At 44.6% G+C, this 521,219-nt stretch overlaps 18 protein-coding genes and 1 long non-coding RNA gene across 26 annotated transcripts; 11 read left to right on the top strand and 8 right to left on the bottom strand.

Annotated features, from left to right (window-relative positions):
- The first annotated feature begins 3,894 nt into the window (after positions 1 to 3,894).
- Positions 3,895 to 42,576, top strand: Bltp2 (bridge-like lipid transfer protein family member 2). The gene is made up of 39 exons (XM_070027300.1): positions 3,895 to 4,046; positions 4,811 to 4,940; positions 6,715 to 6,764; positions 7,053 to 7,200; positions 7,327 to 7,445; positions 7,669 to 7,729; positions 8,806 to 8,995; positions 9,524 to 9,647; positions 9,805 to 9,929; positions 10,170 to 10,237; positions 10,341 to 10,486; positions 11,780 to 11,898; positions 12,002 to 12,165; positions 12,317 to 12,575; positions 13,513 to 13,718; positions 15,611 to 16,703; positions 17,381 to 17,572; positions 17,714 to 17,916; positions 18,068 to 18,186; positions 18,304 to 18,524; positions 19,159 to 19,349; positions 19,468 to 19,567; positions 19,707 to 19,909; positions 22,836 to 23,130; positions 26,503 to 26,660; positions 27,860 to 28,066; positions 30,136 to 30,235; positions 31,850 to 32,032; positions 32,340 to 32,461; positions 33,869 to 34,024; positions 34,110 to 34,231; positions 35,944 to 36,124; positions 37,403 to 37,489; positions 38,098 to 38,208; positions 38,345 to 38,480; positions 38,583 to 38,713; positions 40,653 to 40,754; positions 41,039 to 41,173; positions 41,766 to 42,576. The coding sequence occupies exons 1-39, from the start codon at positions 3,979 to 3,981 to the stop codon at positions 41,946 to 41,948; spliced, it is 6,708 nt and encodes a 2,235-aa protein (XP_069883401.1). The 5' UTR covers positions 3,895 to 3,978; the 3' UTR covers positions 41,949 to 42,576.
- An 80-nt stretch (positions 42,577 to 42,656) lies between these two features.
- On the top strand, positions 42,657 to 48,493 carry Rskr (ribosomal protein S6 kinase related). The gene is made up of 12 exons (XM_070027301.1): positions 42,657 to 42,884; positions 43,263 to 43,511; positions 43,595 to 43,678; positions 43,798 to 43,866; positions 44,227 to 44,296; positions 44,528 to 44,632; positions 44,802 to 44,842; positions 45,262 to 45,289; positions 45,374 to 45,463; positions 45,552 to 45,640; positions 45,743 to 45,853; positions 47,557 to 48,493. Exons 1-12 carry the CDS (start codon positions 42,828 to 42,830, stop codon positions 47,782 to 47,784), a joined length of 1,221 nt encoding a protein of 406 aa, XP_069883402.1. The 5' UTR covers positions 42,657 to 42,827; the 3' UTR covers positions 47,785 to 48,493.
- An 8,238-nt stretch (positions 48,494 to 56,731) lies between these two features.
- Spag5 (sperm associated antigen 5) lies at positions 56,732 to 79,992 on the top strand. Its single transcript, XM_070027299.1, has 24 exons — positions 56,732 to 56,894; positions 57,161 to 57,286; positions 60,136 to 61,208; positions 61,316 to 61,499; positions 67,147 to 67,221; positions 67,792 to 67,884; positions 67,979 to 68,113; positions 69,408 to 69,527; positions 69,632 to 69,724; positions 69,828 to 69,941; positions 70,299 to 70,392; positions 70,581 to 70,728; positions 71,043 to 71,145; positions 71,304 to 71,437; positions 71,854 to 71,992; positions 77,009 to 77,120; positions 77,312 to 77,398; positions 77,686 to 77,806; positions 77,917 to 78,028; positions 78,415 to 78,495; positions 78,636 to 78,791; positions 78,878 to 78,952; positions 79,409 to 79,489; positions 79,679 to 79,992. Exons 1-24 carry the CDS (start codon positions 56,844 to 56,846, stop codon positions 79,748 to 79,750), a joined length of 3,579 nt encoding a protein of 1,192 aa, XP_069883400.1. The 5' UTR covers positions 56,732 to 56,843; the 3' UTR covers positions 79,751 to 79,992.
- A 918-nt stretch (positions 79,993 to 80,910) lies between these two features.
- On the top strand, positions 80,911 to 85,940 carry Aldoc (aldolase, fructose-bisphosphate C). Its single transcript, XM_070027298.1, has 9 exons — positions 80,911 to 81,046; positions 82,467 to 82,590; positions 82,785 to 82,996; positions 83,084 to 83,138; positions 83,234 to 83,394; positions 83,485 to 83,568; positions 83,805 to 83,979; positions 85,143 to 85,342; positions 85,469 to 85,940. Exons 2-9 carry the CDS (start codon positions 82,479 to 82,481, stop codon positions 85,562 to 85,564), a joined length of 1,095 nt encoding a protein of 364 aa, XP_069883399.1. The 5' UTR covers positions 80,911 to 81,046; positions 82,467 to 82,478; the 3' UTR covers positions 85,565 to 85,940.
- Positions 85,941 to 87,767: 1,827 nt separating this feature from the next.
- Pigs (phosphatidylinositol glycan anchor biosynthesis class S) lies at positions 87,768 to 111,101 on the top strand. Its single transcript, XM_070027296.1, has 12 exons — positions 87,768 to 87,829; positions 88,094 to 88,233; positions 88,340 to 88,451; positions 92,801 to 92,890; positions 93,357 to 93,448; positions 98,879 to 99,086; positions 100,284 to 100,426; positions 102,581 to 102,695; positions 105,647 to 105,792; positions 107,322 to 107,422; positions 108,963 to 109,173; positions 109,565 to 111,101. Exons 1-12 carry the CDS (start codon positions 87,787 to 87,789, stop codon positions 109,838 to 109,840), a joined length of 1,677 nt encoding a protein of 558 aa, XP_069883397.1. The 5' UTR covers positions 87,768 to 87,786; the 3' UTR covers positions 109,841 to 111,101.
- Positions 111,102 to 111,184: 83 nt separating this feature from the next.
- Unc119 (unc-119 lipid binding chaperone) lies at positions 111,185 to 118,381 on the top strand. Its single transcript, XM_070027297.1, has 5 exons — positions 111,185 to 112,766; positions 116,214 to 116,327; positions 116,746 to 116,848; positions 117,017 to 117,189; positions 117,709 to 118,381. Exons 1-5 carry the CDS (start codon positions 112,547 to 112,549, stop codon positions 117,819 to 117,821), a joined length of 723 nt encoding a protein of 240 aa, XP_069883398.1. The 5' UTR covers positions 111,185 to 112,546; the 3' UTR covers positions 117,822 to 118,381.
- Positions 118,382 to 130,166: 11,785 nt separating this feature from the next.
- On the bottom strand, positions 130,167 to 146,318 carry Foxn1 (forkhead box N1). Of its 3 annotated transcripts, none has more exons than XM_070026758.1 (8): positions 146,196 to 146,318; positions 145,340 to 145,801; positions 142,527 to 142,640; positions 140,629 to 140,759; positions 138,401 to 138,497; positions 133,184 to 133,391; positions 132,548 to 133,039; positions 130,167 to 130,486 (listed from the first exon to the last, which is right to left on the bottom strand). In XM_070026758.1, the coding sequence occupies exons 1-8, from the start codon at positions 146,316 to 146,318 to the stop codon at positions 130,167 to 130,169; spliced, it is 1,947 nt and encodes a 648-aa protein (XP_069882859.1). The 3 variants fall into 3 exon arrangements, with proteins under 3 accessions (XP_069882859.1, XP_069882860.1, XP_069882861.1); XM_070026759.1 differs by having other exon boundaries at positions 142,527 to 142,637; XM_070026760.1 differs by having other exon boundaries at positions 145,340 to 145,798.
- A 28,590-nt stretch (positions 146,319 to 174,908) lies between these two features.
- Positions 174,909 to 203,488, bottom strand: Slc13a2 (solute carrier family 13 member 2). 2 transcript variants are annotated; one of them, XM_070027293.1, is made up of 12 exons: positions 203,130 to 203,317; positions 185,700 to 185,828; positions 182,935 to 183,071; positions 182,620 to 182,819; positions 181,339 to 181,510; positions 181,087 to 181,209; positions 178,750 to 178,968; positions 178,463 to 178,551; positions 178,058 to 178,179; positions 176,808 to 176,969; positions 176,051 to 176,188; positions 174,909 to 175,576 (listed from the first exon to the last, which is right to left on the bottom strand). In XM_070027293.1, exons 1-12 carry the CDS (start codon positions 203,229 to 203,231, stop codon positions 175,409 to 175,411), a joined length of 1,761 nt encoding a protein of 586 aa, XP_069883394.1. In that variant the 5' UTR covers positions 203,232 to 203,317; the 3' UTR covers positions 174,909 to 175,408. The 2 variants fall into 2 exon arrangements, with proteins under 2 accessions (XP_069883394.1, XP_069883395.1); XM_070027294.1 differs by lacking the exons at positions 174,909 to 175,576; positions 176,051 to 176,188; positions 176,808 to 176,969 and adding an exon at positions 176,982 to 177,913 and having other exon boundaries at positions 203,130 to 203,488.
- A 29,731-nt stretch (positions 203,489 to 233,219) lies between these two features.
- On the bottom strand, positions 233,220 to 239,563 carry LOC138830697 (uncharacterized). Its single transcript, XR_011373055.1, has 3 exons — positions 239,476 to 239,563; positions 236,839 to 236,940; positions 233,220 to 234,928 (listed from the first exon to the last, which is right to left on the bottom strand). It is a non-coding gene; the product is annotated as an uncharacterized lncRNA (long non-coding RNA).
- A 2,137-nt stretch (positions 239,564 to 241,700) lies between these two features.
- Positions 241,701 to 269,215, top strand: Slc46a1 (solute carrier family 46 member 1). 2 transcript variants are annotated; one of them, XM_070027292.1, is made up of 6 exons: positions 241,701 to 241,994; positions 243,086 to 243,938; positions 248,205 to 248,288; positions 249,568 to 249,724; positions 250,099 to 250,187; positions 268,769 to 269,215. In XM_070027292.1, the coding sequence occupies exons 1-5, from the start codon at positions 241,776 to 241,778 to the stop codon at positions 250,154 to 250,156; spliced, it is 1,371 nt and encodes a 456-aa protein (XP_069883393.1). In that variant the 5' UTR covers positions 241,701 to 241,775; the 3' UTR covers positions 250,157 to 250,187; positions 268,769 to 269,215. The 2 variants fall into 2 exon arrangements, with proteins under 2 accessions (XP_069883393.1, XP_069883392.1); XM_070027291.1 differs by lacking the exon at positions 268,769 to 269,215 and having other exon boundaries at positions 241,702 to 241,994; positions 250,099 to 250,737.
- Sarm1 (sterile alpha and TIR motif containing 1) lies at positions 251,803 to 272,258 on the bottom strand. The gene is made up of 9 exons (XM_070027290.1): positions 271,463 to 272,258; positions 265,215 to 265,833; positions 262,336 to 262,548; positions 261,965 to 262,056; positions 261,612 to 261,847; positions 259,376 to 259,478; positions 259,115 to 259,304; positions 254,085 to 254,206; positions 251,803 to 253,929 (listed from the first exon to the last, which is right to left on the bottom strand). Exons 1-9 carry the CDS (start codon positions 271,930 to 271,932, stop codon positions 253,800 to 253,802), a joined length of 2,175 nt encoding a protein of 724 aa, XP_069883391.1. The 5' UTR covers positions 271,933 to 272,258; the 3' UTR covers positions 251,803 to 253,799.
- Positions 272,259 to 274,799: 2,541 nt separating this feature from the next.
- Positions 274,800 to 277,693, top strand: Vtn (vitronectin). The gene is made up of 8 exons (XM_070027289.1): positions 274,800 to 274,934; positions 275,024 to 275,143; positions 275,242 to 275,559; positions 275,642 to 275,781; positions 275,961 to 276,117; positions 276,305 to 276,457; positions 276,915 to 277,253; positions 277,469 to 277,693. The coding sequence occupies exons 1-8, from the start codon at positions 274,871 to 274,873 to the stop codon at positions 277,579 to 277,581; spliced, it is 1,404 nt and encodes a 467-aa protein (XP_069883390.1). The 5' UTR covers positions 274,800 to 274,870; the 3' UTR covers positions 277,582 to 277,693.
- A 2,269-nt stretch (positions 277,694 to 279,962) lies between these two features.
- On the top strand, positions 279,963 to 280,851 carry Sebox (SEBOX homeobox). Its single transcript, XM_070026757.1, has 3 exons — positions 279,963 to 279,990; positions 280,143 to 280,303; positions 280,471 to 280,851. Exons 1-3 carry the CDS (start codon positions 279,963 to 279,965, stop codon positions 280,849 to 280,851), a joined length of 570 nt encoding a protein of 189 aa, XP_069882858.1.
- Positions 280,852 to 283,683: 2,832 nt separating this feature from the next.
- On the bottom strand, positions 283,684 to 287,525 carry Tmem199 (transmembrane protein 199). Its single transcript, XM_070027288.1, has 6 exons — positions 287,289 to 287,525; positions 286,180 to 286,253; positions 285,788 to 285,877; positions 285,120 to 285,162; positions 284,794 to 284,906; positions 283,684 to 284,491 (listed from the first exon to the last, which is right to left on the bottom strand). The coding sequence occupies exons 1-6, from the start codon at positions 287,497 to 287,499 to the stop codon at positions 284,396 to 284,398; spliced, it is 627 nt and encodes a 208-aa protein (XP_069883389.1). The 5' UTR covers positions 287,500 to 287,525; the 3' UTR covers positions 283,684 to 284,395.
- Positions 287,526 to 287,642: 117 nt separating this feature from the next.
- Positions 287,643 to 298,978, top strand: Poldip2 (DNA polymerase delta interacting protein 2). The gene is made up of 11 exons (XM_070027280.1): positions 287,643 to 287,873; positions 289,609 to 289,690; positions 292,041 to 292,138; positions 293,353 to 293,449; positions 293,601 to 293,676; positions 293,856 to 293,963; positions 294,905 to 295,041; positions 295,760 to 295,786; positions 295,965 to 296,090; positions 297,760 to 297,839; positions 298,513 to 298,978. The coding sequence occupies exons 1-11, from the start codon at positions 287,713 to 287,715 to the stop codon at positions 298,625 to 298,627; spliced, it is 1,107 nt and encodes a 368-aa protein (XP_069883381.1). The 5' UTR covers positions 287,643 to 287,712; the 3' UTR covers positions 298,628 to 298,978.
- Positions 298,979 to 299,734: 756 nt separating this feature from the next.
- On the bottom strand, positions 299,735 to 310,414 carry Tnfaip1 (TNF alpha induced protein 1). 2 transcript variants are annotated; one of them, XM_070027282.1, is made up of 8 exons: positions 310,249 to 310,414; positions 309,673 to 309,875; positions 306,518 to 306,836; positions 305,512 to 305,681; positions 305,070 to 305,159; positions 304,941 to 304,993; positions 304,047 to 304,242; positions 299,735 to 302,512 (listed from the first exon to the last, which is right to left on the bottom strand). In XM_070027282.1, exons 3-8 carry the CDS (start codon positions 306,720 to 306,722, stop codon positions 302,276 to 302,278), a joined length of 951 nt encoding a protein of 316 aa, XP_069883383.1. In that variant the 5' UTR covers positions 306,723 to 306,836; positions 309,673 to 309,875; positions 310,249 to 310,414; the 3' UTR covers positions 299,735 to 302,275. The 2 variants fall into 2 exon arrangements, with proteins under 2 accessions (XP_069883383.1, XP_069883382.1); XM_070027281.1 differs by lacking the exon at positions 309,673 to 309,875.
- Positions 310,415 to 310,617: 203 nt separating this feature from the next.
- Ift20 (intraflagellar transport 20) lies at positions 310,618 to 319,265 on the top strand. Of its 3 annotated transcripts, none has more exons than XM_070027284.1 (5): positions 310,618 to 310,768; positions 315,406 to 315,534; positions 317,798 to 317,883; positions 318,376 to 318,479; positions 318,858 to 319,265. In XM_070027284.1, the coding sequence occupies exons 2-5, from the start codon at positions 315,408 to 315,410 to the stop codon at positions 318,937 to 318,939; spliced, it is 399 nt and encodes a 132-aa protein (XP_069883385.1). In that variant the 5' UTR covers positions 310,618 to 310,768; positions 315,406 to 315,407; the 3' UTR covers positions 318,940 to 319,265. The 3 variants fall into 3 exon arrangements, with proteins under 3 accessions (XP_069883385.1, XP_069883386.1, XP_069883387.1); XM_070027285.1 differs by lacking the exon at positions 310,618 to 310,768 and adding an exon at positions 311,403 to 311,489; XM_070027286.1 differs by lacking the exon at positions 310,618 to 310,768 and having other exon boundaries at positions 315,403 to 315,534.
- Positions 319,255 to 329,131, bottom strand: Tmem97 (transmembrane protein 97). Its single transcript, XM_070027283.1, has 3 exons — positions 328,923 to 329,131; positions 321,883 to 322,027; positions 319,255 to 320,441 (listed from the first exon to the last, which is right to left on the bottom strand). The coding sequence occupies exons 1-3, from the start codon at positions 329,046 to 329,048 to the stop codon at positions 320,182 to 320,184; spliced, it is 531 nt and encodes a 176-aa protein (XP_069883384.1). The 5' UTR covers positions 329,049 to 329,131; the 3' UTR covers positions 319,255 to 320,181.
- Positions 329,132 to 342,216: 13,085 nt separating this feature from the next.
- Positions 342,217 to 487,626, bottom strand: Nlk (nemo like kinase). Its single transcript, XM_070027279.1, has 11 exons — positions 485,963 to 487,626; positions 408,835 to 408,964; positions 396,771 to 396,826; positions 369,967 to 370,073; positions 367,958 to 368,043; positions 366,558 to 366,767; positions 362,685 to 362,786; positions 355,483 to 355,569; positions 348,234 to 348,432; positions 347,287 to 347,380; positions 342,217 to 343,035 (listed from the first exon to the last, which is right to left on the bottom strand). The coding sequence occupies exons 1-11, from the start codon at positions 486,418 to 486,420 to the stop codon at positions 342,981 to 342,983; spliced, it is 1,584 nt and encodes a 527-aa protein (XP_069883380.1). The 5' UTR covers positions 486,421 to 487,626; the 3' UTR covers positions 342,217 to 342,980.
- Between the last annotated feature and the right edge of the window lie 33,593 nt (positions 487,627 to 521,219).

The following is a 521,219-nucleotide window of genomic DNA, read 5'->3' as shown; positions in this document are numbered from 1 at the left end:
TTGAGTTGAAGAGGGACAGTGCCCAGGCCCAGAGTTAAAGACTCACAACAACAACAAGGCTAGTTACCTCATTTAATCCTCATTTAATCTACACAGAACTGTTACATGGTATGGGGTAGATATATATCACTGTCTTACCAAGACAGAGTAGAATAGTTAAATAACTGCCTAAATTATGAACCTAAATAATTTTAGAATAGGAACCCGTCTGTATCTGACTTTAATTTTTTTTTTACTACACTATAATTGCGTTATCTTTTGGAAGTCAACTTTTTTTTTGCCATTGTGGTTTTTGTTTGTTTTTTAACTTGAAAAATTGGGAAGCAGGGCTAGGGATATGGTTCATTAGTAGAATACTTATGTAGCATAGCTGAAGCTGTGAATTTATCTTCAGCACTGAAAAAAAAAGTGATGGTGATTCTATACCTACTCTGTTGCCAGTTACAGCTAGAAAATTTGTTCCATCAAGCATGCAGTGGTGGTGAATAGAAGTGGCTGCCATCTGCTGGAATTTTAATGACTAAGCAAGCTTTTTTATTTTTAGAAACTTTTTTTTTCTATTTGATTTGTTAATATTGAACATACCAAAACCTAGGCCCCATCTCCAAAAAAAAAAAAAAAAAAGGGGGGGGGCTGCGAAGGTGGCTCAGTGGGAGAGCGCTTGCCTTGCATGCCAGAGGCCCTGGGTTTGATTCCTCAGCACCACATAAGCAAAAAGAAAAAAAGCCGGGAGTGGCTCTGTGGCTCAAGTGGTAGAGCACTAGCCTTGAGCTGAAGAGCTGAGGGACAGCGCCCAAGCCCAGAGTTCAGGCCCCACGACCTAACCCCCCCCCCCCCAAAAAAAAAAGGCTGGGCACTGGTGGTATATACCTGTAATCCTAGCTACTTAGGAGGCTAAGATCTGAGGGTCATAGTTCAAAGCCAGCCAGAGCAGGAAAGTTCATGAGACTCTTACCTCCAATTTACCACTAGAAAATCAGAAGTGTCACTGTGACTCAAGTAGTAGAGCGCTTGTCTTGAGCTGAAGAGCTCAGGGACAGTGCTCCAGCCCAGAGTTCAAGCCCCACGACCGACAAAAAAAAAAACAAGAAAAAGGGGGCAGGGAAAGCTGAAGGCCAGTGGCTCATGCCTATAATTCTAGCTACTCCGGAGTCTGAGATCTGAGGACTGAGGTTTGAAGCCAGCTCAGACAGTTTATCTCCAATAAATGACCAAAATAGTAAAAAGCTGGAAGTAGGGCTCTGGCTCAAGTCGTCGATTGCAGAGACATTCAAGGATAGTAGTGGCAACTGAAGTCAAGACCCGGGACTGGCATGTGTGCCTGCGTGCACACATGCACACATGCGCTCGTGCACACAAAGGGCTGTGTGTGCACACACACAAAGGGCTGGCACAAGAGATGGAGCACTTGTAATGCCCTGATACTACAAGAAAAAAAAAAACCAACAAAAAAAATGGGTTCTCTTATAAGGACTGAGCCTGAATACTATAGCTCCATCTCTTCCTTATTCTAAAGGCTTACAATGCCCAGGTCCAGAGTTCAATCCCCACAATTGACAAAAGAAAAAAAAAAAAACCTCAAATACCAGGCTCTGGTGGCTCAAGCCTACTGAGGAGGCTGAGATCTGAAGATTGCAGTTTGAAGCCAGCACTAGTAAAAGGGTCCATTATTCACATGTTCAATTAAACAGCAAAAAGACAGAAGTGGAAGCATGGTTGAAGTGGTAGAGGGCCAGCCTTGACTAAAAAAGCCAAATAAGAACATAAGACCAGGGGCTGGGAAGGTAGCTCAGCGGTAGAGTGCATGCCTTGCAAGCATGAGGCCCTGGGTTCGATTCCTCAGCACCACATAAACAGAAAAAGCTGGAAGTGGCGCTGTGGCTCCAGTGGTAGAGCACTAGCCTTGAGCTGAAGAGCTGAGGGACAGCGCCCAGACCCAGTTCAGGCCCCATGACCAGCAAAACAAAAACAAAAACAAAGAACATAAGACCATGAGTAAAAGCTGCAGTATCAACTAACACAGAAAGCAAATATCTCAAATTATGAGATGCCTATAAGAGATCTCAACAGTCTAGGGAGAAGAGAAACTAGCTATCTTAGCAGAATAAATGAAACATTTGAGAAGGGAATAGGGAGATAGGTTTGTAAAGCACCCCTCTTGGCCCTGGACTGAGTCCTTGGGTCTTCCCTGAGTATTCAGATGACACTTTCATGTCAGGTTTGGAAGATGACAGAAATGTAATGCTTGAGGAAAAAACAAGGCTTTGAAATGGGCCCACACCTGTAATCCTAGCTACTCGGGAGGTGATATCTGATTATTGTGGTTTGACGCCAATCCAGGCAGAAAAGTCTATGATATGGTTATATTGATAACCAAAAAGCCAGAAACGGAGCTGTGGCTGAAGTGGTAGAGTGCTAGCCTTGAGAAGAAAAAAAAAGTGCTCAGAGACAGCTCTCAGGCCCTGAGTTCACACACCAGGACTGTCCATACACATCCCACCCACCCCCAATCCCCCCAAAAAAGATGTGACAAAACAGAGGACTAGATATGACAGAAAATCAGTTGAAGGGGTGTTTTGGGCAAAACATGAGATTGCACCTTTATCTAAGGGAGCCAAAACATGAAGCTCTACAGGATAAGTAAGCTGCAGACATCCTTTTTATCCAGATTAGAACATGAGAGCAAAAGGACAGTAAATATTACATATTATTTTGAAGATCTTCAGGATTTTTTTTTTTTTTTTTTGTCGGTCGTGGGGCTTGAACTCTGGGCCTGGGCGCTGTCCCTCAGCTCTTCAGCTCAAGGCGAGCGCTCTACCACTTGAGCTACAGCGCCACTTCCCTTCAGGATTTCTTAGCTTGTACTTTGTATCATCCATTTATCCATAACATCAGTAATTGTAAGAGACCTTTGTCCATGTCCCTCATTTTATTAAGGAGATAAAATTGAGCCTGAACGGAATTGACCTTGAATTCTCTTACTTCCTGTTTCCAGGTAAGTGATTTGTGTCAAAGGACAACATTATTCCTAAGTGCGCCATATCCTTTTCCCCTTGGATCGTTCCCCCTTCAATTTGTGCGATACACAAGGTAATTAATGTCCAGAATGATGTCACCCACGCAGCAGGTTAACACATATTAATTGCCCAGAACCTTACGAGGACAGTAAACAAAAAATCCATTGAGAGGGGATTTCTGAGGCTTTTTAGTCATCTCTTCATTCATTTGCAGACAGGATTACCTCTGCAGACTCCTCAGTTCAGGGCCTAAGGAGGGCTGGAGGGCTCCCAAACTAGCCTACGAAGTGTAATTTGAAAGTAGAATTCTCCTGGGCCGAAAAGAGGCAGCCCGATCACGGCTGACCCGGTGAATGGAGTGCGCACTCCGCACCCGGCGGACTCGGGAGGGACTGTGCAACCCCAGCACAGCCGGGCGCGCCCGGGTGGGGCGCCCACGTCCGCTCCAAGGCGGTCGGCTCCGCGGTCGGGAGGGCCCCCTCTTCAGCCACGCCCGTCACTTCGAGCACTCAGCTTGTCGGCCCTCCGGAGCGTGGGCGCGGGGCGGGGCGGGGCGAGGGGGGCGAAAGGCGGCTGGCTGAGTGGCCGACTGCAGAAGGTCGGAGAAGGCGGCGGCAAACTGGCTGATGCGCGGCGGAAAGCTGGGCGGGCCGGGGAGCGACGCCGCTGGCTGGCTGGCTGGCTGGCGCGCGGAGGAGAGCGGAGCGGGGCGGGCCGGGCCGGGCAGGAAGGCTGCTGGCTGGCTGGCGGGCGGCGGAGAGCGGGGCGGGGCGCGGTGGAAGGCCGCTGGCTGGCGGGAGGGCGACCGGGGGCGGGGCGCGCGCGCGCGCACCAACGCTCCCCCGCTCTGCGTTGCCTCTGCGCGCGCGGCTGGTTGGCCCGCGGGCGGCGCTGCACGGTTCCGGCGTCGGGGCCCGGCATGGCGGGGGTCGGGGCCAGGCCGGGCCGGACCCGGACCTAAATGCCTCTGCTGCTTTTCGCGCTGTTGGTCTTGCTGCTGGTTGCGCTTAGCGCTCTCTTCCTAGGCCGGTGAGGGGCTTCCTGCCGCCGCAGTCGGGGATGGGGGTGGAGGAGCGGGGAGAGGCAGAGACTGAGGAGGGGGCGCGCGCAGGTCATCCTGGGTGAGGTGGAGGGGGTGGGCCTAGAGCAGGGGCGCGTGGCGAGGGGAGGGGACGTGCGGTCTAGGTACCGGGAGAGATTCGATTGCGGGGAGACGGAAGGGGCGGGCGGGGCCTGAAGGAACGGAGAGACTACGAATTGAATAGGATTGCCTGAAGAAGGGGCATCGCTCGGTGGTCTCCTTTTCCTGCTCCTCACGCCCCGAATGTCCCCTCCACCTCTCGCCCTAGGGGAGCGAGGTCAGGAGAAGGACTGGCTGTCCCGGGCCGAGCGGCATTTGAGCTGGCCGGGTGTGACCTCCGAGTGCCTCCTGAAGAGCACCTGTCTAGAGGGTGCGGGGCAGACCCTGAGACCCTCTGGGAAGTGCAGTAACACTTTTGACACGGCTGCGTCTACTTTGATTCTTGTTAGGGTCTTTTTTTCTACCTAGGATTCCTAAGTATTTGAGGGATTGATTTTTTTTTTTTTTTGGCCCTGTCTTGGAGGGTGGGGTTTAGTTTTTCTGGTTTCCAGGAAGTGGAGGCCTAGGGTTCTGATTAATGTGGATGAGATTGTGTGATCAATGCCTTAGAAGACAGGATAAACGATCCTTTGCCCAGCCGTCTGGACCAAGTAGGGGTGTGAGAAGCCATAACTGGAAGAGGGCCTTAAGAACTCAAGAGATTTTTCTGCAGGTGGCTTCTGGTCCGGTTGGCCACCAGGTGGTGTCAGCGAAAGCTGCAAGCAGAGCTAAAGATCGGTTCCTTCCGCTTTTTTTGGATCCAGAATGTCAGTCTTAAGTTTCAGCAGCACCAGCAAACAGTGGTGAGTTCTGGGAATCGCCCTGGGCGTGTGTTAGGCGGAGGAGGGGGCGGGAAGGGTAGGTTTATCCAGTTTAGTTTCAACCTGTTTTTCTTTTTGAGAGAGGGTCTTGCTAAGTCTAGGCCAGCCTGGAATGTTCCATGCAACTCAAGCTGACCTTAAATTTGCAGTCCTGCTTTTGTCTGCTGAGTACTGGCATTACAAGCTTGTGCTGTCATTTCCTGCTGAATTACAAGTTTTAATTCCTTTTTTTTTTTTTTTTTTTTTGTAAATCTTGAGGTACTGGGCATGCAACTCAAGCTCTCTACATTAATATCTTAAAAAGATCCTTACTTGCCTACATGCATTTAAATCCCCTTCTTGCATAACTGATGCTAATAAAACTGAAAAAGGGGCTGGGAAGGTGGCTCAGTGGTAGAGCGCTTGCCTTGCATGCCTGAGGCCCTGGGTTCGATTCCTCAGCACCACATAAGCAAAAAGAAAAAAGCCGGAAGTGGTGCTGTGGCTCAAGTGGTAGAGTGCTAGCCTTGAGCTGAAGAGCTGAGGGACAGCGCCCAGGCCCAGAGTTCAGGCCCCAGGACTGGACCCCCCCCCCAAAAAAAAAAAAACTGTGAAAAAAATTCTTGTGATTTACTTAGGTAACCTCACTCACCCTTGTTACTACTTTGCTGAGATAATCATAGGCTAGTTGGGGGACACTGGAATGAATGCAAGTTGTTCAGATAAAATTGTTTATGGGACTGTGTGCCAGTGTCTCATGCCTGTAATTGTACTCAGGAGGCTGAGATCTGAGGATCAAGGTTCGAAGGCACCCCAGGCAGGAAAGTTTATGACACTCTTAACCCTCCCCCCAAAAAGAGCTGGAAATGGAGCTGTGATTCAAGTGGTAGAGCGCTAGCCTTGAGCAAATAAGCTCAGGGTCAGCCAGCAGGGTCAGCATGCTGGCACTGAGTTCCAGCCCCAGGACTGTCACAGAAATTGTTTATGGGAGGAAGTGGAGGCATGGCTCAAGTGGTAGAGTGACAGCCATGATGAAAAAATCCAAGTGAGAACAAGGGCCTTTGAGTTCAAGCCCAAGTACCACTACCCAGCACCAAAAAAAAAAAAAGTTTATGGAAGGGACAAGAAAGGGAAGGGTCAGACTATGATGGAGGAGGTGAATTTGTTTAAAGTACACTTTGTATATGTATGTAAGTGACAGAATAATATCTATCCTCTCATATCACAAATGTAGGTTAATTCAAAAGAATAGTAGTAGAAAAAAAGAATATTTTTAGGGCACAGTGTCAGGGAATATAAGAAAGAAACAGAAGAAAGCTAACCAGAAGCAGAAAAGCTTACCGTTCTAATTTAAGAGAGGAAATAGAGCAAGATACCCAGTGCTGAGCAGAGAAACCAGTAGAAATAGAATGGAACATAGTGGGGTTTTTGTTTTTGTTTTTTGTTTTTTTTGGTTGATTGTAGGGCTTGAACTCTGGGCCTCGGTGCTGTCCCTCAGCTCTTTAGCTCAAGGCTCACACTCTACCACTTGAGCCACAGTGCCACTTGCGGCCTTTTCTGTTTTTGTGGTGCTGAGGAATAGAACCCAAGGCCTCATGCATAAGAGGCAAAGCACTCTACCACTGAGTCACCTTCCCAGCCCCAGAATAGGACATATTTAGTTGGAGGGTGAACAAAACTTCCTCTTTCTGTGATCCAGATACTTTTTTCCCCCCACATAAAGCTTCTCATTGCTTACCTAGCAACTATATACAATTTTTTTCCACATTGTTTTTAGGAAATTGATAACTTGTGGATTTCCAGCAAACTCCTTAGCCATGATCTGCCGTGAGTACCCTATATCCTCACTTTTCTCCTTGGGGAATATTTTGGGATTGAAATTTCAAGAGTGAGATTTTTCTACAAAGGCCTTTTAGCCCAAGGAAGGAGATAGGTTTTTACTGGACACTCCATGTTAGTCTGAGTGTTGTTTTATGAGACAGAAACCAACAACTATTTAGACTGTGTGATTTGAGCTTTATTTCTGGGGAGATTGGGAGGATGATTGTGAGGTCTGGGAAGAGACTGCTATGGAAGGGATGGACCCAGTGACAGTGAGGTTTCTGTTCTGTATAGACACTATGTTGCCCTGTGCTTCGGAGAAGTACGCATCAGAACGGATCTGCAGAAGGTTTCTGGCCTGTCTGCTCCATTTCCTCAGAACACTGGGGTGGATCCAAAGTCACTGTCCTTCAGCCCATCCTTGTTGAAGATCATCTGCCAAGTGAGACTACTTCTATTAAGGGAAGGCATTTGGAATTGTGGGTGGATTTTTCTACTATTTTAGGACATGATGCTAAGAGTGATACCTTGATGTTAATTATTGCTCATCCTTGCTCATTTCTTCCAGCTATTTTCCATTCATGTAGATGCTATAAACATCATGGTTCTCAAGGTAGCTACCTCTGAGTCCCTGTGGCACATTCAGATCAGTAGAAGCAGATTTCTTTTGGATAGTGATGGGAAAAGGTAAGTACTGGGTAGAGAGAATCTGGTAATAGTATCATTCTTGGAGTTGCTTCAGGGAAAGTAGATGTTAAGCCTCTTTATCAGCATGTTAAATTCTCTTCAACAGGAGAGGCTCGATTTAGGTATTTCTACTTTTATCCCTTCTAAGCAAAAGAACTTGATAGAAGGTAGATGATGTGGGAAGGGGCCAAGTACTCTTAGTGTTTTGATTTTTCTCTTGTAGGCTAATCTGTGAGGTGAGCTTATCTAAGATTAACAGCAAAGTTCTGAAGAGTGGTCAGCTGGTGAGTATGCCAAGGTTATTCTAATGGTTCCTTCTGATTCCTCCTGAATAAAAAGTATGAAGGAGCTTAGGGCTTATATTCTCTATTGTATGTCCCTATGGATTTTCCCCAAGGCAATATTCAGTTTTCCAGACCACTGTGGTTAGACTCCCTGCACATAATTTAAAAATGTATCCTCCAGCCAGGTTCCAGTACCTCATGCCTGTAATCATAGCTACTCAGGAGGCTGAGATCTGAGGGTCACGGTTCAAAGCCAGTCCAGGCAGAAAAGTCTGTGAGACTTTTTTTTTTTTTTTTTTTTTTGGTTGGTCGAGGGGCTTGAACTCTGGGCTTGGGCGCTGTCCCTGTGCTCTTCAGCTCAAGACAAGCTCTCTACTACTTGAGCCACAGTACCACTTCCAGTTTTCTAGTGGTCTATTGGAGATAAGAGACTCACAGACGGCTGGGAAGGTGGCTCAGTGGTAGAGGACTTGCCTTGCATGCATGAGGCCCTGGGTTTGATTCCTCAGCACCACATAAGCAAAAAGAAAAAAGCCAGAAGTGGCGCTGTGGCTCAAGTGGTAGAGCGCTAGCCTTGAGCTGAAGAGCTGAGGGACAGCACCCAGGCCCAGAGTTCAGGCCCCATGACCGGACCCAAAAAAGAAAAAAAAAAAAAGGGAGGGGGGAGGCTGGGAAGGGATGTGAAGGGTAAACAAAGGAGGAAGCTGCAATGCTTGGTAAGAAATGTACGCATTATCCTGCCCATGTAATTGTAACTCCTCTGTACAGTATGTTCACAAATAAAATTAAATTAAAAAAAAAAAAAAAAGAGAGAGACTCACGGACTTTCCTACCCAGCTGGCTTTGAACTGTGATCCTCAGATCTCAGCCTTCTGAATAGCTAGGATTACAGGTGTGAGCCACTGGTGCCTGCTTCATCGATGAGACTCTTATCTCCAATTAACCACCAGAAAATTGGAACTGGCTCTGTGGCTCAAGTTGTAGGATGCTAGCCTTGAGCTGAAGTGCTGAGGAACAGCATCCAGGCCCAGAGTTCAAGCCCCAAAACAACAACAAAAAATGTATCCTCTCTACAGGAGGATACCTGCCTAGTGGAGTTGTCACTGGCCCTGGACCTCTGTTTAAAGGTTGGCATTAGCAATTGGCATCTAAAAGCTATCATTGTAGATGTGTGGACTCTCCATGCTGAGCTACATGAGGGACTCTTCCATAGTCAGCTACTGTGTCAAGGCCCAAGCCAGACATCCAAGCCTGTTTCCTGTTCAGGTAAAGCACCAATCAAACTTCTTGGCTGCCTTGTTCTCAGGAGTTATTTTGGAAGAAAACAAAGAATTGTTTTTATTACACATATCCGTGTAAGTCATTGGTTATAATGACCTTTGACTCTGAGGATAGAAGAAATAGACATTTCCTTGAGCTGAGTATCTTATCATGAATTAGAACTATATAGCAGTATATTATATATTTTTCTAAACTCTGAGTAATTGCAAATAAGGCAGTCTAGGACAGTTAACTTGGTAATTTGCTTGAGGTTATACCTCTAGGTAATAGTGAAAATAAGGCTTAAACTATTTAGACCTAAAGTCTACATTCTTTCCATTATACCAGCTTACTCTCCATACTCTGGATATGTACTAGGTACATGGATTTGTGGTACATTTGACTTGTGGTTTTGCTTGGACATTTGCTTTGCCTATATTGTGTGGGAGGATTTAGTTGAAGAAGGCAAGGCTTAAAGGAATTGAGTATTAAGAATTGATGGCTCTCCTGTTTGTTGCTTGTTCCTATTTTCAGAGGTGACAGAAAACTTGACTGAGCCAACTCTGCCTGGCCTATACCTCCTCCAGCTGCTACCAGACCAAGTGAAAGTGAAGATGGAGAATACAAGTGTGGTGTTGTCCATGAATAGTCAAAAGAGGTGAGGTCTCTCCTGACAGAGTGTGAAGTGATGATGCAAACTATATAAGATCTCTGCAACCAATCTAGCAGCTGCACTGAGCTTGTCTGTATGGAGAAAGGAAGTAGGAATGGTATTCTACATCTTTCTGAGCCAGAATCTGTGTCTGGTCCACCAGGCACCTGACTTGGACACTGAAGGTCTTGCGTTTCCTATACCATCGTGATGAGGATCAGCTACCCCTTCGAAACTTCACAGCAGACTCAGATATGGCACAGATGAGCACTGAACTCCTACTAGAAGGTTTATGGATGGGGGTACTGGCACTGAGAATGATGGGATTAGGCACTCCTTTGGCTTATGCTCCACATGGTCTCCTTTAATTTAGTTTTGTGTAACTAAGGAGAAAGGGAAGGGAACATACTGAGAATATAGTCTCAACTCATGAGTGTTGTTTATCTTTCTGTCACTGACCCCCCCCCCCTTTTTTAACCTCTTGCCCTCCCTTTTTTCTCCTTTGATCTGTTCTCTGGCCTCTTACAGATGGGTTGTTGCTGTCCCAAAGTCGCCAACGGATTGTCTGCCTCAACTCACTCAAGGCTAGTGTGCAGGTGTGCTGTGGTACCATGAATCTTACTTTCTGCATTCTTACTGCATTGTTGTATTATGAGCTAAAGAAATAAAACACAAACTCAGTTTGGTTCTCTATTCCAGGTGACCACAATTGACCTCTCAGCCTCTCTAGTTTTGAACACTTGTATCATTCATTACCGGCACCAGGAATTTTCTCACTGGCTGCAGATGCTAACACTGGAGACCCAAGGGTCTAGTTCATCTGTTCTTAAGCAAAGGAAAAAGAGGTCGGTTTAATTTTTCTTTTAAGCCACCATTTTTTCAGGATTCTCTTTTTATCCAAAGTGGTATGGGGGGGGGGGGAGGTGTGTGTGTGTGTGCGTGTGTGTGTGTGTGTGTGTGTGTGTGTGTGTGTGTGTGTGTGTGTGTGTGTGTGTGTGTGTGTGTGTGTGTGTGTGTGTGTGTGTGTGTGTGTGTGTGTGTGTGTGTGTGTGTGTGTGTGTGTGTGTGTGTGTGTGTGTGTCCTCTTGATGCTAGGCAAATTCCATGCCCCCAGCTCTTAAATATATATTTTATTGTTCTTCCCCAAATCTTAATCTTAGAAGCAATCCTGTTTTATTATATTTTTGTGTCAGTTGGGGGCTTGAACTCTGGGCCTGTGCTCTTCAGCTCCCACAGTGCTACTTCCGGTTTTCTGGTGGCTAATTGGAGATAAGGGTCTCATGGACTTTCCTGCCCGGGCTGTCTTTGAACCGCGGTCCTCAGATCTCAGCCTTCTGAGTAGCTAGGATTACAGACATGAGCCACTAGTGGCCAGTGCAATCCTATTTTATATATTCCCCCATCAGATTAGACTGCTTGATGGCAGGAAGATGTCCTTTTCTGTGTGTCCTCAGTTCCCACAGTGCCTTATACAAAACAAAAATTTGTTGAACTTAAATTATAAACAGTGTCTTGTCTTACCTACCTTAGGTTCTAGGTGTCAGTGTTCGGTCTACAAAGTGATCTTGCAGTATGTTGGACTTAAGGTTAATGGCTTGAAAGTGATGCTTCTTGGTTGTATTAGGTTGAGTCAGCCAGGTGCTGGTGGCTCACATCTATAGTCCTAGCTGCTTGGAATGCTGATAATTTTGAGAATCAAGATTCAAAGTCAGCCCAAATAGACAAATCCATGAGACTCCTACCTCCAATTTAGCAAAAAGCTGAAAGTAGAGGTACAGCTCAATTCGTAAAGCAGCAGCTGTGAGTAAAAAATTTGAGCAAGAGTGTGAAGCTCTGAGTTAAAGCCCTAGTATTATGCCAAAACAATAAAAAGAGAGGAAGAAAAAAGAAGAAAGACTGAATTATGTGATAGTACTGATTTTCACTGAATTTGGCTATGAAAATTGCAATTTCATGTTGTTCAACCTGATGTTTTTCTGGGGTTCCTGCAAGTTACTATTGGGACTAACAGCATGCTGACAAGCTTAGTCTTTTACTGTTTAGTCATAGTTCATCCTAAGAATGATAAAAATATATAATCATTACCTTGATTTGAGCAGTTACTATCTATCAAACAATGATAACTTGTTCCTGTGTAGAGTCTTCCCCCAGATCCTGGCTCCCATCATCTTTGGCACTTCCATCTCCAATGTCAATATTTCCATTCAGCTTGGAGATACACCACCTTTTGCCTTGGGATTCAATTCCATTTCTCTGGGTAAGACTGGGATGGAAAATAAAGAAGAATTTGTTCAATAGTGGAGCTAGGCCTAATTGATGGCCACAGTGGCTCAGAGAAATTCTTTCCCACCTTTTTTTAGATTACCAGCACCTCAGGCCACAAAGTATCCATCAGCGGAGTGTGCTAACTGTGGATCATCTCTGTTGGCGTGTGGGCAGTGACTCCCACATTCAGCGAGCACCACATCCACCTAATATGCATGTTTGGGGTGAAGCGCTTGTCCTGGACTCCTTCACACTACAGGTAGATAGAGGCTTTGGTTGAGTAGGGGTTCATATATGCCTGTCCAGACATGCTTTAGAACACTGGCAATTATCTTGATAGTATGTGATAAGTCAGAGTATGACAAAAATTGTATCTGCATGCATTCAATGCAGTCCTGCTTCTTTCCTAGGGTAGCTATAATCAGCCTCTTGGCCTGTCTAACACCAAGTCAGATACCCTCTTTCTTGATTGTACCATCCGAGGACTTCAAGTAGAAGCTTCAGATACCTGTGCTCAATGTCTGTCTCGTATCTTATCCTTGATGAGTCCACAATCTGGGAAGTCAGTTGTCTCTAGGGAATCTTCATTTGGAGAATCTGTGACATTACTGTGGAAGGTGGACTTGAAGGTGGAGAATATGAATTTGTTCACTCTTTCTGCCTTGGTTGGTAAGTGGGTCAGGAGGGCCTGTGCTGACATGGGTAAACTAAGCAGATTATGCTGTTCAGTCTCCTTATTTGAGGAAGGTAATTATCTGTAATTTTTTTATATTGAAGTGATGAAATACTGAAAGTCCTATAAAACTGTTGGACTTCTTGCTGTTTTAAGGACTTATGAAAAATACATATCAAGTAAAACATACAAAAAAGTGACTTAGCTTTGATGTCAAGAGAATGAGACCTACTTATGTCATTATTTTTTTTCCTCAAGGCAGGGTTTTGCTTATACTTCAGTCTGGGCTCGAGTTTACTATTTAGCCCAGACTATCATTTTTTTTTTGTCGGTCGTGGGGCTTGAACTCTGGGCCTGGGCGCTGTCCCTCAGCTCTTCAGCTCAAGGCGAGCGCTCTACCACTTGAGCTACAGCGCCACTTCCAGTTTTCTGGTGGTTTATTGGAGATAGGAGTCTCACGGTCTCTCCTGCCCGGGCTGGCTTTGAACCGCGATCCTCAGATCTCAGCCTCCTGAGTAGCTAGGATTACAGGCGTGAGCCACCAGCGCCCGGCTAGCCCAGACTATCATTGAACTTGAATTCCCTAAGCTAAAGTCTCTAAAGTGCTAGGATTGCAAGTATGCACCACCACACCTGGCTGCTGTATGGTTTCTTGTTTTCTAGTATATTTAGTTCTAGGAAACAGTGTATATATCTCTGGACAATTTGTATGAGTCAGGGAACTTCTTTGGCTTTGCTGGATACTGTTAAAGAGAGGAAAGGGAAAATTTACCTAAGACATGAGAAATAAATTTAGGAAAGGTTTGGAGAACAAAGATAACCAGAGTAAGTGGAATAAGGAAGGAGAGTAAGGAATAGGAAAGAAGGAGAGTGAGGACAGAAGTTGCCATTTTAGAGCTGAGTACCAAGATTGACATGGTTTCTGGATATTAGGTGCTTTGGAGGTACGACTGGACACACTGACTATCCTGGGCAGTGCTGAGACCTCCACCGTGGGAATTCAAGGGCTTGTTCTTGCACTAGTGAAGTCAGTTACTGAGAAAATGCAGCCCTGTTGCAAGGCTCCTGACATCCCAACTCCAGTGCTCAGCCTCTCCATGCTCTCCCTTACCTATCACAGCAGCATCCGCTCTCTAGAGGTAATGTACCTGTTGGGAGGTGAGGCTAGGCTGAGTTTTCCTGCCATCTAAAGCCTTTCTCTGTGTTTATCTTGTGTTGTGAAACTTAAGGGGGGGAAATTGCACCAAGTATTTTTTGGTTTTGCCAGGATGGGGATTTGGACTCAGGTACTTAAGCACACTTCGTTTGCTTATTCATTGCTCACAGTTGGCACTCTACTATGTGAGCCATGCCTCTAAGCCCAGTTTTTTTTGCTGGTTATTTGGAGATAGAGTCTTGCGGACTTTTCTGTCTGGGCTGGCTTTGAATTGTGATCCTTGGAGTAGCTGGCATTACAGACACTTTTTACTGTGGAATTGTAAGTATGTGCAAAATTAGAGAGAATATTTAAACATTTATGTGCCTAGCTTTGGTAATTACAACTTATTGTTAACTGGTTTAAATTATGCTTCTTCTAGTCTGTCCTGCTCCAGGTTTGAGGAGAGAGATACCAGACATATACTTTCAACTATAAATAATACAGTATAAATTTCTGAAAAACAAGAGGCAATAATCTGGTATTATTTTCTTCAAGTTTTGGCTCTTCAGAAGGCTAGAAGGAATCTGAGGATAGAGGCATTCACTTTTTTTTTTTTTTTTTTTGGGTCAGTCATGGGGCTTGAACTCAGCCTGGGCGCTGTCACTGAGCTCTTCAGTTCAAGGCTAGCGCTCTACCACTTCAGCCACAGTGCCACTTTCGATTTTCTGGTGGTTAATTGGAGATAAGTCTCATGAACTTTCCTGCCCAGGCTGACTTTGAACCGTGATCCTCACATCTCAGGCTCCTGAGTAGCTAGGATTACAGGTGTGAGCCACCAGTGCCCAGTGCATTCACAGTTTTATTTATGTTTGTATGTATTTATTTTTATTGTGAAAATACCATACAGAGGGGTTACAGTTACATGGGCAAGGTAATAAGTACATTTCTTATCAAGCATTGTTGCCTCCTCCTTTGTTTCCCCTTCCCATCCCTTCCCATCCCACCCCACCACCCCCATTTACAATTTTTGAGAGGCTTTCCAGTATTTGTTTTCTCAGAGTATAATGTGTAGGAGGTCTTTTTAGAGGAAGGTGGGCTTTTTTTTCTTTCTTTTTTTTGGGGGGGTCTGGTTGTGGGGTCCGAACTCTGGGCCTGGGCTCTGTCCCTCAGTTCTTCAGCTCAAGGCTAGCGCTCTACTACTTGAGCCCCAGCACCACTTCCAACTTTTTTCCTTTTTGCTTATGTGGTGCTAAGGAATTGAGCCCAGAGCCTCAGGCTTGGAAGGCAAGAGCTCTACCACTTAGCCACCTTCCCAGCCCCTGCTTTTTTTTCTTGTTTGTCAGACTTCTCCTTCTTTTAGAAACAAGAGGTTCCTTTTTTAGAGATTAGACTTTGAGAGAACTTACCTCTTCTGAAATGTAAATTTTCATTATCCACTTAGCCAGTCAGAACTGACTTTGTCTTTCAAGCTTTACAAAGATTCATTTTCTTCTTTGAGGTATACTTTCACCTAAGACAGTTGCTGGATTGTGTTATGGGGCAAACAATTTAAGATGCAAACAGTTCATGAGACATTTCAAATTGCAATGGTTACTAGAATATAGCTACGAGTGTCTGCTGGACATACTGTGGTAGATACCATAATATTAAAATGCCTGGCTCCTACTCTCAGACAATTTAGTATACAGTTGAGAACTAAAAGGTAAGTGACAACTGTTAGCTCAGCATATTAGCTCTAAGGGGAACCAAGCAAGGCAGTAATTAGTATGGTTAATTACAGGATAGACTTGTGGATGGAGATGGTTCTTGAGCCAGTTATGCACGTATAATCCCTGCTGTCTATACTGTACTGAGACATGGTAACCGATAAATTCTTTTTCTTTCACTCCAAAGGTTCAATGTGGCGCAGGACTGACCTTACTCTGGAGTCCCCCAGATCACATGTACCTGTACCAGCATGTCCTAGCTACCCTGCAGTGCCGAGACTTACTAAGAGCCACTGTATTTCCCAAGGCAGTTCCATCCCTTGAATTGGAGACTCAAAAAACCAATTCTGAGCCACAAGATCGTCCCCCTGAGTCATCTCTACCTAGGCGGCTGCTAAGCCTGACACTGGAAGTGAACACAGCTAAACTGACAGCTTTTGTAGCTGAGGACAAGTTCATTACCCTAGCTGCAGAGAGTGTGTCACTGAACCGGCATGGAGCTTCACTGCAGGCTTATTGCCCAGAGCTGGCTGTTGGCTTTGATGGTAATAGCATTTTCAACTTCAAGGAGGTGGAGGTACAGTTGCTACCAGAGCTAGAGGAGATGATCCTTCACCGGAATCCCTTCCCTACACTGCAGACCCTCCGAAATCGTGTTTGGCTCCTCTCCCTTGGGTCAGTTTCAGTGGAGTTCCCTTATCAGTATGATTTCTCTCGAACTCTGGATGAGGCCCTGGGAGTGCAAAAATGGCTGAAGGGGCTCCATCAAGGGACTCATGTATGGGCTTCTCCAAGCCCAGCCCCACTCCCACCTGATCTTCTCCTGAAGGTTCAGCACTTCTCATGGGTTTTTTTGGATGACATTTTTGAGGTGAAACTTCATGATAACTATGAACTGATGAAGGATGAAAGTAAAGAAAGTGCCAAAAGGCTGCAGCTGCTGGATGCCAAAGTGGCTGCCCTTCGGAAGCAGCATGGAGAGTTATTGCCTGCTCGAAAAATTGAGGAGCTCTATGCCTCTTTAGAACGAAAAAACATTGAAATCTACATCCAGCGCTCCCGTCGTCTCTATGGCAACACACCCATGCGCCGAGCACTGCTCACTTGGAGCCTGGCAGGGCTAGAGCTGGTAGCTCTGGCAGATACCTCTTTTCATGGACCTGAGCGTGTGCTAGAGCAGGTTCAAGAGCTTGATCCAGGAAGCCCTTTTCCTGCTGAAGGAATAGATCTTGTCATTCAGTGGTGTCGCATGCTTAAGTGTAGTGTTAAGACTTTCCTGGGTAAGTAGTGTTTTCCTTATTTGTAGTGCCTGCTGTTGGTGATGACAAACAAGTTTATATTAGGAATTGTGGCTCTTTGGGGGTGGGTGGAATGGGATAGATAGGCTCCCCTTCCCTGTTTTTGTTCCTGAATTTCACCCTGAAACTGCTTGGCTGACAAAGAGACAACTAGAACAGTCATCTTTTTTTTTTTTTTTTGGTCAGTCATGGGGCTTGAACTTGAGGCTTGGACACTGTCCTTGAGTTCTTTTGCTCAAGGCTAGCACTCTACCATTATGAGCACACTTCCGGTTTACTAGTAGTTAATTGGAGATAAGAGTCCCAGGGACTTTCTTAGCGAGGCTGACTTTGAACCACAATCTTCAGATTTCAGCATTCAGAGTAGTTAGAATTACAGGTGTGAGCCACCAACGCCAGTCTTTAGAACAGTAATCTTTTCTTTCTTTTTTTTTTTTTTTAGAACAGTGATCTTTAAAGTTATTGTGGCTCTTGCATCTCTGTGCTCTTCTTCTCCAGAGTCTCTGACTTTTCTTTACAAAGTGTTGTTACTTAACCCATTGCCAGCCTTCATCTCACAGTTGACTGAATGTGGATGGGTAAAAGTGGCAAAGAAAAACAGTGCCTGAGAATGCTAAGACAATCACTGAATAGCCATTGTATATTCCTTATAACAACAGTTCGGATCAGAGACTATCCACGGTACCTGTTTGAGATTCGAGATTGGCGGCTTATGGGTAGACTTGTGGGCACTGAACAGAGCGGTCAACCTTGCTCCCGTCGACGTCAGATACTACACTTGGGACTTCCATGGGGTAATGTGGCAGTAGAGAGGAATATGCCACCACTCAAATTCTACCATGACTTTCACTGTGAGTAGAAGGGATACTTGGTTTGGCTCTGGGGCATTTCTGGTGGCTGAGGTGGGAGGTAAGTGGAGACCTTTTGGGGTGAAGGAGGGAGAGCAGGGTGAAGTTATGTAATAACCTATTGCCTTTGTTTTTCTATCCCAGCGGAAATCTTCCAGTATACAGTGGTATGGGGCCCATGCTGGGATCCAGCCTGGACACTGATTGGCCAATGTGTGGACCTCTTGACCAAGCCCTCAGCTGACCCCAGTCCACCTTTGCCCTGGTGGGACAAGAGCCGCCTTTTGTTCCATGGGGACTGGCATATGGACATTGAACAGGCAAACTTGCATCAGCTGGCCACTGAGGTGAGATGTCCCCTAGAGTCATTTTCTTATTAGGATGATGATATGATTGGGACCTGTGTAGCATCTGGGGGAATGAGAGAAAGGTCCTGATTTGGGAGATGGAAATGGTATTTGTACCCATACCTTACCATGTTCTTGGGGGTGGTTATAGGATCCATACAATACAACTGAAAACATGCACTGGGAATGGAGCCACCTTTCTTTTCACTGGAAACCTGGTCAGTTTGTGTTCAAAGGTGACTTGGATGTCAACGTGAGAACAGCCTCTAAGTGAGTAGAATGAAGGGTGGAGCCTCGGCAGGGTGGGAGCTTCAGGGTGGAGGGAGAGGGGAAGACCTAAGGGGAAGTGACCAGGTCACTGAGGGCCGGGGCTCCCTTGTGAGGCAGGTATGACGACTGCTGCTTCCTTTACCTGCCTGACCTCTACATGACGCTGGACCTGCAGTGGCTGTGCCATGGGAACCCTCATGATCACCACAGTGTCACTCTGAGAGCCCCAGAGTTCCTACCTGAGGTGCCCTTGGGCCAGCTCCATGACTCCTACCGGGCCTTTCGCTCAGAGAACCTCAATCTCTCCATCAAGATGGATCTGACTCGGCACAGTGGGAGTGAGGCTTGGGTCTGGGGTAATGGGGAGGAAGGGCTTGAAGGATGGGCTTGGACACGGAGGGCTTACTTCTGCTTGAAGGAAGGAGAGGGAACACAAAGGAAGGCCAGAGAATTTGGTTAAATCTTTTTTCCCTAGAGGGTTAGTATCTTTTTGGACTGCTACACCAATATCATAAATTGGGTGATTAGTGAACAACAGACATTTGATTCTCACATCCTGGAGTCTGGAATGTTCAAAATCCAAGTTCTGATAGGTTCAATCTGGTGAGAATATAACCCTCATAGATTGCACCTTTTTGTTGTACATTCACATAGTACGTGCATGCGTGTGTGCTGGTCCTGGGGCTTGAACTCAAAGTCTGGTCACTGTCCCTGAGATTTTATGCTCAAGGCTAGCTCTCTACCACTTGAACCACAGCCCCATTTCCAGAAAGCCCAATTCTTAATACCTTCATCTAGGGGTTTAGGATTTCCAACATGAGAATTTGAGGTATATAAACATTCAGACTATAGCAGAAGGTGAAAGCATAGCTCCTTGCTATAGGTGGCGACTTGTGAGGCTGAGTGGGTGGGTTTTAAGCTTTTCTTATATGTTCGGCCACAGCTAAGATATGTGTATTTTTCCATTTCAAGCAATATCCCAGCCCCGAATTCTGCTATATAGTAGTACTCTGCGCTGGATGCAAAACTTCTGGGCAACTTGGACTAGTGTCACAAGACCTATTTGTAGGGGGAAGCTCTTCAATAACCTGAAACCCAGCAAGAAGAAGCTTGGCCAGCACTACAAGCAGCTTTCCTATACTGCACTTTTTCCTCAGCTGCAGGTCAGGTTCTTGACATCTTAACTTTTGTGCCCTTTCCTTAGTTTTCCTATCTTCTAATCAGGCCCCTTAATTATTCCTCTCACCATCCTTTCTTTATTCTTATGATTTCTTGCCACAGGTGCATTATTGGGCTTCCTTTGCCCAGCAACGGGGCGTCCAGATTGAGTGTAGTCAGGGCCATGTCTTCACTCGGGGGACTCAGCGGCTTATTCCTCAAGGTAAGATCAGTCTTTCCCTTCATATTTTCCTAGCCTGTTCCTTATCTTTTTCCTCTTTCTTGTCCATTTCCTTCCTCTTTAACAGCTCACATTATCCTTCCATACTTCTCTGCATGGACCCTGTGCTTCCTTTTCACAGCAGGTACAGTGATGCGGCGCCTCATCTCTGACTGGAGTGTGACTCAGATGGTGAGTGACCTAAGTCAGGTGACTGTTCACCTGATGGCCTCGCCCTCCGAGGAGAATGCTGATCACTGCCTTGATCCCTTGGTAACAAAGACCCACCTGCTGAGCCTGTCTTCCCTCACCTACCAACGACACAGCAATCGCACGTCTGAGGAGGTATTAACTTACAGTCTTTTGTACCTCATTTACTTTAAGTATCTTTCTCTGCTTGGACAAAATATTATAGACTACTACTGAAGGCTGCCAGCATGGTCAGATTCTAGTGGGGCCTGTCTCTCTGACATGCAGGTGACTGCCCTCCATCCACAAATGGCACTAGGGATGGGGGAATGATAAGGAGTGCAAATGTGTGAATGGGTTCTGGTGTCTCTTACAAGAGCATTAATCCGAGCTAGGCACTGGTGACCCACACCTGTAATCCTAGCTACTCAGGAGATTGAGATCTGAGGATTGTGATTTGGAGCTACCCTGAGCAAGAAAATCCATGAGACTGAAAAAAAGAAGAAAGTAGAACTGTGGCTTAAATGGTGAAGCACTAGCTTTAACCTACAATAACAAAAAAAGCTCAAAGATAGCGTCCAAACTCTTGAGTTGAAGCCCCAAGAGCAGCTCAAAAAACTAAAAGAGCACTAATTCTATCATGAGGCCCCATTCTCATATCCTCATTTAAACCTAATTACACTGGGAATTAAAGCTTGAACATGAGTTCAGGCGCACACAATTAAGACCATACTTAAGCTGTGTTCCTAACTATATTCCAAGTATGTATGTCATTAATTTATGATACCCATTTGATTTAGTTATATTGTGTCCTCCCTCACTTCTTTTGGAGACAGGTTTCACTGTGCAACCCAGGCTGGCCTTAAACTTGAGATCTTCCTGTCTTAATATTATGAATACAGGTATTACAGGTGTGCACTACTACCATTCCCAGCTAGTATTATCATGCTAGCTAGATCTTTCTTTGAAAATACCTAGCCTGGGGTTGTAGCTCAGTGGTAGAGTCCTTGTCTAACATGTATACTGAGTTCAATGTGTAACACACATACACTCAGTGACCCCCAAATTCCTTTCCTCTTTCTCCTTTAACAACTTTTTTTTTGCCAGTCTTGGGGCTTGAACTCAGGGCTTGGGCATGGTCCCTGAGCTTCTTTTGCTCAAGGCTAGCACCCTACCACTTGAGCCATAGCACCACTCCTGGCTTTTTCTGTTTATGTGGTACTAAGGAATTGAACCCAGGACTTTGTGCATGGCAGGCAAGTATTTTACCACCAAGCCACATTCCCAGACCTAACAACTTTTTCTTTCCCACCTATTACTGAGAGTTGAACCCAGGGCCTTATGCATATTAGGTAGATGTTCTACTAATGAGCTATATTCCCCAAACCCTTCTCCTCCTTTAAAGGTAGTGTCTTGTCCTTCAGGAAATAGCATAACAGGTTTTTTTTGTTTTTTTTTTGTCGGTCGTGGGGCTTGAACTCTGGGCCTGGGCGCTGTCCTTCAGCTCTTCAGCTCAAGGCGAGTGCTCTACCACTTGAGCTACAGCGCCACTTCCGGTTTTCTGGTGGTTTATTGGAGATAGGAGTCTCACAGTCTTTCCTGCCCGGGCTGGCTTTGAACTGCGATCCTCAGATCTCAGCCTCCTGAGTAGCTAGGATTACAGGCGTGAGCCACCAGCGCCTGGCTAGCATAACAGTTTTTAACTAGCACCTTATTTAATGCTGACTTTTTCCAACTAGGGAATGACTTTAAATTGAATTTTTTTTTGTTTTTTTATTATATTTATGTTATCTCCTTTTTTTTAATATTTGAAATTGAACTCTCAAGGTCTCCTGTTCTCACCTCTTTCTTTCTTTCTTTCTTTCTTTCTTTCTTTCTTTCTTTCCTTCCTTCCTTCCTTCCTTCCTTCCTTCCTTCCTTCCTTCCTTCCTTCCTTCCTTCTCTTCTTTCTTTCTTTCTTTCTTTCTTTCTTTCTTTCTTTCTTTCTTTCTTTCTTTCTTTCTTTCTTTCTTTCTTTCGTCCTGGGGCTTAAACTGGGCCTGGGTGTTGTCCCTAAACTCCTTTCTGCTCAAGACTAACACTCTACCATTTGAGCCATAACACCACTTCCAGCTTTTTCTGTAATTAACTGGAGATGAGTCTCATGGACTTTTGTGCCTGGGCTGGCTTTGAACCTCGCATGATCTTCAGATCTTAGCCTCCTGAGTGGCTAGGATTACAGGCGTGAGCTATTGGTGTCTGGCTATTTATTTTCTTATGACATGGTCTTATTACATATGTATTCCAGCTGGCTTTTAACTCTCAAGTCTTCTGCTTCAGCCTCCTGAGTGCTGGTATTACTAGCTTGTTACCATGATAACCAGCTTAATTTAAAATTCTGTCATTTAGCTAGGTGCTAGTGGATCGTGCCTCTAATCTTAGCTACTCAAGAAACTGAGATCTGAAGATTGTGGTTCAAAGCTAGCTCTCACAAGAAAGTCTGTGAGACTTTTATCTCCAATAAAACAAAAAAAAAAAAAACCAAAACTGAAACTAGAGCTATAGCTCAAGTGATAGAATTCTAGCGTTGAGCATAAAAAAACTCAGGGAGCCGGGCGCTGGTGGCTCACGCCTGTAATCCTAGCTACTCAGGAGGCTGAGATCTGAGGATCGCGGTTCAAAGCCAGCCCGGGCAGGAGAGACCATGAGACTCCTATCTCCAATAAACCACCAGGAAACCGGAAGTGGCGCTGTAGCTCAAGTGGTAGAGTGCTCGCCTTGAGCTGAAGAGCTAGGGACAGCGCCCAGGCCTGGAGTTCAAGCCCCATGACCGACAAAAAAAAAAAAAAAAAAAAAAAGCTCAGGGACAGTGCCCAAGCCCTGAGTTCAAGCCCAATACCAGCAAAAAATAAAATGTGTTAAAAATAGTTAGAATGTAATGTAATATACCAGCTAAGACTGCTTTGTTTTTCTTCTCCAGGACTTTCTGTCTCCTCCAGTACAGATGTCTTATTTAAGAAGCTTGTGTCTTCCCATCTGGAATACAGAAGCAATGGTAGTAATGTTCGTCCATGTTTTGCTGAGGTTCTTTTCTGTTTCTTAGGAGCTCTCTACTCGAGATGGAGATCCTGCCTTTCATACACACCAGCTGTACTTGGTAGATTTACGGATTTCTTGGACAACCGCCAACCGAGACATTGCTTTTGGATTGTATGATGGCTACAAAAAGGCTGCTGTACTCAAACGTAATCTCTCTACTGAGGCCTTAAAGGGCTTAAAGATTGACCCTCAGATGTCAGCCAAAAAACCAAAGCGAGGTGTTCTAACTAGTGACCCAGTCCCACTTCATGTCAACACTCCTAACTTCAGTGGACGTCCTGATAAGGGATCATCAGGAGGTAGGCTAGGGTAGACAAGACTCTGTGGGTTCAGGTTTAAAACATGGATATGGGTTTGGATAAATAGGCATGGGTTTTGAGAAGGGTTTGAAAAAGTCTGAATCATGTCTGGATCTATCTAGATGTAAAGATAAAACTATTGTGTTTCCATATTAAGACACCTTAGTGTGATAACTAATGATATAGGGGCATTAACAGGTTTGATCCTGGGCAGGGAAGGTGGCTCAGTGGTAGAGCTCTTGCCTTGCATGCATGAGGCTCTGGGTTCGATTCCTCAGCACCATATAAGAAAAAAGAAAAAAGCCGGAAGTGGCACTGTGGCTCAAGTGGTAGAGCGCTAGCCTTGAGCTGAAAAGCTGAGGGACAGCGCCCAGGCCCAGAGTTCAGGCCCCACAACTGCACCCAAAAAAAAAAAAGGTTTGATCCTGTGTCCAAGAGAAGAGGATCAGATAGAGAGCTGGGGTGAAAACAGGATGAGTAAGGTAAAGAAGTGTAAAGGGTTAGAGAATTGTTTGGGGTTTTTTTTGGTGGGTCGTGGGGCCTTAACTCTGGGCCTGGGCGTTGCCCCTCAGCTCTTCAGCTCAGGCTAGTGTTCTACCACTTGAGCCACAGTGCCACTTTTTCTGCTTATGTGGTGCTGAGGAACCAAACCCAGGGCCTCATGAATGCAAGGCAAGCACTCTACTGCCGAGCCACCTTCCCAGCCCCATGTTTGTTTTTGTTGTTTTTACAATACAGTATAAAACTCAGGTGAATGCTGTACCACTGACCCTATTTCTTTTTTTTTTTTTTTTTGACCCTATTTCCCCTCCCTTCCCCTCCCCTCCCTTCCCCTCCCCTCCCCACCCCTTCCCTCCCTCCCTCCCTCCCTTCCTCCCTCCCTCCTTTCTTTCTTTCTCTCTCTCTCTCTCTCTCTCTCTCTCTCTCTCTCTCTCTCTCTCTCTCTCTCTCTCTCTCTCTCTCTCTTTTTGGTGTGTGGGGGTGGGGTCTTGGAGGTTGAAATCAGGGCCTGGGTGCCATGCTTGAGCTTTTTTCCTAAAGCTAATACTCTGCCATTTTGAGTGACAGCTGCACTTCTGGTTTTCTGGTGGTAAGTTGGAGATAAGAGTCTCAGAAACTTGCCTGCCCTCCTGAGTGGCTAGGGTTACAGACAATGCGCCACCATGCCCAGCTGTTTTTCTTGTTTATTTTGGTACTGGGATTTGAACTCAGAGCCTCCTGCTTGCTCAGTTTGCTTGCTCACTTGAATCTCTCATGCAGCCCAGCTTTTTTACTTGTTATTTTGGAGATGACATCTTAAGGACTTTACTTGCCAAGGCTGGTTTCAAACCACAGTCTACCACATCTTAGATCACATAGGTGTGAGTTACTGATACCCAGCTCTACTGAAAGTTTTTGCATAGAGATGTGTCATTAGTTTTACTTTTAGAAAGATACATCTGGCAGTGATGTGTAGGAGGACTGGAGGGGAAGAAACTGGAGGTAGAGAGGTAAATTAGGAAACATGGTGTCTCACAAGAAGCACCAAGCGTTGGAACAGGTAGAAGCAGTGAGAATGGAGATGGGATGGGATGTTATATGTATTTAGGAGATTGGCTTCTGATTGGGAGGATGAGTTAAAGCAGGGGGAAAAAGATAACTACTGAAGTTTTTGAGTCTGTTGACTGATGTTGTTTACAGTAATGTAGAAATAGGAGAGTCAGATTAAACAGATCTGAGAGGTGAAGTTTATGCTGAATTTGTGGCTGTAGTGGGACATCTACATGAGTCTAACAAATGGTTTGAAGTAAAGGTCATAACAGTAAACTCAATATTCAGGAGGTGAAAAGAGGAGGATTGTGCTTTTGAGGCCAGTCTGGACTACATAGTGAATTTAAGGCCAGCCTAATACACATAATGATACCCTGTTTCAAAAAACCAAGGATTGCCGGTGCCAGTGGCTCACTCCTGTAATCCTAGCTACTCAGGAGACAGATCTGAGGATCACAGTTCAAAGCCAGCCTGGGCAGGAAAGTCCATGAGACTCTTATCTCCAATAAACCACTCAGAAAACCGGAAGTGGCACAGTGGCTCAAGTGGTAGAGTGCTAGCCATGAGCTGAAGAGCTGAGGGGTAGCGTTCAGGACCAGAGTTCAAGCCCCATGACTGACAAAAACAACAACAACAACAACAACAAAGATTGCCCATAGCTAGTGGCTCATGCCTATAATCCTAGCTACTAAGGAGGCTGAGAGCTAGAAGATCAAGGTTCAAAACCACTGTGGAGCCGGGCACTGGTGGTTCATGCCTGTAATCCTAGCTACTCAGGAGGCTGAGATCTGAGGATCAGAGTTCAACCCTGGGAGGAAAGACTGTGAGATTCCTACCTCTAATAAACCACTAGAAAACCGGAAGTGTCGCTGTAGCTCAAGTGGTAGAGTGCTTGCCTTGAGCTGAAGAGCTGAGGGACAGCGCCTAAGCCCAGAAGTCAAGCCCCATGACCAACAAAAAACAAAACAAAAAAACCCACTGTGGTCAGTAAAGTCCTAGAGGTTCTTCAATTAATCAGCAAAATGTGAGACTGGTGATGTAGTTCAAGTGGTGGAACACTAAAAAAATAAAAGCCAAGCAAGAATGCAAGGCTCTGTGCTAGGCTCCTGTGGCTCATGCCTATAATCCTAGTTACTCAGGTAAAGAGTACATTTCTTTTTGGGGTCCGGTCGCGGGGCCTGAACTCTGGGCCTGGGTGCTGTCCCTCAGCTCTTCAGCTTAAGGTAGCGCTTTACCACTTGAGCCACAGCACCACTTCCAGCTTTTTTTTTCTTTTATGTGGTGCTGAGGAATCGAACCCAGGGCCTCATGCATACAAGGCAAGCGCTCTACCACTGAGCCACCTTCCCAGCCCAATCCTAGTTACTCAGGAGGTTGAGATCTGAGTATCATGGTTTGAAGCCAGCCTGGGCAGGAAAGTTGTGAGACGCTTATCTCCAGTTAACCACTAGATGCTGGAAGTGGAGGTATGGCTCAAGTGGTAAAGTGCTTGCCTTGAACATAAAAACTCAGGGACAGTACTCAGGCCCTGAATTCAACCCCCAGGACCAGCACCAAAAAAAAAAAAAATGGTAATCCTGTTTTTTGCCTAAGAGAAAATACTTACCCAGCATTTCTGTTTCCATTACTGAATCTGTTACTGTTATTTAACGTTGAAGAGAAAATGAAATGCCAATTCTAATTTTCACTTTGGAGCTCAAAGGTTGGAAGGAGTGGATTGGACTAGAGTTTCAGGTGGGAAGAATGTATTCTAGCCAGGGAAATTGAGAAGGAAGATCAATTTGGCCCTGCATATGTCCTTTCACTTTCAAACTGTGACCTTATTTCCTGTTTCTTGTACAGGTGCTTACATGTTACAGAAGCTTATTGAAGAGACAGATAGGTTTGTGGTATTCACAGAAGAGGAGTCAGGTATGAGTGATCAATTGTGTGGCATTGCTGCCTGCCAAACGGATGACATATACAACCGAAACTGCCTTATTGAGCTGGTCAACTGCCAGGTACCTTCTTTTTACAGAGCACCCCAGTATTGGTAGATCATTACCATATCATATTGCTTATCCTGCTTGCCTCTTCTCCCCTCTTTTTTTTTTTTTTTAATGCCAGTCCTGGGGCTTGAACTCAAAGCCTGGCCACTGTCCTTGACCTTCTTTTGCTCAAGGCTAGTGGGCTACTACTTAAGCCACAGCTTTACTTCCAGCTTTTTTTTTGGTGGCTTTAGTGGAGCTAAGAGTCTCACAGACTTTCCTGCCTAGGCTGGCTTTAAATTGTGATATTCAGCTCTCAGCTTCCTGAGTATCTAGGATTATAAGCCTGAGCCATCAGTGAGTGGTTCTCTTTTTTTTTTTTTTTTTTTTTAAGTCTGTCATGGGGCTTGAACTCTGGGCCTGAGCGCTGTCCCTCAGCTATTCAGCTCAAGGCTAGCATTCTACCACTTGAGCCACAGCACCACTTCCGGTTTTCTGGTAGTTTATTGGAGATAAGAGTTTTACGAATTTTCCTGAATTTTCCTGGCTTTGAATTGCACAATCCTCAGATCTTAGCCTCCTGAGTAGCTAGGATTATAGGCCTGAGCTACTGGTACCCGGCTCTCCTCCCTTTTTTTTAACATAAAGTTCTACTATGTACCTGAAGCTTATCTCAAACTTCTTGATGAGAGTCATCAATCCCAGTGTTACTCCTCCTCTAAACTGTAGTGACCATCTACTCGACCAGCGAGGAAAAACGACCACCACACCAGGAGTCTTCTCAGATCACGCTTTATTGGAGAGCCTTTTAGTTGTAGGAGAGCTTGGGCGCGAGAGAGCGTGCACCCGAAACACAGCCGCTTATATAGGAGAATCGGAACGCGGGTCTTTCTATTGTTGGTCGCCTGCCTTTCACCGTCACCAGGTGTCATGGGATTGGCTGGGGACTCTACCTGGCTCATGCACGCGCACAGCCCAGGCGTCCCGCCAAGCACCGTCTGGGGTGGTTACCTCAAAGCTGCAAGGGAGTGGGCGGAGTCTTGCCTCGGCTCCCTACATAAACAATGGTGGATAGAGCACCAAAAATATTTTCGTACCTGCTTCCATGTCTAAAAGCCAGTGAAGTTCATTAATAAACCAAAACTAGACCCAACTGCAACAATTGATGGCTTACTTTCATTAGGCTTTTCATCTTCATTGGTAGCTTAACTCTGCTTCTGTATCTTGCATAGATGGTTCTTCGTGGAGCAGAGACAGAAGGTTGTGTCATTGTATCAGCTGCCAAAGCCCAGCTACTGCAGTGCCAACACCATCCTGCTTGGTATGGTGATACATTGAAGCAGAAGACGTCATGGACTTGCCTTTTAGATGGCATGCAATACTTTGCCACCACTGAAAGCAACCCTACTGAGCAGGATGGCCGACAACTCTGGCTGGAGGTTAGCAGAATTTGGTTTTTGTTTTGTTTTTTTGGTGCTGGTCCCGGGGCATGAACTCAGTCCTGAGCATTATGCCTGAGTTGTTTTTTTTTTTTTTGGGGGGGGGGGACCGGTCGTGGGTCCTGAACTCTGTCCCTCAGCTCTGCAGCTCAAGTCTAGCGCTCTACCACTTGAGTCTCAGCCCCACTTCTGGCTTTTTTCTTTTTGCTTATGTGGTGCTGAGGAATCGAACCCAGGGCCTCAGGCATGCAAGGCAAGCGCTCTACCATTGAGCCACCTTCCCAGCCCGGTTAGCAGAAGTTGGGAGACTTGTTAAATCCCTAGTTTTCTATTGTTACTCCTTCTACCAGAACAGTTGGAAGACTTGATGATAATATGAGTTGCTTAACAGAATAATAACTCATTGAATGTCAGTAGTCCTCTCTGTGCTATGAGCACATAATATATAGTTTTTGATACTCATTTACCAGCAGCATTAGAGTAAAATGGATTCAAGCTGATCACTATTTTGTGCCTGTCTTGGGAGTGGAACTCCCAGCCTGGGTTCTATCCTTAAGCCTCTTTTGCTCAAGGCTAGCATTCTACCACTTGAGCCACACCTCCACTTCGGGCTTTTTTTGTAGTTTAGTGGAGAAAAGAGTTTCACAGCCTTTCCTACCTGTGCTGGCTTTGAACTGCAATCCTCAGATCTCAACCTCCTGAGTAGGTAGGATTATAGGTGTGAGCCACTTGTGCATGGTTGGGGCTTTTTTACTTTTTTTTTTTTTTTTTGCCAGTCCTGGGGCTTGAGGTCAAGGCCTGGGCACTATCCCTAAGCTTCTTTTGCTCAAGGCTAGCACTCTACCACTTGAACCAGTGTACACTTCTGGCATTTTCTTTGTATGTGGTGCTGAGGAATCGAACCCAGGGCCTCATGCATACACTCTACTACTGAGCCACCTTCCCAGCCCCATTATTTATTAATTATTGTACCAATATTAGGGCTTAAACTCAGGACCTGGGCGCTGTCTGTTAGCTTTTCACTCAAGGCAGATAGATGCTTTACCACTTGAGCCATAGCTCTACGTTCAACTTTGTGGTGGTTAGAGATAAAAGTCTCGTGGACTTTCCTGCCTGGGCTAGCTTGGAACTACTGTCCTCAGATCTCAGCCTCCTGGGTATGTAGGATCACAAGCATGGCCCACAGGTACTACCTTTAAATCAAGCTTTTTTTTTTTTTTTTTTTGTCGGTCATGGGTCTTGAACTCTGGGCCTGGGTGCTGTCCCTTAGCTCTTCAGCTCGAGGTGAGCACTCTACCATTTGAGCCACAGCACCACTTCCAGTTTTCTGGTGGTTTATTGCAGATAAGATTCACAGAGGGCTAGGAAGGTGGCTCAGCGGTAGAGCGCTTGCCTTGCATGCATGAGGCCCTGGGTTCGATTCCTCAGTACCACATAAGCAGAAGAAAAAAAAAGCCGGAAGTGGTGCTATGGCTCAAGTGGTAGCGCGCTAGCCTTCAGCTGAAGAGCTGAGGGACAGTGCCCAGGCCCAGAGTTCAGGCCCCACGACTGGACCCCCCCCCAAAAAAAAGGGTTTCACAGAAACCAGGCACCAGTGGCTCATGCCTATAATCCTAGCTACTCAGGAGGTTGAGATCTGAGGATCACAGTTCAAAGCCAGCCTGGGCAGGAAAATCTATGAGACTCTTATCTCCAATAAACCACTAGAAAACCGGAAGTGGTGCTGTGGTTCAAGCGTTAGAGTGCTCGCCTTGAGCTGAAGAGCTGAGAGACAGTGCCCAGGCCAAGAGTTCTAGCCCCATGACCAAAAAAAAAAAAAAAAAAAAAAGAGTTTCATAGATTTTCCTGCCCGGGCTGGCTTTCAACCACAATCCTCATCTCAGCCTCTGAGTAGCTAGGATTACAGGCCTGAGCCACTGGCTCCTGGCATAGATGAGAAAAGTCTTACTGGATTGTCATCATATATGCAGTTTGTCATTGACTGAAGCACCATCACATGGTACATAATTCTGAAACATAGAGGTCTGTGACCTGATTGGAGCTAAAGATGCCTGCATCTCTATCTTCAGGTGAAGAATATTGAGGAGCATCGACAGCGTAGTCTGGACTCAGTCCAAGAGCTGATGGAGAGCGGGCAGGCAGTGGGAGGCATGGTTACTACAACCACAGGTCAGTTCTCTCCCTCCACATGATTACAAGCAGATATATTTCTAAAAAAGGACCTCTTTCCTACTCTTTGCTTTTTTTCTCCTCCTTGAGGTGCTGTGGATTGATCCTAGGGCATTGCACATATTAGACAAGTACTTTCCCGCTTAGTTTTATACTTAGCCAGTTTGTTTGTTAAGTTTCATGCCCATTCTGGAGCTTGAACTCAGATCTTAGTTACTATCCCTGAGCTTTTTTTTCGTTTCTTCGTCTTGGGGCTTGAACTAAAGGCCTGTGTGCTGACCCTGAACTTCATTTTGCTGAAGGCTAGTGCTCTACCACTTTGAGCCACAGCTCCACTTCTGGCCTTTTGGTACTTAATGGAAGATAAGAGTCTTGCAGACTTCCCTATCTCTGAACCAAGATTATCATATCTCAGCCTTCTGAATAGGTAGGATTACAGGTGTGAGGCACAGGCACCCAATCTGAGCTAGCCCAAGTTTAGCGTTCCATCATTGAGCTGCCCCTCAAAAATTCTGGAATTTTAGTAGTTAATTGGATGGATTTTCCTTCCTTGGTTGGCTTTGCACTATGGTTCTCAGCCATGAGCCACCAGTGCCTAGTCTTAGCCTGACATATTACTCTTTAGGCTTATTATTATTATTATTATTATTATTATTATTATTATTATTATTATTGGCAGTACTAGTTTGAACTTACAGCCTTGAACTTACTAGGAAGATACTCTACTCTTTTAGCTGAGTACTGAGCCCTTTTTGCTTTAGTTACTTTTTTGTTGTTGTCGGTTGTGGGGTTTGAACTCTGGGCTTGGGCGCTGTCTCTGCGCTCTTCAGCTCATGGCTAGTGCTCTATCACTTGAGTCACAGCGCCACTTCCAGTTTTCTAGTGGTTAATTGGAGATAAGAGTCTCACGGACTTTCCTGCCTAGGCTTGCTTTGAACTATGATTCTCAGATCTCAGCCTCCTGAGTATCTAGGATTACAGGTGTGAGCCACCGGTGCCCAGCTTTTAGTTACTTTTTGAAAAGGGTCTTCATTTTTGTCTGGGCTCAGCATTGAAGTGATCATGATCATCTTATCTATACTTCCCATGTAGCCAGGATTAGACACATTACCACACCCAACTTATTGTCATGATGGAAATCTTGCTAACTTTTTGCCTAGGCTGGCCTCAGACCGTGAGCCTCTCCATCTCTACATTCCAAGTTGCTAGAATTATGAGTGTGAACCATTAGTTGCACCTCTTATATTTACTCTTTTTTTTTTTTTTTTTTTTGTCAGTCATGGAGCTTGAACTCTGGGCCTGGGCGCTGTCCCTCAGCTCTTCAGCTCAAGGCTAGCGCTCTACCATGAGTCACAGTGCCACTTCCAGTTTTCTGGTGGTTAATTGGAGATAAGAGTCTCACGGACATTCCTCCCAGGGCTGGCTTTGAACTCTGATCCTCAGATCTCAGCCTCCTGAGTAGCTAGAATTGTATTTACTCTTAACATGCTGGAGTGAGACCATTTTGTGCTAGGTTAGAGTGAAAGCAGTTTCTGGAGTTTCCCAGACATTATACATAGCTGGGAGTTTGTCTTATTGATAATATCTTTTTCCCACCTCTTTTCTACTTCCTAGATTGGAACCAGCCAGCTCAAGCCCAGCAAGCCCAGCAAGTGCAACGAATCATTTCACGTTGTAATTGCCGAATGTACTATATTAGTTACAGCCATGACATTGATCCTGAACTAGCAACTCAGATTAAGCCACCTGAGGTTCATGAGAACCAAGAAAAGGAAGATCTCTTAAAGAAGCAGGAAGGTACTCAGGGCTTAAAAGCCTTTTAGGAGAGTTAGTAGTTATTTCCTTAGTGGTTCAAGACTGGAATTATTAAGAATGCTATTATGTACTGACACTACCACTTACTATTGTTCTCAAACTTGTAAGTTCAGCTATGAGAACAGCCTATGAGTTTGAGTGGGCATACACGTTTCTACCCTTAAGGCTCTCTTATTCCTTTTCTCTGGGGTTGACTAACAGAAGTGGTTCTAAATGTGGGTTTGGGAGACAGAATCAGTATTTGGGGAGAAACTTGAGCTTCTTATTTAGCTGCTAACAATTACCCTAGGGGCTGTGGATACCTTCACTCTTATTCATCATGAGTTGGAAATTTCCACCAACCCTGCTCAATATGCCATGATCCTGGATATTGTCAACAACCTGCTGCTCCATGTAGAACCCAAACGTAAGGTGAGTGTGTGCCCTTGTAAGATGTTAGCTAGCCTCCAAACCCTGTGCTTTATTTGGTAGCCAATAAGAAACCACATGCTTCACATGGGAAAAGGGCTTTGTGGTTGGCTTATCCTCTATTAGCAGCAGCATTTGAAATTTTACTTATTTAGCTAAGGTCTGGGTGTTTGTGAGACTGTAAAACTTGTTTGCTTGATTCCCCCTGCCGCCTCCCTGAATTATTCTCCATTCATCTAAACATCTTTAAAAACAGTAACTAGAAGCTGGGTGCCAGTGGCTCATACCTGAATGCCTAGCTGCTCAGGAGGCTGAGATCTAAGGATCATGTTTCAAAGCCATCCCAGGCAGAAAAGACCCTGTGAGACTTCTATCTCCAATTAACCACTCAAAAAATAGGAAGTGGCACTGTGGCTCAAGTGGTAGAGCATTAGCCTTGAATACAAAGAGGCTCAAGGACAGAGCCCAAATCCTGAGTTCAGGCCCCACTACTGACAAAAACAGTAACTAGAGAGAATGAAGGAACAGATGACGCTGCATGAAAAAAAGGTACTCCTAACCCCTCTGTATATCACCTTTATAATAACAAAATAAATTCCCCCCAAAACCCCAAGAAATACATCCCTTTTCTACCTCTATCTTCACCCTGTGGGCCTGGCTTGTGAAACTCACATTGTCAAATCTTCTTCACTGACATACTGTTGTTTTTTTTTGTTTTTTGTTTTTTTTTTTTTTTTTTTTTTTTTTTTTTTTTTTTTTTGTCGGTCATGGGGCTTGAACTCCGGGCCTGGGCGTTGTCCCTCAGCTCTTCAGCTCAAGGCGAGCGCTCTACCACTTGAGCTACAGCGCCACTTCCGGTTTTCTGGTGGTTTATTGGAGATAGGAGTCTCACGGTCTCTCCTGCCCGGGCTGGCTTTGAACCGCGATCCTCAGATCTCAGCCTCCTGAGTAGCTAGGATTACAGGCGTGAGCCACCAGTGCCCGGCTTTGTTTGTTTTTTTTTTGTCGATCATGGGGCTTGAACTCTGGGCCTGGGTGCTGTCCCTCATCTCTTCAGCTCAAGGTTAGCGCTCTACCACTTGAGTCACAGCACCACTTCCAGTTTTCTGGTTGTTTATTGAAGATAAGAGTTTCAGGGACTTTCCTGCCTGGGCTGTCTTTGAACCAAGAGCCTTAGATTTCAACCTCCTGAGTAACTAGGATTACAGGCATGAGCCACCAGCGCCTGGCCTTATACTGTTGTTGTTACTAATAATGACAGGTAAATGCAGAAGTGATCCCCACTTGTTCCTTAGTTTTATTGTAGCTCAGTGGTAAAGCATGTACATAGCATGTGTGAAGGCTTGGGCTTTATCCTTAGCACCACACAAAACAAAAAGATCAAATTCATTTCCCTTTTTATTCTTTTAGGAGCATAGTGAAAAAAAGCAGCGGGTAAGATTCCAGCTTGAGATCTCTAGCAATCCTGAGGAGCAGCGCAGCAGCATATTACATCTTCAGGAGGCTGTAAGGCAGCATGTAGCCCAGATTCGGCACCTGGAGAAGCAGATGTATTCTATCATGAAGGTATTTTCCCAAGTAGTCTAAGAATAGAGAGGTCTCCTAGGACAAAGGAAATCTTTTCTTAATTTCTTCTCTCTTGGTTTCCTAGTCTTTGCAGGATGACAGCAAGAATGAGAACCTACTTGATCTGAATCAGAAGCTTCAGTTGCAGCTAAACCAGGAGAAGGCCAATCTACAGCTAGAAAGTGAAGAGCTTAATATCTTGATCAGGTGCTCCAGCAGTCTTTGCCCTTTTCCACTGACCCAGCTAAACATGTTTTTTCATTCTTACCCATGTTCTGATAGTCTTTGAATCTAATGTGAATTAGCAAAGGCCATTATTTGGTAGATTTTGGCATCTCTTTTTTTTTTTTTTTTTTTTTTTTTTTTTGGCCAGTGTGGGGCCTGAATTCTGGGTCCTGAGCACTGTCCCTCAGCTCTCTCTCTCTCTCTCTTTTTTTTTTTTTTTTTTTTTTTGGTCAGTCATGGAGCTTGAACTCTGGGCCTGGCGCTGTCCCTGTGCTTTTCAGCTCAAGGCAAGTGCTTTACCACTTGAGCCACTTCTAGTTTTCGAGTGGTTTGGAGATAAGAGTCTCACGGGCTTTCCTGCCCAGGCTGGCTTTGAACTCAGATCCTCAGATCTCAGCCTCCTGAGTAGCTAGGATTACAGGTGTGAGCCACCAGCGCCTGGTTCCCTCAGCTCTTCAGCTCAAGGCTAGCACTCTACCACTTGAGCCACAGCGCCACTTGCGGCTTTTTCTGCTTATGTGGTGCTGAGGAATCAAACCCAGGGTCTCATGCATGCAAAACAAGCACCATACCACTGAGCCACTTTCCCAGCCCTGGCATTCTTTTTTTTTTTTTTTTTTTGTCGGTCGTGGGGCTTGAACTCTGGGCCTGGGCGCTGTCCTTCAGCTCAAGGCGAGCGCTCTACCACTTGAGCTACAGCGCCACTTCCGGTTTTCTGGTGGTTTATTTGAGATAGGAGTCTCATGGTCTCTCCTGCCCGGGCTGGCTTTGAACCGCGATCCTCAGATCTCAGCCTCCTGAGTAGCTAGGATTACAGGCGTGAGCCACCAGCGCCCGGCTGCATTCTTTTTTTTAAAAGATGGAATTTTTGTTTTGTTTTGTTTTTCGCCAGCCCTGGGGTTTGAACTTAGGGCCTGAGTACCATCCTTGAGCTTCTTTTGCTAAAGGCTAGCACCCTACAACTTGAGCCACAATGCCACTTCCAGATTTTTCTGTTTATGTGGTACTGAGGGATCAAACCCAGGGCTTCTTGCAAGCTCGGCAAGCACTCTACCACTAAGCTACATTCCCAACCCCTAAATGATGGAATTTGTGTTCCTATAATCCAGGGTGTCAGAAACAATCCAAATTTTAAAGAAATATAGTGACTGGTTAACCTAGAATAGGTTTATGACTAGCTAACTTAGAATAGGTTCATTTCTAGATTTACTGTCCACCTCCATTTTTGTTGTTAGGGCTTGAACTGTGGGCCTGGGTAGTGTCTCTCAGCTCTTCAGCTCAAGGCTAGCACTCTGCCACTTGAGCCACAGCACCACTTCCCGTTTTCTGGTGGTTTATTGGAGTAAGATTCTCACAGACTTTCCTGCTCGGGCTGGCTTTGAACTGTGATCCTCAGATCTCAGTCTCCTGAGTAGCTAGGATTACAGGCATGAGCCACCAACATCTGGCTTTCCCTGAGCACTTTTGATCAAGGCCGGCATTCTACCACTTAGCTCAGCATCACTTCCAGTTTTCTGATGGCTAATTGGAGATAAGAGTCTCATGGACTCTCCTGCCTATACTGGCTTTGAATCTCATATTTCAGCCTCTGAGTAGCTAAGATTACAGGTGTGAGCCACCAGTAACCTATTTTAAATGCCTCTATTGTAAATGCTGTTTTCCTTATTGGATTTGGCATTCATATGTCCTTACAGGTGTTTTAAGGATTTCCAGTTACAGCGGGCCAACAAGATGGAGCTGCGAAAGCAGCAAGAAGATGTGAGTGTAGTCCGTCGTACTGAGTTTTACTTTGCTCAGGCACGTTGGCGCCTAACAGAGGAAGATGGACAATTGGGAATTGCTGAACTAGAGCTGCAGAGGTTCCTGTACAGTAAGGTATCTGGGATGTACAGTCACACAAAGAAAATTGTATTGAGGGGCTGGGAAGGTGGCTCAGTGGTAGAGTGCTTGTCTTGCATGCATGAGGCCCTGGGTTTGATTCCTCAGCACCACATAAGCAGAAAAAGCCGGAAGTGGCGCTGTGGGTCAAGCAGTAGAGTGCTAGCCTTGAGCTGAAGAGCTGAGGGACAGCATCCAGGCCCAGTGTTCAGGCCACATGACCCACAAAAAAAGGGAAAAAAGAAAATTGTATTGAGACATTGACCTATTTCGGGAAACTAACTCATAAGCAGAAACAAAAAGAGGACGATATTTATGATTATTAATGATAATCAGGATCAGACATATGAGCAGAGACCCCTTAGATACATCTGCTTATAATTAAAAAAAAATGATACAGATGTAGATGAGTTTAAAGACAACTATCTCAGGAGTATGGGAACCAATCTTTCAAGTCTACCTTGAAATAGAAAAGTTATTCTACTGACATTCTACTTTGTTGAAATTAGCTACTGAGGAGCTGGGAAGGTGGCTCAGTGGTAGAGTGCTTGCCTTGCATGCGTGAGGCCCTGGGTTCGATTCCCCAGCACCACATAAGCAAAAAGAAAAAAAAGCCGGAAGTGGTGCTGTGGTTCAAGTGGTAGAGCGCTAGCCTTGAGCTGAAGAGCTAAGGGACTGCGCCCAGGCCCAGAGTTCAGGCCCCACGACCAGTCCAAAAAAAAAAAAAAAAAGAAATTAGCTACTGATATGGGGGAAAAGCAGCATCATTCTTTACTTCACAAGGAATCTTTGGAAATGAATGAGAATTTTTGTGTGTGTGTGTGTATGTCCTAGTGCTAGGGCTTGAATTTGAGACCGGGGCCCTGTCTCAAAGCTTTTTCACTCAAGGCTGGCACTCTACCAACTTGAGCCACTGCTCTGCTTCCAGTTTTTGGTGTTTAATTGGAGATAAGAATGTCTCGGCCTTTCTTACTTGGGCCTGGCTTTGAGTGGGGATCCTCAGATTTCAGCCTCTTGAGTAGTTAGGAGTACATGTGAGAGCTACCAGCTCCTGTCTCAAGAGAATATTTTTATGTTGGAATAACTACACGTTACTATTAGCATTTAGTGCTTAGCAAGAATGCTGAATTACAGGGTATATTGATTGTACGGGACCAAAAGAGATATCAAAGGTTTAGACTACACACTAGGAGAACCTGAAAATAAACAATGTATGTAGCTGTTACCTAACAAGCTCCTGAGAAAAGTGGAAAGGGGCAAAATCTGTCTTTATAGGTGAATAAGTCTGATGATACAGCAGAACATCTTCTGGAGTTGGGCTGGTTCACTATGAACAACCTCCTTCCTAATGCTGTCTATAAGGCAAGTCTTATTTGTGTTGTTGTTTTTTTAACTTCTTTCTTTCTTTTTTTTTTTTGTCAGTCATGGGGCTTGAACTCTGGGCTTGGGCACTGTCCCTGTGCTCTTCAGCTCAAGGCAAATGCTCTACCGCTTAAGCCACAGTGCCACTTCTGGTTTTCTAGTGGTTTATTGGAGATAAGAGTCTCACAGACTTTCCTGCCTGGGCTGGCTTTGAACTGTGATCCTCAGATCTCAGCCTCCTGAATAGCTAGGATTACAGGCGTGAGCCACTGGTACCCAACTTAACTTCCTTTCTTTTGTTGCTAGGATTAAACAGCCTTGTTATGTGCTAGACAGGCACTCTTTATAACTGAGCTATATATAGCAAGTCTTATTTCCCCATTCCTAGCCTGATCATATGTTTCTCAGTAAAGGGCATTTATAATGATCCTTTCACATAAATCTGCTACAGGAAACAATGTGATCTGAGATGGTGAAAGCCTGCTCAGTTTAGGAAGGCCATTGCCCTTCCTTTCCCTTTCTAGATTTGTGGGCTAATTAATAGGTGATTAGTAGATTGATATTTCTGGAGGACATTCAATCTGGCTATTGTTCACTCTATCCTACAGGTAGTCTTGCGCCCCCAGAGCTCCTGCCAGTCTGGACGACAGCTAGCCCTCCGCCTCTTCAGCAAAGTTCGTCCCCCTGTTGGGGGTATCTCTGTTAAGGAACACTTTGAGGTTAGTAAACAGTCCCTTGAAATCCCAGGATCAAAGGGTATTCCAGAGCTAGCAGTATGTGCCATGTTACTTAGGGGAAGGAAACTGAGTGATTGTGTCTGAACTTCAGTACTTCTTCAACCCTTTCAACCTTTAGGTAAATGTGGTGCCTCTCACCATCCAGCTGACACACCAGTTTTTCCATAGAATGATGGGCTTTTTCTTTCCTGGCCGAAGTGTGGAAGATGATGAAGTTGGTGATGAAGAGGATAAATCCAAACTAGTGACAACTGGTGAGACGATTTATGGTAGAGTGCCAGAAAAATAAGGTGGCAGCCCAAGACAACTGAGGCTTCAGATAGAGGATAACAGTTGGTATGTTTGCTTTTCCATAGGAATACCAGTGGTGAAGCCTCGGCAGCTGATAGCAACAGATGATGCAGTACCACTGGGCCCTGGGAAGGGTGTGGCACAGGGCTTAACTCGAAGTTCTGGGGTCAGAAGGTCATTTCGGAAATCACCTGAGGTATCTCACATGACTCTGATGATTAAAAAAGAGAAAGAGAGAGAGAGGGGGAATCCAGTGTGGTGGCATGACTGACTAATCCCAGACATGAGAGGCTGAAGTAAGATCATGAGTTTGAGGTCACCTTCTGCTGCATAGTAAGACCTTGTCTCAGAGAGTGGAGCAGAAGGGTTAGAGAAGGCCCAATCAGTAGACCACCTGCCTAGCAATCCCAGGACCCTGGGTTTTAAACCCCCATCCCACAAAAAAAAAAAGAAAGGAAAACAACAATAACAACAAAAAAAAGGGGGCTGGGTGCTGGTGGCTCACGCCTGTAATCCTAGCTACGCGGGAGGCTGAGATCTGAGGGTCGCAGTTCAGAGCCAGCCCAGGCAAGAAAGTCTGTGAGACACTCTTATCTCCAGTTAAGCACCACAAAACTAGAAGTGATGCTGTGGCTCAAGTGGTACAGTGCTAGTTTTGAGCTGAAGAGCTGAGGGACAGGCTCCAGCCCAGAGTTAAGCCCCACAACCAACCAAAAAAAAATCCCCAAAAACTAGTAAAATAAAATATACACATAAACACTTCAGTGGGTTTTGTTGCTGGTTATTGTTTGTTTTGTTTTGTTTTTTACCAGTACAGAAGCTTGAACTTACTTAGCTTGTTTACTTGGCTATTACTTTATCACTTGAGCCATGTCTTTTTTTGTGTGTGGGGGGAGGTCCGGTTGTGGGGCCTGAACTCTGGGCCTGGACGCTGTCCCTCAGCTCTTCAGCTCAAGGCTAGCAGTCTACCACTTGAGCCACAGCGCCACTTCCGGCTTTTTTCTTTTTGTTTATGTGATGCTGAGAAATCGAACCCAGGGCCTCATGCATGCAAGGCAAGCGCTCTACCACTGAGCCACCTTCCCAGCCCTGAGCTGAGCCATGTCTTTAGCCCAACTTTTTGCTGGTTGTATGGGGAGATGGAATCTCTTAGACTTTTCTGTTTAGCTGGCTATAAACCACAATCTTCAGGATCTCAGCCTCTAAAAAGCTAGGATTATAGGCATGAGCCTTTGGTGAATGCTTCACTTTTTTCTGTCAGTTATAGGGTTTGAACTCAGGGCCTGGATGCTGTCCTTGAGTTCTTTTGCTCAAGGCTAGTGCTATACCACTTTAAACCATAACTCTACTTCTTTTTTTGGTGATTAGTTGGAGATAAGAGTCTCACAGACTTTCTCCTGCCCAGGCTGACTTTGAACTGTGATCCTCAGATCTCAGCTTCCTGAGTGATTAAGATTACAGGCAGGAGCCACTGGTGCCTGACTACCTTTTTGGTTTTTTTTGTTTTTTTTTGTCGGTCGTGGGGCTTGAACTCTGGGCCTGGGCGCTGTCCTTCAGCTCTTCAGCTCAAGGCGAGCGCTCTACCACTTGAGCTACAGCGCCACTTCCGGTTTTCTGGTGGTTTATTGGAGATAGGAGTCTCACGGTCTCTCCTGCCCGGGCTGGCTTTGAACCGCGATCCTCAGATCTCAGCCTCCTGAGTAGCTAGGATTACAGGCGTGAGCCACCAGCGCCCGGCTCCTTTTTGTTTTTTTTTTTTTGTCGGTCATGGGGCTTGAACTCCAGGCCTGGGCGCTGTCCCTCAGCTCTTCAGCTCAAGGCGAGCGCTCTACCACTTGAGCTACAGCGCCACTTCCGGTTTTCTGGTTGTTTATTGGAGATAGGAGACTCATGGTCTCTCCTGCCCGGGCTGGCTTTGAACCACGATCCTCAGATCTCAGCCTCCTGAGTAGCTAGGATTACAGGCATGAGCCACCAGCGCCCGGCGTCCTTTTTGTTTTTTAAAGGGAGAATTGTGAGAGTTTCAGTTGAGTCTTTTTCCTTTGAGTCTTTTCCAGGGGTAAGAGGTCGATATTTAGGGTCCTGTGTTTTTTCTGATGGTGTTAAGGCTTCATACTCTTTTCATGCCTTTTTAGCACCCTGTGGATGATATTGACAAGATGAAAGAGCGGGCTGCTATGAATAACTCCTTCATTTACATAAAGATTCCACAGGTCCCACTGTGTGTCAGCTATAAGGTATGTATTTCCCCAGTACTTCCTAGAACAGGGTGGGAAAGGAAGCAGGTAAGATCATCAGAGATTACAGGCAGAGAGATCTAGTTTCTCATTGTAAAGCTGGGTCATGAATTATCAATCTGCTGCTGTTCCTTCTGTAGGAGTCAGCATCATTACCAGACTAAGAGGCTATCAAAACCAGTATGTTAAGTTCCTATTCAGGATTTAAACTCAAGTACAGGCTTAGACTCAAAATAGCAACTGATATATTTTGTTTTCTCTCTTTTTCCCTTTCTTCCTCACAGGGTGAGAAGAACAGTGTGGATTGGGGTGACCTTAACCTGGTGCTGCCCTGTCTGGAATACCATAACAACACATGGACATGGCTAGACTTTGCCATGGCTGTCAAAAGGGATAGCAGAAAAGCTCTGGTTGCCCAGGTATTCCCTTAGACCTCATAGTTGTCTGATTAGGAACTAGCAAGCAAGATCTACTCTGGAATTTTTTTTATTTTACTTATTTATTTTTTTTGGTGGATCGTGGAGCTTGAACTCTGGGCCTGGGTGCTGTCCCTGAACTCTTCAGCTCAAGGCGAGTGCTCTACCACTTGAGCCACAGCCCAACTTCTGGTTTTCTGGTTGTTACCTGAAGATAAGAGTGTCACATACTTTCCTGCCTGGGCTGGCTTTCAACCTCAACCCTCAGATCTCAGCCTCCTGAGTAGCTAGGATTACAGGTGCAAGCCACCTATGCCCAGCTTACTCTGGGATTTGTTCTAGGGTATTGACTGCTTTGGAAAGGGACAAGTGAATGTTGCTAACTACCATTAATTTTAGGGAATACAATCTGCTACAACTTCCTATTTAGCATGGGTTCTAATTAGACTATAAGCTTCATGGAAGCAGAACACATTTTGTAATTTAAATTTGCCTCATGTACCTTGTGTTTAACAAATTCTTTTAAGGTCATTTACTTTGAATTATTCCGCTTGTCACTGTAATATTTACCTCTTGATCCTTTCCAATTTGACAGGTAATCAAAGAAAAGCTAAGGCTGAAGCCTGCAACAGGGTCTGATGTACGGGGAAGGCTAGAAGCTAAATCAGACCTGAACATGCAACAACAAGAAGAAGAGGAGAAAGCTCGCCTCCTCATTGGTTTAAGTGTGGGTGACAAGAACCATGGCAAGAAGTCCATCTTTGGCAGGCGCAAGTGATCTGGCAATCCAAGTGACTGCAGTACAGGATCCGGGATCTGACTCCAGGGACTTTTGGGGTGGAAAAGGCTTCCCTTTATCCACCAGGACTTGTGGGAGGTTGGAACCCATGGGGTACTGTAAAGACAGGCACTGTTCTTTAGCAGGTGGCCTGTTACCTGAAGGGCATGGTGGACCGTAATACTGAGTTCCATCTGATGTGGGTCACACCCAGGGCCAGAGAGGCAACACAGCAACCAGACCAGGGATTGGGCCCAGGGGCTAGGCTCCTGCTCAGGACAACTGAAGGAGGGGGGGGGATAATTCTGATTAAGTGCGATAAATTTTTATAAAAGACATATATATATAAATAAATATATATATATATATTTCTAAGTGTAAGGAAGCTGAGGGGAGGGAACATGATCTCTGTCTCACTCCACTGCCTTGTATGATAGTGGTATTTTAGTGTTCAGAGGGAATACCCAATCTATATGCTCACTTGGGAGGATGATAGTAGGAGCCAGGGCTGGCCATGGGTGCCCTACTCTTCCCCCTGGGGTATGCCCTGGAGAATGGCAAAAACATAAAAAACAAAAAATACCCAAAAGATAAGATTTAAAGAGGAAAAAAAATATTTTAAATTTTATGCTGGTTTGGTTTTCTTTCTTTCTTTTTTTAAAATTATGTTGAGTACGTGTGTTCAGCCTATGTTTTTCACTCCCCTGTAGCTGTCACTGTGATGAGGATGGCCTCTTCCCTACTCTTCCTTGATACTAGCCCAGAGCCAATGAGTGTGCATGTCCAAAGAGGCGGGCTCATGTGTAATGCAGCATGAGGGGAGGAATTATATAACTGGGACAGCAGATTTAACAGAAGGAGAGGAGGCAGAGGCTGGGGATGGGAGCAGTGAGCTGTCGACAGGGGCAACAGACCCCAGTGGCTGTTCCTCACAAGGTAGGCTGTGGGGCTTTGGCAGCCTGTAAGAGAAAAGTGAAGCAAGTATGGGCCTCAGGCCCAGGAAGTACCTTAGGGGCGTGTTACTGATACCCAGCCTGGGGGTGGGACTGAGAGGCCACAATGTGAAAGCATTGTAGCCTTGACCTGAGGCATAAGCTTAGGTTCTATCTTTGATCCTGAAGAAAATGCCTAATAATTACTTTCCTAGGGACTTTGAATTATATCTAGGAAATCCAGTTCTACAACAAAGCCAGGAGTGTGGGAATTTTGCCTGGTTCTCAGAATATACCTCTAGGGGGTAAGACTTGAGGGGAAGGAATGCCTATTAATGTGAGCAGAATTTGGTAGGTTTAGAATGGCTCCTTTGCTTTTCAGCAGAGTGGCAACATCCAGGCTCTCTGGCCCCGAGGCTGGAAGAGCCTCCGGTCTGGTATAGGAATCATCAGGTCAGATCTGGAAGAATTATGGGAACCACTAAGGCACCAATGCCTGTACGTGGAACCCCTACATCCAGCCCCATTACTAGTAGCGAAGCCCCTCTCTGAATGGCCAGTGCCTCAGTTCATCAACCTCTTTCTGCCGGAATTTCCCATGAGGCCCGTTAGGGGGCAGCAGCAGCTGAAGGTAGGTCATTGGAATCCCTGAGGGGTCCCACTGAGAAAAATAAAACCAGGCTCAAATGCTCTGTTCTCTGTTTCTCTGTACAGATTTTAGGTCTTGTGGCTAAAGGCTCTTTTGGAATTGTCCTGAAAGTGCTAGATTCTGCCCAGAAAGCTGTATTTGCAGTGAAGGTAGGGGCTTATCTATTTTTCCACATTCTAGTTCCTACTTCCTACTTCTACAGAGATAAGGAGAAATAAAATTCAACACCACTATTCTCCTATGAGTGTTCACTCCTCTCCTTTTATAGGTGGTACCCAAGATAAAAGTCCTACAGAGGAATACACTGAGGCAGTGCAAAGAGGAGGTTAGCATCCAGGTATGCCCAGAATACTAGGAAATATGGTGGGAAGAAGTTCAGGAGGGAAAGGCACCTTTCTTCAGCTTTCTTCTTTTCCTGATTCTATCTGCTTCAGTCTTAGTTTAACACCAAAGTAAATCCTGAGAAATTAGCTATTAGCTAATTCTAATAGTCTTCTCAGAGAAATCCATGTTTCTTATGTTACTTAGTATTATGGTTACAGGATTACCAGACAATCAGTCCCAATTATTGATTCTCCCTGAACTGAGGTGAAGCAGCAAGTCAGTTTCTTCACAACTAGGTCATATCTCATGTCTTGGCTACCTTTATGCTCAATAACCCTATTCTTTCCTAACTGCTTGTTTTCTTTGTCCCTAGCGGCAGATCAACCATCCTTTTGTTCACAGCTTGGGGGACAGCTGGCAGGGAAAGCGGCATCTCTTCCTTAGTGAGTGATTGGTCTCTCCTTATCCCCAGACTCCCATCTGCAGTCTCCCCACCTGAGGTTACTTATCTCTTTGGGGCTTATTCTGTCTTTGCTGTTCCCTTTCTCCTAGCACCTCTCTACCCCAAAGGGAGGAATAGTAAGTGGGTATCAGTTTGGGGAGGAGGCCTATGATGCCTTGAAGCCCAGGCATTGTAGCACCCAAACATTACCTAGACTTCTGGTCCTTTGCAGTGTGTAGGTACTGCAGCACAGATCTGTATTCCCTGTGGTCTGCTGTTGGCTGCTTGCCTGAGGCCTCTGTCCGTCTCTTTGCAGCTGAGCTGATCCTAGTGCTGTGTAAGTGAAACAGTGATAGAGGGGAGAAATTAAGTTGTGGGGAGGAAAGAAGGGAATTGATATTCACCCTGGAAGTCACAGAATATGATTAGTAATGGGGTCGGGGTTTCCAAGAAAAGTAGTGGACAAGAGAGTTTTCAGTGTACCTTTTGCTTGCTGTTATTCACAGGCTATCTCCATGACTTGGGCATTGTCCATCGAGATGTGAAGGTAGGGCTAAGTGTTTTTTCCTTAGTTTGAGGAGGGGCCTCAGTAAGTTCTAACAAGTCCAAGGAGGTAGGTAGGGAGTTGAGAACTGTTGGTCTTGGGGATCACCTATGGAAGCTAATGATCTGGGTCAGAGCCCTCCAAGTATTTAATAAATGCTGAGTAAGGTACCTTGTCCATTTGGTGGGTATACGTGGATGAAAGAATTGAGAAGGGCTGGGAATGTGGCTTAGTGGTAGAGTGCTTGCCTAGTGTGCATGAAGATCTAGGTTCGATTCCTCAGTACCACATACACAGAAAAGGCCAGAAGAGGCACTGTGGCTCAAGTGGTAAAGTGCGAGCCTTGAGCAAAAAAAGCCCAGGCCCTGAGTTCAAGTCCCAGGACTGACAAAAAGAAGAATTTCTTACCGGTAATCTTTCAGATGGAGAATATTCTTCTGGATGAACGAGGTAAGGTTACTTCCATTAGGAAATAAAAAATCATAATTAAGACATGGAATAAAGAGGTACTGTCACCTTTATCTTCTTTTATAGGCCATCTGAAACTGACAGACTTTGGTCTGTCTCGCCACCTGTCCCAGGGAGCCCGCGCCTATACTATCTGTGGCACTCTTCAATACATGGGTGAGAGTGGCTAAAAGCTGGTGGATAAACATTGGAGTGGAGGATATAGTCAAAGGATGTCAATGACAAGTATCTTTCAAATCCCTAGCCCCAGAGGTGCTGAGTGGTGGGCCTTACAACCATGCTGCTGATTGGTGGTCCCTGGGTATCTTACTTTTCTCTCTGGCAACTGGAAAGGTGAGAGAATGGTAGTGCTATTCATCAGAGAAGAGAGCTTTGCTCTCTGTTGGGAAGAAAGAAGACCTTAGAGAGTCTTTATCATCTATATCTTTAACTCAGTTCCCAGTGGCAGCAGAGAGAGATCATGTGGCCATGTTGGCAAGTGTAACCCACTCTGACTCTGAGATTCCAGCTTCTCTTAACCAGGAGCTCTCACTCCTGCTCCATGAGGTAAGGGTGAACACTACTTTTCATCTTGACTACCAAACCATGTATTCATTCTCTCTCTCTCTCCCTGTCCCTCACTCTCTCTCTGCCCCCATATATTCTCTCTCTCCCCCCCCACCATATATTCTCTCTCCCCCTCCTCTCCTTATCATTGAAGTGGTATTTCCTTATCCCTCTGACTGATTTTTTTGTTTGAGGGGAGGGAGTATGATTCAACTTGAGCATTTATTTGCCTTCTCAGCAGCACTTTTGACTTAATTTCTGAATTTCTGGTATCCCAAATGTCTTCCTCATCTAAAAAGATAGATCTGCTTCCAAAAGAGTGTACCAGTGCTACAGGTTATTTTTTTCTTTCTTTTTTTTTTTTTTTTTTGCCAGTTCTGGGGCTTGAACTCAAAGCCTGGGTGCTGTCCCTGAGCTTCTTTTGTTCATGGCTAGTGCTCTGCCACTTAAGCCACAGCATCACTTCTGGCTTTTCTGTTTATGTGGTACTAAGGAATCGAACCCTGGGCTTCATGCTTGCAAGGCAACATTCTATCACTAAGCCACATTCCCAGCCCGTTTTTTTTTTGGGGGGGGAGAGGGGTGCCAGTCCTGGGGCTTGAACTCAGGGCCTGGGCACCCTGGGCTTGTCTTGCTCAAGGCTAGCACTCTACCACTTGAGCCACAGCACTACTTCTGGCTTTTTCTGTTTATTTGGTACCTGGGAACTGAACCCAGGGCTTCATGCATGCTAGGCAAGTACTCTACCACTAAATCACATTCCCAGCCCCAGTACTGCAGTTTTACAGTATGAAAATATACAAACAGATCCTTTGTGCCCAACTTGTGCCCCAAATCAGCCTCAATTTCTCCTTTTACATTTTTTTTCAGTCGTGTGGCTTGAACTCTGGGCTTGGGCGCTGTCCCTGTGCTCTTCAGCTCAAGGTGAGCGCTCTACTGCTTGAGCCACAGCGCCACTTCCGGTTTTCTGGTGGTTTATTGGAGATAAGAGTTTCACTGACGCCGGGCGCTGGTGGCTTACGCCTGTAATCCTAGCTACTCAGGAGGCTGAGATCTGAGGATCTCGGTTCAAAGCCAGCCCGGGCAGGAGAGACCGTGAGACTCCTATCTCCAATAAACCACCAGAAAACTGGAAGTGGCGCTGTAGCTCAAGTGGTAGAGCGCTCGCCTTGAGCTGAAAAGCTGAGGGACAGCGCCCAGGCCCAGAGTTCAAGCCCCACGACCGACAAAAAAAAAAAAAAAAAGAGTTTCACTGACTTTCTTTTTTTTTTTTTTTTTTTGTGTCTGGTCGTGGGGCCTGAACTCTGGGCCTGGGCACTGTCCCTCAGCTTTTCAGCTCAAGGCTAGTGCTCTACCACTTGAGCCACAGCGCCACTTCCAGCTTTTTTGCTTATGTGGTGCTGGGAATCGAACCCAGGGCCTCAGGCATGCAAGGCAAGTGCTCTACCACTGAGCCAACTTCCCAGCCCCTTCACTGACTTTCTTGACCAGGCTGGCTTTGAACCATGATCCTCAGATCTTAGCCTCCTCAGTAGCTAGGATTACAGGTGTGAGCTACCAGCGCCCGCCTTACATATCTTTCTTAGGATTTTTTTTTCCCTGACCTTCACAGGCCCATGAACTTCTCTGTCCTTATCATATTCTTTGTTTAAACTTATTCCTTATACTGGTCTTTCATCCTTCATACTCTTATTTCCCTTCAGCTCTTATGCCAGAACCCCCTCCACCGTCTGCGCCATCTACATCACTTCCAAGTCCACCCTTTCTTTAGGGGTGTGGCATTTGACCCAGAGCTCCTACAGAAGCAGCCAGTGAACTTTGTCATGGAGTCACAAATTACTCAGCCCAGTGCATTGGAGTCGATGCCCTTCCAGGACTTTGACTGTGATCTGGAATCCTTCATGGTCCACTCCATTTCCTCTCTACTGTAGATTGAGGCCTAGGTGGAAACCTGAGGATCTCCACTGCCAACTCAGTACAGTCATCTTGATAATCCAGTTTTCACTTTGTATCCTTGTACTTTGTTATCTTAGGTGTTAGATTAGAGTTTACATCTTTAGCATCCTACTACTGTCAATCACAACTTTTCAGTTCATCTCTGATCAGCGTGGTGACTTTGCTTCATTTTTCCAGTGCTCTTACCCTTACCCTGACAACCCAGGGCTGCTTCTGCCTTTTCCTCTCCTTGGTTCTCTGCCAGGTTTCTTTTCTTTTCTTAGTTTCTTTTTTTCTTTTCTTTTCTTTCTTTTTTTTTTTTTTTTTGGTGCTAGTACTAGGGCATGAACTCAGGGCCTGAGCACTGACCCTAGCTTTTTCATTCAAGGCTTGTGCTCTTAAGCCACAGCTCCAGTTCTGGCTTTTTGGTAATTAATTGGAAATAAGAATCTTATGAGGGCTGGGAAGGCAGCTCAGTGGTAGAGCGCTTGCATTGCATTCCTGAGGCCCTGGATTGGATTCCTCAGCACCACATAATCAGAAGAAAAAAAAAAAAGCCGGAATTGGCGCTGTGGCTCAAGTGGTAGAGCGCTAGCCTTGAGCTGAAGAGCTGAGGGACAGAGCCCAGGCCCAGAGTTCAAACCCCAAGAGCCCAGGCCCAGAGTTCAAACCCCAAGACTGGACCAAAAAAAAAAAAAAAAAGAATCTTATGAATTTTTCTGCTTGGGCTGTCTTTGAACCATGACACCTCAGATCTCAGCCTCCTGAATAGTTAGGGTTATAGGTGTGAGCCTGTGCACCTAGCTTGCCATATTTCTTTTCTTGGGTAGTAATGATACTTCATGGGCTATTAAGGTACTACTTGTTTCATAGAGCAGTCAGAAAAAATGAAAATGTTTTCAAAGATCTCAAAAACTGGGAGTTATGAATATGCAGCTAAAAAACATCTAGGTGTTTGAGGTCAATCTTAAATAAATTTAATTTTTTTTGGAGGTGTCATGGATCTTGAACTCTGAGCCTGAGTGCCGTCCCTCAGCTCTTCAGCACAAGGTGAGTGGCGCTCTACCACTTGAGCCACAGTGCCACTTCCATTTTTCTAGTGGAGAGAAGAGTCTCATAGTCATTCCTGACCGGGCTGGTTTTGAACCGTAATCCTCAGATCTTACTCTCCTGAGTAGCTAGGATTACAGGGATGAGCCACTGGTGCCCGGCAGTAGTTTTCTAATTTTTAAAACTTAAATTTGTTAGCAGGGTGCTGGTGGCTCACACCTGTAATCCTAGCTACTCAGGAGGCTGAGATCTGAGGATTCCAGTTCAAAGGCAGCCCAGGCAGGAAAGTCAGTGACTCTTATCTCCAATTAACCACTAGAAAACTGGAAGTGGGGGGGAGGATGGTAAGGGATGGGAAGGGAAACAAAGGAGGAGGCTACAATACTTGATAAGAAATGTACTCATTATCTTGCCCATGTAATTGTAACCCCTCTGTGCAGTATTTTCACAATAAAAAAAAAAAAAGAAAAAGAAAACTGGAAGTGGCACTGTGGTTCAAGTTGTAGAGCACTGGCCTTGAACTGAAGAGCTCAGGGACAGTGCCCAACCCCAGAGTTCAAGCACCACAACCAACAACAACAAAAATTTAAAAACTAATCCAATAGCTTAATGTAAGGAAGAAAATAGAGACTGAAACATGGGTGGCTTAAATAGTTTCTCTAGGAATAATTGGAATAGCTGCCCAAATATTTTCCAAAACGAAACCTCAAAATACAGGATTGTGGCTCATAATTCTAGCTACTCAGAAGGCTCAGATCTGTAGGATCACAGCTCAAAACCAACTCAAGCAGAAAAGTCTGAGAAACATTCCCAAATAAGCAGCAAAGAGCAGGGATGGAGGTATGCCTCAACTGGCAAAGCACCAGCTGAGCAAATGTGATGCCTTGAGTTCAAACTCCAAGACTGTCAAAATAAAAAGACATAGGATTAAATTGATCATTTGACAACCCAGGATTCATATTTTCATAGGCAAATAAAGGGATTGAAAAATCACATTAACCTTAAGATTTAAGGTTAGAGATATATTTCAAGAACCTTATTCTTTTGTAAGGAAAAAAATCTGGACATTCATATACATTTTGGATCTTTATGATTTCATGTTAGTAACATCAAAAATCCCATTTTCTCTGATAATTGATGGAAAAATATACTTTAATAGTGTCATTCATTTGTGTATGCTTGTGTGTGTGTATGCACACATGTCAATACTAGGGCTTAAATTCAGGGCTTGGGTGTTATCTCTTAGCTTTTATGCTCAAACTGGAAGAGTCTCACTGGCTTTTCTGTCCCAGCTGGCTTTGAATTGGGAACCTTAGATCTCAGCCCCCTAAGTAGCTAGGATTACAGGCATGAGCTACTGGTACCAGGCTATGCCTTATAATTCTTTAGTTATATCTGATCTCTTCAGGCCACAAAGAGTCTGGAGAGTCAGACACTGTTGGCCAATACCTGTAATTTTAACTACTCAGGAGGCTGAGATCTGAAGATTGTGGTTCAAAGCCAGCCCTGGCAGAAAAGTATGTAAGACTAAACTCCAATTAACCACCAAAAAAAAAAAAAGGTGACGTTTTAGCTCAAGTGTTAAAGCACTAGCTCAAGGACAGAGCCCAGACCCTGAATTCAAGTTCCTGGACCAGCACACCCTTAAAAAGTTTAGAGAGCATCTTGTGTAATTCCATTAGTCTGTCTCTGGATTAAGCCAGACTTCCGCTGAATAAAATTGACATTTTATTAGCCTCTGCAGATTTTTTTTTTCACTTAAAAAAATTTCATGGCTGGGTCCCAGTGGCTCACGCCTGTAATCCTAGCTACTCAGGAGGCTGAGATCTGAGGATCATGGTTTGAGCCAGTCTGGGTTCCTGTGAGACTCATCTCCACAACTCAAAAATGTGAAGTGGTGCTGTTGTTCAAGTGGTAGAGTGCTAGTCTTGAGAACAAAAAGACTCAGGGACAGCACCCAAACCCTTAGTTCAGACCCCACAACTGACAAAAACAAAAACAAAAAATTTCATGGATTTCATTTTGATAACCTGTATGAATCTCCAGAAACTTGATATTATAAAAAATGTTTTATCATTGTAGTTCATAATTTCCTATGTAAGGATGCATAGAAGAAATTTTTTCTGGACCCAGTTGTGATTTTCCTGAATACTAAATATTCAACTAAATATTCAATATTTTCCTCTTTATACTCATGCTACATCAAGGAGCTCAGTTTGGGGCCCTCCTCTAGGAAGCAATTATGTATTTTGTGACTAGTCACATTCTTGATTCCATCCTCCTTTTCTACCTTTATTTTCCTTATCCTCACTTTTGTTTTAATTTTTTTTTTTTTTTTGGTATTACCTATATCTTTGTAAGCCTTCTTGGGAATAAAATTGGAGTACAAATAAATAAAAAAGAATGTATCTTTCATCCTTTAATCTCATTTTGTTTTTCTTTAGACATTTTTATAGCTTTATTGTTTGAAGGTGTACTGACCCAAACTACACATTGGATAAAAATCCTGAATACTAAAAACAAGAGTTAATGGTTTTTAAAATAGTAGTTAAGAGCATTAGATTGGGATTTAGGATCTCTGGTGCCTGGATCTACCAGTTAACTATCTTATTGTCTCATTTTAATCCTTCTAGATCTTAGTTTTCTGATGTATAAAATGAGTCAGTTGTAACCATTGTTTTTGTTTTGTTTTGTTTTTGGCAGTGCTACCATGACTTTGGGTATGCTAGGCAAGCACTATACCACTGAGTTATATCCCCAATCTTAACCACTGGCTTCTTAATTGGGGGAATTGGTTTCAGAGTTCAGAGATGCTTTTTCAAAGGGCAACCATGGAGCATTTTAAGATGTGATATATCTGGCCCAGGTCATGTCTAGGCACCCAATACTATATGTATGGTCTTTCTGATCACAGCAATATAGTGAGCTAAGGTCTTTAGGAAATGGTTGACCTAATCTCACTTGGAAACATTTTCTACATCCTATTAGATAGCTTAGAGACCATAATAGTGTTTAAATTATTTCTTAAAGGTGCTGGGAAGGTGGCTCAGTGATAGAGTGCTTGTCTTGCATGCAGGAGGCCCTGGGTTCGATTCCTCAGCACCACATAAACAGAAAAAGACAGAAGTGGTGCTGTGGCTCAAGTGGTAGGGTGCTAGCCTTGAGCTGAAGGGCTGAGGGACAGCGCCGAGGCCCAGAGTTCCAGCCCCATGACTGGCAAAAAATTTTATATATATATATCTTAAAAGACAGGGACATTTTCAAAACACTTTTCAGTGGTGCACTTTGGCAGTATTTCTCAGAAATGAAAAAAATCAGAAAGGACCAATTTGAAAGAGCATTGTTTCCTTCTAGAATGGTTGTGGGCATGGCTCAATATTAAAGTCCTTGCCTAAGAAGTATAAGGCCTTGGGGTAAATTCCCCGGACTGATTAAAAAAACTAAATACACAGTGACTTACTGTGTAATCCTACCAATTCAGAAGGTTGAGATCTGAGGATTACAGTTTGAAGCCAGCCTGGGCAGGAAAGTCCATGAGACTATCTCCAGTTAACCATCTAAAAGCCAGAAGTGGTAGAACACTAGCCTTGAGCCAATAAAGCTCTTGGATCTGGGCACCAATGGCTCATGCCTGTAATCCTAGCTACTCAGGAGGCTGAAATATGAGGATCGCAGTTCAAAGCCAGCCTGGGCAGGAAATCTGTGAGACTTATGTCCAATAAACCACCAGAAAACCAGCAGTGGTGCTATGGCTCAAGTGATAGAGTGCTCGCCTTGAGCTAAAGAACCCAGAGACAGTGCCCAGGCCCAGAGTTAAAAGCCCCATGACCGACCAAAAAAAAAAAAAAAAGATAAATAAAATTGTATTCACTGAATTGTTGACCTGTTATGAATTGTGTATGCCCCAAAATTCCTATAATGTGACCCCAAAATTCCTATAATGTGACTATTTGGAGATAAGATTTTTAAAAAGGTAAGTGAAAATGGAGGTCTTAAAGACCAGCCCTAACACTAGGTTTGGACCAAGATACACACAAAGTGAAGACCATGTGAAAGACACAGGAAGAAGATGGAAGAAAGAAATGAAAGCACTATTAAAAACATATTTAGGGGGGCTGGGAAGATGGCTCAGTGGTAGAGCGCTTGCCTTGCATGTCTGAGGCCCTGGGTTCAATTCCTCAGCACCACATAAGCAAAAAAAAGAAAAAAGCCGGAAGTGGCACTGTGGCTCAAGTGGTAGAGTGTTAGCCTTGAGCTGAAGAGCTGAGGGACAGCACCCAGGCCCAGAGTTCAGGCCCCACGATTGGGCCCCCCCCAAAAAAACATTTAGGGGAACTGGGAAGGTGGCTCAGTGGTAGAGTGCTTGCCTTGCATGCATGAGGCCCTGGGTTCGGTTCCTCAGCACCACATAAGCAGAAAAAGCCAGCAGTGGTGCTGTGGTTCAAATGGTATAGCACTGGCCTTGAGCTGAAGAGCCAACAAAAAAAAAAAGAAAAACACAAAAACATTTAGGGGCTGGGAAGGTGGCTCAGTGGTAGAGCACTTGCCTTGCATGCCTGACGCCCTAGGTTCGATTCCTCAGCACCACATAAGCAAAAAGAAAAAAGCCGGAAGTGGCGCTGTGGCTCAAGCGGTAGGTAGAGCACTTGCCTTGAGCTGAAGAGTGCAGGACAGCGCCCAGGCCCAGAGTTCAAGCCCCATGACCAACTAACTAAATAAATAAAAACATTTATGCTGGGCACTGGTGGTTCATGCCTATAATCCTTAGCTACTCAGAAAACTGAGATCTGTGGATTGTGGTTCAGAGCCAGCCCAGGCAGGAAACTTGATGAGACCACCCAAAACCCAGAAATAGTGCTGTGGCTCAAAGTGGTAAGGAGTGCTAGCCTTGAGCAAAAGAGCTCAGGGATAGTGCACAGGCCCTCAGTTCAAACCCCATGACCACCCCCCCCCACACACAAAACAAACAAAAGTTTGGTGAATTAATAACACTAAGTTGAGAAATTCAGATGCCATAAAAGGAAAGATAAACTTTTTGACCAAATTAAAATTAAGCTGGGATGTAGATCAAGTGGTAGAACATCTGTCCAACAAACAAAAGACCGTGAGTTCAAATCCCAGTGCCATTATAAACTATAGCCAAAGGTATCATTAAATGAATGGACACATAGATCCTAAAATTCATGCGCTGGATGACAGATAATGTCTATAACAAACTTACAAAATAGACTTTCAAAATAAGGAATATAGAGACAAATTAGTTAATTAGATCTTTAGCAGGTGTTTGTTTGTTTGTTTGTTTTTTACCAGTCCTAGAACTCAGGGCTTGGGCATTTTCCTTGAACTTCTTTTGCTCAAAGCTTACAATTTACCACTTGAGCCACAGTACCACTTCTGGCTTTTTCTGTATTATGTGGATACTGAGGAATCGAACCTAGGGCTTCATGCATGCTAGGCAAGCACTCTACCACTAAGCCACATTCTCAGTCCTTGGATTTGTTTTACTTTGTTTTCTAGTCCTGGGGCTTGAACTCAGGGCCTGGGCACTGCCTCTGATCTTCTTTTGCTCGAGGCTCACACTCTACCACTTGAGCCACAGTGTCACTTCTGGCTTTTTCTGTTTATGTGGTATTGAGGAATCAAACCCAGGGCTTCATACTAGGCAAGCACTCTACCACTAAGCTACCTTCCCAGCCCTGGAAAGGTGGTTTTTTAAGACTGTTATAGTTTATGAAAAATGGAGAAGAAAATGTAGATGTTTAAGAAATCACATCAGTAGGGCTGGGAAGGTGGCTCAGTGGTAGAGCGCTTGCCTTGCATGCACGAGGCCCTGGGTTCGATTCCTCAGCACCACATAAGCAAAAAGAAAAAAGCCGGAAGTGGCGCTGTGGCTCAAGTGGTAGTGGTAGAGAGCTAGCCTTGAGCTGAAGAGCTGAGGGACAGCGTCCAGGCCCAGAGTTCAGGCCCCACGACAGGACTCCCCCCCAAAAAAAGAAATCACATCAGTAATTGCGGCTATTTCAGAGATGAAGATTGGGGGCTGGGAAGGTGGCTCAGTGGTAGAGTGCTTGCCTTGCATGCAAGAGGCCCTGGGTTCAATTCCTCAGCACCACATAAGCAGAAAAAGACAGAAGTGGCACTGTGGCTCAAGTGGTAGAGTGCTAGCCTTGAGCTGAAGAGCTGAGGGACAGCACCCAGGCCCAGAGCTCAGGCCCCATGACTGGCAAAAAAAAAAAAACAACAGAGATGAAGATTGGGTGGTGGTTTGAAGCTGGCCTGAGCAAAAATTACAAGATATTCTCAGCTCAACAAATAAACTCAATCTGTGGGCAGCTATGAAAGAGCCACAGATTAGAGAGTTGAGATCCAAAACTGATTGAGGCAAAGAAAAAATAATGAAGCCAGATACTGGTGACTCATGTCTAATCCTAGCTACTCCAGAAGGCTGAGATCCTTAGGATCATGGTTTGAAGCCAGTCTGGACAGAAAAGTCCATAAATCTCCATTTGACCATTTAAAAAGCTGGAAATGGAGATATTGTGTAAGTGGTAAAATAATAATAATAAGCTAACAGAGTGTGAAGATCCTGAGTTCATGCCCCAGTATGGGCACAAAAAATAGAGGAAGGAAGGTGCCGGTGTCTCATGCCTATAATCATAGCTACTCAGGAGACTGAGATCTGAAGATCTGAAGATCTCAGTTCAAAGCCAGCCTGGGCAGGAAAGTCTCTGTGAGATACTTATCTCCAATTAACCATTCAAAAACCAGAAGTGGTGCTGTGGCTCAAGTGGTAGAGCACTAGCCTTGAGCACAAAGAGGCTTAGAGACAGTGCCCAGCCCCTGAGTTCAAGCCTTGTAACTGACAAAAAAAAAAAAAAGCGGGGGTGGGGGGGTGGGGGGAAGCTTCAATAAACAGAATCCTCCCTACAGGGGATGGAATTTGAGAAACTAGAACTTAGGCGGTAGTTGGTAGTGTGGGTTGGAAGTTTGTCATTTATGTAGGATGTTGGGCAGATTACATTCTTTGACTCAATTCATCTTCACTTATAGTAGACAGATACACATAAAGATGAATATGTATACCATATATATATATATATATTTGTAAGTATATCTGTCTGAACTCAGAGCTTCTCTTGCTAAGCAGGCACTGTACCACTGGAGACTTGCCTCTAGCCCAACTTCATAGTTTCTTCCAAGGATTAGATGAATTAGTATACATAAAGCCCTTGGAAATAACACTATATACACAACAAAGGTACAGTACATATTAGCTTTTATTCCATGGACAAGGGTTTGATGTGTGGACTGATCATGCCTATGTAGCTCCTCTTGTGATGGGTGCCCATGAACACCTGTAATCCTAGTTCTTCAGGAAGCTGAGATCCAAGGATGGAGGTTTGGAGACAGCCCTGGCAGGAAGGGTCTGTGAGACCCTTATCTCTAATAAACCAGAAAAGAAAAAGAAAAAGCAGGTTGCAGAGCTGTGGCTCCAGTGGCAGAGTGCCACTCCTGAGCGAAAACGCTAACGGGATGGAGGCTAGGCCCTGAATTAAAATCAGCAGCAACCACAACAAAAACACCAACTCCACGGATGTAATGATGGGAAGCCAGAGGCCAGGCAACTTCTGAGACAACTTTAAAAGGGAGTGAGTGAGGCTGGTCCCCGGGAAGCTGGGGAGGGATAGACTCGACTTTCCAGCTACCTGTGGTGGTGTCTGTGTTGTGAGAACACAAGGCGGGGCACGCCGGGCGGCGTCGGTACGCGGCTCGGTAGTGAGGAATGAGGCTGAGGATCCGGCGCCAACAGCGGAAAAGCCAGGGGGCGTGGCCAGATGTGGTTCCTCCCATCTCAGGGGCGGAGTCCCAGCGGACTCGCTGAGCGGACGCAGCGCGGCTCCGCAGCCAATCCGGGAGTGCGGAACAGGTTCAAATAAAGACGGCGGGTGAGCATGGCGAAGCTGATTTGGTCTGTGAAGTGATCGCTTTGCTTTCTGTGTGGAAGATGTGGCGGGTGAAAACACTCAGCCTAGGCCTGTCGCCTTCGCCCCAGCCGGTGAGTGGAAGAGCTCTTGCAAGATAAGCACGAGTTGGGGCTACTAAGACAGGACGCTGGTGGTGCCCCGGGGCCTGGCCAGCTGGGCAGAACCTGCGGCTGGGGGCTGGGGAAGGGTGCAGTCTTTTGTTCACTTTGCAGCTGCGGCGGGATTGGGATGTGAATCTGGCCTTGCTTTATCACCTTACGGATTTCTTGGGAAACGAGGAAGGGCAGGCTGCTGGAGCTCAGGCTTTCTCACTTTCTCTCTCTTCTCACTTTCTCAGGGAAAGCCAGCGATGAGAACTCCTCTCCGAGAAATTATCCTGCAGCCTGGTGCGCTCACCACCTCAAGAGAAGGACCGCCTATGTGCTCCTCGCTCACCCCGTCACTGAGAAAGCTGGGGTTGCAGGTGAGATTCGTCTGGACAGCTTCTCTACTGGGCTGTTTGCCCAGGTTAGAGCTCAGAGGAACAGAAGGCCAGGTTTGGAATATAATTAAGAGTGGTAATGAAGTCTTCTACATCAGTGACATCCATTTACAGCTATTCAGGCCAACAGAGAGCTGCCCTAGGGTGGTTAAAGAAAATCCACTGACAATCGGAACCTCTGTTTAGCTATTAGACCTTTTTTTTTTTTTAAAAATCTCTTCCCCTGGTTGGACCTTTTCCAAACTACTGGGAAATATTTGCACCCTACTAGTGGTCTTCCTCAAATGTGCGCTCATTTATGAGGAGGTCTATCTACTACAACAGTAAGTCAATATCCATTCACTTCATGGAGTAGTTAAAACTCTCCTGGGATCAATTATACCACTGGAATGCAGGCTGCTTGGCTCACCTTAGTTTAAAACTATTTCCTTCTGTAATTTCCCTTACTGAATTCCACTTTTGTCTTAGGTTTTGAGAGAAGCAGCCATGTACAAACTGCTTTTCAGTTACTTCAAAAACTTGTCAATCTGGGCTGGGAAGGTGGCTCAGTGGTAGAGTGCTTGTCTTGCATGCCTGAGGCCCTGGGTTCGATTCCTCAGCACCACATAAGAAAAAAGCCGGAAGTGGCATTGTGGCTCAAAGTGGTAGAGCGCTAGCCTTGAGCTGAAGAGCTCAGGGACAGCGCCCAGGCCCAGAGTTCAGGCCCCACGACCAGACCAAAAAAAAAAACAAAAAACAAACTTGCCAATCTGACTGTCAGTGGCTAATGCTTGTAATATAGCTAGTCAGGAGATCTGAGAATGGCAGTTCAAAGCCAGTCTAGGCTGGAAAGTCCATAAGCTTTTATTTCCAATTAACCACCAAAAACTGAAAGTGGAGCTGTGGCTCAAGTGGTGAGCACAAGTTTTGAGCAAAAAGGCTCAAGGGCAGTGCGCAGACCCTGAATCCAAGCCCTAGGATAGTCACCAAAACAAAATAAAAACCCCAAAAGTTAACTTGTCAATGATGACTTGTCTATGATGTTCCTCAGGACATTTTGTAGAAACTAACTACCTGAGAAAATTGCTATTCTTTTCTCTTTCTAATAAGAAAGTATGGTGTTTGCTCTGTCTTCTAAAAGCTTATGGGGGCTGGGAATGTGCTTTAGTGGTCAAGTGCTTGCCTAGCATGCATGAAGCCCTGGGTTCAATTCCTCAGCACCACATAAACAGAAAAAGCCAGAAGTGGTGCTGTGGTTCAAGTGGTAGAGTGCTAGCCTCGAGCAAAAAGAAGCTCAGGGACAGTGCCCAGTCCCTGAGTTTAAGCCCCAGAACTGGCAAAAAAATAAAAAAAAATAAATAAATAAAAAGCTCATGGTCAAATTTGATGATCACTTACAATTATTAGTTCTGAAATATGAAGATTCTCTTTTTTTGTTTGTTTTTGTTGCCAGTACTTAGTGCCTGGGCACTGTCCCTGAGCTTTTTTGCTCAAGGCTGGCACTCTGTCATTACTTGCAGCTTTTTTTTTTGCCGGTTGTGGGGCCTGAACTCTGGGCCTGGGCACTGTCCCTCAGCTCTTCAGCTCAATGGTTGTAATGGGAGATAAGAGTCTCATGGACTTTCCTGCCAGGATTGGCTTTGAACCTCAATCCTCAGATCTCAGCCTCCTCAGGAGCTAGGAATATATTAATATTTCTTTTTTGACCACTTTTTTTTTTTGTATTGGGAATGGAACCTGAGGCCTCCTGCATGTTGGGCAATTGCTTTGACACTGAGCTATACCCCAGCTATATTTCATTAATTTTAGCTATTAATGTCTGTACTATCTCTAGATTCTCACAGCTCTTGAGAATCACTCACATCCTGTGAACCCCTTCCTACTTGTTCCCTTCAAGGTTAGGTGGAGTTAAGAAGAGCAAAATCGGGCTGGGAAGGTGGCTCAGTGGTAGAGTGCTTGCCTTGCATGCATGAGGCCCTGGGTTCAATTCCTCAGTACCACATAAACAGAAAAAGCCGGAAGTGGCACTGTGGCTCAAGTTGCAGAGTGATAGCCTTGAGCTGAAGAGCTGAGGGACAGTGCCCAGGCCCAGAGTTCAGGCCCCACAACTGACAAAAAAGAAAAAAAAAGAAGAAGAGCAAAATCACACTCAAGCACCCCATGTCTTCTCCTCATGACATGAATAAATCTTCTGAGCTGTTTTTACTGTAGAACTGGTTCACTTAAAAGGATCCAAAATGGCTTCCTAGCCTTTTCTTTCCCTACTGTTGGTTCTGTGTAATAAGCAATAATTATTAATAAAGTTCTCATCCAAGCAGAGCTAGTGAACTTTTTCCTTGTTCTTCTACCCTATTCCTCACTCCTACCCTTGGTACTGGGGCCTCGCCCTGTTGCTTGGCTTTTTGTTCCTGTCTGGCCCTCTAGTACCTGAGACCTATCTTCACTTCTAGTCTTTTGCTTGTTAATTGGAGATAATCCGGCAGATTTGTCTGTGTATGCTGCCTTTGAGTCAAGATCCTTAGATCTCAGCTCCCAGTATAGCACTGCCTAGTTTTCTTTCCTGTTTTTGAATGTCTTGGACCCACAATTGTATGTTGGGAACTGAACTGCTTGTCTTTTTTTTTTTTGCCAGTCCTGAAGCTTGAACTCAAGGCCTGAGCACTGTCCCTGCACTTCTTTGCTCAAGGCTTGCACTCTACCAGTTGAGCCACAGCACCACTTCTTCTGGCTTTGTGGTACTGAGGGATCGAACCCAGGGATTCATACATGCTAGGCAAGCACTCTACCACTAAGCCACATTCCCAGCCCATTAACTGCCTGTCTTAATCAACTACTTTTGTCTCCTTTGGCAGGAAGGCAACGACTCATCTCCAATGGATTTTATCAATGCCAAGAGAACAAATTTCCCTTCAGAACAGTTCCGTCATCCCTCAAAGAGGCTAGAAGTTGGTCAGCATGAATCAGATGAGCAGCCTGTAAAGCCAATGCCTCAAACCAACTCTACTTCCAAAATACCTGAGGAAACAGTAAATCCAGCAGATGTGGTTAAGACCATTGTTCTTACGCCCTCTCCAGTAGGGCAGAAGCAAGACGTGATACTTGAGGCCCATTCAGATACCATAGCAGAGACAAACAGCAGCTCTCAACATGAACTTTTGGAGCTAGGAGACCTGGTGAGTGAGGAGGTGGCACTCTGTATGGAGGAGAGCTTGTTAGACATTGTTGGGACTATGCCTGAAGAACCTCCATGGCAGGATTCATCATCCTATCTCCTGGGACATCCAGTGCAATCCTGTTCTGAGCAGCAAATATGCTACTCCAAAGAAAGCCTGAAGGATGAGAGGACTGAGATTGTGACTGAGGACTTAGTGCTTTCTGAAAGTACTACACCTTCCTCCAGGCTAGGGTTTACCCCTTCCGGTGCCTGGGCAGCAGATTTCCCTGTCAATCATGAGGAGCCAGGGGAGGAAATGGTAGAACACGGAGTTACAGAGGAAAGAGAAATAAGCTTTTCTATCCTTCATGAAGAGGTTGGACTGGGAGACCATGCACTAATCCCAGATGTGGAAGATGTTCCATCCTCATGCCTGACACCAAATCTAGTAGAAGTGGAATCCCAGGCAGGTCCAAGTCCAATGGTAGAAGGTACTGGAAGGCTTCTTGGCTGTGATTCAGAAACTTGGATGTCCCCATTGGCTTGGCTAGAAAAAGGTGTAAATACCTCTGTCATGTTAGAAAATCTCCGCCAAAGCTTGTCTCTTCCCCCTGTGCTTCAGGATGCTGCCATTAGCAATACCCCTCTCTCTACTTGCTCTGTGGGAACCTGGTTTACTCCTCCAGCACCACAGGAAAAGCACGTACATGAATGTCACACAGAAGGCACTAAGGGCACCAGTACTTCAGAGACAGGGTGCTTCCTGTGGGGGTAAGTGACTCCTTGTGACTCAGGGGCCTCAATATCTTGGGATCCGTTCCCGTCCCTTTGCATCCCCCTCCACTCCCTCCTCCCCTCATGTTTTTCTCTTGTTGCAGTCATTGTCCTCCAGATCTCACTACTTTGTCTCGACCTGACTTGGAAAATAACCTACTGAGTTCTCTTGCCCTTCTGGAAATTCTCTCCCGCCAGCTGCAGGCTTGGAAGAGTCACCTGATTGTCTCTCACCCAGAAGCCAGGGACAGTTGCACCCAGACTGATACTAATACAAGTCCTATTAGGGTAAGTAGCTATCTTCCAAAGCTTAGATGACCCCAGCGGCCCCTCTCTCTGATTTATGTTGATAAACCGCCAGGGGCAAAGGGGACTCCTTCATTCTTAGAATATTTGTAAAGGCTGAGGGTCTGGAAAAATGTTTAAAAAGTCTTGATATACCCTTGACTCTCTCTTTTTTTTTTTTTGGTCCGTTGTGGGGCCTGAACTCTGGGCCTGGACGCTGTCCCTCAGCTCTTCAGCTCAAGGATAGCACTCTACCATTTGAGCCACAGTGCCACTTCTGGCTTTTTCTGCCTATGTGGTGCTGAGAAATCGAACCCAGGGCCTCATGCATGCAAGGCAAGCACTCTACCACTGAGCCACCTTCCCAGCCCTTACCCTTGACTCCTTAAGGGAGTGCAATTATGAAAGTTTTAAAGGAACCGGTCTCTAAGCCTTCATCTTCCAAATGTATTTTGTTTCCTTCATGCCAGTACCAGGGTTTGAATTTAGGGGCCTTGTGCTCTATCAGTTTGCTTGTTCATGGCAGGCACTCTACCACTTGAGCCATAGCACCACTTCTGGGTTTTTCTGTTTATGTAGTACTGAGGAATTAAACCCAGGACTTCATGCATGCTAGGTAAGCACTCTACCACTAAGACAAATTCCTAGCACCTCCCCCCATCCCCAATCCTTTTTTTTTTTTTTTTCCTTTTGTGTCCAGACTGGGATTTGAATTCAGGGTCTTTATATCCAGTTTTGAGAGAGAGAGAGAGAGAGAGAGAGAGAGAGAGAGAGAGAGAGAGAGAGAGAGAGTGTGTGTGTGTGTGTGTGTGTGTGTGTGTGTGTGTGTCCGTGCGTGTGCGCACTTGCGCTTATAATAGGGCTTGAACTCAGGACTTAGGTACTGTCCTTTTTTTTTTCTCTCAAAGTTAGCATGCATGAAGCCTTGGGTTTGATTCCTTAGTACCACATAAATAGAAAAGGCTGGAAGTGGCGCTGTGGCTTGGTTTCAAGTGTTAGTCTTGAGCACAGAGAGTCTAAGGGACAGGACTCAGGCCCTGCTCCAGGACTGGCAATAAATACATACATACATACATACATACATACATACATACATACATACATACATACCTAGCTCCCTACCACTTGAGCTACAGGTACTCTTCTGATGTTTTGCTAATTAATTGGAGATAAGAGTTTCCTGGACTTTCCTGTCTTGGCCTCCTGAATAGCTAGGATTACAGGCATGAGCCACTATCCAGGTTTTTGCTGAGTACTTGGAGATAAGAGTTTTTCCAATTTGTCTACTAGGCTGGCTCTAAACCGGCATCCTCAGCTCTCAGCTTCCCCAGTAGCTAGGATAATATTCATGAATTACAAATGCCAGGTAAAATGAATGTATTCTTTTTTTTTTTTCCCAGAGCTGAGGACCAAACTCAGGGCCTTACATTTGCTAGACAAGTACTTTTTTACTGAGGGAAATCCCCAACCCCACAAATGTATACTTTACTAACATTTTTCTTTCCTACTTCCTCATTCTCAATTGCCTTTGTTCACTTTTTGGAAGAAGAACATATTTCCTATCACAAATTTTAAATAGCAATCAAAGGGCAGGTAGCTTGCACCTGTAATTCTAGATACTCAAGAGGATGAGATCTGGAGGATTGTGACTCAAAGCAAGCCTGGATAGAAAAGTCTGCAAGACTCCATCTACAAAATAATCAGTAAAAAGCTGAGCTGGAGGTGTGGTTTAAGTGGTAGAGTGCCAGGAATGAGTAAAAAAGCTGAGAGTGAGAGACCCTCAGTTCAAATCTCAGTACTGACAAACACACACACACACACACACACACACACACACACACACACACACACACACACACACACACACACACACACACACACACACACACACACACACACACACACACACACACACACACACACACAAAGAAAAAACTACAAAATATTTGTGCACATTTTGATTTTTTTTTTTTTGGGTCCGGTCGTGGGGCCTGAACTCTGGGCCTGGGCGCTGTCCCTCAGCTCTTCAGCTCAAGGCTAGCGCTCTACCACTTGAGCCACAGCGCCACTTCTGGCTTTTTTCTTTTTGCTTATGTGGTGCTGAGGAATCAAACCCAGGGCCTCAGGCATGCAAGGCAAGCACTCTACCACTGAGCCACCTTCCCAGCCCCTTGTGCACATTTTGAGAAGGCAAACAATTAATGATTATATAATACATCATTGGCTTTTTTTTTTTTTTTTTTGCCAGTACTAGGGCTTGAACTCAGGACCTGGGCATTGTCCCTGAGCTTCTTTTGCTCAGGCTAGCACTCTACTACTTGAGCCCCAGCACCACTTCCAGTCTTTTCTGCTTATGTGGTACTGAGGAATCGAACCCAGGGCTTCATACATGCTAGGCAAGCACTCTACCACTGAGCCATTTTCCCCTCCCATGGGGAAGCCAGTTTTTTGTTTTTTTTTTGTCGGTCATGGGGCTTGAACTCTGGGCTTGGGTGCTGTCCTTGCGCTCTTCAGCTCAAGTCTAATACTCTACCACTTGAGCCACAGCGCCACTTCTGGCTTTTTCTGCATATGTGGTGCTGAGGAATCGAACCCAGGGCCTCATGCATGCAAGGCAAGCACTCTACCACTGAGCCACCTTCCCAGCCCCAGGAAGCCAGTTTTAAGACCACTGTTCTGGAGGACTGTAACTGAGACAACACGAGATTGCGAAGGAATGGAATGGTGTCAGGGGAAAGAATTGAGAGTGTCAGTTAGCATTGTGGCTGTAGAAATAGTAAGTGGTTATTGCTAAGAAATGGCCATAGATCTCATTTGGGTTGAAAATACCCTCAAAGTAATGACTTTTTCTTTTGCCCAAATCTTGGAAACAATGGGCTCCTCATTCTTCTAGCTGCTGAGTTTCTCTTGGGTTATTTTGGTATCGTTTCCTCTTGTCCTTGACCTCATTTCCCACTCCTGAATCTGCCTTCTATCCTTTTCCCCTGAAGCTTGCCAGGTCCTTTTGGAGGCTGCTGAAGCAGAACCAGAGCATGGGAAATGACATCTCCTTCAGCCATTTCCCTTCACCATGCGTGTCCTTGCCGCTTGGCTACCTCCATCACATTAATCTCATCACCTGCCTGACTGCCCAGCTCTGAGCAATGTGCGTGCCCTGTCCAGGGCGCATGGAATACTCCGTGCCTTTCTGCACGATGCAGTAGATAATGACCAGTGCTTTGCTGGGGGAAGGGAGGTATGAACTCTTAAGATCTGAGGATGGAGTAACTGCCACCTTCAGTCAACACTGTCACAGCCTAGTGACTCAGCATTGCCATTCCAGAGAGACAATGGCTGTCTTTCAACAGTAATGACTCCTGCTTTTCTCTTATTTAAAAAAACAAAAATTTGTTTTGCCAATACATGCTTGATAAGTAGGAGCCATTTAAGCCATGGTTCCAGTCTTTTTTCTTTTTTCATTGATTATTTTTGTATTGCTATTTTTTTTTTGGTCGGTCATGGGGCTTGAACTCTGGGCTTGGGCATTGTCCCTGCCCTCTTCAGGTCAAGGTGAGTGCTCTACGGGTTGAGCCACAGCGCCACTTCCTCATTGATTATTTTTGAGGTAGGGTCTTGCTTTATGTCTTGGCCAGCCTAGGCTGTAATCCTCTTACTTGAGTTTCTCATTTCACTGGGGAAAACAGGTATATACCACTCTACTTAGCTATTGGTTAAGATAGAGTCTCTCAACCTTTTTGTCTGGGCTGGCCTTGAACCCTGATTCCCCTATTTATGACTCCCAAGTAGCTTTTTTGTTTTTTGAAACAGGGTTTCGACATGTAACCCAGGCTCGCCTCCTCCTGGTGATCATCCTGCATTAGCCATCCTTCCGAGTGCTGGGATTATAGGCATATGGCACCAAACCCGTCTTCATACTAAGACTTCTTTTTTTTTTTTTAATAAACATGGAATACTTCATGAATTTACGCATCCTTGCACAGGGGCCAGGCTGGGATCCATACTAAGATTTTTATCTGCTCTTAGATAATTGACAATTTATGAAAACAGAAATTATTGTTAAGGGGCTAGGAAGATGGCTCAGTGGTAGAGCGCTTACCTTGCATGCATGAGGCCCTGGGTTCGATTCCTCAGCACCATATGAGTAAAATGAAAAAAGCCGGAAGTGGTGTTGTGGCTCAAGTGGTAGAGCGCTAGCCTTAAGCTGAAGAGCTGAGGGACAGCGCCCAGGCCCAGAGTTCAGGCCCCATGACTGGACCCCCCCGCCCCCCCCCCAAAAAAAGAAATTGTTAAATATTAAGGAAGGTTAGAGCCAGGTGCTGGTGGTTCATGCATGTAATCCTAGCTACTTAGGAGGCTGAGATCTGAGGACCATTGTTCAAAGCCAGCCTGGGCAAGAAAGGCTGTGAGACTCTTAGACTCTTATCTCCAATAAAAGCTGTAAGTGGAGCTGTGGCTCAAAGTGGTAGTTTTGACCACAAAAGCTCAGGCAGGCTGCGAAGGTGGCTCAGTGGTAGAGTGCTTACCTCTCATGTACGAGGCCCTTGATTCAATTCCTTAGCAGCACATAAGCAGAAAAAGTCAGAAGTGGAGCTGTGGCTCAAGTGGTAGAGCGCTAGCCTTGAGCTAAAGAGCTGAGGGACAGTGCCCAGGCCCAGAGTTCAGGTCCCACAACTGACAAAAACAAAACAAAACCTCTCAGGCAGTGCCCAGGTCCCCTTAGTTCAAGCCCCATGGCCAACAACAACAACAAACCCAGAAAACAAATAATTTAGGAAGGTTAACATTAGGGTAGGAGTATGGGAGTATAGCTCAATGCTTGCCTAACAAGCATGAGATCTTGTTTTTGTTTTTGTTTTTTGTTTTTGGTGTAGGTCATGGGGTTTAAACTCATAGCCTAGATGCTGTCCCTGAGCTTTTTCACTCAAGGCCAGCACTCTACCACTTGAGCTGCAGTTCCACTTCCAGCTTTTTTTGGTGGCTAATTAGAGATAGGAGGCTCATGGACTTTCCTGCTCAGTCTGGATTTGAACCACAATCCTTAGATCTCAGGCTTCTGAGTAGCTAGGATTACAGGCATGAACCATTGGTGCCTGGCTAGGCCCAGTGTTTGATCACCAGCAGAACACACACACACACACACACACACACCAGCAGAACATACACACACACACACACACACACACACACCAGCAGAACACACACACACACACACACACACACACACACAACCATTGGTGCGTGGCTAGGTCCAGTGTTTGATCACCAGCACAACACACACACATATACACACACACACACACAGAACCATTGGTGCCTGGCTAGGCCCAGTGTTTGATCACCAGCACAACACACACACACACACACACACACACACACACACACACACACAATGTATGCACACCACCCCAGAGGTGGAGATCCAGAGGATCTTGATTCAAAATCAGACTATGTAAAAAGTTATTGAGACCATACAGCAACAATAAGCCAAGCAGGCCAGGCACAGCTTTTCTTTCTGGCTTGGTGTCGTCTAGTTCGGAGCTTTGCTCTTCTGATAGGAAGGGTTTCTATAATACCCTGCAGGGACAGAGAACAAGGGACTGCTGGTATATGTTGTCTACCTGAAAGAAGCAACTCCTATTTCCTTGGCTAGGTAACTAAGACTCCTCAACATCTTCAGGAGAGCCAAGAGATAAGACGGGTCCTGCAGGAGGCCAGAAACATCATGGTAAGTCTTGTTTGACCTTATACTACCATAGGAATCACCTGTAAAAATAAAAAATGGAGAATCCTAGCTGAGTACCAATGGCTCACACCTGGGATCCTAGCTGCTCGGTAGGCTGAGATCTGAGGATCACAGTTTGAAGCCAGCCTGGGCAGAAAAGTGTGTGAGACTCAACCTCCAATTACAGTCAAATGCCAGAAGTGGAGCTGGGGCTCAAGGGGTAGAGCACAATCCTTGAGCAAAGAAATTCAGAGACAATAGCTAGGACAAACCCCAGTAACCAGCACCAACAAGAAAGAAAGACAGAGAGGGAGAGAGAGACAGACAGACAGAGAGAGAGAAAGAGAGACAGACAGAGAGAATGAACGAACCTTAGGTGATTAGTACATGATAATACTCTGCCATAGTGAGTATTACCATTTACTGCCATGGTAGAGGGAGGTAAGTGAACCTTTATGAATAACTTCTTTTCCTTATTAGGAAACCCATTAGGGTTGGTAAGCTTTCCTCTGCAGTGCCCTTGCTTCCTGCTTTGAGGCATTTGATCTAGCCTAGTCATCTTGCCCTCCACAGCAATCGTGGGTGCTAGCTTCCAAAGAGCTGATATCCTTGCTGCACCTGTCCCTGTTGCATGACAAAGAAGACAGAATGACTGTGAATCAGGAGGTAAGCCGTATACAGGTGAAGGTGGAAGCCTCTGCTGAAGCAGGAAGCCAAGAAAAGAAACCAGACATGGTAACTGATTCTTTTTACCTTATAGTCTCAACGTGCAGAAACCCTGGTCTCTTGTTGCTTTGATATGTTGAAGAAATTGAGGGCAAAGTTCCAAAGCCTCAGAACGGAAAGAGAGGAAGCAAAGAATGGAGAGGAAATAGCCCTCAAAGGAAAAGATGCGGTAAGGTGCCAGGTGTTCATTCTGGTGATGTGGGAGGTTTCCGATTCAAAGTTCCTATAGGAGCTGGGTGCCAGTGGCTCACACCTATAATCCTAGCTGCTTAGGAGGCTGAGATCTGAGGATCGTGGTTCAAAGCCAGCCTGAGCAGGAAAGTCCTTGAGACTCTTATCTCCAATAAACCACTAGAAAACTGGAAGTGGTGCTGTGGCTCAAGTGGTAGAGCGCTCACCTTGAGCTGAAGAGCGCAGGGACAGTGCCCAGGCCCAGAGTTCAAGCCCCATGACTGACCAAAAAAAAAAAAACAAAAACAAAGTTCCTATAGGAGTGCACTTGAGACATAGATGGATAGCGTGGGAATGAAGAAGTAAACTACTGGGAGTCAAGTTTGTGTTGTAATCTCAACTACTCAGGAAGATCAGGAGTTCAAAATTTCTATGCAAGACACTGGTGGCTCACACCTGTAATCATAACTACTCAGGAAGCTGAGATCTGATTGTTTTGGTTCAAAGCCCATCCAAGCAGGAAAGTCCATGAGACTTATTAATTAACCACCAAAAATCTGGAAGTGGAGCTGTGGTTCAACTGGTACAGTGCTAGCCTTGAGCAAAAAAGCTCAGGGACAGTGCACAGGCCCTGAGTTTAAGCCCCAGGAACTGCATACACAAGAAAAAAAAAATCTCACTGTGTACTGGTGCCTCATATCTTAATTCTAGCTGCTCAGGAGGCAGATCTGATGATCAAGGTTCTAAGCCAGCTGAAAAGTCTATGACCCTTTTCTCCAGTTGGCCGTCAAAAAAGTGGGCTGTGGCTCAAGTGATAGAGCACCAGACTCAATTAAAATGCCAAGCAAGATAATAAGGTTCTGAGTTCAAACCCCAGTACTACCTATAAAGCAAAAATAAATTTAAAAAGTTTAAAATCTGCTCAGGAAAAGATAGCAAGACCTTATCTCATGTATTTCTTTTTTCTTGGTGGTGCTAGGTTTGAACTCGGGCCCCCAAATTTGCTAGACAGGTGCTCTGCCACTTGAGCTATATGCCCAGCCAAAAAGACCTTGTCTGAAAAAATAAAAAGGGCTCGAGACATAACCTAAGTAGTAAAATACAAGTTTAGTATGTGCAAAGGCCCTGGGTTCCCTCTCTAGAACCACAATAACAACAGCAAAAACAAAACAAAACAAAAAATAGACAACTCCCCAAGCTATTTAAGTTTTGGGTGATTATGTTGGATGATTATGATGGTGCACCATTTCCTCCATTACTCATAATGTCCTTGCAACCTCTTCTCTAAACAGGCAGAGGCAATACTGGAGGCTTTCTGTGCACATGCCAGCCAGCGTATCAGCCAGCTGCAACAGGATTTGACATCCATGCAAGAATTCAGAGCCCTTCTCCAGGAGGCCCAGACCCAACTGGTAATTCAGAGCCCTTCTACAAGAGGCCCAGACCCAACTGGTCCATGCAGACACACTGGGAAGATGGCCACAGATTTCCACTTAGCTGCCACCTTCCTTTGTAGGTAGGGCTTCATACAGAGCAAGAGGAGTTGGCTCAGCACATGGTGAGTCTGACTACTACCTTGCAACAGGACTGGACATCCATGCAACTAGATGTGAGTATTTGGGGTCATCATCACTGCTTCCTTACTCTCTGCCAGCCCTGTTAGGAGCCTTGCCTCATATGTACTCTGCTGACCTCCTTATTTCCCCCGGTAGTATGTGACATGGACAGCTTTGCTCGGTCGGTCTCGACAACTTACAGAGAAGGTGGTAGCCAAGAGCCAGAAAGCCCTGCAGGAACGTGATACTGCAATTGAGGAAAAGCAGCAGGTAGAGATCAAGAGTGGGACTGCTTAGGCTTGGTTTCTTCCTTTGGCAGAAGCCTTTCTACTGTGTGATACTGTTATTCTCTGTCTTGTCTTCTTTCCACCCTGGGTTTGGATACCAGCCAGTTCCCTTGGCTCCCAATATGGCTTGAATCCAGTTGTTTCCTTTGCTCTTCAGCACTAGCTTAACTTCAGCAATTTTTCTTCTGGTTTATTTTTCCTGAGGATCAGCTTTTTTTTCTGCCTTGTGGCTGCCCAGGAATAAGGTAGTTTGCTCTCTTGTCCAGAAAAAGAAGTTGCACTGTGTCTTGGAATTCTTGACTAAGGAGGAACTATAGAAAGAAAATTGTTTTCTTCCTAGATTTCCAGGGAGCTGGAACAAGTCTCTATCCATTTAGAGGAATGTAAAGGCCAATTAGAACAACTGAAGTTGGAGAACAGTCGCCTAGCAACAGGTGCGTGTTTGTGAGTGTACAAGTATGCAAGTAGTTGAACCTACTAAGACTTGCAATGTTAGTAGAACTGGAAAGTGCTCTAGAGCATTTGCTTTACAACAGAATTATGCCGGAGGGGGGAGGGGGGCGGGGGGCACTTCTGATCTAGTGATTTCATGGTGTATGTAACAAGGATACTGTTGATCTAGATGTTCAGGCACAGCTGCAGATTCTAGCCAGCACAGACAGCCAGCTAAAAGAGCTGCAGAGTCAGCATGCCCATTGTGCCCAGGACCTAACCATGAAGGATGAGTTGCTGTACCAACTTACCCAGAGCAATGAGGAGCAGGCTGCTCAGTGAGTTCCTGTCAAGTTATTTTATTTTATTGTATTTATTTATTTTTTGTTGGTTATGGAGGCTGAATTCTGGGCCTGGGTGCTGTCCCTCAGCTCTTCAATTCAAGACTAGCACTCTACCACTTGAGCCACAGTACCACTTCTGGCTTTTTCTGCTTATGTGGTGCTGAGGAATTGAACCCAGGGCCTCATGCATGCAAGGCAATCGCTCTACCACTGAGCTACCTTCCCAACCCCCCTGTTAAGTTATTGTGGCAGTAGGCACCCAGTGTGTGGGATCAGATGGGATCTAATTTAATTAAGGTCTCTGGCAGATGGCAAAAGGAGGAGATGGCACTAAAGCAAATAAAGGCAGAACTGCAGCAACAGAAGGCTGTGTTGGCCAAGGAAGTGCAGGACTTGAAGGAGACCCTAGAGGTAAGGAATTGGACTTAGGGAGTAGGTGGTATGGAGGTGCAGTTTGAGACTGGACTAGAAAAAACCTCTGGTCCTTAGAGTTCTAAACTTCTCTACTTGGACTCATTTTTTTTCCCCTTCCTCTCTTGTGTTTTTTCTTCTTTATCCCGTCTTGGCAGTTTGCAGACCAAGAGAGTCAAGTTGCTCACCTAGAGTTGGGCCAGGTAGAATGTCAGTTGAGAACTACACTGGAAGTGCTCCGGGAACGCAGCCTGCAGTGTGAGACCCTCAAGGACACTATAGATAACCTAAAGTAAGATTTCTGCCTGTCTGTGCTTCCCCACAGGTGCTTCTCCCCAAGAACAAGTCTAGAAACCAGAGTCTCCAAGAGGACTGTGTTAAGGCTCTTTCCCCTCTACCCTCTTTTCTTGGTGCCAGAACTGGGGCTTGAACTCAGAGCCTTGTGTTCTCACTTGGCTTTTTCATTCTAGGCTAGCACCTGACCACACCTCCATTTCTGGTTTCTTGCTGGTTAATTGGAGCTGAGAATCTTTCAGCTTTGTCTGTTCATGCTGGCTTTGAACCTTGATCCTCATATCTTGTCCTCCTGAGTAGCTAGGATTGCAGGCAGTGAACTACTGGCTCCCAGTTTTGTTTTTCTCGTTGACTGGGGAATTTGGTAGAGGTCTTCAGAGACGGTAACCTTCTCTGCCTGATTTCTTGTTTCAGGGCTGACCTGACTAGAACCAAAGCAGAGAAACAGGAACAAGCTCTGGAGAAGGCAAACCAGTTTTCCCAAAGGCTAGGGCTGCTGACTGATCAACTACAGAATCTGACAATCTTCCTTCAGACAAAATTAAAAGAGAAGGTAGGATCCTGGAGAAGATAAGAAGGATTCCTTTTCTTCTCTTCCCATTGTATCTTTATTATGTAGTGTCTTCCCAAAACCATATTCTTTCTTTTTTGATGGTTATGGGCTTGGGTGCTGTCCCTGAGTTCCTTTTGCTCAAAGCTAGTGCTCTACTGCTTTGAGCCATAGTGCTACTTCTAGTTTTCTGGTGGTTAATTAGATTAGGATAATTAGCCTGCCCAGGCTGGCTTTGAACTGTGATTCTTAGATCTTAGCCTCCTGAGTAGCTAGGATTACAGGCATGTGCCACCAGTGTCCAGCCTAAAACCATATTCTTATTTCATCTCATTGAATTTACTTCCCTACAGGACCTCTTCAGCCTGTCACTCAACAATTCATCCTGCCTTCATTTTACTCCCCCTAATTGGACTGCACCCCATATATACCATCCCCATTCATCCCTGGCTCCAGGGGGCTGTTCTCTTTTATTTTCAAACTACTTTCAAAATTCCTTTCCTTTTCTATTAAAATCCTGCCCTTGAAATATTCCCAAGTCAAATGGACTCAATGACCTCTTTGTATTTGTATCCAGAGATCCCAATCTTTTTATTTATCCTTTATTTTATTATTATTATTTTTTTTTTGGTGGTGGTGGGGCTTGAACTCTGGGACTGGGTGCTGTCCCTGAGCTCTTCAGCTCAACGCGAGCACTCTACCACTTTGAGTTACAGCTCCACTTCTGGTTTTCTGGTGGTTAATTGGAGATAAGAGTCTCATGGACTTTCCTGCCCAGGCTGGTTTTGAACTGGGATCCTGAGATCTCAGCCTCTTGAAAAGCTGGGATGATAGGCATGAGCCACCAGCACCGGGCTATACTTATTCTTCTTTTTCACTTGTATTAATTTTCCCTGGAGAGCTGATCTTTTCAACTAGACAATGTTTAAAAGAAAGCATAAATTTAGCCTTGCTTCTTTTGCTTCCCTAGAGTATATGCTGAACAATAAATGGTTGCTCTCTTTCAGTAGATAGAGTTAATTAGCTTATTCCACAGTGAAAGGTACAACCCAGATCTTGACCCTTGTTCTTAATTGAATGCCAAGCACAGAAAATTCCAGTGTTCAGGCTAGTAGCTAGTAAGGAATACAGGCAGATATGAAGTTAGCTTGACTTATTTTTTGGCTGGTCATGGGGCTTCAACTCAGGGTCTGGGCTCTGTCCCTGAGCCCTGAGTCTTGGTGCTTAAAGCTAACGCTCTACCACTTGAGCCACAGCGCCACTTCGGGCTTTTTCTAAGTAGTTTATTGGAGATAAGAGTCTCAGGAACATTTTTGCCTGGTCTGGTTTCAAACTGCAATCCTCAGCTCTTAGCCTCCTACATTGCTAGGATGACAGGTATGAACCACCAGTATTCATCTTATCTTAACATATGATCATGGTGGAGGTCATGGACTACTATGGGAATTCAGAGAAAGGAGGATCAGTTCTACCATAGAGAGTTCAGTATATCCTCTCAAAGCAGGTGACCTTGGACAGTCTTACAAGTTAGAAGTTTATAGGTTAAGGTAGGTATACAGGTAGATCCACCAAGGGAAGAAGCAAATCCTAGCTACTTTAGAGGATGAGATCTGGAGGATCTCAATTGAACACCAGCCTAGACAATAAGTTCCAGAGACTACATTTTAATCAATAACCGGGCATGGTGGCATGTGCCTGTCATCCCATCTACAGAAGAACATTAGCTAGGCATGGTAGTACTAGACTATAATTCCAGCCGGGCACCGGTGGCTCACACATGTAATCTTAGCTACTCAGGAGGCTGAGATCTGAGGATTGGGGTTCAAAGCCAGCCTGGGCAGGAAAGTCTGTGAGACTCTTTTTTTTTTTTTTGTCGGTCGTGGGGCTTGAACTCTGGGCCTGGGCGCTGTCCCTCAGCTCTTCAGCTCAAGGCGAGCGCTCTACCACTTGAGCTACAGCGCCACTTCCGGTTTTCTGGTGGTTTATTGGAGATAGGAGTCTCACGGTCTCTCCTGCCTGGGCTGGCTTTGAACCACGATCCTCAGATCTCAGCCTCCTGAGTAGCTAGGATTACAGGCGTGAGCCACCAGCGCCCAGCTTGTGAGACTCTTATCTCCAATAAACCATTAAAAAACTGGAATGGTGCTGTGGCTCAAGCGGTAGAGCACTTGCCTTGAGCTGAAGAGCGCAAGGACAGTGCCCTAGGCCAGAGTTCAAGCCCCACGATCAAAATAAATAAATAAATAAACTGTAATTCCAGCTATGCAGGAAAGTACAAATAGGAGGATTGAGGTCCTGGCCAATCTGGGCATAAAGTGATGCTGGGAATGTGGCTTAGTGGTAGAGTGCTTGCCTAGAGTGTATGAAGTCCTAGGTTTAATTCCGCAGTACCATATACACAGAAAAAGCCAGAAGTGGTGCTGTGGCTCAAGTGGTAGAGTGCTAGCATTGAGCAAAAGAAGCTCAGGGACAGTGTCCAGGCCCTGAGTTCAAGCCCCAGGACTGGCAAATAAACAAAAAAAACCACTGCAAGGCGGGTGCTTACACCTATAATTTCTAGCCACTTGAGAGGCTGAGATCAGAAAGATTATAATTTGAGGCCAACCCCAGGCCTTCTCAATACATAGTTGGGTATGGTGGCATGTACCTATGTTCTAAGATAGTTAGGAGGTTTAATTTAAAAGGATTACTGTTCCAGACTAGTCTGGGGAGAAAAGTCCAAGAAATTACATCGCTGTGGAGGGAAGTTGCACATGGTGGCAAGCATCTATGATCTAAGCATCTATAGGAGGTCTAAAGTAGGCGGGTCATAGCTTAAGATGTGAGCTTGGATAGAAAACAAAACCCTATCTCAAAAATAACCAGTAAGATATTGGAAATGAACTTTACAACTTCATGGGGGGGGGGTAAGGGTGGGGAGAGAGCAAGGTAGGGGAGGGAATGGATAGTGGGAGGACAACAAAGGAGGAGGTAATAATTCTTGACAAGAAATGTACTCATTACTCATGTAACTATATCCTCTCTGTACAGCATCTTTACAATAAAATTAAAAATAAATAACCAAGCCAGGCGCTGGTGGCGCACGCCTGTAATCCTAGCTACTCAGAAGGCTGAGATCTGAGGATCACAGTTCAAAGCCAGCCCGGGCAGGAAAGACAGTGAGACTCCTATCTCCAATAAACTACCAGAAAACCGGAAGTGGCGCTGTGGCTCAAGTGGTAGAGTGCTCACTTTGAGCTGAAGAGCTGAGGGACAGCCACCAGGCCCAGAGTTCAAGCCCCATGACCGACCAAAAAAATAAAATAAAATAAAAATAAAACCAGTGAAGAGCTGGGCACTGGTGGCTCATACCTAACTAATCAGGAGGTTGAGATCTGAGGATTGTGGTTTAAAACCAGCCTGGACAGGAAAGTCTATGAGACTCTTACTACTAATAAACTACTAAAAAATCAGAAGAGTGTGGCTCAGTGGCTCAAGTAATAGAGTGCTAGCTTTGAGCAAAAGAAACTCAGGGACAGCTACCAGGCCCTGAGTTCAAGCCCTAGGACCAACACCAAAATAGTGAAGAATAGGGCTGGAGGCATGGCTCAAGTGGTAGAGTACCAGCCTACCAAATCCTAGTGCCACCTAAAAAATAAAATTAACCAATGCAAAAAGGACTTCCAGGGTAGAATATCTACCTAGCAAGCATGAGGCCCTGAATTCAAATTCCAGAATTAATAAAACAAAAAACCAGAAAACAGCCATTCACAGTATGTAAATGAGTGAGTATGGCTATTTTCCAAATAACACATTTGCAAAAACAGTTGGCAGGCCAGACTTGACCCAGAGGCCATAATTTGCTGACTGTTCTGCTCTAGAACAGTAAATACAGGAGTAGAGACATATATTTGATAGAGTGGGGCAGAGAAAATAGTGAACTCAGTATTATACATTCTAAGTTTCCTGTGAACTGTGGAACATTCTGGGGTATTTTTTTTTTCCCCCACAGGCAGTTAGTCTTTGGGCCTGGAGCCTGGGAAAAAGTCCAGTTTAGAGGCTGATTGAAGAGTCATTCATGTGGAAGTTTTCAGTGGATGCTTTTGTGGAGCTCTGGAGGCAGAGCCATCCGGGAAATGGATAAATGGATTAGAGTGAAAAGAGGGCCAAATACTGAACCCATGGGTACCAAGGATTAAAGAAGGAGCTGAAGGCTGAGAGAAGAAATAACCAGAAATGTATAAGGCCTATCCATAAAGGGTGGCCATGACCTGAAAGAAAAAATAAGTTTCTAAAAGCACAACATGGGCCTTAGTATTAAGTAGGCCAGGTAAACAAGAGCTAGAAAGTATCCATTGCCAATAAAAGTAAGGATGCCACTGGTGACCAAATTATAAGAATTTTGGTAGAATAGCACCCTGGCTATTACTTATTTTTATTTTTTAATATAATTTTATTGTTGTTATGATTAAGGTGTTTTACAGAGGATTACCATTTCATAAATCAGGTAATGAGTACATTTGTTTTTTTGGACAATGTCACCACTAATTTCGCCTTCCCCCAGCCGGCTGTTTATTTTTAAGTTATTACCGTGTTAGTGGGAGAGACATAGTTTACAAAGTTGTTCTAGGAAAGGTATTGATGGAGTTGAAGAGAACTATCAAAAGCTAGATGCTAATTCTTGTAATCCTAGCTACTCAGGAGGCTGAGATCTGAGAATCATGGTTCAAAGCCAGCCTGGACAGAAAAGTGGCTCAAGTGATAGAGCATTGGTCTTGAGTGAAAAGTTAAGGGAGCATACCCAGGCCCTGAGTTCAAGTCCTAGTACAGGCACAAAAAGGAAAAGGAAGAAAGGAAGGGAGAGAGAGAGAGAGAAAGAGAGCGCAAATGAGCGAGCAAGCAAGTGTACATGCTGGCATGCATGGGTGAAGTAGAAGGTAGAAAAGGACTTTGGAAGAAATGACTGGGAGTGCCCGGGCACTCAGGAAATCAGTTTAAAGTGCAGCTAATTTATTTATTTTTTCTCTCCTTTGTCTTTAGACTAAACTGGAGACCCTTCTGCTGAGCACAGACTGTGTTCTCAAACAAGAACACCCACTGCCTAATGAGAGTGCCTTGAAGGGAGAAAAATTGACAGCAGTGGCAGATGAAGGTTTAAGACGCTGGGATCTGGGGGTGGGAAGGCTGTGAACCCTGCTCCTGATATCATCAGCTGGTGAAGGTGTCCACCATTAGAATCATCTGTCTCCTCCAGTTTTGATTTTGGTTCTGACTGGGTCACTGGCAGGGTCCCTCACTCATAGAGCTTGTTTTTTGTTTGTTGGTTTTTTTGTTTCATTTTAGAGCCAGAATCAGCTCCTGTACCTCTGGTTGGAAGTGACACAAGTGCTTTCACCCGAGTAGCATCTATGGTTTCCCTTCAGCCTACAGGTTAGGATGGGCTCCAGGGACCCTACCCCATTTCTAGAAAATCTGGTAATGATAAGTAAAGACAAAAGCAGTGAGAAGTGCTTTGCTCTAAAAACCTGAATTCTACTTGGGCTCATTTTATTTCTGCCTTTTGGGATCTGTAATGTTCTGGATATTCAAATGCTACGGGTGGGGAACACAAGAGTTATGGAAATGATGGTTATACACTCCTTCCTTCCTTCCTTCTTTCCTTCCTTCCTTCCTTCAGGTTGAAGGTCTGTACCTCTATCTAGACCTTTCTCTTTCAGAGACACCTGACCTAGAGAATAGCCTAGAAAAAATGAGCACTACCCTTCTTGAACTTGAGAGCCTATGTTCACTGCTGCAAGAATCTAAAGAAGAAGCCATTGGATTTCTGCAGCAAAAAATGTGAGTAAGGTAGAGTTTTAATGTTCAGGGTTGAGTAAGAAAGTTCTTTATGCAAAAGGCTTGACTGGTCTCTGAAGACAAGACAGATACAGAATTCTTCCTTCCTCTAGTTATCATCTGCAGGATAGGCTTCAGGACCAGGAAGAACAGCATCAGGAAGAGCAGAAGGCCAAGGAAGCAGACATAGAGAAGCTGAACCAGGCCTTGTGCTTGCGCTACAAGGTAGAGGAGGGGCCTAGAAGTGGGGCGATTAAGAACTGGGGCAGCTCTATTGGTCCACTGGGAGCCATTGTCTCTCTGGGAATCTGGGTGGTAGGGATTTTCCAACCACTGCCCTAGTTTTGCCCTTCCTGGGGTCAGATATTTCACATATTGGGAATCAGTTCTGGGCTGGCCTGTGTTCCCAGGCAGAACAGGAGAGAAGTTAGGAACGGTCTCAACATTGAGATGTACCTTGTTTGACTTGGCCCTGGAGGAAGAATTGGAATGATAACAAGTGGTCCTACCAGGGCTAAGCATGAGTGGGGGAGTTCTCTTCTACTTCTGGTAAGAGCTACAAAGAAACCAGCTCTCCCTTAATGTTTTCTTCCATCCCTTTTCTCTCACAGAATGAAAAGGAGCTCCAGGAAGTGATACAGAAGCAGAATGAGAAGATCCTAGAGCAGATAGACAAGAGTGGCGAGCTCATAGTATGTTCCCATGATGCCCGTCCTTTTCCTTCTGTGCCTTTCATAGCCAGCTCTCAAACATGAGGACTGGATACCCTACTCTTCCTTTATTTACCACAGGTGGTAAGAAGGCTATTGGATATCTCTGTTCTTATCCTCAGAGCCTCAGAGAGGAGGTGACCCAGCTTACCCGCTTACTTCGACATGCAGAGACAGAGACTAAAGTGCTGCAGGAGACCCTGGCAGGCCAGCTGGACCCCACCTGTCAGTCCATGGTCACTAACTGGATCCAAGAGAAAGTGTGTCTCTCACAGGAGGTGACTCAAAGTTAACAGAGGAGCTGGGCAACTGGTGTGTAGGGGGGAACCCAACTGTGCCTCTATTAATATGAACATATCTATAGGTAGACAAGCTGAGGCTGATGTTCCTGGAGATGAAAAATGAGAAAGCAAATCTTGTGGTCAAGTACCAGAGCCATGTAAGGATTTCCATGCTCTGCTAGGCCCATTCCCTACTACCATAAGCTAGCCATGTTGTCTCTGTCCTACCAAACTGTGGTGATCTTTTAAGAATGGGATTTATGGGGGTTGGGAAGGTGGCTCAGTGGTAGAGTGCTTGCCTTGCATGCATGAGGCCCTGGGTTCAATTCCTCAGCACCACATAAGCAAAAAGAAAAAGAATGGGATTTATGGGGGCTGGGAAGGTGGCTCAGTGGTAGAGTGCTTGTCTTGCATGCATGAGACTCTGGGTTCGATTCCTCAGCACCACATAAGCAGAAAAAGCCTGAAGTGGTGCTGTGGCTCAAGTGCTAGAGTACTCGCCTTGAGCTGAAGAACTAAGGGAGAGTACCAGTACCCAGGCCCAGAGTTCAAGCCCCATGACCAGAAAAAAAAAAAAAAGGGAATGGGACTTATGAAACCTATGTGTTTTCTAGAGGAATATCCTAGAGGAGAACCTTCGACGCTCTGACACAGAGTTAAAGAAACTAGATGACATTGTCCAGCATATTTATGAGGTAAAGGATAGGGAGGGAGGTAACAAAAGGAAGGCGCCTGGCCCTAGATGTCCCTACCTGTGCTGAGAAGTGGGCCTGACTCCCAACTGCAGGCTTCTCTGTGGCTTCCATTTTTACCCCTCTTAGTGTGTGTCCCTGGGGCTGGGAGCTTTGTGCTTTATTTAGGCTTGCTTTTTCTTCCCTTCACAGACTTTACTGTCCATCCCAGAGGTGGTGAGGAGTTGCAAGGAGCTACAAGGGCTGCTAGAATTTCTAAGCTAAGAAACTGAAAATAGCTGGCCATGGTAGTGGACATCTATAGTTTCAGCTACTCCAGAGGCTGAGGCAGGAGTATTGCTTGAGTCCAGGAGTTCAAGACCAGCATGGACATCATAACAAAGAGACTGCAAGTTGGGTTTTGCTTAGTTCTTATTTACCTACAGTACCTGCTTACCTCAACATTAGGATTGTTGGCATAAAGTTAACTGTGTGTAATGTTATTTAAATAAAGTATATTTAATGCATTTCTTCAAGCTCACTGAATCTTTTATCCCCCCACTTAGAGGTGAGGGGTGGGAAAGGGTAGGCGAGGTCAGAAGAGTCAACTTGGCCTCCTTAGCCTGGGCACCCTTCTTTTTTTTTTTTCTTTTTTTTTCTGTAAGTCATAGGGCTTGAACTCTGGGACTGGCACTGCGCTCTACCACTTGAGCCACAACACCACTTCCGGTTTTCTAGTGATTAATTTGAGATAAGAGTCTCATGGACTTTTCTGCCTGGGCTGGCTTTGAACCGTGATCCTCAGATCTCAGCCTCCTGAGTAGCTAGGATTACAGGTGTGAGCCACCAGCGCCCAGCAAGGTCACCCTTCATATATCCCTCTCTACTTCCTGCTACATCCTGAACCAGAGCTGTCTGCCCTTCCTCCCTTTACTTGTTTCCCCAAATATTCCGGGCACTGGACTGCCTGTTCCCTGGCTGGTGGCCTGGGGCAGGGGACGGGAGCGGGGCCGGACAGAAAAGTCTCTATTCTCTAACTTTCTCCATCCTTCTTAAGGCGTAGGCTCTGGTAAATTAATATGGGGCTGATGATAAAGAAGCTCAGTTCATTACTCAGTTCATTCCTCCATGCTTTGAACTTCAGCACCGTTGGGGCATCCGCCACATTTTTACCTACTGTTTAGGTAATTCCTCCACCAGACCAGGCTCTATGCCCTGCATGTGGCAAAGGCGATTGTGGTAGAGACAAACGTTGGGCCGTTTCTTGCCTCTGGAGATCTGATGGCAAGGCTCCAGGAAGGGGGGGCCAGGGGAACAGTCCATAATAGGCCTGGGGTCCTGGCAGAGAATCACTCCACCTCACTGCCCCGCCTCTGAGGGCGTGGCCTTACCCCAGACCAGTCCTGGGAAAGGGCGGGGCCACGGTGAGGCCCTTCTAGCCACGCCCCCCATGGAGTCACGTAGCTCTGCGGCAGCCGCAGCCTCATTTACCCTGGGCCAGGACTGAGCTGCTGCGGCTGCTCAAACCTGATCCTGAGCTGCGCTTGCCACTCACTGCTGCTGGTAACTGGCTGCCCACAGGTAAGGCCCCAGAGCAAGGCATCTCAGCTTCTTCTTTTGACTCTCGCCCTACCATCCATGGAGCATCCCTTTTCTGCTTTCTCATAACATCATCTCTCCTTTCTGTCACTTGAAAAAGTCCATGGCTTACTCTCTCCCACTCCACCCCTTCCTACTAATTCTCCAGACTGGAACTCAGCTTTCCCAATCCCCAAACTTAATCTACCTCCTGGATATTTCCTTGGGGTCCATCTTTCCTACCCAGGCCATTTTAATCTCAGCCTGTTTTCTGTGCTTCCTAGACAACTTCCAGCTCTTGCCATCTCTGTCTTCAAGTCCTCAGGTCCCTTCCTCTGACTGGCTAGTTTGTATCACCATCCCTATCCCTTGCTCTCTCCCCATTCATTTCAACCTTGAATCTCTGTCCCTGACTCCTCCACTGGGTATCTGAGGTGTGGGGAGTCTAAGCTCTTCTTATTTTCCATGTCTTCTTGCACACAGGGGAAGTGTTTCTGGGCATCAGAGATGAGCTGGTGCAATCCCTTTCCCTAATCTTCCCATCTAACTGGCACTCTTTCCCTTCCACATTTTATAGCCTCACTGGGGCGATCCCTCAACACAAGTGTGGGGAGTAGGCAGTAAGCAGCCAGGTTTACAGTATTAAGAAGAAAAGCTTATCAAAGCTTACAGGTAGTGCCTGTATTTTTGTTTTTAATTGCCAGTCCTGAGGCTTGAATTCAGGGCCTGAGCACTGTCCCTGAGCCTCTTTTGCTCAAGACTAGCACTCTACTACTTGAGCCACAGTGCCACTTGTGGCTTTTTCTGTTTTATGTGGTTCTGAGAAATCGAACCCAGGGCTTCATGTATGCTAAGCACTCTATCACTAAGTCACAGTACCAGCCCGGTATTGCTCGTATTTGTGTTTCCTTAACTTGCCCCCTTTGTCCCAAGCTTTTTCTTTAGAAGCTAGGTGAAGAGACAATAAGTCACAAATACTTTTGCCTCATTTTGAAGCCTCGGAAATAAGTGCATTTTTCCTAGGGGACCTGTTGAAGAAGCTGGAAATGCCAGGATTTATGCCTGGCATTGAAATTCAGTGCAGTGAAAGAGAAGTTGGCATCCTCAATTGGATAGCAGTTTTATAGGAAGACCTGTAGCTTCAAGACTGCCATCTCCCTGACCCCTGTTCAGCATCTTTCCTAAGCCTGGGAAGGGTGCCCACTAGGGACAAAAGGAGTTATGGGAAATGAGGATCTAAGCCTGCCAGTTGTCAGTGAGATTGGTGCCACTTTGTTGCCCAGGACCCATGCCAAGGGCTTCTGCTCTACTTCCAGCCTCATGGCAGGGGGGTGGGAGAAGATTTAGCCTGTGTGGCCAGGGGAGGAATTAGAAGAAGAGTTAGTGGGTGGGATCTAACGTTCATATCTTATCTTCATTCCAGAAAGCTGTCACCATGCCCCACTCATATCCAGCCCTTTCTGCTGAGCAGAAGAAAGAGTTGTGTGACATTGCCCTTCGGATTGTGGCCCCAGGCAAAGGCATTCTGGCTGCAGATGAGTCTGTAGGTAGGTGGGGTCCTGTAGGGTGTATGTGTGTGTGTGTTCCTGTAGGGTGTGTGTGTGTGTGTGTGTGTGTAGTAAGCAGTGTGTGTGTGTGTGTGTGTGTGTGTGTGTGTGTGTGTGTGTGTGTGTGTGTAGTAAGCAGTGGCCAGAGAGTCATGGCAAGGGAACAAGTCTTTCCCTACTTTGTTTGCCTCTAGGCAGCATGGCCAAGAGGCTGAGCCAAATTGGGGTGGAGAACACGGAGGAGAACCGCAGGCAATACCGCCAGGTCTTGTTCAGCGCTGATGACCGTGTGAAGAAGTGCATTGGAGGGGTCATCTTCTTCCATGAGACTCTGTACCAGAAAGATGACAACGGTGTCCCTTTTGTCCGAACCATCCAGGATAAGGGCATTGTCGTGGGCATCAAGGTGTAGCCTTGGCTCTTACTAGCAGCTTGGTATAGAAATGGGTGTGTGTAGGAGAGGTGACAAAGAGATTCTCTGTTTCTCCCGCAGGTTGACAAGGGTGTCGTGCCTCTTGCTGGGACTAATGGAGAAACTACCACTCAAGGTATGTGGTGGGTGGGCTTCTGCACCACATGGTGTTAGAGTGTTTGGTGCTGACAGGAGAAGGGCAGGGTGATGAGGCTGGCACTATGCTTTCAGGGCTAGATGGGCTCTCAGAACGCTGTGCCCAGTACAAGAAGGATGGTGCCGACTTTGCCAAATGGCGCTGTGTGCTGAAAATCAGTGAACGCACACCTTCAACACTGGCCATTCTGGAGAATGCCAATGTGCTGGCCCGCTATGCCAGCATCTGTCAACAGGTGTGTTTTGGAGGTTTGGGTGGTCGGACAGGTGCCCTGTGCCCTAGCCTATCTACTACCCTTCCCAAACAACTCTGCTCTTGCCCATAGAATGGCATTGTGCCTATTGTGGAGCCTGAGATCCTGCCTGATGGAGATCATGACCTCAAACGTTGCCAGTATGTTACAGAGAAGGTAAATCTGGGCACAGACACATTCTTCAGGGATAGCCTGACAGAGAGATGCCTGTACCCCATTTTCCTGGCTTAAATCCAGGAACATTCTCCCCTAACATCTTTCACAGATCCTAGGCCTGGGAAAAATGAGCTTGTTCTGGACTCTCACAATCCATGCCTGCTCCCCACCTAGACAGAAGCATAGAATAATAAGCAGTGGTCCTATGCCCTTCGTAAATATCTTCTGATCTCCAGGTCCTGGCTGCCGTGTACAAGGCCCTGAGTGATCATCATGTGTACTTGGAGGGAACCCTGCTCAAGCCCAACATGGTAACTCCTGGCCATGCCTGTCCCATCAAGTATAGCCCAGAGGAGATTGCCATGGCCACCGTCACTGCCCTGCGCCGCACTGTGCCCCCAGCTGTCCCAGGTACTACCCTGCTTTCTAACCTGCCCCCTATTCCTTTTTTTTTTTAAATCCTTTATAGATATTTTTATTTATTATTTATTTTTATTTTATTTTTTTATTTTTTTTTTGTCGGTCATGGGGCTTGAACTCTGGGCCTGGGCGCTGTCCCTCAGCTCTTCAGCTCAAGGCCATCGCTCTACCACTTGAGCTACAGCGCCACTTCCCCTGCCCCCTATTCCTAAGACTTGTCTTCTTCATGTTTCTTCTTGTGCTAGGCACCAGTAACTCACATCTATCATCCTAGCTACTCAGGAGGCTGAGATCTGAGTTGTTTTTTTTTTGTTTTTTGTTTTTTTGCCAGTCCTAGAGCTTGAATTCAGGGCCTGGGCTCTGTTTCTGAACCTCTCTGTGTTCAAGGCTAGTGCTCTACCACTTGAGCCACCACTTTTGGCTTTTTCTGTTTATGTGGTAGTGAGGAATTGAACCCAGAGCTTCATGCATGCTAGGCAAGCACTCTACCACTAAGGCACATTCCCAACCCCAAGGTTTCTTTTCTTTTTTTTTTTTTTTTTAAAGTACTCATACTGGAGCTTTAACTCAGGGCCTGGGTGCTGCTGTCCCTTGATTTTTTTCACTCAAGGCTAGTTCTTTCACTTGACCCACAGCTCACATCTTGCTTTCTGCTGATTTATTGGAGATAAGAGTCTTACATGGGGGGGGGCAGGAGGAGGATGGGAAGGGATGGGAAGGGGAAACAAAGGAGGAGGCTACAATGTTTGATAAGAAATATACTCATTATCTTGCCCATGTAATTGTAACCCCTCTGTACAGTATTTTCACAATTAAAAAAAAAAGAATCTTACAGTCTTTCCTGCCCAGGCTGGCTTCCAAACATGATCCTCAAATCTCAGCCTCCTGAGTAGCTAGGATTACAGGCATGAGCCACTGGCACCCAGGAGTCTGGAGATTATCTCCAGTTAACCACCAAAAAACCACCAAAAGTGCAGTTGTGGCTCAAGTTGTAGAATGCCAGCCTGGAGGGAAAAAGCTAAGGGACAATACCCAGGCCCCTGAGTTCAAGCCCCAGTACTGGCACCAAGAAAAAAGAATTCTCTATGGCCTTCAAGGAATATTTACCTTGGAAAACAGAGGGTAATCAGTTTATCTTCTTCCCTGCACTCTAGGAGTAACCTTCCTGTCTGGGGGTCAGAGTGAAGAGGAGGCATCGCTCAACCTCAATGCCATCAACCGATGCCCTCTTCCTCGGCCATGGGCCCTCACCTTTTCCTATGGACGTGCCCTGCAGGCCTCTGCACTGAATGCCTGGCGAGGGCAAAGGGACAATGCTGAGGCTGCCACTGAAGAGTTCATCAAGCGGGCTGAGGTTAGGAGCTAGAGGTTGTGGTAGTGGTGGTTGGTATAGCTGGGTGGGAGAGCACTCAGGTTACAGCCTGGGCAAGGTTTGACATGTGTGGGCTGGCTCAGCCCTAATTCCTCTTCTCTTTTCTAGGTGAATGGGCTTGCTGCCCAGGGCAAGTATGAAGGCAGTGGAGAAGATGGTGGAGCAGCAGCACAGTCCCTCTACATTGCCAACCATGCATATTGAGGTGGCTTAGTTCACACCACAGCCCTTGGCCCAGCCATCTACACCCACTTTTGCCTATTAGTCACAGCTAGAGCCAAATAGCCATGCGGATCAGAGATGCCTTCATCCATTCCTTTCCACTCTCTCATTGCTGCATCTGGGACCATAGGATGGGAGAATATGGAGTCCTTCATGTCTGAGGGCAGGAGAACTTGCTAGAAGTCAGAACAGGATGTGTGGGTCTCCCCCCTGCTTCTGTCAATGCCTACGATTTCCTCATGATGGTGTAGCTTCTCCTTGGGCTCTCCTTGCTGGCCTGGGGGTCAGAGGGAAGTAACATCAGCCCTGACCGATGCCTTGAGTACATACCATATAGCAAATAAAGGGTAGCAAAACATGCTACTTTGTCTGTTTGTACCCATCAAATTCCCACTTTCCCTCATCTGATCTCTGGTGATTCTATCTTGGGGGCCTCTGCAAGTAGAGGTGAGAGGATGAAGTCTGAGGTTTGCTGGGCTTCAAGTTTAAAGAGGGAGTATATACCCTGTGAGGAGAGCTGCACGTCTTCTAGGGTTTGCCACATAGGAGGCACTTGAGAAACTCCTAAAGGCATATTTTGAGCAAGGTTCAGAGTTAACAGTATAATCCTGGTATTATAAGACTGAGCATTGCTGAGTCTTGCTGAGGCCTGACGTTCCACTAGGAGGAGGTACAGCAGGAGAAGCACTGAGTTCCTGCTCAATAAGGGAAACCTCCTAAATTCTGAGGTCTGCCAGAGGCAAGCAGGATATCTAGGAGGTTGTCAAGGCCAATGACCTACTCCCATTTGGGATAAGATGGACTATAGAAGGGAGCAATTTGAGGGTCTGGTTAAGAGTAGACATGGCAAGGGAGGTCTTGTTCTCAACTTTGACCATCAGCGTGGGATATGAGATAGATTGGGAACTTGAGTCTATCTGAATAGCAGAAGATGAATAAGAGAATAAACTGATGTGTTCTGTGTGCACTGGAGAAGCCACCCATGCTCTACCTGATGTGGCCTGAACTTTTAACAGAAATAGTGACACATGCTTCCTATGTGCTCCTGCCATGCCATATTCTAATCACTGTATTAACTCAATACTCAAATAGGTCTTATTAAGGTAGCTATTATTATCTCTATTTCAATATGAGGACAGAGGCACAGGTTATAAGTTGTGAAGCCAGGATTTGAACCCAAGTTATAAGGATTCAGTCTTTGTTCATAAATATTTAAGACTTCTATGTGAAGTATCTTGACTGTGCCAAGTTGGAAGTGAATTAAAATACAACTTTAAATCCTGAAAACTGTGTATGGTAGTATGCACCTGTAGTCCCAGGAGGCTGGAGATGGGGTGTGAGGTGAGCCTCGGATCACCTGAGCCCACAAAACTCAAGACCAGCCTGGGCAACATAACTAGATCCGGTCTCAAAAATAAACAGACCTGGGTATGGGTGGTTCACGTCTGTCATCCTAGCTACTCAGGGGGCTGAGATCATGGTTCTAAGCCACCCCAGGCAGGAAGGTCTGTGAGACTCTTATCTCCAATAAACTACCAAAAATTGGGAAGTGGAGATGTGGCTCAGATGGTAGAGCACCAGACTTGAGCACACACACGCACACAAAGCGCCCAGGAACAGTGCCCAAGGCCCTGAGTTCAAGCCCCTAACTGGCACAAACAATAAAATAAATAAAATTAGAGAAGCCTATTATCAGTATTATTATTTTGGTAATAAAAGGCAGCTCTTGCTACTTCCGTGTTTGAGGTTCGAGGAGAGAGCGTCTAGAATGAGAAACGATAAAGGTGACCGATGACATTTGAGGGTTTCCTTGCACCAGGCTCTTTAAGATGTCAATTCAGCAAATACCTCCCCTTTTCAGTAAATATTTCTCCCCATCGTTGTCCAAGCGACTATATTGAACAGCTGCAGGGTTGGCGCTCTGGGGTTAAGAGTGTGCTTACCGGGGAAGCCCGGGATTATACTGGTGTTCTTAACCGTACTGAGTTTTCCCCACAGTCCCAAGATTCTGCAGCCTTCCAAAACCTCAGCGATGCTCGCAGTAGCCTCCGCCCCCTTGCGTCTTTCTCCCGCGTACAACCAAAAGGTCGCTAGCGTGTGTCCCTCATCGCTGCCGTGGTCCCGCCCTCTCGTAGCGAGGCTTCCTATTGGAGGAGGCTCACGCAGCTCCGCCCCTTGGCAAACCTGAGCAGCCGGAAGCGAGCATGGCGGCCGCCGGGGCCGCGGGGGCCGCGGCTACGGATCTAGGTACCGTGGTCTTCGGGTGGGGTCTGTGGGTCCAGAATTACTAGGGAGCATTGCAAGGGGGTGGGCATTGAGGTGTGTGAGAGGTCCTGCACGACGCGGGTGGGTGGTGTTGGACGGGATGCCTGCAGAATGGGGTCAGGGCCCCTCTGGGCGCGGGCTGAGGGTCAGTGGGGACAGGTTGCCAGGACTCGTCCGGACTCCCCGGCACGGCGCGGGCCGTCAAACCCGATTCCCGCTCTTCACTTCGTACCCTCGGGTCCCCAGAGGTGATCCGGGGCAAACGCGCCGCCCTCTTCTTCGCTGCGGTTGCCATCCCGCTGGGACTGCCGCTGTGGTGGAAGACCACGGAGACGTACCGGGCCCCTCTGCCTTATGCCGAGATCAGTGGGCTGAACGCCCTGCAGGTGAGACCTCGGCGGGGGAGGCCCGAGGACCGCCCACTGGGCTAGGCCGAGACCCTGCTAATTACCCTCCCTCCTCCCCCCCCCCCCCCCGCCCCACTCCCTGCAGCTACGGCTCAAGGTGCCAGTTACTGTGGTGTTTACCCGGGATTCAGTGCCTCTGGACGACCAGGAGAAGCTACCTTTCACGGTTGTGCACGAAAGAGAGATCCCTCTGAAATGTGAGTTCCTGTAGGGCTGGAGAGGAGGGGTCAGAGATGCCTTTCCAGTGTACAGAGGTGATTGCATTGGAGGAGTATCAGCATCCCATAACCTTTCGTTTTTCTTTTCTTTAATACTGGGATGTGAACTCCTATTTGCTAGGTTACTGGTTGGTTATCTTGGATGATAGAGCTGGAGTCTAGAGAATGTTTGTCGTCAGGCAGGCCTCAAACCTCAATCCTCAGATCCCAGCCTCCTGAATAGCCAGGATTGTAGGCAGGCATGAGCCACTTGCTTGACTAAGAAAATTTAATTAATTAATTAATGGATTTGTCGGTCGTGGGGTTTCAACTCAGGACCTGGGCACTGTCCCTGAGCTTTTCTGCTCAAGGCTATGACTCTACCAATTTGAGCCACAGCTTCACTTCCACTTTTCTGGTCATTAATTGGAGATAAGAGTTTCACAACTTTCCTGTCCAGGCTAGCTTTAAACCTAGATCCTCAGATCTCAGCCTCCTGAGTAGCTAGGATTGCAATTGTGAGCCACCAGCACCTGTCTAAGGTTTAGTAATAATTATAAAGATTTAAGAATTCAATAATTTAATTAACTAATTTAATACTTATTATAATAATATTATTATTACTTTTTTCAGTGCTGGGTTTGAAGTCAATGTTTAAATTCAGGCCTTGCTCCAGCTCTGCTCAGAACTGGTTTTCTACCACTTGGGCCACCTTCGTAGTTTAGCTTTTTTTCCTGGTAAATTGGAGATAAAGTCTTAAAGATTCTTCTGCTGGCTTTGAACCTTGATCCTTAGATTTCAGCCTCCTGAGTAACTAGGATTATAAGCATGAGCCACTAGCATTAGTGTAACAATTCTTTTTTTTTTTTTGTGCCAGTTCTGGGGCTTGAACTCAGGGCCTGGACACTGTCCCTGAGCTTTATTGCTCAAGGCTATCACTCTACCACTTGAGCCACAACACCACTTCCAGCTTTTTCTATTTATGTGGTACTGAGGAGTCGAACCCAGGGCTTCATGCCTGCTAGGCAAGCGCTCTACCACTAAGCCATATTTCCAACCCTGTAACAATTCTTTAATTTCACCTAATTCCCGTGTATGTTTAGATTTCCCCAGGTTCTCAAAGGTGTAATTTCATAGCTAGTTTCTTCTAATCAGGCTCAATATATTGCATTTCCTTAAATTGTTTTGTCCTTTTTTTAGTGTGTGTGCCAGTTCTGGGGTTGAATTCAGGGTCTGGGCACTTATTTTGAGCTTTTGGGCTGAAGGCTATCACTTTACCACTTGAGCCACACAGCTCTACTTCCAGCTTGGGTAGAAAAGTTCAGGAGAACCCCTACCCTCAAAAAACCCAGGTAAATATCAGTCTGGAGACATGTCTCAAGTGGTAGAGCACTAGCCAAGCAAGCATGAGACCCTGAGTTCAAACCCTGGTATGAGGGGAAAAAAGGTTACTTTCTAAGTGGATATTGTTGTTACTTACTGTAGCTATTCATTGTCACATATTCTTTTTTTTTTTTTTTTTTAGTTTTTTACTGGGATTAAATGGCAACATAAATTTCACAAATTTTGCAGTTTTGTGAGATAGTTAAAGTCACAAACACGTTTTAACCTTCACAAGGCAAATTGGCATTATCATGGTCTATAATGTTTGTGAATTCTTACACATTTCTTACACATCGGGTGATATGTACATTTCTTTCCTTTTGCTTAGTGTAAACTGTTCCCTCTTTCCCTCTCATTCCCTCCTTCCCATTGCTGCCCTTGAGTTGCTTAGTTTGTTTTGATCAATGTCCAGTGCAGCTGATGGACCCCTCTGTTGTATATTTTCCGATTTCCCTCTGATTCTGTGCCCTCCTCCTAGCTTCCCTTAGATGTCGTCACTTATTCTTTTTTTTTTTTTTTTGGTCCGGTCATGGGGACTGAACTCTGGGCCTGGGCGCTGTCCCTCAGCTTTTTCAGCTCAAGGCTAGCGCTCTACCACCTGAGCCACAGCACCACTTCCGGCTTTTTACTTTTTGCTTATGTGGGGCTGAGGAATCGAACCCAGGGCCTCATGTATGCAAGGCAAGCGCTCTACCACTGAGCCACCTTCCCAGCCCCGTCACTTATTCTTGTAAGGAATCATCTTACTGAACTGTTAGTACTTTTTTTGCCAGTCCTGGGGCTTGAACTCAGAGCCTGGGCACTGTCCCTGAGCTTCTTTTGCTCACGGCCAGCACTCTACCACTTGAGCCACAGTGCCATTGCCAGCTTTTTCTGTTTATGTGGTAATGAGGAATCAAACCCAGGGCTTCATGCATGCTAGGCAAACACTCTACTACTAAGCCACATTCCCAACCCTGTTACTACTTCTTTTTCTTTTTCTTTTTGTTGGTCACAGGGCTTGAACTCTGGGTCTGGGTGCTGTCCCTGCGCTCTTCAGCTCAAGGTGAGCATTCTACCACTTGAGCCACAGAGCCATTTCTGGTTTTCTAGTGGTTTATTGGAGATAAGAGTCTCACAGAGTTTCCTGCCCGGGCTGGGTTTGAACCTTGATCCTCAGAGCACAGCTTTCTGAGTAGCTAGGATTAAGGCGTGAGCTACTGGCACCCTACCCCTATTACTACTTCTAATAATTTTTTTTTTTTTTGGGTCCGGTTGTGGGCCTGAACTCTGGGCCTGGGCACTGTCCCTCAGCTCTTCAGCTCAAGGCTAGTGCTCTATCACTTGAGCCACAGCACCACTTCCAGATTTTTGCTTATGTGGTGCTGAGGAATCCAACCCAGGGCCTCATGCATGCAAAGCAAGCGCTCTACCACTGAGCCACCTTCCCAGCCCTAATTTTTTATTTTTATGGTTCTCTGACTTTTTTTTGAAAATAATTATACTACTTCAAAAGTGGCCGTTTCCCTCTTTCTTTTAAATATTTGTAAGTTTCATTTCTCTTATTACATTGAAGTTTAGAAAGTACAGTGTTGAGCTTGGTACCAGTGGTTCACCTCTGTAAGCCTAGCTACTCAGGAGAATGTGATTTGAGGATCGAGGTTTGAAGCCAGCTGGAGCAGGAAAGTCTATGAGACTCTTACCTCCAATTAACCATCAGAAAACCAGAAGTGGTGCTGTGGGTCAAGTGGTAGAGTGCTAGCTTTGAGCAAAAAGAAGCTCAGAGTCAGCACTTACACCCTGAGGTTCAAGCCAGGACTGGTGAAAAAAGAGAAAGAACAATGCTGAATAATGAGAAATAGAGGAGATTGCAGTAATTTTTTTTTTTTTACTGACTTCAATGAAATTGTTCTTAGTGTTTTGGTATTAAATGGGTCTTTACTAAGTGTGTATTTTTTGTCATTAAATGTGTCTTTTTATTAAAGAATATTTATTAAATTATTTTGGGCTATCAATTGGAATGACCTTTTTTTTTTAATAAATTCTTTTTTTTTTTTTAATAAATTCTTTTTTTTGTTGTTTTTTTTTTGGGTCCGGTCGTGGGGCCTGAACTCTGGGTCTGGGCGCTGTCCCTCAGCTCTTCAGCTCAGGGCTAGCCACCACTTGAGTTACAGCACCACTTCCGGCTTTTTTCTTTTTGCTTATGTGGTGCTGAGGAATTGAAGCCAGGGCCTCAGGCATGCAAGGCAAGCACTCTACCACTGAGCCACCTTCCCAGCCCCGGAATGACCTTTTTTTTTCCTTTCACATACTGATATAATGAATCTTTTTTTTTTTGTCTGTCATGGGGCCTGAACTCTGGGCCTGGGCCTGGGCCTGGGTGCTGTCCCTCAGCTCTTCAGCTAGCTCTTCAGCTAGCGCTGTACTACTTGAGCCATAGTGCTGATTTTTCTGCTTATGTGTTGCTGAGAAATCGAACCCAGGACCTCATGCATACAAGGCAAGCACTGTACCACTGAGCCACCTTCCCAGCCCCAATATAATGAATCTTTAATTAATTAATTAATTAATTAATTTTGCCAGTCCTGGGGCTTGAACTCAGGGCCTAGGTGCTTTCCCTGAGCCTCTCTGTGCTCAAGGCTAGCGTTCTACCACTTGAGCACAGCACCACTTCTGGCTTTTTCTGTTTATATGGTACTGAGGAATCGAACCCAGGTCTTCATGCATGCTAGTCAAGCCCTCTACCACTAAGCCACATTCCCAGCCCATAATGAATATTTTAATAGACTCTCCAGAGGGAGTATAGGCAGAAGTGAGAACCAGGTTGTCTTGTGTTTATCATCCTTGCAGAAATTATTAGAGTTGACTGTGGCTGCTTGGTGCTAGGTCTTTGTAAACAACCAGTTTTCCATCCTCAGTTTTCTGGCTGGAAATGTGACTGACATCTAATGCTTGATCTTCTCATTATACTGTTTCTTTCTCTTTAGACAAAATGAAAATCAAATGCCGTTTCCAGAAGGCCTATCGGAGAGCTTTGGACTATGAGGAGGAAGCACTATCATTGAGCAGTGTGCATGGTACTAGAAGCAGTGGTCACACCAATTCAGAAGATGCTTGCTTTTTTCCTTCTGATATTAAGTATAGAATTTCCATGATGTGGGCTGGGAAGGTGGGTCAATGGTAGAGTGCTTGCCTTGCATGCATGAGGCCCTCGGTTCCATTCCTCAGCACCACATAAGCAGAAAAAGCCGGAAGGCAGTGTGGCTCAAGTGGTAGAGCCCTAGCTGAAGAGCTGAGGGACATCATGCAGGCCCAGAGTTCAAGCCCCATGACCGACAAAAAAAAAAAAAAAGAATTTCCATGATATGTTTGTCTTAGCTTGCAAAGTCTTTCTGAGGCGCCTTAAAGTTTTACCTTGGGCTCCTGAGGGCTTGAGAGCAGACCTCTGACTTACCTGGCATTTGACTGTGAATGGAGGAGTGGCCCAAGTACTCTCAGGGGTGTAGGGGAATGGAATGGTATATCACCTTCTCTTGTCTACAGAGGCAAAAGCCATGTTAGCTGAGCCTCAGGAGCAAGCAGAGGGTTCCCTGACTGTGTATGTGATCTCTGAAAACTCTTCACTCCTTCCCCAGGTAAGTAAGCAGAGCAGCTCAGGACCTCCTTTTTATAGCAGTGTTGTCTCTGTCTCCTATCTGCTACAGAAAACTCCACATCTCTCTTTGTGTTTGTGTGTGCCAGTCCTGCAGCTTGAACTTAGGGCCTAGGCATTGTCCCTGAGCTTTTTAAAATTTTTTATTTTTTCTTAAGTTTTTTTTATTGTGATTAAGTGATTACATAAATTTCGCAAATTTCACAGTATTGTGAGGTAGTGATACTTAGTTAAAGTCACAAGCACATTCTAACCTTCATGGGGCAAATTGTCTTTATCGTGGTCTATAAGGTTTGTGAATTCTATGAGCTTTGATGAGCTTTGACGATACAGTTATTTCTTTTTTTTTTTTTTTTTGGTCCAGAAGTGGGGCCTCAGCTCTGGGCCTGGGCGCTGTCCCTCAGCTCTTCAGCTCAAGGCTACCACTTGAGCCATAGCACCACTTCCGGCTTTTTTATTTTCTGCTTATGTGGTGCTGAGGAATCGAACCCAGGGCCTCATGCATGCAAGGCAAGCACTCTACCACTGAGCCACCTTCCCAGCCCCGGTATAGTTATTTCTAACACATTGGGTGATATGTACATTTCTTTCCTTTTGCTTAGTGTCAGCTGTTCCCTCTATCCCTCTCATTCCCTCCCTCCCATCGCTTCCATTGAGTTGCTTAGTTCGTTTTGATCAATGTCCAGTGCAGCTGATGGGCCCCTCTGTTGTATTTTTTCCCCTGTTTCCCTCTGTTTCTATGTCTTCCTCCTAGTTTCCCTCTGATGTGCACATATATACCATATATATGGTTAGCAGCATGGGATCATTTAGTAATGCCAGATGAGTGGAGGTCCTGTGTTTCTCCAGTTTTGTTTACTTTGTTGCATCTCCTTATGTTTTGGATTTAACATCCACATATCAGGGAGACCATGTGCCGTTTGTCTCTTTACTCTTGGCTTACCTCACTCAACATGATTTTTTCTAGTTCCATCCATTTCCCTGCAAAAGCCATTATTTTGTCCTTTCTAATGGCTGAATAATATTCCATTGTACATAGGTATCACAGTCTTTGGATCCATCCATCTGTAGTGGGACATCTGGGTTGTTGCCATATCCTGGCTATTGTAAACAGTGCTGCAATGAACATGGAGGTGTGCATGTGTCCTTGTATCCTGGTTCCTGTTTTTCAGGATAGATGCCTAGGAGTGGTATCACTGGGTCATAGAGGAGATCTATATTTAGCTTTCTGAGTACCCTCCAGACTGCTTTCCAAAGTGGTTGTATTAGTGTACATTCCCTCTAGCAGTGTAAAAGGGTTCCTCTTTCTCCGCATCCCCTCCAGCATTTCTGTTGGCTGAATTTAGGATGCGGGCCATTCTGACTGGGGTAAGGTGATATCGCAGGGTTGTTTTTGTTTGCATTTCCTTTACAACCAGGGATGGTGAACATTTCCCCATGTGTTTCTTTGCCATTTGTATCTCTTCTTCTGAAAAGTCTCTCTTTAGTTCCCTTGCCCATTTAGTAATCGATTTGTTAGGTTTAGGAGGGATTAGTTTCTTGAGTTCCCTGTATATACTGGATATTATTCCCTTGTCTGATATATTGCTGGTAAATATTTTTTTCCAATTAGTTGGCTGTTTTTCTAGTTTGGATGCTATGTCTTTAGCTGTGCAGAAACTTTTTATTTTAAGGAAGTCCCACTTGTCGAATCTCTCTCCAATTTGTTGTGACCCTGTGTCCCTGAGCTTTTTTGCTCAAGGCTAGCACTCTACCATTTGAGCCACAGCTCAATTTCCTTCCTGCCCAGGCAAGTTTCAAACCATGATCCTCAGATCTCAGCCTCCTGAGTTACTAGATTACAGGTGTGAGCATAGGTTCCCGGCTCCACATATTTTAAAAAAGAATGTTAGTAAAAGTTTATTTATTGACATTGGTTTGGGTCTTACTAAGTCCAAGACTTAGCTGGGTGCTGGTGGCTCATGCCTGTAATCCTCAGGAGGCTGAGATCTGAAGATCATGGTTCAAAGCCAACCTTGGAAGGAAAGGCCGTGAGACTCTTTATCTGCAATTAACCACCAGAACACTTGGAAGTGGTGCTGTGGCTCAAGTGGTAGAGCACTCACCTGGAGCTGAAGAGCTGAGGGACAGCGCCCAAGCCCAGATTTCAAGCCCTATGATTGACAAAAAAAAAAAAAAATCCAAGACTTATGTGTGGTGAAAGTACCAGTGACCATGTAAAGTAGTGGGAAAAAAAATTAGTAATATTTATAAGAATAACTAAGCTGGGCGTGGTGGCCCTCACCTGTAATCCTTGCACTTGGCTGAGGCAGAAGGTTCAGAAGTTTGAGGCCAGCCTGGACTGCCCAGTGATACCTTGTGACAAACCACCCTTCCACTTGATCATTACCTCCTCATTTCCTCCCCACACCTCCTCCCAAAAGAAGCTGATTTAAATAAGTTGTGATGAGAATACAGTTGATACATTGACCTTTTCATATTAGGAGCAGATTGCTGGGTGGGAGCTAGGCCATCTACCATTTCTCTTTTTAATTTATAATTAAATATTTATTTATTTTTTATCATTATTATTAGGGCCAATACAGGGGCTTGAACTCAAGGTCTCATGCTCTTATTCAGCTTTTTTGCTCAGAGCTGGTGATCTACTACTTGAACCACTCCTCGGTTGCATTTATTTTGCCGGTTAATTGGAGATGGAATCTGACAGACTATTCAGCCTAGGCTGTCTTTGAAGTGTGATCCTAAGATCTCCAACGTCTGAATACCAAGGATCATAAGCATAAGCCATTGGTATCCAATAAAATATTTAAATTTTATTTTAAAAAAATGAAAGAATCTGAGTCTGGTGGTTTATTCCTATAATACTACCTAGTTGGGAGTCCAGGCTGAGGAGGATCACAGTTTGTGGTCAGCCTAGCAAAAAGTTAGCAAGACACTACCTCTGTGGTTTTTTTTGGGAGGGGGGTAGAAGGGGGAGTGCTAGTCTTGACGCTTGAACTCAGGCCCTGAGTGCTGTCCCTGAGCTTTGTTGGTCAAGATTAGCATTCTGCTACTTGAGACACAGCTCCACTTCTGGTTTTTTGGTGGTTCATTGGAGATAAGAGTCTCAGGACTTTCCTACCCTTGCTGGCTTTGATCATCATTGCCTTTTTTTTTTTTGTTTTTGTTTTGGTGGTTGTGGGACTTGAACTCGGCCTGGGTGCTGTTCTTGAGCTCTTCAGCTCAAGGTTAGCGCTCTACCACTTGAGCCGCAGTGCCACTTCCCGTTTTCTAGTACTTTATTGAAGATAAGAGTCTCACAGACTTTCCTGCCCAGGCTGGCTTTGAACCATGATCCTCAGATCTCAGCCTTCTTAGTAGCTAGTATTACAGGGATGACCACTGGGGCCTGGCTAAGATACCATCTTAACCAATAAGCCTGATGTAGTAGTAATCCCAGCTAACCTAGAAGTCCAAGTCTAGCCCTAGGCAAAAATTGTGAGACCCTGCCTGAAAACTAACTAGGGGGTAACTCAAGTAATAGTGTGCTTGCTACTGCTGAGGGAAAAAAAAATGAAAGAGAATTTTAGTGAATATCTATGTATCCAACCCCATTTTGCAAACTCTAATGTAATAATATATCTGGAACCTGTGATCAACATGATTATACCCTACTCTGTTTAGTACCAGGTGACTGTGTTCTGTCCTTTTCTTTTTTTTTTTGGTCGGTCATGGGATTTGAACTCTGGGCTTGGGCACTGTCCCTGCCCTCTCTAGCTCAAGGCAAGTGCTCTACCACTTGAGCCACAGCGCCACTTCTCGTTTTCTGGTGGTTTACTGGAGATAAGAGTCTCATGGAGTGGGGCTGGGAAGGTGGCTCAGTGGTAGAGTGTTTGCCTTGCATGCATGAGGCCCTGGGTTCCATTCCTCAGCACCACATAAGCAAAAAGAAAAAAGCCAGAAGTGGCACTGTGGCTCAAGTGGTAGAGCGCTAGCCTTGAGCTGAAGAGCTGAGGGATAGCACCTAGGCCCAGAGTTCAGGCCCCATAAACCCCCTCCCCCCCAAAAAAAAAAAAAAAGAGTCTCATGGAGTTTCCTGCCAGGGCTGGCTTTGAACCATGATCCTCATATCTCAGTCTCCTGAGTAGCTAGGATTATAGGTGTGAGCCACTGACACCTGCTTTGTCCTTTTCTTTAGAGTTCAATCACATGTCTTTGAATAATGTATTTAGTTTAGTTTTTTTTTTTTTTTTTTTTGGTCAGTCATGGAGCCTGAACTCTGGGCCTGGGCACTGTCCCTCAGCTCTTCAGCTCAAGGCTAGGGCTCTACCACTGAGCCACAGTTCCACTTTTGTTTTTTTCTGCTTATGTGGTGCTAAGGAATTGAACCCAGAACCTCATACATGCAAGGCAAGCACTCTATCACTTCCAGCCCCTGTATTTAGTTTTGAACTTATATAACTACATAATATATATGTATTGCAGGACATCTATATTTTTCAGCAACTTTAATTTTGCTCAAGAGTTATCTTTGAGAGAATCATCTGTGCTGATATGTATAGTTGGATCTCTGTTTCATTGTATGAACATAATTTATCTGTTCTATTTCTGATGGGAATTTAGATTACTTAGCTTTTCACTATTTGATTTAATGCTGCTGTGAACGTTCTTGTTCTTGCCTCTTCACCATGAGTTACTTTCATAATGTAAATTTATGTAAATTATGTAAATAATTCTGCTTTTCTTGCTCAGCATGTCTTCTGTTGGTTTCCAATTTACCATTTTTACCCCCCTAAAATTTAAATGCTGGTTAGACCTGGTCTTTCCCAGTGTCTACTGGGAAAGAAAGGACAATAGAAATATATGAAAGCACTCATATAAGGTTCCAGCTCAGAAATGCTGAGTTAAAGCCGGGCGCTGGTGGCTCACGCCTGTAATCCTAGCTACTCAGGAGGCTGAGATCTGAGGATCGAGGTTCAAAGCCAGCCCGGGCAGGAGAGACTGTGAGACTCCTATCTCCAATAAACCACCAGAAAACCGGAAGTGGCGCTGTAGCTCAAGTGGTAGAGCACTCGCCTTGAGCTGAAGAGCTGAGGGACAGCGCCCAGGCCCAGAGTTCAAGCCCCACGACCGACAAAAAAAAAAAAGAAATGCTGAGTTAATAGCTCACCATGGATCTAGAGAGTGGGATAAGCCTTTGGTTAATATCAAAAGGCAAAATTTTCAAATATAGATGTCAGATTGAGGCATAGTATTGCATCCTATAATCTCAGCACTTGGGAGATTGAGAAAAGATGATGGCAAATTTAAGGCCTTCCTGGGCTATAGTGTGACCCTATCGCAACAGAAGTAATCAAAACAGAGAGAACCTAGAGTGCTTTTCTGCTTTTTTTCACTGAGTCATGGGATTCTGTCCCTTGCTCACTCCTCACAGGACATGATGAGCTACATTGGGCCTGAGAGGACAGCAGTTGTACGGGGGATAATGCACCACGAGGCTTTTAACATCATTGGCCGTCGCGTGATCCAAGTAGCCCAGGCCATGTCTTTGACTGAGGATGTGCTTGCTGCTGCTCTAGCTGACCATCTTCCAGAGAACAAGTGGAGCTCTGATAACAGGCGGCCTCTCAAGTCCAGCTTGGGTAGGACACTGGGCTTGGCTGTAAAAAGGAAAAGGAAATGGGTTATGTGGAGCAAGAAGGAACATGCAAAGTGCTTACTACTTTCTTCTCTGATCTCAGCTTTTTCTTTTCCCCTCCCTCCCTCCCTTCCTCCCTTCTCCCTCCTTCCCTCCCTTCCTTTCTTCCTTCCTATCTTCGTAAGTCCAACACTCTGCCACTTGAGCTATAAATCCACTTCCAGGTTTTTGGTGGTTAGTTGCAGATGAGAGTCTCATGGACTTTCCCGCCCAGACTAGCTTTGAACCACAATCCTCAGATCTCAGTTTCCTGAGTATGGAGGTACAGGCATAAGCCATGGGTGCCTGGCTCAACCTTTTCTTTTTCTTTTTCTTTTTTGTGCTAGTCCTAAGGCTTGAACTTAAGGCCTGGGCACTGTCTCTGAGTGTTTTGTTGTTGTTGTTTTTTTTTCCAGTCATGGGGCTTGAACTCTGGACCTGGGGGCTGTCCCTGAGCTCTTCAGCTCAAGGCTAATACTCTACCACTTGAGCCACAGTGCCACTTCCAGTTTTCTGGTGGTTAATTGGAGATAAGAGTCTCACGAATTTGGGGGCTGGGAAGGTGGCTCAGTGGTAGAGCGCTTGCCTTGCATGCCTGAGGCTCTGGGTTCGATTCCCCAGCACCACATAAGCAAAAAGAAAAAAGCCGGAAGTGGCACTATGGCTCAAGTGGAAGAGCGCTAGCCTTGAGCTGAAATGCTGAAGGACAGCGCCCAGGCCCAGAGTTCAGGCCCCACGACCGGACCCCCAAAAAAAAAATTAAAGAGTCTCACGAACTTTCCTGCCTGGACTGGCTTTGAACCTTGATCCTCAGATCTCAGTCTCCTGAGTAGCTAGGATTATAGGCATGAGCCACCGGCGCCTGCTCCTTCCAGCTTTTTGTTGGCGAATTGGAGATGAGAGTTTCAGAGACTCTTGCCCTGGCTGGCTTGAACTGTGACTCTTAGATCTCAACTTCCTAAGTAGGATTACAGGTGTGAGCCACCAGTGCCTGGCTTCAACTTTTTCTTAAAAACACTTAGTTTTTTCATCCCATGTTTATCTTCCCTTTGGTTCTATGATAGTAACCCAATCCTATTCCAGAGGAGAAACAAGTTCATTTTAGGAGGGGTAGAGGCTGTCCCTCTTCCTTGATCCATAAAGCTGACTTCTGTTTCTCTAGGGTATGAGATCACCTTCAGTTTACTCAATCCAGACCCCAAATCCCATGATGTCCACTGGGACATAGAGGGGGCTGTCCAGCGCTATGTGCAGCCCTTCCTGAATGCCCTCAGTGCGGTTGGCAACTTCTCTGTGGACTCCCAGGTGAGATTTTTAGGAAACTTCTCGACGTTTCTACATACTTAGTGTTAACATAGACCTCTCTTCTACCATCCCTTAGAGCTTGATGATTTGGTAGTACAGGTGTATGCATAAAGGCAGGTACTGACAGAGGCTGACATGGGAAGATGTGTGTGCATATTTGTGTCTGTCCATCTGTCACTGTGGGCTGGTTCTGGTGTCTTTACTTTCCCTTGATGTCCAGCTCAAGGAGTTCTGTCAATGCCTGTTAACATAGCAACTTTGTTATGGCTCCCTTTAGAACTTACTTAGAAGTTGTGCCTAGAAGTTAATGCCATCAGTCATCCTAAAGGAATTTATTTAAAAACAAAAGATGGACCAAAAGAACGAACCTCCTGTATCATTACTACATGTGAGTCTGGTAATGATAAAGATGTAAGAATGTAGCTTTCTACCTCTACTTTGGCCAAGGTATATCACTGTGACCAGGTAGGGAAAACACAGGAGAAATTTAGCAAGTCTTGGTAGGGGGAGTGGTTACTTCTGAATAACTGGCTTGATGTGGTTTTGTAGCCAATGACTTTCATGACTGTTTGCCTCTTTGTTAGGAAACCTGGTAAAAATGGATGTTTTTCAAGCATGTAAAGCATTTAATTATTTTATTTCATATTCCTGTTTCTCTTAGCTCTGATTTTAAGAAAGTTTTTATTTGTTTATTTATTTATGTGCTTATGTATTTATTTATTGGTGTCAGTCCTGGAGCCTGAATTCAGAGTCTGGGCACTGTCCTTGAGTTGTTTGTTTGTTTTTTCCTCAAGGCTAGTGTTTTATCACAGAGCCACAGCTCTGCTTCTGGCTTTTTTTGGTGGTTAATTAGAGATAAAATTCTTACAGAACTGCATGATGGTGGTTCACACCTGTCCTTGGTTGTGTCTTTTTTTTTTTTTTTTTGCATCTTCTCCTTTTTATTAGCATACATTAGTAGTACAAAGGAGGATTCATAGTGAGACATTTCTACACATGTAAACCATGTATCCCCATCAACCTCACCCCCCTCTGAGATCACTCTCCTCTATCTCACTTTTCTTCTTAAACAATTTTAATAAATCTTATTGTTCTCTTTTCATAATGCAAATAAACTACATAGGCAATATTCATCCTTATTCAACATCTTCATTAGTGCTCCCTACCCCCAGTAGGGTCCCTCTCCATCAGAGTCTGTTTTACTTGCTGATATTCGTGAGTGCGTGCGTGCGTGCGTGCGTGCGTGCGTGCGTGCGTGCGTGCGTGCGTGCGTGTGTGTGTGTGTTCCTGGGGTTTGAACTCAGGGACCTGGGCACTGTACCTGACCTTTTGTTCTCAAGGCTAGTGTCCTATCACTTGAATCACTTGAGCTATTGTTCAATTTCCAGCTTTTTTGGAGATAAGAGTCTCATGGAATTTCCTGCCCAGGCTGACTTTGAACCTCCATTCTCAGATCTCAGCCTCCTGAGTATCTAAGGATTATGACATGAGCCATAATCTGGTACCTGGTACCAGACTGTTACCTGATTGGTATCTGACTTTTTTTTTAAAGTGTTTGTTAATTAAGGAGATTCATTAAGGTGTTTTTAGATATTCTGTATTGTTTTACTCAGAATAATCTCTGCTTTCCCGCCCTTCAGCTCAAGGCGAGTGCTCTACCACTTGAGCCACAGCACCACTTCAGGTTTTTGAGTGGTTTATTGGAGATAAGAGTCTCATGGAGCCCAGCACCGGTGGCTCACGCCTGTAATCCTAGCTACTCAGGAGGCTAAGATCTGAGGATCGCGGTTCAAAGCCAGTCTGGTCGTGAGGCTCTTATCTCCAATAAAGTGCTAGAAAACCAGAAGTGGTGCTATGGCTCAAGCGGTAGAGCGCTTGCCTTGAGCTGAAGAACACAAGGGCAGCACCCAAGCCCAGAGTTCAAGCCCCACGACCGACAAAAAGAAAAAAAAAAAAGAGTCTCACGGAGTTTCCTGCCTGGGCTGGCTTTGAACTGCCATCCTCAGATCTCAGCCTCCTGAGTAGCTAGGATTACAGGCTTGAGCCACCAGTGCCCGGCTGCTTATATATTCTTAAGGTACCCCAAATCTTTTTAGGGAGAAAATAGATTGAAAATCAATATTAAAAGTCACATCTTCTCTTTTTGCTCCACAGATCCTTTACTATGCGGTGTTGGGGGTAAACCCTCGCTTTGACCCAGCCTCATCCAGCTACTACTTGGGCATAAATAGCCTCCCCCATGTGATTAACCCTGTAGAGTCCCGTCTGGGTGAGCTCCTGATGACAAATATCTGTTTTCCAGGCCAGGGAGACTCAGGAAGGCACAGCTCGGGATTGAAGGAGTTTTGTTTATTGTGATGCTTCTCAGTCTAGGTCCATATGAGGGGAGTAGAGAAATTTAGGCTCCTTTTTTTTTTTTTTTCTTTGTCTGTACATGATCATCCTGGGGCTTGAGCTCAGGGCCTGGGCACTGTGCCTGATCTTTTGTGCTCAAGGCTAATGCTCTACCACTTGAGCCATAGCTCTACTTCTGGCTTTTTGGTGGTTAATTGGAGATGAGTCTCATGGACTGTCCTGCATGGTTTGGCTTTGAATCTGTCCTCAGATCTTAGCCTCCTGAGTAGCTAGGATTACCGGTGTGAGCTACTGGCGCCTGGCTAAGCTCCTTTTTTGTAACGTTCTGATGACATCTCCATGTTCACACCTGTCTTATTAAAAAATCATCCAAGCATTTCTTAGTGAATGACTAGGCTAGGTCTTCTTTAAAAGCTTTTTAGGAAAGATACAGCCACATGTAAGAAAGGCAGTTGAAGCACATGAAGGTAGAATTTGAATGGATGGTTCTGCTGATTGAGGTGGAAGAACTCAAAGCTATGATTTATGATCTTTCAATTTTGAGGGTGGACTCTAGGAAGAGTGGTCATGGCCAGTAACTATAATTCAAGTAAACCAATCTAAATTTGAGTACATCACAGTTAGTGATGTACTCAGGCACTGGAGGGTCCAGTGTGGATCAGGTGTGATGGGAGGAGTAGCTTTGGTGGGTGAGGCATCAGCAAACTCCTCTATTCTTTTTTTTTTTTTTTTTTTTGCATTACTGGGGCTTGAACTCAGGGCCTTTCACTCACTCAGCTATCACTTTACCAATTGAGTTTGGTCTCTAGCCCTGCTTTTTGCTGTTTTTTTTTTTTTTTTTTTTTGAGAAAGAATCTCATGATGTTGGCCAAAGTCTTGAGCTGTCTTTCACTCATGACTCAGCCTCCTGAGTTGGTAAGATTATAGTTGTGAGCCACCAGTAGTTAGCCTCTATTCATTCTTTTTCTTTTTCTTTTGGTGCTGGGATTTTAACTCAGGGCTTCTCATTTGTAGGCACTCTACTGCATGAGCCACAAATCTAGCCTTTTTTTTTTTTTTTTGGGTCCGGTTGTGGGGCCTGAACTCTGGGCCTGAGCGCTGTCCCTTAGCTCTTCAGCTCAAGGCTAGCGCTCTACCACTTGAGCCACAGCGCCACTTCCAGCTTTTTTCCTTTTTGCTTATGTGGTGCTGAGGAATCGAACCCCGTGCCTCAGGCATGCAAGGCAAGCACTCTACCACTGAGCCACCTTCCCAGCCCCAAATCTAGCCTTTTTGTGCCATTCCTGGGTCCTAAACTGAAGGGCCTGGGTGCTGTCCTGAGCTTTTTTGCTCAAGGCTAGCACTCTACCACTTTCACCTTTTTGGTAGTTAATTGGAGCTAAGAGTCTCACAGACTTTCCTGCCTGGGCTGGTTTTAAACTGTGATCCTCAGATCTCAGCCTCCTGAGTAGCTAGGATTACAGGTGTGAGCCATTGGCATAGGCTTTCCATTCATTTGACAAACAACAGCTGAGGGTTTGCTTTGTAACAATGCTGAATACAAAGACCCAAAGACAATTTGGGCAAAGGGAACTATACACTTAGATGTGGAAGTGTAAGGACATAGACATTTAGGGAGCTCAGTGCAGTTTCCTGTGGCTAGAGTATGAGTGAGTGACCAAAGATTAGGTTGGCAAGGCAGAAAGACACTAGATCTTAAGGATTATATAGGCTAAGTGTAGTGGCTCACACCTGTAATTCCAGCTACTTGGGAGAATTGCAGTTCAAGACCAGCCCAGGCAAAAGTTAGTGAGATCCACTCCCTATCTCAATAATTCAGGCACAGTAGGCATGTATGGTTATATTTATGTGGGTAGTTACAGCCAGGCTGTAGGTAGGAGGATTGTGATCCAGGCAGGCCTGGGAAAAACTGCAAGACCTGAAATTGAAAGCAGAAAAGGGCTAGAGTATGGCTCCATGAGTAGAGCACCTGCCTAGCAAGCATGAGGCCCTAAGTTCAGAACCACAATAACAACAACAACCACAAAATCATGTTAAAGAGTTTGCACTTTGGGCTGGGAATGTGGCTTAGTGGTAGAGTGCTTGCCTTGCATGCCTGAGGCCCTGGGTTTGATTCCTCAGCACCACATAAGCAAAAAGAAAAAAGCCGGAAGTGGTGCTGTGGCTCAAGTGGTACAGCGCTAGCCTTGAGCTGAAGAGCTGAGGGACAGCGCCCAGGCCCAGAGTTCAGGCCCCACGACCGGACCCAAAAAAAAAAAAAAAAAAAGAGTTTGCACTTTGGGCTAGGAATGTGGCTTAGTGGTAGATTGCTTGCCTCGCATGCATGAAACCCTGGGTTCAATTCCTCAGTACACATACACAGAAAAAGCTGGAAATGGTGCTGTGGCTCAAGTGGTAGAGTGCTAGGCTTGAACAAAAGAGGCTCAAGGATAGTGCCCAGGTCCTGAGTTCAAGCCCCTGCACTGGCAAAAAAAAAAAACAAAACAAAACAAAAAAACTTTAACATGATATTAAGTTATTGAAGGAGGAGGAAATTGACCTGAAGGCACATTTGCACTTGTGCATAAAACTAGTGATTATAAGGGAGTGCCTTGTGGCAGTGGCTGAAGGAACTGTCTTAGCCTGCTAAGGAGGGACTTTTCAACAGGAGAAGACTCCAGGGGTGCTCTAGAGCTAAGTTCTGGGCTCCATCTATGTAGCATATCTTGGGAGAAATTCAGAGGTCTTTAACTAGAAGATATCCTAGTAATGATCAATAGGAGAAGCTGAGTCCCAGCATGGGTGGACAGTAGATTAGAGACCTAGAGCTAAGATTGAGTTCTAACATACTTTGATATCCTAACTTTGCTTCTCTTTGTACCACAGGATCCAGTGCTGCCTCCTTGTATCCTGTGCTCAACTTCCTACTCTATGTGCCTGAGCTGGTCCACTCCCCGCTATACATTCAGAACAAAAATGGGGTTCCAATGCCTACCAACGCCTTCCACAGTCCCCGCTGGGGTGGCATTATGGTAATAGTCATACTTAGCAGGTCTGGAAGCTGAGTTTCAAGGATAGACATATTTCCCTGAAACTATTCCTACAGCTTTTCTCCTGAGTTGGGAAGGGGCAGGTATTCTCTATGGTCCAGCCTAGGACCTGGGGTCAGGCCCTAACAGGGTGAGAGTGTGTTCTGTGCCCCTCCTCTTCTAACCCTTATCTTCTTTTCTTTAGTGTTTTTGGTGTTGACTTTTGGGGGGGGTGTGCCTGTACTGGGGCTTGAACTCAGAGCCTGGGTGCTATCCTTTAGCTTTTTCACTCAAGGCTGGCACTCTACCACTTGAACCAGAGCTCTACTTGTGATTTTTTTAGTGTTAATTGGAGATAAAAGTCTCATAGATTTTCCTGCCTAGGCTGGCTTTGAATTTCAATCCTCAGATTTCAGCCTCCTGACTAGCTAGGATTACAGGCATGAGCCATTGGTGCCCAACTTGTGTTGTGACCCTTTTATGCTTACCAGTTTGCATTTAGGCCAGCCCATAACACCATCTTAGTTCCATGGAAGTCTTGAAAGGTTAGGAACTCTCTGTCCCCTGTTAGACCAAAGCTTTTCATAGTGTGGGAACTATGTAATAGTTTGTTTGTTTATTTACTTATTGTGAGCCATGGGGCTTGAACTCTGGGCCTGGGTGCTGTCCCTTAGCTCTTCAGCTCGAGGCTAGCACTGTGCCTCTTGAGCCATGGTGCCTCTTCCGGCTTTTTTCTTTTTGCTTATATGGTGCTGAGGAATCGAACCCAGGGCCTCTGGCATGCAAGGCATGCGCTCTACCACTGAGCCACCTTCCCAGCCTCTAGTATTATTTTTTTTTAAAGCCTTTTTTATTTGTTTTGTTTTATTGGTCCTGGAGCTTAAACTCAGGGCCAGGGCTCTGACCCTGAGCCTCTCTGTGCTCAAGGCTAGCGCTTTACTGCTTGAGCCATTGCACCACTTCCAGCTTTTTCTGTTTATGTGGTACTGAGGAATCAAATCCAGGGCTCCATGCATGTTAGGCAAGTACTCTACCACCAAGCCACATTCTCAGCCCAACCTTTTTATTTCCACAGAATTTTAAAAGCTTAATTGAGGTAATTTACTGAAAGCACCTCATAGTAGGTACTTAAGAAAAGATTAGCAGCCAAATGCTGCTTGTTAATGCCTGTAATCCTAGCTACTCAGGAGGCTGAGATCTAAGGATCGTAGCTCAAAGCCAGCTAAGGCAGGAAAGTCTGTGAGACTCTTTTCTCTAATTAACTACCAAAAAGCTAGAAATGGAGGGCTCACAGTGGTAGAGCACTAGACTTGAGCATAAAAGCTTAGGGACAGTGTCCCGGCCCTGAGTTCAAGTCTCAGGACTGGCACCAAAAAAACCCCCAAACCAGTTATCTAGCAATGCTGTTGGTTTGTTGCTTCTAAGACCAGAAGACAACTTCCTTTTCTCTCATTATCTTCAGCATGCTAAGGGTAGAGCAGTGCATGGTCTGGTGTGATAGTGTGGCAAACTGCATTTTCCCCTCTTTTCAGGTATATAATGTTGACCCCCAAACCTATAATGCCTCTGAGCTGCCAGTGAGAGTGGAGGTGGACATGGTGCAAGTGATGGAAGTGTTCCTGGCTCAGTTGCGGTGAGGCCTTGGGTGATCCACGTGGGGATGGCTATGGAAAGTGTGGCTATAGTCTCTGCTCTCAAAAGTAAAAGAGAATGAAATCTCACTTGGGGGGAGAGAGCCCCAGACAAGCCAAAAAAAGGTTCCCAAAGATGGCTTCGAAGGAAAAGCAGCTAACAAAATCTTGTTTTCAGAAAAATAGACTTCCTGGAAGTGAGGTATCCAGGTGTGATTAGGACACTTCAGAAAACAGCTGAAACTGAGGGCTGAAAGCTCACAACTGTCATCCTATTCAGAAGGCTGAGATCTGAGGATGCTGGTTTGAAGCCAGCATAGGCAGAAAAGTCTGTGAGACTCTTGTGTGTATGTATGTGAATGAGCTTATCCTGGAGGAGCTTGATCTCAGGCCTGGGTACTGTCCCTGAGCTATTACTTTTATTTTTGGGGGTGCTTAAGGCTAGTGGTCTACCACTTGAGCTGCAGCTCCATTTCCTGCATTTTGGTGGTTAATTGGAGATAAGAGTCTCAGACTTTACTGCCTGGGCTGGCTTTAAACCATGATCCTCAGATCTTAGCCTCCTGACTAGCTAGAATTACAGGCGTGAGCCACCAGTAGCCAGCTAGGAGACTCTCCTCTACAGTTTACCACCAAAAAAAGAGTCAAAAGTGGAGGTATGGCTTAAGCAGTAGAAGAGCACCATTCTTGAATAGAAAAAAAAACTAAGGGACAGTGCCCAAATGTCAAGTTCAATCTCTAGTACCAGCCCCAAGAAAACAAAACAAAACATAAAAACAAAACCCAAAACCCAAAGCAGCTGTTGACTTCTGCTAACTGACTGGTTGAGTGTGGCTGCCTGAAGCTCTGTGATGAGGATTCTAAGACCGTGTCTGGATCATCAGGATAGAGTATTGTGATGATTATCAATGTCTGTCATGGGTGCAGCCTTAGACAAGCACAGCACACATACCTTTTCAAAGGTGGTCCTGGATCATCCTTTAAGTCCTTTTGACCCCATGTATCTAAAGAGAGGCTGGAGAGAAAAGGGATTGAACTAAGTTGGTATTATCAGAAATATTTTAGCCATAGATGCTTTTTCAAGCAAGGCCTTGGAATTCTTTTTTTGTTGTTGTTGTTGGGTCCGGTCGTGGGGCCTGAACTGTGGGCCTGGGTGCTGTCCCTCAGCTCTTCAGCTCAAGGCTAGCGCTCTACCACTTGAGCCACAGCGCCACTTCCGGCTTTTTTCTTTTTGCTTATATGGTGCTGAGGAATCGAACCCTGGGCCTCAGGCATGCAAGGCAAACGCTCTACCGCTGAGCCACCTTCCCAGCCCCCAAGGCCTTGGAATTCTAACGTAGGAGCAAGTAAAAACAGTAACACTGGTTGAAATGTGGTTTGGGGTTTCTGGATTACTAGGGTTGCTGCTTATCTACCATGAGTCTATGGTTTTGGTAAGACTGAAAATCATTAGCTTAGAGTAGATTTTTCTAGGAATCTTAAGCCATTGTCTCCCATATTCTGGTCACAGCAACTTTTGCTCTCCCTCGGCTGTTCCTACAGGCTGCTCTTTGGGATTGCTCAGCCCAAGGTGCCTCCAAAATGTCTTCTTTCAAAGTTTAAGAGTGAAGGACTAATGACCTGGGAGCTAGACCGGCTGCTCTGGGCTCGGTCAGTGGAGAATCTGGCCACAGCCACCACCACCCTCACCTCCTTGGCTCAGCTTCTGGGCAAGATCAGCAACATTGTCATCAAGGATGATGTGGCGTCTGAGGTGAGTGGGTAGAGGGTGGATGGATTCAGTGGCCTAGAATTAAAGTGGTCGGAGAGGACCAGGGTGAGTATAGGCGTGCTGTCCTTAATTGCTTCGGCCTTCCTTAAGGTGTACTTACTGAGTTCCCCAGCAAGGGTCTACATGAGAGGGAATGAAGTTCCTTAAGGTGTACTTACTGAGTTCCCCAGCAAGGGTCTACACGAGAGGGAATGAAGGTGCTAAGCTGACCCTCAGAAAGTGAACCACAGCCCTTATTAGACCCATTGACTTCCATATATCCTGGGTGGACTCCAGGCAATCCCCCTGCTAGATTGAAGGCATAGTAAAGTACAGTGCCCTCCCCACTGATGTATTAGATATATTAATGATCCCCTTCCCCTCCCTTTCCTAGGTGTATAAGGCTGTGGCTGCAGTCCAGAAGGCAGCAGAGGAGTTGGCCTCTGGGCACTTGTCATCTGCCTTTGTCGCCAGCCAAGAAGCAGTGACATCCTCTGAACGTGCCTTTTTTGATCCTTCACTCCTCCACCTCCTCTATTTTCCTGATGACCAGAAATTTGCCATCTACATCCCACTCTTCTTACCTATGGCTGTGCCCATCCTCCTGTCACTGGTCAAGATATTCCTGGAGACCCGGAAGTCCTGGAAAAAGCCTGAGAAGATAGACTGAGAGGGAAGCATCTTAGTAGAAAGCCTTCCTTTCTGGCCAGTGTGGGAGGTGGTGGGTTGAGAAGCATCTCAGTGAAGCCTGATGGGGATGACTTGTCTCCAGTCTCCTCTGTTGGTTCTCTGACAACACTCCAAGATGAGCTCATCCTTCTTCCCTTTCCTCAGGTTCTGGTCCTCTACTATCACTTCCAGAAGTCTCAGAAGACATCTAAGAGCTGGGTGCTGGTGGCTCATGCCTATAATCTAACTACTTAGGAAGCTGAGCTCTGAGGATTATGGTTCAAAGCCAGCCAGAGCATGAGTCTGTGAGACTCTTATCTCCAATTAACCACCAAAAAGGCCAGAAAGGGAGTTGTGGCCCAAGAGGTAGAGTGTTAAGTCTTAAGCAAAAAAACTCAGGACAGTGCCCTGGCCTATGAGTTCAAGCCCCAGGACTGGTACCAAAACAAAACAAAAAGTTATCTTGTTCTCCATATCTGACTTGAACTTGCAGGCTCCTGGGAATCTCCCTCTGGAGTAGTGGAGTAGTGGTAGTCTCTCTTAGCATAGTTCACTTTTTTTTTGGGGGGGTGGTGTCTTCAACTAAAGTCCTGCTTCTGTCTTTAGCTTTTTCACTCAAGGCTAGTGTTTGTACCACTTGAACCATAGCTTCACTTCTTTTTGCAGATTAATTGGAGAGAAGAGACTTGCTGGTTTGTCTGTTCAAGCTGATTTCAAACCTCCATTCTCAGGTCTCAGCCTCTTGAGTAGCTAGGATTACAGGTGTGAGCAACTGCCCATCTAGCATAGTATACTCTTGCCACCAAGACAGCATTAGAGGAAAGCCCTCGGTTAGATTGGAATCCCATTCCTCTAACCTCTAGGAAAGGAAACCTCCTCTAACATTCTCCCTTACTCTCTTCCCTTCTGGCCGGCTTTACCTGTCAGTTATAGCCTGAGTCTAGGAGGCAACAGCTCAGGAGCTGGTGCTGTGTATGGCAGAGATTACCTTTACCCTGCAGAGAGGCAGTGTGATACCAAGGGGAAAGTTCCTGACTTGGAATTTAACAGTCCTGAATTCAAACCCTTGCTTTTGCACTGGGGAGTATTGGATAAGCCACTTACTGTCTCTGAGCCTTAGCTTTTCATTTGTTCATTGCACTGATGATGCCTCCTTCATAAGGTGGTTGTGAGGATTAAATGTGATAACCATGTGAAGTGTCTAGCATGCTCGGCCCTTTATATGTATATTGGGTTTTTAATAAACATTGGTTGAATATGAATTGAAGTGATATGCAGTAAGCGCATAACTTTTCATTCATTCATGTGTAAGTAATAACTGGTATCTGTCCTGTGCTCACTGATCCACTATGTTCCATATGACCATATGTCATTCCTGTCTCAGTGTCCAGCAGGGCCCTGGCATGACCACATTCCTGGACTGCAGTCTCTACTTGTCTTGGATTGTCTAAGGCTGTTAGCATCTGCTTCTTTTATATACCCATCTGTTTTTATTTTTGTGCGGGTACTGGGGCTTGAACTCATTGCCTTGTGCTCAAAGCTACTACTCTACCACTTGAGCCACAACTCCACTTCCAGCTTTATCATAGTTAATTGAAGATTAGAGTCTCAAGAGTCTCATAGACTTTCCCACCAACCGATTTCACTCAGCTTTCTTGATCATGGCTGATGCTCTACCATTGAAGCCATCCTTGTCTGGTGTTTGTTGAGTATTGGCAATAGAATCTTGTAGGCTTTTCTTCTCCAGCTGACTTTGAACCTTGATCCTCAGATCTCATCTTCCTAATTAGGATTATAGGCATGAGACAAAGCAAGCCAAGCCATGGGCTGGCTTCTGCTTTTCAGCAGGGGTTATTGGAGAGAATGGTTTATGCTGGTGAAAGCTCTAATACTAATTCTAATACTAATTCATTCAGCTAAAAAAAATGTATTGAGTACTTGCTGCTGGGAGCAGTTGGGGTGTTTAAGAGTGTTGAGGAGCCGGGCGCTGGTGGCTCACGCCTGTAATCCTAGCTACTCAGGAGGCTGAGATCTGAGGATCGCGGTTCAAAGCCAGCCCGGGCAGGAGAGACCGTGAGACTCCTATCTCCAATAAACCACCAGAAAACCGAAAGTGGCGCTGTAGCTCAAGTGGTAGAGCGCTCGCCTTGAGCTGAAGAGCTGAGGGACAGCACCCAGGCCCAGAGTTCAAGCCCCACGACCGACAAAAAAAAAAAAAAAAAAAAAAAAAAGAGTGTTGAGGTATTAAGAGAATAGAGCTGATCTTTCAGGGAGAAGCAAATTAAAATTTGCGGGCAAATTAAAATTTGCACAGTGTGTTAGAAAAAGTCTAGACAGACTGAGGGAAAGAACTTCAGACTTGGTGGGTGTTGAGGGGAGGGACTTTGAGCAGATCTGACCTGCCCCAAAGGAAGGAGTTCCCAATGAACGCCCCTTAGGCTAAAAGCCCAGTGAGATTAGAGAAGAGGTAGTCGGGTCCTTCTTTTTTACCAAAAGAAATGGGAAGGAGGTGAAGGCAACTCCTGGACTTGAGGGATTTCTGTAGGTTTGGGCCCGCGGTGGGTGTGTCCACGGCCGGGCCCGCCCAGGGGGCGGGGCAGCACCTGGGGCCCCGCGGGGGGGCGGGGCCGCGGACGCTCCGCGTCTCCGCGTTCCAGCCGGCGCAGGCAGCAGCCAGGCAGCTGGCGAGCGGCGGCCCCGCGAGGCCATGAAGGTGAAGAAGGGCGGCGGCGGGGCCGGGACAGGGGCGGAGCCCGCTCCCGAGGCCTCAGGCCCGAGCGTGCAGCCCACGCCGGAGCCGCGAGTGCAATCGGAATCTGGGTCCGAGTCGGAACCGGAGGCCGGTCCGGGGCCCAGGCCGGGGCCGTTGCAGGGAAAGCAGCCCATCGGGCCTGAGGACGTGCTGGGGCTGCAGCGGATCACGGGCGGTGAGCACCAACCAGGGAGCGCCGCCCGCGGGTCGGAGGGGAGACTGCGGGAGGGGCCCTCCGCGGAGCCCGGGCCCCCGCCCCCTTTCCCGCCCTCCCCTCCCCCACCCGGCCACCCGCCCGAGTCCCCTACTCTGTTCTCTCTTCTGCCTCCAAGCCTGAGATCTGTAAGCCGCCCCTTCTCTTGATCCCCCCGCGCACCTCCCATCCCTGAAGAGGTTTCCTTCCACCCCGCTCTTTCCTTTCTGAGGGCCCACCCCTTTTCCCATGGTGGAGGTGGGGCAGCAGCTCTAACCCTTTCCCGGTTGAGTCTTTCCAGCCTTTTTGAGGCCCACACGCTAATGAGGAGGGGGGCTGAGTGCAGCATACCTTCAGCATCCACCCTCAGGTGTCCCTATTGGTGCCCTGGCCCTGGGCTCCCCAGGAGGACTGGGATCATCCTCCCCAGCAACGGAATGGAGCCAGGACGCTTCAGGATGTTGGCTGTGGCCCTCTTTGGGGGTTCTCTTATCGAGGGAAATCAGATAAGACCCACTGTGGTTGGGTTTCTGAGCTGCACTGCCTGAGTTGGTGGTCCAGCTCTGCCACATCCTTGACTGTGTAACCTTGGGCATGTAACCGTCTCTGAGCATGTTTCTTCATCTGTAAAATGGAGATAGTGCCACCTCCGTCATAACGTTACTGTGAAAATAAAGTAAATCTCAGATTTTGTAGTGCCTGGCATGTTGTACATGCTCTGTGAAGAGAACTCTTGTATCAGTAGTTATTAAGGTATGCTGCCCAGAAGCAGACAACTGGGCATTCAGGGTAGAGACAGGGCTCACCCACCATAGATAGGGAACAAGGGCTGAGATGCCCTATGGCACATGTTAACAGGACCTGGCACAGTGAGAGATATTTGGAGAGACAGTCATCTTCCACCTTGGTGTGGTTCATTAGCAACCTGTCCTTGCTCCCTTTATGAGAGCAACCATTGGGGCCCCTGCCTAGGGATGGAAATCTGCACTGGGGTGCCCCAGAGCCCTGGAGTTATAGGAGCAGCTGAGCCCAGGGCTTTCAGACAGTTCTGTGGAGGGGACTAGGACAGCAGGCCTGAACTTGTGTATATGGGTCCCTGGGGCCCCCCTTCCTCCTGTCTGAGCTAGGCGGCAGCCATTCCTGGCTGGGCCCCCAGAGTGCTTTGCAGACATAGGTGCAGTGGCCAATTGGGCTGTAATTTGCAACAGTAGCACTTAGGATTCAGCTTCTCTCTGGGACTGGAGGTCAGGATGGACCTGTGTGGGTCCTGGGTAGCTAACTTGAGGGGTTTATTTTGTCAAGAAGGAGGCTTCCAGGTGAAGCTACAGCATGTGTCTCTTAATTTGGAGGAAACTCAGTGTTTACATTGAGGCGTCTGTAGGGGATGGGAAAGGGAAAGGGTTTTACAGGAGCCCTTTCTGTGCAGGATTTGAGAAAAGGCTCCCCACCCCCAGCAGCCATAATCACTTGGGCCTGAGGTTTGCTGTTCCTGGATTACCACGTCCTAAATCCAGCTTAGGAAGCTATTTGTGGCTATGTTCTAAGCACTCATCCACTCTGCCCCTTCCTGTGGCCTGACCTTGGGGTCTAGGCCTCATGCTCCTCTGGTGGAAGGGGTGGGATTGGCTGTGATGTTGTGAGCCCCAAGCAGGCCCTCTTAGAACTGAGGGACTGACTGACTTGCCTTAGGCAAGAAGCTGTTTCCAGTAAGAGGATAGGCTCCCAAAGGTGGGAATGGGAGAGGGGAGGGTCTTACAGAGCTAACCCTGCCCTTTCCTCTTCCAAGCCCTACAGTTCTCTCTATAGATTTGGATCACTGTTTATTTTAAGTGAAAAGAAGTTATGTACAGGGTGAGGTTGGGGCTGCACACTTCCAGCTTAACTCCTTTCTCCTCTAGGAGCCCTGGTAGACAGGCTAGGACTCAGGACCCGTTCCAAGCCTTATTTAGATTCTGCCCCAAGGTACCAGAGGGCTGTTAGGGGGGCTTCCTGGAGGAAGCACCAGGCTTGAGGATGAGGTTAGCCCGAGGAAGAGAAGAGAGAATAACTATATTCACTTCCTCTTCCTACCACAGAGGAATTGGAGGTGGCTCAGGGGCCACCAGGAGAGGATGTGATCTCATCTAGGCTGACAGCGCTGGGGAGCCTCCTACTGTCCTTCTCTTCATCTTCTTACTTCACACCAGGGCCTCCTTGAGCATTTGCAACTTGTTTATGAGCAACTCATAGTTGCTTCTGAAGAGGAGTGAAGGGCATGTCAGGCCCCTGTATTCCTCTGCTTCCTTAGGCAGGGCCTGTACTGTTTCTGGTTCTTCTGAGCCTAAGGACTCCCCTTAGCCCATCCATACTCTTTTTTTTTTTTTTGGGTGGGTCCTGAACTCTGGGCCTGGGCGCTGTCCCTCAGCTCTTCAGCTCAAGACTAGCGCTCTACCACTTGAGCCACAGTGCCACTTCCGGCTTTTTTCTTTTTGCTTATGTGGTGCTGAGGAATCGAACCCAGGGCCTCGAGCATGCAAGGCAAGCGCTCTACCACTGAGCCACCTTCCCAGCCCCTCCATACTCTTGATGTACCTGCTGCTCTTGTCACTCTCTTTCTGGTTTAGCCCATTTGATTCTCTTTGGGTTGAAGAAGTACTTTCTCCCTGGAGATGGCTTAGAGCCAAGCTTGGCTAGATGACCTCTGAGGAGTTCCTTCTGTGTGCTAAGACTTCCTCCCACTTGGAGATCAACAGAGGATCTTTTGAGCAAAGTCGGGTCCTTTCCTCCCGATATCAGCTCTGAGCTCCAATCAGCAGAGCTTCCGCTAAGCTGCTTAAGGGCCCTGGGCTTGCGTAAGCTGCTTACAGGGAAAGGAGAGACTGGGGGCAGGGGGAGCAGGGAAGAACGTGTCCATCTGCCTCAGCACCATACATGTCTAGAAGAGTCCTCTCCAGATTACCCTTGCCCAGCACCATGTGGATGTGGTGTCGGAGGTGGCTCTGGGGTAGGGGTGGGGGGTGTCCTCCAAGGAAAAGTTGTCACCACCCCTTTTTGCAGTGATGTTTCCAAAAGCAGGTTTGTATCTTTTTCATTCTGGAGATCCCCCCCCACTACACTGGTGACCTATTTGGTTTAACCAAGAAGAGGTGGGAAAAAGTGCCTGAAACTCCAGGGTAGGAAGCAAATTGTGGGGGAAGGGGTCTTGTCCTCCACCTGGCTCTGTCCTCCTCTTATCTGACCCTGCTGAGCCACTAGAATGGGGTGGTTTATTTCTTCCCCAGTACACTCCTGTGGTGAGATATATCTTTTCCACTGTGGGGGTTTCTCCAGGACAGGACCTCAATGACTGTAGGTATCAAACAAAGCAGTGGCTGGTCCAGGATCCCACCAAGACTGAACTAACCCCAGAGGCTTTGGAGTCTTCCTTGCTCAGCTGTATGTCTCCTCTAGATTACCTGTGCTCCCCCGAGGAGAATATCTACAAGATCGACTTCGTCAGGTTCAAAATCCGGGATATGGACTCAGGCACTGTGCTCTTTGAAATCAAGAAGCCCCCTGCCTCAGGTGAGCAGGCTGGGTGAACCCGTGACAGAATGAGGTGTGCAAGCTCTGTGAAGTGGGTCTGCCCAAGGGCCCTGTCATGCCAGGAGGAAGTCAGACCTGGGCAGGCAGCAAGGCCTCTTTTCCTTCTAGCTGTTTCTAAGGGTGGACATCTTGGGAGGGCAGCCCTGTCCCTTTAGTCCTTGCCAGCCTGACCTCTGCAGGCCTTGCTGGGAACTGCAGTCCCAGAGGCCCTGTGGTGCCTATGTGTAGCTTGTGGTCCTGGGAATCTCAGTAGAAATTGGTGGCTTGCTGCACTAGATGCCACTATTCAGCTAAAGTTCTGAAGCCCATATGCACATCAGAATCTCCTGGGGTGGAACTCAGGGTGGGTAGGGGCCCCAGTCTGAAGCCCACTGAGCCCAGCTGGGGTACATTGCAGAGCGGTTGCCCATCAACCGGCGGGACCTGGACCCCAATGCCGGGCGCTTTGTCCGCTACCAGTTCACACCTGCCTTCCTCCGCCTGAGGCAGGTGGGAGCCACGTGAGTCATGGGCTGGGGTAAGGGCTGGGGGTGGAGTTGAGGGTGGGAGCTGCCCTTCCAGAGTTCCTCCTGAAACCTCTCAGGGGTGCTCTGCTCAAAAACCTGGCTGGCCACCAGCTAAGCTGTGTCCAATCAAGGCCAAGCTCATGGGTCCCTTCTCTGGCTTAGGGTGGAGTTCACAGTGGGTGACAAGCCAGTCAACAACTTCCGTATGATTGAGAGGCACTACTTCCGCAACCAGCTGCTGAAGAGCTTTGACTTCCACTTTGGCTTCTGCATTCCCAGTAGCAAGAACACCTGCGAACACATCTACGACTTTCCCCCTCTCTCTGAGGAGCTGAGTGCGTGCATGGGGCCCTAGGGGAGCAGGGCAAGGCCAGGGGGGGTGGGGAGGATATGCAGAGACGCAGTTTGGGGAGTGTGCTTGTAGGTCAGACCCCTTTCTTTCCAGGCTGGGTCATTTTTTTTTTTTTTAATCAATCATAAGGCTTGGAACTCAGGGCCTAGGCACTGGCCCTGAGCCTTTTTCACTCAGGGCTAGTCCTCTACTACTTTGAGCAACAGTGCTACTTCTGGTTTTCTGCTGGTTAATTGAAGAGAAGAGTCTCACTGACTTTCCTGCCTGGGGTTTAGAACTACGATCCTCAGCTCTCAGCCTCCTCAATAGTTAGGATTACAGGCGTGAGACACCAGCACCCGGCTTTCTGGGTCACTTTTGTGTTTGGCAACATTCCCATGTCATCAGAGATGCTGAGGACCCTTAGATAGTAGTTCAGCTGTTGTTGTCCCTTGGTCCTAAAGTCCCTGTTATGGCCTGGCTCATGTTCCTGACCTTTGTCTTGGATGGATCTTTCTTACAGTTAGCGAGATGATACGTCACCCCTATGAGACACAGTCTGACAGCTTCTACTTCGTGGATGACCGGCTGGTGATGCACAATAAAGCAGACTATTCCTACAGTGGGACACCCTGACACTCACCCCTCCCCCCCCTCAAGCCACCCCCTACCCAGGAGACTCTAGCCTGGGTCCTGCACTGTGACTTTTCCAGCATCGTCTCTTAATTCCAGGTCTTCTACTCGGGGATGCTCCAGGAGCCCTGGACCCCGAGTCAGTGTTGGTAGGAGGGGTCTCTGTCATCCCCAGGCGGAGTCCCTGAAGCCCATGGGGAGAGGTAATAGGGGAGCTCTCCATGTCCAGGAAGGTCTCCTGTGAGAGTTCAGCCAGGACTAATGGAAAGCCCAGCTCCACCCTCTTGGGCGTAAGTTTCAGAATAGTGTCCCTCTCTAGGCTGCAGCTAGGTTAGTTCAGGAAACCTGTTTCCTGTCTTCAGGAATCCTGAATCCAGCCCTCCACTTCCAGGCCATATAGAGTGGTAAATTCACAAAAATCCACAGAGGGTCAGGACCCTGGCACCAACCCTGGCTTCCCCTGTCAGGGGCTAAGACACTGCCCGAGGCCTGGGAGGTATTGGTCCAGATTATAGCGTGGGCCTACTGTATATAGTTTTCAATAAACTTTCTCCTTTTCTGTTCCTAGGTGTGCTGGCTTGTGTGTGGGGGCAAAGGTAGGGGTAGGGTAGGGAGGGGTACTGGCAAGTGATGATGTGCTTATGTTAGTCACTGTGACAAAATACTTGTAAGAATTAAAGGAGAAAAGATTTATTTATTTATCCAGTCCTGGATTTGACGCTGGGCTTGGGCACTGTGCCTGAGTTCCTTTTGCTCAAGTCTAGCCTTCTACCACTTGAGCCACAGCGCCATTTCTGGCTTTTTTTTGTATTAACTGGAGGAGATAAGAATCTCATGGATTTTCCTGCTCAAGCTGGCTTCAAACTGTGATCCTCAGATCTCAGCCTCTTGAGTAGCTAGGATTACAGGTGTGAGCCACCAATGCCCAGCAGAGGAAGGATTTATTTTATTTTTGTGCCAGTACCAGGGCTTGAATTCAGGGCCTTGTGTTCTTGCTGGCACTTAACCATTTGAGCTACACTTTCAGTCTGGTTAATTGGAGATGGAATCTCATGGACTTTTTTTTCCCCAGGCTGGCTTCGTGAACTGTAATCATCCTCCAGGTTTCAGTTTTTCCTTCCCTCCCTCCCTTCCTTCCCTCTCCCTCTCCCTGTCCCTGTCCCTCTCCCCCCCCACCCCCCTCTGGTATCAGGGCTTGAACTCAAGGACTGGGCACTATTCCTGAACTTTTTAGCTCAAAGCTAGTACTCTTATCACTGGAGCCATACCTCCACTTCCAGCTTTTTAGAAGTTTACTAGAGATAAGAGTCACAGACTTTCCTTCCCTGGGCTGGCTTTGAACCACATCCTCAGATCTCAGCCTCCTGAATAGCTAGGATTACAGGCATGAGCCATCGGTGCCTGACACTGTATGTGCTTTTTTCTCCTAGAGGTGTGACATCCTTCTGGTTGATTTGCAGGGCACCTCAGGGCTCCTACTATTTCTCCAGGACTGATGCTGAGTGCCACTGTCCAGCCTCTTCTTGGGACATGTAGTTTAGGAGCCTGCTCATGCACATATTGGTCATTCTGCGAGCCTTTCCTGTGTATTTGACAGAAAGTACTATGCTAGGAAGAGCACTGACAGCTGAGGAATTCTGGTGTGGATGTGTCTTGAGAGGCCTTCTCCAAGGAGATAGCATTTATCTTGCGTTTTGAAGGGTACATAGTGTAGGAATTAGAATCTTTTCTGACAAAGTAGATTTAAACTCAAATGGGAATGAAATCTTGAAATTTGGTTATTTATAGTGAACGAGTCTTAACAAGTTCATTGAATCATTGTTGCATAGAAAAACAGTTTGATTGTTTCTCTCCCTGCCTCTCCACTTGATACCAGTATTTTATTTTTATCTAAATTCAAATTTTATAAAATTCAAAACACAAATTTTAAGAGGAGGAAATCAGTACGTAGAAAAGTTATGGCAAGGTATAAGAACAGGTTTCTCTCTTTACATAACAAGCTAGTTAAAATTAGCCTGGGGAGGGGCTGGGAAGGTGGCTCAGTGGTAGAGCACTTGCCTTGCATGCATGAGGCCCTGGGTTCGATTCCACATTAGCAAAAAGAAAAAAGCTGGAAGTGGCTCAAGTGGTAGAGTGCTAACCTTGAGCTGAGGAGCTGAGGGACAGCGCCCAGGCCCAGAGTTCAGGCCCTATGACCAGACAATAAAATAATAAAAATAAAATAACAAAAAAAGAAAAAAAATTAGCCTGGGGAGGGCTAGGGGAAAGAAAATGGAAAAGAAGGAATGATCTAATACCTCAGACGACTGTATTAACCCATCCAAATTCTTTATTTTTTATTTTTTTGCCAGTCCTGGGGGGCTTGAACTCAGGGCCTGGGCACTGTTCCTAAGCTGCTTTTGTTTAAGGCTAACACTACCACTTGAGCCACAGTGCCACTTCTGGCCTTTTCTATGTATGTGGTACTGAGGAATTGAACCCAGGGCTTCATGCATGGAAGACAAGCACTCTACCACTAAGTCACATTCTTTTTTTTTTTTTTTTTGGGTCCGGCTGTGGAGCCTGAACTCTGGGCCTGGGCGCTGTCCCTCAGCTCTTCAGCTCAAGGCTAGTGCTCTAGCACTTGAGCCACAGCACCACTTCCAGATTTTTTCTTTTTGCTTATGTGGTGCTGAGGAATTGAACCCAGGGCCTCATGCATGCAAGGCAAGTGCTCTACCACTGAGCCACCTTCCCAGCCCCTAAGTCACATTCTTATATTCCAAATTCTTCTTTTTTTTGCTTATGTGGTGCTGAGGAATCAAACCCAGGGCCTCATGCATGCAAGGCAAGTGCTCTACCACTGAGCCACCTTCCCAGCCCCAAATTCCAAATTCTTAAAGCGTGGACAATCCACAAGTCCTATCAAGCATGACTGTCTGAACTAGATAGAATGCCAGACCAAGGTCAGACTAGACCTATGAGAAACCCCCTTTGACACAGGTGATAAAGTTTTGTTTTGTTTTGTTTTGTTTTTTGGGGTCCAGTCGTGGGGCCTGAACTCTGGGCCTAGGCTCTGTCCCTCAGCTCTTCAGCTCAAGGCTAGCGCTCTACCGGCTTTTTTCTTTTTGCTTATGTGGTGCTGAGGAATGGAACCCAGGGCCTCAGGCATGCAAGGCAAGCGCTCTACCACTGAGCCACCTTCCCAGCCCCGTGATAAAGTTTTTGTAGATGGTTCTTCACATGTAATTGAGGGAGAAAAATAAACAATGGATTTTTGGTAATAGATGGGATGCACCTCAGGTTGGGTCATGTTGTTTCAAAAGTGTTGACAATTGCTGGATGCCAGTGGCTCATGCCTGAATTCTAGCTACTCAAGAGGCTGAGATCTGAGGATCAAGGTTTGAAGCCAGTCTGGGCAGGAAAATCCATGAGACTTTGATCTCCAGTTAACTCTCCAAAAGCTGGAAGTAGAGCACTGGAAATAGAGCTGTGGCCCAAGTGGTAGAATGCTAGCCTTGAGCAAAAAAAAGCTCAGGAACTTTCTAGGCCTGTCATGCATGCACCATGTGCACACACACTTACATCCACATACACACACACAAAAGTGTTGACTGATCTCTCAGCAGGTGCACCTGCATTGATTTCTTACTTGATAATTGCTCACCTCAAACTTGCCAACTATTAACAAGTAAGATTTGGACAACAAACAGCGAAGGGAAAGGCAGGGTCCACAACAAGCTTATTTAATCCTGGAAAGTTGCCTGAAGGACTATGTGCTTCGTCTTTCCTCTACTTTTCTTCCTCTTAGGAAGGTTTTTGGGCTCAAACCACTCCTCCTTATGTTTCCAGCTCCTCCTCACCAACCTGGAGACTCACGTCCTGATAAAAATCTGGAAGGAAAATAAACTCACTTGTACCCAAGAAGGAATCAAGTTCTGCTCCCAATGGGACAGCTGTTCCAGCTGTGGAATGAGGTTTGGCTCACTATACCTGAGTCCAGGTTGTTCTGGTTTCCTATCAGAAGGAACAATGGGCAGCAGTCTAAAGCTTTCTAAAGGGGTACTGGTTAAACTTCACCCAGTTTCATAATGTCCAGGTGATAGTTTACCTTGGTGCCAAAGTCTGGAGAGACCCTATAGTAATAAGGAATTGGGGCCTTAGTCTCAGGAGCTGACCCCATGGATAGACTGAAAACTTAAATAATGAATCCTTCCACTCCAATGGATCCTGGTATGAGTATAATGCTTATCTATGAAAGAGAAAAATGTGAGATAAGATAAGGCAAGGCTTTGGTTCACTTGGCCATCTTTTTCATCCTGGCATTTTGTTGATCTGACCAGTCTGAAACTCCTGGGGTAACCCAGGTGAGGAGAAACCTCATCCCTAAAGTCATTTGACCCTCATATTTGCCCAAGGAGTTCCCAATGAGTTTAAACTAGAAAGCAGCAGCAGATTCTGAATCAGTTCTATCCCGGTGGATCGCTATGAATTTAAACATACATTGGATTAATTATAAGAGCCTTAGAAGGATTGACCACTCTAGCAAACGATTTAGCTGAAAATTCATGGCTAGATGACCAAGGCAAAGGCCAAGACCAGTGCCAGACAAAAATCTCCCACCTACGGATACAAGTGACATCAATAGTACTTGGCAAATTGATGTTTCTTGTGAATTTGTTATTCAAAAAGTTCTGACTTGGTACAAACACACAAACATGTCCATCTATGTTTCTTACATGTCAGGATAGAGCTGGAATGTTCTTTGCTCATGGCAGCTTGGAGAAGACTCAATCATTGCAGGATAGTAGGCATTCCAACCTCCCCTGATGTCAGTATTGCCAGTTGAGAACCCCATAACCTCAGCTTCTATTGTGGCCTTGGCAATCACTTCGTGGTCAGTTTAAGTGAAGATCACATCAGGGGAATTGTGCTGAGCTGCAGCTCTGAAGTTGCAGTCAGGAGTTTTTTACCTGTAGATTCATGACACATGCCTCCTATGGTCTACTGATGGGTAAGTAGGTGTCACTATACCCCAGTGTTAGGTGCTCCTCCTTTTATATGGTCCAAGTGAGGTTACTGCATCATTTCTTGGTCTGATGTGTTGGATAAGCTCATGGCTTGTCTAATATGAGTTTGATATGTCTACCTGTCCATGTGTTCCTGATTTACTAAGGTAAGTTCATAGATGGTAATTTGTGGGAGGAGTCATTTGCAGCTGAGGCTGCCTAGGTGGTCAAGTGTAGGGTTAAAAGTCTGCCCAAAAGCCATAGGGAGGAGGAGGGACTTCCAGTGGTATCAGAAGGATGACACCTTGCCCCCATGATAGACAATCTTCAGGCAGCTTCAAGAAGTGAGCTGAAAATAAAGGCTTCAGGACTCTTTCCCCACAACCCCCCAATCACAATACTTTCAGTAAAAATTTTACCAAAAAAAAAAAAAAAAAAAGCCGGGCACTGGTGGCTCACGCCCGTAATCCTAGCTACTCAGGAGGCTGAGATCTGAGGATCGCGGTTCAAAGTCAGTCTGGGCAGGAAAGTCCATGAGACTCTTCAATTAACCACCAGAAAACTGAAAATGGTGCTGTGGCTCAAGTAATAGAATACTTGCTTTGAGATGAAGAGCTGAGAGACAGCGCCCAGGCCCAGAGTTCAGGCCCAGAGTTCAAGCCACACAACATACATACATACATACATACATACATACATACATACATACATACATACATACATACATACATACATACATACATACGAGGTTCCAGATGCAATATACTGCACTTCCACCTTCTTACCAGGAGGGGGCTCCTTATCCTGCACTCTTCATCTTTGGGACAGGCACCAGGTCCATACTCACTGGCAGAAAGGCTGTGCCCCTTGTGCCTGGAGGAGACTTGATAGGAAAAGTCTGGACTCCCTTTAGAGTCTTCTTGCCTCCTCATAGCCACACTGGCAGTGGTGCTACCTACTGAATTTAGATCCTGGCTCTTTCCTAGCACTGATGATGAGCTGTTGGCCTTGAAGACGGTATTTGGTTGGTGGAGCCAGACCTCAGATTCTTTTTAAAGTAGGTCAGTCCTTTTTGCTTTGACTCTTTTTTTTTTTTTGGTCTGGTTGTGGGGCCTGAACTCTGGGCCTGGGCGCTGTCCCTCAGCTCTTCAGCTCAAGGCTAGCGCTCTACCACTTGAGCCACAGCGCCACTTCCGGCTTTTTTCTTTTTGCTTATGTGGTGCTGAGGAATTGAACCCAGGGCCTCAGGCATGCAAGGCAAGTGCTCTATCACTGAGCCACCTTCCCAGCCCTTGCTTTGACTCTTTAGAGGTGCTAGGATCCTGCCACTGGGTAGAGCAGGAAGCCCAACACTCTAGGGAATCTCACAGACTTATTTTGTTTACTTGGAGATTTATCCAGGGATCTTGTGCATACCATGTAAGTGGTCTACCATTTCCACCCTCAGGGGATAGAATATTAAGTTTATAGGCCACCAATACTTTATTTAAAAATTGTGTGGGATGGAATGTGGCTTAGTGGTAGAGTGCTTGCCTAGCATGCATGAAGCTATGGGTTTGATTCCTCAGTACCGCATACACAAAAAAAGCCAAATGTGGCACTGTGACTCAAATGGTAGAGTGCTATTCTTGAGCTAAAGAAGCTCAGGGACAGTGCCCAGGCCCTGAGTTCAAGCCCCATGACTGGCAAACATACAAGCCAACAAACCAACTAAAAAAACAAGCAAAAGTTACCAGTCAGTTCTGCTGCATAGCCCTGGTTGGCCTCAAGCTCTGTCTTCTTGCCTTCACCTCCTGGGTTCTGGGATTACAGGCATGTGCCACAACTCCTGGTTATGGATTTATGAGTTCCAATCTGTTTGGGGGCTGTCCTAGAATCCTCACAAAATAAGGGATTTGGAGCTGGGCACTGGTGGCTCATGTCTGCAATCTTATCTACTCAGGAGGCTGAGATCTGAAGATCACAGTTCAAAGCCAGCCTGGGCAAGGAAAAGTCCATGAGACTCTCATCTCCAATTAGCCATCAGAAAACCAGAAGTAGCACTGTGGCTCAAAGTGGTAGAGTAAAAGAACTCAGGGAGAGTGCCCAGGCTCTGAGTTCAAGCCCCACAGCTGATCAACATTCCCCCCCACTCCCCCCCCCCTTTTTTTTTTTATTCTATTCCCACAGATTGTTGCTCACCTAGTTGGGATGTGCGGGTGACCAGCAGGGGGCAGCATATGAGCAGGAATGTGGGCTCATTTTTTCAGGGTGGAGCTCAAGGCCAGTTTTGAGTCAAGACCAGTCTGGTTATAAACAAACCAAATACAAGATCCAGAGTCCTATCTGCTTGCTACCTGTCTTCCTTGAGCTGGGGCTTGCTCACACAGGTGTCAATAGAGCAGCAGAACAGAGATTTTATTGAGGACCCCCTACAGGAGATGTCCTGTACTTGCCCACTAGGTTGGTGTACTATATAGGTAGGTTTGTCCAATTTTATTATGGCCGAGGGTCCAAGGTACAAAAGTGGATCACTTGCCCTGTGCTTGGGGGTCTGAGTATCAAGATACAGGCTAGTGTGGCCAGGATAAGGAAGCACATCACTTGAGGACTTGGCACAGAGCCTTTGCTGAGACAATTGGGGCTCATGCCAGGCAGAGCAGGACTTGTGTGTCCGTGTGTGCTAGTACTGGGCCTTGAACTCAGGGCCTGGGCATTGTCCCTTAGTTTTTGCTTCTTTTTTTTTTTTTGCTCAAGGCTGGTGCTCTACCACTTGAGCCACAGCTCTCCTTCTAGATTTTTTTTCTGTAGTTAATTGGAGATAAGAGTCTCATGGACTTTTCTTTCTCAGGCTGGCTTTGAGTCTCCATCCTTAGTTCTCAGCCTTCTAAGTATCTAGGACCAGCTAGGACCTCCTAGGACCAGCTAAGTCTTCCTTCCAGATACATAGTCTAGTCCTAACTCAGCTTAGTCTCTGAGGGGAGAGCACCAATGTGAGGTAAGGTTCTGAACCAGGTAGGTATTGGCAGGTCCCCCCCTTTCTTTGTTGTTGTTGTTGGCATTGGGGCTTGAACTCTGGGCCTGGGCACTGTCAGTCAGCTCTTCAGCTTAAGGCAAGCGCTCTGCCACTTGAGCCACACCACCACTTCCGGTTTTCTGAGTGGTTTATTGGAAATAAGAGTCTCATGGATTTTCCTTGCTCGGGCTGGCTTTGACCCGTGATCCTCAGATCTCAGCCTCCTGAGTAGTTAGGATTACAGACAAGAGCCACCAGTGCCTGGTAGGTTCCCCACTTTCTAAGCAAGGCCACACTTGCTATGATACCTGAGGTTCATGTGTTTGCTTTTAGTTCCTCTATCTCCCATATCTATGCCAGTGCTCTATTGTTGTTTATTTTTTGTTGGTCGTGGGGCTTGAACTCTGGGCCTAGGCACTGTTCCTCAGCTCTTCAGCCCAAAGTGAGTGCTCTACCACTGGAGCCACAGCACTACTTCTGAGTGGTTTATTGGAGATAAGAGTCTCATGGACTTTCCTTGCCTGGGCTGGCTTTGAACCATGATTCTCAGATCTCAGCCTCTTTAGTAGCTAGGATTACAGGCGTGAGCCACTGGCGCCTGGCTGCCAATACTCTATTATTTGAGCCTCATCCCTAGTCCTTTTGTTTTTGTGTATTATTATTTTTCAGTTTTGATGGTACTGAGGTTTGAATTCAGGGCCTTGCATTTGTACTTTACTGTTCAGCCATGTTTCAGCCCTATTCTGGGCTGGTTGTTGTTGTTAATACTGGAGCTTGAACTCAGGGCCTTGAGTTGTTGCTTTGCTTTTTTGCTTAAGGCAAGCACTACAATTTGAGTCATGCCTTCAAGTTTAGCTTTTTGTTTGTTTGTTAATTAGAATCTCAAAGACTTTATTTTGCCTCAGATGGCTTTGAATCACAATCCTCAGATCTCAGTCTCCTGAGTTGTTAGACTTATAGGACTGACCCATTGGGTGACTTTGAGATAAGGCCTACCAATTTTAGGCACATACCACTGTTCCCCCCCCCCCCCCCCCCTCGCTGGTCGTGGGGCCTGAACTCTGGGCCTGGGCGCTATCCTCAGCTCTTCAGCTCAAGGCTACCACTGGAGTCACAGCGCCACTTCCAGCTTCTTCGGCTTATGTGGTACTGAGGAATCGAACCCAGGGCCTCATGCATGGAAGGTAAGCACTCTACCACTGAGCCACCTTCCCAGCCACACCTACCTCTCTTGTTGGGAAGGGGATCAGGCAAACTTTTTTCTGCTTAGGCTGGCCTTCTACCTGGATTCTCCTATTTTCAGCCTCTCAAGTATTTATTTTGGCTTTTGAGATAGGGCCTCCAGTTAGTTTTTCCTGGGATGGCCTTGAACTTGTGGTCCTCCTGCTTTTGTCTCCCAAGTAGCTGGGATTGCTGACACACACCACCATACCCAGTTTGCCAGATCCTTCTTGAAGCAGAATTGTAGGGCTCTCAGCACTCTTTGATGATACTGGTCCACCTGGAGTTAATATCTAGGGTTGAGGCTGAGTGGGAATGAACCCCTGACCTTCCAGAGACTGTTATTCAGGGCTAGCAGTGCACATAGCACAAGGCTTCATTCTTATCACCTGAACCCAGAACCTCAGAACCTCAAACCTAGAACCTCAAACAAACTCTTCCAGCTGTGGACAGAGGAGGCTGGTAGACATAGCCTGCATAGGGCAGTGACCACTTTTTTCCTTCCTCTTCCCCTCTTATTTGTTTGCCTGCCTGCCTCCCTCCATCCTTCTTTTCTTCATTCTTCCCTTCCCTCCCTCCCTCCCTCCCTCCCTCCCTCCCTCCCTCCCTCCCTCCCTCCCTCCTTCCTTCCTTTTTTCCTTCCTTCCTTCCCCCTCCCTCTTTTCAGCAGTAGAGGGCTTTATGCTCTAGCTCAGCTTTTTCACTCATGACTGGCACCCATAAATCTAGTCTGACATTTTGTTGGTTAATTGGAACTAAGCAGGCTTATTTCTGCTTAGGCTATCTCTCATCCTTAATTCTCAGACCTCAGCTTCCTGAGTAACTAGGATTATAGATATGAGACACCAGCACCCAGCCTTCTCATTATCATTATTTTGGGGGAGGGGTGGCGGTACCATTTGAACTCAGGGCCACAAGCCTGTGCTGCTCTAGTACTTGAGTCATTCTCCAGTTCTTTTGTTTTTAGTTTATTTTTTCAGGTAGGGTCTTGTGCTTTTCTCCAGTCAGCTTTGGATAGTGATCCTTCTATTTCTAACCCCCTTCTTAACTGAGATTATAGCCACTCCACTCCATTCAGTGGTTCCTTGTTGCATGAGGAGACTGAGGAAGAGAAGTTGAAAGGAGGTGGTAGGTCCTAGTAGGAAGGAGCACTTGAGGAAGCATTGGCTTCCTTCCTCTGAGTGGGGAAGACTTGCATCCTCAAATTCTTCAAATTGCTCTGGGAAGAGGCCCTGCCCACCTGCTTGCTCAGTTTCCCTCGCCTCGTCAGGAAATCTTTTTTTTTTTTTTTTAATTGTTGGTCATGGGGTTTGAACTCAGGGCATGGGCAGTGTCCTTGGGCTTTTTAACTCAAGGCTAGGCTCTACCAGTTTGAGCCACAGCACCACTTCTGGTTTTCTGGTAGTTAATTGGAGATAAGAGCCTCATGGACTTTCCTACCTGAGCTGGCTTCAAACCGTGATCCTCAGATCTCAGCCTCCTGAGTAGCTAGGATTACAGGTGTGAGCCACCAGCGCCCAGCAGGAAATGTTACTCTGTATTTGGAAACTTCATATTTCTTTTTTTCTTTTTTTCAGTCATGGGGCTTGAACTCTGGGCCTGAGTGCTGTCCCTCAGCTCTTCAGCTCAAGGCGAGCACTCTACCATTTGAGCTACAGAGTCACTTCCAGTTTTCTGGTGGTTTATTGGAGATAAGAGTCTCACGGACTTTCCTGCGTGGGCTGGCTTTGAACCGTGATCCTTAGATCTCAGCGTCCTGAGTAGCTAGGATTACAGACGTGAGCCACCAGCGCCTGGCTGAAACTTCATGTTTCTGGGTAGGGAGAGCATGTGAAGGAAGGTGGAGCCTGGGTGGGGAGCAAGTGACACCATAGGCCCAGGACATCTCTGGTCAGCATGGCCTGGCTTCTGCTCTGCAAGGGGAGGCCTGTAAATGAAGGCTAGTTGCTGAGACCACAAGATACTTGCTTTATTGTTCCAGGACTGGGTACAATGGCAGGCTACTGAGGGATCTGTTTGTGCCTCATACAAGCCTAGAGTCCACCTTTGGAGGTACTTGTCACCCCAGGACCGAAGTAGGTTGCTGATCCCACCTGCTGGGACATGGTAGGCACCTGGGGTCACAGCTTCAGCTCTAGGGACATCTCTTGAGCTTTCTGGTATCCTGAGTCTGCCAAACAAAGAGAAGGTGGGGGCCATGGCTGCTCCCCCACCAGCCTGTGCTAGGTTTTCCTTCCCCAGATGCCCAGGCTGCTTGAAACAGTTCAAAGTAAGCTGGGACATGAACAACAGGAACTTCTTTCTAGACAGAGTTAAGACTGTGGTGACCTGGAGGGGACTCTTTCTACCCCCTGGGACTAGGACAAGAAAAGGTGTTCGAGTTTCCCAGGGCAAGGATTTTTTCCCCTCCCAAACACTTGTGTTGAAATTGGGCTCAGTTTGGTCCTGGGTGGATGGTGCCTCTCCTGTGTGTCACCTGATGGTGGTCAGACAGGATATATGTGAAGGTCGATAGAGCCTGGCAATCAGGTGCTGCTAAGCAGCCCCCCCCAACCCCCGCCGACCTCGGGGTGCCCACAGGTCACATGGAGCCAGAGCCTGGACCATTGGGGTGAAGATGGGAAATAAATACAGGGGCTTCTGGGAAAGGATATGACTGGAGGAGGCCAGGCCTGCAGAGTACACAGTCAGATGATGGTTGATGGGACCTTTGACATGGGATGGGGGTCTTGAGCTTTGGTAACCAAGGCTTTTAACTCTCAGCTACCCCAGACAGGAAGCCAGGCTCTCTATGATGTGGTGTGGATTCCTCTGCATGTGAGGTGCACAAGTGGGGGGCGTATCTGAGGGACTGCGGATCCGTGTATGCTGGAATGCTAAAGGGACAGAACTAGGAGAGTGCATTTGCTTCTTGTTCTCCAGGAGCCCTGAGTGAGGAGCTGGAACACCCGATGGCAGCAGTGTGTGAGGGCAACATCCTGGGTACTGTCCTCTACCCCGCAGCTGCCAGCTCACACCCAGGTTGGCTGAGTGGCACAGGGGACAGGTAGCGTTTTCCTTCCTTGACCTTTAAAGGTGAAGCCGATGTGGGCAATAAGCTGGGAAATCCAGATCAGGCAGAGATGAGCTGATGCTATGCCTAGCTCATGCCAGGGCCATGGGCTTAGAGCTGGGGCTGAGGTACACAGCAGGGCCGGCAGGGGCCGCGGGGGGCGTAGGCTCCAGCTCCACATAGGCTGAGTAGAGGGTGCTGAGGTGTAGATCTCCTAGGGCCCCGGATCCCTCACTGCCTGATGGTGCCAATTCATTTGCTCCACTGCTTGTCTCTGGTAGACAGGGCCCTGGGGGAAAGCAATGGGAGGGTGGCAGGGGTGGTGGCAGAGAGGAAGACGTCGGGGATGAGGTCACCAGTACCAGGGGATCAAGGGCCAGGCTGTCGTCCTTCAACTGTTCCCACAGATTTCCTAGTTGGGGAAGGAGGGAAGAACAAACGTTATCGGGGAGCAGCAGAGGGGCTCTATATGTCCTCCACAGAACTCTTACATGCTGCGGAGAGCAAGATTGGGGTGTCACTGATGGGAAGCAGATGCTGGTACCAGCTTGGATTGATTTTTTTTTTTTTTGAGTCTCAGATGCCAAGATCCAGTGGCACAGTCTGAAAGCCTTGTGACCTTATTTTGGGGGTAGAGGGTGGGGGTCAAGATTCAGGGATTTGATGGGGCTGGGAAGGTGGCTCAGTGGTAGAGCGCTTGCCTTGCATGCCTGAGGCCCTGGGTTCGATTCCTCAGCACCACATTAGCAAAAAGAAAAATGCTGGAAGTGGCCCTGTGGTTCAAGTGGTAGAGCGCTAGCTTTGAGCTGAAGAGCTGAGGGACAGTGCCCAGGCCCAGAGTTCAGGCTCCACGACCGGACCCAAAAACAAACAAAAAACCAAAAAAAACAAGATTCAGGGATTTGAGAATTGCCTACTAGAATGGCTGGTGCAAATTCTGGACACCTGGTGGTAGCCTGGGGGATCCTCTGAGATCATCACTTGACTGATGAGGTAGACAAGCCTGAATTCCTGGGCCTCCTCTATTGTAAGGGCTAGGGGTCAGGGACCAGGGACAAGAACAGGAAAGCATATCAGACTCAGGAGAAAACAGTGCTGCCACTGACTCTCTCTCTCTCTCTCTCTCTCTCCCTCTCTCTCTCTCTCTCTCTCTCTCTCTCTCTCTCTCTCTCTCTCTCTCTCTCTCTCTCTCTCTCTCCTTCTCCCTCTTTCCCTCTCTCGACATCATGGCAGGCCAGGTCCTGAGGTACAGGACATCAGCACTGTAGGGTCTAGAGGATGGGATTGGCCTTGGCTGCCAATCAAACTCCCTCTCTCTGGGGAGTGATCTTGATTAGAATATAGTGTGAACATGTGTGGAGAGGTAACAATGAAATCTGTACCCCCCCTTCTCATATAACTAATATAAACTAATAAAAAAAAACCCCAACAATTACCTAGCCCTGAGAAGGTCATGTCACCTCTACGTGCACTTGTGAAATGGTTTTAATGTTTCCTTGTTATTTTATAGGCACAGATGGGGACATATGTAAATACTTAGTACTCAGTAGCTTTTTTTGTAGTGCTGGGCATTGAACCCAAGACCTAGTATTTTCATGCCCACAGCTGCCTAAGCCCTGATTTGGACTGAGATGAAGATGTATTTATTTTATTTTTATTTTTATTATTTTTTGTCAATCATGGGTCTTAAAATCGGGGCCTGGGTGCTGTTCCTGAGCTTTTTTCACTTAAGGCTAGCACCCTACCACTTTGAGCTGGTTTATTTTACTTTATTTTTTTGGGTCGGTTGTGGGGCTTGAACTCTGGGCTTGGGCGCTGTCCCTCAGCTCTTCAGCTCAAGGCTAGCGTTCTACCACTTGAGCCACAGTGCCACTTCCAGTTTTCTGAGTGGTTTATTGGAGTCTCACAGACTTTCCTGCCTGGGCTGGCTTTGAACCGTGATCCTCAGATCTCAGCCTCCTGCGTAGCTAGGATTACAGATGTGAGTCACCGGCAGTGCCCAGCTGAGCTGGGTTTTCTGTTGGTTAATTGGAAATAAGAGTCTCATATACTTTCCTGCCTGGGCTGGTTCAAACTGTGATCCTGAGCCACCGGCCCCAGACTGGGATGAGGATTTCTTTGAAGGTATTTCTAAGAATATTTTCCTAAAACCTGGTTTGTCTCTCCATCAGATTGGAGCTCTCTGGAGGTAAGCTGTTTCCTTCTGCTTGTGAGTGCCCCAGAGTGGTTTGAAAAGGGGCAGGTAGAATGTATTCAGGGCACCAAGAGGAAGGAAATGGGGGCAAGGACCCTCCTCACTCCATGCTCTGGGTAGGGTAGCTAGCTCCACACCCACTTTTGGCTCTTTATCTTCAAGTGACCAGAAACCCAGTAGCCAGCAGGCAGCAATCCCGAGACCAGAAAAGGACAGACCAGCCAAACATGAGCAGCCTCTAGTCCCATCCTACCTCCCCTTTCCCATCCCCCTGCTCACCCTGGAAGTCAAAGTCAGTGAGAGAAGGGTTGATGGCATCCAGGTCAGTACCGAGGTCTCCATCTGGCAGGAGGGTGTCATGCACAGTCCTGGCTGGCGAAGGTTCAGCCAGCAGCTTGGTGCTGTGGCTGGGAGGGGTGTGGGCAGGCAGAGGTGAGTCCTGGGGGGTGCCTGGCTGGACTCGCAGCTCAAGGTGCCCATCTGGCTGCGAGAACAATGGTGGTGGAGGTCCAGCAGGGGCCAGGCCTGGTGAGAGGTGTGGGTATGTCTGCCCGTAGCAGGAGGGTACATGCCCCCCTAAAATGTCCTGTAGGGGGTTCTTCCCAGGAATGGGGCCTGGAACTGAATGGATTGAATGCAGTGGTTGGGAGAGCCCAGCTGGAGGTGCCAGTGGCCGAATGGGCCCTGGGCCTGGCAGCCCAGGGGGTGGACAGCCCAGCATCGGGGAGGCTAGCTTCTCCCTCTTGTCTCCAATGAGGCTGTCCAGCTCTTCTGAAAAGGCCCAAGAGAGAAGGATCATCATGAGACCTCCCTTGTTCCCAGCCTCCTCCTCTCCCCAACCCAGCCTCAGAACCCTCTTGTTTTTGGTTCATGGGCTCCCAGAATTCTCCCTCCTAAGCCCAGGCTAAGTCTTACCTGGCTTGGCCATGCTTTTTCGCACAGCAATGGGGTCTTTCCTCTTCCATTTCTGCAGCTCCTCCTGCATCTTGTCAATCTTGGCAGGATTGAGGGCCCACAGGCAGCCCTTGCGCGATGAACTTCCCGACTTGTTCTCCACCTTCTCAAAGCACTTGTTGAGTGATAGATTGTGGCGGACAGAATTCTTCCAGCCATCAGGTGCTGTCTGCGGGAGTGAAGCAAAGCCAAGAATTCAGGCTGGGTTCAGGCAGCAAGAGTTCGCTGTAGGTCTGAGCTCTCTAAAACATGAAATTTGCCAATTCAGTGCACAGACCCGTTATCTATTGAGCATAAGCTCAGTAACTTTCGAGGGAGAAACCTAAAATCTGCCCTCATCCTGTCCAATCCATTAAAGGACTGTGAAGTAATTAAAGAGATGACTGGTTGCCAGGTTTCGTGGTGCATGCCTATTATCCTGGCTACTCAAGAGGCTGAGATCTGAGGATCACAATTTGAAGCCAGCCCTAGCAGGAAAGTACATTAGACTTATCTCCAATTAACCAGCAGGGAAAAAAAAAAAAAGCAGGAAGTGAGCTGGGTGCCAGTGGCTCACGCATGTAATCCTAGCTACTAAGGAGGCTGAGATCTGAGGATCGTGGTTCAAAGCCAACCTGGAGAGAAAGTCCCTGAGACTATCTCCAATTAACCACCAGAAAACTGGAAGTGGTGGTGTGACTCAAGTGGTAGAGTGCTAACCTTGAGCTGAAGAGCTGAAGGATAGTGCCCAGGCCCAGAGTTCAAGCCCCATGACTGACAGACAAAACACACACACACACACACACACACACACACACACACACACACACACACACACACACACACACACACACACACACACACACACACACACACGGGCTGGGAAGGTGGCTCAGTGGTAGAGTGCTTGTCTTGCATGCATGAGGCCCTGGGTTCAATTCCTCAGCATCACATAGGCAGAAAAAGGAAGTGGCGCTGTGGCTCAAGTGGTAGACTGCTAGCCTTGAGCTGAAGAGCTGAGGGATAGCGCCTAGTTCAGACCCCACAGCCAAAACACACACACACACACACACACACACACACACACACACACACAAGCAGGAAGTGGAGCTGTGGCTCAAATGGTAGAACTACTAGCCTCGGGTGAGAAAGTTGAGGGACAATGCCCAGGCTCTAGTTCAAGCCCTAGTACCTTCCCCACAGAACGTGAGAGAGACAGAGAGACAGAGAGACAGAGACAGAGACAGACAGAGAGAGACAGAGAGGGATGGAGAGACAGATAAATTGGGGGGGGACTGGTGGGTGCCCAAAGACCTCTGGCCTATGTCCCTACTAAAGCTGTACTACCCACACTGGGCCTTATGGCCTGTGTATCCTCTTGTTCACTACAGGGTCTCCTGAATCAGCTCTGGAGGGAGAAGCTGTAGAATGTTCCTCTCTTAATCCAGACTTAGCCCTTCTGGAGCCAACTTGGGAGAAAAAAAATGGGTGAGCTGGTGAGAGGTTGGGTGTGTGTGCACATGTTGCACATGCATTTGACTGTATTATATGGGGTTGGTGCACAGGTGTGTGTGGGGTGAGGTACATCCCTAAATGTGCCTTCCTGGTGTGAGCAGTGTGTTCAGGTACGAATGGGTAGCTGTGTAAGACTCTCTCTGGGTATGTATGTATATGGGATGTGTGTGTGTATCTATGATTGAGTGTGTGGGTGTGTGTTCACATGAGTGTGCCCAGGGGGCGTGTCCTTGTGTGGAGGCCAGCCCTCAGGCGAGGGGCGGGGTACCGTGCCAACAGAATAAACACCCATTAGGAGTCCTGGTCATGCCACCAGCGCAGTAATTGTGCCCAGGGAGTGTTGTAAAAACCATTAGGCTGACTCAGTTGGATGAGAGGCGGTGGCGGGGGTGCCCATGGACTTCCCGCCCCCTACCTCTCCATCTGTTCCAGGTTCTGGGACTGCCTGGAGCCCAGTGGGGGTGGACTGTGTCTAGAGCGGCTTCTCTGGTCATTGGGGCTCCTTTGCCCTCATCCTCTGACCCTTCTCCTTTTCAGTCTTTAGTTGCTGGTTAATGAGGGGCAGCCACTCCCTCCTCCCAGCTCACTTGCCCCAGGGAACAGTCAAGCTGAATCACGCCCAGCAGAACCAGGCCCTGATGCCAGCGTCACTATGAGTTGCTGGCTGTGGCTACTGGAGCCTTTCTTGGGGACAGCTGCCCTGGGGATGGGGGGCTGTTTGAGAGAATCCCCCAAGGATCATTGCCAAGGAAGATTTTTTTTTTTTTTTTAGCCATCAGACCAGCCTCTGACTCCCACAACTGTCTCAAGGCTGTGTCGCCCCATGGGCAGAATTAATGGGCACTGGGATTTTTTTATGGCCCCATAAATCTGTGACTTTGGGATGCCAGGGCAGCCCTCACCCCAGCCACTTCCTGTTTGGAAGGAGTATGGTCAGCACTAACAATTATGTCCAGTGGCTGGACACTTCCCTAGTCCCACATTCCTGACTCATGGGGCTATAGGACGCACACATCGGCTGCTCTGGGCCTGAGTGTAGTCCACTCAGAATCCAATCTTTCCTTGCCCAGAAAAAATACCTTCAAATGGCGAGTGAGAGATGGAGAGGGTAGGGAATCTTTGAATAGTTCCTTAGAGGAGTCAGAGGGAAATTGTCCAGTTGGCAGGATCTGTGCCAACAGATCCTGATAGACCATTTGTGTGCCAGTATTTGGGCCTTGAAGTTGGGCTTGGTCACTATCCCTTAGCTGTTTTGCTCAAGATTGGGCCTTTACCACCTGAGCCACACTTCCACTCCTCGTTTTTTGATGGTTAATTGGAGATAAGAATCTCATAAACTTTCCTACCTGGGCTGCCTTTGTACCTAGATCCTTAGGTCTCAGCCTCTTGAGTAGCCAGGATTCCAGATGTGAGCCACTGGTGCTCAGCAAACTCAACCATTTTTACAGAGTGGAAAACTGATATCCAGAGAAAAAAGGCCTAGCCTTTTATCACCCCATAAGGGAGTGATGAACCCAGATTCCAGCTCTCTCCTTTAACTAAGGGCCCTGCCCAGGTCACCCATTCTAGGACCTGCCTCACCATCTGGGGCCCGTCCCATCTTCTTAGATGCTCTCTCTCTGAAGTCAAATGTAAACTGCGGAATGAGGGAGTGATGCAACTGGCTAAGAACAACAACTAGAACCGAAAAAAGCTGTTAGACCTCTTCACTCTTCAGCCTCATAAAACAGGGATTACACGGCTCCCAGGAAAAATAATTAAGCCAGGAAGATGAGATGCAGGGAGGGGCCGCGGGCCAGGCTGGGAGTTGGCAAGAACCATCGTTGGCCCAGAGGAGTGGGGCAGGGCCTTCGTTTCCCTTTCTCTGGCCCAACCCTTGGAGGCCTGGAAGACCCTTAGGGCTTTAGGAGTTAGAGAGAGCTCAGCTCCCTGACCTGTTGGGGCACAGGTGCAATCCTAGGTACAAGGCTTTGAAGCTTCTGCAATCTGAGCAACTACTTTCCTCCCCCTCCTCTCCCTTTAAACCTCTAGTAGGTCAACATGTTTTTCTATTCCTGGCCAGATCATGCCCACCCTCTTACCCACTCCCCACCGGACAGCAGCTCAGCAAGTACAGACGCGTCTGGACATCAGCTACCAATTATCCCCTGGCAGGACATTTGGGGAGCTGGGGCTGTGGGGTTGGGTGGGAGTAGGAACCCACCACTGGCAGATGGAGCTGAGAGTTCTGGATTGCCTGGGCTTCAGCTCCTGGCCTCTGCCTGGGAAGCAGATGAGATCCTATCCATCAGGATGTCATTCTTGGGGAAGGCATGTCTTAGACACAAGCTCACACCCACCCAGGATGGTCTGGGGCATGGGGTGGGCAGGCAGCAAGGGAGAGGGGACAGTGTGTGAAGCTAAATAACTTCATCTGGGGCATGACTCCACCTGCTATGTGACCTGGGGTGACTAGACTGCCTTCTGATATATTTTCCCATCTGGGAAAAAGGGTACCTGTCCTGTCCCAAGAGGCTGGACCTCAGGGGACCCATGCAAGTCAAATCAGACAGGATTCCTCAGGGTTAGGCAAAAGGTCAGAGGGGATCTAGTTTACCCCCTGCCCCCCCAGGCAGGAATCTGCTCTTCAGCATCCCTTGGGAACCCACTGGGTTTGACCTCTTACCTCCTGCCATTATCCTTACCCTCTGAGGATTTAGTGTCTCAGTTTCCTCAAAGGCCCTTTCACTCCTTCTCTTGATCTAGGGGTTCTGGGAGGGAGTTGGGTTGAGCTTTCTCCAAACCCCTCCTGGGGAGGTTAAGAGCTAGATTCTGTACCCAGGAGGTGGGAAGGGAGAGAGTCAAGTGAGCCAGCCAGTTCCATGGAACAGCCAAAGACTATGAAACCCACACCCCACTTTCTGGCACAACTGCAGCTCAGCCTGCCGCCCACAGAGGCAGATCATAATCTCATCTGCAAGGCGATGGGTTCTTCAGCCCCGGCACCTCTTGTCACCCTGGCTGACCAGCTCCCACTGGAATTCCTCCAGGTTCACAGCATCCTGGGGGCAAGGCCAGGGACATCTTCTCATTTCTTCTTCAACTTTCTCTCCAAACTCAAGATAGGTATCTGCTTCTTGAAGCATAGTTCACTTCCCACTAGCAGAAGATCTGGCTCCAATTCACTGTGTAACCTGGAGCCAGCAGCTTCAACTCTCAGTTCTCTACATTTTCCCCTCTTCTGCCTTTTTTTTTTTTTTAAATAAAGAACTGAGAATGAAGCCAGGTGCTGATGGCTCACGCCTGTAATCCTAGCTACTCAGGAGGCTGAGATTTGAGGATTGTGGCTTGAAACCAGCCCAAGAAGGAAAGTCCATGAGACTCTTATCTCCAATAAACTGCTCAAAAGTAGAGCACTAGCCTTGAGCACAAAGAGGCTCAGGGACAGTCTAGGTCCTGAGTTCAAGTCCTGGGACTGGCAGAAATAAAAATAAAAACAAATAAAAGAACTGAGGATGGCACCCTGGATCTCATGCATGTTAGGTGAATGTTTCATAACTTAGTTATAACTAGCTGTAGAATCCTATTTTAGGGGGGAAACTTCCTTCTGATCCCCATCCTAGCTCCCTTCCTACCTCCAGGCTGAACCCTTTGGTTCTGGACAGGCCTGGCTTGCCCAAGACTTGGGGTGGTGAGCAGTCTTACCTTAAAGTAAGGGAAGTGTTCCGTCATGAAGTTGTAGATCTCACTAACTGGAAGGCTTCCGGTTTTACTGTTCTTAAGGGCCATGAAGATGAGGATGCTGAGGAAAACAGAGAGTCCCTGAGAGTATGACAAGACCCCAGACACCTCCCAAACGAACCCTCCCTCTGATGATAGGCTCTGAGTAGATACTGAAGTCAGGAATCACAAATCTATCAGGGTCTGTGGAGTCTGAGAAACAATGGTTATTATCTGACTTAGCTAGGTACCAGCTGTGTGACCTTGAGTGGGTACCTTAGCTACTTCAAACCTCAGTTTCCTCTGCTGTGAAATGGGAGCAAGTAATAGCTATCTGAGAATAACATAGTACACTCATTATATGAAAACTGTCATTACTTGTCTGTCCTCAGCCATTGCATGAATATTGGATAGTAGGGAAGGAACTAAGATATCTTAAATTCCTGAAATATCCCAGGCTGTGCCTCCTATATTCTCTTACTTAAACCTTCCAATAGCCTGAATTGCTATACTCTGATACTCTGACTTTGTGTGTGTGTGTGTGTGTGTGTGTGTGTGTGTGTGTGTGTGTGTGTGTGTGCGCCAATACTAGGGCTTGAACTCGGGGCCTAGCATTCTTTTTTTTTTTTGGTTGGTCATGGGGCTTGAACTCTGGGCCTGAACATTGTCCCTCAGCTCTTCAGCTCAAGGCTAGCACTCTACCACTTGGAGATACGAGTCTCACGGACTTTCCTGCCCAGGCTGGCTTTGAACCGTGATCCTCAGATCTCAGCCTCCTGAGTAGCTAAGATTACAGGCATGAGCCACTGGCACCCAGCTGGGCCTAGCATTCTTTTTTTTTTTGGGGGGGGGGGGTCCGGTCATGGGGCCTGAACTCTGGGCCTGGGCGCTGTCCCTCAGCTCTTCAGCTCAAGGCTAGCGCTCTACCCCTTGAGCCACAGTGCCACTTCCGGCTTTTTTTCTTTTTGCTTATGTGGTGCTGGGGAATCGAACCCAGGGCCTCATGCATGCAAGGCAAGTGCTCTACCACTGAGCCACCTTCCCAGCCCCGGGCCTAGCATTCTTGCTTAGCTTTTTTGCTTAAGGCTGGCACTCTATCACTTGAGCCACACCTCCACTTTCAGCTTTTAGTTGGTTAATTGGAGATAAGAACCTCTCGGATTTATCTGTTCAGGCTGGCTTCAACCTGTGATCCTCTGATCTCAGCCTCCTGTATAGCCAGGATTACAAATGCAAGCCACTAGCACTAGACCTGACATTTCCTTCCTTATTTCCTTCCTTCCTTCCTTCCTTATTTCCTTCCTTCCTTCCTTCCTTCCTTCCTTCCTTCCTTCTCCTTCTCCCTCCTCCTCCTCCTCCTCCTCCTCCTCCTCCTCCTCCTCCTCCTCCTCCTCCTCCTCTTCCTCCTCCTCCTCCTCTTTGTCCTCTTCCTCCTCCTTGTCCTCCTTCTCCTCCTCCTTTCTTACCCATACAAACAAACAGAGGATCCAAGAGATTAAGTAACTAGCTTGAGTTTCACAGCTAGTAAATCCCAAATCTGGGTCTAGAACCCAATTCTGCTGTACTACCAGTCCTGTTTGTCTCATTCCTGCACAGCAGCCTGTCTCTTGTAAAGCCCCCTCTCTGTGTTTCTGACTGTTTTCCTTCTTCTTCCACCCCCTGAGTTTCTTCTAGCTGAGGATCTGGCTTCTCCCTGTCTCTGGGGCCTGCCACCCATTAGGTGACACATCCTTATGGATAGGATGAATAGAAGGACAGATGTACTGGGTGCTGCTAGTACCAAATCTCAGCCTCAGAGAGGACCCACCAGAATTGGCAGATGGCCTGTAACTGAGTCATTGCTACAACCCTCCTCCCTCATTTATTTCCAGCAGAACATGGCTTCTCTCTGTATCTGGGGAGAGGGAAAAGAAGAGAGTGTCCTTTTCTCCCTACCCCTAAACTCCAGTCTCAGGCCCTGGGTACCAGAAGGTTTGACTCATCAGGCCCACCCAAGGAACCAATGCTTTCTCCTGGGTTAGATGAAAGGTTAGGCGCCAACTAGTCCACTCCCTGCCCCCATTTAGGAATCTTCTCCTCATTATCTTTTGGAAACCTATTGGGTATGATTTCCACCTCTTGCTATTGCCATCACACCCTAAGGATTCTATGCCTCAGTTCAGTTTCCCCTTCCTCCCCCACTCCTTTCAAGCCAACGGTGTTGAGAGATGTACCTGTAGGAGTAGATGGGTTTGGGGAAAAGCGGCTGGTGGCCATCAGCGCTGGCCTGGGGTGAAATCCTCTGGTATGGATAATGAGCAGAACCCAGATAGGGTACAGGGTAGCTACCACCGCCAGGCGAGTACTGTAGAGGTCAAAGGGGCAGAATGATTACCATGATAGCCAGCCTTTCCAAGGAAGGATTCCCCTCCCCCATTCCTATGTATCCAAAGAAATCACTGCGGCCTGATTGTCCTCTCCCTGGACATGGGCTCCACCACCCCCATGGCAGAGCTATCTGAGAAGGGACCAACATGTGGACATCCACACGATGGCCTGGGAGGAGATCCAATTCTGGAATGCAGAATCTCAAAGGCCTCAAAGCTCCCTTCCTCCAGCTCCTTCCTCTCAGCCCTTGAGGTGCTCTCATTGTCATGGTGATGGATGAAGAGCAGCCCTCAGCTCCTGCATCCTTCCTGGCAGGCACTCCAGGCTCCCCTGGGCCTCTCTTAGAGACTACTGGGCCGGAAGTGGGATGTCCAGCCTGGGCGTTTGCTGGGCACTGCCACCTTTTATGAGTTTCAGTGGCTCTTTGAAAGAGCCGGTCATGGTGGTGGGCAGGTGGGGGTAGGAGGTGGTTTTACAGCAAAGGGCGTGGCTGTGGTGCCAAGGATGGTGTTTTATGGGGGTAGGGGAGTAGGAGACTCTGACTCCCCCAGCTGCTCCGGGCTGAAGTGCTCTTTCCAGGTCACCGAGAGACACTTAGTGCCTGAGTCACCCTGTCCTAGGCTCCATAAAGCCCTGGGTGCGGCCATCTTGTTCCAGAAGGGTGCAGACTACAGAGGGCATCAAAGTAGGACCAGACATGGTGAGGCCATTTAAGGTTCTGGTGGCTCCTTGATCCTGTAGTGGCTCCATCCTGGTTGTGACAGGCTGTCTCAGGGACATCTTCTACCCTGAGTCAGACCAGGAGTCTCAGGGCAGCTTTGACCATCGCAGTCAGGCCCTTTCCAGAAGAGAAGATGTTCCCTGGTGCCATGTGGTCCCTTGCTCCCTTCTATCTTTTTCTCTTGCAGAGCAGGCTGTCTGACCCCCCCCCCCCCCCGCCCCTGCCCCCACTTGCCTGCCTCCTGGCTTGGCCAAGATCAGGGCTAATGCCAAAAAGGCAGGAGTAGAACCTGCTCCACAGGCAGGGCCTGTCCCAGTGCCAGGCTGCAGGTGGATAGAGCCGGGCGCTGGGCAACCACTTGCTCTGTCTTGCCCGATGACTCTGGCTGCTCTGGGGCTCTTTTCTTTCTCTTAAAACAAAACAAAACAAAAATCCCTCCATCCCTTGTCAGTGTGAAGTGATTATTTACCCCATCCTGTACATTTGGGCAAGGCCGAAGCTGGGTAATGTAATAGGGAAAAGCCCAAAGCTAATGAAGACGGACAGCCTTCCAGGTAGGGAGGCCCCCTAACCTCATACTGGGACCTACTCACTCTAAGCCAAAGGAAATTGGAAGCTTAAGGTCACCTAGCAGGATGTGACCTGGCAAGGAGTCCATTATTTCCTGTCCCATGCAGCCTGTGTGTGTCACACCACACACCCCTTTTCTCTCTGTCCCTGTCTGTCTGGGGTGACTCCTCTCTCCCTCCCTGTTTCATATCATGGCCTAGCCTCCTCTCAGTCTCACCCCTTCTCCCCTCCTCCCCCAAGGAAAGGCAATTATGTCTCTCCCCACTAACCACTAACCCCCTCCCCCCCCCCCCAGGGTGGCCCAGTATGAGATTCAGGACCCTGCTGCCTGCACCGAATCCCATTCACACCCACATTCACATCTATGAGCCACACAGAGTACACATCCACACGAGAAGATAATCCTGAGACCTGGGGAGGGGTGGGGCACATGCTCACTTGCCCCAGACTCACCTGGTGGAAGGGAGGCTGGGAGGGGCAGTACATGTGCTGCAAGGGAGGCTGGTAGCAGTACATCCCAGCACCATTCTCCAGAGCTGGGGGCTTGACCTTGACCTCTGACCCCTGCTAGAAAAGAAAACCAATTTTGTGGGTTTTTTTTTTTTTCTCTTTTCCTAACAAGCCCTTACCCTTCCCTGCCTCTTTAAAGCTGATTCCTGGAGAAGAACAGAGAAACAGAGGAGGGCGGGGATTTCCCTAAGGGAGCTCAGCAAGTTAATGGTGTGAACCAAGGCTGGAATCTAACCCTTGTCCTTGCTTCAAGTGAGAGACAGAGGTTAGGCTGTGCTCCGAGAGGACAGAGAGGAGGAGAGACTTGTCAGTGGTCACATTGAGTTAAGGACAGAGGAGTCCTCAGGGCCTAGCTGCTTCAGTCTCTACAAGCCTCAGGTTCTCTTTCACTAGGTGGAGATAATGGAACTTTCTACAGGATTGTAGGGAGGATTAAATGGGGGCTAGAACAATCAGGATCTGAGTAGCACAGAAAGTTCTGGATAGTGGACACACATTGTGGGGGTAGATTATTCTTAGGATTCTCAGGGGTCCTGGGAAGCTGACCACTTGGGCTCAAAGGGACTTTTTTCCTGGGTGTACCCTGGGGTTGTGGATGTAGAGATTGCCACAATCACAGAATCTTGGGCCTGGAAGGGCCATGAGGACTGCTGTCCAACCCCTTCATTTGATAGATGATGGGGCTGCCATCAAAGAAAGGAGCCCGTGTGTACCAGGTCACTCAGCAGCTCAGCCCAGGAGCTGTGGGGCTCTGAGTTGAGCTCTTCTCGCTTCATATGGATAAGTGTGTACTTAAATCTCAGCTCCACCATGCACAGGCTGTGGGCTGCCTTAGTCTCTATTAAGCCTCAAGTCCTTCTTCGCAAAGCAAAGATAATGGTTGTAATGAAGATTAAGTGGGGGCACTTGAAAGAAAGCACCTGGCAGGATAACCAGGAGCTGGTTCTGAGTGGGCTTTTGGGGGCCGTTGCTGGTCTGCTGTTGCCTTAGTGGGGCTTTCTGGATAAGATCCTGTCTTGGCCACACCTGTCAGGCATCCACCTCCATTTCCCATCTTCCTTTCTGGTTGGTAGTGGCTTGAGTGGGGCTAGAATGGGGGCCCTGTTTGAAAGCAAGAGGTAGGGAGGATTGATGGGAATTTAGAGGAGGCACAGCTTAGCTGGGCCACTCAGTCATTGCTCTAAGACCTTTAGACAGAGTGGGGAGTGGGAAGTAAGCTCCCTTTGGTGTCCCAAAGAAACAACTCTCAAGAGGTTGTACCCTTAGCCCGACTTTTCCATTGAGTCTCAGGGAGGCTAAGTGACTTGCCTATAGTCACCCAGCTTGCAGGTAGAGCTGGGAAGACATGTTAACCTCTCAAAAATGTTTTAAAGATATTTCTCTGAACAGGCTCAGGCAAAGAATAGGGGGCAAACAAGCCTGTAATGCCAGCCCAGGGATGTTAAGGCACCAGTTTCAATTCAAGGCCAGCTTTGGGCTATATAATGAACTCCTATTTCTGTAAAATAAAAAAATAGGGGCTGGGAAGGTAGCTCAGCGGTAGAGTGCATGCCTTGCAAGCATGAGGCCCTGGGTTCGATTCCTCAGCACCACATAAACAGAAAAAGCCAGAAGTGGTGCTGTGGCTCCAGTGGTAGAGCGCTAGCCTTGAGCTGAAGAGATGAGGGACAGCGCCCAGGCCCAGAGTTCAGGCCCCATGACCAGCAAAAAAAAATAAAATAATAAAATAAAACAAAATAAGAAGATACCAGTGGCTGTACCTGTAATGCTAGCTACTCAGGAGATTGAGGTCTGAGGATTGTGGTTCAAAGCTAGCTCAGGCAGGAAAGTCTGTGAGATTCTTGTTTCCAGTAAACTATCAAAAAAGCCAGAAGAGGAACTGTTGCATAAGTGGTAGAGTGCTAGGCTTGAACAACAACAACAAAAAAACCTCAGGGATAGCACCTAGGCCCTGAGTTCAAGTTCTAGGATCAGCAAATCAATCAATCAATAATCAATAATCAATAACCAATCATCCTATAGGACTAGGAAGAAGTGCTTGGCATGACTTAAAAGACTTAGCTTGGGCTGGGAGTGTGGCTTAGTGGTAGAGTGCTTGCCTAGCATGCATGAAGCCCTGGGTTTGATTTCTCAGTGCCACATAAACAGAAAAAGCTGGAAGTGGTGCTGTGGCTCAAGTGGTAGAGTGCTAGCCTTGAGCAAGAGAGTCTTAAGGATAGTGCCCAGGCCCTAAGTTCAAGCTCCAGGACTGGCGAAAGAAAGAAAGAATGAAGGAAAGAATGAAGGAAAGAAAGAAAGAAAAGAAAGAAAGAAAGAGAAAAAGAAAGAGAAAAAGACAGAAAGAAAAGGATGTAGGTCCCTCAGCTCTGCACACTGGTATTCAAGAGGGAAGTTGAGCTCCTGGCTGAGCCCTTTCTCTTGGCCTCTGGAATGTGTTTTTCTTCTCACATTTGCATATGGGCGGGTTGGTCTGCCTGGGGATTCTTGACACTTGACAAACAGAAGTCATACTCTGGGATCCTGACTCAGGGCCTCTGGGAAGCTTCCAGCTTCCTGAGCCAGCTTCCTTAGCTTGCCGGGCCAGCATCCCTTCCCTAGCTGACCAAGTGGCCCGCACTGTGCTTTCTGTGTCCAGTGAAAGACTGATCTTGAGACACAAGGTCTAAAAAGGCAAGGTGGCAACGTTGAGCTCCTTCTAGTACCCTGAGAATCCAGACAAGGGAGAGGCAGGAAGGCCTGTGGCCACTGATACTCACCAGCACCTGGCTGTGCTCCTGGCTGGGGTAAGAGAGACCGTTGCACCAGGCCTCCGCTGGGAAGCCAGGCAGGAAGGCCTCTGCCTCACCCATGTCCACAGGGATGTCCTCGAAAGGCTCCAGTGCCCCAGAGGCCTTAAAGGAGTGTCCATCCAGGGCCAGAGCTGTCTGGGCATCAGGGAAGATGTCCTCATGGAAATGCCGCTTGTAGGGGTGGAAAGGCACGTGGTTGCCCTTGAGGAAGCGTCCAGGGCTGCTTCCTGGACCCTCCTCAAAGCCGAAGCCAGAAAACTTGTCAGAGGGTGAGAGCCGAAAGGGGCCTGAGCCAGGTCCGGCTGGGCAGTGTCCCTGGACTTGTTCAGGACCTGGTGACGCGATGCTTGGGCTGTGTGGAGGCAGCGAAGGGGCTCTCTCTGGAGGACCATCTGGCACAAATGATGAGCAGTTGAAGCCTGTATGCTTCTGGGTAGAAAGAGGGCAGAGACCTTAGGAGTGAGGGTTAGACCAGGCCTGGGTCCTGCCAGGGGATCTGTTCTGTGCTGGGGAAAATGGTCTGGGGCACAACTCTGGGAAGTCTCCGAATGATGGAGAACACGTAGCCTGCTCTTGGGAGCCCCAACTTGATAAAAGCATACTATATCTAAACCTGGGGTCACCCTAAGGCTACTGGGGCTCCATAGCCCTGTTCTGGAAAAAACCCCAGACCCAAGGAATTGAACCCATATCTGAGCCTTTCTGGATCTCAGAGTCATCAAATACTTGATGGAAAGGACAAGATAGACCCTGGGAAGTCCCTGCTGCCCATATAGCCCTTGGGTTTTTATCCTAAGCCCAGGTCTAGGTGCCAGGTACTTACGCTCTGTGGGGCAGGGGAGCCTGGGAGGCCCGGAGCCTGCATGAGGTCCCCTTGGGGGTCGCCCTCCAATCGGGTGTGGCCTGGCAGTGTGACGTCAGACTGTGGCGGAAGTAATGACACCATCACCCAGTCCTGGCCTCGAAGAAAGCCGGCTGTGATGAGAGTGAGGACCAACATCTGGGGTGACTAACTACAACCTTCACTCCCACCCTATCCCTGGGCTAAGACCCTTCCTGTAGCCAGTCATCTGATGGGGCAGAGAGAGAGCGAGAGAGCCCTTGCCAGGTAGGACCCTTAGAAGAAGGGTCTTGCTGTTCTCAGTTCTGCAGCTTTAGGGTACTGAGTCAGAGGTACCGTTTCCCCACCAGACTTTGTCCCTGGCTCCTTGTGCTTGGCTTCCAATGTCTACAACAAAGGGCTGGGCTAGCTGATCTTGTTCAAAGGCTTTTCAGGCCCTGAAAGGAAGGGGATCAAGAGGATGATTCAGGCCCAAGCTTGAGGTGGGAGAACTCTGAAGATGCAGAGGTTGGGCCCATAGTTGGGCTCTTGCTTGGTGGCTCATCAGCTTGCCCTGCAACATCTGGCAGGTGCTATTTTTACTACAGCCTCCAAATTTCCACTCAAGCCTGGCACTGTACCATTTAAGCACCAGCTCCATTTCTGTTTTTGTTTTGTTTTGTTTTTTGGTGCTGATTAGTAGGAGATAAGAGTCTCCTGGGCTTTCCTGTCCGGGCGGCCTTGGAACTGTGCTTATACATACTAAGCATATCCTCTACCATGGAGCTATATCCCAGCTCAAACCATTGTTCATTTCCCCCTGAAAATCTGGGGTTTGGGACTAAATCCAAGCGTTCAGATCTGCTGGAATAGAAGAACCCTGACCCCAGCACAATGGAATGGTTAAGGAGGATTCGGGGCTCAGCGCCAGGCTCGGCCCTGTCTTCCTAGCTGTGTCAGCAAAGCTCTCTGCACTTTAGCAGCACCTGCAAAACAGGGCAAGGATAGGACCTAGCACACAGGGCTGTCGTGAGCATGAAATGAAATCAGGCATAGAAAGCATGGATACAGTGCTGAACTCAGGATAAGTGCTCTCATGATTAATGTCATTGTCAGTGTGGTTCTTCTATCATCCTCCACTCTGCCTCCCTTTGCCATTTGCAAAGGGCACTGACTCTGGAATTCTCTCCTCGTTCCCCCAGCAGCCTTTGATAACAGCTACTGTCAGCTAAGGATCTGCTTTAGGCTGGTCACTGTGAAAAGTTTGGGACAATGTTCTCCAAATCAGCCTGTGAGAATGGTACATTATTAACACACCTTTCTGATGACGAAGCAGGTTCATAGGGGTTATGTGGCTTCCCAAGTCACACAGCTAATTCTTTTTTTTTTTTTTTTTGGTCTGGTCATGGGGCCTGAACTCTGGGCCTGGGCGCTGTCCCTCAGCTCTTCAGCTTAAGGCTAGCGCTCTACCACTTGAGCCACAGCACCACTTCTGGCTTTTCCTGCTTATGTGGTGCTGAGCCTCGTGCATGCAAGGCAAGCACTCTGCCACTGAGCCACCTTCCCAGACCCATCACACAGCTAATTCTAAGTCAGAACTTGAACTCATTGGGTTTGGAGGTGTGGCTAGGGGTGCCAGCCAGTAAACGAAAGCATCAGATAATGAGTTTGACCAGATCTTGGAAAGAAGAAAAAGGAGGAGGAGGAGGAGGAAGAGAAGAAGGAGGAGAAGAAGAAGGAGAAGAAGAAAAAGAAGAAGAAGAACAATAACAACAACAATAACAGCAACAGCAACAACAACTTGAACTCATCTTTGACTGGCTCTGGAATTTATACTTTAGGTGCCTTTCCTGGGGGTGGGGGTGAGGGCAGGATCAGAGCTGGGTGGGTCAGGCAAGAAGAAAAGCCTGGGCTCATTATCTTTAACCCTTCTACCCAAGATTCTCTAAAGCCAGAACCAAGCAGCAGTTCCCATCATGCTCTTCTTGGGAAGACTTCATTAGCCTTGAAATGACCAGCCAGAAGTTGACACATCTTTACTGAATTAACCATCTCTAGAGAGGGTAATGGAAACAAGGAAGGGGAGAGAATCTGCCCAAAGTCCTGGTGGGGATCAGCTTGGGAGGAGACTGGTAGCTGGGGTGCCAGTGGGGGCCTAGTGGAGGTTCTCTAACCCCTTCGAGAGTCCCTACCGCCCCTTCTCCTTCTCCATGTCTGGTGGCGCCTGCTCACTCTGTGATGCTAAATGTGGCGTGACCAGGGAAGCGCAGAGCTGGCCGTAACTGGACACCGCACAGAGGCAGGCCTGGGGCCTGAAGTATGGGGTGGCCCATCTCAGGCTTCGCATGACCGCCTCAGCCTGGCCCTTGCTCCCTGGACAGCTCCTCCTGGATGGCTCCAGGCCTACCTATGGGGGGTGAGGGCGGGAAGGAGGGGGAAAGGAGAGCTTGGCACTTTCCCAGGGCATTCCAGCCCCTTCAGGAGCAAGGTAGTGGGAGTGGGGAGGGGGTGGCAGTTGGGGGGGGGGTGGAATTCCCCTCCCCTCCCAATCTCCAGCAATGTTATCTGGTGAGGGGTGGCTGGTAATGAAGAACCAGGACTTTGATTTGGGCCAACCTTACTTTGGGATCCAACCATGTCACTTTCTAGCTGAGGACTCTGGGGAATGATATTTCCCTTTCTTCATCTGATAAATGGAGCCTATGGCTCACCTCTAAGGGTCCTTAGGAGGATTTAGGGAGAGGAGGTATAGAGGGTGCTAGAACATGCCCAAGGACACATGTCACATATTTGGCCCCATTCACTCAAGGGGCTGGACCCAAGGCTACTTCACCTCAGGCTCTACAGTTTGCCTAATGGTCTCTTGTGCTTCTGGCCTGGTAACCTTTGGGATATGGGCCAATGAGCTCATCTCTAGCTGGCAACTGCCCTTACTAGCCCTGCCTGCCCATTTGCTTGTCACTCAGCCTGGGTCTCAGGAGGCTCAGACCCCTTCCTAACCTCTGTACACATGTGGATGTAAGGACACCTCTCAGAAATGCAGCTCAGCATTCTCTCAAAAGCACCCCAGCAGCACCTGCTTCACCTCATCCTTGACCCAGCCCTCAGTTCCCAGGACTGGGTTATCTATACACCCTGGCTGAGTTCTTGAATATTAAGAGGCCTGAAGAAGCCAGATACCAGTAGCTCATACCTATTATCCTGCCTACTCAGGAAGCTGAGGATCTGAGGATCAGGGTTCAAAGCCAGCCTGGGCAGACAAATCTGAGAGACTCTTATTTCTAATTACCCAGCAAAATACCAGAAATAAAAGTGTGGCTCGAATGGTACAGTTCCAGATTTGAGCAGACAAGCTAAGACACTTGGAGTTCAAGCCCCAGTACCAACACCAAAAGAAAAAGAAAAAAAAAAGATAGAAAGAAAAGGCTCTCCCTGACTGTGACTTTCATACCTTGACTTGGCTAAACCATTACCCATCTCCTCCAAGCCACTCGAGTCAAGATTAAAAACTGGCTATGCAGAGCTCCAAGGCCTGACCCTCAATTAACACTGATGATGCAAACGTCCCTTCAGTCCAGGTTCCTCTGGGCAGGCTCTGTAAGAGCTGAAGCTCTGGGCTTTAAGTTGCTAAGAAGAGGGTAAAAATCCAGAAGAAAGGGGCCCCTCAATCAACTCCATTTATTTGCCCTGCCTCAAGTCTAGGCCAAAGGCCCCTCCTGACTGGTATATACAGTGAGTGCCCTATCCAGCATGGGAGGAGTTCACTGTGAGGTAGAGGGAGAGGGAGTGGTTGGTTCCAGCCCCATTTGTTGTATCCAGCAGAACTTTTGAAGCTGAATGACCTGGAGTCAGACCTGGGTCTGAATCCTAATCATGGTGGGAAATTGATTGAACAGGTTGCTTAACTTCCTTCCCTGGGCCTCAGTTTCCTCGTCTGTAAAATGGGGCTAATAATACATACCTCTCAAGAGGATTAGATGAAATATTGCTTGTAAATAGCTGAACGCATAGTATGTACTCAATAAATGATAGCTATTATTAATAATTAGCAGTGGGGCAGAGTTAATTTAAGGCATGGGGGTAGGGGAAGGGAACGCCAAGGAAACTCCTCTTTCATGCTCTTTCCTACCTTTCATCACCTGCTGCCTGACATTGTTGTCCCCCACTGGCAGAGGCTCTTGACTCTGGCCTCAGAGGTCATTTCAGCCTTCCCCAGTAGTAGAGCCAAAATCTAGAGGAACTTGTAGAGACTATAGTGAAAAAGGGTATAATCCTGGGTATAAGGAGTTCTCCCAATGACCTGAGTGTCCTGGGCTGGCATCTGAATCCTGAAGAAATCTTTCACTATGTCTAACTTTGATCCTTTTGGATTTCAGGGAGCATAAAGAGATGTGAGCACAGATATCAGGGAATCAATGCTGTCTTCTGCTCTCAGATCCCTGGAGCCCTCCCAGAACACTCTCATGGCTCCTCGTGTACAAGCTGCTATGACCCACAACCTCCCCCATTCCTGGGCTGGAAGCCTGGGCTGGAAGCCTGGGCTGTCAGTGGTAGACCGGGACCTGAGGCCCTATGATTCTCAGGACCATGATCATCATAGATCCACATCTATGGAATGCTCCGCAGTTCACTCTGTGTTTTATATATTATTCCATTTGTTCTTCTTTCTGCCTCTCCTCCCACCCTGTGGTACAATGACTCCACTGGAAGAGGTTTTTAGGAACCAAGGGTACCCACGTCTTCCCAACGCCATGTCCCTTGAAAGCAGGCTAAGTTAGCTCTGGCGAGAGCAACTGGCCAGAGAAATTTGCACAGGCTACAAATCAGAGTTATGTTCTTTTTCCTGCTCATTGTCAGACAGTTACCATCAGAGAAAGATAGGCAAAGTCCTTAACCCCATTTTTCAGAGGGGTGAAAATTGAGGCCCTGAGAGAGGAAATGGCATGTCCAGGGCCAGGCAGCTAAAATGTCACCTCACATCTCCTCTCATGCTTCCAGAGTCCTGACAGCAAACCCCAGCACAATCATTCCAGGAAAGTCAACGTTGTCCAACCCCTGCAGAGGCTTTGTCGGTATCTAAGCAACCTCTTTGTCCTTGCCCTCTAAGCATCCACCATGATCCCCAGGGAGAAGGAAGGAAAAATTAGGGATAGAAAGACCTGATTTGCTCTGGAGTGAAGGGAAGAGGGAAATGACCTCTGACCTGAGCAGGATGAGGAAGCTCCCCCAGAAAGCTGACACCAGAAGAACAACAATCATTACTACACCCCCACTCTGTGCTCTTCCCACAAATAGCCTGACACCTCCATCTTTCAGAGACCTCTGCTCAGCCCCTTAAGACTTGGGGTACTTGGGAGTGTGGGGGTCAGGGCATACCCCATTTGCTGACTATGTGATCTTGGACAAGTTACTTCTGTACTTCAGTTCTAAGCAAAGTGAGGTCCAGGGACCATTGATACCTTAAGATTCATGCCTGTAACCCTAACTACTCAGGAGTCTGAGATCTTGGGATCGGGGTTTGAAGCCAGCCCAGACAGAAAAGTCCATAAAACTCTGATCTCCATTTATAAAAAGTTGGAAGTAGAAATGTGGCTCAAGTAGTAGAGCATTGTTCTTAAGGGAAAAGGATAAGAGACAGTGTGGCCAGGCTCTGAGTTCAAGCCCCAGGATCCCCCACCCCCACACACACACAAAAGGAAAGGAAAGAAAGAAGAAAGGAAGGAAGGAAGAAGGAAGGAAGGAAGGAAAGGAAGGAAGGAAGAGAGGAAGGGAAGTAAGAAGGGAAAAGAAAAGATGCTATGAGTTTGGCGCTGGTGGCTGAGATCTGAGGATTGTGATTTAAAGCCAGCCCAGGTAGAAAAGCCCATGAGTCTCTTATCTACAATTAACCACCAAAAAGCCAGAAGTAGAGCTGTGGTTCAAGTGATAGAGCACTAGCTTTGAGCAAAAGCTCAAAGCCTAGAGCCCAGAGTTGGAGCCTCATGATCAGCCGTTCAAACCCCAGGACCTATGGAGGTGTGTGAGGTACAGGGAACAGTCAGCTGGGTCTGTACTCCAGTTTCTCTTTGAGGAGTCCTCCCTGAAGACAGTCACCCCTTTCTATAGATCAGGAGACTGAGGCTCAGAGAAGTTTAGCTGACTTGCTCAAGTCACCCAGCTGTTAAATTGTACTCCCCAGGAATCAGACCAGGTGTCAGAATCATCACTTTAAACACCACAGCACACAGCCCCACCTGGCTCCTGGGGGATGTGGAGGTTTCCTCCGGAGCCCATGTTGGCAGCTGAGTCACAGAGGCCAGAAAGGGACCGGGTGGGCACCTGCCCCACTGAGGACGCTCTGGTGGGGAGGAGGGAGGTTCTCCATGCACCACGCCCCCTCCCACCTGGCCACCTCCTCGCCCGCCTTTTACGAGTGAGGTGGAGACAGCTCAGTTCCACCTTAATGGTTTCTGTTGCTGGCTGTGGCAGCATGTTTTACGAGAGGTGGGGCCCTGCCCAGTGCTAGCCCGCAGCCCCACCCGGGGCTCCACCTGCCAGGCTGCTGGGAGGGGTCCCCTGGAGCAGCTCCATAATTACCTCCTGTATGTGTGTGTGTGTGGGGGGGGAGAGGCAGGGAAAGGCCTGGGGGCTGTGCCTAAGGCTTGGGCACCCCAGGATATGGCAAGCCTGCAATTGCCAAGAAGGAGGGGTTTCTAGCGCCTTTCCTCCCATCAAGGCTAGGGCTGGGACAGCAGCATCCTGACTCCTCTGGCTCTGGACCCTGCTTGGGTTTCAGGAAATGGGTCACCGGCCCAGCCTTGGGATCTGACTAAAGTACTCAGAGGAGCAGTTAGGGGTGGAATGCAGGGGATAGAATTGTCCGGGAGAGCAAAGGTTGAGAAGCAGCCATGCCTCCCCTATAGGATGCTTTCCTTGCTGACACCTGAGCTGAGTCACTTCTGTACCCCAAGTCAGGTCTTTCCCAAAGCCCCCTGTCACCCTCTGCCTCTGGATGTAGGCTAGGCACAGAGCATCCTTCAAGACTTCCATCCTGAAAAAGCACGTCAAGGGCTGCCTTCTCTGTCTTGTGCTGAGCTGAAAGTATGTGCAGCTATCTAACCATTCTTATGATGCCAGTCCAGTTACTCTATCTTTCCTGTCATTCACCAAGGTATCCCCTCTACCCAGATGCTATTTAAGGACAGTAGGCTTCATCCCTCCTCCAGGGAGGGTCCCAGCTTTGCTGCAGGTGCCTGACTCTGACAGCTTTCCTGTCCTCCCCGCCCCCCACTCTCCCTGCCTAGCACTTTTTTTTTCTTTCTAGCATCCCCAGCCACATATGAGTAGCTTCCCAGCTCTCCATCCCCTCTCCAACCCTACCATCCAACCCTGTCCCCAAAGAGCCAAATCTAAGCACTTACATTGGGCTGTGGGCCATGGCCACCATCACAGCTTCGGGGAGTCATTCAGCCTGCAGTTCCCTAGGAGCCTCCATGGAGGTATAAATACTCCCACATGCCTAGACCGGCCCCCTGCCCCAGGGCTGGGGCGGGGCTGCCTCCCCAGGCCAGGTAGGTAGGTCATACATGCCCCATAAATGCCACAGGACCACAGGCCCTCCTCAGCAGCCCTGGCCTCTATGAATGGATGGATGGAGGGATGCAAGGAAGGAAAGGTGGCTGGGTGGATGGAAGGAAAAAAAGATGGGTAGGCCAAGGCATGTATCGACGCATGGCTGAATGGATAGCTGGACAATGAGTAGATGGAAAGCTAGATAGATGATGGCTAGACAGACAGATGGGAGAGCATTTAGTGGGACCGATGGAGAGATGTCTATGATCTCCCTGTGGATGCTTACTTTGTAGCTGTAATGAAGAATTTCAAGAAAGCAAGAAACTTCCAATCTCAAAGCTCCATCTACCTTTCTTCTTCCTTCGGCTATGGTCACCTAGTCTGAGAGATAAGCTCTGCTGGGCTCTCCCTGCTCCTTAGATACTCCTTTCCAGCGATCAAGAGGACCCCTGCCTAACCCCCTTACTCTAGCCCTCAGGAATTTTTGCTCCCTTGGATGAGTAGCTTAAGACAAATCCACACAGCTCTGACTTGAAGCCATGGCTGTTGAGGACAAGTGACAAAACTATCAGGGTCTCAATGGAAGGCTCAGGGGTGGGATTTCGTGTCTCCTTAATCTTCCTGGGGCATTGTGTAGAAAGCAGGGATCAGAGAAGGAAAATTCTCTCAGCCTGCACAGCTGTGTGACAGGTGTCAAAGACTGGATAATGAGGTAGGGAATGACTGAAGGCTTTTTTTTAGGAAAGTCACCTTCATCCTTCCTACAACAAACTTCCTCCAGAATGGGCTGAGGGGATGGAGCTGCTGTTGCTGTCCTCTGAGCAGCCATTAGCTCTGGGTCCTTGAGGCCCTAAAGTCCCACCCCATAATGATGTCATTCAGAGCTGAGACTGAGGCCCCCCTCCTATACTCCCAACTGGGCACAGAGCTGATTGGTTGTGGCCATGATTGGCAGCTAATGATTTGATTTGTGAGAACAATAAGGATGATGGAGCCTTGCCCCACTGCCTCCCCTAACCTATTAGTCCTTTTCAATTCCCAATACCTCTCACAGGGAGTCTTCCTGGTTCAAGAACTCAAAAGGATCTCCTCTTAGCTCTACCATCTGCATGGGCTAGTTATAGACACCAATCTATTTCCTCCTTTCTTTCTTTCTTTTCTTTTTTCTTTCTTTTTTGGTGCATATCCTGGGGCTTGAACTCAAGGCTTGGGCATTGTCCTTGAGCTTTTGTGCTCAAGGCTAGTGCTCTACCATTTGAGCCACACCTTCACTTCCAGGTTTTGGTTTTTTTGTTTTGTTTTTTGTTTTTGGTAGTTAATTGGAGATAGAATTCCATGGACTTTCCTGCCTGGGCTGGCTTTGAACTGAGATGTTCAGATCTCAGCCTTCTGAATAGCTAGGATTATAGGCATTGAGCCACTTCGGCCCTACTTATTCCTCCTTTATAAAATAGAATCCTCATCCTTGCCCTACATACCTCACCTGAGACTGAGCAAGAATGTCAAAGTGCCAGGAGGAAGGTGAGACACGCATCTTATCTGGTGCCCTGCCTCCTTCTCTGTGTTCCCAGGCGTGTGGGGCTCTATAGTGCAAGGGAACTGAAAGAGATTTTCCTCTTCAGTCATTTGCCCTTCCCAAGAGTGCTCCCTATGTGGGGAGTCAAGAGGACACCCATCTAGCCGTTGAGCCCCTTTTTGTCTGCCCATCGTGGTAGATTCCACCATCCCTTAGGTCAGAGCCTCCTCTCATACTCTGTACATATTATTACCAGGACTGCTCATTATCACCAATCTATTATTAGGGATATTAATTCTGCCACCACTACTAATAACACAGATTTAGTACAAGACAAAATACATACTGATGTGTCTCCCCCCAACCTCCACGCTGTCCAACACAGGGAGCAGGCTTGTGGTTAGCTGCTTGCCCTGACCAAATCTTGGAGGCAGAAGCACATTGAGAGATCCTCTCATTCAATCAAGACCTTCTTGACAGAGAGGGAAACTGAGACCCTACCAGGGGAAGGGATTTTTCTTGCTATGCAGGTACCTATGTACTGCTCCTTGCTCTAGGGGCTTGGACTCCTGGAGGCTGACTCTAAGACCCCAGCCATGATATTGGAGAACTGACAGGCTCTGAGGCTTTTTTCCCCCTCTTCTCCCTTCCTTCCTTCCCTCGTTCCCTTCTTCCCTTCCCTTCCCTTCCTCCTTCCCTCCCTCCCCCCTCCCTCCCTCCCTCTCTCTCTTTTTCTCTCTTTCTCTTCCTTCCTTCCTTCCTTCCTTCCTTCCTTCTTTCCTTCCTTCCTTCCTCTCTCTCTCTCTCTCTCTCTCTCTCTCTCTCTCTCTCTCTTTCTCTCCCTTCCTTCCTTCCTTCCTTCCTTCCTTCCTTCCTTCCTTCCTTCCTTCCTTTCTTTCCTGGAGCATAAACTCAAGGCCTGGACACTGACCCTTAACTTTTTCCCCCTCAAGGCTAGCATTCTAGCGCACTTGAGCTACACTATCCCTTCCAACTTTTTGCTGATTCATTGGAAATAAAAGTCTCATGGCTTCCACGTCTGATTTTGAACTGTGATCCTCAAATCTCAGCCACCTAAGTAGCTAGGATTACAAGCACCTCAAGATGGGAGCCACCAGTACCCATTTTGTGGTTATCTTTCTAAGCCTCTCTATATCCTTGGCTCCACTCCCACCCCACATTTCTCTATTAACACCTCCAGAACCTCCTAGGCCTAGCAGTGCCATCCCCAAGAGCCTTCTCTCTCAAAACCCTCCCACCAAGGGACCTTCATGGGAAGTTCCAGTGAAATAGATACCTCTCTAAGACACCTGCTCTGTGGGGCCCAATGTGGGCTTCAGGTCCAAAGGGAGCCGGGGACACCAGTTAACACTGACTATAAACACTGCTGCGGCCACTGATGCTCTGTGCTAGGAAGAATTCGAATTGAGTCTTCAGATTATATGTGTGTGTGTGAGAGAGAGAGGAGAGGAGAGAGAGATTGAGAGAGAGAGATTGGGAGAGAGAGAGAGAGAGAGAGAGAGAGAGAGAGAGAGAGAGAGAGAGAGAGAGAGAGAGAGAGAGAGAGAGAGAGAGAGAGAGAGATCCCTGGATACATCCTATGCCTTCTGCTCCTGATAGACTGGTGCAGTCTGGGCCATGACTATGGAATTTACAAGTGTAGGTGGGACTTCCAACTGTCTCTGGGTGATCTGGTTCCAAGGACACGCCCCGTTCTGTGTGTGTGTGTGTGTGTGTGTGTGTGTGTGTGTGTGTGTGTGTGTGTGTGTGTGGTGTGGTGTGGTGTGGTGTGGTGTTGTCCAGGCTGGCTGTGTGTTTAGGCTAGGGGAGCCTTGAAGATGGATGAGGGCAGAATTTGAAGCCCCTGGCTGCATCCTCCTGTGGGGTTGGGATAAATGGTGAAGCTCCAGCTTTCCAGTGGGTTCTCTGTGGCAGCATGGGGAGAAGTAAGGGAACCTTACAGAGTGCCCACTCCTGGAACTTCCAGAGTGGCCTGTGGGTGCACAGGTTTCCTTTTCTCTGTGACTCACAGCAGGCTCTCCAGTCTAGCTCCCTGAGAGATCACGATTCAGCTAAATCTCTCCCAGGCCCCATTAATCTGAGCTGACTAAGCAAAAGCCACAGGCGGGGTAGAGACTGGGGGATGCTTATGACAATGGCAGTCATTCCTAAACAACCCAGCAGGCCTTCCAGCTCTAGTTCCCTGTCTAGCTTTCTGCCTTGACATAGCCAGGCCTGGTCAGAACAGTCATGCTCCCTGACCCCTCCCCTCATCCAAGTCAGATTGTGACTGCAGCTGTTCTGGCTCTCTCAATCTGTCTTTTTTCTGTTTCCCCTTGCCACACTCCTTCAGTCTGTCTGGACACCAGACTTAGCTCATTTTTACTGTTTGGCCAGAATCTAGCCTTTAAGGATTCCAATGGGATGGGAAGCTGAGGGCTTCTCCAAGGATGAACCATGTCCCATCCATTCCTCCCAGGGGAAGTTCTGGGCTTCCCTTCAATATTCAGAGACCATGGAGGACAGATGAGAATCTGGCAGGGACACTGGTGAGGGGATCTGTGGTATAAGTGGAGATTTATCCCGAGGAGGTAGGCATGTCTGGATGGGAAATGGGGATTGGAAGGGCGGTGGAGGCAGGGCCAATGAGATGGTAGGAAGAGGAAGATGTATAATTGGAAATAAAGTTGGGGATGGAGATGAGGAGGTGGAAAGGAAGGGAGCTGAGCTGAGATTAAAATTGAGAATGAAACCTGGTGCCGGTGGCTCACACCTGTAATCCTAGCTACTCAAGAGGCTGAGATCTGAGGATTGCAGTTCAAAGCCAGCCCAGGCAAGAAAGTCCATGAGATTCTTTTTTTTTTTTTTTTTTTTGTCGGCCGTGGGGCTTGAACTCTGGGCCTGGGCGCTGTCCCTCAGCTCTTCAGCTCAAGGCGAGCGCTCTACCACTTGAGCTACAGCGCCACTTCCGGTTTTCTGGTGGTTCATTAGAGATAGGAGTCTCACGGTCTCTCCTGCCCGAGCTGGCTTTGAACCGCGATCCTCAGATCTCAGCCTCCTGAGTTGCTAGGATTACAAGCGTGAGCCACCAGCGCCCGGCGATAGTCCATGAGATTCTTATCTCCAATATACCACTCAAAAACTGGAAGTGGCGCTGTGGCTCAAGCGGTAGAGCGCTCGCCTTCAGCTGAAGAGCACAAGGACAGCGCCCAGGCCCAGAGTTCAAGCTCCACGACAACAACAACAACAAAAAAAGGGAATGAACTAGGCGCTGTAGCTCACATCTGTAATCCAAGCTACTCAGGAGGCTGAACTTTGAGGATCAAGGTTCAAAGCCATCCTGGGCAGGAAAGTCCGTGAGACTCTTATCTCCAGTTAACCACCAGAAAACCAGAAGTGGCACTGTAGCTCAAGTGGTAGAGTGCTTGTCCAGGCCCAGAGTTCAAGCCCCATGACTGACCAAAAAAATGGGAATGAGGAGTTGGAGGAGTGGCTTAAGTGATAGAGCACCTGCCTAGACGCATGAGGCCTTGAGTTTAATCCTCAGTACTATCGGAAAAAAAAAAGTAAGGGAGGGGAATGAGGTAGCTGGGTATAGTAGTATATACCTATAACCACAGCCACTCAGGTGGCTGAAGCAGGAGGATCACTTGAGTCCAAGAGTTTGAGGCTAGCCTGGGCAATATAGTGATACTCCATCTCTAAGATGGAGCCATGTGGGTTGGTACATGCCTGTAATTATAGCACTGAGAAGCTGAGGAAGGGAGAATTGCAGGCTCCAGGCCAGCCTGGCCTACCTAATGAGACTATGCCTCAAAAATAAAAAGGGGGGCTGGGAGGGTGGCTCAGTGGTAGAGCGCTAGCCTTGAGCTGAAGAGCTGAGGGACAGCGCCCAAGCCCAGAGTTCAGGCCCCACGACCGGACCCAAAAAAATAAATAAATAAAAATAAAATAAATAAATAAAAAGGGGGGGGCTGGGAATGTGGCTTAGTGGTAGAGTGCTTGCCTGCCATGCAGGAAGCCCTGGGTTCAATTCTGGAGTGCCACATAAACAGAAAAAACTGGAAGTGGTGATGTGGCTCAAGTGATAGAGTATTAGCCTTGAGCAAAAGAAGCTCAGGGACAATGGCCAGGCCCTGAGTTCAAGCTCCAGGACTGGCAATAAATAAATACAAAAGAATAAAAAAGAGAGTAAAAGAAAGACAAGAAAGAAAAAAAGGATGCAAAAGGAAATAAAGAGTTGAGCCAGGTGCTGGTGGTTCACGCCTGTAATCCTAGCTACTCAGGAGGCTGAGATCTGAGGATTCCAGTTTGAAGCCAGTTTGGGAAAGAAAGTCTGTGAAACTCTTATTTTTAATTAATCATCAAAGAGTGGTAGACTTAAGTGGTAGAACACTAACCTTGAACAAAAAACTAAGGGACAGCTCCCAGACCTTGAGTTCAAGCCCCAGTATTGGAGCACGTGAAGAAAGGACAGCAAGAAGGAAGAGAGGAAGTAGAGCTGTAGCTCAAGTGGTAGAGTTCTCGCCTTGAGCTGAAGAGCTGAGGGACAGTGCCCAGGCCCAGAGTTCAAACCCCACATCCAACAACAACAAAAAAAAGAAGTTGTTTTGCTGGGCACCAGTGGCTCACGCCTGTAATCCTGGCTACTCAGGAGGCTGAGATCTGCAGATCACAGTTCAAAGCCAGCCCAGGCAAGAAAGACCATGAGACTCCTATCTCCAATAAACCAGTAGAAACCTGGAAGTGGAGCTGTAGCTCAAGTGGTAGAGCGCTCACCTTCAGCTGAAGAGCTGAGGGACAGCGCCCAGGCCCAGAGTTCAAGTCTCACATCCGACAAAAAAAAAAAAAAAGAAGGAAGGGAGGAGAATAGGGCTAAACTGGGAAGGATATAGAGTGAATGAGGCTGGGATAGAAGAGTTAGAAAGAGCTGGGCGCCGGTGGCTCACGCCTGTAATTTTAGCTACTGAGGAGGCTGAGATCTGAGGATCGCAGTTCAAAGCCAGCCCAGACAAGAAAGACCGTGAGACTGTTTTTTTGGGTCCGGTTGTGGGGCCTGAACTCTGAGCCTGGGTGCTGTCCCTCAGCTCTTCAGCTCAAGGCTAGTGCTCTACCACTTGAGCCACAGCGCCACTTCCGGCTTTTTTCTTTTTGCTTATGTGGTGCTGAGGAATCGAACCAGGGCCTCATGCATGCAAGGCAAGTGCTCTACCACTGAGCCACCTTCCCAGCCCAACCGTGAGACTCTTATCTCCAAAAAACCACTAGAAAACTGAAAGTGGCGCTGTGGCTCAAGTGGTAGAGTGCTCACCTTGAGCTGAAGAGCTGAGGGACAGTGCCCAAGTCCAGAGTTCAAGCCCCATGACCAACCAAAAATAAAAAAAAAGAAAAGAGTTAGAAGAGACGCAGATGAAGGAAGCAGGGATGGATACAGACACACTGGAAAGAACCAATTTATTCAGGCACCATTTGATTGGTGCTCCTGGGATGCACCCTCAGAGGTCACTCTGTCCTTCTCTGCTCCCAGGCACATTGCCAGCTCAACTCCACCCCATCAGTGGCTGCCTTTCTGCTTAGGAAACCACCTCTTTTGGTTGCACAGCCTAGATATACTCAACTTAAGATACGGAGCGAGCGATCTCCCTGACACGACACCTGTCTCTCCCACCGAGAAAACCAATCAGGCCACAGCAGAGATGGCAACAGACCTATAGGCCTGTCCCCTCCATCTCTTTGTATGGGGGAGGGGAGTCAGCCAGGGAGAGCACAAGGGTCTCCCGATCTTAGTAGAATATGGTGCTGTTGTAGATGACAGAGGACAGTATGTGCAGGCTTGAAAGTTCCCAGAAGGTTTCACTGTGACTTACAACAACCTGATATAGGCATAGGTGACAGTTTCTGCTGGTCCATGAAGACCAGGCTCAACTCAAGGCAGAAGGAGAGAGGTTAGACATTAGGATGGGCAGGATAGAGAGTCCAAGGGCTAGAGTGCTGTTGCTTTCTCAGAGGGCAGATGGGACTTTCCAGAGGCTAAGGAAGTCTCCCTGAGGCAAAGGATGGTACGAGACAGAAAGGGTACGTGTGGTGTGGAGGGGTTGCTCCCCACCATGTGCCCCCCCCCCCAGCCTTCTTCCTTCTCTAGATAAGAGGACTAAGGCTATTTGGAAATATGGGGTCCATGTGTAGATAAGACAAAGGTGGGGAGCTAGGAGGATCCCCAAGACCCCAACATTTTTTCTCTTGCCTTTTTTTTTCTTTTTCAGAACTTGCTGATCTAGAGGATCTTTGGGGCTCCCTGAGCCCCTGGGAAATAAAGTCTTCCAAGAACTCCCTGGCATTCCTGGGAGAACAGGTTCCTGGCTCTGGGAGACGAGAGTGAGGCGCCGGGGCCTGGGGGTGCAGCGTGCCTCAGCAGGCCCTGGAGCCGAGAGCTGAGCTCGGCAGAGGCTGCATAGGGCGAGCAGGGCAGGGTGGGGCGGGAAGGGCATGTGCCTCTCCCTGTGACACCTTAGGCCCGGAGAATCCCCAACCCGGAAGTCCCTGTTCCCCCACCCCCACCCAAGACCACCCAGCACTGTCTCTGCCTTGCACACCCCAAACCCTTCACAGAATATTGAGAGAAAGAGGCCGGAACTGTGTGCTGCGCACACACACACACACACACACACACACACACACACACACACACACACACACACACACACACACACACACACACACACACACACACACACACACACACACACACACACACACACACCTGGTTAGGGATGTCCTACTGTTTGTGTCCTATCCTGTAGATCAGGAAGTGACCAAGATGGTAGAAGGTCCCAGAAGAGACCAGTAGGGACAGGACAGGACTATAGTACAATACTACCCTCTCCACCCTACTGTCATATCAGTCCAGAGGTGCTGGGGATCACCAATGCAGGAATGAGAAGGATCTAGGGTGGGTAGAATTGGACCCTGCAGCAGTAGAGACTTCAGAGAGAATCTGGGAAGGACTTCATGATTGAGAACACACTGAACTCTTTTCCTCCTTGCAGAAAATTAAGAAAATGAGCGAGCAGCCCTGACTTGGGGTGTGGTGATGGGTACAGAGGCAGGGGAGAGGTGAGATGAATGGGCTTCCTAAGTAACCTTCTCTATCTGGTCCTTTCTGGCTGGCCAGTTCTGCCCGGACACCATCCCTACCCAAACAAAACCCCTACACCTTTAGGTGCAGGAAGAGAGACAAACTCTAAGGGAGAGCCTGGGATGGGGGGAATGCCATAGAGAAAGCCAGCCCCCCACCTGCTCAGGTAGAGCATGGGAAGGCTCTGTGGGAACTGGAGACAGCATCCACAGACCCCCAAGTTCTAGGCTCCAGGGGTCCATGGGCTCCCTGCCTGTCTCAGGTGTTCTCATCAGGCCTCTTTGCTTCAGGAGTCTTGAGGAAGAGAAAAGACCCCAACGCTCAGGGGCATGGCTTCTCTAGTTCAGCATCGGCCCTAGCCACAGCACCTGTTTGCCACCTGTCTGTTCTCCACAATGTGCACGGCTCCTTCCTGCAACCCTGGCCTCCACACAGGCGGCAGACATCCACACACCAGCCCTGGCTGCCCAGAGAGGTTGGGTGATTTCCATGTGTGACCATGGGGCCCCTCTGACCCCCCAGAACTGGGTTCTCCCCTTTCCTTCTGGAAGAGCCATTCTGCGGGGTATCTGTCAGCTCCAATTCTCCAGTGCTTCATTCCCTCCTAGCCCCGAGTAAAACGTTCACCTACGTACGTTCAACAACGTTCAACAAACATGTACTCCTCCCACAAAAGCCAGCCGCGCCCCCCCCCACATTGGAGTCAAGACCTGCCCCACCACAAGGAAAGATGAGTATGAAAAGAAGGGGCATGGAAGAGGGGGGCCTCCTTAGCCTCAGGGCACTCACCCCAATCCTGTGCCTCCTTTAAGTTGCAGTGAGAAGTGAGAGGTGACTCCAGATGCTCCCCGTCCTTCCTGAGGCCCATTAAAAAGGGGAGCCCCCTCCTCAGGTCCTGGCCCAGCCCTGCTGGCCTCCACGGCTGACTTAGGTTGGGTTTCCTCTTACCTGCTCAGTGAAGCAGGTCGGCGTGGGGGCCTGCCTTTGGGGATGGGGTAAGGGGGGGGCAGGAGCTTTGTCTGTCTGTCAGTCCGTCAGCCTGGCTGTCCTGGATCTGTGCTGACATCAGGTGAGGGGAGGCAGCGGCTGGGTGAGCCAATAATTATGATATCAGCTTCCCCTTGCCCCTAGGGGCTCTGCTGCCAAAATGGGGAGAAGAGAAAGGTGACTAAGAAGCGAGTTTGCTTCTTTGCTCTTGTTTGACAGGTACCGGCTCCTGTGCCCGCCCCAGCCGCGCCCCGGCTCCCCCCAACCCCTCCCACCTCCTGCACCAGCCCAGGCCCCCTGCTCCTGCCAGCGGGCACAGTCTGTGGCATGCCAAGGAAGGGGTTGTCCTGTGGCCCCCACCTGCACCCAAGAATATCAGCCCCCATGGGTGGGGCATAGGCTTGTCGGGACACGCACATGTGTGTCAGGAGAGCCTGGTGGCCGCATGTATGTGCAAGGAAATCAACGAGGGGGTTCCAGGAAACTGTAGACAGAGTGCTTTGTGGCCTGGTCTGGACAGGCAGTGATGGGAACCCCTCAATTCAAGGACACAGCATTGGCACAGGCTTGCTGGGGACTGCCGAGAGAGCAATCCACGGCCCCTCTGAGAGCCCCCACGCAAACGTGTGACTTCCTCTTCTCCAATGTCTATCTGTGTCTAGGAATCTTCTGTCTGTCCCAGGCTTGTGACTGTGTCAGCTGGGTTAATAACTATGTGTTTGTGCACCTGTGCCCACTCTGGGTCAGGAATCCCACCTCTGTGTGTGTGTATCTGGGGCAAGGGGGGAGCATCTGTGGGTAGAGATGAGGGCTCCCCAGTTCTGTGTCATGGTCCACAGCTTCTCTTTATGGTGGAAAGAATGGAAATAGAACTCCCCAGTCCCCTCTTCCCCACAGTCCACGGTGAGGAATGGCTCAATGGTCCCACCTGGGTTAGGCCTGGAGCCATCCCTGGCTCCACATCAGCCTCCTGGTGCAGCTCCCATCTCTGTCCCTACCACCTTTCTCTCCTGGCTTCCTTGAGTCTCTCCCTTGCCCCTCATCTCCTATCACCATCCAGTCTGTGTGTGTGCGTGTATGTGTGCGTGCACATATGCCTGGAATGGAGCTTGAACTCAGGGCCTCTTGCATTTTCCACTCAAGGTTGGCACTCTACCACTTGAGCCATACCTCCACGTCTGGCTTTTTTTTTTTCTGGTTAATTGGAGATAAATGAGTCAGACTGTTACTTAGCCTCTTCAGACCTCGGCCTCCTGAGTAGCTAGGATGACAGGCATGAGCCATCAGTTCCCAGCTGTTCAATCTTTTCTTCCTTCCCTAGATTCCTCTTGCCAGGCTTCTAAGTCCATTTGGACCTTTTTCTGGAGCTAATGTCTCCAGGGCCCAAGGAATGTTGGCTCTTGGACAATGCCTGATGGTGGTCATCTGGCACAAATGTCGAGCAGAAACTGGGTGCTGGCTGGTGGCTCATGTCTGTCACTCTAGCTAATCAGGAGGCTGAGATCTGAGGATCACCGTTTGAAGCAAGCTTTAGCAGGAAAGTCTGTGAGACTCTTATCTCTAATTAACCCCCAGAAAACTGGAAGTGGAGCTGGGGCTCAAAGTGTGCCAGCCTTGAGCAATAAAGCTCAGGAACAGCGCCAAGGCCCTGAGTTCAAGCCCCACAACTAATAAAATAAGATATTTCCCATGTAATTGTAACCCCTCTGTACAGTATTTTCACAATAAAAAATAAAAATAAATTTAAAAAACCGACCAAACAAAAAAAATAAAATAAAACATTTGGAGAGTTTTTTTTTTTAATCTAGGATGAAAATATTCAATGCTCGGGCTGGGAAGGTGGCTCAGTGGTAGAGCACTTGCCTTGCATGCATGAGGCCCTGGGTTCGATTCCTCAGCACCACATAAGAAAAAAGAAAAAAACCGGAAGTGGCGCTGTGGTTCAAGTGGTAGAGCGCTAGCCTTGAGCTGAAGAGCTGAGGGACAGTGCCCAGGCCCAGAGTTCAGGCCCCATGACCGGACCCTCCCCCCCAAAAAAGAAAATGTTCAATGCTCAATAGAAAAGAAGGTACTGGTTGGCTAATAATGCAGCACCTATTTGTAAGTGCTGTTGAGCTGTGTAATCTTCCATACTTCCACTTAGGGCCTCAGTTTCCTCATCTGTTAATAAGGGAGTAGCATTCATATATAGAGTTTAAAGTTCCTAGCATAATCCCTTAGCATAGAGTAGATGTCAATAAACACATGACTCTTTTCTTCCTCAAGCCCTGTGGTTCTAGCTAGGAAATGAGGGCATGTGAGCTACCCCTTTGGGTACAGAGATTTTTTTTCTCTCCATAAGAAAGCCAGGTTCCGGTGGCTCATGCCTGTAATCCTAGCTACTCAGGAAGCTGGTCACTGAGGATTACAGTTCAAAGCCAGCCTGATCAGGAAAGTCTGTGAGACTCTTATCTCTAATAAATCACCAGAAAACCAGAAGTGCCACTTTGGCTCAAGTGGTAGAGTGCTAACCTTGAGCTGAAGAGCTCATGGACAGCATGCAGGTCTAGAGTTCAAGCCCTGTGACTGACAAAAAAAAAAGAAAAGAAAAGAAAAGAAAAGAAAAAGGTTAGATTCAATTCTTCTTTCTCTGGGACTCTTAACAGTAGTAGTCAAAGTCCTGCTCCCTTAAGAGAGAATGGAATTTCACTGTACAAAGGCAATTGTCAAGACCTTGTGTGTTTGCTAATTGCTCCTCTCTAATGCATTCATGGCTGATTGAAGAAGTTCTACTCACATGTATTTCTTTTTTATTTATTGCTTTATTGTTGTTCTAGAGGTAATATACAGCTAGGTTACCTTTACAATTGTCAGATAAGTACATTTCTTTCCTTTTGTTCCACATGGGGCTTGAATGCAGGGCCTGGGTCTTGGTGCCTGGGTACTATCCCTGAGCTTTTTTATTTAAGACTAGTGCCTTACCACTTTGAGCCACAGCACCACTTCTGGTTTTCTAGTGGTTAAGTGGAGATAAGAGTCTCATGGACTTTCCTGCCAAGTCTGGCTTCAAACTGCAATCTTCAGATCTCAGCTTCCTGAGTAGCTAGGATTACAGGCATGAGCCACTGGTACATGGCTACACACATATTTCTGTAGAGATACTCAGCACCCATGCAAGCTAAGAAAGTTGTCATTGAAGTCTATTCTAATTGTATTTAGCCAATATTATTCTGAAGATTCTAACCAAAGCAATAAGATATAAAACAGGGTGGCGGGGCCTGGAGGTATGGCTAAAGTGGTAGAGCTCCTGCCTATCAAGTGTAAAGCCTTGAGTTCAATCCCCAGTCCCATAAAAATAAAATTAAATGAAAAGAATTCTAAGAGAACTAAGGGAAAGACTATTAGAATTAATGTGAGAATTTAGTAAGGTAGGAGAATGAAGATTAGGGTGTAAAATCAACACCATTTCTTTACAACTGGAACAAATATCCAGTTTGAAAGGCATGGTGGTTCATGTCTGTGATCTTGATACTGAAGATGAAGAAAGGAGGATTATGAGTTTGAAATCAGGTTTAGTGAAAACCATCTATTCAAAAAAGGCATCTGTGGCTCACATCTGTAATCCTTAGGAGGCTGAAACCAGAAGACCAAGGTTCAAAGCCAGCCTAGGCAGAAAAGTCTGAGACCCACTTCAGTTAACCATCAAAATTCCAGACTGGAGGCATGGCTTAAGTGATAGAGCACTAGCCATGAGCAAGAAAGTAGAAGAGTTCAAGAGTTCAAGGTCTTGTAGTTCAAGCCCCAGTACCAGCGCGCGCGCGCGCACACACACACACACACACACACACACGAGATACAAGTCACAATAGCAACATTACAAAAACACTTGATAAAAATCTATAAAACAAAACAAAAGAAATGTGATTTTGGCACAGAAATAAACAAAACAATGGAAGATAAGATTCTAGAATGAACTAGAATATCTATGAAATGGAGCATGTGATAATAAGGCATCTTAAAGAAGCAGGGAAAATGTAAGTAGTTCAATAAATGGAGTTGAGATTCTCTCAGCAGAAGAGCTGAGAGACAGCACCAAGGCCAAGAATTCAGGCAAAAGGAAAAAATATGCGAAATGTTTTTTTATTAATTTATGAAGCAGAGAAGAAATTTGAAAACATATGAAATCCAAAATCCAAAGAGGAATCTGGTGATAGATTTTACTAGGAAAAATTCAAGCCAGCACTGGTGATTCATGCCTGTAATCCTAGCTACCATGGAGGCTGAGATCTGAGGATTGAGGTTCAAAGCCAGCCCCAGCAGGAAAGTGCATGAGACTCTTTTTTTTTTAAATTTTTTTTTAAATCTTTTTTTTTGGGGGGGGAAGGGGGAGTCCGGTCATGGGGCCTGAACTCTGGGCCTGGGCGCTGTCCCTCAGCTCTTTAGCTCAAGGCTAGAAGCTCTTTAGCTCAAGGCTAGCACTCTACCACTTGAGCCACAGCGCCACTTCTGGCTTTTTCTGCTTATGTGGTGCTGAGGAATTGAACCCAGGGCCTCAGGCATGCAAGGCAAGCAAGCGCTCTACCACTGAGCTATCTTCCCAGCCCGTGCACGAGACTCTTATCTCCAATTAACCACCAAAAAACTCAGGTTCTGAGTTCACGACCCGTGAATGAAAAGGAAAAAAAAAAAAAAAGAAAAATGTATTTCCTGCAGGACAGAACAAAAGCAAAGTTAAAAGACAAGGTTAAAAGACAAAACACCACCCCTGACAAAGATGTCATAATATATGACCATAATATATGTCCATAATATATAAAGAACTCTTCTGAATAAATAAAAAGACAATCTCAAAAAAAGAAAAAGGAAATGGTCAAAGGGAATGAATAAGCAACTCACAAGCCAACTACAAATAGCCCCCATCCAAAAAAAAAAGGAAGAAAAGAAAGGAATAGTTTTCAGCTTCCTTAAAAATCAAAGCAATACTTGCTGAGTATAGACGTGCATGCTTGTAATCCCCTTTGCAACTCAAGGACAAATTGATGAGTTAAGAGCCCAGGATGCCTGGAGCTGTTGGTTTTTCCCTTTCTACAGACAGATTCTGCATCTGACAGGTGAGAAATGCATCTTCCTTTTTAGAGAAGAGCTCTATCCTCACCCAGGGGATGGATGTGGGCTCCAGCTCCCTAGTTCCTTTGGGAAGTTTGGCTTCCTCTTTGCTAGCAGTCTGTGAGTCCCATAGGAACCTTGGGAATTTCAACCGAGCTGGGACTGTAGGGGATTTTATTCCAACTTCTCCATCTCGAACAGAGCCATTAGCTCCTTCTCTTGTTCTAGCAACAACTCAGTTCCCTCCTGGCTCATCTAGCTTCAATTCTCACTTGTGCAGTGTTGGCTGGGCTCCCTGGACAGGCCTTCTGTGTAGTGGCTTGGTACCCCACACTTCAGCACCCTAATTTCAGGTCCACAGATGGGGAGTTGAGCCTAGAAGGCTGAGCCTAACACTTCTGGGGTTCTCATACGTATTACTTGGCTGGCAAGGAAGACAATCTGCAAAGCAGACCTAGGGGTAACACATGTGCTTAGCATGACTGAAATCCTGGGTTCAAGCCTTAGCACCTCCTCCCCAAAGGGCATCTGCAGAGGGACAGGGTTTACCTAGCACTGATGTTAGTTGGATTATAGGCATGTACCTTTAAACTCAGAGTATTTCCTTGATTTTTGATGAAGTTGAAAGCTTTTTTTCCCCTCTTCCCTCCCTTCCCTTCCCTTTCCCTTTCCTTCTTTCCTTCCTTCCTTCCTTCCTTCCTTCCTTCCTTCCTTCCTTCCTTCCTCCCTCCCTCCCTCCCTCCCTCCCTCCCTCCTTCCTTCCCTCCCTTCTTTCCTTCCCTCCTTCCTTCCTTCCTTCCTTCCTTCCCTCCCTCCCTCCCTCCCTCCCTCCCTCCCTCCCTCCCTCCTTCCTTCCTTCCTTCCTTCCTTCCTTCTTTCCCTCCCTCCCTCCCTCCCTCCCTCCTTCCTTCCTTCCTTCCTTCCTTCCTTTCTTCCTATTTGTAGTTTGTTTGTGAATTGCTTATTCATGTCTAAGGCACTTGGAGCCATCTGGGGTTACCAGGGTGGGCTTCCCTGGAGGAGGACAGGCAGCTCCTTGGCTTGGACAACAAGAGAAGCTCCAGGCCAGATCTGTAGCAGGTCTGTTGGACTGAGAAGTCTGCACGCCTGTTCTGGTTGGCTGACCCACTGGGAAGCCCAGGGAGTTTCCAGGCTTGGTGGGGAGGGTCCAGGCATGGAGGAATACAGTTAGAGTCCTGCTGGGTGGGAAGGGCTGTTCTCCGGGCTTGACTGCTTCTGCTGAGAGAAGAGAGCTGCCCAGGGACCAGTGGGATGGGTGTGTACAGCCCACTTGTGTAAAGAGCACTTACAATCCAGTAACTAGTACCTGTGTGTGAATGTGCAAGTGTGCTTTTACTTCTTTTTCTTTTTCCTTTCTGTTTGCAGGTCCTGGAGCTTGAACTCAGGGTCTGGGCAATGTCTCTGAGCTTCTTTTGTTCAAGGCTAGAACTCTACCACTTGGAACCACAGCTCCATTTCTGGCCTTTTCTGTGATTAATTGGAGATAAATGTCTTAGACTTTCCTGCCCAGGCTGGCTTCAAACCATGATTCTCAGATCTCTCAGCTTCTTGAACAGTGGGATTACAGGCACCCAGCTTGCTCCTTCCTTCCTTCCTTCCTTCCTTCCTTCCTTCCTTTCTTCCTTCCTTCCTTCTTTCCTTTCTTCCTTCCTTCCTCCCTCCCCTTCTTTCTTTCTTTCTTTCTTTCTTTCTTTCTTTCTTTCTTTCTTTCTTTCTTTCTTTCTTTCCTTCTTTCTTTCCTTCTTTCTCTCTCTCTCCCTTCCTTGCTTCCTTCCTTTCCCTCCCTCCCTCCCTCCCTCCCTCCTTTCCTTCCTTCCTTCCTTCCTTCCTTCCTTCCTTCCTTCCTTCCTTCCTCCCCTCCCTCCCCCCCCCCTTTCTCTGCCAGTCCTGGGGCTTGAACTCAGGGCCTGAGCACTGTCCTCAAGATTCACATGAACCATACCACATGAACCATAGTGCCTCTTCTAGTTTTTTTCTGTTTATGTGGTACTGAGGAATTGAACCTAGGGCTTCATGCATGCTAGACCAGTGTTCTACCCTTCTTTTCTTTTCTTTTTTTTTTTTTTTGTTGTTGTTGGTTGTGGGGCTTGAATTCAAGGCCTGGGCACTGGCACTGTCCCTGAGTCTCTTTGTGCTCAAGGCTAGCACTCTGCCACTTGAGCCACAGCTCCTCCTCTTCTTTCTTTCTTTCTTTCTTTCTTTCTTTCTTTCTTTCTTTCTTTCTTTCTTTCTTTCTTTCTTTCTTTCTTTCTTTCTTTCCTTCTCTCTCTTTCTTTCTTTCTCTCTTTCTTTCTCTTTCTTTTCCTTCTCTCTCTCTTTTTTTTTATTGTCAGACCTGGGACTCAGGTCTTGGGTGCTGTCCTTTAGCTTTTTCACTCAAGACTGGATCTACCGCTTGAGTCACACCTCCAATTTCAGCTTTTTGCTAGTTATTTGGAGATAAGCATCTCTCAGATTTGTCTGCCCCAACTGAGAATCCTCAGATCTCAGCCTCCTCAGTAGTTAGGATTATAGGCATGAGCCACCAGTGCCTGACTGTTAATTGCTTTTCTGTTGCCATGCATACAAAACACAAAGTATGAACATGAAGCTGTAGTGTGCTACTACTGTGTCCAGGCCAGAAGCTGTGTGTAAGCCTGTGCACCTCTGCTTGTGAGAACATTGGGTGTGCCCTTGCATACAGGACCATCCAAGTACCACGGATGTAAAAATGTCTGTGAGTGTGTATGTGAATGTAGGCTACCCAGAGTGACCCTTGGGGTAACTAGTCACTTGGTTCACATGAATGTATGTGAATATATCTAGCTGTGTGTGTGTGTGTGTGTGTGTGTGTGTGTGTGTGTGTGTGTGTGTGTATTAGTGTTTTGTTAGGAAAATGGAGGTGAACAGAAAAGGAAGAGACCAGACTCAATTCTCAACAGGTGAGGACTATTTATTGCCAGAGAGGGGCACAGACCTTCTCATGGGTATGGAGGTTGTGCAAAGGGGTAGATTTGGGGTCGGGCTTATATGGAGTCTGTGCAAGGAAGCAGAGGTTCATGAAAAAGCCATTAGGTCTAGGGAGTTAGGGGGCTTTTCTGTGGACCCACAATGGGATGTTTACAAGCCAGCCCTGCCTGCATCAGGCAGTCTGCGAATATCTGATGGCTTGTCTGACGTCTGTACGTACCTGGGAAAATAGGGTGGGGGTCAATCCTTCATATTCCATCTTTAGATAAATAAAAAGGTTGGGGAGAGAGAGAGAGAGAGAGAGAGAGAGAGAGAGAGAGAGAGAGAGAGAGGGGCAAGTACTTCAGTGTCCATGGTTTTATACACATATATGGGGGGGGAGTTCTGTGTGGACCCAGGATTTTGTGGCTTTGGACACAAGTCCAGTGCTCTCCTTCTCCTCATTCCTGTGCTCATCACTTACTGTCCAGTAGGACTGCTCATTCCTTTCCCTCCCTCTCTACTTCCCTCCCTTCCTTCCCCATCCCCTCCCTCCCTCTCTTCCTTCCTTCTCTGCCCCACCGCAGCCCCTGAGGTCAGGGGCTCACCCTGCCCCTTATAAAACATCATAGCTTTGACCAACCATGACTAATGGATTGGCTGAGGCTCCACCTGTCTCAGCCCTTCCCAGCCCTGCCTCCTTCTGAGACACTGGCAAGACATAGAATTTGGGGCTGAGCCCCCCAAAAGACCTAGTCCTAGTCTGTAATCTGCTCCAGGCCCAGGTGAACCAGAGACTTGGTTGACAGTTTTACTCCCGCAGCTGGTCTCCTGCTAGGCTGGACAGCGGCTTCCCTGGCTGGAAGGAAGAGAGGATAGGAAATGGGGAAACTCCCAGGGCCTCAGGGTCAGGGGAAATGCACCAACATCTGAACCTATCTGAGAAGCCAAAGTGATTTTGGTCCAGAAAGGTCGAGACTGGGTCAAGGTCGCATAGTACTCCCTCTAAGGCACTTTGCAGAGGTGTGTGTGTGTGTGTGTGTGTGTGTGTGTGTGTGTGTGTGTGTGTGTGTGTGTGTGTGTGTGTGATGGGCTTTCCTGCCAAGGCTGACTTCAAACTTGGATCCTCAGATCTCAGCCTCCTGAGTAGCTAGGATTACAGGTGTGAGCCATTGGTGTCCACTTGGGTCTTTGAGGGTAGCTGGACATGCTGCTTTATGCTTCTGATTTTTTCATTGATTGATTGATCTGCTCTAGGCCTCAGGTAGAAATGGGATGCAGCTTCACCAGAAACTGTCAAGTTAAGCTGGGTACTAGTAGCTCATACTTGTAATCCTAGCTACTCAGGAGGCTGAGATCTGAGAATGGCAGTTCAAAACCAGCCTGGGCAGGCTTTGAGACTCTTATCTCCAATTAATCACCAGAAAAGCAAAAGTGGTGCTGTGGCTCAAGTGGTAGAGTGCTTGCCTTGAGCTGAAGAGCTGAGGGACAGCACCCAGGCCCAGAGTTCAAGCCCCACGACTGACAAAAAAAAGAAAGAAAGAAAGGAAGGAAGGAAGGAAAGAAGAAAGAAAGGAAGGAAGGAAGGAAGGAAGAAAGAAAGAAAGAAAGAAAGAGAGAAAGAAAGAAAGAAAGAAAGAAAGAAAGAAAGAAAGAAAGAAACTGTCAAGTTGTTTTCCAGCCTCACTAATTTTCTCCAGCAATGGTGAGCTTGGCAGGCCAGAGATTCTCAAAGGCGCTTATGACCTTCCTACAATGCCTACCAGCAACGACGGGGCAGTGGGCATCCAGCAGGGAGGTCACAGGCGCTATCCTAGCAGTATTCCGTCCCATCCACCTGCCACAGCCTGAAGTGAGCACAGGGGCCGAGCTGTTCAGCTGCCTGTACAGGCCTGACCAGGCTGATGGGCCCTTCCTTCAAAGGCTGGCCCAGTCCGTGCCACTTTATTGCCCAGCTAATGACGGTGATTACGCTGACAGGTGCTGCCTGCTGCCTGGCCGCACTCCTGCCTATTGGAGAGGGTGGTTTTGGAGCATCAGGTGGAGGTGCAGCCTCCAAAATCCATGAGGGCACTGGCCCAGCCAAACCTCTAGACCCTCAGGTGAGCTTGTGTCCAACTTCTCCGAGAAGGCCAGGCCAGCCCTGTCCTTATGTCCTGGGACCTCGGTCTACATCTGTCCCCCTCAGAGCATGTCTGAGTAGGGGAGCTGTTGAGTTGAGAAGAGTGGGTAAGGTGTGTGAGCCCTGAAAAGCTTTTCCCCAGCCAGGGCTGGACTGAAGGTGCTTGCATAGAACCTCGATAGATAGCAATCACAGAGCATCCTCACACGCTTCTAGGGAACCATTGTACCATTGCAGGGTGCCCCTTGGGGTGGGTCTGCTCCTAATTGGAGGACTGTCCCCTGGGGCCGGGGGTCCTAGTCTGCGTGTGGGTGGGACTGGGATGCATAACTGTGCGATTTATCATGTGTGAGGAATGCCAGCCTGGGGGGGGCCGGAGAGGAGGCAAGGACACTCCTCACTCCCCTGGATGCCTGGCGTGTCCCATCAAGATCCCCTATCCCCTGGGGACAGCCATGTTTCCCCCCCCCAGCACACTCGTCCCCCATTCTGGGAGAACTGAGCAATAACCCAGGCTAGGGGATCCAAGATGAAACACCTTCTGATTGTCTCTCTTCATAATAGCTCGTTGTCCTTGGAACCTGAGGCCCGTAGTATAGACTTCTTGTTTTCTCTCTCTCTGGAGGCCAGAGGAGCTGGATGGAACTCTTGAGTTCATTTAGATGAACTCAAGGTTTACATGTTACCATCTATACTGAGACTTAGGATAGACACAAAAATGAGCTTCCAGCTAAGAAAGTTGACATTGATCCCAGGTGAAGGGTTGGCTGTGGAAACATCCTTCCTTTCTCCCATCCCCGATCCTGCCACATGCTTGAAAACTCTGGAATCTGTGGGGGTAGAGGAGGGACAAAGGTGGGGTAAGGAGGCAGAATCATTTGAAGTTGTCTGGTTCAGAAGGGTTGTCATAGTTCTGTGTCTAACCTGGATTCTTCTTGCTGTAAGGCTGTTACTTGGGGGTGAGGGTCCATCTTTCTGGGCATCTGGCATGGGTCAGTCTGCCTCCTCTGGTGTGGAGGGACTGGTTTTTCCAGCTGGAGGAAGGGTCGGTGAGGAATTGGCAGGGGCAGCGGGTTTTATGTAAATGCGCAGGGAGTGCTCTGGGAACGGGGAGGCAAATTTTCCCAAAGGCACGCAGGGACTGGCAGCTCCCAATTAGCCTGCTGGTGATGTCAGTGCCGCTTTCCTGGGTGGCTGCGCCCACTCCAAAGAGCCTGGCAGGGGTTTCTAACATTACCATCTCCTGTGGGTGGGAAGGGTCCAAGGGGGCCGCTATGCAGGACAGAGACCAGCCGCCTCCCCCGTCCCCCAACCTGTGCCATACCATGAACCAGCTCCAGAGAGAGCACCTGGAAAGACTCAACCAGACTCTATGGAAAAAAAAAGACTTTAATGTGGCTAACATCTGAACCCTCCCCAATAACCCCGAGAGGCTGGGGAGATCTCAGTGTGCTAGGCCTGTCCCAGAGGCTGTATACCCAGGGCAGGCTGTGCCCACGGCGCTCCAACCCTGAATTTTTAATAAATACAGTGCAAAGGGATCTGGAGAGACAAAGAAGGGCATGCTGGGTTTACATGGATACACACAGACACATAGACACAGACACACACACACAGACACACACACAACCTCCTCAGACATGCCCAGACACACTACCATACACACACACACACACACACATACACACACACACACACACACACACACACACACACACACACACACACACACACGAAGGTTGTGATCCATGAACCTTTCTCTCCACCTTGGGCCCAGGACTTGGAGCTTTGGAGTGTCCCCCTTCTGGTTCAGAGGAGTCGAATAGGTTGGTTTTCCTGTATGTGGCCAGGCTATACCCTGCCTGCCCCCATCAGGGAGTGGACATGGTAGAGTTGGGTGGTGTGAGAAGACACTGGCTTGTGTTTGAATAAGCCCAGGTAGGGAAGGTGTTCAGGCCAAAGATGGGGATACTCCAGCTGTTGATGGCTAGTGTGATGACCAGCACCCCAATGATGTTGAGCAGGAATCCTGCCCGTGCCTGGGGAAGGAAAGCCAGGATGACTAGGTAGCTGTAGAGCCCAGCACCCAGCCTTCAGGTACCAGGTACGTTGAGGAGTCCTTCCACTAGTAAAACTCTCCCTGGAAGTCCTTTGGTCTAACCTGCAGCACTACGAAATGCTCTATTTGTTTTACTGCAACTGCAAATAGGGAAAAGATGGGGGAAATCTTCATGGGTTTGGGGGACCCTGAGTTTTGTTTTCTCTAAGTGGGGGTGCTTGGGTCCCTGGCCCTTCTTCATACCTTCACTCACTCCTTGTGAGCTGGGACTGCAGGTCTTAAAGAAGCTCCATTTCGGGGTCACATCCCAACCTCCTCTACTGTACCTTCACTCACGCAGGGCCCAATCTCTGCTCGAGTGTCCCAGTGCCTTTCAGCTACTCTGTGGTTCCATAGAGATGGAAAGACAGAGCAGGAAGAGGACCTGGGGCATTTGGGTCTTCCGGCCACTCACCATATCAGATACTTTGAGGCCCCCGAAAGAGAAGACAATGGCATTGGGTGGGGTGGCCACAGGAAGCATGAAGGCCAGGGAGGCAGACATTGTACAGGGAAGCATGACGTAGAGTGGGTGCAGGCAGATGGCCTGAGCCTAAAAAGGGACAAGGAGAGGAAGGTGTAACTCCCCCCCTGCCCCGTTCCTTTCTCAGGGGGTGGGGGGTGGAGGTAGGGATGAGGGGAAGCTCTGCCCCTCCACATTCTCTGGTCATGAATCCATCACTGGTGCCAGAAAGCATCTGGGTGACCTGGGAAGGGCGCTGGACCTCTCCGGAGGGGATGAGTGTACAGCCCTGCCCTGTGAGGTGTAGTGAGGGGAGGGGCCCATAAAACCCATCTCAAAGGGGCTGGGGAGGTGTCATCAAAGGCTTCGGGAATGCGCCTGTCGAGGAAGGGGCTGGGGACGCTCCGGGGAGCAATTTTACTCTGTCACCTCTGGAATGACCAGAACAGGGGCTGGGGTGGGGAGGTGGGTGAGGCATCAGGGAGGCAAACTGGGATTCTCACAGAGTGATGTCACCCAGGGAAGGGGTGATTCAGGGGCCAGAAGACTTTGGGACCCAAGACTTGGAAAAAGATGGGAACTCAGGGGTTCCCTCCAGGCTAGATAAGGAGGAGGTATAGCTAAGCTATTCTGTTTGGCCAGACAGAAGTCCTGAAGGGGGGAAGTAAGAAGATTGCCTGGAGGAGGTGTTTCTGCAGGCCCAGCTCACCATGGAGGCCAGGATGGGCAAGAAGAGAGTGGTGGTGGCCACGTTGCTAGCGCACTCGGTGAAGGTGGCAACCATGAGGCAGAGGATGAAGGCGGTAGCAGGAGGTGGCACATCCTGAAGTGGGGTCAGTTTGTCCCCCAGCCACACAGAGAGGCCTGATTTCTGTGGGTGGAGGGGGATGTGTATAAGAGGCAGGTTTGCTCCCCCCCCCCAGTCCCCTGAGTCCTCTGCTTTGGAAGGATTCAGGGAGGATTCCACTTTTACCCACACCTCTGTAGCCTCCAGAGTCAAAGGTGTTGAAGGCTGACAGAACCTGCTCTTGGAATGGCTCAGTGAGGAATGGAGCCTCAGACGAGAAACTAGGAATGTGGAGGCGGTGGGGGAAAGGGCTTCTTTGGGAAATCTGGGGCTTTCTTTTCATTTATCCCTGCCATCTTTACCATGCTTTCCCTTCCACGCCTTCCCTTTTGGCCCAGTGGGTTGGGGCCTAGGGAACCCTATTTCTGGCGGGGGGGGGGGAGTGAGGATAGGGGTTTGAGAGGCTAGGCAGAAGCTGACAAGGTGAGCAGCCAACAAGTGGGGAAAAAAAAAAAACCTCTCAAGTCTGGCACTGTGAATGTCCAAATGCCCTGCTGCTAGATGTGTTAAGGGTACTGGGAGCTCTCTGCATGTTGTCACACACCAACAAGAAGCTTGGTACAGTCTGTGGAGTCCCAGGAGTCCTCTGCCCTCACTGCTGACCTGTGGCAGCTACCTCCTGTCGATGCAATGGCTGAACAAAGCCAGAACATAAATGCCTAGGGCTGAAGATTCAGTGATTTTGATCTTCCTAGATGGAGGCTCTGTAGAGAAAGCGGCCTTGGTCCACAGACCCTGGCTGGGTGTGGTTAGGGCGTCCCCTGGTGGCTGAAGCAGGCATTGTGTTGGAATCAATGTCAGTTACTTGGGTAATGGGAAATTCTCTGACCTGGGTGAGGGGGCTTCAAAGGGCTGGCAAGAGGCCAAGGTGAGGCCAGGACCCACCTGCCAGAGTCTTGCCTTCTCTTTGGCTTTGAGAATCGAGCTGGGGGCGAGGTCTCTAGGCCTTTGTGTGTCTTCCTTCTCCCCTGAATGGAATTGCCAATTACAACCCTCTAGCTGCTGCAAAGGCTCTGCCTACCATGGGAATTCCTAAGTGGGGACCCCCACTTTTGGCTGTAGGGTTTCCCTCAGGTAGATGGGGTGGGGGGGGAGGGGCTGGGGTATCTCACCTCACTGCCTTTGGCCAGGGCAAAACCACCACCGAGCAAGAACACTATATTCCACGGCATCTTCTCATGCACTGTCTTCCAGCTGAGGAGGGCAGGAGGGGCCTTCAACTTTCCTGGCTTGTCTACTCCCCAAGCAGAGAAGGATGGGTCACCAAGAGCCCACAGGCTTTCCTTCCCTCTTCCTTGGGGCCTCCCTCAGTGGATGGATCCCTATGGGAGCTTAATGCATGCAGGAAGGGTCCTTTGGTTCAATAACATCCCAGACTTTGTCCCCGAGTACCTGTATCCTTGGCAGGTCACCCTAGTCTCGCTGGGCTTTGTTGACTCCTGCCAAGTGTGGTCAAGAGTGTGCCCAAAGGTAGTGGAATGTCTGTATATCCTCCCTGCCCCCAGCCAGGTGCTTACCTGGGTCCTGGGACAGCCCCGGGATTTTAGAAGGCACGATGAACATAAGCATACTGATAAAGATGGCCACTGTCCCATCGGATGCCATGCTGTGGGTGGGGCAGGGAAGACAGGCTTAGAGGCTCAGAGTCAGCAGGGCCATGGAGAAGAACCTCCTTCCCCAGACATGGCTCACAAGTCCCTCCACCAAGTTATCTCTCGGTCTGCACTCAAGGCCCCAGCTTCCTTCTCTCTTTTCCCAGCACTGAGCCCTATGGAGCTCCTCATCTTTCCCACTAGCAACTTACCTTTCCCCTTTAGCATTGGCAAAAGCCAGGTTACCCCAGCCAGTGAAGAAGCCTGGCTCCCGAGTGAACCAGAGCACCACCAGGGTGACAAAGAGGACAGTGACAGCCTTTTCTGCAAAACTCATAGGGCCCAACAACTTGTATTCGGTCTGGATGACTTGAGAGGCTGCTTGCTTTCGTTCCTCCTCCTGTTCCCCAAAGCCAAAGTTCTTCCGGAAGCTGCAGGCAGAGGGCAGAGGTAGCTCCTGAAGGGCATGAACTAGACAGGGGCTTTAAGTAAAGGCTGAAGCCTATAGATGCCATCTTGGAGTGAAGCCCTGGCTCCTCGTAGTTCTCCAGAAGAATTAAAGAGAAAGGCTAGCCTTTAGTGATTCTTGCCTGTAGCTGCTTAAGAGGCTGAGATCTGAGGATCAAGGTTTTCTGGGCAGAAAAGTCCAATAGACTCTTATGGTACCAAAAAGCCAAAGGTGAAGGGAAGGTATAGCTTAAGTGGTAGAGCAATAGCCCTGAGCAAAAAAGCTAAGGGACAGTGCCTAGACCCTGAGTGCAAGCCCTCAGTATACTGGCACTCCAAGAGGGGTCATGGCTCTTGTTTAGCAGGCTGGCTTCTCCTGCTTGGTTCTGTCCCATCTGCTGCCCTGATGACTTCCATCCTCCAAGTTGTCTTTCATGCTGCACCTTCTCTTGTCCAGGGTGAGGAGAACCTAGTGGCCCTGATCCCTGGCCTCCTCTAGTCTCTGACTCACAGTTCCCCTCCTCAGCACCCTTCCAGGAAACCCTTCCTTCCCTCCTGCCTGCCTCTAGGTACTCCATGACAGCTCAGCCCCACCCATGTTGTCCTCAGTGTCAGAGGAGGCTGTGGTCCACTTCCTTGTGTTGCTTACCTAACCCCTGTTGACATTTAACTTTTACTTGGACAAATCTCCCCTCCCCTCCTGGACTAAGAGTTCTTCAAGGGCAAAGATCAAGGGTCACACATCTTTGACACTCCTATGATGCCTAGCCCATGCTGATCTCCTCCACCACTACTTTGCTTTTTACCAGCCTCCAGCCTTAACCCAACCTCCTTGCATCTGCCCAAGGGATTTGTCCAAAGTACAGTTATAATGCTTAACAACTTGTCATGGCTCCCCTCTGTCTGGGAAGGCAGTGGGAATAATAGATTATGCCACAGTAACATGCACACTGCTACTCGGGGACCTGTATGCACAGCAGACATCACCAATCAAGCACAGACTGAATTTCAGCTAAGCTTTAGCAGGGTCTCCAGTAAACTTCAATAACAGAGCTCCAAATAGTGACTGTAGAGTATTTCAGGGATGAAAGTAGAATTGAGCTCTACGTATTATATTTGGGTTCAAGAACAAGGTTCCAACTCTTTAAATAGCACATGAGATGAGATCCTCTATGAAAATCCCCCGGACTGCCTTTTATGCTTCATATCTTCATAGAGTCCCTTTTTACTCTTTGTGTTTCAGTGCTCCGGAACCAGAGTTCCCCCAACCTCATTGGACACTTTCTTGCTTCTGTGCTTTCGGGGTTACTCTATCTATCTAAAATGTTTTTCTATGTGACGTCTTTCAGTCCTGCAAGAGTCAGTTCAAGCCAAGCACTGGTGGCTCCTGCCTGTAATCCTAGCTATTCAAGAGGCTGAGATCTGAGGCTCATGGTTTAAAACCAATCTGAGCAGGTCAAAATTCCTGAGTCTTATCTTCAATTAACCAACAAAAAGTTAAAAGAAGAGATATGGCTCAAGCAGTAGAGCACCAACCTTGAACAAAAGAGCTAAAGCAAAGCACAAGGCCCTGAGTTCAAGCCTCAGCACTGGCACACAGACACATGACTTAGCTCAGACATTATCTCCTCCAGGAGGCTTCCGGAATCCCTTCTGTCCTGAGCCCGACATCCTCTGTACTCCTCTTTGCCCTGGTCCCCATTATATTATCATCTCTCAGTTACAAGGACAGGAACTTTACCTGACACCTAGCACAGGTGCCTAGCAGAGGGCCAGGCAAGCTTCTAGGACTGACCATATTCAGTGTGCATTCCACTTAGGTGAGCCCATGGTGCCGTATGGGAAGAATCTTAACCTGGCTAACAGTGGACACACATTTTAATCCCAGCACTGGCAAATCTAGTTAGGATCATTCTTTGAGACTCAATCTGCTGATTGGGGAAATGGTCTCCACCCATTCATGCCCTCGAATGGGAAGCCAAGTGCACAGAGAGGACTCAGGAAGAAGAAGCCTTCTCATGGACATGGTTGCCTTCCACATCTCGACACAACCAGTGGTCTGAGCAGGGGCCTGAGCCACTCTTTTCCATTCCAGCACTTACTTGAAACCCAGGAAGAGAACCTGCAGCCACAGCCACGCCAGCAGCAGCAAGATGATCATGGTGGGAAAGGCAAAGCCAAACCAGGAGGCAAAGTTCACCACTTTGGGGTTTTCAGGGAAGAGCCTAAAGGAACATAGGCCATTGTGTGACACGGCCTTGGCAATTGCCCAGCCTCCTTCACCTCCCAGTGAGGATGCAGACACCCCATCCCACCCCTGTCATGTCCCCCCCCCTCCACATCCTGTCACTCACGATTCCACCTGGCCTTGTAGCACCAGGTTGGGGGTGGTGCCAGTCAATGTGGCGATGCCCCCGATGCTGGCTGAGTAGCAGACACACAGGCTCATGCCCTGAGTGAAGCGGATCTGCTCCTCACTCTTCTGAGGCTTCTGCTCCAAGGGAGCAGGTATGACCTCGCCGTTATCTGGGAACAAGGGAGAGCTCAGGTAGGGACATGGGAACATGGCTGGACCCCAGATCTGAGTGGGCCTAGCATTTCCTAGAGCCTCAGGCTGGGAAGTACGTTCAGCCATCATAATCTGATCCAGTCTGTCTTGAAAGAGGGAAATGGAGCAACAGAGAAGAGAAGAATATTCTCTAAAGTAGGCAGCAAGGATAGAAGCTAGCTCAGGCAGCCTACCCAGGCTCCAACTCTATTCTCACTAGAGTGACCAAGCTTCTTGGATAGCCCAGGACTAGGGAGGGATTCCTAACACATAAGTTGTGATGTTTTGTTTTATATTATTTATGATGGAGATTGAACCCAGGGTTTTGAATCTACATCCCCAGCCCAGGGGTCTAGGCATTTTAAAATATGGAAAGCTAACATGTCTGTAATCCTAGCTACTCAAGAGGCTAGGATCTGAGGATCATGATTCCAAACCAGCCAGAATAGGACAGTCTGTGAGAATGTATCACCAATTAGTCAGCAAAAAGCCAGATGTGGGAGATTGCCAACTTTGAGCAGCAAAACTAAGGGATGCTGCCCTGGCTCTGAGTTCAAGCTCCAAAATATGGGCACAAAAGAATTAAATTAAATTAAACAACAACAACAACAACAAAAAACAAAACCAAGTCAGGCCCTGGTGGCTCACACCTATAATCCTAGCTACTCAGGAGGCTGAGATCTAAGGACCGTGGTTTGAAGCCAACCGAGGCAGAAAAATCCTTAAGAGACTTAGAAAAAGCCGGGTGTGGCACTGTGGTTCAAATCTTGGCACAAGCCTTGAGACAAAGAAGCTTAAGGACAGAGCTCAGGCTCTGAGTTCAAGCCCCAGGACCAGCAATGATGATGATGATGATGATGATGATATGATGATGATGATGATGATGATGATGATGATGATAATGTAAAAAAAAATAACAAAAAATAAAGCCAGGGAAGTTCCAGGCAATCCAGAATGAGTAGATCTCCTACAATGCCTCTCATCACCATCTTTTCTCCCCAGAGACTCCAGAGTGGCTGCCATGGAGAAATGGACAGGTCTTCCCCAGGAATGGAGAGATTGGGGCAGAGGCTGCCTCCTCTCTTACCAAGTTTGGTGACCTCTTTCTGGGGACTTGACTCCTGGAGTTCGAAGGTGGGATTGTCACCGCCCTGCTCGATGTCATTCTTGGTGTTGTGCAGCTGCTCCAGGACCGCATGCGCAATGGGAACCATCATGGCTGTGGTGGCTGTGTTGCTGATCCACATGGACAGGAAGGCCGTGACCAACATGAAGCCCAGGATCAGCCTAGGGAATGGACGCATGGACACACTGTCGTTCTATAGTTTCACTTCAGGGACCAGAGGTAGCCCCAAGTACCACATGACCCCAGGTCTCCTTGTGCCAGTTTGTGGGAACTCACAGGGCAGGCCGCACCCCGATGATGAGGAGCACCTGGAGGGCAATGCGTTTGTGCAGGTTCCAGTGCTCCACCGTAATGGCCACCAGCAGCCCCCCGATGAAAAGGATGTTGGTGTCCTTGAGGTACTCTATGCAGACCTGGGGGGCAGGAACAGGTCTCAGATGCAGGAAAAGCCGCTGGGGTTTCCCACACGCTTGTGTGTGCTTGTGTGTGTGTGTGTGTGTGTATACACTTGGGCTTGAACTCAGGGCCTATTTATGGCTTTTTGGTAGTTAATTGGAGATAAGAATCCCATGGGCTTTCCTGCCCAAATTGCCTTTGAGCATCAATCCTCAGATCTCCTGAGTAACTAGGATTACAGGCTTTCAGCCACTGGTCCCCTGCAAAGTGAAAGGCAATGTCTCTGGGTGGGTGTGAACCATATTTTCAGCTCTGTACTGAAAGATAGAGATAAGAGTGTCTCAGATTTGCCTGCCTGGGCTGAATTCAAACGTTGATGCCCAGATCTCAGGCTCTTGCATAGGTAGGACTAAGATTATAGATGTAAGCTGCCAGTGCTCAGATCCCTGTTCTTTTGTTTTGTTTTGTCAGAGACTGGGACTCAAGCTCGGTATCTGACGTGTTTGCTCATTGATTGGCAGGTGTGTCACCACGTGAGCTATGCCTCCAACCCCTGGCTCCCTCTGCTCTTGCTAAACTCCCTCTTTCTTCCCTCAGGATGTATGGGAGGCATCTGAACTGCATTTCATTCAGACAATTCCTGGCTCTTTCTAGAAACTAGAGCAATGTTTTCTTAAATGTGGTTCCTAAGCCTGTACCTGGAACTATCTAGAAATGAAATGCTTATCTGGGTATGGTAGTGACTATTTATAATCCCAGCACTCAGGAGGTTGAGGAAGGAGGAGGATCTCAAGTTTGAGAATAGCCCGAATCCCATAGTGAGCCACTCTCTGAGAAAAATAAATAAGAATGAATGAAATGCTGAAGTCTACCCTAGAGCTACTGAGTCAGAAACTCAAGGGTAAGACCTAGTAGCTACCTGTGTTTTTTTTTTTTTTTTTTTGTCGGCCGTGGGGCTTGAACTCGGCCTGGGCACTGTCCCTCAGCTCTTCAGCTCAAGGTGAGCGCTCTACCACTTGAGCTACAGCGCCACTTCCGGTTTTCTGGAGGTTTATTGGAGATAGGAGTCTCACGGTCTCTCCTGCCCGGGTTGGCTTTGAACCGAGATCCTCAGATCTCAGTCTTCTGAGTAGCTAGGATTACAGGCGTGAGCCACCAGCGCCCGGCGCTACCTGTGTTTTTACCCAGCCCTCAAGGTGACTCTGGTGCTGACTCATGGAACTAGAAGTACCTAGTCTTCCCTCCATATCTGTGGGGTCTGTGTCTGTGTGCCCATCCGTGGGATCTGCCTCCAAGGATACAATTAGGCATTAATGGAAAATACTGTGTGTGGGGGGGGGGGATGCATCTACAGTGAACATGTACAGACTCTCCCCATCTTTATCCTTACACAAAATGTAGCAATGATTTATGTTATATTAGGTATAAGTAATCTTAGAGATGATTTAAAGTGTAAGGAAATGTGCATAGGTTATATGAAAGCACTAGACCATTTTATATATGGGAGGGGAGCAGCCTGGAAGGGAGATATCTTTGGACACCAAAGAATGACTTCATAACTCTTATTATAATTTTTTAATTAAAAAATTGAACACTGGGTACTAGTGGCTCCTGCCTGCCATCCTAACTACTCAGGAAACTGAAACCTGAGGATTGAGGTTTGAAGCCAGCTCCACAAGGAGACTTTCTTTCTTTTTTTTTTTTTTTGTCAGTTGTGGGCTTGAACTCTGGGCCTGGACTCTGTCCCTGAGCTTTTCAGCTTAAGGCTAGCGCTTTACCACTAGAGCCACAGTGTCACTTCTGGTTTTTTGGTGGCTAATTGGAGATAAGAGTCTCATAGACTTTCTTTGTCTGGGCTGGCTTTGATCCACAATCCTCAGATCTCAGCCTTCTGAGTAGCTAGGATTATAGGCATGAGCCACTGGCACTGACTCCATGTACATATATATATATACACACACACACAGATACACACACACACACACACACACACACACACACACACACACACACACATATAATTTTTTTTCTTTTCTTGGTACTAGGGGTTGAAACCAGGACATTGTACTCATTAGGGAAGCACTTTGCCACTGAGCTACATCCCAGTCTGAGGAGACTTTCATATCTAATTACCCAGAAAACAAAACAAAACAAAAGAACTGGCAGTGGAACTGTGTTTTAAGTAATAGAACACTAGCCTTGATTGTAAATGCTAAGGGACAGTGCCTAGACCTTGAGTTCAAGCCCCAGTTGGTACACACACACACACACACACACACACACACACACACAAAGGGAAAGGCTGGCCTTGAACTCACAAACCTCCTGCCTCAGCACCCTGAGTCCAAGGTTATAGGTGTGAGCCGACATACCCCAGCTGTTTTATAAGCTGGCTTCTAAGGGCCTTCTCTGATGCCAGGCCTTCTCCCTCCATGGTAAGGTTAAACACTGCCACCTTGAATGAACTCTCACATGGTCACATCTCTAGAGTGCTTGTCCTGTTTTCCTGCTGGACCTCTTGAAGTAAGGACCCCTCTTCTATACACCCTGTCTATGATGAGGCTTCTGGGTCACCGGGGGCCCTCTGAAGACACCCAAACACCCCCTGGCGGGAGGTCCTGCTCCTGTGGATGGGTGGGACTCACCTCAGAAGCTTCCATGATTCCCATGAGCGGGAACAGGATGATGGGGAGCAGGGCCGTGACTGCGAGGGGCAGAGCCTCTGTGCACCAGAAGAGGGCCATGAGGATGATGGCGTAGGCGCAGTTGGCTTCCTATGGGTGGGAGAGAGAGAGAGAGAGGGAGGGCAGCAGTAGAGCTATTGAATGAAGCAGGCATGTTCCAGAGTCTTGTCCAGCCCCAAGAGAAAGCAGGGCATTTGTAACAGTCTATGTCATCCATCCCCAAGCCCAAGGTCCCATCTCAAAATGAAAAGATGAAACAAAGCAAGACACTCACTACCTTGGCTTTGACCTTGGATCCCAGTCATTAGAACCCAGTCACTCACTCAAGCCCCACCCAACTCTAGGGTATTACAGGGAGAGAGCCCTGGGTGAGGGTCCTGAGATAAGGGCTTCCAGAAGGAGAAGCAAGTGGGACCTGGACAGTGTGAACGCCTGTCTGCCACCTGGCTTTTGTCACAGATTATACAAATATAAATTATAGCTGGATGCCAGTGGCTCATGCCTGTCATCTTTGCTTCTTAGGAGGCTGAGATCTGTCTTTGAGACTCTCATCTCCAATTTACCACCCAAAATGAGCTGTGCCTCAAGCAATAGAGGGCTAGCCTTGAGTAGCAAAGCTCAAGGACAGCACCCAGGCCCTGGGTTCAAGTCCCAGGACTAGCACAGACACACAGATATGGACATACAGACACATATACAGACACACACAATAAATCATTAGTATAACTATTGAATATGTTTTCTTTCTAGGAGGTGAGTTCCAGAAGGACAGAGACCATTCTGTGGTATGTGGATCCTTAGAGTCCAGAACCTAGCAGGCGTCAGAGAAAATCCTGCTTGAATGAATGAATGCAATGGAAGAATCACCTTTCCTGGTAATTCTGGCCCCGTCACTGTGTGACACAATTTCTAGAAATGCCTTTTACATGCGTAGACTGAGCAATTTCCCCCATCTGTACTTAGTGCTGGGAATTGTGGGGTAACCCTGAGGTACATTCTTTGAGATACTAGAAGCCCCCTTTTACCTCATGAGACCCTGAAGTCCAGAGAAGTCTGAGCTTAAGTCTAGAATGGAAAGCTAGACAGCCCCAGAAGTCAGGGGTGTGCTACCTTGCCCAGGCTTCTGCTAGGGTTGGGGAATCATTAGCCAGAGGAGGCCTTTGAAGAGACACTGCTTACTGGATCACAGGAAGAGGCTGCAGGCAGGGATTAGCTGGGCCACGTGCTAGGGCCCCTCCCTCACACCTGTCCAATTGCCTGGTCCTTCCCTCTACCAGGTGTAGCTTGTAGGTTTCACCCCTTACCCCTTCACCTTTTAGTATCCTAAAGTTCAGCCCTTGGGAGAGGCAGAGGAAACTGCCATTCCTCAAGCAACTTTTAGGAGCCATTAAGGTGGGTGTGGTGGTCTTGCTTTATGAAAGTGCCCCCAAGAATATGTGGCTTGCTGGAGGTCAGAGAACTAGGGAGTGGCAAAGACTAGATGGGCACTCAGGGAGGGTGGCTGGATTGCATAACTGCAAGGACTTCCTGAGAGCCTGGCCTGCCCATAGATAGGAGGGCGTCCCTGGATTGTACAGTGCCCACACACACACACACACACACACACACACACACACACACACACACACACACACACACACACAGCCCCACAGAGCTCAGTTGGTTGGACAGAGAGCTTTCTTTGCCATTAAACTTCTGCTCCTTCTCAACCTGGACTTGAACTCATCCGCTCCAGGGTTCGGTCCCTCTTGACCCTTGTTCAGAAATCCAGCCCCTCTTCTCCCGGCTAGATTCTGCTGATGCTGGTGTTCCTTTGCCTACTTTCTCACCTGCAGAAACTGCATGTCCTGTTGCTTACCCACCCATTGGGCTAAGAGCATACCAGGCCCTCTGGACTCTGGCTTTCCCCACCTAGAACCCTCTGGCCAGACAGAGGAGGGGGGCTGTTTTAAACGATCACTGTGTTAATTCAAGAAGACTAAACTGAACCAAGTGACAGTGGCTCACACCTGTCATCCTAGCTATTCAGGAAGCTGAGATCTGAGGATCACGGTTTGAAAGTCCATGAAATGCTCATAAATAAATCACCAAAAAGCTGGAAGTGGAGTTGTGGTAGAGAGCTAGCCTTGAATGAAAAAAGCTCAGGGACAATGCCCAGGCCCTAAGTTCAAGCCCCAGGACTAGCACAGAAGAAGAAAGAAAGAGGAGGAAGAAGAGGAGGAAGGGAAGAGGAAGAAGAGGAGGAGAAGGAGGAGGAGGAGGAGGAGGAAGAACAGAAATGTCTTGAGACTACTCATTGCCAACCTCTGCTTTGCATTTCATCTATGCAAACAAATTAGGTTCCTATCTCAAAGTCACATAAATAGTAAGTGGAGACGCCAGGGACTTTGCCTTTTGGGTCCCAGCTTTTACCTTCCACCTTGAACTCAATCTCTCTCATTGAGGGTGCCCTCAAGCCACAGGCTCCCAGTGACAGCGGTAGATGGGGAGGAAGAGCTCAGGGTCTGAATTTACCAGGGCCTGTCACTTCCTGTTGCTTGGATCTGTCAAGACACTACACTTTTTTTTTTTTTTTTAATGCTGGTACTGGGGCTTGAACTCAGAGCCTAGGCACTGTCCCTGAGCTATTTTACTCAAGGTTAGCACTCTACCACTTGAGCCACAGCTCAAGCTTGGAGATAAGAGAATCACAGATGTTCATGCCTGGACTAGCTTCAAACTGCATTCCTCAGATCTCAGCCTTTTGAGTAGCGAGGATTACAGAAGTGAGCCACTGACACCTGGCTTTTTTTCCTTCCTTTTCCTTTTCCTTCCTTCTTTCCTCTCTCCCTCCCTCTCCCTCTCTCTCTCTCTCTTTCTTTCTTTCTTTCTTTCTTTCTTTCTTTCTTTCTTTCTTTCTTTCTTTCTTTCTTTCTTTCTTTCTTTCTTTCCTTCTTTCTCTCTCTCTCTTTCTTTCTTTCTTGTTATTGCTTTTTAAAAAATAATTTAATTTATTTTTTTAATGTGGTACCAAGGAGTTGAACCCAGAGCCTCATTCAGGCTAGGCAAGCACTGTACCACTAAGCCACTTTCCCAACCCCCTTTTCCTTTCTTTCAAACACAGTTTTGCTATGTTGTCCCTACTGATCTTGAACTCCAAGGCTCAAGCCTCAGCTTCCTGAGAAGCCAGAACTACAGACACCTTACTATCATACCAAGCTAAGACACCTCATTGTTGAGATCCCCCCGCCATCTCCATCCAATGTCCATGCCCCTCTGAGCTCCCAGTGTGTTTTACCTGTAGCTCCACACTTCTTACCCATTTTACAACGATGGCTTCTTCTCATCCTTCTCCCCCTTTACAGCTATGCCCAGTCCTTTTCCATATATGTCTCTGGATCAAATTCCAAACCTGTCTCAAAGTTCACAGCTTCCTCCAATCCTGGGGGCTTCCATCCTCCTCCTGGCAGTCTGTCAGGCTGTAGCATAACTTGCTGACTTGTTTTTCAATCACAACTTCTTTTCATTGCCTTTTCCTTTTTTTTTTAAGACATAAGTTTTGCTGTGTAGCCCAGGTTGACCTTAAACTCACGAATCCTCCTTGAGTACCAGGATTACAAGCACGCAGCACCACACTCGGCTGGATTATGAGTTTTGTTGTTTGTTTCTTTTGTTTTTACAGTGGGGATGGCGGGGATCAGTATTGGGAAATTCTGAGGATACATGAATTTGGTTGAGAAAACACCTTCATCTATTCACTAACTAAAGTTACTAATGTAGACTAGCAAATCATAGTACAGACTGTCTCTGTCTTGTAAGTGATTCAGGTTATGATTTTTCAACATTAATTACAGTGTTGTGAAGTTGAAAAGCATTCAGTAGAAACTCATATACATATAGTAGAAACCATCTACTATGCTTACTGCCCACTGACCATTTTGGTCTTCATTTCCATTATTGTATTCAATAAATTTTATGAGATATTTGATGCCTTATTGTGAAATAGGCTTTGCATTTGACAGTCTTCCACCAGTGGTTTTGTTTTGAACATGTTTAAGGAAGAGGAAGCAAAGCTATGATGTCTGGAAGGTTACGTGCACGAAATAAATACATTTTTAATTTAGGATGTGATGCATTATTGGGACATAACCTCATCCTAAATTGAAGCAGATATATCTATATTGTTACCAGTATTGTAAATGACTTATTACAAATTTATTTCCTTCCTTTCTCTCTCTCTTTCTCTCTCTTTTTCTCTCTCTCTTTCTCTCTTTCATCCTTTCTTCCTTTCTTTCTTTTTGACAATCCTGGGGGTTGAACTCAAGGCCCGGGTACAGTTTCTAAGCTTCTTCTGGCTTTTTCTGAGTAGTTTGTTGTAGGTAAGCGTCTCACAGACTTTCCTGCCCAGCCTGGCTTTGAACCATGATCCTCAGATCTCAGCCTTCTGAATAGCTAGGATTACAGGTGTGAGCCACCAGCGCCTGGCTTTGTTACAGATTTCTTTTAAGCCAGGTCTTGCTATTGTTATCCAAGCTGGCCTCAGGTTCCTAAATGCAAAGAGATCCTCTCACCTTAGCATCTCAAGTAGCTGAGACTATGTACTGACATTACCACACCTACTCCTATTCTGAACATTTGATTATGGTTATCAGATATTGGATACTTGCCAAGATCAGTTATTGCTGTTTTTTTCAGAGTACAGTTCAGCATAACTGTTTACACTTATCAATTGTTTTGAAGTAGTTGTTATAGCACTGTTTGTTTTGTGTGTGTGTGTGTGTGTGTGTGTGTGTGTGTGTGTGTGTGTGTGTGTGTGTGTGTGTGTGTGTGTGCTAGGTAAGTACTCTACTACTTAAACTACACCCAATCCTTTTTGCTTTACTTATTTTTTTTCAGATAGGGTCTTGTGCTTTTGTTCAGGCTGGCCTTGGACCTCGATCCTTTTACCTTTGCCTGCTACAGAACTGGGATTACAGGTATACACCACCACACCCAGCCCCAACTGCTTAATCTTTCTAGCACAGTGATGTGGAAGCATATCTATTTCTGAATTGCTAGGCAGCTGCTCTTCCATGGAGCCACATCCCTAGCCCTTCTGAATTGTAATGTCTGGGGCTTTTTCCCCCTCCATATTGTGATGTTTGTATTTCAAAACAATTGGCTTCCTCTGAAATTCTGCATGCTGTTTTGTGTATGTCAAAACAACATTTGAGAAGGACATTTGCTGAAGCTGAGAGGGTATGGGTTTAAAGTTGAGGAGCCTCAGTCAGGTGGCAGCCTCTTGGGCACAGCTTTGGGGATCTTCTCTCTTCCATCCCCCAGTATGTCTGATGACAAAGTCAGGATTCCTGGCTCTACAAATGATGATTTAAGGATCAGTTTTGACCTCCCAGGCCACCCTGGTGTTCCTCAGCTGCGTGGAACGTGGGTTGGTCAAGCTCAGCCAGCAGACTCTGGCACAAGACTCAGCTGGCTTGCGTGCTGGCCGCTAGCAGCTGCCCAGACCACTACACTGGCCATACACAAGGCTGGGGCACCATTCGCTCATTGGAGTTATGCAAAGCAGAACCTGTACCAGCATGTGTAGTGGCCACTCTCAACTCAGAGTTTTCTCCTAGCTGCTATGGGTCTTCTGTCTGTCACTACTTCCTCCTGCCCCTGGCCAGCTCTGGCTGCCTCATACTGCTCCCAGCTCCCTTATCCATTTGTTTGTTGTTATGCTGTTGTCTTCCAGTTCTGGCTCTGGGGAGTGAACCTAGGAACTTGTGCATGTAGTGAACATACTGTGTGTGTCACTGAGACTACCCCCCGCCACTCCCCGCCCCTGGGCCGTGCAACCCATTTCTTAATGCTCTGAGCAAGTACACTTGCTGGTTCTCTTCAGGTTTCCTAAATATGCCATCCTCCCTCCAGCCACAGGGCCTTTGCACATAATTCTTTCTCTCTGGCTTCTTTTTCCTGCCTGCAGAGCCTACTTGCTGTCTATGGATTGTTGAGAACTCAGCTCAAACATTCCTTTTTCAGTGGGGTCAGCTCCCCATTTCTCACACTCTGAGTTCCCGTACCTCTTCCACAAAGCACTCAGTAAAGTCTGTATTTTGCAATCGTTTGATGGACTAAATGATGAGTATCAATCTTTGTTGTAGTCTCTAGGAAGCAAAGGTCAAACGTGTTTTTGCTTTTCCCAGCAGGGAGCTTGGTTGCTGCTGCGGCTGCTGCTTATTTAGTGAGATTTGGAGTTTGAACTCAGGGACTTGCATTGCTCAGCTTGCTTTTGTGACTGGTGCTCTACCACTTGAACCATGCCTCCAGCCTAGTTTTTGGCTATTTTGGACATGGACTCTCATGAGCTTTTTAGCCTAGGTTGGCTTTGAACTGCAATTCTCTGGATCTGACTTCTGAGTAGCCAGGATGCCTAGCAAGCCTGGCATTTTACTATACACCCAACACCCTGAATAAATGAGTGAAGGAATGTAGGCCCTGGGGAGACATACATGGAGGAGGCCCAGCTCTGCCCTGGGGGAGGGAGAGGGGGGAGGGCAGGGGGGGTGTCTCAGTGTCTGTGTGAGCTGATATGTGGGGCCTGGGTGTGTAGGCTGCCCTTCATTTTCAGAAATCAACTCTCAGAGGACTTCCAAACCTTAAGGCTGACAAGTTGTATCTTTCACAATGGGAAAATGTAATCAAGAGCCAGAAAACTCGGGTGCCAATCAGTGCTGAAGGGTTACACCTGTAACGCTAGTGGCTTAGGAGCTGAGATTTGTGGGTTGTGGTTTGAAGCAGCCTTGGCAAAAACAAACAAACAAAAAGCCAACCCAGAAATGAAACTGCAGCTCAAGTGATAAGAGCACCTGTCTTGGGCAAAAAAAAAAAAACATGCTAAGAAATAGTACCTAGGCCTTGAGTTCAATCCCTAGGACCAGTACACACCAAAAAAAAGGAAGGAAGGAAGGAAAGAAAAAAGGAAGAAAGAAAGAGAGAAAGAAAGAAAGAAAGAAGGAAGGAAAGAAAGAAGGAAGGAAAGAAGGAAGGAAGGAAAGAAAGAAGGAAGGAAAGAAGGAAGGAAGGAAGGAAAGAAAGAAGGAAGAAAACTTGAGTGTCAGGGCTGAGAGATCTGAATGTGCTAGAATGGCTGCGAGCGTCATCTGTGAGCAGGCGGCAGGCAGCACTGGCAGAGCGGTGCACTCCAGGATTTCAGAAGACAGAAATTCCAGAGGCAAAATGGAAATGAAGGTGCCAGAGGATCAGCACAGACTCTGGACCCTGAATAATTGGCAGGTCAAGGCCTGTAGGCGTCAGGGCCTTCAGTCAGCACGGGTACAGTACAGCTTGTGGCTGGCAGGCAACAGCAAACATGCCCACAGTCTCAGAGGTGGCGCAGCTCATTCCTCCTGGTGTTTGAAGGTTAATCCAGGGTGGGGACACAGAATGGCCTAGAGCAGGCCACTGCCCCCACCCCATTGTCCCTGTAATGGAGGGATGCAACTGGCAGTGTGTTCCCAGGGCTCAGAAACAAAGTGGGATTCTAGGTGTCAGACTGCCAAGCACATACTGCAAAGGCAAGATCAGAAGAGTAGAAGCCCAAAAGAGGAGAAGGGAACTTCCCTTAAGCTCCCTTCCATCAGTGAGGAGGTTCTGAGTGGGGGCTGAGGGGTGAGTAGGAGTTCAGTTGGCAAGCAAAAAGGGGTTGAGATGAGAGATTAGGTAAAGAGGAAACACAATGAGGCAGAAAAGATCCAAGATGTCTTTCTGGAGCATTGTGCACTTGGAAAGAATCTTGTCTACCTCTCAGAAGGATCGAGAAATTTATCCAGAAGACAGAAGGGAGAATGGGAGGCCTTTGAAGGGCTGACAGGGGATGGCGTGGTTATGGTGATAAGTTATTAAATGATTACACTGGGCTGAAGGTGAAGCTTCATGGTAGAGTGTATACCTGGCATGTGAGAGGTCCTGGGATCTATCCTTAGCAACAACCAACCAACCAACAAACACTACCCACGGATGTTACCATGTGTGCAGCCATGTACCGGTGGCTCATGTCTGTAACCCTAGCTACTCAGGAGGCCAAGATCTGAGGATTATGGTCCAATGCCAGACCAGTCAGGAAAATCTGAGACACTTACTTTCAATCAACTGCCAAAAAAAAAGTCAGAAGTGGAGGTGTGGCTCAAATGGTAGAGTGCCAGCCTTGAGTGGAAAAGGTAAGAAAGAATGAGGCGTTGACTTCAAGCTCCAGTACAGGTGCATGCACACACACATCAGACACATACACACAGAAACACAAGAAAGATGTGTAAGGGCTAGGAAAAATTTCCGATTTCAGAGTTTCTACCCTGTTTTTGGTAATGATCCTGTTGACAGCCTGATAACTCCCTACACCTCAATACAAAAAAAAAAAAAGGCAAGCAAAAGTTTGAGGCCCTGAGTTCAAGCCATTAACCAGCACACACACAAAAAAGAAAAGAGGTAAAGAAAGTAAAAAAAGAAAAATACTGGGGAGATGATACACTTTCCAGGAATAATATTTAGATGTCCAAAACATAATGCCTTTGTGGACTGAAGACACATGAATACACAAAGGGGACAATGGCCCAGTTCAGCAACCAGCTCAGGAGCCAAAGACAAAAGTTCTGCACTGTCCCCATAAACAGGATTTGTTCAGACCATCACTTCCCTCGAGTTGCTCCCCGCTCTCTTCTTCCACCTCCAATGTGAGACTGACCACAAAGTGCCAAATGTGGGCCAAGTGCCGGTGGCTCATGCCTATAATCCTAGCTACTCAGGAGGCTGAGATCTGATGATCACGGTTAAAACCAGCCAGGGCAGAAAAGTCCCTGTGAGGGTCTGGGAAGGTGGCTCAGCAGTAGAGTGCTTGCCTTGCATACATGAGGCCCTGGGTTCGATTCCTCAGCACCACATAAGCAAAAAGAAAAAAGCCGGAAGTGGCACTGTGGCTCAAGTGGTAGAGCGCTAGCCTTGAGCTGAAGAGCTGAGGGACAGCGCCCAGGCTCAGAGTTCAGGCCCCACGACCGGACCCCCCCCCCCAAAAAAAAAAGAAAGAAAGAAAAGTCCCCGTGAGACTCTACCTCCAATTAACCATTCAAAAACTGGAAGTGGTGCTGTGGTTCGAGTGGTAGAGTGCTAGCCTTGAGCACAAAGAGGCACAGGGACAGCACCCAGGCCCTGGCTCCACAACTGACCCCCTAAAAAAAGAAAGAAAAAAGAAAAAGAAAAAAGCCAAATATGCTCCCACAGCCAGTCAGACATTGGCTATTTCTACTTGGCCCACCTACTCCAAGCCTAGGGCCTCCAATGGGGCACTCCTGAAGCCATCCATTTGTCCACTCAAAAGCCTCCTCAGCTCCTGTCTGCCTCTGAGACTCTGCTAATTACAGGCGATGGCAGCCAACTCTTCCTGTGGTTTTCTGACTCTCACTTGAGTGATCTCCATTTATTTCCACTTCTTATGGTAAATAACTATGTTATATCAGATTAATGCCATACCACTTGAGCAACCTAGTCTACTCTGGGCCTTTTTTCTGGCTAATTGAAGGTAGGAGTCTCAGTTTCGGGCCTGACTGTCATTGAATGGCGAGCCTCAGATCTCAGCTTCCTGAATAGGGAGGATTACAGGAGTGAGCCACTGGCACCTTGCCATGTCCCTATGTTATTTTTAGACTAGGTCTGACTCTGTACCCAGGGTGGCCTTGAACTCCCGGGTTTAGTAATTCTTGCACCTTAGTTTCCAGAGTAGCTGGGCTGAGAACATGGATCTCTGAGTGTCAGAGAAAACAAAAGTGGGGGAAAGAGTCCTGACATCACATTTTGGGCCAGAGCCAGGCCTGCTGTGCCCACTAAAGAGCAATGGCAAAGCAAGCTGTGAACGTACGCATTCTCATGCTCCCCTGCCAAGGCCATCCTGCCAGCTGCCCTGGGCCTTACTGCTGGATTGTACCCAGGAAACTGCTGCTGAAGATTCTACCTTACTTTCTCATTCCTTCCAGTCTCTAGGAGAAGCTGATAAGCAGATATGATTTATAATCCAGGAACAAAGTCCAAGTTAAGGGTAACTACCTCTCTCTATTCCAGGGATCCTCTTGGCCTTGAAGGCTGGTTCCGCTGAATCCCACTCCAGCTGACTCAGAGGTTAGGAAACCCATGTCCACCCCACCCCCACCCCCAAGGGCCACTCATGGATCACCGCTCATTTTTGGGTAGTGAGTAGATCCTAACTCCACAGGAGGTAGAGCACCTGAACCCCTCCCAGTGAGAACCACATAGTTACAGAGAAGTGAGGCCTTCAGAGAGCCCAAGGCCATCCTGTGCTCTTCAGGGACCTGGAATTCAAAGCTGAGGGTGAAGTAAGCCTGCCTACACAACCTAAGAGTTGGGCACACTGTATCTGTTGGACTCACTTCATCTCCAGCTGTCAGCTCCCAGAGATCAGAGGGCTTGGAGAGGCTGGCATGTCACCCACTGAGCATGCTCCCGGGGATTTGAAATGATACTTATCTGGCTCCAACATCAATATTTTATTCGCTGGACTCTGCTTTCTCAACTGAGAAGCCGGAAATCTCAAAAGATAGAGGGTCCAAACTCCTTGTACAGTCTTCAGTGAATCACCTGAGCTCTTTCTCTGCCTCTGGGCTTCAGGAATCGCTTGCTAGAGATACCTGGCACATGAGGACCATGTGTACCATTTTAGCTGTGCAGGTGAATTAGATTAAGAAACCCTGCTACCTTCTTTTTTTTTTTTTTTTTTTTTGGGTCCGGTCGTGGGGCCTGAACTCTGGGCCTGGGCACTGTCCCTCAGCTCTTCAGCTCAAAGCTAGCGCTCTACCACTTGAGCCACAGCGCCACTTCCGGCTTTTTTCTTTTTGCTTATGTGGTGCTGAGGAATCGAACCCAGGGCCTCAGGCATGCAAGGCACGCGCTCTGCCACTGAGCCATCTTCCCAGCCCCATCCCTGCTACCTTCTGTCTTTCTAGAAACACCGTAGGAGTCCTAGCTACTGAGGAGGAGGCTGAGATCTGAGGATGGAAATTCAAAGGCAGCACAGGCAATAGAAAGTATGTGAGGCTTATATTCTCCAACTAACCAGCAAAGAGCCGGAAACGGCGGTGTAGGTGCCAGCCTAGAGAGAAAAAGCCAAGCATGAACATAAGGCCCTGAGTTCAAGCCCAAGTACTGGCACAAAATTAAAATAAATAAATACCGTAATGATTTTAACCAAACTCTATGTTGGTCAGCATTGTCCACAGGGACACTATTTTTTTTTAAATGCTCTGACATTGACCAACTTCTCGCCTCATTTTTGAACTTGATGTTAAGTAATCTTGTCCTCATTTAGGCCCTTGAAGCAACCCTGGCTTTGTTTATCCTTCACATTGCCAAGCTCACCCCTGCTCTTGGCCCTTTGCACCTGCTGCATGTTCTGCCTGGACAGCTTTTCATCCAGAGCTGGGCCTGACCGGCTCTTTCCTGTCCGTCAAGTCCGGGGGTGACTGTCCTCTCCTTGGAGGCCTGTCCTGCTGCATTACACCCATGGCTGAACAGCGTATCCTTTTTTGTGTGTCTCCCCGTCTCTTCCTGCAGAAATACCAGCTTTCCAAATCTTCCCTTTAACATGACTAACTGGCACCTGCCATACTATACTAAGTGCCAGTCTACCAGAAAGTGAAGGAATGACGGGCTGTAATGTTGCTGGCCTGAAAATGGTGCCTGTGGTTTCAGGATTGGGAAAGCAAGGAGAAAGAAAGATTCAGGCCTTATGACCCGCTATTGGCGGGGATGCTCAGAGGGAGGCAGCATGCAAGAGGCCAGTTGGTGTTGCTACCTTGTGCCTTGCTATTTCCAGCCCGGCACTTTTCCTTCAGGATTGCTGTCTGCTTATGTCTCCGACTGTTCAGTCTCCTTGATATTCAAGACTACCTGATTGAGATCTTCCCTTTGATGTCATTGGGAGAAAAAATGGTCCCTCCTCTGAGTACTGTAACTTTTTTTGTTATATCTGTGTGGCCTAGATACTTGGCTCCTCCTCAGGAGGAGTATTCAGGATCAGTATTCATCCCAAAGGCCGTGACCCAGTGTACACACTCCATGGATATCCAGGATGGAAGGAGGGATGGTGGAAGATAGCTGGACTGGAATGAAAGAGGGGGACTTAAGAGAGGGCTGGCCAACTTCTCTGGCTAGCCTCAAGCAGAGAAACACCAAGACCAGGCTCCAGTCTAGACATTTTTTTTTTCCTAGATGGAACTGTAAGCAAATTACTTCATTACTCGGAGCCTCAGTTTATATGCCTGTGAAATGGAGACAGAAGTAGTAATTACATTGGAACACAGAGGCTTTTGTGAAAAATAAGTGAGCTAATGCTTTGAAGTGCTTGGCCTAACTCCAGACACATAAATATATTCAATAAATGTCAACCATTATTATGGACTCAGGTCTCAGCCTTGTCTGAGACATTTTTCCTTCCAATGTTGGGGTCAGGGCCGTGGCACTAAGTTGGGAATTGATTCCACAGCAGAGAGACATGGAATTTCAGGGTGGGGTCTGCTTAGCCTGAATTTCTTCCTTCTTTTTTTTTTTTCTTTCTTCCTTTTTTCCCTACCAGTCCTGGGGTTCATACTTTGGGCATAGGTGCTATCCCTGAGCTTCTTTTATTCAAGGCTAATATCCTACCACTTAAGCCACAACTCTACTTCTGGTTTTTTTTTCTGTGCTGAATTTGATAAGAATCTTAATTTAATAAGAGTCTCATGGACTTTTCTGCCTGGGCTGGTTTTGAACTACAATCCTTAGATCTCCGCTTCCTGAGTAACTAGGATTACAGCTGTAAGCCACCAGTGCCCGGCGCTTCATTCCTTTTTATATTTATTCAATAAAACATTTTCTGAGTGTCTACCCCAAGCCAGGGCCTGGGAGTCTGCACAGAACAAGATAAATCCCATTCCCTCAAGGAGTCTGAGAATAAGTAAATAGTACTTATAAATATATTTATCTATAAATAAATAATTAAATATTATGCTTTCAGATAGTGACTGCTCTACAAATAAAATAACAGGAGTATGTAAGAAAGTAACTGCAGTAGTCCGAAAAGTCTTTCTGAGGTGGATTAAGCTGAAAGCAGAGGAAGAACAAGAAGGCATGTAAAAGAGCAGTCCAGCAGGCCTGAGCAGCTGCAGTAGCAGCAAGAAGGCTGGAAAGGATGCAGAAGAGTGTGGCCAGAGATAGGCTGTAGAGGGTGGGGCTCCGTGGGTCAGTAAAGGCAAGGTCTCTTTAATTCCAATTTCAATAGGAAGGTAGTGTGTGGGAAGGTAGTGTGGGGTTAATAAACAGAGGAGTGACACAATCTTGGGATTTTTGTTTCTTTGTCAACTCAAGGCCTGAGTGCTGTCCCTGAGTTCTTTTTGCTCAAGGCTAGTGCCCTGCCACTTTGAGCCACAGCTCCACTTCCAGTTTTCTGGTGGCTTATTGGAAATAAGAGTCTCATGCACTTTCCTGCCTAGGCTGGCTTTGAACCACAAACCTCAAATCTCTGCTTCCTGAGAAGCTAGAACTACAGGTATGAGCCACCAATACCTGGCATGCTCTTAAATTTTGGCACAATTATTCTGCCTGTTGGATGGAGAAGGGTCTGGAAAGAGGAGGGACAGGTGACAAATGGCAGGGTAGACAGTCTCCAGATGGGGAGTGGTTCCATTCAGCTGTCTTTGACTTATGATTGTTTGACTTAAGATTTCTTCCCTCCCTTTGTTTTTCTTTCTTTCTTTCTTTTCTTCCTTTCCTCTCTCTTCTTCCCTCCCTTCCTCTCTCTTTCTCTTTGTTTCTTGTGTGCTGGTCCCTAGGCTTGAACTCAGGGCCTGGGCACTGTCCCTTAGCGTCTTCACTCAACGTTGGTGCTCTGCCACTTGAGCCATACCTCCACTTTTGGCTTTTTGCTGGTTAGTTGGAGATAAGAATCTCATAGACTTTCCTGACTGGGCTGGCTTTGAACAGTGATCTTCAGATCTCAGGCTCCTCAGTAGCTAGGATTATACGCATGAGCCTGTAATCAGTATCCAGTATCCAGTCTTTTTTTTTTTTTAATTTTTTATTTTTTTGGGTCCGGTCGTGGGGGCCTGAACTCTGGGCCTGGGCGCTGTCCCTCAGCTCTTCAGCTCAAGGCTAGCGCTCTACCACTTGAGCCACAGCGCCACTTCCGGCTTTTTTCTTTTTGCTTATGTGGTGCTGAGGAATCGAACCCAGGGCCTCATGCATGCAAGGTAAGCATCTATCACTGAGCCACCTTCCCAGCCCCCCTGTATCCAGTCTTAAATGCATTTTTTACTTACAATGTAGTTTTGGCTTAGGGTAAATGGATTGGGTTGTAACCCCACTGTGAGTCGGGTGCATTCATAGTGTTGGGGATAGTGGGCGCACAGGACCTGCTGGTACATGTGGAAATGAAGGTAAGTGAGCCACCCTGAATGACCTGAGGTTTTGGCTAGCGCCACAAATAGCAGGTTAAAGCATTTCTCAGCCAGGCCGTGGGAAGAGTCTGCTAGAGATGGCAATCAGGGCTTTGATTTGAATGGTAGAAGTGTAGGCTGTTTACAAAGAAAATATTCAAATGGAGGCGGTGTCTGGGTTAGTTGGTTAATAGAAGTGCAGAGGTTAGCATTGATGTTACAGTCTGGGGATCCGGGGGCACAGACTCTCATTTTAAAAATGCAACTGCACAAGCTCACCTGAAATGGAAGGGAGGGGGGTGGAGAACGACCCCCTGGGATATATACAACTTCCAGAGGCAGCTGGAAGAAGATCTAGAAGAAGTAGAAGGACAACTAGAAGGTGTCACCAAAGTTAATAGACGACAGCTTGTGGCAGACACGCTGCTGAAAGACTGAGAAGGTGAGAATGTCTGGGAGGCGTTGATGGGAATTTGAATTTGAACACAGAGCTGACCAAGAAAGCAAAGCAACATCTGGCAAGAACAAGAGAGTATCTAGAAAGAACGTGGGATGAAAGGAGGGGGTCTTGTTAGTTTAAGATGAGTAGTTGTGTGTGTGTGTGTGTGTGTGTGTGTGTGTGTGTGTGTGTGTGTGTGTGTGTGTGCTGGTGCTGGGGCTTGAACTCAGGGCCTTGCACTCTTGTTTTGCTTTTTTCTCCACTTCCAGCGTTTTCTGTGGTTAATTGAGGATAAGAGTCTCACAGTCTTTTCTTCCCCAAGGTGGCTTTAAACCACGATCCTCAGATCTCAGTCTCTTGAGTAGCGAGGACTACAGGCGTGAGCCACCAGCACCCAGTTTTAAGATGAGAGATATTAAGATGTGATGTGTTGTATGATGACAGGACAGTGAAGCAGGGCGGGAAAAATTGCTCACACAGGAGAGAGAGCATTATGCCAACAGTAACAGGGTGTGTAGCCAGGGGCCCTACGAGGGGAGGGCGGGGAGCTGGTCTCTCAGGACAGGCCATGGAGCCAGGTCAGGGCAGGTGGTGTGTGGGGGTCAGAGGCAGGCAGTAAGACCAGATACAGCAGGGTGAAGCTTGGAGCTCCTAACACCTTGTACTTCCACCAGAGCCATAGCTTCTCACTCGGATGTGCATTTGCCACCAGCCTGTCAAAAAAGCTACTCAGGAGGCTGAGATCTGAGGATCATGGTTCAAAGTCAGCCCAGGAAGGGAAGTCTGTGACATTTTTATCTCCAATTAACCACCAGATAAACAGAAGTGGAGCTGTGGCTCAAAGTGGTAGAGCAATGCAGTAGCCTTGAGTGAAAAAGTTCAGGGATAGCATCCAGGCTGAGTTCAAGCCCCATGATAGACCATACCCAAAAATCTGTCAGATAGCGTCCCTTTACAGAGGTGTCACAGCTTTTGCCAGGTCATTTTAAAGATCAGCCAGGCCGGGGAGAGAGCAAGGGAAGGGATGACATTGTGTAAAAAGAAATGTACTCATTACCTGACTTATATAACTGTCACCCCTCTGTGCATCACCTTTATAATAACAATTAAAAATTTAAAAAAAGATCAGCCAGGCCTCTTTATCAGTCATCAGTTGTCAGAGGACCAGCTACTATGTTACTATGACTGCAGACTTCCAACCTCTGGGAACACCATGAACAAAAATGCTTTCCTTTATTTTCCTATCTGTAACAAAAAAGAATGAATGAAAGAGAGAGAAAAAAGAAAAAAAGAAAGAAAGAAAGAAAGCAAAAGAAAGAAAGGAAGGAAGGAAGGAAGAAAGAAAGAAAGAAAGAAAAAGAAGAAAGAAAGAAAGAAAGAAAGAAAGAAAGAAAGAAAGAAAGAAAGAAAGAAAGGAAGGAAGGAAGGAAGGAAGGAAGGAAGAGAAAGAAAAAGAAAGAAGAAAGCAAACAAGCAAGCAAAGGCTCAATGGGCAGTTCTGGAGGAGGTGGACAAAATCACAACTTTGTTTCAACTTTGGGGGGTCAAACCATATTCCCAAGCTCTGCCACTTTGCAGTAGGTTTTGCCAGAGTAGCTATACTGTGAAAAGCGCTATAATCTAAGAATCTCTTCCTGGATCACCCTCCCCAAAGCCTCAGGTTAATTTTACCTTCCCAATTTTATATTCTTTTTGTTACAAAGGAACCTGAAAGAGGAGAAGAGTCAGGCTCCCTGAAACCAAGCTCTGACTGAGTAATAACTTACCCTCACTTTCTCTCTCTGCAAATGTGACAGTTCTATCCCCACTAGATGGGGGACAGAGTTCCTAGATACATACAAAGGATCAGGTGGTGAAGGAGCATATGAATGACATCTAAGGTATAATTTCTCAGCGATGTGACAGAGGAGATAGAGACCTTGTGCCCTGGTTTTTTGTTGGCAGGGGGTCCCATCTTTCAATTCCCGTGGTGCCCCCTCTTCCAGACCCTCCGACCCCAGCAAGACAGGCCCCTGCGATCACAGGTGACCATCTCTTTCTGCTTACATTCGTGAAAGCACAAATTGCCTGAGGCCAGTTTCTGCTACCTTCCTTCCTCCCCTTCCTGTTCAAACCTGGCCACCAACCTCCTTCTCCCTCCCTGTCCCTGCTGGCACTGAGTCTTGTCCAGGCTTCCATGTCTATGGCTAGACATGGTAGAAAGATTAATGCCATCTACCCCTCCTGCATATCCTTTGTAGAGCTGACTTTTCGTTGGAAGCAGCAAATGTCCAATGCATCTGAGCAATTCTCACAGGACATCCACTGCTGGGTACCAGGTAGACCCTGGCACCCAGGTACCAGGACTGGCGCCTCAGCCCTTGGCTGTCCTAATGACTAGACTATTGTAGCCTCCCTTTCAAGGTTGAGGAAGTGAGGAGGGGCTGTGGGGGGGGCGGGGGGGGGGCGATAGACCCTGGCCTAGGCAGCCCCTTCCCTTCACCCCAGCAGTTACCTGTGCCTGGTACAACCAGTGCTTACCTTGGTAGGGACCAGGAGTGGCAGAGGCAGCAGGAAAATGGGCAGCAAGAAGACAATCAGATAGGAACGATAGGCCCACAGGCCCTGCCAGCAAGTGGCCATGGTGCGGCCTGACCTGGGCTGCCAGAGTCTCCGCCTCTGGAAACCACAGAACTGAAGGACCGTAGGCAGCCCAACAGCAGGTGGCCCCGGGCAGGCTTATATAAAGCTGCCTGAGTGTTAACCATTGACCCACCCTGGCAATCAGAGTGTTTCTTGAAGTTGGGAGGTGGGAGTAAGGGGGAGGGACCTGCTGCAGGAGTAAAGATCAGGAAGACTTTGCAAAGAAAGGGAGGGGTGAGACAGAAGGAATGAAAGAGAATAAAGTCTAGACTTAACTGCTGGTGTGCAGAGGCTCCCTGGCTCCCAGCCGAAAAGAAAGGACGATCTGAGGCTGGAAACCACCCAGCCTGGCTGGACCGAGCAAGAGCCCCAGTGCTTCTCCCAACCTTGCCGATCTCTCTCCTTTTATTCTCCCAATGCCAGGTTCTCAGCTGAGCAATTGACATGAGATGATCGTGCCAAGTGGTGGTCAAGCAGAGGGTATGCCTGCCCTGCCTTCGAGAGGTATCCTGTCCCCCTCCTCCTAGGGGTTTGCAGTCGAAAAGCCAGGCAGCAAGGCCCAAAGCTAGCACCCTACTTCCTTCTAGGTTGCAAGGAAACAATCAAAGTTTCCTGCCTTGACAACTTTATATTTACCATGTGATGCTAATTCACTGACTTCCTCATACTACAGTAATCCCTTCCTCTTCTGAGGCTCCAATTAGACCACTTATGTATATTGAGCATTGAGTGTAGTGAGAGTACAATAAAGATTAATGATCTCCACGCCTCCCATCTCCTCTATTGCCATGGGAGACTAGCAAGGATTGTCTCATAGTTTGTTAACATATATAATCTCTCCATGCTATCACCCCACAAAACAAATATTTGACACCAATTTACCTTGACTCTGTGCTTAGTGCTAAGTATACAGAGATTAAAACGCTGCTGTGGTGGTACCAGCTAACATTTTCTTCAGCATGTAATATGACTGGTTAGTGTACTGTTTCATTGACTGAACCACCATACCATGGGCTGAGCATTACCTACCCATTTTACAGATGGGGAGAGTGAGGCCCAAAGATGCAGTCAACTAGAATTGAAACATGCCTTATGAATGCCCTTGGGGAGTGTCAATCCAGTGTGGGAGCTGTGGAGGAGCACTGGAGACATCCAGTCAGATGCTGGAGGAGAAGGTATGTAGGCAAGGTTCCAGGGTGGAGTCTAGCCAAGTGCTGTTGGCTCACACCTGCAGTCTTAGCTACTCAGGAGGCTGAGATTCCAGGATCAAGGTTGATCAAGGATGGAAGCCAACTGTCATTTCAACATCGCTATCTCTTGGTAACCTTGCTGCCCTCAGCTTTCCCTTCTCTCTTGCTGTACTGCACACAGTAGGAGCTTCCTTCCTGCTCCTGATGGTAATCAGAGTGCGGCGATCTGTGTGTGCCAGAACAAGAAGTCAGTGTCCAGGAGAATGTTTCACATGGGGGACAGGGGCTGGCAAAGATGCAGAAGGGTGTAGAGTTTAGAGAACACAAGGTTCCATGTGGCTGGCATGTGCACTGGTGGGGGGCAGGTCTGAGAGCAGATCATCCTGTTTCCAGGTTGAACAATAGACACCCATAGATCCAGTGGGAGTGTGTGTGAAAGAGACCCCCACCCCCACCCCTCTCCATGCCCTACAGAGTCATCAGAGAGGTGTGGATGGTTCTTAGGGCCTGGGCCAGGCTGGGTGGGAAGTGGCACAAGACAGACAGATCAGCCACCCCCCAGCCCTGTTCACTCCCACGGAGCCAGTCTGCCATCTGCTCAGGGCAAAGTGAGCGAGAGCCAGAAAGCTCAGGGATAGACAAAGGGTTTCAGACTGGCAGGACAAAAGGACAATACTTTAATTCTCTTTTCTCTAGGAGGAAGCCTCTCCCATGGCCCCAAGGTCCTGGAGGAGACATCAGAGCAACTAGGTTGGCCCTCACCCCTCCAGGAATAACATTCCCTATCAGTAAAATCAGCATCCTGACTCTTCTAAGTCTCCATTCCAGCCTGGGAGGGAAACTTAGAGAAGTGTAGTTACTTGTCCAGCATCTACAGGAGAGAACTCAGGTTCCATTCTAAGACTGCCTAAGCCTTTGCTTTGGGTTCCTTCGGTGGCCTTGGAACAAAATTCAGTGTTTCCAAACTAGCTGTCTATTCTTTACCTGATACCTCTGGCTGCTTCCTATAGCTCTCCTCAAAATCCTAGACTGTAGGGAATCTGCTAGTTCTCAGTCCTCCTCTATAATGAAGTCATCTCCAAGTCAGTGTCCTAAGGCCAGAGGGAAGCCTCTGGCTTTCATCACAAGAACTTTCCTGGGGGCTGGGAAGGTGGCTCAGTGGTTGAGTGCTTGCCTTGCATGCATGAGGCCCTGGGTTCGATTCCTCAGCACCACATAAGCAGAAAAAGCCAGAACTGGCACTGTGGCTCAAGTGGTAGAGCTGAAGCCTTGAGCTGAAGAGCTGGGGGACAGTGCCCAATCCCAGAATTCAGTCCCACAACCAGCAAAAAGAAAAAAAGAAAAAGAGAAGAACTTTCCTGGGCTAGGAATGTGGCTTAGTGGTAGAGTACTTGACTAGCATGCATGAAGCCCTGGGTTCAGTTCCTCAGTACCACATAAACAGAAAAAGCCAGAAGTAGCGCTGTGGCTCAAGTGATAGAGTGCTAGCTTTGAGTAAAAGAAGCTTAGGGACAGTGGCCAGGCCCTGAGTTCAAGCCTCAGAACTGGCAAACTAAACCCAAAACAAAACAAAACAAAAAACACTTTCTCCTGGGCACTTGTAGTTGGTTTATGCCTATAATCTTAGTTACTAAGGAGGCTGAGATAGAGGCTGGAGAGAAGTCCAGATACACTCTCTGTTTCTCTGTCTCTGTCTCTGTCTCTGTCTGTCTGTCTGTCTGTCTCTCTCTCTCTCTCTTTTAGGGGGGTGGTCCGAGACAGGGATGTGAACTTAGTATCTGATATTTTTGCTCTGGCACTCTACCACCTGAGCCCCACCTCTAAGCCTTCTTATCTCCAATTCACCACCGAAAAGCTAGAAATGGAGCTGTGGTTTAAATAGCAAAAACAAAAACAAAAAACCAAAAAACAAAATAAAACTTCAGGGACAGTGCCCAGGCTCTGAGTTCAAGCCCCATTAATGGCATTAAAAAAAAAAAAAAAGACCACCTTTTCTCTCAGCCAACAACCAAGGCCTTGCTCAGTCTCCCAGTTTGTCCCACCCCCTCTCCTGTGCTTTATGGTAAATATAACTGTACTTTTCTTCCTAGTTTGTCCTTGTCTGTGAGCAGCTCTTGCAGATACATGGCTGTATTTCCCCAGTGTTTGCCTGTGACAGCTCCCTGTCCTATCTAAGGGGGGAAATGTCACTGGGAAACACCTGCTCTGCACTTTGCTCATTGCCCTTTGTGGAGAGGGTGCAGGGCATGTGAAAGTCTAAGGGGGACATAAGATGTGCCCAGTTTGTGAGAAGCAGCATTTCTTCAGAAGCAGATGGCTGATAAGCTGGAAGTAGGGCTAGGGCACAAAGGTGGCCTTTAGGAAGTTCACACTTTGACAGGTGGACGCTCGGGTGAATTTAGAAGTTATCTGGGGTTGAGCTGACTGAGTCTGGGGACCAAAGGGGCACATCCCAAGTGGTTTGAGAATAGCAGAGACCAGAAATGACTGATAAAAGACATGGGACTAGCCGGGCACTGATGGCTTATGCCTGTAATCCTAGCTACTTAGGAGGCTGAGATCTGAGGATCATGGTTCAAAGCCAATCCTGAGCAAGAAAGTCTGTGAGACTCTTTATCTCCAATTAACCACCAGAAAACTGGAAGTGGCACTGTGGCTCAATGTGGTAGAGCACTAGCTTGAGCAGAAATGCTCAGAGACAGCACCCAGGCCCTGAGTTCAAGCCCCATGACCTACAAAAGAAAAAAGAAAAGGGGACTGTAGAGTTTGGAGGAGAGAAGGCCACGCGTTGTGAACCCTTGATGAAAGAAGAATGCAGGGATGTTCTCTAACACAAAGATGACCACGAGTCACTGGGGCTGAGCAGGTGCACTGGTGTGAGGTTAGCAAGAAAATTCTCCCTCCCAAAGAAGCATACTCCTGTGTGGCCAGCTTGCCCTGAAGGTGTCAGTGGGGGGTGGCACCTTGCTTACTAAGTATCCTGGACCCCAAAATCTGTCTCCAGGTACCTGACTGCTCCCCTTGTCTTCCACTTCCTTTCCAACTGGGTCCATACAGCTCATTTCATTTATCTATTTATTTGTTTATATATTTATTTTTGTGCCAGTACTGAAGCTTGAACTTAGAGTCTGAGTGCTGTCCCTGAGCTATTTTTTACTCAAGGTTGGCACTCTACTACTTGAACCACTGCTCCATTTGCAGCTTTTTGGTGGTGAATTGGAGACAAGAGTCTCAAGGACTTTCCTGTTGTGGCTGGCTTCAGTTCATGATCCTCAGATCTCATTCCCCTAAGTTGCTATGATTACAGGCATAAGCCACTGGCTCTAGGCTTACAGTTCATTTAAAAATGCTCACCCCCGGGCTGGGAAGGTGGCTCAGTGGTAGAGCGCATGTCTTGCATGCATGAGGCCCTGGGTTCAATTCCTCAGCACCACATAAGCAAAAAGAAAAAAGCCAGAAGTGGTGCTGTGGCTCAAGTAGTAGAGCACTAGCCTTGAGCTGAAGAGGTGAGGGACAGCGCCCAGACCCAGAGTTCAGGCTCCATGACCAGACCCCCCCCAAAAAAATATTCACCCCTACCTCAACTCCCTACAGCTGGCAAGGTGTGCAGAAGGTGCTTCAATGTCACTATGAGATCATTCATTCCCTCTTTGCTTTTTCCCCTTTGGCTCAGCTCTCCCTGCTGCTACTTCTTAGTCACTAAATAAACCAAACTCTCTCTTCAGATACCCAGTCAAGATCCTCATTTTCTAAAATCTCCAGGGAGTTCCCAGGCTCTTGCTTCTCTTAGGCATAGTGTCCCTTCCTCCTCCTCCTCCTCCTCCTCCTCCTCCTCCTCTTCTTCCTCCTCCTCCTCCTCCTCCTCCTCCTCCTCCTCCTCCTCCTCCTCCTCCTCCTCCTCCTCCTCTTCCTCCTCCTCCTCCTCCTCCTCTTCCTCCTCTCCCTAACCTTCTTACTAGTTCAGTCTTGTTGCTCTTTCAAGTCTCAGGCTAAGACTGCATTTCCTTTGTAAACTGTCATTACAGCCTGGATCAGGTCCCCTGCTAAGCACCTCCTATCACAGGATATGGTTCTCTTGATAACCTTCCACACCCCATCACCTGCAATCCCCAGCAAGGCAGGGTCTGTCTGTACAGAGCCAGAGACCAACAAATACATGTTGAAAGAATGGGTTGGTTGGGTAGAAGGATAGATAGGTGGATGAGATGCCCACCAGATAATTTATAAGGTTCATGGTGAATAGACAGCCCTCTTTCCAGCATGCTCTGGAGCTTGAGCTAACTCCTAGAGAGATCATTGGTTAGATTAAAGGGCAAAGAGGTAAATAGGTTTTTACTTCTTGGGAACCCCAGGATCAAACTTTCCAGAGCTGACCCTGCCTATCGCTCTAGTTGCTGGAAGTTGGCTGGGAATTCAGGGGGTATTCTAGTCCTATAAGGGATTTGAAGATCATTAATACACAGTTGGTCCCCAAACCATCTCCCCATATCACTGAGCAGCAAGCTCCATCCCTTCTTCTTCTTCTTCTTTTTCTCGGTTATGGGGCTTGAACTCTGGGCCTGGTACTCCCTGAGCTCTTCAGCTCAAGGCAAGTGCTCTACCACTTGAACCACAGTACCAGTTCTGGTTTTCTGGTGGTTAATTGGAAATGAGAGTCTCATGGATTTTCCTTGCCCCGACTGGCTTTAAACCTTGATCCTCAGATCTCAGCCTTCTGAGCAGCTAGGATTTACAGGCATGAGCCACCGTCCCTTCTTCTAAGTCTCTATGCCCACCTTTTTTTACATTACTTTTTATGTGCCCGTATTGGGACTTGAACTCAGGGCCTGGACTCTGAACCTTAGCTTTTTCCCTCAAGGTTGGCACTCTACCACTTAAGCCACTGCTCTACTTCTGTTTTTTTGATAGTTAATGGGAAATAAGAGTCTCACCAACTTTCCTCCTCCCAGCTGGCTTTGAACTGTGACCCTCAGATCTCAGTTTCCTGAATAGGATTATAGAAGTGAGCTACTGGCCCCTGATGGTTTTTCTTTTGGTTTGTTTGTTTTTGTTTTTAGGAACAGTAGTTAGATCATCTTACTTTCCCTCTAGCAGAAAATAGAACTGTAGCTCCAGTGACAAAATGCCAGCCTTGAGCAAAAAAAAAAAAAAAAAGTTAAGTGAGAGTTCAAGTCCCTGAGTTCAAGCCCCAGTACTGGCATACAAAACGAAACAAACAAACAAACAAAAGAAACCAAACATTTCTCTGTAACAGTGCCCTGGTGTTCCAGTTTTTCCACATTCCCACCAATACTGTCCTTGTTTTTATTATTACTTCTAAATAGCCATCTGAATAGGTATGGAGTGATACTTTATTGTGCTTTTGATTTGCATTTCTCTAGTGACTAATGATATTGAGCAACTTGCATATAATTGTGGGCCATTCATATATCATATTCATGTCTGTAGTCTATTTTCAATATTGGGCTATTATAAAATGTCTTTATGTATTCTAGATATGGCCCTCTTCTCAGATGCACAAACAAATGTGTTCTCCCATTCTTTGTTTTATCCTTAAGATAGTCATGCCTCCATGGCAGAACACCTTCCTGGCATGCACAAAGCCCTACGTTGTTTCCCAGTGCTAGAAGAAGGAAGGGGAGGAAGAAGAGGAGGTAGAGAAAATGAGGAGGAAAACCAGCCAGAGTGAACAATGGTAGCAATGCTCACTTCTCCCTTGAGTGCCAGAATCAAGAGGTCCATGTTGGTCAGGTGCTGGTGGTGCATGCCTGTAATCCTAGCTACTCAGGAGGCTGAGATCTGAGGATTGCAGTCCAAAGCCAGCCTGGGCAGGAAAGTCCATGAGACTCTTAACTTGGAAAAACAGAAGTGGTGCTGTGGCTCAAGTGGTAGAGCACTTGCCTTGAGCTGAAGAGCTGAGGGACAGAGCCCAGGCCCAGAGTTCAAGCCTTATGACTGGAAAAAAAAAAAAAAACCAATAGCCTTGGCAAGAAAGTCTATAAGACTCTTATGCCTTGAGCAAATAAAGCTTGGGGTGGGGGTAGGGGTGCAGTTGAAGGCATAAGTGATTGAAAGTGTCAGGTACTGAGCTCAAGTCACAGTTTTGGACCTAAAAAATAGAAAGTAAGTTCTGGGACAGCACTAGGTCCTGAGTTCAAGCCCTAGGACCAGCACCAAAAAGAAGAGGAGGAGAGGAGAGGAGAAGAGGAGGAAGAAGAAGAGGAAGAGGAGGAGGAGGAGGACAAAGAGAGGAAAACAAAATAAAACAATGCTTTCTTGGAATCCAGTCTAGGGATTGTCATCATCAGTCTCAGAGACCATCAGCGAAGGAGAATCTAAGCACTGAGTCTGAGCAAGCCTTTTCCCACAGGGGCAGTGACAAAGTTGACCTCATATCCTATGTTCTGACCTCGAAGACTAGTGTTTGAGAAGAGCACAGCTCTGGGTGAGGGACTTTCCCTAATGAAGCAGGACCTAATCAGATTGTCCTGGGTGGGGGTGGAGATAAGGCTGAGAGAGCTGGGCACTGTGTGATGTGGCTTGTGGAACGTTGCCCAGATGACGAGCAGCTGATCTGGTCCTTCTCTCCTGTCCGGGAATCCCTCTACTCTCCAGCATAGGAGCAGCTTCCAAGCTCAAGGTGGGCTGAGAGGCCTGGACCCCGGACCCCACTGCTCACCCAAGCTCTGATCCAAGCTGGCTGCACAACCTGCTCTTGGCCTTTTGTATTTAAGTCTCAGTTGCCACTGTATAAAATGAACATGAGCCAGATCCTTAGAAGGTAGGCAACTTATATGTGGGACGATCCATAGGTGAAGAGGGCCCAGCACACAGTAGATCCTGAAGAAAGAGGAGCTCTCTTTCTCTTTTCCTGTTGGCTTACTCCTCTTCCATCTGCACTGTTGTGTCTCCATCCTGCCCAGCCTCCAAGTCCTTCCATTACTCACATTGGCTCAACGGAGCCTCATGGAATCTCTTCCAATTGAGCACCTATAATCCTAGCTACTGAGATTTGAGGACCATACTTGAAAGCCAGCCAGGGCAGAAAAATCCATGAGAAACTTATCTTCAATTAACCAGCAAAAAGGCAAAAGTGGAAAGGTGGCTCAAGTGGTAGAGTGCCAGCCTTGAGTGAAAAATGCTCAGGGACAGCATCCAGGCTGAGTTCAAGCCTCAGTACTGGTACACACATGTGTACACACACAAACACACACACACACACACACCTCAAAACCTCTTCCTCTTCCCCAGAAGAGGATCACATCTTCTTCTCTTGTCTGAATCTCAGCCCATGTTTACCTCATTCTCTGCACAACCTCTAGACTCAGGTCCTACAGGCTGCTCCGGTTTCTGGCACAAGATGTACTTCTGTTGGTTACATTTGTCCCTGGCATGTCCCCAAAGAGACTGTGAGAGCCTGGAGAGCAGAACGGATCTGATTTGCCCCCCCCCCCCTCGGGTATGTGGTTCAATGTGTGCTATAGTTCAGCAAATTTCCTCTCTGAACTGAGGTCAACAGGGAACACCTTACTGTTTAGTTAGCAAAGGACACTGATCTCCAGGGCAGAGGGGTATCTTCCTTCCGTGGGTCTGCCCCCAACCTTGATACCCTTAATGTAATCAGATCCCTAGGCCAGAGGTCAGACTCTTGGGTGTTTCAGCTAGTCAGGTCTAGCCACTCCCCCTAATCCACCCATTAGACCTGAATTGTGATGGTCTATTAAGACAGTCCATTTTCCAGCACTTTCATCTGGTTTAAATAGAAGAGGAACGAGGGCCATGGTGAGGTCTGCAGATTTAAGCAGTGCTGGTCCAAGGATGGCCTTGTCCATCCTTATCTTCTGATCCTTATCTTCCTTCTAGTTCTGCCAGGTGGCCTGAAGAAGTCCTTATGGCTTGAGGGGACAATCTGATTCTCTTGACATGATGGTTGTGCTCCTGGGAGATAATTGTACTTATTTGAGACAATTGGGAGGTCATCCGTCTTGCCAGAAAGGCTATTGGTTGCGGGGGGGGGGGGGGGGGGGGGGTGGATGGTTTCAGTCATTTGCTCTAAAGATATTATCAATCAATGCAGTCCTTTCTGGAATCCAAGGTGACTGAAGAAGAAAATGGCTCATTGCAAAGGGGCTAGATGCAAGCTAAAAGTCCAGACTTTTTAGCAAAAGCAGTTTTTAAGAACTTCTTCCCTCCACCCTCTTTTCAATGAAGGAGCGGATAGTCACAGAGAGATTCTGGAGAAGATGCTAGAGATCAGTCAGGCAATTTTTTAAAATTTCTTGCTGAAGACACTGAGGCCCCTGAGAAGTAAAGAGAGACACTCCCAAGATCTCTCTCTCTCTCTCTCTCTCTCTCTCTCTCTCTCTCTCTCTCTCTCTCTCTCTCTCTCACACACACACACACACACACACACACTTGGCATACACTAGACTAGAACTCAGGGCTTTTGCTGTGGTCATTTCACCACCAACAGTATGCCTGCCAAGTCAGAGCCAGAGGCCAGATTCTTCCTGAAGAACTCAGCAGCCTCTCCACCCTTCCTATGTGAGGATGGCTGGGGTGTCTAGGGGAGGTGGAGGAGAAGGCAGCCACCCCCAGCTGAAAGGAAAGGGTCAGAGCCAAAGCCCAGTAGAGACAGTGGAGGCACCAAGTGACCAAAGAGCCCACAGCAGCCTTCTGGCAGACTAGGGCCCTGCTTTACACAACGCTCAAACAAGATCACAAACTCAGGAATGCTGCGGAACAGCGCTCTCCCGGGCACGGCTGGGAGCAGTGTCTCCCAGCACCTCCCCAGCTGCCGCCAGGTTCTGGAACACCAGCCCTGTCCTGGCTTGCGCACCCTGCTGGACGCCTCCAGCAGTGCAAGCACCGTCCACGCCCAACACCAGGGGCAGTATTTTTCACTTCTCTTTCTGGGCCCCAAATGAGATACTGTAACATGTAGGTAAATAAATATAATGATTCACATATTATATATCAAATATATATTAAATATGTATAGTATATAATATATGAGATTTATATATTATATTAATACATCTAGATAGATTTTGATATTAATATATCAAGAAAAATTAATACATTATATATTAAGAATTAATTACTATATAATAGTATATTTATAGGATATATAATTATATTAAAATATAAATATTTATAAATATATCAACATATTGATATGATATTATATTTATTATTATATTGCATATAAATATTTTATATATTAAATATATGATACGATACAAAATATGATATGATGGGGCTGGGAAGGTGGCTCAGTGGTAGAGCGCTTGCCTTGTATGCCTGAGGCCCTGGGTTCGATTCCTCAGCACCACATAAGCAAAAAGAAAAAATCCGGAAGTGGCTGTGGCTCAAGTGGTAGAGTGCTAGCCTTGAGCTGAAGAGCTGAGGGACAGCGCCCAGGCCCAGAGTTCAGGCCCCATGACTGACCCCCCCCCCAAAAAGTATATATATATATATATATATACATATATGTATATATTATCTTAGTTTTACAAAGGTATTGCCATTTGGGGCTATTTATTTTTACTTATTTACTTACTGGAGCTTGAATTCAGGGCTCCACGACTGGATCCCCCCCCCAAAATATATGATATTAAATATATCATATATAATATATTGCGTATATTATATATGATATATATCATATCAATATTTTTACTGAGTGTATTTATTATAAATTTATAATAACCATTATAATTTATTATCAACAATGTATAGTATAAATATTAAATTAATATCATAACATAAGGGCTGGGAAGGTGGCTCAGTGGTAGAGCGCTTGCCTTGCATGCATGAGGCCCTAGGTTCGATTCCTTAGCACCACATAAGCAAAAAGAAAAAATCCGGAAGTGGCGCTGTGGCTCAAGTGGTAGGGCGCTAGCCTTGAGCTGAAGAGCTGAGGGACAGCGCCCAGGCCCAGAGTTCAGGCCCACGACCGGACCCCCAAAAAATTAATATCATAACATAATATAATATAAATAATATAACTATGCATACTATAAATAAAATATATTAATATTAATATATTAAAATACTAATATATAACATATTAAAATATTAATGTGTTATATATTAACACATATTCTATATGATACTTATATATACATATATTACATATGTATATATTTATATGTAATATATAATGTATATTGTAAAATAACATTAATATATTAAATGTTAAGACAATATATAATATATTAAAATATATTAGTATATTAAAACATATTTACATAATAACATATATTGACATTAATTGTTATTAATAATCAATATTTGTTATATTGATATATAAACATATAGTATATGTTATATATTATGCTATTTATATTTACATATTTATATATAGATATATTAACATACATTATATATTATATATATAAAGGTTTTCCCCCCTGAAATGTCACTTTGTGGCTATCAATAAATAAATAAATTCACTTCAGCGAATTGTGTCTATATGTGGAAGATGGTACAGGAAATCTCACTGAAAACTATTAAATAGAATTCTCCCGATTAAAATATAATATATGCATGTGTGTGAAATGCCATGGTAAAACTCCTTGGTACAATTAATATATTTTTTTCTTTTAAAAAGATAACAAGAAAGTAAAATAGACCTCATTGGTGGATGGCTTTGGGCCTGAACTCTAGGCCTGGGCGCTGTCCCTCAGCTCTTCAGCTCTAGGCTAGCGCTCTACCATTTGAGCCACAGCACCACTTTCAGCTTTTTTCTTTTTGTTTATGTGGTGCTGAGGAATTGAACCCAGGGCCTCTGGCATGCAAGGGAAGCACTCTACCACTGAGCCACCTTCCCAGCCCTTCAAGGTTCTATTTTAATACTCTTATGCCAATGTATACTTCATAAGAACAACAGTTGTCACTTACTATTTGGCACTTACAACCTTCTGAAAATTAGTTACATCCTTGCAACATCCTATTTTAGGCAAGTGGGATTAAAAAAGACAACTACAACCTATAGACCAATGAGATTCAATCAATTGCTCTGTCACACAGCTAGTAGATGAAGATTCAGTCAATTGCTCTGTCAAACAGCTAGTAGATGACAGAGCTGTGGTTTGGAACGATCCAGTTCCATATCTAGGGAATAATGTCCCCCTCTCCCCAGTGGCCTTAGAGTACACACTTCTATTTGAATATGTCTCTATGTATATATGCTTAGATATACATGTCCACATGTATGTGGGTTTCTGATATACCCTCTTCTGTTGTTGAAAGGGGAAGGGAGACAGTCTGAGAAATGTGTCATTAAGGTATTCTGTCATTGTGCAAACATCACAAAGTGTAATTAAAAACTAAGATGGTTACCATGTCACTGAGTGACAGTTTTACAGGATTAACATGGTATAGGTGGACCATCATTGACCAAAATGTCTTGATGTAAAGTACAGATGTGTGTGAGTATATGTAGCCAATTTGGTACATCATGTATTTGTGTGTGTGTGTGTGTGTGTGTGTGTGTGTGTGTGTGTGTGCATGCGCGTGCGCGTGCCCATTCTGGGGCTTGAACTCAGGGCCTTGGCACTGTCCCTGAGCTTTTTTGCTCAAGGCTAGTGCTCTACCATTGCTCTACTTTTGGATTTTTGGTGGTTAAATAAAGAAAAGAGTCTCACAAACTTTCCTGTCCAGGCTGACTTTGAACCTTAATCCTAAAATCTCAGTCTCCTGAGTAGCTAGGATTACAGGCATGAGCCACTAATGCCCAGCACATAGTTGTATTATGTATGTGCAAGCAAATGTACTTGTGTTAGTGTGTGCAGTGCATGCATGCATAGGAATGTTAGAATAATGTTTGCTTCTGTATGGACATATTGCAGTGAGGGGGAGAATTTGACAAATATTCTACACAGAATCATTGTACATGGAGAGAAAGAAGAAAAGATTCTGAGAGCTCCTAGATGATCAATAGGGTTACCAGATATCCAAGTATTCTAAAGATGTGCTTCCTGCTTATAACTTCAGTCTGTTCCTCTGCCAAGAGTAATCCTAACACTTAGCAAAAGAGATTTTGTGTAGATGATATATATGGACATATTTGTATTTGAGTTCTGTCCCTTAATGTTATATTTGTAATTCACCCTACTACCAGATATAATTGTGGTTCATTTATACTTGCCATATAATATTCCATAACATGAATACCTGCAATTTACCAATCTTTTCTGCTATTGATGGTTATTTAGGTTGTCTCTAGATAGTTGGGTAGCTTAGTCCAGACTTGATGGGCTTGAAGCTGGTGGCTTGTGCCTGGAATCCTAGCTCTCAGGAGGCTGAGATGTGAGGATCTTGCTTTGAAACCAGCCCAGGCAAGGAAGTCCATGAGAGTCTTAGCTCCAATTAACAACAACAACAACAACAAGCTAGGAATGGAACTGTGTTAAATAGGTAGCGCACCAGACTCCCACTTAGCAAAAAAGCTCAGAGACAGTACCCAAGCCCTGAGTTCAAGCCATGGTTACCCACCCACCCCCCAAAAAAGATTCTTTTTTTTGTCTTTTACTTTCAATTATTCAGGACTTCTGCAATATTGCATTGTAACTTTGATTTGTATTCCTCTGGTGACAAATGAGGTTGTACAGAAAAAATTTATATGCATCTTACCCATTTAGATATTCACTTGGGGCCAGTATCTGTTTGAGTTTTTTGTCCATTTGTGAGGCTAAGTGGACCTACCTTGCCTTGAATATTGACCATCCCCAGGACATAAAGAGAAAAACCCAGGCAGCTACAAATGGGAAGGAGAGTTACATGTTTAATTCAGTACCTTCTCCCTTCTTCCTTTTTATTTTTTGTTTGCTTGTTTGATTTTGTCAGTTGCAGGGCTTGAACTCGGGGCCTGGGTGCTTTCCCTCAGCTTCTTTGTGCTCAAAGTTAGCGTTCTACATGAGAGCCGCAGCTCCACTTTTGGTTTTGAGGGGTTAATTGGACATAAGAGTCTCAAGGGGACATTTCTGTCCAGGCTGGCTTTGAACCAAGATCCTCAGATCTCAGCCTCCTGAGTAGCTAGGATTATAGGCATGAGCTACCAGTACCTGGCCCTACTTCCTTTTTAAATCAATATACATTATTTGTAAACAGAGAGGATTCATTGTGACATTTCCATACATGTAAACAACTGTCTCCAGATCAACCCTCACCCCTTCCATCATTCTCCCCATCTCTCTCCTCTTTTGTAGGACAATATCAACAGGTTTCATTGTTCTATTTTCGTACATGCCAATAAACTACTTTGACCACATTCACCATCATTTACCCTCTCCATTAGCCCTCCCCACTCACTGTTATCTGTCTGCTCCCCACCCACCCCAGGAAACAGAGCCTGGTTTACTTTCCTGTTCATCATTTTTGAGTGGGCTTTAATTATACCAAGGTTTTTCATCATGGTATTTTAGATGTGCATATATCATTTTTTTTGGTTGATTGTAGGGCTTGAACTCAGGGCCTGGGCACTGTCCCTGAGACTCTTTGTGTTCAAGGCTAGAACTCTAGCGCTTGAACCACTGTGCCACTTCCGGTTTTTGAGTGGTTAATTGGAGATAAGAGTCTCACGGGGACTTTTCTTTTTTTTCTTTTTCTTTTTTCTTTCTTTCTTTTTTTTTTTTTTTTTTTTTTTTGGGTCCGGTCGTGGGGCTGAACTCTGGGCTTGGGTGCTGTCCCTCAGCTTTTCAGCTCAAGGCTAGCACTCTACCACTTGAGCCACAGCGCCACTTTCGGCTTTTTTCTTTTTGCTTATGTGGTGCTGAGGAATCAAACCCAGAGCCTCAGGCATGCAAGGCAAGTGCTCTACCACTGAGCCACCTTCCCAGCCCCTGTGAGACTCTTATCTCTAATTAATTACCCAAAAGCCAGCATTAGAGCTGTGGCTTAAGGGGCAGAGTGCCATTTTTGAGTGAAAAGCTAAGCCAGAGCCCCTGTTCTGAGTTCAAGCCTCAGTACCAACACACACACCAATCCGTATCTTTGACAAGCCTTTGAACAAACAGGCTGGTGTACCTTCCTGGATGGCTTTCAAGTTGGGGACATTTTCTGGCTGAGAGTATTGTGATAGTTCTCGGCATGGCCACCAGGGGGCAAGCAAGAACAGCAGGTGCAAAGCACCCTACTGTTAGAGGTTGAGTAGTGAGCCTGTGTATACTCCATAGTCCTAGCCTTATCCCTGGATGGGGTCTACCCTCAACAGACCAACCACTGGGGGGGTGGGTTTGCTGAGAAGAGGGCCAGGGATGCACCCAAGAGCCTGATCCTAGGGAACACTGAACAGCACTGAACAGCCCACGTCCTGGCTGCCTTCACCTGCCACATCAGGCTTGAAGGACAGCGGCTTGATATCCATGATGTTGCTAACAACTCAATCACCACCAGACAACAGCATCTTGTGTAGCCTCTTTCTCCAGGGGCAGTGTAGGGAGAAATGTCTGATGCCTCCCACCTTGCCAAGGGCTGGATATGTGATATATCAATCCTGCGTTTTGGTGGAGACTAGATTTTTTTTTCTTCTGGTACTGGGATTGGATTTCAGGCCTTGTGCCCTACCCCTATTTTTCTTTTATTGTTTGAGCTAAGGTCTTGCTAACTTTACCAAAGATGACCTTGAATTCATGGTTCTTTTGCTTCCAGCTCTTGAGTAGAAGGGATTGCAGGTGTGCACTCCACGGCTAGTAAGAACACAATATTGGGCAGAGTGACAGAATAGCATTATTGCTGGGATCACTCATAGCAATGTTCCATAGAATGTACTTCTTGGCTCCTGATGCCTGGATTCCCAGAAGTGCCTGGATTCCCAGAACTGCCTAGCTTCCTGTGACCAGGTTGTTCAGTGTTCTTTGGACTCCGAGAGCCTTCAAAGCCTTCCAAAAAAGTGATGGAAAAAAATACTGCTAGATACACACAATGGATACATTTTGAAACACCATAGTTACTCTCTCAGTATTCATAGTTGTTTTTGGTTTTTGCCTTTGTTTTTGTTTTTTTTTTTGCCGGTCGTGGGGCCTAAACTCTGGGCCTGGGCGCTGTCCCTCAGCTCTTCAGCTCAAGGCTAGAGCTCTACCACTAGAGCCACAGCGCCACTTCCAGCTTTTTCTGCTTATGTGGTGCTGAGGAATAGAACCCAGGGCCTCATGCATGCAAGGCAAGCACTCTACCACTGAGCTACCTTCCCAGTCCCAGTATTCATAATTTTTATGTACCATTAAAAATAATTATTTGGGCTGGGAAGGTGGCTCAGTGGTAGAGCACTTGCCTTGCATGCATGAAGCCCTGGGTTCGATTCCTCAGCACCACATAAGCAAAAAGAAAAAAGCCAGAAGTGGTGCTGTCGCTCAAGTGGTAGAGCACTAGCCTTGAGCTGAAGAGCTGAGGGACAGCGCCCAGGTCCAGAGTTCAGCCCCCATGACCGGACCCCCCCCAAAAAAAATAATAAATAAATTCATTGCAGCGAATTGTGTCTATATGTGGAAGATGGCACAGGAAATCTCACTGAAAGCTATTAAATAGAATTCTCCCGATTAAAATATAATATATGCATATGTGTGAAATGCCATGGTAAAACTCCTTGGTACAATTAATATATTTTTTTCTTTTAAAAAGATAACAAGAAAGTAAAATAGACTTCGTTGGTGGATGGCTTTGGGGAGAAAGGAAGTGACTGGATATGGAGACTATGGTTGCATATACGAAAACAGAACAATGAAAGTGGTTGACATTGTTTTAAGAAGATAGAGGGAATAGGGTGTATGAAGGGTAGGGAGAAGTTGACAGGTTCATTGTACACATGTGTGGAAATGTCACAATGAAACCCCCTTTCACAACTAATACATTTTTGTTGTTGTTGTTGTTGTTGTTGTTTTGCTGGTCGTGGGCTTGAAATCTGGGCCTGGGCACTGTCCCTCAGCTCTTGAGATCAAGGCTAGCACTCTACCACTTGAGCCATGGCCACTTCAGGCTTTTTCTGCTTATGTGGTACAGTTGCATCGAACCCAGGGCCTCATGCATGAGAGGCAAACACTCTACCACTGAGCCACCTTCTCAACCCCTTAAATCTTAAAAAAAAAAAAAAAAAAAGTTCAGGCTCATGCTTGTGATCTTAGCTACTCAGGAGACTGAGATTTGAGGATCGAGGTTCAAAGCCAGCCCAAGCAAAAACGATTGACTTTTCTTTTTTTCTTTTTTCTTTTTTTTTACAGTCCTGGGGCTCAAGCTCTGGGTTTGGGCGCTGTCCCAAACCAGCTCAACGCTAGCCTTCTACCACTTGAGCCACAGTACCACCTCCAGCTTTTTCTGTGATTAATTGGAGATAAGAGTCTCATGGACTTTCCTACCTGGGATGGTTTTGAACTATAATCCTCAGCGCACTGGCCTCAAGTGCAAGCCCTAGACTGGCACAATTTAATTAATTAATTAATCAGTTCATTAATTCAAAGCCAGGAGATGGTTCATGCTTGTAATCCTAGCTAGTTAGGAGGCTGAGAGCTGATGATCAAAGTTCAAAGCCAACCCCAAGGCTGACAAATCTGAGTGATTTTTATGTTCAACTAACCAGAAAAAAACTGGAAGTAGAGCTGTGGCACAAGTGATAGAGCCCCAGCCTTGAGTAAAAAAGGTAAGGGATAGTACTCAAACCCTGAGTTCAAGCCCTATAAGTAAATAAGGATGCAATTAAATAAATAAATACATTCATTTCCAATTTTCTTTTTCTTTTTTTTGGTAGTACTAGGGACTGGAATCAGGATCTCTACCACTTGATTCACACTACTAGCAAGATCTGGGATTTTGTTTGACAAATTGGAGACTGAACACATTGTCTAAGGCATGTTACACTAGCTCTCTGCCTAAAATAAGTTTAGCCGCCTGGCGCCGGTGGCTCACGCCTGTAATCCTAGCTACTCAGGAGGCTGAGATTTGAGGATTGCAGTTCAAAGCCAGCCCGGGCAGGAAAGACCGTGAGACTCCTATCTCCAATAAACCCCAGAAAACCGGAAGTGGCTTGTAGCTCAAGTGGTAGAGCACTTGCCTTGAGCTGAAGAGCTGAGGGACAGCGCCCAAGCCCAGAGTTCAAGCCCCACAACTGACCAAAAAAATAAAATAAATAAAATAAGTTTAGTTTAAAAGTAAATTGAGCTGGGTGTTGGTGGCTCACACCTGTAATTCTAGCTATTCAGGAGGCTGAGAACTGAGGATCATGGTTCAAAGCCAGTCCAGGCAGGAAAGTCTGCGAGACTCTTATCTCAAATTAATGACATGAAAACCAGAAATGATTCTGTAGCTCAAGTGGCAGAGTGCTAGCCTTGAGCAAAAAATGCTCAGGGACAACACCCAGGCCCTGAGTTCAAGCCCCATAACTGAAAACACACACACACACACACACACACACACACACACACACACACACACACACACACACACACACACACACACACACACACACAAAATAAGAAATAAAAGGAATAACAAAACCCTGAAATTTGTAAAGCCAAAAACAAAAAACAAAACAAAACAAATCTCTGGCCAGAACTGATTTTGGTTCTTTACAGCTAGAGAACCCTAAGTGATCCAGATGGGCCAGACCTAAGCAGGTGACTTCACATATAAGGAATATTGTCTGGACACACAGGCCAGATGGGAAAGAGGGCCGGGAGCAGAGGGTAAGGAGACAACAGGGGATTCCCAGGAATGATGCAGCAGAGCCAGGAAAGCAGGGAGCGAGCTTCCCCTCCATGCCTGCTGGATTCACTGTGGCTTGGCCAGGGCCTGATCAGATGAGGTTAAACTTAGGGGCATCCTGAAAGAAAAGCCAGGGACAGAGAAGAGCTATGCTGTCACCCAGCTGTTGTTCAGGGCATGCTGGGCATTACTAGATGAAGTAGACACAGTCTCGTTCTCTCACTCATTCTCCCACTGAGTTCTAGTCACTGGGTGAAGAATGGCTTTCTGAAGGAGGGAGATGTTATTTGTGTGTGTAGGGGCCGACTCTTGCTTGGCTTTTTCACTCTAGGTTGGCACTCTACTGCTTACACCACAGCTCCACATTTGCTTTCTCTTGGTTAACTGGAGATAGGAACCTTACCGACTTTCCTCCCTGGGCTGGCTCTGAGATCCTCAGATCTTAGTCTCCTGAGCTGCTAGGATTACAGGTCTGAGTCACCAGTGTTCTGGCAGCTTGAATGGAAAAAGTGACTCCAAGGATGTTCTGTGGGGAAGACTCCAGGAGGGGGCGCAGTAGCAGGAGCCTGGATTCCATAGGGAGTGGACAATGTGTGGCATGGAGAGCGGGCAGTATAAGGGAGAGGGGGGCAGTATGAGGGAGAGGGGACAATAGAGAGTGGGCACCAGGCCAGAAAGAGCATCAGGTGTCATGCCAAGGACACCACTGAATGTGTTTAAAGAAGGGACTGGGGCTGGAGGTATGGCTTGAAGGGAAGAGCTCCAGCCTAGCAAGCGTGAAGCCCTGAGGTCAAACTCCAGTACTGCCAAAATAAAAGAGTAAAACAACAAATAAAATAAGAAGAGTGACAAAACCAATACACACTGGGCATGGTGGTACATTCCTGAAATTCTATCACTCTGGAGGTAGAGGCTAGAGGGAATTCAGGCTGGAGGCTAGCCCATATTACCTAGCGAGACTCTATTAAAGAAAGAAAGGGAAGAGAAGGAAAAGAAAGGGAAGGGAAGGAAGGAGGAAAAGAACCAGGCTCCCCCATTCCATGCTTGTAAACCTAGCTACTCACACAAGCTACTCAGCATGGATAAATTATGGAATTCCTTTTTGCTTTTCATCTCTATTTCCTGGATACCTTCTATTTGAGTCACTCCTTTCATTTGACATAGTTGGGTTTGGGTGTTTTTAGACTATAGGCTGAGAATTTATATTTTACATCAATGTCCAAGATATAAAAGTTGAACAATAGATTTCCACTTCATATGGTAGAATACATTTCTAAAGATCAGATATACTATAAGATCCCTACATGTATTATAAGGGTGTATGTGTGTTTGTGTGTGTGTGTGTGTGTGTGTGTGTGTGTGTGTGTGTGTGTGTGTGTGTGTGTGTGTGTGTATTTTTTTGTTTATTTTTTGGTCCTGGGGCTTGAATTCAGGGTATGGGCACTGTCTCTGATCTTTTCCCCTTAAGGCTAGGGCTCTACCACTTTGAGCCACAATACAACTTCTGGGGTTCTGGTGGTTAATTGGACTTTCCTGCACTGGCTGGCTTTGAACTGTGATCCTCAGATCTCAGCCTCCTGAGTAGCTAGGATTACAGGTGTGAACCACGGGCACCCAGCCTATGGATGTTTTTATACCTAACTCTTAGTTGATATATACAACATATATTCTTAAGGACATATTAAAAATATTGTTTCTGGCTGGGCATTGGTGGCTTATGCCTGTAATTCTAGCCCCTAAGGAGGCTGAGATCTGAGGATCAGGGTTTGAAGTCAGTCCAAGCAGGAAAGTCCATGAGCCTCAGTTCAAATCTCATGACTAACACAGAGAGAGACACAGAGAGAAAGAGAGAGAAAGAGAGAGAGACAGACAGACAGAGACAGAGACAGAGACAGAATATATACACACACACACACACACACACACACACACACACACACACACACACACACACACACACACACACACACACACACAATGATATGAAAGGAGAGAATGGGGATTGGGAGAAAGGGATGGTAGATAGTAGAAAGACTGTTCCAGGGCTGGGAAGGTGGCTCAGTGGTAGAGCGCTTGCCTTGCATGCCTGAGGCCCTGGGTTCGATTCCTCAGCACCACATAAGCAAACAGAAAAAAGCTGGAAGTGGCGCTGTGGCTCAAGTGGTAGAGCGCTAGCCTTGCGCTGAAGAGCTGAGGGACAGCACCCAGGCCCAGAGTTTAGGCCCCACGAGACTATTCCAGAGCAAGAGAGTTAAAAGTCTAATACAAAAAAAAAAAAGAGTCTAATACACTCTTTTTGTGCACGATGCACACTCTTTGTGTGCTGATACTGATGCTTGAACTCAGGGCCTTGTACTTGGCCTTTCCCATTCAAGGCTGGTACTCTAACGCATGACACACACCTCCACTTCTGGCTTTTTGCTGGTTAATTGAAGTGCCAATCTTGAATGGAAAAGGCCAAGCAAGAGCATAAGACTCTGAGTTTAAGCCTCAGTACTGGCACACACATAAAAAAGGGTTAAACAGTAGTAAGAATAAAAATTAAGCCAGGCATCTGTGGGTACTGCCTATAATCCTAGCTACTCAGGGAGGCTGAGATCTGAGGATTGTGGGTCAAAGCCAACCTGGGAAGCCAGACAGAAAATCCATTAAAAAAAACACTAGAAAACCAGAAGTAGTGCTGTGGCTCAAGTGGCAGAGCGCTTGCCTTGAGCTGAAGAGCTCAAGGACAGGGCCCAGTTCCAGAGTTCAAGCCCTACAACTAACCAAAAAAAAAAAAAAAAAAAAAAAAAATTAGATTTCTAGAATAGTTCTTGCCACACAATTCTCATCATCTAGTTTTCCTCAGAGGATAGAAAAAGAAATTCAGTCAGCAAACAAGCACTTGCTGATGTGTTTTTTGTTGCTGTTATTGTTTTTTGTTTTGTTTTTTTTAACAAGGATTTGTAGAAGATGGAGGACACTGTGATGTGGATGTCATCGGGGGTTTAGTGACTTTTTCTGAAAATGTTCAAGAGGCAAAGCAAACATTAGTGTCTTCTGGGAAAGGATCTGGTAATGTGCTGGCTTTGCCCAGCTCTACACAGCCAATCAAAAGCACACTGTTCGCAATAGCTAGGATATGGAAACAACCTAGATGCCCCACCACAGATGAATGGATCCAAAAATTGTGGTATCTATACACAATGGAATATTATGCAGCCATTAGAAATGACAAAATAATGGCATTTGCAGGGAAATGGATGGAGCTAGAAGGAATCATGTTGAGCGAGGTAAGCCAAGAATGAAGAGACAAACAGTACATGGTCTCCCTGATAAGTGGATGCTAAATCCAAAATGTTAGGTGATATGACAAAACTAACAGGACTTAAGAAACAAAGAACTCCCACTCATCTGGTTGAACCACTACCAAATATCCCCATGCTGCTGATCACATATATGGTATATAACATGTGAGCACCGTTATATATTACAGACTGTGATAGACAATTTGCTCCAGGAAAGTTAGAATGAACTTGTGACTTTAAATGAGCATCATTATTCCACAATACTGTGAATTTCCGGAAATTATGTAATCACTTAATCACAATAAAAAAAAAAAAAAAAAGAACCTGGGGAAGGGAGGGAGGGAGGGGATGGTAGGGGGAAAACAATGGAGGGGGTAACAATGTTCAAGAGGAAGTGTACTTATTACCTCACTCATGTAACTGTAACCCTCTGTATAGTATCTTTTTTTTTTTTTTTTTTTTGGGTCCGGTCGTGGGGCCTGAACTCTGGGCCTGGGTACTGTCCCTCAGCTCTTCAGCTCAAGGCTAGCACTCTACCACTTGAGCCACAGCGCCACTTCCGGCTTTTTTTTTTTATGTGGTGCTGAGGAATCGAACCCAGGGCCTCGAGCATGCAAGGCAAGTGCTCTACCACTGAGCCACCTTCCCAGCCTCTGTATAGTATCTTTACAATTAAAAAAAAAAAAAGCACAGCATGGGAGCCAGAAGTCTAGTTTTCCATGAAGACAGACTGGGCTTCCAGTCCTGACTTTGACCCTGAATTAGCCACAGGACCTTTGATAAGCCACCCAGTCTCCCTAAGCCTCTTGTCTCCTCCTCTCTACATGGAATGATAATATCCAGGTACTTAAGGTTTTACAAGGATGAGTTGAGCTAGTTCTATGCGTAGCACTTAGTAAATATTCATTAACCATTAGCTACTGTTATTATATTGCCTAGGTCACTGATAATTCTTTGTGATTATTATTTTTTATGTTTCACCCATACTAGGGTTTGAACTTAAGGCCTGTACTTGCTTGGCTTACCTACGTGAGTGGTGCTCTACCTCTTGGGCCATACCTCTAGCCCAGATTTTGTTGTTCATTTTGGAGATGAAGTCTCAAGGACTTTTCTGTCCTGGCTGGCTTCAAATATTGATCCTCCATGTCTCAGCTTCCTGAGTAGTTAGGATTATAGGCTTGAACCACCAGCACCCAGCTACCTGGTACCTTCCTTCTCCCTGTCTCTTTCTTTCTTTTCTGTCTTTCTTTTCTTTTCTTTCTTTTCTTTTCTCTTTTCTTTCTTTCCTTCCTTCCTTCCTTCTTTCCTTTCAAAACATGGCTCAAAGTAAAACACATGATAACTTTGGCACAAAAGGCACTAAGCAACTAATGAGGTTAAGTTTTTAAGGTTCTGCATTATTCAAGCTATAACAAAATGCACTAATTTGAGGTAGACCACAGGAAAGCATATCTTCTAGAGTAATCACTAAAAAGTTTTTGAAAGTATAACTAAAATGATAAAGTGGATAGAAATTAAATAAGAAATCATCAGCCAAGCACCGGTGGCTCACACTTGTAATCCTAGCTACTTAGGAGGCTGAGATCTGAGAATTGTGGTTCAAAGCCAGCCCAGACAGGAAAGTCTATGAGACTTTTTTTTTTTTTTTTTGGTGGGGGGGTCCGTTCTTGGGGCCTGAACTCTGGGCTTGGGCGCTGTCCCTCAGCTCTTCAGCTCAAGGCTAGCACTCTACCACTTGAGCCACAGCGCCACTTCCGGCTTTTTTCTTTTTGCTTATGGGGTGCTGAGGAATCGAACCCAGGGCCTCAGGCATGCAAGGCAAGCGCTCTACCACTGAGCCACCTTCCCAGCCCTATGAGACTCTTATCTCTAATCAACTACCAAAAAAGCCAGAAATGGAGCTGTGGGTCAAGTGGTAGAGAGCTAGCCCTGAGCAAAAGAAACACTAAGACCAGCACAAAAAAGTAAAGAAGGAAGGAGGGAGGGAGGGAAGGAAGAAAGAAGGAAACAAAGAAAGAAATGTCGGAGAAGAAGGAGGAAGAGGAGGAGGAGGAGGAGGACCAGAACCAGGACGAGGAGGACGAGGAACAGCAGCAGCAGCAGCTGGGTGCTGATGGCTCACCCCTGTAATCCTAGCTACTCAGCCTGGGCAGGAAAGTCCTTTTTAGATTCTGATCTCCAATTCATCACCAAAAGAGCCAGAAGTGGAGCTGTTGCTCCAAGTGGAGGAGGGCTAGCCTTGAGCAAAAACAAAACAAAACAAACCAACAAAATTTAGGATTGACCTCTAGGTTGTCAGTTCTGGAAGTGATTTCCTAGGGCTAAGATTAAAGTTCTTTGTGCACACAAGATCTTGGGCTCAGTGGGCCATAAAGGCCTCAGATTCCCTAATTTGATTGGTGCTTTTACTTTCTCTCACAGACCCACCTTTCCTATTGCAAAAAAAAAAAAAAAACCATTCTCCATTTTTTAATTTCTTTCTGTTGTTTTTGTGAGACCTTTTCATCCCATGCTTCAAAATTCAAGGAGAAATGTGTGGATTGTGCCAGGATGCCTGGATTACTGCGTGGACATGGACTATTTCTCTGGCTTAGTGGGAAAGAGTCCTGGGATCCCTTAGTGATGTCTGCCATGGTCTCTGAATGATGTGTATTGGGGACTCATTAACTAGTTGTCCAAGTCTGGGATACAAGTACAGTGAGCTCTGAGAGACACTGAGAAAGTGTCTGAAAGCTCCCAGTTGGATCATTCTTGCAGCAAGATGGAGGAGGGGGGATTATAACACACAAAGCAGATTCTTAACCCAAATGGCAGCCTTGCCAGCCTGCACTAAATTCCTGTACTTTCCTTTTTGTTTTTGTCTTTTTTTTTTTTTTTTCTTCAGTCATGGGGCTTGAACTGGGCCGGGGCTCTGTCCCTGAGGCTCTTCAGCTCAAGGTGAGCTCTCTACCACTTGAGCCACAATGCCACTTCTGGTTTTTTTGGTGGTTAATTGGAGATAAGAGTCTCACAGACTTTCCTGCCAGGGCTGGCTTTGAACTGCGATCCTCAGATCTCAGCCTCCTGAGTAGCTAGGATTACAGATGTGAGCCACCTGTATTAGGCTCTGTACTTCCTTTGTACATGTGGCTAATCACAGCTTCTGAAGAGCCATTTGTGTTTGGAGGGAGAGTGTGAGGGGAAAGCTACTATCTAGCGTGGTTTCTCTCTAGTCAAGCATAAAAAGGCAGCACTCAACTTGTCCTTAAGGGTATGATTACAGCACCAAACAGGAGTTGTAATTGTCCCCAAGAGACTGGCCAAGTTCTTGCTTGGCCTCAGTTTTTTTTCTCTCTCATGGCTAGTGCTCTACCATGTGAGCCACAGCTCCACTTAGGTGGTTAATTGGAATTAAGAGTCTCATGGTCTTTCTTGCCCAGATTGGTTTCTGAACTGCAATCCTCAGATCTCAGCCTTCTGAGTAGATAAAATTACAGGCAGAAGCCACTAGTGCCTGCCCTGGTCTTTATCCAGGTTTTTTTTTTTTGTTTGCTTATTTGTTTTGCCTGTACCAGGGTCTGAACTCAGGGCCTTGCATTTGGCTGGGCTGGCTTATTCAAGTGGCACTCTACCACTTCAGCCATGCCTCCAGCCTGATTTTTGCTGGTTATTTTGGATAGGGATTCTTAAGAATTTTTCTGCCCAGGTTGAACCAAACTGTGATCTTTAGGATCTCAGTCTCCTAAGTGGCTAGGATTACAGGTCTGAGCATTTGCATCTGGCTGATGAGAATCTTTGGGCTGTTGTCATAAATGATGAAAACATTAATTTCTTGGTCCATTTAAAAGGGAACATTTTATGCTATCTTGTTTGCTATTTGCCTTTCAATCATGGTGAAAGTAAACATTCCAACTGCTCTTTGTGGCGGCTTCTGGCTTCTTCGCTGGAGGGATGTTAAGGCAGGTCCATTTAGTGTAGATTCTGCAACTCTTACATGCCACACTGTCACATGCTTGGAGTCCAGCTGGGGAGCCCTAGAAAGGGAACTTTGAGATGGTCAGAGGTTCATGTATTCATTCAACCAAAGTCTTTAGAGCATCTGGAAGATAAGAGGCTCCATTCTATGTGCTGGAATGCAGTACCAAAGGAAGCCTCACAAACTTGGAGACTATAGAAAGTCTTAAAAATCTATACCATGGGGGCTGGGAAGGTGGCTCAGTGGTAGAGCGCTTGCCTTGCATGCTCGAGGCCCTGGATTTGATTCCTCAGCACCACATAAGCAAAAAGAAAAAAGCTGGAAGTGGTGCTGTGGCTCAAGTGGTAGAGCGTTAGCCTTGAGCTGAAGAGCTGAGGGACAGCGCCCAGGCCCAGAGTTCAGGCCCCACAACCGGACCCAAAAAAAAAAAAAATCTATACCATGGAAAAAATCAATACCATGGAAAGTACCCATTAAGATAAGAGGTCCAGGGCTAGGAAGGTGGCTCAGTGGTAGAGCGCTTGCCTTGCATGCCTGAGGTCCTGGGTTCTATTCCTCAGCACCACATAAGAAAAAAGAAAAAAGCCAGAAGTGGCGCTGTGGCTCAAGTGGTAGAGCGCTAGCCTTGAGCTGAAGAGCTGAGGGACAGCATCCAGGCACAGAGTTCAGGCCCCACAACCGGACCAAAAAAAAAAAAAAGATAAGAGGTCCAGGAGGAACGGACAGAAGGTAGGAAAATGGTGTTGCTGTAATAAATCAGAGAGTCGGGGAACATTTGAGGAGAGGCCAGAAGGTGGGGGAACAAATTTGGTAAGTATCTGGGAAAAGAACATTCCAGGTGGCAGGAATGGCACAAGCAAAGGCCCTGAGGTAGGAGTCTGCTAGACAAAAGGAAAAGGGACTGAGGAAACCATTGAGGTCAGAGTGAAGAGATGGATGTGGGTGGAGCTGGAGTGGGAGAGGTGGAGAAGACACGGGTATCATGTCCTGCCTAAGACTTAGCTTTCAATCAGCAAGATGAAAACAAACCCCGAGATGGTGTGAGGAGAGAAGGGACTCGCTCCACCAAAGCTGAGAGGCCTCTAGTCTAGAGGGCATGCGGGCCACACCCTCCCCTACTCCTATCTGAGGGACCTTGGCCTCTCCCAGCCTTCGTTCTTCATCTTGGAAATAATTTCAAGAATTTATTTGTGGCTGGGAAGGTGGCTCAGTGGTAGAGTGCTTGCCTTGCATGCATGAGGCCCTGGGTTCGATTCCTCAGCACCACATAGGCAGAAAAAGCCTGAGTGGTGCTGTGGCTCAAGTGGTACAGCACTAGCCTTAGGCTGGAATGCTGAGGGACAACATCAAGGCCCAGAGTTCAGGCCTCATGACCACCCCCCTCCTACACACACACACACACACACACACACACACACACACACACACACACACACACACACACACACACACACACACGCAAAGAATTTAATTATTTAGTTCTTATTTTTGTGCTGGTACTGAGGTTCAAACTCAGGGCCTGGGCTCTATTTCTTAGCTTTGTTGCTCAAGGCTGGCCCTCTACCACTTGAGCTGTAGCTCCACTTCCAGTTTTGTTTTTTTTTTTTGTCAGTCGTAGGACTTGGACTCTAGGCCTGGGCGCTGTCCCTCAGCTCTTCAGCTCAAGGCTAGCTCTCTACTACTTGAGCCACAGCGCCACTTCCAGTTTTCTAGTGGTTTATTCAAGATAAGAATTTCACAGACTTTCCTGCCTGGGCTGGCTTTGATCCGAGATCTCAGCCTCCTGAGTAGTTAGGATTACAGGTGTGAGCCATGGGTGCCCAGCTCACTTTCCAGCTTTTTGGTGGTTAATTGGAGATGAAGAATCTCACAGACTTTCCTCCTCTGGCTGACTTTGAGTGTGAGATCTTCAGCTCTTTGCCTCCGGAGTAGCTAGGATTACAGATGTGAGCCATTGATATTTGTCTTAGTTCTTTCACTGTTGTGTTCAGTGGGGTGCCTGGTAAATAAGGGGTACTCAATAAATACTCTGAATTACTGGACAAATAACAAATGATAGGGAGGTGAGGCAGGTACTGTGATCTATTTTACAGGCAATAAAACTGAGGCCCAGAGAGTTAAGGGACCAGAGCGGCTCGGCAGCAGAACAGGCGACTGACTGCCTCCTCCCTCAGCAGCTGACTGCCTCCTCCCTTGCTGGTTCTGACATGGGAAGCACCCAGGAGCATAGGGTGATACCCTACAGGCCCCCTCCTCTCCCCCTCCCACTATTCCTCCTAGGGTAGGAGAAGGCCAAATGATAGCCTACTATTAATGATAGCCCTTTCCTTTCCTTTTTCTTTGGGGAAGACTCAAAATACTTTTAACTGCGAGTGCTAATTAAAAACAAATATGGCCAGGTACTGGTGGCTCACATCTGTAATCCTAGCTACTCAGGAGGCTGAGATCCGAGGATCGTAATTTGAAATCAACCCAGATAGGAAAGAAAATCTGTGAGACTCTTTTATCTCCAATAAACTACTCAGGAAACACTGGAAGTGGCACTGTGGCTCAAGTGGTAGAGTGCTAGCCTTGAGCAAAATGAAGCCCAAAGATAGTGCCCAGGCCCTGAGTTCAAGCCCCAGGACCAGGAAAAAAAAAAAGATAAGGATTGATTTACAGTCTACCATGTTCTCCAGGAAGTGCCCATGAAATGGCTAACATTCTAGGTCCTTTTATTCTTTTTTCTTTTTGTCAGTTATGGGGCTTGAACTCAGGGCCTTGGTACTGTCTCTGAGCCTTTCCCTCAAGGCTAGGCCTCTACCACATTGAGCTACAGCACCACTTTCAGTTTTCCAGTAGTTAATTGGAGACAAGAATCTTATAGACTTTGCTGCCTGGGTTGGTTTTGAACTGCAATCCTCAGATCTCAGCCTCCTGGGTAATCAGGATTAAAGGTGTGATGCCTGTTTTGCTTTGACTATTTTTCAGGTAAAGTCTCAAGTTTCTTTCCCAGAGCCAGCCTCAAATTACAATCCTCCCTACCTATGACCTTCCCCTTAGCTGGGATCACATGCCACCACACCCAGCTATAATAACACTGTCAACATACCAGATCCCATTCTTTCCCAACAGCTCTTTGAGGTAGCTTAAAATTTTTTTTAAAAATTTTATTGTTAAGGTGATGTACAGAGGGGTTACAGTTACATAAGTAAGGTAATAAGTGCATTTCTGTTGAACTTGTTATCCCCTCCCTCTTTTTTCTCCCTTCCAATCCCCTTCCCTTTCAAGTTGTACAGATCATTTCCAACATATTGTCTTGTGAGTATGATGTAGCTTATATATATAATATATATGTGTGTATATATGTATATATAATTATCTTAAAGTAGTTGTACAAAGACGTTCCCATTCTATAAAATGGTATATGAGTACAAAAGTGTCTAACAACATTGTCACCCATCTCTCTCTCTCTCTCTCTCTTTTTTTTTTTGGGTCTGGTCATGGGGCCTGAACTCTGGGCCTGGGTGCTGTTCCTCAGCTCTTCAGCCACAGTGCCACTTCTGGCTTTTTTCTTTTTGCTTATGTGGTGCTGAGGAATTGAACCCACGGCCTCAGGCATGCAAGGCAAGCGCTCTACCACTGAGCCACCTTCCCAGCCCTGTCACCCATCTCCCTTCTCTCACTTTTTTTTTCTTTAATTGAGATTAGGTGATTACATAAATTTCACATATTTCACAGTATTGTGGAATAGTGATATGCCGGAACCAGCCGGCAATGAAAGGGACTCCTGATTGAGGGGGCGAGGACGGAAAAATAAAGACATAAGACAAAGGATGGGGTCGGGAAGTCTGCAGCTCAAGACTGCAGCCCCGTTTATTTTTAACTCTCCTTATTTATACAATTAGAAGTCAAGAGGTAACTAAGGTCACCATAGTGCAGAAAAGCAAGAAAAGTCTTTAATAAAAATGAGGGTGCAGAAAGAAACAAGACAAGGTCAACTGATAGAAAGTAAAGCAAATTCTACAGACATAGCAAGGCAAACCCCGACACCTGGTGTTATTCATGAAAGCCAGTTCCTTGTACGTGCCTTCAAGTGAGCACAAGGGTCAAGATGACCTTGGAGTTTTACTGTCGGCTCCCAACATCTCCCCCGTCTCTTTTTTGAAGAAGCGAACCCGCCTGTCTTAGGTTGGGTGGATCACCTTGTCTGCCTTACCCGTCTTTGGGAACTTCTTCAGAGCAAAGCTGAAGGCCCTGTCTTAGGTTGGTCAGACTGGCACCCCCTCTTACCCGTCTCTGGCTGCAGTTCCTCTCAGGGGGAATTCATTTATTTGGAGCTTGATCTTATGTAGCTGGCTGGCTAAACTCATAAGAGAGTTTTGTAGTACATAGAAAAACCATCAGCAAAAGCATTCCCAGGCCAAGCAATGACATTAGCAATCCTTTAACATAAGTCAGGGAAGGGATATAGCATTGAAATTGTTTAAACAGTTTTTTAAAACAGTTTTTGCCACTTTAGAGTCCAGAGGTAGGGCTTGTGTATTATGGGCAAGCTGATTAAGATAATGGGCAGTTTCAACATTTTGTGTTAGTGTCACAGCAGCTGCCGCTGCAGAGGCAGCTAACGAAATAAAGGCCAAAACATGAGCTACAAGTAGCCCAAAAAATTGAAGAGGGCGCATTAGTTCTTTCAATTGTCTTAACACCTGAATACCAAAATCTTTATACTAAGTTTCAGAAATATTTACAGGAAGCATAACAAAAGGTGGTTGTCTAACAATAAGTATGGATTCAGTTATGCTGCTATACAAGCAATTAATAAAAGAACAATTAGAACAGGTGACATTAAAATAATTAGCTCCTACAGAGATATTAAATGGTCCATACATAATGACATGGGGTGGTGATACACAATTTATAATATTTTTTAAAAGGGATGAATTGGGCCAGGTTATGTTGTTGAGTGCAGCTACCAGCATCCAAACATGATGTTGAGGATGCCCATTCATCCACCACAGTCCAAGATTGTACTTATTAGTAAGATTAGCTCCAGACCAGTCCATTAATTGAGAATTAGTTCCAGAAATATTGGTAACAAATGGCTGCACATGCCTACACCTTATTGGATGAGGCTCTCCTGTAGATTCTACTACTTGTGAAGAATTAATGTAATGGGGTATCCTATAGGATGGAGTAGAATTTGCATAAACTAAGTGCCCAGTTGGCAAAGATGTCATCTGTATATAGTACATTTGATTTTTGTCTGGGAATCAAATTTTATGAGTCATGGATAGCATTATAATACAGCCTGGAATGGAGCCTTTAGAGCTGGTGGTAATGCAAAAAGGAGTTCCAATATCTGAAGCTGAGATATCTCTCATCTTGGTGTGCTGGATGAAGGGATCGGGGGCTGTATTGAATGCTGATCTATTCACGTGAATGATTACTTCAACTCCCTCCCAAGTTGTAGCATGCACAATCAGGGGATCTGGCACGTAAGCCCAATGTGTCAGCATTTGTGTCATCTGAATGAGTCTCCACAATCCTAACGCAGCGTTCAGGCAACCAGCGGGTGTCATTTTCTTCCTGCAAAAAAACACAAACATGTCCTCGACCCAATGTTAAAACCGGATGGGGCCCATGCCAAGCACCTGTTAAGGGATCCTTCCACTTTACTTGAGCAAAAGCTCTTTGCTCTCTTTTTTCCCAAAAACGCTGTGCTGCAGTAAGGCCATTACAATCTATGTTTAAAAAATTTAGTACAAACAAAGCATGAGAAAGAATATTAACAGGAGAGATGGGGTATAATTCCCCACCTTTTAATTTAAAACTTTGAAGTTTGAGCAAACCATTAGCTCGTTCAACAATTCCTTGACCTTGAGGCTTATAGGGAATACCTGTAGTGTGAATAATCTGATAAGATTTACAAAAATTTTGAAAAGCTTGTCCAACATATCCTGGACCATTGTTAGTTTTAATATATTTAGGAAGTCCCATAGTGGTGAAACAACGCAGAGAATGGGAAATACAATGCTTGCTAGTCTCCCCAGCAAGGGGAGTAGCCATAATAAAATTAGAATAAGTATATGGTAACATGGACAAAGCAAAGCCATCCAAAAGATGGAATCAGGCAGGAGTTTAGTCTACTTTTTCCACGGTGGAGGTGGTCAGGGTAACGATGTAGATTTTCTCCAGGTGACTGTCAGGCTGTAGCAGCAGCAGCAGCAGCAGCAGGGTCTCTCAGTGGCCCCAAGGGACTGTCACACCTCGTGTTGGGCTGTAAATTTCTATACAGACTGGTTAAGGATACAAGTAATATATAGGCTTGGCAGGTTGTGGCCCCACTAGTTTTTAAGACTATTTAGACAATAGCCCAGGACAATTTACCAAGATGACAACTTTTTTAACTAGATAGTTCTTTTAATAAGGCTGATTTTCTAGGCAGATATACAGAGCTCAGGCCTGTACTACTATTTTCCATGTCTTTTTCTTTTGTCTATTTTGTCACCTTTTTTTTTTTTTTATGACTTTTATCCCTTGTTCTAAAAAGGGGATGATGGGCGAAGATTCATCTTCTGTAACTTCTCCAAGCTGACTCAGGGGTGTTGTCTTACCTAGCCAGGAACCTATAACCTTAGTCTATTTTACAAAGAGGTTACCAGGGTTAGATGTCATTAAGAACAATATTTTAACTTTGACAAATGCACAGACTTTTTCTCCGGCTACAGCAGTGTAGCTTGTTTCACACTCTGGTTTGTAAAAGCATCTTTAGGAATGTGACCTCTAGTGACTCTAACAATACCTAAGTCACCTGTGCAGGCCTATAGACAGATGTTAATAGAAACACACTCTCAGGTTTACAAACCTTTTTCTTGATCAGATAAATTTTATGTAGCTGGTGTTAGCTCAAAAGTTACTGTCAATTAGGGCTTTTGGCACATACAGGGGTTGGGATTTAAACCATACCCCACAATTTATAACTTTAGCCTTTTAGTACTATTATAAGTTTCTGTCCCTACAAAGTAGATAGTCATGGATATTAGGCATGCTTACAACCTATCTTCCCATGACCTCCTGGCTGTGACCAATTTTTGAAGGGCCACTCACAAATGACTCTAGGATCTGACATTTCTGCCATCCAAGCAGTGGCTTACTGCCTCTGGATGCTCCTCCATTGCTCTTGTCCCAGGAGTGTTTTCTCTACACTGAGATAAATGCCTCATTTGCATTTCCCTTAGCTGGTTGCTGGACTTGAACTTTTCCTCAGCTCTACAACTCGAGGCTAGCACTCTGCTACTATGAGTCCCAAAGCAACTCTGCTTGCTCTTTCAGCACTCTGCTGGCTGAGTAGAGGTGACAGTCTCACAGGGACCTTTTTCTGCCCGGGCTGGCTTTGAACCAGTTTGCAGATCAATGAGTCTTATAAAAGGCCACTTTACTCCAATTAAAAGCAACAAGGTGGTCAACATAGAAGTAGCTATTAAGCATGCTCTTACCTGAAACTTGTTAAGAGCCAAAGTTACATCTGACAAACTTATAAGAATCCTCTGTGCTTTGCTCTTGGCTTGCTGGAAACTTAAAAAACCTATAAGAGAAAACTGGAATAGCAATTAAGCAATTATTTTGGTAATCCTAATTTTTTCACTTTGAGGCAAATGTTAAGAACAATTTTACTTTTAAACTTTATATCCAAAAATCCATTCCTATTTTTTAACCCTCCTATTAATCTCTTTTATTATTTTATATTTTAGTTTTTAGTTACATTTAAAAAAATCCCTTAAAATCTTGAGGCCAAGTGTCATTCATTGTCTCTTGGCTGCTTGTTTTAAAACATATACACATTAAAACTTTTAAACTTAAAAAAAATTTTAATGCAAGAATTACTATCACCATCACTGTACCAAGAAGTTAAACTTAACACATTTATGACTTTTAAAAACATATCCTAATTATAGAACATCATTGAAAGCAAGTCACATTATACAAAAACATTTTTTAATACTCTTTTTAAGTCCAAGGGGCAGTTTTAGCAATACTAATCAGATCATCACATCACTAATTTTTACCATCATGTTTTTAGTATTTATCTGTAGGGAGAAAGGACAGAACAAAGCTGGACCACTTGGCCCCTCCTGTGGAATGGGCACACACCTAATCTCACTCTTTAGGGTAAGATGAACTGCGTTTGTGCCAGCTTGTCCTCTTTCACCATGCGTGGACTCCTCCCATGGCCCGTCCCACTATGTATGACCAGCTGAACTGCACTTTTACCTGTTTACCCCTTACCCCTAAAGATAGGTCTTTTGTTGGCTTTAAAGTTTTTTCCTTTTCTTATCTCTTGGTTTTTGAATGAAAATACACAGTTTTAGACAGACAGAACAGGTAATGTCTTTTACAGTGTTAAACAAACTTTTATATTTAAACTTTTAATATTTATCCCCAAATTTTAGCCAAGAGAACTAAATTTCAAACAGCCAATGCATTTTTGTTAAGCCAGATAACTTGATTACAGTGTAAACAGCCTTATGCATTTTAAAATACCAGATTTTTTTTAAGTTAAAGAATCCTTAAAAAGTCATTTAAAACAATGTGAAAATTCTTTAAAATTTTTGGTAATGTCCAAACCTCATAACCTTTTGAATTTTAAACTTAAACTCACCCAATTGTTACAGCATACTGATAATTTTTATCTTGAACATGTTCACAGACACATACAAAACACACACAGATCTTAAAGCGCGCAAAAATCAAAATCAGTTGTACGTACATTTAAAACTGGTACCAATTCTAAAACAGAACTAGACAAGACAACAACCAAAAGCTGAGTTGGGACTAATGGGCCCCAGTTTATCTTTATCTCTACCAGAACTCTGTGCTGTTTTCACTCAGCAAGCTGAATCCAAAGTCTCTGAGTGAGCCTGCCACGCTCACCCAGAACTTCCCTACCTCAGAAAACATAGAGCGAACAAACACACTAAAGTAAACAAGACAAACAAGTGGCCACAAAGACAAAATCAGGTCTCAGTGAGTGGGGCAACATCTCACCACCATTCACAAGTGAGACTCAAACCCACTTACCAGGGGCCTCGGCCCCGGGGACTCGAACCCCCCTACTCACCTCCGGAAGATTTTTCTTTTAGATTCCTGCAAACGTTGACCCAGGGGCCTTCCAAGGTGGAGGAGAATTCCCAGTCATCTTGGGGCAAGGGAAAGAAGTCCCTAGCGGCCGTCCCCTCAGACTGACAGGTTCTCCCCCATACTCAGACCCCCTGGGCCAAGGCCCGAGGCTAAGATCATGCTGGTGTCACTTGCAGGTGGTCAGTGGCAGTTTTATCTGGCTGCGAGTTCTCCCTGCTGGCCCCTTTTAAGTTATTGTTAGATCCTCCAGGTTTTTCACCACCCATCACTCCCCTACTTCTGGATCCAGAGAGGGTGGAGGAGGTGGCAGTGAAGGGTAGAAAGGGGGTCAGTTTAAAGTGTAAGTAAAAAAGAAGGAGCTAGAGAGAAACAGATATTGAGGGGGTGTTAGCCAGTCTCCTCCGGGCTCTCGCATCAGGATGAATCTGAGAGAAGAAACATTCCAAGAATTCCAAAATACATATACACAAGCATTGAGACAAAACACATTTACAGCATGCGCGTTGTAGGCTGTCAGACAGAAGGTGCCAGAGTACAGACGGGCCCAAATGTCCGCACTAGTGGATAGTTAACCCTGATGGGGATCCAGGGAACGTCTCCCACCGGCCCCGTTGGCTGTCTTATAGCGCGTCCGCCAAGACTCTTGCCAACCCCAATACAGAACCTGCAGGCTACACAGATACCAGACAATCACAAAGCAGCAATGTTTTAACTTACAGGTCATTTGCATCATGGTGTCCCTGAATCCTTTTTTCCGAATTTTTTTTTTTTTTTTAAGTTTTAAAACTAATGGTTCCTTCCTCCGGGAACCAGGGGTATACTTCCTCAACAAAGTGAAAGAAACATTCTAACTGACTCTGTCTAACTTTCACTCCTTGAGCGTGAAGCATACCCTTGAGAGCCTGCACGTATAACGTGAGGCTGTTTCCTTGCCCCATAATTTCTTACTCCCGACTATACTATCACCGGCTCTTTTTCCGGACCCGTCCTCTTACCTTAGCGGGGTCCTCTGCCTTGATCCCAGGTTTTCAGGGTCCCTGTTCGGGCGCCACTTGCCGGAACCAGCCAGCAACGAAAGGGACTCCTGATTTAGGGGGCGAGGACGGAAAAATAAAGACATAAGACAAAGGATGGGGTCGGGAAGTCTGCAGCTCAAGACTGCAGCCCCGTTTATTTTTAACTCTCCTTATTTATACAATTAGAAGTCAAGAGGTAACCTAAGGTCACCATAGTGCAGAAAAGCAAGGAAAGTCTTTAATAAAAACAAGGGTGCAGAAAGAAACAAGACAAGGTCAACTGATAGAAAGTAAAGCAAATTCTACAGACATAGCAAGGCAAACCCGGACACCTGGTGTTATTCATGAAAGCCAGTTCCTTGTACGTGCCTTCAAGTGAGCACAAGGGTCAAGATGACCTTGGAGTTTTACTGTCGGCTCCCAACAGTGATACTTAGAGTCATAAACATATTTTAATTTTCACAAGAGGTAGCTTTTATACTGATGAGGAATTGCAGGGATGGAGGTGTGGCTCGGCAGCACAGCACCTAACATATGTGGGGCTTTGAGTTCAAATCCCACTGTCACATACCACATACTGGCAGCTGGGTGCTGGTGGCTCACACCTGTAATCCTAGCTACTCAGAAGGCTGAGATCTGAGGATCTCAGTTCCAAGCCAGGCGGGGCAGAAAAGTCCATGAGACTCTTATCTTCAATTAACCACCGGAAAATCGGAAGTGGCTCTGTGGCTAAAGTGGTAGAGAGCTCTCCTTGAGCTGAAGAGCTCAGGGACAGTGCCCAGGCCCAGAGTTCAAGCTCCATGACCAACCAAAAAAAAAAAAAAAAGAGAGAGAGAGCAAGAGAGACTGAGATCTGAGGATCATGGAAAGCCAACATAGGTAGCAAAGTCTGTGAGACTCTTATCTCTAATTACAAACACACACACACACACACACACACACACACACACACACACACAAGTAGGGGATGAGAGAGATTGAGAAGGTGAGGTTGATGGGTACATTGCATGTATGTATGTCTCCATATATGTCACAATGAAACTTCCCTTGTAAACTAATGTATACAAATAAAAATATTAATGAATGAATGAATTGGGGGAAAAAAAGAAGAGCCTACTGGAGGTAAGTAGCACAACAAAGATAGTGGCAGTGTTAGGAGTCGAGGATCCCCAGGGAACAAACCATGTACTCACAACTAAATCTTAATTAAGAGGTAATTTATTAACGGTCAAAAGGAATTTATTAACAGCCAATTGCAACCGGCTACAACTACTCCTAGGTATCTGGAACCCAGAAGCAGCCCTGAGCAACTACAAGCAAGGATGTTTATACCCCCAAATGGGGAGGGGTCATGCATCAATGGAATCCCCCTAACTTTCCAATGTCATGCAAGCCAAGCATAGTACAGAAGTAAGGTATCTGGTTATTAGTAAAAATGCAGGTGCGAAGCTCATTTCTCAGAATGAGTTACCCACAGTCTACATCCTGTACTTTTCTTTTTGCCAGTCCTGGGGCCACTGTCCTCAGGGCTACTGCACCTGAGCTTCTTTTGCTCAAGGCTAGCACTCTACCACTCATGCGTGCTAGGCAAGCATTCTACCACTAAGCCGCATTCTCAGCCCCCCCTGTACTTGTTTTTCTTAAAGGGGTTTTCTCAAGTGCATCCACAGGTTGCTGACATCCATCATGGTTGCATGACTCCATCATGGCACCTCTCCTGCTAAGTGCCTCCTTTCAGCAGAGTCCAGGTTGGATTCGAACTTCAGGCCTCCCTTCCAAGCTGCCTCCTCCTGGGGCACCAGGAGTCACGCGTGCTAACTCTGTGGCCCCGTTGGCCTGGCTTCAGCTATAGATCCTTAATAGTGGCTAGCCAAGAGGGTTATGGGGAGATGAAAGCGTGCATTTTAACCCTGTGCCCAGCACATAGTAAGTGCTCAATAAACGTTAATTATTGATGTTACTGGTGTGACTTCCTGGGCCGGGGAGGGATCCTCGCTGTATCTTGGTGCTGACAGGTGAGGTCACCTTGCAGACCAGGCCAGTGGGTCCCCCTACCCCCCCTAACCAGGCACACCCAGCCCAGAGAGCAGGCCGGGTCAGGCAGGAATCTAGGGGCTGAGGCGTCACGCCCCGCCTCTCCAGACTTTAAGAAGGGCGGCGGGAGGCGGCGCAGGCGCAGACCGCAGCGCGAGCCCGGACCTCCCGAGCAGGGCTTCGTGCGCACGCAGCTCCGTCGCTCGCCAGGCTCCGGCCGCGACCCACGCGCGTGCGCGTGCGCCATGGAGGGGCGCGCCAGCCCCGCGGGCGAGCCCCGGCCCCGCCGCACGCTCCGCCGCGGCCCCGTAGAGCCCGTGGTCTTCCTGGCCAACTTCGCGCTGGTCCTGCAGGGCCCGCTCACCACGCAGTACCTATGGCACCGATTCAGCGCCGACCTGGGCTACAACGGCACCCGCGACCGGGGGGGCTGCGGCAACCACAGCGTCAACCCCGCCATGCAGGTGACGAGGGGCGGGGGGAGGCCCCGTCCCTCCCCCCACGAGGCTGGGGCTGGGGGAGCGAGGGGCGGGGCCAGCGCAAGTGTGGGGATCGGGGTGGGACTTCCGGAGAACCGGCGCTTGGTGGGGTCAGGGCTGTCCTGGAGAAGCAGGGATTGCCGGCTCACAGCTGTAATCCCAGCTACTCGGGAGGCTGAAGAGCTGAGGATCGCGGTTCGAAGCCATGCTTGGGGCAGGAAAGGCCGTGAGACTCTTAACCTCCAATAAACTGCCAACAACAACAAAAAGCCAGAAGTGGAGCAGTGGCTCAAGTGGTGGGGAGCTGCTAGAGACAGTGCCTAGGTCCTGAGTTCAAGCCCAAGATCAGCTCTAAAATAAAGTGAGGATTAAAAAAAAAAACTTAAAAAAATTTATTGTCTTAGGGTCTGGGAAGGTGGCTCAGGGGTAGAGCGCTTGCCTTGTGTGCCTGAGGCCCTGGGTTCGATTCCTCAGCACCACATAAGCAAAAAGAAAAAAGCCGGAAGTGGCGCTGCGGCTCAAGTGATAGAGCGCTAGCCTTGAGCTGAAGAGCTGAGGGACAGTGCCCAGGCCCAGAGTTCAGGCCCCACGACTGACCCACCCTCCCCCCCAAAATATATATATATACATATATGTATATATTATTTTAGTTTTACAAAGGTATTGCCATTTGGGGCTATTTATTTTTACTTATTTACTTACTGGAGCTTGAATTCAGGGCCTTGGCTCTGTCCTTGAGCTTTTTTTTATTACTCTAGGCTAACTAGAGCTCTACCAATTGAGCCACAGCTCCACTTTTGACTTTTTGGTGTTTAATTAGAAATAAGAGTCTCATGAACTTTCCTGCCTAGGCTGGCTTTGAACTGCAATCCTCAGATCTCAGCCTCCTGTGTGGCTAGGATTACAGGCATGAGGCACCAGTGCCCCCACTCAATCCTTTTTTAAGAGTTATATGAAGATTCTCTAAGGCTTAGGACTCCAAAGAAAGTCCTCCACTCTACCCAAGGTGGTGATTGATATGTGGCAGGCAGGCAACTCAAGTGAGGAATTGCTCCTTGGTCTTTGTGTCCCTACAGGAAGTAGAGACCCTCACCTCCCACTGGACCCTCTACATGAATCTGGGCGGCTTCCTGGTGGGACTTTTGTGGTCTACTCTGCTGGGAGCCTGGAGTGACTGTGTGGGCCGCCGCCCACTACTGGTGCTGGCCTCCCTAGGCCTGCTGCTCCAGGTCGTGGTGTCAATCTTCATCGTCCAGCTGGAGCTCCATGTTGGTTTCTTTGTGCTAGGCCGCATCCTTTGTGCCCTCTTTGGCGATTTTAATGGACTGCTAGCTGCTAGCTTTGCCTCTGTGGCCGATGTCAGCTCCAGACACAGCCGCACCTTCCGGATGGCCTTGCTGGAAGCCTGCATTGGTGTGGCCGGGATGCTGGCAAGCCTTCTTGGGGGCCACTGGCTTCGGGCCCAGGGTTATGCCAACCCTTTCTGGCTAGCCTTGGCCTTGCTGATCGTCATGACTCTGTACTCAGCATTCTGCTTTGGTGAGACCGTGAAGGAGCCAAAGTCCACACGGCTCTTCACTCTCCATCATCACCGATCGATTTTCCAGCTCTATGTGGCATCAGTCCCAGAGAAGCCCCGGAAACATATAGCCCTGTACTCACTAGCCATCTTCGTGGTGATTACTGTGCACTTTGGGGCCCAGGACATCTTGACCCTCTATGAGCTGAGTGCTCCCCTCTGCTGGGACTCCAAGCTGATTGGCTATGGTTCTGCAGCTCAGCACCTTCCCTACCTCACCAGCCTGATTGTCCTGCGGCTGATGCAGTTCTGCCTGGCTGATGTGTGGGTGGCGGAGATCGGCCTGGTCTTCAACATCCTGGGGATGGTGGTCTTTGCATTTGCAACCATTACAGCCCTCATGTTTACAGGTAAAGGGTGTGGACTGAGAGACAGCTAGAACCAGTGGCATGAGGTGAAAATGGGGGGTGAGGATGTCAGTCACTCATCGTCCTCAGTGTAGTTCAAGCCTGTGCCTGTGGCTTGAACCCCAGGTATGCCCTCAGCTTGCACTGGAGGACAACTTAGAAGACCTTGGAAAAATAGCATCCTTGATAGACAGAAAAGGCATAGGCTCAAGAGTCAAAGTAATTAATGCAGGTTTATCAACCATAACTATTATTAGCAGTATACAAAGACAAAAGTATGGTTCATATACTAATTGCTTCACCCCTTGGCCTCATGTAGCTCATTCACAGTGTTCTTAAGCAAAGTCCAAGCCATTAATGTTTCAGGCCTCAGCCCTCTGATAGGAATTACAGGACCTACTCCAAGTATCATAGTCAGCTTTTTATTTTTTTATTTTTTATTTTTTTTTTTGTCGGTCGTGGGGCTTGAACTCTGGGCCTGGGCGCTGTCCCTCAGCTCTTCAGCTCAAGGCGAGCGCTCTACCACTTGAGCTACAGCGCCACTTCCGGTTTTCTGGTGGTTTATTGGAGATAGGAGTCTCACGGTCTCTCCTGCCCAGGCTGGCTTTGAACCGCGATCCTCAGATCTCAGCCTCCTGAGTAGCTAGGATTACAGGCGTGAGCCACCAGCGCCCGGCCATAGTCAGCTTTTTAAAAATCTCTGTGTATGTGTGTGCATGTGTGTTTGTGTGTACACGTGTACCAGTTCTGGAACTTGAACTCAGCCTGGGCCTTCCCTGATTTTTTTTCTTCTCTCAAGGATAGCTCTCTAACACTTGAGCCACATCTCCACTTCTGGCTCTTTGGTGGTTAATTAGAGATAAAGAGTGTCACAGACTTTCCTGCCAAGTTTGTCTTCGAACTTGGATCCTCAGACCTTAGCCTCCTGAGTGGCTAGGATTACAGGCATGAGCCACCAGCACTGGGCTTGTTTCTTTTTTTTTTTGGTCCGGTCGTGGGGCCTGAACTCTGGGCCTGGGTGCTGTCCCTCAGCTCAAGGCTAGCGCTCTACCACTTGAGCCACAGCGCCACTTCCGGCTTTTTTCTTTTTGCTTATGTGGTGCTGAGGAATCGAACCCAGGGCCTCAGGCATGCAAGGCAAGCGTTCTACCACTGAGCCACCTTCCCAGCCCTGGGCTTGTTTCTATTGTTACTTTTTTGTTGTTGTTGGATTCGGGGCCCTGTACTTGTTAAGCAAGTGCTCTACCACTTAAGCCCCACCCTAGCCCTTTTTGCTTTTTAGTTACTTGGAAAAAGTCTCCAGTTTTGTTTTGTTTTTTTTGTCGGTGGTGGGGCTTGAACTCTGGGCCTGGGTGCTGTCCCTCAGCTCTTCAGCTCAAGGCGAGTGCTCTACCACTTGAGCTACAGTGCCACTTCCGGTTTTCTGGTGGTTTATTGGAGATAGGAGTCTCAAGGTCTCTCCTGCCCGGGCTGGCTTTGAACCGCGATCCTCAGATCTCAGCCTCCTGAGTAGCTAGGATTACAGGCGTGAGACACCAGCGCCCGGCAAAGTCTCCAGTTTTTGCCTGGGATAGCCTAGATGATCATTCTATGTAGACTTCCTGTGTAACTGGGATGATGGGTGTATGCCATTGTGCTCAACCATTGTACTTCCTCTTGATGCTTAGATGACAGGTTGACACCACTGCACGCGCATACCACCACATCTACCAACTATTGGTTGAGATGGAGTCTTATGAATTTTTTGTGCCCAGGCTGGCATTGAGCCCTGATCTCCATCTCCCAAGTAGCTAGGATTATAGGCTTACCCCATGATGCTTTTTTTTTTTAATAGCCAGTCTTCTCAAGCCACAGATCTGAATTTCTTGCTTGCTCAGTTTTTCTCACTTCCTGCTCTTTCTTTCCTTCTCCTCCCTGCCCCCCTTTCTTTTCTCCTGTTTATTTTTGGTTGGAAGGGACAGCTGGCTATGGATTGGAGAAGTTAACTTTTTTAAAGGAGCAGATTTATTTCAGTAGTGCCCTAACATGTGTTTAAAGTCAGCTGTTTAGTAGTCACAGATTTGATTTTGTCAGTTGCTTGTCAGACAGTGAAGCCCAAGAGAACTCAGGGTCTTGTGAGTGCTAGGCAGTGCTCTGTCACTTGGATCATGCCTCCAGGCCCTTTTTGTGTTGGTTATTTTCAAGGTAGAGTCTACCTTTATGTCAAGGCCAACTTGGGCTATGATCTTCCCACTTGTGTTTCCCTTTGTCTCTGAAGATGTCAGGTATATGGTACTGCATCCATCCATTGGTTGAGATGGCGTACTGAGAACTTACTTTTGCTTGGGCCAGGACCAAGTACTTTTGATTATGCTTGCAACCCTTGGGGGTACTGAAATGATGAAGACACTGCCATTGCTCTGGGAAGTCTCAGCAGAATTATATATGTATTTTTTTTGGTGGGGGGAAGTCTTGAATCCTGAAGGGACTCTTTTTTTTTTTTTTTTTTTGTCGGTCGTGGGGCTTGAACTCTGGGCCTGGGCGCTGTCCCTCAGCTCTTCAGCTCAAGGCGAGCGCTCTACCACTTGAGCTACAGCACCACTTCCGGTTTTCTGGTGGTTTATTTGAGATAGGAGTCTCACGGTCTCTCCTGCCCGGGCTGGCTTTGAACCGCGATCCTCAGATCTCAGCCTCCTGAGTAGCTAGGATTACAGGCGTGAGCCACCAGCGCCCGGCTCTGAAGGGACTCTTAAGGAATTGGAAGGGTGCGCATATATACCTAGAGCTAGAACTCAGGCCTGGGGGCAATCTCTGAGATTCTGAGCTTTTTTGCTCAAGACTAGCCTTGTACCACTTGAGCCACAGCTCCACTTCCAGTTTTGTTGTTGTTGTTGTTTTGGGTTTTGTTGTTGTTGGTTTTTGGTGTTTAAATTGGAGATAAGAGTCTCTTGGACTTTCCTGCCCCAGCTAGCTTTGAACTGCAATCCTCAGCTCTCAGCCTCCTGAGTAGTTAGGATTATAGGTGTGAGTTTTATCTAGGAGACAGAAGTCATACAAGGGATAGGAATAGTTAACTGAAAAAGCAGTGTTAATCTGAACGCAGAAGGAAAACTATCCTTACTGTGATGTGTTCTCTGTAGATATTACCTATGCATCTCCTGTATTTGTTTCAAATTCCTGCAAGCTGGCTGACTTAAAACAACAGAAATTTGTTCTCTTACAGTTCTGGAAGCCAAAATTCCAAGATCACAGGACTGAAATCAAAGTGTTGCAGGGCAATGCTCCCTAGGGCAGTCTGTAGGAGAATAGTTGTTACCTCTTTACTTCCCACGGCTGCCCTCACTCCTTGGCTTGTGGTCACGTCCACCAGTCTGAAGCTCTGTGTCTCCCTCCCCTTTGTGCCTTCTCAATTCTGTCTGTTTCAGATCTCTTGGCTACCTTTGATAGGGTCTGTATAACTTGCGTTTAGGGCCCAGCCTCACAATCCAGAACAATCTGCCCTCTCAAGATCCTTTCCTTAATCAGATATGCTTAGGGCCATTTTCCAAATAAGACTCTTGTTTACAGATTCCAGGACCTGATTGTACTTGGTGAGGGAATGAGGGGGGGGAGGGTGTCATTGCACTGTTCAGCATCCTACTGGGCACAGCCATTCTATGATGAAGGCTCTGTTATCTTCCTTTCACAGACTGGAAGCTGGGCTCAGAGAGGATAATCTTAGGTCAAATAAAGTAAACACAGAGAAGTAAAGACTCTTAAGTCATACAAAGTAAGCAGTACCATCAGATTTTGAACCTGGGACTGAGCAAGCCTGTGATTGTTTTCTGTGCCCTATCATCTCTTCATTAGGTGCTAAGTGGGTGAGTGATGCCTGCTGTGGCCACTATTTTAGCAAGAAAGCATTATGCTCAGGGCTGGGAGTGTGGCTTAGTGGTAGAGTGCTTGCATGAAGCCCTGGATTTGATTCCTCAGTACCACATAAAAGCTGGAAGTGGCACTGTGGCTCAAGTGGTAGAGTGCTAGCCTTGAGCAAAAGAAGCTCAGGGACCCAGGAATTTAAGCCCCAGGACTGGCATTATGCTCATCTGTGAAGGGCAGATAGCTGAGCCTGGAGAAGGGTAGCCTGCCTTCATACCTGCTAGACCTTCTCTCCCTACCCTCACCATCCAGGAAGTTCTTTCTGGGTCTCACCTAAGTCCCACCTGGGGTATGTATAGGAGCTCTGCTGCCTTTCCCTGGGTGCCCCTCTCCTCAGATCCACTTCCCTGATGATTGTTTCTTTCTCCACAGGGTATGGCTTGCTCTTCCTGTCATTAGTCATCACGCCTATCATCCGGGCCAAACTGTCCAAGCTGGTGGGCAGGTCAGACCAGGGTAAGAGTGGGGTCTGTCTCCAGCTGGTTGCTCATGCCCAGTGGTGCAGTTGGGCCATCCTGAAAGGGAAGAGCCTATCCTCCTCCCAGGGCTGGCAAAAGGCTGCTTTAGACCCCAAGTCCTCAGAGTTGGAATTACAGTCAGAAGAGCATGACTGTGTTCTTTTTGGGAAACCCAGAAACTCCATAAAGGAACAAAGGATTTAGTCCCTACACCTCAGTTTTTTGGCCTGTGGAGTGGGTATAGGGATCCTAGGGTTCTCTGCTTCCTTGGAGTAATGGTGTACCAGCCCAGAGGGAGTGACCAGCCTTGTGATACAGGTTTCATTGTCCCCAGTTGACAGATGAAGACACAAAGGCCCATGGGACACCTTGACTCCCCCAAGGCCACTTAAGTGAAGGGTAGAACCAGGATGCATACCCAGGTCTGTTTTTAAGAGCAGCGCATCTCAGGAGCTAGGTTTCAGTCCTGGCTCTGTCCTGGGCCTCCGTTTCTCTATCTCTGAGTGTTTGCCCTTGGTGACAACTGTAGGCTCTTCCAGTTTAATCTCAGTGTCTATTGGGTTGTTGCTCATTGTGCAAGTTGCATTCTGCTGGCACCCTTGTGCCAGCTGCTCAGGACTCTGGGTCCTGGTACTCCATCTGGTAATGTCTCTCTTAGAAGGAAGATCTACTGGTTAACAGAGATCCTGGTGCAGCACACAGCCCACTCTGGACCCAGCTGTCCCAGAACCCTGGCGCTTCATTCATTCCTTTTAAAAGCTTTTTTGTCCCCTCCCCTGAGCCCAAAGATGTGAGTAGAATAGGAGTAAAAAGCAATCTTTTAGCTGGGCCCGCCTATAATCCTAGCTACTCAGGAGGCTGAGATCTAAGGATCAAGGTTCAAAGCCAACCTGGACAAAGCCAAGAAACTCTTCTCTGTAGTTAACCAGCAAAAAGTCAGAAGTGAAGGTGTGACTCTAATGGTAGAGTGCCAGATGTGAGCAAAAAGCCAAGCTTGAGCCCAAAGCCTGGAGTTCAAGCCCCTGTAATGGCCTACAAGTACACAGAAAAGACATCACATGTCATTTATTTAGTAGCTCCTCTGTGCCAGGAATTTTCCATGCATGACTTTATTGAATCTTTATCATAATACGTGACACACTAGGATTCACAGGTGAGGAAGGTGAGACAGAGAGGTTAAGTGCCTTGCCCTGGGTCACACAGATGTGAGGCAGTGGTGCAGGATGGACCCTGGTTCTTGCAAACTCTGGAACAGGTCCTCTGTTTCTTCCTCACAGGTGCTCTCTTTTCTGCTGTGGCCTGTGTGAATACCCTGGCCATGCTGACAGCCTCTGGCATCTTCAACTCACTCTACCCAGCCACTCTGAACTTCATGAAGGGCTTCCCTTTCCTCCTGGGAGCTGGCCTTCTCTTCATTCCAGCCATTCTGATTGGGTAATGCTCCACTCTGAATCTAAAAGTTTCCACTCTCTCCTACTCTTAACAGGAAATGGTTCTTGAACCCTTTTCCTGGGGGGTGCCCTGTCCCAGGCTGACTTTTCTGATCCTCCAGGAGACCTTCTCCATGTAGGGGAGGGATCAGTTTATAACCCCCACTTGGTAAAGCTGTGCCCTCTGTTCTGGATCCCCTCAGTCCTCTTCATCCCCATGTTAGACATAGGGCTATGATGGCAGCACTGGCCTAGTTTGAGGCGGGAGGAGCTGAGGTGGGAAACTGGGCCCACCCACCCAAGTCAGTCCTGTGTCACTTCTTCAGACTGAGTGCACTCTTTATATCAACTCTGAACCCTCTCTCTGGTCCCTTACAGGATACTGGAAAGGACTTATCCTCACCTGGAATTCCAGCAGTTTCCTCAGAGCCCCTAATCTGTGTGGACAGAAGACAAGAGGGCAAGAGGTGCAGTGTGAACATGGATCGTCTGGAAATCTGCCCAGCAGAGCCAGTGGCCTCCTCAGGGGGCAGTGCTTACCTTGGACAACTTGTTTAAGTTAGAGCAGGGGACCACCTGTTCACAACTGAAGCCAGCCTCTGTCTAGGATCTGTAATCTTCTTCACCTGGACAGGCTCACTCCAGGGAGCCATTTGGAGCAGTGGTCTGTTTACCCTTGATACTATCACTTCAATCCCTCCAGGGGAGGGGGAGGTGATATTTCAGGAACCAGGTGAAACACGGGAGCTGGCATCTCTCCCTCTGGCCTACACTGCACAGCATGGCCCATGGTACTAGGCTTCTGATGTGTACAACCACTAACAATCAGTTTTTAATGATGAATTATGGTACCCGGCCACTTCCAGCCTTGGGGGCCAAAAGGAAGAGGGTCATGATGGTTGGGAACCAGTCCTTCACCACAGCCTACTCAATCCTGACCTCAGTAGTGCCAGCTGGTACAATAAATCAGTTAAATCAAACTGAAGAGAACCCTCCAAGCCCCAGGGCATTGGGCTCTGGGTTTCTCTGTCTTACTCATGCTGGGCTGCTGGTGGAATACCAGCATACCAGCGGCTGAGGTTGTGCAGGGGGAGGGGTAGGGATTGATGGTGGAAATGGCCGTCCAGCCTATAGCCTTATCTCCAAGCAGGCTGTTGAATGCTGAAAGTCTGCCAGGCATGGGGCATGATCCTGGCTACTTATTCCTGGGGGGGGAGGGGGTAGCACACCCAGAGCCTGCAAGGAACTATATTGGTCTTTCTGGCTATACCAGCACAGGTAGGATCCATTTTTCTTGCCACTCTGCCCTCTGACACTGGGCAAGGCTGTGTGCTGAGACCATTCTCTATGCTTCCATAGGTCAACAGGAACCTGGGAGCTGAGCTCAACTTCCCACATGACCTGGCTTCCCAGAGAATGATAGCCTCATGTCTGGGAAGCTAGCAAGGTCTGGGTCTGAAGCTGAAAGGTAGAATCTTATTGATTAAGGCACTGGCTTTAAAAGAGAGCTGTAAGACCCCCTAGCAAACACAAGTCATGTGATTCTTGACTCTTCAAACTGGAATACCCATGGGGGCTGGGCTCTGCTTTCTCTCTCCCCCCCCCCCCCCCGCCTCCTTTTTCTTCTCTCTTACTTCCCCTGTAAGGGAGTCTCTCCTAGCTGGAAATTACACACATGAAATGGGGGTAGCCCAAGATACAGTAGGGCTGGCTAGACTTCACAGCATGAGCCTGTTTCCAGACTCCTGCCTCACTGTCCCCTCTAACTGGCAGAGCGAGACAAGGAGAAGACCACTGACCAACCATGTAGGGCTATGGGGCGGAGGAAGGAAAAGGCTGTATGCTGCTCTTGGGCTGAGCCTGTCCTCTGACTAGCTGATTGACCTTGAGCAAAAGTCCCTTTAGGAAGGGCTGGGTCAGTAATGCTGCACACTGATTGTGAGGATCCCACTTGGTCAGATGCACTAGTTGGATGCTCCCACCTCATATAATTGTTCTGGAGTGAGACACCTGTGTTTGTGGGCCTGGTAGAGGGATTGAATGAATTGTAACTGGAATTTTGCCTTCTAAGTGTCCCTGAACAGCTCATGGCCTCTGGGGAAGGGTGGGTGAAGTGGGTGGTGGGTGGGGTTTTAGGGACCTTGCTGACTCAGCACCAAACACCACGGGGTGGGGAAGAGGGGTGTGTGTGCAGCAGCTGTAGACTAGCCAAGCAGAAAACCCTGGCCCTGAAGATCTGAGTCAGGGCAGTAACTGGGTAGAAGCTGGGGCCCAGGTGCTGGCCCTGGCTGCAGTCTGAGCATGTTTGTCATGGGCATCACCCCTGAGCTACAGGCCTGCCTGTGGGGAGGCTGGTCACTGACATTGGCTGGGTCAGGAGATTGGGCTCTGATTGTCTAGGAAGACAGGAGAGGCTCAGGGGTCACCAAAGGGCCAGACAATGGCAGTGGACAGCAATGGAGTATGTCTCAAACAGAAAAACTAGTGACTTCTCAAGTAATGTCGGTGGGAACCTCTAGAGGTCATGACACTGACTAGGATTACTCCTGGAGAGAGAGTTCTCACTGCCTAGCTGTGGGAGGATGGTGGGGAGTCAAAGCCAGATTTAGGCTAGGACCAGTAGAAGTCTTTGGCAGGGAGAGGAGAGGAAGGAAGGTGCTCAAGCCTGGAGAGAGACCTCAGCTGTCTGATTATGTGTTCCAAGAGCAAGGGGGACTTGGCCAGCTCCCCAGGCAGAGATCTGGGAGTAACACCAGCCTTGTTTGACACCCCCCCCCCCCTCAGAGAGAAACAGTGGGACAGATATATGGCCTGTATCAGTCAATTCCGCCTGCCGGAGCCTGACTGCTTTCAAGTCCTCCAGTGCAGGGAGGGGCCGGGAGATGCTCCTGCTGGTCACTTCTGTCTGGCTCCCACTCTTCCTGGGGGATGATGTTCAGGATAGCAATTCCACCTGGGGTGTCGTAGGGCTGCCATTGTAGACTTGGGAACTGGGCTCATCACTCAGCCTCTCTTCCTTATCCACAATGGGAGTGATATTACAGGACAGCGATGCTGTGGTGATGAGAGACTGTGAAGGAAAGGTTTGGGAAATGGCAGGGGTCTGTGAGGAGCTGCTGCTCGAAGCACTGTCCTCTGAGGCATCGATATCATCGGAGCTGGGGGTCAGTGACCATTGGCAGACTCAGCCCCAACCTGCTCATCTCCTGAATTGGATTTAAACAACATTCCCAGTGGGTTGCATGCATACTGCAGTTGCAAAAACTGTCCTAAGACTAACCTGTGCTCGCCTCCCTCGTAGAATTGCAGGCTTTGCCTAGGCTACTGGTTGCTTCCCTGCGCAACAGGGAGCAAGCCTGAGTGGGTGAAAGGCTGGGTAAACCAGCCTGCTTAGGTCAGGCAGGACTGTTAGGCACAATACCAAGGAATGGGGTAAGGTGGCTTTGAGACAGGGCCTCCCCTGTCCAGGCAGGGGTGACCCTTTGCACCAGAAAGTATAGCCAAATGGCCAGTTCAGCCCAACCTAAACCAGAGATACGGCAGAGGAAGCTGCCCCAAAGGAAGACTGGGGTAGAAGGAGGGGGATGGGAGAGGCAACAGTGAGTGGTTCCACAGTAAGATGACAAGGCAGCAGAAAGGGCGAGCCAGGGACCAGAGTCTCGGGACAGCCATACCAGGATATGCATCTCTGGCTGCCTTGTGGCGTAGGCCCTAGCTCAGACTTAAGAGGCCCAGGCAGAGAGCCTATTTCTCTAATTTCCTACCAGAGGCTGCCTGCCTTTACCCTAATCAGGAAGAAGACTCTTCTCCCTTCTCCTCAATGTCCTGTTTCTCCAGAGCAGAGCAGGGACCCGGCTCTAGGAGTAGAAAGCAGAGAACCTGATGACAGAGTCTGAGGGAGGAAGACTTCTCCCACACCTCCAGATATTGAGGAAAGTGGGTTTGAAGTGGACCAAGAGGGTAGGGAAAGGCAGAGCCATTTCCTGAGAAGGCCCCGGGCAGCCATTTTGAGGAGCTGTTCCTTGGGGGAAGACTCTGGAAATGGGAGTCACAGCAGGGTTTGGTTGCTGGGAGGCTGGCTAAGGCAGGCCCATGGCGGTAGCACCCTCCAAACTGGTATCGGAGCCTGCAGATGACTCCCGAGAGGAACGGCCCTGCAGGAAGCGGATGATCTTCTCGATGGTGGCCTCTTGGTACTCGTGGGACCACCTGTGGGCACAGAGGCTGAGTGGGTCAGACAGCTGGGCCATGGGAGCTGCAGGCCAGGGCCTGGTTGCTTTACCCACATGTGATTCGCTTGGGCGATTTGTTCTCCCATTCCCCGCATTGGCTCTCTCTCAGTTCCCTAGGGCCCAGGAGCTCACTTGATGCCATTGAAGGTAAGCACGGCCTGCATGTCCTCAGGTAGAGTCTGGGGCTCAGGCCACTCGAAGCCATCAATGACAGGCACGATGTTCTTGCCACAGTTTAATGCAGTTACAATCTCCTGGAGAAAGAAGAGAGGGGAGGCCCAGTGTGGTGGCACACATCTGTATTTCCAGCTGTGCAGTGACACAGGTAGGAAGGTCATGGTTTGAGGCCAGCCTTGCCAAAAAAAAAAAAGCCAGACTGCATCTCAAAAAACAAGCCACCTATAGTGGTATACATCTATGGTCTTGATTACTCAAAAAGCAGAGGTAGAATTATGGTCCATAGTCTGAGATCCTAGATAGATGGTTCAAGACTAGGCCAGCTGGGTGCTGGTGGCTCACACTTGTAATCCTAACTACTCAGGAGGCTGAGATCTGAGGATCCCAGTTCAAGGCCACCCTGGGCAGGAAAGTCTGTGAGACCCTTATCTCCAATTAACAACCAGAAAACCTAAAGTGGTGCTGTGGCTCAAGTGATAGAGCACTCACCCTGAGCTAAAAGAGCTGAGGGACAGTGTCCAGAGTTCAAGTCCCAGACCAACTTAGAAAAAAAAAAAACTTAGGCCAGGTGCGGGTGGCTCATGCCTGGAGTCCTAGCTACTCAGCAGGCTGAGATCTGAGGATTGGAAGCTAACCTGGGCAGGAAAGTCCATGAAACTCTTATTTCCAGTTGACCACCAGAAAACCAGAAGTGGAGCTGTGGCTCAAAGTAATAGAATGCTAGCTTTAAGCAGGAAAGCTCAGGGACAGCGCTCAGGCCCAGAGTTCAAGCCCTATGATCAATAACACAAAACAAAAGTAACAAGTGTGCAGCCCTGGGTTCAAACCCCAATACTACCAAAGAGAGAGGAGGAAGAGTGCTATAACACTTTCAAGTTCAAGTGTCCCACCAAAGCTCATAGAAGACTTGGTCCCCAGCTGATGGGACCATTGGAGGTGGTAGAAATTTTAGGAGATGGGGCAGGACTCAAGATGGATGGGTCAACCTGAATGCAGGGGCAACACCTTGAACAGTATATTGGAGCCTACCTAGGTACCTTTCCCCCTCGCCTCTCTCATTTTCTGCTTCCTGACCACCATAAAGTCAGTAGTGTACTCTATCACACAACATGAACCATGCACTTTTTTTTTTTTTTTTGCCAGTGGGGCTAGAACTCAGGGTTTGGGCACTGTCCCTGAGCTTCTTTTGCTCAAGACTAGCACTCTATCACTTGAGCCACAGAACCACTTCTGGCTTTTTCTGCTTATGTGATACTGAGGAATCAAACCCAGGGCTTTATGCATGCTAGACAACCACTCTATCACTAACCATATTCCCAGCCCTGAACTATGCACTTCTACATATCCTTCCTTACACCATGCCAGAAGCCAGCAAAGTCAATTGATCAAGCTACCACAGACAGAGACTCTTAAAACCATAAGACAGGCCAAGTGGCTGGTGGCTCATGCTTGTAATCCTAGCTACTGAGGGGGCTGAGATCTGAGGATCATGGTTTGAAGCCAGCCTGTGCAGGAAAGTCTGTGAGACTCATCCACAATTAACTAGCAAAAAGTTGGAAGTAGAGCTGTTGTTCAAGTGGTAGATGGCCAGCCTTGAGCAAAAAAACAAAGAAATAGTTCCCAACCCCCAAGTTCAAATCCCAGTACTGGTACAAAAAATGAAAAGCAAAAATGAAGATACAATTCTTATTTCTTCCTTTGTAAAGTGAAGATGATAAAACTGCCCTCACACAATTGTTCTGAGAACATTATACTATTAATGGCACTCTGGTAAGTTCTTATCAGTTTTTGTTTTTTTTTTCCTTTTAAGAAGCAAACACAGAGATGGGACTTTCTTGAGTGCAGTTCATTTGTGGTTGTCTATATTGATTAGCCACTAAATGTGGCTTTGGAGAAGGGAATATTAAAACCAGAGGCACTTAGGCACTAAAAAACACCTCAAGAAGGATGACAGAGTTTTTGGGACTGGTCCAAGCCAAAGGTTGCCACCACTCTGCCTGCCTTCTCCCTCCATGCATCTGTTGGGACAATGAGTGGCAAGTATCTTCCTGGGGAAAGGGCCTGGAAAGCTTCAGCTCCAAGTGGCCTTTGAGGAGCCTCACAACATTACAGAGGAAGAGGAGAGATACAGAGAGGAAGGGATATCTCCCAAAGTCCCACAAATGTCCAGCCTAGGAGGGGCCAGGCCTCTAACTCAAGCCTTCCAGAGTGCAAGTCTGGGACTGTTAAGCATCTTGATGAATTCTGACCCTGCCACACACAATTAGACATCTGTTTCATCCAGAATTGTACAAAACCAAAGATAATATAACTTCCCATTGCACAGAGGCTGTTCAATTAAGGAATATGCCAGGGCTAGGGTGTGGTTTAGTGGTGAGCCCTTGCCTAACATTCACGAGGCCCTGGATTTGAAACACATACACATACAGAGAGAGAGAAAGCAATAATGGTTGAATCGATGTTCAAAAGCACTCTGGCTGAGAACAAAAGCTTGACTAGGGTCAAGACTTCTGATAAGTGGATATGCGTTCAATCGTTGATTCAATACTTTTAAAGCCTCCTTTGTTCCATGCATGATTTTAGACTCCAGCAGCACAAACACGGTGACAGGTCTCTCCCCTACTTGCAAACTACCACCTAACTCAAGATCCTCAGTAGTGTTCCTTCAGCCTCTCTCTCTGTGTCTCTCTCTGTCTCTCTGTCTCTCCTGTCTGTCTCTGTCTCTCTCTGCCTCCCTGTCTCTCTCTGTCTCTCTGTCTCTCTCTGTCTCTCTGTCTCTGTCTCTGTCTCTCTCTCTCTCCCAGTCCTGGGACTTGGACTCAGTATATGGGCACTTCTTTTGCTCAAAGCTAACACTTGAGCTACAGAGCCACCTCCAACCTTCTCTGTTTATGTGGTACTGAGGAATCAAATCCAGGGCTTCATGCATGCTAGGCAAGCACTCTACCTCTACAGCACATTCCTAGCTCTTCTTCAGCATTTCTTTTGGCCCCAGGCCTCCTCCTCGAACCAGGCCCAGTCCTCAGCCCTCCTATATGCCTCTGGAACTCGACCTTTTTCCCCACTGCAGTCTAGACTGCACTCTGTTGTCCTAACATCACTGCCAGGGCATCTCCCTGTTGTGGGCTCCCTGTTTCCTAGAGCTTAACACAAGTCTTCTTGCCTTTAGATAGTCCATAACCTGGTTCCATAGTCCTCATCCAATCAATGCTGCAATTGAATAGCTAGCTCTCTATGGGGAAAACCCCAACCAAACAATCATACAGGCAAACTTGACTGGAACAAGTTGCCAGTTTCCTTAGTGCAAATACACTTATCACAATGGATTTCCAGCTACCAATACAACATCACTGAAGGTGAAGTTGAAAAGAGATGTAGACAGTCACTTGTGGTATCTGCTGTACCCTGAACCCTGAGTTCAATACTCTCCCACCACCACCCCTTGCACAACCTCAGAACTGTGTCATTGACACCAGTGCATAAGCTCTGGAGTCAGAGTTCAAAGCCAAGCTTTTCTGACATCTGCACTAGCAATCTGGCCATGTAAGAATTATTCTGCTTCTCTAAGGCTCAATTTTTTTCTTTTTTCTTTTCTGTTTGTTGGGGGCTTGAACTCTGGGTCTGGGCCCTGTCCCTCAGCTCTTCAGCTCAAGGTGAGTGCTCTACCACTTGAGCCACAGCGCCACTTCCTGTTTTCTGGTGGTTTATTGGAGATGTGTCTCACAGACTTTCCTTCCTGGGCTGGCTTTGAACTGTGATCCTCAGATCTCAGCCTCCTGAGTAGCTGGGATTACAGGTGTGAGCCACTGGCGCCCGGCTTCAATTTCTTTATCTATGATATGGAGAGAGTGGTACTAGCCCTGCATGTGGGCTAGAATACCTTTATTCATTCTCTCATGCTGTTCCCCTGCCTAGGATGGCTTCTCTTCAGTTCACCTATGTTTTTAAGACTCTTTGTAAGTCCTGCTTCCTCCATGAAGCCTTCTGTGATTATTCTAGCCTTCTCCATATTCCTGTAGGAATATGAGTGAGATGTTTGGCTATTAGGCTTAGCATTTACACCAACTTGTATATCTCTAGTCACTGTGAACACATTCTGTGTGTGTGTGTGTAAGAGAGAGTGTGCATAAGATACAAGGTTTTGCTATGCTGTCCGGGTTGGTCTTGAACACATGGGCTCAAGCAATCCTCTGTTTTAGCCTTCTAAGTAGTTAGGACTATAGCCACAGGCCACCATGACAGCTCACTGTCACATATTTGTCACCTCAAAAGCTTGAGGACAAGAGCCTCAGATGACTATTCCATCCCTCAGCCCAGCCCTCAATTCCTATTGACTGATGAATGATTGATAAGAAAATGTGATATAGGGGCTGGGAAGGTGGCTCAGTGGTAGAGCGCTTGCCTTGCATGCCTGAGGCCCTGGGTTCAATTCCCCAGCATCATATAAGCAAAAAAGAAAAAAGCCGGAAAGTGGCGCTGTGGCTCAAGTGGTAGAGCGCTAGCCTTGAGCTGAAGAGCTGAGGGACAGCGCCCAGGCCCAGAGTTCAGGCCCCACGACTGGACCCCCCCCCCAAAAAAAAGAAAATGTGATATAGAACCATCTATTCATGCCTTCTGTAAGTAGTCTACTTTCCTTCTACATGCCATGCATGGAGACACTGTGGTGAACTAAACTGACATAGTAATCATAATTATATTAATAGAATTGCTATCATTCTTCAGCAATTACTATGTGCCAGGCATTCTATTAAGCAATTCACAATTGAGCTCTTTTAATCCTTGCCTTGTAATAATATCCTAAGAGACTTAGGTGCTTTTACTGGGAAAAAAAAAAAAAAAAGCCCTATGCCAGTTAGAGCTGTAGACTTCCAGTTTGGCTCTCAATTTCCAGCTGAATGCAGAAAAGAAGAGCTTCGAAGAAGAGGCCCCTGACCCCTCAGCCCTGGGCTAATGCTGTTACTGGAGACATCCAGTCTAGCACCTACCTTGTGCACCCAGTCCTTGCAGTCATGGTCCTGCATGCACTTGTCCAGTGCTCCGGCCGACAGCACCAGCACAAAGTTGCGGGCCCCCATAACACTCTGGATGAGCTTGTCTTCAAACTTGCCAGCTTCCAGCTTCTCCACATCAATGAAGACACTGAAGCCATGCAGCTGCAGGTGCACCTTCAGGAGGCTGAAGAAGAGTCCTGTGTTGCCATTGGGATCATGCCCAAAGCCCCAGACTGTTTGCCTGTCCCTCCTTACCTGGCCAGCTGGGAGCCTGAGTTCCTTCGGTAGCTGATGAAAACATCTGGGGTGTCCCCACTGGGCTTGCTGCCACTGCAGGGCAGCGGGGAGTGTAGCATTTCTGAGGCCAGCAAGAGAGATAGCAAGTAAGTGTAACCCTTCCCACCACACACTGTGAGGGAATCCTCCCTTAAAGACTTAGTCCCCTGTCCATCCAGAATTCTTAGCCCAGATGGGTAAGGTGGCTTGACCCAAAAAGGGCCAATGAATGAAAGGTAAGGCCTTCAGGAAGGAAGGCTCTATAGAAAAGGATGACATCATTGATAAATCCCATCTCAAGGCAAGCACTGTGTCAGGTATGGTGATCTCAGTTAGTTGGTAGGTAGAGGCAAAAAGATCAGGAGTTTTAGGCTAGCCCAGCTAAAGTTAATGAGATTCTGTTTAAAAACAAAATACAAAAAAAGCAAAAAAAAAAAAAAAAAAAAGCTGGGTACCAGTAGTTTGTGTCTATAACCTCAACTACTTGATAGGCTGGGAATGGGAAGATGGCAGCTCAGGACCAGCTTGGGCACAAGAGCTCATAGACCCTTCCCTTCTCAATTCAGAGCTATTAGCAGTGGTTCATGTCATTCCAAGCTATCTGGGAGGCCATGTCTTTAGGTGTGTGTGTGTGTGTGTGTGTGTGTGTGTGTGTGTGTGGTGTGTGTGGTGTGTGTGTGTGTGTGTGTGTGTGTGTGTGTGTGTGTGTGTGTGTGTGCCAGTCCTGGAGCCTGGACACTGTCCCTGAGGTTATACCTACACTTGCATCTTCTATTTTCTGTGCCAGTCCTGGGACTTGATGCAGGGTCTGAGCTCTGTCCCTGAGCTTCTTTTACTCAAGGCTAGCCCTCTATCACTTGAACTACAGCTTTACTTCCAGCTTTTTCTGAGTAGTTTATTGGAAATAAGAGTCTCCTGGATGTTCCTGCCCAGGCTGGCTTTGAACTGCAATCCTTAGATCTCAACCTCCTGAGTAGCTAGGATTACAAGTGTGAGCCACCATCATCTAGCCACTTCCAACTTTTTTTTAAATAGTTAATTGAATATAAGAGTCTTTCATTTTTCTGCCTAGGCTGGCTTTGAATCTCAATTCTCAGATCTCAGCCTCCTGAATGGTTAGGAGAAGCATGTGCCACCAGCCTTCAGCTTCTTTTTGTTTTTGAGACAGGGTCTTACTATGGTAGCCTAAGCTAGTTGCAACTCTCAATCCTTCTGCCTTTACTATCCCCCACTAGGATTATAGAATGTGCCACCATACCAGGCTAAAAGGTTTCCAAAGCTGATTAAAAAAACAATTGAACTCCTACTTCACAGAATCGTAGTAGAAATTAATGAGGTAAGGTGTTAAAAACATAATACAATGCCTGGTATATAATAATTCACAATAAGTGTTAACTAAATAGTCAGTAAATTAAAATAAGTTTAAACCAAGAGAGTTTCTATAGTCCTCTGGAACTAAACAAATTCCAGAATCTGTACTTTGTAAAGTGTTGTCTGCTAACCTATATCCCCTGTGTGCTCCCAGGTGCCATTTATGCACCCTATGCACTGCCTTATCTTTCTGTTTCTCTGTCTGTCTCTGTCTCTGTCTGTCTTTCTATCTCTGTGTCTCTGTGTCTCTGTCTCTCTCTGTGTCTCTGTGTCTGTCTCTGTCTCTCTGTCTCTGTCTCTCTGTCTCTGTCTCTGTCTCTGTCTCTGTCTGTCTCTGTCTCTCTCTCTCTCTCTCAGAGCCTGGGCACTGTTCCTGGCTTCGAACTTTGATCCTCAGATCTCAGCCTTCTGAGTAGGTAGGATGACTGATGTGAGCCACCAGCACCCAGCTCTCCTACCTCTTGCTATACTTGCATAAGCTGTCCTCTGCCTGGGCTGCCTTTCCTGCTAGCCCTACCCCCATATATCCCTCAAGATCTGGCCAGGCAGCCCCTCCCCCACCAAGTCTATACTTGAGTGGATAGAATAGGCTGTGCTTCCCCTGGGCTCCCAGTGGAGTCCTGGGCAAGCTTCCTGCTAAGGCTACCTGCCTGTTGGTAGAGCTGCTTACTCCTATCCTGTTACCCTACTCACACTGGGAACTTCTTGAGGACAAAGTGCATCACTTTCATTTTTGCTTCCTCAGTGTGGACTCAATGTGATGAGAAAGACTCTCAGCCTCCACCCTAAGTCTCTCCTCATTTCTCTAAGACTGAAGCTGAGCTGGGTAGGGCTCCAGACTGACCTCTGGCGGCAGAGATGATGCGCGTTCGATGCACACCCAGGCGGATGCCGCAGTCCTCCAGCAGCTGCTGCTCAGACACACGGTGCAGGAGGGAGCGGTCCAGGCCACAGCTGACCAGACCATAGGTGTACTGGCGGAAGCGAGGGTCCAGGCTGCCCAACCAGTCCGCCAGGTTGCTGCGGTCACACGTAGCGTAGTTGGCAAAGGTCTTGAGCTCTGTGAGCTCCCTAAAGAACCTACACGCCGCAGAAAAGAAGCTGTGGTTCCAACTTGGGTCGGGCTGGGGAGGGGGTGGGAGGGGTCAGTTAGATCTGAAAGGGTGGGACTGGGCTGGCAGGTGAGGTACTCCCTACCTCTTGCGAGTGATGCTGGATTTCATACCCAGGTCACTCTGTAATTCCTCCTCTGTGAGCCGCAGAAGCAGATCGCCATCTACCTGCTGCTCCTGGGGGGGTGGGGCAGTGTGAGGCAGGCTCCCCTCCTCCCTCAAACTCCAGATGCCAAGAAGGGAACTGGAGGGGGCAGTGGAAAAGGCCGATGACCCCCCCACACACACACACTGAGCAGCATGGCTGAATATAAACTCCCCCTCCCCAAAAGGCTATCACAGCGCCACAGGCCTGAGGGGCACCGAGGGACTCAGTTGCCTGTGCCCAGAGCACTCTGGGAGAGATTGTGGCCCCAAGACCCCTGGGGAGGCACCTCCCTCCCCTCCAGGCTCTACCCGGAAGCGCTCGCAGTACTGGGAGAAGCCGATCTGCTGAAGCCATGTCTGCACTTCAGCCTCCTTCCAGCTGGCCACGCAGGGCAGGATGCGCCGGGGCACGTCCTCGCCCAGCAGGCGCAGTGCACGCTTGGCCAGCGCTGAAGTGGTGCCATTGGTGGAGTAGGAAACCAGGCGTTTTAGGCTCTGGATGGCGCCAATGTCGCTGAACACCTGAGAAGGGGGTGAGATGGCAGGTTAGGGTCCACCAGTTGGCCAGCTTCTCCCTGAAGTGTTCCCTTGCCTCCTAGTCCTACCGTCCACCCTAGCCCTTCCTCCATTCTGTGATCCAGTCGTGCATTCTTCTTTATGAAGCTCGCTTGCTTTTTTTTTTTTCCATACTAGAACTGGGCCTTGAACTCCAGGCCTCAAAGGAGAGCTCCGCTTTTTCACTCAAGGCTGAGATTCTGCCACTTGAGCCACACCTCCATTTCAGGCATTTGCTGGTTAATTGGAGATAACAGTCCATTGGATTTGTTAGTCCAGCTTCATTTGACTCTTGACCAGAAGTCCCTTACCTGTCTTTACCACAGCATTCATCTGCCCTGGGGTTAAATCTGAGTTTTCAGTATGGCTACCAGGTTATATAGTATACCCCTAGTCTGCTACTTCTAGCTCACCTCATACATCCACCAAAGCTCTTATACCTTTAGGTCTCACCTATGACACTTCCAAGTCCTTAGTTCTTCTGGTCTGCTCATGAGAATCCTACTCATTCTTTGGAATTCATGCTGCTTAGTGCCTCTTTTGTGAAGCTCACATTGATTTCTTCATAGCCTGGCCTACACCTCCAGTTAGAACTATGACCACACTCCAAATGCCACTGTTACTAGCTGATAATGCATCTTCCACGGGCCTATAAGTGGAGGACATGTGTCCCTATATCTGGCATAATAAAGGACATGGAATAGAGGCTCAACATCTTTGCTGAACTGCACTCACTTGGCCTTGATGGGAAAGAGGTGATAGAACTAATAGGGTTGTTCTACAGATCCAGTTTTTAGGTTTCTTGCTTCTTATTCTCCTCCAAGTCCTTTCTACTAGGACAAAATGATGTGTTTTATTGGCTAGTCTTCCAATGGATCAATTCTGGGGCACAGAAGCTAGAGTCCAGCTCTCTCTCTCTTTTTTCTTTTTCGATCAGTCATGAGGCTTGAACTTGGAGTGGGCACTGTCCCTCGGCTCTTCAGCTCAAGGCTAGTGTTCTACCACTTGAGCCACAGCTTCACTTCCAGCTTTTCTATTTATGTGGTGCTGAGTAATTGAACCCAGGGCCTCATGCATGCGAGGCAAGCACTCTACCACAGAGCCACCTTCGCAGCTCTGAGTCTAGCTCTTTACACTGGATGTTCAGAGAGGCTTCAGAAACTATATCTATCTGTCTGTCTGTCTGTCTGTCTGTCTGTCTGAAATGAAGTCCAGAGAGAGAGAATCAAGTACTCGAGATCATTAGCAAGTTAAAGCAGCAGACAAAGGTATGGTTTAGACCTTGGCTATAAGGACCCTTTGAGATTTAGCTAAGAGTTCTTTGACAGATGCACTGATGCCCTACCTTCCCCTCATGCCTCTGTCTCTAGCTCTTGTATCCTTTCTAGACTCTAGGCTCAGGCGGCAAAACCACCCACTGAAGCTGCCCAATGAGGCATCTGTCAGCTACTTGAACTCTGGGCATGGGCGCTATCCCTGTGCTCTTCAGCTCAAGGTGAGCACTCTACCACTTGAGCCACAGCGCCACTTCGGTTTTCTAGTGGTTTATTGGAGATAAGAGTCTCACAGACTTTTCTGCCTGGGCTGGCTTTGAGCTGTGATCCTCAGACCTCAGCCTCCTCAGTAGCTAGGATTACAGGCGTGAGCCACCAGAGCCCGGCTTAGCTACCTCAATCTCAACATGTCACACCAAATTCACTCTCTTTTCTCCGGCATGTCTGTGTTTGTGGCCTGGCCTATTCTCAGCTAGTCTCTCTCTTCTCAGGCACTCAGTTCTAATCCCACCTCTTAAATGCTTCTTGACTCTGCTCCCTTGGCTACTGCACATAGCTTTACATCTGCACTCTCAATTCTCCAGACACCATGACAGCCTAGCTCCCAGTTGGTTACCTCCAATCTTGCCCTTCCTTGCTACATTTCTGCACAGCAATCAGGGTGATCTTTGTGAGAAAAGGAAAAATAAAAATGTGTTGTCTGCTTTAAAACCTCCGTGTGTGTGTGTGTGTGTGTGTGTGTGTGTTTTCTCTTGCACTCAGAGGCTAAGTTCAAACTCTGAGTCTTGCCTTCAATGCCAAAATGGCTGGCTCCTCAATCCAGTATACACACTACATTGGAGCTTGAACTCAGGGTCTTGAACTCTCACTTTTCTTGCTTAATGCTGGTCCTCTACCACTTGAGCCATACCTCTGGAGCTGGTACCCAGGTCTCAGCCCTCCTGAGTGGATAGGATTTACAGTCATGAACTACTGGCACCTGGCTTCACCTAATGCTCATTCATCCTTCAAATCCTGGACAAGCATCACTTCCTCTGGGAAGCCTTCCCCGATGCTTTTATTTATTTATTTATTTATTTTGGTCAGTCATAGGGCTTGAACTCTGGGCCTGGGCACTGTCCCTGAGCTCTTCAGCTCAAGGTGAGCACTCTACCACTTGAGCCACAGCACCACTTCTAGCTTTTTCTGAGGAGTTTATTGGAGGTAAGAGTCTCACGGACTTTCCTACCCGGGCTGGCTTTGAACCTTGATCCTCAGATCTCAGCTTCCTAAGTAGGTAGGATTACAGGCGAGAGCCACCAGCACCAGGCTCCCAAGATGCTTTTTAACCCTTGATCCACCCTCCCCCATTACCATCACCTTGGTCTTGCCCTGCAGACTCTTGATGGCGGCCTCTGTGCACAAGTAGAAAGCCCCGATGCACTGAGCTTCCAAGCGGGACGAGTCCAGCAGCAGCACGAGGCTCTGCAGATCGTCTGGTCCGCGTCCCTGGCTCGTGTCGCTGGCATCCACCAAGCAGCGGGCAAAGCGACCAGGGTCCAGCGAGGCCACAAGTGGCTCCACAAGCGCCAGCGTGCCCGAGCGCTCCACCTCACGCTCCACCTCCTTGTTGGTGGCCAACACGGCCACAGCCAGGCAGGCGTGCAGCCGCAGCAGCTCGTCCTCCTTGGAGAAGGCGAGCGGGAAGAGCCACTCGGCGGCGCGCTTCTCCACCATGCGTCGCTGCACCGCCTGGCCCCCGTGCAGGGCGCAGTTAGCCAGCGCCAGCGCGCAATGGCGCAGCAGCGCTGGGTCTGTGCGGCGACACCAGTACAGGACAGCGTCCAAGCCGCCGGCTGCCACCAGCCTCTGGCACGTCTCCTCCGAGTGCTTGAACATGTGCTCCATGATGCCCGCCACGCTCCGTGCCAGCTCCACGGGTTCACGCTCCTTCGATAGGTTCAGGATCACCCCCAGGCCGATGCGCGCCACGCGGTCCCTGCCGGGAGAGAAGGGAAGGGAACCCGTGGAGTTGCTGCACACTGGGGAACTTGGCTTGTTGGTTGAGGACAGGGTTGTTTAATCTCTGACGACCTCACTATACTGTCGTAGGAGACGTGGGGACTGCATTATCCTTCCTGGTCCCTCACTCTCAACAGGTTTCTCTGGTTATTGGGGGAGGGGAGGGAAGGTGCTCCATCCTGGCCACAGTCAGCCTCTTGAACACTCCCTTCCCGCACCTCTCTGTGTTTTGGGGGTTTGAACTCAGAGCCTCTCCATTGCTTCTTTTTTTTTTTTGGTTGTGGGGCCTGAATTCTGGGCCTGGGCGCTGTCCCTCAGTTCTTCAGCAAAAGGTGAGTGCTCTACCACTTGAGCCACAGTGCCACTTCCATTTTTCTGGTGGTTTATTGGAGATAAGAATCTCACAGACTTTCCTGCCCAGGCTGCCTTTGAACCATGATCCTCAGATCTCAGCCTCCTCAGTAGGTAGGATTACCTGCGTGAGCCACCCTGCTGGGTTGTCTCCTCCCCTTAAGAAGCAGTATGCTTGGGGTTGGGAAGGTGGCTTAGTGGTAGAGTGCTTGCCTTGCATGCATGAGGCCCTGGGTTCGATTCCTCAGTACCACACAAGCAGAAAAAGCCGGAAGTGGCGCTGTGGCTCAAGTGGTAGAGCGCTAGCCTTGAACTGAACAGCTGAGGGACAGTGCCCAGGCCCAGAGTTCAGGCCCCACAACACACACACACACACACACACACACACACACACACACACACACACACAAGCAATATGCTTCCAGATCTGGAGCAGAATCCCTGAATCCTGGCCTTCTTTGCTACTTTCCAGTCATGGGGCCATGGGCACCTTTCGTATCTCTTTCCTTAAGTTTTGAGGGAGCTTAACTATGAAAAGAGAAGCAGGTGCTGTTGGTTCACATCTGTAATCCTAACTACTCAGGAGCCTGAGATCTGAGAATCATGGTTCAAAGCCAGTCCTGACAGGAAAGTCCACAGGACTTTTATCTCCAATTAAGTTCTAAAAAAGCTAGAAGTTAGGGTTGGGAATATGGCTTAGTGGTAGAATGCTTGCCTAGCATGCATGAAGCCCTGGGTTTGATTCCTCAATACCACATAAACAGAAAAAGCCAGAAGTGGTGTTGTGGCTCAAGTGGTAGAGCGCAAGTGCTAAGCACAGAGTGACTCAAGGACAGAGTCCAGGGCCTGAGTTCAAACCCCAGGAGTGAAGCTGTAGTGCAAGTGGTAGCCTTACACACTAAAGCTCAGGGACCGTGCCCAGGCCCTGAGTACCTAATAATAAGATTATTATCAGAATTGATGAGATCATCCATACAAAGTGCTTGGCAGAGTGCCTGGCACAGAGCAGTAAAACTTTAATAACTGTTAACTTATCATCATTTGAAGTGTCACTTGAAATGCATCACTCTTAGCCTTGCTTCCAAACTTGCATCCATCCACGTTCCATGATTGGGCTGTATATACTCACTTACTCAACAGATATTTGTTGAGAACATTCTGTGTGCCATGCTTTGCACTGGGGAGGCTAATATTAAATGGAAACTAAACCTGACTGGGCTTATGCTCATTTAATAAAAAGAAAGACAGCTGGCCACAATGGCTTATGCCTGTAATTCTAGCTACTCAAGAGGCTGGGACCTAAGAATCATAGTTCAAAGTCAGCCCAGGAGGGAAAATCCATGAGATTTTTTAAAGTCTCCAATTAACTAGCAAAAAACTGGAAGTGGAGCTGTGGTTCAAGGAGTCAGGCTCAAGCCTCAGTCTGAGTAAAAAACAACAACAACAAACTAAGAAACAGCTCCTAGGCTCACCTTCAAGCAGAAGAAGGAGGAGGGGTGAGGGAGAGGAAGAGGGGAATGAGGGTGAGAAGGAAAAGGAGAGGAAGAAGAAGAAGGAGAAAAAGAAGGAGAAGGAGGAGAAGAGAAAGAAGAAGAAGAAGAAGAGAAGAAGAAGAAGAAGAAGAAGAAGAAGAAGAAGAAGAAGGAGGAGGAGGAGGAGGAGGAGGAGGAGGAGGAGGAGGAGGAGGAGGAGGAGGAGGAGGAGGAGGAGGAGGAGGAGGAGGAAAAGGAGGAGGAAAAGGAGGAGGAAGAAGAGGAGGAGAGGGGGAGGAGGAGAGGGGGAGGAGGTAGGGGGAGGAGGTAGGGGGAGGAAAGAGGAGGAGTAGTAGGAGAAGGAGAGGAGAGTTTGGTTGATGGAGAAAGAAAAAGGCTCCATAAATATTAACGCTCAGTGTATCACCCACTTCCTCTTCTCCCCCTTCCAGCCTTGACCCTGAGTAACCTGGAGGCATGCAAAGACTGAATTTATTGGGAAAGAGTTTTTTTTGTTTTTTTAGGGGGGGGGTCCAGTCATGGGGCCTGAACTCTGGGCCTGGGCGCTGTCCCTCAGCTCTTCAGCTCAAGGCTAGCACTCTACCACTTGAGCCATAGCACCACTTCCGGCTTTTTTTTCTTTTTGCTTATGTGGTGTTGAGGAATTGAACCCAGGGCCTCATGCATGCAAGGCAAGCGCTCTACCACTGAGCCACCTTCCCAGCCCCTGGGAAAGAGTTTTTGTTTGTTTTGTACCAATCCTGGGACTTGAACTCGGGGCCCTCATAAATGTTGTCCCTGTGAATTTTTTCTCAAGTCTAGAACTCTATCATTGAAGCCACAGTTCCACTTCTGGAGTTTTATGGTTAATTAATGAGGGTCTCACACATTTTCCTCCCTGGGTTGGCTTCAAACCTCAATCCTCAAATCTCAGCCTCCTGACTAGCTATGATTATAGGTATGAGCCACCAAAATCCAGCTGCTTAGACAGTACTGATGTTTGAACTCAGGGCCTTATGCTTGCTAGATGAATGTTCTACCACTTGAGCCATGCCTCCAAATGTTTTTTCTGCTTTTGTTATTTTTCAGGAAGTATCTCACATTTTGGCTCAAGACCAGCCTTGACCCTGATACTCCAACCAAGATCTTCCTACTTATGTCTCCTGCATTTCTTGTTTATTGAGATGGGGGTCTTGCTAGCTTTCTGCCTGTGTTGGCAAACTACCCTCCTCCTAATGTCTACCTCCCAAGTATCTGGGATTACACCTGACTCTTAGGAAGGAATTTGATAGCCACCATCCGTGCTGTTCTCTGTCCTTGGTCCTGAAGAAACACTGGCATCAGAATGTGTGTTGTGTCTTGGAATCAAAGACCCTGGTGAGTGACTCTCCTCTCCATAATTCTGAACCAAGGGAGGACCATCATTTTCAACCTTAAACATATGAGTTTTCTAGGCACTGGAGGTTCACACGTGCAATCCTAACCTAATCCGAATCATGATTCAAAGCCAGCTGTGAGACTCTTATCACTAATTAAATGCACACAGTGGTGGGGGAGGGGGGAGGGGGAAAGGGAGAGAGAGAGAGAGAGAGAGAGAGAGAGAGAGAGAGAGAGAGAGAGAGAGAGAGAGAGAGAAGAAGAAATAAGAAAAGGAGAAAAAGCCAGAAGTGGAGCTGTGCTCAAGTGGTAAAACACTAGCTTTGATCAAAAAGCTCAGGGACAGCACCCAGGTCCTGAGTTCAAGCCCCAAGGCCTGTATATATACACACGAGGGGGGGAGGGAGGAAGAGAGAGAGAGAGAGAGAGAGAGAGAGAGAGAGAGAGAGAACGTGGGAAATGAAACAACATACAACAAAGTGGCCCATCAGCAGCTGGACATAGAAGAAGCAAAAGAACTAAGCAACCCAAAGACAGTGATGGGAAGGGAGAAAATGAAAGGGAAAGAGGGAACAGCCTACACTAAGCAAAAGGAAAGAAATGTAATCATCACCTGATGTGGAGGAAATAATTTGTATTGTCAAAGCTCATAGAATTCACAAACTTTATAGACCATGATAATGACAATTTGCCTTGTGAAGGTTAAAATGTGTTTATGACTTTAAGTATCACAATTCCACAATACTATGAAATGTGTGAAATTTATGTAATCACCTAATCTCAATTTTTAAAAAAAGTGAAAGAAGGGATGGGTTAGGAGCAATGTGTGATAATGTTGTCAGACACCTTGTATTCATATACTGTTTTGTAGAATGGGAACTTCTTTGTACAACTACTTAAAGATATAGTAATAAAAATGAAAAAAAGAAAGAAATAAGAAGAGGGAAAAAAGCCAGAAGTGGAGCTGTGCTTAAGTGGAAAACACTAGCTTTGATCAAAAAAGCTCAGGGACAGCACACAGGTTCTGAGTTCAAGCCCCAAGAACTGTATACACACACATACACACACACACACACACACACACACACACACACACACTACAGCAACTTGCACCCCTGCTAATCCTAGGGCACTAGCTGTACTCACTTCACAGAAATTCTAGTTATAACTGCTATGACCCACTTAGGAAGGCACACATACGGTCTGTGGCCCACCACACCCTTGGAACACCCATTGCCACGTGCAAGTCCTCTAAATTCATGGTCCATCCCCCTTAGGACACTGATCCATGGGAAGTTAGTGACTTGCTAAACAAGCAGAACTTTATCTTGGTCACTCAACCTAAGTTGCTTTATTTATGCTATATTCTGACAGTTGCCTTATTTCCACCAATCACAGAGGATTTTTTTTCCTTTTTGGAAAATGGCAAGGAAAACACTCCTCCACTGCCATCACACCTGTGAGCAATGCATGAGCTAGTGATTCCCAAAACTCTCGTAAGCCCAAGAAGTCTGAGCATTCTGCTACAGACGGGAGTGCTCTGGCATCACAAAGGAAAAGTGAAATTTCAAGGCTTGTTTTGACCCCACTCCTATATGTTGGTAGTTAGTTGACCCCTGCCCAGTTTGCACTTCAGTTTCCTCCACCTCCACCCATTCACTCGGGCAGGAAACTTTCTATTCCAGATCAGCAGCTTCAGAATGAGGTCATTTCTGTTTGGAGCAAGGGTAAACAAAGAAGGACACCCAGACAGAGGCCCAGAGCTATGGGTTGGTATTGGTACTAAGATGCCATCTCCATCCATGGAACTAAAGATAGGCTCCTAAACCTGTAGTTGTAGCTACTCTGGAGGCTGAAATCTGAGGATCCCAGTCCAAAGTCAGCCCAAGCAGAAAAATCGGTGAGACTTTTATCTCCAAGTAGGGCTATACCTCAAATCATAGAGTGCCAGCCTTGAGAGAAAATGCTAAGGGACAGCACCCAGGCCCTGACTTCAAACCACAGTAGGGCGTACATAGGAAGGAAGGAAGGAAGGAAGGAAGGAAGGGGAGGAAGAGGAGGAAGAGGAGGAGGAAGGAGGAGAAGAAGAAAAAGAAAAAGAAGCGGAGGAGGGGTGGGAAGACTCTAGCCCTACAACAGCATTCTTTCTCTGTTTCCATTCCTTACCCCACTCATCCTGAAAATAAATCCTCACTACATCATTAGTTCCTTCTGGATTACTCATTAGACTTTCCCAAGCCTCACTTTCCCCTAATTCCTATTAGATGAGGTGTAGTGTGGAGTAGATTAATCGATTAGTAGATGAAGCGAGGCAGGTGGAAGACCCAGGCACCTGACCCCGACCCCCCCCCCAAGCCGCCCCTCACCTCGCCTTGCTCTCCCCCTCCACGAGTCTCGCGCCCTCACCGGTTCTCAGCTACCAGGATCTGCTCCAGCAGCCGCGCAGCCTGCACACGCGTCTCCAGCTCCGGCGCCTGCAGCAGCCGCAACAGCAGGTCCAGACCGCCATCTAGGCGGATGGCATCGCACAGACCTTGGGCCACCTCGCGGCCCACGGCTGGGAGCAGCCAGGCCTCCTCCACCAGCTGGAAGACCTCGGCTAGGCCCGCGCCCACAGCCCGCGCGGCCCCTGCCTGCTTCAGCGCCGACAGCGCCTGCTGCAGCTCAGGCAGGGCACGCTCCAGGGCGCCCTGCACCTCAGCGCCCACCCCAGGCGACACCTCGCGGGACCCGCGGCCGCCCGAAGCCCACCACGGGCCCGCGCCGCCACCCTGATCGGTCCCCGGCACCACCAGCCGCTCGGCGCTGGGTCGTGGGCCGGACATGGCGAAGAAGCGGCACAGCTTGTAGGCGGAGAGGAGCAGCGTCAGGACCATGGGCGCGGGCTGGCAGGGGACATTCCTGGCCTTGGGGGGTGACGGGGGGGGCGGGGGGAAGATCGGGGCCCGGAGAGCAACCCAGACCTTGAGAAAAGGGAGACGAAGGAGGTAAGAAGGGCTAGGGGAGAAAAGGATTCCGGGCAAGGGTGCCCGCTGGACTTTGGGGAGGCAGGGGTGAGGTCAGGCTTTTCGGAGCAGCAATCGGAGAAGGGGATGCAAACCACTTCTCGGGGAATGGGCGAAGGAGAGAGTGGGAAAGCGAAGGAGGACCCAGATGCGGAAAGGTAGAGCAAGCAGCTGATAGAACAAAGCGGCACTCCAGCTCCAGCTCCCGCAAGCTGAGATGCTCTGCGCCAGCCACGCCCCGGACCCCGGGCTGTTGAGGCTACAGGCGAAGCCCCGCCTCTAGGCCACGGAGGCCCCGCCCCCTCTGCCTAGGAAGCCCCGCCCCCAGGCCTTCTCCATCCACGCCCACATTCCCTCCTCCCTTTAAGTCATATCCGTTGCTCTGACGTGAGAGGTGGGAAGCAGCCCCACCGAGTGTACCTCTCCCTCCCAGTGAGTAAAGCAATCGCAAAGTTCCCTAACAACTCCCCCCACCCCCAACAACAACTCTGTGTGTGTGTGTGTGTGTGTGTGTGTGTCCTGGTCCTAGGGCTTGAGCACTATCATTGAGCTTTCTTTTTTTTTAGGTTAGCACTCTACTTCATACACAGCTCCACTTTTTTTTTTTTTTTTTTTTTTGCCAATCCTGGGGCTTGAACTCAGGGCCTGGGCACTGTCCCTGAGCTTCTTTTTGCTCAAGGCTAGGACTCTTCCACTTGAGCCAGATTCACTTCTGGATTTTTCTGTTTATGTGGTACTGAGGAACTGAACTCAGGGTTTCCTGCATGCTAGGCAACACTCTATCACCAAGCCACATTGCCTGCCCCAAGAAATTAGTGGGTTTTGTTTTTTGGTGGTGGGGTTTGAACTCAGGAAGGGCCTGGACACTCTCCCTGAGCTTTTTCACTCAAAACTAGCACTCTATCACTCTGAGTCACTGCATCATTTCCAACTTTCATCTTCTTGCTGGTTAATTATAGATAATCTCACAGACTTTCCTGCCCAGGCTGGCTTTGAACTGTAATCCTCAGATCTCAGTAGCTAGGATTACATATGCCTGGCTCCCTAACATTTCTAAAGGCCCCTTTATGCGTGTGTCTCCTAGAGAAGAGATTGGCTAGACTTACACACTCCCTCCTCTGATTACAGAACAGAAAATGCCAGCTAAAAACTCTGTGATGAACAGGCTTCTGTGATGAAGTCTCGTGGCTGGATATTCTGTGCCAGTAGGAGTAGAGGGATTATACATACCTCATGAGCGTCTAACCCGTGTTGAACGAGTCCATTCTACAGATAGAGTGACTGAGGGCTGCTACAAGAGACAGTTTATACAGCATCAGTGGATTAGTGACTCGGGAATCAAATCTGGTTCAATGGGTTCATATTCACTATTTCCTAGGCCAGCTTGAAGATCAGCTTGGAGAGATTGATGTACTGATAAGAAGAAGCTAGAAATGAACTTTGTTTTTTTATGATAAATAAAGGAGACTTTGGGGGCTGGGACGGTGGCTCAGTGGTAGAGTGTTTGCCTTGCATGCACGGGTTCGATTCTTCAGTACCACATAAGCAGGAAAAGCTGGAAGTGTCACTGTGGCTCAAGTGGTAGAGCACTAGCCTTGAGCTGAAAAGCTGAGGGACAGGGACCAGGCCCAGAGTTCAGGCCCCATGACCGACAAAAAAAAAGAAAAGAAAAGAAAGAAAGAAAGAAAAAGAGACTTTTCCCAGAGTACTTATCCAATTTCTTCCCACTTCCCTTTCATATTCCTAAATATACAATGGGTGGATGAGCACCCAGCCAGGGTTGTGCTTGCTCGAATGAATCATGAATCAAAAACCATTTATGAGAATGAACTTGGATCTTCTCCAAGCACAGGGCATTTTGTCTGTTCTAGTCCATGTAATCTCCTAACACTAATGAAACAAGATATCATTTGTTTCATTTTACTTAAAAGAAAATTTAGGAGTGAGGGAAGAGGTGACATTGTCCAAGTAGAAATGTACTTATTATCTGACTTGTGTAACTATAGCCTCTGTACATCACCTTTATAATAACAATAAAAATTTAAAAAAAAGAAAACTTAGGCCAGATGCCAATTGCTCATGCCTGTAATCCTAGCTACTCAGGTCAAGATCTGAGGAGCGCGGTTCAAATCCAGCCTAGACGGCAAAGTTCATGAGATTCTTATCTCAATCATCAAAAAGCTGGAAGTGGAGGTATGACTCAAGTAGTAGAATGCCAGCCTGGAATGCAAAAAGCTAAGGGACAGCACCCTTAGATTAGTCACTAGATTCTCCCAATCCTGAGATCTAGCCCCACTACTAGCAGAAAAAAGAGGAGGAGGAGGAGGAAGAGGAGGAGGAGGAGGAAGAGGAGGAGGAGGAGGAAGAGGAGGAGGAGGAGGGGAGGAGGAGGAGGAGGAGGAAGAGGAGGAGGAGATGAAAAGAACAGAAAAAAAAACACCTTAGGCTTAGAGAGGTAAAGCAGTTTGCCCAATGAGTGACCTCATGAAACTTCTTTTTCGGCCTTGCAGACTTGCCAGGCTACTCCTCATCCTGATGGCCTGATGACTCTGAGTTTGGCAAGGTTTCTATTTCCCAGCTCTCTCAGGCCCAGGACTCTGGGAATGTGACCCTTTGCTGCAGCAGCCTTTTGGAGTTGGGAAACTGGGGGTTGGGCTGCAGGCTGAGCAAACAGAGCAAGAGAATGGGCAGTTCCTCTTTTCCAGTTCCCTCCCTCTTTGCCTAGTTCTCCCTCTCTTCCCCTGGCAGCAGAACAGAGTCTCAGGGAGCTCAGAGCCCAGCTGGACAGGCCCTTAGCTAGAGGCCTACCATGGCAATCCTGAGGCCCTTTCTCATGCTGTCCCTGCTGGCATGGGTTGCTCTGGCTGACCAAGGTGTGAGAGGGTGTTGGTGACCCTCTGGAACATGGTAGGATGGGTATGGGTAACTTGGAATTGGCTGTAACAAGATTCTCCCTCCTCAGAGTCATGCAAAGGGCGCTGCACAGAGGGTTTCAACGCTAACAAGAAGTGTCAGTGTGATGAAATGTGCTCTTACTACCAGAGCTGCTGTGCTGACTTCGTGACTGAGTGCAAACCCCAAGGTGCGTTTGGAGCCATGGGTTGGGGAAGGTGGGAAGAGTAAGGAGAGGTAGGAGCCCATCTGCCCCAAGAGACTCACTACCATTCACTTTACCTGCAGTGACTCGTGGTGATGTGTTTACTATGCCTGAAGATGAGTACTGGAACTTTGATTATACGGAAGAGACTAAGGACAATGCCAGTGTCCCTGAACAGCCAGAGAACCCTAGCCTGCTGCCTCAGCCAGAAGGGACTGCTGCACCACAAGGGACAAGCACCACAAGGCCTGAGGTGAAAACCACAAGGCCTGAGGTGACTCTAGAGTCTGATATCACTGATCAAGGTATCTCATGGCCAACAGCTGAGGAAGAGCTGTGCAGTGGGAAGCCCTTCGATGCCTTCACCGACCTCAAGAATGGTTCTGTGTTTGCCTTCCGAGGTGACTCCAGGGGCAGGTCTTGGGGTTGGGGGTTGTCTGGGAGCATCCTCTCCCTCACACCTTCATCCTCTCCCCACCCTAGGGCAGTACTGCTATGAGCTAGATGAAACAGCAGTCAGGCCTGGATACCCCAAGCTCATCCGAGATGTCTGGGGCATTGATGGCCCCATTGATGCCGCCTTCACGCGAATCAACTGTCAGGGCAAGACCTACATTTTCAAGGTGCCAGGCCCAGGGGCTGTGTGGGTAGAGGTCATGGTGGGAGACGATGAGCCAGTCCGAGGCTTCAGCTTTGGGTAACAATTCTGGGGAGGCTGAGGATAGTCACTTTAGGGTATAGGCCTCTGGCCTCTGTGTCTAACCACTGTCTTCTCATGCCTTTCACCTTCTCTGCCTCTTAGGGTAGTCAGTACTGGCGCTTTGAGGATGGTGTTCTGGACCCTGAGTACCCCCGAAACATTGCTGAAGGCTTCAGCGGCATCCCAGATAATGTAGATGCAGCCTTGGCCCTCCCTGCCCACAGCTACAGAGGCCGGGAGAGGGTCTACTTCTTCAAAGGTACTGGGGGGAGGGGATGGGGAGAGGACAATGGGCAGGTATAAAATGGTCTTTTTTCCCACATTCCCCTGGGGACAGTCTTCAGTAGACACCCATACCCCCTGCACTGGGAGCTCTCAGCTTGTTCAGCCTCTGGCTCCTCCAGTCTTCAACACACCCTTCTGATGCCAGCTGCCCTGCTTCCCAGGGAAACAGTACTGGGAGTACGAGTTCCAACATCAGCCCAGCCAGGAGGAGTGTGAAGGCAGCTCCATGTCGACGGTGTTTGAGCACTTCGCCCTGCTGCAGCGGGACAGCTGGGAGGACATCTTTGAGCTGCTGTTCTGGGGCAGATCCCCTGGTATGGAGGAAGGGAGAGACTAGGCTTCTGCCTTAAGAGGTCCGGAACCTCCTGATAGAGGTAGAAGCTGGATTGCCAAGAGGACTGAGATGGTGGAGCTATCGATCAAGAGCTATTTGCTCAGGCCAGACTTTGCTTCTGTTGACCTTTGGGGGGAGGCTAGACTCCACTGGGACCCCACACCTTGGACTTTGTCTAGTGTAGCCACAGGCAAAATCAGCAGAGGGAGGGGTGATGGCTGGGGGAGGCATGGGGGAGGGTGTAGAGATATCAGGGATATAGCAGAGGGGAGGGATCGGAAATGAACACTGGGCAAGGAGGCTGAGGCCTGAATGCTGGGGCTCTGCCACCAGCTTACTGTGCTTTGGGCAAGATGCCTAGATCGGGAGGAGCCTGCTGGAGAAAGCAGGGCCTGGCTCCCCCAAATCCTTTCTTTAACCCTTTTCCTGCTACACAGGTGGTGTCAAAGAGCCTCAGTTCATCAGCCAGGACTGGCATGGTATACCTGGAAAAGTGGATGCTGCCATGGCTGGCCACATTTACATCTCAGGCTCAGGGCTCCACAGCTCCCAGCCTAAAAAGCAAAAGTCTAGGCGTCGCAGCCGCAAACGCTACCGATCTCGCCGTGGCCATGGGCGTAGCCAGAGCTCCCGCCGGTCATCCCGTTCTGTCTGGCTGTCTTTATTCTCCAGTGAGGAGAGTGGGTTTGGAGCCTACAACTATGATGACTATAATATGAACTGGCTTGTGCCTGCCACCTGTGAGCCCATCCAGAGTGTCTACTTCTTCTCAGGAGGTGGGAGCCCCTTGCCATCCCCCACACTGGTCTTGCCTGGCCTTTCCTAATGGCTCTGATCCCCATGTGCTACTCAGCCTGTAAGCAATAAGCCCAGAAAGCCAGGCCAGAGTCCCCAGCTGCACTGTAGATGCTTACGTTCCCAGGTCTTCTTTCTCAGAGTGAGTGAGTATCTCCAATTGGGGCTTAAACACTCTCTTTGTCCTCTCTTTCAGACAAGTACTACCGAGTCAATCTTCGCACCCGGCGAGTGGACACTGTAAATCCTCCATACCCACGCTCCATTGCCCAGTACTGGCTGGGCTGCCCAGCCCCTGGCCACGAGTAGGAGTTAAGAGTCCACACATGAATCCACACATTTAGGCTTCCCATAGCTCTCTTTTCCAGCCTCCTCCTCCAACCTCTGCTCCCAGATCAATAAAGGTCTCTCAGTTCTGAAACTAAGACTACTGTCCTGTCTGGAGTGGGCAGACCCCTGCCTGGGCAAAGAAGGAAGATGGGCCATCAGGATGAGGTGAAGGAAAGAACAGGGATAAGACTTATTATATTGGGCCCATGATGGGGTCAAGCCTTCTCTGTGAGTCAAGCAAGTTGGGGGCTAGGGAGGACCTCAAGAGAGCTACGCTTCCTCATGAGCTGAGTAGCTCCCATCAACCCACAGCTGCACAGGTCTAGGGCTTCTCTGGTGATGACAAACACTTACCAAGACATCATTCCCCAGTCATTCTTGCTTCACTCCTGGTCTTTGGGCGGAGGTCAGGGGAGAGGGGCAGAAGGAAGGAACAAGAGGTAGTAGGTCTCTAGCTCAGCTTTTCTGTCTATCCTGAATCTAAAATACAGTCAGCTCCTCAGCACTGGAGGGATCATTTACTGTGCTCCCCACCTAACCCAACCCTAGGGTGAGCCTGTAGATCTATCTATCTATCTATCTATCTATCTATCTATCTATCTATCTATCTATCTATATAAATATATATATATATAATTTATTTATTATTATTTTTTTTTTTTTGCCAGTTATGGGGCCTGAACTCTGGGCCTGGGCGCTGTCCCTCAGCTCTTTAGCTCAAGGTGAGCACTCTACCACTAGAGCCACAGTGCTACTTCTGGCTTTTTCTGCTTATGTGGTGCTGAGGAATCGAACCCAGGGCCTCATGCATGCAAGGCAAGCACTCTACCACTGAGCCACCTTCCCAGCCCCTTATTTATTATTTTTTGGGTCCGGTCATGGGGCATGAACTCTGGGCCTGGGCACTGTCCCTCAGCTCTTCAGCTCAAGGCTAATGCTCTACCACTTGAGCCACAGGGTCACTTCCAGCTTTTTTCTTTTTGCTTATGTGGTGCTGAGGAATCGAACCCAAGGCCTCATGCATGCAAGGCAAGCGCTCTACCACTGAGCCATCCGCCCAGCCCAATATTTTGGTGGTTAATTGGAGATGAGTCTCATGGAGGGGCTGGGTATGTGGCATGGTAGAGTGTTTGCCCAGCATGCATAAAGCCCTGGGTTCAATTCCTCAGTACTACATAAACAGAAAAAGCCAGAAGCAGCACTGTGGCTCAAGTGGTAGAGTGCTAGCCTTGAGCAAAAGCAGCTCAGAGACAGTTTCCAGGCCCTGAGTTCAAGCTCCAGCACTGGCAAAAAAAAAAAAAAAAAAAAAAAAAAGGAGTCTCATGGACTTTCTTCAGACTAGGATCAGATCTCAGGTTCCTGAGTAGCTAGGATTATAGTCATGAACCACCAGTACCTGACTCCTACTACTTTTTAAAAAATATCTTTAAGCCGGGTGCTGGTGGCTCACGCCTGTAATCCTAGCTACTCAGGAGCCTGAGATCTGAGGATCCCAGTTCAAAGCCAGCCTAGGCAGGAAAGTCTGTGAGACTCTTACCTCCAATAAACCACCAGAAAATTGGAAGTGGCACTGTGGCTCAAGTGGTAGAGCGCTTGCCTTGAGCTGAAGAGCTGAGGGACAGTGCCCAGGCCGAGTTCAAGCACTACAACCACCACCACCACCAACAACAAAAATTATCTTTAAGTAGTTGTACAAAAGGGTTTCAATTCAACAGAAACATTTTTCTTAAGCTCTGATTGCATTTGTGGACTTTTACTGGTTCCAGGTTCCTGGACTCTAGGAAGCCTACCTAGGCTCTTGGGGCAGACAGGGTTAGGTGGAGACAAAGCTTCAGAACAGCCTTAAGGCAATCTGGTGGTGACAGATGACCCCAGCTCATCTGTTGTCCCCAGCCCCTTCCCATCCCATCCACCTTCACTGCACAGCCCACATTTGAGGGACAAGATTTCATCCATCTTCCCCTGAAGGCAGTCATGATTTCAGAGCAGCAGCTGGGCTGCTTGGGAGCACTGGAGAGATGGATTGCTATGCTTACATGGAACCTGGGGAGGCTTTTTTTTCCCACACATTATCAAAAGATAGGCAGAGGTTGCCAGAGGTTGAGTTTTAAGGAGGCTGGGCCTGGCTACCTTTGTGAAGCCAGGGTGGGGTGGGTTCATCAAATTTACCTCACTCATACCTGAATCAGCTCCAACCCTGCTTCTCCTAACCCCTGTCTGCCTGGCTGGAGTGAACTCTTAAGCCTCTCCCTCTGTGGGTGGAGCCAGACTCTCAGAACAGCATAAAACCCCACAGGGATGGGTCTGGTGTGGGCACAGCCCTGGCATGGCCCTCTGGCTCTTTATCCTCTACCAGCTCCATGGCCAGCCCTATGGAAGCATCCTCAGGTAATCTGGTGCAGAGAGGGTGGCAGGGTGAGGAGCTGAGGCAGAGTGTGATGAGGAAGGTTGAAGAAGGTAGGAAATGGGAGCTGAAGGATCTCTTCAAAGCTTTGAGGCTGCGGGGAGAGTCCTGGTTTGACACCCATTCTGGCCTGCAGGCCATGCCAGTAGGTTGGGTCCCCACCGGAGGAAGAGAACCACCTTCAGTGTTGGGCAGCTGCTGGAACTCGAGCGGGTATTTGCTGCACGGCCTTACCCTGACATCAGCACCCGTGAGCACCTGGCTCAGGTCACACATCTGCCAGAGGCCAAGATCCAGGTGAGCTATATAACCTGTTCGTCCCCAAGGTATGGTCATATAGCCTATTTGGGGGCTTGCCCTGCAGTATTCTCTCTGGGAATCCTGCTTCAGTTTTATTTCTTCTTCTTCTGTCCCAGTGGAGAAATGCTGGAGCCAAAAATAGATCCCTTCATCTTTTCTACCAGGTATGGTTCCAGAACCGCCGGGCCAAGAGAATCAAGAACAGGAAACCAGAAGGCCTAAGCCCCAGGCCTGAGCCTATCCCAAACTCCTGTTCCCTTCCAGACACCTCCCAGCAGGCCTGGAAGCCCCAAACAACAGGTCAGCCTCCACTTGACACCAGCATGGCTCAGTTTACCTCAGCATGTCCACAGACCTTCTGTGCAGCTTCCAGTTTGGGCTCAGGGCAGGGCTGGGCAGGGGTTAAAGCTGCAGCCCCATGGGCACCTGCTGGAGTTTCAGGGTTCCATCCTTCTTTGGAGCGAGCCACTCCTCAGACCTCACTGGGAAGCCTGTCTGATCTTATTTATGCTTCAGCCATTGTCGCCAATGTGGACCACTCCTAATTGAGGTCTAACACTTGCTCTGGTTCTTGTAGCCCACCAATCCCACTTGAAGTAAACCCATGTCCCATCCTTTTACAGAAGGGAGTTCTCTAATAGGAAGAAAGTTTAATTCAGGGACCCCTCTTTCCTCTTTCTGGCCAGCCTCCAGCTCACCCCACATTCAGGTTCGCTGCAGTGACTGGGGCCCTGGTTACTGCTACTTAGTACCCTTGCTCTACATTTTGACAGAAGATACCATCAGAGGGATGAGGTGGAAAGCTAGGCCTGGTCCCCAAATCTTCTCACCCTAATTGATAGTCTCTTACCTCTGAGGAATGGGCAGCTACTCTTCCAGGTCCTTGGGCTATCCTCTATTAATGAGCCAGGGGAGATAACTGTTCCTATTCTGGTTTGTTGGGGACCCACTTTTTCATGGTTTATGGCTCCCTTTCCTGATCTCCTGCCACCTGGACAAATTAATCAGAGCTATGTATCTGAAGAGGGACTGATATTAAAGTAATATGAACAGGAGGCTGGGGCTTAAGTTGATTTAAAATTTCCACAGATCAGATTGGCTGCCCACTAATGTGGGGCTAACCTAATAGATCTGGGGTGGAAGAGGTGCAGCAGCATTGGATTTCGGTATCACTGTCATTTGTAATACCAACTAATCTCCAAATAAAACCAAACTCTGTACCTTAATCTGGATTGTTGTGTGTTGCAAATGAACGGGAGTCAAGGGCTGCTTGCCTTGGAAATTTAGCTCCATCACCTAATCCCTAAATAGGGCCAGGTTTCATAGACCTCTGGTGGGAGGTATTACACAGGCTTCCATAGGGATTAGAGGGATGGTTAATTGGAGGGTTTAGGGCTCTGACTGACAGACCCTAGAAAGATGTGTCTCTGCTAGAACCACTGTCCTGCTTTGGAGAGAAAAGCATGGAGTCTGTGATTACTATATACTGAACTCAAACTCTGGCTCTGCTATACAAATATAACTCCCTGAAATCTATATGCCTATAAAGCGGGAAGGCAACACTTGTCTCCTGTTTTGAGATTGATATAGATAGGCTATACATACATAGCATGTGACACATTATGAAAACACAATGAGCCAGGTGCTAGTGGCTCACACTTGTAATCCTAGCTACTCAGGAGGTTGAGATCTGAGGATCACTATTTGAAGCCAGCTGGGGCAGAAAAGTCCCCATGAGACTATTATCTCCAATTAACCACTCAAAAGCCAGAAGTAGTACTGTGGCTTAAGTGTCAAGAGTGCTAGACTTATAGCTGGGCGCTGGTGGCTCACGCCTGTAATCCTAGCTACTCAGGAGGCTGAGATCTGAGGATCACGGTTCAAAGCCAGCCCGGGCAGGAAAGACTGTGAGACTCCTATCTCCAATAATCACCAGAAAACCGGAAGTGGTGCTGTAGCTCAAGTGGTAGAGCGCTTGCCTTGAGCTGAAGAGCTGAGGGACAGCGCCCAGGCCCAGAGTTCAAGCCCCATGACCGACAAAAAAAAAAAAAAAAGAGTGCTAGACTTGAGCACAAAGTCTCAGGGGCAGCACTCAGGCCCTGAGCTCAAGCCCCACAACTGACACAAAAACAAAATACATATGCAATGAATGCTGGTTCCGTTTCTACACATAGGAGGCCATGTCCCTGTTTGCCTACTCAGCACTTTCTGGACTTGAATTGCATGGTAGGCAGAGGAAGAGATCAAGACGTTTTCTTGTCTGTGCAGAGAACTAGCCACCTGACTCCTAATCCTATCTTTGTCTTTGCAGAAGCCCTCCCCCTAATCCCCCCCCCCCCGCCCCCGCCTCTTTGCCCAATGGTCTCCTCATTGTTCTCTAGGTAGGAGCCAGGTCTTTGACTTCTCTATTCCCAGATGCTAGCATAGTGCCTGGCCCCCAGAAAAGCAGCACTTTATAAGAGCTTGGTTAGAGAAGACTGTTAGCTTGTGTGGTGGGGGTCAGGGTGAGCTTTGAAGAGTCATCTAACAATAGCAATGCGAAGATAAAATGACAAAATTCCATTACAAGATACCCCAGAGTGGTCAAAATCTGATATTCTGATACACATGCTTTTCTTTAAAAATAGGGAAAATAGGTTATAGGGAAGCACTATACCTAAATTCAGGTATGAGGAGAAGTGGAAGCTTTTAAATAGGCATCCTAGTACAGCCTGCAGACACAAGAAGCAGCACAGCTTTCTGACCCAATGTTAAGTAGTACACGTTACCAAGAACACCTGCATTTTCCCACAGCCGACCCTTCTCCCAACTAACAGAAACTGACAAGCTTGGTGAAGGAAATGTATATCATTTGTAAAAACAGAGTTGGAGGTGTGGCTTAGCAGTAGAGCACTGGCCCACTAAGTGGAAAGCTGTAAGTTCAAACCTCAGTACTGCCCTTCCTCCCACAAATGCTTCGAGGAAGCTGGCACTGGTGGCTCACACCTATGCTTCTGGCTACTTAGGAGGCTGAGATCTAAAGATTGCAGGTCAAAGCCACTTTAGGCAGAAAAGTCCATGGGATTCTTTATCACCAATGAACCAGCAAAAAGCTGGAAGTGGAGGTGTTGCTCAGAGGCAGAGCATAGTCTTGGGTAAGAAAGCCAAGCAAGAGCATAAGGCCCTTAGTTCAAGCAAGTAACCTCCTTCATCTCCTTCCCTCTACCCCCCTTTGCTTCCCCCCAAAAAGGGGAAGAAAAGCTTTGAGAAAAACAAAGACAAAGGAGCATATGCAGTGAACAAAAAGGAAGAGTCTACTATTAGAAGATCCTGAACAACTTTCCAAATTACTGGTCTTTGTGCTTTGTGTTAATTTTCACAGGACTTGAACAATGTACTGCACACAATAAATATTTATTAGATAAACACCTTCAAATGCCTTATGTAGACTTTACCATTACACCACCAAGTTCTCAGAAGTTTAACATCACAAGAGAAATTGGACCACATGGGAATCTTTGGCCCCACTTAATAAGAAGAGCCATGGCTGGTCATTTGGTCTCTATTTGTTTTACCTGATACCATTTCCTTTCAGAAAAAGACAGCTGCCTGGTTCCTAGTTCCACCATCCTATACCAACTCATCTTTCTCTTATTTGATATTTGGCCTTTCATCAGTTCTTGTCCAGCATAAACAGGAGAGTCTTTCTGCTTTCTTGGAGGCTTCTGTTCTCAATTGCAGGTTTGCACCAAAGATGTGTGGATGAAGGATGATGATTATCTGTGAACTTGGGCAAATTCAAGGCAGTACTGCGAAGGCCTGAATTCTATTTCCTCCCAATGGAAAAACCCAGTTTCAGAAGTTCTAGAACGGACTAGAGAAGGCAGAACTGAAGTTCAGAAGAAGGAATTCATCAGTTCTTCCAGTTTTCAAGAAGTGCTGTAGTTTGAATCTCCTTCACAGCTTTCTACAAGAATACCAGGTGGTCTGACCTGGTTCTCAACTGGAGCTGAGTACAAAGAGCCTCACAGGCTGAACAAGACTCAGTAATTGGTAGTTGAGAGGCTGGGTCCCTCCAAAACATCTCCAGACTTGACAGTGAAGCATCAGTTACAGCTCTCCCAACTCGCCTTCCATTACTCGTACCATGACATATAGTTCAGCCAGACCCACCACTGAGGCAACGATCAATGCGGCCAGCACCCTCTATAGAAGAAAATTAGGCTTTAGTGTGATACAGGCCAACAGCCAGATTTGCAGCCCTCAGTACCCCTAAGGAGGATGGACACCTTCTCCTCAACCTAGTCCACTCTCCCCCAAGTTTGGATCTGATTTGTCTTGAGATTACTACCTACCTCCACAACTCCTGTAAAACTCAAATATGTCCGACATTTATTGCACAAACATACGCTCAATTTTTAAACTGTGAATGTGTAAAGATGCACTTTCACACATTTTCTCTTTTTCACTAGTTTCTGGGACACTTTCCCCTACCAATGCCTACTCACCGAGGCCATTTCTGTGAAGATATATTGGCTTCCAAGGTAAGTGCAGACGAAGGCAGCTGCTACCGTGACAATGAAGTTGAAGATGGTGATAACCAGAGATTTCACTGACCTTACTTTGGGGAGAAGCCAGGGAAGAAACTTTTAGGTCCAGCCTTCTCCAAGAGGCCCTTTTATCTCATGGCTACCTCCCCCATCAACTGGATTCTCTTCCAAGAGCAAATATCTGAGTAGTTTAGCCTTAAACCCACAATATTGGGAAGGGAAAGAGTGCCATGAGCAATCCCAGGGTTTAGAGGGTTTAGAAGCCTGTTTTCCTAGAGCCTCACCTTGCTTTCCCAGGTCACTGAGAGTCCCACCATGCCGTGAATCCTGGGAAAAAGAAAAAGCACATGATTCAGAATGGAAGCAACTCAGAGAGCACCTGGTGTCAAGTCTTGCCTGGACCTTCTATTCTTTAACACAGTAACTTGGCATTCTACATGGATTCCTTTGTCTAAGATCAGCCTGACTTTTCTGGATCACATAGCAAACATTTCAGAGAAGAGGTCATAGTCTCTTAGTACCTATCAACTCCTCTCCTGTTTTGGGGTAGAAGCATGTGAGAATAGTATGGAAACCTGTCAGAAAAGAGTTCCTGGGTTGTGTGTGGTGGCACACACCATGCATCCCAGCACTTGGGAGTCTGAGACAGAAAGATCTGGACCTCAAGCTCAGGGGCCAGGCTGGGCTATATAGGCTATACAATGCTTTGTCTCAAAAAAGAAAAGAGAAGAAGCTTCAAGGCTCATGTCCATGTCTATAATATTTAAGAATGTAGTCAACATATATACTCAGTCTCAGTAAATGAGAAAATAATTGTATTTGGTTTGTATGCAACACAGGGCTCTGAAATAGTATACAAACCAAGTTCTCATGTTGTTGTTGTTCGCTTTGTGCCTCTTTTCCAGTACAGGGCCCTGTTTTCAGCCTCATGCATTGAAGAGCTGGCCCTTACCTGACAGGTGACATTGCGAGTGATCCGCTTATATTCCTCATTGGCCAGCTGTATCTTAATCTTCTCTAGCCGGGCAACGAGCTCTGGGTTCTAAAGTAGAAAAACCATTAAGTATGATATTCTCCTACATATTTCTAACCACAAAGTATGTCATAAACACTGTTTCCAAATACATGGTACTGCTAAGGGTACCACGAGATCCACATACCAATTATACTTCCATTGCTTTGGAAACTCAGTTTTGGACTGTTTCCTAAAGCTTTCAAATAGAGAAGGCAATTCTTGGTCCCCCCGCCCATACTTAAGATTTAAAAGACAAAATTTCAACCCAAAAGTTGATTAACAAATTCAATGTCAAACCCTCCACTCCTACAAATATATTCCTTACATACCCGGGGAGGCTTCACAATCTCTGGGAGATAGATTTCACTGCCTTCTAGGAGTTCATGAAGGTATAGTGTAGAATCTGGAAAGAAAAGATTTCTATATACTAAGTTATAAAGCTCAAGCTGAGAGACTAAGATCAGAGGAGGGCCTGTTCCTTTTTTATACCAAAATAAAACACGAGTTAGTACGTTTCTGTGGCTGTTAAAAGATCTTCCCTAATTAGGCTTAGGTTACTCAAAGGACAGTGTGGATATTCTCTAAGGTCCTCTTTAGTTCTACTAGTTGCAAGGTTTACCTTTTATTTTATGTATTTATTTATTTTTGCCAGTCCAGGGGCTTGAACTCAGGGGCTGGGCACTGTCCCTGAGCTGCTTTTGCTCAAGGCTAGCACTTACTATTTGAGCCACAGTACCACTTCTGGCTTTTTCTGTTAATGTGGTATTGAAGAATCGAACCCAGGGCTTCATTCATGCTAAGCAAGCACGCTATCACTAAGCCACATTCCCAGCCTGAGAGGTATACATTTTGCACTTTTGGCTAGACTATATTAATTCTGGCAAAGTACCTAAGATGCCAGTTTGTCCTTTATAGATAAAGGAACTAAAGCCCAGGGAAGAGAAATAACTTTTTCCAGGAAAGTTAGTGACAGAAACAAGGCTAGATGTGATACTATACCTAATCCAGATCTTTCAACAATATTTGTCATCCTATCAACAAAAATAAAAGAAGGAAGAAAGAAGGCATACACCAGACTTCACCACTCTTGTCTTTTGAGATGGAAAGATTTCCATATTCATAAACAGCATATGATCACTACGCGAAGTGACTTCCGAATGAGTTGGGAAAAGGGAAACATGGAACCTGGAACATGGTACTGGAGTCAGAACCTCGACTAACTAAGGTTGAGTGTGCCTGCGGCGGAGATTCAAGGGAACAACCTGCAGTGATTTTTGCCATCGAGGAAGGGTTTCCAAAGGAGTTGAGAAACGACTGAGTGGCCTTGGGATTTACGAAAAGCCGTTGGGTAGGCTACAAGAGGGAGAGTGCTGGAGAACGGCATCAGGAAGGAGCACGTCTGGAAAGGAGGGGACCCCTGGCCTGGAGCCGTGCTCACCCCGTTCTCTCAGGTGCTGGTGCAGATCCCGGATCAGACGGAAAGAAACCAAACGTCGGGGCTCACGGGGACCATTATCGCCGGCGGTCTTTTTCCTCAGCGCGGCCTCAAGCTCTTCCCGTAGCTTTCGAGGCAGCCGCTCTGACTCTAGTTCGCCTCCGGGGCCTAGAGCGCGCACCAGTCGCTCGCCGGCAAGCAATGAAGACGCCATATCCAGTCGACTGTCAGATCAGGTGATTATTCTCCAACTCGAACTTCCGCCCGCCTGCGCCGGAAGTAGCTGAGAACCTATGGGGGGGCGGGACCAGCTGGGGACGAGGAGGAGGCGGAGACACGGCGCGGGGCAGTGTGGGGCGGGGGCGGGACGCCGCCCGGCCGCGGGTCGGGCCCAGTGTCAGCAGCCGAGCGGGCGCTCGGGCGGGATATGGCAGCCTGTGCGGCCCGGCGGGCCCTGGCCGTGGGCAGCCGCTGGTGGTCTCGGTCACTGACCGCGACCCGAGGGTCGAGGCCGCTCTATGCGGCGGGTGGAGCTGGGGCTTTTCAACCAGTGACGAGTGCGACGACGCGAAGGCATCTCTCGTCCCGGTGAGGGACGGAGCGACGCGGTTTGGGGACCGGGCCCAGCACCCGGGGAGCACGTTCCTGGCCAGTGAGGAGGCCGGGGGGGTCTGGAGGCTAGGCGACCAGCAGGCCAGGCTGCCCGCGGGTGACCGGAGTTCGACCTGGGGTCGAGAGGGTCCCGAGCTGGGAGCCGACGTGACGCGCTACGGACGTGCGCTGCCCGGGACTGGTGCCAGGACTGGAGAAGGGAGCGCGGCCCGGAGCTCTGGCTGTGCACGGCTAGCTCCGAGGAGCGCCTCTTGGTTGGGATCCCCAGCACCCTGTTTGTTAGTGAGCCTGCTCTGTAATACAGCCACGAGGCTTTTTTTTGACGTGAATCTCCAGCCCCTCATTGGCTCCTGGCCTCCCGTAGAAAGATGCTGGAAAACAAACCGACTTGAATGTGGTGGGCCTCGTGGGTCCTAGGTTTCCGTGTGATCCTGTGGAGGCTGTTTTTCTCTTATGTCGATTTGGGAAAGAGGGTTTGTGGGATGGAGAGGGTCCCCTACACCCCAGGAGACAAAGATCAAATTGTGGAGGTTGATGAAATTCACATCTGAGGGCCCCCTAGAAAGATTAGCCTGTGGGGCTGGGAAGGTGGCTCAGTGGTAGAGTGCTTGCCTTGCATGCATGAGGCCCTGGGTTTGATTCCTCAGCACCACATAAGCAAAAAAGAAAAAAGCCGGAAGTGGCACTGTGGCTCAAATGGTAGAGTGCTAGCCTTGAGCTGAAGAGCTGAGGGACAGCGCCCAGGCCCAGAGTTCAGGCCCATGACTGGACCCAAAAAAAAAAAAAAAAAAGAAAGATTAGCCTGTGTTACTGACAGCTGACCTTAGAGTGGCTACACCACATAATGATATTAGAGAGGTGAAAGCTGTTTGCAGTTTAAGACCCCTGTGAAAGCTTATGCAAATCAGAACAAAAATTACTAAGATATTATAGAATAGATGTAATTCATAGAGTATAATTGGGATTTCAGAGATGATTAAGCCCTTAAGGGCAACTAAGGACTACCACGATTTTGAGGGACACCAAATTATGATACAGGACAAATTTCTTTTCCCTCCCTCCTCTCCCTCCCTTCCTTTCTTTCTCTCTCTCTCTTTTTTTTTTTTGAGGCAAGATCTCATTAGTAGCTCAGGATGGCCTCAAAATCATGATCCTTTTGCCTCAGCCTCCTTAGTACTGGGATGATAAACATGTGCCCAACGCCTGGCTCAGAAAAACGGTTATTTGAGCATCTCTTGCACATTTGCTTTGAGGGGAGTACAGGCTAATCATCAGGCAGAAGCATTGCTCCCAAAGAACTTACAGTCTCAGTGGAGATAAGGCACAAATAACTGAAATGTAGACTGGGAGGCCAGAAGGGTGAGTTAGCCAAGAAATGGGATGACAGGATACAGGGGTGGGCATGATAACAGGAATATTGAGTGAGGGCAGATGAAATTGACCTGGGAGTAGTCAGATCTAACACTGGGGAGATCTTCACAGAGCAGGGGCCCATAGTTGGGTGTCAAAGGAGGAAAGGCAGCAACTCTGTGTGCTGGCCTAGCCAAGCCCACACTCACCTTTGATACCCACAGGCCTCAGCCCTTCACCGCTGTCATTGCCCTGGCCCCTCATTATTTTACTAGTTTTTTGTTTTTTTTTTTGTTTTTTTGATGGAGAACTGTTACTTTCTCAGCCTTTAATTTGCTTGTTCTTTTTTTTTCCTAATCAGAAACCGAGCAGAGGGCAAAGTGTTGGAGACAGTTGGTGTGTTTGAGGTGCCAAAACAGAATGGAAAATATGAGACTGGGCAGGTGAGTATTGGGCCAAGTCTTTTTTTGTTTTTTTTTTTTGGTTGTTGGGGCTTGAACTCTGGGCCTAGGTACTGTCCCTCAGCTCTTCAGCTCAAGGCGAGCACTCTACCACTTGAGCCACAGTGACACTTTTGGTTTTCTAGTGTTTAATTGGAGATAAGAATCTCACAGACTTTCCTGCCTGGGCTGGCTTTGAACTGTGATCCTCAGATCCCAGCCTCCTGACTAGCTAGGATTATGGGCATGAGCCACTAGCGCCCATCTGGGCCAAGTCATTTTAATGGAATTTTTTTTTTTTTTTGGCTGTCATGGGGCTTGAAGTCTGGGCTTGGGCGCTGTCCCTGACAATTCCACTCAAGGCTAGCGTTCTGCCTCTTGAGCCACAGTGCCACTTCTGGCTTTTTCTGCTTATGTACTGCTGAGGAATTGAACCCAGGGCCTCATGCATGCAAGAAAAGCACTCTACCACCGAGCCACCTGCCCAGCCCCTTAATGGAGTATTTTTATGGAGTCCTATTTGGTCAGAGGCCTGAATGGTATCGTTTCCCATTTATCTCATCTTTTCCCCCCATATACTGGGGATCAAATTTAGAGCCTTGTGCATTTTAGACAAGCCCCCCAAAATCACAGTTTTGTGTGTGTGTGCGCGCGCGTGTGTGTTGGTCCTAGGGCTTGAACCCAGGGCCTGGGCATTGTTCCTGAGCTTCTTTTGCTCAAAGCTTATACTCTACCACTTGAGCCAGAGTTCCATTTCTGCCTTTTTTGTGGGGTACTATTTTGGGTATGAATCTCACAGACTTTTATGTCTGGACTGGCTTTGAACCACATTCCTCAGATCTCAGCCTCCTGAGTAGCTAGGATTACAGTGCCCGGCTGAAATCACATTTTTTTTTTTTTTTTTTTGCCAGTTGTAGGGCCTGAACTCTGAGCCTGGGCACTGTCCCTCAGCTCTTCAGCTCAAGGCTAGTGCTCTACCACTTGAGCCTCAGCGCCACTTCCAGCTTTTTTCGGCTTATGTGGTGCTGAGGAATCGAACCCAGGGCATCATGCATGCAAGGCAAGCACTCTACCACTGAGCCACCTTCCCAGTCCCATCACATAATTTTTAAAAGATGAGATTTCTCTATTCTTGGGTTTGAATGCCTTTAATATGTTGATGGGTTCCCTTTCCAGGCTTGTGTAGACAGGGATTTTCTGGACAAAAGGAAGGAGAAAGCCAAGTTACAAAAGATTCCTCTTAATGTAGTGGAAGTCAATAAGGGAAGCTTTTAGAAAAGCAAACCTTTGTTGGGTATTGGTAGCTCATGCCTGTAACCATAGTTACGTAGGAGGCTGAGATCTGAGGACCATAGTTCAAAGCCATCCCAGGCAGGAAAGAATGTGAAACTTACCTGCAATTCATCACCAGAAAACAAAAACAAAAACAAAACAGAAGAGCTGTGCAAGTGGTAGAGCACTAGCCTTGAGCAAAAAAACTCAGAAACAGTTCTTAGGCCCTGAGTTCAACCCTTAGTACTGGCACAGAACACACACACACACACATACACACACACACACATACACACACAAAACCTTTGATGTTTCACTACTAAATTTGTTACAGTATGTTTAGCTCAGATGTAAGGCTCTTTTTCTGTATCAACTTTGTTTCAGGTCCACTGGGGTAGATTTAGGCCTCTTGTAGGTATGAAAGACTGTTCAGTGGTATCTTTTGTATGCCTAAAATGGACCAGGGTTAAGTATTAGGGTTAGATAAGAAAGCACAGTAAACATGGCTCTTTTCTTCATATTTGTAATGCAGAAAGGAATCATTGACATGCAAATAGTTGGTGGATTTATGGTGGATTAAACGGAGAGAAGGTCAAGGAAGGCTTATTGGAGAGAGGAGTCTCACGGTCTCTCTTGCCTGGGCTGGCTTTGAACCGCGATCCTCAGATCTCAGCCTCCTGAGTAGCTAGGATTACAGGCGTGAGCCACCAGTGCCCGGCATGTCTGTGAAATTCTTATCTCCAATTAAACACCAGAAAACCAGAAGTGGCGCTGTAGCTCAAGTGGTAGAGTGCTCGCCTTGAGCTGAATAGCTGAGGGACAGCACCCAGGCCCAGAGTTCAAGACCCACAACCGACAAAAAAAAAAAAAAAAAGCCAAAGGTATTACCTGAAGGATAAGTGGAGTCAGTCAGTCAGTGTATAAGAGTGTTCCATAGTTGTCTGGGTTGATCACAGAGTTCAAGGGAAAAGTGGCAAGACTGTGAGCTGCAGTTGCTTCCGTCAGTGCTATTTTGTGGTCAAGCTACACCTGGATGGATTTGCTGGATTGCAGAATCACTGAGGCTTCTTTGTTTTGCCAGCTTTTCCTTCACAGTGTTTTTGGGTACCGAGGTGTCGTCCTGTTTCCCTGGCAGGCCAGACTTTATGACCGTGATGTGGCTTCTGCAACCCCAGAAAAGTAAGTTCCCCTGTCATGCTTCATGGTATCCTCAAAAGGAGGCCTGAGTCATGGCCTGGAATCTCAGGGGTGAAAACAGTATCCTCCAGGGCCTTAGAACCAGCCCCAGAGTATTTCTCTGATACTGTTACCCATGGAGACAAAAGTACTCAGTGACAACCAGTCTATCTAAGCCTCCTCAGAATGCACGCCACACTAGTCTCAATTTTCAAATCAGTATTTTTTTTTCTCTTTTCTTTGCCAGTCCTGGGGCTTGAATGGGCTGGGTGCTGTCTCTGAGCTCCTTTTGTTCAAGGCTAGTGTTGTACCACTTGAGCCACTACACTGTATCTGGCCTTTATTGTTTTGTTTTGTTTTTTGGGTCTGGTCATGGGGCCTGAACTCTGGGCCTGGGCGCTGTCCCTCAGCTCTTCAGCTCAAGGCTAGCGCTCGACCACTTGAGTCACAGCGCCACTTCCGGCTTTTTCCTTTTTTTTTTTTTGCTTATGTGGTGCTGAGGAATCGAACCCAGGGCCTCAGGCATGCAAGGCAAGCGCTCTACCACTGAGCCACCTTCCCAGCCCCTGTATCTGACCTTTTTTGAGTAGTTTATTGAAGATAAGAGTTTCATGGATTCTACTGCCTGGGCTGACTTTGAACTGCAGTCATCAGATCTCAGCCTCCTGAGTAGCTAGGATTACAGGTGCAAGCCATCAGCGTCCAGCTCAGAATCAATATTCCATGGGGGTATTTGAGGACCATTCTTCTATTTTAGTCCCATCCCTTCCCTCCTCTCCTCTTTTCCTTTTTCGTTCTTGATGTTCATTTGGAATCATGCCTGTATTCTCACATCTCTAGAGTATATTACAAAAAAAAAAAAAAAAAAAGATGGAATATCTTCATTAAGTGATCACTGTGAGCCTTTAGGATGTGAGCTGCATAGGGTACTCATAGCCCTGGAGACTGAAGTGGTAATTGGATTTGTCAACATGGCCCTTGTCCAAGAGTCATCCAGAGAAGACAAAATGATAACTACATGGGCCCTCCAGGTTTCATTGTATGCCCTGACTGCAACTCTGCTGGAGTAGAATGGTGCTGAGTGGGAGTCCACCTGGTGCCAAAGCTCCTTTAGATCAGGCACCAGTCTGTTTACGTGGGGAGGTGGCAGGGAGCTGAGGCAGGCGCAGCTTCTACTTTTCTCAAGGTAATACCAGGCTGCTTCTCTCACCCCACAGAGCAGAGAATCCTGCCGGCCATGGCTCTAAAGAGGTGAAAGGCAAAACTCACACTTACTATCAGGTGCTGATTGATGCCCGTGACTGTCCACATATAGTAAGTAAACAAGGTGACTTGGTCTGGGGATCCTCTCCATGGGAAAGGACTGAACCTCAATGAGGACAAAGGGAGGGAGAGAGGTCAAACAGTTCCAAGCCTCAGGACTGGACATTATCCAAGAAAGCCACTGACTGACTTCTTGCCTTAGTCTCAGAGATCTCAGACAGAAGCTGTGACCTTCTTGGCTAACCATGATGACAGCCGGGCTCTCTATGCTATCCCAGGTGAGGAGTTAGCATCTGAAGGTGTCCCAGAAGAAAATTCTGATGTCCTGTTACGTGCTGGGAGGGATGGTGGTATTAAGAGGTATGGCCTATGGTTGTCCACTCTGTGCAAGGCCAAGAAGTTTATCTTTTCAAGTTCACTCCGCTGCTTTTTAAGTCTTACTATCTCTGTGTGCCAGGCCTGGACTATGTCAGCCATGAAGACATCCTTCCCTACACCTCCACAGATCAGGTTCCCATCCAACACGAGCTCTTTGAAAGATTTCTTCTGTACGACCAGACAAAAGGTAATCCCACAACCAGGCACTGGTGGCTCACCCCTGTGATCCTGGCTATTCAGAAGGCTGAGATCTGATGATTGTGGTTCATGGCTAGCCTGGGCAGGAAAGTCCATGAGACTCTTACCTCCAATTAAGTACCACAAAGCTGGAAGTGGAACTGTGGCTCAAGTGGTAGAGCACTAGTTGAGCAAAAAAAGCTCCCATGACTAGGTGCTTGTGGCTCATGCCTGTAATCCTAGCTACTTAGGAGGCTGAGATCTGAGGTTTGCAGTTCAAAGCCAGCCTGGGCAGGAAAGTCGGTGAGACTCTTATCACCAATTAAACCGCCAGAAAACCAGAAGTGGCTCTGTGGCTCAAGTAGTAGAGTAGTTAGCCTTGAGCTGAAGAGCTGAGGGACAGCACTCAGGCCTGGAGTTCAAGCCCCATGGACAAAAAAAAAAAAAGCTCTGGTATAGTGCTTGGCTCTGAATTCATGTTTCAGGATGCTTGCATGTGTGCATATGCGCATACACACATGCACACACATAATCTTAAAAAGGGAACAGGAATGAGAGAGGACCCTCTCTCATTTATTATCAGAAATAATTCCACAGCTCTGCTTTTCAACTTCTCCTTAGTCCTATGATCTCTAAATGGCATACTGTCTCCTTACAGAGATATAAAATAAGGCTAGGAGATAATAAGTGGATCAAGACTGCTAGGAAGTATGGGCCAGAGGTGTGAAAACCAGGGCTTCTACTTCTGGCCTACTTCCTCTTCCATAAGGTCTTACTGCCCCCTCAGGTATTATACTTATGGTAGCTTTGTGCCTTCCAGTCTTGTTTTTGCTTTATGTGTATGCTCTGTCAGCCTAGGCACTACTGAAAGATGTTTCTAGGAGGAACTGCGGGAGAGTAAATGCTATACTCTGGACTCTGGCTGGACTAACCTGTTGTTTCTTGTGCCAGCACCCCCTTTTGTGGCTCGAGAAACACTACGGGCCTGGCAAGAGAAGAATCACCCTTGGCTAGAGCTCTCTGATGTTCACCGGGAAACAACTGAGAACATCCGTGTTACTGTCATCCCCTTCTACATGGGCATGAGGGTGTGTGTCCAGCATGAGGGTATGGGGGTCCTTCCTGGATCAGGTCCCAAAGTCTGTGCAGTGTCCCCAGTGTGACTCCAGGGGTAGAGGTTCTGCTCCTAAGTGCTCATATATTGGGTGGGGTTGAGTCAATGGCTGACACCTAGATCTATAGCAGTAAATCTAGGTCCTGCTCTTTTTTTCTGCTGACAATGGGAGCATTTCTAATGGATGCATACTTGTCTAAGTCAATATGTAATGATCTTTATACTTTTGAGTAGCCATTTGAGTAGTGTATTGTCTTATAAGCTAATCCTGGGAACACAAATACAGTTCCTGTCTCCCAGAAGTTCATGGGATATTTTGGCATCCAGTATACAAAGTATGGCGGGGGGAAGAACAGTAGAGGATGAACCCATGCAGCACTGGGGGGCGGGGGGAGGGGGGGAGAGGGGTGTTAGGACTGGCAAGGAGGGTGGTGAGAAACTAAGAGTCCTAGAGTTATTTGTATTGGCATCCAGCTGTTGGCAGTCCTGACAGTTCATAAGGGGGAACTAGGAAGGACAGGAAGCTGCCTCTTTGTGGGCTTGCAAAATAAATCATCATCCCAGAGACACTGGCAGCTTGGTGAATCTCTGCAACCTCCCTGGTGGAATACTTGGACTCCTTTGTAGATGTGTTGATTGAAACAGATTTGATCTTGTGCTCTGGGGCTTAAATTCTTGTTTTTCTTCCCTAGGAAGCCCAGAATTCCCATGTCTACTGGGTGAGTGTCTCCCTCAGGGGAGTAGAGAACTCTGGGAATATGGCAGGGCTGGGGAATGTCTGCATCCTGAGCAACATTGGTGTCAGCTTTTGTTGCCTTTTGCCTTCTACAGGACTCTAGATGGGCTTATCCAAGGTCTCTTGTTTCTCAAACTGGAACTCTGTCTTTCATCCCACAGTGGCGCTACTGTATCCGCTTAGAGAACCTGGACAGTGATGTGGTGCAGCTTCGGGAGCGGCATTGGAGAATATTCAGTCTTTCTGGCACCTTGGAGACCGTGCGAGGCCGAGGGGTGGTGGGCAGGGTGAGCATCATGGTCTTTCTCTGTGGTTACATATGCTTGTCCTGGGCTAGAAATCTTACAAGCCTGTGAGATAGATTGCTTATAATCCATTTCACAGATGAAGATAATGAAACTGGTACATTAATAGTAGAGGGCAGGGCAAGGATTTCAATCCAAGTGAGTCCAACATCAAATCTTTCAGAATCAGGGTCTCACTATGTAGCTTTAGCTCTGCCTCTGCCTCCTGAGTCCTGGATTATGTAGGTGTGTGCCATCACATATGGCATTTTTTTGCATATAATACTTTTGCATAGTTCTTTTTTTTTTGGTCAGTCATGGGGCTTGAACTTAGGGCCTGAGCCTCTTTGTGCTCAAGGCTCTCGCTCTACCACTTTGAGCCACAGTGCCATTTCTGGGTTTTTGGAGTTCTTGGAGATGAGAGTCTCTTGGGGACTTTTCTGCCCGGGTTGGCTTTGAACTGCTATCCTCAAATCTCAGCCTCCTGAGTAGCTAGGATTACAGCATGAGCCACCAGCACTGGGCTTTGCATAGTGTCTTAAAACCTGAATTTGAGGGTTGGGAATGTGGCTTAGTGGTAGAGTGCTTGCCTAGCATGCATGAAGCCCTGGGTTTGATCCCTAAGCACCACATAAACAGAGAACACCAGAAGTGGTACTGTGGCTCAAGTGGTAGAGTGCTAGCCTTGAGCAAAAGCAGCTCAGGGATAGTACCCATGCACTGAGTTCAAGTCCCAGAACTGGCAAAAACAATAACAAAAAAAAACAACCCTGACTTTGAATTTGCTTACATGGAGTGTGATTCCCCTAACACTCACAGTTTTCATGTCTCTGCCTCTCTGCATTTGTACATCCTTTGCTGGTCCATTTTATTTTTGGAATCATTCTCTGCCTGTACCTGTCTGTCTGTCTGTCTCTGTCTCTTTTAATTTGCCAGTAATAGGGCTTGAACTCAGGGCCTGATGCCCTCAGCTTGCTTGCTTGCTTGCTTTTTTTTTTTCTTTTTTCTGTTGGTCATGGGCTTGAACTCTAGGGCTGGGTGTTCAGAGAGCGCTCTAGCACTTGAGCCACAGTGTCACTTCTGCCCTCAGCTTTCTTGCTCATGGCAGATGATCTACCATGATCCACACCTCCAGCCTCCACATCCTGTCTCTTAAAAAATAGTGTCACAAGTAGTACTAATGCCAGGCCCATATTCAGCAAGCATGTTAGGAGAGGTTTGGAGAAGCAAAGTGGAAAAGTGAGAAACAGGGCTTTACATTCTGGATGTTTATACTCACTATATAACTTTGGGTAAGTTACTTAGCCAAAGTATGATTCTTACTGCTGAAATGGGGACCATACATACCATGTTATGATCACTAGAATTCAGGCAGTGAAGGCTTGCAGAGTACTTGCCATGATGCCTGTCTGTCCCTTAGTTTTGTAGGAGCAGGTCTTGTACTCAGCATCTTCTTCAGTGCCTTAAGTCTGAGGTTATTTTTCTCAAAGTCAATAAAAGACCCAGGCCAGTGGCCACGCTGGGGGAGAAACTATTGATAGCTAAGTCATTGTAGATATGGTTGCTGTGGTGGGGACATCCAGTCCTGAGGAACTGGCAATCAGAATGTGACCCCAGTTACAGGGAATGTGGGGCCTAAGGTGTCTGACCCATTTTGCCTGAATCTTTACAGGAGCCAGTGTTATCCAAGGAGCAGCCTGCGTTCCAGTATAGCAGCCATGTCTCCCTGCAAGCTTCTAGTGGGCACATGTGGTAAGCAAGTGTGTGCCAGGGCATGGGCTGATCAATTGCAGACAGCTTCAGGCTAGAGAAATGGGAGCTCAAAGGATACATCTATATCCCCAGCTCTGGTAGGTAGATGAATTCAAGACCAGCTTGGGCTACAAGCTTAAGAAAAAAGTTGAAAGCTCATAGTAAGCTCAGCTGTAGTCAACATCAGGCTAAGTCAGGTTCTAGAAGGAACTTTGTCTGCTCTTCATGGTTATGTGGGACTCATCTAGTTTTTGCAACTGCCTGTTTCCTAGAAACCTATTTCTCAGGGTTAAGGATTTAGCAGGGAATTTGAGTCTACACTGAGTTGCTCAAGTAATAGTTTTCCCCCCTGGTGTTTCAGGGAATCTCAGAGTGCAGTTGAGTAGATTCTAATGGGTCAGAATCTGTGTAGTTGTGTTTCTGTTTTTGGTAGTACTGGGACTTGAATTTCCTAGGCAGATGTTCTACCACTTAAGCCACATTTCCAGCTCTATTTCATATAGGGCCAAGAGGGGCTCTTGTATCTTTGGTCTAGTCATCCTTTCATGAACTAGACAGAAGAGGGCATAGACCTGCTTCATCCTGCTCTGGCACCAAGGGCATCTAGCCACCCAGGTCCTTAAGAGGGCCTCGGCCTTGATTCCCTCTAAACTAGCTTCTCTCTGACCCTCAGGGGCACGTTCCGCTTTGAGAGACCTGATGGCTCCCATTTTGATGTCCGGATTCCACCCTTCTCCCTGGAAAGCAATAAAGATGAGAAGACACCACCCTCAGGCCTTCACTGGTAGGCCAGCTGAGGCCCTGAATGCCCAAGCTTGGCCGCTCAGAACAGCTCTCAACCCACAATTGCTGCAGAACTCTAATCTCTTCCCCATCATGGGCCACAATGGGTCTCTTAATCCTTTGCACCATTTGATTATGGGCCTCTGTTTTTTTGGGGAAGGGGTTGTAACTGTTTTCTTTGAAGACCCACATAGGACTACTCCAAGGCTAGCCTCCTCATATGCCCTGCCTCTATCATGTTCCAGCAAACCTTCCACCAAGGAACTGTTTTCAACTGCTACAGGCCTTGGGGTTTCCTGGCCTGTCACACTGTCTGGAATATGAGGTTGGTCAATAAACCAGTGCATGCTTGGCCACCCTCGCCATTTCTTCCCCCAGAGTCTCATGATGGGGTCTTCTGACCTAGTAGGGCCTTTGATTGCCTTTTATATAAAGTTACTTCTAAGGAGCTACCTCCTCTGCTAGGGTTTGTTGGTTCCCTCTGAGGCTGGAAGCTAACATCTACGCGGCACTGTGTCAGGCAGTCAGTCAGAGAGAACACACTAGATTAAATGCTTGTTCTCTTTCCGCTCTGCCAAGTGTAGAGAAGCAGCTAGCATCTGGGATGGAGTGGCCTGGCTCTTAATACTGGCCAACCTCTGCCTTCTCTGACCTCACCAAGCCTGGGAGAAGGCAGGCCAGTCGGGTGTTCTGAAGCAGTGTGCTTGGCAGTAATAAGCACAAGTCTGTAAGGCATCCAGACCACAAGCACAGGAATTGGCTAACAAGCTGCTTAAGATATGGATGTTGACCATGCCAAGCTACTTCCTCAGCTTCTTCCAGGTCTCTAAGCGCCAGAGAGGAATTGGGCTCATTGGTCCCAATATTTAGGAGTCCTGCTCCATTGCCCTAGTGATTGTTAGAGAGGACAGTTCACTCTTGAATTAATATTGAATCTCAGTTCTAGTCCTTGTTAGTGTTTTGCTTAATCCCCCACCAGGGGGAGCTTGGGCTGTAGTGCAATATAGTAGGTAGTCATATGACCTAGACTGAACACAAAAAGTCTGATGGGGAATAGAAATTTAGGAACTGAGTCTGCAACTCTACTTACTGCAAAAATAGGTCTGTGCCAGTGCAGCATTATACAATTTTATTAGAAATTAGTGTTTACTTCCATCACTTAGGCTGAGCCACAAAGGATTGCAGTTATATGACAAAGGAAAAGTTCTCTCATGCCAGATCTGTGCCATCTTCGGAGAGACCATGGTTGCACACCAAATTTAATAAAACCTAGTCCTGGGTTTTATTTCTGAGAAAATGCCAGTTTCCTCGGAAATTGACAGTTTGACCTTTATCCCTGCTCTGTATACTCTCCCTTAGGCTGCTTTTCTTTGGAAAATTCATAGTGTCAAGATCTGCTTTTTCATCCCTTGGGAACAGAGATTCCCCACACCCATATGTCACAAAGTCCACTCAACAAAGCTAAGATCATTGTTAGTGTTTTAGACCAAGATTACTTCCAGTCAAAGAACATAAATGCCCAGCGTCAGACTACTGTGCTTCCTTAGAACCCAAGACTAGATCCTGTTAAGAGCGGAAGGCCTGAATATCAAAGTAAGTAGAGGCCAAAAGGGACATGGAGGTTAAAGAACAAGCATGGAAATACCTCAGTGGGAAGCTGGGAATTCGCATACTAAAGGGCTTCATGAGAGCAGCTGAGAAAATAGGCTGGTGGCCTCAGGTTGAAGCATTCCAATCTCTGTGGGAAAGCCACAAAGCCAAAGCTTGAATTTGTGCAAGAAATGGATTGTCTTAATTCCAGTGAGGGCTATAAGAATTAGCTGATCATCAAGGTGCCTGATCTGAGTCTTAGAACTATTTATACATTCAAGACTGTGACTTAAAATGCCTGATTAAGTCATATCACCCCTGCTCCATGTCTTTTGACAGGTCCTTGAGTGCCCAACTCTGGGCCTGGCATTTTCCAGTAGTCGGCTCTGTGTGGCCACTTGGTGATCATGAGTAGTCAACAGTGATAAACCTGATCACCTGTGCTCCTCCCCAAGGGAGCAGGCATTGTATGTGGCCATGATGCTCTGTCCAGCAGAGACCATCAGTTACTTCCCTCACAGCATTCCTCTGGAAACAATTCAGATAAGCTGCTTCAAAGGGCCAAGGCAAACAAGGGAATGAAAACCAAAGTCCTGAGGAGAAACTCATACCCTGTCTGGTGCTTGACATCTCTAGGCCAAGTGACCCCCCCCCAAAAAAGAATGAGAAGGGCCTCCTATCACTCACCACAGGGCAGAACCACCTTCTCTACTAAGAACATGGATATCAGGGGTAAGCCATCCATGCAGGGCCTGCTGGGATCCCAGGTATCCCAGTTTGTGGTCCTCAGCTGATGGATATACAGGCTGGCAATGCGCAATGCTTGGGCTCTGCTGCCTTCCTGATGTATTTCTGATCCAAAGGAGCTCTTGGCCCCCAAGATAGCTTTTGCCTTTATAGTATATAAGGACATTGTGTCTTGGGACTGAGGGCACCAAAGAGCAAGAGTCAAAAAGAACCCTGTTAGATGCAAGGAGTGAGTGACGTGGCTCTAAGATGTTGGGTGAAGTCTTTTCACAAGATACTGTTAAGACCTCCGGTCCCAACTTCCTTTCTTGGTGCCCTTTGGGCTGGCTGGCCAAGACCAGCAAAGCTAAAGCTGTTCAGGTTCTATTTTTTTCTTTTTTATTGCTTTTTTTTTTTTGGAGAGTCTTGCTGATTGGGATTCTCTTACCTTAGCCTCACAAGTACTGGGATTATAGGTATTTACTACCACCTCCAGCTAAAAATTGATTCATCTTTATCCCCTCCCTCAAGTGTTTCTATTTCTACAGGAAAGGGGATTAAGGTGAGAAAGATGGATTAGGACACAATACAAATCTCCTGAATAAAAGTACACAGTGCTTTAAGGATAGATCCCAAAGGCATCAAGAAGGGTTAGCTGAGGGGTCTGCTTTAAGCAGGGTGCTGGCAAGCTGTGGAGGCAACAAAAATGCCTACTCCTCACTCATAAGACTCAAAGTAATTATTTCCTAGTTTCTTTCTTTTTTTTTTTTTTGGTGGTCCTGGGGACTGAATCAGGGACTTGCACATTCCAAATAAGTCCTCTACCACTGACTGAAGCTATATGCCCAGTCCTCTAGAAATTTTCACTTTGAGATAGGGTCTAAATTAGTTACCCAGGTTGGCATCAAACTTTTGATCTCCTGCCTTAGCCTCCCCGGTATCTAGGCTTAAAGGCATGCACCATTATATCTAACATCTATACTATTTAAAACCTAAGCTTGTCTAACCTATGCTTAAACACTTTAGGAAGAAGCCCCTTCCTGTTAAAAGAGTAGGCCTCTGTAGCACCAGAAGCTGCCTTTCTTCCCGAGTGAAGCCATTCTTCACGGGAATGGGTTCTTAGCTAGAGGTGTGTGTCCATGTACCCCAGAGCAGAAGCATCTTCCTGTTGGGCAGGAAGGGAGCAGCTCTGGAAGTGCTAGGGGAAGGGACCCTGGCAGGTCCTCTGACCTCCCAGGCAGGGCTCATCACCTCTGCATGCTGGAGCTGACTCCAGCTGGCAGCAGCAAGGGGTGGCCAGTAGGGTTGGAGGGGCTCCACAGGATGGCAGGGCCTTGTCAATCGCGATGGGTAGACTGGTGGCCGAGCTGCCTGTCATCATAAGTGCTGTAGCGCTTGACATGGATGCGGCGCACTCGGTCCCGGAGTTCAAAAGTCTCCTCATCTTCACTGGGGGAAGCCTGGCTGTGACTCCGGCTTGTGGCCTCCAATAAGGAGTTGTCGGGGACGCGGGGGGTCTCATAGAGTAGAACGTTCAGTGTCTCTTCATAGATTCGGGCCTCTGGGAATTCCACCTGTAGTGAAGGAGACAAAACTGAGGTTCCATCTCAGTGGGAGTGCCTACCTGTGCTCTTGGCCCTGTGGACCTCCACAAAGCCTGTACCTCACAAGACCAGTGGCTGGCTAATGATGGAGGGCAGGTCTCCTTCTGAAGGAGGTATGAGGGGATGTCCTCTATGACTTGTCTAGCATGTGCAAACCTGAGTTCAGACCCCACCAAAACCAAAAAGCAAACAAAAAAACACTTTGGAAATTAATGAGGGAGGACTAAGCATTTCTGTTGTCGCTACAGAGTGCCAGGACCCTGCCCAAGACCCATGCTAATCCAAGACTGATGACTAGTGTGCATGGAAGGTGGGCCCAGCTGCACACAGCTCTGCCTTTTACTAGCTGGGAGGCCTTTGGCCTAAGCTTTCTGGACTGCAGCTTCTGTGTGTATAATGTGATGTTACTATCCAGGGTTAAAAAAAATTTTTTTTTGGCATTACTGGGGTTTGAATTTATGTTTTGTGCTTGTTAGGTAGGTTCTTTACCACTTGAGCCATGCCCCTAGCTCTTTTTTAGTTAATTTTTTATGGGGTCTTACTTTTTGCCCAGGCTGGCTTAAACATGATCCAATTTAGGCTTCCTAAGTAGCTAGGATGACAGGCACATAACAACATATGCAACTTTTAATTAATTGAGATGAGGTCTTGCCAACTTTTTTTGTCTGGGCTGGCCTCAAACCTCAGTCCTCCCTGCTTCCTGAGTAGCTACAATTACAGTTTTGAACTGTCATGCAGGTTTTTGTTTTTCTGAGACATGGTTGTTCCATGTAGCTCAGGCTGGTGGAGCTATGTTTGGACCAAGTACCATGCAGCTTACTATATAATCCTGTCTGGCCTCTAACTTACAGTCCTCCTGCTTGAACCTCCTGAATGTGGTTGTATACTAGTAATATTACCTCAAGTTGTCAGCATCACAAGATGTAAACTGCTTAGTGTAGGAAAGAGCCTAACGCAAGTCAATAATCAAACACATACATAAAAGGGAACTGTCACTGGGCAATGGTGATGTGCCTGTAATCCTCGCTACTCAGGAGTCTGAGATCTGAGGGCCAGCCAGGAGTTCTGAACAGCATTCTGATTTGAAAGCCCAAGCTATGGCCCCTATATCACGCTGCTTCCTTTGAATCCTCCCACTGTTGCATCTCATGTTTGCAAAAGAGAAAAAAGACCTATATGGTTTACATTTAAGTGGTTTATCCATCATCACCAATGTCAGACAAGTGGTAGAACCAGAATTTGAACTTGATTTGTTGCCACAGCAACAGGAAGTTTCCTACTGGTCAGTGGGCTCTCTTGGCAGTCAGGAATGAACAATTTCTGTCTGTTCTTCATTTCCCGGTTTCTGGCTTTGTCCTAGCCAGCACCAGCATAGCATGTTTGGGTAAGAATGCTGAATATGTATGTGGCCCTTTTTGTTCCTTGTGTCAGCATCCATCTTGCCCCAACCAGTCCCTCCCTGGCTGCTGTGTGTCCTGCCTCTAGGCAGAGGAAGGCCCCATACCTTGGTCTGTTTCTTCTCTGTGGCATACACGATGGAAGTGCAGCACACCTCTGCCAGCTTCCGACCCTGGCCATAGAAGGACCAGCAGCAGATCTCATCACCAATGACATCCTTGATGAAGAGTACTCGACCATTAAAGCGCAGGGACAGTTTGTCAAACAGCTCAATGTTCTTCAACAGGTGGTCATCAGAATTGCTGAAAAATCCAAGAAGGCCAGCAGGCCTGGGAATGAGGTCTGGGCATACGAGGGGATTGGTGGGCCCTCCCTGTCACTGTATTGCTGCTGAAATGAAGGTACTGGTGTGTGGGGGCTTATGAGGAAAAAGGATCCCATTGGCTTTTGATCATAGCAAGGAAAACTGAGGGAGGAGCTCTTCCTAAGCCTGGAAAGAGTGAGTTCTGTTGCTACCTCAGCAGGTGGTGCTCCTTTGTTTCTGTGGGGGTGACACTGACCATGTGCCTGTCCACAGGGAGTCACTGGGAGTCTGCAGCCACCTGTGCACACTGGTTTGCTGGGGGCCACAAGGGAAGTCAGTCCAGTACAAGTCCAGAGGCTGCAAGAGGTTTAGGACTCCTGGATAACTGGCTTCTTAGCATCCCTCCTCCATCGGCTAGGACAGTGAACACACCTGGCACACTCCTGACGTGTGGCAAGGTAAGGGCACATTTATATTCCATTATCTGTATCCCAACCTGGGCCCTGGGCCTAGTTCCAAATACCTCTGCCCCCGACTGCCCTCTGCTCCCAGTCTGTTACTCAGAAACACTGGTTCCAAACCCCAAACCCATGCCTCTCGCCAGTATGTAGCCTCCTTTGAAGCTGTTCTCCAAGGTTCACTTTGTCTGCTCAGCCCTGTTAGCTGCACTCACACAGCCCTTCTCCAGACCCCTACCTGGTGTAGGAATACTTGTTGTTGCTTCTATTGTACAGCAGCTTCACCACGGGCTGTGAGGGAGGAGAGAGTGAGGACCGGGCCGGGGTCTTGGCCTCCCCTGGCCATAGCCCTCCATACTCCCCATACCTTGGTGGAGGACTCAATGAGTCTGTCCTCCTCCCTCAGGGACGTGATGATGGGGATGTTGCACACAGGCTGGTAGGAGCCCTTCTTGTCCTGGGTAACACACACAGAGCAGAGAGTCTTGCTTAGGATATTTAGCTAGCAGGCTCAGCCAAACACCCCCAAGCTTCTCTATCATGTCCCCCCGCCCCCCACCTTGGTAAGGAGGCATTAGAGGTTATGAGGCCCCTGGCAACAGATACCCCACTTCCAGAAAACCCTACAGTCTATAGATAGTAGGCCTGAGAACTAGAAGCAGAGCCTGCTCACACTGCCAAATGTGAACACACGTATGCTGGGTGGTTGGGCCTGTTCTGACTGGGTTTGTACTCACCAACCTCATCTCCCACTCAGCCTGCCAGAAATGTACCCTTACATCCCAGCCCCCCCCCCATCTGTTGCATACCTGCAGGGCAGTCTGGCACATGTTCACTAGGCCCTGAATGAGGTAATATTTTGCTTCAGCCATCAATTCCTTGATTTCTTGACGGTTTTGAGGGAGGGTGATGGTGTCATCTCGGAGGTAATTCAAAATGGTGCCAAAATGCTTTCCACATCGGTCGATGAGGATCCAGCCTAGGAGTTCAGTTCCCCCCACTCCAGATTACTGTTTGTATTAAGTGCCTCAACAATAAGAAAGCCCAGTGGGTGCCAGTGGCTCAAGCTTGTAATCCAAGTTTGTAATCAGGAGGCTGAAATCTGAGGACCATGGCTCAAAGCCAGCCCAGGCAGAAAAGCTCACTGGATTCTTTTTTTTTTTTTGCCAGTCCTGGGGCTTGAACTCAGGGTCTGGGCACTGTCCCTGAGCCTCTCTGTGCTCAAGGCTAGTGCTCTACCACTAGAGCCACAGCGCCACTTCTGGCTTTTTCTGCTTATGTGGTGCTGAGGAATCAAACCCAGGCCTTTGGCCTTTATGCATGCAAGGCAAGCACTCTACCACTGAGCCACTTTCCCAGCCCCGCCCATGATTAATTATCTCTAACTAACCACCAGAAATCCAGAAGTGGTGCTGTGGCTCAAAGTGGTAGAGCACTAGCCTTGAATGAAAAGCTCAAGGACAGTGCCCAGGCCCTGAGTTCAAGCCTCATGACCTCCCCCTTTCCTCCTCAGAAAAAAGACCACCTGATGAGTCCAGCAGCAGGTAGCAAGCAAAGGAACTTTCTGAGCACAGAGCACGGGGCCCAGGGGGCAGGAGAGGGAAGGGACCATCAAACTGCTCTTTACCCTCCTCCCTGAATTTTAAAGTATAGATCTTGTCCCTGGACATACAGCCTCCTAGGGGGCAATTTCAAAGGTGAAAAAGAAAAGTGTTTTTGTGCTCTAGATCTGTGAGGCCTAAGCTGTGCTCTGTAATCATTTCCTTGACTCCCCCCTTCCCTTCCCGCCCTACCCAACAGGCCCCCATGCTTCACCTTCTTTGTCGGTCAGCACCTCCATACGCCCGCTGAACATGGCCTTGAGCATGGTGTCATGCCGGGTGAGGGCCCGCACAGTTGTGTAGTACAGTGAGCCGCCGACATTGAGCTGCACGTACTTGTTGCCCAGCCCACCTCCCTTAAAACCACTTAGCTTGGGCTTGGCCCCTGAGGCTGGGCACAGACAGGTGTCCCCTGACATCTCCCGCTGCAGATAGATCACCACACGGCAGGAGGTAGGCTTGGAAGGCTCCGCCGTGGTGGAAGTGGTCAGAAGTGAGTGGCTGATGGAGGCCAGAACCTCATACTCTCAGTGCTGTGAGCAGAGGAGAACACAGGAAGTCAGCACAACAGAGTCCTCAAACAAGGAGGCTACACTTCTCCCTCCTTGCTCCGCCCAGGCTAACTAAGTCCCTAGGCAACAGTAGGAATGACTTTGCTGCTGCTCCTTGTCTGGGAACACAGTCTCTCACAACACTGGTCTTAGTCACCTCACCACCCCACAAGAGAGGTCTCCAGGAACAGCTTGTCCTAGGAGCCACCAGAAAGATTCCAAATTCACAAGGTTCCCTAGGTCCACACTTTCAGTCCAACCTATTGGGAATCTAGCCAGCCTTGGAGTTTCCCTGGAGTCTAAAGGACAGGATACATTTCCTTTCTCAAGAGTGCAGCCTCAGGAACAGCCTGCTCCAGGCTCCTTAAGGAAGGAAAGTGAGTGTGGCTGCAGGAGGTGGCTGGCCAGTGTGCTTGGCCGGAGTTACCTGGACTCCCACTGAGCTTCCTGGCCTTTCCCCTTTCTTGGCAGTGGCCTTGCCCCAAGTTCCTGAAATTGTCACCATTTTTTCAAGGCAGAACAACTACAGGATGGCTATTTTTGCTACTTTTTCCTGAGAGATACTCCAGCCCTGTCTCTTCCTCTCTTCACTCCCAGTAAGAATGGGGAGAAAAAGATAAGTCCAGATGATAAATCTAAACATGATTAGCTAATGTGTAAATTAAAACACTAACAAGTTCACAGATCTCAGGTATGAAGCAAACAAACCAAGGTCGCCCTTGGGATTTAATCTACTTCCATCCCTCCATTGGTGAGGCTTAGTTGCTTCTTGGTTCTGAATCCATGAACTCAAACAACAGGAGATTGAAAAATATTTTAAAAATTGCTACTTGCTGGGTCCTGTTGGCTTACACCTTTAATCTTAGCTACTTAGGAGGCTGAGATCCAAGGATCAAGGTTCAAAGCCAGCCAGATCAGGAAAGTCCATGAGACTCTTACCTCCAGTTAACTACCAGAAAACCAGAAGTGGCGCTGTGGCTCAAATGGTAGAACACTAGCCTTGAGCTGAAGAGCTGAGGGACAGCACCCAGGCCCAGAGTTCAGGCCCCACGACCAAAAAAACAAAAACAAAAACCCCCCCAAAATGCAACCTCACTCTACATCTTGTAATTGTTTCATAAACAATGTAATGATTAGTTACATAGCACTACACTACATATATTTACATTGTACATTTTTGAATTCAGGGTGTTGCATGGCCTTGGCCTGCTTGGCTAGTACTGTACCACTTTGAGCCATGCCTCCAGTCCTACTTTTTGCTGGTTATTTTGGAGATAGACTCTCATGGTCTTTTCTGCCTGGATTGGCTTTCAATAGTCATCCTCCAGATCTCATCCTCCTGAGTAGCTGGGATTACAGATGTGAGCCACTTGTGCCTGGTTACATTGTACATTTTCATATGCATTTACCTTAGGTATAATAAATAAGCCATCCAGAGGTGATTTAAAGTATACAGGAGGATGTGCATAGGTTATATGTAAACACTCCATCATTTTATCATTAGTTCCTGGAGCCATACTGATGGACAACTGCATTATGTTCTGGCTATCTAAAGAGTCACTAGGCTGAGCTTAGTGGAGCACTCCCATGACCCCAGCACTCAGGTATGTTGAGTCAGGGGGGATCTTGGGTTGGAGGCCAGACTGGGCTACATACCAAGATACTGTCTTAAAGACAAACAAGAAAATAGAATCATTAAAATTCTTTTGCTGATGTAAAGGCACAATAGCTAAATATTCACTGTAGGCTTACTATGTAGCAGATACTTTTATAGGATTTAGTCTGTATTTTTAGCTCATTTAACTCAGCAATAAAACTATTGAGTAAATACTACATTACACAGTAGGTAACCATGCACAGATACTCTCCTTGCTTCAAGCAGTTCAAAGAAGACCACGATGTTAACAAGAATTTTAGCTGAGGTCTAAAGAGAGAATTCCAGACAGATGGAAGAGTAAGTCTAAGTTCCTGTTAGAAAGATTTAGGAACAGAAATAAGGTCATGTAGCTGGTGCACAGAAAGCAGGGGAAAACTGGCCTGAGGCTTAAGTCAGGGAAGAGAGGTGCAAGATGTCAGTGAAGAGCTTTATTTTATTTGTAATACAGTAGAGGAATCAATTGGGAAGCTTTATACAGAGGAGTGATATGAACCAATTTATTTATGTTTCAAAGTTAGCTCTGGCTGCTATGTAGAGAAGAGATTGTAAAGGTGCATGACAGGAGATGGGAAGGTCAGCAGCATTCTAGGGAAGAGGTAATGAAGTCTTGGATCACAGCGATAGTGATGAGGACAGAAGAAAAAGTGGAATAACCTCATAACATGAAGTCGGTTTCTGGTTGGGCATCATCTTTTATGTGGACAATCCAGAAACATGGTAACTACTTCTCCAAGTTCACTGCTCTGCTCCCCTAAAAGTGTCATGCACATTTTAATTAACACGTCGGCTTGTTAGTCTGAAACTGTCCCTGAAAAGACTTAGAAGGGTCTCTGGGAAGAAAGCTGGAGGGGCAGGAGGGGCATCAAGTGAAGTGAATTCCTCCTGGTTTGTCCTGGATACTCTCCAGTGAGCCAGGAGACTGCTACCAAGCACCACTAGAATGGGTGAGATCACCTTCCCTTCCTCCGCCCACCTCAAAGGACTAAACTCATCCTTTCAACTGGTTTTAGCAAGTTCCTTATGCACTTTGGGGCCTGCCCCGATTTCCCCAGGATTAAAGAAAGCTCGTTTGGCCAAATCCAAGGAAGTCAATGGATAAGAATGCCGCGAGAGAAAGACAAATTCCGGAGCTAATCCATTTCTTTCCCACAAAGCAATTGCCTTGAGCTCCTGGATGACGTCAGGACGGCTTCCACCCGGGCCAATGAGTTCCTGGAATCCGGTGGCAGGGGACGCCCCAGAAAGATATTCCGTGGAGAATGCACTTCCCACTGATAGCCGCCGAGCCCTTCCTTCCGGGCTTCACGTGTGGCTATTTAGGGATCCTACGGCTGGCGGTGGGCCCCTGTCTCGTCGTCGGTACCCTAAGCAGAACAAAGGACACACCACCACGACGGCAGAAGGCAGTGGGGTGGTCAAAGGAGGACCCAGAAATCCTTCCCACACGAGGGGCGGCAGGAGTGGGGAGGTACCCCTGATCTGGACTAGAGGGGAGCAATCTCAGGCTCCATGCAACGAGTCCCGAAGAAATTGAGCGACACCCCGCCTCTCTCCAGGCCAGTGCAGGGTGGTCTTCAGCCTGCAGACCGGTTCTGACACTACCCCAGTGGAGGGTCTGAACTTCCGTCTCCCGCCACGCAGCCCCACGCTCCCCCCCACCCCAGCCCCCAGCCATGACCCGGCGGGGGCCGGTCCATCCATTCCTCTCCCTACGGCCTCTGCAGGCCAGTCTCTCACCGTCCTCCGGGGCGCTTCTCCTCCCCACCGAGTGTCGAGTGGACTCCGTACCAACCCCTGGCCTGTGGCCGCCAGTCCGCCAGCAATCCCGGCTGTGAGCTCACATCCTGCACCGGTCGACTCCTCCCGGAGCAGCGGCCCAGCCCTGACCTCTCGGGAAAGTGAGACTACAAGGCCCAGCGTGCACCGCGCTGAGCCAGGGGGATAGAGTCAGAATCCGTCGAGAGTCCCGCCTCACGCGCAGTTACTTCCGGTGGGCTGGCCGGCGCAAATTCTCCTGGGTCTTGTGGTCCCATAGGGCCTCTGTTTCCCAGCAGGCCCGGGGACCGGGGGGGTGGGGTGGGGTGGGGGTGGCTGACAGAAGTTCTTCCGGTGCTAGGCAGTGACGTCAGGGGTAAACGGATTCCGTAGCCGTGGCAGCGGCCAGTGAGGGTAGGAACGCGTCTGCCGCAGTTTACCTGAGAAGCCGTCTGTCTGCGCCGGCGTGGGCCGCGGCGTGCCGCCGTTACGGGATCGGCAGGTAGGGCTGGTCGGGGGACGCGGGCGGGTCCGGGGCTAGGGGGAGCTGAGGCTTCCCGCTTTCGGGAGGGGCTGGCCCGACCCCGGCGGCGAGGCCGGAGGGACGGGAGGTTCCCCGGCAGAGCCCCCGGGAGCGGCCGGACGCCCGCCCCGGCCCCCGCCGCGGGGCGCGCCCGCCACCGCCTGGCGGATCCCCGCGGCGAGTGTCGGGAGCCGGGACGCCACGGCTAACTTTCTGCCCGGCGTCCTCCCCACGCTCTGTGGGTGGAGCCGGTTCGTACAGTCTGTGGTCTGGGGGAGCCGGGGCGGGGGCTCGTCCTCGCCCCCGTCGTCAGGGGGGGGTCCAATCCCGGGTCAGCACCTAGTGCCTCTCCCCCTGGACGCTCAGACGGGTGTGTGGGGGAAAGGAATCCGGGAAAGAACCGGATGGTCCCGTGGGGACCGTCTCCGTCCATCCCTCCTTCCATCGCCCGCCCAGCGTACGCTCCGTACGCATCCGATTCACGGGAACCACGCCTGGCTCGGCTCCTCACGCAGCGTCTCCACGTCCAGTCAGTCCCGTCACCTCCACTTAAGTAGCGTTAACTCAGAACGCCTCTCTGCAAACGGTTGTTGCTTACTTCTCCGTAGCTGCCTATTGGCTTGGTCAGTCATTCTGCCAACATTTACGGAGTGCCAATTCATGTGCCAGAGTATACCCTAAGGTTCGGGCGAGGAGTCAGGTAGGTGTGGCCCTGCCCTTTTGTTCCCTCAAGTCCAGTCCCCAGACTTGAGTCAGTGATTATCACCGTTACCTTTTAAAATCGACCCATTACTGTGGCCAGGCAGCTCAGGCTTCCCTGTCTGGCCGCATCCAGTTCCACTTTCGTTCTGGATCCTACTTTTGATCACACTAGCCTTTTAGTTGGAATGTGTCAGATTTCTTCTAGTCTCAGAGTCTCCCCTGAACTCTGGGCCTGGGCGCTGTCCCTCAGCTCTTCAGCTCAAGGCTAGCGCTCTACCACTTGAGCCACAGCACCACTTCCAGTTTTTTCTGCTTATGTGGTGCTGAGGAATCGAACCCAGGGCCCACTGAGCCACCTTCCCAGCCCCTCTCCCCTGTGCTTTTACTTTTGCCTAGATTGTCTCCCTTCTGCCTTCTCTTAGCAAACTTTAGGATACCCTTTAGGTCTCAGTTTTAAGTGTCACTTTTTCCAGAGGTGTCACTTGTTCTTGCAGTTACATCCTCTTCCTGCATCTTCACATAACTACTCTCACAATTCGTGATTGATTGCTGCCTCTTCAGAGACTTTTTCTTTGATATTCTCCAGAGCAGGTACTCCCTGGATTTGCCTCTTAAATACAGACTCAGGAAGGCAGTGGAAGGCAAGTAGGTGTTTGCTCCCTCAAGTTACTGGAATTTTTCAGGAGCACCTGGTCTGATAAATCATCTGGTAGGGCTAAGAATGTGTCTTAGTGGTAGAGTGCTTGCCTAGCATGCATGAAGCCCTGGGTTCGATTCCTCAGTACCACATACACAGAAAAACCCGGAAGTGATGCTGTGGCTCAAGTGGTCGAGTGTTAGCCTTGAGCAAAAGAAGCTGAAGGACAGTGCCCGGGCCCTGAGTTTAAGCCCCAAGACTGGCAAAAAAAAAAAAAAAAAAAAATCACCTGGTAGCCGTTAGTACTCGGGTATGTGTAGAACAAGTAGAAGTAGGCCTTAAAAATGGACTAACATTAGTCATACAGGAGATTTCATTCCACAAGTATTTACAATATATCCTCTCTCCTTGCCACCCCCCTTCCCAACAATTTCAAAAGGTTTCATTGATTTATTTTCATAGTTGCAAACAATCCATTTCTAACTATATTCATCCTCCTTGTTAGCTCTACCTTCTAAGATAGCTCTTTTTTTTTTTTTTTAAGCTCCTTTTTTTTTGGGTCCAGTCATGGGGCCTGAACTCTGGGCCTGGGCGCTGTCCCTCAGCTCTTCAGCTCAAGGTTAGTGCTCTACCACTTGAGCCACAGAGCCACTTCTGGCTTTTTTTTTCTGCTTTTGTGGTGCTAAGGAATTGAACCCAGGGCCTCGAGCATGAAGGCAAGCGCTCTACCACTGAGCTACCTTCCCAGCCCTTTAGCTCCTTTTTTAAAACAACTAAATTATGAGGAAGCTTTGGATAATTAAAATGTTGCAAAAGAAAGGTGGTAGATCACTTCAGTGAATTCCATTGAAATCTCATAGACACATTAGTTGGATCACAAAATGTCTAAATTTAGATACCAGCATTTGATATGTCAGAGTTTTTTGTCCTCTTAAAAATCAGAAGTCTAGTTGAGCTGGGTGCTGGTGGCTCACGCCTGTAATCCTAGCTACTCAGGAGGCTGAGATCTGAGGATCGAGGTTCAAAGCCAGCCCGGGCAGGAGAGAACGTGAGACTCTTATCTTCAATAATCCACCAGAAAACCGGAAGTGGCGCTGTAGCTCAAGTGGTAGAGCACTCGCCTTGAGCTGAAGAGCTGAGGGACAGTGCCCAGGCCCAGAGTTCAAGCCCCACGCCCGACAAAAAAAAAAAAAAATCAGAAGTCTGTCAACTGTAGGGACTTTTTTTTCCCCCTGTCAGTGTTGTGTTGGGAATTGAACCCAGAGCCTCACTGCATCCTAGGTAAATACTCTTCCATTGAACTATATCCTCAGCCCCATTGTGCCCCCTCCCTTCCACCTCTTTTCTTGTCAATATTGGGGCTTGAATTCAGGGCCTTGGTGTTATCCTTTAGTTTTTTCACTTAAGGATAGTGCTCTACCATTTGGGCCACACCTCCACCTCCAGCTTTTTGGTAGTTAATTGGACTTTACTGCCCTGGCTGGCTTTGAATCTGGATCTTCATATTTCAGCCTCTTGAGTAGCTAGGATTACACTGGTGCTTGGCTGCCTCCCCTTTTAAACAACCTAGGCTGTTTATTTTCTGTTTTAAGTTTTACTTTAATTTTTGGGGCCAAAATGAAGGTGCATTTTCAGTGTTTTCGTCTCAGCATTGAGATATCCTTTGGATCAGGAATGCAGGGTTCAAAGGCCGGCGGCGGGTGGGGAGGGGGGATATTTTCTTTGATTCTCTGTTGTCTACAAAAAAAAAAAAAAAAAAACCCATCCAAACTAAGCTTTGCACAGGTCCCTCAGGTTGCCCCTGACCGCATTTCCAGTTTCATCCTCGTTCTTTTCATCCTCTAGGTGGGGTAGGTCCTGTCTCTTAGCATTCTCTGCTTGGAATGTATCCCCTGGCTTCTGTATCTTGCACATTCTTGTGGATACTTCATCCTTTGTGTTTTCTGACAGAGACTGATTCAACTTTGGCTCCTAATTTAGGCAGTGTTGCAGTGTCTTGTATCCATTCTCATCTTTTTTTTTTTTTTTTTTTTTTTTTGTCTGTCGTGGGGCTTGAACTCTGGGCCTGGGAGCTGTCCCTGAACTCTCCAAGGCTAGCACTCTACCACTTAAGCCACAGTGCCACTTCCTCTCACCTTCGTTTTCTTTTGTGCTGGTATTGGGGCTTTAACTCAGGACCTGGGGCTGTTCCTTTAGCTTTCTCATTCAAGGCTAGCGCTCTGTCACTTGAGTCACACCTTGATGTCTGGCTTTTATTGGTTAATTGGAGATAAAAGAGCCTCAGACTATTCATGTCTAGGCTGGCTTCAAACAGCAATTCTCAGGTTTCAAGGTCTCCTGAGTAGCTAGGATCATAGGCATGAGCCACCAGTGCCAGCTTTTCTTTCCTCTTCCTTTTTTTTTTTTTTTTTTTTGTACTAGGGCTTGAACTTAGGGAATCTCATTCAGTCATTCTACTTTGGGCTGGCACATTACCACTTGAACTATGCCTCCACTTCTGCTTTTTTCTGGTGAGTTGGAGTTGAGTCTCTTGTATTTATTTGTCCTGGCTGGCTTCAAACTTTGATCCTCAGATCTCAGCTTCCTGAGTAGGTAGGATTATAGGCATGAGTCACTGGCACCCTGATTGTTTGGGTAACGTTCGTATTTATTGCTTATTTTTTAATCTTAATTTTTAGTCCACTTAGTTTTTTTAAAATTTTATTTGCTTTTTGTGTTGTTCCAGTATCTGTATTGGAAAAGCCTTTTTTGTGTCCTGAGTACATAAATGGGGATATGTAAATATGTTATGGCTTGCAACTTAGTTGAGATGTTGATTCTCTTCCTATTCTTTGTGATATTTCTGTAAAGCACTGAACAGTGTAATTTTTCAGCTAAAAGACTGAACAGTGTAATTTTTCAGCTTGCCTGTCTCTTTCTCCAGCTAAACTATATGCTCCTGTGGGGCGAGTACCATGTTATATCCATCTTTGTAACCCAGTGTCTATCAGTGCTGGCATGTAGTTGGCACTCAAGAAATGTATATTAAATGAATGATACCTGTGACAAAAAGCTGGACTTTATTCTTTCCTGCCCCTTGCTTCTAAGACACGTCTCCTCCTGATTCTTTCTGAACTTCTCTAAGGTCCCTGGAAGGGAAACAGGTAAGGCTGAGGGAACGGCGAGCTTTTGGAACACCAGAGGTTTGGGCACTGGTATCTGGGGCAGGTGGGGGCTGGGCTAGGAGTAGACATTTCCTTGGGTGCCTGGAACATGATTGGGGTTGGTTTCTTTGCAGCTATGGCCAAGGACATCCTGGGGGAAGCAGGGCTGCACTTCGATGAGCTGAACAAGCTGCGGGTGTTGGACCCAGATGTTACCCAGCAGACCATAGAGCTCAAAGAAGAGTGCAAGGACTTTGTGGATAGTGAGTATTTGGGAGAATTGCTCAAAGCCACTCAGCTGTATACCACCCGAGTACAGTTCTGAGCCCTGGTAGAGTGGAATGGGAGCTTCCTAGATGTTGACCTTGGCCTCTGAATGTCCATGTGTCATTTATCTTCTCTGCCTGCCCTTTTATTAGGCTGTCCATGTGTTCCATATTGAGCCCTAGCCAAGACAGATCTTGGGATGGGAGGGGATGCCATCTGTGAGTTTTTGCTCTCAAAAACCTTATAACTCATGGCAGATGTTGGGAGAAGGAAATGAAGTGTGTATTGATTTGATTTCTTGGTAGAAATGGTACTCCCCATGGTAGGCTTTAGAAGCAGCTCAAAGGAATTAGTGAAATTATGTTTGTGCAGAGATCGAGCTGGATTTAGTAGACCAAGGGATGGCTATGGAATGTGGCAGGTGATCGCTTACTGTATGCTACCAGATAGTAAAATAGCATTCTGATACCAGTAACAGACAGTGGTGAATGGGAGATTGGGTATTTAACTTTTGTGAGCTTTTTACTTGCTCTCAGCCCTGCAGTAACTGGAGTCCAAGGCAACAATTTGTTCTGAGATACATGTCTCTGTGAACTGCACTTTGCGCTTCTTACCACTTCTGACCAAGTATGCCTGGTCCAGCTACTGTCTTGGCATCCATCTCTAGGTTCAGATCAAGAGTGGGAGCCTTATCCCACTGCTGATGGCTTATACCTGTAATCCTAGCTACTTAGGAGCTTGAGATCTAAGAATCAAGGTTCAAAGCCAGCCTGGGTAGACAAATCTGAGCGATTCTTAGCCCCAGCAACCAGCAAAAAGCCAGAAAGTGTATATAAGGTTGGTGGTTACCTGACCTTGTCAGTACACTTTGTGGCTCAACTTTTTTTTTTTTGGTCTGGTCGTGGGGCCTGAACTCTGGGCCTGGGTGCTGTCCCTCAGCTCTTTAGCTCAAGGCTAGCGCTCTACCACTTGAGCCACAGCGCCACTTGCGGCTTTTTTCTTTTTTGCTTATGTGGTGCTGAGGAATCGAACCCAGGGCCTCATGCATGCAAGGCCTCATGCATGCAAGGCAAGTGCTCCACCACTGAGCCACCTTCCCAGCCCTGTGCCTCAACTTTTTGAGCATAAAAAAATAAGAGAGTAAGGCCCTGAATTCAACACCACTTGTATAAGCACAAAATAAAGGAGAATGGGAGAATTAAAATAGTCATCAAACTTTGTTTTATGGGCCATGGGGCTTGAACTCAGGGCCTGGGTGCTGTCCCTGAGCTCTTTTACTCAAGATTAGCACTCTTATCATTTTTTTTTTTTTTTTGGTCTGGTCGTGGGGCCTGAACTCTGGGCCTGGGCCCTGTTCCTCAGTTCTTGAGCTCAAGCCTAGCGCTCTACCACTTGAGCCACAGTGCCACTTCTGGCTTTTTTCTTTTTGCTTATGTGGTGCTGGGGAATTGAACCCAGGGCCTCAGGCATGCGAGGCAAGCGCTCTACCACTGAGCCACCTTCCCAGCCAGCACTCCATCATTTTAAACCAAACTTCAGGTTTTCTGATGGTTAAATGGAGTCCATGAGTCTTATGGTTCCTACCTGCCTGGCTTTGAAATGTGATCCTTAGATCTCAGCCTCCTGAGTAGCTAGGATTACAAATATGAGCTGCCAGTGCTTCCTCTGCCCTCCCCCCCCCCCATATCCCCCGCCCACATGCTTTGAGTTCTGGGACTTGAACTTAGGCCCTTATACTTACTAAGCAGATGCTCTACCATTGAGCTGCACCTGCAGCTCATATTACACTGATTATTTCTGAGATAGAATTATCACCTGCCTAGGTGCATAGCTAGATGATATTTTTACTTTTCACTGTAGCTAGGATGATAAGCATATGCCACTATGCACAGCTTTTTCCTTTGAGATGGAGTCTTGAAGACTTTTTCCAAATATCTAGGATGACAGATGGGAGCCACTGGTACCTGGATGCTATTTTTGCACTGGTTCTGGGGCTTGAACTCAGGGCCTTGGTACTGTCCTATGAGCCACAGCTCCACTTCCTTTTTTTCTATTTTTTTGTAGTCAGTTGGAGATAAGGGTCTCATGAACTTTCCTGCCTGGGCTGGCTTTGAACTGCACTCCCTAGATCTCAGCCTCCTGAGTAGCTAGGATTACAGGCATGAGCCACTGGCAAATTAGAAGGGGTAGTTATCTCTGCTCTCTCACTGCTTCAAGGGAGTGTTGATACTGAGAAATATTTTGTTCTTTCTCTACAAGAAATTGGACAGTTTCAGAAGATAGTTGGTGGTCTAATAGAGCTTGTTGACCAACTTGCAAAAGAAGCAGAAAATGAAAAGATGAAGGTAAGATCTGCATGTCTTGTCTGTCTCAGCCAGGGATCCTGGTTCCCTATTGCTGTGGGGGATGGGAGGTTCCTTAATTGAAGGCTTTAACACAGTTGTGGGTCCAGGACTAGAAGGTTGGCCCTAGTGGAACTTAACTATTTCTGATCCAGGTACTGTTTGAGCTTACTTGGAGAACTTTGCTACTATTCCCTTGGCTCTTCACACAAGTACTTATAGGTGCTTTTATCCTCCTCTTATAAATGGGGAGATGAAGGCTTGTGTGGTATAGGTGACTTGGTGAAGGGTACAGGCCAAATGGCACCACCCAATGGGCTAGAGTAACTGCAGGGTTGGCTCTGAAAGCACACGCACTCAAGGACCAGTAGATTCTGACTTATCTCCTCCTTTCTCCCCTGCACTGCCTTGTAGCTCCCTCACTTTGAGGACTCAGTGCTGTAGCTGGTGTAAGGAAGCCATGTTTCTCTCTGGCATTATGTTATTGTCTCTTAGGCCATTGGTGCTCGGAACTTGCTCAAATCCATAGCAAAGCAGAGAGAAGCCCAACAACAGCAACTTCAAGCATTAATAGCAGAAAAGAAAATGCAGTTGGAAAGGTAAGAAGTCATCCTGTAAAAGCAGGGTCTTCATCTTGATCACCTTATTTATCACTTTCCTAGGAGTAGCATCTAACTTGCCATCCTGACTTGTGGGATTAAAAAAAAACAAAATTACCTATGATGGGAAGGAAATTGGTCAATGTCAAATGACCTGTAGTAGTTTGAGCATAAAAAGCTGAGGTAGCCAGGGCCCTGCAAGGAAGTGACACAGGGCTTGGAGATCTCATGGGTGCCCTGGCCTCTTGTTTTCCTCTTTCTTACCCTAATTTCTTTGTGCACATCACTTCTTGGAATCATGTACACCTCTATATTCCTCTAGAAGTAAGTCTGGTTTATTTCATCCTTTTCAGGGCTTCTAACGATTTTGTTTTTCAGGTATCGGGTTGAATATGAAGCTTTGTGTAAAGTAGAAGCAGAACAAAATGAATTTATTGACCAGTTTATTTTTCAGAAATGACTGAAATTTTCATTTTTATAGCAGGAAGGCAAAAATACTCCCCAACCAAAAAAACCTCTGTACCATTTCAGTGACTTGACTAATGACCTGACCTAAGTACGTCCTGACGGTGTGTAAGGATTACAATTCTCCGAAGGCAGTAACGCCACGTTGGGGAGCTGGCACTAAACAGTGCCCGGCACTGCAGGTGGCAGGGCAGGACAGGGCCTCACCTTTCGCATTCTTAGTATGAACTAAGCAGTCTGTAACTTGGATCCTCTTTTTGTAAACTCACAAAGCTTTGGAAGGAAAAGCAATAAATTGTTTTCAAACAGCTTGATCAGCCATGAAGTGGTCAGCAGCTACCTTTATTTGTACCAGATGCACACAAGTCAGATAGTACCAGCAGTCAGACCAATATGGCTTTTGAGCAGGAAAGGGCAGAACTGGGATTGGCTGGGACCTGTACTCTTTTGAGTGTGTGTGAGGGTTGGATGGCCTTCCTTGTATCCCTAGCTGGAATGACTAGGCTCATCAGGAAGGGTGAAGGTCTCTGTTAGGGAACATGCTTCCTAGATGAGGCTCAAGATGCCAGGGTAAAAGGAATTATGTCCAGTGGCCTCTAAAAACATGGAAGACAGAGATTTGGGAAAAGACAGTGACTGAAAGTTGTTGGGAACACAGATCAAGTGATATGAGTATCTGTTTAACAAGCATGCAGCCCCGAGTTCAAACCCCAGTAATTTCCTCACCCTCCTCCCTGAAAAAGATCTCTTGGGATGACTGTTTTAGAAGCAAATTTCAAACTGTTTGTGTAATATTTTTTTCTCCCAGGGGTACAGGTACTGGCAAGAACAAGTTCTTTATGGGTATTAAAAAGAGGCATAATTTGATTTTAAAGTGAAACATCCTATTCATTCTTTAAGCCAGTGATATGCTTAGCCAGTGATATAGGCTTAGTGGGTGTGTATATTCTGGTCATGTGACAAGAGCCACAGAACATAGCAAGCAGGCCATGCTTACCCAGTTTCTGGTCTCCTGTAAGGTAATGTAGGCATTTGGCACCACATTCCTATCACTGGCTCCCTTGCTCCAAACCCTGCTGATGGGTCTGATCACCCTGTTGCCCTGGGAAGATGAAGATTTTATGTGGCTCCTGCCATCATCTTGTGCTTGTGTGATGCTGAAGACATGGGTTCAGAGCATTTTTTCCTCCACTGGGTCCAAAGGACATCTCCCCTCTGGGGCCAAGAGATGTTCTCCTCACTTTTTCTTTTTCTTCTCTTCATACTTGTAGTAGGGATTCCGCAACATGAAAAGCAGCAGGAGGAGAGGGATGATTAAGTAGGGGGCATAGATGCATACAAGGGTCAGTCGTTCACGGAAGGTCTCAGGTCTCAGTCCTTTGAAACCACTGGCTTTGGAAAATTCCTCAAATAGAAATGAGAATAAAATTGGAATTAAAGTTGTCATAGTGTGAACTGAGTAGATGATCACAGGGGTGCGGATCCACCTGCAGCTTCCTGGAAGAGAGAAGAGAGAAGATGTCTGTGATTCCAAGGGTGTCTGGGACACTCTCCATCTTGTCCCTGTCTGCCTGCTCCCTTCAGCTGAATCACTTCCTCCTCCCCCTCAAGGGGAAACTCAGATAAACGGGAGGGAAATTGGATGGGTTACATGTCCCACACGCAAACTTATGTGACAGCCATGACTCTTAGCAGTTCACTGACTGCCGAAGAACCAAGGGTTTGGGTTAGAATACAGATGGAAAGGCCTAAGGTAGAAAACTGCGTTATTAATTTGGTCTAAAATGCAGTGAAGGAAATGGAGATGTGGCTCAAGTGGTACAGTGCCAGCAATGAGTGAAGAGGCCAACTGGAGAGAGAGCATAAGGCTTTGAGTTCACCAGTACCATCACCAAAAAAGAAAAGTGATCTAAAATGTAGTGCAGGGGAGGGGCTGGGAAGGTGGCTCAGAGGTAGAGCGCTTGCCTTGCATGCCTGAGGCCCTGGGTTCGATTCCTCAGCACCACATAAGCAAAAAGTAAAAAGCCGGAAGTGGTGCTGTGGCTCAAGTGGTAGAGTGCTAGCCTTGAGCTGAAGAGCTGAGGGATAGCGCCCAGGCCCAGAGTTCAGGCCCCATGACTGGACCAAAAAAAAAAAAAAAAAAATGTAGTGCAGGGGAATCCCACCCAACGTCTGTCTGTGAAGCACTCCTGTGAGAAACATTTTCAGCTATTTGAGCTTATTTTCCAAAAACAGAAGTGTAGATACATTTGTATAAAAACACTAGCTGGACATGGTGACTTATTACACCTGTAATCCTAGCTATTAAGGAGGTAGAGATCAAGAGTATTGTGGTAAGAGGCCAATCCTGGACAGGTTTGTAAGACCTTCATCTTAGGGTTGGAGGCATAGCTCAGTTGATAGCATGCTGGCCAATGAGCCAAAACGTCAGGCACTAAGCTCAAGTCATGGTGTCTCACCAAAAAAAAAAAAAAAAAAGCGAAAGCAAAAAGAAAAAAAAAATAGGTGTGCTAATCATCCTAGCTACATTGGAAGTTTATGCCAGCCTGGGTATAAAGCTGAGACTACTAGAAAAAGCAGAAAAGGACTGGGAATGTGGCTTCTGTAGTAAGTACAGTGCTTGTGTAGCAAGTGCAAGACTGAGTTTGAACCTTAGTTATGGGGAACAAAAACTGAGAGCACATAAGAATTCCCTTTAGGGCTTTTTAGGGATAAACCAATATGGTAGCATCCAAAGTAGGAGAATAAAATCGATTAAGTAGAAACAAGGTCATCCTTTAAGTGGCTTCAGGTTTCAGATAATGGAGGCTGCCTATTTATTTAAACAGACACTAAGGTGCCCTGTACAAACTGCAAGAGTTTCTGTCCTCTCCCATGAAGATACTGTCCCAAAGATTTCTGAGCAAAAGCAGAACTCCCCTCTCCCCCATTTACCAACCTTTGAAAAAGGCATACGTTGCGATGGGGAAGAAAGGCAGCTGAAACAGAAGCTCACAAAATATGAAGGACTTGAACCACACTGGGGGCTCCTGCATCAGGGGATCTTTGAACTCTTTACAATACCAGTTCATCAAGTTTCTAAGCTGGGGAAAAAAAGACATGACCATGGTTAATTTCAAGCCACTGGCTCCAGTGGGATACAGCCTAGGTGGTCACTGGATTAAAGCTCACTACCTGTAACTCAATATTGCTTCTCTGTGAAGTTCCTCAGTTCTTCTAGTCCCTTCTTTGTGCCACCCAGCATTTGCTGGGTGACAGAGCAATAGCAAATATCTGGCTCTCAGGATTTGTGGAATGAATATGTCATTTCTGCCAATGTCTTTTTTTTTTGTGGGGGGGGGTAAGAAGGGAGGGTGGATGGAAGGGGGGGTGAGGAAGGGGTCAGTCGTGGTACTTGAACTCTGGGGCCTGGGTAGTGTCCCTGAGCCTTCAGCTCAAGGATAGTGCTCTACCACTTTAGCCAGTGCCACTTCCGGTTTTCTGATGGTTAATTGCAGATGAGTCTCATGACTTTCCTGCCCAGGTTGGCACTGAACTGCAATCCTTAGATGTCAGCCTCCTGAATAGCTAGGATTACAGGCGTGAGCCACTAGCGCCTGGTGCCAACATTTTTTTTTTTTGTAAGGAAATGGCAAATGTGAAAAACATCATGCCAGGCGTTGGTGGCTCACGCCTATAATCCTAGCTACTTAGGAGGCTGAGATCTGAGGATCACGGTTCAAAGCCAGCGCTGGCAGGAAAGTCCTTGAGACTCTTATCTCATAAACCACCAAAAAACCAGAAGTGGTGCTGTGGCTCAAGTGGTAGAGTGTTCACCTTGAACTGAAGAGCTGAGGGACCCAGAGTTCTAGCCTGCAACTGGGGAAAAACAAAACGTGACATTTTTCTCTTTTATAACTGCACACACAATTCCAAAGGCCAGATTCTCTTAAATACAGGGGGAAAAGTTTCCTCTTCAGGGTTGGAGGCAGGGAGTGTGAGGTAAATCTAACCCCTGTGAAGATGTAATTTTGGATTTTTTTTGTCGGTTGTGGGCCTTGAGCTCTGGGCCTGGGTGCTGTCACTCAGCTCTTCAGCTCAAGGTGAGTACTCTATCACTTGAGCCAGAATGCCACTTCTGGTTTTCTGGTGGTTTCTTTGAGATAGAGTCTCACAGACTTTCCTGCCTGAGCTGGCTTTGAATTGTAATCCTCAGATCTCAGCCTCCTGAGTAGGATTACAGGTGTGAGCCACCAGTACCTGGCTGATTTTGGATTCTTTAACTCCAGTATTGCCAATCATTATGCTCAACTCCACACATAGAATTTTCCTTTTAGAAGCAGCAGAGATCCAGTTAGCAGTCTTAGTTCCAGCCTGGGCCCCCCTCTGTGGTCACTCTGTGAAATAAAAAGATCTGAGCTTGGCAGGCAGAGCCAGTGCCAGATTCACTTTGCTGCATGCTGTGTGCTGTATAGGAGTCCAAAGCCTCAGGGATGGCCTACAACCAAAAGTCAGCTGCCAACCAAAAGGCAGCTGCCACAATTCCTGGCAGTGGCACTGCCCCAACACACAAGACTTTGTAGGCAAGTGTGTGACAGGGTATGATCAATAAAGGCACTTCTCCAAGGTAAGTTTTAACTTATCCAAGGATATTATTTGTTATTTTTTGTTGTTGTTGGTCATGGGACTTGAACTCAGAGCCTGGGAGCTATCCCTGAGCTGCTTTTGCTCAAGGCTAGCATTCTACCACTTTGAGCCACAGAGCTACTTCCTGTTTTCTGGTGGTCAATGGGAGATGACACTTTCCTGCCCAGGCTGGCTTTGAACCATGACCCTCAGATCTCAGCCTCCTAAGTAGCTAGGATTACAGGTATGAGCCACTGATGCCCACCTTTTTTGTTAATTTGTTGTTGGCCTAAGTAGCTAGGATTACAGGTATGAGCCACTGATGCCCACCTTTTTTGTTAATTTGTTGTTGGTCACTGGGCTTGAACTCTGGCCCTGGACACTGTCCCTGAGCTCTTCAACTCAGGGAGCCACAGTGTCACTTCCAGTTTTTCTGGTGGTTAATTGGAGATGAGTCTCACAGACTTTCCTGCCCAGGCTGGCTTTGGACTGAGATTCTCAAATCTCAGCCTCCTGAGTAGCTAGGATTACAGGTGTGAGCCACTGGTGCCCAGCTTTTTTGTTTTTTTTTTTGAGTCCAGTCGTGGGGCCTGAACTCTGGGGCTGGGCGCTGTCCCTCAGCTCTTCAGCTCAAGGCTAGCACTCTACCACTTGAGCCACAGCGCCACTTCCGGCTTTTTTTCCTTTTTGCTTATGTGGTGCTGAGGAATCGAACCCAGGGCCTCATGCATGCAAGGCAAGTGCTCTACCACTGAGCCACTTTCCCAGCCCATCCCTGTTGTTAATTTTTAATCAAAGGAAAAAGACTACTACATGAAAGAGCAGAAACATTTGTTAGCAAATACTAGTTTCAGAAAAGTTCTGGCTAGACAATCAGCGTGACAAGATAGTATCAACTATCCAGACTGGAATAAAAATGAGGAACCAGTTCCAAGGTGCTTTCCCATCCAGTTTCAACACCAACATGATCAGGAAGAGTAATGTGAAAGCCAGGTGAGTAGTTCTCTCTGAGCCAAAGACAATCTCATTTAAACAGTTTACAAAGAGGCTATATGAGGATTGAAAAACTGAAAAAAATATCCTAGCAGCACTGGCTTGCAGGACAGCAGCAAGGGCTGTGGAGGTCAGGAAATTTCACTAGTTTGGATCTTTATCCTCTTCCACCCTTTCCCCCATCAGGTCCAGACTCTGTCACGTGATAATTAAGAAAAAGACTCAGTTCTGCTTCCTTCAACATTAGCAGTAGAGGTTCTCTCAGTTCTGGTTTTAGACTTTTTTTTTTCTTTTTGCTGGTCATGGGGCTTGAACTCTGGGCCTGGGCACTCACTGTCCCTCAGCTCTTCAGCTCAAAGCGAGCGCTCTACCACTTGAGCCATAGTGCCACTTCTGGTTTTCTGGTGGTTAATTGGAGATAAGAGTCTCATGGACTTTCCTGCCTGGGCTGACTTTAGCTGTGAACCTCAGATCTCTCAGCCTCCTGAGCAGCTAGGGTTTCCAATTTTTTAAAGTACTAAAGGAAACCATTTAAAAGGCATTCTGAGCCGGGTGTTGGTGGCCTGTAATCCTAGCTATTAGGAGTCTTAAGATCTCACGATTGTGATTCAAAGCCATCCTGGACAGGAATGTCCACGAGCCTCAACTCCAATTAATTACCAAAAAAGCAGAAGTAGAGCTGTGGCTCAATAGTAGAGTGTAAGCCTTGAGCTTAGGGACAGTGCCCAGGCCCCGAGTTCAAGCCTCAGTTCTGGCACAAACGAAAGGCATTCTGTCCATTTGAATTTCATTTTCTACACTTGTAAATAATCAGATCCGGCTATTTCATAAATTCAGGTAAATCTGTACAGCACTACAATGTCTAAGGACTGCTGGTGATAAAAGCAACAACAAAAACTTCAAATCACCCAGTTTCCTAATGAGTTAGGACCCACTGCCTGTGATCATCTATCAGTCAGCTGGTGTTGGGATGGGGCCCAAGCAGGTAAGTGGAAGAGAAGTCCTGATGCTTCCGTAGAGTGATGAGGAACATGTGAGCTGGGGGCTTTCAAGTCACCACACTTGCTTTCTTGTCTACAGTGTAAGGCCACTAACAAGTACGTACTGCTGGTAAGATATAGTGAGTTAACACATGTAGTCTTTAGACGTAGCACATGTAATCACTTAATACACAAATAAATACTGTATATGAATTAATGCCTAGCTGAAGATGTTCAAGTTTAATTCTGTTTATCCCTCTCGCCACTGAAGTCCTCTGTCTCCCTTGATCCATACTCTATAGTTAACTCATGTCACAGCTGTTGCCCAGTACAAGCCATCTGCACACCTGGCTTTCTAAGAGGGCTGGCTACTGAGCACTCTTGCACGCCTCTAATTTATGACGGATAGACTGCAAGCCCAGATGTCTACCTATCCTTGTTTTAATAGTAGCAGTTTGTCCAGATGCAAATGACACAAAATGTTTCCTGTTCTCTCCATGTTTCAGCCTATGTGCAATTATTTTATTGTTGTGTAACCAGAACTTTCCCAAGTGATTTGATTTCAAATGAAGAAAAAAGCTTGATCTTAAAATTTCACCACCACCAGTATTGTAATTTCCCATAGTGCTTTTTTAGTTCTAGGGGAAATTTTCTCATTTCAGGAAGAAAACCAAATGTTAAATTTTGGTACCTGCTAAAGAAAATCTGAGACAAACCCAAGGTAATTGTCTTCTCCATAAAAAGCAATAAAATGACCACCCAAAAATTTGTAACAACTGAATAGGGGAATTCAAGGTGTGGCTTAGCCAACCTGAGCCAAGGTCAGTAACGTTCAAGCATGTACCTGTGAGTAGGGTCGCCAGCCTTCCAAGGCAGCGTGTTCCCACACTAACTCCTTCAGTTATCACCATCAATATATGAATGCATGTGTGCTCCCATTTCTGGTTAGATCCTGCACTGGTCCTTGGCACTACACTGAAAACAGAAAGGCTTAGGTTTTCCTCGGGGCTTGAATTCAGGGTGTTATCTCCAAACTTTTTTGTTCAACGCTACAGTGCTCTACCACTTGAACCACAGCTCCACTTCTAGCTTTTTAAAAGTTAACTGGAAGTCAGAATCTCAGACTTTCCAGGCTGGCTTCGAACTGCAATCCTCAGATCTCATCTTCCTAAGTAGCTAGGATTACAGATGTGAGCCACAGGTGCTCAGCATCAGAGGATTTTTGTGAGTGTGTTCTGGGATCAAACCCAGGGCCGTGTGATAGGTGTACTACCACTAGGTTATAACCTGATACCTAAAGAGGAGAAACTTACCTTCTTGAATATGTACAATTAAATTGAGTCTTTTTGATTCTGACACATTTCAGTTCTATTTTTGTAAGTTGTGAGCAAGGAGAGGAAATGAAAAGATAAATAAGCCAACCAAATTATGTTTGGAACGGCAATGTGGAATACAAACTAATTACGAAGAACTGAAGTGACTTAGAACATCAAGAGATAGTGAATGGCCAGCTTGCCCGCCTGAGGTTTGCTGGCTTCCTAAGTTTTAAAAACTTCAGAGGTAGCAATAGCTTTCCTTTTTTCTGGGAGCTGTTAGTGCAGCAATGTGACAACCTCTTTGGAAAGAGAATGTACTATGTGGCACAGTATGGGTTGTGAAACAGTCAGCCCCAAAGACAGTAATGACTAGACCTCTGACTTACTTGGTAAGAAGTGCAGATAGTGAAAGAGGGAAGAGGGAGATTGGATGCAGAAGAGAAGATGGCAGTATGATAACCTGGAGACTAAAGTGTACCTTTGACCTCTAAAGTGTAGAGTGTCCTGGACTTTCCTGCCGGGGCTGGCTTTAAACTGCAATCCTCAGATCTCAGCCTCCTGAATAGGATTACAGGTGTGAGCCACCGGTGCCCGGCCTTCTGGCTTTTTTGATGGTTAATTGGAAATGAGTCTGTTGGACTTTCTTGCTTGCAATGGCTTCAAATCTCAATCCTTGGATCCCTGCTTAAGAGCCAGGATTACAGGCTTGAGCCACCTGAGCCCATTTTTGTGATCATTTGTCAGAGTAGATATAGGAAATGACTATAGTGCAAGTGCATGCACAGGAATAGTTACACTTTGTTTTAGTGGCTTGGGATGGAACCCAGGGCAGTGAGCTTATAATTAAAGGTGAGGCTAGAGCACTGACTTGTCCAGATACCAGTTCTTTTCTTCTCCCCCCACCCCAACCTCACCCCACTTCACTTCTCTCCTCCAGTACTGGAATTTGAACTCACGGCCTGGGTCCTGTCCCTCAGCCTTTTCACTCAAGGATGGTGCTACCATTTGAGCCACAGCTTCTGGCTTTTTGGTGGCTAATTGGACAGAAGAGTCTCATAGATTTTCCTGCCCCCAGGCTTGTTTCAAACTTTGGTCCTGGATCTCAGCCTCCTGAGTAGCATTAGAGGCTTGCTCTGCACCACAAGTTCTGAATCAAATCCCCAGACTGCAGTCCAGTGCTCTTTCCATAACACTACCTATGCCTTTTTCATGGAACTAGAGGTTTGTTTAGGCTATGCTTTAGGAGATGCACACCAGGGAAGATAGGAAACACGGTACATAACACATTTGCCAGCACCTCTAACAGTTCATGGACTTGGGTTTGCAAAGAAAACACATTTAAGGAGTACTTCAGAGAGGCAAAATTTGTAGGCTGATAAGCCAGCCTTACCCACCGTTTAACCATTAACTTAGACAATCACAGACTTGCGGACAGGAAAATTCCCTGAAGCAGAGTCCAGGATCTAGCTGGATGGTGGTGATGCACACCTGTAATCCCAGCACGCAGGACGCAGAGTAATAGTGGGAGGCTAATCTGTAGTACACATTCCCTTATCTCAAAGTAGCAAACAACAATAAAAGGTTACAGGCCCCAGTTTTGAATTTTTTTTTTGTAAACTAGAACTGTAGTTCTGAATATTAAAAAAAAAAGAGTCTGAAGCAGAGTATTCTCCAGCGGCCAGGAAATGGGGCCGTGCACCTGTGTTTTCCCCCAGGTGTCACTGGACTTTAAAACAGCCCCTCTCCAGGGCGTCCGTGAAAGCCAGGCGCGCAGCGAGGGCGCGGAGGCTTTGGCCGGACCTAATCCTCGGAGTTCGGACGTGGGGCTAGGCTGGTTCCTCCCAACCCCTCTCCAGACCCCGCCGGTGCGGCTGCACAGCGCTTCCCCCGCGCGGGTGCCCTCAAACGCCGACGCGTGCGCGGGGGGCGGCGGCGGCGGCCCGGAACCGGTCCCCGCCGCCCGGGAAGCCCAGGAACGTCAGGTCCGAGTCAGCGAAGGGGGATCCGAGAAAGGGGGGCCCTGGGTGGGCGACGAGGGGCGGGAAAGGGCGTCTGGATCCCCCCCACCCCCGGGCGCCCCTCACCTCGGCCGGGTAGAGCTCCGGCGGCAGCAGCACCTGCAGGTCCATGAACAGAGTGATGGGGATGTGGGAGAGGAAGTAGAGGCCGAGCAGACACTCCAGGCAGCGTCTGGGGACGACGACCCCCATCTTCCGGAGACTGTGCGACTAAGAAGCGAAACCGCGCAGGACTGTAGCTCCGGACCAAAGGAGAATGCGCGCCGCACGTCGGCCGGACCGCCGCCGCCGCCGCCCCCATGAAGGCCACGCAGGCCTCTCCCATTGGCTGCCGAGACACGAGGCGGACTCCCCTGGGGTACTTCCATTGGCTCCCAGCATGGCTCGCGCGAAGGCACGCATTAGAGTGTTCCTATTGGCTGATGGGAGCATCGCGTAAGCAGGGGCGGAGCCCCGCGCGAAAAGGACTCCACTCATTATTTCGGTTCGGTTGTATTCTCCAGCGCCCGGGTGTGCTCCCGGCCGTGCCGCCGACGGACTGGGACTCCGCGTGCAGTGGGGTTGTCGGAAAGTTCCTTGTCAGGCCGGGGTTGAGCGGCACGCTCGGAATGTGGCTCAGTGGCAGAGTGCTTGCCTCAGTACCACATAAACAGAAAGAGCTGGAAGTACCTTGAGCAAAAGCAGCTCAGGGTCAGCGCCCAGGCCTTGAGTTCAAGCCCCAGGACTGGGGGAAGGGGGTGGGGGTGGGGTAGGAAGCCGGGCGCTGGGTGCCTCACGCCGGGTGCCAAGCTACTCAGGAGGCTGAGATCTGAGGATCGCGGTTCAAAGCCAGCCCGGGCAGGAAAGTCTGTGAGACTCTTCTCGCCAATAAACCACCAGAAAACCGGAAGTGGAGCTGTGGCTAGTGGGTGGCACGCTGAGCAAAGACGAGCTCGGGAACAGTGCCCAAGCCCTGGGTTCAAGATCCAATATTCACACTTGTGCACAAGCGCGCGCGTGCGCGCGCACACACACACACAACAACAAATACAATGCAAAGGGTCCGATCCTGGGATGTGATTGGAAGCAGGACTTGGTGACTGGCTGTAGAGAATGAGGGAGGGAGGGGTCAAAGGTTCATTGTCACTCAACAAATATTGAGTGATAATGCGGATTCCAGGTGGGCAGTCTGAAACAGTCTGAAGACTGCTCATGGGGGTGGGGGGAGAGGAACAGATGAATTTAAGGAAATATCATTCAGTTTTGCCTTAGCTTGCTGTGGGGTGCCGCGCGGTGGAGGTGGTTAAGGCAGTTGAGAGAATCTGTTGACTGGGTTGGTGGCTGTCAGCCTCTGGTGGGTGTTGAAGTTGTGAAGGGTGTTGGGAGGAGGATACTGACAATAAGGGTGGATAAGGAGGAGCATCAAGTCACAGGGGAGGACCCTATTGAGAGCAGTTGTGTGTAGGGGCAATAGTCAGTGTTAGTAGAGAAGAGGAAGGAAGTGGGGAAATGGAGGCAGGGAGTGGAGGAGGGATGTACAATGTTGCTTTTGTTGTTGTTTGAAGTTTCAGGTTGACGGAGAAGCTGGGAGGAGAGAGAAAGTGTGGCTCAGGAAGGCTAAGGGGCCGGTGGGGGGAGGGGAGGCACTGGGGGACCAGGACATAGGCTGGCATGGCTGAGGTGGGTGCCCTTTGATCAGGAGGTCCCAGTCTCCCGGGCTGCTTTGTATCCGTGTGAAACGTGCTCAGGAAAAGGCAATCAGACTGTCAGAAGTAGGAAGACTAAGGTGATTTTGAGTTGAACAAGTATGCAGGAGTATGCAGTCTAGGACAGACGTGGGGGCCAGTGACTGGGAGTAGAGAGAGAAGTGGGCTGGAGGCCCTGGCACACCACCTCTGGGTTCCTGGTGTGGGGAAGAAGAAAAGGTCTTTGGAGATGAAGTCAGTGGAAAGATCCAGAGGCCAGGGAGGCTGGTGTGGGCCTGGTGGAGGCCTGTGCACAGGGGTGTGGTCAGGAGGAAGGGGTGCACGGGTGGAGGGGCAGCGACATCTCACATTGCAGAAGGGAAATGCGTGGAGTCACCCTGGGAAAAGAGGGGCTGGCACCCTGACCTTGGAGAATGTGAGAAAATGACCAGCTGTGCCAGAGGAGCGGAGCCCTATCAGGTGCAGGTTCCTGTGGAGGACCCCAAGGTCGGGAAGGGGTGCAGCTGGGACGAGTCAGCAGTAGGGAAGGGGACACAACAGGGAGATGGAGCTTCTGTTTGGGTTGAGGAGCAAGGAATGAGCAACATGGCTGGATAGGCTGTGGGTACAGTTCTGTTAGGCTGAGCCCGCCCGGACCATCTTGCTCAGGACCCTGCCAGAAGGGAGTAGAGGCTTAAATGCTGTCCTAGCTCCAAGGGCCACCTGTGCTCAGGGGGAGGAACAGGTGTATCTTAAGAGGGGCTGGGGACTCTGAATGAGCTATTTCTTCAATAGGAAACAAATAGTCCATGCCCAAGAAGCCATAGGTCTCCTGAGGGGAAGAGTGTCAGAACTGTTGTTTTTATATTAGAGCTTGAACTTAGGGTCTCACTCTGTTTTTCTCTCCCACTTGAGCCACATTTCCACTTAAGGCTTTTGCTGGTTAATTGGAGAGGAGTCTATTGGATTTGTCAGCTCTGGCTGGCTTAGAACCAGGATCCTCAGATCCCAGCTTCCTAAGTAGGGAGGCTTATAGGGATGAGCCATGGATGTTGGGTGTAAATTGAATCTTTTTTTTTTTTTTAAACATTTTCTTTTTTTTTTTATTGTGAAAATACTGTACAGAGGGGTTACAATTACATGGGTAAGATAATGAGTACATTTCTTAGCAAGCATTGTAGCCTCCTCCTTTGTTTCCCCTTCCCATCCTCCCCCTCCGCCCCTCTGTAAATTGAATCTTTAAGGACAAGTTGCTCCTTTCTACGCTCTCCTTGCTTCCAGTCCTGTGTGTACAGTGCCCCCCTCTTCAAACTCTTCATTTGAAAGAGAATATGAAAAGGTAGCAGATAATCTAGGGCCATGAGTATACAGGCTGAGATACTTGTCCCAAGTCACAAAGTGACAGTAGAACCTGTCTCAACCGCTAGCCTCAGGAAGGGCCCAGGGCGTGTGTTTAGGACAGCTCATCATTACCATCACCATCATCATTGTGGTACTGGGATTTGAACTCAGGGCTTCACACTTGCTACCACTTGACCACAATTTCAGCGACATTAGTTCTATCCCTGGGGCAATACAGCACTCTCCCCTGCAGTCTCCAGGGCCCACTGGAGCAGACTAGGACACTACACAGATGTATTCAGAGAAGCACCTAGCAAATGTACCCCTCCCAACACCCAGGATGGACTTAAAGAACATACTCCTTGTTGGTCCCAGCTGCTTGCTGCGGGAGAAGCATGGGGTCTACGCTGCGGGGCTTCCTCAGCAAATGAGAACATGCACAGCTGGTAGTGTGACCGCAACTCACCTGGCCCAGTTTCTTATCTGTAGATAGATATTTTCAAGGCCAAGCCCTTCCACTTGAAGGCTCCTACATCCACATAACTTCTCTCCAGCTGCCAACTTCAATGTGCCATTCCTTTAGAGGAACAACTGACCACAGCTCTTAACTCTGCCTCAGAATGTAGTGGCTCTGGGAGAGGTCACCTGCAGAAGGGTGACACTGCTAATGTGAAGCCATGGCCTACAGCATGTGTCCAGTGAGGGCCATGATGGGAAGAGTCTCTATATAAGGCCCTTTGAAAGTTACTCTTAGCTATTTGAGGCTGAAATCTGAGGATCCTGGTTCGAAGCCAGCCCAGGCAGGAAAGTCTGTGAGACTCTTTAGTTCCAATTAGTCACCAAAAAAGCTGTACACAAAGCTGTGGCTCAAGTGTTTGAGTACCAGCCTTGAATAAAAAAAATCAAGTGAGAGTATGAGTCCCTGAGTTCAAGCTCCTTTACTATCATGCACACATACACATTATTTGTATTGTGATGAGACAAATACAATTACCACACCAGTAGATACCAGTTACCAGTCTTTACTGGTAACTTAAACCGGAGGGGCCTCGTTGGCAGTAACTACCCAACTTTTTCTCTCCTTTTCCTTCATTTTCTACTTAAAATGCACCAACCCTTCTTATCCCACACCACCCACCGTCTCGGTGTGTTTTAGGGTAAAGGCCACTTCCATTTGCCTCCATTTGGTGACACTGGCACTTGCGAAGTTCTGGGGGTACTGCTGAGTTTGTCCCTTTGCATTCTGACATGCTTCTTCCTCTCCTTAGGTTCCTTGAAAACAGATCCTTCTGTGCCTCAGCTTTATAACACAAAAACACAAAGCTGGAGTCAGTGTTAGATGAGTTAAATGGTAAAGTCACTCATCTGCCACAGTGTAACTGAAGGGACACTGGACAGAAGAACAGACAGCCAAAGGCTCAGTGAAAATCCAATTTCATGAGATTCTGGGTTATGGAAGATGAGACCTGTTAAGCTAGTGCCCAATCAGCAGATGGCTTCATACTTCAAAACCAAACCATTACTGAAGGTGGGCTTTGTTCCAGCTAAATTTACCAAAGTAGGCAGTGTGCTTGATTTCACACATGGTGGTCGCAGTTTATCAGCACAGTTTAGCACTAGCCAAGGCCTGGTGGCCATAGCTGCCTATAGGAAGGAAAACAAGCATGGAGGACATGCACCACACATCACGGCCCTAAGGTTGTGGCCTTCCAATCACATTACATAGGAACAGTTTAGCTAGGTGCCCACATCTTACCACTAGAGGGCGCAGGGGTACAGGATAGCTGCAAGGCCTGAGAAGAGACTTCACATGGTTTCAGCACCCTGGTGAAGGTGTTCGTACACTTCACTGTGTGATCCAGTCCACTGGGGTGGAAAACTAAAAAATTGGGGCAAAGGTCATCAGGACATGCCACTATGTGCCATGTGATGAGGAACAAAATCTGATCAGTATTTCTATAATATCAGTATTTCTCAACAGTGTAGTTATTACAAAGAAGGGAACTGAACAGTGGGCAATTCAGCTTTGATCAAATGATCACACACACAGCCACCAGAAATGAGGTGGGCCAGTGTCTGTGCCTCCTGATGCGACAGAATAAGTGTACACATCATCCAAAAATGTTCAACCTCAGTGTTTTACACAAGGAAACAAACTTGGCAAATACAGATCTCCGTGGGACTTCTGTCATGATAGTTGGTTTTGTACCCTCATAAATTACAATGTTGAGAAAGAAGAAATCGCAGAGGGACTGTTCTGAATAAGTCAAATTTGAGGGCTTGAAGAATTTTGTATGTGTAGAGAATATCAGGTAACAAATCAGGTGATAAATTTCTTAAAAAGGGCTGGGAATGTGGCTCAGTGGTAGAGTGCTTACCTAGCATATATGAAGCCCTGAGTTCGAGTCCTCAATACCACGTAAACAGAAAAAGCCAGAAGTGGCACTGTGGCTCAAGTGGTAGAGTGTTAGCCTTGAGCAAATGAAGCTCAGTGACAGTGCCCAGGCCCTGAGGTCAAGTAACAGGACTGGAAAAACAAAAACAAAAGCACACCCAAAACTTAAAAAAATTGCATAATTGAAAACATCCCTGTTTTTAGAAGATACATCAAGGGTGAGGTTTTATTTATTTATTTATTTATTTTTGGTCCGGTCGTGGGGCCTGAACTCTGGGCCTGGGCGCTGTCCCTCAGCTCTTCAGCTCAAGGCTAGCGCTCTACCACTTGAGCCATAGCACCACTTCCGGCTTTTTTCTTTTTGCTTATGTGGTGCTGAGGAATTGAACCCAGGGCCTCATGCATGCAAGGCAAGCACTGTACCACTGAGCCACCTTCCCAGCCCAAGGGTGAGGTTTTATAATGTTCCAGCAAGAAATCAAAGTACATATGCATTTGTATGAAAAATGTACACATATGTCTATCTGAACTAAAAGTGTGAGAAACATTAAAATTGTGAATCTAGCTGGAGGGTATATAGACTTAGGTTGTGCTACTTTTACTTCTCAATAGGAAGAACAAGAAAGTCAAGCTTAAAAGTCTTAACAAACCAACCAACTAAACAAAACCTTGGGGTTAGAGTTTGTGATTGTCTAGCCGGTATGAGGCCGTGTTCTAACCCCAGCATCAACCTCTTAGTTCTGAGATTCTAGGCATTGCCAATGTTAAATTACAGGCATGATCAGAACTGTACATTTTTAGGGTTATGTTTTTCTTCCAGAGGACATTAAGAATACAACTAAGCTGGGCGCCTGTGGCTCACACCTGTAATCCTAGCTATTCAGGATGCTGAGATCTGAGGATCACAGTTCAAAGCTAGCCCAGGAAGGAACGTCTGTGAGACTCTTACTCCAATAAAACACCAGAAAACCTGAAGTTGGTGCTGTGGCTCAAGTGGTAGAGCACTAGCCTTGAGCTGACGAGCTGAGGGACATGCCCAGGCTCAGAGTTCAAGCCCCACAACCAACAAAAAAAAAAAAAGAAACTCATCAAAAAGAAAAAAATATTTAGAATAAGTTTAACAAAGAAAGGGCAAGACTCATACACTGCAAGGCAGAAAGCATTACTGAGTGAAATGCTTAATAAGCAGAGACACCCCTGTCCATAAATCAGAACTTAATATTGTTAAAATTCATTTACAGACTCAGTGGCAATTTGTGGACAAGTGGATTCTAACAGCCATATGGAAGAAGATGCTCAATATCTCCAATCATCCTGAAAAAGAAGGAAGTTGGCAGATTCACACTTCCTGATTTCAGAACTTGCTACAAGGGCTGGGAATGTGGTTTAGTGGTAGAGTGCTTACTGAGCATGCATGAAGCCATGGGTTCGGTTCCTCAGTTCCACATAAACAGAAAAAAAGCTGGAAGTGGCACTGTGGCTCAGATTGTATAGTGCTAGCCTTGAGCAAAAGAAGCCCAAGACACTGCCCAGGCCACGAGTTTAAGCCCCAGGACTGACAAAAAATAAAAAAAAGTACTACTACTTGGTTGGTTGTGGGGCTTGAACTCTGGGCCTGGGCACTGTCCCTGAGCTCTTCAGCTCAAGGCTAGCATTCTACCACTTGAACCACAGTGCCACTTCCTACAAAACAGTTTTGTACTGACATAAAGATACCTATCTATGAAAGAGAGTTGAGATCCAGAAATAAACTCCTATACATACAGTTAATTGGGTCTTATGCCCCTTAATATGATTTTATTACTGAGGAAGAGACTGACGTGGATGTGATGTTACCTGCCTGTAATCTCAGTGTTTGGGAGGCTAAGGCAGGAGGATCACGTTTGAAGCCACACAGCAAGATACTGTTTCAACAGCAAAAAACCCACAAACAAAAAGCAAAAAAGAGGGCCAGCTGCCGGTGGCCCACAGTTCAAAGCCAGCCCGGGCATGAAAGTCCATGAATTTTTATTTTATTTTTTTTGTCAGTCGTGGGTCGTGGGGCTTAAACTCTCTGCCTGAGCGCTGTCCCTTGGCTCTTCAGCTCAAGGCTAGTGCTCTAACACTTGAGCCATAGTGCCACTTCTGGTTTTCTGGTAGTTTATTAGAGATACGCGTTTCATACTTTCCTGCCCGGGCTGGCTTTGAACCGCAATTCTCAGATTTCAGCCTGAGTAGCTAGGATTATAGGCGAGGGCCACTGGCACCTAGCCTGTGAAACTTTTATCTCCAACAATCCACCAGAAAACTGGAAGTGGTGCTGTGGCTCAAGTGGTAGACCTTTTTCTTGAGCTTAAGAGCTTGGACAGTGCTCAGTCCCAGAGTTCAAGCAACCAACAAATACAAACACATAACCAACAAATACAAAAAACAAAAAAGAGGGGCATCTGGAAGTATGGCTAAAGGGGTGTCTACATGTATATAAATTATGTTCATATACTGGTAAAGTAGACATAGCATCATTTTATAGTTCAGAGGCATTAAGTACATTCACAATGCTGTCCAGAGATCACCACAATCATTTCAGAAGTTTTTTTCTTCACCTCAAGGCTAGTGCTCTACCACTTGAGCCACAGTGCCACTATCAGTTTTCTGGTGATTAATTGAAGAGTCTCACAGACTTTTCTGCCCAGGTTGGCTTTGAACTGCAATCCTCAGATCTCAGCCTCCTGAGTAGCAAGGATTACAGACATGAGCCACCAGTGCTGGGCTTCGTATTTGTTCTTTTTTTTTGCGGAAGATATAACCTTATATTTGGTAAGTGTTTCTTGTGCTATTTTATCACGTGACCTGACCCGGAACCTTCACGGCGTGGCCCAGCGTCGTCCGTTTCTGTATTTGTTCTTGTGTCTGGCTTCTGTCACTTACCATAATGTCTACGAGGTTCATGCATATTGTATCATGTTCACAGAATGCCCTTCCTGTTTGAGCCTGAAAACTCCATTGTATGCATGCACCTCATTTTATTGATCCCTTGACGAAGATGGGGTTGTTCCCACCTATTGGCTATTGTGAATAACTACTACAAACACTGGTGTTACAGATATGTCTGAGTCACTGTTTTCAACTCTTGCATGTGTATACCCAGAAATGAAATTGGCTAGATCAAATGGTAATTCTATGTTTGATTTTATATTTTTTCCCTGGAGGAATTGGCATTACTTTCCATAGCAGCTGCACCATTTTACATTCCCATTGGCAATGCCTAAAGGTTCCAATTTGTCCATATCCTTGCCAACATTTGCACAATATTTTTTGATATGTTTTAATCTTTTGCTTTAAATATATTTTGCCAGAACTTTTGTAGCTGCACATTCGGGATAATTCTAATGATGGAAAATGTCTCCCATATAAAGGAACTAGAAAGTCCTCATTGGCAAAGCAAGCCGTCAAAACAGATTTTACCTTCTGTTGGAAAAAGTCAGCTTTCATTTTATATTTTTACAAACAACATCTCACTTCTCAATAAGAAAGACGGAGCTGTGTCACAAGTTTGCTGACTGGGTGAAATAAAATACTGCTAGACTCAATATTTCTTCCTAACGCTCTCTTTGCTTTACTTTCTCAGGACTGATATGACATTTGACAGGAATGATATATGAGGTATTTTATTCTTTTCAGTGCTGAGAATTAAACCCAGGCTTTCATGCATTCTAGGAAAACAATCTACCGCTGAGCACAGAGCTATCCTCCCAGACTGAGGTCTCCATATATAAATAAAACTGCTTACATTGTCTCTCTACTTGGAAATCCAGAATGCTTTTAGGCCCAGGAATATTGCACCATATTCTAAGTAGTACCGGAGACAACAAGAAGTTTGTCTTTTCTAAGTGGGACAACAGGGATGGTGGAAAATAGTGCAGTTGGTTTCTCAAAAAATCTCATGTACTTCCCGAGAGCCTTCATTTGTCTTGAAGGTTGTGTGTCTCCCAGTGTAAAGAATGCCACTCAAATTCTTCTATTCCTCCAGCAGACATGATTGCTATTGTTTTGTGAAGCCTGTGTTTGCTTCATTTTTGTCAATTTCTTTGTTCACCATTCTTAGATTGGAGATCTCCTTTTATTTTTTTATCTGGTGCTGAGGATCAAATCCAGGGCCTTAACATATATGCTATGCAAGTGCTCTACCACTGAGTTTCCTGGTTTGAAGTGACAGGATCTTGTTATACAACCTAGGCTGGCCTTGAACTCATGATCCTTTTACCTCCGTATCCTGAGTACTAGGATTTCAGGTGTCTGCTATTACTTCTAGCCTTGCTTCCCTTTTTTTTTTTTTTGGGTCCGGACGTGGGGCCTGAACTCTGGGCCTGGGCGCTGTCCCTCAGCTCTTCAGCTCAAGGCTAGCGCTCTACCACTTGAGCCACAGCGCCACTTCCAGCTTTTTTCTTTTTGCTTTTGTGGTGCTGAGGAATCAAACTCAGGGCCTCAGGCATGCAAGGCAAGCGCTCTACCACTGAGCCACCTTCCCATCCCACCTTGCTTCCCTTTTTATATATCATTTTCGGTGGTATTGTAGATTGAATTTAGGGACTTATGCTATGTAAATACTCTATGTACTCTACAACTGAATTATATCCCCAGGGCATTTCACTGCTGCTTTTTTTTTGGTGGGGGGGGCAGAACTTAGGGCTTGCACTTGCTAAGCAGGTGATCTACTCACATTCCAAGCCCTTTTAGTCCTTTTTAAGAAGCCTTGAGGAGCTGGATGGCTTAGCGGTAGAGTGCTTGCCTAGCATGGGTGAAGCCCTGGGTTCAATTCCTCAGTACCATATAAAAAGAAAAAGCCAGAAGTGGCACTGTGGCTCAAGTGGTAGGGTGCTAGCTTTGCACAAACGAAGAGCAGGGACAGTGCCCAGGACTGTGCTTAGGACGAGTTCAAGCCCTAGGACTGGTAATAAATAAAATAAAATGCTGCTTTTCTCCATACAAGTATTACTCTTTAGAACTGCCTCTGATGAGGCTCTGTTGATACTAAACCAAACCAAGTTGCCTTAATTTTAAACTTAATAATTTTACATTCTATTTCTTCTTCTTTTTATTTTAATGTGAATGTATTTTAGATGAGACTCATGGCTCAAGTGGTAGAACACTTGCCTAGCATATGTGAGGCCCTGAGTTCAGTCTTCAGTGAGTGAGTGAGAGAGAGAGAGAGAGAGAGAGAGAGAGAGAGAGAGAGAGAGAGAGAGAGACAGAGACAGAGAGAGAGAGAGAGAGAGAGAGAGAAAGATTTTACAGGACACTATAGAGGAAAAATAATATAAAAATCCCAATCCCAAACCAGAGATTATTTTTATCTTCTGGGATCTTAACTGAAATTGCAGTGAATTATAGTCTTAACTTACCTGTCCATACTAACTTTACTGGATTTAGAACCTCCATTATTTTGAAATTCCCAACAAATTTAATAGGCATAAATCTCTTGGTTCACTAAGCAGATTCCAGTGTATTTTTTCTATGTTTATTTGTGAAGAACTAGTTTCAAAGTTATATGTGCATTTCAAAATGTTCTGATAAAAACAGTTCTTAAGTATTTATAGATTTGTCAAGGCCTTCTTAAATAATTTTCTTTTCAAAAGGGCTTCATTATGCAACTCAGGCTGGCCTTGAACTTGAGATCCTTCTGCCCTAGCTGAGAGTCTGAGTTCTGAGATTATAGTTATACACTGCCACATCTGGCTTTATTTTATTTATTTATTTTTTATTTATTTTTTAATCGGTCATGGGTCTTGAACTTTGGGCCTGGGCGCTGTCCCTCAGTTCTTCAGCTCAAGGCTAGCATTCTACCACTTGAGCCACTTCTGTTTTCTGGTGGTTTATTGGAGATAAGAGTCTCACAGCTTTTCCTGCCCAGGATGGCTTTGAACTGTGACCTTGATCCTCAGATCTCAGCCTCCTGAGTAGGTAGGGGATTACAGGCATGAGCCACCGGCACCCAGCTGGCTTCTTATTAAGTTACTCTTTTACTTAAAAGATAGGGTTCTAGTGGCTCATGCCTATAATCCTAGCTCCTTTCAGGATGCTGAGAGCTGAGGATCAAGGTTAGAAGCCAGCCCAGCCAGACAAATCTGGTAGAATTTTATCTCTAGTAAACCAGCAAAAAAGCTGAGGCTGGTGGCATGGCTCAAGTGGTAGAATGCCATCTGTGAGCAAAATAAATGCTTGAGAACTCTAGGCCCTGAGTTCAAGTTCTGGAACTGGCAGGGAAAAAAGAAAACAGGGAGAAATAAAAGCTATCTATAGACTCGGGTCTATAGTACTTTGTCTAGCTTCAGGGAAAGTATTCTGAGGTTTAGGCAATGTGGCTTCTTCATGGGGCTGGAACTTTTTTAAGGGCCTTTGGGCTGCTAGGGTCAGGAGGCAGAGGAGGGAAAGGTTCAAGTTCTTCCTGCCAGAGCAACCAACATTTTGTGTTTAGTTTTATGACAGAATCTAGCTATTTATCCCAGCTAGCCTCAAACACACAATCCTCCTGTCTCCACATTTCAAGTGCTGGAATCACAGGCATGCACCACTATGTCCAGCCAGAACATTCTACTTTTTATTTAATGTATTAGACTCCAATACACTTGGGTAAAATTTCATACAAAAATAGGATTGTTTTGCTTCAAAGAAAAAAAAAAAAAGAAAAAAAAAATCACAGGACTGAAGACTATAATGTCTAGAAAGACTCCCATATTGTATATATTTAAATCACAGCTTCTTTGGTAACATTAAGTTTTTCATATTTTTGGCAATCTTAAGTTTCTGGGAAGATTTTTTAAAAAAGAGCAAATTTCTTCAAAGATAAGAGTAGAAATATAAATAGCAAATGTCTCAAAACTCTGCATAGTCAGGACTCAAGCTGTACTGAAGAGAAAACAAAGGGAAGAAATGGAAATAAAACAGATGGCTCATCTTTTTCAAATGTCACATTTAATGTTTTCACCACTGTACTTCAAATCTACATTGTACAAAGTGACCAGAAAGTGTGCCACGGTAATTGACCAACCTCTGAGATTGTACCTTTCACACCAGTGTCTTCTTGGGCTCTTTTGATACTAAACACGTTTCTCATTCAAGTGAACTGAAATGCTTCAGTGGGGTTGATTCTCAGGAGCCTCATAAAAAAAAAAAACAAAGATATTGCACCATCTTTGTTTAGTAATTCAATGTTTGTTTCTTTCACAGCAAATAATTACTTCATTGAAGTTAAAACTTCCAAACATAACTTATTAATAATCTTCAAATTCAGCTCAGATCACTCAAGATGAAAATACTCTGCTAAATACAGATAACTTACAATAACTTCAACAGTTAAGTGTCCATAACACACACCAAGGTTTTTTTTTTCCTAGACCAATTATAAGACGATCCGTTAGTACTCCTTGTACAGGTGAAAAGCGATCTTCAATTTTCTTGTCTTTTTATTTTTAATATAAAAGTTGGAAGGGACATTCAAGTTTCAAGTCTCCACACTGAACTTAAAAAAAAAATAGTCATCATCAGCATGTGGAGGTAAACAAGCCAAGTTGTCTAACTCCAGGAGGTAGAGGCCTTCAGTTTGTATTCATATATACATATACACAGAAGAATTCAGTGTTCCAACAGAAAAAAAAAGAAATTTGTCAAAAAGTAATAAGTTATTTACTACTGTGACATTTCAAGACTCCCACAGCTTTGCCTAAGGACACAAACACATTTGACATAATTCCCTATGTGCCTTTTTTTTGTGTGTGTGTGTGGCTTTAACTTTTAAAAAATTTGTTTCTGTCTTTTATTATTTACTTATTATTTTTCACTGTCCAGTGCAGGAAAAGTCTCACAAAATTTCACAGACCTAAAATGTGCAAGCTAGTTCTTTCTCTATACAGCAATGTTGGGATTCTTTTGAAATTAGCCCAGAAATGAATTATTTACACACATGAAAGATGCATGCTTGGGGTTCTTTTATGTAAGAAAGAGCAGAAAAACTTCTAATAAAAATAGATTAAATATATATATATATATATATTTATACTGAATAAGGAAAAACAAAAGTTTTAGTCTCTCCTAGTCACAGACTCATCCTCTCTACCCACAACATTGGATTTTAGACAGCACACATCACCATCACGGCGCTAATGAGAAGCTAATTATAGGGCTTGATCATTAGGTGGCATGCCCCGCCTCCCTCCCCCATCCCCCAGGTGCAGCCACGCTTAGCTCACGTGGCTCCATGATTGGTCGCAGGCAACGTTTCTAGATTCTTTAGTTTTAGAAAACACCAAATCTTTAGGAATGGCTCAAATATCAAAATGTAGGACTGTCCTCTGTGTGTGTGTGTGTGTGTGTGTGTGTGTGTGTGTGTGTGTGTATGTGTACAATCTCACTTCAATAAAAATAAAAAAAAGAAAACAAAAAACCCCAACTCTCAGATTTGGTTCAATTCTCTTTTGTTCTGAGGTGAGCCATAACAGCTGCACTAATTTCATAAAACATGTGCAACTCTGGGTAAAATATTTTTTTCTTCTAAAAGCACAACCACTTTACAAGATTAAAAGTCTAGTAACATTTCTAAATATTATTCATATCATACAAGTAGTGGTTGTTAATTTAAAACTTCATTAGTAAAATTACAGTACAAGCATGATTAACCTCCAGAATTGCAAATCCCAGACTCCAGTGGAAAGCTACATGACATCTTCAGTAGTACATTATCCTCCACTGTCACTCCCATACCAGAGGAGATGGGGGCATCTCAGACGGCTGAGCAACAGTGGAACTGGAAGAAAATGGAGAAGGGGAATTAGTTAGAGCACCACACTGGGCAAAACTGCCTGTTCCCTTCTCCCTTTAGTCCATTTCTAGATTTTTATTTTCTTTAACTTTTTGAAAGTTGATTTTGTTCCAATCTGTTTCCTACAGTGAGGCTTAAGAACAGCATGGCACTTACCAGTTCCTGTGAAAATTCCTTTTCTTGGTCTAAGACTGGGACTCAAACTCGGTAACTGATACTTTTGCTCACTGGCTAGCACACTACCAACTGAGCTATCCTTAACCCCTAAAGGGCTGGTTATTTATTTTCTTTCTTTTCATTAAACTCCTTAATTGTTCTCTCTTTTGAAAAGACCCTATGATGGATGGTTAAGATAATGTACAGTCAACTGTCTTCCATAGGACGTACTTCATAATGCAAATGGTAGTGGTTCTAACTTATAATAGTTATGCTCAACCAGGAAAATAAGTTTAAAGGATGTAGAATTAAAAAGTAGTCCTTCAACACAGTGACCTTAAGTGTGGGGACCTATTTTGAAGGAACCTCATAATGCATTCTCCTTTCAAGTCTTAGTGGGATGGTATGATGATTGTTCAGCTGGTTATCCATACACAGAGCTGGCACAGCTACTTCCCGGGCTAAGGTTGCTAATTAGCAGGGGTTTCTAATCACTTTCCCTCACCAGGGCCCAGGAGAACAGGTGCTGAAACACCTCACTCATCAGGTCACTGACTCTTAGGGGAAAGTATTAAATAAAGTAATTTTAAACCACAGAAGTCAAACTGCAAATGAATGCCTACTTTCTATAGGGAAAAAAATGGAAGAAACAAAAAATACTAATTAATTAATTAATTTTTGTTGGTCATGGGGCTTGAACTTTGGGCCTGAGCACTGTCTCTCAGCTCTTAAGCTCAAGGCGAGCGCTCTACCGCTTGAGCTACAGCGCCACTTCCAGTTTTCTGGTGGTTTATTAAGAGATAAGAGTCTCACGGTCTCTCCTGCCCGGGCTGGCTTTGAACCATTATCCTCAGATCTCAGCCTCCTGAGTAGCTAGGATTATAGGCGTGAGCCACTGGTGCCCAGCAAAAAATACTAATTTTAAACAAAAAATTTTGAATTTGGGTCAATAAATTCAAATGATTTCAATATCATGCAGGGAAAGAAAAGAGAAACAGGAAGAAGGGAAAAGGAGAAAGGCAGTTGGGGAGGAAAAGTGATTTGTGGCCTCACCAGTTCAAACACACCCTTTGTCCTGCTAGGTGAGCAGGTCTCCTTTGCTACTTAGGCTAATGTTTGTCTTTGCCAACAGAGGGCACTGGAACAGTGCTGCAAGACAGTAGCAGCAGGCAGCAGCTTCCCTTCCTGCTTCTTCATGTTTTAAAATGATACTGGGGTTTCAGCCTAAAGCTGCATAATTGCTTAGAAGATACTGGACAAGGGCTGGGAAGGTGGCTCAGTGGTAAAGTGCTTGCCTTGCATGCATGAGGCCCTGGGTTCCATTCTTCAGCACCACCACATAAGTAGAAAAAGCCAGAAGTGGTGCTGTGGCTCAAGTGATAGAGTGCTAGCCTTGAGCTGAAGAGCTGAGGGACAGTGCCCAAGCCCAGAGCTCAGGCCTCTCAACTGGGAAAAAGAAAAAAAAGAAGAAAAAAAAAAGGAGATATTCTACAATTTGAGCTTGTGTGTGTGTGTGTGTGTGTGTGTGTGTGTGTGTGTGTGTGTGTGTGTGTGTGTGTGTGTGTGTGTGTGTGTGTGTGTGTGTGTGTGTGTGTGTGTGTGTGTGTGTGTGTGTGTATATATACAGATCTATCTATCTATCTATCTATCTATCTATCTATCTATCTATCTATCTATCTATCTATCTATGTTTTTGTTTTTTTTTTTTATTTTTTTTTGGGTCTGGTTGTGGGGCCTGAACTCTGGGCTTGGGCACTGTCCCTCAGCTCTTCAGCTCAAGGCTAGCACTCTATCACTTGAGCCACAGCGCCACTTCCGGCTTTTTTCTTTTTGCTTATGTGGTGCTGAGGAATTGAACCCAGGGCCTCATACATGCAAGGCAAGTGCTCTACCACTGAGCCACCTTCCCAGCCCTTATCTATCTATCTATCTATCTATCTATCTATCTATCTATCTATCTATCTATCTATCTATCTATCTATCTATCTATCTGCAGCCCTTTTGGATTTAGTTATGCTTCAAACAAGGTCATTCTTTTATTTTCTTTTTCTTTCTTTTTTTTTTTTTTGTGCTGATCTGGACCACATCCTTTTATGTTTCTGAAAACTGGGATGATAAATGTGTACCATTGTACCCAACAATTGGCTGTGGTGGAGTCTAGCTAACTCTTTACCCAGGCTGGTCTAGAACTTTGACCCTCCTTATTTCTGCCTCCCAAGCAGATAGGATTACAGGTGTGAGCCAATGAAGCTACCTTTAAAAAACAAATGTGGAAAGCTCAACTTTGTTCTATTGAACTCTGGCAAATTTCTCTACAATCCAGCAGGCCTCTTTAATGGACCAGTAGTGCCTTCCCTTTTGGCAGACTTTGCCCTCTTTCTGTGTGCTCCTTGTGGGAGCCATACCCTCTTCAAAGAGATTCCTGGGTAGAGGGGCCTCTTCTCTGATCCTTTTTTTTCTTTTTTTTTTTTCTTTTTGGGGGGGGGGGGGAAGTCTGGTCGTGAACTCTGGTCCTGGGCGCTGTCCCTCAGCTCTTCAGCTCAAGGCTAGCGTTCTACCACTTGAGCCACAGCGCCACTTCTGGCCTTTTCTTTTTGCTTATGTCGTGCTGAGGAATCGAACCCAGGGCCTCAGGCATGCAAGGCAAGCGCTCTACCACTGAACCACCTTCCCAGCCCCTATAGGGACCTCTTCTAAGTTCTTAATTTCTTCCTTGTCCATTTTCCCTCAGCCTACTTCAAACACCTGCTTTCTGCAGGACTTTTCAAGACCTGACACTTCAAGACACTTCAGAATCTTCATATGTCTTTTAGAAGTTAGCCATCTTTCCCTAGTTAAATTATTCCTGTTATTAAAATTTCTCCATTTATATTACTAAAGTAGTTTCAAACTACTAAAGTAGTTTCTTTTTCCTGAATGGACCCTAACATAAGAAGTTACAAGAAGAGATCAAGGGAAGAACAGGACAAAGAGAATAAAGCTTGCTAGGTTCCAAAGTAATTAAGTTCATAGGTCTCCCAAAAGCATCTTGGCCTTTCCTCTAAATAGTCCACATTAGCAGTCTAGCCATTTTAAAATACTTCCTTTTAGATTGTTACAAAGGTGAGGTACAGATTTTTTTTTCCAAACCAGGCACACACCTGTAATCCTAACAGTTGGGAAGGTGAGGCTGGAGGATCAAGAGTTTGAGTCCAACTTGTGCTACATAGCAAGACTATCTCAAAACAAACATCAAGCCCTAACCAAACGTTTTTGCTTTTGGTTATTATTAAGAGTGTGGCAATTGCTGGGCGTTGGTGGCTCACGCCTGTAATCCTAGCTATTCAGGAGGCTGAGATTTGAGGATCGAGGTTCAAAGCCAGCCCCGGCAGTAAAGTCTATTGGAGACTCTTATCTCCAATAAGCCACCAGAAAACTGGAAGTGCTCAAGTGGCAGAGCGTTCACCTTGAGCTGAAGAGCTGAGGGACAGCGCCCAGGCCCAGAGAGTTCAAGCCCCACAACTGACAAAAAACAAAACAAAACAAAGAGTGTGACAATGGTAGTGGCACTGAGAGAACTATGTTTGACTCTAAGGTGGGGCTGTTACTCACGGAGGGTTCCATGTGTTCATGATCAGGCATCAGTGTGGTCACAAGGACAAAATGGCCAAACCACCAAATTGAATCTACACCAGTGTAACAACAGATGCTTCGGGCTGGGAAGGTGGCTCAGTGGTAGAGCGCTTGCCTTGCATGCTTGAGGCCCTGGGTTTGGTTCCTCAGCACCACATAAGCAGAAAAAACCAGAAGTGGTGCTGTGGCTCAAGTGGTAGAGCACTAGCCTTGAGCTGAAGAGCTGAGGGACAGCGCCCAGGCCCAGAGTTCAGGCCCCACGACCGGACCCCCCCCCAAAAAAAAACAAAACAAAAAACAAAACAGATACGTCTATTTTTAGTCTACTTTTGACTGAAGCCAAAGTTCCTAAGATAAACATTTGGTTGGATCTGTATCTCTCTCAATAAAAACATATAGATACTAAATAATAAAACCCAGGGGTATCCTTCTAAGTCTAAGAAGAATCCCAGAATCACGTATAGTTACCTAATAAAGCTCTTAAAAGCAGCAGACTGAGGGTTGATGCAGAGAGGCACTCTGTTTCCTTTCTGCTGTTCCAAAATGAATTGGTGAATAATCTCTGTGGAGAGAGCAAGCAGCATAAACCCATAGCCAAGGCGCAGGCCTTGTAGTAGTGCATTCACAGGTAACTAGCCAGCATCTGTAATTTCTGCTGGTTTAGATTAAAGCAGACATATATATCGTCTACCAAGCAGAATTCAACTAAACTTTCCTGAAATTAAGATGACAGTTGTGGCTAAACACAGGTAAAATAAAAAGAATAAGAGAGACAACAACAACAAAAAAAAGCCCTTACAGTGCCATTACACAAGCTGGAAACGCTGTCAATAGGACTCTGAGACAGCCCACACAGGTGGAGTTACAGGTGAACTCTAACTGCTGTAAGTTTTTGAAGCTCACCTTAAAGCCTTTGCTGGTGTTTAGGCTCTGTGGCCTAAACAGCAAACAGGAAATCATTCAGAATTTTGGATGCCATTGCCCTCACCACAACAGAAGAGCACCCCACCTAATTTTATGAATAAATCATCACAAATTCCTTTCCTTGGTCAACATTGAAGGAGTGATTCCGTTATTGCTTTTAAAACTTTGTGTGTTATATAAAGGAGTTCAATAGGTTTCTTTCAATGAAATGACATGGAGGGAATACAAATTAGTTGTATTTTGAGTCGTACTTATCAAAACTTGTAAAATAAAAACAAAACATTCATTCCTCTGCCCCAATCTTCCCCGAGTATAGTATTAAATCAGCATTTTGGTAACACACGTAGCTTGCTTGACACATAGACCTGAGACAAACAGCCACGGGTTCTAAAGTAAACACATGGAGGAGTGTTATCATATAGGAAAAAATGTTACTAGTCATCTTGCCTGGCCAAATGCCAAAAAAACCCCACAGAAAACAAAAAACTTACCTTTAACCTGTCTGACAGAACTGAGGTTCTTCTCAAAAGTGTCATCAAATTTGGGATTTGTGACGGGCTCAAAGTCACTGGTATAAACTCTTCCAGTAGAGGTGGAAAAGCAACATTTACACATGCATGTGTGGTATCTTAGTCGCCCTTCATCTAGGTAGGGGTGGGCTAAGGCATCCTTAGCGGATATTCTTTTTGACTGAAATTAAATTTAGAGACCAGTACATCAACACTGCAGATAAGCATGACTGTCCACACAGAATCTTTCACAAGCAGTTACTACTTTACACAGCTGACACTTAATATGTACAACATTCTATTCAAAGGGGGGCAAGTACAGCGGTGATGGCATCATAATACAGAGCACATAGGACCTAAGCGAACAAATACTGTTTTATCTACCACCATAAATCCCTGAGAAGTGCCCTTCTGCTAAAATTCTGAAAAGTTCCTACACTGAAATATATGCATGCAGGATCATAAATGACAAATATCACGACATTTAGATGTATACTGCTTTGTAGGGGATAAGTTTACATTTTAAATAACAAGTTATATTTTTTTTCTAAATATGTGTCAGCATTTAGAAATGTGATCATCATGCTGACAATTTTGTAAAGCTGCTTGAAACTTATTCTTTTTGAACACTGAAATAGACTAAAGTAAAAAAGCACATTGAAAACCTGCTAGAGTCTGGCTCACACCTGTAATCCTAGCTTCTCAGGAGGTTGAGATCTGAGGATCATGGTTCAAGGCAAGAAAGTCCATGAGACCCTTCAATCAATCACCAGAAAGTCAGAAGTAGAGCTATGACTTAAGTTTCAGAGTGCTAAACTTGCACCCAAAAGTTTAAGTACAGCACCCAGGTCTTGAGTTCAAGCCCAAGGGCCAGTGTGTGGGCAGGCACGCACAGGCACATATACGCATACTGCTGGAAACAGCAGATACTGGTCTCAATGTCCTGTTGTGAGAAGCAACTCTGGCTGAGTATCAGGCGTGCTGATTTTGTGGTTTTCTGAGACTTTAGAGCAGGATATTTAAAACATTCACTTTAGGGTTACTAATTCATAAACTCCACCCCTCTAGCCTTTTTTTGTTCTGGTTCGTTCTTTCTTTTTGGCCAATCCTGGGGCTAGAACTCAGGAACTGGGCACTGTCCCTGAGCTTCTTTTGCTCAAGGCAACTTGTGGCTTTTTCCGTCTAGGTGGTACTGAGCAATTGAACCCTGGGCTTCATGAACGCTAGGCAAGCACTCCACCACTAAGCCACATCCCAGTCCTGTTCTGGTTATTTCTGAAACAGGGTATTGCTTTCTGCCCACAGATTGCACCGTGCTTCTCCATAGCTGGGATGACAGGTGTGCACAACTATATCAGCAGCTCCTTTCCTTCCCTTTCTTCCCTCCCTCCTTCTCCTTTTTTTTGGTCAGTCATGGGGCTTGAACTCTGGGCTTCTGTGTGGTCCTTCAGCTCTTTGGTTCAAGGCTAGCACTCTACCACTTGAGCCACAGTGCCAGTTCCAGTTTTCTGGTGGTTAACTGGAGATAAAAGTCTCAGTTTCCTACCCTGGCTGGCTTTGAACCGTGACCCTGAGATCTTAGCCTCCTAGGATTATAGGCGTGAACCACCAGCACCCTGTGGTTTAAAGTAGAAGAGTGTTAACCTTGAGCAAAAGAGCTCAGGGTCAACACCCAGGTCCTGAGTTCAAGCCCCATGACTGACAAAATAATAAATAAAAATATTACTTCTAATTGTTTATTGCTTTTTGATAAAGTTTATAGATTTATTTGATGCTTTCTCCACTTTGCAGCAGTAAATTGTTTAATTATATACTTCATTTAGGCAGGACAGTCAGTGAGACTCTTATCTCCAATAAACCATTAGAAACACCAGAATTGGCGCTGTGGCTCAAGCGGTAGCGTGCTTGCCTTGAGCTGAAGAGCACAGGACAGGGCCCCACAAGCCCAGAGTTAAAGCCCCACAGCCAACCAAAGAGAAAAAAAAAAGAAAAGAAAAGAAAGAGAAAAGAAGAGCATTTTAATCTTATCGTCTGCTAGTGATTTATGATTTTTCCTTGTATTTTCGTATCCCTGCTACAAGCTAAAGATTAAGAATTTATACTTGTATAGAAGCTTTAGAGGGAGATACCCCAAACTGTATCTAGTACCACTGACTATTACCATTGGAAAAAAACCACAGAAGTATACGGGAATAGCATATAGAAATATGCTTCTCAGCCGAGTGTTGGTGGCTCATGCTTGTAATCCTAGCTACTCAGGAGGCTGATATCTGAGGATCACAGTTTTCAAAGCCAGCTCTGGCAGGAAAGTCATTGAGACTCTTATCTCTAATTAACCACTTAATTATTTAATTAAATTAATTATTCTGAATACAGAAAATGGGAAGTGGCACTGTGGCTCAAAGTGGTAGTGCACTAGCCTTGAGCAGAAGCACTCAGGGACAGTGTGTAGGCTCTGACTTCAAACTCCACAAACAACAAAAATAAATAAATGAGTAAATACACTTTTCAGTCTAGTGTATATGCCACGAATATAGACTGTGATCTACTGCCTATCCTAAGGCCCACAAAATGAGAATTAGTTACCTCAGACTAAATGAACTAAACAGTTATTTTATTTTTTAATGATTTGTGTGTGTGTGTGTGTGTGTGTGTGTGTGTGCACATACACATATAAGTACATGAATGCCAGTACTGGGACTGGACCTCAGGGCCTTGAGCAACTGCTTGCCTTTTATGCTCAATGGTAACACACCATCATTTGAGCTGCACCTCTACTTCTCAGTTTTTGCTGGTTAACTGGAGGTAAGAGTCTTTCAGGAGCTAGGAAGATGGCTCAGTGGTAGAGTGCTTGTCTTACATGCATGAGGGCCTGGGTTCGATTCCTCAGCACCACATAAGCAGAAAAAGCTGGAAGTGGCGCTGTGGCTCAAGTGGTAGAGTGCTAGCCTTGAGCTGAAGAGCTGAGGGACAGCACCCAGGCTCAGAGTTCAGGCCCATGACCACCACCTCTTCCCACCCCCCCCCCAAAAAAAAAAAAAAAAAGGAAAGAAAAAAAGTGTTTCAGATTTGTCTTTACGGGCTTGCTTCAAACCTTGATCATCAGACCTCCTGAGCAGCTAGGATTACAGGTATGAGCCATTTGTGCTTGGCTTTTATGGGTATAATGTATATATATATATATATATATATATATATATATATATATATATATATATATATATATTATGGGGTTTATACTCCAGGCCTAGGCACTGTCCCTGAACCCTTTTGCTCAAAGCCAGTGCTCTACCACTTTGAGCCACAGTGCCACTTCTGGTTTTTGAGTGGTTAATTGGAGATAAGAGTGTCACAGGACTTTTCTGCCTGGGCTAGCTTTGAACTATGATCCTCAGATCTCAGTGTCTTTAGTAGCTAGGATTATAGGCATGAATCACCAGCACCCAGCCTGGATTCTTTTTTTTTGGTCGATCGTGGGTCTTGAACTCTAGGCTCAACCAGTTGAGCCAGAGTGCCATTTCCGGTTTTGATCGGTTTTATTGGAGACATTCCTGCCTGGGCTGGCTTTGAACTGCGATCCTCATATCTCAGCCTCCTGGGTAGCTAGAATTACAGGTGTGAGCCACCGGCGTCCGCCTTGGATATATATTTTTATTGTTATTATTTTTTTTTGGTCATGGGGCCTGAACTCTGGGCCTGGGTGCTGTCCCTTAGCTCTTCAGCTCAAGGCTAGCACTCTACCAGTGCCACTTGCAAGGATATATATTTTTAAAAGCCTCATTTCCTTTTTCCTTCCCTTCCTTCTCTTTCTCTCACTCTTTTTTTTTTTTTTTTTTAAGTTTTGTACTGGGGATTAAACTGAGGGGCCATGTAATTGCTAGGCATGGACTTTACCATTTGAGCCACATCCCTGGTTCTTTGGCTTTTAGTTTGATTTTTTCATACCTGAATACTAACTCTTGCAGAGGCTGGCCTCAAAGAACAATCCTCTTATCTCTGCCTTCCAAGTACGTAGGATTATAGGTGTATATGTATTAATCTATTGTAATTCTCAATGTATCATGTTAAAACAAGAATAAAAACTCTTTTCTTGTTGTAAATGAACTCTTAGGACTAAAAAGAATTTTTTTTTTTTTTTTGGGTTCGGTCGTGGGGCCTGAACTCTGGGCCTGGGCGCTGTCCTTCAGCTCTTCAGCTCAAAGCTAGTGCTCTACCATTTGAGCCACAGCTCAACTTCCAGCTTTTTTCTTTCTGCTTATGTGGTGCTGAGGAATCGAACCCAGGGCCTCAGGCATGCAAGGCAAGCGCTCTACCACTGAGCCACCTTCCCAACCCGAATTTTTAATATAGATTATAAACTAACAGAACATCAGGCCAGCTGAAGAATAATAGTAATGGGTACCAACAAAGTTAGAAAGTATTGGTTAGCCGGGTGCTGGTGGCTCATGCCTGTAATCCTAGCTACTCAGGAGGCTGAGATCTGAGAATCATGGTTCAAAGCCAGCCCAGGCAGAAAAGTTTGAGAGACTCTTATCTCCAACTAACCATCACAAAACTGGAAGTGGCGCTGTGGCTCAAGTGGTAGAGTGCTTGCCTTGGCCCAGAGTTCAAGCCCCACAACTGACACCCCCCCCCCGCCAAAAAAAAAATTGGTTAGGCACCTGTTTTCCCAGCTATAAATAGGAAGTATAAGTAATAGGAAGTATAAGTAGGAATATCATGGTCCAGTATAGCCCAGCCATAAATCCAAAACCCTACTTGAAAAATAACTAAAGTAAGAAGGGTGAGGTATGGCTTAAGTGGTAGAGTACTTGCCTGTCATTCATAAGGCCTTGTATTCAAACCCCACCCTCCCTCAAAAATGACTGGTTTTATTCTAGAAAACAAGGATGAAAATAGTTAATTACTAAGTAGTGTGCCTTAACTAAATTCATATGCACATATACTTTTGTTTTTATGAATATATATTTTTAATGAAAATGTATTAATGTAGATTCATTAATATGTCTTTTATGTAGATCAGTGTTAGTAAGGCTCTAGGTTCAATTACTAGCACAAAGAAAAACAAATATTTTGTTTTCTTCCTTATCAAATAAATCTTTGTAACTAGAACCATCGCAAGTTTCATTTAATTATGTGAATAATCCCATTATTAAGGAATAACAACTATATTTCATTTGAAAAGACCTCTCAGAAAAATGTTCTTGATTCTTGCTACTAAGATTTCCTGAGTGGTAAGCATTTCAGAGGAAGTGGATACCTTATAGCTATAAGTAAAGCAAGCAAACCTGACATGTAAATTACATGGTTTTTGGTTCTTAAACTAACTAGAACTCAAAAAGAGAATAAATGTTTCTAATATATAAATTAGCATTTAACTTGACAAAATCCTCCATGCAAAGACAGAAATTACCTTTGAAGTACGAATTTCACATGGCACTGGTTTTGTTAACCATATAAAAGGAAATCCTTTAGGTATTAATTGCCATTTATGTTGACAAAGTTGCAGAAAAAGATTCACACTAATGATATTATACCACACTAATGATATTTTATCACTAGGTCATCACTCAAGTGTAAATTATCTTTGATGGTGGGAACCTGACCTTAAGGAGATGGTACAAGTAACAATTACCACTTCAAATGTTTGCATATACTAAAAAAAAAAGTCAACAATAAAACCAAACTATGTCCATAACAATAACAAAAATAAGGGGCTGGGAAGGTGGCTCAGTGGTAGAGCGCTTGCCTTGCATGCCTGAGGCCCTGGGTTCGATTCCTCAGCACCACATAAGAAAAAAGAAAAAAGCCGGAAGTGGCGCTGTGGCTCAAGTGGTAGAGCGCTAGCCTTGAGCTGAAGAGCTGAGGGACAGCGCCCAGGCCCAGAGTTCAGGCCCCATGACCGGACCCAAAAAAAACAAAAAAACAAACAAACAATACACTTTGGACCATGAGATGCCACGAAAATAACTTGGCTCATACTGATTAGTCTGGTCTTCCATATAATAAAAGTATTTTTCACAGACTTCAATCTCAAACTTTTTTTTCTTTTTTGGTGTTGGTCTTGGGGCTTGAACTCAGGGCCTAGGCACTGTCCCTGAGCTTCTTTTGCTCAGGCTGTTGGTCTACCGCCTGAGACACAGCTCCATTTCCAGCTTTTTTGGTAGTTAATTGGAGATAGGAGTCTCATGGACTTTCCTGCTGGGGCTGGCTTTGAACTGTGATCCTCAGATCTTAGCCTCCCGGGTAGCTAAGATTACAGGTGTGAGCCACCAGCTCCCAGCCAGAACTTAAAAATAAATTCCTAGCATTCGTTAGTGAAGACTCTTATGGATTTGACAGTCAATAGAGAAAGCTACTCTTTTCCTATTATATAAACAGACAAATGTAATTTTATTAATTTTGGTGGAAGAAGCTTGGTGGAATGGTGTGACTATCTCAGTTATGTCAGGAAATGAATAGGAGGATTGTGATCCTCGAATAGGCCCAGGCAGGAAGCAAGACCACATTTCAAAAATAGCCAGTGTAAATGAGGGCTGAATGAGTGACTCAGTGGTAGAGTGTTTGCTTAGCAAGCCATAGGCCCTGAATTCAAACCATAGTAATGCTAAAGAAAAAAAAAAACAAAAAACCCTAAACCTATGATTTTGACAACCCCCCAAATATTTTCTTATATAACTTAAAATGGGCAGATTTTTTTCAAATAATCTTTAATTTTTTTTTTCTTCTGATTTAACTTGGTGTCAAGGCTTTTACAGAGATAAATAAGAATGATACAGTTCCTTCTCTCTTCATTTAGGGCCTTAAACATTAATATTCAAACTTCTGTACTAAGTGAGCCTGATAAACATGAAACTGGGATAGAACAAGTCATTATTTACATTCCTAGTATGTTCAAACCAGGAAGTTTCTCTTAGGACATGTGTTTTTTTTTTGTTTTATTTTGTTTCTTCCTTGTTGGTTGTGGGGCTTGAACTCAGGGCCTGGGTCCTATCCCTGAGCTCTTTTGCTCAGGGCTGGGCACTCTACTACTTTGGGCACCACTTCTGGAATTCTGGAGGTTAATTGGAGATAAGAGTCTTATGGTCTTCCTGCCCTAGATAGCTTTGAAGCATGATCCTCAGAGCTCAGCCTCCTGAATAATTAGTATTACAAGTGTGAGCTACCAGTGAATGGCGAACATGTGTATTTTTAAAATTCATTCAGATATATGAAAACAAACACTACTTACTGGATCAAAGACCAACATCCTGCAAAGTAGATGAACAGCTTCATGTGTAGCCTGGCTAGACAGGGTGTAGAGTACAGGAAGAGAAGGCTGTAAAACAATATAAAAAAAATTGAATGTTTAAGGAAAACTTTTATATTGCATGATGTTTTATTGTAGGTCAGAGCACAAAAGAGCCAATGAAAAATGAAAACTGATCCTATAAAAAAATGCTGGCTATTGTAAGTCCTTCATTCTTAATGTTTTGGCAAGAGAAGGGAAATCCAAATGTGCTTAGTGGTGGGGGAACAAAGATGGAAGTCTTTGCCACATCTAAGGTAAGCACGTCAAATATATGAAGCAAGCATACCATATCGATCATGGAACAGTCTATAAAGATGCTAAAAAGGAGCTCTAGAGACTTAAGAACTTACACAAACTTCTAAGAAAGGATGCCATTGCTTTTGCTGGTTCCACCTGAATTGTTTTAGCGCAGACTCCTCATTAACTGTCTCAGTGGTGACAGGCATGTGTAGCCCTATCTGATGATCCCCTTACACTGAGGGAATAGATGGCTTTGATGACCTAAGGAACCATAGAACTTAGAAACTTTCTATGTTATAGCTATGAGTGGCAGGGGACAGAGCAGGTGAAAAGCATCATTGATTTGTCTGAGGATGAATCTAGAGACTCACATGTGAGGAAAGGGCTCTAACAGGTTCACTCCTTGCACTCACTACAGAAGCAAATTCTTTAATATAGAGAGGAAGAATCAAAGAAAGCGATAAAAAAATGTTCGGACACTTTCTTTCTTGTAGTTTAAAATAACCTTTTGCAGTACGTTCCCCTACCCCTCAAGGTTTCTCAATTCATGGGCTAATGATTACTGGTATGATTTTCAAACCATTTTGTTTTCTAAAAGAAACCAACTACTTTTGAGCCAGCACTGGGGTTTTTCAGAGCCTGGGCACTGTCCCTGAGCTTCTTTTGCTCAGGGCTAGGCTTTCTACCACAGCACCACTTCCAGATTTTTCTGTTTATGTGGTACTAAGGAATTGAACCCAGGGCTTCATGCATGTGAGGCAAGCACTCTACCACTAAGCCACATTCCCAGCCCTGAAACCAACTTCTCAGCAGAGTCAATGGTTTCTGTAACAGTGTTTAGAATTGTTCTCCTACTCATAATCCTCCAGTGGGTGAAGGTTCTGATAGGGCCAAAGCCTATGAAAAACCAGTCTAGATAATGAAAGCCAAAGCCTAGCTTAAAGAAACAGACCTAACTTTTGGCTTGCAAAGGGAAAAGAATCAGAGCTATATATTATCTATATTTTATTATTAGTTCTAAATACTTCATATAACCTCTGCTTCTTCTAGGATTCCTGATAAAACTGAGCTTTAAATAATCTCAGAGGAGAGCAGCTTTTCATGGTTCTCGGGTGCTTCCCACCTCATCTGGTATCCAGACTGCCTCATTATGATGTAGAGAGACTATGAATACATGTAAACACAGTGCTATCACCTCCTTTATCTGACACTGTTCACAATGTTTTTGCATTAGGTTTTATATAGTGTTTCGCAACCGGCATTTACATTTGCTACTCCATCAATAGAAAAATCTACTAATGGGAGAGAACAACCTTGAGAAGGGGTTGGGGGAAGAAATGGAAGAAAACATTCTGGTTTAGGCTTGAAGAGTCTGAACACTAGGACATTATTAATTCTGAGGTACACTGGAAGTGATTCTTGAAAACTCTTTTGTACCTTCTAATTTTTTTTTTTTTTTTTTTTTTTTTTTCAGGTAAGGGGTTTATTCAGTAGACCTGCTGGGACCAGGCAGGGTTGGCACTCCACGTGGCTGGGAAAGGCCTGGGAATGAGAGAGAGCTGGGAAGAGAGGAGAGAGAGAGAGAAAAGAGCCAGAAAAGAGCAGAGAGAAGGGTAAGAACAGTAGCACTCACGTGGTATTCAGGTAAGGGGTAGACCTGCTGGGACCAGGCAAGGTTGGCACTCCACGTGGCTGAGAAAGAGAGAGCAAGAGAGCAAGAAAAGAGCAGCAAGAGCTAGAAACGAACAGAGAGAGAAAAAAGGGAGAGTCTGGGCCTGGGCTAGCCCTTATGTAGGGTATGGGTGGGGAAAGGTGTGGCCACATCAAATTCAGATGTGACCTCTACCAGGTGTCCCAGTTGCCTAGGTAATGCAGGTACTGGGTGGAGACTTTGCTGCGAGGAGGGTGGAGTCTGCTCGTCATCCAGGAGCGGACCTTATATTCCAGCCTTTTAATAATCATGAAATAGGGCGAGGATTCTCTCTGGCTACTTCCTGCTGACAAGGGGCATCAACAATAGGGGTAAAAGGCTGGAATTTGGTCTCCTCCCAGAGAAGGCAGTGAACAGCAGCTGTCCCTTGGTTGCGTGAGTCCTTAGATGAAATCTGGAGAAGTCTCATGAGCATTGAGGGGCAGAGTAGAGAAGTGTGGACGGGGATGTGAAGGCAGCAATGGTATCGATGTGTTGATTCCGCCGCAGACAAACTGGTTCGCAAAAGGCCGTCAGAACTGTGGGTATTCCTCAGAGCAAAAAGGGAAGAACAAAAAAAAGAAAAAGGAGGAAAAAAACAGAGAAATCCCAGCTATCCTGACTTTAAGCCTTTATCCGAGTAACGGCACCATTTATGTTAGGTTTTTAAAAAGAGGTAGGTGAGTAAGAACAGCACCAGCACGCACGTGGTATTCAGGTAAGGGGTTTATTCAGTAGACCTGCTGGGACCAGGCAGGGTTGGCACTCCACGTGGCTGGGAAAGGCCTGGGAATGAGAGCTGGGAAGAGAGGAGAGAGAGAGAGAAAAGAGCCAGAAAAGAGCAGAGAGAAGGGTAAGAACAGTAGCACTCACGTGGTATTCAGGTAAGGGGTAGACCTGCTGGGACCAGGCAAGGTTGGCACTCCACGTGGCTGAGAAAGAGAGAGAGAGCAAGAGAGCAAGAAAAGAGCAGCAAGAGCTAGAAACGAACAGAGAGAGAAAAAAGGTCTTTTGTACCTTCTATGAGACCTATCTTACATTGTCTTAGGCTGTCAGAAGATAAATATTAAAAATATTACAGACTATGACTGTGATCCGAGCTTGGGAAGGACACAATGAGTAATACAAATAGTGATATCAGCAAGTTTCATGTTAGTCAAACACTCCACAACAAGCTCTCCAGAGAGCCACAGTCCTGGAAGGTCTCCTTATATGTACATCACAGCCGCAGAATCCTGTTAACAGCACTACTAGTGTCAAGTATTGTATTTGCCTCCTTCCAAGCAAAGCCAAGAGGAAAATTCAATGAGAACAAGAAGACACCTCAGCATTAGCAGAAGGTAATAATTCACATTCCAAAATTTGTCTTCAGAATAAAGATGAAATAGAGATAAGATTAGATAGGAACTCTAGCTGCTGCTCTAATCACTAATTAGATAAATCTGAACCTCAGTACCCATAAGCATAAAGTGTGTCTTCTGGAATAGATAACCTCTGAGGTTTACTTTAGTTCTAAAGTTGGATCTGATTTAAGGGGATTACTATAGAGAGAAAGTATTGTAAGTGCTTGGTGCTGTGTATGTTCAGGCTTACATCTGCAATCCTAGCTACTTGAAGACAGAGTGGGAGAATTAAGGTTTGAGGCCAGCTAGAGCAGAAAAGTTTGGAGATTTCATCTTTACTGAGGGAGACTGGATGCAGTGGCACGCACTGTGATTTCAAGGACAACAGAAAGCCTAAAAGCAGGGGGATTGCAAGGCACTGGTGGCTCATGCTTATAATCCTACTCAGGAGGCTGAGATCTGAGAATCCTCAGATCTCAGTTCAAAGCACATTCAGAAGAGCCCATCAAACTCTTACCTCCAATTAATCACAGAAAAACTGCTTCAAGTGGAGCTGTGGCTCCAGTGGTAGAGAGCAAAAAACTCAGGGACAGTACCCTTCCACCCCCGAGTTCCAGTCCCATATTGGCCCATTAAAAAAAAAAAAAAAAAAGGAAAGAAAGTTGGGCTGGGAAGGTGGCTCAGGTAGAGTGCTTGCCTTGCACGCATGAGGCCCTGGGTTCAATTCCTTAGCACCACATAAGCAAAAAAATCTGGAAGTGGAGCTGTGGTTCAAGTGGTAGAGTGCTAGCCTTTAGCTGAAGAGCTCAGGGACAGCACCCAGGCCCACAGTTCAGACCCCACGACCGACCAAAAAAGCAAGGTAGGGGGATTGTATCTCAGATGTGGGCTTGGATGAGAAGCCAGCCCATACCCTAAAAATAACCAGAGAAAAACTGCTGGAAGTGTGGTTCAGTAGAACCAAACTAGCCTAGTCAGCACAAGGCCCCGGGTTTAAACACACCTAGTCCCACACACTCAGAAAAAGGCAAGCTTTATAAGCACAAAACCTCATATGCAATGGACATATTCGATTCTTACTGACCCGTGTGGGTCCTGAACTCTGGGCCTAGGCGCTTGCTGTCCCTTAACTCTTCAGCTCAAGGCTAGCTGTGGCCACTTCCGGCTTTTTCTGCTTATGTAGTGCTAAGGAATCGAACCCAGGGCCTCATGCATGCAAGGCGAGCATTCTACCACTGAACCACCTTCCCAGCTTCCCCAAGTGTCTTCTTATCAGTAATTCTCCCCTGTCCCTCTCAAAGTAGAATCTATCCCTCACCTTATTTCTGTGGTGTAAGTATTCCATTTTCCCAATTTCAAGGATGGGCTCCTGACCAAAGCCTGGCTAATGAAACATTTCCTGAGCACCAAGATAGGATACAGGTGGTAAAAGATCTAAATCCCACAAAGGTTTATACAGCTGCCAGATTAATACATTTCTGAAAAGATTCCCCTGCCAGGAATGCCCAAAGTACATAGTGACTGCTAGTATGGTAAAATAATTTTAAGCTGTTCTAGAGACGGGTCAGAAACTTCTGAGGAAATCTTGCTCTCTAAGCTGCTATTTAGCAACACTGACACAGAGGATTAATTAGCTGGCAAGTATTAGCAGTAATTGAAACTCCTCTAGAGATAGAAGGGTGGCACCAGGGTGTCTGGTCTTACCATATTTCATTATTGGCTATCTCTAGCCAGGTAAGATTTACTAAGTGGATGAAGCTAATGAAAGAGGAAAATTATTTTGCTACTTCCAAGGTTGCATTTACCCTAAGGCTACTGACAAATTAGTAATGTTCTTGATGCTGACTGACAAACAGAACATAATGGATTGTGTTTGTGCCTTCTACAATACAGAAGCTTCCTTTAGGTTAAGACTTACTGCACTCTTCTAGGGTGGGAGGGTCTCACATTATTTTAGAGTTCTGAACTAGATGTGACCAGAAGGTGCAACAGCAGGAAGGCTCTTTAAAATATGAATATATGAGGGCTGGGAAGGTGGCTCAGTGGTAGAGCACTTGCCTTGCATGCCTGAGGCCCTGGGTTCAATTCCTCAGCACCACATAAGCAAAAAGCAAAAAAAAAAAAGCTGGAAGTGACTGGGCTGGGAAGGTGGCTCAGTGGTAGAGTGCTTGCCTTGCATGCATGAGGCCCTGGGTTCGATCCTCAGCACCACATAAGCAGAAAAAAGAGCCGGAAGTGGCGCTGTGGCTCAAGTGGTAGAGCGCTAGCCTGGAGCTGAAGAGCTGAGGGACAGTGCCCAGGCCCAGAGTTCAGGCCCATGACTGGACCCAAAAAAGCACATGAGCACATGACTCTAACTCTGGCCTGGGCAGATCTTAGAGAATACCTTAGTCCATTGCCCTGTGGTCCAGTGAAAACATAAGCTCTGTAAGCACACTAGAATCAAAGAGGGAACTGTAAGGGAAAGGGAAGGCCATGACCAAATATGGGCTGCAATTTGAGAAGAATAGTGTCAAAACTCAGCCTGTCATTTGGTACCTCAACAATCAGATCATCTAAATGCCCAATTTAAAAGAAATCAAGGCACAATTCAGGAAAACTAGTTGCTTGTTCATCCTGTTCTGTATTAGTGTTCCTAGAAGTACTTGCTTCCCTTACTCATGTCCTTCACATCATTTTAAGCTATTTTCTCCATAGGGGTTAGGAAAGCGCTGGTAAAAATTGCTGCTAAGTCAAAAGAGTAGAGATTAAAAACCATCTTGTCTTTTTCCGCAGTGATTTGGCTTGTAACAAGGAAAAATCTGATGAGTACAAATCTGGCCATCTCTCTTCATGTTTCTTTTTTAACAGCATTCACATCTGATTTTGTGTTAGTGACAAAAGTGCAAAAGCAAAAGCTTCACACGTTTTGCTGAAATAAGAGACACCAAGTATTTTGGCTCAGTGTTTCGAAAGGCTATCTTTTTTTTTTTTTTTTGTCTGTCATGGGGCCTGAACTCTGGGCCTGAGCGCTGTCTCTGAGATCTTCAGCTCAAGGCCAGCACTCTACCACTTGAGCCACAGCTCTACTTCCAGCTTTTTCTGCTTACGTGGTGCTGAGGAATGGAACCCAGGGCCCTCATGCATGCAAGGCAAGCTCTCTACCACTGAGCCACCTTCCCAGCTCCTTGTTTTTCTTTTTTTGTTGGTCATGAGGCTTGAATTCTGGGCTTGGGCGCTGTCCTTCAGTTCTTCAGCTCAAGGCTAGTGCTCTACCACTTGGGCCACAGTGTCACTTCTAGTTTTCCAGTGGTTAATTGGAGGTAAGAGTCTCACAGGGGGGCTGGAAAGGTGGCTCAGTGGTAGAGCACTTGCCTTGCATGCATGAGGCCCTGGGTTCAATTCCTCAGCACCACATAAGCAAAAAGAAAAAAAGCCAGAAGTGGCGCTGTGGCTCAAGTGGTAGCACTAGCCTTGAGCTGAAGAGCTGAGGGAGAACACCCAGGCTCAGAGTTCAGGCCCCACGACTGGACCCCCCCCCCCAAAAAAAAAAGTCTCACAGGCTTTCTTGGCCTGGGCTGGCTTTGAACCATGATCCTCAGATCTCAGCCTCCTGAGTAGCTAGGATTACAGGCTTGAGCCATCAGTGCCCTGGCCTTTGAAAAGGCTATCTTGATAAACACATACTGAGCACTCCATCCCCAATAGCTTTTCCCATATATACCCATAAACTAGGAAACAAAAGAACCATATATACTCATAAACTAGGAGATAAAAAACCGTACAAATAATATTTCTGTTAAAAAAACTCTCAAAACATTATGCTTTTCTTGTAAGAAAGTCTCCTGAAGAGATAGTCACTAGATATAACATTCTTCCCTGATTCTTACCTGTTTATGAGGACCCCTGAGTATGTGTGCCTTAGCACCTTCACAAGCTGTCCTCATTGCTTCCAGTGATGGTGTGCCCAACAGATCTGTGATCAAATCCAACTACAAGGAAACATGAAACAGGTGGACTGTAAGCTCACAGAAACAACTTTCAGTACTCTTAAGTCAGTCTTAAAAATGAGGACAAATTTAGAGGAAAACCTTAAAGCAAGCTTTAGATAACTTGACAAAAGCCTCCTTTCTGGCCTACACAATAAACAATCACAAAACAAAACCCCTGTACTCCTGAAGTTCAGAGGCTAAAGCAGAAGGATGGTGAGTTTGAGGCCAGAATGGGCTATATAGTGAGACCCGGTTTCAAAACACTCAAATCATGGCTGGGTGTATAGCTTAAGTGGTACAGCACATGCCTAGCAAGCATGAGATCTTGGGTTGAATCCCTAATACAAAACAAAGCACAAAAACCAAAGGAAAGCCAGGCGCCTGTGGCCTACTCCTGTAATTCTACTCAGGAGGCTGAGATCTGAGAATTGCAGTTTAAAGCCAGCCCAGGCAGAAAAAACCAGAAGTGGTGCTGTGGCTCAAATGGTAGAGTGCTCCCTTGAGCTGAAGAGCTGAGGGACAGTGCCCAGGCCCAGAGTTCAAGCCCCACAACCACCACCACCATCAACACAAAAACCAGAGGAAAAAATATTTATTAGGACTCCATCTAATAAAAATGTGGAAAACATTTTAGTAGGCATGGCCTTCCAGGGCTAGAACAGCTTTGGAGTCTGTATCTGTATGCCTTAGTGTCTTGCAGAGCTGATCTATGTTTCTGAGGATAGCTAATGTCTTTTCTTTTCAAACAGTTAATGAATAGATTTTAATGTTTCAAATGAAATGAAGCCCATCAAAAGCTAATATAAAAATCAGACATGCATTATTTAATATTCAAAATATTCATACTAGAAATGAGAACTATACTCCTGCTGTTTGGGCCAATACATACTCCACACTTTATATACTAGTCATGGTAGAAAGCTCTTACACTGTTAGAAAACTGTGATACTTAGAAAATGATGACACTATGTAAGGCCACATTTAGCTAGATGGGTACAACAAAGGAGACCAATAAAATGGTCAAACAAATCTTTGTAGCAAACTACCTTACCAATTTTCTGTACTAAAGCAATCATTATAACTATAACTTAATTAATAGTAACATTTCATTTGAATCCCTCCAGGATGGAAAACTCCTATCTGGAGAACACTATTTTCTGCACTTATCTAAACTGTGGGGTAGCCATCAGCATCACTGCCTTTCAGGATAATGGCAGTACTTCAGAAACTTGCTTCCTTAGGAACAGCTTTCTGAGAAAAGTGGCAGTGATACTTTTTGGACTAACAACCACACTACAGGAAAAAGTAAATGACTGGCTTATGGCAACATTCAGAAAGTTGTAAGTGGGTCAGATTCATGGATGAAGAACATTTTTATGAAGTTTTCTGGTAGTTCAGTTGTTAGGGTACTTATTTCTAAAAGATACAGAGAAAATACAAGGGTACAAGTTGGATTCTTTCAGTATTTTACATTTTTTTTGTTTTGTTTTTTTCTCCCCTCACTTTCAAACCTGCCATCCTTCTGCCTCAGTCTCCCAACTGCTGGGATTACAGGTATGCTGTAAAAACTGAGGATAAAAAGTATTCTCTTTCAGTGGTTAGGCTGGATTGACAAGCTTAAGTAAGACCTATGTATTTCTTTAGAAAATGAGATACTTGCTGGATGCTGGTGGCTCATGCCTATAATACTAGCTACTCACACAAGGCTGAAATATAAGGATCATGGTTCAAAGACTGAACAGGAAAGTTCATGATATTCCTATCTCTAATTAATCACCAAAAATCTGGAAGTGGGTTTTTAAAAATTAAGTAACTAGTCCCTCACCTATCTCAGGAGCTACATTCCAGAGACCCCTGCAACATGTGAAAATGCATGAAGTAGCAAGAAGTATGCCACGATATAGGGAGGGATGACTATCTGATGCTGCTACTTGGCCACTTCTATACGCACAGCACTTTTGGTTTTTCAGCTATTTTTTAGGGAGGGTCTTGAGTTTTTGCCCTAAGTTAGTGTGGATTACAATTGTTCTTTTCTTTCTTCTTTTAAATTTTGTGCCATTGTTCTTTTCGTTTTTCATCTTTTTTTTTTTTTTTTGGTGCTGGTCCTGGGGCTTGAACTCAGGATCTGAGTGTTATCCCAAAGCTTTTTTGCTGAAGGTTAGCACTCTACTACTTGAGATACAGCTCCTCTTTTGGCTTTTTTTGAGAAGCTTATTGGAGGCAAGAGTCTCTCAGATTTTCCTGCCCAGAATGCTCTACCACTGTGAGCCACAGAGCCACTTCTGAGGGGCTTAAACTTTTTTTTGGGGGGGGGGTCAGTTGTGGGACTTGAACTCTGGGCCTTGAACTCAGCTCTTAAGCTCAAGGCTAGCATCCTACCACTTGAGCTACAGAGCTACTTCCAGTTTTCTGAGTGGATTATTGGAGATAAGAGTCGCATGGACATTCCTGCCTATGCTGGCTTTGAACAATGATCCTCAGATCTCAGCCTCCTGAGTAGCTAGGATTATAGGCATGAGCCGTGCCCGTTGGCCTCAAACTTTTGATACTGTAATGTAGCACTATACTCAACCAAAAGGTTTATTTAATTAACGTTCTTTCCTTCTGTCGTCTTTCCATTCCTCCTTATTTCCTTCTCTTCCCCAATGTCTTTTATTTTGAAGTGTTTCTTTTTTTTGGGGGGGGGAGGTTTGGTCATAGGGCCTGAACTCTGGGCCTGGGCGCTGTCCCTCAGCTCTTCAGCTCAAGGCTAGCGCTCTACCACTTGAGCCACAGCGCCACTTCCAGCTTTTTTCATTTTGCTTATGTGGTGCTGAGGAATTGAACCCAGGGCCTCAGGCATGCAAGGCAAGCGCTCTACCACTGAGCCATCTTCCCAGCCCTTTTGAAGTGTTTGTTAAAGCTAAATTTGGATCATCTCCAAAAAGAATTTAAAGAATTTAATACTGGGCTGGGAAAGTGGCTCAGTGGTAGAGCACTTGCCTTCCATGCAAGAGGCCCTGGGTTCAATTCCTCAGCATCACATAAGCAGACAAAAATAAAAAAATCTGGAAGTGGTGCTATGGCTCAAGTGGTACAGCGCTAGCCTTGAGCTGAAGAGCTGAGGGACAGCGTCCAGGCCCAGAGTTCAGGCCCCACGAGCGACAAAAAAAAAAATTAATACTAAAATTTTATATTCTAAGCACAAAGTTTTTTTTTTGTTGTTTTTTTTTGTTTTGTTTTTTTTGTTGGTCGTGGGTCCTGAACTCTGAGCCCGGGCGCTGTCCCTCAGCTCTTCAGCTCAAGGCTAGTGCTCTACCACTTGAGCCATAGTGCCACTTCTGTCTTTTTCTGCTTATTTGGTGCTGAGGAATCAAACCCAGGGCCTCATGCATGCAAGGCACGCACTCTACAACTGAGCCACCTTCCCAGCCCTTTAAGCACAAAGTTTAAGTACACTAAGTCACCAAATATGTTTTCAAGTCAGAGCTATTCAGTTAGAAAGAACAGAGCCCTTTAACAACCGAAGAGTATACCTGTGCAAATTGTTACAGCAGAGTCTGCTGCTATGCATCAGTGCATGTAATAAAGTCAACACTTCCTCTAACAGGAAATTACAAAATGAATCCTGTAATCTTTAACTTTGTAACTTTCTGAATTTCAAGCAAACCTAAATTTACTGAAAGCAAATTATATAGAACAACAAATTAGCCTAAGACACATGCAAGATGCTTTTTCCTTCAATTCTGTAATAGAACTGGAAGCTACTAAATCCTTAATGTAAAATCATACCTGCTGAATAGGACTCTGGGCCTGAAACAATATTCTTCGTCCTAGTAGTTCTGCAAATATACATCCAACAGACCAGATGTCAATGGCATTGCTGTAATGGCGGCTGCCCATCAGGATTTCTGGAGCCCGATAATACTGAGTAACAACTTCCTGAGTCATATGACGTGATTCATCTAATTCTTCCACTCTGGCCAATCCAAAATCACAAATCTAAATAGAAATAACAATCAGAACACTGGCAAATATATTTACACATGGAAGAACAAAAAAGTTTTTAATGATTCAGATAGAATATACCTATGTCAATATACAACCTAGCCTTCTTTGGAGAAGAAGGAAGAAAAATCTCCAGCTTCCATGTTTCTATATAAAATGATGTATTTTAAAGAAATTCTAATCATCTTTAATCTGTTTTCAACTAATAATTAAACCAAAAACAAGCTGAATGCATGATTTTGGTTTTATAGAGAAAGCAAACTATTAAAAAGAAAGAAAGAAAGTAAACCATTTTTAAGATGGGCTTACAGAAAAAGGGATGAAAAAAGGATTTTACCTTGAAGATCTCCTCAGCTCAAGTTATGTTCACCATCTTTATGAAATAACACACATAGCAAAACTTTTTTTAAAGCTATGGATTTCAAATGGAGATCTACTGAATCTAGTTCTGACAAGATACTTCAGGAGCTCCACAAATATTTCATCCAAATCTCACCTGTATCTACTCAGAAGTACTAATTTACATTCACAACATGTGCACTATGTTAAAATTTAGTATAATATAGAACCCTATGCTGCTGGCTAATTCATTGTTATACTGTATTTAATTAAGTACAGTAGACAGCATGCTAAAATCTAGAGACATAGTAATAAGTAATGATGACTGGCCAGGTGTATAGACTAGTGGCAGATTATGTTCTTAGCATAAAGAAAGAAGGATTACTTTATATGAAGACCTAGGAATATAAACAATTTCAATTTAACTGAAAAGTAGGCTAAAATTGTAAGGTAGCTCTTAAACTATGACAGAGCTACAGCAGTAGTTATTATTTATTTACAGGTATGAAAATTTTCTTGCTGTTCTGGGTGCTGGTGGCTCACACCTGTAATAATAGCTACTCAGGAAGCTGAGATCTGAGGATCACAGTTTGAAGCCAGCCAAGACAGAAAAAGTCCATGAGACTCTTATCTCCAATTAAGCACCAAAAATGTCAGAAGTGGAACTGTGGCTCAAGTGATAGAGGGCTAGCCTTGAGCAAAAAAAACCTTCAGGACAGCATCCAGCCCTGAGGTCAAGCCCTGGGGCAGGCACCAAAAGAAAGGCCTCTGATTCACAAAGAAAATCTCTCTCAGAGCTTGATATTCTGATTTTTCTCACATCTTTAAATAAAATGAAAAACTACCTTTAGAACACAATTGCTGTTCACAAGGAGATTCCCTGGCTTAATGTCTCGATGCAAAATGCCAGCTGAATGGAGATATTTCAAACCTGAAATAACAAACAGATTTAATTGCAGATATTTAATTCCTTTTACTTAACCAATGACTTGGGAAAAACCTTAGAAGAGTAGAGGATTTAAAATTGTTCCCTAAATAACTGCATAATGATTATCACAGAAAGCTTGTCTTAGTCCCCTCAAAAAAGTGTAATTTTGCTACAGTAAAATGAAATGTCATGAAAAGTTTGCATAACATTCCAGAAACAGTGTCTATAACTTAAAAGAATATATAGCTTAAGCACAGATAAGCTTCTCAGGCAGTGTAGTTAAGACTGACCATACCAAAATCCCTGAATTACTAATCAGTGTGGCTGCTGGGTTTAGTTACTGATGCTCCCAACCTATGATTATGAAGCTGCTTCAATTAAAAAAAAAAAAAAAAGTTTCAAGTTTCCTTTAACAGAGTCTTTCCCTGGACAGTTTCCTCTGATGACAAAATTCAGAAACTTGTCTAGGTTTTGTCAGTAGTATTCTCCACCACCAAGAATGAAGAAGGTAGTTAATCACTTTTTTTGTTTTTTGGTCCGGTCGTGGGGCCTGAACTCTGGGCCTGGGCACTGTCCCTCAGCTCTTTAGCTCAAGGCTAGCATTCTACCACTTGAGCCACAGCGCCACTTCCAGCTTTTTTTTTTCTTCTGCTTATGTGGTGCTGAGGAATTGAACCCAGGGCCTCATGCATGCAAGGCAAGCGCTCTACCACTGAGCCACCTTCCCAGCCTGGTAGTTAATCACTTTTTAAATATTTTTGACATCTTAAAAAGACTGGCATTTCAGCACCTCTAAAAGTCACAGCTTCAAGGCTGAGTCTTCTTTGAATAAAATGGAGCAAGTCATGTCTTTTCAAAGTGTAAAAAGTCAATTACTCTCCATTTTGCCCTACCACAGAATATCAGCAAATCTACTGGAAGCGAGCTTTTAATATTGTTTGTTTTCACTTTTCATTTTCTTTAAACAATTCTATAATTCTATGGAAAGATCATTTCACCAAGTAAAGAAGTTGTTCCAGTTTGAAATAATTGTAAAGGACACATGAAGCACTAATTATAATGACCCAAACTGTTTTTCAGTGAGATTCCAGTTGTGTGTGTGTGTGTGGGGGGGGGGGTGTTCTGCTGCAGTACTGGGGTTTGAACTCAGCCCTTATATCATATTCTAGGCAGGTGTCTGCTTCTGGAGTCAGCAGAAATTTCATCTAAGTCTTTTGTTGTTGTTGTTGTTGTTGTTGGTCAAGGGGCTTGAACTCTGGGCCTGGGCGCTGTCCCTCAGCTCTTCAGCTCAAGGCTAGCGCTCTACCACTTGAGCCACAGCACCACTTCCAGCCTTTTCTGCTTATGTGGTGCTAAGGAACCGAACACATGCAAGTCAAGCACTCACCACTGAGCCACCTTCCCAGGCCCCTACTTTGCTTTTTTAAGGATTTTTGCTTTTTTAAAATTTTATTTCAAGTTAGAATTCTGACAAGCCCACCTACTGCTGGTTTGCAGGATGGATATTATCCACAGGGGTAGAGCCAGTGTTTAATTAAGTCACCTCATGCTACACACTCTGACAAAAACTCAAGGCGGTTCAGCAGACTTATGACAAAATAACTGCTTATGTATCTTCCTAGATTAACCCAGTCACCTCTAATGAATTTCATAGGAGCTTTATGAAAATTAAACTATTTGATCACTTTAAACCCTCTTACTAGCAGGGGATGTAGCTCAGTAGTAGAAGTGCTTGCCTATAATACATATCATGCCTCTAATTTTATTCTCAGCAACACCTTATTTGAAAAAGTAATGAAACTTTTTTTTTTAATTTTAAAAGATATTTAGGAAAAGCAAGACTTGGAAGGCCATATTAAAGTTCAAATGAAAAGCAAAACATTTCATGTATACCATGACATTACCTTTATCATCATAAAGTCTTACCTCGCAAAATTTGATAAAGAAAAACTTTGACATGATCTGAGCTGAGTGGCTGAGGAGAGACGATAATTTTATGTAGGTCACTCTGCATCAATTCTGTTACAACATAGCTTGAGGTTTCAAGTTAAGGAAGAGTTCAGAGAATTCAGGCCCTAATCCCCTCAAAGTAAGTCATCAGATGTAAAAAATAACTTCATTCTCTAAGTTGGTTAAGTTTAAGGAAAGGAAACATCTAATGCAGTAAGATAAAACTTTAGAATTTTCAGATGGCAAAACATTGCCATAATAAAAGAATTTATATGCTTAAAAGCAGAAATAAACAAGCAAATGAACTTTGTATAGAATACATTTATAGAAGACAAAAAGCAAAGGTAGGCATATAAAATAACAGCCAGGCCAGGGAAAGTATGAAGGCCAAACAGTCTCCAGGTCTCAGACATGTAACCGGAGGTCCTCTCATCCCATCCTAGGCCACCAAAGGAAAAGCCCACCACCCACCCTTAGAAAGGAAGGGGCTCCTCCAAACCATGTAAAAAGGATTAGTTCAAGTCTAAGCTGTTGTACCGTCTGCACTTAATTATTTTATTATTTAACTCTGCGCAAGTTTATGAAACCTTCTTAGTAAAATTTCAAGCTTCCCATGCTTTGTATTCTGCTGTACCCTCCGGGTTTTATTCAGTCAGCAAAAGGCAGAGAATCAAAGCCTAGAGGCTTACATCCCTGGGATGTGGAGTTCAGAATTCTTACAAAGCACACTAATGTTAACGTCATTGAAGAATTATCTTTTGCTATGTCTAGAATATTCAGGTCCTATGCTGCCTGCATTTAAAAATTTTTAGTGTGGATGAATTTTATGATTTTACTCCAATGTAACTTTCTTCAGTACAATTTCCAATTTCAAGTTTCTTAACAAAAAGGATGGTGTGAAAACAGGGGAAATGGTAGCACATTACATTAACAGTTGAAAAATCCCTTGAGACCTTTTTTCCAAATGTTTTTAGGATACTAAACTTCTCTTCTTTCCTTCATACCAAACTTCTCTTCTTTCCTTCAGCCTCACTGATGGATATTTCTAAATCTCCTTAGGTTATTCTCCTTTACTCTCTACTCATTTAATGTTGAAATAACCCAGGTCCTCTTTTCTTTTCTTTCTTTCTTTCTTTTTTTTTTTTTGGTCGGTCGGGAGGCCTGAACCCAGCGCCCGGGCACTGTCCCTCAGCTCTTCAGCTCAAGGCTAGTGCCCTACCACTTGAGCCACAGCGCCACTTTCAGCTTTTTTCTGCTTATGTGGTGCTGAAGAATTGAACCCAGGGCCTCATGCATGAGGCAAGCATTTTACCACTGAGCCACATTCCCAGCCCCCTCAAGGTCCTCTTTTCTATACATGTTCACCCTCTTGGAAATGGAAATTTCTTTAAATAATGTCCATGATGAAGTTGCTTATACCACCAACCACAAACTTTGTAGTGGTCTTTGATATTTATCTCCCCCAGAAGAAAATTCTTTCAAAAATTCAGCTCTGATTAGAATACTTATCATTTGTACTGTTATCACTCTGGCCCAAGATCTCTAGATTGCTAAAACACAGCAGCAAGAATATGTATTTTACTTTTAAATTTTGTTCATACACTGACATTTATTATATGGAAATATTTCACTATTGATCCTCTTAACTATTTTAAGTTTTATCATCCAGATTTTGCCTCATAATCAAAGTGAGAAAATGCAAATTGGGATGCAGAATTCCCTTATAGGAAAGCTATTCAGATACATGTTAAGAACTAGTTTATAAAATGATACAGAATTAAATTATATTATCGAGGTTACATTTACTTTTCTTTTTCTTTGGGGGGGAAGGGATATTGGGATTTGGACTCGGCGACTTATACTTCCTAGGAAGGCACTCTACCACTTGAGCCATGGCCCAGCCCTCATTCTTTTTTTTTTTTTTTTGGTCGGTCATGGGGCTTGAGCTCTAGGCCTGGGCACTGTCCCTCGCTCAAGACTAGTACCATTTGAGCCACAGTACCACTTCTGGTTTTCTGGTGGTTTACTGGAGACAAGAGTTTCAAAGCCAGCCTAAGCAGGAAAGTAAGTCTCATGGACTTTTTTTTTGCCTGGGCTGACTTTGAACCATGATCCTCAGATCTCAGCCTCCTGAGTAGCTAGAATTACAGGCATGAACCACCGGCACCCAGCCCAGCAACATTTTTTTCTCTTTGGTGGGAATGGGGTTTTGAAGCCAGAGCCTAGGCACTATCTATCCCTGAGCTTTTTTTGCCCCCCCCCAAACCTGTACTCTACCATTTGAGCCATATCCATGTTCCTAGCCCAACTGTGTGTGCACACATGCACACATGCATGCACACATGCACGTGTGTATTTGAGTTTACACCTAGGCCTTTTGCTTTTCCTCTACTTTTTTACTCATGGGTAGTGCTCTACCACTTCAGCAATGCCTCTACTTCTTTTTGCTGACTAACTGGAAATAAGAGTCTCTCAGATTTTTCTGCCTAGTTTGGCTCCAAATCATGATCCTGAGATCTCAGCCTTTTGAATAGATTAAAGGGATGAGCCACCATTACTTGCTTAATCTAGCTTTTTAATGATTATTTTGGAGACAGAGTCTTCCAGACTTTTCTGTCCAGTGTGGCTTCTAATTGTGATCCTCTAGATCTTAGCCTCCTGAGTAGCTAGGATAACAAGCATGAGCCACAAGTGCCTTGCCTTGGTGGTGGTGGTGTTGGCTGTGGGGCTTTAACTCTGGGCCTGGGCACTGTCCCTGAGCTCTTCAGCTCAAGGCAAGTGCTTTATCAGTTGAGCCACAGCACCACTTCCGGTTTTCTGGTAGTTAATAGGATATGAGTGTCATGGACTTTCCCGCCCAGGTTGGCTTTGAACCATAATCCTCAGATCTCAGCCTTCTGAATAGCTAGGATTACAGGCATGAGCCACCAGCGCCCGGCTCATTACTCTTTTAATCCATTAACGCATCTGTTCTGGAGACATTTTACATAATGGTCTTTTAGGATGAATGCCAAATTGAGTCACACCTACAAAAGGTTTTCATTTAATTTTTAGCCTCATCCAAGGGTCATAAATGATCTGGCTTTGTTCCTTCTCTGATGGTGTTTCTTATCACTTTCCTTCTGGCTATTTTCTATATGTAATAGACCCTATTTCTATACATAACAGACACACTTTGTAAGGCATGGACTGAACTTCCCAACATCTATTAGCCAACTCACCTCCTTTTGTGTTTTTTGCTCAAATCTTATTTTTCAAATGTGGCCTAAAAAAATCATTTAGGAAACTGAGGAAATACAAATGGAAGTATGTGAAAATTATCCAGAACCCTGCCTCTTTGAACTGAATTGCAACATTTGATGAACCTAACATGTATGTATACATATACATACTTATTTCCATAATAAAATTTAAGTATATACATAAAAAATAAGGCTGGGAATGCAGCTCAGTGGCAGAGTGTTGGCCTATCATGTGTAAGGCCCTGGGTTTGACATTCAACATCACAAAGGAAATAAAGTCTGCTATTAATTGGTCTACTAAAGCAGGAAGTTTTATGTATGAGCATGAAAAATGAAAAATAAGAAATGAGACAGTGAGGAAATTCCATCCTTTTGCCTCATTTTCTATTAGGGTGATAAGGCATAAAGTGGCTTCCCATGTTAAGGATACTAACTTTCTTTTTTCTTTTTTTTTTTGGGGGGGTGGGGAGGGTCCGGTCGTGGGGCCTGAACTCTGGGCCTGTGCACTGTCTTCAGCTCAAGGCTAGCGCTCTACCACTTGAGCCACAGTGCCACTTCCGGCTTTTTTTTTTTCTTTTTGCTTATGTGGTGCTGGGGAGTCGAACCCAGGGCCTCATGCATGCAAGGCAAGCGTTCTACCACTGAGCCACCTTCCCAGCCCAGGATACTAACCTTTTTGTATATACTAAGCTTTCCCCCCATCAGGCATTCTTTTTTATTTTTTTAAACCCTTTATAAGATCAAAGGATAGAAACAAGGTAAATGTCTTAAATACACATCTTAATCACACACACACACACACACACACACACACACACACACACACACACACACACACACACACACACACACACACACACACACACACACACACACACACACACACACGGTTATGTTAAAGAGCCCTAGCTAGTGGGGCTTGAACTCTGGGCCTTGGCGCTGTCCCTCAGCTCTTCAGCTCAAGGCAAGCCACAGAACCACTTCTGATTTTCTGGTAGTTTATTGGAGATAAGAGTCTCACGGACTTTCCTTCCCAGGCTGGCTGTGATCCTCAGATCTCAGCGTCCTTACAGGTGTGAGCCACTGGTGCCTGGCTAGCCTAAACTCTTACTTCAGCCTCCCAAGGGCTGGGATTTACAAGTGTGCACCACCACACATGGCTCCAATATTTTTGTGTTGTATAGGTTCTAGAGATCTCAATGAACAAAAATCAAAGAAATAAACTATAGGAGGAAAAAAAAAACCTCAAAATAACAAAAACAGAAAATCTACTTACCAATCTTTAGGGTATTAAGTGTTGTTCCCATGATCTGAATGTTTGAATCTCCCTGAGGTTTATATGTTGAAATTCTAAACTCACAAATAATAAATAGTATTGGGAGGTAGGACCTTTGGGACGTGATTAGGGTATGAGGGCAGAGTCCTCATGAACAGGATTAGGGGCCCTATAGAAGAGGCCCATGGGAGCTTGTTAGTTCCTTCCACTATTTTAGTTTAGATGAAGACTATCTGGACCAGGAAATGGGGTCTTACTAGACACCAAATCTGTCAGTATCTTAATTTTGGACTTCCAAGTCTCTAGAACTCTTAGAAATATATTTTTGTTGTTTGTCACTCAGTATATGGTGTTTTCTTAGCAGCTAAAATGGAATAAGACAGGTGTCAACTTCAGGTTTTATGAAGAAAAAAAAGTCCTGAAGAAAGGGAGTTATGAAGCACTTATCTGTACAGTATGTCAAGTCATATCTTCTGAGTTTAGTGACAACTTTTACTTCTGACAGCATGGGTTCTTGCCTAGGTGTGAAGAGCAGGTTCTATTCCATCCTGCCTCACATGTCTACAGAACTGGCAGCCAGGCTGTGATGGCAAGGTCTTTAGTGTTAGTGATGACAGCTGGTATGCATGGAAATAGTAGAGGGAAAACATCTTCCATTTTCAAGTTACCAGGTTGAATGCATAGTACTGGTACTTGGAAAATCTTCCTTTGACTTACGAAAGGAACAAATTGATACAAAAGTCAAAAAAAGAGGGTAAGTCATATGCTTCCTTCTAACAGTGAGAACATTTTCAAAGAAAGGGGAAAAAAGGAACACTTGCTGGAATTGGGTACTGTTCTAATCACAGAGAAGTACTCATTTCAGAGAAAAAAAAATGTCATTTCACTTAGCATTATAAAATGTATCAGGTCTGGGGCTGGGAAGGTGGCTCAGTGGTAGAGTGCTTGCCTTGCACATGAAGCCCTGGGTTCGATTTCTCAGCACCACATAAGTAGAAAAAAGTCCTAAGTGGCACTGTGGCTCAGGTGATAGAGCCCTAACCTTTTTTTTTTTTTTTTTTTGGTAGGTCATGGGGCTCGGACTCTGGGCTTGGGCACTGTCCCTCAGCTCTTCAGCTCCAGGTGAGCGCTCTACTGCTTGAGCCACAGTGCCACTTCTGGTTTTCTGGTGGTTTATTAGAGATAAGAGTCTCACGGACTTTCCTTGCCAGGGATGGCTTTGAACTGCGATCCTCAGATCTCAGCCTCCTCAGTAGCTAGGATTACAGGTGTGAGCCACTGGCTAAGCCCTAGCCTTGAGCTGAAGAGCTGAGGGACAGTGCTCAGGCCCAGAATTCAGGCCCCACAACCTACCAAAAAAAAAAAAAAAAAAAGTATGTTGTTCACTTAGAACTAATGGATTTGAAGTGATAAACTGGCAATTTCATATGGTTCAACCTAACTTAGAGCAAAATACTACCTGGCTAGCAAAAAAAAAAAAAACAAAAACAAAAAACAGGGGTGGGGGGAGAGAAGGGGGAAGACTTTTAAAATCAATACAGAACGGGATTTCAAATGAGCCAATCCCTCCATACTAAGCCCATACACTCATGTGCATAATTTCTCACAGAACGTTTAAGTCAGCAATCCTCTCTGCTAAACACAAATAACTACATTACTTTGTTACTGTCCTTAGCATCCAGACCTCAAAATATTTCATTCAATTTTCTATTAAAATATTTAAGAAAGGAGAATTTAAAAGAATAGTCCTTTCATATCTTGTCTTTTTCAGGAAATGACAGGCTGGCTTTAGAAAAATAAAACAAGTTAATAAACTCTTAAGCCAGAAAGTCTAGAGCAAAAACACATGAAACTCCTCTCTACCTATACCATTTTCTGTCTAGCTTTCTGCATAAATGCTTTCCTTAAAAAAACGAAAAAACTCAACATTAAATACAAGACTTAAGAATTTAAAATTTAGAATTTTTAACAGTGAATAAAATAGCCACTTTACAGAAAATATGTTTTGCCAGACTTTAGTTTGGCAAAGTTAATTCTTATAGGGATGTATTTCTTAAGTCTATGAATGAAGCAAGCCAACCTTTGAAAAAAATTCTTTGGAAAATATAACTCCTGAATTTGAAAGTTTAGCACTATATCTGCAAAAATTTAAAGGCAACACATACCACTTTATGGTAAGATTTCTGCTTTGCTCTAGCAGAAATCCTCTGAAATCTCAATCCCCAGCATAATGCCTCCCAGATGTCTCAACTAGTTGCCATGCCAACTAAAGCAGCTTAAATTAAATGAGGGTCTGAAAAGACACCTGCATCACTCCAGGTCTGTTGCGCATTAAATAAAGCTCTCTTGACAAGGATTCAGAGGTGCCATTAGCTTGAACAGTATCTATCTGATTATTGTTTCTGAGTAATGTAATGAGGTTTTTTTCATACAAGAGTAAAAACAGGGTGCTCTTTTCCCTTTCCTAGGCCTTCTAAATGGGCTAGCCTCTCTAACAGCTGGTGTACCGACCAGGTCAAAGACTGCTATGGTCTTTTGAGTTTCTACTGGATGAAGATAAAGTATAGAACCAAAGTTGGGGCTTTCAGGAGAATATTAGTTGATTAACCATTTCCCCTATTAAATGTGTCGTTAAAAATACCATTAGAACACACTGTGCATGGTATGCCAACCTCAGTGATTTGAACAGCCCTGCTATAAAATAAATTGCTGCTGATTGCAGCAATTAGTTAAGTAGCTCCATGAAATATGAATTTCAAAATGTACTCATTTGCTACAGAAAAACAAATAATGCAAATGAACAATTACAAATGTTTGAGGTGGCACAAGCTCTTATGCCTCAGGTGCCCAAGAGAAACGGCAGTGTCTCTGTGTTGCTTGATAGACTTACATTTCAAGTTTCTTTATTGCTTTTGCAAACGTTCGGTATTGGAGAACATCGCTTAACAGAAATAAAAACTCAGGCTAGAGAGGTTATGTGGTTTATTCCAGGTCATACTCCCAGAGAGCATAAAATCAGGACTGGCTTAGGTATCTTGACTTCCAGTCTAGCACTTTCTCCATCCTATCATACTGTTTCCCTTAGGAGCCTGCCTACATAAACCTGCTATTCTCATTTCATCTTTTTATGTGTGTGTGTCCTGAGGGTGTGTCCTGAGGGTGTGTGTGTGTATGTGTGTGTCCTGAGGCTTTAACTCAGGACCTGGGCACTGTCCCTGAGTTTCTTTGGCTCAAGGCCAGTGCTCTACCATTTGAGCCACAGCTCCACTTTGGGCTTTTTTGGGGGGAGGGGGATATTTTATTGGAGGCAAGAGTCTCATGGATTTTCCTTCCTGGGCTAGCTTCAAACCTTGCTCCTTAGATCTCAGCTTCCTGATGCTATTCCTATTTCTTAACGAAGTATCATTACAGTAAGCAGATTACTTTTGAGGTATAGGATAGTCAAATTCTGTGTTTGTGTAGGTGTGTGGTAGTAGGTTTGAACTCAAGGATTCCGACTTTCTGGGTAGGTGCTCTACAATTTGAGCAATACCTTCAGTCTGAATTCTGTTTTTAATTTTGGTTCATGAAAAGAAACAGAGAAAGTATGTTAGCTTTTCTTGTTTTAGGGTTTCTTTTTGCTTGTTTGTTTTTGGTTGTGGAGCTTGAACTCAGGGCCTAGATACTGTCCCTGAGCTTTTTCATCTAATTTTGTACACAGACTAGCAGGACATCTTTCTAGTCTCCCATGAGGTAAAATCAAGAGGGGGCATTTAGAATTAAAAAAATAACCAGGTATGACTCAAGTGGTACAGTGCCAGCCATGATAGGGAAAAACATGTAAGAAATGTAAGAACTAGAGGCCCAGGTACGTACACACACACGTACACACACACACACACACACACACACACACACACACACACACACACACACACACACACACACACACACACACACACACACACACACACACACACACACACAGACAAGTTTGTATATTTTTTTTGGGGGGGGGTCTAGTCGTGGGGCCTGAACTCTGGGCCTGGGCGCTGTCCCTCAGCTCTTCAGCTCGAGGCTAGCGCTCTAGTACTTGAGCCAAAGAGCTACTTCCGGCTTTTTTCTTTTTTGCTTATGTGGTGCTAAGGAATCGAACCCAGGGCCTCATGCATGCAAGGCAAGCGCTCTACCACTGAGCCACCTTCCCAGCCCCAAGTTTGTATAATTTTTATGATGCAAAAAAGATTACGGTCAAGAAGATTAGGAAAGTAATCTAGTGCCTCATAGCCAACTACACCTTAATATTAAGCCTCACATGACCTCTTGCCCCAATTAAAACACATCTGAACTGTAGAACAATATTTGTCAAACCTACCTCTATGGTGCCACATCTATTTTAGGACATAATTTAAGAATGCAGAATAATCAGCCTTCTGCTAGAAATCTTGACTACTCAACTGTCAGATGTAATTCTGCAGAAAAAGCTACACAATCACCACTGAAACAAATGCTGACATCAAATCCTGACCTTCAATTATGAGTACGATGATTGAGTACTTTTCTGTTTTTAGGAAGTCATGATTACTTAAGCAGTCTCAGAAGCTGTAGGACTGATGCCAACAGCATCTTTGTTTAACCATCATCATTAGCATCAATAATACCGATGGTAGCAAGAGGTTATAAAGAGCATGTTAACTCAATGACAAGACAGACAAAAAAGACAGATGAATGCAAGAGGTTAGGAAAAAACTGGTATTGATATATAAAAATCAAGCAGTGAGGACAAGGAGGAAGCAAGAAGATTTAATGTACATAGAGAAGCTTGACTGTAAGAGAAAAATAGCTGGTATCTGGGTTTTTCTGTGTTAAGCATCTAGTTGTATATTTGTCTTGTTTCATCTATTCTTACTCTAAGAAGTTCTATTATCATCCCAGTTATATACAAAGGAGCAAAGAGATCTAGAAAGATGAAAAAAAAGTAGTCATTGCTGGGGGGTGGGGGAGGGTGATGACTATATTCTGGTTTTTTTTTTAAGATTATTTTTAAAAGTCACAAACATCTTTTAATCTTCACAATGACAGTCATCATTATCTTAATCTACACTGCTTATGAACTCTAAGACCTTTAACAATAAAACTATTATTTTTACAAATCAGGTGATATGTACATTTCCTCCTTTTGCTTGTTTTTAACCTGTACTTTGTCCTTCAAAAGTAAACCTCAGAAATATAAAATCACAGCTGGGTGTTGGGGCCTCTTATCCTAGTCACTACAGAGTTGGTGACTGAGAGAATCAAGGTTTGAGGCCAACCTGAGATTCTATTTTAGGCTGGGTACGTGTGTGCCCTTACTGGGAAAGTATAAATAGGAGGATCATGGTCCAGGGCTGGTCTGGGCAAAAAAGGGAGCCCGTATTCAAATAATAATGTAAGCAAAAAAGGCTTGACTCAAATGGTAGAGTACCCGCCTAGTAAGCTTGAGGACCTGAGTTCAAATTCCAATACCAGAAAACAAACAAGCAAATAACAAAAACACCAACAGCAGCAGCAGCAACAAATATGGAAAAGAAAGAAGGCCAGACAACTGACTTTTTAAAATGGGAAGTTAATGGATTTATCAGTGAGAGGCAGTGTGATTAGAATCAGAGTGATGAGGGCGCCAATATTGACTGCCTGGTAATAGCTTGGTAACATTAGGCAAGTTAAGATAACTTCTGAGTCTGTCTCTGTATTTATAAAATAAGCACAATAATAGCTACAACACAGGACTATTGCCAGGATTCAGATGTATAGACTTAAAATCACATATACTTGGAACAAAGGAACAGGGATTAAATGGTTAAAGAAGGATACTGAGTTTATTTAATATCAACATGCCAGGTCCTGTGCCTGGCATACATCAGTTCATTTGCTCCCTGAAGTACCTCAGTGAGGAGTACTACATTCCATGAGAAAATGAAGGGTCTGGGAGAAACATTAAGTAACTTTTTTAAGGTTAAAAAGTTAAATGTGTTGGGTAGGTGGATGTATTAGGATTTAAACTTAGGATTGCCTAAAATCAAAGTCCATGCCCTTTGCCAAAATGGTATGACTGTGCTCTTATTTCTTACAACATTATCCCTTCCCAACTCTGGGGGGGGGGGGGGGGCGGGGGGAAGAGAAGAGGAGGAGGGAAGGGGAGAAAGAGGGAGGGGTAGAGGGTGCAAACAAAAGGAACCGATCAGCACTCTAAAAAGCTCTCTGAATCTAATGTGATCTCAAAAGGAAAGACCAGATCTGAAAAGAAATCACCACTGAAGAGGAAAATTTTGCTCACTTATTAATGTAGTCTCATGTGGTTCTTTCTTACTGGAAAATGTTAAGTCCATGACAGTCACATTCCTTCAGCACTCACTTATCAGTACAAAATGCCCTTCTTAAACCAGGAAAAGTTTTCTACAGGGTGTATCATCTGTAAGAAGTCTCTACTTTGTGGGTTTTGTAAAGACTGGAAACCCTAGGGAACAGTTTGAAGTGGTCATCTCTGAGATCTCTGAGAAGTTCCCCACAGGGAACCCTTGGTTTTGACAAAGAGCTTCCAGTAATCTGAGAGATTTTCAAGTCTTGGGCTTAGAGTAGTAAAATTAGCTTTCAGACTCGTATCCTGTAACTGATTAATATTCAACATACTTAAAAACCACACAAGACAACAAATCACACACTTAAATCCAAAACTTAGTTCACAAATTCAAATGATACTTCCTTTGGAAAAATGTTATTTCAACCTGATCCTATTTCTTACCTTTTGGTTCTCTTTCTACCTCCATGTGATATAATCAATAAGAGGAAAAGATTGCCCATTAAACATGTAATTATTTAACATATTGCCAAGTGTAATTCAGTGCTCTTGAAAAATATTTAATAATGATATGCACAGTTCAAGCTGAGAGCACAGACATATAATAGGTAGTACACACGCAAATTTTACTCTGGCTAAAAAACCCATTTGTGCTAGTGTATAATAAGTCTATTAAGTTTCCTGAGGTACTGCTCTCAAATTGAGTTGCTAGCAGGAGTCTCAGCTGGTCTGTGAAGTGGTTAAAAGCCCTACTGATTCCCCACATCCTCCAATTAAGGCAAGTCTGATGTATTTATAGAAGCTTCTGAAACCTCTGGGTTTCCATGTAACACATGAGGCCTACTGTCTAGCAACCTTAAAAAAAGAAATAAAGTCAGAACACTGGATATGACAGAAAAGATCAAATAAATAGTCTCATGAGCCTCTTTAAAACCTCACACCTGAGTTAAATATGTCAGGCAGCTAATAATCTGAAGGTTAACCAGAAGGTTAAGTAGTTCAGGAGATGATAATGGGGATCTAAGGCTTTATACAGAAGCCCAAATTAGGCGTGGCTTTGTATTCAATATCACCCTTTAATACTTGAGAGCCTTGACAGCTTTTCATCCCCACCAGCTGGGAAGTTTTAAAGATTATATTTATATTTTAATAGAGAGGTGAATAGATCAGATTCAAGCTTTAGTTTTTTTTTTTTTGGCTTCACCTGAACACAGGTGTTTCAAAGAGGTGTTGTGAATTAAACTGCTCCAACTACAGTGCCTCTCTTCAAAGCAGAGGAGAAAAAAATTCCAGCTAAGTTGAAACTTCAAATGATTTTTTATTTTTTAGGATTTGCAATACACTAAAGCCAAGGTAATCTATATGTAGGTAGGAAAGGCTTTCAAACGGGAAGAGAGGAGGGAGAGAGGGAGAAAGGGAGAGGGAAGGAAAGAGAGAGAGACAGGGAGAAAGAGAGAGGGAGAGAGATCTATAATGTAAGTATTATATGGGGCAAAGGAAGGGAAGTGGCTCTTGGAATTTAGGCTGGAGGAGAAAATTATACCTTAAATTTCTACCTAATAAAAAAGGTTTGGCAATGGAAAAGTCAGTAAGAAAGGTCTAAGTTGAATGGCTTAGTGACGCTAGTGAACAGTATATTAAATGTGCTTCCTGGGAAGAAGGAGTTAAGTACTCATGAGGGCTGGGAATGTGTCTTAGCAGTAGATTGCTTGCCTAGAATGCATGAAGCCCTGGGTTCGAGTCCTCAGTTCCACATAAGCAGAAAAAGCAGAAGTAGTGCTGGGGCTCAAATGGTAGAGTGATAGCCTCGAGCAAAGGAAGCTCAGGGACAGTGCCCAGGCCCTGAGTTCAAGCCCAGGACTGGCAAATAAATAAATAAATAAATAAATAAAGTACTCACAAGTTAACAACCTATTCCAAATTAACAGCTAACATTATCACCTTTTATTCCTTAAATTACCCTTTAAACCCAGGCTAGGTTTGTTAAAGGCCTGCATAGAAGTCCATTTGTTTACAAGTCCATTTGTTTACAAGTACTCGCTAAAGTCACCTGTGGCTGTTGGGCTTGACTCTTCATCAGCAGGTTCACAGGAATTCTTCCTATTTCAAGCTTCACCAAGTTCTACGTCTTCAGTAAGACCTTCCCTTACTGCATTAATAGTACTTGCTACATGCCAGGTACCACTCTCAATACCATCTGCCCCTCTTATTCTAATGAGAAGGCAGTCTAGTTCAGAAGTCCATGGTCTTTGTCACCTCAAACTAGCAGAATGTGGTCATGGTCAAGGTATGCCATGAATCACCTCTAAGGATTTTTGAAATAAACTCAGGATGATGAGAGTGTAGCAAAAGAAATGAGTACCAATTTTAGAGATGGCTGTTAATTATGTTCCAATACCAAGAACATTTATTAGAGAAGCTACCAAGGTTCTTGAGGCTGATGAAACGGAGACACCTAGCTGGTCAATTTCTTAATATAAGAATGCTCTGGGATTATGGGATGAAGGAAAACATCTTATGTTCAGGCTTGCCATCCACCTCTCAGACAAAAAAGAATGCAACTGATTTATTACACAGCATCACTAAGAAATGGGAAGTTTATAAACTATTAGGAATAAATTATTATTACAGATTGCTAAGATGTTGCTAAATATACCACAATGAAGCACTACTAAGCATTTAGATAGCAGATAGCTAACCATTATTAGGTGGCTCAAGTTGTGCATGTGTGAAAAGTTCTGATTGTCTTGTGTAAAAAATTAGCTGCTGGGTTAAAAAACTATCGCGAATACAGAATTCAAGGAGGTTGGTTTGCTTGCTCAATAGAACCAAAGAGTACACTTAACATTCTATTGACAATGAGCTACTGATGTATAAAAACTTATTAATGCCATATAAAACGATTGCATAGAACTAAGTGCACTTAACTGATTTAGCTGGGTTGGGAGAAGAAACTGGAGAACCTACTATAGTTAAACTATTTCCTACAGAATATGAGCAGAAAGCTTTGAAAACCCAAATTTAGTCTATAAACATCTTTTACTGATTTCAAGTAGTAGAAACTAATCATTGTTGTTCCATTTCATATGGGACAGAAACCAACTCTAAGCTAGATTATATTTTTTTTAAATTTCAATATTAAATGTTTATTAAGCTGGTCCCTTACTAGTCAACTGTTCTACAAGTGTGTGTGTGTGTGTGTGTGTGTGTGTGTGTGTGTGTGTGTGTGTGTGTGTGTGTGTGTGTGTGTGTGTGTGTGTGTGTGTGTGTGTGTGTGTGTGTGTGTGTGTGTGTGTGTGTGTGTGTGTGTGTGTGTGTGTGTGTGTGTGTGTGTGTGTGTATGCTGGTCCTGAGGCTTCAACTCAAGGCTATAGGATACTTCTGGTTTTTTGGTGGTTAACTAGAAATAAGAATCTCAGACTTTCCTACCCGGGCTGATTTCAAACTATGGTCTTTACACCTCAGCCTTCTGAATAGACAGATTACAGGTCTGAGTCTTCAACACCCACAATGCTCTACAATTTTTTTTTTTTTTGGGTCGGTCGTGGGGCTTGAACTCTGGGCCTGAGTGCTGTCCCTCAGCTCTTCAGCTCAAGGCTAGTGCTCTACCACTTGAGCTACAGTGCTACTTCCGGTTTTCTGGTGGTTTATTGGAGATAATAGTTTCATAGACTTTCTTGCCCGGGCTGGCTTTGAACCAAGATCCTCAGATCTCAGCCTCCTGAGTAGCTAGGATTACAGGCGTGAGCCACCGGCGCCTGGCTTACAATTTTTTTAAAAAAAGCTTTCATTTTAATGTTATATACATGCTGAAACAAATATGAGTCAGGTGACTTTTCCAACAGACACAGTGAATTGCTGCTTACTTGCATATTACCGTTTATTAAACCCTCAAACCATGGATTCCCTTTATATGTTTATATGATGAGTACACGATTAGCAGCTAAAACATGCTTAAATCACTAATTCTGCCATATTTAATTGAAAGAAAAAAATTCCACAACCATAAATGTGAAGCTTAATAAAATCTCTTTCCTCACACTTTCTAAAATCAAGTCTACAGGAAAGGAAACTCATCTGGTAACAGTAAAGGCAATAAGTATGGACAAAGAATCTGGTTTGTGGATGTTGATGATTTCAAACAGTGCTTTCCGCATGAAGGAAAAACAGCAATGTGTGTAAAGAGAACTGTGTTCTCTTGTAACAAATGGTCATCACTTTCTTTGAAACACAAAGCATGGTGCCTTTGAAACCAGAAAAAAATCGGTGTGAGCTTCAATTAGAATCACTGACCTTTTCTGAAGCATGCCTGCTCTTTTCTATAGAAATCAATGGAATAAAAGGTCACTCTGTTAAAATGTTTTAACACAACAATCTCTTCACTAGGCAAAAGCAAATTACTTTTCTTTTTAAAGCAACTGATTTGTTGAATATGATGTCAAAAATTAAAACTTCATCAATTACAATGTAAAACCAACTAAAAATCAATCCTATCACTAGAAAAAAAAAACAGAAAACTGTCGTTCCACATTGTCTGTTATACTCCAGAAGGTTGTTGGATGAGTCTTTATTATTCAGACTATAAACATACAGGTAATATAGCAATAAGAACATTCTTGAGAAAAATGTCATTTCAAACTTCAGCCCTTTTCTTCAGATTGCATACTGGAGAAAGTAAAAGCAAGCTGCCTGTCAAGTGTGGATGATAGACTAGTGATTACTAATCTTCCACTGTCATAACCCTCCAAAGAAAATGCACATACGTACAAGTGTAGATAGGAAGAGGCAAAGAATATGGCTGGGGTTGTGGTCCAAATAGTACAGGGCTTGCCTAGCATGCTTGAGGCCTTGGTTCCAAACGCTGGGAAGGGGAAAGAAAAACAGAAAAGCCAAGGATGTATATTCTAGTCATTCCATTCTTATTTTTCTAAATATAAAATTGAAACTGGATGTTTTTCAGACCTGTAATCCTAGATACTTTGGAGATGAAGACGGGGAGAATTATAGATTGAGGCTAGCCTCAAACAAGTTAGAAACAAGTTAGTGAAACTTATCTCAACCAATAAGCTGGGTGTGGGGAAACACACTATCATTCCAGCTATGGGAGAGGAATAAATAGGAATATTTCAATCCAGGTCAGCCCAGGCAAAATGTGGACTTTATTTGGGAAAATAACTAAAGCAAAAAAGGGGAGGGGGGTCAAAGTATGGATCAAGTGGTAAAGCACCTGCCTAGCAAGATCCTCAGTTCAAAACCTAGAAACAGAGGGAAAAAATTGAGAAATAATCCTCTACTTGCATTAGGGACATTATATTGCTACAAATTTGTTTTTTTTTTTTCTTTTTCTTTTTCTTTTTTTTTTGGTTGGTCATGGGGCTTGAACTCTGGGCTAGGGCACTGTCCCTCAGCTCTTCAGCTCAAGGCAAGCGCTCTACCACTTGAGTTATAGCGGTACTTTCTGGTGGTTTATTGGAGACAAGAGTCTCACAGTCTTTCCTGCCCGGGCTGGCTTTGAACTGCGATCCTCAGATCTCAGCCTCCTGAGTAGCTAGGATTATAGGCGTGAGCCTCCAGCACCCGGCTTCCAAATTTGTTTACTCATGAAAAGATAAATTCTTCAATTACCTCTTAACCCACTCAGAGAGCAGAAGATTCACATAACAGTCATACATACTACATCGTTCTTCTTATTCCCAAGATAATATTAATGTACTGTCCAAAAGATGAGGCCCCAAGTTACAACCACTACCCCGAATAGGTCAGAAAAAATTGACTTCTATGTCCAGACAATTTAGTTTCAAATGCTGTTCTGCCCAAATATACCTTAAGAGCATTTTTCCAGTCTGCTTTATCATGAAATTGCACTAACGTTGTCATTAAATAGCTCATTATTAGTGGCAAAACATGCACAACAGCATTATGAAGAGAGGGCTGGGACAATCTTTCCACACACCAATCTTCAGGTGCTTCTTACCCGTCCAGAGCTATCCATTGCCTGTGTTCACATCTGGCTAGAGGTTTTGTTTTGGAGACACTGTTGCAAGAACTACCTACAGAGCTCAGGTTGGCCTCAAACTCACAATCTTCATGTCTTAGTCTCCCAACTGTTGAATAACAGGTTTGTAATAACATGGTTAGCTTGATTAGAGATTTTAACAAGGTTGTTGAAAAGAAACCATTCTGAAGGATAGAGAAGATTAAAAAACATACGGAGAACAAAAGTCTACAAGAGTCTAGGAGAAACACAAAAAAGAAGTTGTGTGCAGCTAGGAAACGCAGAAAAAAATGGGATCCACTAACAAAGTATTTGCTTCTTCTGCCTAGATTTATGATCTGATATAGTGGCTTATCCACAGGTTCATAGTATACTTTCTAAAAGTTATGGAATGAATATTGTAATATTCATGTGCCATTTCTTTGCATTGGTTCACACTGTTATTAGTACATATACACAAAAAGGACTATACAGACCTAAGAATGGAAATCAAACTTCCCTTGAAATTTTGTAAGACAGTATGAATTTACCTGAAAACATTGAAAATATACTAAATCCTACTAATATATAACTATACTTGTATGAACTCATATACAAAGGACTACTGAAAATATTTTATTCTATGAAAACTGTAAGTTACAGAAATATCTTTCAGTGCCTTTTGGGAGAATGGAAAGAAAGGAAAGGAGAACAGAGCAGAGAAGGGTTTGCTTTTATAAATCTGTAAGAAAATTTGGTTACTATCCATTGGAAAACTGACTGTTTGAAAACTATGATCCTCATTAAACCATGAGCAACTTTACTGTCTGCTGTAACCTCTTCGCTGAGGGCAAAGGACCAAAGTAAGGGCAAGAAACTGAAAATCATGAAAATTCATCTTGGCATCACTCTTTTCTCCAACTGTCGGTGCACAACACTGAGCCTCTCAGCCCTGGAAGTCTGCTCCTTGTTACAGTAGGTTTGATTCATATATTTTAAAATTGTGATGAAATACCTTTTAAAAACACTTAAGTGTATAGTTCAGTGCCATCAAGCAGTGTTATACAAAGTATTCCTCTATCCATTTCTACAGCATCTTCTTTTCACTATCCTAAATGAAACCCCTTGTTACATTTTTCAAGTATACTTCTGTTATATCACAAAAAAAGCTTTCCCAATGCTTAGTGAATAAAGACCAGTTTCTATAGTTCAACACTCAAAGCCTTCTATAGTTGGCCCCAACAAGCTATTTTCTCATCTGTGCATACAAATTTATGGTCCACTGGAAGACTCATCATTCTCTAAAGTTGGTCTTGATACTTACTCCATCTGTCCTATCTATCATTGCCCAAATTCTTATCCTTCAACTATGATCTAAAATGTCTTTTCCTCCTCAGCCTCCTGATTTGATTTTTCCTTTCTAAAGTAATCTCTCTTTTTAAAGTTCTACCACCTGTCTACCTTCTTTTGGCACATCCTGCTACATATGATAGCTATTTCTTATCTGTAGAGTACTTCCAGCCTGCTTAATTAGACAACAACAGATGTTACTTACAAGTGACCTGGGACTAGTTTCTTGCCTTTGGAGCTAAGGCAAATGTGTAAGTAAAGTGTTTTGGATATATTACTGTGCAACAATATTAAATTTCTTTAAGAAGTTAATTCATTTTTTTTGTGCATTAAGAAATTAGCACAGTATCCACATACCTACCAGCATTAAATATTGGCCACGGCCGGGAGCCGGTGGCTCACCCCTTGTATCCTAGCTACTCAGGAGGCAGAGATCTGAGGATGGTGATTCAAAGCCAGCCCGGGCAAGAAACTGTGAGACTCTCATCTCCAATAAACCACTCAGAAAACCGGAAGTGGCACTGTGGCTCAAGTGGTAGAACGCTTGCTTTGAGCTGAAGAGCTGAGGGACAGCACCCAGGCCTAGAGTTCAAGCCCCATGACTGACCAAAAAATATTGGCCAAATTAGTAAACGAGGTAAACCAGACAGTAACAAAATGGTGGTTACCTTACAAATTGAGTTGTTTTCCATTGTTCCACCTGCTTTTAATTAGTTTTACCATTTTCTGTATTTGCCTTAGGCTTCAGATTAAAAAAGCTAGGACTGGTGATACTAGGTAAATTAAATTTGTTTTTAAATCAGTAAATGTTTTCCAAGTAATCCAGTTTGGAAAACTGAAATAGGAAAGACAAAATTAACACAACCCTCCCACCCCAAGTATTCAAGAACCTTAGTTTTTTAAAAAATCATCATACTTTCCAAACTATATTATAATTATTATTTATCTGACTGTGTAACTGTGTCTTACACAAGATTATAAACATGGAGGACAGTTTTATTGCTTCACTTAACAAGAAAACATTTTGTACCGATTGTATGTCAGGCCTTTCTTATGTTTTAAGAATGATGAGCAAATCAGACAAAAATTCCTAGTTCAGGAATCATGGGTGATTATGTTTATGGAATTAATAAGTAAGAAATGCTTACCAATATGAAAGCCTTTAAAACTTCTAGGATTTGGATTTCTGGTTCTTGATGTTACTACTATTGTAGAGAGCACACCCATTCGCATGCGCATGCGCGCGCATATATACACACACACACACACACAACACACACAAACACACATACATGTCATCTGATTCTTGATTCTCTGAAGGTTATGGAAATACTTTACAACATCAGAGAATTTAACTGGATGGTACTGACACTGAGGTTTCCTTGCTATTTTTATGCAAGAGACTGCTGTTTAAACACTGACTGTATTACCCAAACTTATCATCAAACAGCCATACAAGGTAGTGCAAGCCTGTAATGTCACTACGTGGGAGGTTGAGGCAGGAGGATAGCAAATTTGAGGTCAGCCTGGTTACATAGTGAGACTTTGTTTCAAAAAATGTAAACAAAACAACAACAATAAGAAAGACAAATAAGCATGTCATCCAACAAGGAGTAATACTTCTGAGACTGAAAGACATATCTGGTAAAATCAAGACTGTTCCAACAAACTAGGATGTATGGTCACCCATTAGATGTCTCATTTCTACCAAGTTTAGGATGAACTATTAACATAGAAGACCTATACCTCCTATATTATTCTCCATAAAAATCAAGTTAAAGCTAAGCTTTGCCCCAAACAAATCAAATTTTAATTTCAATCCCAATAAATATCCCGTGTTTTGTGAGAAGGGGGCTTATTATGTGCAGAGTTCTGACTGAAACAAAATAAACACCATTTTCCAATCAAACAATTAGAACTGGTTTCTCTGGGATTAAATTTCAGTGGACACACAGTAATGAAATAACAAACTGTTTTCATCCAGCTTTCCTAATAGAAACCTAAAGTAAAAATTGGAAAAAAAAATGTAATCCATTAAAAGTGAACCTTTCAACTCAGAAATAAACACACAGTCTTTAAGATGGTTAAATAATAATGTAATTCCTAGGTTGATATATTGTAAGGAATGATGAAAACAAAAGGCTAGCTGATACAGAGGTTTTGATAAAACTGCTTCTTCCATACCTGAGATGGAGATAAATCTATGCTTGGGGTATGCAGATATATAAACAGTTATAATTTAAACATTCTATTTTTGGTTGCTTAAAAGAACAATTTAAAGATACATGGTTTTTCAAAACCCAAACTATGCTGGAGACTGATAGCTCATGCCTGTAATCCTAGTTACTTGGGAGCCTGAGATCTGAGGATCATGGTTCAAAGCCAGCCCAGGAAAAAAAAGTCCATGAGACTTGCTTTCCTGCCTAGGTTGGCTTTGAAACGGGATTCTCAGACCTCAGCCCCCCCCCCTTTTTTTTAAACAAAGTAAGTTTATTTGAAAGTGAAAAGAAGCACTCCATTCAGAGAGAGGCCCCAAAGAGGAGTACCTATGAGACTCTTATCTCCAATTAATTAGCAAAAAAAGCTGGAAACAGAGCTGTGGCTCAAGTGGCAGAGCACTAGCCCAAAGCAAAAAAGTTAAGGGATAAAACTCAGGCCCTGAGCTCAAGTCCTAGTACACACACACACACACACACACACACACACACACACACACACACACACACACACACACACACACACACACACACACACACACACACACACACACACACACACACACACACACACACACACACACACACACACACACACACACACACACACACACACACTAAATTTCTGTTATACACTGATATAATCATACATTACTAAAGTTTTAGAGTCTTTACGGAGATATGATTAATTGCATAAATACTATACTCTAGCAGATTATTGAATACTTGATTATATCAAAATACAGAACTCTACATTTTCCAAAATGATACTAACTATTCAACTATATTTGAAGACATCTCCTGGTATAAAATGTTTGCCCATGTGTGTTTGCACTAAGATTTGAACTCAAGGCTTTATGATTATGAGGCAGGTGCTCTTATACTTGAGCCATGCCACAACCCTTTTTGTTTTGGTTATTTTTGAGACTGGATCTTGCACTTATTCTTGCGCTGTCCTGGACCATGATCCTTCCCAAACAGCTAGAATGATAAGCACATAAGACTATCCCAGCTTTTATTGCTTAAGATGGAGATTCTCAAACTTTTTGCCCATGGTAAAGTGCCACTGACAAGGGAAAAAGTTGAGTGAGAGCACAGGCTCTGAATTCAAGTCTCAGTACTGACAACACACACACACACACACACACACACACACACACACACACACACACACAAACACACACACACACAATTTGTGCATACTCAATACAGATACAAGATACAATTTTTTTTCCTGAACAATTTCCATCTATGGACTGTTGAATTTTGGTCATGAAACCCATGAATATACAAAGACACAACAGTCATCTAAAAGAAAAAAGAAAAGGATAAAAGAACCAATTATCCAAAATCATGTGTAAAGTGTGTAGCATGTTTTTGAGATACTATATGAAACCTGCTCATATGGACAAATATTACATTGGATCCGTGTGTGTGTGTGTGTGTGTGTGTGTGTGTGTGTGCATGCATGCGCTTAAGGCTAGGGCTTTACCGCTTGGGACACAGTTCCACTTCTGGCTTTTTTTGGTAGTTTAGTAGACCTTAGAGTCTCACAGACTTTCTTGCCCAGGCTGGCTTCAAAATGTGATCCTCTGATCTCAGCCTTCTGAGTAACTAGGATTACAGGTGTAAGCCACTGGTGCCTGGCTTAGAATTCTTACTTTTAACTTGAGTTCATATTAATCTTTAATATGTTTGTGTTTTAGGTAATGTGTTTTCTTATTTTTCAGACAAAGAGAAACTGGAGGAATCTTCTGTGGTAAAAACACAAAACTTCAGCTGGGTGCCCGGTGGCTCATGCCTATAATCCTAGCTACTCAGGAGGCTGAGATCTGAGTGTCATGGTTCAAAGCCATCCCGGGCAAGAAAGGCCATGAGATGCTTATCTCCAATAACTCACTCAGAAAACCGGAAGTGTCACTGTGGCTCAAGTGATGGAGTGCTTGCCTTGAGCTGAAAATCTGAGGGACAGTGCCCAGCCCCAGAGTTCAAGCCCCACGACCAAAAAAACAAACAAACAAAAAAACAAAAACTTCTCATTCAGGACACTGAAAGAAAAAGCAAAAGCAGAGCATACATGTAACTAAAGCAGTTATGTTCTTTCATCTAATAGCTGTTCTACGACACAAAATTCTCAGTATCCTACCTTCCAAGCTAAAACATTCCTTCTTAAAAGTATTTGATAGTCCAGGCAGCTGCAGGTGTAGTTCATTTTTACATAAAAAGGACCCAAGTTTTCCAAATGATACCCACTTGAAAATACTTACCTTTATTTTTCTGTGTATGGTTCTATATACAGCTAAATATTGTAAGTCAGAAAACAAGAATATTGAAGTTTAGGTTTGGAGGATTTTTCTAACCATAGTCAGCTAACTTATGGCAAAGTCATAGTGCTTAATTTTTTTAGTCTGGAAGATAAAAAGTGCTCTGAGACAAAATTAAAAAGTATTTAAATAAATGGTGTATTAGAAGTTTCCATAAATATTTTATGACAAAAGTTCTTTACTTGAACATTCATGAACAATTCCAGGGAGATGAATTGCACAGAAACATTTTGCTAACTAATAAAATAGATTAACATTAGCTACAACCAGTTACTAAACCACATACATTGCTCATGCTAACTTTCTTCTGTAAATAATTGATACAATGATTAATTAAGCCTTTCTCAGGTACAATGAAGTCATGGTGATTGAGAATTCCTATTTTATGGAAGCACACATAAGATTTCTTGTACCAGTCCTGGGGCTTGAACTTGGGGCCTGGGTGCTGTCCTTGGGCTCTTTATGCTCAAGGCTAGTGCTCTACCACTTGAGCCACAGCTCCACTTCCAGCTTTTCTTGTGCTTAATTAGACATGAGTGTGTTATTAACTCTGCCCAGGATGGCTTCAAACTGTGAACCTTAGATCTCAGCCTCCTGAGTGGGTAGGATTACAGGTATAAGCCACTGGCACGCTCAGGATTTTTTTTAAAGAATGACAAATCTAACTACATAAAATTAATGCTTGACATAATTTGTGCTTGAATTATAAGACAAAATATATTTAATAAAGTGTTGAATGGAGTAGAGTGCTCGCCTTGAGCTGAAGAGCGCAGGGACAGTGCCCAAGCCCAGAGTTCAAGCCCCATGACCGACCAAAAAAAAAAAAAAAAAAGTGTTGAATGGAGAGAACTTAAATATATTTGGCACTTATTTAATATACTCATATTTACCAAATTTCTTAAATTGAAAAAGTATCTTAGTATACTTATGGTTTGGTCAGGACACATAAATTGATGCTAGCAATATGATTCATGGTGGACACCTGTGTTTATCTAAGGCTTTGGACTAAGCTGTATTTATTCCAGCTGGGGAGAGGGGTGAAGGGGAGTAAGGCTGGAGACTAAGTAGCTAAGGTCAGTCACTTGAGAGCACTGTGCCTAAGGAACTGACCCACAATGTAATTACTGAACACCAAGGCTTAGGTGAGCTTGCTTGGGTGGTAACATTTGCCCATAATTACCGAGAGAACTAAGTCCTTTCTATATAATTCTACTAGAAAAGGGTATCTGCAAACTCATATGAGGCCCTGTGAATCTTTTTTCCTTTGCTGAAATTTTTTTTTTCCCCTTTGGCAGTCCTGGGGCTTGAACTCAGGGACTGGGCACTGTCCCTGAGCTTCTTTTTTGTTCAAGGCAAGCACTCTACCACTTGAGCCACAGTAATACTTCTGACTTTTTCTGTTTATGTGGTACTGAACCTAGAGCTTCATGCATGCTCAGCAAGCACTCTACCACTAAGCCACATTCCCAACCCATACTTTGCTGATTTTAATCTGCAATCTTTTTGCTGCAATAAAATATAAATAAGAATAATGGCTTTTGAGTCCTTTTAGTGCTCAAACCGGTGTGTGGTCTTGGAACTCCTGATACAACCTACAATATAATTAAGTTCATATTTAATAAAGAGTATTTCTTCTAACTTAAAAGTTTTGTTTTAGGGCTGGGAAGGTGGCTCAGTGGTAGAGCGCTTGCCTTGCATGCCTGAGGCCCTGGGTTTGATTCCTCAGCACCACATAAGCAAAAAGCCAGCAGTGGCGTTGTGTGGCTCAAGTGGTAGAGCACTAGCCTTGAGCTGAAGAGCTGAGGGACAGCACCCAGGCCCAGAGTTCAGGCCCACTACCGGACCCCCCCCCCAAAAAAAAAAGTTTTGTTTTAGCAATTTCTTTTCGAAAGAGATTGAAACAGTAACACATGCTGATAGATTACTTTCAAGTACATGGATTTTTATTTCACAATTAAGATTACAGAAGGTAGCTTTTGGCTGGGCGTAGGAAGGCATTTCTGCTAAGTTAAGTAAATGCTACCTACTCCCATCAGCACTTTCCTTCCTCCAGCAAGGATCCAGGCAAGTATTGTATACTATTAATAATTAGCCTTCTCCTCAGTGGCTACTCCTATAAGTTGAGGAAAAACAGAACTTTTTCACTTTCTTAATTCTTTTTCTCTTAGCTCCTTAGGTAAATTTTGTACTTTTTGATTTACTTATTTACTTATTTATTTATTTAGATAGACTGTCACAAGGTAGCACTGACTGGGCACAAACTCATGATCCTTTTGTATCCACCTCCCAAATTCTGAGATTACAAGTGTGCCTGGCCAAATTTTGTACTTTCTGAATAATGGTCATATCAGAAAGATTTGGCATGACCCAAACTATCAGATAGTCTTATCAGACAAGAGCTGGTCAAGTTGACAGTCCTTTCTTTGCAACATGCAAGGTTGGGCCCTTACAGGTGTACTGTGTAAAAAGATTAAATCCATAAAGGACTAGTGGACTAAAATATCACTAAGGATTATAGCACTTAAGAGATCAGGTTTATCTAATCAAAGCTTCCCAGCTGTGTGGATCAGTAACCTACCTTATAAGGTTTCCCAATTCCCTAACCAGCTAAAGCTATTTGTTCTCTTCCTCTCTGGGAAAGTTTTAATTGTTACCAGTTTCTAAGGAAATTATAAAATATAATTGTCTAGAATGGAATTATCTACCACCTGTGTAAGATGAAATTTTCCTTTATTTCACTGCTGAATCAGAAAAAAGAATCTATTATACGAATTACCATTTGTAGTAATAGACCTAAAGTATTAATAAAAAGCTCAGGCTGAAGAAATGGCATGATTATGAACTTGCTTATCAAACAAAATGATTTAGGATTCCCTATCTTCCACTTAAGGCTTTAACTGCAGAATGGAAGCTGGTGACACTTTGCTTAGGAATACCAATGCATTTTGGATTAGCTTGAATTGTTTTTTAGGCAATTAAGAAATCTCCCCTTAGCCGGGCGCTGGTGGCTCACGCCTGTAATCCTAGCTACTCAGGAGGCTGAGATCTGAGGATCGCGGTTCAAAGCCAGCCCGGGCAGGAGAGACCGTGAGACTCCTATCTCCAATAAACCACCAGAAAACCGGAAGTGGCGCTGTAGCTCAAGTGGTAGAGGGCTCGCTTTGAGCTGAAGAGCTGAAGGACAGCGCCCAGGCCCAGAGTTCAAGCCCCACGACCGACAAAAAAAAAAAAAAAAAAGAAAAAAGAAATCTCCCCTTTTTTCCATACAGCTCCAGAAGCTAGTTACTATGCATTATTTGCAGTTCATTATTATTCATGATACCTATCACACTATTTTAAGACAAGAATAGTAACAACAGGAGAATGTTTGAGGATCTATCATATAAGTAGGTGTCCAAAACAAGAAACTACATAGTCCAATTGCCTAGAATTGAATTTTAGTCCCAAATACATACTAGCTCAGTGATCTTGTCAAGTTTCTTACCTTTTGTTCCTTTTCTATAAAATGAGAACAACAGCACCCTTCCAGGAGGGTTGTTATAAGGACCAAACAAACTCCTTTGTGTACAGAATTCAGAGTCATCTGGCATGCACAAAAACTATATAAATAATATCTATTATCACCACCATCATCATTATTACCACCATTATTCCATGGCAAATGACAGCCTACTAATTATTACGAGAGGTCATTTAACTTATTTTAACTCTTTAATTTTCACCATACCCCAAGTGTTATAGGGAAAGGAAGTATGTTTCTTAGTTGACAGGCAATTATGACTTCATTAGGTTCCACTACAACATGGCTGTATGGTTTGATTTACAAAATGGGATAGTAGTATTTATCCTACAAAGTTATTGTTCAGATGTCAACAGCTGTTCTGTAGACTTACCACAGGACATGTTGATAATACTGAACTCTGCCAGATACTTGGAATTTCAAAATTACCTGGTTTCAAGTACTCAACAACTTCTGCAAAGATGAGATTTAATATAGTTCAAGGTATGAATCCCCAAAAAGGTTCTAGAAGAACAAATTAACTTTAAAAATGGTCTTCTTCCACATTCCCTGGTTAGGATACATTTCTTCAAAATAGTCAATGTGTGGAGGTTGGAGTATGTCAAGGGCAGAGAGTACCTGAGGAAAGGGAAAAAAATCAAATTTAGAGGAAAAGGAAACAAATTCCACATAAATTCAAGCAAATGCTGTTAACTCTTTAATGATTAAAAGCTTAGTTACAATTGCCCAATGAAATTAAATGAATCAGTCAAGAACCATAGTCTCATTGAGTTTGTAAACAATTGCCTAAAAAACAATTCAAGCTAATCCAAAATGCAAGAGGCAACTATGCTATACTATATGCAACCAAAATCCTTGCTCAGAGAGTACTGAAAGAAATGCCCTATTTTTTAAATTTTTTATTTTATTTTTTTAGTCATGGGGCTTGAACTCTGGACCTGGGCCCTGTCCCTCAGCTCTTCAGCTCAAGGCTAGCACTCTACCATTTGAGCCATAGCGCCACTTCTGGTTTTCTGGTGGTTAATTGGAGATAAGAGTCTCATGGTCTTTCCTGCCCAGGCTGGCTTTGAACCACGATCCTCAGATCTCAGACTCCTGAGTAGCTAGGATTAAAGGTGTAAGCCACTGGCGCCTGGCTGAAGTGTCCTATTTTTAAGAATTACTGTTGCTTTATGAGAATGAGGGGTCATGGGTATACACATTCTTCTGATGGGCTCACTGGTAAACTCTTGAATTATACTGATGAGCAAAACAGGTATCATTCCTGCTTGCATGACTTAAAGAGAGGAAAACATGAAGTAAATAAGTGATTACACAAATATATAATTACAACATCTATTACGATGAAGAAAAATGTATGCCTAAAGTAACAACATTTGAAGACTTAAAAGCTGGGGGGGAGGGCAGAATTTGGAGAGGTGGGGAGGAAGGGATGGTAGGGGAAAAACAAAGGAGAGAGTAACAATATTCTAAAGGAAATGTACTAGTTACCTTACTCATGTAACTGTAACCCCCCCTGTACAGTATTTTTACTAGGCAAGAGTTGGCCACTCAATATGCAGGCAGGCAATGTGAAAATGCTGAGGCTGCTTATAGAAACAGAAAAGTGCTTATGGAATATAGTGGGTAAGAAGAAGATAGACTGGTATAAAGTAGAGGAAGATAGGAAATATACAAAGTATCGTTAAATCATATGAGGCAGTGTAGGTTTTATTCAAGTTCAGAGAAGTCACCAGGTATCTCAAATTTAAATCTCATTTCAATCTTTTTTTTTTAAAAAAAGCAGCATAAATCCGTAACAGCTATTAGGCTATAAGTCCTATTTGTGGTGTCACACCTGAGAATCTGAACCTATCTGGCTAATGAGAAATATCTGGCTCAAAGGACAGGGAAGAGGCCAGCAGGAAATCAGGTTCAAATTTTCTAACCTTTATCTTGATTTTTAACGTAACATCTTGTTAAGGTTTGAACCATATACAAGTAGACAGTGTAAGATGAAGAATGCCCATATATTGCTGGGCGCCGGTGGCTCACACCTGTAATCCTAGCTACTCAGGAGGATGAGATCTGAGAATCTTAGTTCAAAGCCAGCCCGGGCAGGAAAGTCCATAAGACGCTTTTCTTCAATAAACCACTAGAAAATCGGAAGTGGCGCTGTGGCTCAAACGGTAGAGTGCTCACCTTGAGCTGAAGAGCTGAGGGATAGCGACCAAGCCCAGAGTTCAAGCCCCACGACCAAAGGAAAAAAAAAAAAAGAATGCCCATATCATCAGTCTAGTTGGTTATCCTCAGGTTCACTCACTTGTAACCTTACCTCACATATAATTTTGAAATACACATTTTGTTCAACTATACGTCAGCTAAGTATCCCTAACTGATAAAAGCTTAAGATGTAATTATTAAATCTAAAACTCTATTTATATTTCTATGTTAGAGATGGAACCTATATAGCCTTACGTACAGTGATTTTTTTTGTTTTGTTTTGGTGATAGACCTTGGGCTTGCACTCAGGGCCTGAGTGTTGTCTTTGAGCTTTTGTGAGTAAAGCTATGCTCTACCACTTGAACCATTGCTTTTTTTTTTTGGGGGGGGGGGGAGTGGTTGGTTGTGGGGCTTGAACTCTGAGCTTGGGCGCTGTCCCTGCACTCTTCAGCTCAAGGCAAGCGCTCTACCACTTTTGAGCTAGAGTGCCACTTCTGGTTTTATGGTAGTTTATTGGAGATAAGAGTCTCACAGAGGGCTGGGAAGGTGGCTCAGTCGTAGAGCGCTTGCCTTGCATGCTCAAGGCCCTGGGTTCGATTCCTCAGCACCACATAAGCAAAAAGAAAAAAGCCAGAAGTGGCGCTGTGGCTCAAGTGGTAGAGTGCCAGCCTTGAGCTGAAGAGCTGAGGGACAGCGCCCTGGCCCAGAGTTCAGGCCCCATTACTGGACCAAAAAAAAAACAAACAAACAAACTAGTTAATCATAGAGATTTTAAAACACTTTAGATGATTTTTAAAAGGACATCTATATTTCATTTTTGAATTAACAAGTATAGAAACTAGGGAGTGTTGTGGTTCAAGGCTAGCCCAGGGCCAAAGTTCTAGAGACCCAGCCCCAAGCTCAACCAATATTGTAGCATAATGCATGTACTTATCATCACCGCTATGTGAAGAAGCATAAATGGAGGATCCCAGTTTAGGTTAGCCCAGAAATGAACTTCAGATCCTATCTCCAAAATTAACAAAAGCAAAAAGAGTACAGCAGTGTGTCTTCAGTGGTACAACATCTGCCTGGCAAATATAAGGCTCCGAGTTCAAACCTCAGTGTCACAAAAAAAAATTTTTTTATTTACACTTAAAATTTTGGTATTTCTAGAAAACAGGGTTTTTAGTTTCTTCAAAGACAATTTTATATAAAAATAAATAATTTTATTCTTATATATTTAAAAACCTATAATTAGATAGTGTTGCAAATTTACATAAATTATAGTTGAAGCTTAAGGAAGGCAGTTAGAAATTAGTGTTTTACTTGACATTTTTTGGACTCCGACCCTTTATCTGAACAACACATATCCTGTCTTGGAGGAAAACAGAACACACTGAATGACAGCGTCCATTAGACACAGCTATTTTACACTTCAAATCCATCTGCTGTAATTAGAGGTTATCTAAAATAAAGTGACAGCTACACATTTTAAACCTTGAGAGAGAAGAATGAAGCTTTCTTACTTCATATTTGATGAGGCATTTTGTAGAAAAGTCATATAAAACAAGGTTAGACATTTACACTATGGCATTTGACTGTTAGCGTCAATGGTACAGTATTTTAAATTCTGCCTGGAATTCTTTTATGCCTGTTATTTTGTGTCCTTTGTATTCATAAGATGTTTATCAGAGACCTGCAAAACTAGAACTCTGACCAGCAGAAATGAACCAGTAATCTGAAAAATAATGTAAATGAGCAAGCAAGAAAAACATTAGCAGCATTTTTAGCTTCAAATTTATTGCATGAGTCCCATTTAAAAGAGCTGGGGTTTCTTAGTCAGGTGCCAGTGACTCATGCTTGCATATCCTGGCTACTCAGGAGGCTGAGATCTGAGGACTGTGGTTCAAAGGCTGGGCAGGAAAGTCTGTGAGATTCTTATCCCAAATCAAGCACCAAAAAAGCCAGAAGCAGAGCTGTGGCTCAAGTGGTAGAGTGCTAGCTTTGAGCAAAAAAGCTCAGGGACCAGCATTCAGGCCCTGAGTTCAAGCCCTAGGACCAGTGAAAAAGAAAGCTGGGCAAGAGGGTCAGGTGGTAAATTCAAGCACTAATACTGGCGCCACACACACACACACACACACACACACACACACACACACAGATGTAACATTTCCCGCTTTTCTTTTTTTCATCTACACACACACACACACACACACACACACACACACACACACACACACACACACACACACACACACACACACACACACACACACACACACACACACACACACACACACACACACACACACACACACACACACACAGAGATGTAACATTTCCCGCTTTTATTTTTTCCATCTACAGGACCTGAACTCATATCTGATATTTTAACTCAAGATGGCGCTACCACCTGGGCTATACTTCCAACCCCTGACTTAACATTTCTAATAAATTTAACATAGCTGAAGTTGGTTTCTCTATAACCCCATTATTATTTGAGGAGGAAAAGTACAGAAGATATACCTATTATGTAATAAGATGACATTAGTAAAGACTCAAAATAATCCCAAAATACCACTGATTCTTTAAAAGATGTCAAATGCCAAGAAAGTAAGCAGAATTTATCTAATTAAAACATGAACTAAAGTTGCATCTTTAAATGATGGTCACTACCAAATAGTATCTCAGGACATTTCTCAACAACTTTAAGAATTGGACAAAGTTTCATTATGTTAGCTGCTTTATAAGATTTTAACCCCCATGATGGATTATAAAATGATTAATATGATTAAAAGTAGCTAAGTTTCATTTATCCCTTTATCAATTTTTTTAAAAAAACTGCTGTGTATAACCTCAATTCTACATGTAAGAATAAGAATTTTAATCACCCACTCACAGAACATTTACTCAGTTTCTACTATGCCAAGGACTCAAAAACAAAGAAACCAGAACTCACCTCTAGTATAGTCAGTAAGACAGAGACTACATTGTCACTAATTTTTAATAGAGATGTAACATAATATACACAAATCTTTTTTTTTTTTTGGGGGGGGGTCTGGTCGTGGGGCCTGTACTCTGGGCCTGGGCGCTGTCCCTCAGCTCTTCAGCTCAAGGCTAGTGCTCTACCACTTGAGCCACAGCTTTTTTCTTTTTGCTTATGTGGTACTGAGGAATCAAACCCAGGGCCTCAGGCATGCAAGGCAAGCGCTCTACCATTGAGCCACCTTCCCAGCCCCTACACAAATCTTAAGAGCAAAATCTGATGAATTTTTATATCCAAATCCAAGTCTAGTCAAGAAATTGAGCATTTAACATCCTAGGAAAGGCCCTTGCTGTTTTTCAGTTGTAACTTTTCTGTACTACTCTCATTTTTGTCACCATATTTATTCTGCCTGCACTTGGACCTTACACAAATTAAAACAGATAGAGAGAAGTCTTTTGTGTACTGTTTCTCTCATATTGGTAGGCCTATGAAATTTATGATGTTGCTAAGTAGATCAATGGTTCATCTTTTTCACAGTTAATGCATTTTATACATGGAATATAATACAATACATTCATACAGTGTACTGATGGCACATAATTGCATTCTTTCAATTTTTAGCTATTATTAATAAAGTTGCTATAAACATTCTTGTACATGTCTTTTGGTGGATATATGTACTCATTTCCTTTGATTGCTTAGGTGGTTAAACTCTTGATGAGTCATTATAGTTACATATTTAGTTTTAGTGGAAATGGACTGTTTTCCTAAGTGGTTTTATAAATTTACAATATCACTAACAATGGATGAGTTTCAAGTGACCTACAGTCTGAAAAAAAGCAACTAAAGCATTTATTTTAATTGTCTTCCTTAAACACTATTTTTTAATTAATTATTTTTAGTGGTGCTAGGGATCAAAAACAGGGCCTCATTCACTTAAGTATGTACCATTAAGCTAAATCTCAGTTCCATCCACTAGTTTTCAGTAAAATTTAGTTCTTAATGTTAATTGTGTCCATTTTTGTGGTTGTTTTACTTGTCCAGTTAAGAAATGTGCCTATCTTACACATATCCATAAAAGGTATTTTCCAGGGATGGAAGCATGGCTCCAGTGGTAAAGTGTGAGGCTCTGAGTTCAATCCTTAGTAATGAAAAAAAAAGGCATTTTCTGATGTTTTATCCTAGAAACATTATTTGTCTTTCACATGTAAATATACGATTCAATCCAACTAATTTATGTGTATAATGTGAAATAGGACTAAAGTTCACTTTTTAAATTACATGTATCAAATTGAAACCTCTATTTATTGAAATGACCATCTTTCACTACTGTAGTTGTGTGTGTGTGTGTGTGTGTGTGTGTGTGTGTGTGTAGTTGTGTGTGTGTGTATCTGTGTGTGTTTATGTGCATATGTGCCAGCACTGGGGCTTGAACTCAGGGCCTTGTGCTCTGACTTGCTTAAGGCTGATGCTCTATCACTGGAGCCACAGCTCCACTTATAGCTTTTTGGTGGTTAATCAGAGATAAGAGTCTCATGGAGACTCTCATTGAAGCCAGCCTGGGCTGGCTTCAAAATGCAATACTCAGCCTCCTGAGTAGCTAGGGACTACAGGTATAAGCTATCAAGACCCAACTTCTCTATCAGGTAAATATATAGATACATACAGGTTTATAGGCTTCCTATTCCTAGTCTACTCCAGGAATCTATTTGTCAATTCCTCTACAGCTTAACTTGAATCTCCATGCCTGTTAAATAGTGAAAATAACTCGGTTGCAGAGGTTTCTAATTTTATTCAACTTCTTCAAGATCATTTGGCTCTTTAAAGTATTTTTCAGTTCCATAAATTTTTGAATGTTTGTCAACTTCCACACACATAAATGAAAAACCCTGCTGGGATTTTTATTGGAATTACAGTACATATATAGTTCAAGTTAGGGCAAAATAGGCACCTCAACCATATTGAGTCTTCTAATCCATGGGCATGTGAGACTGCAATATTTTAAATCCTTCAATAACTTGTCTAGTACCAAAACTTTTGACATAAAACAAACAAAACCAAATCCATTGAAAAGTAATGTCTCTCCAAAGCATCCTTTTCTATCTTCAGCACAACAGTCTTATGTCTGTATCTGAATGTCTGCCTTCAGAGAAAAATCCTATCAGTATGATTATCTATGCTCTTTATTAACCCAAAAGGTGCTTTAGCTCAAGCTATATAAAGGAAATGAATGATCCTTTTTGCCCTATCTTCCTCTCCTAGAGAGCCTTCGAAAGCTTAGGGAGAAAACAATTCCAAGAAAAACATCACTGAGGTTACAAATTCAAGACAAATGTTTTTCCTTTCACTTTCATTCACCCATTCACTATAAAAAGACTGACAACCTACTGTGTGTTTAGTACTCTTGCATAAAGACAAGAAAAAAACCCAAGATTTGTATTATAATACAAAGTATCTTGGCAGGAATCAATGAACCCTAAAGGGGCTTTAAACAGGCTTTAGAAGACGACAGAAATGACGACTTTGGCAGTAGCTTCCAAAAGAAAAAGGCAAAGCCTCCCAAGCCTTTCTTTGCAGCTATCCTCTGACAAATAAAAGCCATTCAAATGAAGATTCAACCTTCCTAAAATGACCGGGTTAATCTTTTTTAAATGGCATTTTTTAAATGGACATTCTTTTCTTCTCCCTTTATTCCATCAAGTTTTATTATCAAATTGTTCATCTTAAGGCTTACCTGCTTCCATGTTTGAGTTTCTAAGTCAATGATAATTTTTTTTAAAACTTGGCTGCCACTGTTTCACCTAAAAGAGCTTTAAAAATTGCCAATACCTGGGCCTCAACGCTAGATTCTAATTTAGTAGCTGTACATTGTAATTTGCTTCTAGGTTTATTTCCAGCTCTCTGCTCTCTATGTATGCAACTGAGACTGTCCTGCATTAATGTCTGACTATGCATGTGAGCTTTCCATAGCTTCATCATAGTATGTATCACATGATTTTTATAATCATGTGAACTACTTGAAGGCAGAATCCCCAGAAGCTAATATAGGTTGACATGCGATGTGCACAATAAATTTGTAAAGAATCAATATAAATGGACTCTACAGACAGATTTTCATTCTTATCTTGACACTGGACAGTACTAACCCAAAGCCTCTGGTTCCTCTGTAGAACATAGTTAATAAACCCCATCTCTAAAGATTTTTAAAAAGTAACTGAATTAATGTATGTATGGTATCTAATATACATCTGTACTCCCTTCAAGAAAGGAGAGTGTTTTGTTTTGTATCTTCTGTATGGCTTAGCACAGGATTCAATTAATAAATATTTGGTGCCTAACTACAACAAATACCGTATGTTGGCCTGGAGATGCCCCTTAGATATAGATCTTAACAGCAAAAATGAATATGTGTAAAAGTAGTGTTATGCCAACTTTATCTCCAAGTATCTGCCTCACTTTCAAATAGTCCCACAGATATCACAGGTACTTTCTCAAGATAGATCTCAGAAATTGCCCAAAGTGTGTGTGTTTGTATATTTTAGGTAAACTTCTAATCATTTAAAATTTTTAATTTCTTTTTTTTTTTCTTTCGGTCGTGGGGCTTGAACTCTGGGCCTGATCACTGTCCATCAGCTTTTCTGCTCAAGGCGAGCACTCTACCACTTGAGCTACAGCACCACTTCAGGTTTTCTGTTGGTTTATTGGAGATAAGAGTTTCATGGACTTTCTTGCCCGGGCTGGCTTTGAACCGAGATCCTCAGATCTCAGCCTCCTGAGTAGCTAGGATTACAGGCCTGAGCCACCAGCGCCTGGCTAAAATTTTTAATTTCTAAGGGCTGGGAATGTAGCTTAGTGGTAGAGTGCTTGCCTAGCATGCTTGAAGCCGTGGGTTCAAGTCTTCAGTACCATATAAACAGAAAAAAACAGAAGTAGTGCTGTGGTTCAAGTGGTAGAGTGTTAGTCTTGAGCAAAAAGAAGCTCGGGGACAATGCCCAAGACCTGAGTTCAAGCCCCAGAACTGGCAAAAAATAAAAATAAAATTAATTTCTAATGAAGGGAGGATGGATAAACAAATGCAGACATGGTACTCAGTAGACACTATGTGTAAAATTAACTTATGACTTGTGGGCAGCAATAGGAGTGGCATACTGGGGGAAAGTGAAGGGAGAGGTGACACTGTACTCGTTACGTGGTTTATATAATGGCAACCCCTCAGTACAACATCTTAATAATAACAAGAATATTGAAAAAAATGTTTAGTTTTTACTGGGTGCTGTTGGCTCATGTCTGTAAACCTAACCTAGTTACTCAAGAGGCTGAGATCTGAGGATTGTGGTTCAAAAGTCAGCCCAGACAGGTAAGTCCATGAGATTTATGTCCAACTTAGCATCAGAAAAGCCAGAAGTGGAGCTGTGGCTCAAGTGGTAGAGCTAGTAGACTTGAGCAAAAAAGCTTGGGGACAGCACCCAAGCCCAGAACTGATACCAGGGGGGAAAAAAAGAAAAAAGAGAAAGATAGAAAAGAAAGAAAAAAAGAGAATTTAATTTCTGAAGCAATCATATATAGGTATTTCCATTCTACCATGTTCACTTTGCAAATAAAAATACTTACACCTCAGAAAAGTTAAGACCTAAGGTATGCCATTAGAAAACAGTACAGCCATAATTCAAACACAGTCTGTCTAAAACCCATCACTTATAAATGGAATTGGTTGTGTTTAAGTTGGTGAGATATTCAAGAACTCAGTTTATTTCTTTCCTTATTTACTCTAGCATTGTCTTTGGAACTTAATTGAGTTACTCTAAAGGAATGAATCCTAAGCAAATATGAGTGAATAGCATTTTATTATATCATTATCTTTTTCTAATACTAGAGCTCAAACTCAAGGGCCATATCTCTACTTCTGGATTTGTGTGTGTGTGTGTGTGTGTGTGTGTGTAGAGAGAGAGAGAGAGAGAGAGAGAGAGAGAGAGAGAGAGAGAGAGAGAGAGAGAGAGAGAGAGAGAGAGCGCACATTATTGGGAGATAAGAGTCTCAAGAATTTGTCTTCCTGGGATGGCTCTGAACAGCAATTCTCGAATCTCAGTCTCTTAAGTAGTTAGAATTACAGCCATGAACCACTGGTACCTGACTCATATAATTATTTGTTTATATGGAAGCCAATTATTAGCTTGAAAATAATAAGTTATTGAAATCTGAGGTCACCTTTAAAATACTTCTTCATTGTGGGCACTTTTGCTTGAGTCTCTGACATTATAACAGGCTTTTTCATTCTTGGATGTGGGGGTAGTACTAAGACAAATGCAAGAACTAATTAACTCAAGCCATCATCCTAAATCTGACATTAAGATGGCAACTTAAATAGTATTTTTCAACTCATTAAAATATTGATAAGCAGTTTCAATAGACTAGAGGATAATGGTGCATTTTTTCTTTCAGTGCTGTAGATCAAACCCATGGCGTTTACATGCAAGGCAAGAGTTCCATCACTGAATATAACCCACAGACCAGACATAACTTAAAAAAAGAGCCAGATACCAGTGGTTCATGCCTGTAATCCTAGCTACTCAGGAGGCTGAGATCTGAGGATCCTTGTTCAATGCTAGCCCAAGTAGGAAAGTCTGTAACACTCGTATCTCTAATTAATCACCAAAAAAAGCCAGAAATGGAGCTGTAACTCAAGTGGTAGAACACCAGCAAAAAAGCCCAGGGACGACAACATCTAGGCCCTGAGTTCAAGCCCCAGGACATACACACACACACCACATACTCTCTTTTACACACACACACACACATACACACACACACACACAGTCCAACATCTAGGCCCTGAGTTCAAGCCCCAGGACACACACACACACACACACACACACACACACACACACAGACCAGGAGACACACACACACACATACACACACACACACACACACACACACACACACACACACACACACACACACACACACACACACACTCCAGAAAAGGATTTCAAGCAGAATTAAAAATTAAATATATCAAGCAAAAATGTCAAGCTTCAAGTGAACCACAAAATGTCTGATTTCTTAGTTTTACCAAATATCACAAACTTTTGCAAAATTTTTTCTGAAGGTGAGACCCAAACTGTCGACCAAAGTTATAAAGGTTTCTGCGCAAGCAATTACATAGACTCACAAGACAGAGTCTTTACATCTCCATAAATAAACTAACCTATGTTACCTGAAGGGCTGAACTGTCTAAAGAAAAAACTGTTTTGCTACATCTCTATCTTAGTCTCTTATTAAAGATATTAAAGGATAAAAATAAAGTACTTAAAAATCAGAGGCCAATTATCCCACTTATTAAATCACTCATAATGTATTACATTCTATTTTTCTGTTGAATATTAGTATTATTCTTCAGCTAAATACTATTTGTTTTGTATCAATTAATATTAATTTGCCATTTAATCAATCTTAAAGTTCATTTAAAATTGCTCATTGTTCAATCACAGAAAGTCTAAATTGTCTCAGGTATTTAAGCTCATTAATTAAAACCTTGGCTGTGGTTTCTTTCTAGCCTATTTTTCCTGTAAAGTTATGCTTCTTCTCCCTGAGATTCAAACATTAGATTACATTTCTAGAATTAAAAAAAGAGAGACTGATAAATACAGAGTGCACACTATAATTCCAAAACAAATTTGAGACTTCAGAGGTCCAATGTTTGCTAATTTGGAATAAGACCTTTGTAAGTCATATAAATTGGAATGCAATTTTCAAATCTAAAAGTAAAATTATAATACAACGTGCTCTCAGGTCATTCTTGTATGTTGTCATGGCTGTAAACTACTACTTTTTTTTTTTTTGGGTCCAGTCCTGGGGCCTGAACTCTGGGCCTGGGCGCTGTCCCTCAGCTCTTCAGCTCAAGGCTAGCACTCTACCACTTGAGCCACAGCGCCACTTCCGGCTTTTGGTGCTGAGGAATCGAACCCAGGGCCTCATGCATGCAAGGCAAGCGCTCTACCACTGAGCCACATTCCCAGCCCTACACTACTACTTTCAACAGTGAAAAATTAAGACAGTCATAGAGACATTAAGAGTATATTATACTAAGGGGTTGGAGGCATGGCTCAGGTAGCAAAGCATCAGATATCGAGTTCAAATCCTAGTCTTGGACCAAAAACCAAAAGAAGAGTATATATTAAAAGAAAATAATGAAAGGACAATAGCTTAGAAAACTGTATGAGAGTATATATATTTGTATATGTTCCTTCAATAAGAATGTGTTAAATAAAAGCTACCAATAGTTATTATAAAACCTACCTCATGGATGTGCTTAGTTCTTTTCATAGAGTTTGGCATAAAAGCAGCTGAATTTTAAATGTTAAACTTGCATACACACTTTTCAATTCTTTGTTCTCTACAGATTCAGGGAAATAGGTTTAGGAAATAGTTTCCCCCAAACACCAGTTTCACTTACATTATCATGTTTAAAAAAACACAACATCTTCAATTCCCGGAAGACTCTTTTGCAAGAGACCAGATTCTGGAAGACGTTGGGCATCTTTTTGAGTGCTACTCTCTTTCCATCTCTTGGATCTGTTACTGACCTAGAGAACAATATTTAGGGGGAAAAGAGACAAAGAAATCAATTCTAAACTTTGCTCTCCAATGTTTCAGGTTATGACAATAACTTTATCTTGAAATACTCAATTTTATATCAATATAATAATGTTGAAATGGAGTGAAAGAAGATAAAAAATACTAGCCACGTTGTTGAAAAAAAAAATCCCTGTCTAAACTTCTTAAAACATTTATCCTTTCTAAAAAAATCACAATACATCTCAGGAAGAAGGAATATTCGTGGTAAAGCCATTTTGAAGATGAGTATGCAGCAGGATACCACCTTCACCTGATCAAGGTCAAATTAGTTTTCTGCTTCATTTTCAGCATAAAGGACACAAAGCGCAAGGAGTGTGGTAACTACCTAATAGTTCAATGTCCCATTTTTTGTTTTAGCTTTCTAAACACCTATATTCCTGTATTTTCTTATCTTTGAAATTGCAAGTGTGATTTCCATTTTTCTGATGACTCAATAATATACATTAAGTCAAATAGTTAAAGAAACAAATCAATAAACCACCAACTGGACATTTGGCAACTGATATTCCATGAACTTTTTCCCACTGTTCATCTATCATACTAAGACTGTTCTTACAGAATCTATTCCTGTTTGATTTACTTAGATTCTTGCTTATTAATTCTCAACAACCATTTTCTTTCTTGATCAGATCATCTGTAACTTTAGGTTACCCCTCCCACCTGAGTCATTTTAAAGTTTCATCCATGTCATCAATGCTGTATATAAATTATTAATTAAACCTTAGAACAGGGCTAAGAATAGATCTTAGCAACAGTTACAGTGCTAGAAACCATCTTGAAAGTGACAACCAATCATTAATCTTGGATATGGTTTTCAATTAATTATTCACTAAATGAACTACAACCACTCAATTTCTTCATCTTGTCCACAAAAAAAAAATCAGATAATTATCAAATTGCCTCTGAAAAGAAAATCTATCTAAAAGCCACCAAACTTCTTTATGAATTCATCTTAGTTATTATACCACTTCTTTTTTAACTGCTCACCAAACTCTTAAAATGATACATTCTAGTGGGGTTTTTTTTGTGTGCCAATACAGGGGTTTAATCTTGCTCTCACTTGGCTTTTTCACCCAAGGCTGGCACTTGAGCCACAGCTCTTCTTTGGGCTTTTGTCTAGTTAACGAGATACAAAAAAAGAGTCTCATGAATTTTCCTGCTCAGGCTGGCTCTGATCTGGGATCCAAAGAGCTCAATACTCCAGTGTAGCTAGGATTGAAGGTATGAGCTACCAGCAAGCACCCTACTTCTAGCATTTTTATTTTATTTATTTATTTATTTATTTATTGGGTCCGGTCGTGGGGCCTGAACTCTGGGCCTGGGCACTGTCCCTCAGCTCTTCAGCTCAAGGCTAGCGCTCTACCACTTGAGCCACAGCGCCACTTCCAGCTTTTTGCTTATGTAGTGCTGAGGAATCGAACCCAGGGCCTCATGCATGCAAGGCAAGTGCTCTACTACTAAGCCACCTTCCCAGCCCTCTAGTATTTTTAATTGAGAGCTCTTCTGCTGACTGAGAAATTGGCAAAATATTTATCATAATATCATTTTTAATTTTATCTTTTTATTTTTTAAAGATAGAATTTTGCCAGGTGCCAATGGCTCACACCTGTAATCCTAAACTACTCAGAAGGTTGAGATTTGATGCCAGCCTGGGCAAAAAGTACCTGAGATTCTAATCAACAATTAACCACTAGAAAATCAGAAGTGGTGCTGTGGTTTAAAGGGGTAGACTACTAGCCTTGAGCAAAAAAGTTCAGGAGTGCCCAAGACTTTGAGTTCAAGCCCCACAACTGACTCCCTTCCTCCCCCTCACCCCCCCGTTTAAAAAAAAAAAAAAAGTCTTGGTATGTAGGCCAGCTGGCTTTGAAAACTCATCATCTCTTTGTCTCAACCTATTGAGTGCTGGGATTACCAGTGTTTACCATGGGCAAAGCTGTTTTTGTTTTCTGATTTGGGATTTGTTTTGTTGCAGTGCTAGGCAAGTTCTCTACTAAGCATCAAACCCAGCCTTGAGTTTTCAATTAGGCCAAAAGACCTAACATTAAAGACTATTGCTTAGATAACAATCAAAACTTGCAAGGCACTTAAAATCCACATAAACTAGGATAGTAAGATAGGGTAAAAACTAAATATGTTATATTCAAACTATTAGTTGAAAGTGTATTTCTGTTTCAATACCTACTTCTGTATTTAGCTAGCAGAGGACAAAAATATCAATGAAATCCAAAGAAAGGAAAATTTTGGATCACAGTTTATTTTCAAATGCCATGTCTCTTTTCTTCTTTGAGTACAATCAGTTGGTAGACTGTCCCTCAATTTAGATTTGTCTGGTCTTTTCTTAGGATTAGATTCAATTATGCATTTTTGACAAGGAGCAAAACAGAAGTATTATCTTCCCGGAGCCCAGGCCTCATTTCACCCTTCCTGGTGAAAACTCTAGTCACTTGGATGAGGTGTCTGCCAGGTTTCTCCACTCTACTATTGCTCCCTACTTTGTAATTATATAAACATCCTTTTCCTCATCATTACTATCTTTAGCTTCCATTGATGAGTTTTGTCTCAATCAATTATTATGCAGTTGACAAACAGTACTTTCATATCCAGCACAATAAGCATTAGTTTTCAAAAATGATTAGTTTAAGATGCTCTCTCCGAAGCCTCACACAACACTATATGTTCTGATTGGTCAACCTATTAAGCTGTTCTAAGAGAAATCCACTCTGGACATACTTGACATAGGCTTGTAATGTTTTAAGGTAAAATTTGCAAAGTGGCATTTTATTTTGTTTTATTATTCATGCAAAAGTCAGTCATGCCTATGGCTGGTAACAATGTAACTCTAATGAATGTGAATGGCAATGCAGTAATTTCACGCCACGTTGAGTTTGTTCTCCCTTAACTTGAGGTAGCAGATGCTTTGGTTCAGCACAAATAGTGCCACAGAGCACAGATAAGTGTAGGCACATATTATATAGGAATTCTTTTATTCCTTTGTTATTTAAAGGCTTGCTTTGCAGTTTCTCTGCTGATCCAATACTCTGGTTATTACAAACTGCACTGGCAATGATGTACTTGCTACAGCTGTAGAGATAATAAACAACACTCAGGTAACTTTCCTCAATTAAAAAAAAAGAAAGAAGAAGAAAGAAGGAAGGAGGAGGAAGAAAAAGGAGAAAGAGGAAGTAGTCATCCATAATACCCACAATTCACTTACTGGCCAGTTAACTAAATAATTGATCCCCAGCCTACTAGTGCATCTGATGTTTCATCTGATTACATTCTTAGAAACAGGTATTTACTTTCTAAGTTCACTCACACACACACACACACACACACACACACACACACACACACACACACAAACAAAACTCACTCTTAGGTATTTACTTAGGAAGCAAATACCTAAGTTTTAAGTTAATATGTTATTTTTCAAACACCACTTTAAAATAATTGTTTTGTTGCTGTTCTGGTGCTGGTCTTAGGACTTGAACTCAGGGCCTAGATACTGTCCCTAAGCTTTTGTGTTCAATGCTAGTATTGTTCTACCACTTGAGCTACAGTTTCCCTTCTGTCTTTTTGGTGGAAATAGGAGTCTTATAGATTTGTCTGCCCAGTCTGGCTTTGAACTATGATCTTCAGATCTCAGCTTCTTGAGTCCCTAGGATTATAGGCATGAGCCAATGGTGGCCTTAAAAGTTTTAAGAATGGCAAAGAAAGAATCCTTCACATCTTCCCAGAATGTTACCAATCCTTCTCATATTCTGAAGGTAAGTTCAACAATTTTTCTTCCTTTTTGGGGGGATGGGTCCTGGGACTTGAACTCTGGGCCTGGGCGCTGTCCCTCAGCTCTTTAGCTCAAGGCGAGCACTCTACCACTTGAGCCACAGTGCCACTTCCGGTTTTCTGGTGGTCAACTGGAGATATGAGTCTCACGGACTTTCCTGCCCAAGCTGATTTTGAACAGTGATCCTCAGATCTCAGCCTCTTGAGTAGCTAGGATTATAGGCATGAGCCACTGGCACCCTGCAAGTTCAACTATTTTTAGTCCGGTCGTGGGCCCTGAACTCTGGGCCTGAGCACTGTCCCTCAGCTCTTCAGCTCAAGGCTAGCACTCTACCACTTGAGCCACAGCGCCACTTCCGGCTTTTTTTTAAAAAATTTTTTCTGCTTATGTGGTGCTGAGGGATCCAACCCAGGACCTCATGCATGCAAGGCAAGCACTCTACCACTGAGCCACCTTCCCAGTCCTTCAACTATTTTTAAATAGCCAGAAGAACCCATAAGACATTCTTCAGAGAGATACAGATCGTTTCAATAGGATTGTAACAAAACAGGAAGCTTTGTAGATCTGTTGTGGTCATTTTGACAGGAAATTTTCTTAATCCCAGGACACTGCCAGAAATCTGCTTAAGTCATTGACAAACAGGAAAACTGGAATAAACAAGATTGAAATTTCTTTGGGGATACTTTTCCCAGGTACTGAAATGTCACTTAAGACATCTTTAAACAGTCACATAAAACATTTTAAGTAGTAGCTAAAATATCATTATTTTAGTTGGTAAGAATCTGAGACACTGTTATGGTCCTCATTCATTCTTAGGTGAAGAGTCTTTTCACTAGATGTTTTTGGTACTTTTTCAAAGTTAATGTTTCTGATGGAGATTTTTTTTTTGCAGGGGGGGGTGGGGGGATGGGGGGGAGGTCATGGGCCTGAACTCTGAGCCTGGGTGCTGTCCCTCAGCTCTTGAGCTCAAGGCTGGCACTCTACCACTTGAGGCACAGTGCCACTTCTGGCTTTTTTCTGCTTATGTGGTGCTGAGGAATTGAACTCAGGGCCTCATGCATGCAAGGCAAGCGCTCTACCACTGAGCCACCTTCTGAGCCACTGATGCAGATTTTTAGCTATTCAAAATAAATAATTTATAGTAAGAACATTTCAGCTTGGATTAAGAAAATCAAGTTCTTCTAATTCTATTCATGTAAAGTTGTTATCATCAATCCTCTATTTTTTGCCACATATACTACAATTACCATGTCAACTGTTCCAATACAGTATACATCTCAGTCACTGAATTCTCTCTTAACTAAACTCTAAATATTTAGATGATTGCTTTCTCATTCATTTGGGATTATTTTTACTTGTATTTAGATTAACACTGCTTGAGAACATAAACACTATGGCAAAAATTTTGACAAGTCTAGAAAATGTATCCTAGTCATACCTTAATCCTTATGATATATTCAAGGGCATACTGAAGAGTTAAGGAATAAATTAAGAAATAAGGAATTTATTTTGGTGCCTCTTTGGGCTTTTTAATCATAATTTTAACAGGCAATAGTTGTATTCATTCTGCAATAATTTAAAGCTTGACACTATTTAAGAACAAACTCTTCTAGGCCTTCTTGCCCCCATTCTAAAAGACATATTAAAAAAGAATTCTCATCTTTCATTTTTACATCATTTGTTCATCAGTTGAGTTCTGTTTTCTGAATTTTTGTTTGGTATTTGTTGTGCAAGCTATATGCATAAAAAAAGCAATTGTTCTCCTTTTTCCTCCAATATACATAAAATAGTTCCCAAAATTGTTCATCAATATTACAAGGAAAAAAGACCTTTAATGATACGTAAACCAAAGAAGGATACTCTTAGGGGAGGAACACAAAGGCACAATGCCTATGTGCCTCTGATCATATAAAATAACATTTACTGTAAACTCCAGAAATAGAAACAAGATGATTTTTCTTTGTTGTTTTGTCTTATTTTGTTATTGTTTGTTCATTTATCTGTCTTTGGGAGGGCAAGGGGGGGACACAGAAATGGAGGGACAAAGGGTGGAACAAGTGCAGGAGTGATATTCACTGGACACTATGTGGAAAATGAACTATATAACTTGTGGGTGGGGCCAGGAGAGATCGAAGGAAGGGGTGACATTGTCCAAAAAGAAATGTATTCTTCACCTGATTTATGTAATTGTAACCCCTCTTATATCACCTTTACACTAACAATTTTAAAAATTAAAACGAAAACAAAATCCCCAACACCTAAACGAAGTCAGCAAAATAGTTCATTCTTTTAATCACATCCTTCTAACTTTATTGGTCAGAACAGCAAAAGCATCTATATTTAACTAAAAGAGTTGAATATAAACTTACATCTCTAACTCTTTTTTTTTTTTTTTTTTCAGTCGTGGGGCCTAAACTCTGGGCCTGGGCGCTGTTCCTCAGCTCTTCAGCTCAAGGCTAGCACTACTTCCAGTTTTCTGGTGGTTTATTTGAGATAAGAGTCTCACAGATTCACAGGCGTCCAGCTTATCCTTAACTCGTGTTGAAATAAAAAGCACTGAGCCATTATGATCTGTGGCGAAACATCCATGGGTACTGATAAAGAAGGAGGGACAAGCTGGGCGCTGGTGGCTCAAGCCTGAAATCTTAGCTTCTCGGGAGGCTGAGAGCTGAGGATTGTGGTTCAAAGCCAGCCCAGGCAAGAAAGTCAGTAAGACTCTTGTATCCAAATTAACCTCCAGAAAACCAGAAGTGGCATTGTGGCTCAAGTAGTAAGTGCTCACCTTGAGCTGAAGAGCTGAAGGACAGCGGCCAGGCCCAGAGTTCAAGCCCCATGACTGACCAAAAAAAAAAAAAAAAAAAAAAAAGTGGGACAAAGAATAGGTAAGCAGGAGCTGGGAAGGTGGCTCAGTGGTACAGCACTTGCCTTGCGTGCATGAGGCCCTGGGTTCGATTTCTCAGCACCACATAAGCAAAAAGAAAAAAGCCGGAAGTGGCGCTGTGGCTCAAGTGGTAGAGTGCTAGCCTTGAGTTGAAGAGCTGAGGGACAGCGCCCAGGCCCAGAGTTCAGGCCCCACAAAAAAAAAAAAAAAAAAAAAAAAAAAAAAAAGAATAGGTAAGCAGACCAAAAACAGGTGGCTCAGGCCTGTAATCCTAAATTGAGGTTGAGACCTGAGGATCTCCAATTAAAAAGCTGTGGCTCAAGTGGTAGAACACTAGCCTTGAGCAAAAAAGTTTCAGCACATATGGGATGTGTGAGCACTATTATATTCAAATACTCCAAGTAAGACCTGACATTTAAGACCCCTTTCAATGACCCATCAATAATGCTACGTAAGTATAACTGAAAATTATTTTATATTAATTCCTACTGTTTCAAGAATGATATATTGTTCTTCAGTCTCTGAATTAGCTCCATCCATACTACACATGCTCTAGAAATATAATGACTCTCCCTTCTCAGTCACTGTCAAGTATCTTGTAAGTCTGACCTACCTACAAGCGAGTACTCTGTCTTTTTTTTTTTTGGGGGGGGGGTCCGGTCGTGGGGCCTGAACTCTGGGCCTAGGCACTGTCCCTCAGCTCTTCAGCTCAAGGTTAGCGCTCTACCACTTGAGCCACAGCACCACTTCCGGCTTTTTTTCTTTTTGCTTATGTGGTGCTGAGGAATCAAACCCAGGGCCTCATGCATGCAAGGCAAGCGCTCTACCACTGAGCCACCTTCCCAGCCCGAGTACTCTGTCTTTTGAGTGCGATTTTTTTTAATGTTTCAGGGTAAACATGATATATATATAGTCCAATCCACCAGTTTTTCATGGCCAACTAGCCACAATCCTCTGTTTGAAGCGGACTTATAAATATTGCATAGGGAGGAATTGCAATGGAGGAAAGACTTCTGTGCAAAGCCACAAAGGAAAATAATTCCATCTTTGTTTTGAATTTTAACAACTTTGGGCAAGAAGAGGTCACAAATGGTCCCTAAAACTGTCACACAAAAATGTACTTGCTTTTAATCTCATTTATGACTTCCTGAAAGTCAAATATTTAGTGATGAAAAATACTGAATATGAAAGTTTTAAAAAAAATTAGGGAGTGGTGATTTTTGGAGCATACTAGGTCTATAAAATAGAAAAGAATGCATGAAATAAAATAAGTTTTATTAACATGGTAGGTTTTTAACAGTGTGGCTTTGCAAGTATCAGAAGGCTAATGTGGAACTGAGGCTATCGCTCATCTGCAGTAAGAAATGTGCTAGGAATATGCCTGGCCTGGGTTTAGGTCCCCAGTGCCACGTGCAAAAAAGTACAAATTTAAAAAGGAAGTTCACATTATCAGCAAAAACCTATTCTTGTCATAAGGGATATTTTGTTTTTTTTTCCTTTTCTTTTTTTGTCGGTCATGGGACTTGAACTCTGGGCTTGGGCACTATCCCTGCGTTCTTCATCTCAAGGCGAGCGCTCTACCGCTTGAGCCACAGCGCCATTTCCTAAGCACTCTTCAGCTCAAGGCTAGTAGTGTTCTACCATTTAAGCCACAGCACCACTTCCAGTTTTCTGGTGCTTTATTGGAGATAAGAGTCTCACAGACTTTCCTGCCCAGGCTGGCTTTGAACAGTGATCCTCAGATCTCAGCCTCCTGAGTAGCTCAAGTTAACTACTCAGGTGTAAGCCACTGGTGCCCGGCTAAGCTTGACAATTATTAAATCTGTGTGGCTGGTAACATAAAATGCGGTCTAACTACATGAAAGTAAATAATGGCTGAAATTTTTCAAAAATGTAATTTCTAGAAATAGTATTTATGATAATATAAAATATTCACTATCTGAGATTAAAGCTAACAAAAGCCATGTTAGACTTCTATACAAAACAACTAAAACTTACTGTAAGAAATTAAAGAATAAAAGAAAAGATATTAAAAAAAAAAAAAGAAAAGATATAGGGGCTGGGAAGGTGGCTCAGTGGTAGGCACTTGCCTTGAATGCCTGAGGCCCTGGGTTCGATTCCTCAGCACCACATAAGCAAAAAGAAAAAAGCCAGAAGTGGCACTGTGGCTCAAGTGGTAGAGTGCTAGCCTTGAGCTGAAGAGCTGAGGGACAGCGCCCAGGCCCAGAGTTCAGGCCCCACGACTGGACCCCCCCCCCCAAAAAAAAAAGAGAGAGAGAGAGAGAGAGAGAGAGAAAAGAAAAAAGATAAATTCATCGACAGGAAGATGCAATGTAGTAAAACTTTCAATTCTTGTCAGGCACTGGTGGCTCAAGCCTTTAATCCTAAACTAGCTGAGGGTTTGAGAAGGAAAGGTTGTATTTGAGGCTAGACAAGACAGAAAAGTTCATGAGAGCTCTTCACAGTAGTGTGTACCTGTCATCTAAGCTATGAGGGAGGCTAAGATTAGGAAGTCCTGGTTTCAGACCAGCCCAGGCTGTCTCCCAGCTTCAAAGCCGGCCAATTAAACACTGATCTATAATACTAAGGATATATAACTCTGCAACCTATATTTTGCTTATGCCAACTGGCTTCATGATAGATTCTGACAACAGAGGGCTTTCAAGAGTGATTGTAAGGTTGGAGATGGAGGATGAGGCTTATTCCTTCCCCTGGGCTTCTTGGTCTGTTTCTTGTTTCTGTAAGTACTATCCCTGCAACTCTCTAACTACCAGTAGAAGTACTGCCTTCCAATCACAACAGCTGAATCTGGTTTACTTTTGCCAGCTTTTGCAGAACTAGTGTCCTTCAAATCAGATACTGACACTAGTGAGCCATATCCTCTCCTCAGTTGGCTGAATTTCTGTTGCTTGTGATCATAATTTTTAACAATGACAAGCACTTTCCTGTATTCTCCCAGGTGTGAGGTAGAAACTGATACTTCTGTGATATCTCAGTACTCTCTTCTTGTCTTTGTAATTAATTGCCCAGATGACAACTTTATAGCTAATTAGCATTTTCCTTATTGAACTCCAAGTATCTGATTGTAGTTTCTTTCTCCTGATTAGATCCAAGTAAATTCAATAGTCTTTTGAATGTATAGTACTGAAAGCACAGAGTTATATGTTTTATTTTGAATGTTTTTGTTTGCTTGTTTCTTGGTAATAGGCTTTGAACTCAGGGCCTGGGCACTGTTCCTAAGCTTTTATGCTCAAGGCTAGCATTCTACCACTTTGAGCCACAGCTTTACTTCCTGTTTTCTGGTGGTTAATTGGACATAAGAGCTTTACAGACTTTCTTGACAAAGCTAGCTTTGAACTGGGATCCTCAGTTCTCAGCCTCCTGAGTAGCCAGGATTACAGGCATGAACTACCAACGTCTGGAAAGAGTCCAATGGACTTTCCTGCCCAGGCTGACTTCAAACAAAGACCCTTTAAACCACTATAATCAGATGTCAGCCTCCTGAGTAGCTAGCATATAGGCATGAGCCACTGACACTCAGCTAATAAGAAAGCTTTTTAAAAAAAAAAACCCTCTGTACAGTGTGTTCACAAAAAAAAAAAAAAAAAACTGTCCAGGGGCTGGGAAGGTGGCTCAGTGGTAGAGTGCTTACCTTGCATGCATGAAGCCCTGGGTTTGATTCCTCAGCACCACATAAACAGAAAAAGCCAGAAGTGGCGCTGTGGCTCACATGGTAGAGTGCTAGCCTTGAGCTGAAGAGCTCAGGGGCAGTGCCCAGCCCAGAGTTCAGGCCCCACAACCAAAAAAACAAACAAACAAACAAACAAACAAAAACTATCCAATTAAATTTCCTAATATAATAAAGTTTTGTGGCTTGAAATCTGTATGAGTAACTTCTAAAGAGGTTGATTCTAGTATTTTTTCACATGGAGATACACACACACACACACACACACACACAGAGATAGACAGACAAACAGACAGACAGACAGAGAACGCTGTACCAGCCCAATTGATTTATCACTTCTTTCCCTGTGCCACAGGTTCATTCTGTCTAGTGTATTATACTATAATAACCTTCATATGTTTTGGTAGAATTTGCTTCCTTAAAATTTTTTTTCCTTCATTACAAAAGAATGTTCTATTAAAAGGCAGAACAGAAATGGAATGTAAGCAGAATCTAGAACCACAGTCCTACTCCTAATTTCATCACACTCCCCCTAGCTTCGTTCATTGTGAAGGAAACTGCTGAAGCACCACAATGTAGAGATATGCCTCAGTTTTTTTAATTAGTCTGTTAAAAAGGAGGAGGAAGAGGAGAACTCAAAATAAACTTTTAAAAAAGAAATACTACTAGAGACAAAAAGGATATTTCACAATTAACAACAAATACCTGTTAGACATAGTAATTTAAAAAAATATGATCTAGGTGCCAGTGCTCATGTCCATAATCCTATTCAGGAGGCTGAGATCCAGGATTACAGTTCAAAGCCACCTTGAACAACAACAACAAAAAATCAGTGAGCTGGGTAGCACTGGTGGCTCACACCTGTAATCCTAGCTACTCAGGAGGCTGAGATCTGAGGATCACGGTTCAAAGCTAGCCTGGGCAGGAAAGTCCCATAAGACTCTTATCTCCAATAAACCACCAGAAAACTGGAAGTGGCACTATAGCTCAAGTGGTAGAGTGCTTGCCTTGAGCTGAAGAGCTGAGGGACAGTGCCCAGGCCCAGCGTTCAGCCCTACAACCAACAAAAAATAAAATAAGCTGGGCGCCGGTGGCTCAGACCTGTAATCCTAGCTACTGAGTAGGCTGAGATCTGAGGATCACGGTTCAAAGCCAGCCCAGGAAGGAAAGGCCATTAGACTCTGATCTCCAATAACCCACTCAGAAAACTGGAAGTGGTGCTGTGGCTCAAGTGGTAACGTGCTAGCCTTGAGCTGAAGAGCTGAGGGACAGAGCCCAGGCCCAGAGTTCAAGCCCCTTGACCAACAAAAATAAAAATAAAATAAAACTGTGAGACCCCCATCTCCAAAATAACCAGCAAAAAGCCAGGCTAAAGGTGTTACTCAAGGTAGAGTACAGCTAAGTTAAATATGAAGCTGAGTTCAAAACTCCAGTACCAGGGCTGGGAGCCAGTGGCTCATGCCTGTAATCCTAGCTACTCAGGAGGCTGAGATCTAAGGATCCCTGTTCAAAGCCAGCCGGGGCAGGAAAGTCTGTGAGACTCTTATCTCCAATTAGCCACCATAAAAATGGAGTGGCACTGTGGCTCAAGCGGTAGAGCACTAGCCTTGAGCTGAAGAGCTGAGGGACAACGCCCAGGCCCAGAGTTCAGGCCCCACAACCAAAAACCAAACAAACAAAACAACCTCCAGTACCAGCAAAATAAAAAAATGCACTGTCATCACCAACAAAAATTTATTTTGAATTGTATAAAAACTAAGGGGCTGGGAAGGTGGCTCAGTGGCAGAGTGCTTGCCTTGCATGCATGAGGCCCTGGGTTCGATTCCTCAGCACCACATAAGCAAAAAGAAAAAAGCCGGAAGTGGCGCTGTGGCTCAAGTGGTAGGGCGCTAGCCTTGAGCTGAAGGGACAGTGCCCAGGCCCAGAGTTCAGGCCCCACGACCGACAAAGAAAAAAAAAACTAAATAAATATTTATTGCACACAGCTAAAGACAGCTAAAGAAGTGCCTGGGGGGAAAATTTATAGCTCTGTATACTAATATTGGAAAAAAGGCCTCAAACCAGAAGTATATAAGCATCCACCTTAAAAAAAAAATAAGAAAGCAAAGCAAGCAAAAGAAAACAAGACAGAACTGACATTAATAAAGTAAATAGATATGATTATTTCTTTGTTGCTTTGTATGTCCCTCCCCCATGGTATAACCCCTGCTTTCACTGTTTTTGAGGTTGGTATAATTTGTGGAGGGGAAGGGAAAAAACAAATCATTTAAATAGGGATATAGGTGGAACCATTGAAACAATGAGATGTGGGGCTGGGAAGGTGGCTCAGTGGTAGAGCGAATGCCTTGCATGCCAGAGGCCCTGGATTAGATTCCTCAGTACCACATAAGCAAAAAGAAAAAAGCCAGAAGTGGTGCTGTGGCTCAAGTGGTAGAGCGCTAGCCTTGAGCTGAAGAGCTGAGGGACAGCGCCCAGGCCCAGAGTTCAGGCCCCATGACCGAACCCAAAAAAACAAACAAACAAGAAACAATGATATGTACAAGTCCTTATGTGGAAAAACGAACTTTACAACTTTGGGGGGGAGGGGAGGATGGGAAGGGGAAACAAAGGAGGAGGCTACAATGATTGATAAGAAATGTACTCATTATCTTGCCCATGTAATTGTAACCCCTCTGTACAGTATTTTCACAATAAAAAAGCCAAAAAAATAATAAAAATTAAAATAAAAAAATAAAGTAAATAGAAAAACAAACACTATCAATGACCATCAAAAGGTTCTGGAAGTGGAGATGTGGCTCAAGTGGTAGTGCATCAGCCTTCAGAGCAAAAAGCAGCCAATCAAGGGGCTGGGAATGTGGCTTAGTGGTAAAGTGCTAGGTTTGAGCAAAAAAAAAAAAAAGCTGAGGGACAATGCCCAGGCCCTGAGTTCAAGCCTCAGGACTGGCAAATTCAAACAAAAAAGCAACCAATCAAGAGCATGAGGCCCCAAGTTCAGCCTCAATACTGGTGTATGCACCAAAAGACTCAAAAATTGGTTCTTTAAAAAAGGTTTTTAAAAGGAAACCTTTAAGGAGAGAAATACAAAAGCACAATGTCTATGTGCCTCTGATCATATAATATTGATTGACATGAATGCCAGGAAATGGAAAAGATACTTTTAGACTCCTTAAGAAAACCCAAAAAAGGGGCTGGGAAGGTGGCTCAGTGGTAGAGCACTTGCCTTGCACTCTGGAGGCCCTGGGTTCGATTCCTCAGCACCACATATACAGAAAAAGCCAGAAGTGGACTCTGTGGCTCAAGTGGTACAGTGCTCTCCTTGAGCTGAAGAAGAGCTCAGGGACAATGCCCAGGCCCAGAGTTCAAACTCCACGACCGAAAAAAAAAAAATTGAATCCATCATTCAAAATATCACTTCAAAGTCCAGAACTAGGTGTCTTCACTCAAGATATATTTTCAATGAAATATAGGTACTATGAGATGCAAAAATTCTGTGGATTTTATGTTGGATTCTTCAACCATACATGCTACAGACACAGGATAAGTTTTCGGAAAAAACAATTGGGAAAAATGTGCAGCAAATGTAATTTATTCTAGTCCCAACCTTTAATTAAGGTTAACAGAGCTATAAAGTAACTTAAATCATCCACTATAGGAACAAACACTGCAAATAAATTCTTTTATATGTTGCTGTTCAGATGCAGAGCTGCAGATCTGGCTCTGGATACTGAAGCCTGCTGCTAGGATGCAAGGCACAAAATGGTTCTAAACGAGTAGGTTAAACATAATTAGCTAACAATAACTATTTCAGACCCACCTAGGGGAAATGGGGTGGGCCCAAAAGCTGCTAGCAAGGGATAACAAAGCTTTTCTCCTGTGACCAGCACAGAGGTGAATCATCAAGTCTGCTTTATAGCTCATTTAAGTAAGATGGGTAAGGATCTGGCTGCTCAAAATTTTTATAGGTGTTTATCTGATGGACCGAAACCCTACTTTTTCCCAAATCCACTTTTTTTTTTTTGGGGGGGGGGTCAGTCATAGAGCCTTAACTCTGGGCCAGGTGCTGTCCCTCAGCTCTTCAGCTCAAGGCTAGCACTCTACCACTTGAGCCACAGCACCACTTCCGGCTTTTTCTGCTTATGTGGTGCTGAGGAATCAAACCCAGGGCCTCATGCATGCAAGGCAAGCACTCTACCACTGAGCCACCTTCCCAGCCCCCAAATCCATCTGGAACTCTTTGAAGAACCTATTATTTTCTAACATTTGCTAAGCCAGTTAACTAGGGGAAGGAGATGAAAGCCCCTTCCCGGGTTTAAGTATAAAGCATTTTTAACCTACAGATAAAACAGAAATTTAAATTTTTATTACGTTTAAATATATATAGACTAGTATAATAACATAAAATTTAAGTAAAGAGAGATGCATTTGCTTCACCTCAACTCATTGGCACCTCAACTAAAGACACCACCTGTCATATACCACTGCTACAATTTCAAATGTATTCTACATGGGGAAGGATTTTAAGTCCTCTTTGGTGATAGGAATTTAAAGAATGGCACTGGGTAAAAGGAGGTACTGTTTTCTTTCCCATCTGCTATGACAGAAACCTTGAGCCAATGTGAAGATTCAACCATGCAGAATGTGGTTGATATACAAGAAAATGTTCTGTGGCCTGGCATCTTACAGAGGAACTAAACACTTAACAGAGTACCACCTGAAGAACAAAAGACTGCTAAGTCAAGCAGAACTAAGAATAGATTCAGTGGTGCAACAGTTTTAGGCAGTGAGAGTTAAAGGAAGGTTGCCATTACAAAAGCATAAAATGGATTTAGAGCTAGGATAGCATCCATCTTTTATTATTTGCACCCAAAATACCACAGCGCTTGAGGATGGGAGGGGGGCATATTCTGAACCTACAGGTTTTCAAATAAAACATTTCAAGACTATGACTACTTCCTCACCAGACAACTACAAATTATTTCCTTATACATCTAACTTCTGAATCTCCCTGTGAGAGCCTTATTCTGCTTCTTGTCAGTTTCACCTCAGAGAGAAAGAAGGATTAAACTAACCATCATACTGATCAGGCCAAGAAATGTGTGCTTGCAAAAAAAGAAAGAAAGTCTATCTGAAAACTGCCACTTAGAACATCTAATAAAGATAACTAAAACCTAGTTCCTTCCATTGACCAGCCCCACTCTGATAAAGTAATAATGATTGCTTACATGTAGCAACTTTTATCAGGCCACAAAAGAATCTATCAAGAGCTATCTGAGAATGAGGCAGCTTTAAGTGTATTCCTCTCACAATCCCTACTCTGCTCATAGAAAACCACTAGTTTCAGTGAATAATATAATAAAGTGACCATTTGGCAGAAAACATACTCAACACAGCAGACAAATAATCAACAAAGATTTTTTATTCCTTTTATGAGATATCAACTGCAACCAATAATAGATTGATAACAGATAACAGATTGATAAGTACATGAGTAAAAAAATTAGCAGGGAGAGGGCTGGGAAGGTGGCTCAGTGGTAGAGCGCTTGCCTTGCATGCATGAGGCCCTGGGTTTGATTCCTCAGCACCACATAAGCAAAAAGAAAAAAGCCAGAAGTGGTGCTGTGGCTCAAGTGGTAGAGCGCTAGCCTTGAGCTGAAGAGCTGAGGGACAGCTCCCAGGCCCAGAGTTCAGGCCCCACGACCGGACCCCCCCAAAAAAAAAAAAATTAGCAGGGAGAATAAATTTTTCAAAGGAATGAACACTCTGAAACTACTGTTCTTAGAATTTTAGTCTAAATCATTTTCAAATTACAACCCTTAATCTTAAGCTACAGAGACAATACTGGCTAAGTTTAGTAAGATACTGAATTTCTGCCCATTTTCAAAAGTAAGTTATTTCAGAATTTGATTTCAGAAGTTCAGCACTCATGTATGAATCCTCCATCCTTGATAAATAGGTAAAATGTACAATTTAGCGTATTTCTAAATTCATTTTCTCATCTGTACATACAGAGGAAACTTCCTTAATCTTTAAGATTTTATGTAATCAAAAATAGCTCTTTATAAATTTTTATATATATAGCTAAATACAAACAACTGTCAAACAAAACTTTTCACACTGCAAAAGTTCCAAGTTCAGGAAAAAGTGTGAGATATAAATCTTAGAAAATGAGTATGGAGATAGACTGAATTATGTTATAACCTGCAGAAATTTAAGAATGAACCATCATCTTGTATAAACTAACAAAAAATCCTATAATAATGAGTACAAAAATATTTTATTTTAGCTCATGGTAAAACAGAATACAATGCATAATCTCAATGGTGGCAGGTTTACTGAATTCCTATTATACTTCCAGAAAACAATCTATCAGACTCATTTTTTTTACTCTATTAGTTATACGAAACAGCAGGAATTCTAAATAATAACTTCTCTCCACCTAACTTTTCTTGAATTACGTATGTGTGTGTGTGCATGTAATGTATATGCCTATTATTTATTTGCTCTATCTCCTCTCAATGAGATGGGAAGCAGTGTACAGAAGAGATAAATATTACCAAAGATTGCCAGGGACTGCAGAGTTGCTCCCTAAAAAGCTCTATAGCAGAAAGACAGATAGGAGAGTTACCTACAAATTACTGATTCTTTCTACAAATTTTTACTGGAGACCCAATAGTGAGCTTGTTATGACTAGGTGCTTCATGATAGAAAGAGAACATTAGTCAGGCGCCGGTGGCTCATGCCTGTAATCCTAGCTACTCAGGAGGCTGAGATCTGAGGATTGAGGTTCAAAGCCAGCCCAGGCAGGAAAGCCATGAGATTCTTATCTCCAATAAAGCACTAGAAAACCGGAAGTGGCGCTGTGGCTCAAGCGGTAGAGTGCTCGCCTTGAGCTGAAGAGCGCAGGGACAGCACCCAAGCCCAGAGTTCAAGCCCCGTGACCAACAAAAAAAAAAAAAAAAAAAAGAGAGAGAGAGAGAACATTAGTGCTGAAGGAGACTGTTTCCTATGCCAGAAACCACAGAGAAAAAATGCAGGTTAGATTGTAACAGTGTATTCATTGTTATTTTCTAAATCTACTCTATTTATTTTGCAATTATATCACATCACTTTCAAACTAGAAAGACTCCAAATATACATGACCAAAGAGGGAAAATGTTGTCTACTTAAAAATTAAGTTTAAAATACCTAAACATGTTTGATCACAGTAGTAGTATTAGCTTTCTTTACCTCAATAAAATTATAGTCCAGCCAGGCACTGGTGGCTCATTCCTGTAATCCTAGCTACGGAAAAAGCTGAAATCTGAGGATCATGGTTCAAAGCCAGCCTGGGCAAAAAAAAAGTCTGTGAGACTCTTATCTCCAATTAACCACCAGAAGACTGAAAGTGGCGCTGTAGCTCAACGTGATACAGAACTAGCCTTGAGCCCTCTCCTTCTCTCGCCCTTCCCCCCCCCCCAAAAAAAGGCTCAGGGAAAGTGCCCAGGCCAAGTACAAGCCCCCAAAATGACAAATAAATAAATAAACTATTGTCCATGTAACCCAAGACTGAGGGGACAGGACAAAGAGGAATAAATAAAAGCAGGAGACACAATGGTAAACCCAAACTTTGCTATACCACCTATATTAAGGATTCATGAACTAGAAAACTCTAGTTAAAAGGAAACACTGGGAAAAACCTGTCCAAGTGTGGTGCATATCTGTAATCTCAGTCTTCAGAAGGCTGAGGCAGGAGAATCAAAAGTTCAAGAACAGCTTATTTTTGTTTTTGTTTTTGTTTTTAACTGTCTCAAAAAATACCAGGCTGTCAGAAATAGCTAAAGAAACAATGTACATAAATCCAAAGCAAAACAAATCAATATACAAAAAAGAAACATGTATACCCATGTTTGTTGCCAAGCTGGTTTACAATAGGCAAATAGTGGAAACAGATGAGGTGTTCAACAACAGATAAATGGATAAAGAAGAGGTGGGACATATATACGATATAGTATTACACAGCCACAAAGAGAAATGAAATCATGCCGGGTGCTGGTGGCTCACACCTGTAATATTAGCTACTCAGGAGGCGGGAGGGAGAAAAATGAGATCATGTTATTTACAGGAAAAGAGATGGAATTGGAAAACACATTGAGCAAGCTAAGCCAAACTCAAAGAGCCAAATACAAATGTCATATGTGTTTCAGCCTATGTGAAGCTTGACCTAAAATACATGTGTGTATTCTACATATATATACCTATACATATATACATAGAGAGAGCATGATTCTTACTATGGGAATATATGTAGGAGGGTGAGAGAAGGGGAAAGAGAAAAAGGAAAGATGGAGGTACATAATTTCAAAATATATTATAATTTATGTATGAAGATGGCATAATGAATCCTCAATGAAAGCTGTTGATCAATCGAGGATGGTGGGGTGAGGGAAGAGAAAGCAACGATTATTCCAAGCAAAATATTTATGCACATTTGAAATACCATAGTGAAGCCCTCTGATGCAATTAATACACACGGGGGGGGGGGAATGACAAAATAGGCTCTAAAAGGAGATGGAGATGGGTACCACTGGGAGGGAAGAAGAACTAACAAAATGGGTGGATAGGTCAGAGTAGTTTAACATGTGTGAAAACAGAACAATGAAGCCTGCTGAAATTGTTTTAAGAAGGGGAAATGGAATAAAGAAGAGACATAGAGGGCCTGCTTGATCAGGACATACTATGTATGTATGTATGTATGTATGTATGTATGTATGTATGTATGGAAAAGCCACAATGACACCCCCTTTACAACTAATGTATGCTAATAAAAAGAAACAATGCTTAAGTGTATGCTGTATGTAACAAATCACTTTTTACTGATGACATAATCATGCATGTAGTAAATCCTAGAGAACCTATAAAAAAGCTACTAAAATTAATAAATTAGTATAGCAAAGTGCCAAGATATAAGGTCAGTCACAAAATTCAACAGCATCTCTATATCCTAACTATGAAACAGAAGGGAAAATTCCTTAATAACCCCAATTATACTTAAATAGGCATTAAGTGTACACCTAAGATAAACTTAATGAAAGACTTATAAGATTAATGCTGAACTGAAAAGAGAAATTAAGAGACAACCTAAATAATACTTGTTCATGGATTTATCTTTGAGGCTTCAAAAATCTAGTATTGCCGGGCGCTGGTGGCTCATGCCTATAATCCTAGCTACTCAGGAGGCTGAGATCTGAGGATCGCAGTTCAAAGCCAGCCCGGGCAGGAGAGACCGTGAGACTCCTATCTCCAATAAAACAACCAGAAAACCGGAGGTGGCGCTGTGGCTCAAGTGGTAGAGCGCTTGCCTTGAGCTGAAGAGCTCAGGGACAGCGCCCAGGCCCAGAGTTCAAGCCCCACGACCGACAAAAAAAAAAAAAAATCTAGTATTGTTAAAATGGCCAACTCCCCAAAATTGATCTTTAGATTCAATGCAGTCAAAATCCTGCAGCTTTTCTGACAATATCAACAGCTGCTTTTAAATTTGATATGGAACCCAGAATAGGTAAAACAATTCTGAAGAACAAAGTTCAAAGCCTTAACACTATCTGTCTTCTAAGACTTACAATCAAAATGGCATCATACAATAGACAGGTCAGTAAAACAGAATTACATGCTAAAAATAGACCCACACTTGTCAACTCATTTTCAACAAACAGATATTCAATGAGGCAAAATATATCAGTCACTGGTGTTAAACTAGTGGGCTATTCAATGACACCTATAAAGTTATGAATGGGTAAACGAATTTTCACATATATTATAAAGCACAACTTAGTAATATAAACAAATTCTTAATGAAAACACTGGTGAGTCCCAAAACATTATGCGAAGTAAAGCAAGCTAAATACACATGAATTATACGATTTCACTTATTTGAAAAGAGAAATATCTAGAAAATGACTTTTGCCTAAAAGACAAAACCATAAAGACAGATCAATGGCTATATAGGCTGCAGGTGGGAGAAGAGGACAGCTGAAAAGAAGGGAAGAAAGTTTTTAGGGTAAGAGACTCATTCTGTACCTTGATTGTGGTGGGGTTCCACAATTGTATATAATTACCAAAATTAGTCAAACGGTACACTTAAAATGGGTGAATTTCATTGCATGCGAAGTGTTAATTTTTAAAACACAAAAACAAAGAAACAGCATTCTACTGCACTAATTGAAACTAAATTGAGCTATTCTTTTTCTCAAAGACTTGGCAAAAGTTATTCCAATAATACAAGGTGTTAATCAGTACAATATTTCTATAGAGTAATTTGGCTTTGCATACTTAAATCGGTAAAGACTTTTTGAATGAACTCTTCTATCTCTGGGACTTTTACTGAAAATACAGTCAAATTAAATAAATGTATATGTACATATATATGAATGGTATTGGAAAACTTCTTAATCACTAAAGGAGTTAGAAGTCAGAAGTAATCACTAAAGTAAGTTTGAAGTTGTATGTAAAATAGGTAAATAATGGAATGTCTATCCAATAATATATGTCTTTACTGAGGAAAAAAATGTATTGTCAGCTTTATTACCCTTTTCTGCATTTTATGCCAGAAATACTTACCTCTAATTGTGTTATTAAGGTACAAGTAAGTGACTAATAACTATCTTTACAGTCAGATTTCTAATATTAGAACAAAATAATTCCTGTCCTCTTGATCCCACCTGGAATACATGAGGCTACATTTTCTGCTTAGTTTTAATGACAATTAATGAAAAAAAAAAAAAGCCTTAGGACATCACTCAGGGGCTACACACACACACACACAATCTGACATGAGCAACTATTTCAAGAGAACTCTGACCCAAAATTTAATTAGTTATTTTAATAATTACTTGCCCTGTGTAAAATAAAGAAGCAAAAAAAGGGTCCTGGTGTGCATTTTTCAGGTTTGTATTATCTGAACCACAGTTCCTTTATCTACAAAAGGAAAATGTCACAATGCTGATACAGCCATTTCTGGTTCTACGTATGATTTATCTATTAAAAATCAGAAAATGCCTTATAAAATTATAGAAATGACAAATACAGAGTGCTAAAAACAAACTGTTGTCAGCTACTATAATGTACCTTGTAAAACATTCACTTACAGGGAATTAAAAAAAGAAGAAGAGGGATCCTTATTAAATCCTGGTCAATTTAAACTCAGAACGCTCACAAGAACATAAAAAGGAAATTCAATCTGTTAAGGAGACTAAGAAAAGCAGGAGTAACAAGTGAAAATGAACTCTCCTCCATGGCTTCCTAGTTAATAATATTTAAAGTCAATTAACCACTTGAAGATACTGAAAATATATGAAGATACTGAAAATGTATAAATGACATAACTGTATCAGCAGCGGGGCACCGGTGGCTCACGCCTCTAATTCTAGCTACTCAGGAGGCTGAACTTTGAGGATCAAGGTTCAAAGCCAGCCCAGGCAGGAAAGTCCGTGAGACTCTTATCTTCAATAAACCACCAGAAAACTGCAAGTGGCGCTGTGGCTCAAATGGTAGAGCACTAGCCTTGAGCTAAAGAGCTGATGCCAGGCCTAGAGTTCAAGCCCCACGACCAACAAAAAATAAAAAAAAATAAAAAAATATCAGCAACACATAAGAAGGCTAACACTCCCACAGCTACGTATAATTTCCTGTTGAAAAGAAAAAAAATATACCATTAGTTGTTTGAGGCCAAAAAAAAAAAAAAATTACACTTCCTGCTTTAAAGTAATGCTCCAAATAACCACTCAGTTTAGAAATCCTATCGAGAAAAGATAATTCATTTGTAAAACTGAAATACAACTTGGGTTTTCATCTACCCATCTTCCCAATTTTTCCTGAGTTAGTGTGACTCAATTCAGAAACAGTAAGTATGCAAAGCATGTTATTTGTATAAAAGCAGAAAGACTGGAATTTTATTTATTTAACAATAAATCAAAGAAAACAAGTTAAATATATGCACAAATATATACAACTCACTTATCAACCCTTCTTAAAAGAAACAACTACAATTAGAAGCATGAAAATTATAAACAACATTAGATTAACTTTATAATTTTACATAATGAAAAAAGGAAATATTCTGGGCTAGAGCTGTGGCACAGGTGGTAGAACACCTGCTTAGCAAGCACAAGGTCTTCAGTTCAAATTCTAGCACCACCATCAAAAAAAACCCTCAAAAAACAAACCAGTAAATATTCTATAATCTGGACATCTTTTGATAGTTACCTTCAGAGGTTATACAATAAAAATAACCTATATGTTGGCAGCTCATTTTTAAATTGCATTATGTCGCAAGCCAAACTGAAATATAAGCAGTTGGCTTAAACAAAATTCCATTACGGTACTTAGAAAAATCCTACTAGCATTAAGTCTCCCTACAGATGATGCAATTAGGTTATGGTACTGCAACATTTAGGACAAAGCTAGATAACACAAAGCATGGAAACAAGGGGCAGGCTCAATCTATCACTATCTGGGCCCCACAGTGTCTCACGTATGGACCTACAAGGCAAAAGTTACTGAGAATGTGCCTCTGAATTTCCTATCAGGAAAAAAAAAAGATTTTCTTTCTTTTTTTTTTCTTTTTGTTGGTCATGGGGCCTGAACTCTGGGCCTGGGCACTGTCTATCAGCTCTTCAGCCCAAGGCTAGTGCTCTACCACTTGAGCCACGGCACCACTTCTGGCTTTTTCTGCTTATGTGGTGTTGAGGAATCAAACCCAGGGTCTCAGGCATGCAAGGCAAGCACTCTACCACCTTCCCAGCCCGAGATAATTTTTCTTTATTGAAAAAAATGAAGATGGTTCAAATCCCTCTTTCCTTTTTTTCTCTGCTGCTTGGAAATGTGTGGAAGAGTGGGATTCTAAAGCAGCATATTCGGGGCTGGGATCTAATTCCCTTAGGTCTAGAGACTGAGGCTCACATTTATGCCAAAGAGGCACAGTAAGACTTCTGCAAACATTTGGTCATCCTATATTTTCTGTTTAACTATGGCAAACTAGAATAAAAGTAAACCTTTTCCTAATATGTAAAAATTCAATTTTATAAATCAAGATCAAAGACATGCTTTTTTTCTCATCCTCTTCGACAATTTCTCTATTTCTGCTGAGTCCATACAAAACTCCACAATGCTCTTTAAACTTGATTTGTCTGAAATCAGTGAAGTAGTTGTCATTCTTTTCCAATTTTTTTTGAAATAAGCATACCTTTTACCTGTAAGAGAATACCTACCTCTACTGACAATTTCTTGAATTATTTGCATAATGAATGTAAAATTATGTTTCATTTGTAAGAGTAAGTACTTGCATCAAGAAGTGAGACCTTGAGCCGGGTGCTGGTGGCTCACATGTGTAATCCTCGCTACTCAGGAGGCTGAGATCTGAGGATCACAGTTTAAAGCCAGCCCAGGCAGAAAAGTCCCTGAGACTCTTATCTCCAATTATCCACTAGAAAACCGGAAGTGGTGCTGTTGCTCAAGCAGTAGAGTGCTTGCCTTGAGCTGAAGAGCGCAGAGATAGTGCTCAAGCCCAGAGTTCAAGCCCCACAACTGACAAAAAAAGTGAGACCTTGATGGAGAATGGCATAGGAAAATTTGGAACTGTGAAACTCTCCATTTTGTAACTATTAGTGTTGGGGAAACAGAAAGGGACAAAGAGAAGGGAAAACTATGGAGACTAGTACAGATGATGAATGTAATCAAAACACAATATATACATGTATGAAAAGTCACAGTAACAGTCATTAAATGTATACAAGTAGGGCTGAATAAAATAAATTTTTAAAAATCACTGCACTTAATTTTCAAACCAATTCTCCTTTCTGGTTTCAAAACCAAGATCAAAGGACAGGAATATAGTTGGGGGGAAAAGATGGCTTTTCAGGGCTGGGAAGGTGGCTCAGTGGTAGAGTGCTTGCCTTGCATGCCTGAGGCCCTGGGTTCGATTCCTCAGCACCACATAAGCAAAAAGAAAAAATCCGGAAGTGGCTCAAGTGGTAGAGCGCTAGCTGAAGAGCTGAGGGACAGCGCCCAGGCCCAGAGTTCAGGCCCCATGACCAGACCACCCCCCCCAAAAAAAGGTGACTTTTCTATTTGAGCCAGCTGTTTTGGAAGAATTCTTACAGTGTCAGAATGCCATATGGCTGCACTGTTACTGTAATTTTAACTGTAACTTGAAAGATTGATAGAGTTTCCTTTGTGAAATCAACACACCAAGGTTTTTATCAGAATGATCCAGAGTATGGACTGGGGTGGCCTAATAGAATAATTTTAATTCCAGAAATAAAGACTCATAAAATATACCATATCTGGGGGCTGGGAAGGTGGCTCAGTGGTAGAGCGCTTGCCTTACGTGCCTCAGGCCCTTGGTTCTATTCCTCAGCACCACATAAGCAAAAAAGAAAAAAACTGGAAGTGGTGCTGTGGCTCAAGTGGTAGAGCACTAGCCTTGAGCTGAAGAGCTGAGGGACAGCGCCCAGGCCCAGAGTTCAGGCCCCATGACCAGACCAAAAAAAAAAAAAAATTCCATATCTGATCCAGAATTTAATTTTACTAGCACTTTGCTGTACATTCACATGTACAGTAACTCTATAATCCTAAGTAGTATGTTGCCTCTACAAAAGTAAGACTTAGAGATACAGCCTTTCCCTTGACATCTAAATGTTTTCTACAACTATGTAAATTATAGTCTGAAATTTTTTAAAGAAAAGAGAGAACAGAAAATAAAGTTAATATATTTACATCACACAAATAAGCTGTTCATCTGAGTTAGGAATGAAATGAACCTGGTAACATTCTCATGTAGAACTTTCAGCAAATTATTCCCTAGGGTCTTAACCTCTCTCCCAGTTTGAAGGTTACTGCACTACTTTAGGGAAAAGATGGAACTAAAACAGGACTAGGACAGGGGAGCAGCCACAAGAGAACGGTGTAACATTTGCCAGCACAGTCTCTTCCTCTTTTCCTGGAACTGACAGTAACAATTTCCACTTGAGGTGGCTGTTATCTGTGTCCTCCCAACCAATGTTCTGTCTTGTCTTATCTGCTTGCTGGTAAGCAGATCACATCCACCAACACCTAAAATTCTGAAAATAGGAGCTGGAGGAGGTCCCCTTGCCACTTTAACTAAAAAAGAGCTATAAGGATGTGAATGGAGAATTGTCTCATGGTATGTGGAGAAAACAATTCAAGAAAACACAATGTTCAGAGAGGGGAAAAAAGGGAATGAGAGTCTTAATAATGTTTAAGCCTTGAATTTCAAATACATCGCAAGCTAGTTTTGAAAGTAGTTTTATCCATACAGAAGAGCCAACAAGTCCTCTTTTATGAGTTGATCTTTTATAATCCCAAATCCCAACTTTCACCTCCACTTTTATCTATGCTCATTTTCACCTGCATAATATTTGCTTTTCATTGGCTTCCCCTTCCCCTGGCAGATTATAAACAATGAAATGTATCCATGCTTTTAGGTTCTTAAAACAAATAATCAGACATTAACTTAGAAATTATTGTGTGCTTTTTAAAGGATGCTATTGCTCAGAAACCTGAACAAAGAATCTGTTATAAATCCTTAAAAATTCTGAAAAATTACACCCTTTTCAGAACTTAATTTTACTTTATATAAATCAAACTAAGCCATTTCATTGGTTCCCAAGTTTTTAAGTAGCATCTGATGAGAATATAATTGCTACTGGAAAAACTTGTGAATCCATCAGAGTAAAAACATATCTCTTTTGCTATTTTTGTAATAAAGCAATTGCCTTTTTAAAAAACATTTCTGTCATTCTTTTTTTAGAGCAGTTGGTTGAAATTCTAGTGTGTTATAATGAATATTATATCCTGATTTAGGCAGTCTGGCAGCAGAATAAACCTTGACACGTTTATTAATTATTAACACTAACAGAAACCATTAGAAAGTCAAGTACAACACCAATAAATTAGCTGAATGAATGAAATAAATGAATAGTGAGGGCCTTTGGTGTTCAACTTTCATGAGAAGGCTTGTAATCATCATTTTTCACACTGGAAAACTGATGCACAGAGAATTTAACAAACTTGCTATGGGTCACAGAGAAGTAGCAGAATTGGGATTTGATTAAAGTGTATAGGACTCTTATACTCTTTGTGCTATTATACCAGGCTTCTCTCTGAGTGATGAAATTCTATGAAGCAACTATTTCTGTACTTTCCACAGATCCTTTTGACCATAATCATATTTTACAAGATTCAAGTTCAAGTTGTGGCTTGAACTCAGAGCCTGGGTGCTGGTCCTGAGCTTTTTTACTCAAGGCTAGATAGGGCTCTACCACCTGAACCACAGTTCCACTTATGGCTTATTTGGTGATTAATTGGAGATGAGTCTCATTGACTTTCCTGCCCAGGGATTGCTTTGAACCTTGATCCTCCAATTTCACCTCCTGAATAGCTAGGATTACAGGCCTGAGTCACTGTGACCTGGAAAGATTCTTTTATAATTTGCTATCCTTGGTATATGTACAGGAGTAGGGAAATATGCCATGAGGACATAGAGGGAGAGCTAATGGTGAATGCCCACAAAAACTCTACTTTTGGAAATACTATTATATATAAATCGGCCTATTAGAAACACCCAATTTTGGTTTCATTAAGTATGTATTGTATTTCAGAACCAGAAGTATATTTAAGACCTTCATTGTATATATATTTTTTAATTGTTAAGATACCATACAGAGAGGTTGCAATTACATGGGCAAGGTATCGTTGTATGTATTTTTACAGCATGTGGTCACAAGAATATTTCAAAGAAACCAAGCCCTTTGTTTCATTAATATATACTCCCACCTCTGTCTAATTCCCCTCCTGGTAGTTATTATTCATTAGTTTGGGGAGAATATTTCTCAGAAACCTGGCTTAGAAACACTTTCAAAATATAACCAAAATAAGCCACTTATTTCCTTTGCTGTTTCTTTATGAGGGCAGGACATGTGTTATATTTTGCTATTATCTCTTTATTTGTTATATGGTGTGTTCATTCAAAGAGAAGGCTTTGTTCAAGTACCCTTATTTTACTTAATAATGTTCCCAAAGCATAAAAGTAGTGAAAGAAGAGGAATCAAGCTATAAAATGTGGAAGGACTGATTAACTCTGGTACTATGGCAATGCTATGGGGCACATAGGAAAAAACAGAACGTATGTAAGTAAGGTTGAGTACTATCCATGATGGGTTTTGAAATATATCCTCTAAGAATGGGGGTGGGGAAGCTACTTTGCTATAAAAGTTCAAGTCACTGCTTTTAAAGGAAATAGGTCTTATCTCTGTGGTAATAACTTTTTATTCGGTAGATTAATGAAATGTAATTATGTGGATGAGGAGCAGTGATTTTATATCTAATAAAAGGAAGCAACAGAAACTACAAGAACTATACTTACATTTTCTAAGTCAGTGATATATACCACTAAGTGAATGTATTCAGACACATTTATAAACATTAAAATCAGTCATGTACTCACTGCTCAGATAAAATATTTCCATTTTATAAAGTTATTAGTGTATTTAATGACTGCTTTCCACTACACATTCTGTAGAGTTTAACATTATCCTGTCTCTTGAATTATTCTATATGAATCCTTGATATTTATACTTAAAAATTCTGATACATGTCTATAAAATTCTATACATGTCTATGAAAATATAATTTTATTTTTAAAATTTTACATAAATGGTATCACGATGATCAAGATTTTAACATATAACTTGCTTCATCCCACTTTTAGTCTTGTTTTTAAAACTTATCTATATTGGCACAGCTCCAGTGTTCTCTACGGATAGTATTCCATTATATGAATACACTATAAATCTACATAAATTCACTGAACCACCAGGAGAAAAATATAAAGAAATTACACAGGAATATCAAAATCAAAGCCACTATGGGGCTGGGAACGTGGCTCAGTGGTAGAGCGCTTGCCTTGCATGCCTGAGGCCCTGGGATCGATTCCTTAGCACCACATAAGCAAAAAAAAAGAAAGAAAGAAAAAAGCCGGAAGTGGCGCTGTGGCTGAAGTGGTAGAGTGCTAGCCTTGAGCTGAAGAGCTGAGGGACAGTGCCCAGGCCCAGAGTTCAGGCCCCACCAGACCCCCCCCAAAAAAAAACTGAAAAAAAAAGCCACTGATATAACTGGGAATGTCACTTGGTGGTAGAGGGTTTGATCCCTGGTATCTCAAACAAAACAAAACAAACAAACAAAACCCACTGAAAAAGAAAATATTAAAAGCAGCCAGAAAGGGGGAAAAAAAGACATTTACATACAGAGAAAGAAAAATAAGGGTGATGACCTATTTCTCATAGAAAACAGTACAATCTAGAAAATCATAGAGCAACATCTTTAAAGTACTTTAAAAAACTATCACTCTAGAATTGAACATACAGCAAAAATAACTTTCAAAAATAAAAGTGATGTAAGAATTTTTTTCTCAGATACAAAAAGCTGAGAGAATTCATTGCAGTACAACAAAAATGGTAAAGAAAGTCCTGTAAGCAGACAGAAAACAATGCCAGATAAAAAGCAGGGTTTTCACAAAGGAATGAAGAACACTGGAAAAAAGCATCAGAAATAGACACTGGTGGATAAAAAGACTTTTGATATTATCTACACCTTAAAACATAACCAACTATTTAAAGGAAAGTAACAAAACAGTTCTATGTAAGAGTGAAATGTATGACAACACCACAAAGGCCAGAAGAGAAATGGGCATAGACGGTATGGTACGATTTTAAGTTATGCACAAAGTACTATCATAGCAACTAAAGGTGCATAGTAATGAGTTAAAGATGTATATTGTTTCTCTCTTTCTTTCTCTCTGTACTAGGGTTTGAACTTAAGGCCTTGTGATTACTAGGCAGGTGCTCTATCACTTGGACTGTACCGCCAGCATTTTTCCTCTTTTTATTAGCATATATTAGTTGTACAAAAGGATTTCATTAAGACATTTTCATAGATTGCATATTAGAGATGTATATTGTAAGCCCTAAAGCAATCACCAAAATAACACAGCAAAGAGCTAACATTTATTTTGCTAAAGGCTAGTGCTCTACCACTTGAGCCACAGTGCCACTTCCAGGTTGTTCTGTGAACTGGAGATAAGAGTTTCACGGACTTTCCTGCTTGGGCTGGCTTCGAACTACAATCCTCAGATCTCAGTCTCCTAAGTAGCTAGGAGTATAGCCATTAAGCCACCAGGCTAAGAGTTAACATTTAAAAAACCAATAAGATAATGGAAGCATATAATTAGGTCCTTATTTTGGATCTAAATTATTTGTGAAGGATACTCTGAAAAATGCCCTTGGGGGGAAGAGAATAATGGAAACTTCTTTTAGGCAGATTATGGTAAACCACTTCATATGTGAGCCGGAAAAATTTACTAACAGAATAGTTCATGTGGAGAGTGGGGGAACAGAAAACATGTAATAATTGTGACCTATTAAAATAAATTAAAGCTGGTGGCTCACACCTGTAATCCTAGCTATTCAGGAAGCTGAGATCTGAGGATCATGGTTCAAAGCCAGCCTGGGCAAGAAAGTCTTGTGAGACTCTTATCTCCAATGAACCACCAGAAAACCAGAAGTGGTGCTGTGCAAGTGGCAGAGTGCTCACCTTGAGGTGAAGAGCTCAGGGACAGTGCCTAGGCCCAGAGTTCAAGCCCCAAGACAGACAGACAGACAGACAGACAGACAAACAAACAAACAAACAAACAAATGTCTTAAACACTTGAAATTTAAAAAAAAAAAGAAAGCTGGGTACTGGTGGCTTATGCCTGTAATCCTAGCTATTCAGGAGGCTGAGATCTGAGGATTGCAGTTTAAAGCCAGTCCAGGCAGGAAAATCTGTGAGACTCTTATCTCCAATAAATCACCAGAAAACCGCAAGTGGCGCTGTGGCTCAAGTGGTAGAGCGCTCGCCTTGAGCTGAAGAGCTGAGGGACAGTGCCCAGACCCAGAGTTCAAGCCTCATGACAGACCAAAAAAAAAAAAAAAAAAGCAAGTAATTTCTATGGTAGCACTTTTTCCGGAACTTTAATGTAATGATACTTATGCAGCATGGAACAGTACTGCAAAAAAAAATATAGAGAGAGAGAAGTAACAATATAGAACTTAGCTACTGCTCAGACTATTCTAGAAAATCTTACCCCCATAATGATCTCCTTTTCACTTGGCCTTTAGAAGGCTATGGTTATTTTCTATTCTTGGTTCTACCCTTCATTAGCTTTTAGGTATTTAATGAAACTGTATTTTCTAACTCAATAAACCTATGTCAATTGAGCTTAATGGTACATGCCTGTAATCCAAGTACTTGGAAGTCAGACTGTGAGTTGGAAGCAAGCCTGGTCTACAAAGTAAGAGCTCTCAAAGAAAACAACCAAAAAAGTCCCATAGGTTAGGAATGTAGTTCTTCAGTGGTAGGGCACTTGACAGCCAAATTTAATCTCCAGCAGGAGGGTGGGGGGGAAGAAAGGAGAAGGTAATCCTTCATTTGTTTATTAGTGTACCTTTTCCAAAAAGTCTCCTTATATAACCAGATAAAGTAGATTCTTTTACCTTCCAATTTATAGATGAGAAAACAATTTATAGATGAGAAAACTCAAAAGTTTATTAAAATGGTACAGCTACACAAATGTGGAACTTTAGTAGCAATTCAAGTTGCTATTGCCTCTGAAGCTAGTATTAAAACCACTACACTTAACTCCAGTTGGCCTTAGTCTTCTCAAATACTGTGCTAATAGATGCTCTTAACAGTCTTAACTAGCTGTACCATAATGCCTCATTTTTCACTACTGTGCTATATAAAAGCAGTTCTTGAGGAGGTTTGCTATCTAGTAGAGGAGAAATCTGATGACCAGATTCCTAGTCTGTAGCCACCCCTATATATTCCTTCATATTTGTATATTCCTTGATAGTCATACAAAGAAGTTTCATAGCTTTCTGGGAGAAAGAAATTGGGGGACTAAAGTTCCCAACCCAGACAAGAACAAGTTCACGAGACTCCATCTCCAACTTGGCTGGTGTGCACCTGTTATCCCTGTTGTGGAGGAGGCACAAGGCATAAAATCACAACCTGGGATGGCTGAGATATAAAGACCCTATCTCAAAAATAGCCAATGGAAAAAAGGGGTGGTAGAGTGCTTACCTTGCAAGCATGAAGCCCTAACTTTCTTCCCAGTATTGTATTCCCTCCCCTCCCCAAAATTCAGTTATTTGGTAATATGAAAATGTCATCTCTGAAAGAAAAAGTAAATGGTCAGTGGATGTAATAGTAGTTAAAATGCAAAAGGCATAATAAAACTCTAAGAATTTTAAAATCTGTGCAGCAAAGGAACAATCAAACTATTATAAAATGTGCCCTCCAACAACAATATACACTAAGGTTACTGCAGAGCTTTTTAAAAAATGGATCTACTACCTAAGAATTTAGCAGATTGAGCACGAGAACTAAACATACGGTATATACCTCTGGTTAGTCTTGACTACAGACACTTAAGAACTTTGAAGCTAATGTACTTAGCACAGCAAGCTTTCTGAATGTGAGATAAGGGTGACTTCCTGTCCATATCACAGAAAATAATATTCGTCTCTATTCTAAAAACCTATTAGAAAGTAATCAAAATCTATGTATTGCTCAAAGGATGAGAAAAATACATCAAATTATTCAGTAAATATTTATCTATCACTAACAAGATACCATTAGGCACTGTCACATACTATAAAGTAAGCAGTTGCCCTAAGTTAAGAAATTTTCCATCCAATAATTAAACAAACAAAATTAGATTTTAGAGAACAAGCCACTTCACTGATTTACATAATTCTGAAAACAAACTGGAAGACAATACAGCCAATTTGCTACATATCAAGCAGTGGAAAGTATGGTATAGTAACAACAATGTGAGGAAAGTCAGATACTGAAACATGATGGACTTTTCTCCCACTTATTTCTTTTCTTTTTTTTTTTTTGTCGGTCGTGGGTTTTGAATTCAGGGCCTACCTGCTGTCCCTCAGCTCTTTACCTCAAGGCTAGCACTCTACCACTTGAGCCACAGAGCCACTTCTGGCTTTTTCTGCTTATGTGATGCTGAGGAATTGAACCCAGGGTTTCATGCATGCAAGGCAAGCACTCTACCACTGAGCCAACTTCCCAGCCCTCTTCTGCTTATTTCTAAACCAGGTGACTATTATTTCAGTCAGCCCTCTGCACAGTTTTTATGGTCAACTAAAACATGTTTTAGCAATGTGTACAATAGAAACTGACATCAAACTACACAGTAAAATAAATTCACATGGTTAAAAATTCTCTCCTAAGTGTCTACGTAGGTATAACTGTAAAGATAAATGAGAAAATTCTAAGATGTGCACTTGCATATATTACTTAGATATTACAAACATGTTATTTCCTCAGTGTTTACTTTTCAAAGCTTTTACAGCTCAAAGCACCCTTGTCAATTCAAAAACTGACAGGCTTTAGTGAAGACAAATAAACCTTTTTGGACCATCAACTTTAGAGGTCAGTATTAAATTCTGTTCTTCAATTTCAGCTCACAATCCAAACTGATCCTACAATAAGAAGAGCAGCAGGAAACACAGGGGACTGTGCTTCCCTCTTAACCCTACCTACTCTCTTTCCTAGCTTCCTATTCACAAGGGAAAAGGCATCGCAACTTCAGACAAAAGGAACTCATAGAAGCAGTATGAATGTATTAGCAGAAATTTGTGCTCTAGGCATCTAGGACTTGTGAAGATCCATTTTACCAAAATATCTTTTAAATAATTCAGTTAGTAAAAATACATTTTTGTATTACGCTAGACAAACATGTACCTATCCTCTGTAATAGCTAATAATGTTTAAAAGCATTATTTCCATAGAAAAGTATTTTCTTTGCCCAATCTTGTCAGAATGAACTAATCTTAATATGTTGCAGATGCAACATTACTATTTAAAGAATTATGTAAAACACAGCATGAATTTCAGGAGGAGAACATCTCTTTTTGCTTTTGACAAGCTTTCAGTGATGAGGGGTATAAGAATTTCTAACACATTTTAAAACACATGTTAGGCTGGTTTGCTTAGGGATTTGAAATTTGCTTGGAGATGTCAATATAAAATGAAAACCTGATAATGGGTAATTTTTAAATCAACACAAAACCTAATTACCTTAGTTACTCCAGTAGATATATCATTGCCCATATGAAAACTTAACAACAGAGGCTTCAGCAAGGCCTAAAGGTAGACTTTCATTTAACCTTGCCACACAATGGTAGACTTTCCTCCAGTTCTTTCTGGCTTGTATTTGTAGTTATATTTTGGGGATGGTAAGGGATGGTGGACATTATTATTTCCAAAATTCATTTATGTTTCATTATAAACACTACCAACCCAGAACAAACAATCAGTACCACTTATTTGTTAGAAATCCAACTTAAGGAATAAAAAAGCCCATTGAATAAACGGAACACAAAAACATCTTTTTTTTTTTCTTTTTTTATGGGGCCTGAACTCTGGGCCTGGGCGCTGTCCCTCAGCTTTTCAGCTCAAGGCTAGCACTCTACTACTTAAGACATAGCACCACTTCCGGCTTTTTTCTTTTTGCTTATGTGGTGCTGAGGAATCGAACCCAGGGCTTCAGGCATGCAAGGCAAATGCTCTACCACTGAGCCACCTTCCCAGCCCCACAAAAACATCTTATACCTGAGAAATCTTTTAGAAGTAACTATGTGCTAACATTTTGAGTGCTTGCTTTTCTATTTTCAATAAACGTCCTAATATTTGGCAATATTATGCACTATGCTGCTCTGCCAATCTCATCCTAGAGAAACTGCAAACAAATTAAAGAAAGTGGTTGCAAATGCTAAACTTGATTCTGGTCCAATCCTGCTACTCACTGAGGTTCTCCATTAGCAGCACAAACTCACCCTGTTTTATTCCAATAATAACCACAATTTCCCCTAGGCAGGCACAAGGATAAATTTAAGTAATTATCACTTTTAGATTGTCATAGTTCTCACTTTTGTCCAGGGGTGCTGGTGAGGAATTACTTCCAAAGTCTAATATAAATATAGATCCCCTTTTTAAAAAATTGGCATGCAAGCCAGGCACCAGTGGCTCATGTCTGTAATCCTAGCTACTCAGGAGGCTAAGATCTGAGGACCACGGTTCAAAGCCTGCCCAGGCAGGAAAGGCCATGAGACTCTTATCTTCAATAAACCACTCAGAAAACCGGAAGTGGAGCTGTGGCTCAAGTGGTAGAGCACTAGCCCTTGAGCTGAAGAGCTGAGGGACAGCGCCCAGGCCCAGAGTTCAAGCCCCACAACCAACAACAACAACAAAAAAAACTGGCATGCAAACACAAACATACACAAATACTATACATAATTCAGTGATATGCAGTCTTCTGAAAATGCTGACCTAAAGGTTAAAAATCCACTGACTGAAAAAACTAGATATCTACATGAGAAAGAATGAAGTTGGATACTTACCCTATACCACATACAAAAATCAAAGATCTAAACGTAAGATCTAAAACAAAAACGTTCCTCAAAGAAAACACAAGGAAAATTTCACATTGTGTTTGGTAGTTACTTTTTAAATCTGACACCCAAAGCACAGACAATAAAAGAAAAAAAGCACAGATAGGACTAAATGTAATCTCAGCAAAGGAAATAATGAACAAAACAAAAGAGTATCTAGAAAATAGGAGAAAATACTTGAAAACCATGAGAAGTTTATTCTAAAAAATAGGGTCTAGGGGCTGGGAAGGTGGGTCAGTGGTAGAGCGCTTGCCTTGCATGCATGAGGCCCTGGGTTCTATTCCTCAGCACCACATAAGCAAAAAGAAAAAAGCCAGAAGTGGCGCTGTGACTCAAGTGGTAGAGTGCTAGTCTTGAGCTGAAGAGCTGAGGAACAGCACCCAGGCCCAGAGTTCAGGCCCCACGACCCCAAAAAATAAATAAATAAATAAATAAAAATAGGGTCTAACTTTTGAAACATAAAAGGAAGTCCTTCAACTCAACAACAACAATAACCCATGGGTGAAGAGTCTGGATTCTTAGATACTCAAGAAGATTAGATCCGAAGATTGCAGCTCGAAGCGAGCCTTGGCAGGAAAGTCTGTGAGATGTTTGTCTCCAATAAACCATAAAAATGCCAAAGTTGAAATGTGGCTCAAGTGTTAGAATACAATTACCAGACTTGAATGGAAAAGGCAAGCAAGAGCACAAGGTCCTGGGTTCAAGCCCTGGTACCAGCACACAAATATATGGCGAGCAGTGGCTCATACCTGAAATCCTAGCTACTCAGGAGGCTGACATCTGAGGTTAGAGGTTTGAAGCCAGCCCAGGCAGGAATATCCATGAGACTCTTATCTGCACTAAACTACAAAAAAGAAAGAAAGAAAGAGAGAAAGAAAGAGAGAAAGAAAGAAAGAAAGAAAGAGAGAAAGAAAGAGAGAAAGAGAGAAAGAAAAAGAGAAAGAGAGAAAGAAAGAGAGAAAGAAAGAGAAAGAAAGAGAGAAAGAAAGAGAGAGAAAGAGAGAGAGAAAGAAAGAAAGAAAGAAAGAAAGAGAGAAAAAGAGAGGGAAAGGGGGGGAGGGAGGGAGGGAGGGAGGGAGGGATGCGGCTGGGAAGGTGGCCAGTGGTAGAGCGCTTGCCTTGCATGCATGAAGCCCTGGGTTCGATTCCTCAGCACCACATAAGCAAAAAGAAAAAAGCCCGAAGTGGCCCTGTGGCTCAAGTGGTAGAGTGCTAGTCTTGAGCTGAAGAGCTGAGGGACAGCACCCAGGCCCAGAGTTCAGGCCCCACGACCGGATCCCCCCCCCAAAAAAAAAAGCAAGCAAGCAAGCTGGCTAATCTTGAGCTGAAGAGCTGAGGGACAGCACCCAGGCCCAGAGTTCAAGCCCCACAACTAAATAAATAAATCTGAAATCCCAAGTTCTCTGAAATTGGGAACTTTGAATGCTGACACATAGTGATAAAGTTTCATAAGTTCAGAAAAGTTCTGAGTTCAAACCCAGTTCCTCAAAAAAGAAGTTTCAGATTTTCAGATTAGAAATGTTCAAGCAGTAAAGTTTATGCAGATATTCTAAAATCTGAAAAACTATAAAATCAGATATATTTCCAATCTATATATAAACACTTCATAACCAATATATATGTCCTTTTTACTGTAAAAATGCCATGGTGAAAAATTTGCTACTTAACCAACTATTATAGTACAATAGTGTTAATATATATAAGACTATAATATATAATAATAGTGTTAACTATATGCACACTGTTGTACAATAGGTCTTTAGAGATTTCTCATCTTGTAAAAGTGAAACTCTACCTATTGAACACAGTTCTCTATTTGCCCCTCCCATCCATCTATTTCTATAACTTTGACTACTTAACACTTTACATAAAGGCATTTGTACCAGATATTAGCTCTGTGGACAGGAATATTTCACTTAATGTGATATTCTCAATGTTCAACCACATTGTATCATATGATAGGATTAAAACTTTGTATTGTTTTCCTTAATCATCTGTTTGTGGATAGATGTGTTCATCTCTTGGTTATTACGAATAACGCTTTAGTGAATATGAATGTGCAACTATCTCCCCCAGATTGTATTTTTGTTCTGTACTGACTATATCATTTTACATTTTCACCAGCCATAAATATGAAAGTTTTCAATTTCTCTACATTCTTATTAGAACTTGTTATTTTTGACAGTTATTGTTTGACAGTGGTCATCCTAATGAATATGTGAATGGTAGCTCACTGTGACTACGTTTTTCTGATATTTGATGTTGAGCATCTTCTCATGTGTTATTTGAGTCTTAACTTTTTTTGTTTGTGTTTGTTGGTCCTGGGACTTGAATTCAGGGCCCAGGCATTGTCCTTGAGCTTTTGTGCTCAAAGTTAGCACTCTACCACTTTAGCTACACCTCCTATCTTTTTGGTGGTTAGGAACGTCTCAATGGACTTTCCTGACTTGGCTAGCATTAAAGCCTGATCCTCAGATCTCAACCTCCAGAGTAGTTCGTATTACTGGTGTTAGCCACTGGCACCTAGCCCCATTTATCTTAATTTATTTTATTTTATTAAAGAAATGTCTGTTCAAGTATTTTACCCATTTTATTGTAAATTAATTAATTAATTAATTAATTTACTTATTTGCCAGTCCTGGGGCTTGAACTCTGGCCTTGGGTGCTGTCCCTAAGCTTTTTTGATCAAGGCTAGTACTCTACCATTTGAGCCACAGCTCCACTTCCAGCTTTCTTTCTTTTCTTTTTTTTTTTTTTTTTTTTTTTTGTCAGTTATGGGGCTTGAACTCTGGGCCTGGGCGCTATCCTTCATTTCTTCAGCTCAAGGCAAGCGCTCTACCACTTGAGCTACAGCATCACTTCCGGTTTTCTGGTGGTTTATTGGAGGTAAGAGTCTCACGGTCTTTCCTGCCTGGGCTGGCTTTGAACCGTGATCCTCAGATCTCAGCCTACTGAGTAGCTACGATTACAGGTGTGAGCCACCGGCGCCTGGCTTCGTTTTTTTTGTTTTGTTTTGTTTTGTTTTAATAGGTTCTTGTTATCTCTTTTTGAGTCAAGTCTTTCTGTGAAGCCCACAGGGCCTCACTATGTAGCATAGCTTGGCCTCAAACTTGCAATCTTCCTTCTTCTTGCATCCTGGGATTTTAGATGTGTACCATCATGCTCAGCTGATAATTACATTAAAAATTTCTTATATTGAATACATAAAGTCATTCCACTGCCTTCACAAAAAATAATCATCATATATAATCAGTAAAAGAAAATGTTCAGCAATCCCATGATAGAAACAATACACTATGTCCTAATGTTAGCTATCCGAATAAAGGCATTTATAAGCTTCATTCACTACTCTAGGTTTTTCTTTTTCTGCTTGTCACCAAAAGTTGGGACTGAAAGTCACAAGTCAGTCAGTCAGCCAGCCGTGTGTCTGTCATTGGAAATGTTAGAGAACTGGTTAGCAGGCAACAGTGTGCTTGATGACTTTTTTTAGTTATTCTTTTCAGTATTGGTAGAAAATACTTATTTAAAAAAAAACTGTCTTCAGAAATTCTACTATAACAATAGAATTTCATTTTCTACTTTTACAGAACTTTCTGTGAATCTGTAGTTCTTAAAAGAACTAACCTTACAATGATTATAGGAGAGAAATTTATCATAGGAAGGTTACTATTTAAAAAAAAACAAACATGAAAATCTGGAGTTAGTTGTATCATCTCTAGTACGAATGAATTACAATACTGGCAAGGATCTAAAGTTTGGAAACTTCTTTAAAAATTAAGTTTTAGGGCTGGGGATGTGGCTTAGTGGTAGAGTGCTTGCCTAGCATGCCTGAAGCCCTGGTTTGATTCCTCAGTACCACATAAACAGAAAAGGCTGAAAGTGGCACTGTGGCTCAAGTGATAGAGTGCTAGCCTTTAGCAAAAGAAACTAGGGACAGTGCCCAGGCCCTGATTTCAAGCCCCAGGACTGGAAAAAAAATTGTTTTAATCATCCACTGCATCAAAAAAAAGAATCTAGTCTATAGATTTAGAAATAAGTTGAAAGAGCTTGAAATCATTTTTAGCCCTCAAACCATCACAAATGTCAGCACAAGAAAATTATTTGCTCAAAACATCTTACTTCATTTAAGACACATAGGTAAAAAGAAAAACAAAACTGGACTTCCTATTTCACCAATTTCAATGTGCTGTTTTCATTAAATTGGGAAAACATTAAAATATAGATTTTGTTTGTTGATGTTTTTGGCTTTTATTTATATTCCCACTTCATTCCAAAACAGATGGAAGGTTGTTAAAAAGAAAGCATAGTGTATAAAATTTAAAGAGAGAAGAGAAGTGAAGGAGGAAATAAGGGTCTGGGGGAAAATGGGATGGGAAAGTTATGAAATGAGCATAATGGCACGTAGAAGGTGGTCTAAAAAAGTCATTAGCAATAAGACTCCATTCACATTGGCTCAGGGCTTTGCAGTTGGGAGCACAAGAGGAAAACTTAATAGTTTAAGTTGAGGCCTTATTCATTTAAATGTCCAATTTTCGGGCTGAGAAGGTGACTCAGTGGTAGAGCGCTTGCCTTGCATGCTCAAGGCCCTGGGTTCGATTCCTCAGCACCACATAAGCAAAAAGAAAAAAGCCGGAAGTGGCGCTGTGGCTCAAGTGGTAAAGCGCTAGCCTTGAGCTGAAGAGCTCAGGGACAGCGCCCAGGCCCAGAGTTCAGGCCCCACGACCGGACCCAAAAAAAAAAAAAAAATGTCCAATTTTCTAAAATAAAGAAGTCTGTGGACTCAATAATAATGACAAAATTCCAAAGAGATTTAATAATAGAACAGGCTAGAGACACAGCTCAAGTGTAAGGACCTCAATACCTACTAAGACAAAGCATACATATGCATACACGCATGCGCGCACCCCCCCCACACACACACACATGAACCTGAGGCACAAGTTATTAAAGATATTGTTTAAGCAATACTAAGAACTCAGTTAATTTGCCATACTAGTTGTCTTGCCTAATAAATAATTCCTAATAAAAGTTCCAAAGAATAGTGCCTCAAATAACAGGGTAGGGGAAAACAACTTTTATTTCTGCCAATTGATTACTTACATTTGATTCTGAATTTCTAGCAACTGTAGACTCACCCTGTTTCATGAAGTTCCACTCATAACATCAGAGTCAGTTGTCTAGAGCAGTTGAATGCTGAGTCTTGTTTCTGAATGTTCTTAAAACTTAGGGTTCTTTTTTTTTTCTTCTACCAGATCACTCCGTGTAAACTTACAAGATTAATACAGCCAATTCTTCTATAAGCAAAATACCATACTGTATTATATTAACTGCACAATATCACCAACTATATATATTTATAAATATGTGTATATGTATGTATATATGCCATTACTTATGTACCATGAAAGAGAGACAGGGGAAAAAAGAAAACACTTTACTAAACTATAGGATGTAAACTGTAAGAAACATCTTGAGGGCTGGGAAGGTGGCTCAGTGGTAGAGCGCTTGCCTTGCAAGCCTGAGGCCCTGGGTTCGATTCCTCAGCACCACATAAGCAAAAAGAAAAAAGCGGGAAGTGGCGCTGTGGCTCAAGTGGTAGAGCACTAGCCTTGAGCTGAAGAGCTGAGGGACAGTGCCCAGGCCCAGAGTTCAGGCTCTACAACTAGACCAAAAAAAAAAAAAAAAGAAACATCTTGACTTTAGAGATGTTAAATCAAAATGTCTTCTGGCTTTCTGGTTGGTTGTGGGGCTTGAACTCTGGGCCTGGGTGCTGTTCCTCAGCTCTTCAGCTCAAGACCAGTGCTCTACCACTTGAGCCACAGCACTACTTCCGGTTTTCTGGTGGTTATTTGGAGATAAGAGTCTCATGGACTTTCCTGCCCAGGTTGGCTTTGAACCGTAATCCTCAGATCTTGGTAGCTAGGGTTACAAGCATGAGCCACCAGCACCTGGCTTGTCTTTTGGTTTTTTATTTCTATTTATTTATTTTGTTGGTCATGGGGCTTGAACTCAGGGCCTGGGCACTGTCCATGAGCTTTTGCATTGAAGGCTAGCACTCTACCACTTTGAGACACAACACCACTTCTGGTTTTCTGGTGGTTAACTGGAGGTAAGAATCTCATGGACTTTCCTGCCCAGGCTTGCTTGGAGTTGCAATCCTGAGATCTCAGCCTCCTGAGCAGCTTGGATTACAGTTGTGAGCCACTAGTGCCTGGCTCAAAAGTGTCTTTAAGAAAAACATTCTTGCTGGGCGCCGGTGGCTCATATCTGTAATTCTAGCTACTCAGGAGGCTGAGATCTGAGGATCATGGTTCAAAGCCAGCCTGGACAGGAAAGTCGCTAAGACTTATCTCCAATAAACTACATAAAAAAACAAAAGTAGTGTTGTGGCTCAAGTGGTAGAGCACTAGCCTTGAGCTGAAGAGCTGAAGGACAGTGCCCAGACCCAGAGTTCAATCCTCACAGCCAACAAAAAAAAAAAAGAGAAAAAGAAAAGAAAAACATTCTTGGGGCTGGGAAGGTGGCTCAGTGGTGGAGTGTTTGCCTCGTATGCACAAGGCCTTGGGTTCTATTCCTCAGTACCACATAAACAAAAAAAGCCAGAAGTGGTGCTGTGGCTCAAGTGGTAGAACCCTAGCCTTGAGCTGAATAGCTCAGGGACAGTGCCCAGGCCCGGAGTTCAAGCCCATGACAGACAAAAGAAAAAAAGAAAAACATTCTTTCCATGAGAAATACGCTTCTCTGAGCACTGTGAACACCTCTCAACCTCCAATATCTGATCACATTAGATGATCCCAGCCTATGTGTACCATCTCCTGGGCATTCTTTTCACCTCCCTTTTTATATCCTACTACGTAATTATTTTTCCCTGTATTAAGTACAAATATATGAAAAGATGAGAGCAGAAGGGACGTATTTATAAAATCAACTTCTCCAATGGACACCCAAAATTCCTTAGATCACTTTTATTTATTGTAAGTACTATACATAATAACAGCCGGGCGCTGGTGGCTCACGCCTGTAATCCTAGCTACTCAGGAGGCTGAGATCTGAGGATCGCGGTTCAAAGCCAGCCCGGGCAGGAGAGACCGTGAGACTCCTATCTCCAATAAACCACCAGAAAACCGGAAGTGGCGCTGTAGCTCAAGTGGTAGAGCGCTCGCCTTGAGCTGAAGAGCTGAGGGACAGCGCCCAGGCCCAGAGTTCAAGCCCCACGGCCGACAAAAAAAAAAAAAAAAAAAAAAAAAAAACTATACATAATAACAGAATTACTATATAATTCATCATAGAAATGTACTTAAATTCATACAACACAAGACCTGTACTCATCCACCTATCCATACAATAATCAAGGTCCTTTGGGAAGATTCTCCACTTAAAAACTTTAAATAGCTGGGCAGGTGGCTCAGTGGTAGTGTGCTTGCCTTGCACGCATAAGGCCCTGGGTTCAATTCCACAGCACCACAAAAGCAAAAAGAAAAAAGCCGTAAGTGGCGCTGTGGTTCAAGTGGTAGAGCACTAGCCTTGAGCTGAAGAGCTGAGGGACAACGCCCAGGCCCAGAGTTCAGGCCCACGACCGGCAAAAAAAAAAAAAAAAAACAAACAACTTAGTAACCATCTCAGCACTTTCCAGGGAAACGCAGGAGGTGACAAGTTCCAGGCCAGCCTACATACATTGAGTGGTTAAAGACAAAATTTGCACTTGATGTTTCAAGCACAAAATACATAATTTTAAAGTGAGGTAAGATTTAGAATCAGTATATAAATCTCCAGTTTCCAAAATGATACCATCCTAGGCCCTCTGGAGGTTGCAAGACAGAAAACATGTCAATCATTCTTAGTCCCTTCTTAACATGACTAGCCTAAGCAATTTACCAAATTTCACATAAAATTATCTTCTTTAAGATGCTGAATGAGCTTTCATTGCTTTCAAAGTTACTTTCTAATTGGGTGCTGGTGGCTCATGCCTGTAATCCTAGCTACTCAGAAGGCTGAGATAGTAGTTCAAAGGCAGCCCAGGCAGGAAAGTGCCTGAGACTCTTATCTCCAATTAACTACTCAAAAAATGAAAGTGGAACTGTGGGTCAAAGTGGTAGAGCACTAGCCTTGAGCTAAAGAGCTCAAGGACAAGACCCAGGCCCTGAGTTCAAGCCCCACTGACAAAAATAAATAAACAATCTAAAAAGTTATTTTCTGAAAACCAACAGAAAATTAAGTTGTAACCGTCATAGACAGAAGTGTAAAATTTCAAGAGTTGATTATACAATGTTAAGGGGTAACAATAAGTAAGATGCAGTGTATTCATAACCTGATTTATGGAACTGAAACCCCTTTGTACAACTCAATAAGGAAAATAAAATAGAAGAAAAAGAAGCTGGTTATAAAGATTTGGAGAACTTGATTCAATAAATTTTAGAGAATGACATAGAGATAAATAAAATCCTTTATCTTTGTGGCTACTGGGATATCTCTCCTTTAAGAAAAATATACATTTAAAAAGAATGGAAACAAATATAAGAAAGCAAGTCATTCTGTCACAACAGAGGTCAGAGTTGAGCCAGAAGGGAGGAATACCTTCAAAAGCAGCACAAAGAAGTAAATGTAAAGAAGGATGAACTCATGGAAGCCAGGAGTGGGGTGGACACTCCAAGCTTGGAGACAAGACTGAATATGGATTTTATTTTTTCCCTTCATAATATATCTTGTCAAATTTCAAAAACAGCTTCAAGGTAATTTCCAAATACGCAATGAATATAAAATACAAGTAAGACAGAGTGTAAATACGCCTAGGGATTCTAACATATTTTAGAAGGAGATGGCTGAACTTGAGAAAAAACAAAGGAATTCTTGGAGGACAGATTCACAAGCATGTGTACACAATAGCCATTTTTCCTTGGAGCTGTAAGGCAATTCTTGGTAGACAAAAGTCTAGGGTTTTTTTGTTTGTTTGTTTGTTTTTTGTTGTTCATTGTGGGGCTTGAACTCTGGGATTGGGTGCTGTCTCTCAGCTCTTCAGCTTAAGGCTAGCACTCTACCACTTAAGCCACAGTGCCACTTCCAATTTTTTCTGCTTATGTGGTGCTGAGGAATTGAACCCAGGGCCTCATGCATGCGAGGCAAGCACTCTACCACTGAGCCACATTCCCAGCCCCAAAAGTCTAGGTTTTAATAGACTATTTACTGAGATGTCAAGAAACCACTTTAGCCTCTAGCAAGAAAACAGACTAGATTAACAGCACCTTTATAAATATGCCCAGACCCCCTAAAAGGCTGCATTTTTAGAGGCTAAAATTTAAAAAAAAAGCTCATTCTGCAGAAAGAGATCATGGGAATGGAGGTCACTACTAGCTTTGGTTCTTGATAGAACAATAAGACAGAAAGGTCTCCAGTATGAATTCATAACTGCAAGTTTGAAGACAGGGATGGTGGAATTCACCCTAGTTGTCTGGCCTGAAAAATCCAAGTCAAGTATTTATTTAAAAATAGGTGGCAGAGACTGGGAAGGTGGCTCAGTGGTAGAGTGCTTGCCTTGCACACATGAGGCTCTGGATTCGATTCCTCAACACCACATAAGCAGAAAAGGCCGGAAGTGGCGCTGTGGCTCAAGTGGTAGAGTGCTAGCCTTGAGCTGAAGAGCTGAGGGACAGCCAGCACCCAGCCCAGAGTTCAGGCTCCACAACCAACAACAACAAAAAAGTAGGTGGCACCCCAGACACTCAAATCATCTTTGGGGGGAAAAGATGTCTTAATTTACAGTCTCAGAAAATTACACAAAATAAAGTTCCAATGATCATGAACACATAATTTTTTAAAAATCAATAGAGAAAAGAAACTAGCACCTTTGAGTCCACTTCATGAACAATTATAGAACTAGATCAACAAAGAATGAAGACACAAAAATGCAAAATACAGCTGAGAACTACAATGAAGGAATATAAGACTGTTAAAATAGACCAGGAGAATTAAAAAATAAACAGTATTTGTTACCTGTGAACTTTTAATATGCATGTTAAATCTAGGGCAACTAACAGAACCAAATAAGGTGTGAAAAATCTCAAGCAACTCATGAGAAGACAAAGAGAAAATTGCAAAAAGCAGAACATACAAAATATACAAGTAAGATGGTAGAAAATAGATTTAAAAATACTAGTACAGGGGGCTGGGAAGGTGGCTCAGTGGTAGAGCACTTGCCTTGCATGTCAGAGGCCCTGGGTTCGATTCCTCAGCACCACATAAGCAAAAAGCCAGAGGTGGTGCTGTGGCAGAGATGAAGAGCTGAGGGACAGCACCCATGGCCCAGAGTTCAGACTCCATGACCAGACCCCCCCCCCAAAAAAAAAATACTAGTACAGTTAGCCCTCAATACCCATGGGCTCCACAGAAGGGGAATTCAACTACACTTAAGACTGAAAAACCTCGAGGAAAAAAAATACAAAAACAAAAACAAGCCCTGTACCTGTACTAAATGTGTACAAATACAGATGGTTATTATTACCAAGATAATGTAACAATTATTTACATACCATTAACTTTCTACATAGTCTAAAGAAAATTGGGCATAGTAGCACACAACTGTAATCCCAACATTCAGAAGGATGAGGCAGGGGGATTTCAAGTTCTGTGGTCAACCTGGGCTACATAGTGAAGTCCTGTCTCAAAAAAGCAAAACAGGACACAAGCAAACAAAACAAATAATAAAGTATACAGGATGATGATATATGTAGATAATATGTAAATAATTTGCCATTGTATAAAAGGGATCTGGGTATATGAGGAATGACATGAAACCAGTATGTCCCAGTAGCATGACTTTACTCAAGACAGATAGGTTTCATTGAAAAAGACTCAAACTAGATTGACACAACGAAGTATACAGTGTTTACCAGAGACACACAAAATAGAAGCATACAGAAATGTACAGGAAAGAAAGGAAACTGGTTGACTGATTAAGCACTTTGTTAGGATAAAGAAATAGACAAGTTTTCTTTAAAAAAGAAAAAGATTAAGTCAAAAACAAAATCATAGTTTCTGTTTGCTGGTGGTTAGGTGGCTGGACACAAAAAGTTCAAGGCTCAAAGAACGTAAATGAACTAAATTCTAAAAAAGAGACAAATGCTTGCTAAGGAGAGAAAATACTCCAAAACCTTTTTCTCCCTAAGGAACAATAGAGAAGAACACAGTGGCCACTGGAAGGGATAAGGAGACACCAACAAAACCTTTTACCAACCTTTCATTAGCTGAAAATAATTAGCTTGATTACTTAGAAATCTGCTGAAGTTTTGTTTGCTTGCTTTTTGTGGTAGTGGGCTTGAACTTGGGGCCTTATGCTTGCTGGGCAGGCATTCTCGCTTCGGAGCCAAACCTCCAGCCTCCTTGATTACTTAGAAATCTGAAGAGCTCTAGAGTTCCAGAGTCTGTACCAAGTGTGCAGATTCTTTTTCATGGAACCTTCATATAGGAATCGGTCACAAGAGCCTTAACTGAGTGGAGACTGGGGACAGTACAGGAGGGCCTGTCAATTCACTGGGCAATAAAATTAAAAATTAAAAATAATTACTTATGTAACTGTAAAACCTCTGTACATCACCTTAGCCATAAAATTTTTTAAAGATTTAAAATATTATTTAAAATGGTATTGAACAATGGGAAATATCTGCCAATAAACAAAATGTGTTCACTCTTTCAAGACGAAAACTTCTAAGCAAGCTAAAGACTAAGTGCAAACTATTTAAGAGGTTGTATCTCTTCTATTTGATTTACAGACTTATCACTTTCCTGATACAGATTTTTAAACAGAAATTGACTAATTCAATAACGATTTGAAAATGAAAAGTTTCCTGAAAAGTGAAGACACTTATAATGAGAACAAAAAAATTAAGAGAAATTGTTTCAAGTTCTCAGGTTTCAAGTTAGCTTCACCTCAGTGATTCTCAAGCAAAGTTGATTTTTGTTTGGCATGTGGATGGAAATAATGAGTTAGTTGTTACAACTAAAGAGATGCTATAGCATCTACAGTGCAGAGGTCCAGGATGCTGCACACTTGATAATAGACAAGCCTCCCATAACAAAGGATTACCAAGTACAAAATGTCAATAGTGCTAAAACTGGGAAATCCCATCCTAAAGTATAATAATCAAGAAAACATGGCATCAACAATAGACTAAAGGACCAAGGAAACAGAGTAAGTCTAGAATTACACTATATTTATACAGGGAAATGATTTTCCACAGCAGATCATAGCTATTCAGTAAGTCTTTTAACACCAAAGTGTGAAAACCGGTTATCAGTATAAAGAGGGAAAAAAAAATCCTCAACCAAAAACTCAAACCCTTACAGAAATTACTGAGCTAGAAACTGGCCTGAACATAAAAACTGAAACTATAAACTTAAAAAAAAAAAGATAGGGAAATATTTCCATATCCGTAGGCAAAGATTTCTTATATTGAACCAAAAAGGCATTAGCAATTTTTAAAAAGTTGATAAATTAGCTGGGTAGCTCATGCCTATAATCCTAGCTACTCAAGAAGCTAAGATCTGAGGACTGCAGTTCAAAGCCACCATCCTACACAGCAAAGTCCATCAAACTGTTACCTCCAATTAACCACCAGAAAACTAGTATTGCTATTACTCAAAGTAGAAGAGCACTAGCCTTGAGTGCAAACGCTCATGGACAGTGCCCAGGCCCTGAGTTCAAGCCCCCATAAAAAAAAAAAGTTGATAATTTAGTTTCTCCAAAATAAGAATTTTTTTTCCTTTTTTTTTTTTTTTTTTTTGTAGTGCTAGGGTTCAAAGCCAAGTATAGCACCTGAGCCATGTCTCTAGAAGCAAAATAAACATCATCAAAAGGATACCATTATCAAGATGAGGCTGGGAATGCAAACTTGTAAGCCCTGCTATGAGGAGGCAAAAGTAAGAAGATCAAAATCTGGGACCGCCACAGTCAGGGCAAAAAGTGCTAATTAAAGCAAAATGGGAGACCACTTTCCTAACAAGCACAAGGCCTGCAACTAAACCCCAGTACCTGAGAAGATTTTTTAAAAAGATGATGAAAAGTCAAGTAATAAACTATGGACAACAGACTGTTTTGCAGGGAAAAAAAATCCATTAAGACTCCTGTAGTATACTAATAGTAACAACAGTAGTAACAGGTCAATTTTTTGAGTTGGACAGAAATTTAAATAGACTTTTTTTTTTGGTTGCTTGTGGGGCTTGAACTCAGAGCCTAGGCACTGGTAGTTAATTGGAGGTAAAAGTCTCATGGACTTTCCTGCCCAGGCTGGCTTTGAACCGCAATCCTCAGATCTCAGCCTCCTACATAACTAGGATTATAGATGAAGCTACAGGTGACTGGATTTGAATAGACATCTTAACAAAAACATACTAGGCTGGGAGCATGGCTCAAGTGATAGAGGACCTACCTAAAAAGCAGAACTGCAGTGCTGCAAAAACAATACAAAAAAGACATACCAGCAATAAAATCCTCTTTTGTATAACTAATGTAAGTTAACAATTTTAAAAAGACAAAGCAATGGCCAACAAACACAAGTTACCACACAAATGCAAATTTTTAGTAAAATGAGAGACCATTTCACACAGACTAAATTGTCTACATACATTAAAAAACTTGTATCATACAGATAACTGAAACTTCATCTTTGGGATAGTAGCGCAAATGGTAAAAGCCACTTCGGAAAATTGCTTGGCAGTTTTAATGCGGCTAAATATGTATCAATTCTACAACCCAGCAATTCCACATTTACATGTTTTTTATACCCAGAAAATAAGTATCCGCCAAGAGACTTACATAAGAATAGCCTAAAACTGGAAACAACACAAAGATAGATAAGTTGTGCTATATTCAGACATTGAAATATGATTCAGTAATATATATATAAAATCTAAGAAAAGGAAACATTAGCCAGAGATGACAAAAACCAAAGCAATGGTTGCCTGGTGCATCTGGAGGGGGATGCATACAGAATTCACTGAGGAAAACTTTCTGGAATGATGAAATCCTGATTGAAATCTGGCTGAAATAAGATGCAAATGTTGCTTGAGTGAGTGCTGACTATGTAAAAACTGATCAAAATGGATACTTAAGATTTGTACATTCTGTTTCATGTAAATTACATGTGTAATTTTAAAACTAACTTTTAAAAGTAGCAGCTGCATTAGTATTACATTAATAAGAAAACAGCTGGGCGCTGGTGGCTTATGCTTATAATCGTAGCTACTCAGGAGGCTGAGATCTGAAGATCATAGTTCGAAGCTAGCCTGAGCAGAAAAGTCCCTATGAGACTCTTGTCTCCAATAACTACTATGAAAAAGCTAGAAGTGACACTGTGGCTCAAGTGGTAGAGTGCTAGCCTTGAGCAAAAGAAGCTCAGGGACAGTGCCTAGGCCCTGAGTTCAAACACCAGGGCTGGCAAAAAAAAAAAAAAAAAAAATTGGATGGATGCCAGTGACTCACACCTGTAATCCTGATTACTCAGGAAGCTAAGATCGAAAGGATTGAGGTTCAAAACCAGACAGAGCAGAAAAGTTAAGAGACACTCCATCCATCAGAACATCAGAGCATAGCTTAAAGTGGTAAGAGTGCCAACCAAATGAGAGCTCAAACTCGAGTTCAAACCCCAGCACAAAATTTAAAAGGTGAGATTTTAAGTTAAAACTTCTGATTACAATGTAAACAAACTATTATACATGCAACATAGGTTAGATGAATGGAATGTGTCCAGTGAATCAGGTCCTAATGGTTAGTGACAGCTCACTGGTCATTTCTGTCAGAGAAGTATGACTGTACAGTATGTATAAAATCTGTGTGCACTGAATTAAGGATAAATGAGAAAAGAAGAAATATAAAATAATGACTGAGAACAACTTGGTTGTGAAGAGAAGTTAGTTAGGTTGGCACTCCAAAAGATGAAGGCTGAATTTAGGGGCAAGCTGTGAGCAATTAGGGGACAGCACTGTGAAAGGCTGAGGTTGAAACTGAAAGAAAAAGAGATCAAGGGGTGGGTTGGGAGGAATTCGGGTGAGAATGTTGAAAAGGGTGACATTAAGACACATTGTATTCATAAATTGTTTTATTGAATATCAACTCCTTCATACAACTACTTTATTTAAAAAATCAAAACATGGGGCTAGGAAGGTGGCTCAGTGGTAGAGTGCTTGCCTTGCATGCCTGAGGCCCTGGGTTCGATTCCTCAGCACCACATAAGCAAAAAGAAAAAAGCCGGAAGTGGCGCTGTGGCTCAAGTGGTAGAGCGCTACCCTTGAGCTGAAGAGCTGAGGGACAGCGCCCAGGCCCAGAGTTCAGGCCCCACAACCGGACCCAAAAAAAAAAAAAAAATCAAAACATGAAAAAAAAGATGAGCCAGGCACCGGTGGTTCAAAGCTAGCCCTGGCAGGAAAGTCTGTGCAACTCTTCCCTCCAATTAACCACCAGAAAGCCGAAAGTGGCATTGTGACTCAAGTGGTAGAGCACTCTCGCCTTGAGCTGAAGAGCTGAGAGACAGTGCCAAGGCCCAGAATTCAAGCCCCACTACCCACAAAAAAAAAAAAAAAAAAAGATGAGATAGACCAAAGGTCTCTCCCAATCCCCAAATCCAAGAGACTAAATATGTCTATGGGTAGAACAGAAGTTACCCAGTTCCTGCAACCTTGTCTCCATAAAACAGAAGATGAAGTCATCTGTAGACAGTAAGGAAGTGGTGGAGTTGGTGGGACTTGCGAAGAGAATGTTGGAGGTCTGAAATAGCTAAGGAAGCAGCGGAGAAAAGAACTGATTTAAGACAAGTGTAAGAATTGCCAGAGAAGTTGGCTCAGTGGTAGAGTGCTTGCCTTGCATGCCTGAGGCCCTGGGTTCGATTCCTCAGCAGCACATAAGCAAAAAGAAAAAAGCCGGAAGTGGTGCTGTGGCTCAAGTGATAGGGCGCTAGCCTTGAGCTGAAGAGCTGAGGGACAGCGCCCAGGCCCAGAGTTCAGGCCCCATGACCGGACCCAAAAAATATATATATTAAAAAAAAAAAGAATTGCCAGAGAACACTGAAGACTCAGAAAGATCACAAACCATTAACCATAAATTGCCATTAAAATTTCTAAATTCTAGAGATGGGACTTGTGCAAGAAATGAGGTAAGAAAGTATATATTTAACTCATCAATTTGTAATAAAGTCTGTGTCCACAACATGAAAAGCACTAGCTAGCCTATACAGCTCAGTCTATCCTCTTAGTACTGCTTGTGCCACCTTTGAAGAGAAATCCAATCACTTTAATTCTGTTTAAATGTTATTCTCATTTCTTAACAATCGCTCTCCCTCGTTCTACACTCTAGCTTTAATGAACAAATTCCAAGTCCCCAAACACAGTGTCATCTCTCAAGTGTCTGTGACTTTATATATAAAATTCCACTTGAGATGTCCTATTCTTTCATCCTCTAACCCTATCATCGAAATTTAACTCATGTCACTCCTCTGATTAGTCCAACTACAAAAATTCCCCTCAGAACTTCAAAGGAACCATTCACAACCTAATGCTATAAAAAAAAAAAAAAAATGCCCCTTCGAATTGTATAAGCTGAAGCTGAGGCTCTCGGTATCACATCTATGGCTTCCCACAGTAAGAATCCAGTGTATATACATCTTAAATTGAAATTTGCTTACAAATATTCAAGTACACATTTCTTCCAGGTAGGGACTGTATCAAGGCCTCACTCATTAGACTAGGGATGATATTCACAATTTCTCTCTATAGAACAATGATGGTAAGTGCTAATACATAATAAAAGCAGCTAATCCTTAGCTGACAGGTGCCATTACAATCTCTACTCTATAAAAAAGGAAACTGAGGCATAACGCTGTAAAACAACTTGCCTAAAACCATGCCGCAATAATATGCAGCAGAATGTAAATTTAGGTAGACTCTCAATAGACTGAGCACTTAAAAAAATGTTTCATTTCTGTCTCCCTCATTTTACTATACCAATTTTGCTCCCGGTGTACCCTTAATGCGCAAAGCCTGGTATACACCTCTTTCACAAATGTTCACTAACTTTCTAAAGATGTCAAATTCAGATCTTTACACTTCTCTCTACTAAATTTATGCTTGTGGATTTCTGTCTATTATTTTATCAGTCTCTCTGAATACTTGGTCACCTCCTGTATTACAGCCATCTTTCCTGACTTCCACTAATCTATAAAGCAATTTACATTACCATCCATATCTAGTTAGGTTCAGATGATTGTTTGTGACATCTTCACTATGGATATTAACTAAACTACTTAACTAAAATTTACAGCTACTTCAACTATTTAAAGGACTAAAGAAAAGACTCTTTAGAGGCTTGGAGGTATTGCCTAGTCTATCAAGTTGTGAGGCCCTGAGTTTTAAACCTCTAGTACCACCTCCCAAAAAAGAAAGAGAGAGTAGGAGGTAGGACGTTCCACCTGGGCTGGCTTTGAACCATGATCCTCAGATCTCAGCCTCCTGAGTAGCTAAGATTACTGGTATGAGTCACTGGTGCCCAGATGTTCCATATTATTAACTTTTTTTGGGGGGGGGGAGGGGGGATTTTTGGTTGTGGGCCTGAACTCTGGGCCTGGGTGCTGTCCCTCAGCTCTTCAGCTCAAGGCTAGCGCTCTACCACTTGAGCCACAGTGCCACTTCCAGCTTTTTTCTTTTTGCTTATGTGGTGCTGAGGAATCGAACCCAGGGCCTCAGGCATGCAAGGCATGCGCTCTACCACTGAGCCACCTTCCCAGCCCTAACTAAACTTTTTTTTATTAAAAATATGTATTTTTTTATTGTGAGAATACCATACAGAGGAGTTACAATTACATGGGCAAGGTAACGAATACATTTCTTATCAAGCATTGTTGCCTCCTCTTTGTTTCCCCTTCCCATCCCTTCCCATACTCCCCCCTCCCCCCCATCCTCCCCCCCACCAAAGTTGTAAAGTTCATTTTTTGACATAACGACTTGTACATCTCATTGTTGCAATGGGTCCACCTGTATCCCTAGTTAAACGATTTGTTTTTGCCCTTCCCCTCCACAAATTATACCAACATCAAATACAGTGAAAGCAGGGGTTATACCGTGGGGCAGGGACGTACAAAGCAACAAAGAAATCATCTTATAAATATGTTAGAAACAATTGCATGAAAGAAATAAAAACATTTAAATACTTATCTTGGGGTTCATCTAACTAAACTTTTATGAGTGTAAGAGAATAAAATTTCTACTGATTTAACTCCAGAAACATCTTTTTGGACAGGAATTAGGAATAAGCTTTATGTAGTATAAAAACAAACAACATTTTTAAAAAAAAGCACTTTTATTCTACAAAATTATTTTCTCTTCAAGTGGGCCATTCAGCAAATACTTTTTAGAATAGAAGTTCAATAAAATGTATTATTTTTAAAACCCAAACCTTGAGAAATGAGATGAAAAAACAGATTGTAGAAATAAAATATATATAGCAGGGAGTGGTATTATATGCCTATAATCTCAGCACTTGGAAGGGTGAGGCAGAAAAATGAGGAGATCAAGACCATCTTAGCCCACACAGCAAGACCCTGTGTCAAAAACAAAAATCAAGGGGCTGGGAATGTGGCTTAGTGGTAGAGTGCTTGCCTAGGATGCATGAGTGCTTGCCTAGCATGGGTTCGATTCCTCAGTGCCACATACACAGAAAAAGCCAGAAGTGGTGCTGTGGTTCAAGTGGTAGAGCACTAGCTTTGAGCAAAAGAAGCTCAGGGACAGTGTCCAGGCATTGAGTTCAAGCCCCAGGACTGGCAAAAAAACAAAAACAAAAAACAAAGACCCCAAACAACAACAACAAATATATGTATATATAAATCATCCTCCATTTTAAACTGTTTTTCCTCTTGGATGCCATACTAAACTTTAAAACACATATGTTACTACCAGACATGAATAATATGCACACATGTTTACTGGTAGATTTACTTAGAGCTATAATAAACAAAAAAGGATAAGAGTGACTCCCACCCCATCCTGGGGCTTGAACTCAGGACCTGGGTACTATTCTTAAGCTTCTTTTTTTCAAGGTTAGTGCTCTACTGCTTGAGCCACAATGCCACTTTTGGCCTTTTCTGAGTAGGACATAAGAGTCTCACAAACTTTCTTGCCTGGATTGGCTTCAAAACTTGATCCTCAGATCTCAGCCTTCTGAGTAGCTAGGATTACAGGCGTGAGCCACTGGCACCCAGCAAGTGACCTGAATACAAAAAATAGTTACCTCTCTCTCTTCATTCAATAACTCTGGTAAGTTATCTAGCCCACACTTTGTATGACTCAAGCTATTGCACACATAGCTTTAATATTAAACTTTTCTTCATTATCCAAGTCAATCAGAGTACAACTGAGTAAATTTAAGAAGCTTTACTTAAAACACTATACAATTCTAAGTTGACTTTTAAAAGGTAAGGATCTTTCTCTTCTGTCTACACACACACAACACACATACACACACATACTCATCATATATTTAGAATTAAGACTGATATCACCATTCTAAGAACCATATAAAAAAAATGCCAACCATAGCCAGGCGCTAGTGGCTCATGCCTGTAATCCTAGCTACTCAGGAGGCTGAGATCTGAGGATTGCAGTTCAAAGCCAGCCCAGGCAGGAAAGGCTGTGAGACTCCTATCTCCAATAAACCACCAGAAAACCGGAAGTGGCGCTGTAGCTCAAGTAGTAGAGCGCTGGCCTTGAGCTGAAGAGCTGAGGGACAGCGCCCAGGCCCAGAGTTCAAGCCCCGCGACCACCTCTTTATAACTCTTTACCTCACATTCCCTTTTGAAGTTTCAGTGTCTAATTCATATTTATACAGTTAATAGGCATTACCTTGCAAACCTCCCTCTCTAAATTACATAGCCTTTAAAAAAATTAATTTCATACCACTTTTTTTTTTGTAAGTTGTGGGGCTTGAACTCAGGGCTAGGCACTATCCTTGAGCCTCTTTTGCTTAAGGCTACCTCTCTAGCCTCACTTGTGCCACAGTGCCACTTCTGGTTTTTGAGTGGTTAATTAGAGCTAAAAGTCTCACAGGGACCTCAGACTGGCTTCAAACCGTGATCTTCAGATCTCAGCCTTCTGAGTAACTAGGATTATAGGCATGAGCCACTGGCGCCTGGCTTCATACTACTTCAAACAAACTTGTTATGCCCTGTTAGAACAAAACCAAAATTTAGAATCATCAATTACTAAGTATTCTGGATGAAATGACCCCTTTGTCTCTCTTACATTATAACCACAAAATAAAATTTGTAAAGAAATAAAAGTTGTGTTTCTACTTTTAAGGAACATGGATCCTTATCAGGACTTCATATCCATGCTATTCAGGACACATGCAGTTATGTCTTACCACCTAAGCTAGATCCACAAACCAGGTGATAGCATGTTAACTTTCAATCAAGTTAGAAACTCAGTGATACTGAATGTTACTTTCCTCACTAGTACTGTTGGTTCCTAACTTAAAGTTAGTAGAAAGAACATCTCTGGGATCATTCTACATTATTTTTTTTAAATTTTTAATCTTTTTTATTGTGAAAATACTGTACAGAGGGGTTACAATTATATGGGCAAGATAATGAGTACATTTCTTATGAAGCATTGTAGCCTCCTTTGTTTCCCCTTCCCATCCCATCCTCCCCCCACCCCCCCACAACATTATTTATTAAAACATGTCTTTTCAACCTGGGGGCAAACAGAAGAATTGCTCTAAGTTCAAACCTAGTGCCTCCCCCCCCCCAAAAAAGCCTTTTTGAAAATCTGTTTCTAGCCAAAAGACTCTTTAAATATATTTCATATAATTATAGAATGTTACAACACTGAAATTGGAAAAACTAGTATTTCATCTTCCAAATCTCAACAACCTCAGTCTGGAAGTTTATTTTAAATTGGTTCAAACAATGCCTCTCATATACCACATTCTTGAAGCATTTTACTAAGGATTTATCTAATGATGCAGCTAGTAAGTGTAAGTATTCAAGTAAGTATTCAACTCCCAATTTCCCTAAAATGACACTCCTCCAAACTCAGCTAAAAGTTAGATACACAAAGAGGTTGGGTAAAGCCAGGCACTGGTGGCTTAGGCCTGTTGTAAAGCTAGCTACTCAGGAGGCTGAGATCTGAGAATCATGGTTTGAAACCAGACCAGGCAGAAAAGTATGTGAGACTCTTGTCTCCAATTAACCTCCCCCAAACTGGAAGTGGTGCTGTGGTTCCAAGCAATACAACACTAGCCTTGAGCAAAAGAGCTCAGAGACAGTACCCAAGCCCTAGGACACATACCATCACCCCAAAAAAAGGCTGGGTAAACAGTAGGAAACACCACAAATATTTTTGATGCTATCATGGATACCACAAAAAGTTCACTGGAGAAAGAGCATTTTACACTTAACCTATTTTATTCCAGCCTTTCCTCTAGGGTAAGGAGCCTGAATAGAGGGGGCAATCATGCCTTTAAAGTACATTGAGGGGCTGGGAAGGTGGTTCAGTGGTAGAGCACTTGCCTTGCCTTGATAAATAAAGTACATTGATACAAAAAAAAAAGTACATTGATTCAAGGGTTTTTGGTATGTGTGCCTGTTCTGGGGCCTGAATTCAGGGCTTGGGTGCTGTCTCTAAGCTTCTTTTTACTTAAGGCTAGCACTCTAACACTTGTGCTACAACGCCACTTCTGGCTTTTTCTAAGTAGTTTATTAGAGATAGTCTCACAGGGGCTGGGAAGGTGGCTCAGTGGTAGAGCACTCGCCTTGCATGCATGACGCCCTGGGTTCGATTCCTCAGCACCACATAAGCAAAAAAAAAAAAAAAAAAAGCCAGAAGTGGTGCTGTGGCTCAAGTGGTAGAGTGCTAGCCTTGTCCTGAAGAGCTGAGGGACAGCGCCCAGGCCCACGACCGGACCCAAAAAAAAAAAAAAAAAAGAGATAGTCTCACAGACTTTCCTGCCCATGCTGGAAATTAATCACTAAATTAAGAAGGTAGTGGAGCTATGGCTGAAATTGGTAAATCAACTAGCCTTGAGCAAAAAAGCTCAGGGATAGCATGTAGGCCCTAAGTTTAAGCCTCAAGACCAGTACAAAAAAATGAAAAAAATAAAAAATAAAGACACTATCATGTATCCCTTTAGTGATATTCTTTTTTTATTCATTTTTATTTTATTTTATTTTTGTCAGTCGTGGGGCCTGAACTCTTGGCCTGGGCGTTGTCCCTCAATTCTTCTGCTCAAGGCTAGCACTCTACAGCTTGACCCACAGCGCCACTTCTGGCTTTTTCTGCTTATGTGATGCTGAGAAATGGAACCCAGAGTTTCATGCATGCAAAGCAAGCACTCTACTACTGGGCTACCCTCCTGGCCTTTTTTTTTTTTTTTTTTTTTTTTGTTATTATAAAAGTGATGTACAGAGGGGTTATAGTTTCATGTCAGATAATGAATACATTTCTTTTTTTTTTTTTTTTTTTTTTTTGTCGGTCGTGGGGCTTGAACTCTGGGCCTGGGTGCTGTCCCTCAGCTCTTCAGCTCAAGGCGAGCGCTCTACCACTTGAGCTACAGCGCCACTTCCGGTTTTCTAGTGGTTTATTGGAGATAGGAGTCTCACGGTCTTTCCTGCCCGGGCTGGCTTTGAACCGCGATTCTCAGATCTCAGCCTCCTGAGTAGCTAGGATTACAGGCGTGAGCCACCGGCGCCCGGCTATGAATACATTTCTTTTTGAACAATGCCGCCCCTTCCTTTGCTCTCTTCCACTTTTTCTTAGGTCTTATAATAAACTTACAAAACTTTTTTTTGGGGGGGGAGGCCAGTGGTGGGGCCTTAACTCTGGGCTGGGTGCTGTCCTTCAGCTCTTCAGCTCAAGGCTAGCGCTCTACCCACTTCCAACTTTTTCTGCTGAGGAATCGAACCCAGGGACTCATGCATGTGAGACCAGCACTTTACTATTGAGGCACCTTCCCAGTCCCATTTATAACTTATTTTAAAATGTCAATCAAACAGGTTAAAAATGTTACTTCATTTCTACATTTCTGGGGTTTTCCTTTGGGTTTTTTTTTGGGGGGGGTCCGGTTGTGGGGCCTGAACTCTGGGCCTGGGTGCTATCCCTCAGCTCTTCAGCTCAAGGCTAGTGCTCTACCACTTGAACCACAGCGCCACTTCCGGGTTTTTTCTTTTTGCCTATGTGGTGCTAAGGAATCGAACCCAGGGCCTCAGGCATGCAAGGCAAACGCTCTACCACTGAGCTACCTTCCCAGCCCTCTTTGTTGTTTTTGTTGTTGTTTGTTTCAGGGATTGTAGTTTGAACTCAGGGTTTTCAGTTTGCTAGGCACACATTGCAATCCTTTTTGGTGCTGGTTGTTATTGTTGTTGTTATTATTATTATTATTATTTGTTGGTCTTGGGGCTTAAACTCAGGGTCTGGGCTCTATCCCTGAGCTCTTTTGCTCAAGGCTAGCACTCTACCACTTTGAGCCACAGCACCACTCTGGTTTTCAGGTGGTTAACTGGAGATAAGAGTCTTATTGACTGGTTATTTTTAAGATAGGGTCTCATTTCCTGCCTAAGCTGAGCTTCTCTTATTTAAGCTTTCTGCTATAGCTGGGGTGCCAGGTACATAGAAATACACATAGCTTTTCTGTTGAGATGGACTTTCTTGAACTCTTTTGCCCAGTTTAGCCTAAAACCACATTCCTCCCAATTTCAGCCTCCCATATAGCTGGAATGATAGGCACAAGATATCTGGCCCAAGTAGTGGTTGAGGTAGGGTCTTGTAAACTTTTGCCAGAGCTGGCCTCAAACAATTCTCCCACTCTCCACCTACCAAGCAGCTAGGATTACAGCCAAGAGCCACCGAGCACTGCCATTTCTTTCTTTTTTCTTTTCTTTTTTTTTTTTTTTGGTTGGTCATGGGGCTTGAGCTCTAGGCCTGGGTGCTGTCCCTAAGGTCCTCAGCTCAAGGTTTAGTGCTGTACCACTTGAGCCACAGCACCCACTTCTATGCCATTTCTATATATTTTTATTAAAGTGAGAATTCTTTAACATTTTATAGCTAATGTTTTACATTTCTTCAATTCTCTGGCTTTTGTCAATTTTCTGTCATGCTATTCGCCCTTAAATTTCTTACTGATCTTAAAGAACTCTTTAAATGTTGACAATATTAATTTTTGTTTTTCATGTATTTTGGAGTTTTGTATTTTGTTTTTCATGGTTCCAATATTTTCTTCTTCTGAGCTTTGTTTATGGTTCATTTTATTAAGTACCCATCTTAAATTTCTTCAGACAAATCTGACATTCTTGCTTTGAAATTAAGGAAAAGGCTCTTTTCCTTCAAGATTACAGAGTTACCAATATTTCTCCTTATGTTTTGGGTTTTTTTAATTTAAATCTTTAATTTACGTGGATTAATTTTTACATAATACATTTGATACTAACTTCTTGCCTGCTGAATATCCCAACTAAGGTACAAAATAACCAGGTGTACAGAAACAGGTTCATATTGCTCACAGAAGGCTATCAGGTTTTCTGGAATTTTACACTCTGATTGTGAAACACAGCTTAACAGTGGAATGAGTTCTTCTTTCTTTACTAATTTTAAAGAGGATCTCTAGCACATACTAATTTTTTCCAAAGTTTATGAAACATAAAAATGAACTCCTAATTGGGGCTGAGATGTGGGTCAGTGGCAGAGTGCTTGTCTAGCATGTGCAAGGCTCCATGAGCTCAGATTGATTTTTCTTTGTTTTTACACTATCATCACACTGCTTTGATATGTTTTGATGTATTACATGAGACTTTGGACACAGTTCAAACAGTGGCTCTCTCAATGCTTTTTCAGATATTAGATCACAGCACTTTATTGAAAAGGGTGTACTTCTGAAACAATTTAAGAACCTTCTTTATATAAATTATAGAAAGCAGTCCTACATAAACAAAACTTTCTTTTCAAAAGAAATGGCTATTTCTAGAGATACAATTGGTGAATTTATTTTAGATTCAGGCTCTAACTCTTAAAAAAAATCCTAAATACAAGCAAACAAAACTACCACCTTGGGCCTATCTAAATACCACTCTTCAGTGTTCTCTCATAAAAAATTCTCTACTGCGTGAAGAAGTAGGGATCTTGAAATATGCAAGTGACGGTACTTCTTGTCTTTGAGAACCACCATTACATGCTACTTGGCAGAAGAAACTTTAAACCCAACCACAACAAGCATTATCTGGCCTGAAACTGTGCTAGGCTCTGAAGAAGCAAATGAGACCTGACCCGAGTTGCTGATACTCAGCATTTTGAGTGCTCAGTGGGTAGAGAATGTGTCAGGGTATGTTATAGCTTTTGTTTTCATTAGCATTACAATAGACAGAGAAACTGACTTCAGAGAATGAACATTTAAGAGGAAAAGAAAATTAAGTTATATAAAACAGTTATAGGCTGGGGATGTGGCTTAGAGGTAGAGTGCTTGCTAAACATGCATGAGGCCCTAGGTTCGATTCCTTAGTACCACATACAAGAAAAAGCTGGAAGTGGCGCTGTGGCTCAAGTGGTAGAGGGCTCGCCTTGAGCTGAAGAGCTGAGGGACAACGCCCAAGCCCCATGACCAACAAACAAAAAAAAATTAAAAATTAAAAAACAGTTACAGTTTGTGTGTCTACAGAAGCATGCTAATATATGTTAGTAACTAGAACTTCAAGCATCTACCCATTATACTGTTCTTATTTTAGTGTCTTTCCTGCTGGGGCACTATAAACAATTGATCTGCGGATACTGATTGATCAAGTGCATCAAAAAATGCATCAAGGGGCTGGGAAGGTGGCTCAGAGGTAGAGCACTTGCCTTGCATGCATGAGGCCCTGGGTTTGATTCCTCAGCACCACATAAGCAAAAAGAAAAAAGCTGGAAGTGGCGCTGTGGCTCAAGTGGTAGAGCACTAACTAGCCTTGAGCTGAAGAGCTGAGGGACAGCGCCCAGGCTCAGAGTTCAGGCCCCACGACCAGACCCCAACCCCCAAAAAAAGCATAAAAAATGCAGTAACTATGTCCTATATATTTCTCTCCCTCTCTCTCTCTCTCTCCCTCCCTCTCTCTTTCTCCCTCTCTCTCTCTCTCTTGGCCAGTCCTGGGGCTTGCTCAGGGCCTGGGCACTGACTGTCCCTTAGCCTCTCTGTGCTCAAGGCTAGCACTCTTAACACTTGAGCAACAGTGCCACTTCTTGCCTTTTCTGTTTATGTGGTACTGAGGAATCAAACCCAGGACTTCATGCGTGTGAGGCAAGCACTCTACCACTAAGCCATATTCCCAGCCCCTGGCCTATCTATTTCTTTACCTGTTATAACCATTTCAGTGTGAACTCTACGTCACTCCAGGCATTTACATTATAAATCTATGTAACCTAATGGCTGGGTTGGCAAAAGAATCATGCCCTTTTGCATCTAAACCAAAACACTTCAGTTTTAAAGGATTGCTGTCAGTCGATTTCTAGTAAACCTAATGTCTCATATTGTAGCCTAGGAGAAAAACACAGCAGCTGCATATATGCACAGTTGGGGAATACATAGAGAATGATGATTCTGACCACTTCCAATCAGTAACTAACATTTTAGACTTGAGAATCTACTTTTTAGACTTTTGTACTATATAGAGAAATAAGCATTACTCTTTTGGAAACAATGGTTCATTTACTGAAAATGAGTTTAACAAAGGAATTATTTGGTACTCAGAAATACAGAGCAGTGAATTGGGTGACACCAATCACAACATCATCAGCTCATGTGATTATATTAGGGTAATTTATTAAAAGGAAAAAGCAGTAACTTAACAGCTTCAACAATGTAATAACTTGAATTGTGTCCTCTGTCACAGAATTGTGAAACTAGATTTTAGGATTATTTTGAAAATGTTCCCTTAATTCCTAACCTGAGCTATATGCCACAAAGAGAAAACTTTGCAGAATGGAATATTTCTATTCTGCAGAAGCTGAGTTTTGACTGGTACATGTTTCAGTTACACATTTGGTTCACACTGAATTTTGTTTTAAGTATTAAGAGAATAAATAGCCCTCCAAAATAGTCACAAGATTTAAAATTTGCAGCTCCTACTTGAGCTGGAGATTTTGCAAAACTTATTACATAGAACAGTTAGTTGATGTAGTATGCAGACATTTCTTAACATTGGAAATCTAAAATTGAAACTCAACCTCAGCCTACTTTCTGTAGAAGAAACCTCAAAGCATATAAAAGGAAAAGTTACAAAACGCTAATCTGAAGAACAGCTTATAGATATACCAGTGTACAATTCTTTTAAATTTCTGGGACTTAAAAAAGTTTTTTTTAATAAAGGTGGTACACGATATACTCAAAATAACCACAAAAGTACACTTGGCATAAAAGACCGATTTGTTCTTCAAATAAAACCTTGTAACTTGGAACATGAAACCAGAAAATACAGAGTCACTGGCACACACAAAGCAACAACGTATTTTAAATATTTGTTTAGGGTTTTTCCAGATGCATTGTTCCTGGTTTCATTTATAGAGATTTTGGTTTTTCTTTTGTCATGCTATTTTATAAAGAATATGTCTTTCATTTTCAAAGGACATTTAGTTGGACAAGTATTCTGATAAAGCAGAAAAAATTTTGATAGGCCATCAATCAGCTGTATGACAGTGAACAAATCTCTTAGCTTCTCTGGTTCTCAATTTCCCCATTAAAAAAATAAAATAAAACGAGATACACTAGATTCTATAGTGTCTTCCAACTCTGTAACTCCTTTCAGGTAGAACTATAGGCTTGTCAGAATCAAAAAGCCCTCAAAACAAATGGCCCAAATCTACTGTTGTAATGTTATATGAAGGAAACAGGATACAAAGCTGTAAGTACAGTGTGATCATGACCCTAACTCTAATATTACAAACACACCCACACCCACATTCCAGGTAAAAGCCTTGTAAACAACACACAAAATGTTATCTGTGCTAATCTCTGAGTTGTAGACTATTTTTTTTCCTTTAAGCTTTTAAAGCACCCAACTATAAACATAGTATTAGTGTGATACTTAAGAGAAGGAGCTAAACAGGCAAGCCCTTCATTAATGTACTATGTAAATATACATTTGAAAAGCATTCTAGAACTTAGTTTTTTTCAAAAACAGAATTTTAATCAAAAAACATTTCTAGTGGAGTTATATCCAATATCTTTCAAAAATCATATAAAAGCTGCTGATATTTTCCCTAAATTAGTTAAGCTTTCAGGAGATACGAGGCAGAAGTTGGAGGAACAAGGTTTAGCAAAAGTCAGTTAGACTCTTCCTCAAAAAAGATTAAGTATGGTCATATGTCTGTAATCCCAGTTATTTGGGAAACAGAAGTAAGGAGGGCCATGCTGGGGGACAGCACAGATAAAAACAAGCTGAAACAGGGGAGTTAGGTGTGAAGTGCTTCAAGTGGTGGAGTGCTTGACTAGCACGTTTAAAAGCCCTAAGTTCAGGGCTGGGAAAGTAGCCTTGCATATATGAGGCCCTGGGTTCGATTCCTCAGCACCACATAAGCAGAAAAAGCCGGAAGTGGTACTGTGGCTCAAGTGGTAGAACACTGGCCTTGAGCTGAAGAGCTGAGGGACAGTGCCCAGGTCAAGAGTTCAGGCTCCATGATCCACCAAAAAAAAAAAAAAAAGCCCCAAGTTCAAATATGCATTCATACATACAAACACACATACATACATACTGTCATTAAGCATAGACTTAGGGCGTCAGTGGCTCATGCCTGCAATCCTAGCTACAATCCTAGCTACTCAGGAGGCTGAGATCTGAGGACTGCGGTTCAAAGCCAGCCTAGGCAGTAAAGTCCATGAGACTCTTATCTCCAATTAACCACCAGAAAACCAGAAGTGGCGCTGTGGGTCAAGTGGTAGAGTACTTGCCTTGAGCTGAAGAGCGCAGGGACAGCGCCCAAGTGGAGAGTTCAAGCCCCACAACAACAAAAGAAAAGAACCAACACAGAAAGGAGCTAGACATGTGGTTCAAGTGGTAGAGCACCTGCTTAGCAAGAGAGCCTAAATTTAATCCCAATGCAAAAAGGGACTAATAGAGTAGCTCAAATGCAACTGTTGACTTTAAACCCAGGGACTGAAAATGTATATACATGTGTATTTATGTATATGTGTAAAATACATCATTATTAATCTTTGTGATTACATGTTGAGATGAGATTAATTTCACCTAGGTTTTTTTTTCCTTTTTTTTCCTTTTTTACCATGGCTCAAGAAAATTAAAATCACATATATAGCTATCATTATGCATCTACTGGGCAATGTTGCTGGTTTGCTGAAGGCTTCCATTAAAATGGCCCTTTCTTTTCATAGAAGAGCTTCAGAGAGTCACACCTCCCTCTCTGTGTATTATATGGGCTAAACTGCTACAGCCTTAAAGCTATGTCAAGGGTCATTTTCTGAGAGGTCCATCTGCAAACTTGTCTCTTACTCAATTTCATAATTGAAGAGACTCTTGGGGAAAAAAATTTAATTGACTTACAAATAACCAAAAATAACCAAAATCATCTTATTTGAGTACTTATCAAAACAAAGACAAAATAATAATAGTTTTATCTAGAAATTTAAAAATTAGGGTGGTACAGTGATACAGTAGTAGAGTGCTTACCTAGCATGCTCAAGGTATTGGACTAGATCTCTAACACTACTACTATTAATTATTATTATTATTATTATTATTATTATTATTATAAATACATCTAAGACAGTTGTGGAATATACATCTGTAATCTCAGCATTCAAGAGGCTGAGACAGCAGGATCAAGAGTTTTAAGGCCAGGTTAGGCTGTAATTTAACTCAATGATTTTTTTTTAATTTATGATTTAATTTTAAAAATTTTTAATAAAAAGTCACTCCACATATTTAAGAAAGCAAGTAAAGGTTGAAGGTTTAGTTCAATAGTATGTCCCATCCTTAAGAGGGAGGGAGGGAAGCTTTAAAACATTAAAAAGAAAAAAAATACTACTACCAGAATCTAATGTACTCGAGAAGAAATTGGGATGGGTTCTTCTCTACAACTGAATCACACCTATAATCCTATCACAATCAGAAACAGGAGAAATTCTTTTCTCTTGAACAACTGCACATTTAAAATCTGATCTCAGGGCTGCGAAGGTGGCTCAGTGGTAGAGCGCTTGCCTTGCATGCCTGAGGCCCTGGGTTCGATTCCTCAGCACCACATAAGCAAAAAGAAAAAAAAGCCGGAAGTGGCGCTGTAGCCCAAGTGGTAGAGCACTGGCCTTGAGCTGAAAAGCTGAGGGACAGCGCCCAGGCCCAGAGTTCAGGCCCCACGACTGGACCTCCCCCCCCCAAAAAAAAAATCTGATCTCAGCAGTAGCACTGTGGTTCCAGTGGTAGATGGAAAGAGGCTCAGGCACAGCACCCAGGCCTTGAGTTCAAGCCCTAGGACCAGCAAAAATAAAATAAAATAAAATAAAATCTGATCTCAAATTTGAAAACTCTATAAAAGTCAGAACTCTGGAACAGAATGACATCTATCTTATTCCTCCTTTTAAACAGTTTTAGAAGCTATTTAACACATGAAGCCATATAGAGAGAAAGTTGTACTAGCAAGTTTTATTTGCCTACAAATAATGCCACTCTTGTCATTGTATAATTAAACTCTTAGAAAATTCAGGATTTTTATAAACAAGGAAATCAGCCTCTGAAAATTTAAATCACTTTACAAAGGTCATGAGGCTGATGGCAGCAAGGCTGGAACCAGAAAGTTGTCTCCTAGCAAGTTTAGTTTAGTACTCAATTATCTTATCATTAACATAAATATATTCTTCTTGAGCAAATTGCACCTTGTACACCATAAACATCAAATCTTCTGGTTTAATCAAACTAGAAATAAAAGCTTGAAATTTGGAAAATTTTTACCACTAATAATAAAAATAAAGTGCTGTTAATAGTTAAAGGCATTCTTTAGAATAAAATGGGTGTATATATGTGTGAGAGAAAGAGAAAAATCAAACAATCATTCTCTCAGATGCCATCAATAATTTGCATGATAGGCTTTTCTCCACCCTCATTTTCTTCTACACCAAAAATCACTCCCATTCCCCAGACAATCTTCCAGCACACTGGATTGTCATTCACTGTGAACACATTTTCCTACCTGACTGCACTTTAGTTTTGCCTCCAGTAACTTTTGTCACCTACAATAGAACATTTTCCAAAGCTCAGACAGACCTCGACTACCTCTACCTTCCATTTACAAATTCAAAAGAAAATCAAATCTGATGGAGTCACTTCTCTTAAAAATTTTTAAAAGCTGAGTACACCCAAAGTTCAAGACTGATGCTAGCTCCTCAGGGGCTGAGATCTGAGGAGCCAGCCCAGGCAGACAAATCCAAAAGACTTTCACCTCTAGTTAACTAGCAAAAAGCCAGAAGTGGAGACACGACTCAAGTGTAGAGCAGTAGCTGCAAGCAAAAATAAGGGGGGGAAGTGGAGTGGGCTGAGTTCAGGCCCTGGTATTGGCATTTTTTTTTTATTGTTTTTCGGGTTGGGAAGGTGGCTCAGTGGTAGAGTGCTTGCCTTGCATGCATGAGACCCTGGGTTCGATTCCTCAGTAGCACATAAGCAGAAAAAGCCAGAAGTGGCACTGTGACTCAAGTGGGAGTGCTAGCCTTGAGGTGAAGAGCTAAGGGACAGCACCCAAGCCCATAGTTCAAGCCCCACAACTGACAAAAATAAATAAATAAATAACCAAGCTGTTTTTCATTAGTAGCTAGACTTCATTAGTAGTTAGACTTCAACCTTGCTTCTTCTTTTCTGGAAAAATATCAAATGGCAAGATGATGTAGGTATAACGGAAAGGACCCCAGGACCTGGAGGCCCAGGCTTGAGAGGTCGTAGTGGCGTCAGTAGTGGCCTCCGGGATCGAGGTCCCGAATATGGTAGAGGCCAGGGTCACAGCCATGGAGCTCTGTGGAGGCAAGGCCGAAGGAAGACAAGGAATGGATCCCCATCACCAAAGTAGGGTGCCTGGTTAAGGACATGAAGACCAACTCTTTGGAGGAGATCTATCTTTTCTCCTTGCCCATCAAGAAGTCTGGGATTACTGACTTCTTTCTGGGATCACTCAAGGATGAGGTGTTGAAGATTATGCCTGTGCAGAAGCAGACTGGAGCTGACCAGTGCACCAGATTCTAGACATTTGTAGCCTTTGGTGATTACAATGGTCATTGTCAGTCTGGGTGTTAAGTCCTACAAGGAAGTTGCCATTGGCATCCAAGGGGCCATCTTCTTGGCCAGGCTCTCCATTTTCATTGTATGGAGATGTTACTAGGGAAACAAGATTGGCAAGCCTCACACTGTCCCCTGCAAGGTGACAGGCCATGCAGTTCTGTGCTAGTGCACCTCATCCTCACCCCCAGAGGCACTGGGATCGTGTCAAATCCTGTCCCCAATATGCTGTTGATGATGGCTAGTATCCATGACTACTACACCTCAGCCAAGAGCTGTACCTTGGGCTACTTAGCCACCTTTGATGCCATCTCCAAGACCTACAGTTACCTGACCTCTGAACTCTGGAAAGAGACCATGTTCACCAGATCTCCTTATCAGGAATTCATGGACCATCTTGTGAAGACCCAGAGTCTCTGTGTGGAGGACCCAGGCTCCAGCTGGGGCTACAACATCGGATTTTTATACAAGAATAATTTTTAGGGGCTGGGAAGGTGGCTCAGTGATAGGGTGCTTGCCTTGCATGCCTGAGGCCCTGGGTTCGATTCCTCGGCACCACATAAGAAAAAAGCCAGAAGTAGTGCTGTGGCTCAAGTGGTAGAGCGCTAGCCTTGAGCTGAAGAGCTGAGGGACAGCGCCCAGGCCCAGAGTTCAGGCCCCACGACCGGACCCCCCCCCAAAAAAGAATAATTTTTATACAATAATAAGTAAATCAAGCCTGAAAAAAAAAGAATTCAACCTTTTTTTTTTCTTCTCTCCTCTCCCCACAAGGAATCTTTTAGGATTTTTTCCCCCATATAATCCCAACAGTCTAGAGGCTGAGGCAGGAGGATCATAAGTTTAAGACCAGCCTGGGCTACATAGTTAAGACCTTATCTCAAAATTTGTTCCTATTCTTCAGAAATTTTGATCCTATACATATACTGTTTACCTCTCTATGGGATACGTGTATACATGTGCTTTCTTCAAGAAAAGTTAAGATTCCCCCCCCACACTCACATCATACCAATAACGCTTCAACTTTTCAATAACACATTCCAACAGCTTTAAGATCTAGCTCTAGCTTGTATCCACCATACTTCACAGAACTTTCTACAAATCCAGCTAGCAGATTTTTTTGTTTGTTTGTTTTGGGTTTTTTTTGCCGGTTGTGGGGCCTGAACTCTGGGCCTGGGTGCTGTACCTCAGCTCTTCAGCTCAAGGCTAGCGCTCTACCTTGAGCCACAGCACCACTTCCGGCTTTTTCTGCTTATGTGGTGCTGAGGAATCGAACCCAGGGCCTCATGCATGCAAGGCAAGCATTTTACTGCTGAGCCACCTTCCCAGCCCCCAGCTAGCAGATTTTTAAAACTCTAAAAAGGTAAAGTATTAGCAGGAAAAGCACAGTACCAATACATACAGGATAAACTACCCAACTGCAAGCAAGCAGGCTTTCCTCTATAACTGAAGTATTATCCATTCTATGGAGCATCCATACCTTCCTTAGAAATCCCGCCTCTATGCTCCCATAACTTCTGGGGATTATCTCTATTGCTGCATGTATGGCACTCAATTGTAATTATCCATTTACAAACCTATCTCCCCTTCAAGCAGAGATTAATCTTTAACCTTCATCATCCAACACAGTGCCTGAAAAATAGTCCAGCACATAATATTTTTAAAATTGTTTACTTGATTGTAAACTCAAGGCAAGATTATGGCCTAAACATTGGGCCCTATGTGGTAACTCATGCCTATAATCCCAAAGACTTGAAAGGCAGAGATAGGAGGATTTCTGTCAGATGCTAGCCTGAGCAAACTCTGAGACACTACTTGTCTCAAATGGTACAGCAGTACAGTCCAAAGACCTGAATTCAAATACTAGTACTGCCAAATAATCTAAATATTGATTTCAGTATTACAAGCACAGCAACAACAAAAAATAATAGCAGAAACTTGATAAAGGTTTTCAAAATCATTCATAAAAGTAAATATTCTCATTTACTGCCTATGACAATGAAGATCTGGAGCAGGGTGACGATAAAAATATACTGACGAGAAAGCTCCAAAAGTATCAAAAGCTTTAAGTGTCTAATAGTGGATATGGTTCAATTGGCCAAACTGTTTCAAAACACTAGGTTTGGGTAAAGAATACAATCATTATCCATGGTAGATATAAGTCCACTACTCACAACATTACAACTAACTGCTGAAGTTCAATCTCAATTTGTTCCTTAAGAAGTCATCTTGCTATAGTGGTGGTGCCAGAATTTGGGCTACTGTTTATTGGCTAAGTACTTCAAGGAGATCTATTAGGACTTGTCACATGCTCATTGACAGTATTTTAACTGGTGCCTCAGGCACTGTGTTACCCCCAAGCAACAACAACATCAAACTCATAAGCTATTTTCGTTGGAAATCATTGTTGATCTACATAGATGACCCAGTTAACAAATATCTCAATGGAGTATTAAGGATGCACAAGGAATTATAACTAAAGCCCAACTATAACCTAATGAAACAGATTCTTCCCACCAGCTTCATTCCATTCCATTTAATGACTAGAAAACGAGTGGAAGATTTTCTTTGGCCTTGAAAATTTGAAAAAGAAAAATCAGCATATCAAGGAAAAATAAAATATATGAAGTTGACTCTTGAATTGCTAGGCCATCAATAAATCTAATAAAAATAATAATAAATACTGAGAATAGCCACTCAATTACACTACAGAAGTGAGTTAAACTCTTGACACCCCAAGTTGTAAAGATAATATAAAAATAATATGAAAATAATGGAACACTGGGGCAGTGCCTGTTTAACAAGCACTATTCCCTGAGTTCAAACCCCAGTGCCACCAAAAAAAAAAAAAAAGACAATGAAACATTCCAGCATTCTACAAGTCTTTTTATACTAAGGAATAATACTATCTACAGCTGCTATGCTTTGAGAATTAAAAAAAAAAATAGAATTTGAATTCAAACATATATTCACTTAATGGATTTTATAAATATTTTCCTTCTAGCACAGCATATGAAATGGAACTGCTATCTGTTTCAATTTCTCTTTCTGGACATAAACCCAGTGGTAATTAGAGCAACAGTGTCACTTTAGTTTGTTTGCAAAGGTAATGTTTCTGAAATGTCTTTTTTTTTAGGGGGGAAGGAGAGTGTTGGTCCTAGGGTCTGAGCTTTTTCACTCAAGGCTATTCTGCTACTACCTGAGCCAAGCTCTACTTCTGGCTTTTTGCCAATTAAAGAATAGAGTCTCATGAACTTTCCTGCCTGGGCTGGCTTTGAATCACAATCCTCAGATCTCAGCCTCCTGAGTAGCTAAGATTACAGGAATGAGCTATACACACCTGACTCTGAAATTTATTTTATTTTTCAGAGCTGAAGACCACCTTGCACTTGCCAGGCAAGCACTCCTCTACTGAGCTAAATTCCCAACCCTTGAAATGTCTTTTGTTAAGAAAAAAATATGGGGGAGGGGGGAGGCTGGGAAGGGAGGTGAAGGGTAAACAAAGGAGGAGGCTGCAATGCTTGGTAAGAAATGTATGCATTATCCTGCCCATGTAATTGTAACCCCTCTGTACAGTATGTTCTCAAATAAAATAAAATTAAATTAAAAAAAAAGAAAAAAATATGTATCTTTTCTAAATTGATATTCAACAGTATAACATAAAATTAACCTCCAAGAATAAATCAAATTTATTTTGTTGTGCAATGGCTTTCTTTTATTTTTGGATTTTTTAATATAATTTGGATAATCTTGACAGAATGCCAAAATGACTTTTTCAATGTTACAGACTATGGGTTTCAATCACCAAGACAAGAGTGTAATATCTTTATATTGTGTTACTTTTATTCTCTTCTCTCTTCTTTATTCTCTTCTCTCTTCTTTCTCTACTTTTGACCACAAACCTGCAGTTTCTAAAAGTAAATTCATTGTAGTTTAAATTAACAATATAGATTTCCACATTCTAGTTTCACACAGATGCTTTGTTATGTCTACAAGAGCAACCGTTTCCTTTTTATGGTGCAGGCTCTGTTTCTTCAAAGCTTTTTTCACAAAGCAGACCCCCCAAAGAATCCAGCTGTGACTGTTAATCTTGGCTGATAGTTGAGAAATTTCTCAACACTACAGATTCTTAACCTATAAAACACATTTAATAACAAAATATACTGCAGTACACTACTCTTTCATATGCAACTCCAGGATTTTCCCCAAACATATCCCAAAAAATCCCCTATTTTTTAAAATTATAATTTGCTTTTAATGCAGTAAAAAGACCAGAGAAAATATCAGAAAGAAAATGCCTTTAATTTTGTAAGATAATCAAGCAAGCTAGATAATCTCTACTATGAATAAAAGTTAACACTGAATAATTTTTCATTAAATCACACACATTTCCCCCGCCTCACAGAAGTCTTCTTTAGCAATTCACACCTTTTTACCTGAAACACAACTAAAATGAACTTCGCTGAAGCAGAACTTTGATAATGATGTCCTTCACCTTGTTAAAACACACACACACACACACACACACACCAACACCAACACCAACACCAACACCAACACCAACACCATAATTTCCTTCCCAGTATTTAAATCAATAACACTTTTAAAACAGTGCAGATCATCTGACTAGAACATTTACCACACTTACACTAACTGTATCTTTTATTTATTTTTAATTAATTGAGAGAACAAGACAGGATATTTTCTTCATGGCTCTGAATTCAACCTTCTTTATCTACCAGGCACTCCCTGGTATTTAAAGTCAGGCATCCAAAAACAATTTACAGTTTCACCTGGTGATCTGATCATCTAGAAAACTCTTCCATGAATATTATTAAACAAGTCTGATTTCTTCTACCAACAATAACTACAATAAAAACATTTACTGAGGACTTAGTGTACCTATTTAGTACTCTTATCAATCTTGAGCACTATTATTCCCATTTTGTAGATGAGGAGCAGAAATGGTAAATAACTTATTAGCATCACAGAAGTAGTAAATAACTAAGTATCACTACAGAGATTCTTAAGTTTTGAAAGTTAGATAAAAGGATCTGTTAAAGGTTATTAGAATAATAAAATTCAAAGCTCCCCAACTTTATTTGAAGTACAAAAACAACAGACTAAATGAATCCCAAGGTCTTTGATCTTTTAATCAGACAAGTCAAAAACCAAAACACTAATTTTATAAAGTAGAAGCTTTTCCCAGACTTTTATCAAGGTAGCATGTGTCATTAATCCAATCTATATTTGATGCCAAAAACTTCCTGGGTTTAGCAGCCTTCAAACTGTTCTCATGTGCTCAACTTACTCCAATTCACAAAACTATATACTTCATGAGCCTGAAGATTATTGTCCCAAAGTTAAAGTGTGGCATTTTTTTGTGGCAAATGTGAAGCTTGAACAAAAGGTATACTATTTTATTTTCACCAAATAATTGAGGCTCCTGTTTGTGGGTTGTTTGGGGTTTTGGGTTTTACATTATGAAAATGTCCATATGGGGTGCCTGCAAGCCTTGACATCTGATAACAAAGGTCAAGTTATATGTGGTATTTTGATTACTCATGAGCAGTTCTATCATTGGCAATGAATGTATCTCAACCTACCTAATGATCACATTACCAGGTAAACTGGAACCCTTACTTTGAGATAAAACACAGCAGACAGTTGTTAATGAAACCTTAATTGAACTGTCAAAGTACCATCTTCACCAGGAAGCTAATGGGTAATTCACTACTTTTACACAAGTGTCCAATACTGATAAGTTATTCCACTAGTTAAATTCAGCAGAAAGATAAATCATGTCAGGCATACTAAACTGTTCTGTAATACTGTAAATTTGAATGGTAAAGCCAGACACTGGTGGTGGCTCATGCCTATAATCCTAGCTACTCATGAGGCTGAGATCTGAGAATCTCTGTTTGAAGCCAGCCTAGGCAGGAAGCCTATGAGACTCTTGTGTCCAATTAACCACCACAAAGCTGGAAGTGAAGCTGTGGCTCAAGTGGCAGAGCTAATACTGAGTGAAAAAACTCAGGGACAATGCCCAGACCCTGAGTTCAAGCCCCAGGATCAATGCATACACATGTGTGCATATGCGTGCACATACATATACACATACACACACACAATCTGAATGGTAAAATGCTGCATCATGTCTATGGATAGCTCTTCCCATCTACATGGAAAAACAACAATGTCCCTCAAAATTACATCAGTTTGTCCCTCTGGGTGACTGTTGAAAAAACAATAGTGGTAGATTTAGTCCCTTGTCATAATGCTGAAACAGAATAACTGCAAAGAATGTATGTTTGAATCTAAGTAAATCTTATGATATTCCTAAGTTACATAGTGCATTGACTCAAATGATGTATCAACAGAAGAATATTCTTATGTTCTATTTTAATCACTTTAGAAAATAGATGCTTTAGATTCATAAGGTGCTTTTTAAATTAAAAAGAAAAATCTGTTAGCTACAAAGTAAATAAACCTTATCAACACATTAGGTCTTAGAGTACTACCAAAAATACAAATCTCTGTAGTTTCAACAAGCTTACTTAGGTCATAGAGCAATTAAATTCCAAATATAATCAACAGCTCAAACAAGTCATCACTATGTAAACAGAAAAACAGACAAACATTTGCATACTAAAACACACACCTGGAGTTCTTCCCTTTTTTACTCACCAAGTTGTATTTCACTTGAAACAACTGATAAAATAATGTAGGAACTACAAAAACCTGGTTGAAAATGAAGGTGGCAAGATGACAACCATCTACAATACAAGGAGAGAAGCCTCAGAAAAAAAAAGACCTGCCACACTTTAACCTTGGCTTTACAGACTGTAGAACTATGAGAATTAAATTTCGGTTGTTTCTGTAATTTAAGCCAAAACGAAGAAGGGACTGAATAGCTGACCGATTAATCAAGCAGGAAAGCTATCACAACACTGTTCTAGATTCTGAGCAGAAAAAGAAGTACTTCAGGAGATAGCTGTTACCCTCAAGGGGTTACAACGTAGTAAGACAAGTCAAATGTGAAACGAGTGCACAATTGAAGATGGCGCACTAAAGCCTACTTCAAGTTCATGGTACAAACTCCGAGGTGGAGGGTCAATCAAAGCTCTAGGATGAATTCAAGTCAAATACATTTGGATTTTCAAGACAGAGGTATTCCTGTTTGCTATTCAGTACTCCTGTTTGTCACTAGCCTACCACAACCCTGCTCTCAAAAAAAAAACAAAAACAATTCCCTTAACAAACCTGAAGTTAAAATGTATACAAGTCACATCTTTTAATAAAATTAGATCTATTCAAGAATACAGTAGCTCTTTTAATATCCCTAGTTTTTAGCAATGTACACAAAGCACTAAATGAGAGCATCCAGACCTAAAAACTTTATAAATTCTGTCAGTAAAACAATGACAACGTTTAAAACTAGGAACAACCTTTCTCTTGTTCCCTTCTCACCCCCACAGCTTGGAAAACCTCAAAGGCTAGGCAAGAAATGGAAGTTCATAGTGAAATCCCTCAGGATAGGCTATGGAAGGGGAAAGAGGAAGGCAGGAACAGGCAGGTCCCTGAGCAGTGACTGAAGAGGCACCATTACAAGCTCCACTCTTTCCCACTAGGAATCTCACACCCCCTGGAGAAAGGAAAATGAAGCAGCAACCTCCTTGGAGACTAGCTGAGAAAAACTGGATTCTACTAGTTTACAAAGAAAAAAAAGAAGAAGAGGAGGAGGAGGAAGAAAAGGAAGAAAGACAAATCGGATCACCTTAACTGCCTAGATTATAAAACCTGAAATATAAAGATGGCTCTAATGCAAATGATATTCATCAATTTTTAGCCTCAAAAACAAAGATGAAAGGAGATATTTGCCAGGCTAGTACCAGAGTTCATTTTCCTGTGGTGATGGGGTTTTTCTAGACATTAACAAGAATCTATTTTTGAATGCACCGAAAACATTAATTCATCTATCCACACTGAAATTCTTAATCCTAAAAAAGAAAACCCATAATTCACTCTTGATGGGAATAAGTACATTTTATTATAAAACTACTAAATCTTCCTAAGAGCAAATAGAAAACTAAAAATTCTACATTTAACAAACTCTTCAGACTTTTTCAGATATCCTAGCACTAGCAAAAGTAAAACCATTTCATTTGTTTAAAAGTATACTTCCTACAATAGCAACTGAACAGGGATAAAAGCAACCAAAGAGGCACTAAGTGACACTAACACATTACACTGAATGTGGGCCACTGCACAGCTACAGTCTACTAACCTCATTTGTGATACTCATGTGTGATGCTATATTTAATGCATTCTTATCAGAAGACTTAAGCTACATACTTCCCAACTTTAGCTTTATGGTTTAAAATAAACCACTAGAGCAATGACTTTAACTGGTTCAACTTTAAAACCTACCATCCTTCTGGGGACCAAGATCACAAAACAAAACATCAAAAGATGAAAAGGATAGGCAAAAAATTATGCAAAGTATATACAAATGACAAGGCTATTACAAAGCAACCAAATCTGGGTCAGACGTTGACATTTGCTCCAATTGGGCAACTGATCCAAAGCAAATCAAACACATGAGAGATGACCAAGGTCTTTATAGGAATAGGTTTTTCATACATTCATCTATTGATCTCTCAGTGGATCACTTAGATTCTGAACAGGAAAGTTTAGTAATTAAACTTATGTATGTTAGTCATGAAAAGGTGCTCCACTAAAAGTTGCCAAGACTCATGCCAAGCACTGGTGGCTGAAGCCTGTAATCCTAACTACTCAGGAGGCTGAGATCTAAGGACTACGATTTGAAGCTATTCTAGGTAGCAAAGTGTCTAAGACTCTTATCTCCAATCAACCACCCCAAATCCAGAAGTGGAGTTGTGGCTCAAGTGGTAGAGCACCAACCTTGAACAAAAAAGGGGCAGTGTCCAGGCTGAGATCAAACCCTAGTACTGGTACCAAAAAAGAAAAAAAAGTTGCTGCCGGAAGTGGCACTGAGGCTCCAGTGGTAGAGCATTAGTTTTCAACACAAAGAGGCTCAAAGATAGAGCCCAAGCCCTGAGTTCAAACAAGGACAAGCAAAAAAAAAAAAAAAAATCCATATCCCAGAGCTGGTGGCTCACATACCTATAATCCTAGCTACTAAGGAGGCTGAGATCTGAAGATGGTGGTTCAAAGCCAGCCTGAGCAAGAAAGTTGGCGAGACTCTCATCTCCAATAAACTACTCAGAAAAAGCCGGAAGTGGTGCTGTGGCTCAAGTGTTAGAGCCCTAGCCTTGAGCATAGAAAGACTCAGGGACAGAGCCCAGGACCGGCAAAAAAAAAAAAAGGTGGCAAGCCAGTAGCCAGTGACTTCATGCCTGCAATCCTAGCTACACAAGAGGCTGAGATCTGAAGACAGTGGTTCACAGCCTGCTTGCTTATGAAAGTCCGTGAGATTCTTATCTCCAATTAGCCACCAGAAGACCAGAGGTGGCACTGTGGCTCAAAGTGGTGGAGTGCTAGCCTTGAGTGAAAAGGACAGTGCCTAGGCAGAGTTCAAGCCCCACGACCAACTAAAAAAGCAAAGTTGCCAAGACTCAAAAGCTTAAGCCTAGACAGACAACATGTTAAGCCTCTTCACAAAGTGAGGGTGGCTTCCAACAGCTGAGTTGAGAACTTTGCTCCACTTTGGTCCACCAAGTGAAAAGCATGGGTGATGACTCGTCCAATCAGAACCATGGAAAGAAACCGGAAGTTGTGTTGTTCTTTTGATACTCACCAGACTACACCAAAGGCTCCATATCCAATAGGCCTATCGGGCTCAATATCCAGCTGCTGTTGCGGATGATGCGAGTGCTGATGATGGTGTGCCTTAACTGTAGCAGCTGCAGCAGCTTGTACCTGAGCTGGGGCTGCTGCAGCTGGTCCAGGAGCCTGTCCAGGTGCCGGTGATGGGAAATATGGCTGTTGTTGCCCAGGGTTTAACATAGCTGCGGCTGCTGCTGCTGCTGCGGCTGCGGCGGCAGCCGAAGAGGTATGCTGCTGTACAGGGTGTACAGCGGCAGCCGACCCCGGATGAAGATGGTGTTGAGGGTGGTGGTGGTGGTGAAGGTGAGGAGGAGGAAGGTGTGGAAGGTGGTGATGATGGTGGTGGTGGTGACCTGCTGCTGCTGCAGATGTACCGCCATTGTAAGCCGCCATCATTTTTGCGTTGGCTCTTGCGCCACAAAGAGACATTCAAAAAATGCCCTTTGATTGGAAAGCAAACTGGGTCAAGCTGTCATTTGGCCATTTAAAAAATGAAGAAAAACCACTCACTCCACCTCCAAAAAACATAGAGCGTAACTGGCTTTATGTCTTCATCAGTCAATCCAAACAAGTTAAGAGGATCTTGGTGTTTAAGTTTTGAGTGAGTGTGAATGTGGAAGGATATGGGTTGCCAAAAAAGAAAAAAGAAAAAGGAAAAGAAAGGAAAAAAAGAAAAGAAAAGGGGGGGAAAAAAAGGACCCCTTCCCCCCAGGATTCCTGCCACAAGTGGGTACTAAAACTCCATCCTTAATTTGGGGGAGGCTCCAACTTTGAATGTGGGAATAAAGGCCAAATCTCCCGACCCCCTGAACTCCACACACGAAAAGGATCAGGTAACACGCCACCCTTAGAATCCTGTAAGAGGGTTGACTCATCTACCCCTTCCATTCCCACATCCTTTTCTAAACACCTACCACCTCCTCAAAAAAACACAATTTCGACAGATTTCCCAGCCACCCTAAAACCCAAAAGATGGGGGGGAAATTTGCAAAGAAAACCTGCTTCTGGCTTCCCCCCCCCCTCGAACTCTCAGGCCTTTCCTACATCTCCCCCTACTCCTAGTCTAGTCAGGTTGACCTGATGGGGGGGGGGGGTTGCGGGGGGGGGGGGTGTACCAAACTTTCCTGGGCAGAATGCGCGACGGGAAGGAGGCTGGACAGAGTGAGGAGAGAAGGCGAAAGGCAGGGCGGGGGGGTGGGGGGGAGGGAGAGAACCCGGGGAAAAGTGAAGGTAAAGAGGTGCTGGGGAAAATGAAAGAGCAGTGGGCAGCACTCGGACGCCCAGACAGAGGGAACCGCCCCGGGAAGAGGTTAGGGTCCCGGGGCCAAAGAAAAAGAGCCCCGGGAGGCGGGCGGGGTACGGTCGGAAGCGGGCTGACTCCGGCCCCCGCCGCCGCCGGCGGCTTCTGCTGAGGAGGGTTGGGGGGGAGAGCGGGTGGGTCCCCCGTGCGACGGCCCCTGCAGGGCTCAAGGCTGCTCCGTCTCCCCCCCTCCCCCCCACCCGGCGTCCGACCCCGGGGCCGATTTCTCCTCAGCCGCCGCGGCTGCTTTCTCTTCGGCCGCCGCCTCCACCTCCTCCTCCTCCTCAGCCGCCGGTGCCGCCGCGGCCGGACTCACCTCCCCTAGCAAAGCCGGATAGAGCGGAGCCAGCGGCGGACACGCGCAACCAGCTTCCGAGGCCCCGCCCCCGCCTCGCACTGACCGGCTGCCTTAGCCAATCCACGCCCACCTGTCCGCGTCCGTCTCCAATCCTGGGCCGAAAACTTCAGACAGGCGCACTGTTCGACCAGTGGCAGCAAGGTGTGGGTCTCCTGGGGAAATTCCGCCCCCAATGCGGGATGGGCAGATAGAAAGACCAATCAAGAGGCAGATCTTGGCTTGACCGACAAGGTTGATAGCCAATTAAAAATCAAAAATCTCTGACATTTTCTTTTGCCTCTCTCCTCTTTTCTTTTTCTTCTTTTATTTTTTTTGGCAGGAGCAGGAAGCTGCGTGCTAATCCCGCCTGCAAAAGCTAGAAGAAAGGGGCGGAATGAAAGAACCAATCATGAGCCAGGAACAAAGAACAGACTAACCAATCCTCGGGTTGAAGATGAGATGGGCTGGTACTCGGGCCAGATAGACATTTAATTTGGCAAATGGAAAAAAAGATTGCTCTAAGTCCCGCCTTCAGATCATCTGTAGGGCTGGATTGTGGAGAATTCGCTACCACGTCCGAGACGACCACCTCGAGGGGGCGTGGTTATCAGAAAGGGGTGTGGTCTAAAGGAGGCGTGGTCACGTTAAAGAAGGCGGAGTCCAAAGCATTGGTGGTCCATTTTAAAAGCTCACTACCCCTTTTAAGGCCTAAGATGAGGAAAAGTAGAGAAAAACGAATATTGAGCTTCAGAAGCTCGAAATCCAAAAAGGTCCAAAAAGATAACAGTCACAGAAGAAACTCACTAGACAGACAGTTCATAGACAATGGCTGGTCTTCATAATTTATCTTCATCTTGTCAAAAGAAAAAAAAGAGGCATTAACTGCTGCATTCAGAATGCTCACTCCACTGACGGTAAAGCTATCGATAGAAATTAAAACAACAAAAAAGTAGGTGTAACCCTAAAAAGAGTAATTTTTCTCCCCAAATTTTCTAATTAAGATCTGGTCATTGAAATTTTTACTAAAATAACATCATTCACATTCTTTCAGTTACCTGAATTTACTCTTAAAATATGAAATAACAACATTTCCAGACTTTATTTGTAATTAAACTGTATATACCCAACCTGGAGGTCATTTTTGACCTGTTTTGCCTGTTCACACTCCTCTTTTAACCCATCATTTCCTTTCCTACAGACTATCTCTTCCTTAAACCATCCTCTTTTAAATTCCCATCATTGGCAAATGACACTGGTGTTCTCTGTAAATTTACTGTGGCTAAACAAAGAAGAAAAGCATACTCAGCTTTTTGCAGAAATTATTCTGGGAAAGATTCTGAGGTATCATTCAGGGTGCAATGTGATTTGGAAGTGTAAGGAATTTCTCTGGATTGAGTTCCAGAAAAGTTTATCACAGACCTGTGTTCTTGAACTTCAAGACAGGAATATATGACGTGAAAAAGTTTATTTTGATGAACAAGCATAAATAAATAATAAAAATACAGTAGTCTATCCTAATGTGAGGTTTCAGCTTTGAATTGTATGCTATTTTGAGTAATAGGATGAAATCTTGCACTATCTCATGGTATCATACTGGAAATCATCCTTTTGTCCAATGTATTTACACTGTATATACTACTTTCTCATTAGTGACTTAATAGCTTTCAATTTTCATATCAACAATTACAATATTGCAGTACTTACATTCAAGTTGCCCTGATATAGTAGTCTCCCATGATACCTAACTCATTTCTCCTTACTTCCTTCCATCTCTAAACCATTATATCATCTCACTTTATCACAAGAAAAAGGATGATGGAGACAGATCTGAGGATTGTGTTTCAAATCCAGCCCTCCACTGCCAAGGTGGGAGTTGGGGAGGATATAGATGCAGAGAGAGAATTTTGTAACACTCTTATCTCCAATAGCAAAAGACCAAAAGTGGAGGTGTGACTCAAGTGGTAGAGCATAAACCTTGATCAAAAAAGCCATGAAAGGGCTGGGAAGGTGTCTCAGTGGTAGAGTGCTTGCCTTGCATGCATGAGGCCCTGGGTTCAATTCCTCAGCACCACATAAGCAAAAAGAAAAAAGCCAGAAGTGGTGCTGTGGCTCAAGTGGTAGAGCGCTAGCCTTGAGCTGAAGAGCTGAGGGACAGCTCCCAGGCCCAGAGTTCAGGCCCCACGACCGGACCCAAAAAAAAAAAAAAAAAAAAGTCATGAAAAAGTGAGAGGCCCTGAGTTCAAGCTTCAGTACTGGAACAAAAAAAAAAAAAAAGGAAAGAAGAAGGGAGAGGAAGAATAGACAGAAAGGAAGAAAGAAAGGTGGGTGATTACAATAGAATGAAGTATGTTGGAGTCAGAGCTCATTCACATAATAAAATTACATATATTCCCAAATCTAAAACTTTTCAAGGGCCCACATGATACCACAGTGGAAAATCCCACCTCTGACCTATGTCACAATCATAACATCAGAAAACATTGTGTGAAATTACCTTAAGGCAATGTGTATGAGGTTTATATGAAACAAATAAATGTTGGGTTTAGAGTTAAATAATGTGTGTGTGTGTGTGTGTGTGTGTGTGTGTGTGTGTGTGTGTGTGTGTGTGTGTGTGTGTATGCTTCAGGCATCCTATGGGGGTCTTTGAATCTTTCCCTTATGGATAAAGGGGTAATAACACACTGGCACCTGCCTACTTCAAGGTCCTTTTCCCTTACCTCTACCTTCTGAATTTCTTCAGGTCCTCAAATGCTTTGTTGCCTCCAAGCCTTTATCCCATCTTAAGTTCAAAACTCTTCCCACCCATGCTCTGCTTCTCTAATTCACCCTTCTGGTGTCTTCAGGTAAATTTCACTTTTTTTTCCCCTAGAAAGCCTTTCACTGATTGAGATTATATTTCTCTATATCTTCATGGCCTTGCTTCCTTCCTAGCACCGAGAACTCTATTTTAATTGCTTATTGAGTTTGACTAGGACAGAGAGCTTGTCTGTCTCAATGTTATATGTCCAGTTCTTAAGACAGTGCTTGAGAAAGGTGAAGGCTTTACAGATTTGCATGAATTCCTGAGTGCGGGACAAGCTAGTACAAACCCAAGCTTTGGTGTTCACTAGCTTTTTAATTCAACAACTGAACTAACCTTTCTCAGTCATAGTTGCCTCAACTGAAATAAACATAGGTATCTCATCAAGTTGATTTTTGGATTAAATGAGGTGGTGCATCTAAAATATTTGGCAAGGAACAGATATTCAATATACATTCATTTTCTGTCACTCTTAATCTGGCATAATATTTGAGATACTTTCCCAATTTTCCAGTGCACCTCAGTCTCCTTTAAAGAATATTTTCCTAGGAAGTGGCGCTGTAGCTCAAGTGGTAGAGCGCTCGCCTTGAGCTGAAGAGCTGAGGGACAGCGCCCAGGCCCAGAGTTCAAGCCCCACGACCAACAAAAAAAAAAAAAAAAAAAAAAAAAAAAAATTAAAGAATATTTTCCTAGATGTTTCTTCAACATGCAAATTCCCTGTTCCCCCCCTAAACCTCCTGATCAGAACTTGGGGTGGGAAAAGGGAGTGAAAATTTGTTTAACAAGCAGAAGAGTTGGAGAAGCACCAACCTAGAGGAAGAGGATTAGTCTTAAATTTTATATTCAGCACATAGTATCATATCATACACATGAAATAAATTAATCCACCAGAAAATGACTACTCATTAAGAGTTAAGTAACTCTACATTTCTCATTTATTGAGTACCAATAATATCTAGGCATGATGCTAGCATCAGCAAGGAAGAAGGGAGATGGTCGTATTCAAATCTCTGGCCCTCTCTAAGAGTTTTAAGGGTGCGCATTCTCCAGGGGATACATGAAGTGACACATTAGGCTCCTGGGAGAAATTAGTACAACTCCTGTCTGGGTGTGGTGGCACAGTCCTATAATCTCAGCACTCTCAAGCCTAAGGCAAAGGAATCTTGAGTACAAGACAAATCTGCATTATGAAGAAAGATCCAGTATCCAAAAACAAAAAACCCAAATATACACGCACACATGGTACAATTTGATTTCTGTTTGGTGATGTACATACTAAGAGTGCTGTGTATTTATAATTTATAAATAAATAATATACAAAAATTAAGATGTGCGGAGTGCTAGTGGCTCACGTCTGCAATCCTAGCTACTCACGAGGCTGAGATATGAGGGTCAAGGTTCAAAAGCAGCCCAGGCAGGAAAGTCCATCAGACTCTTGTCTCTAATTAACCACCAGAAACACAGAGGTGGCTCAAGTGGTAGGATGCTTGCCTTGAGCTGAAGAACTCAGGGACAGCGCCCAGGCCCAGAGTTCAAGCCCCACGACCAACCCCCCCCCCCAAAAAAAAATTGAGATACTATGCCTCTGCAAAATTATCAAAAATATTGGGAAATCCTTGGTATAGTGGCCATTAATGTTCATGGTTTAGAGCAGAGCCACTCATGGAAGCCACAGATGAACTTTAAATTTATCTAGTAGTCAAATTACAAAGCTAAAATAAACAATTGTTTTTGATATATTTTATTTAATCTACTATATCCAAAAGATTGTAATTTTAACATGTAACAAATCTTTTTAAAATATACATACATCTATAGAATACCAAACCTTTGAAATCTGCTACATATTTTGCATATACTTATAGTACCACTCAAACTGAATTAATACCAGCTGTAGAGAGGCTGAGAAGTAGAAAGATTACCAGGCCAGCCAGGGCTATAAAGCAAGTTTCAAGCCAGGCTGGGTTACATTGTTTGAAAAAAAAAACAAATCAAGTTTGGTATGATGGTGCACATCTGTGATCTCACCACCCACAAGGTTGAGGCAGAAGGATCTTGGGTTCAAGGCCAGCCTGCCCTACATGGTGAAACTCTGTGACAAACAATGCAAGGGTCCTCAGTCACACTTGCCATTGCTCATTAGACATGGCTATCTGTAACTAATGACTACCACATTAGCACAGAGCTAGATCACAGGGTTAAATTTTTGCTCTTTCCTTAACCTAGATATATGACTTCTGACAAATTCCTCAACCTATATTAGTGTGGTGTCCTTGGCTGTGAAATAAAAAGAATCCCTGACTTCTTCCTCTGTGATGATTCAAAGTGATAATTCAGGGACCTGCTGGCTCCTCATCAGTGGTAATAAGTGGAGTGGTTATTACTAGCATTACAATCCAAGGCAAAGTACCCCCAAAGTGCCAGATGAGAAATGTGCTTTGCACTCAGCTCAACTCATGTCTCCAGCATTCTATCCACATCAAGTGCCAGTTCCCTTAAACACTTCACCAGCCAGTATAATTTCCGGCCCTTTTCCATCCCATTCCATTTTCAGGAGCTGAGCATGATGAACGAGAAGTCGGAAGTGAGTCAGCAGGATAGCACTCAGAGCCGAAAAAAGCAAGCAGGACATCAGAATGCATAAGCAAGAATACAATGTGCAGGAAGTGGGAGGTGATCTTCCTTTTCTTCCAAGAACTAGTTCTCTTCAGGAGTTATCTACAGACTTTTTGTACAACTTGGGCCTGACCCAGAGGGTTGAAAAGACTACCAAGAGAGCACCTCAATACAAGAGGTGATCAATACAAATTCTCCTACTTTCAAGTTTAGCAGCCTTGGGCCTTTTTATACAACATCTTCCCAAGGATAAGTAGAATCACTTCTGACCTTTCAACATATACCTCTTCCGGGTCATGTTTCCTGAGCATACCAGGACCTTGGCTGAGTAAATAATATTTTTCACACTAAATCCTCTGGTGGGCAGATAAGATCACTGCTGACCTTTCAGCACAAACTCCTGGGTCAGGCTTTAAGTCCAAGCTCCTCCCTCAAGCCTGGCTACCTTTTTACTTCTATCGTCTTGAAACCTAGAGGTTTCAAGGTTTTGCTCTTGGACCCTCAAATCATTCATGGAGCTTTTCTCTGATACTAGACCCTCTGGATCTCTCCTTCCCTTGAAGAGCTGAGACATTTGATGTATACAACATTGATCAGAAACTTGATGCTCTGGCTGGGAAGGTGGCTCAGGGGTAGAGTGCTTGCCTTGTATGCATGAGGCCCTGGGTTCGATTCCTCAGCACCACATAAGCAAAAAGAAAAGAGCCGGAAGTGGCGCTGTGGCTCAAGTGGTAGAGCGCTAGGCTTGAGCTGAAGAGCTGAGGGACAGCTCCCAGGCCCAGAGTTTAGGACCCATGACCGGACCCAAAAAAAAAAAATTTAAAAAAAAATAAACGATGCTCTGAAATATTTTCTAGCTGTGTGGCCTTGCACACCTAACACTTTCAAGCTTCACTTCATGGTCTATGTAATGGGGTTAGTAACGCCTATTGTGAAGTAGAAAGGAATATGGAGATAATTAAATAAGGTTCCCTGTTACTATGCAAAACATCTAACACAATGTCTGACCCTCTGAATAAAGGAAACTTCCTCTCTTGCAGCCTTGTTTAATTGTTCTTTTTCCTCCCTTGTTTCCTCCCATTTCCAAGGCTCTTCTAGTTGTTTGGAAAGCTGGTTGGAGGGGAGTGGGAGGGAGATGGACGATATGTGATCTTTAGATCTTAGTAAGCTGTGAAATACTTCTACTTCCCCTCATTCTTTTTCCTGACTCCCTTCTGACCCTCTAGTGCCAAAAAGAAAGCTGGAGGGTGAGCAAGGCTATACACCTTCTAGACATTTGGTAGTGCTACAGAACTAAGGGCATTTTCAGGATCAGCTACGGGAAGGCCCAAGAATCAAGTCAGAGAGATAGCAGAAAAACTGATCAGAAAAACTGACTCCTGTGTCAGGAGTCAATAGCAGCTAAGATCAAGATTGGGGCATACCCCATTCCAGGGTCTGAGAAGGGGCAAACAAGTCTAAGTTCATGTTCAACTCCCTCACAGCTGGGCCTCCAATCATCTCAGTAACACAGATTCAGAGTTCAAGATTTTCCTTTGCATATTTCTGAAGGTTTTGGCCTCATCCTATCCTTCTCCAACTTCTAGTCTCTGCTCCAAACTGCAGGATCAAATAGCCGAGATTCATGTCTTTGTATGTGAGTCAAACAAGGCCTCCAACTTTGCATTTTCTCAGGTGAATCAATGGTAAATATTTTATCTTAAAATGAGTTTTAAAAGTAGTCTTTAAAAATATTATAAAAAGAGGGGCTGGGAAGGTGGCTCGGAGGTAGAGCGCTTGCCTTGCATGTGTGAGGCCCTGGGTTTGACTCCTCAGCACCACATAAGCAAAAAGAAAAAAGCCGGAAGTGGCACTGTGACTCAAGTGGTAGAGTGCTAGCCTTGAGCTAAAGAGCTGAGGGACAGAGCCCAGGCCCAGAGTTCAGGCCCCACGACTGGACCAAAAAAAAAAAAAAAAAAAAAAAAAAAAAAAAAAATATATATATATATATATATATATATATATATATATATAATTATGCTGGGCTTCAATATAGCCCAATTGTAGCATGCTTGCCTAGCTTAACATCTGTAGGTCCCATTTTCACTTTGTGTGTGTGTGTGTGTGTGTGTGTGTGTGTGTGTGTGTGTGTGTTGTTATATGTGTGTGGTCCTGGGGTTTGAACTCAGGACTTCATGCTTGTTAGTCAAGGGCTCTACCACTTGTGCCATGCTACCAGGCCTATTTTGTTTTTTTGGGGGGGGCTAGGGGGTCTGTCGCAGGGCTTGAACTCTGGGCTTGGGCGCTGGTCCCTCAGCTCTTCAGCTCAACGCGAGCTCTCTACCACTTGAGCTACCGCGCCACTTCCTGTTTTTGTTTTTTTTTTTTAGACGAAGTCTCCTTATATAGCTTAGGTGGGATTTGAACTCTCTATCCTCCTACCTCAGCTTCCCAAGTGATGAGAGTACAGGCATGTGCCAATACACCTGGCCTTAAGTAATGAATTGTTTAGTCTTAATAAATAACAGTATAACTCTCATGTGTTGGGCAATAAAATGATTGAGCTGGAGATACAGCTGAATAGTAGAGAATTTGTCTAATATGTACAAGGTCCTGGGTTTCATGACCAGCATCACAAAACAAAGAAAAACTAATGAGCTGAGTAATAGTAGGTCATACCTATAATCCTTACTACTCAAGAGGCTAAGATCTGAGGACTGTGGTTCAAAGCTAGCCTGGGCAGGAAAGTCCATGAGATACTTATCTCCAATTAACCACTAAAAAAACAAACAAACAAAAGCCAGCAGTGGAGTGGCTCAAGTGGTAGAATGTTATCCTTGAATGAAAGAGCTCAGGGAAAGCACACAAGGCCCTGAATTCAAGCTCCAGGACCAGCACCAAAAAGAAAAAAGAAAAAAGAAAGAAAGAAAAGGAGGAAAGGAAGAAAGAAAGGAAGGAAGGGAAAGAACGAAAGAAAGAAAGAAGATTAAAAAAAGAAAGAAAAACAAATGAGAAATGCTTAATGGTATTATACAGGAAATGATACATAGATCTATTTTTTTTAGCTTGAACTCCAAATGCAAGTCATTTTTTATCCGATGTGTACAAACTTCTACCTACTTACTCTCATATACCAACTTTCAGAGATCAACTTCCAGGACAGAATAAAGATTGTTTCTCTGAAAAGTCTTCAAGACAATGGTGCCAGTTTAAGGAGCAGTAGCCTTAAATAGCTGTACCTAGAGTTAGTTGGTGAAAACATGCTCTCTAAGACTACAGGGGGCAAGCAAACAGTATGTGGGCAAAGGCTAACAGAGTGGTAGTTCCCAGAGCTTGCTGTACATCCAAAATCACTTGCAATATCTTTTTTTTTTTTAAAGTGATCTTCTGGGCTGGGAAGGTGGCTCAGTGGTAGAGCACTTGCCTTACATACTTGAGGTTCAATTCCTCAGCACCACATAAGCAAAAAAGAAAAAAGCAGGAAGTGGCGCTGTGACTCAAGTGGTAGAGCGCTAGCCTTGAGCTGAAGAGCTGAGGGACAGCGCCCAGGCCCAGAGTTCAGGCCCCACGACTGGATGCCACCTCCCCCCCCCCCCCAAAGTGATCTTCTTTAAACATTTAACAAGCAGCTGTGAAAGAAAGCAAGGGGGAAAAAAGCCTTCCCTCCACCAAAGAAGTATGGAGTGTGATCTTGATCCTAGGTATCAGGATTTTTTGTGTGTATGTGCCAGTCCTGGGGCTTGAACTAGGGGCCAGGGCACTGTCCCTGAGTTTTTGTACTCAAGTCTAGTGCTCTACCACTAAATAAAAAACAATAAATAAAAATAAAACTTATTCAACTAGCTATTTACTTAATTCTTGATGATTTCATTAACCTGTGAATACAAACAGTTTTACTTTATCTTTTCCAATATTTAGACCTTTCATTTATTTTTCTTGACTTATTCCACTGGCTGAACAGCAAACTGTTGAATAGAGGGCAAAACTTCCCTTGTTCCTAATCTTAGGAAACAGTCTTCTGCAATTCAGTCTTTTGGTATTTGTATAGTGTTACTGGTAGGGTTTTTTTTTTTAACGTTTTTTTGTTTTTGTGTTTTTTTTGGGGGGGATCTGGTCGTCGGTTGTGGGGCCTGAACTCTGGGCCTGGGAGCTGTCCCTCAGCTCTTCAGCTCAAGGCTAGCGCTCTACCACTTGAGCCACAGCGCCACTTCTGCCTTTTTTCTTTTTGCTTATGTGGTGCTGAGGAATCGAACCCAGGGCCTCATGCATGCAAGGCAAGCACTCTACCACTGAGCCACCTTCCCAGTCCCTACTGGTAGGTTTTTATAGATCATTTTTTATTAAGTTAAAGATGCTTTCCTCCAATCAAGTACCAGTGGCTTGCCTTTGTAATCCTAACTACCTGGGTGACTAAGATCTAAGGATCAAGTTTTGAAACCAACCCAGAAGAAAAGTCTGTATCATTTATCTCTAACCAGCAAAAAGCCAGAAGTGTAGCTGTAGCTCAAGTGATAGAGCACTAGCCTTGAGTGAAAAGGCTAAGAGACAATGCCCAAGCCCTGTTTTCAAGCCCTAATACTGGCAAAAAAAAATAAATAAATAAAAGTCTGAATTGCTTATGCTTCACTTATATTGCTTTGCTAAAAATATTGCAAGCTCCCTCTGTACGGTATTTTCACAATAAAAAATGGTTTTGGATTTTTTTTTTTTTTTTGGTCGGTTGTGGGGCCTGAACTCTGGGCCTGGGCGCTGTCCCTCAGCTCTTCACCTCAAGGCTAGCACTCTACCACTTGAGCCACAGTACCACTTCTGGCTTTTTCTGCTTATGTGGTGCTGAGGAATCAAACCCAGTGCCTCATGTATACAAGGCAAGCGTTCTACCACTGAGCCACCTTCCCAGCCCTTGGATTTTTTTTTCTAGTAATACTACACAGAGTGCATGGCTTTACATTCAAAAAGTCTTAAATTCTTCTGATTGCCAGTTATATTACCTTGTTTAAGTACTTTAATTTCCACCTCTGTTTTCTTACTTGTAAAATAATGGTAACTACTTTCTTTTGCCAAGATATTATAAATAGTATTGTTTTCCCTTAAATGCTGACATATGGTAAACTTTCAAGAAATATTATTACTTCTCTCCAGCCCTTGTCTTCTCTTAGTGACATTCTTTTGACTTCATAATGACATTTATGATATCTCTCCAAAAGTTAATAGGTTTTTTGAAAACAAAACAAAACATTACTGGTTCCATATGAAGGTCAGAACCTCATCTGTGGATAATGGTTTCTGCATGGGTTACAGTGACATGCAATGTCTAATCAAATGCTTGCCTCTGCTGACCACAGATTCCATAATTATTCCCAGGCTAAGACTTCCTGAGATTAACATGTTTTCTCAACCACTACAACAACAAAAGCCCTGTTCCAAATGATACCTAATTATATCACATTCACTGCTTTTAATAGTGTATGTAGAGAGAATGATTCACAAGTCTTGGCTTCAACTCATATGTGCAAAGAACCTTTATTGTTAGTTCATACAAATGTCTTAGGCCTAAAGTTTTCCAAGCTTTGAATCCAGCAGGAATCAAGGATGCCAGCCCAAGGATATCATGTAAACATTATGTTATTTTTCCCAAAGCAATATGATTCCAAACACCAGTCTAAGACCAAGTGTTAGATGAAGTGTTTCTCATAGATCTTTGAGGAAAAGAAATATAAGAATAATTTGTTTCTTATTTTATAAGAATTATCTTTGAGCCGGGCGCCGGTGGCTCACGCCTGTAATCCTAGCTACTCAGGAGGCTGAGATCTGAGAATCAAGGTTCAAAGCCAGCCTGGGCAGGAAAGACCGTGAGACTCCTATCTCCAATAAACCACTAGAAAACCGGAAGTGGTGCTGTAGCTCAAGTGGTAGAGCGCTCGCCTTGAGCTGAAGAGCTGAGGGACAGCGCCCAAGCCCAGAGTTCAAGCCTCATGACCGACAAAAAAAAAAAAAAAAAAAAGAATTATCTTTGTAGCTGGGCATCAGTGACTCAAGCCTGTAATCCTAGCTACTCAGGAAGCTGAGATCTGAGGATTGTGGTTCAAAGCCAGCCCAGGCAAGGAAAGTCTGTGAGACTCTTATCTCTAATTAACTACCAGAAAACTGAAAGTGGTGTTATGGCTCAAGTGATAGAGCACTCACTTTGAGCCGAAGAGCTCTGGGGGCAGCACCCAGGCTCAGAGTTCAAGCCTCAAGACTGCCAAAAAACAAACAAACAAAAAAGAATTATCTTGGACCCTGATGGCTCTCTCCTGTAATCCAAGCTACTCAGGAGGCTGGGGGAGGCTGAGAACTGAGGATCATTTGTAGATAGCCTAGGCAAGAAAGTGACTCTTGACTCTTATCTCTAATTTACTACCAAAAAGCAAGAAGTAAAACTGAGGCCTAAGTGTAGAGTGCCACCCTTGAGCAAAAAAGCTAAGAGACAATGCCTAGGCTCTGAGTTTGAGGTCAAGCCCCAGTATTGGTATATACTAGTATACACACACACACACACACACACACAGAAGAGCAGAAGGAGGGAGTGGGGGTGGGGAAAAGGGAAGAAGAGGAGAGGAGAAAGGGGGAGGAGGAAGAAAAACATCTCATCTCATCCATTTAGCTTTATGTATTCTACCTTATTTGGAGTTGTAACTCTTCCAACTATAAGGTAAGAAATGTTCCTACATGTTATTTTATGATGATAATTATTTACTTTCTTTACTTGGTGTGATGTTAGCAAATTTATCTTAATCTATCATATACTATCATTTTTTTTAAAGTCACTGATTTTTTTTTTCAATTTAAATTAAAAAACTTGGGCTGGGAAGGTGGCTCAGTGGTAGAGCGCTTGCCTTGCATGCATGAGGCCCTGGGTTCGATTCCTCAGCACCACATAAGCAAAAAGAAAAAATCCAGAAGTGGCACTGTGGCTCAAGTGGTAGAGTGCTAGCCTTGAGCTGAAAAGCTGAGGGACAGAGCCCAGTCCCAGAGTTCAGGCCCCACGACCGGACCTAAAAACAAATAAATTAAAAAACTTCAATTAAAAATTTTTTGTTTATTAATTATTTGTCTATATGTCTTTTTTGTAGCTGTTATTGGTTGTTGGGCCTGAACTCTGGCCCTGGGCGCTTTCCCTGATCTCTTCAGCTCAAGGTTAGTGCTCTACCACTTGAGCCACAGCACCACTTCTGGCCTTTTCTGCTTATGTGGTATGGAGGAATCGAACCCAGGGCCTCATGCAGGCAAGGCAAGCACTCTACCACTGAGCCACCTTCCTAGCCCAAAAACTTTAATTTTTGTTGCAAAGCCCAACACCTAAAAATCTTGAAATAATTAAAGCTGAAAACCCTAACTAGCAAGGGCATCTCAAGATGCCTAAATTTGTGGTAACAGATCAGCGAGGGTTATTATTACCCAGGGCAACTATGAACCTGTTTGGAGTCAATTTCAGATTTTAGTCTCTATATTACAAGCAGCGGATGTTGGTTCCCATGACAGAGGATTCTAAGAGACTGGGTACAGAGGCTCTGTTCTGCTCTATGTGATTAGTATCACCTGAAATTGACAATTGTCATTATCAATTTTAATTTCTAAACATGGAGAAGATATGGACAAGTTGAAAAAATAAAGAGCTAGTAAATACCAAGAGTCTCTCTCTTCCTCTGTCTGTCTGTCTGTCTGTCTCTCTCTCTCTCTCTCTCTCTGCTAGTACTGAGGCTTGAATCAAGGACCTTGAGCTCTCATTTGGCTTTTTAGTTCAAGACTGGTACTCTACCACTCTAGTCACACCTCAAACATCTCACTTTTTAGTGGTTAATTGGAAATAAGAGTCTCAAGAAATTTTTTTTTTTTTTTTTTGGGTCCGGTAGTGGGGCCTGAACTCTGGGCCTGGGCACTGTCCCTCAGCTCTTCAGCTCAAGGCTAGCGCTCTGCCACTTGAGCCACAGCGCCACTTCCAGCTTTTTTCTTTTTGCTTATGTGGTGCTGAGGAACCGAACCCAGGGCCTCGAGCATGCAAGGCAAGCGTTCTACCACTGAGCCACCTTCCCAGCCCCTCGCAAGAAATTTTTTGCCCAGGCTGGCTTCAAACTGCAATCTTCAGATTTCAGCTTCCTGAGTAGCTAGGATTACAGGCATGAGCCATCTGCACCTGGCCAAGTCTCCATTTTCATGGTGGCTAAGTAGAAAGAATCACTCTACCTGGCTTCTCTACAATGTTTACTGGCAGCGGGAAAGTGAATGGACAGAACAGTGCTTTACAAACTATGGGATCCCAGGCAGATTTAAGGAAAGACTCCCTTTTATTTTGTTAATGATTGAGGAGGTAATAGTTCTGCACACATGACATTGCTGCAGGCCATCCCTTTGCTGAGAAATGATAATGGAAACGAACATGGCCTGTGGGCTAAATACTGTCAGAACATGTTATCACCAAATCAATCAGGCCTATCCTATTTTAAAAGTCACGTTCCCAAACCTAGTAACCAGGCTGAGAGGCAGTTATGGTGAGAGGCTTGATGTAAAGTGGGGCAGAAGGTTCACAAAAGGACAGCCATAGGGTACGTCAAGTACTCAGGCCTCCAAATTCTGGGTGAATGTCTCAGACCATATTTTAGTAGTATAATATGCTGATGTACAATCAGAAGATAGTTGAAGACCTACCTTGGGATTAGTGTAATGGATCAGATAGAATGCTTGCAAGCATGAGGCTCTGAATTCAAACCCCATACTATCAAACAATAACACCCTAAAACACAGAAAAACCTATCATGTTGTTAGAATATATTCAGATCATCATTGGTTATTTAATGATGTTGTGATGTATTTAATGTGCCTATTGAGGTGGGGTTTTTTGTTTTGTTTTGTTTGTCAGTTGTGAGTCTTGAACTCTAGGCCTGGGCAATATCCATCAGCTCTTTTTTTGGGGGGGGGAGGTGTTAGTCGTGGGGCTTGAACTCTGGGCGTGGGTGCTGTCCTTGCGCTCTTCAGCTCAAGGCGAGCCCGCCGGGCGCATTACCACTTTTGAGCTCCATTTCCTTTTTTTTTTTAGTAGTTCAAACTGTATACAAAATATTTAAAGATACGGGCTGGGAAGGTGGCTCAGTGGTAGAGTACTTGCCTTGCATTCATGAGGCCCTGGGTTTGATTCCTCAGCACCACATAAGCAAAAAGAAAAAAGCCGGAAGTGGCGCTGTGGCTCAAGTGGTAGAGAGCTAGCCTTGAGCTGAAAAGCTCAGGGACAGCGCCCAGGCCCAGAGTTCAGGCCCCACGACCGGATCCAAAAAAAACCAACAAAATATTTAAAGATAAATTTCTTACTAACTCCTGTCACCTTTCACTCTGGACCAATCCTGATGCGAAGTGCTAATCAACTTGAGCAAGGAGACAGTTCTGTGAACTGTCAGCTTCAAACAGTGATCCTCAGATCTCAACCTCTTGAGTTATGTGTTTATTTTTTGTCTTCCTCTTATAAAACTGAAAATTACTGAGGGTTGCGTTTAGTTTTAGTTGTTTGTTGTTGTTGTTTGTTTTTAATGATGGCACTGCAGCTTGAACTTAGGGCCTCACTCTCACTTGGCTTTTTCTCTCTTGCTTTTTTGTTCTACCACTTGAGCCACAGTTCCACCCATCTTTTTTTGCTTGTTAAATGGAGATTAAAAAGTGTCACAGATTTTCCTGCTCAGGCTGGTTTTGAAGAGCAATCTTCAGATCTCAGCTTACTGTGTAGCTAGGATTAGAGGCATGAGCTACCAGTGCCCAGCTGTCTTAGTTCAGGTCATACCATATCCCATTACCCACAGAAATCATGAAAAGTAAATACATTCAGAAGCCACCTTCAAGGAAATAATAAGAATTAAATTAAAAAGAAGGCAAATTGTTACCAAATATCAGAGAAATCTTTAGTAACCTGGACTGACCAAATCTTTGTTTAAGAATTATACAACTCGCTGGGTGTTGGTGGCTCCTCACACTTGTAATCTTAGTGACTCAGGAGGCTGAGATCTGAGGATCATGGTTTAAAGTCAGCCCAGGCAGAAAAATTTGTGAGACTCTGTTCTCCAACAAAGTACTCTGAAAAAGCTAGAAGTGGCACTGTGGCTCAAATAGGAGAGCTCTAGCCTTGAGCAAAAGAAGCTCAGGGACAACACCCAAGCCTTGAGTTCAAGCCCCAGGACCAATAAATAAGTAAGTAAGTAAATAAATAAATAAATAATTGAAAACCTCCAGTGAGAAGAAAGGACCCCAGCTAGAATGGAAACAGTGAAACTAGAACTCTGTTAGGTTTATGTGCAGTCTCTCAGGTCTTCCTGAGGTCTTCCTTCAGGCGATAGGAAGGAGGTGGTTATCATCTATAAACTGACATATATGCTCACATTCTATTCCCTTCCTCAAGGGCCTTCCCCTGTGTACTCTTGCTCTTAGCAGGAATAGCCCTTATTTGTATCCTTCATTTTACAGATCCATTGAGATGCCCTCCCCCTGTGCTTGTGTATCTAAGCCAGGAACTAGTGGTTTCCTCTGTAATCCTAGGCATTCAGGAGGCTGAAATTGGAAGACCAAAAAAGAAAAAAAATCTACTGAAATGCTTATCTCCAATTGGCTAGCAAAAAGCTGGAATTGGAGGTTGGGCTCAAGTAGTAAGGTACCTACATTGAGCAAATAAGCTCAGGAAGAGTTCAAGGCCCCAAGTTCAAGTCCCAGTACCAACACACACACAAATCTACGAGTGCCAAAGCATGGATATATTCATGTCTGACCCTATACCAAAAGCCTCAAGAACAGAAGTCAGCCTGTATTTCCAGAACCTAGCACTGCACCTAGTTTAAGAGTGACATAGATGAATGTTTTTGAATGGTCAAATGGAAGGATATTTGTGTGTGTCTCTGTCTCTCACACTACACACACACACACACACACACACACACACACACACACACACACATACACGCACTCACGCACGCACTTATGACAGAGACCACTACATCCTTTAATTCCAGTGCTTCTTTAAGCTTATGTTAGTACTCCATACAGAAGCTGTTTAATCAATTTCAAGTAAATATAATCATGAAAATATAAAGGATAATACCATGGGAGTACTTATGTTACCAAGGAGAGAAGCATATTGCAAAGCTATGCAAAACCAGGAAACAAAACAGTGTGCCGACTGTGTAAAAATAGAGCAATCAATGAATCAAAATAAAAAGCCCACAACAAATAAAACTATGTCCAGGTATTAGTTCATGAAAGTGACATTTCCTGATCAATTAGGAAATGATGGATCACTCAGAGAATTCTGGAACAAATTCTTTAAAAAAACAACAACAGCCGGGCGCTGGTGGCTCACACCTGTAATCCTAGCTACTCAGGAGGCTGAGATCTGAGGATCATGATTCAAAGCCAGCCTGGGCAGAAAGTCCGTGAGACTCTTATGGCCAATAAACCACTAGAAAACCAGAAGTAGCGCTGTGGCTCAAGTGGTAGAGTGCTTGCCTTGAGCTGAAGAGCTGAGGGACAGCTCCCAGGCCCAGAGTTCAAGCCCCAAAATGGACAAAAACAAAAAAAACAAAAAAAAAATCCTTAAATCCTATATCATACTATATACAACCATATTTAAAGGTAATTTCCTAACTCCTGTCATCTTTCACTCTGGGCCAGACCTGATGCTAAGTGCTAATCAACATGAACAATGAGACAGTTCTTTTTTTTTTTTTTTTTTTTTTGGGGGGGGGGTCCGGTCGTAGGGTCCCTCAGCTCTTCATGAAGGCTAGCACTCTACCACTTGTGCCACAGCGCTACTTCCAGTTTTCTTTTTTTTTTTTTTGGTCGGTCGTGGGGCTTGAACTCTGGGCCTGGGCACTGTCCCTCAGCTCTTCAGCTCAAGGCTAGCACTCTACCACTTGAGTCACAGTGCCACTTCTGGCTTTTTTTCTTTTTGCTTATGTGGTGCTGAGGAGTCGAACCCAGGGCCTCATGCATGCAAGGCAAGTGCTCTATCACTGAGCCACCTTCCCAGCCAACGATGAGACAGTTCTATAAACTTGGTATTATTACTTTTATTTCTATTTTTCAGATGAGTAATTGAGGCTCAAAGAATTTAAGTTTATAAATGCCTCTTAAAATGTCAGGGTAAGGCTGGGAAGGTGGCTCAGTGGTAGAGTGCTTGCCTCGCATTCATGAGGCCCTGAGTTCAATTCCTCAGCACCACATAAGTAGAAAAAGCTCGAAGTGGTTCTGTGGCTCAAATAGTAGAGTGCTAGCCTTGAGCTAAAGAGCTCAGGGACAGTGCCCAGGCCCAGAGTTCAGGCCCCACGACCAACAACAAAAAAAATGTCAGGGTAGTTGATACTCAATTCCAGGCCAACTAGTCCTGTAGGTTCCCCCCCACCCCCCTTTTTTTTTCCTGGTACTGGGATTAAATCAAGGCCTCATGTTTTTTAGGCAAACACTCTACCACTTGAGCTGTATCTCCAACCTTTGCAGCTTCTAGTCTTTGTATACATATATCTGTGTAATTTATTATCCTTTTAACTAATTATTAATTAATTAATTAATTAATTAATGTGTACTAAGGCTTGAACTCAGGACCTTGCACTTGCTAGGTGGATGCTCTACCACTTGAGCCACACTATCAACTCTTTTGTGTTGGTTATTTTCAGAGTCTTGTTTTTTTTTTTTTGTTTTTTTTTTGTTTTGTTTTTGGGTCCGGTCATGGGGCCTGAACTCTGGGCCTGGGCGCTGTCCTCAGCTCTTCAGCTCAAGGCTAGCGCTCTACCATTTGAGCCACAGTGCCACTTCCAGCTTTTTTCTTTTTGCTTATGTGGTGCTGAGGAATCGAACCCAGGGCCTGAGGCATGCAAGGCAAGCGCTCTACCACTGAGCCACCTTCCCAGCCCTCAGAGTCTTGTTTTATGTCCAGGCAGGTCTGTGTTGTTGAGGATTACAATACCTGCCACATTACCCAGCCATTGGTTGAGATGGAGTCTCTAGAACTTCTTTTTGCTTAGGCTGCCATCAAACTTTGATCCTTTGATATTACCCCTCAAGTAGATAGAATTATAGACAGGTACAACTGGGCCTAACTTATTTATTTCGTCATTTACCTATTTAGCTAGTTCTGGGGCGTGAACTCAAGGCTTGAGTACTGTATTGAGCTTTTTTTTCTCAAGGCTAGCACTCTACCACTTGAGCCACAGCTCTACTTCCTGCTTTTTGGTGGTTAATTAGAAATTAGAGTTTCACAGACTTTCCTGCCTTGGCTGACTTCAAACCTGATCCTCAGATCTCAGCCTTCTGAGTAGTATTATAGGTGTGAGCCACTGGCACCCAGCAATTTTTATTTTTAATTGACAAAATTTTAATTGTATATTTATAATGTTTTGCTGTGTGATCAAATGTGAAATGATGAAATCAAGTTATATGCATCTTTCCCTTCATGTACTTATTACCTTTTTTGTGGTGAGAACATTTGAAATTTAAGCAATTTTGAAATACACAATCCATTATTAGCTATAATCACCATATCTTATTCCTCCTACCTTTATACCTGACAGGTTTTACTCTATACTATTTCTTATTCAAAAAGTGTTAACTTACAAGCTACAGAAGAATTATCATAAAAATATTTGGGGTAGGAAAGACATTTCTAAACATAATACAGAGAGACAGAAACTTTAAATGAAGGGCCAGGCCTGGTGGCTCTCATCTATAATTGCTGCTACACAGGAGGTAGAGGTAGAAGGATCATGGTTTAAGACCAGCCTTAGGTAAAAAGTGAGTCTACCTGAAAAATAAACTAAAGCAAAAAGAATTTGAGGTGTGGCTCAAGTGGGAGAGTACCTGCCTAGAAAGGAGGTGACACTGAGTTCAAACCTCAGTATCACAAAACCAAAAAGGAAAGGAGACTGTAAATGAAAAATCTCCTAGATTTGATTGCATAAATATTGAAATTATATAAAAATATTTATACTCATGGCCAGGCACTGGTAGTGCCAGGAGGTTGAGATCTGAGGATTGTGTTCCTGAAAACAGCTCTAGCAGACGGGATGCCAAATTAAGCAGCAAAAAGCCAGACATAAAGATGTGGCTCAAGTTGTAGAGTGCCAGCTAGTCTTGTGTGAAAAAGCAAAAAAAGAGCGCATGGCCCCAAGTTCAAGCCCCAGTACCAACACTAAAAATAAATAAATAAAAAATAATAAAATTATATGGGCCCAGAATGTGGCTTAGTTGTAGAGTGCTTGCCTAGCACCCATGAAGCCCTAGGTTCAATTCCTCAGTACCTCATAAACAGAAAAAGGTGGAAGTGGCGCTGTCATTCAAGTGGCAGAGCGCTAGCCTTGAACAACGTTTAGGGACAGTGCCCAGGCCCTGAGTTCAAGCCCCAGAACTGGAAAAAAAATATTAAAATATACTAGTCTTAATCCTTATGAAGCAAATTTGCCAAGAATAGAAAAATCCAAATAGATAACAAAATGGGCAAAGAATGAAGATATTTGAGTAGCCATCAAAATTCAATCCAAAGGTTTCACAGAAAGTAGCAATCAAAGAATCACATTTGATGCTGGTGGCTCACATCTGTAATCCTAGCTGCTCAGGAGGCTGAGATCTGAGGATCACAGTTCAAAGCCGATCCTGGCAGGAAAGTCCATGTGACTTTTATCTCCAATTAACCACCAGAAAACCGGAAGTGGCGCTGCGGCTCAAGTGGTAGAGCACTTGCCTTGAGCTGAATTGCTCAGGGACAGCGCCCAGGCTCAGAGTTCGAGCCCTACTATTGACAATAAAATGAAAAAAATAAAAAAGAATCACATTTGAATGATCATGAGAGGCCATTCTTTTCCATATCAGAACAACCAAATGAAGACTAATGCTAAAACCCAGTATTGCTTATGTTATGTTATAGAGAACTGGGCAATCTATGATACTGCTGTTAGGACTACAAATTCCTATTGCCATTTTGGAAAAAATTGTTTACATATACATATAATATAGTAATTTGTTTCATATATGTATATATAATATTGGGTTTCAACTCAGACTTACTTAAGCTTGTTAGGGCAAGTGTTCTACTACTTGAGCCATGCCTAATTATTATTTGAATAGTTTTGTTTTAATTATGTTTTAAATAAGGTCCAGACCAAGTTGGTCTATGACTTTCTTTTCTTTTTTTTTTTGGGGGTCCAGTCGTGGGGCCTGAACTCTGGGCCTAGGCGCTGTCCCTCAGCTCTTCAGCTCAAGGCTAGCACTCTACCACTTGAGCCACAGTGCCACTTCCGGCTTTTTTCTTTTTGCTTATGTGGTGCTGAGGAATTGAACCCAGGGCCTCAGGCATGCAAAGCAAGCGCTCTACCACTGATCCACCTTCCCAGCCCCTGGTCTATGACTTTCTAACCTATATCCTCCCATGTAGCTAAAGTTACAGGTGTATTCTATCATATCCAGTTTATTGATTGGGATAAGATCTTGATAACTTTTTTTTTGCCCAGGTTGACTTCAAACCATCATCCTTCCCATCAGCACCTCTCAAGTGCCTGGGATTCCTGGGATATTTAAATATCTTTTGATCCCCAAATTCCATATTGTAATAAAGTAGTCAAGAGATAGATACCATGTTGAATGTTCATTTTATCAATTCTCTAATAAAATGAAAAATTAGAACAAAGAAAATACCTGGTATTAAGAGCTGTAAATAATGGAATAAGTCCACACCATAAAAGAGCAGGTTTTCTACACAGTTCCCCCAAGGATCCCATAGAAACTCCCTGGATCCCTATGGGGAAGGTGGCATGTGTGCATAGAACTGAGATTCCCATCCCTCTATCAGCCAGAATAGCTCTTTCTTCTCTATTTTTGGGTTCTGAGTCAGCATCCATTAATAAAGGGAGTGGTTGTGGTGGTATTTCATTAATATTTTAAAAACCCAACTATTATAGAGAAATACATCTGAAACCCATTTCCTGCTCTACAAAAATGAAAAAACAGCTCAAGTCATTACCAAATAAGAATTCAGGAGGTTGGACTTCCTCTCTAGATATCTAGGGACTCAGCTTAGTTAGCACCTGTACCTTCAAGATAGCCTGGGAAAGCCAGCAGGCTTTGGTCCATTTAACTGATGAGCAGGGACAACCTGAATAGTGTGCTAGATCTTGAGAGGTCCAATCTCACACTGGGGAACTTCCAGACTAGGTATAGTTTTTGTCATTTTTTTCTTTCCCTTTTTTGTTTTAATGATTTTGGAGAACAAACACAGGGCTGTGTGGGTTCACATTGATCATGTTTGTTATACATAATAAATCTAAGACCAAGAACAGTCTTGCACCCATACTATTCCTCTTCTCCATAGATCTTAGAACACATGGTTGGCCATGTAACAGAAAACCACCATGGTTTTCTTATTCAACCTGTAGTGCTTGGGTTCTATCCTTCTTTCTTCCAATCCTCCTTTCTTTTCTTCCTCTATTCTACCTCTTTTGCTCCTTTCATTCATTATTTTGTGGCTGCCTGATCCCCCAAATAGCCTTGTGGAAAATCATAAAATCCGAACATAAACTCTTGTTTGTGTGTTGACCCACTAATTGGAATAAAGTAGGTAAATGTTTATTGCCTGATGCATTCTTTAACTTGTAGTACTCATTTGCTCAACTGCAAGATTTTATTATGTTGGCATAGCTAGCCCCTTTTTAAAGAAAAATGACGTTGATAGATATTCACTTAAATAAATGAATGTACCCTCTCAACTGTTCTCTTTGGCGACATGGATAAGCTCAGATTCCAAAACATGTGATCCTGATACTGCAAAATAAAATGATACTTCAGGCATTATACAGACACACTTGGGAGCATTAGATGAGACAGTGTAGAGTATTTAACGTGGTTTTTGACACATAGTTAGCACTTGATAACTACTAGCTATTATTATTAAGAACTAGCATGTCTTTATATTTCTTGTTTTTTCTTGCTATGTGTTGTTATATCATTGTGCTAATATTTGCATAGATAGAAACATAAAGTCCATAACATCAGGGAGATAGGGTTAGAGGCATTTTATTATTTGGAGATGGGGTCTTGATATACATCCCAGGCTGGCCTTGAACTAGTGATCCTCTTGCATCTGCCCACCAGGTGCTGGGACTGCAGGTATGTACCACTCTACCTGGCCTAGAACCTCACTTTTTGCAAAAAAAGAAAAAAAGAAAGAAAGAAAAGGAAAAAAAGAAAAAAAGAAAAGAAAAAAAATGAAAAGAAAAACTGCTAGAAAGTCAGAATTTAAAAAGAAAATCTTTAAAATCAAGTGCATAGGAGTCAGGCACCGGTGGCTCACACCTGTAATCCTAGCTACTATTCAGGGGACTGAAATCTGAGGATCGTGGTTCAAAGCCAGACCTGGCAGGAAAGTCCATGAGACTCTTAACTCGAATAATACCAGAAAACCAGAAGTGGCGGTGTGGCTCAAGTGGTAGACCATTGCCTTGAGGTGAAGAGCTGAGGGACAGCGCCCATGTCCAGAGTTCAAGCTCTACGTCTGACCAAAAAATAATCAATTACATAGGAAAGACCAGCTGGACCTGGCATTGTAGTTTGATTTATTTACTTCAAAATATGTAACAAAGCTGGATGCGAATGGCTTATGCCTGTAATCCTAGCTACACAGGAGGCTGAGATCTGAGGATTGTGATTTAGAACCAGCCCTGGCAGGAAAGTTTGTGAGACTCTTATCGCCAATTAACCACCAAAAAGCCAGAAGCAGAGCTGTGACTCAAGTGGTAGAGTGTTAATCTTGAACGAATAAAAGATCAGGGACAGCATCCAGGCCTTCTGCTCAAGCCCCAGAACTGGCAGACACCACACACACACACACACACACACACACACACACACACGTACACGTACATTAAACAAAAAGAATAAGCCATATAATGTCACTTCCAGCGGTTTAAGATGAGATTGAAGAGTAAGCTTGGATCATATTTAGGCAGGGCCTTGGTATTACATTTTATAGAATGTCAAATACTGATCAATCAAAAGTCATTTACCACAAAAGATCACTGTCTTTAGGACCAAAAATATCAAGCTGAATTTTCTGTAGGAAAGCTTTCAGAAGGTTGATTGATGGAGCCAGAAATTACCACCAGAGATGGTATGTCCATGGACACCAGCCTGGAGTGGCTTCATGCACTTCTTTCTGATGACAGTCATGGTTTTGCCAAGGTCTATGATACTCAAGGGCTACTTCTGAGTCTCCCTCAGGGATTCACAGTAGCAACCCTTGACTCATGACTTTCTTTTCTCTATAGTCTACTGACTGACCAACCTCTCTTTTCTCTACACTACTATTCAATCTGACACATTCTTTAGACTCATCAATATCTTTAAATATGCATAGAAGCCATCCTTGTCTCTTTGACTTGATTGTGGATGCCTAATCCCATCCATTATGGACAGCCAAGCTATGGATATATTTTAGTTTCTGTTTCATTTATATATTCCATGTAGCCAGCCACAATCCTCCACAATCCTCCCAAAGTGATTCAAATTACTTAGGACTAAAAGTGGGGTACTGTAGCTGGTGAACCAAAATCACCCATGGAGCTGGGCACTAAGAGTTCACTTGTAATTCTAACTACATAAGAGGCTGAGATCTGAAGATCATAGTTTGAAGCCAGGCTGGAGATTCTTATTTCCAATTAATTAGGGGGAAAAAAAAGCTAAAAGTGGGGGCTATGGCTCAAGTGGTAGAGTACCAGTCTTGAATGAAAAAGCTAAGCAAGAGCACAAGGCCTTGAATTCAAGCCCCAGTACTGGCACATCACCCCCCAAAAAGTCACCCATGAAACTTTTCTGAACTTTACATGGTTAACACTGTACCCTGCTGCCAATTCCAGCAGACCAGTGGTTGGGGTGGGTGGAGTGAACAAGCTCTGCAGATGGTTCTGAGAATCTCTCACATCCTTCTCTTCCTCTCCCATCCTGTGAACATTGTCACATTCTTCAAGGAGCCATTGACTTGGGGTGGGAATTTGATATACACAGATTCTTACTAAAGGAAAGGTGAGTGATTTAATCTGTGACTCTAGAACATAGCTGCTTTTAAAGAGACAGAAAGAGCCGGGCGCCGGTGGCTCACACCTGTAATCCTAGCTACTCAGGAGGCTGAGATCTGAGGATCGCGGTTCAAAGCCAGCCCGGGCAGGAAAGACCATGAGACGCCTATCTCCAGTAAACCACTAGAAAACCGGAAGTGGCGCTGTAGCTCAAGTGGTAGAGCGCTCGCCTTGAGCTGAAGAGCTGAGGAACAGCGCCCAAGCCCAGAGTTCAAGCCCTATGACCGAAAAAAATAAAAAAAATAAATAAAAATAAAGAGACAGAGAGATTCCCCCTCTACATCCACCCCATTCCCCCCAGACTGCTCAAATACTTCTCCACCAGGCAGGTCTTTGCCTCTGTTTTCATTTCAGAACCACCCATCTAGACTGAGGCTTTCTTTTTCACAAGAGGCATTTAATCACCAGAGTTCTCACCCACTGCAGAGTGGGAAAGAAGAGGATGGCAGAAAGAAAGTGACACAAAGCAAAAAGAATATTTGTCAGCTTTCTGACTAATCCATCCTTCCCTTAACTTGTTTGCAAGAGGAAAGATGGGTACTCCAGGGGTTCAGGAAATGAAAGGGCAAGTGGCCCCCAATGACTTTGGCTGTGAAACTGGATAAAGATGCAGGTCAAATGTTCTTTATCACTGGCCAAACCACTTGGTCCCAACCCACTTGAATGTGTGAGATAAATCGTATGCAATGGCAACTTCAAATTACTCCAATAGCAGACCCTGGTGCATATCAATGGGTATGATGCTTTTCCATGGGAAGTTTGGAAAAAGAGAGAAAGGATCTGAAATTACTGTTAGCATTCTCCCCCTCCCCTCCATTTTTTTGTGTTGGTAATGGGGCTTGAACTCAAGGCTTTGAGCTCTCCTTGGCTCCTACACCCAAGGCTGTTGCTCTTCCACTTGAGCCACATCTCTGCTCTGGCTTAATTGGAGAAGAGAGTCTCTTGAATTTGTTCACCTGGGCTAGCTTTGAATCTTGATCCTCAGATTTCAGCCTCCTGGGTAGCTAGGATTACAGGCATGAGTCACCAGTGCCTGGCTTACTGTTGGCATTCTGACAACACTGAGTTGGCCACTTGGCTTCTAGAGTCTGAACAATAGTAATTTAGGCATGCTTTTTAGCAATAGAATTTTAGTTTAGAACAACCTACCATGATCTGTTTGGTAATAGTGAGAATCACATTTCTCCTAGCCCTCTCTCTCTCAGAGCAAAGAGCATGCTAAGAGCTGCAGTTTCCAAGATGAACCTGACTCTTTAGCTGACGTGTGTGGCAGTCTTCCTCAAGCCAAGCAAAAATCAGGAAGTGGTTCTTTCTTCCCTTCCTTCCTTTCCTATTTATTTGTTTGTTTGTTTGTTTGTTGTTGTTGGTCGAGGGGCTTGAACTTAAGGCTTGGGAACTGTCGCTAAGCTTTTCTGCTTAAGGCTAGTGTTCTACCACTTTGAGCTACAGCACCACTTCTGGTAGTTTATTGGAGATAAGAGTCACATGGAGGGGCTGGCAAGGTGGCTCAGTGGTAGAGTGCTTGCCTTGCACACATGAGGCCCTCGGTTCTATTCCTGCTGAGGAATACATAAGCAAAAAAAAAAATACATAAGCAAAAAAAGCCAGAAGTGGGGCTGAGGCTAGTCTACAGCTGAAGAGCTGAGGGACAGTGCCCAGGCCGAGGGTTCAGGCCCCACGACTGACAAAAAGACAAAAAAAAAAAGAGGAGACTCATGGACTTTCCTGCCTAGACTGGCTTCAAAACATGATCCCCAGATCTTAGCTTCCCAAATAGCTCAGATTAGAGGCATGAGCCATGGGCTGAACAAGTTGTTTTCTGTTGGGTTTGGTTTTTTAGCAAATCTTGTGAACTGGTTATCTGTAGACCAAACAAAGATTTCTAAATCTTACCTAGGTGTCATGTGGTTGTTTTCAGAGATGCACTGGCTCCTGCTTCAGAACCCTGCCTTGGCTTGAGGACCGTTTTAGAACTAAAGGCACAAAGTTAGCCTCAAGGTTTATAAGGGCTGCTGAAAGCAGGTATGTGCCACCACACTTGATTTCACTGACCCACATTCTTAGCTTTCCAGAAGTTGGGGAGGGGCACAACTGAGTATTATAAGGAATTTTCAATTGGAACTCTTCTACTAAGCACCCAAATACTAGAGTATGGATGTCACTTCGGGCCAAATTGAGACAACAATTTAAGAAGCTCTGATGACAACTTACAGCTTCTTACATTTTGGCTTTATATGTCAAAATATGTCAATTTAAAAACTTATCATAGGGGCTGGGAAGGTGGCTCAGTGGTAGAGCACTTGCCTTGCATGCATGAGGCCCTGGGTTCGATTCCTCAGCACCACATAAGCAAAAAAAAAAAAAAAAAAAAAGCCAGAAGTGTCACTGTGGCTCAAGTGACCGAGTGCTGCCTTGAGCTGAAGAGCTGAGGGACAGCACCCTGGCCCAGTGTTCAGGCCCCATGACCAGAACCCCCTCCCCCACAAAAAATCTTATCATAATGATTAATGAATGTATACTTCAGTTCCATTCACCTGAACAAAACAAAAGTACTCCCCATAATAATAGTTCTCCTTTCATAGTCTAAGCCTTTTCTGGAGGATAAGAGAGAGAAGAATTATTTAAGCTACATATTCTCCCCCAGTGTGCCCTTAATCCCTCGATAATTTGTACAAAGCTGAGACAGCTATACAAGCACTTTTCCTGAGACATGGAAAATGAAGCTAGGGAGAACAAAACTATAAAAGACATTAATTCCAATCCAGTGGATGCTCCTTTAACAACTTTAAAAAGTAGCTCTGTTGGCCGTGTGCCAGTGGCTCATGCCTGTAATCCTAGCTACTCAGGAGGCTGAGATCTGAGGATTGCAGTTCAAAGCCAGCCCAGGCAGGAAAGTCCATGAGATTCTTATCTCCAATACACCACTCAGAAAACTGGAAGTGGCACTGTGGCTCAAGTGGTAGAGCACTCACCTTGAGCTGAAGAGCTAAGGGATAGCACCCAGGCCAAGAGTTCAAGCCTACAACCGACCAAAAAAAAAAAAAAAAAAAAAGTAGCACTGTTTGCAAAGCATAAACTTTATATCAGAATCAGCCTTACGAGATCACAATACAATATTTCCTAAGAAATTGAAGTCAATGATATATGGTTAGAAAGCTTATTTATCTGTGAAAGTTTTTTCTCCTTTAGTACAGAGATATGAACTTAGGACCTTATACTTTTGACATAGGCACTCTACCACTTGAGCCATGCCTCTAGTCTAAGAAACGTTTTAAAAAATATTGTCTAATCTGATTTATTTTAGAATCAAGTACCTCCAGGTACCTTCTGGTATATCATACATGTAGATTTTAACCTAAGTGCTTAAAGTTGTGGCAAGAGGACAGAGAAAGGCAGGGAGATATTGATCAGAACCATGGGCAGAGGCCAGGTTTCAGAATTTGAATTAAGGAGGTCCTGGGAGGAGCTGTCCATGTGTTTGGTGCTGACAGCCCAGCAGTTACCACTATGAGGCTGCAGGTAGAAACCGTTTACTAAACAATCTTGGGATGGTGGAAGAGCCTTTCCTCTTATAATTTATGTACTCAGGATGGAATGTACTTGAGTAAAAAAAAAAAGCCATCAAAGTCGGATGTCCTTGCTCTATCTGGACAAAATATCAATCACAAACCCATCAGGGATCTGGGATTCCACAGCCCAAGAGTCTCACAAAAGGCATGGAGTATGAAACTGACATTTATTGAGCCCCAACTGCTTCTTTTAGGCTCCTTTACATCCCATCATCCATCTTCATCGAAAGGGGCAAGTATCATCATCTTCATCTTAAGTTAAGGAAGCTAAATCTTTTTTTTTTTTGTCGGTCGTGGGGCTTGAACTCTGGGCCTGGGCGTTGTCCCTTAGCTCTTCAGCTCAAGGCGAGCGCTCTACCACTTGAGCTACAGCACCACTTCCGGTTTTCTGGTGGTTTTATTGGAGATAGGAGTCTCACGGTCTCTCCTGCCCGGGCTGGCTTTGAACCGCGATCCTCAGATCTCAGCCTCCTGAGTAGCTAGGATTACAGGCGTGAGCCACCAGCGCCCGGCTAGGAAGCTAAATCTTTAAGAAGCTTAAGTAAAGGTACCCAGCTAACAAGTGGTTTGTCATCTTTCTTGAACCTTAACATCTGTATATAAAATTTGTCTGATTTCCAAGCTTGAATCCTTTTACCATGTGAAATTTACCAAGAATTCAACCAAGGCTGGGGGAAAGTCAGGACAATTGGATGGAAAGGACGGAGGCCCTAAGAAGTCAGACTCAGGAAGAAAATGTTCTGGCGGCACCGTTTAATCCCATTGCTTCTATTGTTATTGTTCATCATATTGGGGTATTTAACACTAAGGATTAACCTCTCTTTCCTGAGCCTTCTTTTTTGTGCTGGTCCTGGGGCTTGAACTGAGGACCTAGACACTATCCCTGAGCTTCTTTTTGCTCAAGACCAGTGTTCTACCACTGAGCCACAGTACCACTTCCAACTTTCTCAGAGTAGTTTATTGAAGATAAGAGTCTCATGGATTTTCCTACTGGGCAAGCTTCAAACCTTGATCCTTAGATCTCTGCCTCCTGAATAGCTAGGAGTGAGCCTTTGGCACCTGGCTTACTGAACTTTTTTTTTTTTTTTGACAGTTCTGAGGCTTGAACTCAGGATCTGGGCCCTGTCCCAGAGTTTCTTTTTTTCGTTCTTTTTTTTTTTTTTTTTGGGTCCGGTTGTGGGGCCTGAACTCTGGGCCTGGGCGCTGTCCCTCAGCTCTTCAGCTCAAGGCTAGCACTCTACCACTTGAGCCACAGCCCCACTTCCGGCTTTTTTCTTTGTGCTTATGTGGTGCTGAGGAATCGAACCCAGGGCCTCATGCATGCAAGGCAAGTGCTCTACCACTGAGCCACCTTCCCAGCCCTAGAATTGTCCCTTAGTTTTTTGTTTTTTGTTTTTTTTTGGTCGGTCGTGGGGCTTGAACTCTGGGCCTGGGTGCTGTCCCTCAGCTCTTCAGCTCAAGGCGAGCGCTCTACCACTTGAGCTACAGAGCCACTTCCCCTGAGTTTCTTTTGTTCAAGGTGAGCACTCTACCTATCACTTGAGCCACACCACCATTTCTGGCTTTTTCTGAATAGTTCATTGGAGATAAGAGTCTCATGGACTTTCCTGCCTGGATTGGTTTTGAACTGTGATCCTCAGATCTCAGCCTCTTGAATAGCTAGGATCTGGCACAGATTGTGTTTTCATTTTCATTAGATTCCAGGAATTTCTTCTTCTTCTCCTTCTTCTCCTTCTTCTTCTCCTTCTCCTTCTTCTTTCTTCTTCTTCTTTCTTCTTCTTTCTTCTTCCTTCTTCTTCTTCTTCTTCTTCTTCTTCTTCTTCTTCTTCTTCTTCTTCTTCTTCTTCTTCTTCTTCTTCTTCTTCTTCTTCTTCTTCTTCTTCTTCTTCTTCTTCTTCTTCTTCTTCTTTTTTGTCGGTCATGGGGCTTGAGCTCTGGGCTTGGGTGCTGTCCCTCAGCTCTTCAGCTCAAGGTGAGCACTCTACCACTTGAGCTACAGTACCACTTCGGTTTTCTGGTGGTTTATTGGAGATAGGAGTCTTACAGACTTTACTGCTGGGGCTGGTTTTGAACTGCAATTCTCAGATCTCAGCCTCCTGAGTAGCTAAGATTACAGGTGTGAGCCACCAGTGCTCAGCTTCCAGGAATTTCTTGATTTCTTCCTTTATTACTCTTTATTACTTCAGTGACCTAATCATCATTCAACAACATGTTGTTTAGTCTTCATGTGTTTGAATATTTTCTGCAGTATCTTTTTCTGTTGAGTTTTAGTATAATTCCATATGGTCTGATAGAGCCCAGGGATTTGTTTTAATTTTCTTGCATTTGCTAAGACTTGCGACTTGCTTCTCTCTCTCTCTCTCTCTCTCTCTCTCTCTCTCTCTCTCTCTCTCTCTCTCTCTCTCTCTCTCTCTCTTTGCCAGTCCTAGAACTCTGGGCCTGGATTCTGTTCCTGATCTTTTTTTTTTTTTTTTTTTTTGGAGTCCGATCATGGGGCCGGAACTCTGGGCCGGGGCACTGTCCCTCAGCTCTTCAGCTCAAGGGTAGCGCTCTACCACTTGAGCCACAGCACCACTTCCGGCTTTTTCTTTTTGCTTATATGGTGCTGAGGAATTGAACACAGGGCCTCAGGCATGCAAGGCAAGCGCTCTACCACTGAGCCACCTTCCCAGCCCTGTTCCTGATCTTTTTTGCCCGAGGAAAGTGCTCTATCACTTGACCACAGCTCCATTTCTGTCTTTTTGGTAGTGAATTTGAGATAAGAGATTCATGGACCTTCCTGACCAGGCTGGCTTTAAACTGCAATCCAGATCTCAGCCATTGTGTGAGCCATTGTGCCTGGCTAAAACTTGTTTTATGCCCTAAAATATGGTGTGTTTTGGATAAAGTTGCATGGGCTATTTGGAAGAAACCTGTATTGTATAGCTACTGGATGAAATACTCTCTCAATGTCTGCTAAGTCCATGTGTTCTATGATGTCAGTCAGTCTGAAGTTCCTTCATTGATTTCTTATTTGGGAGTATGGTGTTGCACTATTATTGTGCAGGGGTCTATTAGGACTTGAGCATGGTCAGAGACGGGCATAAGCATGCCTTGAGTCTCATGGTGAGATAATTGGTACCTGTGAAGCTTCATGTTTGCTCTGCCAGAATCCTTTTGCTTCTGGAGTACGTTAAATACCAGATTAATAATACCATGAACAGATGAGATAGATTGTGGAAGAAAGTAAGAGGCTTTTCTTTTTCTGCTGCTTTCCAGCAAGGTCCTAGAATTTGCATAGTACAGTGGAAATTTTCAGCTGCACATCATATAGCCAGCTCCGTAGTGTTCAATATGTATTTGTGGAATGAATGAATAATATATGTAAAACTCTTAGAAGTATCTGGCATGTGGTAAGCACTCAAAAGAAGTTAGCTATTATCAGCCATTGCCTTATTAATGGCCACTTCTCACTTCAAGTTTAACACTCTAGTAACTGTATGATGTTTCAGGCAGAAGTGTGTTTGCAAATTGTCTTTTCTGCTGGGAATTATCTTCTCTTTCCCTTTTCTCTACTTTAAGTAACTACCACTCAACATGGCCACATTTTTCTCCAGATAGTCTCTGTGATGACTTCTGTGTCAGATCCTCTCATCTGTGCTCACTTTTCATTCACTTTCTCCACTAGGCTCAGTTCTTCCAAGTGCATCCATAGCTGACTTTCAGCCAAAAGCCTAAACTTGGAACTGGAGGTATGGTTCAAGTAGTAGAGTACCAGCCAGTCTTGAGCAAAAAAAAGCCAACCCAGATTGTGAGGCCCAGAACTCTGGGCTTGGGCACTGTCCCTGTGCTCTTCAGCTCAAAGCAAGCACTCTACCACTTGAGCCACAGCGCCACTTCCAGTTTTCTAGTGGTTTATTGGAGATAAGAGTCTCACGGAGGGGCTGGAAAGGTGGCTCAGTGGTAGAGCGCTTGCCTTGCATGCCTTCCTCAGCACCATATAAGCAAAAAGAAAAAAGCCGGAAGTGGCACTGTGGCTCAAGTGGTAGAGCGCTAGCCTTGAGCTGAAGAGCACAGGGACAGTGCCCAGGCCCAGAGTTCAGGCCCCATGACCGGACCCCCCCCCCAAAAAAAAAGGAGTCTCAGGACTTTCCTGTCTGGGCTGGCTTTGAACCGTGATCCTCAGATCTCAGCCTCCTGAGTAGCTAGGATTACAGGTGTGAGCCACCTGCACCGGGCTGGTATCTATTTTTCCAGAGGTGGGCTCCCTCCCTCCCTAACTATGGAGCACTTGAGTGTAGCAATGGCTCTTTCAACCTGGAGCCAGGCTTATTGCTCTGCTTTACTGCCAGGGTCTCAGGAGGACAGAGACTTGGGATTTGGATTCCATCCTAGCTGTGTAAATGGATAGTTCTTTTGGACCCATAATCAAGTTCTGCTAGCATTGAAACCTTATATATTCTCTTTTTTGTGCATGCATGTAACCTCTCTGTCTCAGTGTCATCATCTGTGGTTTGGGAAACAAAATGTCCATCTGGAAGGGTTGTTGAAAAGAATGTTGATAAGAATGCTAGGTGAGGCTGGGGCACCAGTAGCTCATGCTTATAACCCTAGCTACTTAGGAGGCTGAGACCTGAGGATCGCAGTTTGAAGCTAGCCTGGGTAGGAAAAGTCAGAAATAGTCTTACCTCTAATTGTCACAAAAAGTCAGAAGTGGAGCTGGGTTTCAATTGGTAGAGCGCTAGCCTTGAGCAAAAGAGCTCAGGAATAGTGTCCAGATCCTGAGTTCAAGCCCCAGTACTGGCACACACACAAAAAAAGAAAGAAAGAAAGAAAGAAAGAAAGAAAGAAAGAAAGAAAGAAGAAAAGATTGCTAGGTGGCTCACAGCTGTAATCCAAGCTTTCTAGCTACTCAGGAGGCTGAGTATTTGAAGCTAGACAGACAAATCCAGGAGACTCTTATCTCCAATTAACCAGCAAAATAGTTGGAAGTGGAGGTGTGGCTCAAGTGGTAAAGTACCATCCTTGAGACCTTGAGCTAAAAAGCTAAGCAAGAACGCAAGCCCTGAGCTCAAACCCCTATACCAGTATCTAAACATCCTCTCTCTCTCTCTCTCTCACACACACACATACACACACACACACACACACACACACACACACACACACACACACACACACACACACACACACACACACACACACAATGCCAGCCCTGCAAGTGGGAATTGTAGCTCAATAGTACAGTACTTGTTAAGGATACTCAAGACCCTGGGTTCAATCTATAGAACCTTACGGACAAAACACAATAAAAAAGATGCCAGGGGCTGGGAAAGTGGCTCAGTGGTAGAGTGCTTGCCTTGCATGCATGAGGCCCTGGGTTCCATTCTTAGCACCACATAAGCAGAAAAAGCCAGAAGTGGTGCTGTGGCTCAAGTGGTAGAGCGCTAGCCTTGAGATGAAGAGCTGGTGGACAGTGCCCAGGCCCAGAGTTCAGACTCCATGACCGACTCCCCTCCTCCAA

This window comes from Dipodomys merriami, unplaced genomic scaffold (assembly GCF_024711535.1).
Source record: "Dipodomys merriami isolate MVZ:Mamm:240054 unplaced genomic scaffold, mDipMer1.0.p SCAF_19, whole genome shotgun sequence".
Lineage (NCBI taxonomy): Eukaryota > Metazoa > Chordata > Mammalia > Rodentia > Heteromyidae > Dipodomys > Dipodomys merriami.
The sequence above is the reverse complement of the archived record's forward strand: the minus strand, read 5'-3'. Positions and strand labels throughout refer to the sequence as shown.

What these genes read in the sequence shown, in the direction of transcription:
- Rskr (XM_070027301.1), top strand. Translation starts at nt 42,828, where the DNA reads ATGGGAGCAGTGAGCTGTCGACAGGGGCAACAGACCCCAGTGGCTGTT. An exon ending in TGAGCTGATCCTAGTGCTGT is followed by an intron (nt 44,633 to 44,801) that starts GTAAGTGAAACA and finishes TGTTATTCACAG; the next exon opens with GCTATCTCCATGACTTGGGC. An exon ending in TCTCTCTGGCAACTGGAAAG is followed by an intron (nt 45,641 to 45,742) that starts GTGAGAGAATGG and finishes TCTTTAACTCAG; the next exon opens with TTCCCAGTGGCAGCAGAGAG.
- Bltp2 (XM_070027300.1), top strand. Translation starts at nt 3,979, where the DNA reads ATGCCTCTGCTGCTTTTCGCGCTGTTGGTCTTGCTGCTGGTTGCGCTT. An exon ending in CTTAAGCAAAGGAAAAAGAG is followed by an intron (nt 10,487 to 11,779) that starts GTCGGTTTAATT and finishes GTTCCTGTGTAG; the next exon opens with AGTCTTCCCCCAGATCCTGG. An exon ending in CATGGTTACTACAACCACAG is followed by an intron (nt 30,236 to 31,849) that starts GTCAGTTCTCTC and finishes TCTACTTCCTAG; the next exon opens with ATTGGAACCAGCCAGCTCAA.
- Sebox (XM_070026757.1), top strand. Translation starts at nt 279,963, where the DNA reads ATGGCCAGCCCTATGGAAGCATCCTCAG. An exon ending in CCCTATGGAAGCATCCTCAG is followed by an intron (nt 279,991 to 280,142) that starts GTAATCTGGTGC and finishes TCTGGCCTGCAG; the next exon opens with GCCATGCCAGTAGGTTGGGT. An exon ending in TGCCAGAGGCCAAGATCCAG is followed by an intron (nt 280,304 to 280,470) that starts GTGAGCTATATA and finishes CTTTTCTACCAG; the next exon opens with GTATGGTTCCAGAACCGCCG.
- Slc13a2 (XM_070027293.1), bottom strand. Translation starts at nt 203,231, where the DNA reads ATGGCCACTTGCTGGCAGGGCCTGTGGGCCTATCGTTCCTATCTGATT. An exon ending in CACTCCTGGTCCCTACCAAG is followed by an intron (nt 185,829 to 203,129) that starts GTAAGCACTGGT and finishes TCCCACCCATAG; the next exon opens with GAAGCCAACTGCGCCTACGC. An exon ending in GCCTCAAAGTATCTGATATG is followed by an intron (nt 175,577 to 176,050) that starts GTGAGTGGCCGG and finishes TTCCTTCCCCAG; the next exon opens with GCACGGGCAGGATTCCTGCT.
- Spag5 (XM_070027299.1), top strand. Translation starts at nt 56,844, where the DNA reads ATGTGGCGGGTGAAAACACTCAGCCTAGGCCTGTCGCCTTCGCCCCAG. An exon ending in CCCTCAAAGGAAAAGATGCG is followed by an intron (nt 68,114 to 69,407) that starts GTAAGGTGCCAG and finishes TTCTCTAAACAG; the next exon opens with GCAGAGGCAATACTGGAGGC. An exon ending in AATGAGGAGCAGGCTGCTCA is followed by an intron (nt 70,729 to 71,042) that starts GTGAGTTCCTGT and finishes GGTCTCTGGCAG; the next exon opens with ATGGCAAAAGGAGGAGATGG.
- Sarm1 (XM_070027290.1), bottom strand. Translation starts at nt 271,932, where the DNA reads ATGGTCCTGACGCTGCTCCTCTCCGCCTACAAGCTGTGCCGCTTCTTC. An exon ending in ATCCTGGTAGCTGAGAACCG is followed by an intron (nt 265,834 to 271,462) that starts GTGAGGGCGCGA and finishes CTCTCCCGGCAG; the next exon opens with GGACCGCGTGGCGCGCATCG. An exon ending in TCCAGCATCACTCGCAAGAG is followed by an intron (nt 261,848 to 261,964) that starts GTAGGGAGTACC and finishes TGCGGCGTGTAG; the next exon opens with GTTCTTTAGGGAGCTCACAG.
- Unc119 (XM_070027297.1), top strand. Translation starts at nt 112,547, where the DNA reads ATGAAGGTGAAGAAGGGCGGCGGCGGGGCCGGGACAGGGGCGGAGCCC. An exon ending in GCTGCAGCGGATCACGGGCG is followed by an intron (nt 112,767 to 116,213) that starts GTGAGCACCAAC and finishes TGTCTCCTCTAG; the next exon opens with ATTACCTGTGCTCCCCCGAG. An exon ending in CTGAGGCAGGTGGGAGCCAC is followed by an intron (nt 116,849 to 117,016) that starts GTGAGTCATGGG and finishes TCTCTGGCTTAG; the next exon opens with GGTGGAGTTCACAGTGGGTG.
- Poldip2 (XM_070027280.1), top strand. Translation starts at nt 287,713, where the DNA reads ATGGCAGCCTGTGCGGCCCGGCGGGCCCTGGCCGTGGGCAGCCGCTGG. An exon ending in GGCTCTCTATGCTATCCCAG is followed by an intron (nt 293,677 to 293,855) that starts GTGAGGAGTTAG and finishes TCTGTGTGCCAG; the next exon opens with GCCTGGACTATGTCAGCCAT. An exon ending in GCTTCTAGTGGGCACATGTG is followed by an intron (nt 297,840 to 298,512) that starts GTAAGCAAGTGT and finishes TCTGACCCTCAG; the next exon opens with GGGCACGTTCCGCTTTGAGA.
- Aldoc (XM_070027298.1), top strand. Translation starts at nt 82,479, where the DNA reads ATGCCCCACTCATATCCAGCCCTTTCTGCTGAGCAGAAGAAAGAGTTG. An exon ending in GGCTGCAGATGAGTCTGTAG is followed by an intron (nt 82,591 to 82,784) that starts GTAGGTGGGGTC and finishes GTTTGCCTCTAG; the next exon opens with GCAGCATGGCCAAGAGGCTG. An exon ending in AGTTCATCAAGCGGGCTGAG is followed by an intron (nt 85,343 to 85,468) that starts GTTAGGAGCTAG and finishes TCTCTTTTCTAG; the next exon opens with GTGAATGGGCTTGCTGCCCA.
- Foxn1 (XM_070026758.1), bottom strand. Translation starts at nt 146,318, where the DNA reads ATGGTGTCATTACTTCCGCCACAGTCTGACGTCACACTGCCAGGCCAC. An exon ending in AGGAGCACAGCCAGGTGCTG is followed by an intron (nt 142,641 to 145,339) that starts GTGAGTATCAGT and finishes TTTCTTTTCTAG; the next exon opens with CAGGGGTCAGAGGTCAAGGT. An exon ending in AAAAAGCATGGCCAAGCCAG is followed by an intron (nt 133,040 to 133,183) that starts GTAAGACTTAGC and finishes GGGCCTTTTCAG; the next exon opens with AAGAGCTGGACAGCCTCATT.
- Tmem199 (XM_070027288.1), bottom strand. Translation starts at nt 287,499, where the DNA reads ATGGCGTCTTCATTGCTTGCCGGCGAGCGACTGGTGCGCGCTCTAGGC. An exon ending in CCAGCACCTGAGAGAACGGG is followed by an intron (nt 286,254 to 287,288) that starts GTGAGCACGGCT and finishes TTTTCTTTCCAG; the next exon opens with ATTCTACACTATACCTTCAT. An exon ending in CAGTGACCTGGGAAAGCAAG is followed by an intron (nt 284,907 to 285,119) that starts GTGAGGCTCTAG and finishes TTCTCCCCAAAG; the next exon opens with TAAGGTCAGTGAAATCTCTG.
- Ift20 (XM_070027284.1), top strand. Translation starts at nt 315,408, where the DNA reads ATGGCCAAGGACATCCTGGGGGAAGCAGGGCTGCACTTCGATGAGCTG. An exon ending in GTGCAAGGACTTTGTGGATA is followed by an intron (nt 315,535 to 317,797) that starts GTGAGTATTTGG and finishes TTTCTCTACAAG; the next exon opens with AAATTGGACAGTTTCAGAAG. An exon ending in AAGAAAATGCAGTTGGAAAG is followed by an intron (nt 318,480 to 318,857) that starts GTAAGAAGTCAT and finishes TTTGTTTTTCAG; the next exon opens with GTATCGGGTTGAATATGAAG.
- Pigs (XM_070027296.1), top strand. Translation starts at nt 87,787, where the DNA reads ATGGCGGCCGCCGGGGCCGCGGGGGCCGCGGCTACGGATCTAG. An exon ending in ACTCTTCACTCCTTCCCCAG is followed by an intron (nt 93,449 to 98,878) that starts GTAAGTAAGCAG and finishes CACTCCTCACAG; the next exon opens with GACATGATGAGCTACATTGG. An exon ending in AGGATGATGTGGCGTCTGAG is followed by an intron (nt 109,174 to 109,564) that starts GTGAGTGGGTAG and finishes TCCCTTTCCTAG; the next exon opens with GTGTATAAGGCTGTGGCTGC.
- Vtn (XM_070027289.1), top strand. Translation starts at nt 274,871, where the DNA reads ATGGCAATCCTGAGGCCCTTTCTCATGCTGTCCCTGCTGGCATGGGTT. An exon ending in GGTTGCTCTGGCTGACCAAG is followed by an intron (nt 274,935 to 275,023) that starts GTGTGAGAGGGT and finishes CTCCCTCCTCAG; the next exon opens with AGTCATGCAAAGGGCGCTGC. An exon ending in GAGGGTCTACTTCTTCAAAG is followed by an intron (nt 276,118 to 276,304) that starts GTACTGGGGGGA and finishes CCTGCTTCCCAG; the next exon opens with GGAAACAGTACTGGGAGTAC.
- Tnfaip1 (XM_070027282.1), bottom strand. Translation starts at nt 306,722, where the DNA reads ATGTCAGGGGACACCTGTCTGTGCCCAGCCTCAGGGGCCAAGCCCAAG. An exon ending in AACAAGTATTCCTACACCAG is followed by an intron (nt 304,243 to 304,940) that starts GTAGGGGTCTGG and finishes TGGATTTTTCAG; the next exon opens with CAATTCTGATGACCACCTGT. An exon ending in CAGAGAAGAAACAGACCAAG is followed by an intron (nt 302,513 to 304,046) that starts GTATGGGGCCTT and finishes CCTTCACTACAG; the next exon opens with GTGGAATTCCCAGAGGCCCG.
- Tmem97 (XM_070027283.1), bottom strand. Translation starts at nt 329,048, where the DNA reads ATGGGGGTCGTCGTCCCCAGACGCTGCCTGGAGTGTCTGCTCGGCCTC. An exon ending in CGGAGCTCTACCCGGCCGAG is followed by an intron (nt 322,028 to 328,922) that starts GTGAGGGGCGCC and finishes TTTTTTCCCCAG; the next exon opens with CTTAGAAACTTGATGAACTG. An exon ending in AACGTATGCCTTTTTCAAAG is followed by an intron (nt 320,442 to 321,882) that starts GTTGGTAAATGG and finishes TCTCTCTTCCAG; the next exon opens with GAAGCTGCAGGTGGATCCGC.
- Nlk (XM_070027279.1), bottom strand. Translation starts at nt 486,420, where the DNA reads ATGTCTCTTTGTGGCGCAAGAGCCAACGCAAAAATGATGGCGGCTTAC. An exon ending in TTCTGTCAGACAGGTTAAAG is followed by an intron (nt 347,381 to 348,233) that starts GTAAGTTTTTTG and finishes CTCTCTCCACAG; the next exon opens with AGATTATTCACCAATTCATT. An exon ending in GCTTTTAAGAGCTTTATTAG is followed by an intron (nt 343,036 to 347,286) that starts GTAACTATACGT and finishes ATTTTCTTCCAG; the next exon opens with TTCCACTGTTGCTCAGCCGT.
- Slc46a1 (XM_070027292.1), top strand. Translation starts at nt 241,776, where the DNA reads ATGGAGGGGCGCGCCAGCCCCGCGGGCGAGCCCCGGCCCCGCCGCACG. An exon ending in TACAGCCCTCATGTTTACAG is followed by an intron (nt 243,939 to 248,204) that starts GTAAAGGGTGTG and finishes CTTTCTCCACAG; the next exon opens with GGTATGGCTTGCTCTTCCTG. An exon ending in GGTGGGCAGGTCAGACCAGG is followed by an intron (nt 248,289 to 249,567) that starts GTAAGAGTGGGG and finishes TCTTCCTCACAG; the next exon opens with GTGCTCTCTTTTCTGCTGTG.